This window comes from Stegostoma tigrinum, chromosome 20 (genome assembly GCF_030684315.1).
Source record: "Stegostoma tigrinum isolate sSteTig4 chromosome 20, sSteTig4.hap1, whole genome shotgun sequence".
NCBI classification, from domain to species: Eukaryota; Metazoa; Chordata; class Chondrichthyes; order Orectolobiformes; family Stegostomatidae; genus Stegostoma; species Stegostoma tigrinum.
The window spans coordinates 40,471,559-41,004,523 of record NC_081373.1 but is presented as its reverse complement, the minus strand read 5'-3'; the positions used below and the strand labels follow the sequence as shown (position 1 = coordinate 41,004,523).

General features: G+C 41.5%; 3 protein-coding genes across 13 annotated transcripts; 2 read left to right on the top strand and 1 right to left on the bottom strand.

The window, feature by feature from the left end:
• Positions 1-18,986: 18,986 nt before the first annotated feature.
• LOC125461897 (zinc finger protein 518A) lies at positions 18,987-35,896 on the top strand. 3 transcript variants are annotated; one of them, XM_048551230.2, is made up of 2 exons: positions 18,987-19,191; positions 29,644-35,896. In XM_048551230.2, exon 2 carries the CDS (start codon positions 29,805-29,807, stop codon positions 35,328-35,330), a length of 5,526 nt encoding a protein of 1,841 aa, XP_048407187.1. In that variant the 5' UTR covers positions 18,987-19,191; positions 29,644-29,804; the 3' UTR covers positions 35,331-35,896. The 3 variants fall into 3 exon arrangements, with proteins under 3 accessions (XP_048407187.1, XP_048407186.1, XP_048407188.1); XM_048551229.2 differs by lacking the exon at positions 18,987-19,191 and adding an exon at positions 19,566-19,736; XM_048551231.2 differs by lacking the exon at positions 18,987-19,191 and adding an exon at positions 19,574-19,628.
• An 11,853-nt stretch (positions 35,897-47,749) lies between these two features.
• Positions 47,750-252,902, bottom strand: blnk (B cell linker). 8 transcript variants are annotated; one of them, XM_048551118.2, is made up of 26 exons: positions 252,707-252,902; positions 252,233-252,295; positions 209,751-209,797; positions 121,156-121,221; positions 117,880-117,936; positions 113,383-113,429; positions 110,190-110,236; positions 94,094-94,262; positions 92,125-92,246; positions 89,965-90,055; positions 86,784-86,870; positions 85,517-85,567; positions 80,707-80,732; positions 77,853-77,875; positions 74,964-75,065; positions 73,676-73,718; positions 72,284-72,326; positions 68,933-69,002; positions 66,792-66,822; positions 60,907-60,940; positions 56,795-56,882; positions 56,514-56,551; positions 55,248-55,339; positions 52,637-52,720; positions 52,400-52,555; positions 47,750-49,146 (listed from the first exon to the last, which is right to left on the bottom strand). In XM_048551118.2, exons 1-26 carry the CDS (start codon positions 252,779-252,781, stop codon positions 49,027-49,029), a joined length of 1,872 nt encoding a protein of 623 aa, XP_048407075.1. In that variant the 5' UTR covers positions 252,782-252,902; the 3' UTR covers positions 47,750-49,026. The 8 variants fall into 8 exon arrangements, with proteins under 8 accessions (XP_048407075.1, XP_048407076.1, XP_048407080.1 ...); XM_048551119.2 differs by lacking the exon at positions 117,880-117,936; XM_048551123.2 differs by lacking the exons at positions 209,751-209,797; positions 252,233-252,295; positions 252,707-252,902 and adding an exon at positions 197,857-198,150.
• On the top strand, positions 216,715-525,066 carry dntt (deoxynucleotidyltransferase, terminal). Of its 2 annotated transcripts, none has more exons than XM_059653117.1 (11): positions 216,715-216,828; positions 284,171-284,345; positions 325,779-325,883; positions 337,123-337,293; positions 339,413-339,484; positions 343,973-344,096; positions 349,445-349,577; positions 439,809-439,908; positions 446,019-446,318; positions 463,691-463,774; positions 524,167-525,066. In XM_059653117.1, exons 2-11 carry the CDS (start codon positions 284,268-284,270, stop codon positions 524,251-524,253), a joined length of 1,254 nt encoding a protein of 417 aa, XP_059509100.1. In that variant the 5' UTR covers positions 216,715-216,828; positions 284,171-284,267; the 3' UTR covers positions 524,254-525,066. The 2 variants fall into 2 exon arrangements, with proteins under 2 accessions (XP_059509100.1, XP_059509101.1); XM_059653118.1 differs by lacking the exon at positions 216,715-216,828 and adding an exon at positions 272,337-272,548.
• Positions 525,067-532,965: the final 7,899 nt, after the last annotated feature.

The window sequence follows — 532,965 nt, the reverse complement described above, 5'->3', positions numbered from 1 at the left end:
CATCATGTTTCCTGTTCTTTGAGAATACTATAATTTCATTTGGAAATATGAATGCTGTTTTCAAGCCTAAATTGGTATGCCTTTATGAGTTAACCTGAGGCACTGGATGCTATGTTTCTTTTGTCTGAGCATCCTTATACATGTATAGGTACATAGAGGGGTTCACTCAGTGTAGTGCATGGCCTTCTAACCTAACAGGGACAACTGATTCACAGCACCCTTCAATTTTAATTTGTTGGAATTTTTTTAAGCAGTATCTTGTCATGAGTGGGCTAATTGTGATATTCTATCAAAAGAGAAACAATGTACCTTAAACAAAATTGCTTCCAAATGTTAGCTGATGAGCTGCTTATGTCACACAACAATTTTATTGGTGCTAAAGTTTTCCATATTACTCCATGTCTAAACATAGGAATTTCATGTGCTATTTGCAATATCTCCTTAAAATACTCCAGCAGTATCCAATCTGTGAACAACCATTCACCCCTCGTCTGATATAGTAGGAACTATACTGGAGAATCTGAGATAACAAGGTGTAGAGCTGGATGAACTCAGCAGGCCAAGCAGCTGCTCCTCTGATGCTGCTTGGCCTGCTGTGTTCATCCACGTCTACACCCCTCATCTGATGGTCTGTGATGATGTTCTTAATGTAATGGCACCATGGAATTCCATCAAGCTCAGCTTCAATGTGATCTGCCTGTGCTAACTTGTTTAAACTCAGAATCTGCTTTCTGAGGCTCAACTGACAAATACATGCCAAATCATTCATAGAATTACAGAGATAGGCCCTTTGGCCTACAATGTCTATGCTGACTGACAAAACCAAATTACACTAATCTCATTTACACGCACTTGGTCCATAGCCGACTATGTCCTGGCATTTCAAGTACTGATCCAGATGTTCCTTAAATGTTGTGAGAGTACCTGCCTCCTCCATCCTCTCAGGTGGTGCATTCCATTTATTTACTACCCTCTGGGTGAAAAAACTTTCCTCAGATCTCCTCCAAATGATTTGCTCCTCACCTAAAGCTTGTGAGCTCTGGTCTTAGACAGGTCTGCCATGGGGAAAAGATTTTCACAATCCACCCTATGTATGCTTCTCATAATTTTGTACATTTCAGTCAGATCCCCACCCCTCCAACTTCTCTGCTCCAAACAAAACAAACCCAGCTTACCCACCCTCTCCAGCGTCTCTTCATAACTGAGAATTTTCATTCCAGGCAACATCCTGGTGAATCTCTCTTGCACCCTCACCAGTTCAGTCATGTTCCTCTGATAGTGTGGCAGCCAGAATTGCACATAATATTCCACCAGTGGCCTAACCAACATTTTATAAAGTTGTAGCAAGACTTTCTTGCTCCTAAATTCTATGCATTGGCTAATGAAGACATGAGTTCTGTATACATTTTCACCAGCCTGCCTACTTATGCTAATACCTTCAGGGATCTATGGACTTGTATACCAAGGTCCCCTCGTTTCCTCATGAATGGGACCTACCATTCACTCTGCATTTCCTTCCCTTTACAGACCTCCCTTCACACTTATCAGAATTAAATTTCATCTGCCAATGCTCTGCCCAATCTACCATCTGATCAATATCAGACTAAAGCCTAAGAACATCCTCCTCACTTTTAATACAACCACCAATTTTCATGTGATCTGCAAGCCTACTAATTATGCTTTCTACATTCACATCCATGGCATTAATATTTTAAAAATTCATTCATACGATGACGGTGTCACTGGCTAGGCCAGCATTTATTGCCAATCCCAGAGGGCAGTTAAACACATTGCTGTGGGTCTGAAGTCACATGTAATCCAGGCCAGGTAAGGATCGCAGATTCCCTCCCAAAAGAATATTAGTAAACCAGATAGGTGTTTTTTTCCAACAATTGACAATGGTTTCATTCATCATTAGACTCTTTATTCCAGATTTATATTGTATTCAAATTCCACTGTCTGCAGTCTTCAGACCTATCTGGGTCCCTGGATTAACCTCAGGACATTGTCTCTGTCTCTGGATTAACAGTCCAGTGACAATGCCACTAGGCCATTGCATCCCCATATAATGTGGTAAAATGTGTGGTTATCCACTTTGGTAGGAGGAACAAGAGGAACAAATGCTAAGATGTTTGAAAGTGTAGATGTATAAAAGAACCAAAACGTCCTTGTTGATATGTCACTCTGGGTTAACAAGAAGGTGCAGGAAGACTAATGGAATGCTGGCCTTTATTGCAAGAGATTTTGAGTAGAGGAGTGCTGAAGTCCTGCTTAAATCATTATAAAGCACTGGTTAGACGACATCTGGGGTACTGTGTCAGTTTTGGTCTCCTCATCTTAGGCAAAATATTATTGCCATTACCACAAAGGTTCACTAGTCTAGTTGCTGGGATGACAGACTGACTTACAAAGAAAGATTGGACAACTAGGCTTGTTTCCTCCAGAGTTTCAGAGAATGAGAGGAGATCTCATTGAAATTTACAAAACACTTGAAGGGACAGACAGTGTAGACACTGTTCCCCTTGGCACAATTTAAAAATAAGGGGGTGCTTCTTAGCTTGGAGATGAGGAGAGTTTCTTTTACTCAGAGGGTCGTTAACCTTTGGAATTCTCTAATTGAGAAGGCTATAGAAGCTCAGTTTTTGAATATTATTGAAATTGAGATTGTAAGATTTCTTATTTACCTGCATTGTATAGGGTTATGGTAATAGAGTGAGCAAAAGGCATTGAAGGGTTCTATCAGCCATGACTGAATAGCAGGTCGGCTTGATGGTTTGAATAGTTTTCTACGTTCCCACTACAATGCAAACACATAGCCTTTTGATTTTCACCTCCACCCTCAGCATTTTCCTCTCTGACTGAGGAGGAAATATTGGAGTATTCCCAGTAGTCTCTTCTTTACCCTGGCTACTTGCCTTCCTTTCACCCTCCCATTTTGTATCTCTCTGTAGTTTCTAAGGGTAACAGATAAAGGCTTAATATTATGCTTCATCTCATAATTGTCAGTTATTATTGCTGCCTGTCCAGCAATTGAACCCCTTTGCTCTTCATCATGGGTCCTTAATACAAAATGTTCTTTCCTCATGCGCAAACAGCTTTAAATGTAATTCAATATGAATTGATTCCGATATCTCATTACTTGGAGTACCTGGGTTTCTCCTGCGTCTCTATTAAGCCCAAATTCTGTGCTAGTCTTTCAATTATGTCTTCCTCCTTTTATCCAACAAGTAATTCCACTTCTGATCTACTTAGCAACTCAATCAACATGGTTCTGGAATTTCCTCTAAATTCATCAGGGACATCTTTTCCACCTGCAGGAAGTTTTTAACAGCTTTGAGTGCCATCTTATTTTCTGATAAAAGAAAACACCAAGTTTTGTACTATTTCTTTTTTTATTTTCCATCTGCATATCCATTGTTGTATTGTCTTTGTTTCAAAAGATCCTGACAACAAACATTCTAAACTTCACCATGACTCAATAGGACAGTGCACTGGAAGTCAAGCCACACTATTCCACGAGTCATTATAAATGCAAAAATAATTTAGTTAAATTAACCAAAGTCCTCAATTTATCTGACAGATGACATAAGGTTTAAAAAAAGTTGACCAGATTTCATTTCTTAACAAGAAATAAAAAGCTTTATTACAAGCAAATTGTCTATAACCAATGGTAATTGGCAAAAATGAATTGCTAACTTATAACTCTCTATCATTTAAACTCTTCCCCTTTTAAATTATGCCCTTTTCAAATGGACAGACTGAAAAGACAGTCAAAGCATGGATATTAAGGATGGAACAGGAAGTTAAAAAAACAGAAAAATACAATTTGATGGCACCATTCTGAACCACAGGAGTTGATGATTTGCTTCTTTTAGTTTTTTTTCCCAATTTCTTTTGGATTTTTCACACCGACAGAAGTTTGTTTGCACACTGCTACTCTTTTTCATTCACTGATTGAGGAATTGGCTTTTCATTTTCTTTGGAAGTGTTTTATTCCTTTGTCAACCAGGAATTTGCTGATAAAATGACTGATGGAAGACAGTTGGCTGTTACTGGTGACTTTCAGGTCCACAAATCCAGGACCAGCAGCAATTTCTATCAGTAGCCAAACAGCCTCGACACAAAAGGATTGCTGCATACGGTTGTCTCAGGATGTCCAGAGGTACAGAAGGCTAGAGTCCACTGCTCATAATGCCATTTTCTCCTGAGTTTTGAGATACAATATCACAACAGACCAAGGATATCTTAGAAAGCTGTCACAGAACACTGTTAATTGCTGGAATGGGGCCAGTGACCTGAAGGAATGGGTAGCCATCCTGTCCAGGGGTCCATTTGGTTTGCAAAATTTGCTTTGCAAAAGCAAACATCAGCTTTCCTGATCCTCTGATGCTGCTTGGCCTGCAGTGTTCATCCAGCTCCTCACCTTGTCATCTCAGATTCTTCAGCATCGGCAGCTCCTACTGTCTCTCCAGATTAGAGACTGCTGGTCACAGTAATTTTTCCGAGACTCTAACTGTTTAACAGGCAATTTAGCTTCTTGGAAGTCGCTTCCATTGAGCATTTTGTTCACATTGATCTTCATTTCCCAACTACCAGCATAATGGTATGGGATAATCTAATATAGCTTTATCTTGCATTGCTAATATAGAAACGTAGAAACTAGGAGCCTGTCCTGTGATTCAATATGATTGTGTCTGAACATTGAGCTCAGCACCTTGTTGTGATTTTTTTCCCAAACTATATGATCCCTTTAGCTCGAAGAACTGAATTTACATGAGAGGAAACAAATGCAGACTGGATAACCGCTTTGCAGAACACCTCCGGTCTGTGTCCAAGCATGACCCTGACCTTCCTGTAGCTGGTCATTTTAACACAGGGTCTTGGTCGCACACCCACATGTCTGTATTCTGCATGCACAGTGTTTCAGTGAATCTCAGTGCAAGCTGGAGGAACAACATCTCATCTTCAGACTAGGTACTTTATAGCCTTCTGAACTTAATACTGAGTTCAACACCTTCAAATTGTGAACTGTTTCTTTGCTTTCTTTTAGCTTGTTACAGTCTGTTACCATGTCATCTCTTCCCTGCCCCCATCCCAGTGGGACTATGCTGTCCTTTCAAGTCTGGCAGGAGACACACCATTGTCTACTATTCTCATATTCCAATTACTTAATCTGAACTATCACCACCTTTTCTCCACGAGCACCCTACACCCACTACCTCCACATCCCCCTTACAAACTATACTATAAATGGTGATCCCCTCCACACTTCAGCTCTGATGAAGATAATAAAATGTGAGGCTGGATGAACACAGCAGGCCCAGCAGCATCTCAGGAGCACAAAAGCTGACGTTTCGGGCCTAGACCCTTCATCAGAGAGGGGGTTGGGGTGAGGGTTCTGGAATAAATAGGGAGAGAGGGGGAGGCGGACCGAAGATGGAGAGAAAAGAAGATAGGTGGAGAGAGTATAGGTGGGGAGGTAGGGAGGGGATAGGTCAGTCCAGGGAAGACGGACAGGTCAAGGAGGTGGGATGAGGTTAGTAGGTAGGAGATGGAGGTGCGGCTTGGGGTGGGAGGAAGGGATGGCTGAGAGGAAGAACAGGTTAGGGAGGTTGGACTGGTTTTGGGATGCACTGGGTGGAGAGGAAGAGCTGGGCTGGTTGTGTGGTGCAGTGAGGGGAGGGGACGAACTGATGAAGAGTCATCCAGACTTAAAACGTTAGCTTGCCCTCTCCATGGATACTGTCTGACCTGCTGTGATCTCCAACATTTGTTGTTTTCAGTATGTGTAACATCTTCTTGAAAACATGCAATACTTTGGTTTTAAATGCTTTCTATGGCAGAGAATTCCACAGGTTCGCGACTCTCTGAGTGATGAAACTTTTCTTCACTTCAGTCTTAAATGACCCACCACATTTCCTTAAACTGTGACCCCTAGTTCTGTATCTTTCGTCCATTGGAAATATCTTTGTTATGATGGCTTCTGCCTGTTATTTGGATTTGTGGTCTTAAAATTCTTGGTTATGGTATTTTAGGAGATGTTGTGGGGGTGGTGAGAAAGGTGTAGTTGGGGCAAATGTAGGTAATTGTATTAAGGAAGGATTCTATCATGACACAGGGTTCAATTATGACAGAACACAAATAGTTAAAGTTAAATATTAGACGTGAAAATAGTACAATGCTTGGTGTGCATTACAGGCCAACAAATAGTGGAGGTAAGATCGAGGGTACATCCCTAGACAGTTCATGGAGATATGAATGAACAACTGGCTACAATAATATCAAGCAATTGTAAAACATTTAAGGTAGCTTGGGATAGTGCCTGTTATAAATGTAGGGAACAGAAAGAAATAAAACCTATCCGTAACTTAGTGCCTTTCAGGACACTTTAAAATGTTATACAGCTAGTTATTGTTTACTGTTTGCTGTTGAAGTATAATCACTTTTGTAATGTAAGATGGAAGACAATTTGCACACAAGTTCCCATACACAACAATAGAATGAGTAGACAAATAATCTATTTTAGTGATGCTGAATCACCAAGTTACAGGGATAATTCCCTTAATTCCTGATGTTAATTTTAGCTTCACAGAATCACAGAATTGTTACTGTATGGAGGAAGCTATTTGCATGTGTGCACCTGGTCTCTAAAAGAGCAATTCACTTAGCACCATTCTTCTGATTTCTGCTTATAACTTTGTGTATGTCTTTTTTTCAGATAACAGTGCCTTTTGATTAATTTAATTCAACCTGCCTCCAACACTCCCTGGCAGTGAGTTCTAGCCCTTAACTACTCAATGCATGAACGCATTTTCCCACATGGTGCTGTTGCTTCTACAGTCAATTACAATATTTTAAATGTGCACCTCCTTATTCTCAATCCTTTCACGAGTAGGAACAATTTCTCCTTCTCTCTGTTCAGCCACCTCATGATTGGGAATGCCTTCTCAGCTTTTTTTTCTCCGAGGACAACAATCCCAACTTCACTAAACTATCTTCATAACCAAAGTTTCTCATTTCTGGAATCATTCAAATGAATCTTTTCTGTACTCTCACCAATGCCTTTGCATCTTTCTGAAAGTATGGTGCCCAGAATGGAATACAAACTCTAGTTAAGGCTGAACTAGTGCCCTATACAAGTTCAACATATCATCCTTACTCTAGTACTCTGTGCCCCTAAATAATAAAGCCTATGATACTGTATGCTTTATTAACCACTCTCACATGACCTGCCAGCTTGAATGCCTTGTGCACATATACCCCAGGTCCGCCTACACCTGCAACCCTTTTAGGACTGTGCCTTTTATTTTGCTTTCTCGCCATGATCTTCCTACCAAAATGGTTCACTTCACATTTCTCCATTGATTTTCATCTGCTTTCTGTCTGCTTATTTCACCAGCCTGTCTATGTCCTTTTCTACATTGTTCTCCTCATGGTTTACAATGCTTCCAAGTTCTATAACATCAACAAAGTTTGAAATTGTATCCTATTTATCAAAATAAAGATCATTAGTAACTATCAGGAAAAACAAGAGTCCCAATACTTAGCCTAAGCAACACCACTATAAATCTTCCTCATACACAGAAAACATCCGTTAACCACTACTCTGTTTCCTGTCTCCCAGCCCAGCTAATTTTGTATCCAAGTTACTGTCTCTTTTCTTTCATGAGCTATAATTTGGCAACAAGTCAAAGGAAACTCCAGGCATCCAGCAAAGGTGATCCCATCAAATATATATTACACAAATAAAAGTTTAATTTTCTATGGTCAGAATGGTTGGTCAGCAGAAATTATGATGTAATACATAGTTAAAAACTGACTTCATTAACGACGCTTGGTTTGTGCGGTTCTATCAGCAATATTAGAATGCAAAAGTCAGCGTTCTTCTAAGTTCAGTGATTTCTAAAGATTGTTATCTGCAGGGATGTCAACAGTACGTCTTGTGAAACAGCTTTGTGATTTTTCACATATAACTGCACACATTTGAATGCCCTAACTTGCTGTCAATATCACAGGATAACGCTGACAGTCTTGCCATCATTACAGCTGTCAAGATGAGGCCATTATGTGTCCAGTCTAACAAAGACTGTGTTCTAAACTTAAATGAGGACAATTATGAGGGCAGGAAGGCAGAGCTAGCCAAAGTAAACTGGGAAATTAAGTTAGGGGATAGGTCATTAGTATTGCAGTGGCAGACATTTAAGGAAATATATTAAGAATATTCAAAAATATATATTCCAATGAGAAAAAAAGACTCAAACACTCCATCTTTTGGCTAAGAAAGGAATTTAAAGATTGACAGAAAAAGTATAATTCTGCAAAGATGAGTTGTAGGTAAGAAGAATGGGCAGAACAAAAGGAATAATGAAGAATGGGCAGAACAAAAAGAATAACGTAGGATGATTAAAGGTTAATAAAAAGGGAAAATTATTGTATAAGAGAAAACTAGCTAGAAATATAAAAACACATTATGAGTATTAAAAAATTTTAAAAATTAGTAATGTGAGAGTTGGTCCTCCAGAAAGAAAATCTTTGGAATTAGTATTGAAAACAAGGAAATAGCAGATGAACTGATCAGATACTGTGCATCTGTCTTGACCCTAGAGGATACAAATAACATCACAGAAATAATTGTGAACCACAAAGAGAAAGCGAGAGAGGAAAATAATTACAATCATCAACGATGGAAAAGGTACGGAAACAAAATTATTTGAACTAAAAACTGACAAGTACCAGGTCTTGATGGACTTCATCCTTGTGTCTTAAAAGAAGTAGCTGCTGAGATATTAGATATATTGGTTCTAATTTTCCAAAATTCCCGAAATTCTAGAAGAAGTTCCATCGATTTGGAAAATAACAAGGGTAACACACATGTACAAAAAAGGAAGGAGATGGAAGGTAGAATGCTGTAGGCCAGTTAACTTATCATCTGTTCAAGGGAAAATGCTTAAATCTATTATTAAGGAGTTCAGAATAGAGCATTTAGAAAATCTCAGCATAATCAATCTGGACAGATTGGTGAAAGGAGAATCGTGTTTGACCAAGTTATTGCAGTTCTTTTAGAAGATAACAAATAGTGTAGATGAAGGCAAACATATAAATATCTGATACCAAGATTTCCAGAAGTTGTTTGGAAAGATGTCATATCAAAGGTTACTACACAAAGTAAGACGGTGTGGCAGAAGGTATCACACTAGCATGAGTACAGGATTGGTTAGCTAACAGGAAACACGCTAGAGGTATAAATGTGCCATCTTCAGGTTGTGAAGATGTGATAAAGTGGAGTGCTAAAGGGATCGATGCTGGAAACTCAACTATTTATAATTTATACAATGACTTGGACGAAGGGACCAAATGTATGGTTGCTAAATCTGCTGATGACACAATATGTGAAAGGGGAAATTGTGAGCAGGACATAAGGAGTCTGGGATACAGATAGGTTCAATGAATGGGCAAAAATTCGGCAAATGGAATATAATGTGGGAAAATGTGAACTTATCCACTCTGACAGGAAAAATATAAAAGCAGCACATCTTTAAAATGGAGAGAAATTGCATATCTCAGAAGAACAGGGTTACGAATGTGATATGAGTCACAAAATGATAGCTTGCACATGCTACAACTGATTAAGAAGGTAATCATAATTTATCCTTTATTGCAAAGAGAATGAAACATAAAAGTATGGATGCTTAATTACAGTTGTAAGGAATGCTGATGAGGCCTCATCTGGATCAGTATCCGCAATTTTGGCCTTCTTGTTAAGAAAGGGTGTAAAAGTGTTAGTAGCAGCAAAAATGAAAAATGTTTAGTTTATTGATACTTGGGATGGTAGGGTTATCTTATGAACAGGCAAAGTTGTATCTATTGGAGTTTAGAAGAATGAGATGTGATCTGATTAAAATGTGTAAAATCTTGAAAGAGCTTGGAAGGGTGGATGCTGAAAAATCTTTTCTCCTTTGGGAAAAATACAAAACCAGAGGACACCATTTAAAAATAAGATGTTGCTCATTTAAAACAGAAATGAGAATTATTTTTCTCTCGCAGGAGCATGAGTCTCTGGAATTTCCCTGAAATTGGTGGAAAGAGGGTCTTAGAATATCCTTAATTCAGATGCAGATAAACTCTTGACTAACAAGGAAACCAAATAGCATTAGGGTAGGGAGGAAAGTGGAGTTAAGGCTCTCGTCAGATGAGCAGTGATTTTATTAAATGGTCGTGCAGTCTTGAACAAGCAAATGGTCTACTCATACTCCTAACTTGTATGTTAGTTTCTTTGCATGGCAGGGAAATGGAGTATATTTCAATTGGATATCATCTGGTGAACAGTGTTCACAACATACTTCGATTTAGAACAATTAAGGAAAGCGATGACAAAATATTGAAGTCAAGCATGCTCAATTAGGAAGAGCTCATTTCAGTGATCTAAGAAGGGGCCCAGTGTAAATAAATTGGAAAAAATTTCGAAGTAAAGCAGCTACAAAAGTAATTATAAATATTTAGGAAAGAAACACTTCAGGTACAAACCAATCCTTTGAAAGGAAAAGGTAGAACATCTAGTGCTAGTGGGCTTTGCAAAATGAAGCACATAGAAGTTGAAATGAAACAGAAAAGAGAAGCCTGTGCAAATATCAGAGGCAAGTTACAGTTGATGGCGAAAAATATTGGGGAAGTAGAGCAGGGAATTAAAAAAGCAAACATGGAGGTAAAGATTAGTAATGAATATTAAGAGACAATGTTTAAATGTATCTGAAAACATTTATCAATATATCAAGTATGAAGTTTGCTGAGGAAATTATACTGACTTTCAAGGACCTAAATGAAAATCTCGATGTAGAAGCAGAAAACTTGACTAAAATGTAAAGTGAATACTTTGTAGCTGTCATCAGAAGGGAACCTGATGATGTGAAGATTATTTCAAAAGAGACAAAGGAAGTTATGGGCTGCTTAGTAATAGAGGAGACGTACTAAAATGATTAACATTTTTGAGAGTTGGTAAGCTTCTTATTCTGAATGGGATTGATGCTGTTGCTGGAAGAAGTAATGGTTGAAATAACAGAGGCATAGGTTGCAATCTTTCACATTGTGCACAGCTATAGTGCTAGAGTACTGGAATTTGCTAATGTTATACTACTGTCATAGATGGGATGAATAACCCAGGAAATCTATCAAAGGGTGCTATCAAGAGGACCTGTAAAAGGTGTCAAACTTTCCTTCCAAACAGGTCTGTCATGAGATCTAAAAGTCCTTCCCTTTAAGTCTTTAACAGTGTTAGAAATGATTGTTTGCTATTTCACTTTGACTGTCGACATAAACCCAATGGTTTGCATTATCAGGTCCTGCCATCTCACAGTCTGATTGATAGTTACACATGATTATTGATGCTTTGATGCAGGGCTATGAATTCCACTGCTTGTTGATATCAGCAATTGTGCAACTGAATTAAATGTTTGTTATCGCAACTTTATTCAGTTAAATGAATGTAAATGTAGTAAATGTTTCTTTTTATGAAGGACAGTTTTTTTGTCAATATAGTGAAGTGCATACTTTGGCATGGGTTCCAGGTGAGGGACCATAATTTAGTATGGAGGCATGGCGGTACATGAGGGAGGTTGTGGGTGTAAAGTGTTCTGGATGTGAGTTTGCTCGCTGAGCTGGAAGGTTCGTTTTCAGATGTTTCGTCACCTTTTTTTTAAATTTGAAAAAATATACTTTATTCATAGAATGTACAAAAAAATAAAACATTTATACACCTACCCAGTCATGCAAGCCGCTCCGGGTTACCCAGGGAGTACGTACACCAACTAAAGGAAAAAAACAAAACAAAGAAAATACCCCGGCAGTTGTCTCCCCGCACAGTCCCCGTTGGCCCCCTGACCAGTTGGGGAAGGTGCCAGCTGGGCCCAGTTACCAGATAGGGCCCTTGTTTCTATTCTGGACAAGGGGTTTCATACTGTGGTCTTTCCCCACCGTCCCTTGGCGACGGTTGCCCCAAGCTTTAGCACGTCGCTCAGCACGTAGTCCTGGACCTTGGAGTGCGCCAGTCTGCAACACTCGCTCGGGGTCAGTTCTTTCATCTGGCAGACCAAAGAGTGTCTTTCACCGCATTGATGGTCGTCCAGGCGCAGTTGATGTTGGTCTCGGTGTGCGTCCCGGGAAACAGCCCGTATAGCACGGAGTCCTGTGTCACGGAGCTGCTCGGGACGAACCTTGACAAATACCACTGCATCCCCCTCCAGACCTCCTGCGCATACAGTACACGAACAAGGCAGGAGAGAGTGGGCAGCCCTGCCTAACTCCAGATCTGACAGGAAAACTGTCCGATTCCCACCCGTTCATCGAGAGTGCGCTAACGATGTTGGTGTAGAGCAGCCAGATCCAATTGCGGATGCCCTCCCCGAACCCCAATTTGGAGAGGACGTCCCTCATGTAAGCATGAGAGACCCTGTCGAAGGCCTTCTCCTGGTCCAGGCTGACGAGGCAGGTGTCCACCCGCCTGTCCTGCACGTAGGCGATCGTATCCCTGATGAGCGCGAGGCTCTCAGTGATCTTCCTGCCCGGCACAGCACAGGTTTGGTCAGGGTGAATCACCGACTCCAGGACAGACCTGACCCGGTTGGCTATGACCTTGGCCAGGATTTTGTGGTCCACGTTCAATAATGAAATGGGATGCCAATTCTTAATTTCTTCCCTCTCCCCCTTCCTCTTGTAAATGAGGGTGATGATGCCCTTCCTCATGGACTTGCACATTTCCCCTGCCCGAAGTGCACTATCGTACACCTCCAGCAGGTCCTGGTCAACCAGGTTCCACAGAGCGGAATACAACTCGACCGGTAAGCCGTCGCTCCCGGGAGTCTTATTCCTCTCCAAGGATTTGAGGGCTCTGGTCAGCGCGTCCAGGGATATTGGCCGGTCCAGCCACTCCCTTGTACTGTCGTCCAAGACCTCTGTGACAGATGACAGGAACGACTCGGAGGCCGTGCTGTCCGTGGGCTTCACGTCATGCAGTCCAGCATAGAGGATCTGCTGATCCACAAAATGTCGGGCCGAGACGACATCACCAAGCCGTCGTCCTCCTTCAGCCAGCTAAGCACAGAGCTCTCTTTGTGCACCTTCTGAAAGAAGAAACGCGAGCACGTCTCATCCTGCTCCACGGAGCGGACCCTGGACCGGAAGATTATCCTGGAGGCCTCTGCGGTGAAGAGTGAGGCTTGCTGGCCCCTTACCTCGTGGAGGTCCTCCGTGACATCAACCCCCATCGACTGCAGAAGGAGCAGGTTCTGCATCCTTTTCTGGAGTCGCGACAGCTTTCCCCGCCTCTCTCTTGCCTTCCGAACACCCTTGAGGACAAAGAACCTCTTGATGTTCTCCTTCACTGTCTCCCACCAGTCGCCCGGAGACTCAAAGAGGGGTTTCACGGTTCTCCAACCGTGGGGGTTCTCGCAACTCATACCCCCATTGTGGGCAGTGACCACAGTACCCTCCCCAAGTCCAAGGTCCAGCCCCTCCATCTGTCCCTTCATGCCCATTGCCCAGGCGAACTGCTAGACGCTCTCCGGGCTCAGGAAACCGTCCGTGCTGCCTTCCGGGTGGCATCCCCGCATCGGGGGTACGGAGGCAGGAGAGTCCAGCTCTGGGTCAGGCTGGGGAGACGCTGTTTCCTGCTTCCATCTTAAGCTCCTCGACGTTCTCTGGGGTCAACAGAGTCGTGTTGAGCTTCCACGTCCCCTTGCCGGCCTGCTGGTCGGCCTGTAAGTGACAGTCGGCCAGCAGGAGGCAGTGGTCAGAGAAGAACACCAGCTCGACGCCAGTGGACCTGACCGAGAACACCGGTGACACAAACAGGAAGTCTATCCTTGAGCGAATAGACCCGTCTGGCCGCGACCAGGGGTATCTCCGCTGCACTCCGTCTGCAGGGGTGCTGAAGACGTCGAGCAGCTTGGCGTCCTTCACCGTGCCCATCATGAATCTGGACGTGACGTCCAGTTGACTCCCCCCACCCGCTGTCCCCATGCCGGCTCTTCCACCTGCATCGATGATGCAGTTGAAGTCTCCGCCTAGGATGACCAGCCTGGACGTAGCCAGCAGGGGTGGAAGCCGCTGCAGGACGGCCAACCGCTCACTCCGTACCGCTGGGGCGTACACGTTGATCAGCCTCAGGGGATGTCCTGTAGGTGACGTCAGCCACTAGACGCTGTTTCCTGCTTCCCACCTGAAGGTTCCGGGGGGCCCTCCAGGGCCCCAGCGGCGCGTGGCTTGGTGTCACAGGGAGCCTCAGGATGCCTCCCGTCACCTGGGATTGGGATGCTGCTTTCCTTCTCCCTTGAGATCTTTAGCTTCTGCTTTGGATGGGCCTCCTCTGAATCCCCCTCGTCAGAGGAGCTCTTATAGTCCCCCTGTAGCTGCCTCTTTCCGCCTGATGGTTGCGGTGCCGGGGCCCTCCGGCGCACCTTTCTCCTCACCTTCCAGACCGTCGTCCACTCCCCTGGGTCACCTGTCGCCTCCTCCATCGACTCCGGGTTGTCGGGGGCGGGGAGCGGAGTGTGCAGAGGCGCTTTGCTGGCCTGGGGTCCGTCCTGCAGGGCTGGGCCCTCCTGCACGACCTGGCCATCCTGCACATTAGGGGGGTCCTTGCAGGGTGCCTTCCTTTCCTCTGGGGGTGCTTGCCCCGCATTGTCCCTGCCGGCGACCTGGGCGTAGGTGGTCCCCCGCCGCGGGCATGCCCTATAGAGGTGGCCCGCTTCCCCGCAAAGGTTGCAGCTTTTCTCTTGTGGGCAATCCTTTGCAAGGTGTCCTTCCTCCCTGCAGATGGTGGCTTTGCAGTCGACCGCCACGTGACCGGACCTACCACAGGCATGGCAGACTTTAGGTTGCCCTGCGTAGGTCAGGTAGCCCTTGCTCCCACCGATCGCGAAGCTGGACGGTGGGTGTACGATGTTCCCGTCCGCGCCCGTCCTCAGCATCACCCTGACCTGCCTCTTACTGGTCCAGATCCCAAAGGGGTCCATGATGTCAGTTAGGTCCCCTTCCGCCTTCACGTACCTTCCAAGGAACGTCAGGACATCAGCTGCTGGCACATGCGGGTTGTACATGTGTACGGTCACCATACGGCTCCTCTGCAGCAGCATCACGAACAGCGGGACAGCGGTCAATACAAAGAGAGGGGGCCCTCACTTCCTTTCTCCTTGAAAACCTCCAGGAAGCGCTCGCAAAGCTTGGCACTTCTGAAAGTTACATCGTAGAAACCTCCTCCAGGGAAATCCTGCAGGCAGTAAATGTCCGCAGCAGCGAACCCACAACAGTCCAACAGGACCCTCTTCACGAAGAAGGTGCGGTCCACAGGTGCACCTTCATCCACCTTCTTCACGGAAACGCGAATGGTGTTCCGGACCCCCTGACCTGGGGCACGAGCACTCACCGCAGCCATCGTTGCAGGTCAGCTGCTCCCCTGAATCAGCGTTATGCCGAAGCCGGCATTAAGATCCACCGGTTGCAAGGGTGCACAGCCAACCCGACGTCTTCCTTCCACCTCCAAAACAGTCGCACTCTCCTCTTCTCGGTCCACAAAAGAGTGGGTCTTTATTTTGTTCCGGATGTAAGCTGGTTTACTGAGCTGGAAAGTTCGTTCTCAGACAATCCGTCACCATTCTAGGTAACATCATCAGTGAGCCTCCGACGAAGCGCTGGTGTTATGTCCCGCTTTCTATTTATCTATTTAGATTTCTCTGGGTTGGTGATGTCATTTCCTGTTCTTTTTCTCAGAGGGTGGTAGATTGGCTCCAAATCAATGTGTTTGTTGATGGAGTTCCTGTTGGAATGCCACGCTTCTAGGAATTCTTGTGCGTGTCTCTGTTTGGCTTGTCCTAGGATGGATGTGTTGTCCCAAGGTGGTATCTTTCCTCATCTGTGTGTAAGGGTACTAGTGATAGTGGGTCATTTTTTTGTGGCTAGTTGATGTTCATGTATCCTGGTGGCTAGCTTGTTGCCTGTTTGTCCAATGTGGTGTTTGTCACAGTTCTTGCAGGGTATTTTGTAAATGACGTTGGTTTTGCTTGTTGTCTGTATAGGGTCTTTTAAATACATTAGCTGCTGTTTTAGTGTGTTGGTGTGTTTGTGGGCTACCATGATTCTAAGAGGTCTGAGTAGTCTGGCAGTCATTTCGGAAATGTCTTTGATGTAGGGGAGAGTGGTTATGGTTTCTGGGCACGTTTTGTCTGTTTGTTTGGGTTTGTTGCTGAGAAATCGGCGGACTGTGTTCATTGGGTACCTGTTCTTTTTGAATAAGCTGTATAGGTGATTTTCTTCTGCTCTTCGTAGTTCCTTTGTGCTGTGTAAAGTGTGTGCACTGGAGTGATTTCATATGTCTTCATCTTCTTTTTAAACTTCAGACAGAGTGCTAGATCCTCAAGTCAGGCTTCCTTGACATCCACTCCAATGCTCAGCAGCCCCATCTGTTCTTCCAGAATCAACTGCCACTGACTCCACTCCGATGATGCCTGAGCATTCATTTTTAAAGGTCTGGTTTGTGAAGCAGGGAAATTTCTAGTCTCTGTGCACCTGAATCCAAGTCTCTATTTAAAAGGAGATGGAATCTGATTTTATAAACAATTTTAAAGGGGAACAGGACACGTGCTTGAAAATGGGAACATGATCCAACACAGCTACTCTTTGATGGAGCAAGCACAATACCTGAATGAAGTGATTTTAGGAGTTTAGGCTAGCACTTCCACTGCAGAAATGAGACTGTTGCATTGTTGGTGCTATTGTCTTTCAGGTAAGTAATGAAACTTTTTATTTTGTGTAAACAAGCCTATTGAGTTGCTTGCACAAGAGCATTATTCTTGCTAAGACCATAATAGGAGCAGCAGTAGGCCATTTGGATCCTTTAGCCTGCTCTGCCATTCAAAAGGGCTATGGCTGAACCAACATTCCTCATATCCACTCTCCTGCATTTCTCCTATAACCCTTGATTCCCCTACTGATCAAGAATCTATCTATCTCACCCTCAAAGAAAAAAACTCTGCCCTCACAGCTCCCTGTAGGAAGGAGTTACAAAGCCCCTCAAGCCTCTGAGAGGAGAAATTTCTCTTCATCTCAATCTTAAATTGGCACCTCTTTTTATTGAGACTATGCACTCGGTCCTAGAACTTATCTTGAAAGGAAATATCCTCTCAGCTTTTACCCTGTCAAAACCTTTTAGGCTCCTAAATGTTTCAATGAGATCACCTCATTCTTCTAAACTCCATGGAGTATAATCCCAATCTAGTTAAGCTTTGTTCATGCCAGGGATCATCACAGTGAGCCTTCCCTGAACTGCCTGCAATGAGATGACAGAAACAAATTATTGCTGATGCTGGAGATCACAGCAGGCCAGGCAGCATCCATGGAGAGATGAACAGTCATCCAGACTTGAAAAGTTAGCTTGCTTTGTCTTCATGGATGTTGCCTGGCCTGCTGTGATCTCCTGCAATTTTGTTTACAATTAACTGATCTATGCTTAAACAAGGGGACTAAAACTGTTCAAAGTACTTCAGATGCGGTCTAACCAGCACCTTGTATAGTTGCATATGACTTTCCCACTCTTGTACTCTAACCCCCTTTGAATAAGAACCAATATGTTATTTGCCTTCCTGACTACCTGCTGCACCTGTGCACTACTTTTCTGTGTTTCATGTACAAGTACCCCCAAGTCCCTTTCTGTTGCATTTTTCAGCAGTTTTTCTCCAATTAAATAATAGTTACTTTGTTTAGCCTTCCAAAGATGAACAATGCCATGTTTTCCACATCAAACTGTTTGCCCACTTATTTAACTTATCAATATTTGTCAGTAAACTGGTTTCAACCCTTTTGTGCAATAAGATTTGTTCTTTAACCGATACATGAAGAAAAACTGATCTAGTTATTTCCTTTTGCAGGATCTTGCTGCATGTAATGACTGCAGTTTACTTACATTACAACAATGGTTACAATCAGAAATACTTTATTGGTTGCATGGGAAATGAAAGGTGCTACATCAACAGAAACTTTTAATTTAATTCAATAATATATATTTTATAGCTGGTGAGGTGGATGGAGCCTTTTCTTAAATTACCAAATCAATTTGAAACAGTTTTATTTCCATTTCTTTGCAAAACTCATGTGAAGGGTCTATCTCAAGACAGGGTGACATTTACAGGGAATAGTTGCTGCTTAGCTTGAAGAACATTGTCCTGGAAGATGAGATAACAAAGTTTAGAGCTGGATGCACACAGCAGGCCAAGCAGCATCAGAGAAGCAGGAAAGCTTTCCTGCTCAGCCTGCTGTGTTCAACTTTACAACTTGTTATCTCAGATTCTCCAGCATCGACAGTTTCTACTACCTCATTGTTCTGGAAGCATCTTTCTTATTGGGGAAGGCTTGAACGTTCTATTTTTATTATATTTATTTAAGACACTTCAAATACGGAGAAGGTGTCAGAAACTACTAAAAGAGACAACATTAATAGTTCCAATTTCTCTAATAACGTGCCATATGTTACATGAGCAGTGAAACAGTTCTAAGAATACAGATAGACTGGAATAGACTTTGGCAAAATACTAAAATAGAGCTGAAAAAGTGCACTCTGCAACACAGGACAATCTTGTTGGTGATCGTTTCAGTTTTTTAGTCACCTGCAGCACAACCCACACTTGTAAATTCAGATTGACTGGTGTTTCACTTTCTTTATTTTGAACATTCACACCAGTGCTTAGGAGCACATAAAACTACACGCTCATTCTGCCCTTTTAGAAGGTACATTTTTCTTTCGACAAGAATCAGATTCTAAAATTGATGTTTGAGAAAGGAGACTCCATTATATGGATTTGAACAATGTTTGCAATGGGAGACAGAAGGCCTCCTGACCAAGTCACCCTTCAGAGTGTGATCAAAAATGGAACCTTCTCCACTTGCTACTGTTTCAGTTTGACACTTCGGTTGGCGTGCAATTTTCGAACAGGAAGAGTCGCAGCGATTTTGACGGAAGTTGAGAGTCAGGTACCACAACCTCCCCCATTCTCGGTTCAGTGTAGGCCAGGCCCGGCCAGTCCAGGAGCGCCTCCCCCGGGGCCGCTGCTCGGCCGCAGCAAACCGGCATCTCCACAAGCAGCTCAATGCCCGGATGTGACTGTCATGGCAGCTCATAGGGACCGTCTCACAACTTTCCAAAAACAAAAGGTAAGGCTTTGATCTGTGTGCAGGAAAAAAATTCTAAACGCACCAGTCAAGACAGTGACCTGACGGGGTCCCTTCGGTTGCAAGCCGCCGCGGCTGCCACTCCCCGGGAATTCTAACAAACCCTGAAGAAAATGTCGGCTCGCTCGCACCAGTCGTGGGCGGAGGACATTTTCGGGCTAAGAGTAAGTAGTGCAGCCGACAAAACGTCGGCAAATGCAGGTACCTGGAGGCCTGGGGTCGGAAAAACGGGGGAAGTGCTCTTGCGATGCCGCCGTCCTTTAAGCCGGTTCTTTGGGAGTTGTAAGTGCTTGGTTGAAAGGGAATACATCAACCAATCTCTCAATTACGCGTAAGTGTACACATCCGCCATTTTGACGGTGGGGTTAAATAGATTTCTATTCGTGATTTTCGGCCTCGGATCATGTCCACTGGAGTAGGTCCGAAAACTTCAATTGGATAAACGTATTGTTCAGACTTCTGTTTATCCGTTGTAGACTAGTGGTGAACTTTCAAAGCTGTTACCGCTGCATTGCCTGGTAGGCATTGTAAGTAGGTGGATTTGCATTGTACTTGTTCACCTTGAAATTGTTTCAGTTCAAAATTTTGCTTTTGCTCCTTGGTCGTTTGTATGTGTGACACGTGTAGTCTGTAGCCAGGACTAATTGGAAAATAAATTACCCATGTTGAGGCTCTTAAAATATGATTTCACTTCAAAATGACAAATTCTTGAGTTGTCACGAAATTCGTCTTGTGTAGTGATAGTTTTGTAACTCGAATAATTTACACCAGAATCTCTCATTTTTATTTATGGCAGTGGGGAATTTGTACTGTGTTTATGGATGTTTTGTTTCCGTTGCTTTTGGATAAGTGATATAGAAATCCGACGACAGTTATTGATCATCATTGGCCAATTTAACTTAGTTTTGTATATTGGATCGTGTGTCATGCCCAACCCTATTAAATTGCTTTAGTAAAGTGGAGTGAAGAAATATGAATTTACTGAATTGACCCATCTTGGGAATGTTTCCAATGAGGTTGCACAGTTGTGTCTTCCCTTCTTTCGCCCACCCAGCCCCCCCCCCCGATAATTTAGTGAATTTTAATATCGATAGACTTGGATTGTTGAACACCAATCATTAATTCCCTCAATTGTAAACTGCTGTATAACGCCTTGATTCAATATACTTTGGTTACTTAGTGGGTGGAATATCTTCTTGCTCTCTATAGTTTGGAGGGTTGTAGCATGCCCAAAGATATTAGAAAATCTACAGCATAAACAAGTCTTTGTTCCACAATCCTTTATTTGACAATTTGGTACCATTATTACCTGTAGACCCTGTTATTACTATTATTACAGTGAGCAGCTATTCTGTCTCTCTGCATCTATCCTCCATCAGTTTTTGCACATCTGCAGCATTTTTGTCCACATTCTGACTGATCAAGACCTGTTTACCCATCATCTGTGTTTGCTGACCTACATTTGGCTTCTAGTTGACAGTTTTAATTTTGATTATTACTCCTGTCTCTTTGAAGACCTGTCTCCTTGATCAAATACTAATGTCTCATTTGTGGCACAGTTTTAAATGTTGAAGTTTCTGTGGAAGATCTTGGGACAACTTACCACATGAAAGACGCTACATTAGTACACGTTGTCATTAGATATGTAATGCTAACAATTTTAGGTTGCTTGTGCCAATTTTGAGTACTTCAGGTTGGTTGTCAAGAAAATGGATTTACATGAAAACCCAAGTGTTTGACAGTATCTCTTTAAATAAATATTAATATTTCATACTTTGAAGACTTCTCAGCAGAACAATTCTGTAAAGAGATCTTCTATAAAGTATTTAATATTTGAGAAGTGGTGTACAGACTCTGCATGAACTTAGATGGGTTTTTTCACTCATTAACAGGATGAAATATTAAACTCAATGTTATAAATGATTCTTCTATCTGAAAATTGCATGCTTTTCTAAATTTTGAGCAGATTCTTGAAAACTGACATGTTCACTGGCTCTGATGTTACTAAGACAATACAAAGCTGCACATCTTGGCTTCAACCTTGCAGCTTTTCTTTCAAGGAAAGTAATAGGATCACCACTATCTTGATTACTGGTTATGCTTGAAGATTGTGATGAAATTGAGTCTCAAGCAGAAAGAATTGTTTAGTTGGTTTTGCTTAATTTGTTTATGTTTAATGAAGGATAACTTGAGTAAAGCTTAATTTTCAAAACTTCTGATGGATTGTTGTGGATGTATTACAGACACGAATGTCTCAAAAATTAAACTTCTGGAGGGCAGTTTGTTGATTTTGCCAATTTTAAAAATATGAAGCCAGTGCAGTTACCCAAATCTCCCAAATACTGATTGCATTACAGTCTTTTAATACCCTTTTGAATACATATAATTGGGGTCAATGCTCAGTTCTATTTTGAAATTTTAATTTGTTGTAGAGTTGCCATTCATGGCTATCTAAGAGCATCTTGTTAAATGTTTCCATTACTGTGGCAATAAGTAATGGCATGGCAATCTAGCGTCTTTTTCTTTCAGCAAGACCAACCAGTGGTACAACTTATTTTATCTTCTAAATGTTTAATCTTGTACATATCAATAACAATTTCATCTTCCTTATTTTCCTACATGCCTGAACAAATAGTAATCCACAGGAAGCATCCTGTTGCCATTATAAAAGGCACAAATACCACTCATTTAAGACAAGATTGTTATTACTTGCTATTAGTTAATCAAGAATAATATGAAGAATAAAACCGGTATCTGAACATAACTAGTATTTGAAGTGAATATGTGAAAAAGAATGCTTCCAAAAAGAAATGTTTCCATTTTCCTGAAAATACTGCAACTGTTGGAGCACCCATATTTTAACACTTGCATTTTATAACTGAACAAATTGAAAAGTTAAGCGGCAAGCATGTTCTGGTATATTGCAATGATTTGGAATAAAAATTTGGGCTTGTTGTGAAAATACTTCTAATTAATTGAAAGCAAATGAGCCAATACAGCAGATTCACTGCGTTACCACACAATGTGTTGGTCGTCTACTATTCAAATCATACAGGTTGGAAAGTGAAAGGATATTTGTTTTGAGTTTGAAATGGGGAAAGTGATGGTGAAAATAGTGTCTCAGAACCAGTTTTCCTCTGCCTGACACTGCCCCTTCTGTCAGGGGGACATTACGTGGTTGGGTTTTGACCTGTGAAGCAGGGGCTGGGTTCCTTTTGGATGAAGGGTAAACAGATGAACAAGGTAAATATTTTTCTGATTTTTTTTATCACTTGAGAGTCTGTGGAAATGACACAGCATGGAAACAAACCATTCAGCATAACTTGTCCATGCTGAGCAGGTTTCCTAAACAGAACATGCCCCATTTGCCTTTATTTGGCCCATGTTCCTCTAGACATTTCCTACTGATGTACCTGTCCAAATGTCTTTCAAATGTTGTAATTGTACTCTCCTCTACCACTTCATCTGACAACTCTCACTCTCTCAATATGAAAAATGTTGCCTCTTGGGTCCCTTTAAAAATCTCTCCCCTTTCGGCTTAAACTGATGCTCTCTTGTTTCGGACTTCCCTACCCTCGGAAAAAGACTTTAGCAATTCATCTTCTCCATGTCCCTCACAATTTTATAAATCTCTTTGCTTCAGGGGAAATGTCCCAGCCTATCCAGCCTCTCATTATAACTAAGACCCTTGGTAACATCCTTTGTAAATCTATTCTGCACTACCAGGTTGAAGTAGACGGACAATTCAGTTGTAAAATTGTTGCAGAGATAGTAGGAACTGCTGATGCTGGAGAATCTAAGATAACACGCTGTGAAGCTGGATGAACACAGCAGGCCAAGCAGCATCAGAGGAGCAGGAAAGCTTGACGCTTTGGGCCTTCACTTCCGAAGAAGGGCCCTGACCCGAAGCGTCAAGCTTTCCTGCTCCTCTGATGCTGCTTAGCCTGCAGTGTTCATCTAGCTTCACACTGTGTTATCTCAGTTGTAAAATGATTGTTTTATTACATCAGGAGGAACTGGCACTAGGGCTAATGTATAATTCTGTTGTCGAACCTAAAGAATATCACCATTCATACAAACAAACGATCATCATATGATTGCCTGAAATCTTAGATCATGAAGAAGACCTGCTGGTTACTGTTTCACATTGCATGTTTTCTTCAATCTGCCCTTGTGCATCTCATTTTTCAACATGGCTGGTGGGTGATGAAGATGCTGAAATCTTACTTGGGAGAGATGGCTTCTAGTTGGAGCTGCCAATTTTTCTTTAAAGAATATACATTTAAATATGTATTAGCCATATAATTTTCATTCCTTGTACATAAAGCTGAAAATACGAATTTTCAATAGTACAAGTTACATTAAGAAATGAAGTATTTCCCACATGTAGGTAAGGACAATACGTTCAGCTAGGTAGCAAAATGGACTGCAGGACCTAGGGTTGGCAATAATGATAGAGCAGCAGTGGTCCAATTGCATTGGAGTAATGTGAGAAAATAAAATGGTGAGTTTGTACGGGGAATTTCTGTCGTGTGAGTGAGAGAAAGAGCGATTGAGAGAGAGAGACAATGACTAATAGCAACACAGATTAGAAGAAAGAGAAATGGGTTAACATTAAGGAGAGAAAGTGAAAGAATGATAGGGATACAGTTCAAAAAGTGGAGAGATCTACTGTCAAAATTTTCCATTAATTTGATATTGTGTATACTTCTTGCCCCACCCCCTCTGGTTGCTGGTATGCTACTTTTAAACCACAGTTGCCATCTTTCCATTCAACGCATTGTAAACTTTGCTGTTAAGTGACTTGTTGTGGTTTTTACTTACCTAATGTAGCTTAAAAATGACTTTTCTAAAACCAAGCAAATAAACTATTGTGCTATTGTTTAACATTTTTGTTTTTTTCTTAGTATTTAATAGCAGCTTCTGTTCTGTATTGTTTTTCAGTATCATGCAATAGATTGAAAACACAAAATATTTCCAGACTCTACAAATTTTTAATCCTCCACGACTGGGAGTATGTTTATTTAACAGATATGAAAGTAGTCTCTCTTTCTGCTCCTTAACTTATTTGTTCTCTGAGAAGGTAGGAACTGCCGATTCTGGAGAATCTGAGTGTGAAGCTGGATAAGCACAGCAGGCCTCGCAGCATCAGAGGAGGAGGAACGTTTGACGTTTCGGGTCGAGATCCTTCTTCATTTCTGAAATGTCAAACTTTCCTACTCTTCTGATGCTGCTTGGCCTTACTTATTCTGTGGTTGTTTTGGTACTTCTTTGATCTGTCTTTGGAAAGGCTTTCTGTTCATAGGAAGAATTTCAAAATTACTTGTCCCTAATTGTTTTATAACTTTATAAGTGACATTTTTAAAACAAAAACGGGATGAAGCTATTTCATAGAACAGACATTTATGATGTGTATGAAGATGAAATAATCAGGTTTTTATGAAACATTCAGACTCTTGAGTATTATTAAGGATTGTCTTGATGCATTCAAGACCCAGTAATCCTGGGTGGCCCCTAACTTTCTTTTTCATTCATGGGATATGGCTGTTGCTGGCATTACTAGCATATTACTTGCCCTGAATTGCTTTTGAGAAAGTGATGATGAATTTTGTGAGCATTTATTGTTTCTTTGGTTAAGATACAATTCTGTTAGGTAGAGAATTCCAGGATTATGATTCGGCAACAATGCCGGAAGGATGTTCTGTTTTCAGATCTTGGAGGTATTGATGAGTGCATGCACTACTTTGCCCTTTTTTGGTGTAGAGGTGATAGACTTTGGGAAGAAAGTTTCAACAAGTTCTTGCAGCTTTTGTTTTTGGTAATGGTACACCATGAAACTGTGACGTACTGGTAGTTGAGGGAATGAATGTTGAACAGGTTACCACTCAAATTATGGACTTTGCCCTGGTTTGTTCAAATCAACTTGCGTGTAATTGGAGTGGCGTCATCTAGGCAAATGGAGAATATTTCATCTTTCTCCTGACTTACAGCTTCTAGAGAGGGCCTGGGATTTGGAACTCCAGAATTGAGTCCCTCAAAGGAGAATGCTGTGTTCTGCTGTTTTAGCCACAGTATTTAGGTTGCCTGGCCAGTTATGTTTCTGGTCACTGGCAGTCTCGTGATAATGGTGAAGATACAGTGATGACATTGTTGATAATTGTAAAGTAGAGGATTAGATTCTCTTTTTAGCAACGTTATTGGCATGAATATTGTCTTGCCCTTGCTGCACATTGATATGGACTACTTCATTATTTAAACGAGGAGTTCGGAATGGGACTCTAATTATTAGTAAATCTCTCCCATGAGGGAAGGTCATGGAAGTAGTTAAACATTTGGGCTGGGGTTAATATCCAAAGGAATTCCTGCTGTGACATGGTGGGAATAAGGTGATTGGCCTTCGGAAAGTGGTATTGTTTTCCTTTTTGCTTGTTAGTACTCCTGTTTTTCCCTTGATTCTCATTACCCTCAATTTTGCAGGTGGTCTTTGATTCTGCTTATTGTCAAATGTTGTTACAATGCTAAGATCTGCCATTAATACCTCTGTAAATATGCTCTTTTATCTATATTTGGATTAAGGTCCTGATGAAATATGGATGCAAGTGGTACTGACACATCTAACCTGTGTGGTATTTTTAATCAACCTGGTTGGACATTTTGGCACCAGCAGGATGGGTGGAGCTTGAACCTGAATCTCCTGGCCCACAGTTAGAGGCACTAACGCTGCTCATTAAAATCCCCAGAGTATTTGTGCACAGGTTTTAACATATTTTTCGAATCAGCCTGCTCCAAACTGTGTACCACTATACCATGAGCTCCTACTGAGGTTATTTCTGAGTGATTGCCACATAATAACACATTTGACAAGTTCTTGCACCAAGACTAGGGGACACATTTACAAGGTGAGGGGACAGAGTTAAACAAAAAATACATTTTAAATAAAAAGCACATTTTTTTACACAACATAGTTTGTGTGTGGAATGAACTTCTTGATGAAGTGGGGATGCGGATACAATTACAACGTTGAAAAGATATTTGGATAAGTACGTGACTATGGAAGGTTTGGAGGTGTATGGGCCAGGAGCAGGCAGGTGAAATTACTTTAGTTTGGAATTATGTTCGTCATGGACTGGTTGGACTGAAGGGTCTGTTTTTGTGCTGTAAGACTGATGACTCTGATTTTGCTATTGAGAATAGTTTGGTAGGATAATTAGCTAGATTTGATTTGTAATGCTTTTTTTTGGCAGACATACCAGGACAATCTACACTGTTGTCAGGTATTTGATAGTAACTGCATTGAAACAAAAAAACAGCAACTCATAATCCGCTTGGGAACCCTGCAGCCTAATGGTATCAATGTGGACTTCACCAGCTTCAAAATCTCCCCTTGCCCCACCGCATCCCTAAACCAGCCCAGTTCGTCCCCTCCCCCCACTGCACCACACAACCAGCCCAGCTCTTCCCCTCCACCCACTGCATCCCAAAACCCGTCCAACCTGTCTCTGCCTCCCTAACCTGTTCTTCCTCTCACCCATCCCTTCCTCCCACCCCAAGCCGCACCTCCATCTCCTACCTACTAACCTCATCCCACCTCCTTGACCTGTGCGTCTTCCCTGGACGGACCTATTCCCTCCCTACCTCCCCACCTATACTCTCTCCATCTTCGGTCTGCCTCCCCCTCTCTCCCTATTTATTTCAGAACCCTCACCCCATCCCCCTCTCTGATGAAGGGTCTAGGCCCGAAACGTCAGCTTTTGTGCTCCTGAGATGCTGCTTGGCCTGCTGTGTTCATCCAGCCTCACATTTTATTATCTTGGATTCTCCAGCATCTGCAGTTCCCATTATCTCTTGTTATTGAAGGTTTGGCCAGTTCTGGAGTGCACATCGTCATCAATACTGCTGTGATGTTGTCAGGACCCACAGCTTTCGATGTATTCCCTTGTCGTCAGCTGTTTTTCAGTTACGTGAAATGAATTAGTTGAAAAATGACTTTTATTTTGAAGTCCTCAGGCTGGATAGTTGGATCATTCAGTCAACATTTCTGGATGAATGTGGTTGACCAACTCTGTATTTTGCACTGATGTTCTGGGCTCTGCCATCGTCGAGGACAGGGATGTTTTTGCAGCTTCTTCGTCCTGTTGAATTATCTGTAACCATTCATGATTGCATATGGCAGGACTACAGAGAATACATTTGATCCATTGCATTGATTGTGGCATTATTTAGCTTTCTTTCTTAATACTGCTTCTGCTACTTAGCATATCTGAAAACCTGTATTTCACTTTGAGGCTTGCACCTCATTTTATATATATAGTTCTACACAAGCCATTAAACTAGAATTGATCCCTTGTCTTGAAGGTAATAGTTGATGTGCTGAATGATGAGGCAACAGATTGTGGCTGTATGCGTACACTTGGTAGGTGAAGACCCACAGTGTCTTGTATATACAGTTTTGAGTTGATAGATCTAGACTGGATTTGTTCCATTTAAAATGATGTCAATGCTGCAGAATACAGTGAGTGTTAGTACACAGATGCGACTCATCTCCATGAGGAGAAGGTAGATATGACCGCCACAATATTGTGGACAGACCCATTTGTGATGGGGTAGATTTGAGAACGAGATTGAATAGGGTTTCATTTGGTTCTTTTATCAGCTACTGAGTGCTGGGCCTGGCAGTTAGGACCTTTTGGAGTTTGAAAGTTGCAATGCTTCCAAGCCAAACCTCCTCTCAGATGTCCAAGATCCCACTCAAAGTAGATTCCTTGTCAATGCCTCTCATGTGCAGTGCTGAAGCAGGGATGTACGGTCATAAGCAGGAGATTTAAAGTTGACAGTTTTTTTTCTCAAACCAGCATGAATAGGAAGATTATCTAAGGTATTTTTCCAGGGTAGAGGAGCCCAAAACTAGAGGGCATGAGTTTAAGGTGAGAGAGGGAAAGATTTAAAAAGGACCTGAGGTGCAACTTTTTCACGCATGGGGTGGTGCATTTATGGAATAAGGTGGTGGAGGCAGGTACAGTTACAGCCTATAAAAAGCATTGGGTATGTACATGAATAGGAAGGATTAGATGAACATGGGCCAAATGCTAGCCAATGGGACTAGATCAATTTAGGATATCTTGTCAGAATGGATGAGATGGTCCTAAGGGTCTCTTTCCATGCTCTATAACAATGACTTTCTGTCAAACTAAGAGGATGATGCCACTTGCTAGGACGTATAAAAGGATGTGTTGACCTGAGCAGGCTGTTAATGGAAAGCTAATCGATCTGAAATGTTAACTTGCTTTCTCTGTCCATATGTGCTGCCTGATCAGCTGCGTGTTTCCAATATTTTCTGTTTTTCAAATTTCCTGCGTATACAGCAATATACTTTATTTTGAGTTTACCTTCTGGGCCTAACCAAGTAAGGAAAAACGTGCTCAGTTTTAAGTTTGGTGTTAGTCAGAAGCCTGTTGCTGGCTCAGTGAAGTTAAGAAAACCCTGATGGGAATATTCTATTTATTTTTCTTTTCTGTCTGACAAAAACCCTGTGTTTGGTTGATTTCAGGTGATATGTGAGCAACTTAACTTTGTATGTTTTCGTGCCCCCAAAGCATTAGCCTAAGCTTCTGGGTTACTAGTCCAGTGATGTTATGACTATCCTGATGAAAAGATGGTTATGACATTGTGTAATGTTAAAACATTGTTAATCCAGAGGCTCAGGCTAATGCTCTAGAGGCACGTGCACAAAGTCCTCTTTGGCAGCTGGGCACATTTTGACTTCAGTTGATTTTAAAGCAAAAACAATCTGGAATTTAAAGATGGTTTCAGTCAAGATGGTTGTGAAACCAACATCAGTTTGTTAAAAATTTACCTATTTCACTGAGCTGTTTTAGGGAATGTACTCCATATCCTTACTTGGTCTGATAATTGTGAAAAATATGGTCTTACCAGTGACATCCACATCCCAGGAAAAAAAGAAAAAAATCAAAGCTGTCTGATCCAAATAGAACATTTCGGCATCCTTTGGAAAGATTCAACAAGTGCATTGGAAAACATGAAAAACTACAATTTTGAGTACAGATGACAAAGGATGCCACTGGTTAACTATGCCCCATTTTTAAGAAAAAGATGCTTTTGTGGGCCATTTGCAGCAGCAGTTAATAGTGTTGCCTGCACCCAAGAATAAGTAGTACAACCAAAACTGTAACAGTTTTTTTTTGTTTGCTGGGACATATTCCCACCAAACAATGCTTAAACATTCATTTATCATCCTTTTTAATTGTTGGATTTTCAAAACTTCTGTTAACTTTAATTGTCTTTTTTTGAAATCCTGCATCAGAAGTTTGAGTTACGCAGTTACTGTAGGTCGTGTTCATGACAGTTATTTTGTGCAGTACATTAGTATCTTGTGTGCAATAGTTCAATTCAAAATGGTTTTCCTTTATTTTACAGAACGGCTGTCACTCTTCAGAATAATTTATAGCCTGGTTTTGCCTGAGCTAAAGTATGGAGAAATGATCTTTCTCAGCCACCTTGAGATATGCAACAATTGGAAAGAGGACGTCTAACAAGTCTCTGCAACATCCTTGCTTAACATTCCACCAAATTGAAATATGCAATCTGACCAGAAAAACTTTGTACAAATTAATGAAGCAAATGCTTTTGTAGGTGCAGTCAGCAAGAGATTTTGTAGAAAGAAGCTAACTTTATCAACAGGAAACATTTTACAAAAGGACAAAGGAGCAGCACAAAAATGTGCACGAGTTTCAACTATTTCTTCGGTGACTCTGAATAATATCGTGAATAACCAGTCTTGCCAAGAGTTGAACTTTAAACTTAAAAATGTAAAAGTTGTTCTTTCAAGATTAGATGTACGGAAAAGCATCTCTCCATACTTGGTTGTAAATGACAGTAAAACATCACTAAATAGATGCCAAACAGCAAGAAAATCCATGAGGAGAGGTGGCCTAGCTCGGGTGGACCATCCAGTTATTTCTTTCAAGGATAGTTCTTTGCCGCATTTATTGGGCGATGTATCTAAAACTTCACAGGGATTGGCAAAAGGTGTACTAGTAAAGGTTCTACGTTTTAGCTGTGAAAAATGCAAAGATAGTGCTGAATACAACCCAAAACAGTTACTGAAACATTATCAGGAGTTGCATGCTGCAGATTTGCCTGTATATCCCTGTGAGTTGTGTAGTTTTACTGCTAATGATTTTCAAACACTTAGCCAACACCGATTGAAACATCGCACTCCTCTTCTTAAGTGTGAAGTTTGCAATGATGGTAAAATGTATACTCTACAAGAGCTGAGAAAACATTTAAATTGGAAACATGGTGTAAATGGTAATTTTCGCTGTGAAAAATGTCGGTTTTCTACTAAGGATCAAGGTACATTTATTCAGCACATTCACAGACATGATGTGATTCAGTACAAATGTGGTAAATGTGAGCATGTAAGTTACACAAAAGGTGAGTTTCAGAGACATCTTGTTGTACACACAGGAGCTTTTCCCTTTTGCTGTCAATACTGCAAATATGGTGCAACACGTAAAGACTATATTATAAAACACATTAATGCTGTCCACAAAGACTTGACAGAAAGTGGCAGTTCAAAAACAGAAGTGGATTCATGTCAGAAAGGAAAATTAAAGAGTTCGGCAGGTCTGAAACTTGTTCTGAAAAGATATAAAAATGGGGTGTCTCGGAAAGTACAATGGAGAAAGAAAAGGCAAACACCTCATTTGTCAACTACAAAGGATAATGCTAAGAGGTCTGATGAGGCAACAAAGAAGTTCATCCAACCTGTACAACCGTCTCTAGTTGTAGATGTGGGTTTGAATGAAAAAATAGTTAGTCCCAAAGATGCTAGCGTGGAGAAGGATGATAGCTGTAGGCTTTGGTCGCAGACTTCTAGTCTACAGAAGGCAGCAGATGTAAGTAGCCCTAAACAAACAGCTATAAAGATTGTTCCATTTCAGCCCCCTGTCCTAATACTAAAGAATAAGTTATCGGTGCCACCTAACTATAGTGCTCAATTTATGGGCTTCAAAGTTGTGAACGGCAAACAACATTTAGTATTGAAGTTAATACCTACATGTAAACAAAATGCAAGTGCTTCAGATGCTCAAACTAAAGCTAGTAATGATGGTTCCTTATGTTTGCCTCAGAACACAGGAAATTCAGATGTTAAATTACCCTGTACACAAGCATCACATATGAATGCAGAATTCATTAGATTATCAAATATTTTAACAAATCAGCCTCATGCATTCATGGTAACGGACAATTCTACGGTGCCAAAGATACAAACTTCAGTTCCACAGATATCTCACACACTTTCCATAACGAGTGGTAAGTTTGCTCAGGTTAAGTCAATACAGCCATTAACTGTAGGTATGAATTCATCTCTCACAGGTAAGTTATTATTACCAACATCATCTTTGAATCTAATTGAGCCCACAATAAGCAAAAGTAGACCAGATAACCAAATTAAACAAAACAAGACTGCAAACTCAGAAGGATCTTCTTTATCAGACAGTTGTTCATCTCAGACATTTGTATCTTCAACCGTTAACCAAATTTCTTCAAAAGGATTGCATTGCTTAAAAGAGCAGGCTTCCAGTGGAAAAATGATGTCTCAGGCAGACTGTGATGCTTCATTACAATCCATAAAAGGTTGTCATTTGCCTTTTATTCACAATTATGCTAAGGTGAAGATTTCTACTTCAAATCAATCTTCTGGCTTGATAGTGCAGGGTGATAATTCAAAGCCAACCACAATTTCGCAACCCTCAGCAGTTCTTCCCCAAAGCTCCTTTAAAGATGAATCAAGTTCTGGGCAGCCACATAATCTAGAAGCTGATAGAATTCATATGTCAAGCCTTCAACAGTTGCAATGTATTGTAACTTCTCAAGCCTCTACAAATTCAAAATATGATCCATTAAGTGGTAAGGTTTCAACAGCCAGCACTTCAAGTTTCAGCGAACCATCATCAACAAGCATTTCATCCCAGTTGCTGCTTGGCTGTCAAAATCCAGGTAGCCAAGGTACGAATGAATTTAATTCACCTATGATTCTGCAAATACGGGAACCTTCTGAAATTGTTGAAAAATCTGATGGAGGCAGAAAATCAGTGGCATTAAAAAATATTACTCAGTCATCTACAGTATGCACAAGTTCTGCAACATCAAGTTCTACTGTCTTTTCTGCTTCAAATGAACTTGGAGCTGAAACTCTAAAACCAAGATGTGGTGATCTTTGTACTAATTCTGTAGTTGAGTGTAAGCTTAATTCTTGCGATGCAGTATTAAGCACAGAGGTTTCAGAGCAACGTATCTGTCCCATCAATGTTGAGGAACCTAACCAAGTTGATCATGATAAATGTTTGCGTAATTTAAATTTACATTCTACAGAGGTACCGATATTGGAAAAGTGTGAATCTGAAGCCTCAAAGGTTAGTGAAATGGAATTCAAAAATGTTCATGAAATACTAACTGGCCAAAATTGTATGCAAGTGCAGAAACAGCATGAGCTCAAGTGTACAAGTAATCGGCCTTCTACAACAGATTGGACACCTTGTTTGGAGGGAAATGCTAAATTTCATCCACTCCACTGTTTTGAAACAATTTCTAGTGATAGCTCAGGTTCCCAGGAAGAGATCCTGGATTACAGTAGATCAGAATCATTTTCAGAAATGTCAACTTGTCTAAGTAAACCAGATGTAGAGATGATGGACTCTTCTATCATCGATAACAAGGATCACAGAGTTACTGCAGAAGGCTTGTTGGAAGAGCAAGCTAGTGAGCGTAGTGTTTCCCCAGTAATGCCTAGAATTACATCTGTGTTCTCATTGCAGACTGGGGATGGAATGAGTTGCTTGGCTCCTGAAGAAAATCAGTTACTCCTTGATGCATTGAAAGCCTCTTCCATATTTGGTGATGAAAATTCTTGCAGTGGATCACAGTCTCCTCAAAATAGTCCCCCTAGTTTTCCAGAAAAACAGACTGGTATATCTACTGCCACAAACAAAATGGATTTACATAATTATTCTATTCAGCAGGGCCCTTTGTCAGCACAGTTAGACTGTCTAAATGATAGCGGTGATTTGGGTACTGACAAATCTCTGGGTGAGAAAAGAACAGTGCAGACCCTATCTCCACCTGTATCAAGAAGTTGCATGCCACCAAATGTTGAAAAATTGAACACACTGTTAAAGACTCATTCTGCTGAAATAATTAACCAGCAGTTGTTAAAGGATGCAATCCGTACCTCTGCTAATGCGAGCAGTAACTCTGCAGTAGTGCCTGTCACACTTCTGGGTCCTTTGCGTCTTGCTGGTATCACTAAATCAGTTCTAATCCAGCCGTCACAGAAAAGTTCTGCAGTGCCATTACATTTGACAAAACAGCCTAGATTGCATATAGTCTCTGGGGGATCAGTTCCACAGCCAAAAGTTGTTACTGCAAACTCTGCCTCCCTGCCAGATAAGGGGTCTGGTTTAATACTTACTTTTGGAAATGGAACTCTTGGTGCAGTAACTAGTATTGTTTGTGGTGGCACTCCTCAGACGTTGAATGGAACAAGTGCTTGTGTACAAGAACAGACACCAGTATCTGCCAAGATCGTGCAAAATACGTGTTCATTAACCAGTGATTCCAGAATAGATTGCATGAAGGCTACACCAGTAAACAGTGTGTCTTTCAATGATACTTTGCCTAAAGATACAGTTTCCACTGTGTTTGATCATCATTCTTATGCAAAGCTTGCTTTTGATATTAATAACAGTAATGCAGCTGAGAAAGGTGCATTAAACATAAATGATCAGGACAAAAAAATATTTATTGAACCACTTGAGAATATTACATCATCTGTTTCAAGTAATTCCCCCTCTGTTCTGCCAAGGCAAGGGACTGTATTGGGTTGTGAGAACACACTGGGCACAAAATCTGAAAATGTATCAGACCAGCAAACTGTTGTACTTCAATGTATTGCAAATAAACCTACTGAAACTAGAAGTGAAGATGCTGTGACAAATTTTAGTCCTATTGCTGAAGAAAATGCACCATTTCAGAAGAAGATTTTCTTGAGATTTATCAAAAGTTCTAATGTGGAGTCAGGAATGAAAAGTAGTCAGTTTCTGACAAATTCTGTGGCACTTCACAGTGATGCTGCAGGTGACTTGACTAAGTCTTTACAGAAGCCAAGTCAGACTGCATTGTTTGCTAGTGGCTCTCCATGTATCCTGCTACCAGTGAATAAAACCGTGCCCTCAACTCCTGCAAATGACAACAACGCTCCTCATCTTGGTGCTCAGACTTCTCTTAAACTTCCTATTCCTCCAGCTCCCAGAAGTTCATCCATTCGTTCTGCTGAGAAAAGAAATGCTAACAAAGTCTCTTCAGTTTCTTCTCTGAGATCTGCAACAAAATCAATCTGCAGATGGGATGATGAGGAGTCTGATGAGCTGTGGCAACCACGGAAATCGTGTAATGAAAAACTTGTTTTCAGGTATAGCAAGAGACTAAAAAAAAAGTTGGAGAATTCTGAAAATCAATCAAAAATAGTATCCAGTAGCTTTAATGAACTTAAAGGAATAGAGCGAGAACGAAAAAATTCTCCTGAAGTTAAGAATATCGCATCTAGGCGTAGCATCGTAAAAACCCTAAGACTTGTACCTTTCGATCATGGGCAGCTTATTAGATGTCCCAGAAGAAACCAACCTGTGATAGTGCTTAATCATCCTGATGTCGATGTCCCTGAAGTGGTTAATGTCATGAAAACCATTAAAAAATGTAAAGGAAATGTTCTCAAAGTAGTTTTATCAAAAAGAACAATTTGTGCTTTGTTGGATGCTTGTAGCAGTATGCAGGTAGCTGAGAAAGGTTGCCTCCTCAATCAGTACAAAAAGATAAAACCAGTAAGCCCTGTAAAGGAACGATATGTGCTGAAGTTAAAATTGAAAAAGACAAGCAAGAACAATTATCAGATTGTAAAAACCGTTTCGAATAAAGCTGTTGAGGCTAAATTCAGCTGCTGGTTTTGTGGTCGAATATTTGATAACCAGGAGGATTGGGTAGGCCATGGTCAACGTCATTTAATGGAAGCTACAAGAGATTGGAATAGCTTGACTTGTTGATAATGCATTAAGTATCACAAAGTCTAAGATAGAAAGTAATTTGTGATGTTGATGTTTTGCCTATGTCCAGTTCAATGCACCACTTCAGCTGTTAATGTGAATTTAGTGGAGTGGAACTGTCTTCTGAAATCTCATTGAGAAAAAAGTATTTAAACATGAATGTACTTAAAGGTCTTTATAGAGTGTTTTACAGTTTTTTTTTGCTTTGAACTGTGTGCAACAATGGCTCTGGCACAGTGTTGGAATTTAACTAATACTTTGGATAACACTAATTAAATACACTTCAGAGAATTTGGGAATAACAACAATTTTCTTTTAGGGTTTATTTTGACCTCAAATCTTCAACAAAGAGGGGCAATATTATGTGTTGTAAATTTATTTCTTCATAATTGAAAATTTGCTAAAGTGAACTTCAAATAATTGTGATGTCTTGATTACTGATGTACAGTTTAGCACAGTTTATGTGCTGGAACCAAGCAAAGACAATCGTTTGTACTTCTAACCGCTGTTTGCTATACCATAAGTTGCTACAAAATGATTAAACAAACTGTTTTTAGATTTCTAAATATTTGACTCCCAGTTTTCTGCTGTCCTGATTACACTCCATTCAGTGAATTGTCATAAAATGTAGACATCTTTGATACGTTTTTCTTTGATACATTTTATTTTGTGATTATATACCATGCAGTGGGGTACGCAATGCAGTTTTAAAAATTTAGGCATTTGGTATCTGACTGGCTTTTATTACTGTGTATTAATTCATTGTCTGGACTGGGGTCGCACTTGGCTACCAGGCTGGCTTTTGTTGAGCACTGGCTCAATTCCCGCACCGGCTGAGTTTACCATGAAGGTCCCACCTCCGCCTCGCTCCTCGCCTGAGTTTGGTCAATCTCTGGTTAAATCACCAGTCATCTTTCTTTAATGAACCCTCTGGGACTGTGGTGACTTTTACTCACTCACTGTGAGATGCATGGCCATAAAGTGAACCAGAATAATTCCGGGATATTTCTTGATGTGCATACTTCTCGAGCTGTAGCATGCTGTAGTGAACTCGGTTCCAAAGCAGGGTGGAGAAAAAAGATCCAACGCTAAAGGTGATCTTTTTAATAGCATTCGCAGTTTCTTCTTTTCAACTTCTTTTCTTGGAATCAGAAAGGAATATGAGAGAATTTATTGGAAGGGGGCAGTCATTGAAATGGTTTGTGTATGGCTGTAGGTTCAATGTTTGGCAGGGCAGTGGTGGAAGAAAAAGATGACTAATTGGCTAGCCGTTTCAAAGAGCATAATGATTAACGTAGCCTCATCTGTATTGTAATTAGTGATTCTATGATTGCGAATGTGTGAAAATACAATTATTGTGGAGATCAGGATGGATGCAGACACCTAATGGCCTTGACTACTCCAGGCCTGAGGAAATTGTGGCTGGCTGGTTTGTTCACTTAACATATGCACTATCACCTCTTGAAACTAATGGATGATGCCAATGTTAGTGTTGGGGCGGGGGGGGGGGGGGGGGGGTGGGGAGGAGTTATGGAAAATAAGGTAGGTTTGTATATTGTTTTATATATCTGATAATTTTAAAGAATGCAAATTAATGTGAATGTAATTTGCCAATGTTTGTATCCTCATATTTGAATGGCTGCTTGCATTTGAGTCTGTCCTGCTTGCCATGTTTAAAACATGCATCCATTGAATGATCTGTCCAACCTATTATAAATTCAGTAATTTAATTCTGTAAACTAATTTGACCACGAACCCTTAAATCTCTGTGGTCAAACTTATACTGTTTATTGTAGATTATAGTTGTGCAGTCTGAATTTAGGTTTCTGCCATTCTGCAGATGTGCAAAGGTGCTAGTAGTTCTCTAGAACTCTATTTTTGAGTAGTACGCAAGTATTCTATTTTTCTATTCTTTAATTTTAAAAACATGTAGAGACAACCTGTTTTTATAACCAAGCATAAAACAAATATTTATGTAAGATGAAATTGTTATATATTTTTACATTAATGGTTTGTTGTATTAAGCAATTTCTAAAGAAATCCTTAGTTTTGGCGCGTAATTTCAGTTGACTAGTAAATGCATCAAAAGGAATACTTGGATATGACATATACGTTTAATGTGGATAGGTGTCTTGCTTTAGTTTTTTCAATGTACTAATAAATAAACAATTGTTTGCAGTTGAAATTGGAGACTTCTTGGTTTATTGGAAATGGATTTCAATCAGTTCCAAATGACTAATCTCAAAACCTTAACACATTTTGTAGATCTATGCTACCATTTTGGGGTATTCCTCTCCAAGCTACTGTTAATGCATGTTGTTTTGAATACAAATGTACACTTGCTTCAGAAATAAAGTTAATTGAAAGCAACTTGTGACTTTTCTTGCCTACCTTCATAACTGTATGCATTTATGCTAACTGTCAAAATAAATCTGTTTCATACTTTATACATTATTTTGGTTTGCAGAAACTACGCAATTTCAGATCGATGTTCTATTGGAAAATTTGTGTACGTGCAATGAGAATTCTTACATATTAGGAATATTGTTGAAAAACAATCCTTCTGTATGCAAAACCAATATGAGAAGAAATTTTCTTGGAATGTGCAGGACTGGTAAATATTGTTTTACTCCTAGCGATTAGTAAGTAACTTCGTTGCCAAAGCGTTTCTAACAGTTTTACTAAATCTTTAATTTGTCTGACCCTTTATTAAAGAATTGTAGACACTATTGAAGTATTTTCTGGGATGTGTGACTGCACTGTTAACATGTTTTCTTCTTACAGAGTTCTTATCTGTAATTTTGGATTCCCAGCATCTGCAATATTTTCATTTTAACTCTTCAAAATTAGACAGTTAATTCCATTTATTCTTCTACCTTAAGTAGTTAAATCTGAACTACGCCTGAAGCTGCGTTTTGCCATGTTGTCTAGGTTTAAAAATATCTTTTGTCTAAGTTATTTATGTTTATTTGATCTAATATCTCTTTAGAATCCAGAGCATTTACCCATGATAATAAAATGTGAGGCTGGATGAACACAGCAGGCCCAGCAGCATCTCAGGAGCACAAAAGCTGACGTTTCGGGCCTAGACCCTTCATCAGAGAGGGGGATGGTGTGAGGGTTCTGGAATAAATAGGGAGAGAGGGGGAGGCGGACCGAAGATGGGGAGAAAAGAAGATAGGTGGAGAGGAGAGTATAGGTAGGGAGGGGATAGGTCAGTCCAGGGAAGACGGACAGGTCAAGGGGTGGGATGAGGTTAGTAGGTAGGAGATGGAGGTGCGGCTTGGGGTGGGAGGAAGGGATGGGTGAGAGGAAGAACAGGTTAGGGAGGCAGAGACAGGTTGGACTGGTTTTGGGATGCAGTGGGTGGAGGGGAAGAGCTGGGCTGGTTGTGTGGTGCGGTGGGGGGAGGGGACGAACTGGGCTGGTTTTGGGATGCGGTGGGGCAAGGGGAGATTTTGAAGCTGGTGAAGTCCACATTGATACCATTGGGCTGCAGGGTTCCCAAGCGGAATATGAGTTGCTGTTCCTGCAACCTTCGGGTGGCATCATTGTGGCACTGCAGGAGGCCCATGATGGACGTGTCATCTAAAGAATGGGAGGGGGAGTGGAAATGGTTTGCGACTGGGAGGTGCAGTTGTTTACTGTGAACCGAGCGGAGGTGTTCTGCAAAGCGGTCCCCAAGCCTCCGCTTGGTTTCCCCAATGTAGAGGAAGCCACACCGGGTACAGTGGATGCAGTATACCACATTGGCAGATGTGCAGGTGAACCTCTGCTTAATGTGGAAAGTCATCTTGGGGCCTGGGATAGGGGTGAGGGAGGAGGTGTGGGGGCAAGTGTAGCATTTCCTGCGGTTTCAGGGGAAGGTGCCGGGTGTGGTGGGGTTGGAGGGCAGTGTGGAGCGAACAAGGGAGTCACGGAGAGAGTGGTCTCTCCAGAAAGCAGACAGGGGTGGGGATGGAAAAATGTCTTGGGTGGTGGGGTCGGATTGTAGATGGTGGAAATGTCGGAGGATGATGCGTTGTATCCGGAGGTTGGTGGGGTGGTATGTGAGAACGAGGGGGATCCTCTTTGGGTCGTTGTGGCGGGGGCGGGGTTCCCATTATCACATTTACCCATGAGTCTTCTTTGTGTCAGAATTCCCAGCTTCTTCAGTGTGTCTTCAGCTCTGGTGCTTCTGAATTCCCTCTTGCTGCAAGGTTTCCAATGTTTGAATGTCTTGTTGGTGATCAGAATTATATATAGTTAATACGCTGAGAATTCGGTTTTCTCCAAATGGAAAAAGCACAAGATCTATCTTGTTGCCTTTGCTACAGTTGCGTACTGCCAATTGCCTGAGTGATCTATTCGTTTTGTACTACTGATGTCATGCTTCCTGTTGAAGGATAGTGCGATCTAATTTCTATTGCCACTATTTAATGGCAGTTTCCAATTTTGTGACTAGATAATTAAATAAATGAGTTTTGATATTTAAGGTACGCAAATGAAGAGGACACGCAATGTAAGTACCTCAATTTCTTTGGATGTGCAAACATATATGAACGTGATTTCTGGTGAACTTAATGAAAGTATTGTGTTCTTAAAATATGATAGCAAGGCTAGTCTATGCCCTGAGGCTAATTTAGGCTTTTTCCTTTCATCCCTTTGTCCTGTTTTCTCTCTTGTCCTCTGGAATTGGTGGATGGGTGCATTTGAAGCACTTGTCGTTCTTACGTAAATGTTTGCTAATAAATAGTGACAAATTGAAGGGTTCGTCACATCAAAACTCAGTTCTACCCTAGCAAGCTGATGCCTACATACTCACTGTCAAAAGCAGTTGGATTTGAAATCTTTCTCTTAAACAAGCACAGTGAAAAGTCTTGCCTTTCTATAACAACTTATGCCCTGCTTTTTAAAGTGTTGCTAAAGCCTTGCACATCGATTAAATCTTAGTCATTTCTAGGTTATGCAATATTTCAGTCATTTCTCTGAAATTCTGGATATCCTGCAACAAAATTAATGAATATAAATAAGAGAAATGGAGTAGCAGCAAAAAAAGCCCATGTCCACATGGTCTATACTGATGTGCTTTTCTATCTGAGGGTTACATTTTTGAAGATTGTGCTTTAATAATGTACTTTTAAATCTTGGGTGTTGTGCTTAAAAATGGGGTGTGTTGAATCAACATTTGGACCATCTTGCAAGGTATATTCCAGTTTGTTTTTTCTTCCAGAATAATTATTTGACAGAGTGGGAACATTACCTAGTCATGATGCTAAAATGTAGCAAGTCTTATTTCAATGGAAACTTCACCAAAGATGCAGATTTCCCCCCATGTTCACATTATTCCTCAATTCTAGTGAGTAACTAGTGCTGAGAAGAGGAGATGGAAGCTTAGATAACAAGGTATAGAGCTGGATGAACACAGCAAGCCGAGCAGGGAGGCTGATGTTTTGGGCCTAGACCACCCTCCTTCATTTTCTGAAGAAGGGTCTAGGCCTGGAACTGCTCCTCTGATGCTGCTTAGCCACCTGTGTTCATCCAGCTCTACATCTTGTTATCTCAGATTCTCCAGCATCTGCAGTTCCTACTACCAGATGGAAACTGAGTTGTTTATTGCAGAATACCTGTTCTGCTTAAGGGTCTTCAGTAGATTTGTAGCTCGGGGTGTGGATTCTGTGGTTGGTTCCTCCTGCTGAGCTGGTTTGTTAGTTTCCAGACATTTCGTTACCCTGCTGGGTGACGACATCATTGCAGCCTCAGATGAAGCATTGTTGTGCTTTCCTGCTTATTTAAACTGTGGAGCCCATTGGAGTTGATTACTTCGGTTTTTTTTGTAGTGCTGTGTATAAACGGCCTAATTTTGTGTTTATTGATGGCCTTCTTGGTGGAGAACTAGGTCTCTAGAAATTCCTGTGCTTGTCTCTGTCTCTGTTGGCTTGTCTTAGGATCCTGACATTGTCCCAATTGAACCAATGGTTGTCCTTGTCTGTGTGTGTGGAGACAACTGAGTATTGGATGTGTCTTTTTGTTGGTAGCTGGTGTCCTGTTCTTGCTCTTTATAGCAATTATATAGTTAATACAGTTAGCCCTACTAAGCCAATAATCAATAAAAAGAAATCAGTAGTGGTCCAAGATTATGGAAGAACCCAGTGACGACTAGTTTGAGTTAGCAGTTCTCTGGAATTTCTATAATGAGAGTCACGCAATTTTCAGACCATGCCTGCACATTACTAAGTACTGTTAAAAGTGATGTATGTTACTTCATTTAATGTAGGATTACAAATGAAGAAAACATGCTTGTTACAGAGGAAACATCTTCAATAAAATAACCGGAAGAATGGACTTGACAAATTGACTCAAACTCATGGGTTCATATGCTAGTGTTGGAGTAATTTATGATAACAACAAATAATTTTCTATGTATCCCAGACATTAAAATCCACCACCCTCCACAATGCCAATTGAAAGCAGTGAAAGTCACTATTTGTTGTAGACCTGGAGGACCACAAGCTGCTTACTCAGGAGATAGTGTTGTCAGTGATGAGTTTAACCTGAGGAACGCCACACTTTGGGTGGCTGGCAAGTCTGAGAATGATGGGCTATTCATGGTGACATCAGCCAGAACCTGCAGAATTGGTATTATTCTGCATTGTAAGCTGGTTGTCAGGCTAACTGAGTTAACAGGAATTTTGCTTAGGCTTGTTGCTGTTTTCTGATGTATCCACTTTGCTTCAACTCTTCTTGTCTGTTAGCCTATTTTAAGGGCCAGAGTTCTTCTGATTTTTGCAGAGTTCATTCTGCACATCAGACAGTAGTTATTCATTGAGGGCCATTCGGTAGCTCTAGTGATGGCATTCCATTCATTTGTAAATGGAATGGTAATTCACTGGTTGTATTTATTTTTCCTGTATGATAAGATCTGGATATCTGTCACAAGACTGCATAATTCTTAAATTCAGGCATGATATTTGTATCATACCTAGATAAGTAGTGAAAACTGGTGTGTAAATCTTCACTGTAGAATGTCTGAGCTCAAAGCTGTCTTAATGTTCAGCTCACCTCTTAATGTCAGGAATAGTTAACCAAATCGACTGGGCATTGGTACTGATGTGGTAGAGCTCATATGCAAAAAATGTCCGCAACATTTTCTGGCTCCACGCCCTTGTAAACATTCCAGGACGGTTTTTATTTCTTCGTCTATTCATTTGTGGGATGTGTGCTGCTATTTACGGCCTTTTTCCTAGTACTCTGTAGAAGGTGGTGGTGAACTGCTGCCTTGAACTACTGCAGTCTACCTGCAGTGAGTTGACCCACAACGCTGTTAGGTAGGGAATTCCGGGATGTTGACTCAATCATCGTGAAGGAATGCCAATATATTTCCAATTCAGGATGGTAAGTGGCTTGAAGAGGATCTTACAGGTTCCTGTTTACCTTATTTTGCAATTTGACCCCACTACCAAAGACATTTTTCCCTCCCCACCCTTCCCTGCCTTCCGGAGGGACCACTCTGTCTGTGACTGCATGTCTGCTCCAAATTTCCCCACCAGCCCGACACCCTGACGCCTTTCTCTGCAACCACAGGAAGTGCTACACCTGCCTCTACACCTCTTTCTCCCCCCCACCCCCATCCCAGGCGCCAAGAAAACCTTCCACATCAAATAGATGTTCATCTGCACATCTGCCAATGTGTTATACTTTATCCGCTATTCCCGATGTGGCCTCCTCTACATTGGGGAAACCATTTTGTGGAGCACTTGCGCTCGGTTTGCGACAAATGACTGCACCTCCCAGTCATGAACCACTTCAGCACCCCCTCCCACTCCTTGGACAACATGTCCATCCTGGGCCGCCTCCAGTAACACAACAATGCCACCTAAAGGTTGCAGGAACAGCACCTCATATTTCGCTTGGGAACCCTGCAGCTCAATGGTATCAATGTGGACTTCACAAGCTTCAAAATCACTCCTCCCTGACCGCATCCCAAAACCAGCCCAGCTTGTCCCCGCCTCCTTAACCTGTCTGTCCTTTTCTCCCACCTATCCACTCCTCCCGCCTTCTCCTTACCAGCCTCATCCCCACCTCCTTGTCCTGTCTGTCTTCCCTGTACTGACCAACCCACACCCAAAACGCCCCCACACTCATGTTTACTGGCTCCATCCCCACCTCTTCGGCCTGTCTGTCTTCTGTCCAATTTCTTCCTTCTTTCGTTGTATTTTAACTATAGTAGATGAATAAAATGTATTTTGCTTTTAAAATCTGATAATTTGACCATTTGAATTGCATCAGAACAAAACGTCTGACATGCTGTAAAATAAGAAAAAGGTATGGTCTAGGCTATCTTAATATATTTTTAGGGGTGCCTGGTCTGGTTTATAACAAACTGGGAGCTTGTCCAGGATTAAAATCTCTAATTCCAGGTTGGCTTTAGGATTATTGGACTCAAAGGCAGTGAGTGGTGAGTGTTGTAGGAATATAGCAGAAATCTGAACAAGTGTCACAACCAAAAACATCACCTTTCCTCCTGCTCTGTTGCCTGGGCTGCTGTGTTCCTCTGAATCCAGCGTTTGCTGTTCTTACTATCTCCCAGTGGTAAATGTAAGTGTCTTTTATTTCTAGTGTTGAATATGATTGGGTAAACAGGATGTGCCTTGACTAGTAATGGCTTTTTTCAGTCACTAAGAATTTCCTGGGGGTGGATAAAGTCATGTTGGGAGGTTTAGAGAATGTTAGCAAGGCAAAGCTTTTAAAATTGACATGAGCTAAAGTTGGAACAAAAACAAAGTTGCTGGAAAAGCTCTGTAGGTCTGGCAGCATCTGTGAAGAAAAAAAAATTAGTTAACGTTTTGGGTCCAGTGACCCCTGCTCAGAACTCTGTTCTGAGCTTTACTGCTGAGCTTTTCCACAGCATCCATAGTTCCTTTTGGTTTTTATTAAGCTAAAGTTGGGTTTGCCTGCCCCTGTGAGGAAACGGGAGAGAGTTGTAGCAATTGTGTAGCATTTACAATTGCCAGGAGTGCCATCAGAATATTTTGGGGATGGCTAAAATTCAACTGAAAATGAAGCCACATGAACGTGAATTGGAAATGAAGCAGTTTGAATTACAATTAAACGCAGAGGAAAAGCAGGAGAGAATATTTCCAGTAGAGGAAAAGGAAGGGAAGAATAGCCTTAGCACGAGAAAAGAAGAAAGAGACAGAGACAGTTTTTGAGCTTTGGAAGTTAGAACTGAAAACTCAGTCAATTTAAACTGGTGGAGGTAGAGGTGAAGAGTAGAAGTAGTCATGGAGAGCAGTCCCATTGTAGCCAAAGGCTTGGTGTGGATCTATTTAAATATGTCCAAGTATTGCCTAAATTTGACGTGAAGGATGTGGAAGCCTTTTTAATTTCATTTCAGAAGGTGGCAAAACAAATGAAATGGCTGGTGACCATGTGGTTATGGTTGATCCAAACAAAGTTGGTCGGTAGAGCTGGTGAAGTATTCACATCATTGTCAGAGCATGTATCTGGGGAGTGCGATGAGCTGAAAAATGCCATCCTAAATATGTATGAGCTAGTACAACAAGCCTCCAGACTACGTTTTAGAAATCTAAAGAGGGAACCTGGTCAAATGCATTGTGAGTTTTGAAAAGATGCAACAAAGTAATTCTGAAAGATTGATAAAGCCAGTGTCCCATTATATAAAATGAGATTGGAGAGTTCAGTGAAAATTGAAGAAGTGGTGGTAGGGGTAAGAGAGAAATTCTCAGTTCCAGGAATGTAGTTTATTCTTGTTAATGATGAAGCTGGATCACAGATGGGAGTGATTCCTCCTGTAGTTGAGAAGTCAGTAGAAAACATGGCAACTAAGGTGTTACAGGAAGTTTTTCCTGACTCTGGTAACAAGGTCACAAAGCCACAGGCTGAAACAGAAATCAAGGGGTAAAGATAAGGGACAATAGGAACTGCAGCTGCTGGAGAATCCGAGGTAGCAAGGAGCTGAGCTGAATGAACACAGCAGGCCAAGCAGTAACTTAGGAACAGGAGCGCTGTCGTTTTGGCCCGAGACCCTGCTGAACTGTCTCGGCCCGAAACGTCAGCTTTCCTGCACCTAAGATGGTGCTTGGCCTGCAGTGTTCATTCAGGTCTACACCTGGTTATCGCTGTAAAGATAAGGGAGTTGAAGCTCAATGATCAGAAATTATGTTTGATCAAATTGTTAAGAAAAAAACAAGAACAAAGTGGTTATTTTTAGTTCGAAGAAATTAGCTGAATTTCAACATTGATGAAATACCAAAGTAGCTGTATCAAAAACTATCTCCAGAAGAAGAATCTGTGTATATCCCAGTATGTTACTAATTTAAAAGCCATGTTTTGATGAGTAAATGAAGACGATTGTATATTCAGTCATATTACTATTGGATTAGAGAAAGGAAGTGTTGTGGGTAGCACGTGAATTATCAGAAGAAGGTCATTTGGGAGTAAGAAAAACTGGAGCCAAAATACAAAATCGTTTTTATTGGCCTGGACTGCATAAGGATGTGGTTGAATTTTTGCTGGACATGTCAGATAATTGGAAAACATCAGGTTGCGCTAAAACTAGTGCCCTTAATACCCATTGCTGCATTTGTGGAATCTTTTTATAATCGTCTTAATTGATTGTGTAGAACCCCTACCTAAGACAAAAAGCAGCCCAATGGTATCAATGTGGACTTCACAAGCTTCAAATCTCCCCCCCCCCCCCACTGCATCCCAAAACCAGCCCAGTCTGTCCCCGCCTCCCTAACCAGTTCTTCCTCTCACCTATCCCTTCCTCCCACCTCAAGCCGCACCTCCATTTCCTACCTGCTAACCTCATTCCACCTCCTTAACCTGTCCGTCTTCCCTGGACTGACCTATCCCCTCCCTACCTCCCCACCTATCTTTTCTCTCCATCGTCGGTCCGCCTCTCTGAAGGGTCTAGGCCCGAAACATCAGCTTTTGTGCTCCTGAGATGCTACTTGGCCTGCTGTGTTCGTCCAGCTTCACACTTTGTTATCTTGGATTCTCCAGCATCTGCAGTTCCCATTATTTGTGATACAGCATTTTAGGACCTGACTTTTCCTGTTCTTGGCTGTTACATTCTTTCTAAGTGTAGATTCACCTAATATAGAAAGCACGTTCTGAAGGCGAGATTTAGCATTCATAGCCAATTTTATAGATTAGCAGAGAATGTTAAGACAATTAATATTTTCAAAATAACTAAAAATTCTGATGGAGAGAATTGTGAAAAGCTATTCCCTTTGTTTTTAAATTGTGTTTAAAGGTTATCAACTTGAAATCCACCCTGTATTAGATGAGTGATTAAGATAATTGTCTTCCTGCAGGACTTTGACAGGCTGTGTCATGTTTTGCTTAAAGCACAGATTTTGCCCCATTTAAAGATAAAGTAATACACCTATTTGAAGCTAGGAATGAGAGGAGGAAAACAGGTATTTTCTAGTTTGTTCTAACTATCACATTATGTGCCTTTAGGAGGAGTTTGTAGACTTGGTAACAAGGTGTCTGCTCCGTTGAAAGTGGAGTAAATAGCTTTGATATTTTTCAAAGTAGTCAAAAGAAGTCTGAATTGGTAGAGTAGGACTCAAAGTGAACTAGTTTTGCTTTCAGTTGTTGAAGCTAAGGTTTGGAGTTCCAGCTGCTGGATATACCTCGCACTGCTGCTAAATCCATTGTCCGTAGTCTGTCTTCTAGATTAGAAGAGATAGCAAGTGAGGTAAATCTGTTGAGCTGTATTTGCCTTTCTCAACTGTGTGTTAATGGGATGAGTAGTAGTTAAATTATATATAAGTATTTCAATAGTTAAAATTATGCCAACTTGTTTTTTTATTTGTATTTTAACTGTGGTGGGAGAATAGTGCATTTTTGATCAAACTACCAGGCTTTAAGCGATCAAATCACATCGAGAATGCAGTGCCTTACACTTGCCCCTATATAAAATTTAAGGTCTAGGCTATCTCCTTGATATGTTTTGAGGGGGTGTAGTCTGGTCAATAACAGTTCTTTGGTAATGTTAGGGAGATTGTGGACTGATCCTGGTCTACAATACAAGTATTCCTCCTAGAGTCATATTGGAATTTATGATGCATAATAAGAAAACAAGGTACAAATGAGAAGCTCAAATGTTTTAGTCTGGTTTCACATCAGACTGTGCCTAATCTAAAAGTTAAGCGTTGCAAGCCTGCCTCTTCTACAGTCGTCTCAAGTACATTCAGGAGTCAGTTCTCATTCTTAACAACAGAAGTAGCAGTATCGCTGTAGGAAATTGAAGGTCATTAACTGTCTTTTCATCACGGTGCCAGATAGTGATTTGGTTTTTTTTTCTCTACCACTTTTCAGTTGCTGTATTAGCAATTTCATCAATATACGTCAGTAACAAACCAAAATATTTTCTTGAATTAAATTCTTCCTTAAACATTAAATGTTACAAAGTGCAGATTTTATTGATTCAAACAAAAATGAATAACTTCACTGACAAATTGTTGTATTTACCATGTGATTTTTTCTCTTTTTTTAAAAAAATGTGAGTGGTATTGACAAAGTCTCCATTTCATTGTTTGCTAAAGGAAATTAGTGAATCAGTAGTTTTTACAGCATTGACTTCTGCATGGTCAATTTTACACTGCTTACAATTCAAACTGGCATATAGTGCAATATTTAAGTTGCACTGTCTGAGTTACATGACTTAGAATGAAATTACAAAGCATTTTAGAAGACATTCAAATTGCTTATTCATGCAAGTAATGGTACTAGGTTTCTAAACAATTCTGAAAATTTTGTTTATGGATGAAGTCAAAGACAACTGACCACTTTTAATTTCAGGCATACATTGTCTTTACGTGAAATTTCCACATTTATATGTTCCAGGTGGAGCTTTGATATTTTAATTTCTCCAATAATAAACCTTAGCCATTTCAGAGAGCATCGCCTGTGATCAAGGCATGTATATTTTCGCTTCTCCACACCAGTTGTTGTCTTGTCTCTGGATGATGTAGCAACCATAAACTTTCAGATTTTTTTAAATTATTGGTCTATGAACAAGAATGGAATTTAGTCTGCTCAATCTCTTCTCACAACAAACCTGTACAACGAGCAGGTTGCTTTTAAAATCACCTAGAGATGAAAAGTAATTTTTAACTTGATGTTCCTGTTAACGAGAATTGCAAATTGAGCTTTCATTTCACTTCCACATTTAATTCCATCATCATTACTACTTAGCATTATTTAAATATTCTTACAGTGCTTACCAAAAATACATTTTCAACACTAAAGATGATTAGAAATTGGAATGTGAATATTTGGAGAAATGAAAGTACACTGGTTGCAGCTTTTATTTATTACATTAAAATTAAACTTAACCATGAATAAAGACGAGCTGTTTTTGTAAGCTGAACTTTTAGTTGATATTTGGACAGTAGATCCTATCTGATCTTAGTAACTATACAGTGGTTTTAATAACACGTTTTGATATGTAAGCTATTAACTTATACTGTCAAGAAAATGCTTCTGTTGTGCATTCAGTAGCGATGGATTCGAGCATACAATGATGTAACCGTTACACAATTCATCTCTTTATGGGAGCAAGATTGTATGGATTTATATAGCTTTGAAAATTGCACTAAAATATGTTTTGTTTGAAATTCAGAACCAGTCTTCTCAAATAGAAATGAGAATGAATCCGTTCAGTTAGAAGTCTGTATTATGACATTTTGACTGGATACTTCAATTTGGTGGAGTCTTTTGTGTTAGTTTGGCTGTCAATGAGTACCAAGGGATTCTTCTGATGGCTTTCAATGATCTCAGCGACACTTGGAAACCGCTGGATGGAGAGAACCAAAATAAACAGGTTTTCAGTATTCATTTTCTCAACTATAATAAAAATAATTTGCATTTACATGGTAGCTTTATTGTACAAAATTATCCCAAAGTGCTAGAGAGTTCATTAAAATCTAAGACAGTGTGCCATACTGAAGGTGGGAAATATAAGCAATGACTTAAAAACTCTGTCAAATGAGGTACAGCTTGGGAAAGGGTGGTAGAGGAGCTAGAAGGGCTAAGACTGGTTTAGTGGTTTTGAGCCAAGCATTTGCCATATCAAGCTGTGATGTGTCTGGATAGGATGCAAGCCAATTCTGACTTTTCTGGGTGTTTGGACAGCATTAGAAATGACTTGATCCCAGACATTCTGAATTGGTGAGGTTATAGTGTTATGACCAGACTTTGCAGTTGTAATGACTAAGGCAATCACCAGCTTACTTTTGTGAAGCTGGCATTTTGTCAAGATGTAAATGTGAAAATCCTGTGCCTCTAAAGTTGCCTTGAATAAAAATCATCTTGCGTTCACTGCACTGATGAGAAGTTCCCCTTTTACTTTGCAATATCATTGTTCAAATCTCTTATTGTGTCTTGCTAAGAGATGACTAGTTTTGAACTCTCTGGCTCTGGAAAACCCATTTTAGTTGTACAATCTCTACTGTTTAAAATTCCATTGCTTTAAATATTTTGAAAGTGTAAGATATTTCAGCTTCTAATGCATATATTTTAATTAATTTTTTTTACTCTTGGGACTAAGTTTTTCTTTTCCACAATGCCGGTAATGCATTTGGGCTTTTTTTGGAATAATCAGAACTAAACATAATATGCTAGGTGCAGTCTAACTGTCTATTAGTAAGACATTAGTAAAACCTCTATTACTATGAAGTCTGCGTAATTTTTAAGCTAAGTCTGAGCACTGTTTTGAACTGTCACACTGAGTACAGGTACTGTGCCTGTGAATTTTGTCAAATGAATTAGCGATTATCCAGCATACTTTTCACTTGCCACCTTAGACTTAAGATTCAGTAGGGAGAACTAGCTTGATTATCAGAGCAACATAAATGCTGACCCCCTTTTCTCAACAATATAAAGTAAATGTTATTATTTTAAAATGCAAGAGAATTGTCAACATTGTGTACATGCATCTGTTCTTCCTCTAAGACACAATGTTACTGTGTCACCAGCAATGCATGCAAATGTTCAAAAAAATTATTTGCCTACACTCTTGTTTCTCCATAGCATATAGTGGTCAACAGGAAATACTGGAAGTGTTAGTGTTGCTCTGACATTTCCTGTCAATATGGCTGTCAAGTACTCCCATGTCACATTCATCTTAAGTTCCTCAGTGCTTCAAATGGAGCAAAAACATAACAAAAGTCAGTTATTTTATATGGAAAATGGCTTGCTGTCAATTTAAATATGCAGATGTGGAATTTCCCTACTTACCTTTCCAAGATGGAAGGGGAAGGGTGTTAGAATCATGTAAACATTTTGGTGCAGCACGGTGGCTCAGTGGTTAGCACTGCAGCCTCACAGCACCAGGGACCCGGGTTCGATTCCAGCCTTGGTTAACTGTCTGTGCGGAGTTTGCATATTCTCTCCGTGTCTGCGTGGGTTTCCTCAGGGTGCTCTGGTTTCCTCCCACAGTCCAAAGATGTGCCGCTTAGGTGGATTGGCCATGCTAAATTGCCCATCGTGTTCAGGGGTGTGTGGGTTATTATAGGGGGATGGGAATGGGTTTGGGTGGGATGCTTCAAAGGGCAGTGTGGACTTGTTGGGCCAGACAGTCTGTTTCCACACTGTAGGGAATCTTTAAAAAAAACTGCTCTTCAGGGCTGAGTTTTGACTTGTATTTAAAATGGACAACATGTTTCTGCAATAATTGCTCAATGAATTGATGTGAACTTGTCTTAGATTTCCTGGTACTCGGTCAGAGGGCAGCATGGTGGTTCAGTGTTAGCGCTGCTTCCTCATAGCACCAGAGACCTGGGTTCCATTCCCCCATTAGGTGACTGTCTGTCTATATGGAATTTGCACATTCTCCCTGTGTCTGTGTGGGTTTCCTCCCACAGTCCAAAGATGTGCAGGTTAGGTGGATTGGCCATGCTAAATTGCCCATAGTGTTCAGGGATATACAGGCTAGGTGCGTTAGCATGGCAAGTGCAGGGTTATGGAGATGGGGTGGGATGTTCTTTGGAGGGTCAGTATGGAATTGACGGGCCAGATGACCTGTTCCCACACTGCAGAGATTCTATGATTCATTTGAACAACCAGCTAAGTTTGCTAATTGGATATTCCAATGTTAATTGCCAACTTTTCCCAATGAATTTAGTCCAGTTGAGAATCTGCTTCTATCCACCAATTGGAATGGAGAAATAGTCCTTGTGAGTAGAATGGAAAAAAAATAATGAGTTGCTTTTCCAATCACAGGCTGTATCTGTGTTATACTGTACTCTCCTGATAAACTTGTGAGCTTAGTATCAATTCTTCGGATTAAATCTGAAATGGATATCATGATGCAGTGAAGGTTGTAACTGGTTAAAATATTTCGGGGAAAAAAAGTCAACTTTTGTGTGTGTCTGTTATTTCGTACTGATTTAAATGCTATAATGTCTAGGGAATAAATGCTTTCCTCCTGTGGATTTAAATTTAATTGAGAATTGTCAATATTCTCAATAAGTTATCAAATTATTCTAATATTCCAACCATCAAAATGAATGCAGATGGTACTGTTACTACATGATAGCACCACCGAAAAAGCGAGTATGAAAATGTAGCCCTTGGAAAAAAGTCTCGAGGAGCCCTCAAGAAAGAAGAAAATATTTTGACCCCTGTCACCAAGCATTGTTTCATCAGTACCAAGATTCCTGTGAGCTGTCTTTCTGTAGAAGTACCAAACAAACACATTAACCTGTAGGTGAAATTGAACCAGAAATGTTGAATCTTATAGAGAAACAAGGTTAAAAACCTATGGCACAGATATTTCACCCCTCAACTGTTTTCTACTGAAACTGGTTTGTTTGACAACTTCTCAAAAGTAGTGAATCAATCCCAAAAAATGCAGAATTGCAATAAACAGACTGTCTGTCTACCATGAGATATATCAAAAAGTTGTTGTTAACGACTGCTGTATAGTTTATCTAAAAGTGGAACCAAATGCAATTAAGTCATAGATTTTTAAATCACTGCTATCATGTAAAGAACAATTGTGTGTCATTATCTCTAAATGTCAAAGAATAATAAAATAAATCACTGACCTCTTCACCATTTTTCTCTTTCCCTAACGCATATTCTTTTGTTAATTCAATGTATCGTACAGGAATATTATAGACCCTTCTTCTGTAGAATACAACTAACGTATATGGCTGCTTCGAGTCCTGCCCAGAACTTTTTCTTATGAGAAAGCATCCATCCTGTTTTTTACATAAGAAAATATATTTAGCTACACAGTAACTCAAACATTGAAAAACTGCCTCGTAAAAATTTACTCTTACCTTATTAAATTTATTTAAAGCCTCTTCTGCGCCTTTTCGGTCACACTGGTCTGAAAACCAAATTTTGCCACTAACACTCGGATCCTGCAGGTAATAAACATATAGGAAATAGTTATCACGCTCATTGCATGCACTTATTTCTCCTCTAACTTCTTGCTCTTTGACAGCAAAAGCTGTAAGAAAATGGATGAGATTTCTTCAGCTCTCACTGATATCATTAAAAGAAAATCGAAGATGTATCATAAGACGAGCGGATGGTACAGGATTTAGAAGTAGTGATCAAAGAGATTAAGATAGAGGTTTTGATATGTTTATTTTAAGGGATACTGAGAAGTGAAGCGATTTAACAAATGCCACAGTAAAGGATCCAGTAGCTGATGGCCGGGTGAATGAAAACATGCGTACAAGAAGCCCGAGTTGGAAGATCTGAGTGTTCTGAATTGGATGAAAAGTGCTTTGGAGTTAAATGGAGGAACTGAGTGGTAATGCATGTGGGAGGAAATATATATATCCAAAATCGTAAATTTTTGAAAGGAGTAGACAAAAAGATTTAGGGACTCCAATACAAAATGAAGGAAAATTGAAATTGTAAAAATGCATGTGGAAGTCTTGGATGTAGGCCTTGTACCTTCAAGATTGGCAAGTACTATAGATGCACGGGAACAGTACCCACTCCCATCTACCTTACGAAATCATACACCATTTCTTTTTAGGAACTACGGTGCCTTTCCAACACTAGTTTGGGTCTATCTACATCACATTGACTGCAGTGATTCTAGAAGCTGGTTCTACTACTACCTTCTCCTTAGGAATGGGCAATGAATGCTGACATCCTGTGAAGGAATAACATTTTTAATGTAATGTCAAGGCTGTTAAGCTTCCCAAAAGATGATACCCAACCTGAGAAGATTTAGATGTATTGAGATACTGGTCAAAACAATTCAAAATATCATTTGAAAACAAGTTCAGAAATGATTTGCAGGTTTTAAAATCAAGAGTTGTATTAATGTAAACAGAGAAACTACTTCTACCATTTGATTATTCAGCAATTAGTGAGCATAAATTTGAAATCATCACCAGAAGTGCAACGAAAAAGACAAACATTTTTCTGCTGAGATTCAATATGGTATCATTCTCACTGCTGACTTTAAAAAGTTGTGGGTTCAAGTCCCACTCCTTAGAATTTCAGCGTATGAATTTACAATGAAACTGCAGTATTCCCTCTGTACATTAACATTCTCTGTGTGTGGGTTTCCTCCTAAAGTCCAAACGTGCAGGTTAGGTGGATTGACTATGCTAAATTGCCTATGGTGTCTAGGGTGGGACTGGTTGGGATGCGCTTCGGAGGTTTAGTGTAGTCTTGATAGGCCAATTGGTCTGCTTCCACACTGTAGAGATTCCATGATGACTTTATCTAATCTCAAGAAGATGCTATTTCAAAGAAAACCAGGGGAGGTATCCATAGTAAACTGGCTGCTATTAGTCTCTCAACCTAGTTATCGTATTGCTGTTTGTTAGAGTTTTCTGCACTCAAACTGACTCTTTTTTAAAACACCGATTATGCACTCAATGGTTTTTTTTTAAAAAAAGGCTATGTCAATTGTGGAGAATTTCATGAACTGTAGCAAATTTTCTCCCATTATTTTATGCTGTTCACCTCAGTGAATGTGCAGTGTTTCTAAACCGTTGTTTCAACTATTGCTGAGGCCTTCTGGCATTCCGCTCTGGCGTCACTTAAAGTGCAACTGTGCATCAGGTCAATTGATGCCAGCCAGAAATAGTGCTTCATGCTAAGTGTAGTGGGAGAGAAGTGAACAAAGAAAAGTTTGAGGGTACAAAGTTGGCTAAGGTGACACTTTGCAAACACAAGACTGCACTCATAACTGTATTGGGTTTTGGATGATTGACTGGCATTGTAACTGCAGCTACAAGAATCAAAGTACACAGGCTACCTGTCCTTACTGACATACCAGGTTAGACTCCTGTCTAAAGGAATGCTTCTTCCCTAATGTCCAGTGTAGTTTAACACCTTACAATTGTTCAATGTGGGAGTGTCACATGTTAGAAAGTCTTCAAACAGTTGAAATCAAAACTGAATTTGCTTTGGACTGCTTGCCTTTTCATGCAACATGCAAGTTTACAGTTGATGAATGATCACTGCAGCCTGCTACCGCTGTTGGAATCGGGTTAATTAAAGGTTTAGAGGGATATGGGCCCTCTAGGCAAATAGGACTAGTTTAGTTGGGGAAACGTGTTCAGCGTGGATGTGTAGGGCAAAAGGGCCTGTTTCTGTGCTGTATGACTCTGAGCAAAATTTGAGGAGACACACATTTTTATAATGTCCTGGCATCCACCACAGAGTAGTGAATTCCACAGATTCACTCTGTGAAGTAATTTTTCCTCTATCTCTCTTACGAATCTCCTACCCCTTATTCGATAACTATGACCTTTTCATTCTACATCATCTCCCATAAAGAAACATGCTTTCTGCACCCACTTTGCCAATCCCCTTTATCATTTTTTGATATGGATTGCAATTCAGGTAAAATTTTACATTTAATTTCTGCTCTTTATGAAATTGATAATATGCATTAGTTTACTGAAATTGTACCTGTTCCATATTTGAATTAGGGCTGGAAACACGTGCAGGGACATCAGGTCGTCCAAGAGTCCCATTAGGTCTGGTTGGGATTTCTGGAAAATCTGAAAGAATCGTGATAAGGGAATAACTGATTAAAATTTGGTTATTTTGCACATGGATTTGGAAGTTCATCAGGTGCAGGTGTGAGGAGAAAGGGCAGAAGCAATTTGCATCATTTCTCTATTTTCACTGTGTCAACCATTTGTGATTTCCTGCTATGATCCCATGATCTAAACTGGGTTTGTGCGACTTAATTAAAGAGGAAGGAGGAGACATTTGCAGCCTTGTTTTCATTTCCCATTAACTCTGTTCATTGGATACCCAAACACAGACATTACTATTGCTGACCCATTGAACTTCTACCAACTGGATGATCCGCATATGTGCTAGAAATGGACTGAAGATTTGTAACAGAGATCAGATTTATAATTCTTGCTATATTCCCAACCACACCCAGATAATTCCTTGCACTTTGAGGTTTTGTTTTTATCCACATCCAGTTTGTAGAAGCCTTGAAAGCATCTAATATCTTTTCATGATAAATGTCTAAATAAACCTTAAAAATCAATAATGTAATTTTACCCTAACTTTCTGATTTCTGTTATCAATCATCTATAACATTACTATAGTACTTATCTTGGTTTCAGAATCATTTCATTGACAGGGTAATATTTATCTGAGCACCCTTGCACATACAAGCATGTAATAACAATCATATTAAAAATCAATGAATGTATGCTGAATACAAATTAGAGCACAGTTTTTATACCATACAAACAGCCTACCATAATTGTTTTAGTGTCACAAGTAATGGGTGAGTGAAGACTCCTTTAAATTCCCGGTACAGAATGACTACCTTTATGATGGGACGACACACACAATCTAGCCCACAGTTCTAGCAACCATAGCCCTGTTGCTTCCTTTTATAACATTTATCAACCAACTGGTTTATATTGCCACACCTAATTAATATTACAAACTAAAAAAAGTCACTTTTTTCCTAATATTAAATGCATTGAGCAACTTTATATCAGAAATATGTGGAAACTGCCTCTAATCTTACCTTGCTATATTGAGGTTACCATGAAGGACCCTCCTTTTCAACCTTGCCCCTTAGGCTGAGGCATGGTGACTTTGGGGTTAAATCATCACTAGTCATTTCTCTCTATGGTCCAGTAGAACTATGGTAACTTTAACCTTACCTTTTATATTTTAATGTTATATCTGATAACTTACTTGATTGGTTTGCAGCTTGTAATCTCAAAACGCCTGGCCTGGAGACAGGAAACAATGTTAATATGTATTAGAGATAATGGGAACTGCAGATGCTGGAGATTCCAAGATAATAAAATGTGAGGCTGGATGAACACAGCAGGCCAAGCAGCATCTCAGGAGCACAAAAGCTAATATGTATTGACTTGCTTTCATTTGCTATCAGTAGTCCATACAAAGGACGATCTTTTGACCTATATTTTTAAAGATCTTACAAAAATTAATAAAATCATTAACAGTAGTACTTAGGGCCAAGACGTGGTGCCGGTGTAACAAGAGCTTCTGCTGTTGGGTTTGAGAGTCGAGGTCGATCAGGGATTTTTGGTTTTTCACCTGCAGAAAACATTTTCAAATATCACTGAAGTCTGAATAATTGAGAGAGCCTAATCAAGGATGCAACAGTATTAATATAAAGGCAGTGGAAAAATAAATTAATTTGAGAAGAACAATTACAATCAAAGCATCACAAATTGGATTTAGGTCATTAGCATCAAACTAAACAGAAAGTGACCCATATTAACTGAACACAGTATACAACACACCTGACAAAACAAAAATTGAATTAGCCTATCACAATCCTTCCTTATCTGTAACTTATGAAGCATCAGCCTGAAAATTAGTGAGCAATTAAACATATAAACATCTGATTAACTTGAATTTCTGTTATCTTAAGAGGAATATTAAACTGTTCAGTTTACATAGTAAAGTATCTTGGATAAAGTGGAAGATGGAGGAACTTGGCTCAAATGAGTAATTTTCTGAAAAAGCCATTGGACTAAAATCTAAAATAGTCAAGTAGCGAAATAATGCTAAGAAATTGAAAAGCAGTGCTGGAGCAACTCCACAGGCTTGTCAGCACCTATGAAGAGAAAAATAGTGAAGATTGAGTCCAATACGATTCTTCTTCAGAACAGAATTACTCTGAAGTCCGGTCCTGCAGATGAGTCATAATTGACCTGAAACCTTCACTGTTTTTCTCTCTCTATTTGTTGCCAGATCCACTGAGTTTCTCCAGCATGCACAGTATTAGCTTCTACGGCTGTAGTGTTAAACCTTGTATGTTGATAGTCAGGCCACAGACCACAGAGTCCCATTATAGAAACTATAAAGGCAGATTCATCATAAGTTACAAATAATAAACAAAACTGTAGCTATGAGAAGATGATGGGACTAATTAACTGGGTCATAGAAACCTACGAGATAAGTTGAGAAGTTTTTAAAAATTATGAACAAGTTAATAAGGTAATGAGGAGGAGGAGAATGGGGAAATATAGTCTTAAAAAAGGGAGAACCTTATGCATGTATACAAAATGGATAAATACTGAAAGATGTGGATTACCAGAGATATTGGTGCAAATACATAATTCCTTGAAAGTGTCAGTTAACACAGATTAAGTCATTTTAAGACAAAACATGAACATACAATAGGGGTAACATGAAGTAAAGTGGAAGCAAGATTGTGAAAAATAGTCAGCAAAGACCTGTTGAGCCAAACAGCTCATTTTTTTTGTTGTGATCTCTCTGGGCTGAATTTTCCTTTTTGGCAGAGTACTTATGTCAGAATGAGATTCATAATGGGTGGTCCACCATGGTCCATGCTGAGCTTTCTCTCACAATTTCTGCTCTTCATCTGGCCTCTTCGGGGCCCCTCTCCTACAATCATGTGGTAGGCCAAGTTCATTGCTGCCAGAACTTTGTGATGTTTCTGCATCTGGCACTATTTTTTTAAAAGCCTAATTCCAGACCATTTCAGGCGCTGCCATTCATGTCCTGTCCTTTAAACTGTTGTGCTGTACTGTTATTATTACCAAGGCCATTGGCCCAAAAGGGAACACTAATTCATGGAGCTACTGGTAGAGGGGTGGTGGAGATGATCATCATCTTTTTTTACCCTACTGATTGCCAAAGGAGACCACATCACCAGACTTAGCCAGTCTGGACTGAGACAGCAGCTCTCGTCAATGCAATGTCTCAGGTACAACAAATGGACAGCAGTGTTGGAATGGGGTCAATAACCTCTGAGCTCTGCGAGGAGAAATGCCACCATTTTATCCCAATCATGTCACACAAAAAAAAACTTGTTCCCATTAACTCTGAGACATGCAGCGTATTTTATGTTTAAGTTGTTGGCACATGTTGTTGGTGTGACATTGATGTAGCCTGATGCTGTTCAACAATTATGTCCACCCCCTTGAGAGTTTAATGCTCCAACTCGTGACAAGCTGCTTGCCTTATCCTCTGCCCTGAACAGCAATCCATGCCACAGAGGCGAGCTTAGGCTCCTCAGTGTTATGTGTGGAAAAGCAATGCAAGCAACAGAGACTGGTGACCTCCACGACAGTGCAGAGTAAATGAATGATGAGAAACTAAAGCTAAGAGCCATGAGATGAGCCATGAAGACAGCGATGGCATTGAAGCATACAGGGTCATTGTTGTGAAGACAGTGTTGGCTGAAAGCCTCGGGAAGCAAATAGTGAGTTGCTGTCAACTGTAACAGCTCTGACTTTCATGTCGGGAACTGGCATCATCTAGTTTTGTGGGTAAGGAGAGGAGAATTGGGAGCTTCATTGAAATAAGGTGAGTTAACTTAATAATGAGATATAAATGCTTGGAAATAAGATAGTTGGTGTTCATTAATGAGATTCAGAACGTGCTATTTAAACCCAAAGGGGAAATTTGGAAATCATTTTCTTGGTGTCTAGAATCGGATTTTCACTATAACTTCTGACTTTCTCAACATTCCCATTCTGCTTGAGGGAGTATTAAATTTTGCCCTCAGTAACATTTGAGGTTATAAATAGAGATGCAAAGATTAAGTGTAAGAGGAAATAACTTTTGTTCAAATCAGTGCTGGAACCACACCTACAGAACTGTGAGCAGCTTTTATTCCCCACTATTGAAAACACGTTAAAGTCACAGCACAGATTCATCAGGTTGATGTAAGGATGAAAAATATAGTTATATTAAAGTGAGAGATAATGATACTTTGATTTAATTTATTATTGTCACATGTACTAAGAAATAGATAAAATATTGTTTTGCGTGCTAACCAGACAAATATACCTTTTACATGAAGTACATCAGGGTAATAGAACAGAATGCAGAATATAGTGTTACAGCCAAAGAGAAGGAGCCAAGAAAGATCAACTCTACTATAGGGAGGTCAGTTCATCAATCTGGTAAGTGAGGAAGAAGCTGTACTTTAATCTGTTAGTGCTTTCAAATTTATGTATCCTCTGCCTAATGAAGAGCATGGAGGAGAGTATAATCAGGGTGAGAGGGATCTTTTGATTATGTTGGCCGCTTCCCAAGGCAGTGGAAAGTGTAGGTGGGGGGAGGAAATATAATGGAGATTTTATATGATGGAAACACTTAGTGTGAAAGACTTTCTCTACTCATTGGGAATTTCTGATGTGAGGGTCATCAATTTATCAGTAAGACATGGTGAAAAGAGGTTAGAAGTTATTTATTTACACAGACTTGCTAAAGTTTGAAATTTTTGTAACTGAGACAGCAGGTGATACTGGGAAAAGTTGGGGTGTTTGGATTAGCTTGTGACTGCCTTGGCAAGAGTTAACACACTAATTTCTTTGTGTGGTAATGCTTAATAGGTCAGTGAGAATTTCCAGAATTGTGCTTTCTGGAATAAGTATAAAATGAGACAGGGTTAGACTTGCATATTTGATAAGGAATAATTCTTACAGGTAGACAGTTGTATGTATTTCTCATTGTTTTGGAGTAATTTTGTAGTTTGGGTTGTGAGTGTTGAGGTTGATTGGCTTGCCGAGCGGGTTTGTTGTTTTGCTGATGTTTCATTACCATGCTGGGCAACATCCTCCGTGCAGCCTCCAGTGAGCATCAGTCTGTTTTCCCGGCTGGTTTCTAAACTCTGGGGTCCGTTGAGATGGATTGAATTCGACCCCATATACATTTCAATACGAAAGAAACCCCGAAGTGAGGCAATGTGTTTGTTAGTAGCATGCTTTGTGGAGTGCCATGCTTGTAGGATTTATCGTGCCTATCTCTGCTTAGCCTGTCCCAGCATCTTGGTGTCGTCCCAGTCAAAGTGGTGGTTCTCCTTGACCATGTGGATTGAGACGAGTGAGATGCTATTAATAAACACATTGAACTCGACCCCATATGAAGGAAACCCGAAAATCTATCCCAACGGACCTCAGAGTTTAAAATCCAGGTGGGAGAAAACACTGACATTTCATCGGCGACTGTGCTGAGGAAGTTACCAAGCATTGTAACAATGTCTGCGAAACAACAAACCAGCTCGGTGAGCCAAACAACCTCAAGATTTCTCATGTACAGCAACAGCTCACTTTTAGATATTATTTTAAGCTAGTCTTACCTTCAGTTTGTTCTCTTGGAGTGTCACCCATTCTCTAGATTAAAGAATTTGAAAGTAAAATCAGAAACACTTGAAGAAATAAAACAGCGAAACATGAGCTATATTTAATCACAGGAAGAGTCAAATAGAGTTTAGCTCAATGAAATTAAGTCTTTGATAGCACTCAACTGATCTACCATTGCAATGGATTATAACATTCTTAATAAAAGTGTGAATTGTAAAAGGGCAACTAAGGAGAGGCAATAAATAGAGACCCAGCCAGTGAGGCCCTCACCCTGTGAATAAACTGAAAATAAAAACTGATTTGGTACAGGATATACTTTGTTGGATGTAACACCAGTTAGTAAATGTACATTCAAAACACCACATAGACTTCCACTTTACATGGTAAGATTCCTAAGTTTAAACACAACCACTTTGAACAGAGAAATTTCTACCTTGTTATAGAACTGCAAATAGGAAATTGTGTTTGGGTGCAATGAATGCCCTTAATACTCCAAAATGGTATCAACAGAGCACGTACCAAATTCTTAATTCTTTTCTGGATTAAATTCTCATCAACTGTTTTCCCAATGACTACTCCAGTCAGATTTAACATCCTACTTAGGTGAGTGCTTCCTGCATTTTAATCATGAATCATATGAGGATTGACGGATTATCCTGTAAGGAAAGGTTAAACATATTGTATCCATTGGAATTTAGAGGAACAGGATATGATATGATTGAACCATACAATCCTAAGAAGACTTGAGGGGATGGATGCTGATCGGATCCTCTCTTTTGGAGATTCTAGAACTTAGGAACACTTTGAAAATAAAGAGCCTCATTCTGAGGGAGAGAATTCTATAAACAAATGACCCTCAGAGCAGTGGAGGCAGATTAACCGCCTACACTTCACTCAATTGACTGTATTCACTGCTCTACATTGGGAAGCAACAGTTTTGCAGAACACTTGAGTTCTGTCCACAAAAATGAGTGCGAACGTTCTGTTGCCTGCCACTTCAACACCACTCTGTTCCCTGGCTAACGTTTCTGTCTCAGGTTTGCTGCAATGCTCCAGTGAGGCTCAGCACAAGCTGGAAGAACAGCATCTCATTGTCTGCCTGGGGACTCTGCAACCTTCAGGACTCAATAACTTTAGGGCCTGAGCTCCTCCCATGTTCTTGCCCCAAATCCCAACATACCAGGCCTTGTCATCACATGGGCTACTGCGAAACAAATCCATTGTCAGGTACTGATAGTCCCAATTAACAGCGATCGATTCCCCAGACTGATCTTTACTCATTCCTTTTGTGGGATGGATGGAGGGGGAGTAAGCAGTAGATGAAGATGGGCAGACAGTCAGTATATATACCACCTTTCTCCTAGTTTCAATCATTTGTGAAGAAGGGTCATTGGACCTGAAACATTAACTACACTTTCTCTCCACAGATGTTGCCAGACTGGCTGAATTTTCCCAGCAATTTCTGTTTATACTTCTGATTTCCAGCATCTGCAGTTCTTTTTTGGCTGATTTTTAAAAAAATTTAGTCAAGAATTCATCTATGAACAAGCATCAGAGAGTATTGGGGTAGGCAGGAAAGTACAGTTATGGCCACAACACAATAGCCATGATCTTGGAGAATGGCCTGCGAGCTTGAGGAGCTGAATGGCCTATTCCTGCGCCGAGCATATCTGTTCGCACAGACCCAAAGGGGGCTTTTTCAATTTAGTATTTCATAATTGCTTTGGAATGCTAATGCAACACATTTGTAGATATCTGAAATATTACATAAAATTAGCAGATCCACAGGCATGCAAAGTTAAATAATGTTTATATTGTTTTAAAAGTTGCCACAAGAATAGCATGCATTATATGACTAAAAGCCAAGGTCTACTTTTTAAAATCTCACACATAGAGGCTCCTTTCTGACACATTATGTTCCACTTTATAAAAGGTCAGGTGAAAGATCAACTGACAACAGCTTAGTATCAAATGGCACTGATAGGGTGAGAACTCTGGTTTAATTTTGTGACTGACTAGCCCATGAAAAGCTGTTAAAATCTGACTTATTTTCATTTAAAATGGGTGGGACTGAAATCAATGGACCATCAAAAATCAAAATCAACACTGCATGCAAAATGTACAAATGGTGATGGTACAAATACTTTACTTGCTGTTAAATCCCATATCTATCACCTAAGATTGCTTCCTTCCACTCCAACAAACTTGACTACCTCTCTTCGCACCTCTTGCACTGCTGATGAATCCTTTGCTCTTTTGATACCAAAGATGTATTTGCCAATGTTCTCTTTAACAAAGTTCAGAATTTTGTTACTATGCAAACTGCGTCTCATGCAAAACTCAGCACCCTCTCACCGATTACATATCCCCTTCTTAGCTTGCAACCCCTGTCTCCACCAATATTTGTTCCTGATGCAGCAAGTTCAAATTCCTTGTTGGTATGTATTGTGTAATTTCACCTTATTCTGTGTTCAGTTTTTGTAATTTATCAAGACCATTGCTGTTCGATTTTTCTGATTCTAACACTTTTGCGCATTTGCACCCCCCCCCACTTGCTGCAGTGCAGATGACAAAGCTGTCAACTGAATTGGCCTTACACTGTAAACCTCTTTCTCAAAACCCTTTCCTTTTCCTGTTCCTTTCGTTAAAATCCATCTTCTCCACCAATCAATTTGATATCTCTTCCAATATTTCACAGTACATAGGATTACAGGCAGAAACTCTCCCTTTGGCCCTTTCATTCCATGCAAGTCCTTCAGCTTCCTTCCATCTTTCCTCATTTTAATGCAACACGGTACCCCTCTGTTCTCTCCCCTCCTCCCTTGCTGTTAAATTTCTCCATAAATTCATGTCAACTAATCCTTGTGGTAGAAGGTCCACATTCTCACCACTGTTGGGCAAAGAAGTTTCTTCTGAACTCTTGGGTTTCTTGACTATTTTCCATTCATAGTCTCCAGTTATGCTCTACTCCACAACAAGAAGCACTCTGTTACTTTAATAATTTTAAATACCTCTGCTAAATCATCCATCAGTCTTCTGTTATCAAAAGGAAAGAGGCCATGTCTGCTGCATTTCTGGTCGCAACTTTGGAAATTTTCTCTGCACCCTCTCCAGAGCCTTGATAGTGCTTTAATCATCTTGTTCAAACATGTTACAACAGACCTCCAGAGCAGATAGGACTTGAACCCATACCTTCTGGTTCAAAGGTAAGGGTACTACCACTGTGCTGTAAAACCCTCTTTCCAGCATCTCTATATTCTTTGTCTAACATGGCAATCAGAACTTAATGCAGTACTCTCAAGTATGATCAGACCAAGGTTCAACACAGGTTGTGTGTTCAACACCAAATTGTGCAGGGTTTCCCAAGATCAATCAGAACAGTTGAGTGAGAATTGGGTGTGTGTAAAACAGAGAATAAATATCAATATGTTAAAGCTTTGAGATGTGAGAGTTACAGTAAAACTCTGACTGCAGAAGTCTATACCTGAACTCTACCTATCCACCCTTTAAACTCTAGTATTCATCACGGGTTTGGCATAACTGCTCTACTTTTTAATTCTTTCCCTCTAGAACTAAAGCCTTGTTGGTTTTCATTTTTATTAATGGCCTTGCTAACCTGTGACACAACTTTTAACAATCAGTATTTTTGAACTCTGTCCCTTTTGTTCCTCTATCATACGTGGTCCTTTACCTTCTGAGTAATAAATGACTTACCAAATGCACTGCCCACCTTTTATCAGAAGCAAAGTAACGAATTGTTTACATCTTATTTATGCCTTCGTGTAATTTGTTGAAGTCCTCCTCATTGTTAACTAACCCCCTCCAGTTTTGGTGTCATCATAATTTTAGAAGTTTTGTTCTTGATTTCATAATCAAAATCATTCCTCTAAATTACGAACAGCGGTGGTTTTAATACTGAACCCCATGAAACACCATATCCTCCCTTCCATCATTCTGAATAACATTCCTTTACTCCTATGTTCTGCTTCTGCTTCAAAGCCATCACGTAATCCCTTCTGCTACATGTTATAGAACATAGAACATAGAACATAGAACAGTACAGCACAGAACAGGCCCTTCAGCCCACAATGTTGTGCCGACCATTGATCCTCATGGATGCACCCTCAAATTTCTGTGACCATATGCATGTCCAGCAGTCTCTTAAATGACCCCAATGACCTTGCTTCCACAACTGCTGCTGGCAACGCATTCCATGCTCTCACAACTCTCTGCGTAAAGAACCTGCCTCTGACATCCCCTCTATACTTTCCACCAACCAGCTTAAAACTATGACCCCTCGTGCTAGCCATTTCTGCCCTGGGAAATAGTCTCTGGCTATCGACTCTATCTATGCCTCTCATTATCTTGTATACCTCAATTAGGTCCCCTCTCCTCCTCCTTTTCTCCAATGAAAAGAGACCGAGCTCAGTCAACCTCTCTTCATAAGATAAGCCCTCCAGTCCAGGCAGCATCCTGGTAAACCTCCTCTGAACCCTCTCCAAAGCATCCACATCTTTCCTATAATAGGGCGCCCAGAACTGGACGCAGTAATCCAAGTGCGGTCTAACCAAAGTTTTATAGAGCTGCAACAAGATCTCACGACTCTTAAACTCAATCCCCCTGTTAATGAAAGCCAAAACACCATATGCTTTCTTAACAACCCTGTCCACTTGGGTGGCCATTTTAAGGGATCTATGTATCTGCACACCAAGATCCCTCTGTTCCTCCACGCTGCCAAGAATCCTATCCTTAATCCTGTACTCAGTTTTCAAATTCGACCTTCCAAAATGCATCACCTCGCATTTATCCAGGTTGAACTCCATCTGCCACCTCTCAGCCCATCTCTGCATCCTGTCAATGTCCCGCTGCAGCCTACAACAGCCCTCTACACTGTCAACGACACCTCCGACCTTTGTGTCGTCTGCAAACTTGCTGACCCATCCTTCAATTCCCTCGTCCAAGTCATTAATAAAAATTACAAACAGTAGAGGCCCAAGGACAGAGCCCTGTGGAACCCCACTCACCACTGACTTCCAGGCAGAATATTTTCCTTCTACTACCACTCGCTGTCTTCTGTTGGCCAGCCAATTCTGTATCCAAGACTACCACTCGCTGTCTTCTGTTGGCCAGCCAATTAATTATGACTTTGTATTATCTCATCTTCCTCATTGTTGTGAGGCACTTTAATATAGGTCAAGTTATATCTGCTGTTATTACCATTGACAAATCTCACTGTTACCTCAAAACATTAGGTGAGCTTGATCAAGCAAGATTTCCTGTTTTGTGGTCCATGTTCATCTTTTGTCTCCTTTAGTTGGGATTCCATTATTTTTCCTACCTCTGCTGCGAAGTGGTCTGTAATTTGCTGGACATGTTCTCTCTCCATTTTTAAAATAAATAATTCTATTTGCTGTCCACCAGCCTTCAGGCACATTGTTTGTTAATAATTTATTAAGTATATGAGGGCAGCACGGTGGTTCAGTGGTTAGCACTGCAGCCTCACAGTGCCAGTGACCCGGGTTCGATTCCAGTTTTGGGTAACTCTGTGTGGAGTCTGCATGTTCTCCCAGTGTCTGCATGGGTTTCCTCCAGGTGCTCCGGTTTCCTCCCACAGTCCAAACATGTGCAGGATAGGTGGATCGGCCATGCTAAATTGCCTGTAGTGTTCAGGGGTGTGTGGGTTATAGGGGGATAGGTCTGGGTGGGATGCTTTAAGGGGCGGTGTGGACTTGTTGGGCCGAAGGGCCTGTTTCCACACTGTAGGGAATCTAATCTAATAATGTGGTAATGTAGTAAGCCAGAATCATGACACTGAAATTGAATCTGAAACCAAAACATAAGGCCTGTGTGATGACTGCTGTCAGCAATTATTTTATCTTACCGGTTTTGGGAAAGGTCTGTTTGTTGGTTTCCTGCAAAGTACAAGACAACAAAGCTTAAAACAATTCTGTGATATTTTTGTGTTGAGCATTTCGCTTCAGAATATGTTCACATTTGTGGCAGAATTCTTTCCTCCCCCCCCCCCCCCCCCAACCCCCCCCACACCCCGGCCACACGCACAAAAGAAATATGCCTATACAACAGATGACCTGCTGTGGTGCTTGCAGCAGGGAGATGTGAATTTCAAGGATAATCTGTAACTGTTCACTCATTACAATGACAGAACAAAAAGATTACAAACTGTATACTTGCAGTGTGTCTCCTGTGGGTGTGGCACATGCCCAAACTACAGATCTGTGCTTATGACCACACTTCAAATGGAGTTCACATTTGTTAAGAAGTTTGAAATGTCCTGACAATGCGACAGAGCACCATGAGGGTATAACTCTCGGCTCCTGGCAAATACTACAGCTTTGCAAATACGATTTGTATTTTCAGCAGGCAGAGTAAACCGCCCTGAAATTTGAGGTCACGCCGGGTAGGAAACAGGTGGGGAGCTACTTCCCACCCAGCATGTTGAACTTGTTAGCTGTATTAAGGAAAGAAGCTGAACTGCTTCAGTTGGATTACATGGATGCCAGCAGATTTTTTTCATTTAGGATGCATCACGTTCTGCATAATTACATTATCATAAAAATATCTTTACTATTCAGGGCTATATGTGGTGTTTAGATTGTTGGGGAAGCAAGAATAGCTACAAATGAGTAAACAACATGTAACCTTGTAACATTTACCTTTGTTTTCATATTTTGCTACTTCATCCATTGTAAGTGGGATCAAATGCCGTTACATTTGTATGATTGCCAGATACAATGTATGGAAATTTTCTAAGAGTGGTGCTGGTCTGTAATGCTACCTCCATAAATATTGAGTAATACAGCATGCATACTGACCCTTCAGTCCAACTCATCCATACTGACCAGACATCCCAACCTGACCTGGTCCGATTTGCCAGCATTTGGTCCATCTCTCTCTAAACCCTTCCTATTCATATACCCATTCAGATGCCTTTTAAATGTTGTAAATGCACCCACCTTCACCACTTCCTTTCGCAGCTCGAGCCATACACACACCACCCTCTGAATTAAAACGTTCCCCTCTAATGTATGTCCTTTAGTTTTGGATTCCCCCATCCCAGGAAAAAGACCTTGACTATTCATACCCGACAATTATTTGCATAATTTCTTTAGTGGCCTTTCTATATTCCAGAGAATGATATAGGTGTCAGCTAGTCAGATGATTAGATCCCATGTTAACTCTGCAATTGTGAATGCCGATGCAGACTTTGAAGGTTCAAGTTACTGAAACGGGCTGTTGGGGACGTTTGAGCATGGAGAAGTCTGTCTCCAAACAGCCAGGACTTTGTGCAGAGCCTTCTGTCCATCAGATCATCAGCTCGTGGTGTCCACCAAGAGAGGTTTCTGCTGACCGCTCCCCTGGAAGCAATCCTAGCTGGCTGCCAACTTGGTTCCGGTGGTCAGTATTGACAATGGTTTCGAGAATGTCCTATTTGCTGCAGCAGTCAATTGTCATGCAGAGACCAGGAGAGCTGCTATATGGACCCAGGGTTGTGGCACTGGCTTTGTGGGGTGGTACCAGTTGTACTGTCTTAGGATACATTTCTGGCATCAGCGGTTTTCTCTAACTGCACATGGCCCATGCCAATGTGCTGTAGTCTGCCGTCAGGCCCTCATTTTGAATTTGTTACACCTACCATTCGCGTAAATCAACTAGACTACTGTTACCTCAAATATCTTCTCTTTATTGGAATGAAGGACTAGATTAAGTACTGGTTTCCTAACAATTCACGTTTCTGAGGATTGGAAATTTATGATCAGGGTCTCTTCCAGTTCCCTTTAGCTCCGGTGTTGCAAGGACATTTTTTGTTGTTAATGAAAAGCTGTGTAGGAATAATTACCAAATCATCATGCTTAGTTTTACAGGTACATTTTCAGTTTGCTTGCAGGCCTGAGTTATCTTTGATAGATGCAGTGAAAATGTAATCATTTAAAAATCACAAATATAGAATTAAGGAGCCTATTTATTCAGGATTCAAATTATTAATAAAAGATTGTAACTTACAGATCCCTTTGTGATAGTACTGGAAAATCTGGAGCAGTCCTGGAATCCTGTGAATTGCTGGACGAATTACCTTGGTAGGAGAAGTCAAAACAGAATTATTTCAATTTCCTAACAGAGACACTTCCTATTATTAAAGAACAAATAATTAGTTTAGTGCTGATAATTGCTGGCTTTGGCTGGGATGTCAAAAGCATAAATCCCTGAATGTTCTCTAGGAACACACTGTTTGCAGACTCTTGGGGTTTCCTTTTAAACAGCCAGTGACAACCCAGTATTAGCAGCAGAAACAATTCTTTCTATGCAGCATCTTTAATGCAAAAAAAAAATTCCAAGACACTTCACATCAGCAAAAAACAAAATAACACATGGGTATAAGCCAGGAATAGAAATGCTCAGTCAAAGAGCTTTAAGAAAAGGACGATAGTCTGTGTATAAAGCAAAATGGGGTAGGGAGATATTCCAGCATTTAGTTCGTAGACTACTGCAGGCACTTTTGTAGCAATCAAAACCGAGATGCTTGTAAGGCCAAGGTTAGAGGACCATAAATATCTTGGAGTGTTGTGGGGCTGGGGGAAATTATAGAGACAGGGAGGGGGTGGGGAGGCGAGGTGGTGGAGGGATTTGAAAACAAGCACAAATATTTTAAAACTGAGATATTTGACTTGGAACCAATGTGGCTCTGCAGCACAGGATTGACAAGAGAATAGAACTTGGTGCAAACTAAATTCTACATCAGAATCCTGGGTGGTCAGAATTTTACCAAGAGTAGGAGGTTGCCTCACAGCACCAGGAATCCGGGTTCGATTCCAGCCACTGGCAGCTGTCTGTGTGGAGTTTGCACGTTCTGCCAGTGTCTGTGTGGGTTTCGTCCCACAGTCCAAAGATGTGCCGGGCAGGTGGATTGGCCATGCTAAATTGCCCGTAGTGCCCAGATGTGTTTGGGTTAGACACGGGAAATTCGGAGAATGGGTCTGGGTGGGATGCTCTTCAGAGGGGTGGTGTGGACAGGTTGGACCAAATGGCGTGTTTCCACACTAGGGATTGTATGATTCTATAAGATCAGCCAGGGCTGAGTTCCAGTGGTCAATTCTAGAGGTAACAAATGCTGGATGAGGGGAAGCTGAGAATGAACAAAGTTGAGCAATGTTATTGATGTGGAAATAGACAGTTTTATGTGGTTGGCAGCTCATCTCAAAGTCAAACGTGATACCAAGGTTCAGAGTAAACTCTCACTGTTGGTAAGATGAGAGATCGAATCAATCGATCACCAGGAAATGGAATGTGCATCTGCAACCAAACACAGTGGCTTCAGTCTTCCTAATCAATAATGAGAAGATGTTTCTGCTGATCAGTACTGGATGTTAGGTATGTAACTGAATAGGTTCACAACAGCAGAGATGGCAAGGGAGTCTGTACTGAAGTGGAGCTGACTCTTGTCAACATACTTGTGATTGCTAATGCCATCACACAGGGGGGCAGCAAGGTGGTGAGAAATAGGATGGGGTGCTTGTATAGCTGTTGGCGAAATACCAGAGATAATGGTGCAGAAACAAAATGAAACGTGACCAACGATTCGATGAAAATTTAACCAGGTAACAGCAGTCCCACCCAGTGGAAAGGAGGCTGATCAAGTGATCTGTGTCAATGCCACATGATTCAGATTCACTTACCAAAAAGCAGGAAGAAATTTTAAACTATCACTGACCTATGCAAGACTGAGATTTCAGTTTATAATAAATCAAGTCCACTGTTAAAGAGCAAGTCACCTTGGCCTTGCCTTAATGTGTAACGTGGCTTTAGACATTGAAATTTGACTATGAAAGACATTTGTGCATTTGTTATCAAGAAACAACTTCACAGAATTCATGAATGTTAAACCTCTTCAGGCAAGAGCCCTGGTGATACAGCACACAATAAGCTCTTTAGCCAAGGTGATGTTGCATGCACACAGGGTGGTTGGCCTTAGAAGTTACAATGTGTAAGTTGAGAATCCTCATACTGCAGGAATTGACCAATGTTGATAAACCACCTTCAAGGAACATTCCTGAAATTGAGGACTTTTTTTAAACACAGATCTCGAGTGCAATTCTAAATTGCCCAGTTTAGAAAGAAGTGGTGACAATTAGAGGGCCAGAAACTACTTGTATTCAGAATCTGAATGAGAAGGACTGTGTAGTTTTGTAGAATCTGCCTGTGTTTGTCTTTCTTTTTGGACTGCATTTCTGATTTCCACTACATGTTTTTTGAACTCTGAAATAAATATGATAACTGTTTTGTGAAGGGAAAGATAAGATACACATCTAGTATTTGTGCGCTGTGTATTGTGATCACGGGATTTATGCTTGACTCCCCTTTGTATTCTCACTGTGCACATATGCAGACTTTTGGAACTTGGTACAAGCTTCCACATCAACTTGTTCTATTTATTTTTAATGGTGAAACTCTTTCTAAAGATGCTTTACTAACTATCTCTATTTAAGATATTGATAACAATATCCCTAATGATTAAGGAGACATTTGAAGAAAGCTATGGGCTATTTTTACAGCTCTGTAATATTTCAAACTGTGTATAATTGACAATTCGGGGAATGTGTTGTCCTCAATTTATACAATTTTACCAGGCCCTGTAAATTTGAGTCCTATCGCTGAACGATTTACTGGACTTCTCCACCTCATTTATTATAGTTAGTGGATGATCAGTACAAACCCTGCAAAGCTAGTTCACTGGAAATTCCATCCCTATTTGTTCCACCTACTCATAAGTTTATAAGAAATCAGAAACTTATTAAATTTACAGCAGAGATAGTAGGAACTGTAGAAGCTGGAGAATCTGAGATAACAAGGTGTAGAGCTAGGTGAACACAGCAGGCCAAGCAGCATCAGAGGAGCAGGAAAGCTGACATTTCAGGTGAAAATGAGATTTTCCGCAGAAGGGTCTAGGCCCAAGACATCAGCTTTCTTGCTCCTCTGATGCTACTTGGCCTGCTGTGTCATCCAGCTCTACACCTCGTTATCCTAAAGTTACAGCAGTTTGAGTTTCATGGAGTTAATCATAATCCAATGGTCTGACTATTCACATGATGTGATGTTCCCTTGTTGAAACTTCATCACTTGCCACATGTTCTGCTGTACTTTAAACTGTCTGCATGACACCCAGAATCTCTATCATACTGCCACCTACAGGATATGGTTGTATATTCTGGATAGGTATTATCTTGTCATTCATACACACTTACAGAGATGATCTCACATCTAGAACCTAGTCATACCTCAGGAATAAGGGCAGATTAAATCTGAGGTAATCGGGCCATTCTTAAACTAAACCATTAGAGGAATAAAAAGATGACTAACTTGGTTCAGGGTCACATACTTCATACTCCTCATTGTCATCCTCCTGTAACAAAATTAAATGATTATGTTTATTTTCTTTCAGACGTTTTAATGCAAACTAAATGAAAGCAAATATTTACAGGGGACATTATAGTTTTCCTCTTGTACATGATTAGTACTTGAGAGTACATGCATGTTGTTACCAGTACATTTGTGCATCAGGCACTGAATTGTATAGATTGTAGGCTCACTAACAACCAATACCTTAATTACACACAGTGTAGATTTGAGGCCAAAGATTTTTTGATTTGTAAAAGTATTCTGCAGAATGGACAATGTACTATACTTCCTTTCCTGTATTTTTTTAACAAAGTTCTCAAAATTAAATTTAAAGTGCGTTTTTCCAGATCAACGGCTTCAAGGTATTAAAAGCTCTCGGCGATAAAGCCCTAAACTAACCACCACTGGAAATTCAACTAAATTGTTTAGTAGATAAAATGAATGGCAACAAATGTAATCTTTTAACAACAATTTTACCCACCAGTTCAAAAGTCCAGCTGCCAGTCCTTCTCCACAATGTGGTATTTTACAGGTTTCAATGGAAAACCCACATTCAGGAGTTAATTTTAATCTCAGTTGTGGAATATGTTCAATCCATAGCTTAATATTGTTGCAAAAACAAAATTTCCCTCATTCTTCTCTCTTTGCAGAAAATACGAGAATCCTTAGTCATTGATAGTTCCATTTAATTTGTGGACGTATATCATGCTAGAATGATAAACTGCAATGCTGTGTAGTCACTTATTTATAAATGGTGACAAGAGCAGTTCTCACTTTGACAAATGACTTATCACCCTGTGAGTGACTACTAAATTATGCCTTGCAATGCAGAAAAGGGAAAAAAAAAGGCTCAGTAACAGAGAGGACAGAAAAGGGAAATACAATGTTGTAACTCAAGCTTGCAGCAATATACAATATTGAGTAATAGTTTCTAATTTGTGTCTGAAACTGAATAAGCACTGGAACATTCTTGATAATGTAACCAACTATTTCCTAATAATAATGAAGAAAATGCTGCAAATAATATTAGAAATAAAACTCAGAATGGGATTTTTGTCCAGAGCTCAGATGACTGGAGTATATTCATGTTTCTGTTAAAGAAATGTATCTAATAGTTTACGTAAAGAAACCAGTGTTCCACACCAAAATTGTCAATAGACACAAACATTTCTAGCCAAACTCCAATGGGATTTGTGATCTGATCTATTAAACATTTCAAAAACCAGTTACTCAATTGTTTTTTTTTTATTTTCAGCTGGACATATATTTCCATTGATTGTCCTGCACCAATGCCAAGGCTGTTTTAATCCAAACAGCAACAGAAAAGGACCTTTATTAAAGATTGAAACTTACAGGTTGAGGAATGGGAGCTTTTCTGTTCACTGGTGCTTCGCTTCTGAAAAAAAAAACACACAAGGTGAGGAATACATATCAATTTACAATTAAGGTATAAGAGGGCAAATAAGATGAAATTTAACATGCAACGTTCCAACTAGATAGAATTAACACACCTATAATTTAATGCTGACTGAAACAAGACTATTTTTAAATCAGAAAATGCGTGTACCTATTTTGCCTCAATTTTCTGATCACCTTTTTATTTTTTTAGGAATTATGTTGATGTTAGGACTGGAACACTTTTCTGCACATAGCAACCAGTGTCACCACCATACATATCTATAATAATCAAAGATAGGAATAAAACCCCTGTTACACAGCCAGGTAAATGCCATAACTGCGACTATTGAATGTACGTGTCCTTAATAGGGATTTTTATGTTAAGACAAACATGGAAAATATATTTGTATGAGATCTCACTGATCTGAAACAGATTAATGTTGAAGGTTGAGACAAAAAGGATGCTACTTTTAAAAATTGATATCAGTGCTATAACTAAAGGTAATGGCCTCCATTGTATTAAACTATTAGTTTGCTACCACTCACGACAAATTATTGGCAGTTTTGTATTTCTGACTACCAGCAGAAAATGGGTGAAAAATACCTTACTGCCTAGGGGTTGTGAATTATTTTAATTTTAACTTAATTATTTGGCCAATTTGATAACTATTCTTGTAATCATTTTGTGATTTTCCATCTTTTTATAAGGAAAGAAATAAGTTGGTTCCCCTCATTTCAACTTAAGTGAGGATAAATTTTACAAAATTAACTTCTCATTAAGCGCAAGTAAGACATTTCAAAATTCTAGAATTATTTCCTTGTGGTTCATGAAAGCAATGAAATCATGGAAGGAAAATTTAACTTATTGCAGCATCCTCTAATACGATCACCTCTGAATGCACCTCCTCTGTTCAAAATGCAGCTGCATTATTGACTGTTGTACTTGAGAGTTTAACAGCCCAGCCTCCTCTCACACACATGGCTAATCTCATCGTGTCCCCCAACAATGGCTGCAGTTCCCCCGATTTCAGAACCTCAATCTGAGCCCATCTACTTTAGTTCTACAAGTCTGAGTGCCTGCAGTACTTCCTGTTAATATGTTAGTTACATGCCCATGTTTCTCATGATACATTATTCTAAATAATTACTCAGCTGCATATTAATAATGGGTTTAAGATGGTTTGCTTAAACAGAGCATGCTATGGTTTCTTGTTTCAGTCATTTAGATAAACAAATTGCATACCTGGGTATTTCTGTTGTACCGCTTACTTTGGGAGATGATCGAGGAGGTAACAATGGACTTCCTGTTCCTGTGGATCCAGGTTTAGGAAGTTGTGGCTTGGGCCTTTTGATAGTAATAAAGAATTTGTCTAATTAGCATCGATAGATAAACTGAGAACAGGGAAGTTTTTGTAAAGTTAAACAGCATGCAATTAAAACCCAAGAAAACTATCTGAGATGCCAAAACTCCTGGGGCCAGTGCCATTTAGGAAATGGTGCCATTCTGGGTCCAAGTTGGTCAGTAATACATAAAATGAAGACACAATGGAGACACCTTCCTTTGGTAGGTGGTTGGTTGACTACTCAGTCTTAGCTCTTTCCACCCTCCACTATTACAGGGGCTACCATATATACATATACACCTCTCACAATTACTAGCCACTACTTGTTACTACTTTAACAATCATATTGTTAAGTTTGTTAATGATAATATGATTAGTCCGACATGTACAAAAGGGACCCAGACTTGTAAAGGTGGTTCTCAGTAACTTGTGTAGTTCCAAGATTGCCAGAGTTTTTCCCAATGCTGAACATTTTGGTAGAAAAGAGGACAGTAGGAATATTTCCATCAGCCTTGCCTCATTTTCCTGTTCTGTCAGTAGGCAGCCTTTAAAGAGAAACATTTGAGGCTTCAGCCTCTAACCTGTCTGATCAGAGGCCAGGAAACAAGCATTTAACATCCAGCAGGAAGGTCATTTTGTTATTGATTATGTTGGGTCAGAGATTACTATCAGCACTCGCCGTCACTATTACTTCCCTGGTGCAAAGTTCCGAGTATGAGTACACAAAAACCTGCTGCTTATCAACTGTTTCAGAGGAAACTAATTCAGGATCAAAGGCTGTTTTCCTCATTCTAGCAAGATATCCTACCAGTGGAAGCACTGATCTAAACAAAAAACATTAAAAAGAATGCTGGAAATCAGAAATAAAAACAAAGTCCTGGAAAAAACTTAACAGATGTGGCAGCATCTGTGGAGAGAAATCCAAGTTAATGTTTTGGGTCCAGTGACCTTTCTTCAGAACCACTAACCTACTCGCATGAGTCTCAATTGATTGGATTGCATTAGTCTGTAGAAATTTTGAAATTAAGGACAAACAATGTCTCGAAAGCCGTAAAATGTTTTGGAATATAAGACCCTTAGCAAAAGGTTCTCACGTTGTACAGGACACGCCTAATTGTTTGCAAAAGAGGGAAAAAAATTTAGTGTCCACCTGGGGGCAGTGTTGTACAATCCAACAAGTGGAAAGCGAGTGTCAAACTGGATGCGTTCAAGGGATTGATAATAATCATTTATTTCCGATTAAGACAAGTAATTTCTCACCATGTTATATGGTACATAATTAGATGAAAAAGAGAAGTAGTTACATTCCTAATTTTGAGTAAACAACTATTGCTATGCAATTTATTTCTGACTAAAAGGGCCGTGGAAATTCAGTCAGGATCGCTCTAAAAATTAAATATCTAGTGAAAATTAGAAATATTTCTCCAAGGTAAATATCTGTTAATTTCTTGAATGATTTGTTTTGAATGCTGCTGATCATGTAATAGGATCTGTCTGTAAGAAGGTTGATCTCATTATAATCTGTAGCTGCCAAGCTTTAGAGCAATTGTATTTTGCAATCATGCCAGCTAATTCATTTCCATTATCCATGGGGACAGTAACTTTCACAAGTAATTTTTCAAAAATGATATCCATACTGTTTGCAAATAAATCTTCAAAAAGATTGAACAGAACAAGATATGAAAAGATGAAAGCTAATCACTAGTTTTGAGGACAGTTCTGGAATTATTGAGGCCTTTTCTCCCAGACCAAGTCCACTGTTTGAGGTTTGCTCCTCGATATACCGTCCTGTCTATGCGTAAGGATAGAGCCTGGGCTATCTTTGATCCTAGTCTTGGGCCGCTAGCCTGAGCCAGATAATATTCTAAGAAAGAGGAGCAAGAGTAGGCCCTCTGGCCTGTGATGGATGTGCAGGCTCACCAGAGAGCAACAATTGGTGTTTAATCTAAGGGTCACCTTATCTCAGGCGAGGGGTGAGTTTGAGAAGGTAACCATTACGGTTATCTTAGTGGGAATTGATGCCATACTGTTGGCATTTACTCTGCATTTCAAACTAGCCTCCCAATAAACTCAGCAGATGCATCTGTATCAACTCACTAAGGTCTGAGTAATTATGCCTGACTGAACAGATTTGTATTTATTGCTAACATACTGCACACCTTCCCATGACCTCAAAGTAGTGATTTTTCTAGCGATTCTACATTGCTGTATTCTCTACCACTAATCACTAAGTAGTTCCAAAGCAAAAAGTGAATGGAGGATTGGTGACAACAAACTACCCCAAATAGGCTTAACCACTACCACAAACTGATAGAGATGACAAATTCCCCAAGATACTAAGTGTGTCCAACTAGATGTGTACCATATACCATATATCTAGATTCCCAAATAAGAACAGTGATGTTTGTGCATGAATTGGTTTCACGGGATGTGGGACAGATAGGCCAATAAAAAGAAAACATCCTTGATCTCTACTCTGGAGGGGGTTTGGAATTCAGCCATTTTTGGTTTCCAGACTTGCCAGCTTCATACAAATAGGGAGATCTGTGGATGTACCAGCAGGAAAAGTGGGTGGAGTTCTAGTGTTCTAATCTCAATCTGCACCGTGGCACGAACAAGATGCAGATGTACGTTGTCCGTGTCTTTTAAAAATATGACTGATGATTACACATCCTCATTAAAAAAGCAGTTTCGAGGGGTTATCCATCAAATGGATCAAACCCCACACGCTCTGCCAATAAATAGAGAAATTTCTTGGAACTATTCCTTTCTCAAAAATTGTAACTCACCTGGACACTAGCGGTGAAGCTTCCTAAACAAAACAAAGTAATTTCAGTGTCAAACGATGTTGAAATTCTGTTATCAATGAGAATAAAGTGAAATTTCATTGGTGCACAGGCATAAAAAATTAATTCATTCATCATGTAAAGTGAGGATAAATGTGAATAGATATATGTAATTTTCAATAGAATGCTTAAGGGGTGATTATTGGCATGATATTCCTCTCATTTCAGGCACAACTGGGGCACACAGGACAGTAACAGCACTGGATCATGAGTTAATTATGGTCCAGTTTCACTACTGATGTCCATCTGAAGGGGGAAGAGGGTAACATTGCTCACTGTAAAAGGTGGGAGGGAGAGAGGGCACCACTTCAGCTACGACAAGATACCAGAGGCTGGAGATTCAAAAAGTTCTGTACTTTGGAAGTGCAGGGCTGCAGATCATTTGTGCACTCTTAAACTGTCCCAGAGATAAGTTTCAAAGGGTGCTGCAGAGAGAATTAGGAAAGCACTCGCTGCCAATTAGCGACCATTCAGTTCATCAATAAGCTTGCAATGGGGCCCAAGGCAGTACTTTTCAGTGAGTCTCCTGCTTGTTTGTGTACCACTGTCAGATTAATCATAGGGTCCACACTAGTTTCTTTATTTATTCAAATGTGTAGAGCCAATTAACACTGGCCTGAGTACATTCTCATCCATGGATGCTGATGGCCTGTTGAGCCTTCAGGGAATGTCTCCTGGTGATGTTCAATACCCCCTGACAGGGTGCCAGGCTTGTCTCTGGGTCAGTTAGACCATTGACATTTTAAAAACAGAGGTCTCTTGACATGGGTTCAGGATCCAGAATTTACCAGGAGTCTGCTTCCTGATCCCACTTTGAAAGTCCACACCATATTTCTGGCACAACCAGAGATGCTGGAGGGAAGGGAATAGTCCTTTTAAAAAGCTCTCTCATGCCTACGGCAAGTGATTTGATGCTTTCTCTTGGACCTTTGGTGGTAATGGTGATTATTGAACAGTGTTTTTGTAATAGCATTTAGACTTTCTGCACAGTTATTTATTTTCTCTCGCTAGTTCCTTTCACAGGCATCAATGGATTTGCCAGTGGTGAATTTTTTTTTTTTGAGTTGATGTACTTGGTGAGACAGGACTCCCAGGAGAGCGTGCCTGGCAGAGACTAGACTGCCCGTCAGCACTCTGCTGCAAGAAGAGAAACCATGGGAGATGAACTGCTGGCAGCTACAAGTCTTTCCAGGAAGAACAGATCCCTGCGGCACCACTCTCTCTGAGATAAGGAACTTTTGATGAACTGGAAGGTTGAACAGATGCTTTCCAATTAAAAGCGCATTATGCTGCTTATGGCGAAGCATGTACAGAGCCATCCCAGGATGAGCAAGGTCAGAAATCACTGACACCAGGTCATCGTCCAACAGGTTTATTTGAAAGCACAAGCTTTAGAGCCTCGGTCCTTCTTCAGGTGTTAGTGAGAAAGTAAGTATCAAACACAGAATTTATAAGTAAAAGATTAAAGATTCATACCTTTTGAGGATGTACCAAACAAAGCTAAGATGTTGTTAAATCTTTCATCAGAAGGTTTTAATTGATTATATGTATATGTAAATTCCCAAATTCCTTTCAAGTCATGGTCCTGAGAGAACGAAAAAGGTTTTCAGTGTAAAGAAGGGGAGGTGACATTTTAGGTTGGACAATGCATGTTAGGTGTGAGACCTTGTTTAGAATTTGATTTAGTTTGGAGTCAGACTAGTTTTATAAAACTGTGATTTGAAAGGAATTTGGGGATTTACATATACATATTAATACATCCTAACTGATTAAAGATTTAACAGCATTTTGGGTTTGTTTGGTACACCCTCATCAATGGTGTGAATCTTTGATCTTTTATTTATAAATTCTGCGTCTGATACTACTTTCTCATTAACACCTGAAGAAAGACTGAGTCTTTGAAAGCTTGACTTTTCAAATAAATCTGTTGGACTATAACCTGGTATCACGTGATTTCTGACTTCGTCCACCCCAGTCAAACAATGGCACCGCTACATCAGAGTGAGCAAGGGCCATTGTTATTTGGCATGTGACACAAAATTATACCCATAAGTCCTGGCAATACCTATCTGGAGGTGGCCAGTGGGTTCTTTCGACTTTAATCTCAGACCACAGCACGGTCTCGCATTGATCTTTCAGCATCTGTTTGATCCAAGGGTCATAGAGCGGCAGCCCATAAATAGGCTGCACTTCCTGGGGGTAGGCCATTGCACTGAGATATGCAAATGGTACTGTGCACCACTACACGCAGAGAAACATCTTGGCAAGCAACCCATACAGCATCTTCATTTCAATTGCAAGGACAGAATATTTGAAGACTTCTCTCTGCACCATTGTCTTTCATGTCTTAATCCCTTGTTCCTTTGTCAGTGAATGCTCATGGTTTTAGGCTTTCTAAGATTCTTGATGTTTACTGAATTCTTTTTCATATATTGTCAAAAATATGAAATTTTATTGGGTCATAACTTGCTTCTTCTATATTTATATATTGTAAATTAAGCTATAGATGCATGGAGTTAGGCCACAGACTGGATGAGGAAAACAGCTCAAAGAACCATATGGTCTTCTCCTGTTTCCATTCTTTTGAACCTACATGATCCAGTATAACTAAGACTGAGGGGGTAGTGTGACACTTGCACTTGTCTGTGTGCAGAAATAATAGCAGTACAAAATTATTTAGAAAGACATTCTGAAGATGTCAAATTAAAATTGCAGTTTTAGGAAATAGTTCTACTAACACAGTTTAAAGTACCATGTTCACAACATAACATAAATTTAATCTAAATCACAAACTTACCTCTGTATCTGGAACTTCATATACATCTGTGTATGGGAGATATCAAGTGGTTAAACACATCAGAATAAAATAAATTGATATGCTTCTATGTGAAATTTATTGGGGGAAGCAATGGTCTAATGGTACTATTTTGGACTGTTAAGCCAGAGACCCAGATAATGTTCGAGGGAACAGGGATCAAATTCCCCCACGGCAGATGGTAGAATTTGAATTCAATAAATATCTGGAATTAAGAATCTAGTGGTGACCGTGAATCCATTGTCCAATGTCAGGGAAAAACCCATCTGGATCACTAATGTCCTTTAGGGAAGGAAATGGTCATCCTTACCCAGTCTAGCCTACATGTGACTTCAGACCCACAGCAATGTGGTTGACTCTTAACTGCCCGATGGGCAATAAATGCTGCCTGGTCAGTGACGCCTTCATCATAAAGAGAAAAAAAAATTGAATCAAATTAACCAAAGTTCTGATTCATGTCAACCAGTTGTTGAGTATTCGATTTTTTTTTGTTATAAAACTGAATATGTGCCAAGGATATAACTAGTCTTTGAGTTAAAAGATGAAATAAAAATATTAAGAAACCTACTCCTGTGCCAAGTTTTGCTCTTGTATATTACCCTGAACCTACAAATGGGTAAGAAGTAGGTACATCTAAAATATTATTTTCAACCGCATCGATGATTGTAGAGGTTTATGGTACAGAAGGCGGCCCTTCAGCCCATTGAGTCTGCACTGGTCAAAAACAACCTTCCAGCTATTCTGTGCCATTTGCCAGTATTCAGCCCTTGCATTGTATGCCATGACATTGCATATGCACATCTGAATACGACTCAAGTGTTATGAGTGTTTCTGCCCCTACCACCATTATAGGCAGTAGGTTCCAGATTACCCCCACTGTCTGGATGAAAAATAAAATACCTCACCCTCCTGCACATTAAATCAAATGCCCCTGGATTGATCCTTCTATGAAGGGGAGATGTTTCTTCGTGACCGCTGTCTCTGCCCCTCATAATTTTATACATCTCAATCAATGCTCTAAAGGAAAACAACCCCAGCTGATTCAATCTCTCTTCGTAACTAAAACTCTCAGCCAAGACAACATGCTGGTAAATCTCCTCTGCAACTTATTCAGTACAGTCACATCCCTCCTATAATGTGGTTTCCAGAACTTCACAGAATACTCCAGTTCCGACCTAATCAACTTTTTAATACAGCTCCAACATAACTTCCCTGCTCTTAAATACCACACCTTGGCTCATAAAGGAAAATATCTTGTATGCCTTCTTAACCACTTTTTCTACCTGTCCTATCACCTTAAAGGACCGGTGGACATGTACACCAAGTTCCCTCTGATCCTCGGTGCTTCCCAGGGTCCCTCCATTTCATCATGTATTCCCTTGCTTTGTTTGTCCTGACAAAGTGCATCACCTCACACTTATCCAGATTGAAATCTATTTACTGCTAATTAGCCCATCATATCTTGCTCTAATCTAAGGCTATCCTCCTCACTAAATACCATCCCACCAATTTTTATACTGTATCCTATATCATATCCACAAAATTAATGAGCAACTCTCCAAAATTCAAGTCTGAATTGTGTACATTTACCACAAACAACAATTGCCCAGACATTGATCCCTGTAGAACTCCACTCAGCGCAGTCATAAAAACACCCCTCAACCAACAACCTCTACTTACTGCCACTCAGCCATTTCTGGATCCAATTACCCAAATTTCCTTGGATCCCACAGGCTCTTACTTTCACTACCAGTCTCCCATGCAAGACCATATCAAAAGACTTGCTGAAGCCCAAGTAGGTTATGTTAAGTGCATTGCCCTCACCTACACACCTGACCAGGTCTTTGAAAAACTCGGTCAGGTTGGTCAAACATGACTTCCCTTTAACTAGACCATGCTGACTATTCTTGATTAATCCCTGCCTCTCCAAATGCAGATGAATTTTGTCCATCAATTGCTTCCCCACTACTAAGGATGGTCTGATTAGCCTGTAATTTCCAGCTTCATCTCTTGCCCCATTCTTGAAAAATGGTACCACATTGGTCCTCCAGTTCTCTGGCACTTCTGTGTTCAGAAAGGAATTGAAAATTGTGTCACTGTTGGTCCCCAGACATAGTGACAGAGGAGCTACAGAGGTCATGGTGATCTTTACTGAGGGGCTTTCCAAGATACAGGATTAGGTCTGTGTCTGTATATACACCCAGAAGTTTAATGTACAGCCTGTAGCCTCTTGCTTCCTCGTGGACCAGAGATTTTGAGAGTGTCCTGCTTGGCAAGACTGAGGCTTTGCGGGCAGCTAAGAAATTCCTTCTAAAATTCTTCCCTGTTGGCAGAATTTTAAACTTTAGTGTGATCAGGCTTATGTTCTCCAACAACCGAAGGGTGGCAGGTAGGACCACAGCTGCTTGGTCTGTTAGACCTGGTACTGCAATTGGGCTTTCAGTCATCAGGGGACAAGGCAATATGAAGTTCAACTGTCACTGCAAATGCTTGAGGCAGGAAAATGTCCTCACTCGCAAAGTGCTATACATCTCAGGTTGGGGGAAAAAAAACTCATCATTTACCATTTTCAAGGATATGCACAATTCAAATATTCTGAAGACCATAAAATAGTGGTAACACTACTAGCTTAGTTAAGTCCATTTTCAAATTTTAATTTTGACACAGTGCTTCTATTCCATCAACTGACACACCCAAGTATCATTAGTAATGCTGTTACACAGAAGTTTGGTTAATTTAGGATACCATTGAATGTTAAGCAATAATTCACAAAATAAACTGCAAGGATTAGGAACTAAGCCAGTTAGATTTAAATTTTTAGAAGTCATTATTAGCACACATTAAACAAAAAAACATAAACATACTCAACTCTATTTACCACTTTGAAGAAGTTGTATTTCCATCATGCATTATTGCTATCTTATGACAAAACAATAGTTACAAATAAAGTGATAGTTAAAGGAATAGGAATCAGTTCAGAAATTCCTTTCCAAATTGGGAACCAAATCATTGGCACATTTTGAAATTGTGCCTTGCACACCCATACCTGGATGATTAATACAGATTTTAAAAAAGCAGTGACCCGGGTACAGACCCACGGTCAACACCACTGGTTTCTTTCTATGGGCTGAAAAACAGCTGTCGCTTGGCAATTTCATAGACCTGTTACCATTGTCCTCCTTATTCCATGACCTGCAAGTTTGCTGATAGTCTATAATGTGGCATTTCATCAGAAAATGCAAGTTAGTTAAACATAAATTGGCTTTAGATCCACATTAGTTGTTATCTAGACTTGTTCAGGTGACTGTAAAATTTGTCGCATTGAAAGTTTTTCATCAATGGATCAAACGGTCTGGCCTCTCATTGATTGATAGCTCTCATATCATTTTTTTAAAAAAGGTTGTAACACTTCTAATTCTCTAGCCCTCTGACAACACCTTCTTAATCTAAAGAGGATTAGAAGATCATGGCCATTGGCTTCAGAATATTCCTCAACATCCTCGGTTGCATCCATCTGTCCTAGTAACTTATCAACTTTAGAAAGCCAAGCTTTCTAACATCTTTTTATCTATTTTTAGCTCATCTTGATAGCTCAACTGCTTCATGTTTGGGCAGCATCTTCTTTCTCATAGAACCATAAATCATAAAATCCGTAAAGTGTGGAAACAGGCCTTTCGGCCCAATAAGTCCACAACAACCCTCACAACATCTCACCCAGACGCATTCCCCTATAAGCCACCTAACCTACACATCCCTGAACAATACGGGCAACTTAGCATGAGCAATCCACCTAGCCTGCACATCTTTGAACTGTGGGAGGAAACCAAAGGAAACCCACGCAGACAAAGGGAGAATGTGCAAACTCTACACAGACAGTCGCCCAAGGGTGGAATCGAATCCAGGTCCCTGGCCCTGTGAGGCAGCAGTGCAAACCACTGAGCCACCGTGTAAAGGCAGATGTATTCATTTAATATCACTGTGTTGTCCTCAGCCTTCATGCTCCTTGCGGTTCCTAATTGGCCCCACTTACCTTGTGGCTAACCTTTTACCATTTAAATGCCTCAGGAACACTTCTGAATTCTGTTTCAATTTACCTATCGATCTCTTCTCAGACTCTGTCTTTCCTTTTCCATTTCCCCATAAGTTTTTTAGAATTATGTCTACATTATTTATCTTTTTCTGCATTATCTTCTACTCTCTCTCATCATTGAATGATGTCTTGCTCAACCTTTCACCCTCATGGAAATGCACCTTGACCATAAGTTTGTCCACCAATCTTTAATTCCAATTTATCTAGGATGATTTGTTTTCTATCAACTGGAATAACCTGTCCTCCAATTAAATATTTATACTTTACATTGTTCCTGTTTCTTCCACATGGCCAACCTAAACCTAGTGATACGACAAACACTATTCCACAGAAGGTCCTTGATTGAACTTGATCTGACCTCATTCCCCAGAACCATATTCAGCAATGTCTCCTTCTATGTTGGCCAGGACCAAGTAAATTCCCACAAAATGCACATAAAAAAACTCTCCTCTCACATCCATTTACGTACTTACTAATACAGTAAATGTTAGGATAATTAGTGCACCTCATTATCACTCCTGTATTGCTCCTGCACCTTTTGTGTAATTTCCCTGCAAACTTGCTTCTTCATATCATTCTCACTAGTTGGTTACTTATAAAATACTTCCATTAATGTAATGGTACCTCTACTCCATGTCAACTATTAACTTTGCATATTGAAGGCACGATTCTAAAAATACATTTGTTTCCTGTTTTTCTTACCATGATCTTGTGGGCTTTGTGTGTTCAGCTGGCCCGCTGAGGCAGCTTGCCCTGGATGAAAAGATAAATAAATGACATTTTAATTAACTTGTATGGTTCACATAGAGCCTCTAGTATTTTGTCTTCTCCCAGCAGCAGATGACCCATGCTTGTACATATGCAATGTGAGATTGTAACACATACTGTATTCAAACAGGATTTGAATTATTTTATTCTTAATTTTAAATTTTATTGATGATATAGCAAAGTATCTCACTCACCAACGTTATTGATGCTTGACACTTATTTAAACGTAACAGGAACCTGAGGCTTAGCAGCAAGAGTAGGCCATTCAGCCCCTTCAGCCTGCTCCACCATTTGATAAGATCTTGGCTGATCTGGTGTAGTCTCAATTCTGTTTTCCTCCAACGCTTTCCAGGTTAAGGCAATGCCACAGACTAATGTCCTCAGAAAATAGAATTCTCCTCATCTCCATCTTACAAGGAAGAACCTGTTTAAACTGTGCTCTCACCCATCCAATTCTAGTCTCCTACATTAATAGTGATCATTGCAGACTTACAAATAAAGCAGGCATGATGATACTTCAGAACACCAACATTTTGGACTCAATAAACCACACTTTGCTGTGATCACCAATTCCAATAAGCTTTGTAAATATTTCTGCTTTTTAGTACACATTACTGAGGTTGGATTTTCCACCCAACCCTCAACTCCACATCCTCTCCCCAGCCTCCTCACTAACGGGACATCGAAAAAAATTGCAAAGGGGCAACTTCTCTTGGTGTTCTTGCTTTTTTATGCGTCTTCCTTATTTCCCATTCCCTTGGTTCACTGGCCACTAACCCTAACCCACAACATCTAGGCAGGGAAGGTAGAATTAAATATTTTAAAAAAGGCGAATACCTTGACCAGGCATTATTCTGTCTGTATATCATGGCTAAATAATGTAAAGAGTGTACTTTGGTCTCAGACCAAGAAATATTTTTACTTCTTTTTAAGCTGTGCATGTGTACAATCACTTGCGCAGTGATGGAAGGAAAAAGATTGGTTGAAATCTTTTTAAGAAGTGGCGATGTCCCTGCTAGGACAAAGCCATCTACACTTAATGTTCACTTTTGCTGCAACATGATGGTATACTCTCCTTTTGTTGGAATCACCATCAGACATCTCCAATTTTCAAATAATCCTGAGGCTGGAATTTCAATTCTGTAATTTGAACTAATCTCGTAATTTATGTTTGGTACATAGTAAGAAAGTATTTGCATACCTGGACCACGAAGATGTCCTGCTTTGGGACTAGAGGATAACACCGATGGTTTGCTGTTTGGCTTGGCTGCTCTGTTCACCATAGGAGCTGATTAAAAAGAAAATTATGAGTAGCTATGTAGTTTAAGCCTTTTTTCATACTCCGTGGAACATTTTAAAATGTTTCCTAATTCTTCTGAATGTAATTGTATGTTTTACAACTTTGCATTCCCAACACAGAACCCCATACTAAAATAAAACCAAGTGCAGATGCTGGAGACGTAAAACAAAAAAAAACAAACAGCTGGAGAAACTCAGCAGGTTTGGTAGCATCTGTGGAGAGAGAAGCAGAGTCAATGTTTCGGGTCCAGTGACCCTTCAGCAGAACCCATGCTGATTTCAGCCTATTAACTGTCATGGATCAGAAATGTCCACTGCATTTTGCACTCAATTCTCAATATCTTCTCCCATTAAAGAAAGACCATAAGTCTGTAAAATAAAGGAACAGATTTAAGCCATTTGGGCCATCTAGTTAACTCTATCATTTGGTCATGGCTGACATATTTCTCAACCATACACTGGAACCTACCACATTCCCTTCCCCACCATACCTGACTTGTTCCAGCAATACCCCTTTCCTCCCTCTCCTGCTGCAGCCAACACTCCAGCCACGTTACCCCAACCCAGCCATCTTCCCCATCACCTCCAACACCTCTCACCTCACACCAGTCCCAATGCCACCCGGATAGTCCCAATCCCCCTTTCAGACCTGATTTACCTTGCACTGCTCCACCCCGTCCCCCCCCAAACATTCTTCCATTCCCCTGATCTGATCTGACCCAACACTCACTACTCCAAACACAACTTGCTCTTTCACAGTAAGTTTCTAAGTGTCTCCACAGATATTTACACTGCAGGGATTGTATCAAATTTCTGGGCCTTAGTTCAGCATGACTCAAATTTTCATAATCACTTGCGCAAGTTTAAAAATCTTGCCAGAAACCAGACCAGCCTACAAAACAGGTAATGGCCCAAGCATGACTTAAACACCATTGGGGGTTTGCCGTAACCTTATTTGTTTGCAGGTTTTTGAAGTGGCTCTAAAAATGAAGCCTGCTTGGGGCAAAGGGACTCAAACAGCCAGGCACATTTTAAATCATTAATTACATTTAATAAAAAAAACTAAAAGGAACTGACTACTGTACACCATTCTAGCAAACAAGTTGTTCTACATAGTTTTTAAAAGTCATTTTCACCTGTTTAAAATGGTATTACTGGTGGCAAACTGGACGCTCATTTTCAGATGTTTTATTTAAACTACAAAAAGTTACTTTCCTTCGAGATTTAAAAAAGACATGAGACACAAATTTTTTTTTAAACACAGAGGGTGGCTCGCGTGTGGAATGAACTTCCAGAGGAAGTAGCAGATGTGGGTACAATTACAACTTTCAAAACACATTCGGATAAGTATATGAATAGGAAAGGTTTGGAGGGATACGAGCCTGGGGCAGGCAGGTGGGTCTGGTTTAATTTGGGATTATTTTAAGCATAGATTAGTTGGGCAGAAGGGTCTGTTTTCATGCTATATGACTCCAGATGCCTCAACATACTGTCCATTCTAGCTCTTGAATTCACACTTGGCCATCTAGCCGTACACTCAGTACCCAAGACTTCATGCTTTAGTTACTTTCAAGACCTGATTATGTCTCTATTCCATCACACGTGTGTTATTTGTGAAATTTATTTTACTTAATGAGATATGTCGCACCTCACTGGGGTTGCAGGCTAGAATTGAAACGTTTGCTTTTCTTACAGCTGTTGTAAAAGTTAAGATTTTCTCAAAGTATGCGGAATTTCTCAATTTGCCATTTGTTCCTGAACCCCCGTTAATAGAAAGCACAGACCAGATTTCAGTACAAAACAAGAATTACTATTGATTACAAATAAATAGATTTTAGCCACAGTTAAACAACTACGAACTATCGACACATAACTCTCCTGGTTAAAACATTAGCCCCTCCTCATAAACGCCCCCAAAGCACAGACAATAAAACATTTGTAATGACTGAGAGAGCAGTTCAATGGCTCCAATGCAAAGGGTCACTGAGGTGATCCTTTCGCTTGACATGACATGCTGTTCATCGATTTCTCTTCTCCAGATACTTTCACTGTCTTACAGGAGGCACCGAACAGCTGGCTCACAATGGGAAAGTCTTACAGTTACTGGTTAATTGTGATAGCTTACAGCAATAGCTGAGGGAAAATAAAAACTTTCTTTCTTCAGGCTTTTCACGGCAGAGAGAGCAGCCCACCTCGTCATTCCGAGGTCTGAAGGCTTCTGGCCATATCGTTCACACTCACAACCCATCAGCTACATGGAAGCCAATCACATTGTTGTTGGTCGGCACAAGGCCTCTGTCATCAACAATCGAACACATCTTCACAAACCAATCAACTACTTGTTGCCAGCTGAATCTCACTTTGCTTACACCTCTTGGGGACAGTTTGTCTGCAATCAAATTTCCACCGTTGCTTGAACAAACACCAATATTAACAGCACTTACAAATGAGCGTCAGGTTACTTGCTTCTAAAAAGTACTGTCAACCTTCAACAATCTTGGCCTCTTAATCAGTCCTGTTTTCAGTTCATTCCGTAATCAAAAATACAGAAAAATAAAAAGAATTGGTCCTTATGTCCATTTATTATTTTTGGATGACAAAAATCATAAATGTCAAATTGTTTAAAAGAGATCTGAAAAATGCAGCAAATAAGTCTAATGTCAAAATAAAGTTTTGTTTTTGCTATAATTTATTTTTGTTTCTTGCTGCCTTCCATTCTGGATGCCCATGTCTTCCACACCCCAAGATGATGAGCAAGCAACATTCCTCAACTCAGTCACCCATGAAGTTTTCCCCCCTCTGGGAGGAAGTGTCTGAATTTTAGCTGAATGTGCCTAACAAGGATTGTGATCAGGTTTGTTCTGCGTTGATGAATCTCGCACTCCAATCTACTTCCCTGTATCACAGCAGCATGTCATTGCTGTGCAGGTTCAGTCTTTCCACATGTAATAATTGCACTCATTGTAAAAGTACTTCCTCTTAGTTCCCTGTACAGAGTCAGTGCCACAATGAATTGGAACTTGGGAAGGCCATCTCTTGAAGTCAACAACTAGTCAGCTGGATCAAACGGTTTCTGAACTTACGTTTCAATATTACCGCAGCTGCAGTTTTCTCTGTAGGGTCAATGTATGCATCATCACATTCATCATTCTCCATAGGAACAATATAATCATCCTGGAATTAAAGAAAACATTTCAATGCATAGGAATACATGAACAGAATGGAAGATAGTCAGTCAGCTCGCTCCAAATACATTTACTATTTGAACATTATTTTGTGCTCAAAACTCAAGTTCATCAACTTTTTGCTGCTTCAAGGACCAAGACAATTCACTTCAAGTGAATTTATAATATTTATTTATAATAGAAAATGACAGTTATATAACAAGTTATCAATTGTAAACATGACTGATTCCTTATCCTGATATCTAATGTATGGAAGTCTAAGCTTCTAGTCATGGTTCTAAGTTCTGTATGTTCTTCTGTACCATCTATGCACATATGAAAGCAAAATATTTTAAAAACTCATAGCTTCTCCTTCTTGCTCTTTATTTTTTAATGGGAGTTTTTAAAAAAACTTTTTGATGAGTCAATTAATCTAAAATGAATATTCATCAGGGCTGCCTTTTTCTAAATCATTTAGAATGATGATGATGTCTTAAGTAAAATGATCACACCAGATACTTCATGCATGGCATCAAAAATATTTCATAATTCTTTTGGGATAATTTCACCCTTTTTTTAAAATGGATTTGTACAACAGTAAACAGTAATATATATATTTGATAAATCACTGAATTTATTTGCGCTAAAATTAATCAAATAATCTGAAACAACCCAACCTACAAAACCTGAATCTTAAACACACTAAATGAACTAAAATAGTACACTTTCGCCCAGCGTCTAAAACATATCATATGCAGCTTTAATGAGAAATCATGAAGATTGTTTCTCCAAGCCCCCACAGTTTATTTTCTTCTTTCCTGACCAGTCCTTTGCTTTCTCCTGTAGTTGAAGATGATATTTATCTTCTAATGGAAGAAAAACAAAGTTCTGGAGAAACTTAGCAGGTCTGGCAGCATTCGTAAAGAGAGAAACAGAGTTAACATTTCCAGTCCAGTGATGCTTTGTGAGAACTGGAAATGGCACAGCAGTTCTGACAAAGGGTCACTAAACTTGAAATGTTAGCTCTGTTTCCTTCTCTCTAAATGCTGCCAGACTTGCCAACTTTCTCCAGCAATTTCTACCTTTGTTTCAAATTTCTAACATCCATGGCTCTTTGGTTTATTGGTTTCTTCCTGCTAAATACAATCCTTTACTTCATGTTTTACAAATACCCACATGTTTGAGAACAGTTCATATTACAAAATCTCACTCATGTCCCCCTACTTACAGAATGTTACCTTTTAAGTTACTGGCCCCATTTCCTCCAAAATTTGTCTGTGATATAAACCATTCTTATGTTTGCATTCATAACACCCTTTGCTATAATAAAAACCTGTATTTAGAATCTTCTGTCATCAATTTTATGAAAGGATCTGAGAACATAAAGGGAAAATCAGACTTTTATAAGAGTACATTTGAGCAAATCCAATCCATGTTGTAGATTTTTAAACATTAAAACCACAACACTGTAAAGACATACTGCTACTTGAACAAATATGTCAACAATTCCTTGAACTTTGTTTATAGATTTATTTACACATTTCAGGAATCCTGCCCAGACTGCTGCAGCAGCTATGAATCAACATGGATCCTACTGTCTCTTTCTAAAAAGGTTGCTAACTTTTATCAAGGAAAGGCAATCAATTCCAGCAGAGATTGATATCTTACATTTCTTATGTGAAGCTCCTTTTAAAGCTGAAAGGCTTAAATATTATAATTCTGACATACATATATATAATTTCTACTCTTGTATTAAATATTTTGAATTCTTGGTTGCTTAGAAGGATACAGGCAACTACTAAAGCAAGTAAAGTTTTTCAATGTGGGTTTAATGGGAGTTGGTAGCTTTAAGATTCTAAGTGCAGCAGGCCACTTGTTTGAGCTCATAGAAATAATTAACAAAATCCCTGCTTTATAAATGGATTGGTACTACCAGCTCAGCCGTCGTAAAAATCCCTGATGCATCCAAAATCCTTACTTATAATTGACTACCGTACGGCTCCTCATCCCTAGTGAGGCCTTGTGGTTTTTGGGGCCATGGACTATTTAAAAAGATTACTCCTTTCATTATGGCCTTACCTCATCATCTTCCCTTTCTCCTATTTTCTGTGAATGTGGGGTTATCTTTCGTTGGGCTGGAACCGGTGACGATCGTGGCAACATTGGAGGTGGCTTTGCAAAAGAGGCTGCTGGTCTGTTGTCTATGAAAATGACAAGGACTGTCAGTTCTCACAATTCAGAAACAGCCACTGACCCAGGGCTAAACTAATCAGCTCATTTATAAAGAACTTTTGGGTAACATGTAAAGTTATTGTTAAATAGAAATGTGTTATCTATTAATTCTCTCAAAAAGTAAATACACTTAATGATTGATGAACCATAGAGCCGTCGAAATTTGCAGTAGGCGACTACTATCTCTGACGTTCTTCCAATGAGTTTTGTATTTACTTTCATCAGGAAAATGGATTCTCCTCCACTTCAGGTTTAGTGACCGGTGACCAGTGTTATGTCCACTATTGAGAGATTGCTGGATTGGTGAGAGTCCTGGATTGTCACAGTGGAATTGGAAGGCAATGGTAAAAGTGTTGTCTTTTGCTTTACTGACACTTCATTTCAAAGGAGGGCAATTTAGTGGCATTTTCTCTACTGCAATTGATTAAACAGGCTTTTTAGCACAAAAATTTCAGGCTATAATGGGTAAGGCAACAGCAGCACAGTTTGGGGGTAATTGGGTAGAGGAAGAGTTTCCTGCAATTGGATAAAATCATAGACCACATGATATTTTGACGGAGGCAAGACAAGATCCAGAAGAGAAGCAAACTCTTGGGAAGTGGGGCAGGCTGTGGTCCAAACATTGGGGTAAGAACAAACAAAGTGCAATCTATACTATCTTAAACTGATCCATAGTCATACAGCACAGAAACAGACCCTTTAGTCCAAGCAGTCCTTGCTGACCCTAATCTCAAACTAAGCCAGTCTCACCTGCCTGCTCCCGGTCCATGTCCCTCCAAAGCTTTCCTATTCATGAACTTATCTGGATGTCTTTCAAATGCTGCAATTGTACCCATATCCACCATTTCATTAGGAAGTTCATTCCACACACAAACCACCCTCCACATAGAACATTTGCCCTTCCTGTCTTTTTAAAATCTCTCTCCTCTCACCTTAAAAGTGTGCCTCCCGCCCCGGTCCTGAAATCCCAATTTTAGAAAAAAGACAACTGCCCCTCATTATTTTATAAACCTCTACAAAGGTATTGGCCAATGCAGAGGGTCCAAAGGTTTTACCCATTTTCACTGGCTCCATCTTACCTACCCATCAGCAGCCAAGACACAAATACTGTCCTCGAGAAGAAGTAATAACTGTGCCAGAGGGGTCTTCACTGATTGCTGAACTGAATACTAATGAAGAGCAGGACCCCAGAATGGAAGAAGGGGAATACAATATGAAAGCCAGGAAAGGGAGGTATAGAGAATGAAAGGGAACATCTTGTTGGGAGATAACCCTGAAGGATGTCCTCTCCCCAGAAGTTCTTTGCCATCTTTTAATCACCAGTATTTAAAATTAAAAAGTCTGCCCGTTCCCATCTGCCTGCACATGGCAACTCTATTATGGTAACAAGCTCAACTAACTATTTATTATAGATTGGGGGTGGGGTGCCGTTTCTGACTCCCTCTTATCTATCGTACAATGGAGGAAAATTCAGACAACTGGCTGGAAAGTGGTGGGCAAACCATCCCTTGGATTTTTTTTCCTGTGCACTGCTGAAATACTAATTTAAAGGGATGGATTTTAAGTGGCCAGCCTAAAAAGAGTGAGTCTTACTGGAGATGCTCACTTCTGGAGGTGATCGCTCCTGGAGATGCTCACCAGGTTAATCGAAGTTTTAACTCTTGTGCATAATTTTACACTAATTCTGACTTCTGTGCAGTTTCTGACGACTGAAACAGCACACATCTTAACTACTTAACTCATGTGCAAAAGCCAGCCAAAACACTACAACAACAAGCACTACAGCAAATCTTAAAACAAAACCGCTATGCATTACCTGCATATTCACCCTTCGAAATATGCATAGGTTGGGGGACTAATTTCTTGTTTTTATTTTCACTTGGAGGTGGCTCATAATTTTCATCATCATCACCGTCATCACGTGGATCTTCGTAAGCATCGGATTCATCAGAACGTCCATCTGGATTTTCATAGTCACTAGTATCCTGTACACAGAATTTCAATTAAAACAGTTCTTTAAAATATGGATTCATATGGCATTTTAATTTGTGTGGCTGGTTTTAAAATAAATAAACTGAATATACAGTTATGGTAATATCTAATCGGTACTTTTTCATTATTTGATGTACATAACACGTTAATTCATTTTATCATTAAAACGTTCAAGTTATTAAGACTATTGCATAAAATTAGTTAATTTCAAATGTGATTTTCATGTGGCCAGCTTGATACATGCACTGGTTGACATATCCAAAAAACATGTGCATTAAGGTGGGAGTCGTGAAATCATTGTGTCCAAGAACTACATGTCTTAGATTTTATAATCTGTTTCTCTCTGTCTCACCACTACCTTTGCGCTACTTACTGACCTTAATATTTCAATCATTTATTTTCTGCCAACCTTGAGGTATGCTGCCCCTTTGTGAGGTGCAGAATCCCATGTTTATGGTGCCAGTTTAAAATCCAGCACTAGATCAAGCAGATTTCCAAGTGTGTAGCAGCATTGATGTTAAAAAGAAGGTAAGCAGTTACTCTCATAGAAATACTTACACAGATAGTACATTGGAAAGTTTAGCGTAACACATCCTTTTATTTTCAATTTAATGTTTCAAATTGCAAAATAAAAGATAATGATGGGATTAATGTAGGAGCTAAAGAAAACAACTAAACTTTAAAAATAATTAAAAATGTGGAAATTTACCATCATAGAAAGCAATTCCACAAGCATAAAATGATCTTTTCAGTGTTGGGGAAGGTGTTTGGTGGTACTACAGCATTAAAAACCTAATTTCCAAGGATTTCACAGTGAATCTAACAATGTACATTCTCATCAGTTCAAAGATTTTCTATTGGTGACAGTTTGCTGGGAAGGAAAACAGGGAAGTCAAAGCACATCCTCTGATAAAGCTCCGAATCATTGACAGCATCTTCCAAATTTCTGCATTATTTTGTGTGTGTGAACTCAAGATGTTGTTGCCAATTTTGTGGAAATATTGATGGTATATATTGATGGTTTCACTGTCATTACCACTGAGAAAATTTGGAAAATTGTAAGTCAGCCTTTTTCTGTCTCAGGATACATCTCTCATCAACAATATTAATCTTGAGTGAGTGGCATACTTTGGAACTAAGGAACTTTCTAGAATTATTTTGGATAGGTTGTGCCTACAAAGCATTGTTCTACACTCATGACTAATGTATCACTGTAGGTTTCTTCACCTAAGTGAAGTCAGAGATTATAATCAGTCGGTTGGTCTGTTATCTTTGTAACAATGAGAAAAAGCCTGAAAATATGAAGTTTCAATGTGCAAGTGCATCAATGTTATTTGTGAATGATTTATTATTTATTTTATTGATACAGGCAACATCATTTCCAGTCTGATTTTAGGCCCTGTGCTGGCGGCATTGGGGTGCTCCTATGTAACTTTTCCATATTAATGTTTTAATGCACTCCTTTTAAGTCTAACTTCGATTTATTGGACAAAGACAATATTCATCAACCCTCATGACTCCTGCAACTAATCCCTTCACATCCTCTTTTTCCATTCTCCTTCAGTAATAGCAGCTTCACCTGTCTTGATCCAGAACTCCAGTTCTCTCTCATCCCTATCTCTTGTTACTTCTCTGCTCTCCTCTTTGACTCTGTAATTAATCCTCATTCCTAACACTTCTGCCACCCCAATTTGTCATAATCTTCCACCATAATGGAATGCTTCACCATAAAGGTGTGGTTGGGAGTAGGCAGTCTCAAGAAGAAAAAAAACACTTATTTACAGTTTCACGTGTTAACACTGAAATACAATTGGGAAATATTTTGGAGGCAAAATGTTGTTTTCAACTACTGGAATAAAGCATAATTATTTTACAAAATATATTAATGATTTTGTCACAAAAGGAGATAATGGACTTTCACAGGAATGCTTTAGCCAGTCATTTTGGCCAGTGCAATTTGAACTACATGTTTCTGAAGGGCAATGATCTAGTTTGAGATCCCAATTAGTCACTTTAAAAAGAATAGTTGATTGATAAAGAATCTTCAGAGATTACAGATGCATTTAGTGTCTTTGAAAAACCTACAAAGCTGGATGAGAAACCTGAGAAATGACATATTGTGACAAAGATTAACAAAACGTTCAAGTTAAGTGGGATTACCATTGGAAACAGGTTGTGCATCTGTTTTCATCTTGTCAGTTTCCTTAGAATTCTACTTTGTTTTTATAAATATCTTTGTGGTGTTTTTTTTAAAAACACTAGTCTACTAACTTACGAAAGCATCCTCACTAAGACAAATAGACCAGAATTTTCCTGTCCTGAATAGGAAGAGACTGGAAGCAGGAAACAAAATAGCCACCAAGCCGTCTGGGCCAAAATGCAACGTCCACTTCTGCATTCCCCCATGTTGCACTGTGTGAAGAATGTAGATAACAACCAGATCCATGCTTCATAAGGAGCTCATTGAGCACAAGGTCAGTGAAAACCTGGATTCTTATGCAATCCCACTTTCACTTCACACAGCTGTGAATCAGAAGGTCTCAACAATCACACAAGGGAGATGGAGTGAAAAGTAGTTAGATTTAGTAATTTACTATTGTAATACATGTTGTTGGCCTGCTTTTACCTTGTTTCTGAGGCTTCTCAGAAGTTTCTGAAGTTTCTCTTAGTTAAATGGTCAAAATAAGACCAGACCTACAAAGCAATATTGTAAAACAATACCTCAATGTTTTAGTTTCATGCGTGTGACCCATGCATTACCATTTGCAATGGAATACTTTGCCAGTGGTAGTCGTGGAAGCAGAGTCATTAGTGACATTTAAGCGACTGCTGGACATGCAGTTGGACAGCAGTGAATTGAGGGGAATGTAGGTTAGGTTATTTCATTTTTGGATTCGGATTAATCCACAGCACAACATCGTGGGCCGAGGGGCCTGTACTGTGCTATACTTTTCTATGTTCCATATGAAATCTATTCATAGTCACTATGTAGGTTTTTAGGAAATACAGTTTCTGAACCAAACACCATAAATTTGGATATTCACTGCACAGAATCCTACTCCCAACTAAGACAGCCAAACACATTCTCTTCATGTGTGGCGCTCAATCTGATTTGTAACCTAACACTTGGGAATATTAAAATCATTTTTGAGTGCACATGTAGATGACAAGAATTTGTCTCTGTTTGAGAAAGCTGCTCAAGGGCATGCAAGATTATGTTACCTTGTTAATGTTTACCTTTGGAATGTACAAGATGTTCAATAAAAGCCATTAAATTGAACAAAGAAGTTTGCTAAACAGTGGCACAGTAATTTTTTGGCTTTGTTTCTGTAAGCCTTGATAGCAATCACAAGGGAATGATAGCATTGTAAATAATGTTACTGGACTAGTAACCCAGAAACCCGGACCAATGATCTAGAAGCAAGAGTTCAAATCCTCTGACAGCTGAGGAATCTGAATTTATTCAATAAAATAATTCTGGATTAAAAAAATCCAGCACCAATAACAATGCGATTGGAACTACCTGACTAGTGTACAAACCTACCTGGTTCACTAATGTCCTTTAGGGAAGGAAATCTGCTTTCCTTACCCCGTCACCCTATGTGTGTGGTGACAGAACCACAGCGTGTGGTTGACTATTAACTAAGCTCTTTGAAGTGGCCTAGCAATCCATTCAGCCAAGACAAAGCATAGTAAAATTCAAACCAGTCATCGCACTCAGCATCAACTTGAGAATTGGACTCAGACTTGGCAAAGGCACATGCTGCCTGGTTGCCAATGCAACGTCATCGTCAGTAACATATGGAGACTTGTCCCAGGACAGGGAGAGCTATCCTACAGACATTTGACCATCAGTAAGGTGACTAACATGTTGCCTACAGTACAATAATATAGTTCTCTCTGTGATAACCTGTTCACTGATGCTTAGTTTAGGTACAGCCAGGATCATTTAGCTCCCCACCTCATTACAACCTTGGCCCAAACATGGGCAAAAGACCTGAATCCTGGAGGTGAGATGAAAGTGATAGCCTTAATAGTCAAGGTAGCCTTATAACCAACTAAGAAAAAGTCAAAAGTAAGGCCCTCCACTAGCTATAGTCATACCTAAAGCAAAGGAAAATGACTGCAATTGTATAAGCCAATCATCTCAGCCCCAGAGTTCTTCAGGACCGTGTCCTGTGCCCAACCATCTTCAGCTGCTTCATCAATGGCCTTCCCTCCATTATAAAGTCAGAAGTGAGGATGTTCATTGATGATTGCAAAGCCTTCAGTTCCATTCTTAACTCTGTAAATAATGAAACAGCCTGTGCTTCGTGAACCTGAACAACATTCAGAATTGGTCAGCAATGAGCATCAATAAATTACAAAGAATCTAACCATCATTCCTTGATATTCATTGGCAGTACCATTTCTGATTATCTCATTATTACACTGGGAGTTATCAATGGTTAGAAACTTAACCAGGCCAGCTATATAAATGAATCTACAAGTCACAAGACAGGAATATGATGAGTTTAGCAATGGGTTTCCTCCTGGAGGTCCAGTTTCCTCCCATAGTCCAAAGACGTTCAGGCTAGGTGGATTGGCCATGCTAAATTGCCCCTAGTGTTCAGGGATGTGTAGATGAGATGGGTTATAGGGGGATGGCTCTGGGTGGGGTTCTCCGCGGTTCAGTGGAACTTGTTGGGCCAAAGGGCCTGTTTCCACACTGTCGGGATTCTATGTAGAACCATCCAAGGCAAAGTAGCCTGCTTGAATGCCATCCTATCTACCACCTTCAGAATGCAGTCCCTCCACCTCCAGTGTACCACATCAACAGTGTGTGCTATCTGCAAGATATATTACAGCACCTTTCAAACCCACAACCTCTATTATAGAGAGCAGGGTGTTGCACATTTTGAGTTTTCTTGCCCTTGGGGAGCCTGTGAGGACATTTCAGAAAACTTAATGTTTGGCAGAATAGTTAAATGAGTTTCAAGGAAAAAAAAAGGAGCCATAAATCACTAAGTTAAATAAAAGATGAATTAACAAAATTGACCATAAACATGCCAAATAACAGAGATAATTTAAAAAAAACTCTTTTTTGCTTTTTGTCTTTTAAGAAACAGAGCTTGACCACTTGGGAAGAGACAGCAAATGGAGCCACCTAATTAATTTGGTTTGACTCACAGTGGTAGAGGCTGGTCTAATTATGACTGTTACAAGGCTGGGTGTATAAATAGGAAGGGTTCAGAGGGATATGGGTCAAATGCTGGCACATGGGACTAGATTTATTTAGGATACCTCTCCGGCATGGACAAGTTGGACCGAAGAGTTTGTTTCCACGCTGTACAGCTCTATGACTCTATGGCTAACCTTGCATTTGCTTCTGGTCAAATCGGAACTCTGCAGAATTCATACAAAAGTGGAGGTCAGAGGGTAATTGCCTTTCAGCCTGCTTTGTGGACAGGGTTTTTTTTTGGAGGGAGAAAAAGAGGAGATGAAGGGTGAGGTTGTGACTGGCTCATGGTTCACACATTCACTCGCTCCATCCTGTCACCCGCACATTCTTTGCTTGCTCATATACTGTGTCCCTCTCAACCACTTACCTGCCTCATACATCCTCTCACTCAGTCACACCGCCTTACTGTCTCCCCGCCCCACACCCACTCATTCTCACATCCTCTCACTGACTCTCACACCCACTCATTCAATTATTGCCCCACACTAACTTACTCAAACCTCTCAATCACTCACTCACACTCCCCATCCTCTCAGTCTCTCTCAACCTCTCACTGACTCTTCTCCATACTCACTGCCTCCCACTCTCACAGCATCAAACTCAATCTCTGCTTCTCACACAAACACCCTCTTTCACACGTACACATTGTCTTAATCAACATGCCATCTGACTCACTCTGCATTCTACCCTCACTCACACACTCTCTCTCACGTTAATATTCTCTCTAATTCACTTCTCTTCCCTTCTTCACACTCTCTTACTCTCCCTCATTCACAACTCCTTGGACTGGGGCGTCCCTCTCTACCATTTGAATGAATGCTTCTTTTACAGGAATGTCATTTACGATTCACTCTCTGACTTGGAGTGTCTTTCTCCAGTATCCTCCTGGCAGAAGTCTTTACCTTCCATATAGTCTTACAGCATGGAAACAGATCCTTTGGTCCAACCGGTCCACACCAACCATGTTCCCAAACTAGTCCCAACTGCCTATATGGCTCCAACCCTTTCCTTTCATGAATTTATCTAAATGTCTTTTAAATGTTGTAACTGTGCCTGCATCCACTACTTTCTCTGGTGGTTTATTCCATAGAGAAACCACTGTGTGTATATAAAAAATTACTCCTCATGCTCTTGTCAAATCTTTTCCCTTTCAGCTTAAAAATACGCCCTCTAGTTTTGAACACTCTCACCCTAGAGAAAGATCCTTGTCACTCACCTTATCTATACCCCTTGTGATTTTATAAACCTAGTAAGATTACCCCTCAAACTCCAGTGAGAAAAAGTTTCAGTGTACTTTTATATCACAAACCTTCCATTTCCAGCAGCATCCTGGGAAATCTTTTCAGAACCCTCTCCAGTTTAATAATATCCTTGCTATAATGGGTTGACTGGAATTGCACATAGTTCTCCAGAAGAGGCCTCACTGGCATCCTGTACAATCTCAATATGACGTTCTAACTCTTACATTCAAAGGCAAGAACAATGAAGGCAAGCATGCTAAATGCCTTGGATGTGAGTTTGCTCGCTGAGCTGGAAGGTTAGTTTTTAGACGTTTTGTCACCATTCTAGGTAACATCATCAGTGAGCCTCCGGCGAAGCGCTGGTGTTATGTCCCGCTTTCTATTTGTCTGGTTCGGTTTCCTTAGGTTGGTTATGTCATTTCCTGTTCTTTTTCTCAGGGGATGGTAGATTGGCTCCAAATCAATGTGTTTGTTGATGGAGTTCGGCATGGCATTCCAACAGGAACTCCATCAGCAAACACATTGGCTCCAAATCAATCTACCACCCCCTGAGAAAAAAAACAGGAAGTGACATCACCAACCCAAGGAAACCGAACTAGATAAATAGAAAGTGGGACAGAACACCAGCGCTTCGTTGGAGGCTCGCTGATGTTACCTAGATTGGTGATGAAACATCTAGGAACAAACCTTCCAGCTCAGTGAACCAGCTTACATCTGGAACAAAATAAAGACCCACTCTTTTGTGGACCGAGAGGAGGAGAGCGCTGTGTTGGAGGTAGAAGGAAGATGTCAGGTTGGCTGTGCACCCTTGCAACTGGTGGATCTTAATGCTGGCTTCGGCCTAACGCTGGTTCAGGGGAGCCGCCAACCTGCAACGATGGCTGCGGTGAGTGCTCGTGCCCCGGGTCAGGGGGTCCGCAACACCATCCATGTTTCCGTGAAGAAGGTGGATGAAGGTGCACCTGTGGACCGCACCTTCTTCGTGAAGAGGGTCCTGTTGGACTGTTGTGGGTTCGCTGCTGCGGACACTTACTGCCTGCAGGATTTCCCCGGAGGAGGTTTCTATGATGTAACCCTTAGGAGTGCCAAGCTTTGCGAGCGCTTCCTGGAGGTTTTCAAGGAGAAAGGAGGTGAGGGCCCCCTCTCTGTATTGACCGCTGTCCCGCTGTTCGTGATGCCGGTGCAGAAGAGACGTATGGTGACTGTACACATGTACAACCCACATGTGCCAGCAGTTGATGTCCTGACCTTCCTTGGAAGGTACGTGAAGGTGGAAGGGGACCTAACTGACATCGTGGACCCCTTTGGCATCTGGACCAGTAAGAGGCAGGTCAAGTTGACGCTGAGGATGGGTACGGATGGGAACATCATACACCCACCTGCGATCGGTGGGAGCAAGGGTTACCTGACCTACGCAGGCAGACTTTAGGTTGCCCACGCTTGTGGTAGGTCAGGTCACGTGGCAGCCGACTGCAAAGCCACCATCTGCAGGGAGGAGGGACACCTTGCAAAGGATTGCCCACAAGAGAAAAGCTGCAACCTTTGCGGGGAAGCGGGCCACCTCTATAGGGCATGCCCGCAGCGGGGGACCACCTACGCCCAGGTCGCCGGCAGGGGCAACGCGGGGCCAGCCCCCCCCGGAGGAGAGGAAGGCACCAGGGCCCTGCAAGGACCCCACTAATGTGCAGGAGGGCCAGGTCGTGCAGGAGGTCCCAGCCCCACAGGATGGACCTGAGGACAGCAAAGCGCCCCTCCAGGCTCTGCTTTCCCCCCACCCCCGACAACCCGGAGCCAATGGAGGCGGCGACAGGCGACCCAGGGGATTGGACGACGGTCCGGAAAGCGAGGAGGAAGGTGCGTCGACGGGCCCAGGAACTGCAACCATCAGGCGGAAAGAGGCAGCTACAGGGTGGCTATAAGAGCTCCTCTGACGAGGGGGATTCGGAGAGGGCCCGCCCCAAAGCAGAAGCTAAAGATCTCAAGGGAGAAGGAAAGCAGCACCCCGCTTCCAGGTGATGGGATGCATCCTGAGACTCCCTCCGACACCCAGTCACGTGCTGCTGGTGCACTGGAGGGCCCCCCCGGAACTTCCAGGCAGGAAGGAGGAAACAGCGCGTCCACAGCCTGACCCAGAGCCGGACTCTCCTGCCTCCGTACCCCCGACGGGGGGATGCCACCCGGAAGGCAGCACGGACGGTTTCCTGAGCCCGGAGAGCGTCCAGCAGTTCGTCCGGGCAATGGGCATCAAGTGACAGATGGAGGGGCTGGACCTGGACTTGGGGAGGGTACTGCGGTCACTGCCCACAATGGGGGTACCAGTTGTGAGCATTAACGTGTGCAGCGTCAAGTCCATTGCAAGATGTGTGTCCCCGTTGGCCTACCTGACCAACGTCAAGACGGACCTCCTGTTTCTGCAGGAGTGCGGGATACTGCACCTCAGAAGGTACGGGAAATGGTCCGACGCCTGGACCTGTGGGCCTTCGATCTGGTCGGGGGGTAACGACTGACAGTCCTCGGGCCTAGCTATTCTGCTATGGGGGTGCGACTTCACCATTCCTCAAGTTCAGGAGGTGGTGGGGGCCGCCTCCTAGTGGCTGACGTCACCTACAGGAACGCTCCCCTGAGGCTGATCAACGTGTACGCCCCAGCGGTACGGAGTGAGCGATTGGCCGTCCTGCAGCGGCTTCCACCCCTGCTGGCTACGTCCAGGCCAGTCATTCTAGGCGGAGACTTCAACTGCATCATTGATGCAGATGGAAGATCCGGCGTGGGGACAGCGGGTGCGGGGAGTCAACTGGACGTCACGTCCACATTCCTGATGGGCACGGTGAAGGACGCCAAGCTGCTCGACGTCTTCAGCACCCCTGCAGACGGAGCGCAGCGGAGGTACACCTGGTCGCGGCCAGACGGGTCTATTCGCTCAAGGATAGACTTCCTGTTTGTGTCACGGGCGTTCTCGGTCAGGTCCACCGGCGTCGAGCCGGTGTTCTTCTCTGACCACTGCCTCCTGCTGGCCGACTGTCATGTACAGGACGACCAGCCAGCCGGCAAGGGGACGTGGAAGCTCAACACGACTCTGTTGACCCCAGAGAACGTCGAGGATCTTAAGAGGGAGTACGCCGGTTGGAGAACCGTGAAACCCCTCTTTGAGTCTCCGGGCGACCGGTGGGAGACGGTGAATGAGAACATTAAGAGGTTCTTTGTCCTCAAGGGTGTTCGGAAGGCGAGAGAGAGGCGGGGAAAGCTGTCGCGACTCCAGAAAAGGGTGCAGAACCTGCTCCTTCTGCAGTTGATGGGGGTCGATGTCACGGAGGACCTCCGTGAGGTGAGGGGCCAGCAAGCCTCGCTCTTCGCCGCGGAGGCCTCCAAGATAATCTTCCGGTCCAGGGTCCGCTCCGTGGGGCAGGACGAGACATGCTCGCATTCCTTCTTTCAGAAGGTGCACAAAGAGAGCTCTGTGCTTAGCCGGCTGAAGGAGGACGACGGCTCGGTGACGACGTCTCGGCCCGACATTTTGAGGATCAGCAGATCCTTCTATGCCGGACTGTACGACACGAAGCCCACGGACAGCACGGCCTCCGAGTCGTTCCTGTCGTCTATCACGGAGGTCTTAGACGACGGCACGAGGGAGTGGCTGGACCGGCCGATATGCCTGGGCCCCAGAGAGGAATAAGACTCCCGGGAGCGACGGCTTACCGGTCGAGCTGTATTCCGCTCTGTGGGACCTGGTCGTCCAGGACCTGCTGGAGGTGTACGATAGTGCGCTTCGGGCAGGGGAAATGTGCAAGTCCATGAGGAAGGGCATCATCACCCTCATTTACAAGAGGAAGGGGGAGGGGGAAGAAATTAAGAATTGGCGTCCCATTTCATTATTGAACGTGGACTACAAAATCCTGGCCAAGGTCATAGCCAACCGGGTCAGGTCTGTCCTGGAGTCGGTGATTCACCCTGACCAAACCTGTGCTGTGCCGGGCAGGAAGATCACTGAGAGCCTCGCGCTCATCAGGGATACGATCGCCTACGTGCAGGACAGGAGGGTGGACACCTGCCTTGTCAGCCTGGACCAGGAGAAGGCCTTCGACAGGGTCTCTCATGCTTACATGAGGGACATCCTTTCCAAATTGGGGTTCGGGGAGGGTATCTGCAATTGGATCCGGCTGCTCTACACCAACATTGTTAGAGCACTCTCGATCAACGGGTGGGAATCAGACAGTTTTCTCGTCAGATTTGGAGTCAGGCCGGGATGCCTGCTCTCTCCTGCCTTGTTCATGTGCTGTGTGGAGCCCTTCGCTGCATCCATCAGGAAGGACGTGAGCCTGAAGGGCGTGACTATCCGAGGCAGCGGAGGCCTTCAGTTCAAGACCTCCCTGTGCATGTATGATGTTGCCGTCTTCTGCACCAATCGTCGGTCGGTGAGTAGACTATTGGAGTCAATAGTCAATAGGAGTAAAAGCGAGGTCATGTTCTTCGGGAACTGGGACGACCACTCCTTCATCCCCTTCACCGTCAGAACAGACTACCTGAAGGTGCTGGGTGTTTGGTTTGGTGGAGCTGGGGCGTGCACTAAGACTTGGGAGAAGCGTATCACCAAACTGAAGCAGAAGCTGGGCAGGTGGACGCTCCGGTCCCCCTCCATCGCGGGCAAGAACCTGGTTGTCAGGTGCGAGGGGCTTTCGGTACTGTTGTATGTGGCGCAGGCCTGGCCTATTCCCTGGATCTGTGCCGCTGTGGTCACCCAGGCCATCTTCCACTTCATTTGGGGGTCGAGGATGGACCGTGTCCGCAGGGACAGCATATACAAAGACCTGGAAAATGGGGGAAGGGCGTACCAAACGTCACCCTCGCCCTGACGGCTGCCTGTGTGTGCGGCTGCATCAAGCTGTGTGTAGATCCGCAGTACGCAAACACCAAGTGTCACTACTTACTGAGGTTCTACCTGTCCCCGGTGTTGCGAAGGATGGGCCTGGCCTCATTGCCGCGGAACTCTCCGAGTAGTTGGACCGTCCCGTACCACCTGTCCTTCAAAAATTTCTCCACGAAGGGAAACGCCGTTGACCACAAGGCCGTCAGGCAGTGGTCAGCACGTAGTATCCTCGGGACCCTTCGGGAAAAGGAGAGGGTGGATCCCGTCGTGTGGTTCCCCACGCAGACTGCCAAAGTCATTTGGCAGAATGCCTCGTCGCCAGAACTTTCAAACAAGCACAAGGACATTGCTTGGCTGGCGGTGAGAGGGGCTCTGCCAGTGAGATCTTTTATGCATGCCCGGAGTCTCTGCGCCACCGCACGCTGCCCTCGAGGTGGCTGCGGGGGGGGGGGGGGAAACGAGACTGTCGATCACCTCCTTCTGGAGTGTGCCTATGCGCAGGAGGTCTGGAGGGGGATGCAGTGGTATTTGTCGAGGTTCTTCCCGAGCAGCTCCGTGACACGGGACTCCGTGCTCTACGGGCTGTTTCCCGGGACGCACACCGAGACCAACATCAACTGCGCCTGGAGGACCATCAATGCGGTGAAAGACGCTCTTTGGGTCTGCCCGCAACTTGCTGGTCTGCCAGCTGAAAGAACTGACCCTGACTGAGTGTTGCAGACAGGCGCACTGCAAGGTCCAGGACTATGTGCTGAGGGACGTGCTAAAGCTTGGGGCAGCCGCCGCCAAGGCGCGGTGGGGAAAGACCACCGCATGAAACCCCTCGTCCAGAATGGAAAAAAAAGGGCCCTATCTGGTAACTGGGCCCAGCTGGCGCCTTCCCCAACTGGTCAGGGGGCCAACTGGGCCTGTGCGGGGTATTTTCTTTGCTTTGTTTTTTTTTCTTCTTGGTTTGTTTTTTTTCCTTTAGTTGGTGTATGTACCCCCTGGGTAACCTGGAGCGACTTGCATGACTGGGTAGGTGTATAAATATGTTTTTTTTGTACATCTTATGAATAAGCTTTTTTTTCCCAAATTTAAAAAAAACTGACGAAACGTCTAAAAACTAACCTTCCAGCTCAGCGAGCAAACTCACATCCAGAACCTCAACCTGAGCTACAAATCTTCTCAAAACATGCTCAGTGCCTTCTTAACCACCCTCTCTACCTGTGATGCAAATTTCAAAGAACGTTTTCTCTGAACCCCCAGGTCTCTCTGTTCTGTAACACTACCCAGAGCCCTATTATTAATTGTACAAGTCCTGTTCTTGTTTGTTTTACCAAAACACAATACCTTACATTTGTCCAAATTAAACTTCATCTACCACTCCTCAACCCATTGTCCCAATTGATCAAGATCTCTTTATAATCTTAGATAACCTTCTTCACTATCTACTATATCACTAATTTTGGAGGCATCCACAAACTTACTAACAAGTCTTCTATATTCTCATCCAAATCCTTTACATAAGTGACAAACAAAAGTGCCGATCCCTATGGCACACTGCTGGTCACAGGCCTCCCGCCCAAGAAAGAACCTTCCACCACCACCCTCTGTCTCCTACCATTAAGCCAATTTTGTATCCAATTGGCAAGCTCACCCTGAATCCCATGTGATCTTACTTTACTAATTAGCTTACCATGCAGAACCTTCTCAAAGGTTTTACTAAAGTCAAAGTACACCACGTCTACTGCTCTGCCCTTAAACTTTTTGGTTACTTCATTCAAAAACTCAATCAAGTTTGAGAGACATTATTTCCTTCACACAAAACTGTGCTAACTATACCTAATCATCCCTTACCTCTCCAAATGCAAGTAAATCCCAAATTTCAGAATCAGCTCCAACAACCACCAATGTCAGGCCTACAGGTCTACAGTTTCCAGGCTTCTCCTTATAGACTTTCTTAAACAATGGTACAACATTAGCCACCCTCCAATTCTCTGGCACTTCATCTATGTTTATAGATGATACAAATATTTCTGCTAGGAACCCCACAATTTCCTCCCTAACACCCGCAACATCTGGGGTACACTCGATCAGGTCCTGGAGGTTTAATCGACCTTTATATTTTCTAAGGCCTCCAACTCTTCCTCTTCTCTAAAGTGAGCTGTTTTCAAAACACAAGTATTTATTTCCCTTAGTTCTCTCCCCTCCATTTCTTTCTTGACAGTAAAAAGTGACACAAAATATTCATTTAATATCTCTCCCATTTCCTGATGTTCGAATCAAAGATAACCTCATTGACTTCTCTCTCTATTGCTCTCTTGCTCTTCATGTATTTGTAGAATCTTTCTGAATTATCTTTAAACTTATCTGTGAAGGCTCTCATATCCCTGTTTGCCTCTCTGATTTCTGTCTTAAGAATGCCCCAATGGTCTTTGTACTCTTCAAGAGGTTCGGTTGATCCCGGTTGTCTATATCTAACACATGATTCTTTTTATTCTTGACTGGAAGTTCAATGTTTATTCATTCATTGAATTTTGTTCTTACCAGCCTCGCCTTTCACTCTTAACAGGAACATAATGCTTCTGCACTCTTGTTAACACATTATTGAAAGCCTCCCACTTGTCAGTCGTCCCTTTACCTGTGAACAGTGTACCCCAATCAACTTTTGAAAACTTCTTGTTTCATACCCTTAAAATGTGCCTTTAATACTCTGGTGGGCCCAGTCACTATTTGGAAAATCATAATCCCCCAGTCCGACTCTATCCTTTCTTACATACACTTGAGATCTCTCTACATATTTGCTCCTCAATTTCCATCTAACTATTGGGGCTACTGTACAATCCCATCAGGGTGTTAATCCCTTTCTTATTTCTAATTTCTACCTGTGTAGTTTCACTAACTGGTAACTCAGAAATATCTTAAGCACAAAAGTAAATGTTTTCCTTAATGAAAAGTGCCACACCCTCTCCTCTCTTGCCTCTCTTTCTATCCTTCCTGTAACATTCAAAACCCAGAACAGTGAGCTGCCAATCCTTTCCTTCCCTCAGCCAAGTCCCATGTTCCCACACATGTCCTGAGTGTATTAGTTTTGCCAGTGCATTGAAATAAATGCAGTTTAATTCTTCAGAGGAACCCCATTCTTTGATTTGCTCCTTTCTGTATTTTCAAATTAACTTGCTCTTTTCTGATTCAGAACCATCCTCATCTGACTTTCTACTTTCATTTTTACTTAGGGATCCCCCAAACTCTAAAAGTTTACAGGCTCCTGAAACAGAACTAGCAAATATCTCTGCCAGGATATTAGTTCCTTCTCAGTTCAGGAGAAACCCATCCCTTTTCTAGGCCCAAAACATCAGCTTTTGTGCTCCTAAAATGCTGCTTGGCCTGCTGTGTTCATCCAGCTCCACACTTTGTTATCCCTTTTTAACAGGTCTTTTCTGTCCCAGAGGAATCCCGATGATCAAAGAAACCAAATCTGTGCACATTGCACCATCTCTTCAGCCATTGATTTTTCTCCTTTATCCTCTTATTCCTTCCCTCATTAGAACTTGGCACTGGAAGTAAACCAGAGATGGCCTTTTTCAAATGTTCTGTTTTTTGTAAACCTTCTTCCTAATCTCTTACATTCATTCTGCAAAGCCTCAACCCTTTTCCTAACTATGTCATTCCTACCAATGTATACAAGAGCTTAAGGCTTCTCAATCTTCCATTTGATTACATGGTTCAACTGTCTTGAGATATCCTTAACCTTAGCACCAGGAAGGCAATATATTATTCTAGATTCCTGCTCATGGCTGCAGACTCTCCTGTTTGTGCTGCTGAAAGAGAGTTCCTTGTAATAATTATTCTGTTAAATCTTGACAAACCCCATTTAGCATAAGATTCGTTCTCAGTGCCCAAGATCTGACTGCCACTACTATTTTCCTCCAGAGACTCTTTCTTTCAACAATACCCAAAACAGAATATCTATGAGACAGACTTCTTAACTATCCTCTTAGCTTTCATGACAGTCAATCATCTATCTGGCTGATCCTGCTGCAAAGCTCAGGATGAATTAGTATATTCTTGATTTGCCCAATTGGCGGCTCTTCCAATCAGAGGCTGTTTCACTGGGGAACAATCAGCAGAAAACGCAAGACAGAAACAGCCTTAGATTGGAGGGTCGTCTCCTTCAGAGCCTTCGACTCGTACTTCTGAGATTTGGAAACGTGAGGATGGGCCAGCTTGTTTAACAAGCCTGATGTTGACAGACAGGGCAATTAGGGATGGGCAATAAATACTGTGCCTATCAGTAACAGTCACATCTGTGAAAGATTAACAAAGTAACATCTGTATCCTGTCTTTGAATATTTCAAACCGACACTCGTGGTTTTCTTCAAGACGTCGAGAAACTGCAAGCACCACACAGCTCAATCTGGACGACATTAGGGGACATTGATATTTCGGAGAACTGTACCACAACATAATTTAAAAGATTGGGATTACAAAAAAATCTAATTAAAGGAACTTTTGAGACAAAATGACCTTCCTTGAAATACACTACTTTTACAGCTTTGGAAGATGTCTAAGCATCATAGCATCAACAATTCAAATGGTTCTAAACACTTACAAATTCATTGTCAGACCATTGTTCTCCCTCCTGTGCTCCAGCACCTTCTGAATAAAAAAAAATAGGAAGAAAGACTGAATGGATTAGCGTCAAAGTTAAATGAATGTTCATGGATAAATACACAAAAATGTTCACATGGTTTCTTTTGGAATAACCTGTCATATAAAACAATCTAAGATTTGGATTCTGTGGAAGAAGCATAAAGGGAGGCCAAATTTTCATTTATTTTGATAATCCACCAAGGCAAAGGGAAATTCCTGGTCAGTTGGTTCTGCCTCCAAGCATCTAAATGGCAAATAAACGAAGTAGCAATGTGTGGTGGGTTAGCTGTTATTAAATCATGAACTAAGTTATAATTATGCCAAATATGCTTGGGATACTCTGTGGGATTTCACAGCCAAATAATAGGAGGTGAAACTTACACGTGCACTTTACATGCTAGAGTTAGGAGAGACAGTGGTGTTGTGGTAATGTCATTGGACTAGTAACCCAGAGGAACAGGTTAATGCTCTTGAGACATGATTTTGAACTTCATCATGGCATGTGCTGAAACTTCAATGAATAAATCCAACCATCAAACCATTGTTATAAAAATGCATCTGGTTCGCTAATTTTTTTATAGAAAGAAATTATTGACCTTACCTGGACTGGTCTCCAATCCAGAGCAATGTGGCTCATTATTAAGTGCCCTCTGAAAGCCCTCATAAGGAATAAACTGAAGCCCAGGATTGACACAGGCATTGAAAACAACAAGAAATCCAGCCCTGTTTTACACTGCAAAATTCTAACTGGGAGGGCTGTGCAACAGGTTTCAAAGCTATGTTTCAGCCTCCTCCAGTACCATCCCTGGGTACACCCTGCCACACTACCAGAAGTGACAGCAAAGTAATGTACAGATGGTGACAGTTGCCCTGCCGGTCCTCAAAACTGAATCTATGAAATCACAGGATGTCAGGCTAAATATGGGCCAGGAAACCACACACCATCCCTGTCAGAAGTTCTCCTCCATGTCAAACGTTAATTGGAAGTAGTACTTAGTGCAATAAGGATGCAGAACATACTATCCATCACCAAGGATGGCTCGGCATTATCACTACTGAATGAGCTGGTTGAGTCAACAAAAGACATTACAGCCAGACTGGACTAGCATCAAATGGAGAGGTACCCAACCAGAAGGGAAAACCTACTTAAAATCATCAACACAGTTTGCTGACACCGGGTGTGTCTGTCCACGGCAACATCACGAGGAGCGAATGTGTCACAGTTTCTACGGGGTCAAAATTCATCTGCGCATTAAGGATACCCTCCATTTTGTGATGTGGCTCTACCACCATGTTAAATGAGGTAGATATTGAACAGATATAGAAAGTCAAAACTAGGCATCAAGGGGGTGGTGTGGGCATTAGCAACAAAACTGTATTCAATTAGAATTTGTAACCTCATGGCCTGGCATATCCCTCACTCTACCATTACAATCAAGTCAGGTGCTGACCCTGATTCAATGAAGTGTACAGGACAGCATGCCAAAAGCCGCACCAACAAAGCTGGAAGTGAGATGTCAACCTTCTGAAGATACAACATAGGACAGCTTGCATGTCAAACAGCAGAAGCAGCCACCTCCCGACCAATGTATTGGAACCTGCTATATCCAATGCTGAATGGAAATGGACTATTAAACAACAGGAGGAGGAGACTCTACAAATATCCACATCTTCACGATGGGGGACGCTCAGAACATCAGTGAAAAAGGCAGGGCTCAATAATTCATATCCATCTTCAGGCAGCAGTGCCGATTGGACAACCCATCCCTACCACCTCCTGTGGTCCTAAGAATTACAAACCTACATTTTCAGCTATTTAGTTCCCTCCATGTGACATCAAGAAATGGCTGAATGCACTGTACGTTGCAAAGGCTATTGATGCTGACAATATTCTGGCATTAGTACTGAAGATGTGTGTTTCAGATAGAGTTCCAACCCCAGAGAAGTTGTTGCAACACTGGCATTTACCCAGCAATGTGCCCAGTTGTGTCCTGTGCACAAAAAGCAAGGACAAAAGCTGAACCTGATAAATAACTACAGTCAGTCCAGTCTCGATCAGCAGTAAATGGGATTAGCGACGGTGTGATCACGTGACACTTGCTGAGCAATAAACTGGTCACTGACACTCACTTTGGATTCCAATGTCAGCTCCTGACCTCATTACAGCATTGGTTTTAAAATAGCTGGAAGAGCTGAAGTGCAGAGGTGAGATGAGAGTAACTGCCTTTGACATCAAGGCAGCAATTGGCCGAGTGTGCATGAAGGAGACCTAGCAAAACTGCAGTCAATGGGAATCAAGGAAAAACTCTCCACTGGTTAGAGTCACACCTAGGAATATGGTTGTGGTTACTGGAGATCAGTCCTCTCAGCTCCAGGGCAATCAACCTGTCCAGCGATGTTATGACACACCTCTGGAGGAGGTGGGACTTGAACCTGGTCTCCAGCTCGGAGATAGGGACATTACCACAGCAACACTCACTTACACACAGCCAATAACAAACAATAAATGGGTAGTGTTTAGCATATTCATTCCAACTGCTTCAGCCATGACATTACCTCCCTCATAAAATCAGGGGTGTGGATGTTTGCTGATGATTGCACAAGGGTCAGCACCATTCGTGACTTATCAGATACTGTAGCAGATAAAAACTGAAAGAACTGTGGATGCTGTAAATCAGGAACAAAATCAAAGTTGCTGGAAAAGCTCAGCAGCATCTGTGAAGGAAAAAAACAAAGTTAACGTTTTGGGCCCGGTGACCCTTCCTCAGAAGGGACTCTTCTCCTGAGGAAGGGTCACCAGACTTGAAACATTAACTCTCCTTTTCCCTTCACGGATGCTGCCAGACCTGCTGAGCTTTTCCAGCAACTTTATTTTCAATATTAAAATAGCTTGTGTCTCTATGCAGCAAGATGGACAATAAATGCTCTCCTAGTCAACATTGCCAACAAACCACAAACAAATTTAAAAAATAACATTCAAGCAGATATGCTACGATCCAAATCTAGGCAGATATTCTTACTATGATCACAAACATTGTTCTCAAAGATCCTTAGAATAAATATGGACAAACCAAATACTGTTAAATCTCTCCACTGTCTTTTGTCTCCTGTCATCCAGTCATATATAAGCCGTTCTTCAGAAATAACTTTACCTGAATAATCTCTCTGAGGAACAGTGGGTGGCGCATGTTTCGTGAATCTGCAAGTATTAAGAGAGAAATGGATGGAGGTAAGGTCAAGATGGAAGGCTACATCTGAGAGTGTGAAAAATCAAATTGTTAGTAATTCCAATATCATGTACATGCGGGTTAACCAGAGCTAAGGATTACTCGTAAATTAATGCATGTATGTTAGGAATATTATGCTGTTTGTTTCACACCGAAGATGCATGCCAGTGATATTAGCTGTTTAAAAAGCCTGGTAAGTAATTGAAAAAAAACACTGATTAGAATAACAGACAATACACACAATTCTTCAGAAATCTCTGATGTGTATTTTAAGGGAATTTGTGATAGAATTCTATTTTAAACATGGCCCGAGAGGACCATCCCCTCCTCCAGTCAAGTGCAGATCTGATTGAATTTGGGGCTGGGGCTCATTACCCTGCTAGTGGTGAGATACACTCCTGTCCCAAAGCAGCTCACCCACTCTTTACCAGCAAAAGATCAGGTGACCCAGACAGAGGTTTAAGTGGACCAGCTGGCACTATACAATAGCAGTCAAACACTGGCAAAGAGAAAAAAACATTGAGGAAGACAGGGTACAGGAAGCATGGGGGCACAAGGAGTTAAATGGCAAGTGGGAAGCTAAGGATATCAGCCAACTTGTAGGGCCTGGAAGGTGGATTATAGTCCACTTGGAACAAGAAACAGTTTTATTTGGGCATTTTGGGGTCTCCTCCATGTCACATCTGGTTCCACTGAGCACAGCATACAACATAAATACACTTTCCAACTGTCCTTCTAAATTGGCTCAGGGTTGTTATTACACCATAAGATTCTGATTTTCCAACAGTAACATGGCTCTAGATATAAGCATCTAGCTACCTAATGGAAGGTCACATTAAATACAGCAGTGGCTGCCCCGGAAAGTGCTTCACGACCAATAAAATACTTTTGACATATAGTCACTGTCATAACATAAGAGTACATGGCAGCCATATACACATATGCTTCTGTGAAAAATAAGGAAATAATTGAGTACTGTTTCAGTACTGCTGGCTAAGAGATAATTATTGACCAAGACACTCAGAGAATTGTTTTGCTTTTTTTAATGGTTCACTGATACAGTTACCCTCCAACTGAGAGGTTTAAAGTGCTATTTAAAAGACACAATGCAGCAGTCCTTCAGTACTGCAACGGAGTGCCAACAGGGAAGTCACTGGAAGGGGGTTTAAAAATTTAAACCTTTTTGTCTCAGACTCTGCAGTGTTACCATTGAGCTAAGGTCAACATAATATTGAAATGAATCTTGTTCGTAACAACATTGTTAATTAGTAAACATTGTTCATTCATTCTTGCATAGTTGATATCATCAGTAATATTGAAAAGCATTTGGCCCACACATTTTTCTAGACTGGACTATTCTAAATAGCAGAATCACTTACAATGCTACATTTTCAAACATTATTTCTCAATAGAAATGCAGCATTGTCTCTTGAGTAATAAGCCAGAAAAACTGGCTGTCACATGCCCAAAACCAAGTGATTAGCTCTTGTTATTCAAGATATTCTTGTCCTACTAAAATATTGGCAACTAGAATTATACAATGCTACTTCATTTCAACAGGACTCTCAAACATTAAATGGACAAAAACACTTCCATTACCCGTTGCTGTGCAAATAACTGTAAATCCACATACTACTGACAATTAAATACAGACAGCGGTCAATTGTTGCTAATGATTTGAAGATTAACAGCACTGTTAGATACTCCAGGGTTAGTTTTTTTTTCTAATTGTACATCGGAATAATCACAACTTGTAACAAATAATAGGACCTTAAAATTTTATAGTCATGAAATCATGAGTGGTCTTATGAATTGCAGCAAAGTTTATATGGTTTTCAAAATTTTGGATTATTCTTTTTACTAATTTGTATAAGGGCACAACTAACGTTTCACCAAACTCCAAAGAGTCCATCCAAATGTACCACATTTTCTTGAGTACACTATGGCATTGTGCTGTCCATTGAACATTCAGTAGGCTTATTACCAGAATGGAGAGATTGTCTTAGAAGAGAGATCGAGTAGATTGGGTCTGTTCTCGTTGGAATATTGAAGAATGAGAGACAATTTTATTGAAACATACAAGAATCTTTGGAGACCTAACAAAGTAGCTGAGAGATTGTTAGATGGTATAATCTTTGAATAAGAGGTCACACATTTCAGACAGAGGTGAGGAGGAATTCCTTCCCTTAGAAATGAGTAAATCTGTGGAATTCTTTACTGAGGAGATCTACTGAGGCTGGGTCATTAAGTATATTTAAGCCTGAGACGGACAGATTTATAATCAGGAAGAGAATCAAGGGTTATGAGGAGAAGGCAGAAAAGTGGAGTTGAGGATTATTAGATCTCTTATGATCGTGTTGAATGATAGAGCAGACATGTTGGACTGAATGGCCTACTTCTGCTCCTACATCTTTTGATCTTAATAACTACCTGCTCTGTTGAGAACTGAGTGTAGAGTGGTTCATCCCATTTATTTCTCCGCATATTCTGTATATCTTGAACAAATTCTAAATTCATTGAGATTTCTCGTGGAGTTCTTTAATTTTGCCGTATCTTAATATAATACGAGTTCTTCCATAAATAACTAAATAATTAGTAATATGTTAGATTTTTCTTCTACGGTTGTTGGCGTAGAAAGCTCTGACTAATGAAAGACTTCAAATCTGAACATCAACTGGTATACAGAATGACTAGTTTTGGTTACATCCTTGGATGGAGAACTGTGCATCAGTTAAGTGCTCAGTATTAGAAAGCTGAAAAAGTTTACCTGGTCTTAACCGACGAGCAGGTTGCAATATAGTTATATTTGGAGAAAATTAATCTCCATTCAAAGAGCCAAGATTTGATCAGCATGATTTTATCAGAGGGAGGTCATGTCTAACAGATCTGTGGAATTTTTTGAGGAGATGCCCAAGTGTTTGGATGAAGGTAGGACAGTTGATGTTCTTTTTATGGTTTTCAGCAAGGCCTTTCACAAGGTCCCAAATTGGAAACTGATAAAGAAGGCAAAAGGTTATGGGCTCTATGGTACATTGCAAGTTGGATCAAATGTTAGCTTAGTGACAGGAGACAGAGGTAGTGGTAGAAGTGCCCCCTCTCTTTTTGTTTGATATTCTAAAATGGTGCAAATGAGAATGTTGGGGGTGGGGATGATAAGTAGGTTTATGGACAATCGACGTTGACAGTGAGGATGAAGATGTTGGGTTATAGGTGGATATAGATAGATTGGTCAAATAGCATAGCAATGGCAGATAGAACTTAACCCTGATACATCTGAGGTGAAAGACTTTGGAAGTAACAGCAAAACATGGAAGTACTCAATGAATTGCAGCACACTTGGTTAGTTTAGAGGAAGACGGCATCATGGGGTGATTGTTCAGAGATCGCTAAAGGTGATGGATAGGTTAATAAAGGTACTGAAGAAGATATAATGGGACACTGCGCAATTCTTGTCTTCGCATTATAGGTAAGATTGCACTGGAGGGGTGCAAAGAAGGTTCACCAGGATATTGCCTGGGATGGAGCACTTCAGCTGAGAAGAGAGGCTGGAAAAGCTTGGGTTCTATTCTTGGGAGCAGAAAGGGTTGAGTTCTGTAAGATTATGAGGGACATAGGCAGGGTGAATATAAAGCAGCCGTTTCCCTTGGTCAAAGGGCCAATAACAAGGGGTATCATTTTAAAGTGAAAAGCAGGTAATTTAGAGGGAATCTGAGGAAATTTTATTTCACCCACATGGTGGTGGGGGTCTGAATGCACTGCCTGGGCGGGTAATTGAGGTGAAAAACCTCACAACCTTTAAAAAAATTCTTGGATGAGCACTTGAAGTGTTATAATATTCAAGACTGTGGGCCTAGTGTGGGAAAAGTGGGAGTATGTAGGTAGTCGTATCGACTTGATAGGCCAAAGGACATCTTCTGTGTGGTATATTTCCACGATTCTATGGTTTTGCTTTGGACAGTACCTAGTTGTAGGGAAGAGTATGGCAGAAGGAACTAATGCTCAATCGGTAAAACCGATGTATACAAATAATTCATTTCTAGCTTAATTGTGAAACTGGCCTTCATACTTACTTTCATTCTAAAATGTCAAATCTCTTTTAACAAAACACCATGAAAACTTATTCTCAAGGAAATACAATACTTTGCAACAAGCCATTTAAATATAGCATAAATCTTTTCCTTTGTTCCAAAATTTGAAGCCTGATGTTATTTTGAATGGATGGGTATAAGAAATTATCGGTCCCAGAATATCAACTGTTGTGATTATTCCATATTCAGCATAAGAATTAGTAAAGTTAAAGACAAAAAAGTGGACTACACATTTCACGCCATTTATGCTGCTTTAAAAAGGTATAAGACACATTGACACACAAGTTCAAGAGCACAGTGAAGAGGAAAACAGGCTTGCTTTGTTCAATCGTACCGATCCCAAGTACTTTTCCCAGTTTTGCGCATCAGGGCCACTTGTTCATTTTGGAACCTATGAGTTGGAGGAAATGCTCACAGCTTAGCAAATAAGGATTTTATTAACAAATGAGGGTTTTATTAGCATAACTCCAAAACATGACTTAAATAGGAGTGCATTTTCCATTTAATATTCAGTCTTTTAAGATTTGGAGACGATTAATTTACCATTCAGATCAAACTCCCCGTTGGAAGCTTCTTAACATTTAGTTAACTCTCCCTAAATATTCAGGATGAAATGGAAACATTATGCATATTATCACATTAAGAAGCAAGAAATGCATTGCAATTCTAAAGTAAAACAGACTGGAACAACAACACTCATTTGGATTAAAGCTACATAAGATGCATGCAGTAGAAAAAGAATTAAAGATTAAGAGCTGGGAGATCTGATCGAATAGTTTTGTCTCCTAAATGACGTTGATCACCAGATTAGATTTCACAGCCATTACAAGCAAATGGGGCAAGAGAAAATGTCAATTTTATGATAATTGATTTAGTTATATAGACAAAAAATCCTCTGATATGTGAAAATCCAATGACAGTGATGATCAGTTATTATATTCAAGTTTTGTATGTCTGTGATACAAATTAAATTTCCAATGGACAACCCCAGACCATAAAAAAGTACATCTAACGAGGGGTGGCAATGGTCAAGTGGTATTATTGCTGGATTGATAATCCAGAGATGCGGATACGCTCCTGGAGATTTGGGTTCGAATCCCACCGTGGCAAATGGTGGAATTTGAATTCAATAAATATCTGGCATGAAGAATCTAATGATGACTGTGAATCCATTGTCGATTGTCAGGAAAATCTTGTCTGGTTCACTAAAGTTTCTCAAGGAAGGAAACTGCCACCCTTACCTAGTCGGGACTACATGTGACTCCAGTCCAGAAGCAATGTGGTTGACTCTTAACAGCCCTCTGGGCAATTAGGGATGGGCAATAAATGCTCCCTAGCCAGCAACATCCTCATCCCATGAATGAATGAACGAAGGAAAAAAAAAATTCATAATTATGTATACTTACACAAGTTTTAATTCCTCAGGGGAAGAATGCAATTACATAATTCCTTAGGTGTCAAATCATGTAAAAGGTGACCTAATTATGTAGAAGAATTTCAGATGAATTTATCCTGCATGTAATTGGGTCAGAATGATCAAAAGAGGTCTTAAATTAAATACAGTTCATGGTTTATTAGCATTAGGTCTCCTCAAATCGGAAGGACAACAAAATAAAACGACAGTCAAGTTTTCCTCTCCCAATTATGATCCTTCTGAAAGGGCAGTTGTGTGTATGTTGGACAACAATAGGATTTGATCTGAAAAGAATATTCCCCGAAGGCTGAGCAAGATGCAAGCAGTCACCATTAAAATTCATACCCCACGAAATGTAGTGTAGATGTGGTACTCAGAACTTTGCTTCTGACACACAGTGCAGAAAGAAAAAAGTACAGATGTCAGTTCTTCAAAATAGCTATCCTACCCACTTCAGTTGAAAATCCTGGGCAAAAGTTGCCAAACGAACAGACAGAAACATTTCAATATACCACAGTGAGTTTGGAGTGAGGTCAAAATACTGTCTAATTTTTCTGAGTCTCTGCATGGAAGAGGGCCAAATCTGAATTTGTCTAGTCCTCTCAGAATAAAGAACCTGTGAAGAAGTTGCAAATATCATTCTCCAATAAACATCTAGGTATATCGTATCTGAAAATAAACAGGGACCAGTTAGACTAGACATATAAGATAACAAAGTGTGTAGCTGGATGAACACAGCAGGCCAAGCAGCATCTCCTGAGATGCTGCTTGGCCTGCTGTGTTCATCCAGCTACACACTTTGTTATCTTGGATTCTCCAGCATCTGCAGTTCCCATTATCTCGGACTAGACATATGATTTGGCTGCAGCTTCTGGACTATGGCCAGAAGGTCTCAAGGTCAGCAGCCATTATTACTGCTGCAGTTTTCTAGGTGTTACAGTAGCTACCATATTCCCTGTCCCAAATCTGGACAAAAGTGAATTCAAGTGGGTGTTCCTACACAAGGCACACCTGCAGGGTATGAGAATGTTTGGAGCCCAGAAATACAGTTGGTTTAGGTCAAAATGGGTGAAACTTATTTTGATTGCATTTTGCATCATTTAGTCAGGGATGCAGAAGAAACAGGGATGGTTACAAAAGATTGCATTTGTTCCGCAAGTTGTAACCATAATAAAATTTATGTAAACCAGTAACAATCAGACAAATATGGGAGGAATTATCAAAGTGGCCTTTGAGAACTTCTTAGCTGTTCAGAATAAATCAATTTGTCAAAAACTTCTCCATGGAGCTAATGACTGTAAAAATATTAGTGAAGCAAATATGTAACATGTAAATATCTGTTATGCACTTCTAATTTTAAAAATATGTCCTTTAAAAAATTTATAAAATGTATAAAACTAAATATAAATTATTGCATTCCAATGGATAGTGCATAACCCACAACTTGTAATTATACATGCAGTAAAACATTCTCCAATATTTAACGTTACAATAATTAGTCAAAGGTTTACATGGACCCAAAGGAGGCTGAAGAGTAAGTGACCAAAAACTGGTTAATGAGGTCAGTTTTAAGGGACATCTAAATGGAGGGTGGGGTGGGGGGGGAGATGGGTCGGGAGGTGAAGAGGCTTAGGGAGAGAATTCAAGAGCTTAGGTCCTTGATATCTGAAAGCACAGTCATCAACAGAAGAATATAAAAGAAATCAATGGTATACAAGGGATTGAATTGTAAGAATACAGAGGAAGTAATATGGTAAGGAATATTGTTAAATGATAAAGTAAAGCATACATTTAGCAAACAAATTTGGAATTTTGCAAGTATGTCTGTTTTATTAATAACAAAGTTCATAACTCTTAACATCACATTTCATTAGAATAATGCATTTGTAAGATAAAATTTATCTGCTTTATGTGACGACCAGTTGACTTGTATATGATTAAATACATTCAAAATAATGCGTAATGTGTAGAATGTCCAGATATACACAGAGAAAGGAAAGTGAAGAAAGATTGTTCAGCATGTATTTTTCATGTAACAAAAGTAAACAAACAAACAAACAAACAAACAAACAAACTGAAGTTACAATTATTTCAGGATCTAAATGGAGATCTTTAGTTGATATCTGAAGATCTCTGGTTGACATCTTATCAGTAAATATATTTCTAAATGTATAATGAGGTCTAAATTCAACTTACTTTTTAAACCTGCTCATAAACCCACCGTCATTCTTTTGAATGTCATGAACAATCTTTTGAATTTGTCTGTAAAAAAAAACAACAGAACTTTATAACTTTATAACTATAACAGAACTTTAACTTTATAACAACATCTTGTAAACTTAGAATCATACAAAAGACAAAAGCCATACGATTTTATATTAGTGCTGTATAATGCATACACAGTAGTTCTTTAAAAGCATTATAAAAATGCTCTCCAACGTATTGCAGCTGATAAAAAGTCAGTTCAGTACTACAGCATTCTGGCCAAAATGACTCATTAGTTAATCCAAGCTATTCTATCTCACCTACGAAGGAATTGCAATGTTTATCTTTGCAGTGGCAGTTTAGTTTCCTAAAGAGGCTGATCTTAAAAATTTTAGTTACACTACAGCCCCATACTCCTAACCTACAGGCACGCATTGGAGGATCTCCTCATGGACTGGGCCAAGGGTAACCAGGAAGCAGGCTGCAGAGGGCGTTGTAGCAGGTGACTGTCTACCCCTCTTCTGTGGTTATGTCTGAACTCAGGAATCTAAGGAGAGGGAGCATGTGAACACTACAGCACAAAAAGGGTTTTATGGGGTAATGGGTTCAGTATTTCAGTTTTTTTGATAGGTATTAGTATAGATAACCAAAAGCTTGTTAAAACAAGAAAACTTTATGAACTCTCTGAAATGGATGGTGGAGAGGTTGTGAAGGGAATCCCAGAGCTTAAAAGCATTGGATGGTGATGAAATATGGATGAGGTGTTACTCAACAGAACCAATGGCAGTCACTTAAACATGGGTACTAGGTGAATGGGACATGGGGCATGGGGCATGTCGCAATGGGCAATAGAGCTTTAGATGAGTTCAAGCTCATGCAAAGTATAAAAATAAGGGCTGACTAGAATAGCAAATCTTGAGGATTGTTTTTCAAAAATTGCAAGAGTTTCATCTCTGATGAGCTGAGACGGGGTAGAGTCAGTAAACGTTGAGGTTGGCGCTCTTAATGATGGCATGGATATATGGTGGAGGATCAACTCAGTGTAGAATATGACACCCATGTTGTAAACAACTGTGTTCACCTTGGACAGTTGCTAGGGGGACTGATAAATGTAGTAGCTCGCAGATGGAGATTGTGGTAGGGATTTAAAACAACAGCTTGGGTTCATTCTACTTGATTTCTCCACATAGATCAACTTTCTTAACTCAAGAATCATTGAATGTTCTGCCTTAATGCTATCACTTCTTATTTTTCCTTGTGTACAATGGACAAAACTGTGTTAGGTACTCTGACTATGGTCTCGTCAAAGCTCTGGACACCTCCTTTATTTTCTTCAATCTCTTTTCAGAGTTCCATGTATGTTCTTCTCTAATTGCTTGCTGTGCCAGTGTGTTAAATTTGTGCTTCTTACATAATAGTCAAATACCTCTTAAAAAAACCAACATTTGTTAGCTTCTCATCATTTTAAAATAATCAGTTTTCTACGTTTGTATCGATGTGAACAGCTTCACTTTTCCTCACATTTTGCTTCATTTGCCACCATCCTGCTCACTCACTTGACCTGTATGTAGCCCTTTGAAGCCTCCTTACCTTACTTTCCCACCAAGCACTGTATAGTTAGCCAACATGCATATGTTAGGATACATGTTCCCAGCCACAGAATGGCAAGGGTATTGCTGAGAAAGTAGGGAGAATCACGCGAGATCTGCAGTAAGGAGATTTTGGAGGTTGACAGTGTAACGTTTTATTTTCCAACTGAGTATTGAATAGCAAGACAGGATTCTTGCACCCCTGTCCATCTGGCCACCCACGTCTTAGTTAATTTCTCTCTGTCTGACATGTCTGCGACTGCCATCGCCTGACTGGGTGCATTACTAGATTTCAAAGATGGCACTAGGAATCCTAGGAGGTCTCAGTGAGTGGCTCTGGTGAGGGTCAAGATAGGATGAGTAGTGTGCCATAGCAGTGTGGTGCACAGATATGAAGTGAGTTTGGGAAGATAGCACAAGAAAACTCATTGGGACTCAAAAAGAAACCTCCCATGAAATACTCCAAAATTAGCTCTTGGGCTGAATTTGATCAGAAATCATAGATTGTACAGAATGAAAACCATAGTTATGAATGACTTTAACGGAAATAGTTCCGACTCCAGCTCTATGTGCGAGATAACCTGCTAACTTAGTCATCAGCTATTTATTTCTACTCGCCTAAGGTTTCAGACAGTTGGAGAAGATCAAGAAGATCTCACAGTCTGGTACAAATGTAACTTCATTCCGATGCATTTTGGTACTGTGACAGGAGCCGTAACTTGATTGGAGAAACTGTAACTCCAGTTCCGCAAAAGATGGATATGGATTTGGGAGGTAGAAATGTGTTCAAGGAGTTTGGAGAAGAAAATAACTTGGAGGAACAGGATCTTTGTAGTTTGGGACTGAGGGCTGTTTATTTTTGGGGAGTGGTGCTGGCATCAGATTTGAAGAAGGAGAAACCTGTAGCTAAAAATAAAGAACTGTTAATAACAATAAGCTAAAATTATAGCCATAAAAGGAAGTTGGGTAGTCAATAATTTAATGGAAATATAGTTGAGGAATACAAAGTCTAACTTACGGACAAGAAGATCTTAAGGAGTAAATGAAGAGAGATAAGAAAGAGTGATGTGAATTCAAGATAGTGATAGAGAAAGATAGGAATTCGAGTTTGGAGCATGATATAAATTGGAGAAATTAAGCAGGGTGAGGCTATAGGCATGTGGAAATTAGCAATGATAGCTGGTCAGATGGGCTTAACCTTTGTAACAAAGAATACAGAAACTTCTTGCGTTTGTTGTTGCTTTTTGTTGTTGCTTTTTGTTGTTTTTACTGGATAGTCGGCTTTGCTGAAGAGACCAGCCTTTATTGTCCTTCCCTAATTACCTAAAGGTATGGTGAACGGTCTTCTTGAACTCCTGAAGTCGTTATTATACAGTCAATGAGTGCTGTTCGGAAGGGAGTACCAGGATTTTGGCCCAAGGATAATGAAAGAATGGCAATATATTTCCAAGTCAGGATGGTGTGTAACTTGCAGGGGACGTGCAGTGGCGTGTTTGTATGTATCCATTGTCTTGGCCTTCCAGGTGGTACAGATTATAAATTCAGGCAGTGCTGTATTAGGAGCCTTGAAGGGTTACTGCAGCGAACGTTGTAGATGCTATGCACTGCTGTTATTGAGCTGCGGTGGTGGAGGGAGTGAACATTGGAGTGGTGGCAAACACACAGGCAAAGTTGTCTTAGATGCCAAGCTGCTTGTGTTGTTGGAGCTGCACTCATTCATGCAAATGGAGAGTATTTCATCACAGTCCTGATTTATGCCTGCCTACCACCTACAATGTACAGGAAAGACACGATAAGTTACTGATCACAGATTTCTAGCCCCTGACCTGTTCATAGTCACCTTTATTTACAAGGATTGGTCCAGTTCAGTTCCATGTCAATGATAACCCTCCAGCATGTAGATAGTGGGGATGCAAGGATCAAGGCTGTAATAAGGCCAGAGCCGAGTGACCTTGGCAGATTCCATCCTGGGTATTACTGTTGCATGTTATTATTTTACAAATGCCACTTGATAGCACTGTTAATAATGTCTTCCATCACTTAGATGGTTCAGAGTAGACGGACAGGGCAGTAATTGGCCAGGCTGGATCTGTCCTGCTTTTTGTGGAAAAGGCATTCTTGGGCATGAAAGGAGGTGTGAGGGTGTGGTTGAGCAAATTAGTAGGTAGAAATGTTTAGGTGAAGGGATCACTGGTGGTAAGTGATTGTGAAAGTGCAGTTGTAAGTAATTTGGAAAAAAGATTTTTCCAGAGAAGTCAGAAAGAAGTGGGTTTTGAAGGGCAATGAGATTAAATTAGTGAGAAATAGATTGAAGGTATAGGGAGGAAGCTTGATAAATGTGATTACAGTTATTTGGTTATGTGTGTGGTGAAGATTGACATGGGCTGGTTGAGCCCAATGATCCGTTTCTGTATTATAACTGCTACGTACTTCGGTGAGCTCAGAATTAGTGGTGTATTTATTCAGCATTTTCTCTGAAGACATCATGTATAACACAAGCTGCTAAAATCCAGCTGTTAAAAACTTTCTATTTTCCTCAAAGGACATATCTTAACTGGGTCTGACAGTTGCGTTGTCAACGTTTATTTTCTTCAATAAAAGAAAGACTGCAGATGCTGAAAATACGTAACAAACAGAGAATGCTGCACAGACTCAGCAGGTCTGAAAGCATACGATGAGCTAGAAACTGGATTAATGTTTTAAGTCTGGAAACTTAACCTCAATTTCTCTCTCCACAGATGCTGTCAGACCTGCTGAGTTTCTCCAGCACTCTCCATTGTTTCTTTGAAATAACTTGTAACAGAAGCTTCTTGGACGTGGGAATCAAATGATTACTTGTAGTTGTCCCTGTTCATCCAAAATTATTTTGCTGGAAACCTGACTATTGCAGATTAGTTGTCAGAGTTTTGAAATGAAATCGAACTGGTGCTTGTAATGAGATTTTTTTTAAAACCAGAGATTTATGCAATTTTAGTGACCTGTTGCTTTATGAAATGGAAATGTAGACAATTGACCTGTTTTATATCAAGTTTGTAAACCCTACTAATTCCTGCAGCTTTGAAAGTAGCTTTCAATTTGTTTGCACACCCTCAGTGAAGACTTATCCATCACACTACAACATCATCTACATTAGGAGATGAATACCCAGAGTTGAGTATGAACAACCACACTAATAAATAGAAGACTATAAGAGATTGTAAATCCCATTCTCTAGATTGTCAGAGAGGTCATTAAAAATACAAGATTCACTGCCCATTCTCTCCCTTCATCCCTGCAAACCACTAGATAGATTTTAGTTCTTTTCCCCACAAGTTATTCAGTGAAACAAGCCAGCAGCTACCTTGGCCTGATTTGGCAGAAAGCCAGTGTTGTTATTTTGGGACCAAGGCCTCTCTGGTGGGCTACAAACCTTGTTCAGGCCACGCTGCTCGATCTTGCCACAATACTGGGTAGCTCTAACACAGACAGCCTGTAGCTGCCCCTGGACAGTGGGATGTAAAGTAGAGGTAAGCTGGGCCAGCAGCAAGATTTTAAAGGCGTTTTACAAAAATGAGGCAGTCTCAATTTCCTGGTCAACGACAGGACGCTTAACCAGAGAACGTGATGCAATATTCCTAGTGACTGACTGGCTGTTGTAGGCAGTGTTTATGTGGCAAGTTCAGGTGAATTTCTGGTCAATTGTAACTCCAAGGATATTGATAGTGGAGGATTCAGTGATAGTAGTACCATTGAATATCAAGGGTCAGTGCTTAGGTTGTCTCTTGTCGGAGATGGTCATTGTCTGGCATTCATGTGGTGTGAATGTTACTTGTCACTTATCAGCCCAAGTTTGGATGTTGTCCAGATCTTGTTGCATTTGAACAAACGACTGCTTCAGTATTTGAGGAGTTGCAAAGGGTACTGAACATTGCGCAATCACTGGCAAACATCCCCACTTCTGACCTTATGATGGAGGGAAGGTCATTGATGAAACAGCTGAAGATGGTTGGGCCTAGGGCAATTCCCTGAGGAACTCCTGCAGAGATGTCCCGAACTGAGACTTCTGACCTCCAACAACCATCTTCTCTCCAAACAGCAGAGAGTTTGTTCCCGATATTCACCAATTCCAGGTTTGCTAGGGATCCTGAAGCCACACTCAGTCAACGTCAATGGCGGTCATTCTCACCTTACCTTGGAATTCAGCTCTTTCATCCATGTTTGAACCGAGGCTGTAATGAGGTCAGGAGCTGAGTGACCCTGGCAGAACTGAAACTGGGCGTCACTGTGCAGATCATTGCTGAGCGGGTGCTGCTTGATGGAAAGTGGCATCAACTGTTCTATCACTTTACTGATGATCGAGAGTAGACTGAAGGGGCAGTAATTTGTTGGGTTGGATTTATACTGCTTTTTAAGCACAGGACATATCCAAGCAATTTTTCACGTTGTTATTAGATGCCAGTGCCGTAACTGTACTGGGACAACTTGGCTGCAGGGGTAGCAAGTTCCGGAGTTCAAGTCTTTAATATTATTACCAGAATGTTATCAAGGCCCGTAGCTTTATAGTATCCAGTGCCTCCAACCATTTCTTGCTTAAACATGGAGTGAATCGATTTGGCCGAAGCCTGGTATCTGTAATGCTGGGAACCACTAGAGGCGGCTAAGATGGATCATCAACTTGGCACTTCTGCCTGAAGGTTGCTGAGAAAGCTTCAGCATTATCTTTTGCACTGATGTGTTGGGCTCTTCCATCATTGAGGATGGGGATATTTGTGGAGCGTCCTCCTTCAACGAGCTGTTTAATTGTCCACCACCATTCACAACTGGATGTAGCAAGACTGCAGAGCTTAGATCTGATCAGTTGGTTGTGGGATCACTTAGCTCTATCTATTACTTGAGGCTTTTGCTGTTAGGTATGAAAGTAGTCCTCTTTGGTCGCCTCACCAGCTTGACACCTCAACTTAAGACCTGCCTCATGTTGATTCATGCATGCTGTCCTGGACTCTCTACCGAACCAGGGATGATCCCCTGGCTTGATGGTAATGGTTGAGTGGGGGATATGCCGGGCCATGAGGAGATTACAGATTGTGCTGGAGTACAATTCTGCTGCCGTGGATGGCTTACAGCGCCTCATGTTTGCTCAGTTTTGAGTCGCTAGATCTGTGCACAGTCTGTCCTATTGAACACAGTGATAGTGTCGTTTGAAACCTCTGATGGTATTCTCAATGAGAAGACAGTGGTCACTTTTACTGATACGGTCATAGACAGATGCATCTGCAATCAGCAGATTGGTGAGCATAAGGTCAAATTTCTTTACTCAGAGTAATAAGGGAATGGAACGCTTTGCCTGCAACGGTAGTAGATTCACCAGCTTTAGGTACATTTAAGTTGTCATTGGACAAGCATATGGACGTACATGGAATAGTGTAGGTTAGATGGGCTTCAGATCGGTATGACAGGTCGGCACAACATCGAGGCTGAAGGCCCTGTACTGTGCTGTAATGTTCTATGTTCTAATATGTTTTTCCCTCTTGTTGGTTCCCTGTACGTCTACTGCACAGCCAGTCTAGCAGCTGTGTCCTTTAGGACCCGACCAGCTCAATTAGTAGTGCTGCTGCCAAGCCAGTCTTGGTGATGAGCACTGAATCCCCCAGTCAGAGCATATTTTGTGTAATGCCACTCTCAGCGCTTGTTTGAAGTGGTGTTCAGCATGGAGGAGTATTGATTCATCAACCGGGGTGGACGGTATGTGATAACCAGCAGCAGGTTTGTTGCTCACATTTAACCTGAAACCATGAGACTTCACGCGGTCTGGATAAATGCTGAGACTTCCAAAGGAAGCACTTCCTCGGCTGTATACTGTGCCACCACCTCTGCTACATCTGTCTTGCCAATGGGCCAGGACGTATCCAAGGGTGGGTGGTGGTAGTGGTGATCACATCTGGGACAATGTAAGGTATGATTCCGTGAGTATGACCATGTCAGGCTGTTGCTAGGCTACTCTGAGAGACAGCCAGAGTCCCTACATGTCAGTAAGGAGGGCTTTTCAGGGTAGATAGGGCTGTTTCTGCTGTTCCTCTGGTGCTTAAGTTGGTGCCAGGCTTCATTTCATTGTCGAGACTTTGCTGCAAATGGTACAACTGACTGGCTTGCTAGGCCATCTCAGAGGGTTAACCGCGTTGCAGTGGGTCTGGAATCACATTTAGACCAGACCAGGTAAGGATAGCAGATTTCCTTTCCTGAAGGACATTACTGAGCCAGATGGGTTTTTCCGACAATCAAGAATAGACATCAGTACATCCTTAATTCCAGCTGCCCCCAATGTTGGAAGAATTTGCAGCTACTGCCATAGCACCAAATGTTCTAAGACTCCAGCCACTAATGACTGTTGACAGCCTTCCTGCCCACAAGCAGCTGTAATATTTAGCTCCATTTCCTCTTACTGATTAGTGTCTAATTTAATTACTCAGATATGAACCATCTTTAATTTAGTTAAGTAACAATAGGCACCAGAAACTCCTAATTGAAGATGAATGATTAACCTGTTTAAAATGCTGAATGCTGTTTCTATGGAAAGCATTGAAACATTTAACTTTAACACACCAACCCTTCTGTTATGAACCAGTGACTGAGGAACATATTTAATACATATATGTTTTAACCCACTGTCATTTCTATCATGTTTAAAGATATTTTATATGCAACAGGTTGATCAGCATTTTAACAGGCAGAAAAGCCAACAAATATTCAGGAATTTCAGTCTCACCGTCTTCTCACTGATACTGATGCACACTTACGATCTCCTGAACCTATGTAAAACTGAAGTTTTGTTTTAAAATTTAAATAATACAGCAAAGCTTTACTCGAATCAGTTTGAACTTGCAATGGCGTTTTCCTAGGAAAATTGCAAGATGAGCTGATGTTGTTTTGTGCAGACAGACTAACTGTTCAGGGATAAACTGGATTCTCATCCTGCAGGTGCTAAACATTCCAGCAAAATGAAATGCATACAATTGCCGGATTTTCCATCAATTTAAATAAAATCAAGGAAAGACAGATGGTCTGAAATTGGCTTACATTCCTCTTCTCCATTCATTCCTTCCTGCAAATCTTTCCCCACCACCTCATACTTTGCCACTTTTGTTACAATTCCTGCTTGGACAAGCCAGATGAAAATCTATCCCATTTATCTGCAAGCAGAGTCATTACATTATAAAGGCCGGCCCAAGTCAATACAAATACTTTTACTTTCTGAAAGGTTACAGATACTAAATATTTGGCAGAATTACAGTGGATTCCAAAAAATGACAGTGAATACCTCATAAAAGGGAAAACAAAAACAGCATTTTCTAGAGATCCACTATATCATACAGTCAATGTGCCTTTTCACATTTAAAATTCAAAATCTGCTGCTGTGAGATGTTTTATTAGCTGCTAGCTCAGATTTTTGAAACTGCTGCTCTGTTTTTGGCAATCTAGCAACTTGACATTGCCCGGCAGAGCTGTATATTATTTCGGGTTCATTTTCACTACCAGTTTTACGGGGAGATATTACCTCATGACTCTATGGAGAAACGGGGATTAAAAAAAAATGTGATGAGGGAATACTAGATAATGGTTCTTGGGTAGCTGAAGGTACAGAGGCCAATGTGTGAGTGATGCGAGAGGGGGTGTGTAAGGGGTCAGAGTGATGGGTTGATGGTGAGGAGGCTGAGATGGGGAGAATGGTTGGGGCGTCAAAGTCACAGTAAGACTAAATCAGTGATGGGTGTTAATTTATCGTCTTTCAGTGCATATTCTGCTGACTGGACTTTCTGAAATTTAAGCATTCGCTAGCAGAGTTAATTATCGGTTACATGGAATAAAAACCATTTTTTAAAAAAATGGGACACTGGGCTATGTAGGCAGGAGATCTGTAAGACTACATTATATCTGAATGTGTTTACCTGTCAAGGAAGAATGGTCTTGCCCCATAATTCACTATCAGACTTGGATCCAAATATCTTGGAGGCTACAGGTCTGGAAGAAATTGTTGTGTTCAAGAGGGGCTAGATCATGAAATAAATCCATTGAAAGTTGTTTTAAGGAATTTGATAACTTGTGTGAAAATGTAAATGAAAGAGAACACTGAAGAACGGTTGGCAAGGTTAGAAATGAGACTTGACGATCAGCTAAACTTTAGAGGGTGGAAAGCCATCAAGAAGAGCATGGCATTATTTGGGTCAGAAAGTGGCAACGATACGACGATAAGTTTCTAAAAAGTTTAGCTGAGTGTGAGAAATCAGCTTCACCCATCAGCAGAGATTCCTGGGAGGAATTAACCTTTGTATATGCAGTTATTACCAAGTTTGGTTCCAGATATTTGAATGCTAAATCCACGTAGCCAACATTAATACGTACTTCATCTTAAATATCACTTGATGTATTGAGCATCCTATCCAATAACTAAAGAAGTTATATAACCAGCTATTAAATAATAAATTATTTCTGTTCAACAAGACTGACCCTCTCTTCTGCTGAAGTTTTTGCGTGATTATCTTTTCTTAGCCAGTATCAGTTATTTTGACAAATATCAATGAGAAGGATTAGTGCCAGTAAGCCCATGATCTGAGGCATCACAAATGGTTCAAGTGGACACAACCACATTCTATGCTATGTCAGCAGAGGTCCAGATTCTGTCAGATATACAACAGTAGCAGGAGTATACCACTACCTAATATAGCATGCTAGCTGTGGTGATCTTTTGGAGTCAGAGAATAAAGAAAAATTCCAGTCAGGAAATTGAGCGCATCTTTAACTCAACCGACTGAAGGGCTGCTCTATACACTGTGACTCTGACTTTATTCAGCAGCCTGAAAGCAACAGGCAGTCAGGTTAAAGGCCAGAAGTTAAAGAAAGGCTGGAAAATAATAGTAGTATGCAGCCGACCAGAAAAAGGTTTAAAAAAAAAAGAGGGTAGACATAATGAAAAAATATTGAAAATGCTTATGCAAACCACAGGGTCTGACCAAAGTTTCAAGGGGAAAATTCCAAGTCATAAAGCCGGTATGGCACAGATGTTATTGAGCACCCAAAGTAAATTAAGTGCCAGAGAGGAAAGGTGAAAATGCTTTACTTAAGAAAAACATCTAGTCTGAGAATCTAAAAGGAGGCTTTAAATGGCTATTTTCAATAAGCAAGCATCATTATTGTTTAAAACGTGTTATGAAACGCTTAAGAGGGATATGGGCCAGAAGCAGGCAAGCAGGACTCGTTTAATTTGGGACTATGGTCAGCACGAACTGGATGGGCCAAAGGGTCTGATCCTGTGCTGCATGATTCTATAAAGGACACAAATTATTAATTCAGCTGTTTAAGTTGCATCATTAGAGGGAAGAAGTCAAAGGCAGAAGAAGAGTTGTCAAAAAAATGATACATAGAAAAATAATAAACCAAAAAAAAATTTAAAGGGCCTATATATTTAGCATGATACCATTTTTAAAGTTGAAAATGGTGTGATTTTCACAGGGGAAAAGCAGAAAAGATGCAAATCATCCATGCTGTTCAAGACTACAAACCTACTCAGGAGTATAAATAGCAGGAATTAACAGTCTACTTCAATCTTGGAAAAAGATAAAAATACAAAATTTCTTCAAGTCAGAGCATTTCAATGATCTTCATACGCTCAAAGATAATTTCCTGATTAAGTGCATAATACAGAACATTTAGAAGACTTTCAACTTCAACAAAAAATAAAGAATTTCTGCTAAGGAAGACAAAAGTAAAAATCTTTATTTAAACAGCCAAGCTTCAATATTACACAGTTTTATTAGTAATTCATATTCGCCATGCAGCAATTTAAAAAAATCGTAATACTTGGAAAAACTTGCTGGAGAAGACGCAATGTGTAATACAACTGAAGTAATGGTACAATTAAAAATATTCAACATCAATACCAACTCCACTTACAAAAACTATTTAACAGCTTTCAAATCAGTCACTTACGTAGAATTAGAATCAGCTTTGTTCTCATATGTACTCAAATTAATAAAGTCTACAAGTTGCGACTTACACTGCCATCTTAGGCACAAATTCTTCACTTACAAGATCTTCGAAAAATAGAGAAATAAAAAGTCCAGGATTGCAGAAATAAAAGTTCAGAACAAAAGTCTTCCAAGCCAGACCATGCTGACGCCTAGCCTCCAGTCTGCTCTGGGCTTTGGCTTCAGACCACACCAGGCTTACCTCAAGATTCATGAGGCTAGGAGTAGCAGTTAAATGCAGTGGCAGGCGAGAAATTTATTACAACTCCAACCACATTTATGATGACAGGCACTTCAAGGAGGCAATTAGCTAGACTATCTGGAAAAGACTATCCTCGTGATACAGATAAAAAAGGACTGGGTATAATGGGAACTGCTTTTGCGCTCCTAAGATGCTGCTTGGCCTGCTGTGTTCATCCAGCTCCACACTTTGTTATCTTAAAAAGGATTAGGTGTTGGCCATTCTACACGTTGAACTTTTGCATCATTTAATAAGATCATGTTTGATCTGAGTGTAATTACAAATCCACATTCTCATCCACCTCTGACAACCTTTCACCCACTTGCTTACCAAGAACCTACCCAGCTCTGACTTTAAAATGTTTGAGGTCTCTGCTTCCATCACCTTTTCAGGAAGGGTTCCAAAGACACACAACACTTGTTGAGAAAAAAATTCACCACACCTCTCTTTGAATGGGTGACCTCTAGTTCTAGATTCTCCCATCAGAGGAACCATCCTCTTCGTATCTACCTGGCCATGATGCCTGAGGATCTTGCAAACTTTTCAATGAAGTTGTCTCTCACTTTTCTAAACTCCAGTGGATACAGGCCTAGCCCATCCGAATATTGAAAATGATTATGCAAACCACATTTTTTCTGGCCTTTCCTCAAAAGCCCACCCACTCATTCTAAGTATTAATCTAGTAAACCTTCTCTGAAATGCTTCCAACAACTTACATCCTTCCCTCAATAACATGACCAACAGTGTTCACAGTACTTTAGATGCCATCTTACCTGTACCCTGTACTCTGGAAGCATAACCTCTGTACTTTTGAATTCAATCCCCTTGCAGTACATGATGACAGTCTATTAAGCTTTGTTAATTACTTAATGTGCCTTCATATCAATCTTTTGCGATTTGTGCATGAGGGTATCAAGATCTCTCTGCATTTCAGAGCTTGCCAATTTCTCCTCATTTAGATAATGTTTCTTTTCACTCTTACTGTAGAAATAAAAATTTCAAATTCTTCACATTTAGGATGTGAGTTTGCTCGCTGAGCTGGAAGGTTAGTTTTCAGTTTAGTTATCAGATAAATAGAAAGCGAGACATAACACCAGCGCTTCGTCGGAGGCTCACTGATGATGTTACCTAGAATGGTGACGAAATGTCTGAAAACTAACCTTGCAGCTCAGTGAGCAAACTCACATCCAGAACCTCAACCCGAGCTACAAATCTTCTCAAAACTCGTTTTCACATTTACTCCATCTGCCAGGCATTTATCCATGCATTTTATGTCTTTTTATAATCTTCTATGTCGTCTTCATAAACTTACTTTCCTACCTATCTTTGTGCCATCAGTGAATTTAACTACCATGCTCTCTATGGCTTCATCTAAGTCATCTTATATAAATTGTAAACAGTTGACATTTGAAGAAAAAATTGCCCTCAACACATCTCATACATTTCTTGCAGATATTTTTGAAACTAAAGTGGATATTGCACTGGGAAGAACAATTTAGGCAATGACGGTAATAGTAAGTCAGCTGAGTTCATCAGACTTTGTTAATTTGTTAAAGTGCAAAAACATCACATGATGGATCAACGCAAAACATCTTCAAATACTTTGATGCTAGAATTCTGGTGCTATAAGTCTTTTGCTTGTGTGGCTACGTCCAGCTTTATTACACCAATGTAACTTTACAAAGAAAGTAGGACATTTCCAGAGAATTGTGCAAAAGTTAAAAACAACTTTTGAGCCACAGAACTGATAACACTTACTTATGCAAAGAAATTAACATCTTGCATCAAGCGCCTTTTGGAAGAAATCCTAGACTACCAAGACTTGCCTTCATTGATCCCACATTAAACAATGTACCTCTTTTCTTGAGCATTCAACTCTACCACTCCAGCTCATCTGAAACAGACATGACACCAATCATATGGGTTTGTCATCATCTAACCCATTTCGAACTTGATACAGGAGTACATGTTACTATATTACATTAAATTATCCCTTGTTGAAGAGAATGAAACTACATTCTTCTCCTACTCGAGTGCATGAAATTAAAGGATTACTGTTTTAAGACAATATCAAACTGGTGTACATCATCAAAAACTAACATTTCTCACTTTTGAGCATTTACCTTGCTCTCATAGTTCTACAGTAGGTTGATGAACTTCAACTAGCTCAGAACTCAAAAGCCAGTGATCAGTATAACTTCTTTGAGCAGGAGGAAGACTAGATAGGTCTGTGAAGAGCATTTGCTGAACCCGAATAACATATGCCACTCCAGGTTAATTATGCTGGTTTACAACAACTCTTGCGTCTTACAGGTTAATAGCTACTGCTGATTTGACAGGTTTTAAGGAATTGCAAATGCATCTTCAATATCTGAGGTTCAGACAACCTTGACACTATAACCACCAGTTAAGTGATTCTTGATACAGGCAATTCAGCTGAATGGAAGATGTAGTACCAAAACAACAAAATGTGAGGCTGGATGAACACAGCAGGCCAAGCAGCATCCCAGGAGCACAAAAGCCGACGCTTCGGGCCTAGACCCTTCATCAGAGAGGGGGATGGGGTGAGGGTTCTGGAATAAATAGGGAGAGAGGGGGAGGCGGACCGAAGATGGAGAGAAAAGAAGGTTCTTTTCTCTCCATCTTTGGTCCGCCTCCCCCTCTCTCCCTATTTATTCCAGAACCCTCACCCCATCCCCCTCTCTGATGAAAGGTCTAGGCCCGAAGCGTCGGCTTTTGTGCTCCTGGGATGCTGCTTGGCCTGCTGTGTTCATCCAGCCTCACATTTTGTTGTCTTGGATTCTCCAGCATCTGCAGTTCCCATTATCTCTGGTACCAAAACAACAGCTAGCTTTAATGTCTATGAACCTGGTAAAATGACAGTTATCCAAAAACATGCATTTGGGAACAGAATGATTACATACAAGTCAAAAAATCACATGTGCTATGATACAGGTGGCCATTCAGCCCTTCAATGAGAACTGCGACTTACTGCCATTATAGTTTGCAAATCCGTTCAAGTAGGAACAGTTTTTCACTATCTACTTTAACCAGCCCTCTTCTGATTTTTGAAAATTTCTATTAAATCTTTTCGTCAACCTCTCCAATGTATCCTCCTAACTGAAGTTTCTCAGCCCCAGAACCATTCTTGGAAATTTCTACTTTTGTTACTTCTTTCGGAAACATAGCTATCTTTTCTGCCATAATTTGAGAAAGTTAAAGACCTTCCAAGTAAAACAAAAGATTCAACAGCAGCATTGCCGCTGGAGAACTTGTCCTCTGTAAAAGGCATTCAGGAAACCAAAGATCCAACACTGTTTCAGTACAGCAACAGACTGCAGTTGAATATTTCACCCTGGAGCAGGCCAACCAGGTCCTCAGCCATTTCTAATTTTAGAGTCTTGGGGGCATGGGCAGAAATAACATAGGATGCTGACATTTTAATTATGTGAAATGATTTTACAACAAATTTGTTGACAAAAAATGATTTTGGGAGTAATGTTATATCACGTGGCTAAGTCTTTCGGGTATGAACAGACACAGTGAGCTGAGCTCCACCCATTAGGGCACATGGCACAGTTCCTAGGAGAAGTTAAACATTGTATGTGTATTTGTTATAAATCTTCAGCTTCAGTTGTTTCAATGCCAAGTCCACCTAGCTAATAGTAATATTATTTACTTCTCAATGTAAATGTAACCTGATCTCTTACGAGAGACTATCCAGTAAATTGGTACTTATTAGCTAACTACACACATCCATATAATAACATATTCTGTTTATTGAGACTGAGCCACTCTCTGCTGAAGACTGTGTGGGCATGCTCCTTCACTTGGTATCAGTGATTTAGACGAAGAGCAATACAAAGATTGGAGGAATGAATCTAGCCAAGGCATCTCAGATGATTTAGTCGGACACTGCCACACACGTACCATGGCAACAATGGTCCAGATTCTGTTGTAGTTTAGGGTTCTTATGGATGAGCTAAGAGGAGCTGCAACATCTTCTGAACTTCTGGCCTATATCCATCTGCGAATCAAGATGTAGCTGACCATTTACCTTTGTATGCACGTAATATGCTTTGATTGTCTAGGAAATGGCATCAGTAATTCATTGACAGTGATACCTAGTGGATGCAATTGGAACTACGTAGCTCTTGGTAAATTTTAATCTGACCATGGAATAATTGGCCCTTACCTTAACTTCCAATTTGATTGCCCATGTTGAACTTATTTCCAACTATACCCAATCCTCCTTCTGGGCTTCCAGTTAGGTGACAATGAAAATGAATTCTCTCTCTTCAGGCACTGTCCCTCTTTCCTTTAAATTTTCTGCCATCAGACATCTTTCCAAATTCTTTGACGTCATTACCTTAGCAATCTATTGTCCTCCTACATCCAGGGTCCCTTTCCTCTCTAATACCTTCAAGTGTCTTGGTATTTCTCAAATCTGCTCCATCATCGCTGGAGTTCTATGTCTGAATCTTTTTCAGATCTCAAACAGCATTAAGGTTGATAGGCTCCCAGAGCCTGATGGCATCTACCCCAGGTTATTGAAAAAGGCAAGCCAAGAGATTGTTGGGCCAAGGCGAAGATCTTTATATCCTCGCTAGCCACTAGAGAGGTCCAGGAGGACTGGTGAGTAGCTAATGTTGTTCCTCTGTTGAAGAAGGAAAACAGGGATAATCCAGGAAACTACAGACCCGGTGAGTCTCACATCAGTGGTTGCAAAGTTATTGGGGAGAATTCTTAGGGATAGGATTTAATGCACATTTGGAAAAGAATAGCATAATTAGGGTCAGTCAGCATGGCTTTGTGCAGGGCAGGTCATGTCTTATTAATTTGACTGAATTTTTCAAGTCGTTGACAAAGGTGATCAATGAGGGTAGAGCAGTGGTTGTGGTTTACATGGATGTTAGTAAATTTTTCAACAAGGTAGACTCATCCAGAAGATTAAAATGCATGAGATCTATGGTAATTTGGCCATGTGGATTCAGAATTGGCTTGCCCATACAAAACAGAGAGTAATGGTGGAAGGGTGTTTCTCAAGCTGGAGATGCATGACTTGTTGTATTCTGCAGGGACCCGTACTGGGACCTCTGCAGTTTGTGATATATATAAATGACTTGGATGAAAATATAGATTGTGGGGGGGGGGGGGGGTTAGTAGATTTGCAAACAATACAAAGATAAGTGAAGTTGCAGATTGCGTAGAATGTTGTCAAAAGATCCAGAGGATACAGGTCAGTTGCAGATATGGGCGGAGAAATGGCAGATGGAGTTTAATCCATGCAAGTATGAGGTGCTGCACTTTGGGATTAAATGTTAAGGAGAAGTATACAGTTAATGGCAAGACTCTGAACAGCATTGATATACAGAAGGATCTTGGGGTTCAAGTCTGTAGCTCTCTGAAAACGGCTATGTAGTAGATAGGGTGGTAAAGAGGACATATGGCACGCTTGCCTTTATTGGTCGGGGAATTGAGTACAAAAGTCAGGATGTTGTGTTGCAGCTTTATAAGGCTTTGGTTAGGCCATTTTAGAACACAGTGTTCAATTACAGGACAGATGTGGAGGCTTTGGAAAGGGTGCAGAAGAGATTTACCAGGATGCAGCCTGGATTAGAGGGTCTGATCTATAAGGAGAGGTTAGAAAAACTTGGGTTGTTTTCTCTTGAGTGGCAGAGGCTGAGAGGAGACTTGTTAGAAGCCGATAAAATTATGAGATGTATAGAAAGGGATGACAGTCGGGATCTTTTCCCCAGAATTGAAATGTCTAATACGAGGGGGCATGTATTTAAGCTTAGAAGGGAAAGTTCAAATGAGACGTGACAGGCAAGTTTTTCCACACAGAGTGATAGGAACCTGGAATGGAATGCCAGGGTGGTGGAGGCAGACACAATAAGAGGATTTAAAGGACTTTTAGATAAGCACAAGAATATGCAAGGAATGGAGGGATATGGATCAAGGGCAGGCAGAAGAAATTAGTTTTACTTAGCGTCACATTCAGCATAACATCATGGGCTGACTGGCCCGTTCCTACGCGGTAAAGTTTTAAGTTTGAAACTGCTTCAATCAGGTTACAGCCCCTGCCACAATATCAAACCAGCTCTTATCAAAGTTACAAAGATTATATGTGATAATGAGAAAGATAACTCTCCACATCCTTCTTATCTGTCACCAACACTTGACATGGTTGACCACACTAACCTGGTGGCTGAGACTGCTCTCCCGTCGTTCATTTTTATCCATTCAAATGTAGGCAGAGAATCACTTAATATGGTTTTGCTTCTTGCCCATGCACCATTTACATCTGGTATCCCCATGGATGTGTTGGCCCACTGTTCATAACATGCTGACCATGGTAACACTTAGCATTTTCATGTGTGTCCCTGCAATACGCAGTTTTATATCACTACCTATCTCAACTCCTCCGCTGTTGTTAATCTATCAGACCAATTCACAGAGTTATTGGCACAGTATTCCCAATTTGATTGCAGGCAGTAATTTTAGCAATGGACAACATAACTTGGCATTGTGGCGATGTGAGGGGTGGTCCTTACTTGCAGTCATCTATATGCATGCATACTATAGATAACTTTTTCCCAAGTATCTCTCAAATACCTGGAATGATGAGGCAGTTTTATGGGATGTCGGTTTGGCAGAAATTTATTATGAATTATGCCTGGAGGCAATTATATCCAGCGCCAGCATTTCACTCTATTGTTGAAGACTTATCAGGTTGAGTTCATTACGGACTTTGGTGGAGGATCTGCACACTATCCTCGTAAGATTATAGAGCAGAATCAGAAATTGCTAGTGAAACTCAGGAGGTCTGGCACCACCTGCCAGACTGATGTGGTTCTGACAAAGAGTCACCGGACTTGAAACAGTAACTCTGCTTTCTTCCCACAGATGCTGCCACATCTGTTAAGTTTCTTCATCAATTTCTGTTTTTGATTCAGGTCTCCAGCATCTGCAGTTCTTTATGATAAACATAACTCTACCTACTGAGGCCACTATTTAAGAAATGGTAAATAGGAAGTAAATGAAATGAATTGATCCTTAAAGTTGTTTACTTTCAATTACTTCTAATTTAGTATCTAGAGGTTTTAGATTCTTTGTTTAGCACAAGTGGAAATTAGAAGAATTTAACATCTTTTCTATCCTCCTCATTGACTTCACACTTTCAGATTCACTTGTTTTGCACAAGTATAAATAAATAAATATTTGCAATGAACATAAGAAACAATACTTTCTAAAGTAGATTGAATATAGTTTAATTCCATTGCTATTATTGATCATTAGTTTTAAACTACCTAGGTATCAGTATAACCAGGGTAACTGTACATGCATATAACTGAATCTCTGGTGCATTGAATTTTCAATCACACTGCTCAGCATCAAATGAGGTGGCACATTTCTGGATTAAACTGACCAGAATGTGGTTGATTATCCACAAGGCAACTTTTGGCAGTTCAGGGCACACAAATATTAGTTGGGGAGAGAAGTTAATGACCATAGTGTTCGGGGGTGCATAGATTAGGTGGGTCTGGGTAGGATGCTCCGTGGGTCAGTGTAGACTTGTTGGGCCGAAGGGCCTGTTTCCACACTATAGGGATTCTATGATGGTGATGATGATAATAATCTCGGGACAGATGAAGAAGTCAGATCTCAACTCCAGGGCATTGCTACTCGGCACGGTGGCTCAGTGGTTAGCACTGCAGCCTCTCAGCTCCAGGGACCTGGGTTCGATTCCAGCCTCAGGTAACTGTCTGTGTGGAGTTTGCACATTCTCCCAGTGTCCGCGTGGGTTTCCTCCAGGTGCACCGGTTTCCTCCCACAGTCCAAAGATGTGCAGATTAGGTGGACTGGCCATGCTAAATTGCCCGTAGTGTTCAGGGGTGAGTGGGTTTTAGGGGGATGGGTCTGGGTGGAATGTTTCAAGGGGCGGTGTGGACTTGTTGGGCAGAAGGGCCTGTTTCCACACTGAAGGAAATCTAATCTAATCTAATCTAATCTAATTGGATACATAAACCCTAATACTTGGTGATTATCTCTCTAACGTTAACTCCAGTATGACAGAGACTGAAACTCCAAAACAGTGGTACCTATTTTGGGTTCCTGAGAGCTTTTCTGGGTTTTCCTGGCATTTTGTTGGAGTCGCAGCAGGACAGAGCAACAAACCCTGAATAATTTCCTCAGTGTTGCGCATCTTTTGGGTACATACTGACGGCAACTCAGAAAATGGTCTTGAAGCAACAGACTATGCCAGGTATTCAAAAGCAATCAGAGTACAAGAATGGGGGAAAGAGTGTTGTAGAAAATCTGTAGTAAGCGGCATAGTTACTTTTTAAAGATTAATTGTGCCTGGAATGCAAGAGGTATGTAGTATATTAAAACATATTGGTAAAGGTGTGGCATTGTTGGTCAAGGACACTATTACAGTTGCAGAAAGGATGTTTGGGGACTCGTCAACTGAGGTAGTATGGGCCGAGGTTAGAAACAGGAAAGGAGAGGTCACCCTGTTGGGTGTTATCTACAGGCCTCTGAATAGTTCCAGAGATGTAGAGGAAAGGATAGCAAAGATGATTCTCGATAGGAGTGAGAGAGACAGGGTAGTTGTCATGGGGGACTTCAACTTTCCAAATATTGACTGGGAACACTATAGTTCGAGTACTATAGATGGGTCAGTTTTTGTCCAGAGTGTGCAGGAGGGCTTCCTGACACAGTACGTAGATAGGCCAACAAGGGGCAAAGCCACATTAGATTTGGTACTGGGTAATGAGCCCGGCCAGGTGTTAGATTTGGAAGTAGGTGAGCACTTTGGTGATAGCAATCACAATTCCGTTATGTTTACTTTAGTGACGGAAAGGGATAGGTGTACGCCACTGGGCAAGAGTTATAGCTGGGGGAAAGACAATTATGATGAGATTAGGCAAGATTTAGGGAGCATAGAATGGGGAAGGAAACTGCAGGGGATGGGCACATTAGAAATGTGGAGCTTATTCAAGGAAAAGCTCCTGTGTGTCCTAGATAAATATGTACCTGTCAGGCAGGTAGAGTGCGGGAGCCATGGTTTACGAAGGAGGTGGAATCTCTGGTCAAGAGGAAGGCGGCGGCTTATGTTAGGATGAGATGTGAAGACTCAGATAGGGCACTTGAGGGCTACGCGGTAGCCAGGAAAGACCTAGAGAGAGAGAGCTCAGAAGAGCCAGGAGGAGACATGAGAAGTTGTTGGCGGATAGGATCAGGGTAAACCCCAAGGCTTTCTATAGGTATTTAAGGAATAAAAGAATGATGAAAGTAAGATTATGCCCAATCAAGGATAGTAGTGGTAAGTTGTGTGTGGAGTCAGATGAGATAGGGGAAGCGCTAAATGAATATTTTTCAACAGTATTCACTCTAGAAAACGACAATGTTGTCGAGGAGAATACTGAGATATAGGCTACTAGACTAGATGGGATTGAGGTTCACAAGGAAGAGGTATTAGAAATCCTTCAGTAGGTGAAGATAGATAAGTCCCCTGGGCCGGATGGGATTTATCCTCGGATCCTCTGGGATGCCAGGGAGGAGACTGCCGAGCCTTTGGCATTGATCTTTAACTCGTCATTGTCTACAGGAATAGTGCCAGATGACTGGAGGATAGCAAATGTGGTTCCGCTGTTCAAGAAGCGGAGTAGAGGCAACCCTGGTAATTATAGACCAGTGAGCCTTACCTCAGTTGTTGGTAAAGTGTTGGAAAAGGTTATAAGGGATAGGATTTATAATCATCTAGAAAAGAACAAATTGATTCGGGAGAGTCAGCTCGGTTTTGTGAAGGGAAGGTCGTGCCTCACAAACCTTATTGAGTTCTTTGAGAAGGTGACCAAACAGGTAGATGAGAGTAAACCGGTTGACGTGGTGTATATGGATTTCAGCAAGGCGTTCGATAAGGTTCCCCACAGTAGGCTATTGTACAAAATGCGGAGGAATGGGATTGTGGGAGATATACCAGTTTGGATCGGAAATTGGCTTGCTGAAAGAAGACAGAGGGTGGTAGTTGATGGGAAATGTTCATCCTGGAGACCAGTTACTAGTGGTGTACCGCAAGGGTCGGTGTTGGGTCCACTGCTGTTTGTCATTTTTATAAATGACCTGGATGAGAGCGTAGAAGGATGGGTTAGTAAATTTACAGACGACACTAAGGTCGGTGGAGTTGTGGATAGTGACGAAGGATGCTGTAGGTTGCAGAGAGACATAGACAAGCTGCAGAGCTGGGCTGAGAGGTGGCAAATGGAGTTTAATGCAGACAAGTGTGAGGTGATGCACTTTGGTAGGAGTAACCTGCAGGCAAAGTACAGGGCTAATGGTAAGATTCTTATCAGTGTAGATGAACAGAGAGATCTTGGTGTCCACATACACAGATCCTTGAAAGTTGCCACCCAGGTTGTCAGGGCTGTTAAGAAGACATACAGTGTTGTAGCTTTTATTAATAGAGGGATCGAGTTCCGGAACCAAGAGGTTATGGTGAAGCTGTACAAAACTCTGGTGCGGCCGCACTTGGAGTATTGTGTACAGTTCGGGTCACCACATTATAAGAAGGATGTGGAAGCTTTGGAAAGGGTGCAGAGGAGATTTACTAGGATGTTGCTTGGTGTGGAGGGAAGGTCTTACGAGGAAAGGCTGAGGGACTTGAGGCTGTTTTCATTCGAGAGAAAAAGGTTGAGAGGTGACTTAATGGAAACATATAAAATAATCAGAGGGTTAGATAGGGTGGATAGGGAGAGCCTTTTTCTTAGGATGGTGACGGCAAGCATGAGGGGATATAGCTTTAAATTGAGGGGTGAAAGATATAGGACAGATGTCTGAGGTAGTTTCTTTACTCAGAGAGTAGTAAGGGAATGGAACGCTTTGCCTGCAACGGTAGTAGATTCGCCAACTTTAGGTACATTTAAGTCGTCATTGGACAAGCATATGGACGTACATGGAATAGTGTAGGTTAGATGGGCTCGAGATCAGTATGACAGGTCGGCACAACATCGAGGGCCGAAGGGCCTGTACTGTGCTGTATCGTTCTATGTTCTAAAGCAAAGAATATCATAGTGAGTGGATGTACTACTACAAAAGGGAAGAGTGCAAAGATGGTCACTAATATTATATTGAAACATGGAAGATTGAGCCAGAGTAAGGCTTTCAACCCCTCTACCCTGCTCCACCATTCATTATGATCATGGCAGATCATTGAGCTCAATACCCTAATTCCAGCCTCTCTCCATCTTTCTTGATCCTTTTAACTATAAGATCTACATCAACCTCCAAGCTTTACCTTTAAAACACAAAATGTTTTGGCCTTAATCATTTTTGAGGCCGTGAATTCCACAGGCTCACCACTGTCTGGCTGTAGACATATCTCCTTACCTCAATCCTAAAAGGTTTACCTCTTCCCCTTAAACTATGACCCTTGACTCTAGAGCACTCCACCAATCACTAACATCCTAACTGCATTTAAGTTGTTTAGTACTGTTGGAATTCTACAGATTTCTAGGAGATTGCCCCTCATTCTTCTGAACTCTAGTAAATACAATCCCAACCAACTCAATCTCTCCTCGCATGTCGGTATTGGCATCCCAGGGATCAATGCAATAAACCTTTGCTGTACTTTCTCTACAGCAAGAACAACCTTCCTAAGGTAAGAAGACCAAAACCACGCACAATATTCCAGAAGTGGCTGCACCAATGCCCTGTATAATTGCAGCGAGATATCCTTGTTCCTGTACTCAAATCCTTTTACTATGAAAACCAATGTGTAGCTTGAAATGAAAAATGCAGATGAGGATACACTTCAGATCTTGTAGGTGATATTTAAAGAAGTATATAATATTCCACTGTTTTTCCACCTTCCTTACCCCATAAGAGTTTAGTGTATTGTAAAGTCTGCTGACTGCATCTTAACCTACATCAGGTCTTTCCTCTCCCATTGGTCCTGTCCTCATTGACCTACGTTGGCTCCTGGTGTCCCAATCCTTCAAAGTTAAATTCTAATCTATGTATTAAAATTTCTTCCGCCTTCAATCCTTTTCGTCCTTGTAACCACACAACCCTCTCAAAATACTTTTTCTTCAACACTGGCCTCTTGGGCAGCTCCTCTGATTTAGCTCCATTGTTGATGGCTGAAACCCACCAGTTACCCAAGCTGTGCAATTGCCTTCCTTTTCTCTCTCAGCTTCTCCACCCTTCTCAATTCCTTGAAGACCTTAAATAAAGCTAGTCAGGAAGCCGTTGGGAAATTTGCTGATTCCGCATGTCTGCTCCTAGAGTTCAAATCACAAACTGTAGATCAAATCACAAAAATCAACATTTGTCAATTCCATAGGGTAGCAAAGTGTACACAAGAAAATAAATAATGAAACTACGTACAAACAATGGGTAAGCCACAGCTGAATGGTTTTGTTTGCTTCGGTGTAAAATGGCATTAAAGATAAAGATGTTAAACTGTAGATATGAAGAGAGGCATGAGATATTTTAGCCATTTTTAATGGAGGCAGGAAGACAAAGGAGAGTTAACAGTCCAATATAAAGTTCTTAAGTTTTTATGATACATAAGAATGGACTATTTTATATGCTTGAGGACTAAATTCAACAGCTCTGTGTGATCAAATTAAGAAGCATTAACTACCCTAAATATTTCAATGCGAGAACCGTTATCAGAGTAGAGATGAATAATATTAAGTTTTGGCTAATACGACAGGTCATAGTTTTAAGCTGGTTGGAGGAAAGTATAGAGGGGACGTCAGAGGCGGGTTCTTTACACAGAGAGTTGAGAGAGCATGGAATGCGTTGCCAGCAGCAGTTGTGGAAGCAAGGTCATTGGGGACATTTAAGAGACTGCTGGACATGCATATGGTCACAGAAATTTGACGGTGCATACATGAGGATCAATGGTCGGCACAACATCGTGGGCTGAAGGGCCTGTTCTGTGCTGTACTGTTCTATGTTCTATGTAAGTTTCTTAAATTATCGAGGAATATAAAAGGATAAAAATGGGAATAAATATGGTGCAGAACTTTCACAAGCAGGTTAATTGATCAGTTGCAATGAAAGCTAACACTTTTGCCATCAGCAACTTATACCATAATTCTCTGGGGCTTTCATTAACACAGTGGCCTGGACACAGACACATGGAGGGAAACTAACATGCAGGCTGGTAGTGGAAAGCTGCTGTTCTGTCTGCCTTCAGTCCCACCTCTGTCGTTGATAGAAAATTTCATCAATGTTTTTGAAGCTTGTTGAACGTAAAATTTTAGATACCAAAGCTAAAAGGAAGTAATTGACATGAAATCTGGCTCCTAATTATGGGAGGTAGTTTAATTAGGAAATTAGATTTTTCAACTTTTCCTTCTTGTACCTCAGAATTGAATGTCCTTCCTTACGTGACCAGATGGTGACTAAATATCTTTGAGACAAAGTTATCTGTTGTAATGCTTAAACCTCAAATCTAAATGGCCGCTACCTTTTATCTAGATAAATCACTTAATTATTTCAGTTACATGAGTAGAATTAAAAAGAAAACAAAATATTTAGTATTTGAAATGTTGGATGAATTAAATCAACTTTTTCTTTAAAAAGAGCTAGTGTTTAAATTTTTTGGGATGGCTTTTTTTTGGATAAACAGCTGTAAAAATTGTTTTGAATTTTGAGCAGCATCAGCATTTCCTATTCACCAAGTGTACTTTTCTCAACAATCATGATGTTCATCCTGTATTCCTCTCCTCCACACCAACTCATACTGTTTCCAAGTAAGCCTAAAGCTACACCTAGCTGTGTCTTACAGTTGCAATACCTTTAGCCACAAATTTAAGGGTCATGAGGCTGAATCAAAAATTAATGAGTCATGGTCATATTTAAAAGGATTTCCTGCAGATTCTGGCATCAATGTTGCACATTTTACATGTAACTTAAATTCCAATACTTCAATTGGTAATTACATAATGCAGTAAAACATCCCATGGCATCTCATGGGAATGTGACACCAAATTGCATGGGAGATGCTATGCCAGATGACCAAAAGCTTAATCACAGAGGTAGATTTTAAGGAGTATTTTAAAGGAATGATAGAGGAGTGCAGCACTTGAAACGACTGATCCAGGTCCAAACTGGAGTTCCATTTACGGGGTGCAATACACGTTCAGCCCTGTAAAAGTCATTTCTATGTTTTACTAATTGTTCCCTCTGGAGAGAATTCCAGAACTTAGGGCTTTAGCAGTTGAAGACATGGTGGGATGATTTAAAAATGCAGATCGACAACAGCCAGAATTGAGAAGTGCAGATTTTTGGAGTGTTTTAGGTCTGGAGGAATTTACAGACTATATCTGATCTAAAGGACCAAAGGATCATTTTGACTTTGAACAATAGTATCAACCAGTAGATGTCAATCCATCTGCTGTTATACATTACCCACAATTTAAATCTTCTTTGGCTTCAATGTTCCAATATCTAAATAATGTTTCAGCTTATTTGAATAATGTATCAAATTACATCTCCAAGTTTGCTGAAATATCTACGATTTACCTGCATTATACATCATATTCAATAAACAGTTTCAACCATTAAAGATTTAAATCACCATTTAAAATTTGAAGAACAATCATTTGCTATATCATTTCACAATATCCAATGTGCAGTTTTTCAAAGTAATAACAATCTGCAAATACAATGATTCACATAACCTCCATGAACCTCAAGCAAACCAGAAGAACAAAAGTTCCTTAAGTAATGCACACTCCCACTAATTCACAAATAAAATGAAGTTATTAATTGCTTAAATTATTAGTGGAAATCTTCCTTGCTGTCATTCTAACTCAATCTATCAATAAAATTACAGCCTAGTCTTAGAATTTCCAGTTACATACACTTCAACCTTTGTAACCCATTTCTTATCAAGAACCTGAACACTCACCTTATTCTCTGACTTTGAGCAAGTTTACTTAATTTTTCCATCTTCTCTACTCAGGAAAGCATAACTAGTGTTTGCCAATTATCTTCATCGGTGTATCAAAAGGTAGCTGTTATCAGAAGGTCAGTCAAAGGAGAAGCACAAAAGATGCAATGTATCAGAGGTCTTTCAGTTTGCGTGGGTGAGAAATGACATCCTGCAGACACTAACATATCGTAAATGTTCTCATATATTGACTCTACATCATCTTATGTTCCCTGCAGTGTATGATTATGAGCTCTATGCTTGAAGAAGTTTACCGGTACAGACTGTCTCAAATCACTGAACTCAAAATCAGGCCTTGTTTACTGATACATTTGGTTATTGCAGCCAATAATCTTTAGCAGAGATATTAAAAGGAAGATTTTGATTTGGTTTCAGGGAGTGATGGTAACGTTTCACTGGTTTTAAACTTTGGATTTTGTTTAGTTTATATTCTTAACACCGAGATATGATGTAGTTTGCTCCATAGAACTTTAGTTAAGGCAAACATGGAATACATATCCCTCATTACATTATAAAATCAAAATTCCATCTCTATCACTGAATTCTCCCTGAAGTATCATGACAATATAGCAATCAATTGGCATGTCTGGTCTGGATATTTAAATGTTGACTCTTACTACTCAGTTAAAATTTTCACAGTATTTTTAAAAATGCTTTACTGGTATTAGTTTTAGAAATACATACCTCTGGACATCATTGGGACGAAGTAATAGCCTTAAAATTTTTGAGTAAAAGTAATTTTAAACTGGTGTTCAATGAGTTTTCAAAGATTGAGGTTTTATAACATTTGTAAGGTGTACTTACTCGTGAATGGTCGTGAATTAATCAAGGGACAGGATGTCTGTTCTGGGGAATGATTTTTGCATCTAATGTCAGGCATTCCTAGATAATGTAGCATACATTCAGGTGCAAACTAGGACTCTCATAATACTGTCCAAATAATTTGCTACAAATGTAATCTCAGAAGAGCAGCTCCCATTGCACCAGTTGATGCTAACATACATTGTAGCAGTCATCCTTGTAATCTCTGAGCGACACTGTCAATTTGGTAATAGCTGTGCACTAGAGTTGGTCATTACTAAACTTTCAGATCCAATCATTATAAATTTTTATGCAATCATCCTTTGCTGGATTGAAATATATGTTTCAGAGGCCGATGAAGAGGACAGTATATGAAATCATGGCAAAATTTAGTTTCCAACATCTGTAAGCATAGTTTGAATCATTCACATAATACAATAAATATGATGTGAATATCGGTGCAATAAGATGATCATCTCCGCTACAGTGATTGAAAAGATAGCTCAGAGGTATCAAGTTGCAAATGGATCATGTATAGATGCACTGATAGAGAAATTGCCAGCTGTGACATTCTACGTATACCACAGATACAATAACTTAAATGAATATTTTAAGAACACGAGCATCCTCAAGAACTACTAGAAAATTCCTCAAGTGGCATATGACTACTATATCCAGTTTCGTGCAAGCATTTTATTTCTGAGTATTAATATTGCTGCTTGCTGGATATTTTCTATTAAAAAAAAAATCAAACCATGACTTTAACTTTGGAACAACAAAAACCTTTTAAACTGACAATTTAAACATTAGTTGAATGAGCACGCAGGTGTGTTTAAACTCAATTACTCTCTCACAAAAACTCCCTGCAGTACAGCCTCTATCATGGAAAGAAGCACTTCTGCTTTCTGGTTTTAGGTCAACCGCTAATTCACAAAATAAATGAAAAAAACATATCACGTACATCATGCTTGGTCAAAACCTGGTCATGCTCAAGAAGCAGCAGATACAGATGTAAAATATAGATAAAACTAAGTGAAAGGCTTTAGTCACAGGAGTGCCTTGTGACAAATTTTAACTAGGTTTGTGTTACAATTAATGAAGCATTTCTGGATTAGAATACTTTCCAAAATGCACCAATGAAAATAGGAACAGGAACATAAATCAAAAAACAGATTAAACTTTACTTTTGGATAAAAACCAGGCCTACTAACACGTCTTCATGACTCAACAACAATCATTCAAGTTTCTCTCTGCTACAACTACTGCCAAACAAATCTGTATACTTTCCAAACACTGCTTAGGAAAGCTGATGATCATTCACTCTTTGGTCTAAATTTTCCTCTGATACGGGTTTGGCCTGGATTTCCAATTTTAGCTCTGACTCCACCATTACATTTTCCTGAGTGAGTTATCAAAAGTAAGCCATGAACCTTTTTACTATTGCTGCCTAGGAGAATGCAGTATGACACTCCTGGGACATCTGCTGCTTCAGAAAGAGGAGCCAGGTTTAAGAGGGGCAGAAGAATCCTGAAGACGTGAAGTCAAATTAAACCTTGGAATAAGATGGAGCCAAGAATCTGCAGCCCGTGGGGGAGTGATGCACCCATGTCTCCAAGGGCCTTCAGCAGGCATAAATTGGCCATAATCGGAAGGCCAAAGTCACTCCATTATTTAAGTGTAGATTTGCCTGACTTATTGTCTGTTGTCAGATCATCACCAGAATGTGTTATTAGGGATAAGACGACTGAGCACATGGACTTGGACAAATAAGAGATGATCAAAGAGAACCAGCGTGGATTTACAATGGGTCTAGGCCCAAAACATCAGCCTTCCTGATCCTCTGATGCTGCTTGGCCTGTTGTGTTCATCCAGCTCTACACCTTTCTATCTTAGCTGAACTTTTCAGCAGATTCTAGCATAGCAAGAAAAATCAACGGGTTTTATTTATTTGAAAATTCAGCAGTAAATAGTGGAGGTAGAAAATTACAATGGGAAATCAATAGATTAAATGAGTGGGCAAAATTACGCATGGTGAAGCTTAATGCAGAGAAGTATGAGATAATTCTCTCTGGATCTGAGAGGTATAGATCAGAGTATTGTGGAGCAGAGGCATTTAGGGGTCCACTAAAAACGAGTGAATAAGTAGAAAGGGTGGTGTTTAATGCAATTGACAACTCTCTCACCCACTGTCTCTACAGCTGGTGAGAGCATTACATTGCCTCTTTCTATGATAACCTGCTAAAATAATGTCTCGAGCAGCGGCAGGGGTTCCCTGGTCTTCAAGGGGGCAGAGGTTCCAATTGTTGAGAGCTGCCAATCAATCTCTTTGTTGATCAAGAGCGCCAGAGGGGTGGGTTAGGCTGGTCTGGGTATTACAATCCCCCAGGAGGACGGACCCAGGTGCTGCAAATGGTGGCAAAGGCCATGGGGACACGGTCGCAGGGACAGCAGGCAGCAAAGTCAGAGTAGCTCTCAGTGGCTCCACCTTCCCTAGTGCCAGGTCCCTCAATCAAGCAGGAACTGCCTATGATTAGGAAGCCTTCTCACTTCCAGGAAAACAGTGAGAAAACCCTGACAGGTTTGCATTTTGTGCTCTCTGCATTGTGAATGTCCTGCCTGCTGCTGGCTAAATACTAGTTGTGGCAGGAGATGACCCTTAAAAAAGTATTAATTGCACACAAAGCCCGAAATGGGAAAGTCCTCCACAGGCCTTCCTGCCGCAGCATTAATCACAACACAGGCTGAAAGTGACAGGATCCCCATTTGTTCTCCTCCCAACTGATTAAATACCCCAGTCACACACCTTGCCATGTGGGAGGATATCTAATTTTGTCCCCCCCCCCCCAAACTAATTTTAAATGCCAGTGCAATGGTGGTTTTTGTCTCCAGAGCAATGGAGGTTTTTTTTTAAATCTCCAATGCAAAAAAATACAAAATGGTGGAAGTTATGCTACAGATGTACAGTTCTGATTTGATAGTATGTACCTGCGTAAAGATATATTGGCCTCAAAGAAACTGCGCACAGATTTATCAAAATGATACCAGGCTTAAGCAGATTAAATGATGAGGTTTAATTACAGATGTAGGTGATCAAGGGGTGATTCAATTGAGGTTCTTAAGGTGGATAATGGGTGCATAGAGTGACGTTATTTCCTTGGTATGAGATTTCAGAGAAGGGGTATGTAATTTTAAATGCCATTCTAGAAGAATTAAGAATTGTGTCAGTAAACATCAGTCATAGAAACTCCATCAATAAGTTGCTGAGGACAGGTCAACAGAAAATTTCTTAACCTTAGCTTGATAGTTTTTTGTTAGCTTAGGTATATTAAGCGTTATAGAATCAGTGAGTAGATGGAGTTAGAATGGAAATCAGTCATTAAATAGGAGAACAGCTTTGTGGGACTGAATGACTACCTTTTGATTTAATGTTTCTCTGATCTTCCTTCCTACTGTTACAGTGAATTTCCTCATTGACATAACTGAATTTCTGATGAGTCCTTGGATGACACACTATGATATTGAGAATCTACAACGACAGGGCTACAGTAAAACGTTCTTCCTGTTCAAGTTAAAATATTAACAATTTACAATTGTTACATCAATCCAAGATCTACTGTCTCATTCCAATAAAACACCAACGTATAACTGTGTAGATCCCATGTCTTTATTTACAATGGGCCAATGAGTTAATTAGTTTTATAAGGTGTATGTGCCAGTTTCAGCTGAGACAATGGAACTTGTTTCGAAGGCGAATCTGCGCTTTGACCACACTGAGGTTCTGCCAAGTTTCCACTTCCCAGTGATATCACCAAAGGAATGACCGCTGCGGCAAAATCACAGCAGCTGCTACTTTCCACACTTTAAATTCAGGGACTATACTTCAAACCTGAGGCCCCAGTCCTCCAGCTGTTAAGTTGTTCCAACTTATCTCTATCTCCATATGCAAAAACAGAAATTGCTAGAAACGTTCAGTAGGTCTGGCAGCATTTCCACAACCACTGCTGGACCTATTGAACTTTTCCAGCAACTTCTGTTTTTGTTTCTGATTTACAGCATCTGCAGTTTTTGTGGTTTTTATTCTTATGATTGTAGCAGCTGCCACACATTTTCTGTTTTTGTCTCATTTCTGGTGTCCATCTCTATTCCATTCACTCTCAATTGCTGCTTTTCAGCCATTCATCGGCCCAGTTTTCTCTTTCTAGTGCCACCAAAGTGGTGGACCCCAATTCCACCATTCATCACCTTGCAAGGCTATGTTCACATAGTCCAGGAACATTCAGCGTGTAACAGCACAATAAGTTATGGCTGTTCAAAATTATTCCCTGATCTCTGCTTTGCACTCTGGTACTGCAATCTGTCAGTTCAATGAGCTCAAATTCAAAATGCAGTTACCCTAGTCTGTATCATCATAAATGCAATTAAACAGGTTTAAAAGTTAAATTGAAATTTCACAAAGTGGGATTCAATCACAAGTTTTATGCATTTTACATTTTAAATTTCTAAGCTTCTCCTGCAAGTGAAATACTGGTACTAAAAATGATGTAAACAGTTGTGACTATTAGAGGAGAAACAATGAAGGAAAAGTTGGAACTGATCAGAAAGAAAGGACATGTGCAGTGTAAAAAATTGTTATAAGGAAAAATAAATTAAAAATCATCAACTACGATGGAAAAATTTTAAGATGTTCATGTAAATACCAAGGACGATAATAAGCATTATATATTTTTTAACAAGACTTTGTGGTAGATGACAACTGCAGTAACATCTATCTGTAATCAAGCAGAGACATTTGGTCACCAGTGCCTGCTGTGAGCACTCAGCAAATAGTTGTAAATTATATCGTCCTGTTGTGCTGCAGTCCAGTCACAGGAAAGCAGAGCTTTGCAAACGTGAAATTTAAAACAGAACACAGAGTTCACCTGAATTGATTTCTATGGTTAGTAGAACATTTATTGATGAAAGATATGGGGCACATTTTTGGACAGATGGAATAGTGTGTAAGAAACCTGGAGTGAAAGGGTCCATTGAGGAGCTTCGTTCCTTACATTTTAACTGGACTGCTGCTCAAACACAACTAGTTGGAAGCTGCTCTACACGTTGAAAGAGGTGCCTGCCAGTTTGACATTGTGTCCTCTACCAAAATGCAACATGCACCGCCTACAAGTTTCCAAATTATGGCTAACATACCCAAGCTGAGACAACTAACATTTTCCATAAATAGTGTTGATCTTAATACACATGGGCAACACCATAGTATACTTCTCTCCAGTTCAGAAATTAACCATCCACTAACTGATGCTATAATTACCATTCTTCTCTAATTCAGTGTTGCTTCTAGATACAAAGCTAGAGATTCAGGCTTCCCTTTTCATGGTCTTGACTACTTGCACTGGCAGATTTAATGACTTATGTAACACCTGAAGCACACTTACTCCTTGATCTGCACTATAACCCGTTTGCTCGTGCTATCAGTTTCTAAGTACCTCCCTCCAGACTTCTGTGAATACCAAAGTTTTGCACAGCGCAACAAGTATTCAAGAGATCCGCAGAGAAGTTATCAGAATGCCTCTCCAAATTGATCCCAAGAGGAAAGCCTTGCCTTCAGAATTCCCGTCCTTTCCTCGATAACCATTTTAGCAGCTAAATGGATCATATTGTGACAGTATCTTGCTAGTCAAGCTAAGGGTTTCTCTTGTCTCCCAAGGCTTATTCAACACCTCACCAACTTCCCCAAACACAACCACAAAGTGCAAGATCTGTGTAAAGTCTGTTTTAACACTTATAAAATGGAAAGCATTTCTATTCAGGAAATTTTCTGGATCCACAGTGAGAGGCAGATAGGTTACCCTCTAAGCTTTGAGAGATTAATCATCACCGCAGAACTTTGTAATGCTGCTGCCTAACAGTTAACCTAAAATGGATAAACTCCACAGTTCTCCATAAGGTTGTTTGGTATCATGTAAAGTGCAAATCAACATGGCACCTTGGTTAATGTCATAAATTCACCAGCTCAGAATGAGTCAATGACATTACAATGCTAACTCTAATTTTAGTCAGCAATGGCAGAACTGTTCAGTTCTTACCCTGGGCTGTAGGTCATTTTGCACAAGGTGGCATAGTTCATCCAGAACTTCTTTAGTAATTGTTCTTTCTCAAGACACACCAGCTCCCTCAGTCCCACCTAAGAGCTCTGAGAGCTATTAACTTTTTGTGCGGAATTTAATGTTTGCAATGGGAGTGGGAGTTGGCGGGGGTGGGGGGGGGGGGGGTGGTGGTGTCTCTGGCTGGACAATTAGTGGGAATTGCACATCACTTTTCTCTGGGAGGGTAAATGCTATTCCAAGGCGGTTGAGCACTAGTTTGGATAGCATCAAAAGCCTTTAGATTAAATTACACCCCAAACAGAACGGAGACATTTTGCAGCCCCTTCCAAAACCCAGGACCGCAAAGGCAGCAGATACTAGGAACACCAACACCTGCAGACTCCCCTCCAAACCATTCACCATGCTGACATGCAATTGTACTGTTGTTCTTCTCTGTCCTTTCTTGTTTAACATCCTGGAACTCCCTCCCTAATGGCACTGAGTGCATACCTACACTACACAGACTACTGCAGCCCAAGAACACAGCTCACTCCCAACCTCAAGGGCAATTAAGACTGCGCAATTAAAGCTGACCTAGGTAGCAACATGGCATTCTATGAAAGTATTTTAAAAATCCCACCTCTGAGCTGCTGCTCAATGGAGACTGGCAGCTTGCTAGAATTGGTCATGCGACCGGGGGTCGTGGTCACTACCGGTACTACACTTCACGCCTTCACCAGGAATTGTCACTGCACCCCGGACAAACCCGACAGGTGAAAGGAGATGAGCAGGATTGCAATCACAAATTAAGTTCATTTACAGGAGTGAATAATGGCAACGAGCTGACATGTTTCCTTCAGGCCCACCAAGCCTTTCTGCAAATCCCTGCTTCTCAGCCCTCCCTGCTCCCCACCGTGAGATCTAACTGCACCTCCACAATGTACTACTGTTTCAAAATGGTATATCATGAGATGTACGCAAGTTATAATAACACAATGGATGTTTTGACTCTGACATCAATAGGAAAGGAAACATTGGACTAGATTGAGAACGTAAGAAAAGAGGTCTTCAACACTACATCTGCATTTGGTAATCTTTAAAGTATAGATGTTGTGGTGAAATCCATTTCCAGCATTCCGAAAAAGCAACTTTCAGAGACCAGTTTCCAGGTGCTACATTTGATTGCTTCAAAATGTTAGTAACATTTAATTTTACCTAACATTAGAGAAGTTTATTGCAAGGTTTTCAGTGGGTCTGTCAGGGCAGTTCTGGGTTAACTGAAGAGGAGTTCAATGCAGAAGGAGGCAGAGGTAGACTCTATCAGGAGCACTGCAATTACCTGTGCTTCTGGGAAATCAGCTGAACTAGACAGATTCTGTACAGGGCACTCAGTGAAAAATTAAAAGCAACTGAAAGGCTGTGTGTTTTTTGAACTCTGGGAGCAGCTAAGTGTTGGAGTCAGGTTTCTGATCTCCTGGGAAGCTCAAATTGTGCAGATTTCTAGCTCTGTGTTGGGTTGGGGCAGGTAGGAGGGTGTTGGGCACAGTTGTTGATAGATTCATGGGGTGTGTCTTAGCACGTATGCTATGTGATGTGCACTGGGGAGTGTTCAATTATTTTATTACCCATATTTATCACATTCATTATGGGGGTCAGTAGAAAGCTGTACCTCAATAAGATTTTTTTTTCAAACAATGTACAGTAAAGTTATTTCCCAAAACTGTGGAATCTTGTGGTTTCATTCTCTCAGTACCTGCCCTGGATCTCACATTTTGCTTAGAAACAAAAGTTCTTGGCCCCTAGCCAGATCATAAACCAAATTTGGCAGTAGGGCCTGGGATTCTAACAAATCTAAATAAAGGAGCGTTACAGTACATCAATGTGTAAGACTACTTGGAGGCAAGGAGCAAACAGTGTCAGGGACAGCCTCTGTGCAGTTACCCTAATCTGAGATACTTCAAGCTGATACCTTAAAATTGGAGATAGTCTTGGCATAAAGCCAATATATAGGATTTCCTGCCTGTCAGGCAGCCAGATTCTCAGTGTCAAGTGGCAAACCCACAGTAAAACAATTGCACTAAAATATGAGATTTCTTTTTGCGAAGCTCATACTTTTGGGTTTTATGCCTTTCCCTCCATTTTAAATGGGCACATTAGTTAATATCGGGCAACAGTTTATTCTATAATTCAATAATTCTACCATATCAACATGGAATCGTCACTTCTTTTTATTAAATTCAGTTTCTTTTTTAAAGACTGTGTAAAGATGAATGAGTAGATAAAATGAATGAATGAGTAAAATTACTAATCTATTGTTGCAATTGCTTTATTTCAAAGAAATAATGGAGGGGCTAGTGATGACAAAGAGAGGGACGCAATGTGTGCCTGGTCAGACTTTTGTGGAATTCTATTCCAGAATTACATAATGAAGTCAGAACATCAGGATTTCTGCAATATGTTAATTCTTTTCAGTTTGAAAATAGAATAGAAACTCTATACTGTGGAAGCAGGCTAATCAGCCCATTGAGTCCACACTGACACTCTGGACAGCATTCCACCCAGACCCACCCCATCCCTTTTACCCTGCATTTCCCATGGCTAATCTGCCTAGCCTGCACAGCCCAGCACACAACGGGGCAGTTTAGCATGGCCAATCTACCTAGCCTGCACATCTTCTGACTGTGGGAGGATACAGGCATGGGGAGAATGTGCAAACTCCACACAGAATGGAATCGAACCCAGGTCCCTAGTGCTGTGAGGCAGCAGTGTTAACCACTGAGGCACATGCTGCCCTGCTTTTAGGACAAAAAAATTCAGCAATTTTGTAATAGTTAAGATAACCAAATAATCTGGTCATCTAAAATGACCTAAATTTGAAACTACCACAAATGACTGGAAATCTAACCACCTACTCTTGTCGCTGATAGAAATATGCTTAAGAGCAAACATATATGTAACACTATTCTCAGGAGGAATTAGTCATAGGATAAAACATCAGGAGGGGGAAATTAGCCTATTCCAGTCACACAAAATAGTCTGTGAACTAGCTGCCCCAATCTGATCGTCCTGTCACAGTTGCATATTGACAATTCAAATTTTCTCAGAAACTCTTCTCTGTTTCTTCCGTTTGTTTGCTTGCTGTTGTATTTTTTTAAAAAAATTGTACTTTCCCAAGCAAATAATAACTGGTGCAGTGTAAATTTCTTATCAATTTGCCATACACCTGATTAGCACCACTAATCTAGAGCAATTTCAATTCCCGTAGACAACCCAAATACCTTTTACAGCAGAGCTGTTCCTCAGAGAGCCATGTTGGTATTACACAGAGATTGACTGCTGCTTACAAGCAGATTTGGCAACCTTTACATTAAATTCACATTTAACATACAATGTTCTATACAGTTAAATCATTTCAATGGTGTAGGTCAATCTTATGTAGCTTAGGTCAGAAGATGAAGTGATGAATTATGTACAAAAGACCTACGAAACCACAAGTCATTCAAAATTAAATTAACATAACTCAGACCTTGTGCATCCTTTTAAAACTCTTTCTTTTATATAAAGCTAAGAGTGCTTTTGCCATTTCTGAGCAAGTCATCATTCCTAGTTTTATGCTGAAGGACCAGAGCTGGTTTTGGAATATTTAAGGAACCATGGTTTTCGATATTGAAAAGAAAATCATTGAATCATAGTGGGCACACCAAACAGAAATCATCGAGTCTCCTACATCCAGGATGGCTCCCAGCAAGAACAATTCAGCAAGTTCTATTTACCCAGCTTTTCCCTGTGGACGAATAGATGCTTATCCAATTCCTCTTTTGAAAGCCACAATTCAATCTACTTCCAACACACTTCTGGCCAGTACATTCTAGTTCATAAACACATCTTTATTATTTCTAAAGAATCAGCTTTTCCTCATGTTGTCATCTGTTCATTTACAATTCACCTTTGGTATTCACTGGTTTCCTAAAATAACTACAAAAACCAGACTGTCTGACAGATCTCAGTAACTGAGATTCCTCATCCATGATCTGAGACCTGTCTAAAACCTTGGAAGATTCTTGTCCCTTCGTAATGAGATTTGGTGTGTAACAGGCCAATAGCTTTGAGAATTGTTCAGTCAACCTGTTGCATGAAATCATTCTGAAATAATTCTGTTTGGTTTCAAATTAATTATTCATCACGATGTTGGATAGTACACCAAAAAGTGGTAAATATAGGTTAAGAACCCTATTTAGCAAGAACTATTGGAAAATTTGGGTTAAATATTCTCAACTAAAATCAAATTTCCATCATCCATAGTATTTTGAAGTAAAAACAAAAATGTTGGAGAAACTTAACAGGTCTAGCAACATCTGTGGAGAGAGACACCAGAGTTAACATTTCACATCCAACGACTTCTTTGGAAGAAGACTATTATCGGACTTGAAATGTAACTCTGTTTCTCTCGCCACACTGGTGCCGGAACTATTGAGTTCCTCCAGTGTTTTCTGTTTTTATTTAATGCTCTCATTATCCTCTGATGCCTGTCACTCGTATTAAATGCTGATGGATAGTTTTATCCTGGTATGTGACAAGCTTGCATGTTTTTGAAGTGCCTTTGATATGCTGTAGTCTTAAATTTTCTTCTGTAGTTTTTAAGCTTTGCGAAGGTTAGAAGAATGGTTCTATTGACGTCCTTTTTAAAATGTGCATGAAAGCACTATTAGCACTATTATGTGCCGGTTATCACTCAGTTCGTAACTATCTAATCTTGAGTCAACGTTGGAGTTGAAGTTCAGACATTCAGGCATAAAAGCTGACATTCCCGTGCATTATCAAATCCTTTAGCCTTTCAACTGTTTTGGCATTTTCGGTCTGTCATGGCATAAAACTAAATCGCAATCACACCACTCCCATTACATACAAAATAAAATCGAATATTTCCACCTCTCAAAAACATAAATGTATGAACACAATGACATTCCAGGACTGGGGAAAGCCGCAGCTACGTGTAACAACAAATAAGTTATCAGAGGTTTCCTTTCCAGTACAATGCTTGTTCTGTATACCTTATTTACGTCTTGGGGGTATGCAATCTGCCACATATTCACTCACTTATCCAGTAATGAAAATTGAGAATACTTCGCACTGGGCTTTTCGAGCAGCTCTGGCTCAGCGATTGAATGGTCACCCAGGAATCAACGTGCTAAGAGCTAATGCTCCATGCTGAAATTTGAGCACGTGATCTAGGCTAATACCAGCACAGTGCTCTTGATGTGAGGTTCTGTCAGATATGTTTTCGGCTAGATAGGGAGGTAAACCAACTGGGCATTTAATTGGTCATTAGATGGATGTCAAAGGACCTGTGGTAAGAGGGGTGTGCCAGGGTTCTCCTGGTGTCCTGGTCAACAAGCTCAATTCTCAAATCAACTTTACAAAAATGAGATTAAAAATGAGATTATTTAGCCATTTATTCCATTGTGCAATGTTTCACTGTAGTACAGATGACACTTCAAACAGTAATTGATCGGTTGTGAGCATTTTGGGATATGTTGGGGCATGAGTGTTCTTGAATAAAAGTAAGTTCTTGGCTGACGTGGCATAAAGATTAGATTTTGAATTACTGGCATATGGATTTTGGTCTGTGTTTATGAGGGAAATGATCAATTTACCAATATTTCAGGAGCAATGATATTTTTAAAAATCAAAATGAGAGAAAGTGCTCCTGGGGATCTTGACAGGAACTTGTTTGCATTGACAGAGTAAAAATTCAAAGGCATTAATTTGCTTTCAGTTTAGAAGAATCAGGAATTTTTTTTTGCTTAGCAGACAGAAAAAAAAACACAACTTGGAAAGCCCTTTGGATCTAGTTTCCATGAGTCCTAGTTGAAGTCACATGTAGCTAACTGTGTCTTTTGGAGAAAGAAGTTTGTTTAAAACAGTTAGAATATCAGTAAGAGATTTCATTAAAAATTCCAGGCCAGAGTATTTGCTTAGAACCCTGAAGGGATTATTTGATACTGAGAAAATCTAAGTTCAGTTATGTGACATCGAGAAAAAGCCTTTAAATTCTAAAATCCTAGGACAAGCCAAACAGAGACATGCACAAGAATTCCTAGAAGCATGGCATTCCAACTGGAACTCCATCAACAAACACATGGGCTCCAAATCAATCTACCATCCCCTGAGAAAAAGAACAGGAAATGACATCACCAACCCAAGGAAACCTAACCAGATAGATAGAAAGCGGGACATAACACCAGCGCTTCGTCGGAGGCTCACTGATGATGTTACCTAGAATGGTGACGAAACGTCTGAAAACGAACCTTCCAGCTCAGCGAGCAAACTCACATCCAGCCTTTAAACTCTCCTCCCTGGTAACTGAAAGAACCATATCAGGGAAACCCATAGATGTCAAAGATGAGGGAATTCTGTCTGGTACTTCAGTATTGTAAAGTGACATCATCATTGGAAATAAATGGGATTGCATCTTGGTACATCTTTCAAAACCTCTCAAATCGTTTTGTGTGTGAATAGTTTGTTTTAGTCTGTTTTATTTTCGTTAATTTTATATGATACACTTCTGTTTGATTGTTAAAACCAAATCTGCAGCATGGTGTTCTTATGTTTCAGTTAAGGGCCACCTGCTAAATAAAAACACAACAAAATATGATCCATCAAACCAGATTTCAATCTGGGATCTGACTTGTCCAACAATAAAATTTGTTTGGATGAAAACAATCAGGGAAAACTTCAGCAACAGTCCTTTTTTTCAATTGGTTTCAGGTTTATGTTGCTTTTTTTTTGTTTGGGTTAGGTCAGTTTTGTTAGGGCTCTTAATTAACTTCAATGAATTCTGGCATGGCACAACGTTGGCACTTTTGCACAATATAGAGTTTTGTATGCATCAAACTAAGGCCTCAGTACCTAATATATTTTCATATCCTTCTATTGGCAACATTTTTCACTTGCTTGTTCTTACTTCGAAATACAATTAATCCATTGAGGAGGGGGAAAATGTAGTTTAATTAAGATTTTTGGTACATTGTTTTACATCTATTATCAAAGGAGGATCTGGACAACAAGTAGACAAATAGCAAGTTTTCTAATTACATGCAGCATTTCTTGAGTAACAGGGGAAAGCTGTGGTCAATTTCAACATAACTGAATGAGGTTTACTCACTTGCGTTGCATTAGTTCAAAAAGAAGGGACAATGATTCTCTCTGCCAGGGTCATCATGGATTACAAACAAAACACATTGCTTTCTTTGTAAAGCCCTGACCTTAGTTACAAGTAAAAAAAATCCCAAGGAATTTTTTTGTCACAAAGATTGAGACTATCCAATCACCTACCTCTGATACGTCCTGTCCTCCAAGCCCATCAAATCAAGCATTTTCTACTGCTCACCCAGATCTTAGTCTTGAACCCAGATTTCTCTATTGTCCTGTCGCAGTTGTGAAATGTGTTGGACAATTATATAAATAACTGGAGAGATAGAGAAAGCTCCACAAATATGTCCAACTGCAATGATAATCAGTGCAAAGGACAGGTTCGAAGTCTTTGCAGCCAGCTTCAGCCAGAAGCCTCCTCCTGAGGTTTCCAAGCAATATAAATGTAAGTCTTCAATCAATTCCACTTACCCAACATCATATCAAGAAACAGCTGGTTGGCACTGAATACCACAAAAGCTATAGGAACTGTTGTCAGTAATAGTAGTATAGACCTGGGTTCCAAGAATAAACCCCAACCCAGTTCCAGTGAAGCTTCAAACTGGTACTTACCTGGACAATTCTCCACTTTGCCAGTTAGGTCCTGGTCACAAAAATGCAAGCCAATCTCAACCCAGATAATGACCATCCCATCAGTCTACCCTCGATCGTTAGCAATTTGATGGAAGAGATTATTGACAGTGCTATCAAGAGGCACTTGCTCAGCAAAACCCTGCCCACTGACATTCAGTTAGGGTTGACTGGGGCCACTCAACAGCTGGCTCATTACAGCCTTTGTGCAAACATGGTCAAAAGAGCCGAAATGCAGAGGTGAGCTGAGAATGATGGCCCTTGATGTCCAGGCGGCATTTTAGTGGGTGTAGCATCAAGGGTCCTAGCAAAATTGAAGCAAATGGGAACTAAGAAGAAAACTCTCACTAGTTTGAGTCATACCTAGACAAAAGGAAAATAGCTGTAATTATTGGAGGGCAACCATTTCAGTTCCAGGACATTTCTGCAGGGTTTCTCAAGGTAGAGTCCCAACCACCTTCATCCCCTTCATTAGTGATTTTCCCTCCATTGTAAAGTCAGAACTGGGGATGTTTGCTGATGATTTCACAATGTTCAGCAATATTCACAATTCCTTGGATACTGAAGCAGCCCATGCCCATGCACAGCAAGCCCTGGACAATGTTCAGGTTTGGCTAATAAATGACAGTAACATTCTGCATCACACAAGAGGCTGCTGTGACTAACCTACCTCTTGACTCCTAGATACCCATCAACCATTTACAAAAGGTGCAAGTCAGGAGTAACATTCCCATGAAGCCATTTGGCAGCTGGGGAGCTCCACATATGTTGATACAATGGCCATGAGTACGATTGCATAGTTTCTCTTTGCCTGCATAACTCCAATAAAACTCAAATCTCAACGCCATCTGGGACAAAACAGCCCACATGATTGACACCTTTAATGCTGACTCCCTCCACAATTGGCATACAGTACCAGCACTTTGCACCATCTACAAGAGGCACTGCTGTAACATGTCAATGTCTCTTCTGACAGCTCATTCCAAACCCATGTCCACTATTCCCCAGAAAGAGAAGGGCAGCAGATGCATGGGAACATCTGCAAGTTTCTCTCCAAGCCGCATACTATTCCTTACTTAGGGCATTATATTGGTTTGAAGTGCCAGTTTATAAATTGGCCTTTGCTACTCCTGGAAAGAGCTCTGTTTGAATTTCTGCGAGTGAAACAATTAACAGTACAGGTTTAAAAGATCTAAAGGGTGGCAAATGGTCTGGGTTAAGACATTGGGCTTAAGCTTATCTGCAATCGGAGAAATGCCAATTTCATTGCATTTCACACAGGGTTTCTCTCCATGAAGCCTGGTGGGTTTTCTTGTGTGATTATTGCAAACACACCTTTCTTGCTCTGTTCTGAACTCACTGTAGTCAGATCTACTCACTACCGTCAAGATATCCTAGGTGATTTCTGGTGCTGGTGCCATCTTAGAAATCCACCCTGCAGTTGGTGAAGTGTTGGCATTCTGGAATCACCCTTCACCATAAACATAATGGCACAGCAGCTACAAATCACCTCTGCTCACTGACACCCTTCTTCTACATACAATTGTACATTCCTACACCCATCACTGTTTGAGTGCCAGGCCATATGGCTCACCTGTCTTTAGCCACATTTGATGTCACAACCTACTCTGTCCCTATGGCCCTCCTTAGCTCATCATCTTGTCATTGTTCCATGTGGGACTGTCACATATAGAAAAGCCTTCAATCACTTCAAAACGTTCATTTTTATTCACCAACACCAAAAGGGAACAGAAAACAAACAAACAAAAGCTGCATTTACTTCTCATATCAGAAACGAGTTACTTACCTTTCGAGCACCAACAATTTTACATTTTATGAATAATCACAGGATCTAGTTTCCATTTATCAGCAATTAATTCCTGTCTGGCTTGTTGCTGCTGTGCACCATCATGGCATGTTTCTTCTGCTCAACATCCTCACCTTCCCCCTCAGAGAGCTGCTGCTGCTCTATCAGCTCTTCAGCCCCCAAGGACATGCCCATTTTGCCTGCTCCTGTTGGTTAAAGCACAGTGTGTCAGAATCAAGTGGCACATTTTGCTTGGAGTGTACTGCAAGATCACACCTTCCCCAGAATGATGGAGCCTGGTCCAATCCAGCAGAAAAATGCCCATCACTGCACACAAACTGTTCCAGCAGCAACGGCGCGATGAAAGGTGCTAGCGTGCCCCAAAATGCAGCACTGGAAGTACAGAACTGTGTTGGAAGTGGATTGGAGAAGTGCCATGATGATGACAGCTGCTGGCATGAGTCAAATGACATTGGCTGTGGACATGAAGTGCATGTGGCTGATGGCCACGGTGTGTGCCATGAGAACGATGGTGCCAGGTATCCAAAAATGGAGATCCAGAAGAGCAAACAGCAAGCTGGGAACCCACTCTGATCTTCGTGACAGGAATTCTCTGTGCCAACTAGCAAGTGGGAGAACGGCAGTGTGCTGTTCATGACGCAAGGTCAAGGAATAACGAGGATAATAATGAGTGATAATCCCCATTAAAAGGTCTCCCACCATTCACTAGCGAGAATCCTGTCTCAACATGTGGGACTTGATTGGAAAATGCAACTTTTTTGCTCTCAACATTGAGAAGGTCTTCTTTTGACAGCTCCTCCCAAATTTCCCACCACAGTCTGTATCTTTCAGGGGCCAGGAAGATCCTGCCCATCATATTGGCTTTAATTGCATTCGGGGTATTTCAAGGTTTGTTAACGAGTTTTGAGAAGATTTGTAGCTCCGGTTGAGGTTCTGGATGCGAGTTTGCTCGCTGAGCTGGAAGGTTAGTTTTCAGACGTTTCATCACCATTCTAGGTAACATCACCAGTGAGCCTCCGATGAAGCGCTGGTGTTATGTCCTCAGGGGAGCATTCCTGTAGGTGACATCAGCCACTAGGAGGTGCCCCCCCACCACCTCCTGAACTTGAGAGATGGTGAAGTTGCGCCCCCGCAGCAGAATAGCCAGGCCCGAGGAGCGACAGTCGTTACCCCCCCGACCAGATCGAAGGCCCACAGGTCCAGGCGTCGGACCATTTCCCCTACCTGCTGAGGTGCGGTATCCTGCACTCCTGCAGAAACAGGTGGTCGGCCTTGACGGTGGTCAGGTAGGCCAACGTGGACACACATCTTGCAGTGGACTTGACGCTGCGCACATTAATGCTCGCAACTTGTACCCCCATTGTGGGCAGTGACCGCAGTACCCTCCCCAAGTCCAAGGTCCAGCCCCTCCATCTGTCCCTTCATGCCCATTGCCCGGGCTAACTGCTGGACGCTCTCCGGGCTCAAGAAACCGTTCGTGCTACCTTCCGGAGGGCATCCCCCCGTCAGGGGTACGGAGGCAGGAGAGTCCGGCTCTGGGTCAGGCTGGGGACACGCTGTTTCCTCCTTCCCATCTGAAAGTTCCGGGGGGCCCTCCAGGACCCCAGCGGTGCATGGCTGGGTTTGGAGGGAGCCTCAGGATGCATCCCGTCACCTGGAAGCGGGGTGATGCTTTCCTTCTCCCTGGAGAACTTTAGCTTCTGCTTTGGGCGGGCCTCCTCTGAATCTCCCTCGTCAGAGGAGCTCTTATAGCCCCCCTGTAGCTGCCTCTTCCCACCTGATGGATGCGGTTGCTGGGCCCACCAACGTGCCTTCCTCCTCACTTTCCGGACAGTCGTCCACTCCCCTGGGTCGTCTGTCGCCGCCTCCATCGACTCTGGGTTGTCGGGGGGAGCAGAGCGGAGCCTGCAGGGGCGCTTTTCTGGCCTCGGGTCCATCCTGCGGAGCTGGGCCCTCCTGCACGACCTGGCCCTCCTGCACATTACGGGGGATCCTTGCAGGGCCCTGGTGCCTTCCTCTCCTCCGGGGGGGGGGGGGGGGGGGGGCTTGCCCCGCATTGCCCCTGCCGGCGACCTGGGCGTAGTTGGTCCCCCACCGCGGGCATGCCCTGTAGAGGTGGCCTGCTTCCCCGCAAAGGTTGCAGCTTTTCTCTTGTGGGCAATCCTTTGCAAGGTGTCCCTCCTCCCTGCAGATGGTGACTTTGCAGTCGGCCGCCACATGACCTGACCTACCACAGGCATGGCAGACTTTAGGTTGCCCTGCGTAGGTCAGGTAGCCCTTGCTCCCACCCATCGCAAAGCTGGACGGTGGGTGTACGATGTTCCCTTCCGCGCCCGTCCTCAGCATCACCCTGACCTGCCTCTTACTGGTTTAGATCCCAAAGGGGTCCATGATGTTGGTTAGGTTCCCTTCCACCTTCACGTACCTTCCGAGGAAGGTCAGGACATCAACTGCTGGCACATGCGGGTTGTACATGTGTACAGTCACCATACGGCTCCTCTGCACCGGCATCACAAACAGTGGGACAGCGGTCAATACAGAGAGAGGGCCCTCACCTCCTTTCTCCTTGAAAACCTCCAGGAAGCGCTCGCAAAGCTTGGCACTCCTGAAGGTCACATTGTAAAAACCTCCTCCGGGGAAATCCTGCAGGCAGTAAATGTCCACAGCAGCGAATCCACAACAGTACAACAGGACCCTCTTCACGAAGAAGGTGCGGTCCACAGGTGCAACCTCATCCACCTTCTTCACGGAAACATGGATGGTGTTCCGGACCCCCTGACCTGGGGCATGAGTACTCGCCGCAGCCATCGTTGCAGGTTGGCTGCTCCCCTGAACCAGCGTTAGGCCGAAGCCAGCATTAAGATCCACCGGTTGCAAGGGTGCACAGCCAACCCGACATCTTCCTTTCACCTCCAACACAGTCGCGTTCTCCTCTTCTCGGTCCACAAAAGAGTGGGTCTTTACTTTGTTCTGGATGTAAGCTGGTAAGTTCATTCCCAGACGTTTCGTCACCATTCCAGGTAATATCATCAGTGAGCCTCCGATGAAGTGCTGGCGTTATGTCCTGCTTTCTATTTATGTGTTTAGGTTTCCTTGGGTTGGTGATGTTGTTTCCTGTGTTGATGTCATTTCCTGTTCTTTTTCTCAGGGGATGGTAGATTGGCTCCAAATCAATGTGTTTGTTGACGGAGTTCTGGTTGGAATGCCATTTCTTCTTGGAATTCTCGTGCGTGTCTCTGTTTGGCTTGTCCTAGGATGGATGCGTTGTCCCAATCAAAGTGGTGTCCTTCCTCATCTGTATGTAAGGATACGAGTGATAGTGGGGTCATGTCTTTTTGTGGCTAGTTGATGTTCATGTATCCTGGTGGCCAGCTTTCCGCCAGTTTGTCCAATGTAGTGTTCTACACTACACTATATAAAGCGGGACATAACACCAGCGCTTCACCGGAGGCTCACTGATGTTACCTAGAATGGTGACAAAACGTCTGAAAACGAACCTTCCAGCTCAGTGAGCAAACTTACATCCACATCTTTGGACTGTGGGAAGAAGCCAGAACACCTGGAGGAAAGCCATGCAGACACAGGGAGAAAATGAAAACTCCATACAGACAGGTGCCCAAGCGTGGAATTGAACCCGGGTTCCTGGTGCTGGGAGGCAGCAGTGCTAACCACTGAGTCACTGTGCCGTCCCTGCTCCTACTCCAAACTCCAACTCTAGCCACTTGGATTGTCTGAGTCTGAACTAGACCATTCACAACTTTGTGTCACTTTTGCTCCTGAAATGAGCTTTAGGCCACATAGATGTGCTTTAACTCAGACTTTCTATTTTCACCTCTGTAACTGTTCCCAATCTCACCCTGGCCCCAGCTTTCTGGCTGCTAAAACCCTTAATCCTTGATTCTTCATTCTCCTTGAGGCTAGTCTCCCACCCTTTACCTTCCATAAGCCAGTTATTCAAAGCTACAATCCAAATCCTTACTCACATTAAATCCACTGTGTTTACTGAACCACATTAGCTCTCTGTTGAGTTACACCTTGATTTTAAAAATCTCACCCTGGTCTTCAATTCTGTCTAAATCTGGCCATCCCTTACCTCTCAAGCCTCCTCCCATTCTCCAAGCCCTTGAGACATTTATATGCCTCAGGTCCTGGCCTCTTGGCCATTCTCCACATTTAAATGCTTCACCATGAGTGGGTATGCTTTTGGCTGCCTCGGTTCTAAATTCTGGAATTCCCTTCTCCAATCTCTCCAATCTTCGTTTCCTTGAAAGCAACAATTTAAACTGTCTTTGACCAAGCTTTTGGCACCCTGCCTTGAAATCACCTCATGTGATCACTGCTTTAAAACTCTGCCATGAAGCACTAAAAGGTTCTTTTGCCAGTATCTAATAAAGAGGGCAGGAGAGGGGGTACATCCAGGGCAAGATTCTGAGGCCCTGGGTTCTAACAGTGATTGGAGCCCTGGGGCCCCAAGTCAAATGTACTTCCTCATCCCATGACCTGGCCTTTCAATGCTGTGAAAAGAACAGAGTTAAACATGGATACACGCTAGAGAGTCAATAAGAACAAAGGCACAGGCATTCACTTTGTAAAACAAATATTTTTCTATCAAACTTAATTTATTTTTCTGTTAGAATTGAGGTACTTTATAAAAAGTACATATATTTTAGGTTTTTGTTGTTTCAGTGATTTAATACATTACTCATTAATGATTCCACCACCATTGCAGGATTAAAAACATAGAAAAATGAAATATAGGACCAGGAGTAGGCTGTTCAGCTCTTCGAGCCAATTCTGCCATTCAGTATGATCCGATCATCCAACTCAGTACCCTATTCCTGCGTTCTCCATGGATCTTTTGATACTTTTAGCCCTAAAAACAATATCCAACTCCTTTCTGAAAACATTCAATGTTTTAGCCTCATTTCCTTTCTGTGAGACAGAATTCCACAGAATCACCACTCTCTGCAGTTAAAAAAGTCACCTCAATTGCAATCCTAAACTTCCCAATTTATATCCTTAAGCTGTGTCCCCTCCATCATCAGGAATATCCTTACTGCATCTACTTTCTCTAGTCCTCTTAGAATTATATTTTTTTGTATGAGGTTCCCTTCATTCTTCTAAATTCCAGTGAATGTAGTTGTAAACAACTCAGTCTCTCTCCATGTAGTGTAAAACAAAAAGAAACAGAAATTTTCTGGTAGGGGAAATAATTATTAACAGGCCAAATAATTATGCTGGAGCAAATGATTAATTGAAACACTTTCAAACTTGGACTTTCACCAACTCTGGAACCTGGTGTGCAATGAAACTGTAACAGACAATAAACCTGCTGTGGGCAACAAGTGCAAATATTTATAGTTATTCTGACGTGCCATATTGGCAGTCTGTAGCCTTTGACCCTAATATCCTGTTTTCAACTTTACCTTTCATCCAAGTTTCCATGTAAATATTCACTTCGAAATACACAAGATTAGTTTCACTAAAATAAGGTTGTTGCCTTTTTCCAACAATCTTTATCCTACAATAAATCTTCTGCAATTGGGAAAGGAATATTTTACTCTTAAAAAGGAAAGGATTTTAATATAAGCTGGACAAAAGGCCAATAGAAATGTCGGTGGTGGTGGGTGTCCGTGGATTTTGAGGAAGAGTTTTACTTGAGGGCATGTGTGTCTGGTATGGATCTTCATGTGATCGAGCAAGCAGATTCTCGCAGAGTCCTGCAGATCTTTTGGCATGAGGTGCTGGGATCTGGACTGCAGGAATTGTTTCCCTTCCTTGCTGCTGCTCCACTGTACCCTTCAGTTCTTTGCAATTGAAGCATATTGCAGCCTGATGGGCAAGTTTTTGCCATGTTTGCAAAGCTACTGCATTTCAATGAGCATTTCAGGCTGTCTTTGTAGCATTTTCATTGCCCTCTCATGGCATGCTGACCATTTGAGAGTTGAGAAAACGAATTGGTAGTTATGTGCATGACTGCAATGTTGTGGCAGAGATGTGCAAGCCACCTTCAATCTCTACAATTCTATGCACAAGACAGCCGGCCTGTCCTTCAATGTTGCCAGAAGTACGAGAATAGGACAATAGGTTTCCGACAGTGCTATTTGACCCAGCTTCTTATATATTGTCACCATACCAGCATGCCATCAGGCTCATCTGTCAACTGAGAAATTGAATAAGCTTGATGTCATGTTTTAGTTTCTAATGTTTCAATTCAAAACAACTGCACAATCATGCTTTAAACAAGATTAGAAGTTAGGTTATTGCACAATTAAATTTTATTACACAAGTATTGTTGAAAACTACCAACACAATATAACTTAGCCTTTAAATCTTTGTATGAAGAAAACTTGAGAATTTGTAGCGATTGATACAATTGAATGGCTTGCCAGGCCATTTCAGAGGGCAATTGAGAGTCAACCACATTGCTGAGGGTCTGGAGTCACATGTAGGCCAGCCAGGAAAGGATGGCAGATTTCCTTCCATGAAGGATATTTTGAACCAGATGGGTTTTTCCTGACAATCAACAATAGTTGCATGGTCATCAGTAGATTCTTATTTTCTGAAGTTTTAAAAATTGGATTTAAATTCCACCATTTGCTGAACTCAGGTCCCCAGATGTTAGCTGAGTTTTTGAATTAATAGTCTCGCAACAACACCACGAGGCCGTCGCCTCCCCCACTGAGAATTGAGAATAATCTCTAATTTGTTACAGGTCTGGTTTGCTTGAAGATTCACTTTGTGAAGAAGTTGAAAACGTGAAGTCAGATTTTAGCTGCTGTGATAGTCTATGTAGTTGAACAGTTGGACATTGCTCCTACAGGGTAACTGAGCAGAACAGCTCCTGGGAGTGAGTGTTGCTCTTTTGTCTTTGCTTTTATGGCACTTCAGGTTGTGCCTTTTCAACGCAGGGTTAAATACAGCATCTGGGCACCACTCTCTGTCTTACTGTTTGGTGTACAAACGATATTCCCTGCAATCTCGGCATGCTCACAAACAAACTTCGGGATTGAAAATTTTAAAACGGCTTCTGTTCCAAAATGTCAAGTGTTTCTTCTGTATCAGGCACTGGGTTGTCCCAGGTACGGAACACAGGCCCATCCACTGTCTTTTTATTCAGGTAATTAACTTTGACCTGCCTCACCCATTAGCTTGAATGGCTCTCAGTCTGTTGGGTTTTTGGGCAGATCAGATGAACTATTCACACAGTAGGGGAATCCATCGTCACTAATTTTTAAAAGCTCTGGTGATTCTTGTTGAAATAAGCACTGTCAAGTCCCAACAGCAGGTGAATCCACCAGGATAACAATTCTGTAAGAGTTCCTGTGTCCATTTTAATGACAGGTTAAATTTCTTCACAAAATACATACTAGGTGTACACATAAGAATAAAGGTGTCTGGTTTTACAGATGTCATGGCCACTTAAATTTTCTGAAGGATTAAGATGGCGTGGACTTTGAGCAGTTAAGTTGGAGATTCAGATTCTTAAACAGGTTCTGCCTTATTTTCTGGTATTCATGGCATTCTGGCATACTATTACAAGAAATAAATTGAACTCCAGAAGTTAGAGTTTTCAACAAAACTCTCACAATTTGACAGTTGGTCATCTTGTATTGAACCAAACAGAGCTGTAATTGCCACAATGTTGGCCCTCCTGACATGACCACCGTTGTATGCTGTACCCACCCATTGCCAGTTCAGACAGTTTAATGAACTACACAGCTACAAGTATGAATTTATAGCTGAAAGGTGCACATCCCTAATATGGTTGACATGCCTGAGTAACAAAGTTGTAGCCATCAATAAATGAATTCTGGAATGTACAGTTTCAAAAGACAACTGACAATGTGTTAAGCTAACTTTGTGAAAGGCACTGAAACTTTATTTGGAATTGTATATACGGGGATTGCTTTTAAATGCACCGTTTAGGGTAAATGTAGGAAAGTTGCTTTAGGACAATTAATGTAAACCATGTCCAATTTTCATCCCACTGATTTCAATGAAAGAAGATCCTGTGAATTCTACAATGAGCGTGTGGACCATTTTACTGCACTAGGGCCCAAAGTTGAACATTATTTCCTTGTCCCCAACATACATGCTCAGAAGGCCATTAAATGTAAATTAGTACAATTGTACCTTTGGCTACCTTAAGGATATTTTTGATTGTCATTAATTTATTGCTGCTGCATTGAAGATTTTCAGATCTTCCCCTCATTCTCTGGTTCCTTTAGAATAACTAAAACCATAAATAACACAGGTTTCAATTCCCTGCCCAAGTTAACTGAATGCAGTGCAGCTGGCAGTAAAGATATTTGGGTCAGCCTCAGTATCCTGTGTGGGAGGATAAAGATCAGATAGCACTAACACTCCTAAGAGCATGCTGCCATGTTACTTCTGCATATTTATTGCATGGCATCAAATTCCAAATACAGTACGAGCAACGGCATGGGGCTCTTCACTATGATGCCAGGAGATGTGATTTTGAGATATTAATCCCAGTATTACCATCGTCGAATTGTGTTGGCACAGCCTGTGTGCTGAGGGATGGGACAAGGGATAAATAGAAGGACCCTGTAATTGAACTACATTTTATCTTGAGAAGATTGTTGGAGTGCTGGGAGCAGGCTGATCCAACAACCTTTCATTGGCTGTGGGAGCACAGGGTTGAAAACAAAAGGATTTGGAAACAAATTAAGACTAAATCTCACAAAATATGAATCAAGAACAGAAATTGCTGGAAAAACTGAGCAGGTCTGGTATCACGTGCGGAGAGAAATCATACTCAACATTTTGGATCCAGTGACCCTTCTTCTCTTCCAGTTCCAGTTCCAGTTCCAAAATGGGTGACTGGACCTGAAACATCAACTCTGATTATGCTCCACGATGTTGCCAGACCTGCTGAGTTTCCCCAGCAATTTCTCTTTTTGTTTCTGATCTCCAGCATCTGCAGGTCTTTGGTTCTTTTGTTCCTGAGAAAATATGATTCGATTGAGAATAATGATTGTTCTACTATTGAAGAATTGAGATTTTTTTACTAATTCTAGCAAATAAACAGCTCAATACCTCTACACAGAATCAACACCAGGCACTATTGCCATAAAGATAACAAAGTGTGAAGCTGGATGAACACAGCAGGCCAAGCAGCATCTTAGGAGCACAAAAGCTGATGTTTCAGGCCTAGACCCTTCATCAGGTGAAGGGTCTAGGCCTGAAACATCAGCTTTTGTGCTCCTAAGATGCTGCTTGGCCTGCTGTGTTCATCCAGCCCCACACTTTGTTATCTTGGATTCTCCAGCATCTGCAGTTCCCCTTATCTCTAATCACTATTGCCACAAACATGGCTGCAAAATTGGATGAAAAAATTTGTTCGTATTTTCTCCTGTCCTTTTCACTCCATCCCTCTCCAGTGAGCGGTTCAGCAGAAAGGACACCGTTTGCATTAAAAATTTGTGATGTAACAACGACTTGGGTTCATGTAGCACAAATTTATGCAACAGGAAGCTCTGTCACCCATCAATGGGGTACTCTGCCATCTTAAAACGCAATGCTCAAAATACAGTTAAGCGTAATTAGAAATCTTTGTAAGGTGCCACTCCTCCAATCAAGGTCAGTTTCTCTTGCATTTGCCTCTGCCTCTGCCTCTGCAGCAATTCAGGGAGAGAAACATTGTGATTAGAACAGCAGCGAACAGCAGCACAAGAAAGATTTCACCTTGCCTGAGACCAGGAGCGGTAGTGTGAGTCTGTGGAGCAGGGAGTGGGAGGGCATCAGGAAGATATTCAGACACTAGCACAGGGAGGAAGTCAATGAGAGTCTGGCCACAGGGACTGGGATTTAAAAGTCTGATAGGCAAGTGGAGAAATGGGAGGAGTCAGGGTGGCGAGTAGGGTTTGGGTGAGTTAGTGAGTAATTGGTTAGGGGTGTAAGTTGGGTAATTGTGTGAGTGAGTAGAATTTCTTTTGATTGTAAAAGAAGAGTCATAGATAATTCATAAATAAAGTACGTACAAATGGTGCAAAACCATTCTCTGCAGACTACAGGAAAAAAAGTGAAATTTGACATTCCTCATCAGAGCTTCAATCCAGTTGCAACAAAAAGGTATTTTCTAATCATGAAAGGAAACTCATTACACTCCAATTAAGACAACGAGGGGAGCTTGAAATTGAACAGACCCTCGTTATACTCTGGCAGAAAGACCTCGATGGTAGTCTTTCCCCACTGTGCCTTAGCAGCAGCTGCTCCAACCTTCTGTGCGTCCCTCACCATGTACTCATGGACGTTGGAATGTGCCTATCTGCAACACTTGGTCGGGGTCAACCCTTTACACTGGGTAATGAACAAGTTTCGGGCAGACCAAAGAGCGTCTTTCACCGAGTTGGTGGTCCCCGAGGCACAGTCGATGTTTGTCTCGGTGTGCATTACAAGGAACAAACTGTAGAGCACATAGTCATGTGTCACAGCTGCTCAGGATGAACCTTGACAAAAACCACTGTACCAGAGCTCGACACACACCCATCCTTGTCCTCTAACACACATGGCACCCCCATGTGAAAAGTTTGGCCAACCTTAATGTTCCACCACTTTATTCTTGTTAATGTTGTATACCAGTTATGAAATAAGTAAAAACAAAAGTGATACATATTTAATTTGATCAAAAGTTTGGTTGGCTTTTGTGGTATTAAGTTGTTTGGGGACTTTCAAGAGGACTTTTGTTGTTCTAAATTTGAGCACTAGATGCAAAGCATGTTACAAATTGAAAATTACAGAAGTGGAAACAAAGAAGCATGCAAATAGTTTAACCGAGCCGATCACAGTCAATTGTGAACGTTTTAGCATTGGAAAACAATGTGATAGAAGTCTCCAAATGTTATTTGTGAATAGCATCTGATACAACCTTTTTTTTTAAAACAAATCAAGAGTAAGGCCCTATTTAATACTATTTGCATGTCAAACACAATAAATTTAGATTATCTATTTAGTAATGGAATATGTAGGATACTAATCCTCATTGAATCTTCTTCTTCTGGAATTCAATTTGTGAGGTCATTTCTAACACCATTCATCTCCATATAGTCCTCCGTACGCTTAACCACTCTCTGATCAAAAATCTACTCATTTCAGTCTTGAAAGAACCCAGCCATTTCAGCTCTCTGGACATGGAGTTCGAAAATGTTATTTTGTCTGAAAGTGGGCTTCCTGACACCATTTCTGAATGTGTCTGGTTCTATTCTTTTATAATTATACTTTGTTCTGATTCCAGAATCAGAGGGGGTTTTTTCCTGATTCATCCACTTTGTTGAATATGTTCATCATTTTAAACTTCAGAGGCGAAATTTCATTTTTCAATCCAGCTTGAGCCCTTCTAATCCTTACAGATGAAAGTTGGGGAGTTGGTGCTGGATGGGGAGATCCTGACTTTCTGAACTTTTCTGTCACTCCCATTGAATCTGAGGCAGAAATATCAAGGGTGGCCTTCCTGCCTGGAAGCTGATTGAGACCTTTAAGTGGCCATTTTAGAGTGACTTAAGGACCACTGCTCCTGGTTCATGATCATTACAAGATGTGGGATGATGTGGGTGACCCATTGGGAGAACCTTCACAGTTATGCCCATGGTGTGATGACAGGTGGTCTCTTTCACTTGGATATCCATGACTAAGTGGTATATCTGTCAGGTACATGGGCTACCCATGTGTGAAGAACTCTACTTGCCCTAAAAACTAACTGTGCCTTCCTGACTGGCCCCTGTAAATCTGCCTCATTTAACCACTCCAGGGTTCAATGATGATCCTGCAGCAGTATCTGCACTGGTCACTGTTCCTATAACTTCTTCCCATTTGCTTTCCAGTCGCGTTTTCATTAGCCTTTTTTTAAACCTACTCAACAGCATTTATTGACTTGTGTAGACGGACACCCACATCTTTTTCTTCCTCCAGAGTTTCTGGTTTCTCACTATTTTAAAAATACTCAGATTTCCTCGCTCTTTGATTTTTTGCAAAGAACTTCATATGTTTTTCTCCCCATTGAATTAGTTTTGCCATCATTTAATTTGCTGATATCACTTTGCACTATCTGCACCTATTTATTTCTTAACATCACTCATTCTCCTTACAGGAAGTTTAACTGTAGTTCCCAGTATTAAATTTTTATTTTTTAAGCCAAAGTTTTTATGTATCAGTTTAAAAATCAAACTCTACAGATTATCTAAACACAAAACACTCTGATGAAGGGTCTAGGCCCAAAACGTCAGCTTGTGCTCCCGAGATGCTGCTTGGCCTGCTCTGTTCATCCAGCTTCACACTTTATTATAAGGGGAATCCCTATTGTGTTCTAACTGATTTGGCGTAATTTGATCCCATCCGAAGGTTACTTGCTGGGAACAGTGATGCAAAGTAGCATTTACATTTATTTGACACAGAGGTGACCATGTGTCGTGTGGAAAAGGGTGTCTGAACCTAATAACCATTCAGGTGTCACGGTTATGGTGATGTTGCAGAGGAAAACAGACTGCCCCACTGAAACCAGAATGGCCCAGATTTTACAGTCGTGATGAATGCAGTGTTTGTTTGAAATACTTAATAAAAGCTAATAAAAAATTTTGAGGAAGGATTTTCACTGCCATTCTGAGCCTAGTCCAGGGCTAGTTGAGGCTAGGCTTTCCCTCATGTCCTCTCTGGTACATAGAACATAGAACATTACAGCACAGTACAGGCCCTTCGGCCCTCGATGTTGTGCCGACCTATCATACTGATCTCAAGCCCATCTAACCTACACTATTCCACGTACGTCATATGCTTATCCAATGATGCCTTAAATGTAACTAAAGTTGGCGAATCTACTACCGTTGCAGGCAAAGCGTTCCACTCCCTTACTACTCTCCGAGTAAAGAAACTACCTCTGACATCTGTCCTGTATCTTTCACCCCTCAATTTAAAGCTATGCCCCCTTGTGCTCGCCGTCACCATCCTACTTTCGCCAGCCAACTCAAGTCTGGATTGTCTAGTTGTTGATCCTTCAGCTAGAGATAAGTTTTAGAATATAAGAACCATGAGTAGGAGCAGGCCATGTGGCCCCTCGAGCCTGCCCCGCCATTTAATAAGATCATGGCTGATGTTTTTGAGACTCAGCTCCACTTACCCGCCCACTCACCATAACCCTTCATTCCTTTACTGTACAAAAATTTATCCTTAAAAACATTCAGCAAGGTAGCTTCAACCGCTTCACTGGGCAGGGAATTCCACAGATTCACAATCCTTCGGGTGAAAAAGTTCCTCCTGTCCTCAGTCCTACATCTGCTTCCCTTTATTTTGAGGCGATACACTCCAGTCCTAGTTTCACCTGCTAGCAGAAACAACTTCCCTGCCTCCACTTTATCTATTCCATTCATAATCTCATATGTTTCTGTAAGATCTCCCCTCAATCTTCTGAATTCCAATGAGTATAATGCCAATCTACCCAGTCTCTCCTCATAATCCAACCCTCTCAACTCTGGAATCAATCGAGTGAATCTCCTCTGCACCCCCTCTAGTGTTAGTATATCTCTTCTCAAGTAAGAAGACCAGAACTGCACACAATACTCTAGGTGTCGCCTCACCAGGACTCTATACAGCTGCAGCATAGCCTCCCTGTTTTTAAACTTCATCCGTCTAGCAATGGCAGACAAAACTCCATTTGCCTTTTTAGTCACCTGCCGCACCTGCAATCCGACTTTTAGCAATTCATGTACAAGGATACCCAAGTCCCTCTGCACAGCAGCGGGCTGCAATTTTTAACCATTTAAAACAGAGTCCATTTTGCTGTTATTCCTACCAAAATGAATGCCCTCACACTTAGCAACATTGTACTCCATCTGCCAGACCTTTACCCACTCACTCAAGACTACCTATATCCCTCTGCAGACTTTCAGTGCCTTCTGCACACTTTGCTCTACCACTCACCTTAGTGTTATCTGCAAATTTTGACACACCACACTTAGTCCCCAACTCCAAATCATCTATGTAAATTGTAAACAATTGCGGCCCCAACACTGATCCGAGGCACACCACTAACCACTGACCGCCAACCAGAAAAACACTCATTTACCCCGACTCTCTGCTTTCTACTGGTTGATCAATACATTACCTGTAATACCATGCAACTTTATCTTATGTAGCAACCTTTGGTATGGCACTCTGTCAAATGCCTTCTGGAAACCCAGATACTCCACATCCACAGGTTCCCCACAGTCCACCACTCAAGTAATGTCCTCAAAGAATTCCACCAAATTAGTTAAACATGACCTACCCTTCATGAACCCATGCTGGGTGTTTCCAATGGGACAATTTATATTCAGATGTCTTACTAATGATAGATTCAAGCATTTTCCCCACTATCGAAGTTAAGCTAACTAGCCTATAGTTACTGCTTTTTGTCTACATTTTTAAACAGTGGCATTACATTGGGGTGGTTCCTGCAGATTAGAAAACAGCAAGAGTCTAGTGAATTTTGGTAAATAATTACTCGTGCATTTGCTATGTCCCCTATCATCTCTTTTAGTACCCTGGGATGCATTTCATCAGGGCCAGGAGACTTGTCTACCTTTAGCCCCATTAGCTTGCCCAGCACTGCCTCCTTAGTGATAATGATAGTTTCTAGGTCCTTGCCTGCTATCACCTTCGTGCCATCAGTTTTCAGCATGTTATAGGTGTCTTCCACTGTGAAGACTGACACAAAATAACTGTTTAATATCTCGGCTATTTCCTCATTCCCAGTTATTAAATTGACCTTCTCATTCTCTAAAGGACCAATGTTTACTTTCACCACTCTTTTACGATTTACATATTTACAGAAACTTTTGCTGCCCGTTTTTATATTCTGAGCTAGTTTACTCTCCTAATCTATGTTACCTTTCTTTGTAACTTTTTTTGTGGCTCTTTGTTGGCCTTTAAAGATTTCCCAGTCTATTAGATTCCCACTTCTCTTTGTTTTTTTTGGTATGTGGTTTTTTTTTCCCCAATCTGATACTTTGCTTTATTTCCTTAGACATCCATGGCTGGCTCTCTCTTTTCGTACAGTTCTTCCTTATCACTGGAATATACTTCTGCTGAGCACTGTGAAAAATCGTTTTGAAAGTCCTCCACTGTGGCTCAATTGACCCACCATAAAGTTTTTGCTCCCATTCTACCTGAGCTAACTCCTCCCTCATTCCTTCATCATTTCCTTTGTTTAAGCACAGGACATACGTACTGGATTTAACCTTCTCATGTTCAATCTGTATTTTAATTTCGGTCATTCTATGATCGCTCCTTCCGAGGGGATCCCTAACTGTGAGATCATTAGTTATTCCTGACTCATTACACAGGACGAGATCTAGGGTAACTTGCTCCCTAGTAGGTTCTATTACATATTGTTCAAGGAAATTATCGTGAATGCATTCTATGAATCGCTCCTCAAGGCTGCCATGACCAACCTGGTTTGACCAATTGATATATAGATTAAAATTCCATGATAATTGCTGTTCCATTTGTATATACATTAGCTATTTCTATGTTTATTGCCTGCCCCACCATGATGTCATTATTTGGAGGCCTATAGACAACACCTATCAGCGACCTCTTCTCACTGCTATTCCTAATTTCCACCCAAATGGATTCAATGTTTTCTTCAGTAGAACCTATGTCATTTCTCACTACCACCCGGATATCATCCTTAAAAATCTGAGCGTCACCACTTCCTTTACCTTCCTGTCTGTCCTTCCGAACAGTTTGATACCCCTGGATATTTAACTCCCAGTTATGACCATCCTGCAACCATGTCTCTGTAATGGCCACTAAATCATACCCATTTGCCATGATTTGCACCGTCAAATCATCCACCTTGTTTTGAATGCTCCGAGCATTCAGATAAAGTGCCCTTATGCCAGTTTTTGCACCTTCTTTTTGGGTCCTATCACCTCCATTACTAACAGCTCTTCTGTTCTCCTTCTCTAACTTTTTTCCAAATTTTCAATGGAGTTGAAGTTTCCTCGTCACCTGCTACTTTGCCTTACATTAATTGCTGTTCTCCCTCTATGCTCACTTCTCCCTTCCCCCCCGACTTACTAGTTTGAAGTCCTATTTTCTTTTGATAATAATAGTTGTTATTAATGCTTCAAAATTTTATGCACCTCCATCAAATCCCTTCACGCTTCTTAGCCTCTAAGGAGAGCAATCCCAAAATCTCTATCAGCCCTCATCCTCAGCTCCACTCAAACAAACGTCTTCACAATCCTTGTAAAAGTCTTCACATTTCTTTAGTGTCTGCAAATGGAAGCTCTAGTCAACATAGGAGGGGCAAATTCTTTCTTGTACATTCAGGAAAACTTCTGAGTTCTTATATTCTATGCATCTATTTGTATAGTCCATTGAAAACATGAGTATCATTCTGAAACCTTTGACAATCACAGTTCCCCGACAACTACACACAGCTACGCAACAAGCTCCACCTTTCTGAACCTGGCCCTACGCACTATCTAGACAACGGCATCCAAAAAAGAAGATCCTCAAAAGTTCAGCAAACACCAATACCATGGATGAAATATCATGAGCTAAAAATGACACATTTATTGGCACATGACTTTGCATTTCACTTCAAATATAAAAGTAGCAAAACCGTCCAGTAAATTAGCACCAACAAATTCACCTGCAATAATGTACTATTCGTTGCCGCACACATCAGCTTTGTTAACAGAAAAAGAATGTTCTTTTGAGGGACACATTTCATTTATTGTGAAACGAAACTAAACACATCATCAAGCATATAAAAGGAGAGCAAAGTGCTGAAAATAACAGATACTGAACACCAGTAGAGGGGAAACAGTCAGTGCTTCAGAACCACAACCTGACCCAGGTTTGACGAAAGCATGTTTAGCATTTTCAACACTTCCCATTTTCAATGGTGCAAAAACAACCCAATTTGCCAACGTTCTGAAAAGCAGTCAGAATTCTTTTGAACCACATATTCCGCGTCAGCGAGATTCCCAGTTGCAGTTCCCTGAAATCTGGTTAGCCACATGAATTTGAAAAAGAATGCGTTGAAGAAAACAAACAACTTACAGAGCAAAATAAAAATCAATGTCATAGGAATAAGTAGATAAAATTTAAAATGAGAAAATTAATAAAACAAACTATTTAAAAAAAGCTCCAAGCTGCACAGCTCACTGACAACATTTTTTGTACCTTTTCACTGGAGGAGCAGCCTGGAAAGAGGCAGAATGGGCCTGGGTCTTAGTCACCAGAGAAGAGGGAAGGGACCAGTGATGAGATAAAGATTTGGGTTTAACTAGCATTGAACTTGTATTTGCCTCTGATAGCACAGACTCTGAGCTGCTAATGATGGAATTTATACACAAAGAGGACAGGAAGCATTCTCCATCCAAGTAAAGGTGATGGATCTGCCCACTGAGCTGAAGGACCAATCTGAGGTCTTTCGGCATGAAAGAAGCAGAAGGTTATCGCTGAAAAAGTAAATCACAGAATCTCTAGCAAGGAAGCAGGCCATTTGGTCCATCATGTCCACATGATCCTCCAAACAACATCCCAACCCCTACCCTATCCCTGTAACCCTGCATTTCCCATGGTTAATCCTGGACATTCCAGGAGACTATGAAGCAATTTAGTACGGCCAATCCATCTAATCTGCACATCTCTGGACCCTGGGAGGAAACTGGAGCATCTGGAGGAAGCCCCCGCAGACACGGAGAGAACACGTAAACTTCACACAGTCGCCTGAGGCAGGAATTGTACCCAAGTACCTGACGCTGTGAGGCAGCAGTGCTAACCACTGAGCCACCACCAGAGGGTTCTTCAACATGGCGGCAATCTATGTGGGGATTGAGCTGACCGCCTCGACAGGGTGACTCTGTCTACTCCTTTATCCAGTCAGGCAGTGAAGTCTTATGGTCTACTTGGCAGCCCTTCCATCAGAGGTTCCACCAGGAGGGCACCTTCAGGCATCGAAAACGGCTTTCCCTGTCTTTGGAAATCTGGAGATTGCAGTTGGGCTCTTTTATTTAGCCTTATGGCTGTCAATGAGCCATGCTGGCTCCCTGTCACATGAAGGAAGATAGCCATGGCACTACTAGGCCTGGATCCAGGATACCAGGCATGTAAGCAGCAAGGCTATCTGAGCTGTGTGAATTACCTGTGTCTGATCGTGGTACTGGCAGAGGCAGAAAATCCAGCATCAGGCATCAACAGATGTGCAATTGAACACAAATAGGAACTCTTTTTCAGAAATTCTTATAGCCAAAACACAGAAAATGAAAAGCACTGAGTATCTTTCACTTTTCAATCACTTTACAGAGCGTGAAAACACATTGATACATGCAATTAAGATAGAAGCTGAGCTGCATAAACTGCTTATATTTAAATATATACTTAAACTGCTGTCACTGACTCTCCACTCTGAAGTGCTCACAGATGGACGTAGTGGAAATCATCTGATGTGAGATGGACTCTACTTCTATGTGGTTATTTCTCATTGTTTGACTCCCTTGACTCCCAAGAATCTATGGCTGTTACAGGTAGACAGGAACGTGCAGTCGAGAATACAATGTCATCAGCCATGATCCTACTGAACGGCAGTACAGGTTAGAGGGGCTGAATGGTGTACTTTTGCTGCTAATTCAAATTGAATGTTATAGCTCATTGGATGAGATGGACCTAAGGTCTGATGTGAGGTTCCCACCTGCTTCAAGAAGACCATTACCATCCTGGTGCCAAAATATGCCCCAATGACTACTGCCCAGTGGCTCTGACATCCATCATACAAAGAGCTTTGAGAGGTTAGTCATGGCTCACATCAGCTACAGTTCCCAGCCTGCCTTGATCCACTACAACTCGCCTACTATCGCAATAGGTCCATGGCAGGCACCATCTCCCTGGCCCTACACTAATCCTTGGAACACATGGGTAACAAGGACATTTACATCAGACTCCGACTTATTAACTTTAGCTCCACTTTCAACACCATAATTTTAGCTAAACTCATCTCTAAACTCTGAGACCTGGGACCCTACGCCTTGCTCTGCAACTGGATCCTTGACTTCCTGACGCAGACACCACAATCTGTAGGAAAGGTGACAAAAATCTGCTCGACAGTAATCCTCCACACCAGTACCCTGCAAGGCTGCGTACTTAGCCCCTTACTATACTCCTTATACACTCATGACTGCCAAGTTCTGCTCTATATTCTTTTGTAAGTTTGCTGATGACACTACAGTTGTGGGTAAGATCTTAAACAACAAGTAGTACAGGAAAGAGACAGGGAGTTTGGTGACATGGTGTACAGACAACAATCTCTCCCTCAATGTCAGCAAAATGAAGGGGCTGGTCATTGACGTTAGGAAGCAGAGTGGAGGTCACACCCTTCTCTGTATCAACGGTGCTAAGGTGGAGATTGTCAAGAGCTTCAAGTTCTGAGGAGGCAGTATCATCACCAACAATCTGTCCTGGTTCATTCACGTTGACACAATAGTCAATAATGTACACTAACACACTAGACTCTCAGAAGGCTAAGGAAATTTGGCATGTCCACATTGACCCTTACCAATTTTTACAGATGAACCATAGAAAGCATCCTATCCAAGTGCCTCTCACCTCGGTACAGCCACTGCTCTGCCAAAGACTGCAAGAAATTACAGAGATGTGAACATAGCCAAATCTATCATGAAAACCAGCCCTCCTTCCATTGACTCTGTCTACACTTCCTGCTACTTCAGGAAAGCAGCCAACATAATAAAAGACCCCTCCCACTCTAGTGATACTCTCTACTACTCTCTTTCATTGGGCAAAAGATACAAATTTTGAAAACACATAGCAGCAGATCCAGGAACAGCTTCTTCCCTGCTGCTTCCAGACCATTCATATTTTAGAGTTAATCTTTCTCTGCACCTCTGTAGCTGTAACACAATTTGCATTCTGTTCTAGTACCCTGATGTACTTGTGACTATAATAAATCAAATCAAATCAACTGGGTCTTTAATGGCATACTAAATAATAATCTAGATTTCTCTTTGTGAAATAATAGCTTTCCCCTTTAAAACAAAATTTGAACATTTTTAAAGAAGTTTGTTTTTCAGCTTCTATTTTAATCTTATGAATCAATATATTTTTTCCTCTCTGTTAAAATTACTGAAAAGTAGACAATAATCAATGCTTTTTACTTTCAGATAAAAACCGAAAGAACTGCGAACGCTGTAAATCAGGAACAAAAGTAGAAGTTGCTGCAAGCTCAGCAGGTCTGGCAGCATCCGTGAAGAAAAAGTCAGAGGTAACATTTCAGGTCCAGTGATGCTTCCTCAGACCCTTCTGTTTCACGTCCAGGTTGTTTTGTCTGAGAATGTTTCCAAGGTGAGCTCCTGATAAAATGCTTAATGATAGTTGGCTCCAGATTTAATTAATATCAATAAAGACAAATCCATGATTTGAAGTTCAGTAAAGTTTGGTGGGAGGCTTTCATTGCACCACTACAATGAAAACTGGACTATGTACATTTCATACACAGCCATCTCTCATGGGCTTTAACAGGGCTTTATATTTAGCCAAATACAGCATAACAAACAAAAGCTGCTAAACAAAAATAACTTTCTGAAAAGAAAGCATGTAATCAGGGTAGACTGTGTTCCTGCTCTGTAATCTTTACATTAGAAACTAACTTTAAAATATTAATTCAACATGCTTATTGCAATTTGTGTAATCACAGGAATACAAAATTAAATAGCATACAATTAGCACCTAGCAAACATACACCAAACGCACAAACTTGGAAGGTTAGTTACAGGAAGCTGTCGAAGGCCAACCCACTTGCCTATCTACTGGTACCAAAATGGAGGGTGGGGGAGGTGGAAGTCGAGGCACATGAAATCCATGAAGGTGGGATTTCTTATGGAACCAGGGAATGCTTTGTCTTTACCCAAATTTTATTTGCAACCCTTCTCAGGGTTTGGGGAGATGGAATTTTTTTCGCACCCAAAAACAGCTCTCTTGTCAGAAAGGGTGGAATCTTAAAACAGGCGCCACCTTAGTGTGCAAGTATGGACCTTTCATCAGAACATTGACATCAAGAGAGATAAAATTGCGATCAAAGATAATGGGAACAGCAGATGCTGGAGAATCCGAGTTAACAAAGTGTGGAGCTGGATGAACACAGCAGACCAAGCAGCATCTTAGGAACACAAAAGCTGACGTGATCACAATTTTAACTTCACTGTGAAGCCTCTTCCAGGAGGCCTAACCAGAAAAAGTTACCCTCCTCCATCCAGACCAACCTCAGGGGATCTCTCTCCCACTGCTCCTCTATCCATCTTCGGTCCGCCTCCCCTCTCTCAAAATATTTCAGAATCCTGTCCCCATTCCCCTTTTCTGATGAAGGGTCTAGGCCTGAAACGTCAGCTTTTGTGCTCCTAAGATGCTGCTTGGCCTGCTGTGTTCATCCAGCTCCACACTTCGTTATCTCATCAAGAGAGGTATGTGGGCCACGTAAAAGTGGACTAAAGGGATCTTACCTGTGCCATCATATATTCTCTCTCAAGATGCTATTTAAATAAAGTGACCTAACCATTAGTGTATGTAGACAGATTTGGAGCATGTGTGGTAATGACTGACCTAATTTACTTCTTGATACATGTACCGAAACCACACTAATCAAACATCAAGGTCATCATTGGCAGTGCTATTCAAAAATATTTCCATAATTTAACATCACTTTAAAACAAAACATTAATTGAACATGAATTAAGTTGCAGATATTTGTAATGGTGGTTGGAATAATTACATGGACCCAATGTAGTGTAGGTAAAATAAGATAATTTTTGTTCCAAATTATAAAGACTATAAAATTTTTATTTTACTTAAATTTTAATTGTGGAACTAAATGGACAAAGGGCTACTTGAAAATTGAGGTTAGTGGAAGGAGTCGCTACACTTTGAAAAACAAATTATTAAAACTCATTGCATGTAATGCTTAAGCTGCGGTTTTGTTTAAGCAGTAGGGAAGATGTTCGCAGCTTGGGTTCGCTCTGGGGAGTGTATAAAAGTGGAATTCGTTTGGCAACAGTTTGCTGATTGGTCTTATGAATTGTGACCAGTCGTGGATGCCAAGAACATTATCCTGACACCAATCATCTGATTGTTCAGCTGCCAGGAAGCCAATTTGTGGGTTCAAACTATACAGCAAGGAACCTTCAGACCTCTGAAGAAAGCAAATTGGTGTGCCTCTCTCTCACTCTGCAGAAAAATACTGGAGTTGAAGAAAGCCAATGATTTTCTTCCACCAATTGCTGTAAGCTATTGCTTTTAAACTAAGAAGTCAGTCTGTAAAATTTGTGAACTAGTCATTCTGTGCCTTCTGTGAAGAAGTGACAGAAACCAAATGAAAAGCTCTGAAAAATTAAAGGATGTGAGAAACAAAAGGAACCCCTGTACTGAATCCTGAGGACTGGTGCCATTGAACAGTGTTTTTTTCCTTCCATTCGTAACACCAATTATTTTCACCCATCTGTACATGAGTTTGAGGGGAGGGATGAAGAGGGCTCGAGTTATATGTTGACAATTCACAAATTCCAAATCAGGTAAACAACTATTTACTTGTAATAAATAGTTTTTGTTATGTATAGAAACCTGATATTTGTTTTGTGTTAATCTGAGTCTAACAGACAGTTAAATTAGGAACTTACTGTATTTGGATAAAATTTTTAACTTTTGTAGTCACTCTGGAGAATAGTTGGGCTTGATTTCCAGTACACTCCCCCAGTGAGGCATAACAAAATGACATTTGGTCATTTTGAGGGAGAGCACAATGAGGCAAGACTGATAGACCAGACATCTAAACGGGCTGTTGGAGGAGCTGAGCTCCAGTTTGAAAACTTTGTCCAACTTTACATTTTTGTCCATTGCAATCTTAGTTATAATTAAGTTTCAAGTGCTTGTAGTTTCTATTATTGACACTTTGAAGAGTCTGGATAATTTGAACTCTTAGTCGCCTATAGCAAAGATAGCTTGTTTGAAGGGAGTGGGAAGTTATAAATTAATTACTTTTTTGAAATACATTTTTAAAAGAAGACTTTTCTTAAACACATCCTATTGTGGTAATGGGATTCTTTGATTCTCTCTAAAGTACATAGTGGTTGAATGGATATAGAAGTGCAATAGCATGACCTGAAGAATATGAGGGATTGTGCAGGATGGATGAGGGAAGGCTACGGGGAAGGCATGGAAGGCTACGAGAGACCACGTAGTGTTATGGTAGCATGACATGGCATGAATAGGGCACAGTCATGTGCATTGGTTGGTGTGAGGGCTAGGGATGTTCCCCTAATAGGTGGGGCAAGGTCCCATGATATAAAGGCGAACCCTTTAAACAATAGACTTCAGCACTTAACGCCCCCTCATGGCTACCTCTAAACTATTGTCTGCGTCCGCACCCCCACCCCTGCCCCAACAATGAAAACATTTGCTGGATTTCTCCCAAGGTGGACAGGTGCCAGGCCAGGAATTTCACTGGAAACTCCCACTATCCATCTCAAAGATCACAATCCAGCCGTTGTGGTCAAATCCCATAATGACAGCTGGGAAATGTAAATGGTGTCAATTACGATAAAAATCTGGAACAAAAAGCTAGTACCTATAAATGGTGACAATAAAAATGTGATTTCACTAACATCTGGAAAGAAAGCCATTATCCTTTCCTGATCTGAGATAAATATCACTCCAGACGAAAAACAATATGGTTCATTAGCAGCTGCCCCTTGAAATGGTCTGAGAAACTACTTGGATACATAAAAACTTTATCTCCTTCACCACTCCTTCTGTGTTGTAACAATCTGTGACCTGGCTTCTCGATTGCAGCAATAAAGAAATGGCCTCTCCACCACCTTCTCAAGGCCTAGTAAGGATGAGCATGAAATGCTGACCTTGCTAATGCTGCTCACGTCCCAAGAATGGGGGAAAGAGGCAGAAGAAAATCATGCTGATCAGTGAGCAACTTCAATCAGAAGTAGTGACAGCTATCCACTGGGAATAGTTTATCATACAGATTATATAAATGACAGCTAATTTTGAGGCAGCAGATAAAGTTCAGTTTAATTAGGAGGCAAGAGCTTTCTGCTCCAGGTTGCTGATACTATCGAGGTTTCTTGACATCAAGAAACAGGGAAGGATTTTTGACACTCCATTAGCTCTGTCACTATTAAGTAGTTAGGTTTTTAGGACCATGTGACACATGGATTTCATGGCTACACCTCAGGATAATGTTTATTTGGTGTTGCCTGACTGGTGTAACTGGATCTGCTTGTCTTGTTGTTCTGTACATACAATGCAGCTGTCATGACACTTGCATTCTCGAGACCAAAGACAAATTTGGCATTGACATTTTTACACTAGCGACAAAGATTTTATGCAATAGTTGGGTGGCTTTATGATCATGAAAGGATGATTCAACTTGACACAGCAATGCTGTTGGAATTCTGATGCAAACAGTGTACTGAATGCATCAGTTCTCAGAATATGCTACAGTTATTTCAAACATTGAAATTCATTTTTTTTGTCTACTTCATCTTTATTTTCATTCACGGGATGTGGACGTCACTATATATGCCAGCACATGCTGTCCAACCTCAGCTGCCTTTGAGAAGGTGGAGGCGTGCTGCATTCTTGAGCCACTGCAGTCTTTACGGCCATCTAAGCAGAGCAGAATCACGTGGCTCTTTGCTACACTGCCCATTTTCTATAAAATTGGGGCACATGTGCCTACATCTTAAATAGAATGCTGCTTATGCACAGATAATAAAATGTAAGGCTGGATGAACACAGCAGGCCAAGCAGCATCTCAGGAGCACAGCCTGTTTGTCTCCAATTCACTGAGGGCTGGACAACTTAGAAGGAAAATTGATTTCAACCAAAAGTGATTAGTGTCGTTTTTTCATGTGCTATTTTGAAAAGGTTAGTATCATATTTCCCAGTGATCCGTCAACTAACACTGACATTTTAGACTTCAGGGAAATCTAAAAGAGAATGCACTAAACCTTGACAAACCAGATTCAACAACGTGACATATGCTGTTCTTATTAGATGACTAATCTGTGGATAGACAAGCGACATCTTGTTTCAGATTTTGACAATGAAACTCTGAAGCAAGAAACACAGAACCTTTAACAAGACAAAACCCAAATATTGTAATTGAGAGAAGGAAATGACATTCAGCATGTCAGAGTACTCTGAAAATGAAAGCAAGATGTGGAATTGAGCATTTAGCTGTTATATTTTCAAAGGGAAAAATGACAGTGCTTGTAAATCAGTGGAATTTATCACATTTATTTTGAATTTTACTTAATTATTAGAATAACCAAGACTAAATGTATTGAAGTGCTTGTGTTACCATGGCAATACTTTTTGTGAGAATTAAACAGAACATGAGCATTACTAGCTACCTTTCATTGCTTTCATTCAGTAGCGGCTATGTAATCAAACACCTAAATGAAATAGAGAACATGATTTTTGATTGTTATATGTTACAAAAACTATAATTGCTCTGTACTTTCATTGTATTCACCTCTCTTGTTGGCCGATTTTTGTTTTGAACAACGCCTAAGAGTTAGATAGAATCATGCTCAGTCTTACTATTCCCCTTGGTTTCGATCTCTGTACAGACCTCCTTACTCATTGTTGAGAATGAAATCTATCAATCACTAATCATTGATTCAGCTCTTATTTTAACCCTTGTGGTTTTGCTAGCTGTTTCTTTCCTCACGCAAATGTGATTTATTTATTTATTTGTGTTTTGATTTTATTCCAAAAGCCCCAATCTTTATCCATAAAATGCTGCACACTTTTCTGTGTATTTATGACCCTCAAATCTATTTTTCCAAAGTGTTAGCAATTTTTACCCTAAGAATGTAAAATACAAAGAACCTTTATGCTTGAAGTTACAGTTTTTGTAATCTAACTTTGCAGGCTCTATGTTTTTTTACCAAGCCATCAAGAAATTTAACTGCACTAAAATGTTCAGAGAAATATAAACCTCAATAACTGTACTGTTTTGCACTGGAGAGGGTGACAAAGGTGAAACAATCGTTTTAGGCACTCACAAAAATAAAAAAAAAGCCATTCAGCAGCTCTGAAAACATGAAGTCACTGCAACAGTTCAAAAGAACAAGCCCAAATTGATGTCTGAAATAGTAGGAACTGCTGATGCTGGAGAATCTGAGATAACAAGGTATAGAGCTGGATGAACACAGCAGGCCAAACAGCATCATAGGAGCAGGAAAGCTGATGTTTCGGGGTGAGACCCTTCTTCAGAAATGGGGGAGGGCAAGGGGATTCTGAAATAAATAGGGAGAAAGGGGGAGGCAGATAGGAGATGGATAAAGGAGAACATAGGTGAAGAGGAGACAGACGGGTCAAAGAGGTAGGGTTGAAGCCAGTAAAGGTGAATGTCGGTGGGGAGTTAGTGTGGGGATAGGTCAGTCCAGGGAGGATGGGCATGCCAAGGGGGCAGGATGAGGCTAGTGGGTAGGAGATAGGGGTGGGGCTTGAGGTGGGAGGAATGGTTAGGGACATGGGGATGAGCTGGGCTGGTTTTGGGATGCTGTAGGGGTAGGGTTGTGAAGTCCACATTGATACCCTTAGGCTGCAGGCTTCCCAAGTGAAATATGACATGCTGTTCCTGCAGCCTTTGGGTGGCATCGTTGTGGCAATGCAGGAGGCTCAGGATGGACATGTTGTCCAAAAAGAGTGGGAGGGGGGAGTTTAAATGGTTCACGACTGGAAGGTATAGTTGTTTGTTGAGAACCAAGCATAGGTGTTCCACAAAGCAGTCCCCAAGCCTCCGCTTGGTTTCCCCAATGTAGAAGAGGCCATAGCGGAACAGCAGACACAGTGTACCACATTAGCAGATGAACATCTGTTTGATGTGGAAGTTCTTCTTAGGGCCTGAGATGGGGGTCTAGGGGCAGTTGTAGCACTTGCTGTGGTTGCAGGGAAAAGTGCCGGGGGTGGTGGGGTGTGGGGAGCGGACAAGGGAGTCATGGAGAGAGCAGTCCCTCCGGAAAGCAGATAAAGGGTGGGGAGGGAAAAATGTCTTTGGTGGTGGGGTCAGATTGCAGATGGCGGAAGTGTCGGAGGATGATGCGTTGGGCATGGAGGTTGGTGGGGTGGTACGTGAGGAAGAGGGGGATTCTGTTTTGGTAGTTATTGTGGGGAGGGGGTGAGAGGGATGAGTTGCTGGAAATGTGAGAGATGCAGTCAAGGGCATTTTCGATCACTGTGGAGGGGAAGTTGTGGTCCCTGAAAAACGAGGACATCTGGGACGTCCGGGAGTGGAATGCCTCATCTTGGGAGCAAATGTGGCAGAGGCAAAGGAATTGGGAACAGGGGATGGCCTTTTTTGCAGGTGTAGTATTCTAGGTAGCATATTCTAGGTGACAGGAGGTGTATTCTAGGTAGCTGTGGGAGTCGGTAGCTTTGAAATGGATATTGGTTTCCAGGTGGATGCCAGAGGTGGAGAGACAGGGGTCCAGGAAGGAGAGAGAGGTATCAGAAATGGTCCAGCTGAACTCAAGGTTGGGGTGGAATGTGTTGGTGAAGTGGATGAACTGTTCGAGCTCCTCGTGGGAGCATGAGGTGGCGCCCATACAGTGATCGATGTAACAGAGGAAGAGGCGGGGTTTAGGGTCAGCGTAGCCTTGGAAAAGGGATTGTTCCGTGTATCCTACAAAAAGGCAGGCGTAGCTTGGGCCATAGCGGGTACCCATGGCCACCCCCTTTGTCTGTCGGAAGTGGGGGAATTGAAGGAGAAGTTGTTAAGGGTTACAAATATGTGTCTGCTTGTTTTCTGAAGCACACAGCAGGACTGATCTGATTGGTAGCTCTCATAAACCCTTGCTTTGGCAGTGTATCTAAACTACTCAGCTTGCTTTGTGGCACATCACTCCCAACTCCATACTTTATCTTACCCAAGGCCTAGCCTGAGGTTGCTCTCCTGCGACGGACTGGTGTTTCTCGCTCTCTTCAACCTCAGAAAAGCATGGTGTATTTAGTAGGAAATTGGACTCACCTGGTCTGGACCTGATAATTTAATTATAGAGCTGCAGAATATGCTTTAAATATGCTTAAAAAACAGTGACTACTAACAGCAATATCCATGCTATATTTTGTGCAAAGGAACAGTGGTCTTCCAATCAATAACACTTGGACAGCACAAAACAACTGTCAGTTTATCGAACCTCCCAAAGCTAATGCAACCTTGGACAATCACGAGAAGCTACTGCAAAATAGCAACTGTGACATGACACATTTAACTCTAATTCTCCAAAAAACAATTTTTGTGCATTTGTATGTTTACCACACTGTTATCCCTCAGATCCAATGTTCCTACCTCTTGATAGCTACAGATTTTTTCGCATTACTTTAATGCATTGCCAGTATTAAACCTAAAATAACATCATAATTTGATTAAATTAGCTTTGTAATCTCTGTACAGTGAATGAATAACTTCTCAATATCTTATTATTTCCTGTTATTTCACCCTTTCTTTTTCAAGTACAACACAATGCAGAAACAGGAACTGTCACATTATTTGCATCGGCAAGTATCCATCATTTTGCGTGGCCATGGTTGATACAAGTCAATTAATGATTGACATGTCTAGGAAGTAGGAACATAAAAAATATTGAGTCATTGAGTCTACTGTGCCATTCAATAACATTGTGGCCTTAACTCCCCTTTCCTGCTTATCCCCCATAACCCTTGACTCCATTGTCAAAAACCGATCTAACTCAACCAGGAATATTTTTTCCCTCTACTGGTTGCTGGGGAAGAGAAATCCAATGTTAATTACTCTCAGAGATAAAATTCCTCCTCATTGCTGACTTAAATGGGAGACTTTTATTTTGAAACGGTGTCTCTTTGTTCTAAACTCCCCCATGAATGGAAACATCCCTTCAGGACCATCTGTTTTATTTAGACCATTTCTCATTTTCCTAAACATCAATGAATATAGACCCAAGCTGCTCAATTTTTCTTATAAGTGAAATCCCAGGACCTATCTATTGCAGACTTTAACATTGTGGATTTCTGAAGTTCTGGGGCATTTCAGTTTTTCTACAGAGTGGTTTTCCAAGAATGGGAATTATTGCATGTAATAACTTCACAACTTTTATTCTTAAATAATGAAAGGTCTCCAAACTGCCTTCCAGCCTGCCTTTCTCCTCCATCCTCGCTGCGGCCCAAAAGTAGGCAGAAGATAACATGAAAGGCATCAGATTCCTTTTAAAAACAGTAAACACTCCCCTGCTATAAAATGAATGAGCATGATTTTCTTGCTTTCCATGTAAATCATATTTTAAGAAAATTAAAGATTCCATCAGCATTTTAACAGCCTTGACTTGTGCAATCACTTTCAAAGATTTGTGTCCACACACTACACAAATGTGCAAAGACATAAATTTGGAGTAGGAGTAGCCTACTGGCTCCTCGCTCCTTGAGCCTGCATTTGGGGCGGCATGGTGGCTCAGTGGTTAGCGCTGCAGCCTCACAGTGCCAGGGACCTGGTTCAATTCCAGCCTCGGACGACTGCATGTGTGGAGTTTACATATTCTCCCCATGTCTGTGTGGGTTTCCTCCGGGTGCTCTGATTTCCTCCCACAGTCCAAAGATGTGCAGTCTAGGTGGATCGGCCAGGCTAAATTGCCCATAGTGTTCAGGGGTGTGTGGGTTACAGCGGGATGGGTCTGGGTGGGATGCTTCAAGGGGCGGTGTGGACTTGTTGGGCCGAAGGGCCTGCTTCCACACTGTAGGGAATCTAAGCTACTCCGCCATTCAATAAGACCATGTTGATCTTATTAATCCACATTCGCACCAATGCCTTTACTTATCATAAATCCATCTACCTTTATCGAAAATATTCAAAGACTTCACTTCCACCATTCTCTGTGGAAGAGCATTCCAAATACTAGCAACCCTTTGTGAGGAAAAACAAACATTCTTCTAATTTCTGTCTTAACAGATGACTCCTTATTTTTCAAAAGTAACCACCAAATTCTAGATACTCCCACAAGAAGAAACATCCAGTCTATGCCCACCCTGTTGAACATCCTGACAGGTCTCAATCAAGTTGAGATGGTGGAATACTGGGAATGTCATAAGCATAGTAATCCAGAGCCCCATGGAAAATCGTGACATTTCACTTCAATAAAATCTGGAATGAAAAGCTAGACTAATGACAGCTATGTAACCATTGACAATTTTCACGTAAAAAGCCCATCTCGTTCATTAATGTGGTCAGACCTACAAATGTTGCAGAGCAAACTTTATTCCTGGAATCAAAGAATCTCTAAAGAATGGATGCTGGCCATTTGGCCTATCAAGTCCTCACCGACCCTCTAAACAGCACCCCAGCCATACCCACAGCCCCTATTCCTGTAACCCTGCATTTCCTGTGGCTAATCCACCTAACTCACACAGAATTGGACTGCGGCAGAAAACCAGAGCGCCTGGTAGAAATCCATGCAGACACAGGGAGAATGTGTAAATTCCACACAGACAGTCACCCAAAGGTGGAATTGAACCCGGGTCCCTGGCACTGTGAGGCTGCAGTGCTAACCACTGAGCCACCATGCTGCCCTCTGAACTACTCTGTTGAATCAAACTGCTAAAATGCGTAAATTAAAAAAAGAACAGAAACTGGACAGACCACCTGGTATTGACCTGGATACAAGTCAATCCTGAGAAGTCCTATAACATTCAGAAATTGGTCAGTCTCACAAACTAGTTAAGCAACAGCTTGGCAGTCATACTCATGCAATCAAACTTCTTATATACAAAGTCCCAGAAAACACCATCGGCACCGCTAGGCAAGGCAGGCCCACCGAAGGTGGCAACACTTGGCTTACAGTCAGGAAGAAGTTACCCTGAGAGGATTCAACATTGATTCTGGACTCCATACAATCACTGCAACTGGCTAGGAAAGCCCCAGCTCAATACCAGCTACAGCCCTCCTCTCTTCCCTTGGCTGACGACTTCCCATCCTTCTTGGAGGAAACACTGAGGAGGACAATGGAACAGCATGTTCTTTGAGTGGGGGCATTCAACATTCATCACTGGGAATGGTTTGTTAAACATTGGAAGCAGCATGCTATAGACAGGGCCAAGTGATTCCACAACCAAAGGATCTGATCCAAGCTCTACCGTTCTGTTACATTTGGTTGTTAATGGTGGTGGCCAAGTAAGCAACAAAATACAACCTGCCGATATTCCATCTCTGGTGAAAATGTGACCAAGTCTGAATGGGAACTTTGGGGCCACTTTGGTTAAGTTGAAGACCTACTCTGTCATTATGAAAATGCAATCATACGTGCCTGCTCACTCCCATAAACCTGCAAACCTCAGGGGTATGAAATGCCATGTGGGGCTTTACACTTCTCAATTTTCAAACTTCTTCTGATACTAGTGCTTAGAAGAATATTTCTCTCACTTCTACCTATATCTTTAGATCTGTTCTTCAAAAGGACAAAACTGCACCATCATTTCAAACCATTTACTTGTTCATATTCTTGCTTAATTATCATTTTTCTGTAGATCTGGTTTTCCAGCCCCAGCCCACTTTCCAATACCTTAAGAACATAAGAACTAGGGGGAGTAGGCAGCTCAGTCCCTCGAACCTGCTTCATCATTTGATATCATCATGACTGAGTTCATCTTGGCCTCATTTCCACTTTCCTGCTCACTCTTTGTAACACTTCAACTTAACACTAATTAAAATATCTGTCTATCTCCTCCTTACATTTAATCAATGTCCCAGCATCCACTGTGCTCTGAGGTAGGGAATTCCACAGACTGACGATCCTTTGAGCGAAGTAAATTATCCTCATCTTTGTTTTAAATCTGCTTTGCTTTATCCTAAAATTATGACTTCTTGTTCTCCACTTCTCCACATGACGAAGCATCCTTTTGACGTTTACTTTGTCAATCCCCTTAAGAACTAAAGTCTGGCGAAGAAGCCAGCAACATTGGCTAGTATGGAGATTGAACCCACAACTTTGGCATTATTAACACCACACTCTAAACTATCCAACCACCTTGCTATTATTTTCAGAAGGCATTCCTGTAGGCATTATATCCAAGTTCTCATTCAGCATCCATACTTTATTAACAATGATCACGGTTGATTTCCTCCATCCCTATTCCAATTGTGAAATCCTACTGTTGCCTTTGATAGCTCTTCAGAAGGTTGATCAATTTCTTACCTTTGCCTAGTTTGGTTTTGGACTGTGCGATGTAATTATTGCAGAAACCACTAATATATCACCTTGGGCAAAACTGTGGTTTTCAAATGTTTTTAGGATTCAAATTTCCATACTTAGGAGACCGAAGCCAAATCTAAATGGACAACAGCATTAAAGCACAAACTTAGGTAATGGTCCAATTCATTGTAGATTACTACCTCTTAACCATCAACTTTTCAGACATCACAGACTGAGGAAAATACAAGAGAGTATATTGAGAACTGATCAGTCAGGGATTAGCACGTACTGACTGAACAAAAGAAGAAATTGGGTTCTTTTAGCTTGTGAGCTTTTCCTTAACTTCCTGAAATACAGTCCCACCAAATATCAAAAACAGTGCAGCAGTGCTTGCTCCTGATTGTCAGAAGCTCCCCATCGCCATCAAAATTCAACGAGACTGTTCAAAGCAGAAGAAGAAAAAGGAGGGAAACTTGTTTTTCATTTGGCTGAGGTAGCCATGATGGACTCTCCTTCTCAACCTCTCCCCTTGTTGGAGGCACGGTGGCCCTCCTGTCGTCTTTCTCTAATGAGAGAGCAACCCTACCTAGCTCTAACACACTGAATCTCGTTCCTTCCTTGTTCAAAAAGGAAATCGAGGCAATCATGCCTTTCGTATGAATAAAGAGCACCTCTAAAGACATCAAGATTTATTCAATGATGTTCAAAGAAAGACATTTCAAGAGTACACAGCATGGTTGATTTCAGGAGTTAGAATCCTGAGATTAGCCACCCGGAGATTCAACATTATCTTTCAACTCTTCTCCTAATTTTTGTCACATCATGAGTCAAATGCCAAAGAGGCTTCCAACAGCTACAGATATGAATAAGTACAGTTTGATCCAATGCTTATGGACACATACAGTTAGATCTGACACATTCTCATATATCTTTGTTTGAAGGACTGGCAATTAAAATCAGAGTGATCCAAATTCAGTAGTTAGGCAAAATTTGAATTTTCCACTGAAGCTAACACTGATCACCAAAATGTATATTTGATTATACACAGCAGGAAGGTGCACCATAATAAACAATATTTGATATTTTGCTCCACAATTGTTTATCCGTTTACTTATTGAAAAAAAAAATCAGAAAAAAGGCATACCTTACACCTTTCATCTCATAGATTTACTCTGCACTTGGCTGTTGACGAGTATTTCTGCACTTGCTGGTAACACTAATAGCCTCTGGCTCTCCGTATATGTTAACAGATAAAACCACTTGTGGAAAGCCAGCAGCATGAGGAAGTCTGAACATTATTTTTAGAAAATCATCTCCCTCGGCATTCTTGCAGCATTGGTTTAGGGAAAAATGGAGTCATGTAAAGATTTTGAAGACTTCATTGAGCTAAAAACGGCACCTACAATTACAGCTGAGGCTGTGACAGAAACTTCCTTGTTTACATAGTTGATTACAGGCGAAGTGAAATTTGGCCTGACAATTGTGGGTGTGTTATAAAGGCAAAATTCCAGGAAGGCTTGTGATTTTACACTTCCCCCTATCGCTTGATGCTCTTTTATAGATTACATGTATGAAAACCCAGAAGTAGGTTTTGGGTTGGGAATCCAACTCCACACAGCACGGAAACAGCCACCCAGCAGGGGCTTTCTTTGTGTCAAAGGTTGTTCCTTGAGAGCAGCCAGTTGCAAAGCTACATTAGGGAAGAGGAGAATATGGGCTATTCCTCCTCCCGCTGCGTCTATTCAATGTCCTTTTGTCCAGGAACTGCCAAGCTACTTCGCTACCAGCCTCAGTGTCCACTTATTCTAACAATATCCGATTGCACATCGGTTCCACACCTTAGTGATGGCGGAGTGAGACTGTTAATTTTCGGCATTTAGGAGCAGGAATACCATGAGGATGCCTATAACTTTGTTTGGTGGGGGGGGGGGGGTGGTTTGGGCAATGTTTACCCTCACTTTACCAGATCTGTGGAAGCCTTGTGACACAGTGGGTCCCATCACCGTGTTGGAGCCAGAAGCCCATTTTGAGTCTGCCTCCAGGATTTGATGACCAAAAAATGTGTGCTCATATGATGGTCAAACAGATTGGATATGAATTTGTACAACTAGGACACATTCCTGGCCAACCAAATCATGGAAGATAACTGCAGTCTCTGCCATCTCTACCCCCATTTGCTCTGGATGATAACAAACAAATAAAAGGTTCGTACTGTTACAGTGGGTCAGAGACCCCTTTCGATTAGATTAGATTAGACTAGATTCCTTACAGTGTGGAAACAGGCCCTTCAACCCACAAGTTCACACAAGATGCCCCTTGAAGCATCCCACCCAGACCCATCCCCCTGTAACCCACACACCGCTGAACACTATGGGCAATTTAGCATGGCCAATCCACCTAGCCTGCATGTCTTTGGACTGTGGGAAGAAACCCGCACAGACACGGGGAGAACGTGCAAACTCCACACAGACAGTCAACCGAGGCTGGAATCGAAATCAGGTCCCTGGCGCTGTGAGGCTGCAGTGCTAACCACTGAGCCACCATGCCACCCATTGTGGGGGAAGGATTGGGATTTAGGACTTACGTACTTGTCCCAGCCATTGTGGTGGTCTTAATGCAGTGTATCGGACCTGCCTTCGGGCAGCTAGACAACTAGAGGAGGTGATCAGTTCTGCGACACAACAGTTTGAAATGCCACATGGAAAACAGAGTGCTGACTGCTGAGGTCAGGTGTGTGAGATAACTGGCATATTAACAGGACTTTATTAAAATGTTTGGGGCCCTTAAAATAAGGCACTATGCCATGATCGAGGGAGGATGACACAATATTTGTGCTGTGGTTACTAAAGCGACTTTGATGTAATGTGTAAACAGATAGCAATAAAAGTAATCACTGGAAGGCTGAAATATAAACAGATATTTCTGCAAACATATAGCAGTCAGATAGCAATAATGTTGGAAATAGATAAATGAAAACTTCAGGCCAAAATCAAAGCGAAATACCACAGAAACATAAAATCTGACTTGAAAACAGAAAATCCTGGAGATACCCATTTGATCAGGCAGTGGCTTTGAGGAGAAAAAGAGAATTGACAATTTCATGCCAATGACAAATTGCTGACCACTTAAGGATCTCCATCTGCTGCTGCTGGGCTACTCCTGTGGCAAGGACAGCGCAGCAAGAGCTAGCAATCTAGTGGGTAGACTGGGAGGAGGATGCAACCTAGCGGGGCATCTTGTGCTAATCAGAGATCCTCCAAAGATGTGGGCCCCCACTTTGTGTTCTGGTGGTGCTGTTGCTGTAAGAGAGCTGCTGGCTAGTGAACTAGTTAGCAACTCTTTGAGACAGCGGTTCCTCTTGGCAGGGTTTGCAAGTCCCACCTGAAACCAATTAAAATCTGGGTGTGCGAGCTGGTTGAATGCATGGGGTCTTGTAGACCAGGACCACAACCAGGATAGGTCTTGCCTGATTCACTCTGTTCCTCTCTCCAGACAGGCTGCCTGACCTGCTGAGTATTTCAAATGTCTAATGTTTCCCTTTGGGGTTTGAGAACTCAGGGAAAGCCATGGCAAATCAAATCACTGGAAACAATTTTCACATGGAGTGTGAAAAGGGAGGCTGATGAGATATTGCCCATTTTACAGTACCACCCCAAATAGGAATCTACCCCAACTGACTGTAGGAAATCCTACCATCCTACTTGTGAATATAATGGATGAAAAATAGGTGGAACAAACAATTTTCAACAATCCTTAAAAAGGACAGGCCTAGCTGGATTCCTGCAACAATATTTTAATTTAATTTTCCTCTGCCACCAGCTTCTCCAATGCATCCATTGAAAGTGACTGGAGGAAACGGACTCCTGGCATTGAGAACAGAAATTCCTCATAAGTGAGTTGTGTAGACCTGATATAGTTGCTGACACCGAGTGTAAACAGCAGTACCACATTCACTGCCTCATGGAATACCAATGTTTTCAACGATCTTTCAAGATTGACCGAGGTTAAGTGAAAGCAGCTTTCCATGTTCATAACCGACATAAATAATAGAACATGACTCACCTCCTTCTTTATAGCACCCTCCAGTGTCATGAATTGGACAGAAGGTTACTTGCATTATTCATAAGTAACCACTGGAATTTGTTAACTCTGCACCACGTAAGCTCACACCGCTGATCACAAGGAAATAGTGCAGCTCTTGAAGGAGAACCCTATATCTGCAGACACTATAACCACAATTTGGATTCAGACAGCTGAATCCATCTGCCATTTACAAACAGTTTCCTTCGTCATCCCATTCTGCTTTTATCAATGAAAAGAGAAAAAAAAAATACATGCAACCAGAGGAGAAGCAGCAGTTTAAGTGAGAACAGTTTTGGAAGATTTTGGAAGGCTGACAGATTAGGCTGTTGGTGGTGCTGGGCATGGCATGGCATGGCAAGTAAACAGCAGCTTGGTAAATGTATGGCACAAACAGCAGAGTGCTACCTTCCTGTTGTATACTAAAGTATTTAATTGGACATTGATTAAGTCAGTAAAAAGATGTAACTGCAGCTAAGATGTGTTGTTCCTGCCTTCTCCTCACCTAATCCGTAATCGCATCATACACTCAGAATGAAGTAGATTGTGAAGGTTTGCACAGGTGTCAGTAGTGAAGTATTGTGCCTTAACAGAGGAAAAGTGGGAACATGCAGGGAATTGAGAAGTATTTCCCCAGGTTCCCAATGAGCAATGAATGAATGTATTCAGAACATGAGGATGATTTCCATGTGCGTGAACAAGATGATGGAGAAATGGGGGAGATCATTATGTGGATACATGTCAGTAAATCACACTGACCTTATTTTAATTTCTTGGCACTGCCAAAACAAAAGAAACTCTATGTACACAAAACAAGGAAACACGATAATGACATATTTAGTGCAGAACCTTCATTGAATATGGAAGAGACATTTGATCAGGTATATGAACCAAAGCAGATATGTGTTTTGCATAAATCACGTTGGATGATACCTCCAGGCCACCTAAAATAAACAAAAAGATAACTGTGTGGCAGTACTTAGGGTGCGTGCTGACAGCCAATTCTGCTGCCTTAACTGTCCACACCCTTCCGAACACCCAGTCTCCCTCTCTCTTTTCCACACCACTGAGCCACACCTGGATCTCTGGCGATACTCTGGTGGATCTAGGACCAGATCAGCCATTGCCACTCTGATGGGTGATCAATGAGGAGCTGTTGGCTTTTGTTTCTCCAGCAGCTCTCAGTAGGCTGGACTTTCCTAACCCTCTCCTAGGAGGCCTTTGATCTTGGAAAAAGCCCAGGAATATGTCTGAACAGCACTGGTGCTGCAGTGTTCTTGTCAACTCTCCAGCCATTGTAAGAGTCATACAGCATGGAAACAGTAAGAGTCCACACTGACCATGTTCCCAAAATAAACTAGTCCCATCTGCCTGTGCTTGGCCCATATCCCTCCAAATCTTTTCTATTCATGAACTAATAATCCACAATAAATTGGCACACTAAAAATAATCTAGAATTGAAAGCTAACTTAATTGTGACCATGTAATCACTGTTGATCGTGGTAAAGACCCAGCTAATCCACCAATGTCTTTTAGGGAAGGAAATCTGCCACCATTACCTGGTCTGGCCTACTTGAGATTCTAGATAGGATTAGGTTCCCCACTGTGTGGAAACAGGCCATTCAGCCCAACAAGTCCACACCGCCCCTTGCAGCATCCCACCCAGACCTATTCACCTCTGAACACTGTGGGCAATTTAGCATGGCCAATCCACCTAGCCTGCAAGTCTTTGAACTGTGGGAGGAACTGGAGCACCTGGAGGAAACCCACGCAGATGCAGGGAGGATGTGCGAACTCCACACAGACAGTCGCCCGAGGCTGGAATCGAACCTGGGTCCCTGGAGCTGTGAGGCTGCAGTGCTCACCACTGAGCCACTGTGCCGCCCACAAGACCAACAGCAAAGAGACTGAAAATCAAAAGAACTGCGGACGATGTAAATCACAAACAAAAACAGAAGTTGCTGGAAAAGCTCAGCCGTTCTGGCAGCATCTGTGAAGAAAAAAATCAGAGTTAATATTTTGAGTCCATTAACCCTTCCTCAGAACAGGAAGTGTCACTGGACCGGAAACATTAACTGATTTTTTTTCTCAACAGATGCTGCCAGAACGGCTGAGCTTTTCCAGCAACTTCTGTTTTTGTTTGTGAGTAAAGTGACGGCCCCAGCAAACCACCCAGATCAAGGCCAGTCAGGGATGGGTAATAAATACTGACGCAGCCAGTGAAGCACACATTCCATCAACAAACAAATTAATCTCCAACAACACTTTCAGAAAAAAAAACTGCCTTGTATGCACTCACAATATTGAGCATGTCTCAAACAGACAAACAGTGAAATGCTGTGGTGGGGCCTGGTCAATGAGGTGGGGAGGAGCGGATAGGTGGGAGAGAAGATGGACAGGTCAAGGAGGCGGGGTGGGGGGGGGTGCGATAGTCTTGGGTTAAGGTCGGGGGAGGTGGGGAGATTTTGAACCTGATAAAGTCTACATTGAGACCATTGGGTTGAAGGCTCCCGAGGCAGAACATGAGCTGCTGCTCCTCCAGTTTCCGGGTGGCGTCGTTGTGACACTGGAGGCGGCCCAGGATGGACATGTCGCCCAGGGAGTGGGAGGGGGAACTGAAATGGTTCGCGACTGGAAGGCGTTGTCGTTTGTCATGAACAGAGCACAGGTGCTCCACAAGGCAGTCTCTGAGCCTCCACTCGGTCTCACCGATATAGAGGAGTCCACATCGGGAGCAGCGGATGCAATAGACCACATTGGTGGATGTGCAGGTGAACATCTGATGTGGAAGGTTTATTTGGTGTCATGGATGGAAATGAGGGGGAGCTGTAGGGGGCAGGTGTAGCACTTCCTGCGGTTGCAGGGCAAGGTGCTGGGGATGGTGGGGTTGGTGGGGAGCGTGAAGCGGATGACGGAGTCATGGACAGTGCGGTCCCTATGGAAGACAGACAGTTGGTGGGGATGGAAATATAACTTTGGTTGTGAGGTCAGATTGCAGGTGACAGAGAATGATACGTTGAATCTGAAGTTTAGTGGGGTGATATGTGAGGACAAGGGTGATTCTGTCTTTGGTTTTGTTGTGGGGAGGGGGTGTGAGGGCAGACGTGTAGTAATGCAAGAAATGCAGTGGAGAGCATTTTTGATCACTGAAGCGGGAAGGTTGTGGTCCTTGAAACAGGAGGACACCTAGGATGTGCAGGAGTGGAATGCCTCATCTTGGGAGTAGATGTGGCAGAGGTGGAGGAACTGCGAGTAGGGGATCGCATTCTTGCAGGAAGGTGGGTGAGAGGAGGTGTAGTCTTGGTAGCTATGGGGAGTTGGTGGGATTGAAATAGATATCAGTTGAGGTGGTCACCAGAGCTGGAGACAGAGAGGTTGAGGAAGGAGAGAGAGGTTTTCAGCAATGGTACAGGTAAACTTGAGGGTGGGGTGAAAGGTGTTAGTGAAGTTGATGAACCGTTCAAGTTCTGCAGCTACACTGGCTCTAATCGCACTCCCTCCCCCCGCCCATCTCTTCCTCTTCTACATTGAAGACTATATCGGTGCTGCCTTGGCTCCCACAAGGAGCTTGAACAGTTCATCAGCTTTACTAACACCTTTCACCCCAATTTCAAGTTCACCTGGACCATCTCTGATAACTCTCTCTTCTTCCTGGGCACCTCTGTCTCCATCTCTCCCACCTATCCGCTCCTCCAACCTCATTGGTCCAATCCCCACCACTCCCTACCTGCACTCACCTATCACCATTCCACCTACCTTCCCCAGTCCCACCCCTCCCCTCTCTATTTATTTCAGAGCTCCCTTCCCCCTCCCCCATTTCTGAAGAACAGTCCTGACCCGAAACGTCAACCTTCCTGCTCTTCTGATGCTGCGTGGCCTGCTGTGTTCATTCAGCTCTACACTGTGTAATCTCTGACTCCAGCATTGGCAGTTCTTAATATCTCTAACAATAAAATGTTAAGGCTGCACATACTCAACTCTGTTCTTTATCAAATAAAGAACATCATTAGTATCCGGACTACGTACAATTCCTGTACATAGCAAATAAAGTAAGCCAACCAACCAGTAACTAGTGTTCAATCTACAAGTCCAGTCTTGTTTGAGAAAAGCTGGTTGCTATATTTATTTTTAAAAAAACAAAAAATGTTAAAACTAAGGATCAATTGGTGATTTAGAGTGCGGTCCTACTCAAGTACTGTAACAGAATTCTGGGGAAGGTTTGTGGGAGCGAAGGTAATAGTGTCTGCGAAAGATGGGTGCAGAACTCACACACTAAGCCAAGGGTAGCCTGGTAACATTCACGGAATCGGCCACCTTCGAGTGTTCTCTAGGCATTTGAGTCAATTGTAATCTTTAATTTGATAAGAAACATCTCAGTTTTCAAGTCTGTGTTCCACTGGAAGGCCAGATGCAAAATCTTTCCATTAAGGTTATTCCACTAATAACTGAGGATCTTAAACTTGGCACCATGCTCCTACACTGAAATGCAGACAATTACTTGGGATTCAATCACTCCTTCCCAAATCTTGCAAGCCAACTATTAACAGGAATTAAACAGATACTTTTTCTCTTGTTAGCTATTCATCCAGGAGCTGGAATGAGAGACATCCACTACAATGGGAGTGGGTTTGTGAGGATCATATGTGCAACAAGTTGTCATGCTGGCAGACAGTCGGCTGAGTTATTCTGGATGGGGTGGGGGGCTTGCGGTTTCAGGAGGCTTTCTGAATGGAAAGGATACACAATCTAGGCTGGAAGAGACCCAGCATTTCATTACTGAGCTCAGTGAAGCCCCCCTGCATCTCCAGGCCCCGCATAGGTAACTTTTACGCTTATATTACATGCTTATGTTGCATGTTGCCAAATTTTATTGCACAAAAATGTGACAGAGAGTAGGAGGCAGTTAGCATTCAAGTCCTAGCTAGTTACAATGTGATTTTCATGTGGTTATGAGTATCCCGCATGATTAGGCAGCTACTGTAGTTGCCAAGCAGAGTTACCTAACATTGCCATGGGGACAAGAAACAATATATTATGTGCACTTCTTGGATTTTAACACCTATGCTGCACAGTTGCTGGCAGGTGCCCTCTAGCTTCTGTAGAAGCTGATTACTCGGAAAGCTTTTCCGATGGTGAGCAGCAGGACTGAGAAATAGCAGGGATCAGTTTTGCTGATAAACTATTTACATTGAACATTCTCTTCAAGCCAGAGGCTCAAGCTTGAGCACTCGGCTCCCCCGTAGCTGGGTTCCGATTCTTTACCAATAGCATACCAGGCAAATCAGAAAAGTAGCAGACACTAACCACCACCAGCTTTGAAAAAGCTGATGCCACCCCCCACAAACCCGAGCCAGTGAACAATGATACTGACATGGGAAAGCAAATAGTTAATGAGAATTGTAGCTTCGGTCGTACAGAAACATTGAAAATAATCTGAAAGTAACTTACACAGTCTCAAGAGAAGTCCAAACATTGATGGTACAAAACTGATGGTGCATTTCTAGCACTTTAAACAATGAATAGATTTTTAGTCGAAGCAAAAATGGAATTTACAATTTATCAGGAATCTATCATATATCAAACCAACCTCAGCAGTCACTCTCTCAATGTCACCTTTTGCTGCATTAGTGTTCCATTTCTTTCAACTCACTGTACCCTAACTAACTCCACAGCGTCTCAGAGGGATACCATCTCTTCTCTAATGTTTACAGTGCATAACACTTGTCTCTCTCTGAGATAGCAAGAACTGCAAATGCTGGAGTCAGAGACAACATGACATGGAGCTGGTGAACACAGCAGGCCAGGCAGGGCCAGAGGAGCAGGCAAGTTGACGTTTCGGCTCAGAACCCTTCTTCAGAAATGGGGAGGGGGAAGGAGCTCCAAAATAAATAGGGAGAGAAGGGGTGGGGCTGGAGAAGGTAGGTGGAATGGGATAGGTGAGCGCAGTTAGGGTGTGGTGGGGATTGATCAGTGGCATGGGTGGGGTGGAAAGGTGGGAGAGAAGATGGACAGGTTGTGTCAGGTCAAGAGGCAGGGCTGAGAGCGTGGGTTGGATGGAAGAGGCCAGAGGTGGGGAGATTTTAAAAATAGTGAATTCCATGTTGTTTCGGCCATTGGGCTGTGGGCTTCCCATACCAGAGGTGTTGCTCCTCCAGTTTGCAGGCAGTGTCATTGTGATACTAAAGAAGGCCCAGGATGGGCATGTCACCCAAGGAGTGCGAGAGGGAGTTAAAATGGTTGGTGACAGGAAGGTGTTGTCATTTGTCACGTACAGAGAGCAGATGCTCTACGAAACACAGTCTCCAAGTCTACACTTGGTTTCACTGTTGTGGAGGAGGCCACACCAGGAGCAAGAGATATAGTAGACCAAATTGACGGATGTGCAGGTGAACCCCTATCTGACATGAAACTTGTCTCTCACACTCTCCTTCAGTAAATCAACCTGTCATTTTTCCCCCTTTCTTCAGTCCTGTTATGCTATTATAGAATCCCTACGGCACAGAAACACACCCTTCAGTCCAACTCATCCATGCTGACCAGATATCCCAATGTGTCCTAATCCCCTTTTCCAGCATTTGGCCCATATCGCTCTAAACCGTTCCTGCTCACATACACATCCAGATGCCTTTCAAATGTTGTAATTGTACCAGCCTCCACCATTTCATCTGGCAGCTGGTTCCTCACACATACCATCTGTGTGAAAACCTTACCCGTCAGGAACTTTTCTAAAGCATTTCGCTCCCACTTTAAACCTATGACCTGTAGTTTTGGAGTCCCCACTCTAGGGGGCAAAAAAACCTTGGCCATTCACCCTGTCCACGCCTTTCATGATTGTATAAACCTCTATTAAGGTCACCACTCAGTCTCCAACATCCTGGGGGGGGGGGGGGGTGGAAATGCTAGTCTAGACTCATCTCCCTATAACTCGAACCCTCCAGTCCCAGCAATACTGATGGAAATCTTTTCTGCACCCTGTCAAGTTTAACAACATCTTTCCAATAGAAAGTTGACCAAAATTGTACACAGTATTTTAAAAGTGTCCTGCACAGCCACAACATAACATCCCAACCCCAAAATCAATGTTCTGACCAATGAAGGCAAGCAGACCGAATGCCTTCTTCACCATTCTGTCTACCTATGGCTCCACTTTCATGGGACTTGCACCCCTAGGTCTCTGTTCAGCAACACACCTGAAGGTCCTACCATTAACTGTCTTAAGTCCTGCCCTGACTTGCCTTACCAAAATGCAACACCTCACATTTATATAAATTAACTTCCAGTCCAATGGTCACATGACTTTCTTCTAATTTCTGTTCAGACAGCTGCTAACTCATGCCTCTAGAAAGTCAATGAAATGTAAATGTCCATGTAGAGGATCTTCCCCGAAACGGTATTCAGGAGGCAAGATTGGTTATAGAATTTAATTCCCATTGTCTGGAAAGTTAGAGAACCTGAAAAGTAATGGTGATTCCGGGCTTATTGGCTCTAAACTTGAAACTTAACAGGGAGTGGAATGGAGAAAATATTTTATCGCCAAAACATATGAACTGCCACAATTCATTCTCTACTGTGTGGTACATAGTTGCTAAAACTGGGCCATTTGTGTGGATGAAGGAAGTACTGATTATATCACAGTACTGACAAAATAAATCTTATTATTCAAAGATAGGGCACAGCAGGTAAATCCAGGGACTTGGGTCACAGGCATCAATCAACAAATCTTCAGGATGAAAAGTAACAGGCAGCCAACTCAGAAATGAGCACAAGAGACTGTAGTGATTATAACAAGGTCAGCCAGGCAGACCTCAAGAATACAAGTTTCGTGATTGGACCAGGTTAACAGCCCCAATCAGGGAGCCCTGGCTGACAGATTAGAACAGAAGTGTCAAGACGTTCTGTTCACTCAGAGCTTGCCCTGAGGAAGCCAGACCAGTGTAGCGTAAATAGAGGAATACTTGTTGACAGGGTACTGGTGTCTGTAGAGTTCTTTCACTTCAACCCAGACAGCAGCACCTCCACAATTTTGAACGGCAATCCCAAAACTTTGATCTTCTAGCTATGTTCAAAGAATCACGAGAGAGAAAAGCCCTTCAGACATGCAACATGTTCATCTTTAAGAATGGATTAAAAGATATTTATTTATTGTCACACTGTTTATGATTTGTGCGCTGGCATCATCTCTAGAATTCATCTTTCCTTGTGTGAATGCACCTAGGTTTTGAGGAATGAGTATTTTCACACTTTGGATGTTTCCTAAATGGAAGTTTATTCCTTCTTTTGATTTCAACTTATCAGAAAGTCTGTTTTCATGTATTCTTTAAGATCATAGCACTCAAAAGATTTAAATACTCCTTAAAGCTTGTTGTGAACAATCAAGTGCTGTGAAAATAAGGAGATGTTATTCCACAACTTGTTCCCATCCATAACACTTTCTATTGCCATCCACTTATGCTGCTCCATTTGGAGTCTAGCTACAAATATATCAGGAAGGGAAGACATGGATGCACAATTTTCTATATACCAGGGTTCCAGTTCATGTTGTGTTTTGTCAGCAATGCTAACACTAGCCAGTTCCACAAAATGCCATCAGCTTGAAATAGCAATATATTCACCAGCAATTTTTATTCGTTCAACATAACCCTAATGATTGGCACCTTTTTCAGAAGTATCTGCACTCACATCACTCCTTCAAAAATCTTTTAAAAACTTGTTCTGCACATGATATTTCAGTTCATTCCTCTTTAGCTCTTCCTGTCTGCTGTGCTTTTACAAAGTGATAGACTCCCAGCTTGACAGCTGATTACAGAAAACACAAGCTGTTTGCTGTTGCATCATATGCCATTAAAAAGCACCATCAATCTTCCAATCTTCACAGGACACAGAGCACTTACCACTAGCTACAGAATAAACTACAGTGAGCAACAATGAAGGATTAACATAGAGCAAAATTCCACTCACGGATAGTTTATCACATTGAATCGGTTCTGGAGAAGATCTAATGAATCCTGGAGAAAAAAAGAGAAAAGGCATTTATTTGTAGTTGTTGTACATAGTTGCTTTGTGAAATATTTCTTATAATGTAGCAATTTACATTCTTAGTAAGATCAAAAATATTTAATAACATCACATTGCATACAAGATCAGTAAGTTTATTACCGGTAAAAAAGAAGCATGTTAAATTTCATAGAATCCCTAGAGTGTGGAAACAGGCCGTTCGGCCCAACAAGTCCACATCAACTCAGAGCATCCCACCCAGAGCCATCCCCCTAGTCTACACATCCTTGAACACTGTGGGCAATTTAGCATGGCCAATCCACCTAGCCTGCACATCTTTGGATTGTGGGAGGCAACGGGACCACCCGGAGAAAACTCACCTAGACATGGGGAGAATGTGCAAACTCCACACAGACAGTTGCCTGAGGATAGAATTGAACCCAGGTCCCTGGTGCTGTGAGGCAGCAGTGCGAACCACTGAGCCACCGTGCCGTGTTATTTGTTACTTTCCTACCAGTAGCTTGATTATTAAGATGTAGGTGCGTTAAAGGTTTTATCGTTTTAAGGATAATTAATTATTTTGGTAGCTCTGTTGATAGTTCAGTTTCTCTGTGTATTTCTCAAAGCCATAATAAGGAATGCAATCATTTACATGTTAAAGAAGAAAGCCATCCAAAGGTTTGAAGTATTGTTGTTGCCAGTCTGAACTGTGCCAAGTTGTCCCAGTGTGTGGAGGAATAGAGGGAGTGGGGCAGTAAAATATTAGGGACCATATTCCTGACCATTGCTGAAAAGTACATAAACAGATGTTGGAGGATCAGGCATGTTAATGCCCCATTTTTCGCCAGAATAGTAAATAATCTCAAACTTGAAAAAGGAAAAGCAAAAGAAAGAAGAATTTTGATTAAATTCAAGAATGGTGTATGTATGAACAGACTTCCAAACAAGGCACATGTTTGCTGACTATATGAACAAATTTGGAGCGAGTTGGATTAGTAACTGGAGAAAAGTCTAGTCGAGGGGTATGAAAAGTCTGGTGCATCTTACACCGAAAAACATGAATGACAGCGGCCCCTTTCAAATCTGTGATAATATTTCCAAACACAATTTTTGATGTCTGACTGCTGTCTCTGTTAAGATACTGGTTAAAACAAAGCTGTTCTTGCCAACATTTTTGGTCATGTCTCCTTATATTTCTTCAGTGTCAAATCCTGCCTGATCATATTTTTGGGAAACATCGTGAGAAGCTTTACTCCTTTAAAGATGCAATTAATACAGTATTTTAATAACACATTGAGGTTCACATTATGTTGCAATAACTTGATGCATGTGCGTTACACTTTGTAGCCAAATGTTCGTTTCCATAATATCTCAAAGAATCACTTTCCAAACAGACAAAATGAAAAGTGAAAATGCCAATTAGATGTGAGTATATTTCAGAGAATACTCCTTGTTACTCTGATCTCCCTGTAGTCACATGTCACTATCTTCCCTACACCCATGCAAAGAGAGTAGTCACTTGTAGCTGTGATATTTTACAATGTGAACATTGCATTCAGAATTAGAGGGGCCAGAAACTGGTGAAGCACAGACCAGAATTTTATATTTACAAAGGTAAACTGTGAGTCTGAACTCCACAACGAGACAGACACCCATCACCATCACGGCTTACGAGAAAGACCACCAGATCAAGTGATAACTCAGAGTTTCTTGGCCAATCACTTCCTATAACGGTAAAATGTCCCTTGCAGCTGAAGTTGGCCTCTGGAAGCCCAGGCTGCTTGCTGCACAGAGCAGTGAAGACTGGGAGGAGGAAGGTAAAGTGACGTTCTGTGGGGTCGGGGTATGGTGCATCAAGGGAGCAAGGTTGGTGAGTGGCTTTTGGCATCCTTATCAGTGTTCCCTAGATTCAGAGAGATCAAGGCCTCTGCACCCAGCCTAGCAGGCATGCAGGCAAACCCTGACGGCAAAGCTACCAATGTTCTTGCCTGACGGAAACACATTTATTTGGGCTGGTAGCAGGTAGAGGACCTTAAGTGGTTGTTAACTAGCTGCTAAGGCCCTTGATTGGGAAGTTCATCCATTCACCATCACACCCACAAAGTTTCTGAGTTCATAGAAAGGAAGTGGGCATCTCTTTGGTGCCAATCTGCCTGATTATTTGCCTTTCCCAACATGTTTGTGACCACCTTTTAGAAGGGAAAATCCTGTATTCAAAATTACTTCAGGGGGACAATGATTTAAGAAGTAGAGAAAAATGAGGGAGACGGAATTGTTTCAAAAGCGAAACTTTATGATTAGATTATCACCACAAATATTCTGTGCTGTGATCAACCCATATCTCAATGAACAGTAACCATTTGATTTAATGTGACTTGTAGGCCTTTTATTTCCTGCTTCATACTATTTATAGAGAGGTAGTAAAGTGCGGTAAACAGGTTGGCAACAATTGAAAGAGAAACAGAATAAAATGATAAAGTATTCTAGAAAATGTGTTCCTATTTGATTTCAAATTATTTCTAGCCAAATGATATCACATTAAGCCTAATTTTATTTTGTTGCTCATTGTTGGAAAGAACCACCTTTCTTCTAGTTCAAATATACCAACTTTTTGACAGGTTTCTGAAACAATTAACAGATCCTCTAATTAGGGCATTATGGTTGTGAATAGATTTTTAAAAGACGCTGATACTGGCGTTATCAAATATCTAATTTAGTTCCTTGTAGAATATTGGCATGTGACAGCACCACCTTTAGGATATGTCACCGTATACTGCAAAGTACGACCACGTCCTCTTCCCCACGGTTCTGCTGTTCTCATAATGGAACGGAAACTTTTGGTAAATATTCATCCCATACTAGAGGCTAATTTTGACAATGAATGATTGTTAAAATCATGCGATAACTAATCTGTTTCACAGAGATGTAAATGGCTGCCAATTCATTTTCAAGTGACCTGCACAATTCCACAAAGTCAAAAAGTTACCCTCTAGAAGTCTCTTTCTTTGAAAGACTTTGCTAAATCTGAAACAAAAGCAGACAGTAATGCAATGTCACAGTGAATTTCCATGCTACTCTCTTGTTTAATAATGTCATGCTAATAGCTTTATTGTCTTAAATTACTCCATGCTGGTACATAATGTGGTAGTAGCCACACATTGCTGGAAGATCTGTCTTTAAATTAAGTCAATCTGAGACATTAATGCCCAATAAATTTTCCTGGCTTACTATTTCTAGCAACAACACAAGCTTTGATATCAGTTTACATTTAGAACATCATAAACTGTACTATTCTGCTTGCAGCAGTTGAAGTACTTTCTGCTCATGTTATAAATTGTAAACTTTTGCACAATTTAAAATTTTATGAAATAGTGAGGCTGATGAAGGGGCTACGCTCCGAAAGCTTGTGATTTCAAATAAACCTTCTGGACGGTGTCAGATGTGAGTGTTACAGCAGGGGACCTCATCCAACTTCTTCAGTTCTGATCAGTCTATGCAAAGTTGAGGCTTGTGTCAGTGGATTCCTATCTTAACTGTGCAATTCAATGCCTACCTCCCAAATGTCACAAATGTCATGGCCCAGAGTTTGGCCTTCCAACCCGAGCCACCGTTCAACACCAGCACAGTAAAATTCACCACCCTGGTTGCAGCCTTACACTGGGCAGGAGAAAGCGGAAACCACTGCATGGTCTCAGAGGCACACGATCATGTGTTCAGTACCTTCTTGTCAAAACACAAAATCTCAATTCCAATTTACTCATTAGCAACTCAGAAGAGAAAAAAATAGCGAGAGCTGGTTTGACTGTCAACATGGATTGCATTCTATGACAACCTGCCCTGTTCAGTGAAAGTCAACCACTCTCAGTCACTGTCTACCAAACTCACAGCGATAGCCTACCTGTCTCAATCAAAGTCTACTGATGTACAAGGTAATGGCTCTGAAAGAGTTAATGTTGAGTTTGCATTAAGCTCCAATCCATCTGATAATATTCACAGTCTTTGGGTGGAGAATTAGGCAGTCTAGCTGAAGGTCCCAGTGGAGACAGACATGGCATTTCTTGCTCCTGACAATATTAAACAATTATGCCTAATTAGTAACTATATCATCACACAATTAACTGCCTTTTGTTACAGAGATAATGGGAACTGCAGATGCTGGAGATTCCAAGATAATAAAATGTGAGGCTGGATGAACACAGCAGGCCAAGCAGCATCTCAGGAGCACAAAAGCTGACGTTTCGGGCCTAGACCCTTCATCAGAGACCTCTCTGATGAAGGGTCTAGGCCCGAAACGTCAGCTTTTGTGCTCCTGAGATGCTGCTTGGCCTGCTGTGTTCATCCAGCCTCACATTTTATTGCCTTTTGTTACGCATGGTAAGTGCCTGTTCTTATAAAGGCTCATTGGTGGTCTATCCTCTACTACTAAACAGGATCTTCGACAAAGTATGGAAAGGAAGACTGGTTGGGTGCATCATCACCTTGGATAACATTTTGTTTTATTAAATTTCCATTTCATTATATAAGTTTCCATTAAGCATTAATTTGCATTTTTGTTACAGAGTCCCATTAGGGGCTGGTTAACCCAATTTATTTTGTTTAAAAAGAGCAGGAAGGAAGAATGGTGGCAATGAACTACTTCACCCAGAAGCTGCCAGTAGTCAGTAACTCAGAGCTCAACATAAACATGACTGCCTATTGGCCTCTGAGACAGTGTACCGATTGGAATGTCTTCTCTCAGAGGGTAGTCAACCTATGGAACTCTTTACCACACAGAGAGCTGCAGAGGCTGTGTCATTATGTTTTGCTTTAAAGGATGAGATTAACAAATTTTTAAAGGCAGCAAGAGTCAGAGAGCTTCTACACTATGGAAAAAGGCTCTTTGCTTATCACGTCGACGCTAGTCATTAAGCATCGCTCTATTTTAATCCAATTTTCCAGCACTATGTCTGGAGCTTCATGTGCTACAGTGTTTGTGTTTGTATAAATATTTCTCAAATGTCTCGAGGGTTCCTGCCTCTACCCACCACTTTTTAAGTGGGTAGTTTCCTCAAATGCACTCTAAACCTCCTTCTCCTTACTTTACAAAATGCATTTCGTGGTTACTAACCCTTGACTGAGGGGAAAATATTTTCCCTATATATTCCATCTGTTCCATTTAATGACCATTTATGTCTCATCTGCTGTAAGAAAAACAAGCCCCAGGCTATGTAGTTTCTCTTCAAGGCTGAATTGGTCCAGTCCAGGCGACATCCTGGTAAACTGCCTCTGAGCCCTCTCTGGCACAATCACATCCTTCCTACAGTGAGTGACTGTAACTGCATGTAATACTTCAGCTGTGGCCTAACTAATGTTATTGCCAGCTCCATCACAACCTCCATGTTTTATTCAGAGTCTTGCCTAATAAAGTATCCCCGGTACCTTCTTAACCACCGTATCTATCCTGTCCTGTTACCTTTAAGGGCCTGTGGAATTACACACCAAAGGTCCCTGCAATTCTCAGCACTTCCTAGGTCCTGCCATTCAACATGTACTCCCTTGCTTTGTAGGTCCTTCCAAAATGCATCACTTCACACTTTTCAGGATTCAATTCCATTTGCCACTGTTTAGCTCATCCGACCATCCCATTGTTCTGCCCCTCTGTCCATCCCATGTATATTGTACTGCAGTCTGAAACATTCATCCTCAATATTCACCACACCAACAATTTTTGTGTCATCTGCAAACTTACTGCTCATACCTCCTACATTCATGTCAAGACCATGAACATACACTACAATCAGGAAAGGACCCAATGTGGAATCAGGTGGTATGCCACTAGGCACAGATACCAGTCACAAAAGACGCTTTGACCATCTCCCTCTTTTCATCCTGCCACTAAGCCAATTCTGGATCCAATTTGCCAAATTGCATCAATCCCCATGGACTCTTAGCAGTGTAACCAGACTGTTGAGATCTTTTCAAAGCCCTTATTGAAGTCCATGTAGCCTATCATGGGAGAAGGCAGCAAAGTGGAATCAGAGGATTACAGATCATCCGTGATTTCACTGAATGGCAAGACAGCCCTGATGTACTGAATGGCCTAGGTCTTCTCCTTCATCTAGTGATCTTTTGGCCTACATTTTATATGACAAAAAATGCTGTGTAGCTACAGCTATGCTAAATTTTTATAACATAAGCCATAGGTGGGGAATAGCAATGTTGGGAGCTTCTTCATGCTAAAAATACTGGTAGTTTGTTATTACCATGGCAATTTTGAGCACTTATTGAAACATAACAGTGGTAACAAGGGTAATAGTTGGCTGAATGTTGAAAGCATTGAGTGTCAGACACCTTAAGTGCTTAAATTCCTTGCTTTCTATTTTGGCATAACAATGCAGAGGGAAAGGGACTGTTGTACAGCATGCTTCTCTCCCTTCTTTCCTCAAAATGTTGTTTGGCACTTTCCTAAGCATAAAGACAGAGACGGGCATGTGCAGCTACAGGCTCGTAACTGCCACATTCACAAACAAGAACTGACCTAATACCCCATCTGTTTTTAGTGACGTTATGATCAGAGATTGTAGATAACGGAAATACCCAAAACGTTGGCAGAAAAGATTTGAGCCAGTAGGTCACTGAAGAGTACACGCAAAGCTTAATCAGAATGACCCATCGGATCTTTGGGCACAGACAGCAGCAGTTTGGAAATGTGATTGTCCCTGGTGAAGTTAATGCTGGTCCATTTCTGAACGTAAAGTTTCAGAATTATTCACTTTGCACCCACAGGGTGGCAGCAATTCTCCTTATGTGACAGCTGAGAAATGATCAAAGTGAGGATACAAATAATCCACTCTGGTGAGATGGAAAGATATTGGGCTGGTTGACAGCCAACACACACCCACCACAGGAATTACCTTCTGAGCAGGAAGGCCTAAGCTTGATCAATTGAAGCCCTTATGTGGTGAATTAGAATTCATTTAAGGGCCACATCCTAACTGGGTTTTAGTTATTCCAGCTCCAGGCAAGATGAGAAAGAGTCGGCCTACATCAGTGGTAAACTGCTGTAAGTAGACTGCAGCTTTTGTTTTGCGAATTGGGGTCTGGGATAAATGGGGGATTCCTTGACCTGGATTAGTTTGTGTGAGATCAAAGGACTGCGCCTAGGACAGCAGGTTGCCTGCTTAGTGAGAGACAGTCATGGTTTTGGCTTCCAGAATTCTGACCAGCGGAAGGACACCCGCCAACTTTGTAAAAGTCGCCACGAGTAGTTTTCCATTCTCTGTAAACCTTTCTTGACAAGTGATGCTGTGACATTCCCCAGTTACTGGAAGTAATCTAAGTAGTGATCAGACTTGAAGTTGTTTGATGGAAAACACCTGCCACCCAACCACGATAAATTTCTTTCAAATTGTTGAGAGGAAGCATTAGGTAGCTCAGGTCTTTCGGCTCCCAGTGGGAGGAGGAGTTCCAGTTTGTGACAACCTCATGCAATCAAATGCTTCTCTAAGGCATTTAGGTTTCTCTTTGGGTTGGTTCAGCCAAACAAACCGAATATATCACAAACTTAATTAAATAGCAGAACTAAATTCAGGTAAAATTAAAAGAGAAATTTGGTACAGAGCATTGCAAGAAAAAAAACAAGCATCGTGCCAACTGATGGGCACCTGAGAATTACAGAGTGAATTAGTGAGGGAGCTCGGCCTGCAGGGATTGTGAACAAGGGTGAGTAGAAAGGTCCTCAAAAGTAAACTGGTCAGAATAACATTGCTAGAAATGTAGACAAGGGAATGGGGATGGTAAAGCAGATGGGGATACGGCCCCAAATAATGAATGCTTTTACAAATATTAGCACAGAGATATTTAAAAGGCACAATACAATAGGGGTATCTACATGTTATAACTGCACATCAGGAGGCATCCTGTTATTGTAAGAGGGAGAAACAGAATAAGTGGGTCTCCAAAAGGTATTTAAATTCACAGAACTCAGCAGCCTCACCTTCTCAATTACAAAGCCTTCTCCCTAAAATCAGAAAGAAGTACTTTATACTGGTCATTGATTTTATATTTCTACAGTTAAAACTTTTAAACTCAAAATGGGGTTAATGCCTCTTCCATAAATTTCCCTCTCTTTAACCACCAGCACCATGTAAGGTAATTGGCTTTCTGGTACTATTGTACAATTCCAATGCACTGATGGGGAAGTTCACTGAAAAAAAATCCCACATAAAAGTCAGAGGTATAAAATTGTAATTCATTTGATGAAACTTTTGATACACCACCTAAGACTTTATGTCAACATGTAGTTCTATATACACAAAAACATTGCTATGGACAGAATATACATATTTCCTTACTGAAGTTGTGTATGAAGGAAATATGTGTTTTCTTAACCCTTGAAATTTTTATGTCTATGGAAGAATTTCAGCACCATGCCATTGTTTTAAAATAAAGCAGGTTAACTGTTCTCATGCACTTCAATTGAAAAATCACATACAATTACAAAGATTCAATACACGTGAATGCAAAGTACCAGTTTTGTTTATAATTGTATCAATAAGGTTCTAGTATGCAGTGATAGTGTCCATACTTCAGAGACAGGAGGCCAGGTTGATTAGAAAATATCTATGATTAACTCAGTCTTTGATTTGCAGTCTCTGATCTCTCCTGTGGCAGGCCTGCAATTCAGCGGGTACTTTTGATACTTACATGTTGAAGTGCAATGCTTGTAAACCAAAGGATTCCCAGCAGGTAATAAAATTGCTGGTCGTCAAAATTCTGGGTGATTGGTTTTCAGGTGAAGCCTGAAACTTGAACAGATTGGGTGCGTTCTTCCTTCTGTTAGGATTCTTTTATTTTCAAAGCGTTACAGTTAATTATCTTTGCTGACTTGTAGCTCGTGTGTGTTCTGGCTTTCTGACCTGTTGATTCCATTACTCTCTGGTGAAAGTACCGGCGGACAACTTTTGCTGATTTTTAAAAACATACTGAAAATGTAGCAGCATTACCAGATAAGTTTTCACATGTTCAATGGTTCCTTCCAAACAAAAGGGTTGGCAAGTCGTGTTGTTTCCAACATCCTGGACTGTGGCTTACAGTTTTTGAGATTCTTGACATTTCATGACATTGTGAAAGGTTGACAACCTAAGTTTAGAATTCTGCATTTTGTTCAAAATGAACCTTGGAAACAGAAATACTGGGGATTCCTTTGTCTCTGTGTTCATCCATCCTTGAACAATGACTTGTATTAATTTTCTGTAGAGCTGTCCATGTTAAGATTTGGGACATGGTGTCACCTGTGGCTCAATTGCCAAAGTTTGTACGACTTGGGCTGGAAACTTAACAGCTTGTTAGCATCGATAGTTTGCTCCTAATATTAACTTTGCATTTCATATGAAAAAACAAAAACATTAAAAGGATCTGGCCTTTATCACATTGCTGTTTGTAAATGTTTCCATTCATAAATTGATTGCTGCATATCCTACTGTACTGTCGGGGAATGCCAAAAGTGCCAAAACATTACTGAACTAATTCTCCAAACAGTGGGTCTTGGATTTTTATCATCAGGAGTGAGTCTGAATGGAGTACAGTGAACACAAAACTGGCACTGACATCATGTACAAAGCCTCCAACTTCCATTTGCGAAAGTGGAATGTTTTGTGAAGGTGGGGAGTTGGTGGGCAAGTGAACGCATGTGTATCAATGAGCAGGCAATAGACATGTAAGGAGCTTATTAGGATCTCAGCTTTATTCTTTCCAAGTTTTCATTGAGGTGGACAACCTTCAGGAGCTGTCACATTCAGACAAACTCAAGGTAGGAAGAACAAGATCAGCTGAGTTTTGAATGGGAAAGACTGAATTTTAGGTTAAAGCGAAGAACTCTGTAACGTGGGGGGGCATCACTAGAAAAGAGAAATTTCTCAAATTTCTGCTCTAACCTGGGATAGAGGTCTCTACCTATCATCTGAAATATAAAAAGTCTTTGTTCTTCCAGCTTTTCAAACTTAGATGTTCCAGTCCAAGCTGCAACCACAGTAAACACTGCCAAAACCAATTAAGGGTGACACAGCGGCTCAGTGGTTAGCACTGCAGCCTCACAGCACTGGGGACCCAGGTTTGATTCCAGCCTCAGGTGACCATTTGTGTGGAATTTGCACATTCCCCCCATGTCTGTGTGGATTTGCTCTGGGTGCTCGAGCTTCCACCCACAGCTCAAACATGTGCAGGTTCGGTGGATTGGCCATGCTAAATCGTCCAGAGTGCCCAGGGATGTGCAGTTCAGGTGAATTGGCAATGGTAAATGCGGGGTTAGGGTGCAGGTTAGGTCTGGGTGGAAGGTGCTTTTCAGAGGGTTAGCGTGGCCTCGATGGGCTGAATGGCTTGCTTCCACACTTTAGGGAGGGTATGATTCTATGAGTGTGTGGATTGCATTTCTGGTAGCCTGTCTCTGTCCCTGCCCCTGCCCTCACCTACCCCTCCGCCACTAATAAATCAACAAAGCTGAGCTTGACCAAATTAACAGCTCACCTCCAGTAAATGCCAATAAGTTCTACTTCCCATCTGGGCCAGGTTTATAACTTTATGAACAGGCATGCCTCCTGATTCTTGCCTCCATCCAAAAATGTTTGGTTTAATTTATAAACGGGCAATAAAATATCCAACAGCCATTTCAATCATTTTCACAATTAAACATTTAAACATCTGGCTAATTGGAAAGAAAACCTTATTTTACAACATCTACTGTACATTTCATCTTTTCCAAATTTTAATTCATCTGTACCGATAGGTGGGCAAGAAAAGTCTATGAACAGGTATAGGGACATGTAAAAACACAGTCAGTGAATTTGCCTTCTCTCTGCTAGCATCCATTAGGTCACAGATTTTATTAATCTAGAGGGTAGCACGAACCCAGGGACGGGCAGAGATACTGGCACTCTGTGACGTTCCACTGGAGGGGTTAGATTTTGTTCCACTTAAGCAGGCGATTCCCACACTAAGGGCAGTGACTGAATACACTGGAACAATGAAACAGATATATTCATGACAGTTGAAATGAATAAGACTCTTGCTTGTATGTTAAACGTACAATTGATACTGTCAATGCAGTTTGTCCCCAAGTGTGTACCCTTTCTATCAAAGGTCCTTTTCTAAGCTAGTTGCCCACGTGCCAGCATCAGCAATAGTTTGATGCAGTAATGTTTATTATATATCTGGAAAAAGTCTACATGTTCCTAGTATTTTCCCTCAGAATGAAGATAATTAGAACCATAGAATTTTTATAGTGCAGGAAAAGGCCATTCGACCCATTGAGTCTGCACCAATCGTCCAAAGCGCATTCCACCCAAACTCAACACCCCACCTATAACCCCGCATTTTCCGTGGTTAACCCACCGTACCTGTGCATCCTTGGACATCAGGGGACAAATTTACCCTGACCAATCCACCAACCTGCACATCTTTGGATTGGCAATGGAGAAAGTTGAGTTTTTAAATCTGCATCCGTAAGCAACTCTGATAGGGTCAGTCCTCAGGAAGGCAGAGTAGTGCAGTTCATGAACAGAGCAATCAGAAAAATCTGTATTTTCCTTTTGATATTTTGCCCTCTTCATGAATTGTGAACATGTTGTAAATCCAGTATCTTTGCAAATGCTGCAAGAATCTCAGGAGTAAACTGTGGTTGGAAACAGCCACATCTCTCAAAAAGCTTCACTACCATTTCTGAAGAAGGGTCTACGCCCGAAACGTCAGCCTTCCTGCTCCTCTGATGCTCCTTGGCCTGCTGTGTTCATCCAGCTCTACACCTTGTTATCTCATTGCCAGTGATGTCAGTTTAACCTCAAACCATCTTGAATAATAATTAAGCATGATGGGGTAAGAATGGCTTTCATACATGAAAAGGTCGACACCCAAAAAGCCCCAGAGTTTGTCAGGCACTTCTGCAGGATCAGAAGGGTGACCATTTCCTCGTACAGCACGTTTTACAATTTGTGACAAGGTCCTCTGACAATTTAAAGATTCCTGGTCACTAAAACTGCCCTTTGCCCACCCGCTCCCATCTGCTTTCTTTCTTTGTTTTACTTTGCTTCTGCTCTTTTCTTTCAATTTATTTCCCTTTTCTTTGGTCTTTATTCCCCTGTGGAGATCAGCAGCACCGGTGCAGGCAGTGAGAGTGAGCCGCAGGTGGAGTGACGGATGTGGCTCCTCCTGCTGCTCAGAGGTGGTGGCAGCAGTGACAGCGAATGCGGTCTCCCACCATCCGCAGCAGTGAGGTTGTCCTCCCAGTGTTAGGGGCTAGCCAAGGTCCTCCACTGACCAGGGAGGGCGGCAGTAGCAGACTCTTCGAGATGGCAGTGCTGGCAAGAGGATGCCTGCGGTCGAAGCAGGACTCGTGGCCCAGCGGCAGCCTGGCCTGATACCAGAGACAGGGACTCTCGGTTGCAGGGCGCATGTGGGTTCAGTGGCGACAGTAAAATGGGTCCACTGGAAAAGAGTTGGCACCAAAAGTGGGGCAACACCTATGCTGGTGGGCCTGGCGCAGGCAGCAGAGAGGCAGTAGATGTTCCCTTGAGGCGGGGTGCCAGCATGGACTGGATCAGAATAACTGATGTTCTGAACTTTTTACTCCTTTATTTTTCTAATTTATTCCAATGACCTATAATGCTGGACTATTTATTCCCTCACTTTTCTCTTTTGTTTTCCTAAGAAGTTGATCTTGAGTAGCTGTATTAAGATGGCACTGTAATGCAGCAACACTAAACCTTTCATTATGGTCATTCAAGTCCATGATAACAAAACTAATTCAATGGGCACCCGCATGGGCCCCAGCTATGCCTGCCTCTTTGTAGGTTACGTGGAACAGTCCCTCTTCCGCACCTACACAGGCCCCAAACCCCACCTCTTCCTCCGGTACATTGATGACTGTATCAGCGCCACCTCATGCTCCCACGAGGAGCTCGAACAGTTCATCCACTTCACCAACACCTTCCACCCCAACCTCAAGTTCACCTGGACCATCTCTAAAACCTCACTCTCCTTCCTGGACCTCTCTGTCTCCATCTCTGGCAACCAACTAGAAACCGATATCCATTTCAAGCCCACCGACTCCCACAGCTGTCTAGAATACAACTTCTCCCACCTACCTTCCTGTAAAAATTCCATCCGCTATTCCCAATTCCTTCGCCTCTATTGCATCTGTTCTCAGGATGAGACATTCCAATCCCGTACATCTCAGATGTCCTCGTTTCTCAAGGATCGCAACCTCCCTGCCTCAGTTGTCGAGAATGCCCTCAACCATGTCTCCTGCATTTCCTGCAACTCATCCCTCACACCCCCTCCCCACAATAACAACCAAAACAGAATCCCACTCGTCTTCATGTGCCACTCCACCAACCTCTGGATCCAACACATCATCCTCCGACACTTGCGCCATCTGCAATCTGACCCCACAACCAAAGACATTTTTCCCACCCCACCCTTATCTGCTTTCCAGAGGAACCACTGTCTCTGCAACTCCTTTGTCTGCTCCACAGTCCCCTCCAGCCCCACCACCCTGGGCACTTTTCCCTGCAACCGCAGGAAGTGCTACACCTGTCCCTACACCTTCCCCCTCACCCCATCCCAGGCCCCAAGACGGCTTTCCACATCAAGCAGATGTTCATCTGCACATCTACTAATGTGATATACTGCATCCGTTGTTCCTGTCGTGGCCTCCCCTACATCGGGGAAACCAAGCGGAGGCTTGGGGACCGCTTTGCACAACACCTACGCTCGGTTCGCAATGAACAACTGCACCTCCCAGTCACAAACCATTCCAACTCCTCCTCCTGTTCCACAGACGACATGTCCGACCTGGGCCTCCTGCAGTGCCACAATGATGCTACCCGAAGGTTGCAGGAACAGCATCTCATATTGGTAAACCTGCAGCCCAATGGTATCAATGTGGACTTCACAAGCTTCAAAATCTCCCCTCCCACTACTGCATCCCAAAACCAGCCCAGCTCATCCCCGCCTCCCTAACCTGTCCTTCCTCCCACCTATCCCCTCCTCCCACCTCAAGCCCCACCCCCATCTCCTACCTACTAACCTCATCCCACCCCCTTGACCTGTCCGTCCTCCCTGGACTGACCCATCTCCTCCCTACCTCCCCACCTACACTCACCTTTACTGGCTCCAGCCCTGCCTCCTTGCCCAGTCTGTCTCCTCTCCACCTATCTTCTCCTCTATCCACCTCCCCCTCTCTCCCTATTTATTTCAGAACCCTCTTCCCCTCCCCCATTTCTGAAGAAGGGTCTAGGCCTGAAATGTCAGCTTTCCTGTTCCTCTGATGCCGCTTGCCCTGCTGTGTTCATCCAGCTCTACACCTTGTTATCTCAATGCAATTTAGTTCTTTGAATCCTTGCTCCGCACATATTTATGCTTAAATGTCCTTGTTGAAAACCTGAAGAATATTGTTCGCAGTGAAAGTGGAATTACCAGCTGATCACTGAAAACCAGTAAACCTTCAATGATATTGAGGTGCTGCTGGTATTTGCAATCAGAGTTCATGTCATGGAAAAAGCTCCAGACTGTCTGTGTGCAATACATGTACACAATAATGCACTCAGGGTCCTTCTTCTGTTCCTCCCTAATGGGCTAAAGTTTTTTTTTTGAGGTTGGTACAAAAAGTGTGGTTGGCTACGCATAAAAGGAGTACCCTTCAAAACCAAAAGGATCATTGTCATATGTGAGTACAGCAAACCTCATTTGGAAAATATCTGCTGGATGTGAGTTTGCTCGCTGAGCTGGAAGGTTAGTTTTTCGACGTTTCATCACCATTCTAGGTAACATCATCAGTGAGCCTCCGACGAAGCGCTGGTGTTATGTCCCGCTTTCTATTTATCTGTTTAGGCTTGGAAACCTAAACAGATAAATAGAAAGGGGGACATAACACCAGCGCTTCGTTGGAGGGCTCACTGATGATGTTACCTAGAATGGTGACGAAACGTCTGAAAACTAACCTTCCAGCTCAGCGAGCAAACTCACATCCAGAACCTCAACCTGAGCTACAAATCTTCTCAAAACTCACCAAGAATATCTGCTGATACCTGATACTTGTCTTGGACATACTGAGACACAAATGAGAATCTCTGAAGCGAGAGTGTTGTATATAAGAAGGTACTTTTGTTCTCTCTTTTTCATCCAGTAAGGAGGCTGAAGGTATGCGATTCGTCTCAATCATGACTCTGATGTCCAGAATTTAATCATAAAATCTTTTCACAGGGCCATGAAACTACTAAATCCTAATTTTTGATTATGGCATTCTGGGTTTCTATAACGAATAACACCCTTGTAGTGTAATTTATGGGTTTTCAAGAACCACTCAAATATTGGTAGCTGAGCAATCTCCAGCACTGATCGATTGTAATGGGCTAAGACATTGGTGGATATCAGCAAGTCCTTAAATCTTCTGAATTGCTGACTGTTGCTGTACATTGCAATACCATGCTTGACCGCGTCTCCCGCATTTCCCGCAACACATCCCTCACACCCTGCCCCCCACCACAACCGCCCAAAGAGGATCCCCCTCATTCTCACACACCACCCCACCAACATCTGGATACAACGCATCCTCCGAAACTTCCGCCATCTACAATCCGACCCCACCACCCAAGACATTTTTCCATCCCCACCCTTGTCTGCTTTCCGGAGAGACCATTCTCTCCGTGACTCCCTTGTTCGCTCCACACTGCCCTCCAACCCACCACACCCGGCACCTTCCCCTGCAACCGCAGGAAACGCTACACTTGCCCCCACACCTCCTCCCTCACCCCTATCCCAGGCCCCAAGATGACTTTCCATATTAAGCAGAGGTTCACCTGCACATCTGCCAATGTGGTATACTGCATCCATTTGTACCTGGTGTGGCTTCCTCTATATTTGGGAAACCAAGTGGAGGCTTGGGGACCGCTTTGCAGAACACCTCCGCTCAGTTCGCAATAAACAACTGCACCTACCAGTCGCAAACCATTTCAACTCCCCCTCCCATTCCTTAGATGACATGTCCATCATGGGCCTCCTGCAGTGCCACAATGATGCCACCCGAAGGTTGCAGGAACAGCAACTCATATTCCGCTTGGGAACCCTGCAGCCCAATGGTATCAATGTGGACTTCACCAGCTTCAAAATCTCCCCTTCCCCCACCGCATCCCAAAACCAGCCCAGTTCGTCCCCTCCCCCCACTGCACCACACAACCAGCCCAGCTCTTCCCCTCCACCCACTGCATCCCAAAACCAGTCCGACCTGTCTCTGCCTCCCTAACCTGTTCTTCCTCTCACCCATCCCTTCCTCCCACCCCAAGCCACACCTCCATCTCCTACCTACTAACCTCATCCCACCTCCTTGACCTGTCTGTCTTCCCTGGACTGACCCATCCCCTCCCTACCTATACTCTCCTCTCCACCTATCTTTTTTTTCTCTCCATCTTCGGTCCGCCTCCCCCTCTCTCCCTATTTATTCCAGAACCCTCACCCCATCCCCCTCTCTGATGAAGGGTCTAGGCCCGAAACGTCAGCTTTTGTGCTGCTGGGCCTGCTGTGTTCATCCAGCCTCACATTTTAATACCATGCTTGTCATTTCTTTAAGAAATTTCTCAATGGCTCTATCGCAGAAGTGATGTTTTAAAAAAAAAGCAAATTGATTCGCCAGACAGGGAAACCATTGCAGACTGCGCACTAAATTTGGGTTCAGGCAGTCTTTATGTGCCTTAGTTTGCCTGAGGAGGGGGGGGGGGGGGGGGGGGGCTAGTTGTTACTTCATCCTTGCTGACAATGTGACATAAGAAACAAATGAAATCTCTAATAACATTCATCCGTCATTCGGCATAATGCCTGCTGCTTGAAAACGTTTCAGGACATCATCTAATGTCCCATCATGGAGGTGGGGATTTCAGTATGTATCAGACTACCATGCATGTAGCAGATGACACCACCTAATCTATAGTGCATCAGAAAAACTCCATGCAGAAGCAATACCAAAAAAGCTAGCTTGTTGAAACAGCAGACTGAAAGGGATAATAAATACTGTAAAGATTTGCAATATCTTGTCAAGAAGGACCTTCCAAAATCCATTACTGGCACTTAGCCTCATAAATGTTCTACTAGCGGCAAGCCTAGCCAAACCTCTGTCAACTGTTGCCACAGGAGGAGTTTCTCCAGCAACTGTTTTATTGGGCTATGTGAGATCCACTCAATTCACATGGAACCACTGGGCTTGAAGACTCTCACATTACCCGAACACCATTCTGGAGTTCCATCACCAGAGGCATATTTTTACCCTGACCATATCCTTCAATTGAGGGATTTTCTCAGGCGTAGAGAGCGCTACTGATTTGGTGTCAGCTTTCAAAATGATTTTGTTCAGAGCTTCCAGCTGTCCTGGATCAGCAAACAATTTGAGAAACCGGTGCGGAAAGACACTTCTTGCAAAGTGTTTGAGCTCTCTGTGAAGGACACTAAAGGGAAAAACATACCTCTTTCTAAATAGTGAAGTTATGTTATTTCCACGCTGTCTCCTCATTGTGAGATCTCTGAATGTGAGCACAACGCATGGGATTCCTAGTGCCTCTAGCTTCACACAGCTTTCAACCAGGTGGCAAACTCTTCACATCTACCAACCATGGCACTGGTTCCAGTATATACCTAAATCTGGTTGGATGGCCATTTATGTAGATTATTTCTTTCAAATCTACACAGGTGACTGTTTAATTTCTCCTGTGCAAGAGTAATACAGTTTGTCGTCCCTAGGTAGCTGATCTTCTTGAAAAGAACCTTGTTCCCTTGCAGTATTGTTTGTGTTCTTCAAGACTTTGTTTCAAAGCCTGAATGTACATAGTAGGTTCTGAATGATTTGATTTGTTGCTTGGTTTGTTCATTAGATTGACACACATCTCTGAGAAGTGACCTTTATGCTACGAAGACTACGTTGTTGGTACAAGACTGGACGCTTTTGTCGTGGCTTGAGTGGGATTTGGGAACCACAAGAATGACAGGATGCTAGGACATTAGATTTTTTTTTAAAAAGACTTTGCATTGGTGTTGTCAGTTTCGGTGCCTTGTCCAGATGAGTAGTCAACACACTCTGAAGAATAATCTGCATTAAATTGAGTTTTTATTGCATAAAACTTCTTGAAGAGTAATCTAAATCGAGTCCAAAAAGTTAGATTATCTTTTGAGTGAAGAACTGTAATGATTGTTTTATCTGATATATCAACAATTCTGTCAACAATGAGCTTTTTGCAAGCTCACATAGCAGCATGGTTCAGATAGTTTCAATCATGACCTGTGTACCCTCTACAATTTCTCCTAGATGTTGATGTCTGCTACTGAAGCATGAGCTCACCAGTGTATTCTCTGTTCTTGAAGTGAAATACTGATCTAAATTGGTTAGATGGCAGTCAAATGTAATTTATTTCCCACTGATCCAGTTTATATATGGCACATGATCCGATGCTTTTCCTGTGTAGTAGAGAATTGGTAGAAGTTTTAACTTGTTCTGCATTTGACTAGCATCTAATGCTAAAGTTGTTCTAAATCTTAGGAAATTTGTTTTCCATATCTGCCAATTTGCACATCTATCAAATTAACTGGAAAGGTTAAGTATTTGTATGCAAAAATTGGCATTAACAAATTTTGTCATGTTGTTTGATTGCTGTTAAGGACTTAAATTTTTTTGACAATTATTAGGCTTTTTACATCTTTGTACTACTCATTTTGCTCTTTTGTATTCTTTGTTGATTGCTTTTATTGAATCTTGGTCAATTCCCAGAATGGCGGGACTATCATATATTGAAAGATTGGAGCGACTGGGCTTGTATACTCTTGAGTTTAGAAGGATGAGAGGGGATCTGATTGAGATGTATAAGATTATTAAGGGATTAAACACTGTGGAGGCGGGAAGCATGTTTCCGCTGATGGGTGAGTCCAGGACCAGAGGACACAGTTTAAAAATAAGGGGTAGGCCATTTAGAACACAGTTGAGGAAAAACGTCTTCACCCAGAGAGTGGTGGATATATGGAATGCTCTGCCTCAGAAGGCAGTGGAGGCCAACTCTCTGGATGATTTCAAGAAAGAGATGAATAGAGCTCTTAGAGATAGTGGAATCAAGGGTTTTGGGGATAAGGCAGGAACAGGATACTGATTGTGGATGATCAGCCACGATCATAATGAATGGAGGTGCTGGCTCGAAGGGCCGAATGGCCTACTCCAGCACCTATTGTCTATTGTTATGAAATTGGATGTTGTAGTAATAAAACTGAATGCTGTTGAAGTTTTAGCTATATTAAATGTGAAGTCAGCTTTTCTTTAGAAATATGGCGTTTTCATGGAAGATATTCATTTTCCAAGATAACTGAAGTATTTCCCAAAGGATCTGTGGGTAGGGACTTACACAAAATATTTCACTCCCAAAGTTTCACTGGGCTGCATCTTAATTTTCGGTTAAATACCAGTTTCTGTGTTCCATGGAGGGCTTCTCTCTGCAAGAGTTGGTGAATTTTCTCACAGCATCTTACCAAACTTACCTCATTAACTCACTACACCCCTCCTATGTTGCCGTTCTCACCTGACTTCAGCCCCATTCTACCACAAGCTGTACTTGGAATAACTTTCCACTGACAGGATATCGCAAAATTGACTCACATACCTGGTGTCAGTGCCCTCTTTAAAAGGCTGTTGTACACTAAGAAAAACACTATCATTTGTCCCAGATATGGCAGGAAAAGGAAAATTGGTACCCCGCCACTTTGCAGGCAAGGTCCCTGCTAGAGGAGTGGTACAAGGGCGGGGCCAGCAGAGGAAATCACGGTACCATACCATGCCACCATGGCTTGAGTTTGCCATCCAGGTCTCTGCAGTCTCAGCCACCTCCAGGAATGCAAAGCAACGTAGGAAGAAGTTCGAAAACCATGTGCATTGTCCAGTGTAAGTGCCACCATCTTATCTCCGATTCCTCACACAGATTCTTTCTCTGCTACTGCATCCGTATCCCACCGAGACTCAGGCTCTACCAATCACACAACTTCCAGCGCCATTTCCCCTCTCACACTGTCACCCTTCCTAACCCGTCACACCATTAACCCTGCATGCCGTTTGTGCTGCCTTATCACTCCCTCGGGTCACCTCCCCGCTAGCAACAGCAACAGCTGTGCCGATAGGACTGCGGATTCTATAAATCAGAGACAAAAATAGAAATTGCTGGAACGGCTCAACAGGTCTGGCAGCATCTATGGAGGCCAGTCGAGGTTAACGTTTTTGGGTTGAGTGACCCTTCCTCAGAACTTCCCATCAGTTCTGAGGACAGGTTACTCGACCCAAAAATGTTAACTTTGACTTGTCTCCACACATGCTGCCAGACCTGAACTTTTCCACAATTTCTATCTTTGTAACAGTTATGCCATCCGCTTTTATGTCTGTACATAGCAACCTCTCCCTCATTTCATCAGGAAAACTGCCCATAACAGGGCAGAACCACTCAAGACAGGTGGAGGGTTACTGGTATTTGGTACCTCATTCTCCTCGAGGGGATGATCCTGACTCTGACTGTACCAGGTAGCTAACTCAATGTGTCCAAGTCTGGACTCGTATCAGAGGCTTCCCTTTACTTACTGTGTCAGGGTCCACTGAGAGAAGGCTATCTCCCTTGATTTGACTGAGGACTGTTGACAACCACTAATGAGCCTCCTAGCTGCGTGTCTGTGCTAAATGGCACAACAATACACCGGCACTGAGAGCCTGGCTAGGCTGAGAGGCACGGTGCAAAACAAAATGCCAAAAAGTCGACAATGCAAGGCATCCAGGTAGGCTCAGAGTGAGTGAGGGCTATGACAGTGAGCAACGAGGCTGGAGATACACCCAGTGTACAAACTGAACCAGGCTGTATGTCCCTAAGTACACAGTATCCATGTTGCAGCATTACAACAAGAACTGCTGGTGTAGCTTGAAGTGCAGTGGCACACTGCAAACAGACAAAATGAGAATGTGTAAATTTGAAGAAGGTGATTATCTTCAGGAATCAAACACTCTAGTTAGAAGCAGGAATGTAATTTGTGATATTAATTATTAGACAGGTAGCAAATATGGATCACTCTTTCAATTTTGGAATTCTGACAAAAGATTAATAGATGATTAGAATCCATAGCACATAAACATGCAAAGCATATAACGGGATAAATGGTATCATGTAATTCTCATATTTAAAAGAAAATCTGGGCATAATGCATTTAAATTTAATATTACCGCTATTTTCCTGCATGAAATTCAAGACTGTTACAAGGGTGATTGTTTTTAAAAAAAAGTTATGAAAACAGTCTGTCTTTGGTTGGATAGGTAATTCTAACTTGTTAAAGTGACAGAGGTGCTTGGTAATTCAGTCACCAACAATGCACAGGACAACTTGAGAAGGAAAGTTATCACAATTATACGAATTGCAGCAGCTTTAACAGGCTAGAAAACAATTTGCAAAGCTAATCAAGAACTTGCGATAGGTAGTGATACTGCTTTTCTCAATGAGGAAGTGGTGTTCAAAAAGAACATGTTTCACAGAACAGGAAGTCTTCTCCAAAAGTAACAGCAATCCAATTTTTTTTTAAAATAAAAAAATGCAAAGCAATAAATTCTGCTTATTATTGCTAGAAGCATATCTTTACAACTGAAAAACTTAAAACGTAAAGATGAAACCAATTCATTCACAAAAAAGACGAAGCATTGCAGTTGCTCCAGCTAATTTCAATAATATAAACGCATGTTGGAATTAAGAACATGAGTATCCCAGAATTGGGTTAACAAGCTGCTTCTGGATATTTATATCATTATATCGTTGATATACGGCAACATTTGAATTAAATGACTTCAATTGTAATTCTTGGTCAGTATTGGGCACATTTACTGTATCCTCGAAGAAACAATCTCAGTGAGTTGGCCAGGGGCCTTCTCAAACAGATGGTGTACTACAGCTCATAGAGTGAGGTTTCACTCTCTTACGGCCTCTTTTGTTTCCACAATAGTGGAAGTAAGTAATATGCAAACCGCAAAATTCCCAGAAACCTCCTCGGAAGTGTCTGTGGAAGAATTGTGGCTGAAGTGTGAGCACCTGTATCGTAGCACAGTTGAAATAAAGGTTGGTGGGAGTTGTATCATTTTTCAAGTCTAGCTCATGCATTTGGGAGAGGAGCTGACATAGTGATGGCATCTCACATGGTCAGTTAGGATTCTTGGCATCGCATATTAGAATACCACTCAGTACCATTCTGAACAAACTTACCTCTTCCTTGTTCCCTTCACATCAGCCAGTGGTAACATTTCCCTTCCACTCAGTAACCTTTGTACAATCCCGAGCTTCTCAAATTCCATCCTAACTTCACACTGCACGCACTTGCATCCTCAACACCACCTCATTCTATGCTTCTCTTCCCATTCAGATGAGCATTAAAACGAGACCCACAGTTAAACATTTTTTTTTTTTGAGTTGGCACTCACTAGCTTTCACCCTCCCTAATCAGACAAGAATTTAATATTTATTACAGCAGCAGGTTTGGTGGACAATGAACTAACATGTTCCTCAGCAAGTTGGAACATCAAGCCTGTAAACTTGTGTGCCTGCAGAATTAGTCTATGTTAGTTATTTCAAAACTAGGGACTTATCTCAACAGGGTCTCTGACAATTACTCATCTCATCAGTGAATACCACACAACATACACCTCAGCCATTCTACACCATGTTTATCATACAGCTGCTATTCACCCTGCTCTTTACGCAGCCCATCTGTTTGTCATTAATTCATTACAGATCATTCTAAAGCCTGCCTAATAGTCACCTTGCTCAGTTATGCAGTACATGCACAGCCCATTATACAACCTACCCATTATAAACTCTGCCGAGAAAAACAACTTGCCCATTAGATATACTACCTTTACACGGACCATCATTTTAAAAATCTACCAATGTACAATCCAACCATTATTCATCCAGCTCATTATACACCTCACCTGTTATATATCCTTCGCATTATGCGCAATGTCCATTAATCATGCATGGGTTACACACCTCATCTATTTTAATCCATCTTTTATATTGTCTGCCCATTACACATGCTCTACTGTCCACTATAACCCAAACAATTGAATAGAACAGAAACAATAATAATATAGTGGTTAATGAATGACAGATTTTCACCAAACCTAACTTATACTCATGCCAGAGCTGAATTGTATCCCTTTACCCAATTATCTTAGTGACTTAGTAATTTGTATCAGTCAAATAATCAACTGCGGTCGTACTTCACTTTCTAAACCTGACTGTCCTGGGTCTCAGTCTAAAATGCATGCTAAAATGCACATGGATCTCACTGAACTGAAATCGTTTTTGTGGTTAAATTATGCTGAGATCAATAATTTCCTAAAGCGTATATCAAATAAACGAACTGTTATTCAGGCAGGCCGTTAAAGGGGAAGAGGATTTTAGCCCAATCGCGGAAATGTTCTATGATTAAGTCATCATTTTGCAACATATTACCAGATGTTCTGCTAAGCCCAACATTTTCATAAGTTGCATCAATAATGGACAGCTATGCAAAAGGTCACAATGATTTAAAGGAATGCTAAATAATGTTCACTCGAAAATTTGTCAAGTGTGCATATTTGCCAACGCAGTAAACATGCAAAAGTTGACCAAAAGTCTCATAAAAGGTTCCAGTTTAAAACAGTCATGAGTATAAGACTTGAAAATCTTGCTTCATGGTGGAAAACAGGCAGAATGAAAATGAGAATTGAATGGTTTCAGCTTTAATATCACCTCTTAATGTTAAAGTCAGGTGGAGACTTCAGTGTTACGTACTGATCGGGATCCTATCACTCCTAGTCAATGAAAATAAAAATGAGGCCAGTATAAAACAGGTTGCGGAACTGCTATGGAATATTTTACATGGCTGCATAAAGGCCTGATTTATCTCAAGTGCTCATGTAATTCAAGTTGGAATTCTTTCATTTTAGAGGAAGAAAGAACTTGACTTTATATAGCTTCTGTCCTAATGTCAGAATACCATAACGCTCTTCAGAGGTGGCAGAATACATTTAAGCACTTTTTAAAACCACATTCATAGAAGGTGGTTGTTGCTGATTTACTTCCCAACCCAGTTGACCTTGAGCAGGTGATGATGAGCTGCCTTCCCAAAATGGCTACAGTTCATCTGGTGTGGATGCAAACTAGTGCTGTTGGGAAGGAACTTCCAAAGATTTTGAACCAATGATGATAAAGAAACAGTGATTTATTTCTTAGTCAGAATGACGTGTGATTTGGTGAAGAATTCGGTTTTTGTGGTGTTCTCCTGTGCTTCTAGTTTGGAAGGTGCTTTAATAGAGGCACTGGCGAGTTATCGCAATGCGTCTCGAATGTGGCACACCTTGCAGCCACTGTGTACCAGTGGCAGATGGAGTAAATGGGTAAAGTAGGCAACGGGCTCCCTATCAACCAGACCATTTTGTCTTAGATTGTGTTGAGCTACTCGAGTGTTGTTGAAGCTACAACTATCTAGGCAAGCAGAATGTACTCCATCATAGAGATAGTAGGAACCGCCGATGCTGGAGAATCTTAGATAACACGGTGTGAAGCTGGATGAACACAGCAGGCCAAGCAGCATCAGCAGAGCAGGAAAGTTTGATGTTTTGAGTCGGGACCCTTCTTCAGAAATCTGCTGTGTATTCCATCACACTTCTGATTTTGTACCTTACTGAAGATAGAAAGGCGCAAGTCAATCAGGAAACGATTCAGTGTTCTAACCTCTCATCTATTCTTGTAGCTACAGTATTTGGACAATGGTGACCTCAGAATGTTCCTGGTGTGATATCCAACAGTAATAATGCTATTGAATGTTAACAGGAGGTAGTGAGACTCCCTGTTGTGAATTGCTAGTGTTTCTACCTTAGCGGCTCTGTCCCAATTTTGATGTTTTCAGTTACATATGTGTAAGAGAATGCTTTTTTTTTCCGTTTTCTCACAACTTTATTTCACAGTCTATCTTTGCCCTAATTATTTTTTGACTTCTTTCTAAACCTTTTGTCTTCTTTTCCTTTGTTGGCTATTCACTTAATTTGTACTATTTTCTATGGTTCAAACTTTTGCCTTACATCTTTAAGCATCAACGATGTGTTACAAATGGCTGCTTTGTCGCTACGTTTTGGTGGAATAACATTCTCTTTGTTTCCACTGATGTAAAATGTTTATTTTGTAAAATATTCTCATGGAAAATATTCCCATGAGAAATGTTACTTTTGTAAAATGTTTCTCACTGCTTTTTTATTTTGATGTCAATAACATTTTCCAACTTACTTTAATTTATTCCATTCTTATTCCTTTAAACCAGCTCTGTCCCGCTTTCGTACTTTGTCTATCTTACATATATTTCAATTTTTATTTTTAAGGTTATGGTTCTATTGCCTAGATATCCCCCATACACTGATCTAGTTTATTACCAATTATGAGACTGCTCAATTTGGTTTCACATACAACGTAATAAAATAGTATCTCATATCCTTTTGTCATTGTCAAAGCCAGCGCTTGTTGCCCATCTGTAACTGCCACTGAACTGAATGGTCTACTAGGCCATAGGGTAGTTAAGAGTCAGCCCTATTGCTGTGGATCTGGAATCATGTACGGTAACATATACAACAAGGGTTTAATTAGTGTTTCACAGTTGCTCCTTTTATCGGTACTTTTATGCTTCTTTTTAAAACTACACGTTCCTTATCTATTTATGCAGACAGAGCCCTGGGCGAGAAGGCTGCTGAAGCGCTCTGCCCAGTATTGTTTGATGGCTTCTTTAATAAGAATCACTCTGTCCTCAGCCAGCAGTGGAGTGGGGCCTTGGGCGTTTAATCCATGAGTGGTCTTAACAGCGTAGAAGAAACCCTGCATAGCCTCGTTGCCTGCTATTCGTTGGGCCTCCAGTGGTTCCTCCACCCACCATCTTTTCTTTTTGTCACAGGTTTGTTGTTGAACCTTGGCCTTCAGTCGCCCGCAGGCCTGCTTTTTCTTTCCGGAGTGTGGTTGTTGCTGAACACTCAAATGTCACGTGCTTCCAGCTTAATAGTTCTTGGATCTCCTGATTATTCTCATTGCCCTACCATTCTGAGAGAGAAAGCAGTAGTCAGCTGGATGAAAGACTTAAGGGATTTGAAATGCATGTCGAAGTCCCCGTGGATAAGATTTACATTCTAGGACTTCTCTTTTGTTTTCCTTGATCCCAATTACAATGCACAAACTAGCTACTATGGCAGTATTCATAGTGTAAGACAAGAACTTGTATTAAGTTGAGGCAATATTTTGCTGTGGGGAAACCCTGCAGTTTCATTTTTAGCTACGGGTGATTTGAAAAACTGTTTTCAACCATAATTTATCAGAAACAGCACTTAATTGAAAATGGGGAAATAGCACAAAGTTAATCTCGATTCAGAAAGGCTCACATTTGGAGCTGCAGATTTTATTTGGTATGATTCAACATACAGGAGGCACGGTGGCTCGGGGGTTAGCTCTGCTGCCTCACAGGGACACAGATTCGATTCCAACTTTGGGTGACTGCGTAGAATTTGCACCTTCTCATGTCTGCATGGGTTTCCACTGGGTGCTCTAGTTTCCTCCCACGAGTACAAAGATGAGCAGGTTAGGTGGCTGGCTGCAATAAATTGTCTGGGTATTCAGTAATGTGCAGGCTATGTGGGTTAGTCATGGTAAATGTGTCTGGGTGGGATGCACTTTGGAGGGTTGGTGCAGACCTGAAGGGCTGAATGGCTTCTGTCTGCAGTGTAGGGATTCTATGCTATTATACACGAAAGTTTTGATTTTAGCCTGGCTGAGAAAGCATAACTTTAGGTCCAATCTCAGTGGGTAGTAACTCAAATGATATTTACTGAAGTTTTACCCGAATCAACCAAATGTATTTGGTTAGAATTAGAATAAAACAAAATTGCAGATTCTGATGAAACGTTAGCTCTGCTTTCTTCCTCACAGATGCTGCCAGGCCTGTTCAGTTTCACCAGCAATTTCTGTTTCCATTTGGTTAGAATTGGGGCCTGATTGCTAACAAAAGTAAGTGAATGTTTCAAGATAGCGCTATCAGTCAAATTGCCAAAATATTTTCTATTTTAAGAATTAAATCAACTGATACTGTTTTCAGCTAAAACAGTTATGCAATCAGCAACCATCACTTAAGAAAAACCCACTGCATGGAAAGAGGTTCAATGAACTACTGTTGAGAACTTAATATAACACAGCATTGTGAGGCTCAAAACTCTTCGAATAACGAAATAGTTAGTTTAAAGCAGGACCTTAGGGGTCTAGTGAGTAGCAGACCTGGTTTCAAGTTCCATCTGCTCTGGAGTATCATGTCATGACGGAACAGTTTAATCAAAGCAAAATCAAAATTTGACAACATCAGTTTGGGTTGGGAAGTGGTAAGCAGCATTGGTGTGACATAAGAGAGTTAGGAAAAAACCCATTTCTGATACAAGAAGCCTCAACCAACTAACTGATCTTCAACAGCAATCACATTTCCCCTATCATCGTGACTCATTATTGGCTAGAATCTCAAAAACAAACCTTGGCCAAATGAACAGATACAGGGATGCAACAGCTGAGTACTCCACCATGAGCTGCTGACACCCCTATCCCTTTCCCAAAACCGCTTTACAATTTACAAGATAAAAATCACAAGTGCAATGGATTATTCATGATTTATCTGGACAAGTGCTGTCACAACATCACTGAAGAAGCTCAACACCAGAGTACAGCAGCCTTTGTTCCTCCATCTAAAGCTTCTCAGAATAACTAGAGATAAGCAATAAGCGTGAATGTGTCAGAATCACATCTTCAAAAAGATTTGAAAAGAAATTAAGATTGGATTGGTAGCCAATCGTAGCAAAGTGAAGTTATTGGGATACAGGCTACCAGTGCATCACTACTGTGACTCATCGGTCACCTCATATTGCAACTGGGAAGTGAAATGCAAGTGAATTGAGCCAGTCATGGTAAGGTACGAGGTTGTGTTAGAGGACAATTTGATAAGAAATTTAAAAAAATGCTACAACCTAGAATTCACACTAGAAATACAATTAGAGAGGTGTTGTATGGAGGTCTGATAGAGAATGGAAAACTTCCAAATATTTGAAAGCAAAAATGTACACAGTGAATTTGGGGAACCAAGTACAGCTGCACTGAAAATAAAATTAAAACAAATTTAATGCTCGTGTTGGGCAGGAAACCTGGCTGACTGAGGCAACTCAATATGAAGTTTGAAATCATGACAAAGTAACAGTGAGTCAGAGAGTGAAAGTGTAACATTAGGCAGAGGAAAAGTGGAATAATACCTAGCATCCGCAAAGTCACAGACAGGGTATTTCTAAAAAGGTCGAGACTGAGGCAGGGGAGGCCTGAACAGTTCTTCTGCAGTCCAGAATAACCTGCTCCTTCTGTCCCCACAAGGAAGATAAGAAACAAATGTTGAAAGAATTCACTGTTCATACATTTGTCACCCAGTCTCATCTTCCTGTTGGACTGAAAAGCTACACGCTCTGCTCAGGTTATAATAGAAGTGCGTCCCCAGCGATGCCTTATCGACATTAAAGAGGTATAGCTCCAGTTCCCATTAGACAGCCTTCTCAAACTCCCTGAAACACAGGTTAAAAGTGAAACATGGGGGATATTAGCAGGTCAGTCCTCCAGGCAATTACTACTATCTGGCCAACCTTTACAATGGTTCCACACATCACCCTGGGAAGGACCGAGTGCAAACGTGTTGATCATGCTACTCCGAGTTAAACTTAATTCTCAAAGGGTTAAATGTTCAACCTATCAGGGCTGCAGATACACAATAGAATGAAAGGAGGTTGTTTTATTTTTTACAACTTGAAACTGACCTGCAAGGAAAGTGAAATGAAAAGAGTGTCCCTCATGTAGGAAAGCATAACATGGTTTGTCATTACAAGAAATGACGTGGAAGACATTTACAATCATCAGCCGCATTTATTTTTGTTCATTCTGCTTCAGAATAAATGAGCATTTTGATCTGACATCAACCTCGGCTTTAACAAAGGCATCTTCAGCTCTACTCAAGGAGACACTAGAAAAGCTCAAGCACAGACTAAAGCACAAAAACCACAACGTTTTCACTGAACCCATGTGGCTATCAAGCATCTCCTGTGTAACAGCTGATAATTGTTAGGTGTTTTTGTTTTTAAAATGGTATGGTTGACTTTGCTGTTTGTTAGCTAAAAATAGAAGTTTGGAATACTTAGGTCACTTCTCCAATAGAAATATCTTGGCATTTTTTAAACAGTGGATCCTGAGTAAAACATTGTTAGCTCTAAAGCACAGCAGCAAGCTGAGTGATGGATACGCGGGATGATGGGAGACATTCAAAATGCGGTGTTGACAGTTGCTCAGTTGAGGATTCCATTCAGTGAACAATTCATCGACAAATGTCTGGCCACTCAAGAAGTAATCCAGCATTTTGTTGTTGACCTTTGAACTCTGCTAGCAGTTGAAGACAAGGTTTTAAATAACAAGTCAAAGACACAGCAGGGGCAGCATGGTGGCTCAGTGGTTAGCACTGCAGCCTCACAGCGCCAGGGACCTGGGTTCGATTCCATCCTCGGGTGACTGTGTGTGGAGTTTGCACTTTCTCCCAGCATCTGTGGGGGGTTTCCTCCAGGTGTTCTATTTTCCTCCCACAGTCCCAAAGATGAGCAAGTTAGGTGGAGTGACCTTGCTATATTGCCCATTGTGTCCACAGATGTGCAGGCTAGGTGGATTAGCCATGGGAAATGTGGTATTACAGGGTAGGATCTGACAGTAGGTCAGGATGGGACACTATTTGGAGGGTCAATGTGGGCTGAATGGCCTGATTCTGCACTCTGGGAAAGCTATGAATTTTGGGTAACAAGAGGCTACAGGCAGGGATGAGTCCATGCTTTTATATTAGCTGAAAGACCCACAGGAGTAAGTTAGTGCTCACGTGTATTACTGTAATATCTGTGGACTGAAACTATACTAATTGTAGCCACATTTTACAATGAATGAAGAAAGCAGATCAATCAAACCAAGTGTCCCTGTGCCTACTATTAAAGTGCTATCAGATAGGGCTGCCTTCAGAAAGACTGAAGGAGCAACAGAAGCAATTTATAGGAATGATCCAGTCTTGAACATAAGGGAGTAACATTGCTATATTCTTGATATCTTCTCCTGTGCTATTCAATATAAGGCAGTTTGAGTCACTTTCAAGAATTATTGAACCAGAGAGATATCTGTGCGGCAGATCTACAATTTGTAATTGCATACTATGAGCAGAAATGTTAGCAAAATATGATCAATCAAATCTCATGAACCAGGAAAGTTTAAAACTACTAGTAAATACCATTTTCTGAGAAGAGATCATAGAATCCCTACAGTTTGGAAACGGGCCCTTTGACCCAACAAGTCCACGCCTACCTTTGGAGAATCCCACCCAGATCCATCCTCCATAACCCACCTAAGCTACACATCCCTGAACACTACAGGCAATTGAGCATGGCCAATCCATCTAGCCTGCACATCTTTGGACAGTGGGAGGAAACCAGAGCACCCGGAGGAAACCCACACAGACACGGGGAGAACATGCAAACTCCGCACAGTCACCGGAGGGTGGAATTCAACCCGGGTCCCTGACGCTGTGAGGTACTGGTGCTAACCACTGAGCCACCGCGCTGCCCCAAATTTATTGAAGCAATTTCCAAAAGCCCAGTTTTGACATAGTTTGAGGGCTGTGGAATAGTTTAGCAGAAAGTTAAGACAAGTGAATTAAAGCCTAATGTCCGACATTTTTCATTAAAATGAACAAAGACAGGAAATGAAGCCACTTCATGTCTCCAATCTACACTTTTTCATTCCAATACTTCCTTACTGAGGTAGTAGCACACTTGGCAAATCCTTCCAGTCCAGCATAATTATTCTCGAAGCCATTTCACACACTTGATGAATGTTCAACTTGTGGCATTTTATCATTTGCTCTTGTTTGTATGCTTCCGTCACACTGTAATTAGACATCGTTCAGCTGGATGTTAAACTTTACACAACGGAGCAACTTCAAGTTCTCCTAATTTTAGGATGATGTTAACGGAAAGTAGTTACTGGGCAATGGGGAACGAGCAGATGAGTGGAGCTAATTGGATAGTTCTGCCAGAGAGCTGGCACAGGCACAAAGACCCAATATTACCCTCTTGGTGCAGCACCACACAATGAGACTTCTGTCAGAATTATTTCACATTATAAAGCTGATATTGATAGAGAAATGGCCAGAAAGTGGTAACAATGCACTGAGGTTCAGAGCTTTTGACGAGCATATGTATGAAGAGCAGAAATTTTGGGGGAGGCAGGGCAGAGCTTTGTTTGCAAGAGCAGAGTGTGCGTGTGTGTTGATTGAATTGGGGGGACGGGGAGTTGAAGATTTGCTTTCCCTGTTAACAGTTTGGAATGCAGAGATTAAGTCAGCAGTGTGTTTGTGACAGGCCTCATGATGTGCTAGTCACACATTTGCATGTAACAAACACTCCTTCATTGGGAAGCACATCAAATTCAGTCCAATCTTCAAGATTAAGTTGGTGATGGGCAGGAAACTTACGCTCCCTGTTTCCTGGCAGCTTAAGGATGGTGTGAATCAGGCAAGGTTGTTCAGTTGTTTGACCTCGGGTGAGGTTATGTCTCAGCAGCACAGGCAAAGGCAAAGGGAGTTGGAAATGATGGTGTCCATGTCTTCAAAATGGTTCAATGGTCGGGTAGTCAAAAGGGAGGGGTTTGTGCTCAGGTCCTGAGGCAGCAGCTCTGCAAGGCACTGGTAGGTTTGGGGCAGGTATCTGAAAGAAGCCAGGCTCTGGTTTACAGGTTGAGGCCTATCCCTGCAGTGGATTCATCCTGTGTGTCTAAGGGAGGCAGTGAACTAAACATGGCAGGTCAACTGGCAAGGAAGGAACAGAGAATTTGAAGCAAGGCACAAACAACATTAGGATCACAGTATTTTCAGCTGTCAATGTGGCTGCTAAGGTATTTTGTAATCAATCTATTCAGACATGTAATTGCATACCTCTGGAACAGGGGGACTTGAACCCAGGTCTACTGGCTTTGAGATCAGGACATTGCCACTACTTCTTGGCCTTGGCTGCTAAGAAAGTACTACTTTGATGGAGTTCAGGTGCTGCTCAGAGACATGTAGTTTCAAGATGATCAGAAGTCTCAAGGATACCATTGTGGAATGGGTGGAGTTCTGGCTATGGTCCATGGGAAGGTCTTGCATTCTCATTGGTCCACTGCATCTACTCATGGCGTGAATCAATATCAATAGAGGTGCTCATATCGTCACCTGGCATCCCTCCCAGTTCACATTGTGCATTTGCAATAGTCTCAGGCACTCAATCTTTCTGCAACCTCGGGTGACGTAGGAAAGGTTTCACGATAACATAAGCCACAATGTCTTTGATCAATGGCTGGCAGTTTGGAAGGAAACACCCATGGCTGTATTCAGTGGCAAAGTACATTGGGCAGTCAGCCCCTCAGCACATTTTCAGAACATACACTAGTTGCAGATGACAAAGGCTTTCCTGGGAGACACAGTCACTGACTCGAGTGCACTCCTACAAGAAGTCATGCAGCCCCATGACATTAGAGGATAGCCCATGTCAATCACCATCCAGGGAACCATGATCCTAAACTTTTACACACACACACACACACACACACACACACACACACACACACACACACAGTTTATTCCAGTGCCCCAGAGAGGCACATGTGGCATTACCCAGGTTACAACACATGGATGTGTTTGGGAGATAACCAAAACCCTGTTCAGAAGGGCCAGTAAATTCATCAGATTCACAATAGATGCTGATATCCAGGCCACTGGGGCAGAGCAATTCTCAGACATACAGGATGTATTTAACTGCACCCACACAGCCATTTGAGTTCCCTGGGAACAGCCAGCTGCATTTGTAGCTTGGAAAGGGTTTCCCCCTCACTTTAATTTCAAGTTGTCTATGACTCCAGGCAAACAATGTGCTCATTTCTCAGGGGAGGTCTCGTGACTCATACATCTTAGAGATACTCAAAGTACCACAGATACTGGAGGTCCCTTACCAAATGCAGGATTGACTCCTGGTTGATAAGGGCTCTCTTCAGGTTGTGGATAATGATAAGAGTGCATAATCAGGAGGGGAGTGTTACCACACAGTACACTGCTTAAATCAAGGTCAATCATAGAGATTGTATAAAACATGGCTGCCGGGTCCAGCGGAGCTGTACAACATGCACCACAGATGGGGTCCAGAACGGTCATGTTTGTTGTGTCTTGCGTAATATGGCAGAGCAAAGGGAAGAATTACCAATCAAGGTCATGGAGGAGCAGTTAACCTTTTTAGAAGCTTTTGTCATCATCTTCTGACCAGAGCTATCTCACTACACGTGTTCTCTACCCACTAGGTTGCCAAAGAGCATACAATAGTGCAGCACAGCACAGACCCTTTGGCCCACAATGGAACAAAGGATGGAACTGCTTCAACATGGGATAAAAAGAGATGATGCCTCTTGGGCTACCAGCTTTTCACTGACACTACCATGAGCTATCTCTTGGTTCCTTGCCCTTCTCAGTCTATGACTGGTCATCAATAAGTGTGACATTCTGGTTGTCGAGTCATTTGTCATCACATACACTGCATGCATATTATGTAACATTGGGATTATAAATCACACCACGCATTTTACCATCTAATAAATGCTGACCTCTAACACACTGCACATCATTGCTTACACAGCTGAGATGTTCTTCAGTCTCTTTCATTCAGCAAAGACTGCCAAATAGGAAACATAACAGTGAAACGTACCTTCCAAATGAAGTCATCCTAACAAATGAACACCATGTGCCTGAGTCAACTCTACAAAACATATTTGAAACATTATGTACGTGTGTGGTCTATAACAGCATCTCACTATCCATGGCACTATTCTGCCCCTCAACACTAAATGTTTCTTACTGTGCCTTGTTGCAATCCCAAAAATCAGAAGCACGTAAGGAGACAGGCTGCCGACAGTGATCCCCCAACATACGGGACATGTACCCACCATGCACACTTAAAATTCGCACTGGGATTGCGTGCATTGTGCTCCGAATGTGGAAGTGGACAGTGCACCCAATTGCCATCCCATCTTTGGGAGCCACTGTCTTTATATTAAATTCTGCCCATTATGTTAAACTTATATAGAACTTCGGTTAGAGCAAAGTTAGAGTACTGTGCGCCATTTTTGTCTCTTATCTTACAAAAGAAAAAATGTTCACGTGCTCCAGAAGCTGCAAAAATGACTGTTCCAAAATTGAGAGGTTATACATATCAGGAAAAACTAAGTCAGTTGGCAATCCTTTCTCCAGTAAAAGCAAGCAAGTAGCATGGCCCTTGGTGTTTTATGAAGGTTTTTGAAAGTTGAACAGTAGCAAATATTTGCATGTGTCAGGAAGTCCAAAACTAGGTGATAAATATAATAGTCATTAGTACAGCTAATGAAACACTCAGGAAAATTCTCTTTACCCAGACAGTGGTTTAAAATGAGGAACTAGCTATCGCATGGAATAGTTAAGATGAATAGAATTGATATATTTAATAGGAAGCAAGGTAATAATGCGGAGAAAGGAGTAACAAGGTATTCGAAGGTTAGATGAAGTCGGGTAAGAGGAAGGTTGTCATGGAGCAAAACATATCCTCTAGTTAGTTAATAAGAGAGAGGCAGAAGTAGACCTTTCAGACCATCAACTCTGTTCCACCATTAAATGAGTTCATGGCTGATCTGATAATCATCAACTTCATTTTTCTGTCTTTTCACCATAACCTTGATTCTTTTACCAACTACAAGTTTGTCTTAGCCCTGAATATACCTAACAACCCAACCTCTACAGCATGCAACAGTAAGGAATTCTGTAAATTTACTCAGTGAGAAGAAATTCCTCCTCATCTCTGTCTTTAATGGGTGACCTCTTACTGAGGATATGTCCTTTGGTCTTAGATTCCGACAAGGGTAAACAACCTCACTGCATCGACTCTGTTGAACCCCCTACGAATCTTGTTTATTTCAATGAGGCCACCAGTCATTCTACTAAATTCAAATGATTGGATCAATGGCCTATTTCTATGTTGAAAATTCTGTGGAATTCCATGTGCTCTCTGACCATACCACTGGCATAATATCAGTGGAATCCAGAGTGAAATGGATGATCAGTTTGTTTTGCATTTTTTAATCCAGGAGTTCTGCTGAAAAAATACTTGTAGGATTTCCTTGCAATGGAACTTATCCACAAGTGACACTGGTGTGTTCTTGGGATTTTACTTTGATTCTTAGTTGAACCACAAGGGTGAAAGTAAGCATTTCTTCACAAATGTTCAAATTTCTAAGTCTACATTATTGGGGAAAACACTGGGTCAGGTCTTGAATTGGTTTCCCAGGCATAAAACTGGCAACACTGGTGTTGTTGATTGGTTGCCCTATTATGGAAATTGTTGGAATTTTACTCCCATGATGTACAATGTCCGGTCAGAAAGTTAAAAATCTAACATCAAAATTCTACAGGGGCTGCAAATATGCAAATAACAGTGACTGCAGCAATCTCTATGAACTTGTCAACATACGCTGCCAGTTCACCCTCCTGAACTGGCCTGCAACTCTAGGAGATTGCATATGCATAATTTGAGTCTCTAAGTAAAAGAATCTTGACAAAACTGTAACCTGTCGAATGAGATATAACTGTATTAATGGTGAACTAATCTGATCATTGCTGAATAGGCTTCACTGTCTCTGAAAAATTAACCTCACATTTGTAGAAAGTCATATTTCCCTATTATGACAAAAACAATGAATTTCAATTTAGCATATTTTTTCAAAATTTTGGTTCTGCTAGTTCAGCTTCAACCTCAATCCATTATGTATGTCTCAATTATTTATTTTACCCTGTTAACTATTAACTAGAATCAAAATACATTCTTGGTTTTCTATCTGTGCATGTACAACGACCTTGTCTGTTGATCCTTCTTGATAAAGTCATCGTTGTTGCATGCCTAGAGACTCAAATGACTTGACAGTAGATTCAAACGGTAGTCGCAAAGTGGGATTCCACACCGTAGAGAGAGAAATAGATCTTTGTGGGTAATTTTCTTAGAGGCTAGTGGAGAAAACTGCTCTTTTCGCCTGACCCTAATCTTTCTCTGACTATTGATCCTGTTCAAGCAGGTTGAATGTTCCAGCATTTTCTGTTTCATTGATTTTCAAAATCTGTTCCTAAGTCCTTAACTTACGTGAAAATAATTCAGCAAATAGGCAATGCAGTTTCCTAAAAAAAATTCATTTAATTGATCTCCCTTTTTCTTGCGAACTGTTAACTGAGTGACAATTCTTGATTGCCGGTCTGCATTCATGTGCCCCACAAATTTGAGGTCACTCAAAACTGTTTCCCTTGTCCTAAGTCATACTAGATCCATTTCCTCATATCCACTGTCCTCACTGATCAGCATTGACTCCTGGAGAAGCAATGCACAATTAAAAAATTCTTGTCCTTGGGTTTTAAATTGCATCATGGCCTCTTCACTCCTGATCTCTGTATTGTTGTCTCACTCCACAACCCTCTGAGATAACTGTGCACCTGCATTTCTGGTGTCTTGAGCAGTCCTGATTGTAATCACACTGTTAGTCATCAGCAACTGGGGTCCTAACATTTAGAAAATTCCTTCCCTAAATATCTCCCCTTCTCTTTCCTCCTTTAAGATTCTACATAAGACCCAGCTATTTGATCAAGATTTTGTTTATCAGCCCCATTATCTCTTTAAATGTGCAGTGTTAAATTTTATTGTATTACTCTCCTGTGAATTATCTTTGGATCTTCAATTACATTAGGGATTCAATATAAGTACAAGCTGTTGTTGAATGGTGTATTTTAAGTTGTAGCACTGTAATTTTTTTTAAAAAGTGTCTTAGCCAATGCTATATTGTATTCTATCAAACACAGTACTGTGACATGCGTTTCTTTGAACAACGTATGACACAGTGACCTCTGGTTTAGTCCCAGTGCCAAGCTCAAACGAGGGAAAGAATAAACGAAATAAATCAATGGTTGAAGACGGGATTGAGGTTCTTGGATCATTGGAAACTCTTCTGGGGCAGTAAAGATTCTAAAGAAGGGTCTAGGCCCAAAACATCAGCTTTCCTGCTCCTCTGATGCTGCTTGGCCTGCTGTGTTCATCCAGCTCTACACCTTGTTATCCCTGTTCACAAAGGATGGGTTTCACCAGAACTGGAAAGAGACCAATATCTGAGCAAATCTTCCTGCTAATTCTATTAAGGGAAACCGTAAACTATTAAAAGGGATTTGGGGGACCCTAAGTAATGGCAGAGTAAATAGAAAGATAGATGAGGATGGTTTTGAATCTGAAAAGAACAAGTTAACTTAGAAAAGACAGACAATAGCAAGTCAGAGAATGAAATAATTTTGAATAATTAAACTGCATTTATTTCAACGCAATGGGTAAGGCTGATGAACTCATGGCATTTTTGGGATTGGGACATCATAGTTATTATAGAAACCTTGCTGAGGGATGGACATGAGTGGTACCTCAATGTTCCAGATTTCAGATGCCATGGAAAGGATAAAAAAAGATAAAACAGGAGGGGATGTGGCATTTTTGATTGAGGAAAACACTACTGCTGTAACTAGAAGATATTTCTGAAAAATCATCTAGTGAAAATGTACAGGTTGAAGTTGGAAATAAAAAAGGAATGATCACCTTGTTGAATTGTACTATAGATCCCTGACAGTCAGAGGGAAATTGAAGAACAACTACGTAGAGAGACCTCAGATATATGCAAGAATAATAAGGTTGTAATAGTTTAAATTTCCCAAACATTGCCTGGGACCACCATTGTGTCAATGGTTCGGATGGTGAAGAACTTGTTAAATATGTTCCAGAAAATTTTCTTTATCAATATGTAAATGTTCCTAATAGAAAAGGAGCAAAACTTGATCTTCTCTTGGGAAATAAGGCAGGCCAAGTGACTGAAGTGATAGCACAGGAACACTTTTTGTCTAGCGATCATAATTCTATTTGTTTTAAAATAGTTAAGGAAAAGGATAAGCCTTCCATAAAAAAGTTAAAATGTTCTTAGTTGGAGTAAGGCAAATGTTAATTATAGGAGACAAGAACTTTCAAAATTCATTGGAGTAAATTGTTCACAGGAAAAGGGATGTCTGATGAGTGGGAAGCTTTCAGAAGTGTGATAGCAAGACTTCATAATCATTATGTTCCTGTGAGAGCAAAAAGGTACAGCTGGTAGGATTAGAGAACAAATGGATGAATAAGGATATTGTGGTTTGAGTCAAGAGTAAAGAGTAAAGAAGAATCATATTAGGCAAGATTTAGGGAGCATAGGATGGGGAAGGAAACTGCAGGGGATGGGCGCATTAGAAATGTGGAGCTTATTCAAGGAAAAGCTCCTGTGTGTCCTAGATAAATATGTACCTGTCAGGCAGGGAGGAAGCTGTAGAGTGCGGGAGCCGTGGTTTACGAAGGAGGTGGAATCTCTGGTCAAGAGGAAGAAGGCGGCTTATGTTAGGATGAGATGTGAAGGCTCAGTTAGGGCACTTGAGGGCTACGAGGTAGCCAGGAAAGACCTAAAGAGAGAGCTCAGAAGAGCCAGGAGGAGACATGAGAAGTTGTTGGCGGATAGGATCAGGGTAAACTCTAAGGCTTTCCATAGGTATTTAAGGAATAAAAGAGCGACGAAAGTAAGATTAGGCCCAATCGAGGATAGTAGTGGTAAGTTGTGTGTGGAGTCAGATGAGATAGGGGAAGCGCTAAATGAATATTTTTCAACAGTATTCGCTCTAGAAAATGACAATGTTGTCGAGGAGAATACTGAGATACAGGCTACTAGACAAGGTGGGATTGAGGTTCACAAGGAAGAGGTATTAGAAATCCTTCAGAAGGTGAAGATAGATAAGTCTCCTGGACCGGATGAGATTTATCCTCGGATCCTCTGGGAAGCCAGGGAGGAGATTGCCGAGCCTTTGGCATTGATCTTTAACTCGTCATTGTCTACAGGAATAGTGCCAGATGACTGGAGGATAGCAAATGTGGTTCCCCTGTTCAAGAAGGGGAGTAGAGACAACCCTGGTAATTATAGACCAGTGAGCCTTACCTCAGTTGTTGGTAAAGTTTTGGAAAAGGTTATAAGGGATAGGATTTATAATCATCTAGAAAAGAATAAATTGATTCGGGAGAGTCAGCTCGGTTTTGTGAAGGGAAGGCCGTGCCTCACAGACCTTATTGAGTTCTTTGAGAAGGTGACCAAACTGGTAGATGAGAGTAAACCAGTTTGATGTGGTGTATATGGATTTCAGCAAGGCGTTCGATAAGGTTCTCCACAGTAGGCTATTGTACAAAATGCGGAGGAATGGAATTGTGGGAGATATAACAGTTTGGATCGGAAATTGGCTTGCTGAAAGAAGTGGTAGTTGATGGGAAATGTTCATCCTGGAGACCAGTTACTAGTGGTGTACCGCAAGGGTCGGTGTTGGGTCCACTGCTGTTTGTCATTTTTATAAATGACCTGGATGAGGGCGTAGAAGGATGGGTCAGTAAATTTGCAGACGACACTAAGGTCAGTGGAGTTGTGGATAGTGACGAAGGATGCTGTAGGTTGCAGAGAGACATAGATAAGCTGCAGAGCTGGGCTGAGAGGTGGCAAATGGAGTTTAATGCAGACAAGTGTGAGGTGATGCACTTTGGTAGGAGTAACCAGAAGGAAAAGTACAGGGCTAATGGTAAGATTCTTAGCAGTGTAGATGAACAGAGAGATCTCGGTGTCCATGTACACAGATCCTTGAAAGTTGCCACCCAGGTTGACAGGGCTGTGAAGAAGACATACAGAGTTTTAGCTTTTATTAATAGAGGGATCGAGTTCCGGAACCAAGAGGTTATGGTGAAGCTGTACAAAACCCTAGTGCGGCCGCACTTGGAGTATTGTGTACAGTTCTGGTCACCGCACTATAAGAAGGATGTGGAAGCTTTGGAAAGGGTGCAGAGGAGATTTACTAGGATGTTGCCTGGTATGGAGGGAAGGTCTTACGAGGAAAGGCTGAGGGACTTGAGGCTGTTTTCATTAGACAGAAGAAGGTTGAGAGGTGACTTAATTGAAACATATAAAATAATCAGAGGGTTAGATAGGGTGGATAGGGAGAGCCTTTTTCCTAGGATGGTGACGGCAAGCACGGGGAGGGGGGGGCATAGCTTTAAATTGAGGGGTGAAAGATATAGGACAGATGTCAGAGGTAGTTTCTTTACTCGGAGAGTAGTAAGGGAATGGAAAGCTTTGCCTGCAACGGTAGTAGATTCGCCAACTTTAGGTACATTTAAGTCGTCACTGGGCAAGCATATGGACGTACATGGAATAGTGTAGGTTAGCTGGGCTTGAGATCGGTATGACAGGTCGGCACAACATCGAGGGCCGAAGGGCCTGTACTGTGCTGTAATGTTCTATGTTCTATATTACATATAGACAGCTGGCTTCGAATTAATCTATTGAACAGTATAAAAACAGCCTAGGAACATTTTTAACACAGAGATCAGGAAGGCAAAGAGAGGATACAAGATAGCCTTGACAAATAAAAGATTAAGGTTAATCCAAATATTCTACATAATACATTACAAGTGAGAGAACAACGAGAGAGAGAGAGAGAGAGAGAGAGAGAGTACAGCCCCTTAAAGATCAAACAGATCATCTTTGGAGTTGAAAACGATATTATAGGAATATTTTGCATCAGGTTTTACTGTTGAGAGAGAAATGGAGGCTAGAGAACACAGGGAAATAAATATTGATGTTTTGAAAACAGTTCACATTACAGAAGAGGAAGCGCTAGAGGTCTTAGCAAATATAAAGTGGATAAATCTCCGAGACTTGAACTAGGGGACCCAAGACACTGTGGAAGTCAGGGATGAAACCATGAGGCCCTTTGCGGAAATATTTGCTTTGTCTATAAATTTGAGTAAGGTACCAGAAGACTGACAAGTGTCTAATGTTGTGCCTTAGTTTAAGAAAGGATGCAAGGAGAAGTCTGGGAACTATAGACCAGTAAGTCTGACTTTGTTAGTGCGTAGGTTGTTTGAGGTGATTCTAAAGGATTTAAATGCATTTGGAAAGGCAAGGAATGATTAAGGATAGTCAGTATGGTTTTGTGCGAGGGAAATCACACTTTCACAAACTTGATTGACTCTTTTGAGGAAGTAACTAAGAAGACTGATGACGGCAGATCAGGAGGCATTGTTTACTTGTTTAGTAGAGCTTTTGACAAAGTTCTGTGTGGTATTTCTTTAAATGACTTGAATGAGAATATATAGAGGGCATGTTTAGTCAGTTTACGGATGACGCTAAATTTGGTACTACAGTGGACAATGAAAATGTCTGACAAAGAAGGTACCTGAGATTACAAAGAGATATTGATCAATTGGGTCAGTGAGCTGAGGAGTGGCAGATGGAGTTTAAATTTGGATAAGTGGGACGATTTGCATTTTGGTAAAACAAACAAGGGCAGGACTTATAAAATTAAAAGTAGGGCCTTAGGTAGTGTTGTAGAGGAGAAAGATCTAGACCTCAGGTACATAATTTTTTGAAAATTGGCATCACATATAGACAGGGTGTTTAAGGAGGTGTTTGGCATGTTTGCCTTCATTGCTCAGACCTCCGAGTATACGAGTTGGGCTGTCGTGTCTTCTGGAGTACTGTGTCCCGTTCTGGTCACCCAGTTATACGAAGGAGGTCATTAAACTGGAGGGGGTTCAGAAGAGATTTACCAAGATGTTCTCAGGAATAGAGGTTTGAATTATAAGAAAAGGCTGGATATTTTTCACTGGAGTGCAGCATGTTGAGGAGTGACCTTACAGAGGTTTATAAAATCATGAGGGGTATAGGTTAGGTAAATGGAAGGTATCTTTTCCCTGGAGTGGGGGATTTTAAAGACAAGGGGCTATATTTTCTAAGATGAAATGAGTAAGATTTAAAAAAAAACATTAAGGGCATCTTTTTCTAAAAAAAAGTGGTTCATGTATGGAATGAACTTCCAGAGGAAATCGTGGATGTGGGTATAGTTACAACATTTAAAAGACATTTGGGTAAGAACATGATTAAAAAATGTTTGGAGGGATAGGGGCAAAGCGCAGGCAGGTGGAACTAGTTTAGTTTGGGATAATGGTCAGTGTGGGCTGGTTGGAGAAAATGGTCCATTTCCACGTTGTATGCCTCTTTGAAGAGGCATGTAAGTTGAAAACTCCAAGGACAAATAAAGATGACATTTCAACTTTATGAAGGAAAGCATATTTTTATCATTAAACTTACCAAAAGCATTGTCCCAGAAATTTTGTGCCTTTCCACCACACTGGCAGGTTCACTTAAATTATTCTGTGTATAAGTGAGAAACAAGGAAATATTTAGCTTCAAATATTAGCTTGTCCAAAAGTCACAATTGATCTAAGTCCAAGTGATATATTTGAGGCAAAACCTTGCATAATTAACAATGGGCTTTAGGTTTATAATTGGAATAAGTGCGTCAACAAGAGATCACATCTCATCCTCCAATGGCACTCCTTGTCCACAATAATGTTTTTTACCTAACAAAAAAGTAACCTTCCTGGATTGCCTTAAATATCTATTGCAGTTTCCCCCCCCCGTATATTCGCATTTATCTTGTCACGTTTTTGTGAGCTATCGCTGTGTATAAACAATTCTTAAAGTGAAACGAAGGCGACGGTTTAACAGCTACTTAAGCCTGTATGAAATTTGTATTTAAACGAGAGGAAAGTTCCGTCTTACCAGTCTCAGGAATTCTGCTAGCTCCCTAGGTCTCCAACTTTCAAACTCTTCCCGAGTTGGTAACTTTGTGGCCATTGTACGCTGCAGAGCTCGCTACCTCGGCCTTTGATCTGATCGTTGTGTTTTTACTTCTGATAACTAATTCCTGCTCCGCTCTCTCCCGGTACAAGGCGGAAGCTTTCAAGACCTGGAGTTCACAGTATGCAATGGGACTCCCCCCACGTCTATTTCACGCAATCGCATGTTAGTCTGACCAAAATGACGGACAGTTACAAAAGAAATTTGGAGATTATACCTGATGGACACCTGAATTGCTGAGAAAAGTCGTCAGCTGCTAAAGTGTAACAAGCAGCTGTAGAGGGCTGTTCACCATTCCGCTTGTTATATTATTACATATAGGAATATGGATATATTTTCTGACATGAAGCTTTTTGGTGCTATTTTTATCACGCTTTTACGTTGATTTCAGTTTATGGTGCAAACGAAATGCATAAATATTTTGGAATTATATAAATAATGCAATTATTTGTATTTTTTGAGGGGTACATCTGAGATGACATTTATACGCCATCCCGAATCATCCTTAAAGAAGGTATTGGTGAGCCTCAGCCTGAAGCTGTTGTAGTCGCTGTGGTGTAGAGTCTCCCTCAATCCTGCTAGAGATTTAGTACGGTGAACGCGCATTCAATGAGTAATGTCACACCGCTCAGGTTTACTGCAAAGTAGAAAGTAAATTTTCCAAACCTGTCCAGTATTTACAGGGTCAGGTCAGGTGTGAGGTGGAATATTTTTGCCTGGAACAGCAAAACTCAACAAACTCAACACCATTCAAGACCAAGAAGTTTTCTTGGTTGGCACCCCATCCTCTGCCTTTCATATTTATTCCCTCCACCACGGGCACAGCGGCAGCTGTATGTACCATCTACAAGATACACTGAATCAACTCACCAAGGGTCCTTCAACAGCGCTTTCCAAACCTACAAACTCTGCCATCAAAAAGGACATGGGGTAGCAGATGCTTGGGAACACCACCACATGGCAAATTCCTCTTGAATCCACACATCATTCCTGACTTCCCTGAACTCCCTTCCTAAAAATATTCTGAGTGTACCTACACCCATAGATCGCAGCAGTCCAAGAAGGCAGATCACTACCACCTTCTCCAGGGCAATAATGGTGGGCCTTAATGTTGGCTTACCCTGTAATACCAACTTCCCATTAATGAACAAAAAGAAACATTTATCTTTGTACAAACAATTCCGTTTGCCAATTCCTGAGCAGCTAATACAGCACTGCATAGTGACCTCAGTGTCACATGCAGGTGCGTTCTCTACATCTGAAGATCATGAATGGACGCTATCACGAGCTCACTGATGTACATGAGTTAATGTAATCTAATGTAGTGAAACTGGGCATCTGGCAGTATCTTTGTTATTCACTGCTAAAATCTCAAATATTGTGACATGGCAGTGCCAGTGTTGGAATGGAATGGACAAAGTCAGGAGTCACATGCTATCAGGTTATAGTCCAACAGGTTTATTTGAAATCTCAAGTTTTCAGAGCACTGCTTCTTCATCAGGTGAAGCAGAGGGAAGCGCACAGCCACAGAATACATGGGTGGAAATATAATGGCAAAACAATTCCAGGTAATTAAGATTTTTTAACAGATTAGTACAGGTAGTGTTTGGGGGGTGTTGACAGGCTGAATAACAAGTCTTTGCAGGTGATCTAAAGTGTCAACAGCTGAATAACAAGTGAAGGATTGACCTATGAACCAATTGATTGAGGCAATGAGATAATTACATCATTAAGTGAGAATGCCTTAATAGGTTACTCCAAACTGTTTGCAATCTATTAGACTGGAGTTAAAGGATCAGTTTTAGTCATGGGGAGAGGAACAGTCATTGAGAGAGGTCGTTCCACTTCAAATCAAATGTTTTTAAGGGGTCTTCTTGACAGTTTTATTTTGCATGATACTGTTGATATTTGACCTTTTTTTGGTTTTCAGTAGCTCCTTTTTGTTCTCACTTACACCTGGTGAAGGGGCAATGCTTTGAAAACTTGTGACTCAAATAAACCTGTTGGACTATAACCTGGTGTCATCTGACTTCTGATCTTGTCCACCCCAGTCCAACACCGGCACCTCCACTGCATTTTATTTTTATCTGCTGCTGTACTATTGTAGTAATGTTACTTCTGAATTTGTGTTAACATATGGGGTATTTGGGGCTCATACAGAAGCAAAATGAAAAGAATTTGTCAATATCCACAATAATCCTGCCTGCTCTGTTAAACATAATGTTACAACTCATGAGGAAATCATTAACACTCATGACATTAAAGTAATTAATGATACCGGGACTAAGTCAGAAACATTGCCTTCTGAAGTGAACACCCTGAAATATATTTTTATATAGAAATAGCGAACAACCTAAAGATACTTCCCAAGGACATGTGAGGCCACTGCTATGTGGTTATATGTATGGCTCCAACACAGTCAATGCATTTTTCACAATTTGTAGCATATTGAGATGTTTTGAAATGTAGCAGCACGGTGATTCGATTTATTATTGTCACAAGCAGTGATGTACAGTGGAAAGTATTGTTTTGTGTACTAACCAGACAAATTATACCTTACACAAGTACACCAGGGTAAGAGAACAGAAAACAGAATATCATATTACAGCTACAAAGAAGGTTCAGAGAAAGATCAACTTTAATACATGAGAAGTCTAGTCATAAGTTTGATAACATCACTGAAGAAGCAATTTTTAAGTCTTTTAGTATGTGTTTTCAAACTTTTCCATCTTCTTCCCAATGGAAGAGGTTGGAAGAGTGTATAACTAGGGTGGGAGGGGTCTTTGCTTATGTTTGCTGCTTTCCCACGGCAGCAAGGAGTGTAGATGGTGTCAGTAGAAGGAAGGCTTTTTATTGTGATGGACTGGGCTGTACTCACAACTCTTTTAGATTAGATTCCCTACAGTGTGGAAACAGGCCCTTCGGCCCACCAAGTCCACACTGCCTGTTGGAGCATCCCACCCAGACCCATCCCCCTATAACCCACACACCCCTGAACACTGCGGGCAATTTAGCATGGCCGATCCACCTGGCCTGCACACCTTTGGACTGTGGGAAGAAACTGGAGCACCTGGAGAAAACCCATGCAAACACAGGGAGAACGTGCAAAGTCCGAACAGACAGTTACCCAAGGCTGGAATCGAACCCGGGTCCCTGGTGCTGTGAGGCTGCAGTGCTAACCACTGAGACACCGTGCTGCCCCAGTGTAATTTACTCGGTGTAATTTCTTGTGGTTTTGGAAAGAGCAGTTGCCATACCATGCTGTGATGCATGCAGATAGGATACCTTCTGTGGTGCATCTGTAAAAATTGATAAGAGCCATTGTAGATGTGCTGCATTTCTTTCGCTTTCTGAGGAAATAGATCTGTGGGTGTGCTATCTTGACAGTGGTGTTGACGTGTGTGGACCAGGATAGCCCTTTGGTGATATTTACTCCGAGGAACTTGAATCTCTCGACCTCCATCTCAACACCATTGAAATGGGCAGGGGCATGTCAACCTGAAGTCAATGACCAGTTCCTTTGTTGAGGCAGAGATTGTTATATGAATTAGATATTATAATGTATAATAAATATATAATAACTAATATTATAATATATGATATATATGGTATAATTAAATACCACTGTGGGTCAGCATGGTGGCTCAATGGTTAGTACTGCTGCGTCACAGCGTCAGGGACCCAGATTCACTTCCAGCCTCAGGCAACTGTCTGTGTGGAGATTGCACATTCTCCCTGTGTCTGCGTGGGTTTTGTCCCACAGTCCGAAGACGTGCACGTTAGGCGAACTGTCTGTGCTAAATTACCCATTGTGTCCAGGGACGTGTGGTCCAGATAGATTAGCCATGGGAAATGCAGACTTATAAGGATAGGGATGAGTCTGGTTGGGATGGTCTTTGGAGGATGTGTGTGGGGTTGTTGTGTTGAATGGCTTGCTTCCGCACTGGAGGGATTCAGTGAATTCTATAATAAAACATAAATGCAAATCTTCATCTTTGCAGCTCATCACTCTCCTTTTTCATCTCCTACCCCTGCTTGCAGCCCCTTGTTGTCTTTTGTGGTTCTCTTCCCCCAAATACAGTCCCTCTTCACCCTTTGCAGGTCCTCTCTCCATTTTGTGACCTTCTTTCCCCTTTGCAGAAATGATCTCCTTTTTGCAACTCCTCTCTCCCCCCTGCAGCATCTCTTTCCACTTTGCAGCACTCTACCTCACTTTGCAGACTTTCTTGTTCAATCTTTTCTCCCCTCCCTCATCCTCATCACAGTCAGTCTCTAACTACACTCCACTTTTGTTCCAGGTGGCCAGCCTCAATTCCACACAGACACTGATTTTCCCCCCACCCCCTGCCCCCGGCCTGCCTCCCCTGTCATTTTGGAAGCATCTTTTCCCAGGCCCTGAAATCACCTGGCATTCTTCCCCTCCTAAAGCAGCCTAGCACCATGGCCTGTCCTTCCCTTTTACTGCACGGAGACTGGGTTTTATTTACATGTGCAAGTACACTGGCTGTGACCAGCCACATCTGACTCAGTCTCTGAAGTCACGACTCTCTGAATCCCCGTTCTAATTTTCTTTTCTTTTTTTCTCCTCCTTTTTCTCATCCACCACACTGCCATTGTATAGAAGTAGTGCTTACATTTTCCCCACATTACCAGTGATTTGCATGTGTGTGCAGTGACTCAGTAAAAAAGACGTCATTGGACAAGAACTTCATTCAGTATTTCCACCACCAGAATAAAACACTCAGGTGGCCACTGAACCATTATGAAGCAAAACCCAAAAAGGACAATGCTTACATGAAGAAAAAGTGAAGGGAGAGAATAAGGATCATCCCCTGTTTATATCTGTCAACCAGGGTTCCGTGATTAGCTCAGGTTAACAATCCCAATCAAGGATCCCACAGCCAATGAATTCAACATGGTTCCAATCACTAATCCAGGGGAGTAGCTTTGCTCTCCATTACTACTACCTTCTGTCTACTGCTCCAACCACAGCTGCTTCTCTCCTTTATTTGCTACTGTGAATCTACCGGCAGCAAGTATATAAAAAGAGAACAGCCTGTGTTTGAAGGAACAACTTTTCACCACTTCTGTGCATTCTATTTATGGGCTCAACTTTCCTCTGATTATTGGTTCCAATGACTGAAGTTTCCCACACACTTGTTACTCACAGGTGCTGTCAGCTATGAGAAGCTGGGAGCTCTTTGAAATAACGGGAGCAGTTTGCTGCAGCTGAAATTTGGGGCCCAAGGAAGCCTGAATGTAATATTTGCTTGGTGTAGCCCATGAAAGTGGAGTTTGGAAAATTTCAGGAGCTGTGTCAGCTAAGTGGTGCTGGCTGTGTGCAAATGAGACAAAGTCATGCGAGTAATTAAAAGCTTGAGTTCAGTTTGCAAGTTCAGTAGAACACAGTCTCAGAAGAAGAGATTGAAATACTGGGAGGTGAGCAGCCATTGAGTTGGTCTGAGCTGGGGAAACCTTTGAGGAAATATGGAGGTTTGATCTTCAAAAGTGAAGAACTGAACTTCATTGTGAAGAAGACAGTTTTAATGAGCTTTTGTCACTAAGGAGTGAACCATTTCAACTCCCCCTCCCATTCTTTAGATGACATGTCCTCCTGCAGTGCCACAATGATGCCATCTAAAGGTTGCAGGAACAGCAACTCATATTCCACTTGGGAACCCTGCAGCCCAATGGTATCAATGTGGACATCACCAGCTTCAAAATCTCCCCTCCCGCCACTGCATCCCAAAACCAGCCCAGTTCGTCCCCTCCCCCCACTGCATCACACAACCAGCCCAGCTCTTCCCCTCCCCCCACTGCATCCCAAAAACCAGCCCAGCCTGTCTCTGCCTCCCTTACCTGTTCTTCCTCTCACCCATCCCTTCCTTCCCACCCCAAGCCGCACCTCCATTTCCTACCTACTAACCTCATCCCACCTCCTTGACCTGTCCGTCTTCCCTGGACTGACCTATCCCCTCCCTACCTCCCCACCTATACTCTCCTCTCCACCTATCTTCTTTTCTCTCCATCTTTTCTCTCCATCTTCGGTCCGCCTCCCCTTCTCTCCCTATTTATTCCAGAACCCTCACCCCATCCCCCTCTCTGATGAAGGGTCTAGGCCCGAAACGTCAGCTTTTGTGCTCCTGAGACACAAGTTAAGCTGAGTTCATTAAATCATAATTAAATAAAACCAGTCTGACTTGAAAAAGAAACATTTATATCAAAAAGGATTGAAACCAGTCAGGCTGGAAGAAGCCTCTAAACCCCTGATGTATTTCCACCTTTATTTCCAAAATATAAACTTTTCATGAAAAAAAGTCAAGGAGACCAAAATTGCACAGAGTACTCCAAAGTGTGATCTTACCAAGGTCCTGTACAATTGCACAGGACATCCCTGTTCCGCTACTCACATCTCCTTGCGGTGAGGTCAACTTGCTATTTCCCTTTTCCATTGTCTGCTAGATCTGCCAGCTTACTTGGTACAAGCACTCACTTGGTAAAACAGAAATATTTTCACTTTGAGTTATTCATCTGTGGATTTATCTTCCCCAAAAAACCACAGAGGTGGGATTGGTGAATATATTAAAGACTGAGTTGCTGGATGAGCAGGTAGGAAATTTGAGTTAAGGCCAATCAGATCAGTCGTGATTTTATTGACTGGCAGAGCAGATTTGAGGGAGCGAATGGCCTGCACCAGCCCATAAATCTTCCAATTTTTTGTTTTTGCATTCTCTCAGATTACCAAAAGTTAGCCAAATTCCAGTTTGCTGAAACCAGTCAGGCTTGAAGAAGCCTATAAACCCCTGATGCATTTACACTTTTATTTCCAAAATGTAAACTTTTCATGAAAAAAATGTCACCTACAATTATCCCGCTTGGAGACAATGAACCTTAACAAATACATGAATGAGCTCTCTTTCAGGAAAAGTTTCTCTCTCGTTCTCACTGTTTTTTTAAGGAAGGACAAATTCTAGTGATGAAGTGAATAAAGAAAGATCTTAGCATTGATGACTCCAAGATATTTCAAATATTCATATCCTTCACTGAGCCAGGACATACATAACTGACCGAGGTCTCAGGTTAAAATCTAACGCCTTGAGACCACTCTAAGAAATGAAACTGCCTGTTTTCTAATCTTCCTTTTGTACATTATGCTATCAGTCATTTATCTTTGTAACTGCACTTGTGTGTGTATTTAATATTGTGTCTACATAATTTTTCTTGGAATCCGGCACTAATAAAACACTCTTCCTTTTACTCAAGAAAACCTTGTAATTGGTTACTTATTGTTTCTGCTGAACTAATCAACTGCAATTAGAGTAAGGCATGGCTGTGTGCTGAAAATGACATAACATCTTTGTTGCTCCCAAACGAGGAGGTTAAAAAGAGTGGAGTCAATTCATCCCTCTTTACCAGGTTGTAACATCAGAGTCAAGCATCTTGGTTGCTCTTAGAATGAAGTCAAGTGTAGAAGATAGAGAAAGTACCATCTAAATCACAAAGGTACCAACAGCATAACTAGTTAATTTTCCTGACAGAATAATCAATGGAAAAGGCACAGAACATTCTGGAAGACATCACCTATGTGTAATTTTGACAGACTAAATTGTTTTTTTTAAATTCTATTTTATATAAGTGGGATTTATATTTATTAGAGCAGCATACCACTAGAATCTAGCTTTATTTGTGAATACTCAGTATTCAGAAGGGGTTTATTTAGTTTGTTAATACCTCAGTTAATTTGTTCACTGTTAGAGTTAAGATAAATAAATTGTTTCTTGTTGATTTTAAAGTGAGTATCAGGGAATTATTTTATTTGACCCCTAGAAGTTGCTGAAAGGCAGGTTATACCACTTCTCACACTCCTACAGATTATATAGGGTGAAACACTCCTCTTTGGGTATTTCAGTTTTTTTTTCAAGGGGTGGTTGACCTCCGCTTTATAAAAGAATCGAAAGATTGGATTCCAATTAGATACTCCAGAGCAATTCCTTTAAATTAGCTAAAGATATATATGATAGAGTTTTGTGACCTATCTACCATGCACCGAGCCCCATTCTGAAGGAAACCCTTTATTCTAACATGCATAAACCTCTGCCTGAGCTCTTTGAGGCTCCACATGGGATCTATCCCACATTTTAACCACACGAAACTATTGTTGGGTCATTACTTGAATCTGCAATTAGGGCTAGAGTGATGGAACATCTCAAAAGCTTTCATCCATTCAGAGTGCACCACATGGGTTTGTAAATCACAGGCTGGCCTGATGGATGAGTTTGAGTTCTTTAAAATTTGCCTCAAGTACCGGACAAGGGAATGGGTAAAGACATTATGTTCTACCTGGAAGCATTTGATAAAGTCCCTCTTAAAAGACTGATAGCTAATATTGGAATTCATGGATTGAAGGCAAGTTATTGGTCTAATTAAGAAATTAATTGCGTGTGGGAGATAACAATTAGCAATAATGAGCAGGCACTCAGGAAGTGGCTCATGATGTGTCGCAATGTGCTGCAACTATTTACCATACTTATAGTGATTTAGATAGTGGGATAGAAAGCCTCATAACCAGACTTATCAATAACTAAAGATTAGCAGCATTTTAAGCAGTATTGTTGAAAGCGTAAAACCATAAAGATATATTAATAGATTAAGTTAATAAAATAAAAACTGGCAAATGCATTTTGGTGTAGGAAAATATGAGGTAGTCCACTATGGGGCTGTAAAGGAAAAGAACAAGGTATTTCCTAAGTGGTCGAAAAGTAGGGACAATGGAAGACCACTGAGATTTGAGAGCCCGGGTATAGAAATGAGCAAAATGGCATTAAATGAGGTAGAAAGTAATAAAAAGGCTAGTGGATGGCTAATCTTTTTATCTCAAGTATATTTGAATTTATACTTGAATATAAGAGATGGAGTAAACAGAAAGCTCAGGGGGATAGGTGACTTCATGAAATTAGGTTGCAGATCAATCATGATCAGATTTAAAGGGTTAGATCTGTTTCAATGTTATTCTGTTCCTAATGTAGATTATGTGTATTTTTAAACATTGAGATCAGACTGAGGAATCTTGGCATCAGCAAAATGTGTGCAACACTGCATGGTATTTCAGGTCTAATTTTCAGGTTACGACCACACTAGCAGCTCCAGGTCACTAACTTCATTGGTCATTGACATGTTTTAGCAAAAATAAATGATGATGAAAGCCGAACACCACTATCAATCAGGAAAAAAAGGATTAACCATTGTATATTTTAGGATTCAGCTCAATGACCACTCCAGTGATCTGTTCTACAATGAACCAATATGTCTTTCTCTCGTGTTGTCTGGACAAATATTTCCAGATTTGGAGATAAAACAGGGCATCCTTGCCACTATGTTCTAGTTTATCGAAATAGGTATTTATACCTATTATATATACAATTTAGTAAATCTGATCCACATGAGAAATTGGAAAATACTTCTCTTAACACTGAAAAGGTAAATGAACATTATTCAATGTAAACATCTTTCAACATTTGTTATCCTCCTCTTGAATGCTCCCAAATTGAATTGTTCTGCTGCTGCAATCTGTGATGTCAGCTGCTTGGGTCTTAAGCTCTGGAATTTCTTCCTTGAATTTCTCTGACTTCTCATCCTTTCAGGCACTTCTTAAATTCTGTCTTTTTGGTTTAGTTTTTGGCCATCTATCCTTTTTTTGTAGCTTGGTTCATATTTTGTTTGATAGTGCTCCTGTCTGTCATGGCGAAAAAACTACATTCATTTATAAAAGAGGTTACAGGAGGGCACTTTGACAATCTTTGCAACAGAATCTTCCCTTGCTGGATGTGATGGTGAGAGAGGGCACTGAGCAGGGCAGCTGGAGCAGTTGAATAGACTCTCCCTAGAGGAAAGGCTGCGTTCGGATAAAGGAAGCCCGATGAGAGAACTATCAGACAGATAAAGGATTGCCTCAACTGGATGTAAACCATGGGTTTCCTGGGTAAATACTGTGCCTTCTTTTTTAACTTAAATCTCCCTTCATGTCTGTAATGATCCGATACCATTGGAATAAAGAACCTTTGCTTAGTGATCTTTAGGCCGCCCATATGTTCATATCACATGGGTGGAATCTTACAGCGGTCTGAGCAATTGTGAGATCTGTGATAGAATTTGACGAGCAGTCCATTAAGGCCCATTTCAATGTTGTGAGCATGTTTGCTGCGTCTTTTATGCTTTCCACAAATGGCTGAGTTTTTCTTTGCGTAGTGGTGACTTGCAATTAAGAGGATTGTTGCTTGTTAAATACCTCATTTACAGCTCAACTCACCTCATTAACATTCAGCTTTCTGTCTTAGCAAATACACCAAACAAGCTAAATGTAGAGTAACCGAGATGGAGACCAAAACAGGAATCTGGCCCTTTTAGCTCATCGATTGCTCTGAATGATATTGGATACTGAGCAGCGATATCCTACGGCTTGCAGATATATCCCACATCCAAAGACGTTACCAGCTTCCAAGTACCCTCAAGGCACATCTCAGATCTATTTACACGTCACTTCTGCACTTCAATGCTACACCTCTGGTTTGCAGCAAGAAGAGTTTGCACTTGGACATGCACCCAGCTCATAGGCTGAACCAGGCTGCATCTCTGGGATCTTTGTTTGCTGTCATAGCGCTCACTCACTCTGAATCTACCTGGATGATCACAGTCTCCCTGCCTTGTACTGCCTTGCCCTGTCTTGTCTCTCTGCACTTTGCTCCCTCAGCCAAAAACACCAGGCTACTGCCGTCACGCTCATTCTATCTCTATCATAGTATCCACATTCCACCAAGACACATGTTGTCTTGTTTTGTTGTTTACACAAATACAGAAGAAAGAAGCTTAATGTGGTTATCAGCAGTTCTCTGTCAAGTCAAAGGGATAGCTTTCACTTAGCAGGTCCTGCCGCAATAAGTAAAAGAAAGTCTTAGTCCAGGGGCTTGGACATGGTCAATTAGCCGCTCAGTGCGGTCAGCGTCAGGATCCTGTCTACATAAGGGGTGAAGAACCAAATGTCAGGCAGCCCACTACCAATCTTGACTCTGTTTCTGTACTGGGCTCTGCTTTTCTCCTGGAATGAGAGAGAAGCAGATATAAAGGATGATGAAAATGGGTGCACAGTGGTTACTTTTGGTGCAGGTGGGAAGATATCCTGAAAAGTGAGTAGACAGTATACAGAGGGCATGCAGAGTTAGTGCTTTTGCAACTGATTGGGTGACAGTGAGTTGCAGGCAATTGTAAGAGTGGTGACATGTGTTTCTTGAAGGAATGTGCATACAGTAACAGAAACAGAGTGAGTATGAGGTATTAGAGAGAAAACGGTGGCATGTACACTGGTGAAGAGGAGAAGGAGATTGACCTTCTTCCTGCAGCGCTAAGCCTTTGGTAAGATGTTTCAAGAGAACTGGTCAGGACTTGCTGCAAAAAAAACCTCAAAAAGCTTTACACAAACTGAGACTTAGCCGAAAAACATAAGATTCAGCACCATGTTACCTCTTAGAACAATCAGGTGGTGTCAGTATGGTTTTGTGTGGACAAAATTGTGCTGATCTAATTTGTTGGCATTATTATGGATATAATAAATGAGGTAAATAAAGAGGAACATGTGGATGTGGTGAACTTAAATTTCTAGAATGCATTTGATAATGGGCTCATCAAAAGGTACTAAACAATATAAGAGTTCATGCAATAGGGCTTAACATATTGGTTGGATAGAGGAATTGATTAGCTAACAGGGTACAGATAAGAGGGATAAATGGGTCATTTTCAGGTTGTCACTATGTGACAAGTGCGACACAGATCAGTGCTGGAACCTCAGCTCTTGCAATCCATATAAATGGCTTCAATGAAAACGCCGAATGTGACTAAATTTACTGATGATACAAAGATAAGAAGGAAAGTATGCTGTGAAAAGAATGAGTCGTTTATGTGAGATCACAAACATGGGTCTATGAAGTTTAATGTGGGAAAAGATCATCTTATCCACTTTGGCAGAAAGAATAGAAAACAGTTTATTATTTAAATTGGAAGAGATTTCAGGAATCAGCAGTACAGGTGGATCTGGGTATCCTGATACATGAATCACAAAAAGTTGGTACATAGAGACAGAAATTGATTAGGAAGGCAAATTGAATGCTGACATTATTTGCAAAGGGAATGGAATGTAGATCTAAGGCCATTTTGCTCCAGCTCTCTAAGGCCTTGGAAAGATGGCATCTGGCATACTGTGCACAGTATTGTTATCTTATGTATGGACATAATTGCATTCAAAGCAGTTAAGGTAACATTCATTTTTCTGATCCTTTGGATGAAGGAATTATGAGGAATGGTTGGGCCTATACCCAATGGAATTTAGAAGAATGACAGATAATCTTCCTGAAACATTTTAACTTCTTAGGGGAATTGACAGGGTGGACACTGAGAGGAGGTCAAAATGCTATTTCCCTTTTCCATTGTCTGCTACATCTGCCAGTTTACTTGGTACAAGCACTTACTTGGTAAAACAGAAATATTTTCTCTTTTGAGTTTTTGTCTGTGAATTTGTCTTCCCCAAAACGCCACAGAGGTGGGATTGGTGAATATGTTAAAGACGGAGTCAAGATTAATGGATGACCAGGTAGTAAAGTTGAGTTAAGGCCAATCAGATCAGTCACGATTTTATTGAATGGCAAAACAGATTTGAGGGACCAAATGACCTGTGTCAACCCATACATTTTCTGTTCTTGTGTTCTTGCTTTCCGTCAGATAACCCAAAGTTAGCCAAGCTACAGTTTGCCGAAAGCTGATAGATAATCTTCATAAAATGCTTTGATGCCACCCACAGGGTAATGCCCATGGAACTCAGGAAGATTATGTCAAATCTGATTTACGTTAGTGAGATTTAGAATTTAAACTAATAAGCAAACATCTGTCAGTCATCTTTACACAAGGGTATGCTTGAAATTAGCCATAATTGAACATGAATTTTAAGACTATAAAAAAAACCTGAATTCAATCAAAGGAGAATACATATATTCATATTCAAAATACTGACTCACTTAAATTGCCAAAGGAGTAAATGTAAGACCCACATTCTAAGTAGCAAGCTTCTAATTCAAATGAACAAATGGAATATTATTTATTCATAATCTGAGATAAATTATTTTGAGAATATTGACCATAATAAAATTGAAATCTTTCTTAGGCTTTAAGGAGGAATAAAAGAATCCAAGACAAATCTATGGATCTAAAGAGAAAAAAATGCGAAAGGATAAGAGAAACGTTGATGTTGGACCTGAGAGAGAAAAGCTGGACCTTCAACAGGACAATGTTCTTTCCCTTCTCGCAGGTTAATTACCAGCCTGGCTTTTAAGCTGCCGGTTAACTCCTGGGCAATATTTACCGCACCCAAGAGCAGTATCAAATTTTAGCTGGCATTGAATTGTTTTTGGTTGTATTCCAAGTGGTTTTATTGCAGTTATGGATGGTTTGTCTTTAGTGTTGGAGGACAGTGAGGAACAGAAAAGATGACATAATAGAATTGAGGAGAAGAGGGAACTGGCACACATGACATGGATTACCGAACATTCATTATATTTCCAGCAAACAAATTCATTAACTGTTTTATTTTCTGTACAATTATATGCCTTGAAAAATATAGTGTGCAGAAATACAAGATAGAGAGATAAATGTTCAGTTGAATTTTCATTGCACTAAAAAGATTCTAGCACTGTGTCGCCCAGAACAAAAGTCTGTTTTTGCACTTAGCATATGTATCTTGTCTTACTTCCTGTCCTGATCTTGGGTCGATAGATTTTTCAGTTTAGCCACTCTTATGGGTAGCACTGAAACAATAGAAGAGTAGATCTTATCAGAAGCATGTGATATTTTGAAACAAAGAATTTTCCAAGTAATATGGGGAATTAACAGTGAACTCAACAGACTGAACGCCGAAGCAATTAATTTCCAGGTTAGCTCATAAAAAGTGATATATTACAATGAGTGACTGAAGGAACAGGAAATAATTGAATCTGGTTTTTGACTACGAACTTGCAGTGGATAACTGTATATAAAAAAAACTTAAGCAGCACAGAAAATTGCATAGTTGTGCCCAATCAAATTAAGTGATACCGTATTCAAATAGTAGCATGGTTACAAAGTCACAGACGTCCTGGTATTATGACTTGTTCAAGGAAGGTTGGGCTCTGAACTATAGACTCAGTTATCTCTGAATGCAGTGACTTTTATAATTGTTCTGTACAGAAGATAGTTGATAAGATATTCAGTTCTTACTCATTATTAGAAACTGAATTAGGTATTGGTATGAGGAAGATAATTACGATTTGAAGCCTAGGAAAGCCATAAGTGAGGAATTGTAATTAAGTGACCTGAGTCAGAGGCATGCATCAAGCATACTTTCATATAAGGAAGGAAGATCAGGTTTATGAAACTACGCAGAGGGCTATGAATGGTGCAGAGATCACAAAGAGGAATAACGTAAAATATTATATCCATAATTTAAGGTGACAATGTGTCACTTGTTCTGGAAATAGAATGCTGCAACCATGAGAAACTAGACTTTGTGTAAAGTTAGTAACTTTATTTTGTGGTGATGAGAGACTTTTTAAAATCTACATGGGGCTAAAAGTTGACTAGCCTGTTTTTTTAGGTGCTGAGTTTACAGTTTGAGATCCAATGTACCTATTCGGATAGCATAGGTAGCACGAGAATTTACTGCACCCATCTCATTGGAATGACTGTAACATTGGTCCGAGTGGGGCTTGAGATTTCCCAAACACTGCTGTAGTGTTTCTGTTCTGCATAGCGGAGGGTAGCATCATTTGAAAATGATGTGATCCAGCTGGTCTTCCCTAATGAAAAAGGCAGACACTCTGTTAAATAGAAGGCACACTGCCAAAGTGAAGGAAACTGGACAGTGGACTATGCAGACTGCCAGAAATACAGGGTTGCAACACATAAGTGACGTTTCGTAATGCTAACAAGGAATTCCATGAGAATCAAAATGGATCTTGGCACCAAGAATGAAGCAGCAATTCCAAAAAAAACTACCTTAATCCTACATGTGGTCAAGGTATAAATTTTAATGAATATGCTCACTACATCAGCAGTCTCTCATTTTATTTAACATAAGAGGGCTATCGTTTAACAACAAGCAGTACACCCTGGTGCTCAGCACTCACGTTTAACATTTACACATTACTAACTTACAAACATTTATCAATGCTGCCAGAATCACATCCAGTGATCCCTCTAACTTTTCTGGGGAATGTGCAGAACCTGAATTAATCTGAGTGGCACGTTGCATACATTGAACTGAAATCATGTTGCTATTTTCTCACAGTTTATTTATTAACAATTAAAAGCAAGCATTTATGTTAATTTAAAGTTTCAGCCATTCTACCCGTATACTGCAATTTTTCATAGAGTTAGTTATTATAAGTTAGAATTTAAGATATTTTACATCTACTAGTATTCTACCTGATAAAATAAAACAAAATTATTTGCTCTCCTCAGAGGTCTGGGGTCCTGTACGGTGGTGGTGTATGTGTACCACATAAACTCCGTGACCAAAAGAGGACATTAATGAATTATTTGTTGGCAGATTTTCACACCTGTCCTTATTTGCTGCCCAATGATTACAAAGGGAGTCACTGGACTTGAAATATTACCTGTTTTCTCTCCACTGCTGCTGCCAGACCCGCTGAGTTTCTCCAGTAAACTATACTTTTGTTTGTTTCAGATATCCGGTATCCACAGTTATTTGTCCTATGTTGACTGCAATTTTGATATTTTGTCTAGATGAAATATACAACGTAATAGACATGTCAAACTGTGCATGTGATCTATTTCTAATCTCTTTTTGAATTTACATTTAATCAAGGTCATGAGGCTAAATCCATACCCACTTGATGCTTGAAATGTTACACAAATGTCTGGATGAATGGACACTTCTTGAGACTGGTCATTTTTTTAGAGCATAATCATCAAATCACTGAATGTCTGAACGGAACCAATTTGAGACTTTATCGACAACCATAAATTTAAAATCGGAATATTCCTCACATATCTTTGTGGCTATATTTTCACGGTAGATCAGCACAAAAGTAGAATATTTCAATATCAATCACACAGCACTGTCTTTTCCGAATTCATAATCAGCTGTCCTGGCATTGTAGCCTTAAGGAAATGCTTGCCACTCTTGTAATTCCTCTTCTAGAAGTCTGTTTTCCACATGGTCACATCGCTAATGAAAAAACTGAAGGATTGCTTCAGTGTCCACATCACTGTCATGAGCAGCCTCATGGTCCTCTTAACTTCATCTCTCCAATAAACTCATTCGCCTAGATATTGAATCTTCAATTCATTCATTTTGGCCTGTGCAAATTGCATAACTCCAGTAATTGCGAAACAGCTTCTCTGCAAGAATTTGCGCAACACATGCCAGTTAACTAAGAACATAATGCAGAGCTGTCAATGCAACGTGATATTGTGACTTTGTGAGCATTTTCAGACAATATTTATTTATTGGATCATTGCACTTATCCACTTGTTCTCTGCAGTACTTGATCAAGGCATTGCAGCTTCACATTAGTGTACACACTTCAAACTGACTTGACAGCCCTCTCACTTCATTCAGATGTTGAACTGCCACTGCATCTCATGCTGTGACTTTGGGAAAATCTTCCAATTACCCTCTCTTCACTGCTGCCCTGCTGAACATACATTGTCCTTAGTCACATTTCAATATCTTACATAACTGACACCTGTGTACAAGCATCATCCATTCCCAGATTTTCTCTATGAACAACGCAATGCTGTTCCAACTAATGTTTGATTTCTTGCTGCAAGAATGCAGCTACTCCATGTTTCTTTCCCAGCATAAAAGAGACTTTGAGGTAAATATTACCATCTTCTGTAAATCAACTTCATTGCAAACATAAAGTTACTTGACTGCTTTCACAAAGGAGGCAATATTGCAAGCAATAAAATGTGAGGCTGGATGAACACAGCAGGCCAAGCAGCATCTCAGGAGCACAAAAGTGCTCCTGAGATGCTGCTTGGCCTGCTGTGTTCATCCAGCATCACATTTTATTATCTTGGAATTCTCCAGCATCTGCAGTTCCCATTATCTCCAATATTGCAAGCAGTCAGTTCCAAAATTCCTGCAAAGGTAGTCTCTTAAGCAAGTTTAGATTCTGGACAAAATTTGTTGTTCAAAATCAACCCTTGTTTTACTGAAATCTCCATACTTTCATCCACTATCAAGTCATGAAATGGTGATTTACATAATTCATCCAAGAACTGTCTCTGTATGATGAAGACGATACACTCTGAAAATTCTAAGGCATAATTCTTGCTGTGCCATCTCTCAGTAATTGCCGTCCACTTTACCACATGTTCATCACTGTCTTGCATGGAAAGCATGGACCCATTCGTCTTTCCGACAAGTATGACATTATCAGTGAGGAGTTTCACCACATCACGATCATCCCCTTCAAGATAAATGAACATCTCATCAGTTCATTCATTCTGTTTATGTTGAAGGTGGCATTTCTGTTTCGAAAAGACTTCTGAAAGCCATTCCCTTTCAAAATATGCATAGGATTTCTTTTTTGAAGATTCATTTGCTTTTTTTTGGACATATTTTAAACTTATCAAGAAAACAAACTTTAAATTTTGGAAGAGAAATGTAAGCTGCCATTTGAGTCAAATGTTACTCCCTTCTGGAGTGGCTGCCTGCTTCCTGGATCTCATGTCTGATCCTCCAAGTCACTGCTGATGCAACTGTAAACTCCCTAGGATCCTCCTATGATCTTTTTCCTTTCTGGAGCTGCTTCAATGATGTTTATGAAATCTTTCTGGAGCTGGAAGCAGTTGTGTGGCTGAGGACTGAATTCCAAAATCCTGTGATTTGTTCTGGTATCTGGTGGATTCTGGGATTCATGGGCCATCAGCAGTCTGGAAGGTGCTTTCTGATATTCTGGGGAGGATTCCTTCATTTGCCATTTGGACGCGACCATCTGGTGTGTGGACAATCATGGAGTGTGCATGGTTTCGTTTTCCTGGTGCACAGCTGTGAAGGCACACAATCTACAGGGAGTGTTGGTCACAGCCGTGTTTTGGTGCACGTCACCATCATTTTAGCCATCACAACCACACATTCAGTGACAGCTTGCTCTCTCTGTTGCAACAGAGGTCATGCCTCACGTCAGGCAAACCTGGAAAGCTGAAGGTGGCAGTTTGGCAGGGTGAAGTCGTTGATGGTAGTGGTGTCTGCATTACTGTATTCCCCAAGCTCCCTCCTAGAGGTATCCATACATGTGTCCCTTGTCCTCCAGAAAAGCTGTTCAGGCCATGCTGAGAGCAGATAATAATGCGCACAGCACAAAAAACAAGTGTATACTCTGCGCAGCAGGATTTCCTCCAAAATATTGTTACAAGTGGCTCTACACAAGGAAATTTCAAGCTTTACTATTCTGTGTGAAGATGTATATAAAACAATTCTCTCAAAATTATCCTTGTAATGTTTTAGTACCAAGAATGAATTGTTAGAGATTAATGATTATAATTGATGAAGTATTAGAGAAATGATTTCTAGAGCGATCGCTTTGATCATTAATGCTGAGTTCACTAATTCTAAGTCATTGTAGCAATATTAAACAATAAGAACTATAACCTGTATTGACATAAAGACCTCAAGGATCATCACAAAAAAACTTGATCAAAGAGATGCGTTTTAAGGAGCATCTCAGAGGAGCCGTAGGGAGCCCAAGAAATTTAGTAAGAAATTCTACAACTTACAGCTGAAATTGCTCTCAGAATCCGGAGCTTAAAAGGGTTTTGGTGTGTGTGTGTGTGTGTGTGTGTGTGTGTGTGTGTGTGTGTGTGTGTGTGTGTGTGTGTGTGTATATGCATGCATGTTAGGTCACCTGTGTATAATGATTGAGTTGTGTTACCATTGAGCTTGGCTACATGACTGCAATGGATTGTGAACCTTCATGAGAATTCAACATCGTTGAGATAATAGGAAAGGAACACTGGTACAGAAAATATTTCTGTTTTATATTCTCAATTCAAGTGTGTTCTTTTTCAGATTGAAACAAACTTAATGCTTGATCTAATGTCTCTAAATTGTGGGAGATTACACATAGATAATCAAAACATATCCTATGAATCACCTTTCCAAGACAGAAAGGAAAAACAGATGAAAAACAGTGCTATTTTTGTTGACATACCTAGCTCCGCAATGTTATGAAACGGAATTATATCTATTATTTTTCAAAAGTTATTTGAACAACAAATTTTTATGAGGTACTGCTGCAAGAATTCTCAAAGGGTTAAAATCAATAAACTCTGATGCTTGTGCAGAAACTCAGTGACCCCATTCTTTAATTGGTTTGCAGAGTTTGTTTAGAGAATCGAGGGAGGTGACATCACTGAAAGACGTTTAACTAAGTGCAGAGAAGGTGCAGGTGACAGAGGCAGTTGACAGCAGATAGTGTAACTTAACAGTAAAGACAATCCCAAAAAAATGAGCTTAGCAGGAAGCCTGGGAGGAATGGGAATCATACCAAAGAGGAAAAGGCAGAAAGTGACAGAAGTCTGCAGTTCACAAAGTAAACATGAAGTCAGATTTCAAGATCTGATCATATTTATTGTAGAAAGAAAAATGGGATCGAGTAGAAGATCGTTTCTGATGGACTTAGCACGCAAGAAAGGATTCAGAGTCGAAGATGTCATGAGGTACACACTCTGGTTGATGTACTAACTTATCTATTATCTTCTTAACATGCCTTCCTGAAAATATGTGATGGGGGCAAGCAGACAGCGTGACGATATTGACCAGTTGGAATTTTCAAGATGTTATTCAGAAAATCTATGAAAATGCACAGCAGAAAATGATTTGTAGCATGTTAAACATGACTGCAGTTGAACATTTTGTTACATAACATTATTGTGTATGATCTATGGCCCATTCTCTAAACAGTAAAGAACTTATTGAATGTAATAATGGTAACAATGCTTTGTCTTACTTTTTTAATGAAAAGAAACATTGATATGCATTCAGTAAATGGAAGGTTACATGAGGATTCTTCTATCATCAAAAAGACTTCTTGTCTCCAAAGAGTGAGTAGTTTGAAAATTTTTTGTTATGTGGAGATAAACTCAATCTACAACGAGTAACATTCTAATCACTTACTCATAGCTTGTGAACCTTTTGGTTCATCAATGGAGTCAATTGCTTCCAATTGCTTCATAGGAGTCATAATTTACAAGAAAAAATAACTTTGTAAAGATTTACTCAACGCACGAATGAAAAGATGAATGACAGAATGCCAGTTTGATTTGAATTAATTTTGCCGAAAATAATAAAATATTTAATTATATCAAACATCATTGGTAAGCCCAGTAGATCAGTTAGCATGATGAAAACTGTGCTGGCATGATTTTGTTTTCCATGCATGAGAGAAACACTTGCAGTTATTTTGTACCTTTTTTGTGTTTTTTTCTGCAGTTTACAATGTTGCCACAATGCTATATTTTGTGCCAAGTACAACCACAGACATGAGTGCACTATAGAAATGATGGATCAAGCCAGATGTCAAAATCCCCAGTGGTATAGCTAGGGTGTATGTGACAGGAAGATAGGGGCTTAATAATTGTAAATTATTTTTCTCCAAATAAAACCACAGGAAGATGCACTATGAAATTTCAAACTGTAATTTTACACATGAAGTATTACTTCAAACTGAAAGAATTATTTATCACACTATGAAATTTACCATCTGGCACCAAGGTATTCAAACAAATATGATTTTTTAGAATTAAAAAATACAACAAGAATTTACTTGTACAATTTTAGAGTTTAAAACGTGCGGGGACAGGGAGACTAAATATCATGACATTATGACTTTCCATTTCACATTTTCTTCAAATTTAGTTTATTTGTTTGCAGTTTGCACAAAGCCAGGAAATATTAGTGGCAGAGAAATGTGACATATATGTCATTCAAGGAATACAACAATAGCTGTTTCCTGGCACGTGGAATGTCTTTTGAGAAGGCATTATAAAACCTAGACATTTATTTATAGCATTTAGAACAGGTGATTTTGTTAAAAAAGACTCATTATTTAGTATAAAGTTTTTGGAGGGTAGCTATTGGTGGACCTTCCAGGGTGTATACTCTCCTGGACACCAGGAAGTATGACCGGGAGCAAGAAATTCAGCTCTTTGAGACCACTCCACCATTTAACATCAACATAGCTGATTTCATCTAAGGTCCACTTTCCTGCCTGCTCCCCATGCTGCTTTATTCAGCTTTTCATCAGAAACATATCTATTTCTTTCTTGAATTGTTGATTGTTTCTGTCTGCACTGCACTCTGGAGCAGTAAGGTCCACAGATTCACAAGACTCTGAAAAGAAGTAGTTTCTCCTCAGTTTGAACCTGCCTCCTCCTCACTCCATATTAATGATGTGTCGTTCAAGACTGTCCAACAAGGGGAAATATCTGTTCTATGTTCATGTTATCAATCTCCTTTTAGCATTTTACATACCTCCATCAGATACCCCCCTCCCTGCCTTATTATTCTGAACTCCAGCGAGTACAAGCCTGAGCTATTCAACTGCTCCTTGTAACACAGCCCTTTCACCCCGGAATCGATCTGGTGAATCTCCTCTGAACTGCCTCCAGTGCCACCACATCCTTCCTCAAATAAGGAAACCAAAACTGGATATAATATTCCAGATGTGGTCTCAGCAACATCTTATATAATTGTAACAACACTTCTTTACTTTTTTAACCAGTCCTTTTGCAACAAATATCAGGATTCCATTTGCCTTAATTATTATATGCTGCACCCTGCATGGCCACTTTCATGCACAAAAATGCCCAGATCCCTCTGTACTGATGTATTTTGAATATGCTTCCCATTTACATAATAGTCTTGCCCTTTTGTTTTTCTGGCCAAAATGGGCAACCTTGCACCTTTCCACCATAAACTCCATCTTTATTCTGGCCCATTCTTCTAGCCTTTCAATATACACCTGTAAGCTCTTTATCACCTCATCACTGCCTGTCTTCCCACCTATTTTAGGTTTATCTGTGAACTTTGCCACATTACACAACTGTTCCTGTGAGTAGAATCATTTATATAGATTATAAGTAGTTGAAGTCTGAGAAATGAACCCTGTAGCACCCCACTAGTTACAATTCCTCATCCAGAGAAGGATCCATTTATCCCAACACTCTGCTTTCTGTCAGTCAGCCAATTGTCTATCCAAACCAATTGTCAACCCTTAACCTCTGGGTCTAACCTTCTGGATCAGTCTTTTATGTGGCAAATTTTCAAATGTCTTCTAGATATCTAGATATACCACACCCACCAGATCCCTACCATCTCTACCTTGTTGATTACATCCTCAAAGAATTTTAAAAGGACACTTGACAGGAAAGTTACAGAAAAGTTGCTTCCGCCTATGGAAGAGTTTTGGACTCGAGGGCATAATCTCAGAATTAGGGCTCACCCATTAGCCAGAGATGAGAAGGAATTTCTTCTCCAAGAGGGTGCTGAATCTGTGAAATTCCTTGCCACAGAAGGCTGTGGAGGTTGAGTTGTTCAATATATTCAAGGCTGAAATACACAGATTTATAATCAATGAGGGAATCAAGGATACAGAGGATCAAGAGGAAATGGCAGGAAAGTCAAGTTGAGGATTTGCAGGTGATAGAAACATAGAAGTATATAAAATAGTGTAGGAGTAGGCCATTCAGCCCCTTGAAACTTTTTCTGCGATTCACTATCATGATAGCTGATCATCCAACTTAGTACCCTGTTCCCACTTTCTTTCCACACACTTTAATCTCTCAGCCTAACAGCAATATCTAATTCCTCCCTGAAAACACTCAGTATTTTCTCAGCTGTTTTAACGGGCAGAGAATTCCACAAGCTCATCACTTTCTGGTTAATAAAGAATATTCTCCTCCTCTTGGTCCTAGATTGCCTACCCCAAGATCAACCACGTTCTCATTGAATAGTGGAGTAGGTCCGATGGGCTGAATGGCCTACTGGTGCTTCTACATTTTATGATTTTATTTAACACAGATGTGAGGAGAAATTTCTTCACAAAGCAGGAACAGCAACTCATATTCCGCTTGGAAACCCTGCAGCCCAATGGTATCAATGTGGACTTCACCAGCTTCAAAATCTCCCCTTCCCCCACCGCATCCCAAAACCAGCCCAGTTCGTCCTCTCCCCCCACTGCACCACACAAGCAGCCCAGCTCTTCCCCTCCACCCACTGCATCCCAAAACCAGTCCAACCTGTCTCTGCCTCCCTAACCTGTTCTTCCTCTCACCCATCCCTTCCTCCCACCCCAACCCGCACCTCCATCTCTTACCTACTAACCTCATCCCACCTCCTTGACCTGTCCGTCTTCCCTGGACTGACCTATCCCCTCCCTACCTCCCCGCCTATACTCTCCTCTCCACCCATCTTCTTTTCTCTCCATCTTCGGTCCGCCTCCCCCTCTCTCCCTATTTATTCCAGAACCCTTACCCCATCCCCCTCTCTGATGAAGGGTCCAGGCCCGAAACATCAGCTTTTGTGCTCCTGAGATGCTGCTGGGCCTGCTGTGTTCATCCAGCCTCACATTTTATTGTCTTGGACAATCTTTGGAATTCTCTTTCCTAGGGGTATTTGGACATTTAGTTGATGCATTTTTCAAGACTGAGATCAATACAATTTTGAGTAGTAGAGGAATCAGGGAACAGAAAGGAACAAGTAACAAGAAAAATAGAATTGATTTAGAAGTTTATCCATAATCTTATTAAATGTACAGGAAGTTTGAAGAGTCTTATGACCTACTCTGTTCGTACTTCTTATGTTTCCAAAGTTTATTTTGTAACTCACGTGTAATATTTATGAAAATCCTCAGTTGGGCAAAGACAAGATAATACTAAATTGGTACAATTCTCCTCGATGCTACTATGTAACTGAGAGCCATGTATTTGAAAAATAGTAATTACAACCTTAATAGAGATTATTGCTTTGTGTTTTGCATGAAGGGATAGTCCTTCTTCTGAAATGTTTTCTAGCTTTGCCTTGAGAGAGAAATAGAAAGAAAAATGACATCCATATATCATAAAAAATAGAAAAAATAAGATGAAATAGAATGAGAAAAGCAAAGAAGCGACACTTCTGATGGTGTTCCTATACTACTGCAGTAAAGTGAATAAAAGGCATACACCAAGGAAACCTTCCAGCTGATGACCCACAAAACCTTAGCAGTGCAATGAGCAAGAGCTTAACATTGCTCAAGAGCTTAGAGATCATGTGGTAAGGCACTGGGAATGCCTCATGCTTCATCCTTGTTCTCAGTACGTGGGGTCAATCACGTTTTCTCAGCCATCTATGACTTGATTGGTAAATACAAGCATGTATTAAAGAGGTGAGTCCAGTGTATAGGTTTTTACATGGAATTATACATGGCATCATCTTGAAGTCCAAGTTGAATATCTTTAATGCAAAATGTTCCCAACTTATTGTACATCTGTGAGATACATAACATGTAACAATGACTTTTGGAAGAAACTACAGAAATTCCATGCATGTAACTTATGACATATGCGTTGCACACGACACTGTGTAAAGAAAATAAATAAATCACAGGGCTGTACAAAAACTATATTGCAATACTTCAATTACCCAAGTATCAATTGGAATGATGTTAGAATAAAGAGCAAAGAGTGGGGGAATTTTTCCGAATGTGTTCAAGAATTCAGTACGTCGTCAGGATAAAGGAGGTATTTCTTGATTTAGTTTTAAGCAGGGAACTGTATTGTATAAGAGGGATCATCATATCATAAGATTTAGATTAGTAATAGAAAAATAGTAAGTGATAATATAAACTGGAAGGTCAAAGTGGAAAAGGATTTTGGAAATGTAAGTGGACTCCTTTTAATGAAATGAGAATGGACCTAGCTGAGGTAAAATGGAATCAAAGGTTGATGGTGATAACTGTAATGGGACAATTTTTCTTTAAGGAAGAGGTACAGTTGCAAGCTGAGTAGATTGCAACAAGAGAGAAAGATTGGAGAACCAAAAACAGCACTCCCTGAATGACAACAGAGGTAGAAATAAAAGGAAAGGTCTGCAATGCATGTGAGCTGAATTTTAGGTCACATTCAATCATTTTAGAGGGGATTTGAAGAAGAATATAATAGTGGCAAAGAGAGATTATGAGAAAAGAATGGCAGCTAACATAAAAGAGAGCCCAATAATCTTCTACCAGCATGTAAATAGTAAATGGGGAGAGTGAAGTGTCCTACTAAAAACAAACAAGGTGATACATTGCTGGAAGTGCTGGAAAAGGATCGAATACTTAATGAGTACTTTGTCATTGAGTCATGGAGTCATAGAGATTATAGTCACGGGAACAGGCCTTTTGTTTAACGTGTCCATGCTGACAAGATATTCTAGATAAATCTAGCCCCATTTGCCAGCATTTGGCTCATATCGGGCTAAATCCTTTCTACTCGTATACCAATCCAAATGCCTTTTAAATGTTGCAATTATACCAGCCTCCACCACTTCCCCAGGCACTTCATTCTGTACATGCATCCCCCTCTGCGTGAAAAAGTTGCCTCTTAGACCACTGTTACAACTTTGCCCGCTCGCCGTAAAGCTATGCCCTCTAGTTTTGGACTTACCTACCCCTGGGAAAAGACTTTGTCTATTTACCCTAACCATGCCTCTCATGATTTTTTAAACCTCTATTAGGTAACCCCTCTGATGGTCCAGGAAATATAGCCCCAGTCTATTCAGCCTCTCCCTATAGCTCAAACCCTTCAGCCCTGGCAACATCCTTGTAATTTTTTTCCACACCATTTCTAGTTTCACAGCATCCTTCCTAAAACAGAATTCTAACAGTGGCCGAGCCAATGTCCTGTACAGCTGCAACATGATCTTCTAACTCCTACAACTCAAAACACTGACTAATAAAGGCAAGCATAACAAACACCTTCTTTACCTACCCTGACTACCCGCGACTCCACTTTCAGGGAATTATGAACCTGGACTCCAAGTCTCTCTGTTCAGCAACACCTTCCCATTAAATGCATAAGACCTGCCCTGATTTGCCTTTCCAAAATGCAGTACCTCACATTCATCTAAGTTAAACTCCATCTGCCACTCCTTGACATATTGGCTCATCTGATCAATATCTCGATGTACTCTGAGATAACCTTCTTCGCTGTCTACTACATCTCCAATTTTGGTGTCATCTGCAAACTCACTAACCATACCTCCCATGCTCACACCCAAAACATTTATATAAATGACGGAACTGTTCTGAAGAAGGGTCCCGACCTGAAACATTGACTTTCCTGCTCCTCTGATGCTGCCTGACCTGCTGTGTTCCTCCAGTTTCACACTGTGTTTGCTCTGACTCCAGCACATGCAGTTCTTGCTATCTCCAAGTTATGTAAATGGTTCTTTTCAAACTGGATGGTGGTTGACAGTAGAGTTTCCTCAGAGTTGACAGTTGGACCACTGTTTTTCCAAAGGCACAGTAGAATTTCAAAATTTGACCAATTATACCAAACTCAGCAGAGTAATGAAAGAAGCCAGCCACTGGAACAGGGAGCCTGGGTGTATTGGCGCAAGTACAGAGCCCAGAAAATGGAGAGCATTGGTAACAGAATACGTATTCATTCTGAAAAGCATAAAAGTATTCATCAAAACCAAAAACGATTGTTAATGTCCAAGTGATTGATCAATGTTCAGGTTACCTCATGCAACATGAGAAAAAGGTAAAGAGGAACCTATCAAGCTTCGTGGAACAGGACGAAGAATAGGCAGACAAATAGCAGATGGAATTTAAGATGGAGAAGTGCAATGTGATGCTATTTGGCGTTAAGAGTAGGAAGAAACAATATAGGATCAGTGGCACAATTCTAAAGATTTTGCAGGAGCAAAAGGTCTGAGGGTCATTGTACATTGATCTTTGAAGGTGGCAGCTCATAATAGGTGAATGATTAGCAATGCATCTGGATCTTGGCCTTCATAAATAGAGGCATTGTGTACAAAAGCATAGAAATTATGTTGACCCTTTAAGAAGCACTGTTAGATCCCAAATGGAGTTCTGTGTCCAGTACTAGTCAATATACCTGAATGTGAGGATCCTTAAGAGGGTTCAGGGAGATTTAGTGGGGAACTTTAGTTAAAGCGTTAAATTGGAATAGATGGTGTGGAGAGATAATGGGAACGGCAGATGCTGGAGAATTCCAAGATAATAAAATGTGAGGCTGGATGAACACAGCAGGCCAAGCAGCATCTCAGGAGCACAAAAGCTGACGTTTCGGGCCTAGACCCTTCATCAGAGAGGGGAATGGGGTGAGGGTTCTGGAATAAACAGGGAGAGAGGGGGAGGCGGACCGAAGATGGAGAGTAAAGAAGATAGGTGGAGAGAGTATAGGTGGGGAGGTAGGGAGGGGATAGGTCAGTCCAGGGAAGACGGACAGGTCAAGGAGGTGGGATGAGGTTAGTAGGTAGATGGGGGTGTGGCTTGGGGTGGGAGGAAGGGATGGGTGAGAGGAAGAACCAGTTAGGGAGGCAGAGACAGGTTGGACTGGTTTTGGGATGCAGTGGGTGGGGGGGAAGAGCTGGGCTGGTTGTGTGATGCAGTGGGGGGAGGGGACGATCTGGGCTGGTTTAGGGATGCAGTTGGGGAAGGGGAGATTTTGAAACTGGTGAAGTCCACATTGATACCATTAGGCTGCATGGTTCCCAGGCGGAATATGAGTTGCTGTTCCTGCAACCTTCGGGTGGCATCATTGTGGCACTGCAGGAGGCCCATGATGGACATGTCATCTAAAGAATGGGAGGGGGAGTGGAAATGGTTTGCGACTGGGAGGTGCAGTTGTTTGTTGCGAACTGAGCGGAGGTGTTCTGCAAAGCGGTCTCCAAGCCTCCGCTTGGTTTTCCCAATGTAGAGGAAGCCACACCGGGTACAGTGGATGCAGTATACCACATTGGCAGATGTGCAGGTGAACCTCTGCTTAATGTGGAATGTCATCTTGAGGCCTGGGATAGGGGTGAGGGAGGATGTGTGGGGGCAGGATGGTGTGGTCCTGCTTAGAACAAGTGAGGGGAGATTTGGTTGAGGTGCACAAGAATATGGTAGATTTGGATAAAGAAGAAATGGAAAAACTGTTTGCATTAGCTATTTGAACAAGGGCATGGTGTTACAGGATTCCAACTATTGGGTAAGAGATGCAGGGGATATGTGTGGGATACAGCACTTTTTAATCAGCAAGTGATAATGACTTAGAGATAGCTGCCAGCAGGATAGTGGAAGTGGAAACAATGATTTCAAAAAGAAGTTGATTAAGATCTTGAAGGAAATAAAGTTGCAGAGTTATGGGGATTGAGTGAGACCCAACTGTATTGCTCCACAGAGAAGTGACATGAACTGAACGGGACAAATGGTCTCTTTCAGTGGTGTAAATGTCCTGAACATGAAATTCTGATCATTCACTTTTGCAAACTCTTCCTACTGTCAGTGAAGGTATGACCTGAAAGTCTTGCTGGGTGTAACAAGATTCCCTGATTCTCTCCCACCATCTACACCAGGACCTCCAATGTAACATCAGAGAACATGAAGCTTTCAGCCATTTTGTCACTGTTAGAAGTTTCTCTGCAATCACTCTACATCCCCTTTAAGAGAGGCTGACAGCCCTGAAGTGGTACAATGTTGACATGAATGGCTGCATGCTTGGATCATTATAATGATTTGCAGTTTCAACATGGTGTTTGGATCACTGCAAAGATGCGCATTTGGTGTAAACCCTACATTCCTCTTTTCCAATCTCTTGGCCACTACAGTAAATCTAAATCACAAAGCTAGCAATCTCATACCCATCAAGCTCATGCAATACGTAGAATTCAATCAGAGGACAAAAATTGTTCATCAGTTTTTATAAATTGTGAACCCATTTAAAATACAGAGGCAACAAATGTCAGCACTACAACCACTTTTAGCACAGACCATGTTGATTGCTTCACTTTTGATGATGATAATATGGGCATTACATATAGGCACCAAAATTATTCCCCATTTTCTGGGGAAGGGTCTAGACCCAAAGTGTCGGCCTTCTTGCTCCTCTGATGCTGCTTTGCCTTGCTGTGTTCATCCAGCTCTACACCTTGTTATTTCAGATTCTCCAGCATCTGCAGTTCCTACTATCTCTGAAACATTCTGCAGAACTTTCCTGACTTGTATCTAGTTTTTGCTATTTTTGGGGGTGTTTTGAGTTACAGAGTGAAACTGGGAGAGCTGGGAAACATTTCAGAGCCAATGTATGGGTAAATTCAATTAATTTGGATATTCATTTTCTAATTATTATGTTATAAATGGTAGTTGTTAAATTTATAAAGTCAGTTTTCTCAAAATGATTGTCCACTCAAGGGTTTTGAACAAATTGATTAGCAGATTTTGTTGTTTTGTAAATAAGAGCTTTTTTAAAAAGTTCAGGAATTTCCATGATTACTTGTTCTTCATAGATATTTTGCTATTTGTGATTCATTCACATTTAGTGTGAATTATTAGATATTGGATTATTTATTGAAAAGTGGAATCATTTTTGTTTCCCTCTCTGAATTTGTGTCATGATAAACAAATGACATGGTGACATTTTGCAGGGCCCGATGGCTTTAAGTACTGTGAAGCTATGAATGTACACTGCACTTAATGAGTTTAATTATAGAAATAGGTATATTCTATTTTTACACGCGTTCGAAGAACTGATTTTGCAAAATTGCGCTGTCAACAGGGAGCCTCACTTGCCAGCTGTGCAAGTAATGAAATGAGAAGCATGCAACATTTCTTTTTCCTCTGTGCAAAAACTGAGAAGTGGCACAGACACAATGTGCCAAATGGCCTCCTTCTGTGCTGTAAACCTCTAAACTTCCCCGGTCCTGTAGCTGGTAAACTCCCCCCTGCCAGTGTGGATCAGGAAAATTATCACAGTATTGAATGGATTTCTCATGTGCGTATGCTTTATTTTAATTATTATGGGATGAGATAATGAGATCAAGAAGCAGATGAGGGATATATTAATGGAACTGTCGTTTATGAAGAGAAAAAAAAATTACCACTATATAATTAAAAGATGCTATACGCACATATTTATTTCGGTAAATCTGATGTGTTTATTTTCACAATGATAATATGTGAGCGACGCTAATATTTATAAGTTAAACGGACAGCATTCATACATATTGTTTCTTCTTCATACTTCTGGGCACTGAAGAAGAAATTCCACGTGGCGTTCTAATGACCATTGTTAAAACTATTTTTAGTAGTGTTATTCTGTGTCTGTTTCTTGGATCATTGGCATTCTTATGTTGTTTATCTTTAGGGATCTTCTAAGCAGAATTTTCTTGTCTACATAACTCACTTTTTGTACTGCTATTTATGGCCAAAGGCCCAGCATTTAAAATTTTTTAATAAGATGTTGACTGAGGAAATGGTTATGCATACCAATGAAGATTTGAAGGTCACTGACATATAGGGAAAATAGTGAAACGAAATGTACAATGCATGCTTGGGAGACAGTAAAGAATACCAAAGTTTTGAGAAGAGTTGAGAAGATCAGAGATGCCATTAAGACAAAGTGGCCTGAGAAATTACATTAGGAAGGAAGGATACAATATAGATTTTTAATTCTTCGTGTGAGAAATGTGAAGAGAGTTGAGTTTGTTTATTGTGTAAATGAGAAGTTAAGTGCAGTCTGCACCAGTAATGCTAATTTAGTTCCATGCATACCAATGTAGGCTGCTGAAAATAAATACTCTATTCTGTTTCCTGTCTGATAGAGTCGGAATGGCTAAAATTAAATTGTGATGCTACAAAACTTAGCTTGCATCGTAAGGAACGAAATGTATTAAATTTTGCTATCCTTAATATCGGCTTTGCATTTTATTGCCTATCACTAAAAAATTGCTCTCTGACAAGTTGATTTATCTCTCAGTAAATGTCCCTAATTTGAATACTTGTTTTTAAAAAGTCAATTTCAGGTTCTTAGAATCATTGCTGAGAATTAAATTGCAACATTAGCCCCATTGTTTTTTGCAGCCCCAGCATAACACAGTTGCACTTTAATTGGGACGTGACCTGAGTGGGGAGTGCAGACCTCAGGGCACCTCAGTGGCTATGATACTTCAGCTACTTTAACCCCAGTAATAAAGTGCACTTTTTCCTCTGAAGGATTACCATAGTAACTTGCACTGATGTTGTACTACCATTCACTAAATGTTATAAAATGCAAGATAATATTCTAATTATTATCTTTTTGTTTCAATAGTGATTCAGTCACACATATTGTGACAGAGAATAATTCTTGGAATGAAATTTGGGACTGGATTCAAAACCTGAAGCTGTTAAATGCAGACAAGCTTAAGATGCTCAATATCTCCTGGTTCACAGACAGCATGGCTGCTGGAAAGCCTGTGGAAATAGAGGAACGGCATAAGCTTCAGGTAAATTTTACCTTACAGAATTAACCATGAGCTCCAGTATTATGCATGTTTACTGTAAGGCTTGCCAGCATTCTTGAGTGCACAAAGTTATTTTGTTTTAACTCCAGTGAGATGAAAGATAGCTGATCATTCTGCATCATTCGAACACGTGCTGTACAATTGCTTAAACTGAATAAAAGTGACATCTTATTTTGGCAAATCTGTTATTAATGGCTTCTCATCCAGATAGCAAGGAGATTCAAGGATATTGGTAAGAAAGAACAACTGAGAATACATGTCAAACAATATTTATGTGACAGGCTTGAAGTTATTAAATATTACGCTGTGTCAGGCAACTGATGCACTTAAATAGTAAATGAAACTATTAAAATAATAGATCATACCATCATCCTCCAACACTTGTCTTCGATTATCGAGTTTTATGGGTCTGCCATTCCTTCTTCCATTCCTACTCAATCATAATCATTGTATTTCTTGTAATGGCTTCTCGTTGTCTCCTACGAAGTTACCTCTCGAGTTCCTGAGGATGTGTCCATGGCTCTGTCCTGTTTCTCATCCATTAGCTGTTGCTTAGTGACACCATCTGAAAGCGCTGTGCCAGTTTGTACAAGTGTGCTGTTGATGTTCTAACTCTAATTCACTACCAACTGTCCTGAGCTCGCCACTGCCTTTAATTTGTTATGCTGCTTGTCAGATTTCCTAATTTGGATGCAAAGAAATTTCTCCTAATTAAATATTAGAAAGACTGAAACTACTGTCTTTGCTCCTTGCCACAAACTCCATTCACTAGGCATTCATCTCATCCCTTTGCTTGGTACTGTCTCAGGCTCTACCAGAATGTTTGAAATTTGACACTGAGGTGAAAGTTCAACACCATTGCCTTTTAATTATCACGATCACCTGGTCCCACCTCCACTGCATTACCCTCTCTGCCCTGTGTCAGTTTATTTGCTGCATCTAGCTTTCACTATTTCTGTACCCTCCCCACCTTAAACTTGATCTCATTCAAAATGTTGCTTCACGTTTTAGCTCACAGCAAGCCCTGATCATCTACCTTCTCGATTCTCATTGACTAAATTTCCTTACCTCCGACAATGACAAGATTTTTGATCTGGTTCGCTATTGTCCTTCAGGGAAGGAAATCTGCCATCCTCATCTGGTCTGACCTATTTGTGACACCAGATGCACAGCAAGGTGATTGACTCTAAACCACACTCTGAAATGGCCTAACAAGCCAATCAGTCATACCAATCACTACAAAGTCTCAAAGAAATGAAACTGGACGGATCACCTGGCATCGACCCAGGCACCAAAAGACAACAGCAGAAACAGCCATGAAGACTTTGCAAAGTCCTCCTCACAAACATCTGGGGGTTAGTGCCAAAATTGGGAGAGCTATCCCACAGACTAGTCAAGCAACAGCCTGACATAGTCATACTCATGGAATCATAACTTACGGAAAATGTCTCAGACACCATCATCACCATTCCTGGAGAAATTCTGTCCCGCCAGCAGGACAGACCCAGCAGAGGTGGCCGCACAATGGTATACAGTTAGGAGGGAGTTGCTCTGGGAGTCCGCAACACTGACTTTGGACCCCATGGAGACTCATGGCTTCAGGTTAAACATGGGCAAGGAAACCTCCATGTGATCACCACATTCTGTCCTGCCTCAGCTGATAAATCAGTATTCCCCCAGGCTGAAGAATCCTTGGAAAAAGCACTGAGGATTGTCAAGGGCACAAAATGCATTGTGGGTGACGGATTTCAATATCCACCAGCAAAAGTGGCCCGGCTGTTGTACTACTGATCGAGCTAAGGGCGTCCTAAAGGACATAACTGTTCGGGTGGGTCTATGGCAGGCGGTGAAGGGGCCAACAAGAGAGAAAAACATACTTGACCTCATTCTTACTAATCTGTCAGCTGTAGATGTATCTGTCCATGACAGTATCAGTAAGAGTGACCATTGCACAGTCCTTGTGGAGACGAAGTCCCACCTTCACATTGAGAACACCCTCCATCGTGTTGTGTGGCACTATTACCATGCTAAATGGGACAGACTTCAAAGAGCAACTTGAGACTGGCCATCCATGAGGTGCTGTGGGCGATCAACAGTAGTGAAATTGAATTTCAGCACAATCTGTAACCTCATGGTCTGGCATATCCCCCACTCAACCATTACCATCAACCCAGGGGATGGGTGCAGGAGGGCATGTCAGGAGCAGCACTAAACACAGTTGAAGATGAGGTGTCAAGATAATAAAATGTGAGGCTGGATGAACACAGCAGGCCAAGCAGCATCTCAGGAGCACAAAAGCTGACGTTTCGGGCCTAGACCCTTCATCAGAGAGGGGGATGGGGGGAGGGAACTGGAATAAATAGGGAGAGAGGGGGAGGCGGACCGAAGATGGAGAGTAAAGAAGATAGGTGGAGAGAGTGTAGGTGGGGAGGTAGGGAGGGGATAGGTCAGTCCAGGGAAGACGGACAGGTCAAGGAGGTGGGATGAGGTTAGTAGGTAGCTGGGGGTGCGGCTTGGGGTGGGAGGAAGGGATGGGTGAGAGGAAGAACCGGTTAGGGAGGCAGAGACAGGTTGGACTGGTTTTGGGATGCAGTGGGTGGGGGGGAAGAGCTGGGCTGGTTGTGTGGTGCAGTGGGGGGAGGGGATGAACTGGGCTGGTTTAGGGATGCAGTAGGGGAAGGGGAGATTTTGAAACTGGTGAAGTCCACATTGATACCATATGGCTGCAGGGTTCCCAGGCGGAATATGAGTTGCTGTTCCTGCAACCTTCGGGTGGCATCATTGTGGCAGTGCAGGAGGCCCATGATGGACATGTCATCAAGAGAATGGGAGGGGGAGTGGAAATGGTTTGCGACTGGGAGGTGCAGTTGTTTGTTGCGAACTGAGCGGAGGTGTTCTGCAAAGCGGTCCCCAAGCCTCCGTTTGGTTTCCCCAATGTAGAGGAAGCCGCACCGGGTACAGTGGATGCAGTATACCACATTGGCAGATGTGCAGGTGAACCTCTGCTTAATCTGGAATGTCATCTTGGGGCCTGGGATGGGGGTGAGGGAGGAGGTGTGGGGACAAGTGTAGCATTTCCTGCGGTTGCAGGGGAAGGTGCCGGGTGTGGTGGGGTTGGAGGGCAGTGTGGAGCGAACAAGGGAGTCACGGAGAGAGTGATGTCTCCGGAAAGCAGACAGGGGAGGGGATGGAAAAATGTCTTGGGTGGTGGGGTCGGATTGTAAATAGCGGAAGTGTCGGAGGATAATGCGTTGTATCCGGAGGTTGGTAGGGTGGTGTGTGAGAACGAGGGGGATCCTCTTGGGGCGGTTGTGGCGGGGGCGGGGTGTGAGGGATGTGTCGCGGGAAATGCGGGAGACGCGGTCAAGGGCGTTCTCGATCACCGTGGGGGGAAAGTTGCGGTCCTTAAAGAACTTGGACATCTGTGATGTGCGGGAGTGGAATGTCTTATCGTGGGAGCAGATGCGGCGGAGGCGGAGGAATTGGGAATAGGGGATGGAATTTTTGCAGGATGGTGGGTGGGAGGAGGTGTATTCTAGGTAGCTGTGGGAGTCGGTGGGCTTGAAATGGACATCAGTTACAAGCTGGTTGCCTGAGATGGAGACTGAGAGGTCCAGGAAGGTGAAGGATGTGCTGGAGATGGCCCAGGTGAACTGAAGGTTGGGGTGGAAGGTGTTGGTGAAGTGGATGAACTGTTCGAGCTCCTCTGGGGAGCAAGAGGCGGCGCCGATACAGTCATCAATGTACCGGAGGAAGAGGTGGGGTTTGGGGCCTGTGTAGGTGCGGAAGAGGGACTGTTCCACGTAACCTACAAAAAGGCAGGCATAGCTGGGGCCCATGTGGGTGCCCATGGCCTGCCCCTGCTCCTGCCCCACCGAACTCATCTCCACCTATCTGGACTCCATTTTCTCCCCTTTGGTCCAGGAACTCCCCACCTACGTCCGTGACACCACCCACGCCCTTCACCTCCTCCAGGACTTCCAATTCCCTGGCCCCCAACACCTCATATTCACCATGGACGTCCAGTCCCTGTACACCTGCATTCCGCATGGAGATGGCCTCAAGGCCCTCCGCTTCTTCCTGTCCCGCAGGCCCGACCAGGCCCCCTCCACCGACACTCTCATCCGCCTAGCTGAACTCGTCCTCACACTCAACAACTTCTCTTTTGACTCCTCCCACTTCCTACAGACTAAGGGGGTGGCCATGGGCACCCGCATGGGCCCCAGCTATGCCTGCCTTTTTGTAGGTTACGTGAAACAGTCCCTCTTCCGCACCTACACAGGCCCCAAACCCCACCTCTTCCTCCGGTACATTGATGACTGTATCGGCGCCGCCTCTTGCTCCCCAGAGGAGCTCGAACAGTTCATCCACTTCACCAACACCTTCCACCCCAACCTTCAGTTCACCTGGGCCATCTCCAGCACATCCCTCCCCTTCCTGGACCTCTCAGTCTCCATCTCAGGCAACCAGCTTGTAACTGATGTCCATTTCAAGCCCACCGACTCCCACAGCTACCTAGAATACACCTCCTCCCACCCACCCTCCTGCAAAAATTCCATCCCCTATTCCCAATTCCTCCGCCTCCGCCGCATCTGCTCCCACGATAAGACATTCCACTCCCGCACATCACAGATGTCCAAGTTCTTTAAGGACCGCAACTTTCCCCCCACGGTGATCGAGAACGCCCTTGACCGCGTCTCCCGCATTTCCCGCGACACATCCCTCACACCCCGCCCCCGCCACAACCGCCCCAAGAGGATCCCCCTCGTTCTCACACACCACCCTACCAACCTCCGGATACAACGCATTATCCTCCGACACTTCCGCTATTTACAATCCGACCCCACCACCCAAGACATTTTTCCATCCCCTCCCCTGTCTGCTTTCCGGAGAGACCACTCTCTCCGTGACTCCCTTGTTCGCTCCACACTGCCCTCCAACCCCACCACACCCGGCACCTTCCCCTGCAACCGCAGGAAATGCTACACTTGTCCCCACACCTCCTCCCTCACCCCCATCCCAGGCCCCAAGATGACATTCCAGATTAAGCAGAGGTTCACCTGCACATCTGCCAATGTGGTATACTGCATCCACTGTACCCGGTGCGGCTTCCTCTACATTGGGGAAACCAAGCGGAGGCTTGGGGACCGCTTTGCAGAACACCTCCGCTCAGTTCGCAACAAACAACTGCACCTCCCAGTCGCAAACCATTTCCACTCCCCCTCCCATTCTCTTGATGACATGTCCATCATGGGCCTCCTGCACTGCCACAATGATGCCACCCGAAGGTTGCAGGAACAGCAACTAATATTCCGCCTGGGAACCCTGCAGCCATATGGTATCAACGTGGACTTCACCAGTTTCAAAATCTCCCCTTCCCCTACTGCATCCCTAAACCAGCCCAGTTCGTCCCCTCCCCCCACTGCACCACACAACCAGCCCAGCTCTTCCCCCCCACCCACTGCATCCCAAAACCAGTCCAACCTGTCTCTGCCTCCCTAACCGGTTCTTCCTCTCACCCATCCCTTCCTCCCACCCCAAGCCGCACCCCCAGCTACCTACTAACCTCATCCCACCTCCTTGACCTGTCCGTCTTCCCTGGACTGACCTATCCCCTCCCTACCTCCCCACCTACACTCTCTCCACCCATCTTCTTTACTCTCCATCTTCGGTCCGCCTCCCCCTCTCTCCCTATTTATTCCAGTTCCCTCCCCCCATCCCCCTCTCTGATGAAGGGTCTAGGCCCGAAACGTCAGCTTTTGTGCTCCTGAGATGCTGCTTGGCCTGCTGTGTTCATCCAGCCTCACATTTTATTATCTTGGAATCTCCAGCATCTGCAGTTCCCATTATCTCTGAAGATGAGGTGTCAACCTGGTGCAGCCACCAAACAGGACTACTTGCACACGAAACAGAGTAAGCAGCAAATGACAGACAGAGCTATGCGATCCCACAAACAACAGATCAGGTTAAGCTCTGCAGTCCTGCCACATCCAGTCGTGAGGAGGCTCCACAAATATCCCCATGCTCAATGATGGAAGAGCCCAGCACATCAGTGCAAAAGATAAGGATGAAGCTTTTGCAGCGATCTTCAGCCAGAAGTGCTGAATGGATGACCCATCTCGGCCTCCTCCAGCGGTCCCCAGCATCACAGATACCAGTCTTCAGCCAATTCCATTCACTCCACGTTATAGCAAGAAATGATTAGAGACAGTGGATATTGCAAAGCTATGGCCCCAGCCAATATTCCGGCAATAGTACTGAAGCCTTGTTCTCCAGAACTTGCCGCTCCCTTATCCAAACTGTGCCAGTACAGTTACAACACTGGCGTCTACCCAACAATGTGGAAAATAGCCCAAGTATATCCTATACATAAAAAATAGGACAAATCCAACCTGGCCAATTACTGCCCCATCAGTTCAGCCTTGATCATTGGTAAAGTGATGGAAGGTGTCAGTAACAGCGCTATCAAGCAGCACCTGCTCAGCAATAACCTGCTCAGTGATGCCCAGTTTGGGTTCTACCAGGGCCACTCAGCTTCTGACCTCATTACAGCCTCGGTTCAAACATGGACAAAAGAGCTGAATTCCAGAGGAGAGGTGAGAGCGACAGCCCTTGACATCAAGGCTGCATTTAACCGAATGTGGCATCAAGGAGCCCGAGCAAAACTGGAATCAATGGGTATCGGGGAAAAACTCTCTGGTGGTGGAGTCATACCTGACACGAAGGAAGACGGTCGTGGTTGATGGAAGTCAGTCATTTCAGCTCCAGGCCTCCTGCAGGAGTTCCTCAGGGTAGTGGCCTAGGCCTGTGTGAGTAGGCTGCATCTGCCAAAATTGGGAGAGCTGTCTCACAGTCTAGTCAAGCAACAGCCTGACATAGTCATACTCACAGAATCATACCTAACAGACAATGTCCCAGACACCACCTACACCATCCCTGAATATGTCCTGTCCCACTGGCAGGACAGACCCATCCGAGGTTATGGCACAGTGGTATACAGTCGGGTGGGAGTTGGCCTGGAAGTCCTCAACATTGACTCCAGACCCCACAAAGTCTCATGGCTTCTGGTTAAACATGGGCAAGGAAACCTCCTTCTGATTACCATATACCATCTTCACTCAGCTGATGAAGCAGTGCTCCTCCAGGTTGAACAACCCTTGGAGGAAGCACTGAGGATGGAAAAGGCACGAAATGTACTCTGGGAGGGGGGCTTTCAAAGTCCACCATGAAGAGTGACCCGGCAGCAGTAGTACAGATTAAGCTGGTCGGACCCCAAAGGATGTGGTTGGTGGACTGGGTCTGCGCCAGGTGGTGCAGGAACTTACAAGGGGGAAAGCCTACTTGACCTCATCCTGACCAGTCTGAAGCTGCAGATGCATCTGTCCATGACAGTATCAGTAAGATTGACTATTGCATAGTCCTTGTGGAGACAATGTTCCACCTTTGCATTGAGAAAGACCTCCAACGTGTTGTCTGGCACTATCACCGTGCTAAATGGAACAGACTTCACACAGATCTAGCGACTCAAGACTGGGCATCCATGAGGCGCTGTGGGCCATCCACAGCAGCAGAATTGTACTCCATCTGTAACCTCTTGGCCCGACATATCCCCCACTCAACCATTACCATCAAGCCAGAGGATCAACCCTCGTTCAATAGAGGGTGCAGGAGGGCATACCAGGACCAGCACCAGGCATGCCTGAAGATGAGGTAAACATAGCAGGAGGTAGACAAAGTTAAATGATCCCACAACCAATGGATCAGATCTAAACTCTACAATCCTGCCACATCCAGTCATGAATGGTGATGGACAATTAAACAGCTCACAGGAGGAGGAAGCTCCACAAATATCCACATCTTCAATGATGGAGGAGTCCAGCACATCAATGCAAAAGATAAAACTTTATCCCCAGCATTACAAATACCAGTGTTCAGCCAATACAATTCATTCCATGTGATATCAAGAAATGGTTGGAGACACTGGATACAGCAAAGGCTATGGGTCCTGACAACATTCTAGCAATGAAATTGAAGACTTGTGCTTCAGAACATGCTGCCCCCCCAGCCAAACTGTGCCAGGACAGTTATAACACTGGCAACTACCCAACAATGTGGAAAATTGCCCAAGTATGTCCTATACATAAAAAGAAGGACAAATCCAAACTGCCCAATTATTTCCCCATCAGTCTACTCTCAGTCATCAGTAAAGTGATGGAAGGTGTCTTCAACAGTGCTATCAAGCAGCACATACTCAGCGATGCCCAGTTTGGGTTCTGCCAGGGCCACTCAGCTCCCGACCTCATTACAGCCTTGGTTTAAACTTGGACAAAACAGCTGAATTCCAGAGGTGAGGTGAAAGTGACAGCCCTTGACATCAAGGCTGCATTTGAATACTCTCAATTTGCCTGGCTAATTGTATCGTAGATTCTAGGAATGAAGATTATATTTGCCCATGGCAAAAACCTGCATGTAGAGTCTTTTAACATGGGAGAGGCTGTTCCATGCAGTTGCTCCTGGCTTTTGGCTAGACAGGAAACTCTCTCACTCTTATTGCCTGCCATAGATGTATTGGAAAGATTTATATATCGATAATCAACTTGCTTGGTCACATTATGATTCGCCTTCTGTGGGCATCTGGTCCTGAGATGGAGTTCCTACCCAGACCTCCACCTTCTGGAAGAGTGTAGTTCTACTTACACTTCAGGTGCTTGATGCTCATCCAAGACAATGTAATCAACTTGATTAGCACCCTGTCTACCAGCTTTAATCCACCACTCCTTTCATCAACAGTGCTGATACGTTGTGTGTGCCAACTCAGAAGGTACATGAGCAACTTGTCAAGACTCCTCAGAAACCACCCTCTAAACTCATAACCGTTATGTTTCGGAAGGCTAAAGTCAGCGTGCACATGGGAAAGCTGTGACTTCCAAATTTCCCCCAACAATGCACCAAATTATCCTGATTAGGAAATATATCACAATTCCTTCATCATCACTGAATCAAATTCCCAGGGCCAATTCCACTATGGAACAAACTAATAGCACATCAAAAGGTTACTTTTAGTCCAAGACGACTGTGGTTTAAGAAGGCAAATTAACAAGACACTTTCAAAGGCAATTCAGGATGAGCAATCAATCTTTGTCTTGTTAATGATGCCCACATTCAATGAATGAATGAAGCTTATGAAGGATTATGGATGGATGGGCAGATCAGTGGAGTTATGATAGAGTCCATCCGTGGCCTGACTCAGTTGGAGAGGTTAGAGCATCTGAATGCCCTGCTGCTCCTGTGATGCTTCCAATCATACTGAAGCATAATGTCAAATCTGAACACAGAAACCCAGAAGTAAACATTAGGGCGCATCAGCAAAGGCGTTGTGAAAGGGATAATTTTTAAGTAACATTTTAAAAGAGAACAGAGAGTAGAGTAGGAGAGTTTTAGGCAGAGAATCTGGGAATGCACAAAAGCTAATAATTTGAGGAGGATGGGTGTCTCAGAAATATATGAGGCGGGAGGAGGTTAAAGGGATAGAGGTGACTAAGAAGTTTGAAGCCAAGGACGAGGATTTATTTATTTAATTATAGATTCATTTTTGGGATGTGGGCGTTGCCAGAATTTATTGCCCATGCTTAGCTGCCCAAGGTGGCGGTGAGCTGCCTTCTTGAACCACTGCAGTCTACCTCAATGCCGTTATGGAGCGAATTCCAGGAATTTGATCCGGCAACAATGAAGAAACAGTAGAATATTTTCAAGTCAGATTAATGAATGGCTTTGGACGGGAATTTGAAGATGGTGGTGTTCCCTTGTGTCTGCTGCCTTGGTCCTTCTAGATGGAAATGGTCATGGGTTTAGAAGGTGCTTTCTGAGGGTGTTTGATGGATTTCTGCAGTGCATCTTGCAGATAATACAAACTGCTGCACTGAGCATTGGTGTTGGAGGGAGCAGTTGCTTGTGGATTTGGTGCTAATCAAGTGGGCTACATTGTCCTCGATGTTGTCAAGCTTCTTGAGTGTTGTTGGGACTGCACTCATCCATACAAGTGGGGACTATTCCATCACACTCCTGATTTGTGCCTTGTAGATGGTGGACAGGCTTTGGGGAGTCAGGGGGTGTTTTACTCAAGGCATTATTCCAAGCCTCTGACCTGCTGTTGTAGCCACTGTGTTTACCCAGTGAGTCCAGTTGCACTTCCTGTTAATGGTAACCCCATGGTGTTGTTAGTGGGGGATTCAGTGATGGTAACACCATTGAATATCAAGGGCTGTGGTTAGATTGTCTCTTATTGATGATGGCCATAGCCTGGCATTTGTGTGACACAAATGTTACTTGCCACTTGTCAGCCCAAGTCTGGATATTGCCCAGATCTTGTTGTATTTGCTGAGTATCTGAGGAGTCATGAATGGTGCTAAACATTGTGCCATCATCGGTGAACATCCCCACCTCTAAGGTTATGATGGAAGGAAGGTCATTGATGAAGCAGCTGAAGATGGTTGACCGCAGGACACGACTCTGAGGAACTACTGAAGAGCTGTCTTGGAGCTGAGATGACTGACCTCCAACAATGATGACCATCTTCCGATGTGTTAAGTATATCTCTAACCTTTGGAGAGTTTACCCTTAATACACATTGAATCCAGTTTTGCTGAGGGTTCCTTGATGCCACACTCAGTCAAATGCAGCCTTGATGTCAAGGGCTGTCACTTTCACCTCACCTCTGGAATTCAGCTGTTTTTTCCAAGTTTAAACCAAGGCTGTGATGAGGTCAGGAGCTGAGTGGCCCTGGCAGAACCCACACTGACTTGTATCTTTTAGATTGTGAAAAGGCTTTTGAATGTCAGGTAATACAATGACCATGGAAAGCGCTCAATTAGAACTAAAGACTCACAATTTAAGACTTTTGTCTTAAATACTCATTGTCTTTAAATTTTTTTCTTTATTATATTTTCATGGAAGGACTGTTATTCTGAACTTTTTATTTCTTTATTTTTCTAATTTATTACCATGTTTTTGTACTTTTCAACGTCTGTACTGCTGGACTTTATCGTTGGTTTCTAATTTTTTCCCGAAGAATTTGTACTTAAGAATCTGTATCTAGGTGCCTTGGTATCTAAGATGCCACTATAAGTGTAAACTTTTCTTCACTGTGAGTATGTGTGACAATAAAGCTAATTCAATTTAATTCAAATCCCCAGAATCTGCTCCTAGGGTCTTAAGAAGAAGTGGCAGTTGAAATTATAGATGATTGATTGTAATTTTCCAAAATTCTTCAGTAGTTCTCCACATTCTGGAAAGGCCCAATCAGATTGAAACATAATAAATGTAATTTTTTTTCAAGAAAGTACAGATACAGGAATAAATTTCACTTTTATGGAACATGGGACATTATTAATGTGGATTTGCCACTTCCTTACCAGCAGAAATCAGGGAATGAATTGGAATAAGGAATCATCCTCTCCCAGAGATGTAATGACGAGGTGCCCCAGGGAATTGTGTTATGAATTTCCCCTTATCTTGGCTACATACAGGGCCTTCTCAATTAATCAATAAGCAGGTTATGACTATTCACAGGATATTGAATGGTTTACACATTAGGGAAAGATTGAGATCATAAAAATTCATTACAAGATGATCTTCTGGAATTGAAAAAAATGCAGACAATGAGGGATTGTCCTCAATGAGAAAAAAAATCATTATGTCACTTTCATCCATAATTAAAAAAAACACACACCAACAGACATCTTTAATTCCTACAATCAAATTCTCAACCAGGTAGATACACAGCCATGACTAAGGGGTTCGTATTAAAAATATCCTTTAATGAGGGTTCCGCATTCTGTAGATTAATTCTATAATAACAAGAGTTCAAATTTCTATGGAGGAATCTTTGGTATTGCAACAAAAATATCTGAGTTACAGCTTATGGAACACTGGTTAATCCAATCCCAGACTATGTAAGTTGTTTGTGGGATCCTTGTACATTGAGAGATATAAGCAAGATTGAATTCAAAGCTGTGCAGTACAATTCTGCATGAATCAGCATTTGAAGGCTTACCAGTGCTGCATCATTGATCAAAGATTTGGAATGATGATCACAACAGCAAAGGAAGGCAAACATCTGACTGACCATTTTCTATAAAATATTGAACAGACTGGTGGGAGTTGATAGAATCATGCACCTGGTAGATAACGTACAAAGCAGTCATCCACACACCTTTATTTTCAAGGTAGTGCATCAAAAATCTTTTTTCCTGGGGCTAATGCCACAATGGAACAAGTCACCAAAGGAAATAGCCACAGCCTCAAAAGTTAACATTATCAAGATCCACCTTCAACTTAATTCCATTTAAAGGTTTTCAATATCAGGACTATCATTTCAGCAGCTACTACACAAGAGAAGACATCTTCAGACAGCAAAAGGTTTAGATCTGGAATGCACTGCCTGAAAGTGCAGTGGAGGCTGTGTCATCAATGAATTGAAGAGGGCATTAGATAAATGTTTGGACAGAAACACTGTGCAGGGTTACAGGGAAAGGACAGGAGAGTAGCACTAAGTTTTGGTGCTCTTTTGGAGAACTGGCGCAGACACAATGGTGGCGTGGGGTTACTGTTTGGCCTTGGGCACTGTGACAATTCTGTGATGTACAATTTTGCTCTCTTTACTTAACAAAGGATACACTTGCATTAGAAACAGTTCTGAGAAGGTTTACTTGGCCAATTCCTGAGATGAAGGAGTTATTTTATGAAGAAATTTTGGGTCCATACTGATTGCAATTGGAGAATGAGAAGTACTCTTACTGAAACATATGAGATTTTGAGAGAGTTTTATAGGATTGTTGTCGACAGGATGTTAACCTCTTGTGGAGCATCTAGAACTCGTCAGTATATTTTAAAAATAAGGGCTCTTCCATTTAATATGAGTTGGGAAGAAATGCCTTCTCAGAGAGAGTTGTTCGCCTTTGCAACTCTTATCTGTAGCAGTCAGCAGAGACAAGACAATGGATATTTTTAAGGCTGAGCTAGATAAGTTTTTCTTGACAAGTCAGCCAAATGATATAGAGGATAGATAGGAAAGTGGAATTGAGACCGCATTTGATTATCCACGATCTGATCAAATGGTGGAAAAGGCACAAAGGACTGAATGGCCTCGTCCTGCTCCAAATATGTAACTCTCTACATATATATGTTGGAGAGTTACTCACCACAGGATATACACTATCTGACCCGCTTTCATCATAGAATTCCTAACCTCAAACAGATCTTGTCACTCAAGTATTTATATGTTTGACCATTGCCCAGTTTTTTTTTATTTTTGGCCATGGGCAGTGTCATTATGTGAGCAACTGCAGATGGAACTGGGCATTATACAATCGTCAGTGAATTTCCCTACTTCTCATCTTGTGATGGAGGGGAGAGCACTGTGTAAGCAGCTGAAGATGGCGTTACAACCAGCTGGGATAATATGCTATAAATTGAGGTAGAGTTGTACTAAAAGTTAAAATTTTTTAGGTTATACACATGACTTGGATTTACCTGACTTTCAGATCAAGGTTGATAGAAAGTGTAGACCATGTTTCAATACTAAATAAGAAATGCTATTTATTCCAAGTGATTAGACTACAGCTACATATAAACAGATATAAACCATGTTCATACAACATGACTAACCAAATTCTCCTCATAAAATACCCCCTTACATTTTATTCTTTATTCATTCACGAAATGAGGGCATCAATGGCTAGGCAGCATTTACTGCCCATCCCTAATTGCCCAGAGGGCAGTTCAGAGTCAACCACATTGCTGTGGGTCTGGAGTCACATAGAGGCCTGACCAGGTAAGGATGGCAATTTCCTTCTCTAAAGGGCAGTTGTGAACCAGATGGGTTTTTCCAACAATCAGCAACTGCTACAGGAAAGGTAACTGGTTTTCTTAATGTTTAAGTTGATTTTTACTGCAGAGAACAGGCAGCTCCAATTGGAGAAACCAACAGAACTCACTTTTGTGTCTTTCTGTTTCCATGTGTCTGTGTCTCTATAACTTGTTTCCAGTTCCAATCTGCAGAATTAGCTGGAAAATTGTAATCAACTTCTCAGGTCCTGATCATCTGCACATTGCCGGAACCCAGACCCACAAAAAAATACAATGGTTACAATAGGTATCAAGTTCTTATTGTAAAATTATGCAGGCACTTATTAAATTCCTGTTTTTAAAAACAGTTCTGTCTCATTGCAGTCTACAGCTTTTAAAGACACAAAACCAAATAGACACATTCCTCACAATGCTGGGCTAGAACACAATTCTGAAAAACTGCAGAATTGTCCTGAGTTTGAGATGATTGGCCACTAACACCATAACATTTTTTCTTTGTGCTAGGTATGTTTCTAGACTGTGGAAAACTTTCCTTCTGATTCCCATTGACGTCTTTTTTAGGGCTCTGTTATTCTGCTCTCTGTCATATGTGGCCAAGGACAGTCACTCTCACCTCACCTCTGAAATTCCCCAAAGAAGGGAAACATCCTGTCAGCATCTTACATGCCAAGCTATTTCAATAAGATTGCCTCTCATTCTTCTAAACTCCAGTGAATAAAGCGTAAACCTACTCAATATTTTCTCAAACGGCGATCTCTTAATCTCAGAAATCAACTTAATGAATCTTCTTTGTATGGCTTCCAGTACAAGTAAATCATAATATAAGGAGACTGTGCACAGTATTCTTGGTATAATCTCACAAATGCCTGGTGCAGTTGCATCAAGACTTCCTCCTGTTACACTCCACCCTTCTTGCAGTAAGACCAACATTTCAGTTGCCCTTTTTCTTAACTTGCTTGACTTGCATGCCATAAGAAGATTAAAGTTGCAAATTCAGCAAGCCACAATGTCAATAATTCTGATGGGCGAGATGTTCACAAGCGCTATGTGAACCATTGCTGCTGGATATGAGATCTTGGACAAGTACAGCATGGGTTTGCAGCTGCAATTTGCCATTTTGTTCATGGCACGCACACAGAAGGCAGACTGCAGTTCTTGTGGTTTTATTTAGACCCCAACCTTGCAGAAGTCTCAACAATCTGGCTCACCCTTCAAAGTTACAGAGAATTATCCTTCTTCTTTGCTCACTTCACCTGGATTTGGACTTCACTAAGTCCGGACGTAAGAACTGACTGGCAAAGGTTTTGCAGAATGACAAAATCTGCAAGTGACGGAATTCCGTGTGCTTCCATCAACCAAGTATCCTGCTGTTTGTTTTTCTGGAAAGCTTGTGCGTTGTCACCAGGCAAAGAATTGAATAATTATTCAATCATAGAATGATTAGAGCAAAGGCACAAGTGATCCAACCCTGTTAGTCAATTGCAAAAGTAGCTTTGTTAGTTTCAGTCCCCTGCCTTTTTCCTTTTACCTTCTCTTCAGGTGCTTATACTCATAAAGCAGTGGAAAGTAATAAATTGCTGCTGTTTCTGGTTCAGAATCGTTGGAATTGACCTTCTTATTTCCACACCTACTGCCGACAACAAATTGGTAACTATTGTCTGGGGAGGTCAGGTTTTCGGAGTTTGAGCTGTGGCTGGAATCAATCTGGGAGGCAGAGAGCCACATGGATAGCACATTTAGGGAGGCAGTCACACAGCAGGGTAGGAGCATACAGGCAGAACTTTTCTTAGTTTAAATCGGATCTTTGGTTTTTTACAAGTACATCACATGTTTTGAAATTCTTATGAAAGGTGGAAGGTAAATTTGCTGAGAGGAGATCGAAGGCAAATTATTAAACCACTCAATTTCACCGACAACAGGCAAACATAGGCAGAACCAAACAACAAACAATGTTGCTGGAAAAGTTCAGCAGATCTGGCAGCATCTGTGGAGGAGAAAACAGAGTTAATGTTTCAGGTCCTGTGACCCTTCCTCTGAAGAGGGGTCTGAGGAAGGGTCACTGGACCTGAAACGTTAACTCTGTTTTCTCCTCCACTGATGCTGCCAGACCTGCTGAGCTTTCCAGCAACTTTGTTTTTTTCCTGATTTACAGCATCCGCAGTTCTTTTGGTTTTTACTAAACAAGGGAAATCAGATTACTTACTTTAAACTAATTTATCTCCTTGTAAGCATGGGAAAATAATAAATCCTGTACTCTGTCCCTTCCTTGGGCTTTCTTGCTTTTTTTGACATTTGATTTTTTTCAGATCACTTCTAAATGCAAAAAGTGAGGTCCAGCTCGAGGTTAAGGACTGTTTGTCCTAATTCTGTCAATTCCTTGGAGTGCAGCTGCTCCCTTGGTGTTGTTGAAAACATATCTCATTGTTTATGTTTTCTGGCATAAAGTCATTGAACCTAATTTCCTTGCTCCACAGGTATTACTTGATACTGCTGAGGGTTGCCAACATTTTCTGATTTTATTTCAGATTTCCATCATCCACGCTTTAACCTTTAATTAAAACTGGTTACTTAAATTGCCCCTTCCTTAAGGTCTGAGATTCCAGAGGGTATATCATTACTATTCTACAGATAACTGTCAACTAGCCAAATAGTCCAGGGATAAACAAAATGCAAACTCTTGAGTTCCTCTTCAAGTCATTCAACATGTTGATCTGAAAGTGTATTGTTGTTCCTTCTCTGGCCGTGGGTCAAAATCCTGTACCTCTGTCCCTATCAGCACTCTGACTACTCCCACACCAGATTGATGGCAGTGACTCAAGAAGGTAGCTTATTAAGGAATTTAGGGGAGGGTGCAAAATGTCACACCCACATTGTCTCAATAATAAAAAGCCAAATCGTCCTCACTGCCTTAGTTGTGAATTCCACAATGCTGCATCTTCTGGCCTGATCACATTTATCAAAAATCTTTGCTTTTGGATTCATACAAATTAATTTTGCGTTCAGCCCTTAAACTTAATTCACACAGTCTTTGCCATTAGGAAAGGAATTGTTAACAAAGTAGTAAAATGTGACCAACATATTAAGTCACATTGATGATGAGAGACAATCTCAAGCTTATGCTTCCATCCAGCTCGGTCAAATAGAAATTTTATCTCTTGGTTAACTGCAGGAACAATCTTTGAAACAATCTTGGCAGGTTTTGACCTAGCTCCCGATAGACATAGCCCTACAAAACAATGTGCTAGAATTTTATAGCAACTTGCATTAAGTTGGGAATCTCATTCTGAGAGGGCATAAGGGCAGATTTCTGTGGGAAACCAGTAAATTTATGCTGATGTGGCATGGGATTTAAGGTATATTTTTGGAGCTGACTAGCTGAAACAATATGTTGCATTTAGGTATGCGACACCCAGGACTCTCATTGTTTCTGTTGCTGGACGTATTCAAACGTGTGAAATGTAGAAGCTAAATATAACCATATGGATATCAATATCAGCATACTTAGCAGAAGTGAAAATTTTGTTTGAGCAATACTAATAAAAATTAGCCCTAATTATCATCATGCAAGACAAAACAATCTATGGCATTTTGAATTAAAATATATTTAGCTGTTGCATGAAACTTGGTCAACTGAAGCAGCATGCCGTAAAGGGGAAAAGCTGATTGGTGAGCAACTGGTAAGTTACTCTACTTGTTGAAATTGGAATAAAGCATTTTTTCAAGTTACTTATTGGAAGGCCAGCTCAAAATGCAAAGTACATCCCAGAATATATGGGATGTCGCACATGTACAATGAGTTCTAGATCAGTAAATCTGCAACAAATGTCATCAGCTGCAGAAGTTTGCCGTCAGGATTTTGGAATTTCGGCAGTGGCTGGTGCCACTGTGAGGTAGGTAACCTCATGGATAGTATGTTTAGGGAGGCTGTCACACTGCAAGGTAGGAGTATGCGGGCAGCGAAGGAATGAGCCAAGGAGTCTAAGAGAACTAGGTGAAGGAGTCGCCTGACACTTCTTTCCTTGCTAATTTGTTTTGCATTTTGGTTACTGGTGAGGGCGATGACTCAAGAGGGTAGCGCAGCCAGAGACACATTTGTGGCACCATGCGCACCTCAGCAGTGTGTAGGAGTGGAAGGAGAAATGTGGAAGAGCAACAGTGATGAGGGTTCCATAGCCTCAGAGTCTCAAAGGCTTTTCTGTGGCACTAGGAGTCCAGGCTGGCACTTTGCCTCCTTGGTACAAGCATTGTGATGCCACCGAGTGACTGCAGGGCATCTCTCTGAGGAGAGGGTGAGCCACCAGAGGCTGTGGTGTGCACTGTTACCAATGATATAGTTAGGAGGAGGAATGAGGTTCTTAGAGGAAATTTTAGGGAGTTAAGAAAAATGAAAATGCAGTAAAAGAGCAGTGATCTCAGGAAAACTCCCAGGGCTATGTGTTAGTGAATTTTGGGACAGGATGGTTGATCAAATGAATTCATGTTGGAGAGTTCAAATAGAAGTGAAGGCAATAGATTTCTGAGACATTGGGATTAGTTTTGGTACAGATGAGATCTGTACAAGCAGAACAGGTCACACTTTAATAGACTGGGACTGATATCCTCTAAGGGAAATTTGCTACTGATGTTTGAGAGTGTTTGAATTAAGCTATCGGGGGAATGGGAACCTGAGGAGTAGCTCAAATTGCAAGAAAACTGGTAACAAGAAGTAGAAAAGTGACATGTGAAATTGGAATTCAGTTGAAATGAAGGCAAGCATCAACAAAGCCTGGAATGTGGATTAATGGCTAAAGGAAAAAAAAGGGTTAAGGGTACGTGACCTGAATGTACAACAAGGTAAATGATTTAGAGACACAAACAGATGTAAATGGGTCTCATCCAATTGCCATCATGGAAGAATAGATGCTGCGTGACCAAGACTAGGAATTGAATATTTAAGGTTATTTGGCATTTTGGAAGGACAGGAAAGTAGGAAAAAGAGGTGGAATTGCACTGATACTAAGGGATGGGATCAGTGCATTAATACGAGGGGATCTTGAATTGGAAAAACAAAATGTGGAATTCTGTTTAGGTGGTGCTTAGTAACTGCAAGCGATAGCAAGTATTGATATGAGTTGTTCATAGCCCAACAGATAGTAATAGTTAAGCAAGGTATGGTATTAATCAGGAGTTTGGAAATAGATGTAGCACGGGTAATACAGTAATTTTGGGTAACATCAATCAACACATAGACTGCATAGCGTGATGAACATTAATGCTGTAGTGGATATGTTTTGGAGTGTCTAGTGATGTTCCTCTAGAGCAGTATGTTGAGAAATAAATTAACGAACTAGTTCCAGTTTTATATAACAAAAATGATAATGAATATTCTTGTTTTAAAATAATCTTTAGGGATGAATGACTATAATATTTACTTCATATTTGAAAGTGAGATTATTTAATCAGAAGTCTGAATGTTAAATTTGAACAAAGGTATAAGGAGCACACTGGCTGATTTGGATTGGATCACTATACTAATACGTATAATAGTACATTGCAACATATAGTCTTTAAAAAATTATTCTACATTCCTTCAAAGTTCAAAGACTGAAAAAAAGTTCATCAACTGTGACTAACAAAGGATGTTAATGATTACATAAGACTAAAAGAAAAAGCTATAAAATTTCCAGAAATAGTAGTAAACACGAGGATTGGGAGGATTTCACAGCACAGCAAAAGTGGGCCAACTGATAAATGGAGAATAGAAAACGAATGAATGTTAAAAAAAAATCAAAAAAGACTGTAAGCTTTGATAAGTATGTAAAAGGAAAACGTTGACTAAAACAAATATGGATCCGTTACAGGAAGAGTCAGCAGGAATGGGGAATAAAGAAATAACATAAAACTTAAAGGGTGGCACGGTGGCTCAGTGGTTAGCACTGCAGCCTCACAGCGCCAGGGACCTGGATTCAATTCCAGCCTCAGGTAACTGTCTTTGTGGAGTTTGCACATTCTCCCCGTGTCTGCGTGGGTTTCCTCCGGGTGTTCCGGTTTCCTCCCACAGCCCAAAGATGTGCAGGTTAGGTGGATGGACCATGCTAAATTGCCCATAGTGTTCATGGGTGTGTGGGTTATTGGGGGATGGGTCTGGCTGGCATGCCTTAAGGGGCGGTGTGGACTTGTTGGGCCAAAGGGCCTGTTTCCACACTGTAGGGAATCTAATCTAATCAAATTATTTCTGAGTGTCTGTCCTCATAGAGGAAGAAACAAGAAATCTCCCAGAATTAAAGATCCAAGGGAGTAAACGGAATGAAAGTCTAAAGAAAATTTGTGAGAACGTTGTGTCGGAGAAATTAATGGGTCTCATGTTGCTAAGTGCCTCGGACTTGATAACCTACACACTAGAGTGTTGAAGGAAGTATTTATGAGACAGTAGATGCATTGGTGACAATCTTCTAAAATTGCCTAGATTCTGGAATGGTTCCTGCAGATTAGAAGGTACTAGTAAGCAGGGAACTACTGCCTTGGTAGACTTACATCTGTAATAAGGAAAGTACTAAAATATATTCTCCCAGATGTGATGAATGTACACTTATAATAGTGACCTGCCTGGCCATGATCAGCATGAATTTCTGGATGGGAAATAATGTTTGATGAATTTTTGGGGGATTTTGAAAATGTTGCTACCATAATTGATAAGGGGAGGAAATCATTAGATTATAGTACACTTGGATTCTCAGAAGCTTGAGATAAAGTGCCCAAAGGAGATTGATTAGCAAGATTAAAGTACATGGGATATGAGGTAATAGATGGCATAGAATAAGGATTGGCTAATAGAGAACACAGAGTAGAAATATGTGGGGCATTCTCAAGTTGGCAGACAGTGAACTGTGGGGGAATGCAAGGAATAGTACATGGGCCTTAGGAGTTCACAAAAAGAAAAATCAATAGTTTGGTGTTGGGGACCAACTGTCCTATTTCCAAATTCTATGATAAGGCAAAGCTAAGTGAGATTATGTGATGTGAGGAAGGTGCAGAATGGCTTCAAGAGGCTTTGGACAAGCTTAGTGAATGGGTGAGTGTGTGGCAGATGGAATATAACGTGGAAAAATGTGAAATTATCTACTTTGATAGAAAGAACAAATGTGCAGAATATTTCTTAAAATGTTAAGACATTAGAATGTGGAGATGTACAAAGGGACCTGGGACGTGGTCAAAATTCACTGAGCACTGATTTGCAGCTGCAGCAAGCAATTAGGAATTAGGAAGGTATGTCAGCCTTTGTTGCAAGAACGTTGGAGTACAGGAACGTGTCGTTTCAGTTGTACAAGAGATTGGTTAGTCCTCCCCTGGAGTACTGTGTGCAGCTTTGGACCCGCTACATTAGGAAGAATATTATTGCCGATAGCAGGAGTGCAAGAAAGGTACGTAAGTCTTGTTCCTGTGGTGGTGGGTGTGTCCTATATAGACAATGGGCAAATGAGACCTATATTCTTTTGAGCTTCAAAGAATGAAAGATAATATCTTGAAACATACAGAATATTTACAGGATTAGGCCATGTAAATGCAGCTAAAATGTTTCCTTTGTTTTCTAGAACCATGGGAGTCTAGAACCATGGGACACCATTTCAAAATAAAAAGGAAAGTCATTTAAGACCAAGATAATGAGAATTCCTTTTACTCAGAGAGTTGTGAATCTTCGAATTTTCCACTCCATTGGGCTGTGGAAACTCAGCTATTGAGTTTATTTAAAGAATAGATCGACAGATTTTGAAATACCAATGATGAAATTGGATATGGAGATAATGTAGGAAAAAGTTGATGATCACCCATGATTGTATTGACTAGTAGAACAGGCTTGACAGGCTGAATGGCCTACTCCTATTTCTAATTTTGTGTGATAGTCTTGGCACAATTTTGTAACTCTTCAAATTGAAGATAATTGTTAACTGTTGTACTATTGTACTAGAAGGTCCAATCTTCCGATCTGTGTTGGAATTCCTTTATGTGACCCAGATCTGACTATAAGTTGCCCTTTTGGCTTTGGATTAGTTTTCCAGGCAAACCAATGGGCCAAGAGTCATCACAGTAAAAGTAATACAGTCCAGTCCTGGAATCCATGTAGGTAGATTCGTGCAGAAACCAAACACCCTGTTATTGCATAGTTTAAAGGGCCTAATATCACATTGACATTTACTGAGAGAAGTTCAGTGTGTATGGTAGGTTGGGCAGGTGGGTGAGGTTGTATGGTGTCAGATGGAAAGCTAGCATACCTGGTAGGTTGATGGGACAGTGGACATTTGGATGGGCAGAGGGTTTGGATTGGTTAGTTCCATGTGAGGTGCAGTTAGGTGTTGGATGTCAGGTGCGGGGCTCAGGGAAGAATCACAGGTTGTCAGGTCTAGGACGCTGCATGGGGAGGAGTTTAGTGGGGTGTTGGGAATGGGATCAGGGTACATTCACGAGTCAGTTTGGGGAAGGTAGTTGGGTGTACGTGGGGAGGGGTGGGGTCAGCTCAGTTGTTTGGGAGGGAGTGGTATCAGTGGTGTATTGGGGTAGAGTCAGTTTTGTTGTTACATGGACATTGGAGCTTGGGTCTAGGCCCGAAACGTCAGCTTTTGTGCTTCTGAGATGCTGCTTGGCCTGCTGTGTTCATCCAGCTCCACACTTTGTTATCTTTAGTTTCTCTAACCTTTTTAGGTAAGTGACTCAGAACCATCTGATGTCTCCAACTCTGACTTAGATTTGGGACTTTGTTGGAGGGTTTCAGAGTAATTGCCCACTGGACATTTAAAATTCCCAGGTAATTCCTGCTGAATTAGCTGCATCAGGACATCCATACGGCCCCGATGCACAACTCCTGTCGACACTTCAGCAACAAGTTTCTACCAAAATATTGGGCCGTAAACTCAGCTTATTCTGCACAATATTGCATTCGTCGTACAGTCTACCCTCCTTAGACTTGAGGTCACCTAAAATCCTGTCATCCAACCCTGATTTCAATTGCTTCACCACGGCCTCGGCTTTGGTATCATTCCCAAAGCCTCTCTACTTCTTTCCACTCATTTATTATTTGTCTTAATCTTGTGGTCATAATATCCCGTCATGTGGCATATGTTGAATTTTGGTAGATGATGTTCCTGTCACACATTGTGATAATTTACAAAGTTAAAGTCAGTATATGAATACAAGCTGTTGCTGTCGAGTCTAATTCCTTCACATTTTAATTGTTGAATCATAGAATCCCTACAGAGTAGAAGCAGGCCATTTGGTCCACTGAGTCCACACCCCCCCTCCGAAGGGCATCCCACCCACTATCCTGTCCCTGCATTTCCCATCCTAGACACTGTGGGTAATTTAAGATAACCAATCCACCTAACCTGCACATCTTTTTACTGTGGGAGGAAATCAGAGCACTTGGATGATTATTTCTGGACAATTATTCGAAACTGTACCTTTTGTTTTCGCTTTTCTGACTTTTTTTTGGTTTCTCTCTTTTCCAGTTCTTTCTGTCCCTTTATTTAACTTGCTGTACCTGATTTGATTTTGAATTAACTGTTCCAGCTGGTGCTTCCTGATTCAGACGTGAGGCTGTGCATTACTGATTTCTCAATTTCAGTGGCTGAGTCACAATTACTTCAGAGAGATAGTAAGAACTGCAGATGCTGGAGAATCTGAGATAACGAGGTGTGGAGCTGGATGAACACAGCAGGCCAAGCAGCATCAGAGGAGCAGGAAAGCTGACGTTTCGGGCCTAGATCCTTCTTCAGAAATGCACATTTCTGAACATTTCTGAAGAAGGTTCTAGGCCGGAAACTTTCCCTCTCCTCTGATGCTGCTTGGCCTGCTGTGTTCATCCAGCTTGACATCTTATTATCTCACAATTACTTGTCCTGTTTACAGATGTCCTGTAGAGGGCAGTGCACTATTTTGATGCTAAGTGAGAGACAAATCCAATGAAGAAGTCCCCAAAATATCTGTGAAAAAACTGCAGACGTAACAATTTGAAATGTTCACTGAAATTCACCGTTGACTGCAAAATCTGGCCCATATTTCCATGAGCCTGAATGGGATTATGTGTTACTTTGGAACAGTATCACATACTTCATCTAACGTACATTATAGCTTATATATAAGACTCTGTGATGTATTTTCTGTTCCAAAGTAATGAATTTGCACTAATAAGCGTGTTCAATAAAAGACATTCTTCATAATGCAAATTTTGTACATTTTTGTAGAGACAAAGGGATAGGCAATATTTCAAAATAGCAGCACCTCTATTTATTTTGTCTTGATGCTGATTTGAATAAATATATAACATTTTGCAAAAAATAATGAAACCAATGTCATCATAATAGTTTTCTGTGCTGTGAAGTAAATGAGATGCAGCTTATAAATACAACTATGTGATGGCGCAGCAGAATGCAAAGTAAAATTGAACGTGTGTGTGTGTGTGTGTGTGTGTGTGTGAGAGACAATTTGAATAAACATTGCTGTTTATTTCATTGGTCCCAATAGGATTTGAAATTGACCAATTATTCTTTACAAACTTTCTGGTATTGCATGACTTGGAATCATAGAATGATGCAGCACATGAGGTAATTTAGCCCATCAAATCTATGCATTTTTTTTGATGAAAAAACTAGTTGCTCCCATTTCTTTACCTGAAATTTGTTGTTCTTCCAGTATTCATTCATTACCCTGAGGTTCTTTGGCTCTCTATACCTCCCTCCTCCCCAACCTCTTGAGACCTACACTCCTAGCCCCTCAGATTCCAGATATCTGACTACAATATTCAACTGGTCCCTGTCTTGGTGACCATTCCTTCCACTTCACCAGTTCCTGTATTGATCCTCTGACATGAATCGACCAATTGGGATTGAGTGCACTCTCCCACCACTCCCACTGAACTGACTACACCATTTTTCAGAGATAATGGGAACTGCAGATGCTGGAGATTCCAAGATAATAAAATGTGAGGCTGGATGAACACAGCAGGCCAAGCAGCATCTCAGGAGCACAAAAGCTGACGTTTCGGGCCTAGACCCTTCATCAGAGAGGGGGATGGGGGGAGGGAACTGGAATAAATAGGGAGAGAGGGGGAGGCGGACCGAAGATGGAGAGCAAAGAAGATAGGTGGAGAGGGTGTAGGTGGGGAGGTAGGGAGGGGATAGGTCAGTCCAGGGAAGACGGACAGGTCAAGGAGGTGGGATGAGGTTAGTAGGTAGCTGGGGGTGCGGCTGGGGGTGGGAGGAAGGGATGGGTGAGAGGAAGAACCGGTTAGGGAGGCAGAGACAGGTTGGACTGGTTTTGGGATGCAGTGGGTGGGGGGGAAGAGCTGGGCTGGTTGTGTGGTGCAGTGGGGGGAGGGGATGAACTGGGCTGGTTTAGGGATGCAGTGGGGGAAGGGGAGATTTTGAAACTGGTGAAGTCCACATTGATACCATATGGCTGCAGGGTTCCCAGGCGGAATATGAGTTGCTGTTTCACATTTTTCACATCTCTATTCAACGTTGACACTGTCATTCCCTGTTTACTGCTTTTGTGATGCCATCCTTTCAGCCTTAAGGAGCCCTTTGCAATAGCCACTAAAACCTGCTCTTCAACAAGAATCCTTCATTTGCCACACTTGCAAAAACTTGTTCATGAGTCATAAGCTGTCCCCCAGCTGGTGTGTGTCAGTGGGCCTTGGAGATGGCTGTACAAGGCAAGGACTGCTTGGACATATTGACTGTAAAGAAATAAGTGAGAGCATAATTGGACAGCACAGTAGCACAATCATTAGCACTGCTGCCTCACAGCACTGGGGCGTGGTTTCAATTCCATCCTCAGGCAACTATGTGGAGTTTGCACATTCTCCCGGTATCTACGTGGTTTTCCTCCCACAGTCCAAAGATGTGCAGGTTAGGTGGATTGGCCATGCTAAATTGCCCGTAGTGTTCAGGGGTGTGTAGGTTAGGTGAGTTATAGGAAGATGGGTCTGGGTGGGATGCACTGAGGGCCACTGTGGGCTTGTTGGGCCAAAGGGCCTGTTTGCACACTGTAAAGATTCTAAGAATTGACTGTGGTTATCACTTAACCCAATATCCCTATAATAATGAAGCAACAAGTTCCATCCCCAAGGTGACCAAAGAGTTATTTATGCTTTTAATGAGATGGAAATGTAGACCTCTATTTGTGACATACCTGACCCAGTATCTGAAGGCAGAGGACAGAATACCCTCTGAAATTCATACTGATGACAAGAGTCTGGTGTTTTGCCGCTTGCCCGATTAAAGTCACCCACCGGTCATTATTCACATCTTCTCTGAGACTGAAAAATCCCTTCCAAGCTTTTCAACAGCAGGGGCTGCCTCCTGGTCAGCCTGAGGTGTCAGAGCTAAAAGCGTAGCAAACACAGCAATATCCAGTCGTCATTAAACAGCATTTTTCTGCAGCAAATGATTAAGGTCTGGAATGCCTGAAACTGTTGGAGGCAGATTCAACTGAAGCATTCAAATGGGAATTAGACCGTCATCTGAAATGGAAGAAAGAGCAGCAGTACTTGGAGAGGGGAGGGAGTGGGAATGACAGAAAGTAAATTGTTCATTTGGAAAGTTGTGCAGACATGGTGTGCTGAATGATTGTTGTCGATGCAGGACCATTTCTGTGGTTTTGTGATTCTACAGCTGGCAACTTGGGTGATACCCTTTTTGTGTGGCACTCCTGGAAAATGTTCGTGCCTCTGGACACCTGTTCAGCTATGTCTATTTCAGGAACTGTGTTAACCAGAGCAGTGAGGTGGGAAAGAGCAGATTAGGTGCCAAATTGTTAGTAGCCTCTGACTGGCTCTACAGCCTGCCTACAATACTGTTATCATCAACATGACACTTTGTGCAGACCAGGCCACAAACAGCCAGGAGCTGTACGAATGTACTTGTCACCTAATCTGCCTTCGCTATGCCAAAAGCACAGAACTGTTGAGCTGGAAGTTCGGGGTCAACAAATGATCCAATGGCTTCAGGCACATTGAATGTGAAGATCTAATTCAAGGGCGAACTATACAGTAAATGGAAAAGCCCTAGGGAAAATTGATGAATAGAGAGATCTGGGTGCTCAGGTCCATTGTTCCCTGAAGGTGGCAAAGCAGGTCAATACGGTGGTCAAGAAGGCATATGGCATGCTTTCCTTCATTGGGCAGGGTATTGAGTGGAAGACTTGGCAGGTCATCTTGCAGTTGTATAGGACTTTGGTTCGGCCACATTTGGAGTACTGTGTACAGTTCTGGTTGCCACATTACCAAAAGGATGTGGATGCTTTGGAGAGGGTGCAGAGGAGGTTCACCAGGATGCTGCCTGGTATGGAGGGCGCTAGTTATGAAGAGAGATTGAGTAGATTAGTATTATTTATATTAGAAAGACGGAGATTGAGGGACGACCTGATTGAGATCTACAAAATCATGAGGGGTATAGACAGGGTGGATAGCAAGAAGCTTTTTCCCAGAGTGGGGGACTCAATTGCTAGGGGTCATGAGTTCAAAGTGAGAGGAGGAAAGTTGAAGGGAGATATGCGTGGAAAGTTCTTGATGCAGAGGGTGGTGGGTGCCTGGAATGTTTTGCCAGCGGAGTGGTAGACGCAGACACGTTAGCGTTTTTTAAGATGCATCTGGACAGGTACATGGATGGGCGGGGAGCAAACGGACATAGACCCTTCGAAAATAGATAACAGGTTAGACAGAGGATCTGGATCGGCGCAGGCTTGGAGGACTGAAGGGGCCTGTTCCTGTGCTGTAATTTTCTTTGTTCTTTAATATGGCAACACATCCTCTGTCATGAAGTGAAACAATTTCACTTCGTATCACTTCACTAAGGGAGTCAATTGGTTTGTGATAGGTATTGGTGGCCAGCCTATCTGCAGAAAAGGAAACAGAGATGCTGAGGAAAGGAAGGGTGAAGTTTGGGATGGACCAGGTGAAGGTAGGGATGGAGTAGAAATCAGAAGCAAAGTTGATAAACAAATGTTGTAAGATCCAGTTAAAACTTCATTAAGGCTGTTGTAATTACTTATTTGTTTTGTGTCACTAAATATATCCTACTTCTAGGGGGGGCTGAAAAGACCATTTATCTCTCTGATACAAAGCAGAGAAGAAATAGGGTGAACATCCCGGAACTTCCAGGGTTTGCTCAGAGAGGAGCCTGGAGCCAGTTCTGGCAAACTGTTAACATTGAAATAATGACATCTCTTGTTTTTGTTTGCTGTTAGGGTGCTGTTTGCTTGCTCATTGCTAGTAATACTCAGGAGACTGGGGCTGTAAGTGTAGTGCCATTGAACCATCAAAGGGAAGGCAGGCAGAAAGAGGAAACATTCAGGAAAATAGCACTTACCCTTCTTTGATGGCACCTGCCAATATCTGTGAGGCTGAATGGCTTCTGGCTACTGTTTTTGTACAGAAGGTTCCATATCTGGTTTGAGTCATGTCCAGGGGCTGGGCCCTGACAGTGACAGCAATATATTAAACTAAAGTTAATGGTATATACTTACAGGCCATAATAATCAAGAGCAGGATAAGCACATTTTTCAAATACTGTGCTGGATTGGTACCCAGATCAGAGGGAAGAAAATCTGCCAGAGTGTTCCCTACCTCTCTTGTAGAAGTCACTGAAATCTTTAGCTGACGGTCCAGGCACCAAAGCACAAAACACTAATTTTTATATGGGGCACAGTCCAATTCAAAGAGACAGTGAAAACTTTGGTCAATGTCATAGTGTTAGTGCTTCCAAGCAACTTGACTGCACCTAATTAGTCAAATATAATAACATCTCAAGCACAAATGAGAATAACAAAGTTTTAAGCCGACACAAAGATAATTCTGTGCTGCATTTTAAGGCTGCTCAGTAATCAGGGAACAGTAAAAGGTTTCAAAGCCGTACCATTGAGTTTATCACTTCCAATTACAGGCTAAGCTGACATAATTGCAAAACACAGTGGAAGTGTACACACCTCATTATGGTCTGGCATTTATCCAACTTCTCTTTTCAGTTTTTGCAGCTGATGCGGTGGCAGAACTAGCAGACAAGCAGACTGATCCATAACCCCTTATTTCCATGTTGCTTCTGCACTTCTACCCAAGTGGAAAGTACACTTTTGTTTTGCATGATGGAAAAATGCTTGAAGGACATTACATATGCAAAAGCCTGAAGTTGCTGATTATCAATTGTTCAATGTATTACTGTCTTATTTTTAATTAGTCTTGTTGTACTATGGAGATGAATGCTGCATCCTGGCTGAATTGGTACTGCCATTGAAGAAACCTTCTGTCATGTGGAAAATCTGAAATATGTTCAGCAATTTTTTTGGAGAGTTGTTGGTAACATTTTCTGAAATCAACACACTTGAAAAACAAGTGAACTGACATCTTCATGCAAGTGGCAGCCTGTTGTCGTGCTAAAAATATATAACAAGCAACTGCTATCAGCTTTAATCTACCTCACAGCATAAACCATCTGGTGTCATGCACCACAAGGAAACTACACTATACTTTAAATATAATGGAAGAATTGAAAGATGAACATGAGAAACAAATTGATGGGTGCCCCTTGTAAAAAAAAGGTAGCTTCCATCAAAAGCACTCCAAAAATTAACAAAATATTGTTGTTAGGCTGAATAATAAATTAAAGAATTATAATGTAGTTATGGGACGCAGCTCATAAACATGCCACCAGCTCGTAAAATCATAGATACATTTAATGGAAATATTTAAATTCCAAATTCAAACTGTTTGCAATAACCTTGTCACTACTAACCTAATGTTGAGCACTAGTTAGTTTACATTCTGTTGTTGGCACATGTGGGGAGTAAGATTTGCTAAACATAGGAGCAAATTACTGCAGATATTGGAATCTGTACTGAAAACAAAGAGATCACAGCAGGTCAGGCAGCATCCATGGAGAAAAAGCAATTTGCTTTATTTCAAAGATATACTTTATTCATAAAAAATCTCTTTGTATATATACATTGTCACAAATGCAGTTTGGTTCTGTACAGTTGCATATCAAGTAAAGAAACAAAATATTGGATTTTGACTCTATCCAAAAAGAAGACTTCTCTTATACATACAATGCCAATATGTACATATATTTGAGACACTGAGAGGGTCTGATAATTGAAGAGACGCCTATTTACCTTCAGCAAGAAGACCTCAGACAGCGGTCTTTCCCTGCTGCACCTTGCCGACAGCTGTTCCTCAACACTCAGTAGTGCTGGAATGTGCCAGTCTGAAACACTCAGTCAGGGTCAACTCTTTGCTTTGGGGGACCAACCAGTTTCAGGCAGAGCAAAGAGCATCTTTCACTGAAGTTATGGTCAACCAGGAACAGCTGATGTTGTGGTGTGCATCCCAAGGAACAGAGTTAGAACACAGAGTCCCGTGTCATGGAGATTCTTGGGACAAACCTTGACACAAACCAGTGCGCCTTTCTCCAGATTTCCTTTTCAAAGGCAAATTCCAGAAGGATATGTGTGACAGTTTGAAGCCCCCTCACGGCTGCATTGAGGACAGCGTGCAGTGGCGCTGACAGACTGGGTGTACATAAAGGATCTCACAGGTAGTGTCCTTCCCACCACCAGCCAAGTGATGCCTGGATGCTTGTTGGAAAGTTCTGGTGATGACCACACAACAGGATCCACCCTCTCCTTTTCTCTCAGGGTCTCAAGGATGCTACATGTTGACCATTTCTTGAAGGACTGGTGGTCAAATGTGTTTTTCTTTCAATTTTTTTTACAAAGGACAGGTGATATGGGACGGTCCAACTGCTTGGAATGTTCCACAGCAACAAGGCCAAACCCATACTTGCTATGCTGGGGACAAGTAGAGCCTCAGTAAGCAGTAACACTTGGTGTTTTCATACCAAGGATCTACGTACAGCTTAATGCGAACACGCACAAGGGTGGCCTTCAGGATGAGGGCAAAATTGGGTACGTTCTTCCCCCTCTTATCTAGAGTTTTGTACATGATGTCCCTGTGGACACAATCTATCTTGGGCTTCTACATGAAATGAAAGATGGTTCAAGTGAGTAAAACAGTGCAGTTTTGGGGGCCGGGCCATGCCTGTGCCACATACAACAACAGATTGCCGCACACCTCATGACTAGGCTTTTACCTGCAGTGGAGAAGAAGTGGTGCTGTCAAAAGACCAGTTTCACTTTGGCAATGCACTCCTTCCAAGATGCATGCCCTGGTCCCTCTGAACTATCATCCCATCAGCTTCAGGTAGCTTCTCCTGACAGTGAAGTAAATGAAGGATTGGTTGGCCAAATTCTCAAAGAACAGGGCCTCACTCTTGCCCCAATTTACCTTGGTTCCTGAGGTCAGTTTGAACTGGTCACAGATGCTCATGCACTGGTAGTGCCATGGAGAGAAAGCAAGCTAACATTTTGAGTCTAGATTACTCTTCATCAGAGCTGAAGTGAAGGGTGGAGGGGACAGCACCTATGCTACAATTGGTGTGGCAGTTGGAATGCTGGGGGAGAAAGGATGTTGATAGTTCAGATTAAGTGACTGGAATGTGAGGATAGAAGAACAATGGTATGTCTGATTGCCAGACTGGGAAGAATAGACAGTCCCACTGGAGTTGGGGGTGGTGGTGGAGACAGGACATAGTGACAGAGAATGTAACAAGTAAAATTGAAGGAAATAAAGGAAAGGGATGGGTTTGCAATTTGAAGGTGTTGAACTCAATATTGAGCCCAGAAGGTTACAAAGTGCTTAGTCTGAAGATGAGATGTTGCTCCTCCAGTTTTCACTGTGATTCACTGGAACATTGCAGAATGCCAAGGACAGATAATGGGGTACACGAGCAAGACACCATCTCTAAGTGACCGGCTGCTGGAAGGTCACGGCCATGCTTGTGCATGGATTGGAAGTGTTCTGCAAAGTGGTCAGCCAGTCTACGTTTGGTCTCTCCACTGTAGAGTAGGCTACATTGGGTGCAGCAAATATAACACACAAGATTGGAGGAGGTACAGGTGAAATGCTGCTTCACCTGGAAAGACTGTTTAGGCCCTTGGATGGTGAGCAGGGGCGGGTGTTGCACCTTCTGCAGTTACATGGGAAGATGCCGAGGGAAGGGATTGGTGTTGGTGATTTGGAGAATGAAGTAGGTTGTCCCAGAGGGAACAATCCCTGCAAAATGCAAAGTGGGAAGTGAGGGGAAGAGTTGTTTGGTGGTGGCATTCTGCTGGAGTTGCCTGAAGTGGTAGAGAATGATCCTTTTGAATGTGGCGGCTGCTGGGGCATAGATTGAGGACAAAGAGACCCTGATCACAGAATGAAGTGAAGGGGCAAGGGCAGAAGCACGGGTGATAGGTTAGATGTGGTTGAAGGCCCTGTTAACCACAATGGGTGGGAAATCACAGTCATGGAAGAAGCAATTCATATCAGCAGCATTGTTTTGGAAGGTAGCATCATCAGAACAGGTATGACATAGGCGAAGGAAGAATGGGGTACAGTTCCTTGCAGGATGTGGGGTATGACAAGCTGTAGTGAAGGTAGCTTTGGGAGTTTGTGGCTTTGTAGTGGATGGCAGGACCTTGAAAAATGTGTTCATTTTGATTCCAATTTCCACCCCTCTATAACTTTCTCATCATCCATTTCGGACACTTCCCTTCCTTTCCTTGACTCCTCTGTCTCCATCTTGGCGAATAAACTGACGATTGCTAGTTACGTACAAATCCATTCTACCTTTCTGGGCACAAGGGATCAAATCCCACCAGGGCAGATGGAGAAAATTAAAGGGGTTTTGTGTTGCAGCGGTGTTGACTATACCTTTGGATGAGGAGGCACGAGTACTAGTCCCATCTGCTCCAGAGGTGTGTCAAAACATCACTCAACAGTTTACTCAGAAAATATCTAAGCAAGTTATTGCTGAGCTATGCCGCCTGCTGCAGTCGAAATCCCAACGTCTCAGCAGAGCAAGGACTCTGTCATCTGGTGAAGGTAATAGGGGCTGATAATGTTTTGAGCACTTTTAAGATTGGTTCATGGGAAGTTGATATTGCTGGCTTAGCTAGTATTTATAGCCTATGTCTAATTGCCCTAACTGGATGACTTGCAAACCATATCTGAGGCAGTTAAGAGGTAACCACATTGCTGTCAGTCTCGAGTTATATGTAGGCTTGACTGTGTAAAGATGGCAGATATCCTTCCCTGAAGGATATCAGCGAACTAGATGGTTTATATGACAAACAACAGTGATAATTGGCTCCTTCCAGGCTGGTGCAGGAAATATTAGCAACATCGGGCAGTTTGCAGTCCACTATCATATAGGGGAGGCCAGTAATGGCCTCTGATCAAAGCAAGAGAACTCCATTTTAAGAGTTTAAAAAGATTACAGGCTTTTTCATGGTATAGTGCACATTGGATGCTTTTTCTGTGCCTCTTGGCAACTGTGGTATGTATTTGAGGTGAAAGGGTTTCCACTCCATCAACCTCAACTGACATGTGACCATAGTCAACATACTGGTAAAGTCATCATGGCCCTACCAGACTATAGAACAGCTCCCTCAATAGAGAGAGACCATTGGTGTGGTTAAACTGGAGGGCACCAAGAGGAGAGGTTGAGAAAGAAGGTCTTTCATGGTAATCTCAGCTGGTGTGGGAATAGAGCCCCACACTTATGGCTTCACTCTGCATTGAAAAACCAGCCATCTGAGCGAAATAATCCTTTCACAGACAGTGTATCATGTAGATCAAGGCCCAATATCTTGACAGTAGGCATGCCATCTTCATTCTGTGGCAGTTTACTACTCAAGCTGTATTTCAGCCCCGATGACACACTGAAGAATGGCCACTTAGCTCAAAAAGCTGTCTGCTGATACATGGCTCATGGCCTGGTTAACAACACCAGTATGTGAGCAATCAGAACTATGCTGCTGCTCAAGGTATAACACAGCAGCAGATCATTGTCTTGCTGAAGTACCCATTTTGCTCCTTGCCTGCTCCGGTGTTGTCCAGGAAAACTTGGCCGTGGGTCTCAGGATTAGTGGCCACGTGCAACATGTTGCACCGTATCAGCACTATGGGGTAGTGGCCCTTCCCACACCCGATCATGCAAGAAACTGAGGAACAGGGACAGGGACATAAAGAGATGGAGGAAGATATGGACAAGGTGCAGGCATGAGAACAGGAAGACAAAAGGAAGCTGAAACCTAGGCGGCCCCTTCTGCCTGAATTGAACATGTAGACCCATTTCAAGTGTGACATCAGTCACCTCAACTCAACTCCCTATTCACCAAAGATCCCACAATAACTTGCTTAGATATTTTCTGAGTAAACTGTTGAGTGATGTTTTGACACACCTCTGGATCAGATGGGACTAGTACTCGTGCCTTCTCATCCAAAGGTATAGTCAACACCGCTGCAACACAAAACCCCTTTAATTTTCTCCATCTGCCCTGGTGGGATTTGATCCCTTGTGCCCAGAAAGGTAGAATGGATTTGTACGTAACTAGCAATCGTCAGTTTATTCGCCAAGATGGAGACAGAGGAGTCAAGGAAAGGAAGGGAAGTGTCCGAAATGGATGATGAGAAAGTTATAGAGGGGTGGAAATTGGAATCAAAATGAACAAATTTTTCAAGGTCCTGCCATCCACTACAAAGCCACAAACTCCCAAAGCTACCTTCACAATATTTAATCAGTGAACATCAGTTTTGTCACTGTTGATTGTAACACAAAAATAAAAGCCTTAATGAAATATACATTCAAAGTGAGGTTTATAAATTAAACCATGCTATGTTGCACACAAAATTAAACTGTTCACCCTGTGCATATCCTAAGTGATTGGTATATCAGTGCCTTTGCCCCACATCCTATGAAATGCCTACATGAAGAACATAAGAAACAGGAGCAGGAGTAGGCCATCTGGCCCCTCGAGCTTGCTGTGCCATTCAATTAGATCATCATTTGCATCTGCACTAAATTTGAAAAAGAATTCAGCAAAGAAGTGTGAATACATTTAATTAACTCAATAAAGTAATTAACTAAATGGAGATAGTTGGACAGGTGATGTGTTGTAGCTGTATGATGTGGGAGCGGACTGGTGCCATTGCGAACTGCAGTGACCACATTTGCAGCAAGTGTTGGTTGCTTGAGGAACTTCGGTTCAGAGTTGATGAACTAGAATCACAGCGTCAAACATGGTGGCACATTCGGAACAGGGAGAAGTACCTGGACGCTGTGTTTCAGGAGGCAGTCACAACTGGTGGATTAAGTAATTCAAATTTAATCAGTGGCCAGGGACAGCAGCGGGGGTGACTGCAAGCGAAGCAGGTAGAGGGATCCTGCAGTCAGGAACAGAGGAACCTCAGCTCTTGACCTTGTCCAACAGGTATGAGGTACTCTTCTCCCTGTGAGAGGAGGAAAAGGGCTGCAGGGAGGATGAGACAACTGACCACTGCACCATGGCATGGGAGGCCATTCAAGAGGGGGGAGCACAAAGACAAGTGGTATTTGTAGGGGATTCTATAATTAGGGGAATAGATAGTATCCTTTGTAAGCAGGATTGAGAGTCCTGCATAGTGTGTTGCCTGCCTGGTGCCAGGGCAAGGGACATCTCTGACCGGCTTGAGAGGATATTGGAGAGGGAAGGGCAAGATCCAGTTGTTGTGGATCATGTTGGGGCAAACAACATGGACAAGACAAGGAAAGGGGACCTGTTCAGGGATTATTAGAAGAAAGGAACAAAATTAAAGAGCAGGTCCTCAAGGGTTATAATCTCTGGATTACTGCCTGAGCCATATGCTAATTGACATAGGGACACAAGAATAAGGGTAGTAAACCCGGGGCAAAAGGAGTGGTGTGGGAAAGAGGGGTTCCTTTTCATGGGGCACTGGCATCAGCATTGGGACAGGATGGATCTGTACCATTGCGACGGTCTCCATCTGAATCAAGCTGGGGCCAAGGTTCTAGCAGAAGTGGTAAATAGGCTGGTTAACAGGGCTTTAAACTAGAAAGTGAGGGGGTGGGGGAGGGAACGGTGAAACTCACCCCAGAGGGAAACAAAGCAGCAGGTTAACATCTGCAGTGGTGGAAAAATATGAAAGAATGGACAGGGAAGGAGAACTCAGGAGAAGTTATTAAAGTCTCCAGCACAGACACAAATAGGACAGAGTCTTTGGAAAGGGCTAGCAATCAAACAATAGAAAAACGAATGAAAATGAGAAGAGGGAGGGTTAATGCAGGACTTGCAAGTGTTATATCTGAATACACGCAGTATAAGGAACAAGGAAGATGATCTTATGGCGCAAATTGAAACTGGCACGTATGATGTGGTAGGCATCACGGAGATATGGCTGCAAGGGGATCAGGATTGGGAACTGAATATCTAAGGATATACATCCCATCGAAAAGATAAGCAGCTGGGCTGAGGGAGTGGGGTTACCTTATTAGTGAGAAATGAAATTAAATAAATAGGAGGAAATGAAGTAGGGTCAGATGGTGTGGAATCTGTGTGGGTAGAAATGAGGAACTGCAAAGGTTAAAAAACCACAGTTGGAGTTGTGTACAGGCCTCCAAACAGCAGTCAGGAGGTAGGGCGCAAGAGACACCAGGAGATAGAAAAGGTGTGTAAGAAAGGCAAAGTCTCAGTGATTATGGGGGGCTTCAATATACAGGTAGAAGAGGAAAATCATGTTGGTAGTGGATTGCAAGTAAAGGAATTTTACTTTACATGTGGAATGTCTACGAGATGGCTTTTTGGAGCAGCTCTTGGTGGAGCCCACAAGGGAACAGGCAATACTGGATTCAGTGTTGTGCAATGAGGCAGGCTTGATGAGGGACCTTAAAGTAAAGGAACCCTTAAGAGGCAGTGATCAGGAGATGATAGAACTTACTCTGCAGTTTGAGAGGCAGAAGATAGAATCAGAGACAATGGTATTACAGCTGAATAAAGGCGACAATAGAGGTATGAGGGAGGAGCAGGGCAGAACTGACTGGGAGAGGAACCTAGCAGGAAAGACAGTAGAACAGCAATGGCAGGAGTTTCTGTAAGTAATTCAGGGGACACAGCAAAAATTCATCCCCAAGAAAAAGAAGCATGGTACAGGGAGGATGAGGCAACCATTGCTGACTAACAAAGTCACGGATAGCATAAAAGCAAAAGAGAAAGCATATAATGTGGTGAAGGGCAGTGGGAAACCAGAGGACTGGGAAACTTACAAAGACCAACAGAGGGCAACAAAAAAAAGAAACAAAGAGGGAGGAGATTAAATAGGAGGGTAAACTAGCCAATAATATAAAAGACCACTGTAAGAGCTTCTTTGAATCTACAAAGGGCAAAAGTGAGGCAAAAGTGGACATTGGACACTGGAAAATGATGCTGGAGAGTAGTAGTGGGGATAAAGAAAATAGCTAAGGAACTGAATAATTACCTTGCATCAGTGGAAGATATGAGGAGTATGCCAAAAATTCGAGAGTCAGGGGGCAGAGGTGAGTATGGTGGCCAAGGAGAAGGTTCTGGAAAAATGGAATGGCCTGAAGGTGGATACATTTCCAGGGCCAGATGGACTAGACCCCAGAGTTCTAAAGAAGACAGCTGGTAGTGATAGTGGAGGCATTAATGGTGATTTTTCAGGAAACACGACAGTCGGGGAGGGTCCTAAATAATGGGAAAATCGCTGAAATGAAACCCCAGTGTTTAAAAAGGGAGCAAGGTGAAAGACTGAAAATTAAAGGCTGATTAACCTAACTTCAGTTGTGGGTAAGATTTTAGAGTCCGTTGTGAAGGCTGAGATTTCTGAATACTTGGAACTTCATGGTAAAATAGGGCAAAGTTAGCATGGCTTCATCAAGGGGAGGTCATGCCTGACAAATCTGTTAGAATTCTTTGAGGAATTAACGAGCAGGTTAGACCAAGGAGATATTATGTACGAGGACTTCCAGAAGGCCTTTGACAAGGTGCCACACAGGAGGTTCCTGAGTAAGATAAGGGCGCATGGTGTTAGAGGCAAGGTACTTGTGTGGATAGAAGCTTGGCTCTCTGGCAGAAATCAGAGAGTGGGGATAAAAGGATCCTTCTCAGGATGGCATAACCTTAGAGTAAAGAAAAGACATTTTAGATCGGCGATAAGGAGAAACGTTTTCAGCCAGACAGTGATGAATCGATGGAATTTCACTGCCAAAGAAGGCTGTGGAGGCCAGGTCATTGAGAATATTTAGTACAAACGTAGATCAGTTCTCATGGACTCAGCTCCACTTACCTGCCTGCTTGCCATAATCCTTAATTCCTTCACAGTTGAAAAATCTATCTATCTTTGCCTTAATAACATTTAATGAGGTAGCCTGAACTGCTTCATTGGGCTGGGAATTCCACAGATTTACAACCCTTTGGGGTGGAGAGGTTCCTCCTCAGCTCAGTCCTAAACCTACTCCTCCTTATCTTGAGACTATGACCCCTAGTTCCAGTTGGAAGCTGCTGACTTTGGAGTTGGAGCGTTTTCCTTGTAGTTGACGTACAGCAGCAAAATATCTGGTTTCAAACTGCACCGTCTTGGCACAGACAGCAGCAATCTGGTCTGGTCTGGCTGGCTGGCTGACAGACAACAAGTGCATTGGAGGGCCTGTAGGGTTGGGATCCTATCCAAGCAGAGACAGAGAAGTAGATTCATGCTCTCAGAATTGACTGCTGCTCCCTCTGGTTAGCACTTCTGTAATCTTAGTATGTTTCTAAAGAACAGATTTATTGACTCTGGGATTCACATCCATGCCAGTAGCAGTCTGAAATTCAACTACGGTACTCAGACATCACTTGGCAACTGCTGCTACTGTTTTGGAAGCTGAGATGTCGGATGTAGTAGGATGGTTAGGGTCAGAAGTGTGCTGCAAACATTAGACTTCAAGCTCCACACAAAGCCCAGCGCTCACTCTCTGCCAGACAACTCCGTGCTCTTTGATGTTGAATACAGACTTTGTGGCAGGCTAACTGCCTACAGTTTGTGCAGAATTGTGAAATCAAGTGATGGTGTCTGTTCCTTATCACTGTGGTGTTGGCCCTTATTCATTGAGGTGTGAAATGTAGGCTTCAAACTTACAATTAATTCTGTGAGGAAGAAGTGAAACACATAAATGATTTGTAGGAGTTGGTAGGATATGGCACAGGTGCATTTACTGATCTTAATCACTCCTGTAAATGGAAAACTTTTACAATATCACATCCAGGTCCTTGAGACAAATCCTGTGGCATTGATCTCAGTAAATATTTGCACTTGCAGTCTTCTCTTCACATGTCTGGGTATTCCATTGCACTCCTTGTGGGTACAGGACATATATCTTCCTTTGCTCCTCTTCCATCACGGACTCCAATGCAGTTGGAATACTATTGTGCATGTTTTCCCTCATTGCCAATCATTTGTTCCACAACATTACTCCCAAATATCTCCATATTTCCAAGGACCTCAGGGAAGCTCTCCTTTAATTGGGGTAAGCAAGCTTTAAGTGGAACTAGGAAGTAATAACATTGGGTCGTCTGCTGAAGTGTGAGGGTAATGAACAGCACAATATAGGCTTCACACAGAAACCATTATAATCAGCAAGCAGCCAAAACAATGTCGCCTGTATTACGCTGAATGGCGGTGGGACAATTGAATATCACAATCCCTAGGGTAGGAAACAGCTGTTTCAGGGGCTGTCCAATTTAAACACTTTCTCTTTTGTCAACTCAAATTACATTGGGGAAATTGCTATGACTTTGAAGTGTATTAAATGGAAGTTTAGTTGTTTGGAAGATGATAGCAAAGTCATATCCTGTTTGTAGGCTGCAGGCCAAGTGCTTTGTTTGGCAAGACAACTAGCTATCTGTTTATACGTTGTCAAGCATTAATTGGATATGTAAAATCCGACTGAGGTGTTGATTGGTATTTAATTCATCCAGCACAATGGCATTTCAACAACTATGGCAGTATTTTGATATCAGTGAAATCCACTTTGATATTGTTGCTTCATAACAACCGTAATATTTTCTTTTATACCGATATGGATTATGGACAAAGAGAATAACAGCCAAGCCTGTTTCTATTTAATTATCTCGTTATGTGAGTGAGAGCCCCATGATAGATTCCATGATGTTTGTTTCTCACATGATGATTTCTAAGACAAACCAATAACCAAAGGGAACTGATTAAGAATCAGGACTATTATTTCTTTGAAACAGGTAATATGAAATTAAATACAATGCTTGTTGTGTCTATATTTCTCAGGGTAATCAGGGATGGGCAATAATGCTCACCTTGCCAGTGACATCCACATTCCAAGAACAAATTAAAAATAACTGCCAAGTCTTTTATGGTTCAGTAACTTTATCAAAACAGATGAATAGGTTTCTGCTTGATGAGACGGTGTGGTGCTTACCACATTTGTTACAAAGATAAACCTTTATAATGCATTTCATGTCCTCAGGCCATCCCAGTGTGCTTTGCAATTAAAGGAGTTTGAAACACTTGATGTGCCAATCAAGCTTCTTTGCAGCTACAGATCATTTGCAATGTCCCAACATCCATCAGTATCTTTGACAGAAACGAGAAGACCAATTGACCCAATGTGTGATAGGTCTCATGTGTGGCCCACTGAATTCTTTGAGATATTTCTCCAAATGGACATCAATTTATCGTAGCTGGAGGAAGATGAGGAAGGAGATCTCAAAAAATGTCTCATTCTTGGATCTTGGCTCCATCTCTCTCTGCTGCTGAGAATTACTCAGTGATTTCTGTTTATATCTGTGCACCACTGTGAGATTATGCCCCCAACCCTCACCCAACTGTTCCCTGCACCTTCTTCAGTCTCACTTCAATTTGAAATTCCTCTCTCTGGATTGTTACCATATCCATAGGTCCAAATCTCTCAGTGGTCACAAAATATTTAAACAGATTTCTCACATCTTGGACCCAATGTTTGGGAGTACGGCTACACTGATGCTCAGTCTGCTTAGAAGATTTAGCTACAGTACTCCAGGCGTCCTAGGATCTACTTCACACATCTACTAAGCTTGAGCTCTCAATCCAGTTAACTGTTAGAATCTGGATTACAAATTCTAAATTCAGTTTCATGCCCAATGGAGTGTTAAATCAATATCTACAAATAATATTACTTGCTAATTACACCCTTTAAATGCTGACTTGCTGTGCCATCTGACATTTAAGTCCAATATTACTGCTTCACCTCCTAATGTAGTTTATTATTTTTGTTTTACACGTTATGCAGGTTAAGATTCCAGTCTTCAGTCTTTCTTACCCTTTAATCACATTGAAGAGAATAGGGTATGATAGCCATAAGAGTGGAGAAAAGATTTGTTAGAATCTATCCTTATGAGATTATTTCTCTATTGCAAGGAAGCTGCTTAAACTGCTGAACTAAACAGCAAACAACAAATAGATTCTCAGTTATCATTTGTTGTGTTAATAAATCTTTGCTTTCTAATTGCAGACGACAAACAATACCATATGTGTTCATTGATAGACTTGATAATGGAAGCTGACCCAACAGGAAGCCACAATCTTTAACCTGAACCAGCAATGAATTTGATTTTGTTTTATTTCTTTATGTGCAGAAGACGCTTCAATCAAATCTTCCATTACCTCCACCGGTGGTAACTGTTTCTCAATATGCATGTCAGAGGAGTTCAACCCTTAACAATAGAAACAAGATCTTCACGGTAATGATTCAAGTGGAATTTTGTGAAGAAATCCTATTTTTGACTTTGGCATGTATTACAAGTCTGTGGAAGAATTTAGAGACTTTGGTATTTTGTTAAAGCACTGGTGCTCTGTATGATCCAAGACAACTATTTCCCCTGGTTTCCCCTAAAGGGAGCTTCTGACTGTCATGGGACATCTTATGTGCACTTCATCCATGGACAATTCACTATTCTTAAAATTCATCCAAACCTATATAGGCCCTTTGCTTGCTCAGCCTGTGGGAGATATTGGCCTCTGTAGCCAATTGTTTCTTGGGTGTCATAAGGCTTCATAAATTACGAACATAGGGTCTACAGTGAGTGTGTGCACTTCAGTGGCAAGTATAGCATATGCCATGCTTGTAAAGGGATTTGCACACGTGTACCCAATGCTTGTTAGCAGGATGCTGGACAGTCAGATAATGTCCCCATTAGAGAACCCCAGGCTCTAGCTTGTGCTCCTTGAGTATAATTTTAAATAGCATGAAGGCCTCTTCACCAGCACTATTTAAAATGATCAAAACTCACTTGCACTGAAAACAACAACTGCTAGAGATCACAGCGGGTCAGGCAACATTCATAGAGAGACAGGAAGCTAAAGTTTCAAGTCTAGAGATGAACAGTCATTGACACTTGAAGCATTAGTAGGCTTGAAATGTAGGCTTGGTCTCTCTCCATGGCTGCTGCCTGTCTGCTATAATCTCCAGCATTTAGTATTCCAGCATCTGCAGTAATTTGCTCCTTCATAACCTACTTGCAATTCAGATACTACCTTTTTTTGGTACATACTACATTTCCAAATATTTTGGATGCTTTTCCAAAATTATTAATATTTTCAATAGTCTACAATGAATGATCTGCCTGGTGCTGAGTTATTGAAGAAGGGGAAAGGATTGGGATGTGGTAAGAGGAGAAGCAAAAGTCAGTAGTGGATGCTTGCATCATCTGCAGCTGAGATACCAGAATAGATTGAGGATGAGGAAGAATTCAGATGTGAGAGAGAGGATAAACTATGCAGATATTCTCTTGTTCAGTTGTTTTATGCATGCTAGTGGTCACAACATTCTTCTAATAGCCAATACTTTCTCCCTCATGGCACTCGAAACATGCAGTAGTGCCTCTTCATATTTTGTTCATTCCTGTTTTGTCTGCCAACATCTCCTGCAAGGAAGTAGAAAATGTGCTAATGAGTGTCAAAAGTCTGGGGAATTGTCTATCATGGTTGAATAGCTATGTTGTGTACAAATGATGTAGATTTGGGACTTACAGCAATGTTAACTTTGTGTTGAAGGGATGAAGCAAATGAATGATACAAATGAGTCCTGATTGACAGAGATTGTCGGACTGCTGACAGTATGTTGATCTGAGCAGTTAATGAGGCTTAGTGGTGAAGGTGGTAGGGCGTGGCATGGGAACATACACTCACTGACAAAGAGAAGCATTAAACTTCTTCCTGAATTGTAATCAGGCACATGGAGCTGCTGTTAACATTGACTTCCTTTTCTGCATCATACTAAAGCCTTTTCGTTTCTAACCTTTGAGGATACAGGGCATCTGTACTTTCTATCTCTTCCACCAAGTTCTCCAATCTGATAACCTTTATGCTTATTACATAGTGCAGCACTGCCAGTAGCCACAATGCATCACTTCAGTAGGAGGTGGAGTGTCCAGGGTTTGACTTGTTTCAAAAACAGTGGTCCACACTTAATGCAATCCACTTTCTCAATGCAAGAATAACATACCTCCTCCACAAATAGAATTTCAAAGATAGCTCAACTTGCAGTGTGGTCACCCTGATAGACTGCTCACCAAACTCGCACTAAATGTGCCTACCAACATTTGCTGCAGGATTCAAAGCAGTCCACTAGAGAATACACAGTGCTATCACCTGGCTGTCAAACCAACCAGACTGAGCCTTGCAAACTGCAAGATATTATAAGTTTTGAAAAAAGGGTAAGCACTGTATATGTGTACAACTAAGGAACAATAATAAATATAGCAAGAATAAAAATTGCTAGACAAACCTCAGCAGGTTAGGTGTTATCTATAGAGAGAAATATTTCAGATCAATGACTTTTTCTCAGAACTGATGAGAAACAGAAATGGAAAGGTTTTTAAGCCAATGGAATGGCCAAAGGGGCAGGAAGAACTCTGCTGTATTCTGTTATATGCCAGTTACTCTGCAATAGTCAGGAAAGGCCATCAGTCCGTATATTACAATGTGTTTGTGATATGCCTATTGTAGCTGAATAGCTGTAAACAAACTGAAGCTGCAAAACGCGACAGTGAGATTTGAAACTGTGTTTTGTATCTGAGGATGAGATGCAGTATCTGAATGCTAGATTTTGACTGCTGGAGGGCGAGTGGCAGTTTGGTGAATTGAGCTGTGTGCGAGTTTGCTGATATGGTGTGTAGCAGGTAACCCTTGAACATGCATTACAAAACACCAGCCATATCCTCGGGGCCAGACTCCTTGGGACTGACCTCCTTGGCTAGCTGCTCACATTCTCTTTCGTGTGTGCACACAAGGAGACACACAGCCCTCTGCAGAAAGATAATCTCTAGCCTTACTTACACTTCTTGGACCAATGCCTCCAGTCTTGCTTTCGAGAACCAGGGAGCCCACTCTTTGGCCTTTTGCTCCACAAGAAATCCTTTTCCATCTCAGAAACACTTTGGAGGTCGAGCTGCCTTTAAGAATTATAGGCTAGCACGTTAGGCCTGCATACATCTGAGTATGTAGTGAGTCAATATGCACCATTTAATTGAGCAGACAGAACAATATTTGCATGCTGCCTATGTCACTTGGCCTGGGCATGGAGTAATGGAGCTTGGCAATCTCTGTGCCCACTAATGGATCTCATTGGGATTTTTATCCCCGTAGATTTTGTTTTGTGTTGAATGCAATACCTTTTACAATTCATTTTATGAAATGTCTCCACAAAAGTGAAGTTGAATAAACTAGACGCAAAGTGAGAAAGCTAACTGCAATTAATGTGATGAATGTACTTCTTTTTTTGTCAAATGCAGAGTGTGAGACGTTTTTGCACTTCCAGTGCACGATATGTTTCAGCATAGTAGAAAAACTCATCAACACTGTTATTTATTTCCTCTTTTCTTTCATGTATGCTGCCTGCTGGGGTACATTTCAGAATACATTTAGTACCACTTCTATGTGCCAAGAAAAGGTGCCATAAGATCCTGCAGTTATAAAATATGGCAAGTAATTACCGGATCAAATATCAGCTGTCATTGTTTGCACATCTAGTGAACACTGCAGTTGGCATGTATATGCAAATTCAAAACTTAAATTGGAAGCCTAAAATTCCGATTACATTAAAGTAAAGGAGAAACGATACCTAGGTTTAATTTAAGATTGGGTGTACATTTTACATAACGTTCCATAAACTTGTCGTCTGTTCAAGCTCCAGTTAAATATTAAGGATAAGCAATGATAGATGTGTTACAACATCAGCGATCATCTGCATTGTAATTTGCCTTGGCCTGGAGGTAAAGGGCATTATTTTAACCTTCAAGGAAACAGTAAAGTTGCGTCAGCTGAGATTTTAAAGTGTAAGAAATATCAAACATACGCTAATACATTTTCACTTCTAAAGGTGACCAGCCAACTTCCACCACTCCCAATCATAGACCTCTTTTCTGCTCCTGCTTTCACCAAGAAATCCCTAACAATCAGGATCTCCCTGAGAAATCCTTCAAGCGATCATGGAGCAAACAGTGATCGCCAAATCTCCCAGTGATCAGAAAAGCCCCGCCTCAACTTTAACCCTGGCCCAGCCCACCCTGTTCCTCCCCCAGCATGGTCACAGGACACCCTAATGGTTAACATCTACGGTTATCACACAAGCCATGTGCCATCACCATCAAGACCAGACCACTCCCTCCAAGCATCCAACCCTCAGTGTTCCCTGAGCCTTACTGCCCCCTTACTATCAATGCCCCTTCACCCTCATTGTCCCCTCCAAAAAATGTGTCTAAACAGTGTAGAGAGGCAAAGTTCACTGAGTTTATATATACACAAATCTTTAAATGTAGCAGCAACAAATTAAATTTATATGGTGCCTTTAATATGATAAAATGATCAAAGGCATTTCAAAAGAACATTATAAAAGAAATATCACACTGAGTCACATTAAGAAATATTAAGTCAGATGACCAAATGCTTGATTAAAGATGTATCTTTAAGGAGTGCCTTAAAGGAGGAAAGTTAGGGAGTGAGCTGGAGACATGTATTGCAGAACATAGGTCCTGGACAAATCAAGAAATGACCTTAAATAGTGAAGTAATTCAATTCAGGGAAACATCAGAGGCCAGACTTGGGGCAGTTCCGATATCTTGGAGGATTCTGGGGCTGAAGAAAATGCCTCTTAATTCTGGACTCACCCATAAGATGCAACATAATTTCCATATCCACTTTATTAAGACTGCTCATAAATCCATGAGAAATAGGAACTGGGTTGGCTGTTTAGCTCTTGGATACTGCTCTACCGTTGATTAGGATCATGGCTGATTGAACATTCTTTACACCCACTTGTCCCGTAATCCTTGATTCCCCTACTAATCAAGAATATCAACATCTCATCCTTAAATTTATACAAGGACTCTACCCCTATAGCAGTCTGTAGCAAGGACTTCCAAAGACACTCAACCTTCAGAGAAAAGAAAGTCCTCCTCATCTCCATTTTAATTCTGAGACTTTATTCTGAGATTTTGCCCTCTTTCCTAGACTCTCCCATAAAGGAAAACATCTCGCAGCATTTACCCTGTCAAGCTCCTCAAGGATCCTATATGTTTCAATAAGATCACCTCTCATTCCCTTACACACCAGTGAATAGAATCCCGACTTCTTTAGCCTTTGTTCATAAGACCTCCCTCCATACCAGGGAGCATCCTAGTGAACCTTCTCTAAACTGCCTCCAATTAAACAATATTTTTCCATAAATAAGGGGACCAAAACTGCTCGTAGTGCTCCAGATTCAGTCTCACCAGCACTGTGTACATTTGTAGTGAAGCTTCCCTACTCTAGTACTCCTACAGTCTGGAAATAAGGGCTGGCATTCCACTAATCTGATTACCTTCTGTACCTGTGTGCTAGCTGTCTGTGTTTCATGCATAAGTGCCCTCAGCTCCCTTAGTATTGCACCTTTCTGCAGTTTTTACCTATTTAAGGAGTAATATTCTTTTGTTCTCCTCTCCAAAACAAGTAACTTCACATTTCCCCACATTGTACTGCATTTTCCAACATCTTGCCTGCTTAATCTATCAATATCTCTCTGTAAACTGTAATCTTCTTGCAACTTGCCTTTCCACCTATTTTTGATCTTCTGCAAATCTGGCTAGAACACATTCGCTTTCTTCCTCCAGGTCATTAATAGATACATTGTAAACAGGCGCAATCAGAATCTTTTATTACATCAAGACACCCCACATTCTTCTGGACCCCATTGAAAACCCAATCTGTCCAACCTGACCTCATAAGACAACCCACTCATTCCAGGTATCAATTTAGTAATCCTCCAGTGAACTGAACTGCCTCCAATGTATTTATATCCTTACTTAAATAAGAAGATCAAAATTGTGTGCAGTATTCAAATGTGACCTTACCAATGGTTTGTAAAATCCTTATATTTATGTTAAATTCATCCTGTAATAAATGATAGTGTTCTGTTAGCCTTTTAAATTTTTGCCCTATCTGCAAACTAATCTTTTGAGAATCATGTAGAACACCCAGATCCCTCAGCACCTCAGAATTCAGGAGTCATTCTTCAGGTAACACTCTGCTCTTTTATTCGCTTAATTTGTGTGGATAACCAGCATTTATATCGCACGAGAGGATAGTGTTGGTTGTTTAGCAAGTGATTTTTTGTTGTTGGCATGGAGCATGCACCAGATAATAATGATTGATAATTGACAGCTAGGCTTTGATTAAATTTTAAACAGGCAAGTTGGCTCTGATTGGTCAGGGAATATCCCTGAAAATTAAACCAGTGAAAAGCTGTCATCTATTTTGCTGCATTGAAATAAACTAAACACGTGTCCAAGTATTTCTTGCCTGCAAAAAGCATTAATTTACGTAGCTTCCAGTGCACGCACCACACTGCAAACTCAGCTGACAATCCTAAATTGTTTGTCAGTTTAACTTTTTACATTCAGGATTATCTAGAAAATGTTGTCTAATTGCAGAATCACATCAAATATTGGAAAGTGTGTGTGGGCTGGTTTGGTATGCTCATTACACTGCTAACTGTGAACAGACAAAAAGACATGATGTCTGATGCGCCTTGCCAGTCTTTGGAATGTGTGGCCTACTGGCACCAGATTGGCACTGAAATTCACATACCACATTAATGATTAAGTGACTGGCAGAACATACTTTCCTCTTGATGGCAGCATCTTCTGAGTGGGGAGAACCACTTGCATTTCTACCGCATCGTACCACTAGTTTCACCTGTTGTAGGGTTTTAGAGTCATACAGCACGGAATTGGACCCTCTGATCCTATCAATCCATGCCAAGCATAATCCAAAACTAAACTAGTCACACTTGCCTATTGCTGTCCCACATCCCTTCAAACCTTTCCTATTTAAGTACCTATCCAAATGTCTTTTAAATATTGTAAGTGTACCCATCAGACACCACTTCCTGAAGAAGCTCATTCCACTTGTGAACAACCCTTCATTTAAAAAAAATTGCCCCATGTTTTACTTTGTAAATTTCTCTCCTCTCAGCTTAAAAACGAGCCCTGTAGTCTTGAAATCCTTCAAGGTAAGGAAAAGATGACTGCCATTAACTCTATCTACACCTCTCATTATTTTATAAGCTTCTATTAAGTTGTCTCTCAACCTCCCAGTGAGAAAAATCCCAGCCTATCCAGCCTTTCTTTATCACACAAACCTCCCATACCCAGCAACATCCTGATGAATCTCTTCTGAACCTTCTCCAGCTTGATAATATCCTTCTTATAACTGGGCGACCAGCACTGAACACAATATTTCAGAAGAGACCTCACCAGTGTCCTGTACAACTTCAACATCACATCCCAACTCCTAAACTCAAAGGACTGAGCAAAGAAGGCAAGTGTGCCAAGTGCTTTTTTAACCACCCTGTCTATATGTGATGCAAACTCCAAAGAATTATGCACCTGCACCCCAGGTCCCTCAGTTCTACAATGCTCTCCAAGGCCCTATCATTCATCGTGAAAGCTCTACTCTGGTTTGTTGTGTACCTCATGTTTATCCAGATTGAACGCCATCTGCTGTTTCTCAGCCCGTTGACCCATTTGATCAAAAACCCTTTGTCATCTTAGAAAACCCTTTTCACTCGAGACTAAGTCACCGATTTTGATGTCATCCATAAACTTACTAACTGTGCCTTCTATATTCTCATCCAAATCATTTATATAAATGACAAAAATAAGAGGACCCAGTACTGATCCCTGCCGAACACTGTTGGTCACAGACCTCCAGTCTGAGAAGCAACCCTCCACCATTACTGTCTATCTCCTGCTGTTAAACCAATTATGTGTACAACTGGCAAGCTCACCCTGAATCCCATGTGACCTAACTAGACTACTATGAAGAACCCTATTGAAGGCTTTACTAAAATCCAAATAAATAGCATCTACTACTCTGCCGTCATCAACCTTTCTATTAACTTCCTCAAAAAACTCAATCAAGTTTGTCAGACACGATTTTCCTCACATTCAACCATGCTGACTATCCCTAATCAATTTTTGCCTCTCTAAATATCCATTAATCCTACCTTTTATATTTGCTTCCAACAATTTACCCACAACCTCATTCAAACTGTAGAGATACCTTACCTTTCCAGAGTAATATCAGGTAGCTGGGCACTTCTCAGAACCAAGAGTGAGTAAGTTAGAGCCCTTCATGAGTTGGCACAATGTACAGCAAGAAATGGTTTGCTCACAGTTCTCAACATTCCTTTGCATGGCTTTGATGGCAACAGCATCTATTTGGACATAAGTCATACATATATGGGCAGCCATAAGCCTAGCAGCCTTGGACCAGCAAAACATCCCACTGTCACCTGAATAAGTTCCTAATTTATATGTTTGAACAAGGTCCCTCCCTCTTATGAGTGGGAATGTTAGCTGCCTACTTCAAAGTCAGCTAGAAAATTGAGCTGCTGTAGGAATTTTTTCTTTGTCTGTTTATTACTTCATTCTCCAAGTAAACAGGATAGTACATACAAGAAAATCAGACCCCACTACAGTTGAGATGGTTCAGTATTATAGTTAATCAAACATTCACATGTATTAGTCATTACATTGAGTGGCCATTTCCATTTCCTTTGGGAAGTGGAATCTTCATACACCCTAATTGGTATGTCAGTCTACAAATGTGGAAGCAAAGGAACAGTAGCTGTGAAAAACGTAGCTGAGCAAGGATTTAAAAAGTAATTCTTCGTGCAAGCTAATGGTAGAGAACGCTTCATAAATTTCTCTTGAGGAAAATAAAGTGTTAAGTGCTTAGTGCAAAATCACTCATCTCTGATTTGAAAGGCCATGGGCTCAATTCCCACAACAGAGTGTTGAGCTCATAATCTCAATTGATACTTCACTGCTATATTGAAGGAGGACAGCACAGATTATGATGCTGTCATTTGGATCAAACTTTAAACAAAGGCTAGGCAATACTCAGAGTCTTAGGTGAACAGATCCTAAGACTGTTTCATAAAAAGAGCAAGGGTGTTTTGCCTTTTATCCTTGGCAATATTTATCCCACAATCAATACAACTGAAAAAAATTATGCGACCATTATCTCTTTGTTGTTTGTGGAACCTTGTCTATAAATTATCCGCCATGTTCCTACATTACAGCACACTTCTGAAATACTTAATTGGCCATGAAGGGCTTTGGGATTGAATTTATGTAAGGTACTTCTTGTTTTAATTGTAGCCATTCAAAAATGTTTGAGAAAGTGAGAAAAGTTGTAAAAAAATTGATTTGAATCAGAGATTAGAATTAGCTCCTGCCTGATGAAGACCCCCATTAAGAAATGGTCAAGTCTCAAAAAAAGAAGCAGCATTTTCTCATGACAGCCCAAATTTGATTTGGGTAACAATACAGTAGGAATCTCTAAAACAAAACCATATGTAAGTAGGCTGTCATATATAGTTGTTGGCAGGCAATTGGTTAAACCCAAGTGCTATTGTTCTTACTAGCAGCTCTTCATAAGAGGATGAAAGTGCAAGACAACATTTTGGTTGCTGAGAATTAAATCACAGGCCTGTCTCAATATGCAGTTTCTGCCATAGATATAGACATGATTGAGACTTGCAGTGTTACTTGTGATTGTCTATTTTAAAAGCCAGTTAATGTGTCCCAAGGAGGAGTTGTGTTGGACAGAACACAACAATGATTACATTATGAGGATTGCATAAATATAACCAAGACTATTAGTGAAAATTAAACGCCTACACTCAATAATTTATCTTACAATTTTGAGAATATTTTTAAACAAATGTTTCCATTCTGGACACAGTTGGAGTTGTGACTCCAATAATCGTTCACTTCAGCTGTGGTCTTTTATGGCAACATGATTGGATTGAAAGATAAATATTTGTTTTATGGCTGCCTGCTGCTAGATCAAAAGGTTCTCTAGCATTGTTCACCATGTCAGGTTTTGATATTGTGTGGAAAAATGATTATTAAAATAACTAGCTTATCACCAGAATGACAAAGTGTTATTTTGAGAACTGATGGTAGCCATTATGCTGAAAACAGCCATTCACTTCAGACAGGGCAACTTATTTTTGTAATTTATCTGTAACCTATTCTACCATTATCAACCAGAGAAAAGTGAGAAAAGCATTTCGTATTTCAGCAAGAAAATATTTCATTTTGATGGATGACAAGGACTGCAGTTGTCTATTTCCACCCAATCTGGCACAATTTCTAATTTCTCAATTTCTAGTGGATGGATTAACATCACTTTTGAAGATTTTCTGAGATTGTGACCAACAGTGGGTGCCAACTTCACTGATGGTTACTGGCCATTTATGTATATAATCCGACTTGTGACACTAGTTAGAGGGCAAGTTCTGGGAGCAGCATGCAGTTAAGATAGTGGGGTGAATAGGCACGTAGCTGGCCCATGAACTTATAGCTTAGAATATTGATGATAGATCCCACCTGCTACCAATGGCAACACTCCCGTCACGCATCTCCCCATGATCTCTATTAATCATTGTCCCTCACTGAGGATCAGGTAGAAACACTGCTTCCTAAACACTGTAGATAGCTATGGTCTTTTGCTGAGAATGCCCTCCCTTTCTTTCTCATTCCCCTCTAGCAGAATTGCTTGCTTTTTCTGGCCTTTGCACGTTATATTTTTTATTTTATGAATTCACAGGAAATGGGTGACACTGGCTTGGTCAGCTTTTGTTGCCTATCTGTAATTGCTGGAGGGCAGTTAAGAATCAACCACATTGCTGTCGTCTGAAGTCATACGTAGGCCAGACCAGGAAAGAATGGCTGATTTTCCCTCCTAAAGGACATTAGTGAACCATTTGGGTTTTCCCAACAATTGGTCCAATGGGATACTTAGGTGTAGGGGAATCTGACTGGTGCTGGAGCCTTGAAATCAGAGCAGAAACACTTTCAACATCTGCCAAATCGCTCCCTTCTGGACTTTTGCGACTTAAGACATGGGAAGCACCAAACACTTTGGAATCAAAGCAACCAACAGAATACCAACCGCCTTGTAATGTAAAATGATTTAATGATTCCTTTCAATACAACTATTGTGGGGATCATTTCTGCTGCTGAATTAGTTTTCTGTATTTTGGGGCTAAGAGAGGATGAGAGCTGGAGCACTGACATTTAAAATGGTCATGATGACATCAAAGCAGCATTGTGTGTCTTTTAATGTGATGGTCTGCCTGCTCCAGGTGCATGCAATGTGTGTCCAACACATGAGGACTAACACCGTCAGCAGTATTGATTCTAATACAACTTGCCTGAAAACAGTGCATCTACAGGGACCATAATGTGGCTCTGTGGAACTTGTAGCTCACAAAGAATTGAATGCTGATGGGCCCGATTTCTCCCCTAAAACCTCAGATCTGTTTTTAGGAAAATCATAAAAGTCAATGTCAACTCACTTCAGGACGTGTCTTTGTATTTTGCATGGTAGCATTGCCGATGTTCAAAGTATAATTTTTGTTTTCTGCAGGATGCACTGGACATTTTGGCAGAAAATTTTGAATTTAATGAAAATGAAAGTGCCTATGTGGCATTTGCAAGAGCAACTTCCTTATTAAAGTCCCTTCCATACACCATAAGTAAAATGGCAGCCCTGGATGGACTACCCTGTTTCGGAGACCAGACAAGAGCCATAATTGAGGTACAAGACTGTGAGGAGGATATTACAAATTGGTGACTGTAATTTTTGTCAGAGTAACTATTACGTGTTCTGCATTTCTTAAAATCAAGCACATAAAATGGAGATGATTGGCCTTATAACCTTACAATGTCCTTGTTAATATGTATTTTCCCTCCAAAATTAGATACGACAAGCTCAGCATGAAAAGCATGCCAAAATTTCCTAAGGCTTTAATGAAGTAACTTGCACAGAGATTTGGTGGAAAAATATGCATAATTGTGATTTTAGCTGAAGGTGCAATGGCTGAGTATAGTGACAGAATGAGACCATTAAAGCTCCACCTTTAGCTTATAGCTGACCTCCACCTAACTTCATCTGTATGCTTTACTTTTGTACCCTTGATAGATTAAAAATAACTAGCAGTTTAAAAGTTTGCAATTTATCTAGGCTCAATAGTTTATTTAGTGGGAAAAAAAACCTAGGTTTCCACTACTATTTGTGTGATGAATTGCTTGCTAACATCACTCACATGGTGTAGTACCAGTTTTTAGGCTCTGCAAACCACGCTCCCCTCCCGCGCCCCCCCCAACCCCCTCCCCACCGCCCCCCCCCCCAACACACACACACAACACACACACACACATACACATACACACACACACACACACACACACACACACACACACACACCCTCCTCTTCTGGACTTGATTTGCTTTTAGCATTTCATTACAACTTGCCTCTCAAGTTAAGCTTCTTTCAGTCTTGGTAAGGGATATACAAATTCCCTACTGTATTGACAATTCATCAATTAAGTAGCAAGTCTAAATAAATTTTTCTAGTCAGCGGAACTGACTCATCTTTGTAGAATTTCAGCTTGTATAAATGTAGTCTTGCTGTGTGTGCAAAGTAAGCAAGCACAAAGTGATCAACCTGTCACTGAGTGAAGCTTGACACAGAGTCATGTGCTTAGGAATTTGGTTCAATGAGGGAAGAACTACTGTTTGCTTAAGTAGCAAATTTAACTCTGAGTTTAAAAGAGGGTGGAGAGCAGGTACCAGTTTAAAACAGATATACCTGTAAGGAAGTTAAAAGAATCGATGAAATTGAAAGAAAAAGTGCACAAGTTTAGACCAAATATAAAAGACAGAAAATGACGACTGTAAGAATACTATGGAAAGAGAAATTACAGTACGAAAGAAAGCTAGCTAGAAATATAAAAAACAGGCGGGAAGGGTTTCTACAGTTATTGAAAAAGAAAACAAGAGTAAGTAAAGTGAGCAATAGCTCTCCAGAGATTAAGTCTAAGGAATTAATCTTGGAATGTTGGGAAATGGCAGATGAATTACACAAATATTTTCTCTTAGTCTTCATTGTACAGGATATAAATAGTATTCCAGAAATAATTGTGAATCAAACGTTGAAAGGCAGAGATGTACTTAAACCAATTATAAGCACAGAGAAAGGGTCCTTAGAAAATTATTACAACTAAAAGCTAACAAATCGCAAATCCTGGTGATGAAGATTAGTAGGCAAATATTTCGATGTATGATTTGGCCATAATTATATGACCCTGTGAAAGGTGAGGAATAGGAAAGTTAAGAGTGGGGATAACTTACCCTGGCAGTTGAATCATTCTGCCCCACCTCTCTCTGCTCTGCATCCAAGACACTTGTTCTGGCAAAATTTTCAAATAAGACAAGATGTTAAAATGCGAACATGAATTTAAACATTTATATTTATCAACGTAATGTTGATTGTAGCCTTGATGTCAAGGGCTGTCATTCTTACCTTGCCTCAAACTATTTTATGGAATAGATTTCAGACCAGACAGGCCTGTGCCTTTAAGACATGTAAGTGATATTATGACAAGTGATGTTCCAAAAGTCAGTTTCTCCATATAATGTAGTAAAAGGAGTGTGCTCAGTCAGTTAGCTGTGTGTATAATATACAGTAACATGAGAAAGCACAGTATTCAGATTGTATGTGTATATCTGTATCATAGCAGTACAAGTAGTTAGTATTGTTAATAAACTTTAAGACAGCTGTCTTGTCAAAACCCCAATCTCTGTAAGATATGTTATATGGGCTAAGTATGGAAAACTACAAAGTGTACAAAATTTATTTCATCTTTTCATGTAGGAGATACTGGAAGATGGGGTTAGCTCGAAGGTCGAGAATTTGCTATGTGATGAGAAGTACAAGGCAAGAAAGGTAAGCAGATGTAAGAGGTGACAGTACACTCAAGCCCAAAGCATTTAAAGTCAGTGCAGATACATTGGGAAAATATTTTAAACTTTGACAAATTCGGGCTCTCTAGCCTATTGCTGATTTCAAGGAAAAGTAATATCAGTCAAAGTGTCTACTGGATGCGTTGCAAAATGTTGTGTAAAGGTCAGTGTGTTCAACAGTCAGGGTCACTGAGTGTGTAATTGCCACATGTTTGATGGCTGGTGTGTGTAATGGGTGGTAATGGTTGTAATTGTCAGAATGTGTAACAGTCATATGTAATATGCAGAGTGTGTAGTGAGTGTGTAAGAGGTCAGAGCATGTTAAACTTAGAATGCGTAGATGTCAGGCTGTGTTATTGTCAGGGTGTGAATACAGAGGACAAATAGGAAATGGAGTAGGAGAAGTGTTAAATGGACAAATTTTATAATAGTCAGACTGGTGGAATCTTATAAGGGTCTGAGCATTGTAGTCTATGTCAAGGTGTGTGTCAGAATAGGATGAGAATTCCAACAAGGACCATCTCAATATTCGGAGCATCTCACTCCATCTTTTATGTTTTTCATAAGAGGAAAGACAATCTCTTGCTTGGTACTGGTGAGTTGCAAATTGCTGGGGAGAAATACTGCCTTGTATTGACATTGTGTGCTTGGCCCCCTTAGTCAGAGATATCAGGCTGACATTACTGCTGTCTTAACATGTTGTTTCATGCAGAACCAAAGCCTGGCACATGAAGCTTGTCATAATTGTCAGTAGGCTTCAGTCAAGCCAAGGGGCATAGCCTTCACTCAGGGAGTCGCGGCATAGAATGTCAAGGGAAGCCTGCAATAATAGTCCGGGCCCGACTTGGCGATAGTCAGAGTTCTCTTTTCATAAAGGGTGAGATGAATGATGGGTAGCATACCGCTTCATGGAGTGAGAGAAGCTGGTATTACAAAGATGAAAGTAGAGGGCACAGTTTTTTTTGTTTGTGCAGGTGTGGAGGTGTCCCGAGTGAGTGAGCAGGCAGCACAGAGCGCACACAGAGTTAGTGGGACCTGTGATTTCGTGTGGTTCAGGTGAGAGTGGAGATGTTGCTGGCTATATAGAGACGTGGAGCATGAGCCTTGGTGAGAGGTGGGTACAGTAGCAGAGATAGAGTGAGTGTGAGGTATCGGAGAGAAGTTAGTGGTACTTACACTGACGGAGTAGAGAAGGACATCGATCTTCTTTCTACAGTTCTGGGCACACCACCTTAAACTGTGTGGAAACCTCGACTCAGGCTGCCGTAGAGTAGTGTCACGTTTTCCAATGCTGGGTGTAGTCGGGGAAGGAAATCAAGTATTTGCATTACCCTTCCCAGCAGGACCTCCGTGACCCTGCCCACCAAGCAGCTTACTGATTCCCCCTTGGCTGCTTTGTCCAGGGCAAATGTACGGGTTGCTCCACACTACCAGCGCTCGTCGGGGTTCCTTATGGTGTTTTGAAGATGGTGTGGGCCAAAGGAATAATGGGATATCTGCCAAGTGACCAGTTGTTCTGGGAATGGCGTAGGTAAGGTGGGGCAGACATTGGATGTAGGAGATGTCATGGGGTGAGGTAGGTAATTAATGAGGTGAGTTTGGTAAGATACAATGAGGCCTATAATAGGAATCTGTCCAAAAAGCTTGACACAATTTAGACTTACTTAAAAAGGAGTAAGCTTCAGCTTAGAGTGTAACATTCAGAGTGTTTATTGGTCAGAACATACAATTGTCCACAGTGTGTATTGAACACGATATGTAATAGGTAAAACCGTAACGCTAAGAATGTGTACTGGTTAGAGCACATAAAGGGTAAGGGGTGTAACAGTCAGGTTCTGTAATGGTCATCATGTATAATGGTCAAAGTGTTTAATGAAAGGGATTTGTAGTGAATGGGGTATGTTATGGGTAAGGTGTGTAATGACCATGTATTATGATTACAGGAAGACATGGATAATGGTAAGATTGTTGGGGGGGCGGGGGGTGTTGATATTTTGGACAATGTCGATATGTAGAAGGAGGCAGTGAAAAACATTAAAGTAGATAAGTCCCCAGGGCCTGATAGGATCTTTCCTAGGATACTGAAGGAGACAAGGGAGGAGATTCCTGGAGCCTTGACAGAGATTTTTGCAGGGGAAACAGGCCCAGCAAGTCCACACTGACCCTCAAAGCATCCCATCCAGACCCATTCTACTATAATCCACCTAACCTACACATACCTGAACAATATGGGCATTTTAGCAGAACCAATCTACCTAGCCAGCATATCTTTGGACTGTGGGAGGAAACCGGAGCACTCACAGGAAACCTACAGGGATACGGGGAGAACGTGCAAACTCCACACAGACAGTCTTCCAAGGGTGGAATTGAACCCAGGTTCCTGGCGCTGTGAGGCAGCAGTGCTAACCATTGAGCTACAGTTTAATTCGGCCAAACATGAGATGATGCATTTTGGGAGGTCAAATGCTAGAGGAAAATGTACAATAAATGGCATGACCGTTAGAGCATTGATAGACAGACGGATCTTGGGTGCAAGTCCAGAGCTCCCTGAAAGTGTCAACACAAACAGATAAAGTGGTGAAGAAGGCATGCAACATGCTTGCCCTCATTTGTCAGGGCATTGAGTATAAAAGTTGACACAGTCACATTGCAGCTGTATAAAACTTCAGCTAAGCCACATTTGGAGCACTGTGTGCAGTTCTGATCACCACACTGTTGGAGGATGTGGAGGCTTTGCAAAACCAGGATGTTGCCTGGGTTGGAAAGTATTAGCTATAAGGAGAGGTAGGACAAACCTAGACTGTTTACAGTCGAGCATTGGAGGCTGAGGGGTGAACCAATAGAACTATATAAAATTATGAGAGGCATGGATAGGGTGGATACTTGGTCTTTTTCCCAGGGATAAAATGTCAAATGCTAGGGAGCATAGGTTTACAGTGAGCGGGAGAAGGCTTTTTTACATAGAAGGTTGTAAGTGCCTGGAATGTCCTGCCAGGGGAGGAGGTAGAAGCAGATAAATAGTAATGCTTAAGAGGCATTTAGACAAGTACATGAACAAGCAGGGAGTAAAGAGGTACAGACCATCTACAACCAGATGGGATTAATTTAGAATGGCATTATGGTCAGCACAGACATGGTGGGCCAAAGGGCCGTGCTGTACTGTTCTCTGTTCTATGTACAGTATGTAATGGAGGAAAAGCGTTACAGGAGAGTATATAATTAAAAATGTACGTAAAAGGTAGAGGGCTATATGGGTAGCCAAATTCCTGCTACCTGTTTCCCGAGTCTGTTAGACTTGACAATTATCAGCTCTATTTCTAACTTTACAAACTCTACCCAGTTCTGTAAGAATCGAAGGCAAAGTAGTCTCTAAACCTAATAATGACAGGAGTGGTTTGTGTGGTGAGTAGGAGAAGCAGCTTTAGTTGGTAAACATTAGAATCTGGGCTTCCCCAACTCCTGTGGAATTTGGATTCCAAAATGGGCAATTTTTTCCAATGATTTTCTCAGCTAGGTGGTAGCCTGACTTACAAGCTTGGTAGCCTCTTCTGTCAGTCATAGTCTTGAGGAGGTTTCAGGTGCATGCAAAAGATAATTAACCTGTTGCTTCTTTGGTGGGAGTGTTCTTTGGGGTCTTATTATTGGGAGGTAATGGGAAGACCAAAGTAATTTGATTCTCTATTCCAGAGGGGAGGATATGGCCAGATCCCAGAAGTGAGGGAGTTTTGAATGGGTGTTGGACAAGTGTTATGTCAATGATGGAGTTAAGGGTTCAGTCATTGTAAAGTGGATGGTTTGGTGGACTAGAAAGATGCATCCTTGCTCCTTCTGGCCTACAACTTTAACCCACCCCCTGAGTTGTAAATAACCAAGATTTGGGAACCTCAAAAACTTATTGAGATTGAATGCATAAGACAAGTTAAATGTGAAGCGTCTAAAGTCATTAGACTATTCAAGCTCATTAGACAAATCTGCTTCCTGTAGCGGGCCTGCCACCTATTCAAAAGTGGAAAGTTTGGGATCCAGTTTGAAGTTTTAAAAATTTACAAATTGCACTTGAATCCAGTCCATTTTGTTTTGGTGTTTAACATTAGCCATTTATGTCATTATTAAGACCAATACAGCACAGAGGTGGATACATGCAAGCAAATTAGGGTGACTTTAACAATTCATATTTCTTATCACTGTGGTTAGTTCATATGTAAGTGAGTTTTGAGAAGATTTGTATGTAAGTCAAAACTTTGGAATTTAGTTAAGAAAATAGCATGAACAGGATTATAAGAGGTTTTATTTCAAGTGAGTAAAATCTTGTCAGAAAAATGTTGCAATTTTGTTCAAAGCATTTTTCGCCCTACAGTGTTTGATGCATTTGTTAAAAATGAATGTTAATATGAAAGCAATGAATATATGGTGAAATGATAATGCATGGCAGAGTATGTATATCCAGTTAACATAGTTCATTTTACTGTAGCTATTCACGAGTGTCTTTGGTGTGGGATTGAAGACTGCAGATAAATGGTATTGTCAAGGATATCGAACATTAGAGGCAGTGAAATCATCCAAGGATTTGAAATTTACCAAAATGCAGAAAGCAGGTAATGTCTGGAATTGTATGCTGTTCAATTATTTGCCACAGTCATAATTTCATAGTAAAAAATCTGCATAATTGTACTTCTGATTACCTTCTACTCTCTATTGCTTCCATGCTGTACATGTGTGAAACTAAGAAGCAAAGATAAAATTGTGTCCAAAACTGTATGGGGATGCACTCATATCATGATCTTCATGGGCATTACTCGCAGGTTGTACTAGGCTTCCATGATCCTGCCCAAAATTACCATTGCCTAACTTCAATTTCCCTCCCCAAACTGGCAGGACCACTGCTGAATAATCCTTTATCCCTGCTCGTAGATATACAGGTTGGCAGAGCCTCAGTTTAAGACATTTTCTCTGCCAATGACCATCGTTACTGTAGTTTTCCATGAATTCCATGTGAAGATCGCTGTGGCTGAGGTGCTGGCTGGGTCCACGATTCTTCTGAAGATTAAAGTGGTTCCACTCCAGGCTTCTGGTCATTCTGCTTCTGCCCCAAACCTTTAACTTCCTAAGTCTTAGTATCAGCAGAAGCCTTCAAATAAATTTTCCATTTTGTACCCTGGGCCCCTTATTGCTTCTTCTGTAGTGGAGGCACTGCAGTGCAGTCATGATTCTCCTCCATTGAACTGGTGGACTTTCATGTGGTGTTTCAAGTCCTGTTCCTAAAATGACCTCAACCTGAGCAATTGACTCATAGGGTGAGGTGTTGCAGGAGATGTAAACAGAAGACCCACTTCACCTTAACATTGGGGAATCTACTCGTTGTCTCTGAATTAACATGGTGGTTACACTTTCTCATTGTGTAATTTGTTTTTGAACCTGTAATATTTTGACGTATCTTCCAGCACAGCAGTACACTAAATTATACCAGTATTGCTAATTGTGTTAAAAATAGAGTAATGAACAATTAAGTTACCAAGGTGGTTACTTTGTTTGCTGTCCAAGACAATCCTGTCAGGTTTCATCAATGAGCAAAAAAGGTTTATACATTACGAATGATCTTATTCGTTGACAAGTAGCAAAATCATTACTAATCATTGCTTTTAAATGGGATATAGTTTTAAGTTTGTATAGCAAACAGCCATATGTTGAGCATAGGTAGAGACAGACAAGATATACAACTGTTTAGAAATGATTTGGATGAAAAAAGAAACGCAGACAAAAGGAAAAGTCCTGTAAATCAAGATTCCACATCACGAGGGTGGAATGACGTGATGTTCTTATAGTAATTGTTAGCTTTCCATTGACTATGATCATGTTGTTGTCGGCAGCAGAGCAATTGCAGACTTGCAGTCCAAAGACCCCAAGTCTACCTTGATAAGTGTGAGATCATCCATTTTGTTAGGAATAATGGCAAAATGGACTATGCTTTATAGGGTTAAAAACTGCAGCACGCTGCTGTGCAGAGGGACTTGGGTGTCCTTGTGCATGAATCGCTGAAGGTGGGATTGCAGGAGCAGCAGGTGATTAAAAAGGCAAATGGAATTTTGTCTGCCATTGCTCGAAGGATGGATTTTAAAAACAGGGAGGCTATGCTGCTGCTCTAGAGGGTCCTGGTGAGGCCACACCTGGAGCACGGTGTGCAGTTTTGGTCTCCGTACTTGAGAAGAGATATACTAGCGCTGGAGGTGGTGCAGAGGAGATTGTCTTGGTTGATTCCAGAGTTGAGAGGTTGGATTATGAGGAGAGACTGAGTAGACTGGGATAATACTCATTGGAATTCAGACGAATGAGGGGAGATCTTACAGAAACATGTAAGATTATGAAGGGAATAGATAAGGTGGAGGCAGGGAAGATGTTTCTGCTAGCAGGTGAAACTAGGACTAGAGGGCATCACCTCAAAATAAAGGGAAGCAGATGTTGGACTGAGGTCAGGAGGAACTTCTTCACCCAAAGGGTTGTGAATCTGTGGCATTCCCTGCCCAGTGAAGTGGTTGAAGCTACCTCACTGAATGTTTTAAGGCAAGGCTAGATAAATTTTTGAACAGTAAAGGAGTTAAGGGTTATGGTGAGTGGGTGGGTAAGTGGAGCTGAGTCTCAAAGATCAGCATGATCTTATTAAATGGCAGGGCAGGCTCGAGGGGCCAGATGGCCTTCTCCTGCTCCTAGTTCTTATGTTAGTCTTTTACTGAGTAACTATTCGTCCTTCAGAGTCTTTTTGAACGTTATACTTTATGGAGAGGGAGAGGGAGAGGGAGAGGGGGAGGGGGATTGTTTCCTGGTCAACTTCTCCACAACTGTGAGGATTTTTCACCCGCTGCAACAGGGCAGAGATGTATCTTTGGTGTAGGTTCCTTTGGAGGATTTTCTTTAACAACCAGTAGGTTTTCTTTTCCAGGCTGAAGAGAGCTGTCTTTTGCTGCAGGTTTCTTTGAGGTCTGTTTTCAACTGCCTCACTCTCCCAGGTCTGTCGGAAACAGGAAGCAAAACCCCAAAGCTGTTGCCAGGCAACTTTCAGCCCAAGGGTCTCTCCACAGGCTGAACCAGCAAAGTGTCAAATCTACCTTTTCTCCTATCCCACTGCTTCAAGCGGCACAACAACTAATAAAACCACTACTGCCTTTCGTTGTGTAAGAAGAACTGGAGAAAAATATAGTTGAATCTAAGTCCTGGTCACTCACCAGAGAAGCGGAAGCTGGCTGGGGCTGAGCTAAGGAGTTGCTATAAATTCACAATGATCTTGTATTTGCCTGTGGAGGTATACACTCTCATATTGTTGCAAATTCACAGGGCAACACTCTTGCTTGTACTGTGAGCTTATTGAAATAGTTGTTGGATGACTGCTTATATTGAGAGCCTCTTTCAGAGGTAACATGACTAGGAACGACATTGATGTGATTTCAATCCATAAAAACACTTTATCAAAGGAAATCAAATTTGCCTGCATCACCATTAACAGTGTGAATTACCCAGGTGTTTCACTGTGCAAACTGTTCACATTGTATTGGCAAGACTGTTTGTTATTCTGGTCAACCCCCTTTTTTAAAATCTGTCAAAAGGCAACTTTGTTTTTAGCCAACTTTTGCTATTTGGAATGATGTCTTGTCTGGCTTTGTCTTGAAATCTTCTGAGCTGAATCTGCTGATTTTCACTGATCCTGTCTTTGGTCCCGTTCTTTTTGTTATGTTTAGTTGTGCCCAGCAAGGCAATCTGTTCAATTATCTTAACTAGAGCATCAAGTTTCTTTGTGGTCTTGCAGTTGGACCCTTTCTTTATTGCAGATTATTTTCCTGTTCATCATTTAAAGTAACCTAGTAATAATAAATCTCTATTGGCATATTTGGGGTTGCTCGTCCAATTTTTTGACTTGCTTCCGCTGACATGATTGATACTTTAGCTTTGTCTGGAATTCTAGATCATCTGCCTGGTCATTGCTTTGGGCTTATAGACTAATTTGTCCTTTTGTGGTAAGCCTCACTCCTTCCACAGAGCTTTAGCGTTACCTTCCAGAGTTTCATTCTAGATTGACATCTGGTATAATTTTACACATCTACGAAGCTCTTAATGTTGTGGGAAACAACTTTGTCTCTCTGGTAATTCATTTCTTTTGTTGCTTTTGTTCTGCTGTCCTCCATTGCAATCGTTACAGGCTATTTTTCTGCTTCAAATTTGAAGTTGCTAACCTGTTTTAAAGGTGTATATTGAGTTATCCAAAATTGTTGTCTGACATTTCTGTAGCAAAAGTGTTTGACTTGTCAGCCTCTCTGGAGTAATCATCTCGACAGGCTTTGTAGCCTTGTTCATATCTTTGTTTATATCCTTGGCAGGTTCTGTGCAAAGTGGTTTAGCTTCTTGCAGTTAAAATGCTGCATTCTCCATGTTGGACATCTTTTTTGAATGACCCCCATGATAGCTACAAGTTATCTGCTAATCTTGATCTGTTATGCTGACTTTCCACAGATACTTATTGTTGCTTTTCATATTTTTGCGCTCGAAAGATCTAGACTGCTTTTCAAGATTGTGAACAGGTCTGAGCTGCTCAAAGTATTACACAGATTTGGGCTGCTTTTGCACATTGTGGACAAACTCATCTGTTATAGAGTCATACAACATGGAAACAGACCCTTCTCTCAAGTATGCGCATTTGCTGTTGATCACAAGCTCATTGTCATTGCAGGATCATTAGGAGAGGATCATTTATGTCAAAGATAATTCTATCTTTAATTCAATCACCTTTTAGGTGCCTGAATTCACAGGATTCTCCAACCTTATTCCATGCAGTCACCTATCTATCAATCTGCCCTTCTTCACTCTGCACTGTAAATTTGAACACACAACATTTATGTGCTATGTTCAATTTAGTTTCAAAACCTTTGAAATTTCTGCCCAGTGCTCTTGTGGTTCTTTCTTCAGCCCTTGCTGCACAGTTTTACAAAGTCTGGCTGTTCTGATCTCTAGTCTGTCTGATGGTACAGATGATCACTTATTTCAGGCTAACAAAGTAACACCTCAGTCAAAAATCTCTCCCACCACAATGAGTGTTGGCAAAATTCTAATACAGTGTAAGCACATGTTGCACTCGGGGAAATAACAGGCAGCAAAGTGTAACCTTGTAATCAGAGTTTACTGGCTGCCATTTGGATTGTTTCTACTACGTTCAATAAAGTACTCTAATCCATGGAAAATTTCACAGAAGTGCTTCTGCTTTTTGACAAATCCTTTCAATGATCAGAATTCTTTTCTCATTGATAGTAGGAATTACAGATGCTGGAGAATCTGAAATAACAAGATGTGGAGCTGGATGAACACAGCAGGCCCAGCAGCATCAGAGGAGCAGGAAAGCTGATGTTTCAGGCCCAGGCCTTTCATCATCAGCCTTCCTACTCTTTTCTCATTTGCAGCTTTGTCACCGCTGGGACTGCAAGTACATACATGGGAAGTGTGCCCTCTGCAGTTGAAATATCACAAAATATAGCTTAGAAAAATATGGGTTGTAGCTTTGTATGGAATTGGAAGTAGGATTTTAGAATTCACATGTTATTGGAACCAACCCATCATATATTACATCTATTATTGGCATGAACACAGTCTCTTCTAAGGCTGACAGACAAGAATGATTTTTAACACATGCCTGGACATGAATTTCTAGATTTATGCATCCAGAAGTTTGTAGGATCCTTGTCCAAATCATAAACCAATACCATCAAATTTGTCCCACAATTCTGTTTCTCTATGCAATCTAATCTGCTTGAGGATGTCATCTCCTATGGTGATGTAAACTAAAGGCAAGCGGAATCTGAAACATAAGGGTTGATGTTATTTGACTTTAACCATGGCTTAAATGTTTCAGATGCAGCTGCACACTGAAGTACTTAATGAAAGCTTCATGAAACTTTCCCCTCCTTAGGTTTTTTGTTCTATGAGGACATCAATAATGCTGTAACAAAACCAGAGGCAGAAGCTGTAGCTCAAATTATAGAAACCACCGTTCATGGCTACATACCTGATGCCGTTGTGACTTTAACTGGAGGTTTTAGAAGGTGAGTAAAATGGAGACATTATAACAAGTCCCAAACATATTATTTTTCTATGTGATTCTATTATGAACATTATTTCTAGCTAGAAATTGACCTGATAAAAGAAGAAATAGGGCGACGGAAAGCAGTGCAAAGCTATCTGAGCAATTTGATGGGCTGATGTATCTGTTAGTTGTGAATCACAAATTTGTTGCTCAGATTTTACTAAATAGCTGCTTGCTATCAGTTCATATTGTTTTGAAATGATATTTGATTGTCACTTTAAGAACTGTGTATCTTGTTTTCATCCAATCATCGATATTTCGTTGTAAGACGTTTTATAAATGTGACATTTTCAAAGGCAACCCATAGCTGAACACGAGACACAGAGCTTTAATTATGCAGCAATGCTGGATTTTATATATTGTAAATATTTCTGTTTCAAATATTACTAACCATGGAAAACACAACTAAGTTATAAATCATTGGCTCTTGTATAATTTACAGCATATAACAAATTACATTTCATATTGTGTAGGAGGAAAATATATTCACACTTTCATATAATGTCCCTGACACCAATTAAAATATATCCATATTCACGTTTTTTAAAACTTCATGAAATAAAAATTCTGTTTATTTGTGCAATTGTGAGCCTATTTCATGGGACTGTGTTAATATTTTGATGCTTTTTTTTGGACTTTGCGTTTTTTTTGATGAACAAAGTTTGCCTGGGTTGTTGATGTAAGAAATCAGACTGAATCATTGAATTCTTCAATGCAAATAATGCAACACTTAAGACTCTGAGAAAGTCAGTATTGAATATTACGTTCAGAGATAATGGGAACTGCAGATGCTGGATATTGAATATTACGTTGCTAGTTTATATCACTGTAAATTATTGAAAAGCTGTATGCCAACCAGTACAATTTTGATGCAGCATTGAACAGAGGCATTATGTAAACTGACCAAGACATTATTATATAATGCATGTTATGGAATTTTTCACTATTAATCATACGTAATACAATGGTATAACTCATAAGCAATGCTGTGAGAGAACCAATGTTAAGTGAACATACTAGATACCCTGCCAGGAGTGGTGGCTTGCCAAAGGGAATTATTAACTGACAGCATTAAGTTAAATAGCTTTTTTCTACCATTCTCTCATGAGAAGAGTGAAGACCTATGCCATTTATGTATATTCAAGAACAGTCAGAAAACTCATCTCCCCATTCTGCCATTTTTAGAGTATTGGAATTATATGACAAGCTGAATAAAAGTGCCACCTTTATGTTTACTTTTGTGACTTATAAACCACATCCTGTTCCCTCCCCAGAGACAGTATGCCTACTCCTAGGCTTATTCCAGAAGCAAAATCCTTTGGGAGAAGATGGGGCAAATAAAAATGAATTACTTATTCTAGTCACGAAAACATTGTACATAAAACATCAGTTGTTTAGTTACATTGGGTGGAATTTTTGCTTCCGTGGTGTGGCTTGAACATTGTGAGGCCTACGATAAATAGGGCAAGAATGAAAAAAAGTTAGATTCTTAATGTTGAGAATGTTACTTTAATGGAGCTTCAGGATCATGACCTTGAGTGGTGATTTGCTTATTTCCATGCAGTTGCATCTCATTAAAACCCCAACACAACTTATTTGTATTCATAGAGTGGAGAAGATTCATTGGTATTCTTCCTAGACTGTTGGGCATTCCTCTGCATGATTGAGCCCCACTGACCATCAGTCTGGCAGTGTTTGTTATCTTGGCATCCTGTGCTGGTGGGGGCCTCCCTCCTCTGCACCACCTTTTCCACCAGGACCTCTAATTGGCACTCCAGAATTTCCCCTTGTCTTCCATTTCGGGGTAACGTGTCTCCAATTGGGCAGGACGTCTCCAGACTGCCAGTACTTTACTAGGGGCAGAACAGCCTTTTAGACATAGCATTGGCATCAAGGATCCTGGGATATCTTGATAGTGATGAGTACTCCAGCCAATCATGAATGGGAAAAAAAAAAAATCGGACGAGCCAAGTACAGTGTATTCATGTCACTCTACCTGCCAATGATTGTACACGTTTCTGAAAATGCAGCAACAAATACTCATATCAATGGGATGGATGTATTACAGACCACTTGCAGTGGGAAACACAGCAGCTGGGATAAATCGATCATGAAAGGACCCACATCAATCTCCTTGATTAACTCGTAGAATCATAGCACCCCTACAGTGGTAAACAATGTTATTAGGCCCATCAAGTCTGCTTTGACTCTCTGAGGACCATCCCACCCAAATCTAACCATCAACCCTATAAATGTAATCATGCATTTCCCATAGCTAATTGGCCTAGCCTGCACATCCCTGGATTCTATGGGCAATTTAGCATGGCAAATCCATCTAATGTGCAGATTTTTGGACTGTGGGAGGCAACTGAAGCACCTGGAGGAAACCCACAAAAACACAGGGAAACTGTTCAATTCTATGCAGACAGTGACCCAAGGCCAGAATTGTACACAGGTCCCTGGCATTGTGAGGTAGCAGTGCTAACCACTGAGCAACTGTACCACCAATCAAAGAATGAAAGAGGCAGATGTGGGGTTCTCAGAGGCTGACAACAAGATTGAGTTTGTTAATGAGTCAATTAACATCCATTGGCCCAAAGTAATTCAGTCGTACCTCAGGGATTAAATGGAGGTCACAAATGCCTTGTTGGATTTACTGTCCTATTTCTAGGGATGTCTTTATGATCAGGCAATTTGCTGAAAGTCACCTCTGTGTATCCTTGCTTCCAACTCCCCGACCACACCCACACACCATACTGTGCATTCTGTCTTCACTCACTTTCTGAAAAGCACTTCCATTTTGCCTTCTCCGCAGAACCGAGGGGCTTCCTCGCTGTGCATTGAACAGTTGATGATGAGATCCACATTGTTTCAGCAGAATCCTGGTCAATATTATTAGAACCAGTTTGAAAAAGAATGGATTTTACAGAGATAACACTCTGTTCCTGCAATTTTTTCAGCTGAAACTGTTTGAAAATTTTGCTAAATTGAATGTCAACGTTCTTTAAGAATTTATAGACATATTTTCCTCTTCCTGATTATAAAAAGGCTATTGATGCTGATTTCAGAATGTTGGATTTACACAGTTTTTCTGCAATTTTAAGCAGTTCAACATGAATAGTGGACGTCAAAGTAAGCTGGTTATTTCGAGCTAATGATGTCTGGCAGGAACAACAAACAGAGGTAGGCATGGCAGTTTCTGAAAGGCCTGTAGAACTACCAGGATCATTATTGCGTTTGCCAATATTTCAGAGAGTTAAGACCATTAGGGACAACTTATAGCACAGATTTCCAGGACTATCTTTATTTCTGCATGACAGACAACTTTGCTCTTCAAAGACCTGGGGGCAATTTAGAGAGCACACAGGAACAGGGACGATGGTGGGTGCTAGGAAAATCTGGTGGGAATATCTGCATGTGATCCTGGGCAGCAGGAAAGCTGTACTGAATGTCAGCCAAGACCCGATGTGGGAATCCCACATATTGATGGAAGACTGTCAGTTAATCGTTCTTTAATGACCACTTAAAGCCAATTATCCCTGAACTCACTGGCATTCAATGAAGGCTTGGGATGTATTTTTGGGTTTCAAATGAGTCTGCTGTGCCTCCTGAAAGCTGTGCAGCAAACCCTGTTGAGTTTTCCCGTGGCCTCAATGTGGGGAATTCTCTCAATATCAGGCATTCAGTGCCCAACTGAGGGAGCCACCATGGGGAAGCTTTAAGCTGCTGAAAAGAAACACTTAAGAACATAAGAATTAATATCTGGAGTAGGGCATTGACCCTCCTGAGCCAACTCGGCTATACTATACAATCATGGCTAGACTGATTGTGAATAAAACTCTTACTTTCCAGCCTGCCCCTATCAATTGAGAACTCTTCAAACTCTGCATTGAATGTGTTCAATGACTCAGCCTCCACTGTCTTTGGGGAGGAGAATTCAACAGACTAGTGACTCTAAGAGAAAAACAAAAACAAACGCTCATCTCTGAGACACTAGGAACCGCCGATGCTGGAGAATCTGAGATAACACGGTGTGAAGCTGGATGAACACAGCAGGCCAAGCAGCATCAGAGGAGTAGGATAGCTTGATGTTTCGGGTCTGGACCCTTCTTCCTTTGAGGGGATTATCCGGTTCCGTAGGCAGGTACTGAGAAATGTGGCTGTAGTATCCGATTTGCTTTAGGACGTGGTCAAGCAGTTTCAAGGCCAAAGAAAGTACAAGAGGGTTGCAGTGGGAGAGGGATGAACTGAGGTTTTTTCGGAGGGAGGGGGATAGCTTCTTTAAGGAAGGCATCCTTGAAGAGGTTTCGCAGCGGGGTTAAAGTTGTCACAGAGATAGTAGGAACTGCCGATGCTGGAGAATCTGAGATAACACGGTGTGAAGCTGGATGAAGCGGGACCCGACCTGAAATGTCAAGCTTTCCTGCTCCTCTGATGCTGGTTGGCCCGCTGTGTTCATCCAGTTTCGCACCGTGTTATCTCGCTCTCATCTCCGCCTTTTTTCATATTCACTTGTGTGTTGCTGGCTGGCCAGCATTTATTGTCTGTCACCGTTTATCCTAGAGAAGATGGCAGTGAGTTGCCTTCTTGAACTGCAGCAGTCCATGTGATGTAGGTTGATCCACAATGCCCTTAGGGAGGGAATTCTAGGATTTTGACCCAGTGACAGTGGAGGAATGGTGACATATTTCCAAGTCAGAACTGTGAGTGGTTTGCAGAAGAACTTGCAGATTCTGGTGTTTCTTCTGCCATTGTTCTTCAAGCTGGAGGTGATTGTGGGTTTGGAAGGTGCTGTCTAAAGATCTTTGATGAATTTCTGCTGTGCATTTTATAGATTGTACACAATGCAGCTCCTGAGTGTCAGTGGTGGAGTGAATAGATGCTTGTGAATGTGGTCAATGAGGGTCACGGAGGCAGAAGTGGTTAGCACTGCTGCGTCACAGTGCTAGGGACCCAGGTGATTGTCTGTGTGGAGTTTGCATGTTCTTCCTGTATCTGTTTGGGTTCCCTCTGAGCTTTCTGGTTTCTTCCCACAGTCCAAAGATGTGTAGGTTAGACTGATTGACTGTCGGAAATGCAAGGTTACTGGGATTGTGTAGGGGGATGGGTCTAGGTGGGATGCTCTTTAGACGGTCAATATGGACTTGATAGACTGAATGGCATGCTTCCGCAGGGGAGGGATTGTACGATTCTAAGGTGCCATTCAAGCAGGCGGATTTGTCCTGGATGGTGTCAAGCCTCTTGAGTGTTGATGGAGGTAAACTCATGCAGGCAAGTGGGGAATATTCCAGCACTCCTTGTTGATGGTGGACAGGCTGTGGGGACTCAGGGGGTGGGTTACTTGTGACAGTGTTCCTGGCTTCTGTCCTGCTCTTGTAACCAATGGGAAACTCCTCATTTTTAAACAATGTCCCTAAGTTCCAGAGTCGGCTTCAAGAGTAGCATCATCTTAGCATCCACCCTGTCTCCTCAGAATCAGATATATTTCAATAAAATAACTTCTTATTCTCCTAAACTCTAACGGATACAACTAAATTGTATAATCTGCCCTCATGATCAACCCCATCATCCTGGGAATGAGTTGTATGAAACTTCTTTGAACAGCTTCATTCTCATTTTCAACATTTCTTACATCGGGAGACTAAAACTTCACTCAGTACTTCCAGAAGATGTCTCATGATGATAATGTACAATTTTTTTAACATTCATTTGTGGGATGTGGGCACCGCTGGCTGGCCAGCATTTCTTGTCAATTTCCAGTTGCCCTTGAGAAGGTGGTGGTGAGCTGCCTTCTTGACCCACAATGCTATTAGGGAGGAAATTCCAGGATTTTGACCCAGGGACAGGGAAGGAATGGCAATATATTTCCAAGGCAGGGTGGTGAGTGGCTTGGGGGGTGGGGGGGGGAACTTGTCCTTCTAGATGGAAGTGGTCATGGGTTAGAAGGTGGTGTCTGAGGATCTTTGGTGAATTTCTGCAGTGTATCTTGCAGATCGTACACACTACTGCTGTTGAGCATCGATGGTGGAGGGAGTGCATGCTGGTGGATGCAGTACCAATCAAGGGGGCTCCTTTGTCCTGGTTGGTCTCAAACTTCTTGAGTGTTGTTGGGGCTGCACTCAGCCAGGCAAGTGGGGAGTATACCATCACACTCCTGACTTGTGCCCTGTAGATGGTGGACAGGCTTTGAGACAGGAGGTGATTCACTTCCCCCAGTATTCCTAGCTTCTGGCTGCTCTTGTAGCCATTGTGTTTATGTGGTGAATCCAACTGAGTTTCTGGTCAATGATAATCCCCAAGATATCAATGGTGAGGGATTCAGTGACAGTAACACCATTGAATGTCAAGGGGCGATAGGTAGTCTCTTATTGATGATGGTCATAGCCTGGCATTTTTGTGGTGCAAATGTCACTTGCCACTTGTCAGCCCAAACCTGGACATTTTCCTAAACTTGTTGCATTTGAACATGGACTGCTTCAGTATCTGAGGAGACATGAATGGTGCTGAACATTGTACGCTCATCAGCAAACATGCCCACCTCTGACCTTGTGATGGAGGGAAGGTCATTGATGGAGCAGCTGAAGATGGTTGGGCTGAGGACACTACCCTGAGGAACTCCTGCAGAGCTGTACTGAAGCGGAGATGACTGACCTCCAACAACCACGACCGTCTTTCTATGTGTCAGGTATGGTTCCAACTGGTGGAGAGTTTGCCCCCTGATACTCATCGATTCCAGTTACGCTAGGGTTCCTTGATGCCACACTTGGTCGAATAAACCTTGATGTTAAGGACTGTCACTCTCACCTCACTTTGGAATTCAGCTCTTTTGTCCATGTTTGAAGCAACACTGTCATGAGGTCAGGAGCTGTGTGGCCCTGATGGAACACAAACTAGGCATCGCTGCGCAGGTTATTGCTGAGTAGGGGCTACTCGACAACACTGTTGTTGACACCTTCCATCACTTTACTGATGATTGATACTAGACTAATGGGGTGGTAATTGGCCAGGTTGGATTTATCCTGTTTTTTTGTGTAGAGAACATACTTAGGCAATTTTCCACATCTGTTGAGTCGATATCACTGTTGTAACTGTACTAGAATAGTATGGCTAGGGAAGCAGCAAGTTCTGAAGCACAAGTCTTCAGTACCATTGCCAGAATTTTGTCAATGCCTGTAGCCTTTGCAGTATCCAGTGTCTCTAACTCTTCCTTGATGACACATGGAATGAATTGAATTGGCTGAAGACTAGTATCTATAACGCTGGGGACCATTGGAGGAGGCCGAGATGGTTCATTGAATTGGCACTTCTGGCTGAAGATTGCTGCGAATGCTTTAGCCTTATCTTTTGCACTGATATACTGGGCTCTTCCATCATTCAGGATGGGGATATTTATGGAGCCTCCTCCCCCAGTAAATTATTTAATTGTCCACCACCATTCACGACTGGATGTGGCAGGACTGCAGTTTGGGATAATAAAGTGTGGGGCTGGATGAACACAGCAGGCCAAGCAGCATCTTAGGAGCACAAAAGCTGACGTTTTGGACCTAGACCCTTCATCAGATCCTTTTCTGATGAAGGCAGAGGCAGCTTTTGTGCTTCTAAGATGCTGCTTGGCCTGCTGTGTTCATCTAGCCCCACACTTTATGTTGGATTCTCCAGCATCTGCAGTTCCCATTATCTCTGCAGAGTTTGGATCTGATCCATCGGTGGTAGGATTGCTTTGATTTGTCTATCACTTGCTGCATTTGCTGTTTGACATGGAAGTAGTCCTCTTTAGTCGCCTCACCAGCTTGAGACATCAATTTCAGATATGTGTCATGCTGATGCTGGCATCCCCTCCTCATTAACGATCTTAATTGAACTGTCTGGGTTTGATCCCCTGGCTTAATAATAATGGTTGAGTGAGTGATATGCTGGAGTATCAATCTGCTGCTGTTGATGGCCCACAGCACGTCATGAATGCCCCAGTCTTCAGTTGCTAGATCTGTGTGAAGTCTGTCCCATTTAGCACAGTGATAGTGCCATACAACACGATGGAGCGTGTTCTCGATGTGAAGGTCGGACTTTGTCTCCACAAGGACTGTGCAATGGTCACTCTTACTGATACTGTCATGGATAGATGGATCTGCAGCTGACAGATTAGTAAGAATAAAGGTCAAGAATAAGGCGTTCTTCTGTCTTGTTGGTTCCCTCACCACCTGCTGCAGACCCGGTGTAGCAGCTATGTCCTTTAGGACCTGATCAGCAGTACTACTGCCCAGCCACTCTTGGTGGTGGGCTTCGAAATCCCCCACCCAGAGTACATTTTGTGCCCTTGCCATCGTCAGTGCTTCCTCTAAGTGTTATTCAAAGTGGAGGAGTATGGATTCATCAGCTGAGGAAGGAAGGTATCTGACATTCAGCAACATGTTTCCTTGCCCATGTTTAACCTGAAGCCAGGAGACTTCATGGGGTTTGGAGTCAATGTTGAGGAATCCCAGGGCAATACCATCCCAACTGTATACCACTGTGCGCCAACCCTGCTGGCTGCACAGGACATATCCAGGGATGGTGATGGTGGTGTCTGGGAAATTTTAAAGGTATGATTCTGTGACTATGACCATGTCAGGCAGTTGCTTGAAGAGTCTGTGAGACTGCTCTCCCAATTTTGGCACTAGCCCCCGGACGTTAATGAGGAGGACTTTGCACAGTCAACCGGGCTGTTTCTGCTGTTGTCTTTTCCACTGCCTCACTTGATGCCAGGTGATCTGTCCAGCTTCATTTCTTTGAGAATTTGTAGTGTTTGTTACAACTCAGTGGCTTGCTAGGCCATTTCACAGGGTAATTGAGGGTCAAGCACATTGCTGTGGGTCTGGAGTCACATGTAGGCCTCACCAGGTGAGGATGGCAGATTTCCTTCCCTGAAGGACATTAGTGGGCCTCGAGTTTTTCCCCGAAAATGGACAGTGGTTTCATGGTCATCAGTAGAGTCTTAATTCCAGACTTTTTTTAATTGAATTCGAATTCCACTCAGCCCTGGTAGGATTTGAACACCAGTCCCCAGAAAATTAATTGGGTTTCTGGATTAATAGTCTAGCAATAATACCACTAGCACATATCACTAGGCCTTTGCCTAACACGTCTCTACATTTAAACTTGATACCGTTTTCATGAACATCAACATTCCATTTGTTGTCTTTATTAACTTGCTGCACCTTCATGTTATCTTCTTGTGTTTTTTGTACCAGGACACCCAATCTTTTTGCACCATAGTGGTTTCCAATCTCTCTTCATTTAAATATATAAACTGCTAATTTATTCTTCCTGCAAAAGTTGACAAGTTCACATTAACACTCATGTTATACTCCATCTGCCAAATTTTTATCCACTCAATTAATCTATTGGATCCTCTTGTACACTCTGTCTCATTTTGACAGATTACCCTACTTTCCTGCCTGTCTGTCATCAGTGAAGTTAGCCACTGCGCATTTGGTCCCTTAATCAAAGTCATTAATATACACCATAAATAGTGAAGCCCAACACTAATCTCTGTGACACAGTACTAGTTACAGCTTGCCACCCAACTCATATCTCCCTCTTGCCTAAACATTCTTCTATACCATTAATTCTTATTTTGTGCAGTAACCTTTGATATGGCACATTGTCAAGTGCCTTTTGAAAATACACCACATCTACAGGCTTTCCTTTATTCACCTTGTGTTCCTTTTTTAAAAAGGATGCCAATAAGTTAGTTAAATATGATCCCTCTTGCACAAAACTAGTTTGGCTCTGTCTGAATTTGTAATGGATTTGAGCATTTTCCTTTTGACAAATGCTGTGCTAACAGGCAATATAGGATCTTGTGTTCTGTCACCCTCATTTCTTGATTAGAGATGTGATTTCTGTGATCTTCCAATTTGCCAGGATCTTTCCAGAATTTAGGGAAATTTGGGAAATCACAACCAATGCATCTACTCACTCTGCAACCACTTCTTAAAAGACCATAGAATGCAGGCCGTCAGTTCGAGGGCACTGTCAGCCTTTAGTTATAATAGTTTCCCCCAGTACTCATTCCTCAGTGATTGCTACAGTTTAGATTTCTTATCACTAGTGTTTACCTTGTCCTTGCAATTGATCTCCCTCATAAGCGATCCACTACATGCAATCCCCATCCTGTTCAACCTCCAGAAAGCCACTGATGGTCCATAAAGTCTCAGAGTGTGACTAACAGCATAAACATTGTTCCAGTAATGCTGCTGGTACTGGAGAGTTACCAGCCTCCGTTTGACTGCTAACTCTTAGGGCAGGATTTCTACTCAACCAGCAAATAAAATGGGGCTCCGACCATTTCTCCACAGGTCTGTACAGGGGGTGGCTTGTTGTTTAATGTTGGTAGTATTGCTAAAAAGATCTCCAATGTACGGAATAAATTCTACCCCTGCATCCTCTCCCATATCTGGGAAAATGGTGTGGAGTGCCTATTGTAGTGATTGTAATGAGGTCACCTAGGTGGACCTCATAGGAGTTCTCAGATTGGGGCCATTAATCTGGTCCAATCAAGGAGCCACGGCTGACAGATAAAAAGTGGACTGTCAGACTTTCTGACACTTAGTTGGCTCTGAGGGAACTGGTCTAGTGTTAAGGCCTTTCCAAGTGTAAATAAAGTGACTTGGTGATGGGATACTGGCATCTGGAGTTATTTCAGTGGCAACAAGAATAAAGCCAGTTTCTGAAGAAACCTGCTTGTAACAGTTGGCTTTGATTTGGGGGTAAGCATTTTTGGTATCAGGCCATTATTTGGGAAGCTTGATTCATTCAACCCTGCCAAAGACTGGGCCCAGTATGGTGGGAAGAATGCTATTTTTCTCCCAGGAAAATGACACTAGGGCAGTTGGAAAGCAACAAGTAATTGTCCCGACAGCTTGTGGACCTGCAGCTTTTTCATTTATTAGGAGCTTAACTTTCCCTGAGGTGCCAGATACTTAAAACCTTTCAAGAGTTGATGGATTTAGTTAGGGAATATTGTGAACCCAAATCTCCTCTAATGCTGAGGTACTGATAGTTTTACTTGGTATTGCGAGCCAGACAAATCTGTATTGGGAATTTTGACAGTTAAGGCAGCTGGCAGGGGCCTGTGACTTTGGTTTAACCCTTAAGGAGATGTTGAGACCATTTAGTATGCAGGAGTAATGATGTAGCCATGCAAAAGCGCCTAGTGGCTGGCCCAGCTGGACATCAACCAGGCACTACAACTGGCTTTATCATGGGGGGTAGAATGTGGCAAGTGGATCATAGGAGCACAGGGCATTCCGATGGAAATGGACACCCTCATCAGTCCAGAGCTTGGGGAACACCATGAGTGAAGGGAATTGCATAGCTTCACTCAGGACATATCCTGAATGGAGACTCCGTCAGGTTTTGGAGTAGATCTGTAGCTCGGGTAGTGCGTGTTTGACTTGCCGAGCCAGTTTGTTGTTTTGCAGACGTTTTGTTACTGTGCTTGGTAACATCCTCAGAGCAGCCTCTGAATCATCGGTACGTTTTCCCACCTGGTTTTGAACCTCTGGGGTCCCTTGAGGTGGATTGCCTCATTTCTGGTTTTCCTTTGTAGTGGAATGTATATGGGGTCGAGTTCAATGTGTGTATTAATAGCATGCTTCATGGAGTGCCATGCTTCCAGGAATTCTCGTGCCTGTCTCTGCCTGGCCTGTCCCAGGATCTTGGTGTAGTCCCAGTCGAAGTGGTGGAAAGACTCTGTAGCTGCATAACAGTTAAAATGTTTTCTTGAGGGTTCGGGCCAACAAGCCATTTATAGTTGCTGTTATTTCTGACTTGAGACAGCAAAGGAGTCCCACTAGGCCCAAGAGACCTCATAGGCTGGTATTCAGGAGAGCGCACATCCTGGAAAACCCACCTACATCTGGCTTGGAATGGTTAAATTGCTCAGCAACATCCAAATCAGAAGCAAAATAAATAGCTGGTTAAATTGTCAGCCAGTTCGAATGGAGGTCAATACCGGAGCGGCCATATCAGTAATTGCAGAGCCAGCCTTTTACAAAGTTCGCTCTGGACTCTAATGATTGTGCAAGACCTCAGCCAGACTGAGACTGTATTCGAGGGAACCTTTATAGATTAATGGTGCAACTTCAGTTCCAGTTTCACGTGAGGAGCAGCAGGTTCAGTTACCAGTGATTTTAGTAAAAGGCTCAGGGCAAGCTTGATGGGGTGAAATTAGTTGAGAGATTCACCCAGATTGGATCAATATTTTTTGATTAGAAAATACCTGCCTGAGTGAAGTCCTAATTAAATTCTCGAGACTTTTAGGAAGGTCTAGGGACTATCATAGTGAGCCCAGTCCACCTTGCATGTTGACCAGAAAGCAAGTCATGATTCTGCAAGACCCGCCCAGAGTTATTTGCTTTATCAGAAGCTTGGAAAATGAAGGAATCATCAAACCAGCCCAGTTTACGCAATGGGAAGCATCAGTTTGGTTCACCTATGTGGAGATTTTAAACAAATGGTAACTTGCTTTTTGCAGCTGCATCTATGCAGAATCCCTTGAATAGAAGATTAATACACAAAGCTGGCAGGGGGACTGTGCTTCACAAAGGTGGCCATTAGTCATGCGTGCTTGCAGTTTTGGCTCGATGAGGATTCCCAGAAGTATGCTACAACTAACACCCATAAGAGCTTGTACCAACATACGAGACTGCCATTTAGGGTATTATCACCTGTGCAATTTTTCAGCAGATGGAGAACATTTTACAAGGTTAACCCCAGGTTGCCATTTATCTCAATGGCGTGCCAGTAACAGGGAAGACCAATATGGAGCACTGCGAAAACTTGGACATAGTCCTTAAAGGGTTCTCCCAGGCAGATGTACACCAAAGGGGGCAAGAATGTGTGTCCCAGGCACCCAAGTGACCTACTTGGGCTGCAGAAGCGACAAGACTGGGTTACAGCCTGTTGGAAGAAAGTGAGGATGATCAATGGTGACTCATCTCCTACATCTTTACCAGAGCTTAGACCTTTCCTTGGGCTGGCGAATTATGATGCAATGTTCATAGATAACCTGGCCTCCATCCTGGCACCTTGACATCAACCAACAAAAAGGATCACCCTTGGAAATAGCCACGTAGCCAAGCCATAGCTCCAAGGGAAGTGAAGAAACAGCTATCATCCTCTAAGTTTTGGCACAGTATGATCCCAAGCAAGATCTGGTATTGACATGCGATGCCTCCCATATGGCATTAGGGTGGCATTAGTGGACTTTAACATTAAGTGTGTATAATTACAAGTTGGAATACTGACGTGAGGACAAGTAGCAAATGTGGAAGCACTGAGCTACCTCTCGCTGGTGATTACACCACTGGAGGTACCACCACTGGAAGAGTCTGTAATGATTTTAAATTTTCTTGATACGCTTCCAGTCACAGCTGACAATATTACTATTTTATAAGTGACTGCCTGACCTTGCATAGACCATCTCTCTCACACATGCAGGGCCATTTCCACGGTTCCTAAGCCAACTTTGTCCCCTGTACTGAACTGTCTCACTTGACAGAGTCTGTCTTATGGCAAAACTGAAACAGCAGGCGGTGACTGGGGAAACCAAAGGGCTGTCACAACCAGAGTTAAAAGCTTTTCAGACCCAGAGGGCAACATGTCATTATGGGGAGCAACAGTAATTGTCCTGAGTAAAGGTTGCTGCCAGATACTGGCTGGGTTTCCAAAAAAATGAAAACGTCGGCAAGAAATTGTGCCCAGTGGCCAAGTTTGGATGCAGACATTGCTGCATTGGTGTGGCAGTTCCTAGAGTGCCAGGAGGGACAAAAATTACCACCAGCAATTCGCCCACATTCATGGGAATGGCCTGGCAAATCCTGGACTTGGTTACACATTCACTTTGCAGGCTGTTTGATAGGCTCAGTGTTCTTAGTCATTGTGGACACCCACTCCAAGTGGCTGAACGTGTATGAAGTTCATTCGTCAAACATGGGAGTGACAATAGAAAAATTGTGCGCTTCTTTGCAATACACGTCTCTCGGAAATGTTTGTCTAGCTAATGATTCATTGTTTGCCAGCAGGAAATTTGAGTATTTCCCAACATCTAATGGGATTTGACATAAGAACAACTCCAAACCATCCATCATCTAATGGCCTGGCTGAAAGAGCAGTCCAAATTTTGAAGGCAGGTTTGAAGAAACAGCCTACAGTTTCACCCACATAGCAAACTGTCCCGGTTCCTGTTTGATTACAGGACCACTCCGCCTGTAACTACAGGGATAGCTTCAGCAGAGTTACTAATGGGGAGAAGACTATGCACCAGGTTAAATCTGGTCTTCCTGGATCTGGGTGCTGGGGAGGTGAAATGGCATCAGGAACACCAGTGCCATAAGACAGACTGTCAAGTGAGACAGTTCAGTACGGGGGACAAAGTTGGCTGTCGGAACCATGGAAATGGCCCTGCATGTGTAAGAGAGATGGTCGCTGCAAGGTCAGGCAGTCACTTATAAATTCGGATAGGAGTGATGGTCCTGAACAAGCCGGTGGACCATCTGAAAGCCATGAATGTGCAAACTGTGTGGGAGCAAAATGTGCCCCGCTCCCCAGAACAGTCAAAGGTTATTGGAGCCCATGGGTTTTCCCTCTCTGTCAAGCATTAAAAAGACCTCCATCTGAAACGGATACGGCAGATCTTGCTGCATCGACACCTTTGCTGTTGGAAGAAGAGAGAGTGAATCTCTCCAGAGACCCTCTGGGTGCAAGGGGAGAGTTCCTGTGTATTACATGCCACCTGCATCTGATGCAGATGGGGAGGAACCTGACCTGGTGCTAAAACACCCCTGGGACAACTTCAAGCAAAGGGAGTGGTCTAGGTGTTCAGGCTCAGAATGTGAGCTGTAGGGACTGTAACCAGGTCAGCAAGGTGGACCTCATAGATTGTGTTCCCTGACTGGGGCTGTTAATCTGGCCCACTTAGGGCAGCCTGGCTGACAGATAAAAACATTCTGACCCTGAGAGCTGGCTCTGAGGAAGCTGGACCACTGTCAAGGACTTTGCACATGTAAGGAAAGGGCGACAGGATACTGGTCTCTGAGGAGTTATTTCACTGTGCTCCCAACCCTAGTGAGGTTGAGGAATCCAGTCCATGAAGAAAAGAGCTGATCAGGCTGTCAACACCCTCATTCTCATCAGCACTCTATCATCTCCATCTCCACTGTCTCTATTAAAAGGGGAGCAGGCTGTAAATGCAGTGAATGCCCTTGTGCACTCGTTCCTGAACTGCTGCTTTTTCCTGGGCGCGCTCTCATTAAATAGTCGCAATGGGTTTACAGTGGTAAAACTTTTGCTCATTACATTATCACCACTGGGAGTGAAGAAAGTTAACTAATTAAAATTGCTGCAGCTGGATAAAGCCACATGCACTTGTGGGAATCTGGAAACATACAATCAGCCAGATTCTGTGAAGTAGTAGATGCCTCATGCGGGGATGAGTTCAGCGGTAGTTGGTCTCTCAGGCTTTCTTTGGCATCTATGGAAGTGAGGGCCATGGAGAAAAATTACTCCTTGCCAACTGAGAATAGGAAGACCCCTAAGAAGGTGATGCAAACGTGATGGAACTGGGTTGCCTAGGCAATAAGTACACATCATGATGCCCTAGAGACTGCCACAGTTTTAATGCCCTGCAATATTGACCAAGGTAAGTGAAAACACTATTCCCCGAACAAAAGCTGTAAAAGTTACATTGGCACTTGCTTATATCTCAGATCAGCACCATTAATCTGCTAAGAGGTTTAGGTTGTGTGCAATCTGTAACTAATATTCACTGTCAACCACAAGGTGCAACAAACATTTGTGAAACATGAGAAGAAGCCCACCTCAAGAAACACCTCTTTTGCCTTGTAGCTTTCACTGTGAAAGAAATACAGTTTATTTTTGCTTTTTAGAATCAGAATTGTTTCTACTCCTACCTGACCATTGTTATTTGCAAACATGTAGCTTGAATGTTTTGAACATTGTGGCTCACTGGAGCGGGTTGAAAGTTGTAACTTCCCAGATCCTCCTCTCTTTCAAACACATGCAATTTGTCCACAGGTACTGGCGACCTTTTGTCCTTTTTACCTTGCCACATGACACAGGATCTGATTTATTGCATGCGTGGTGTTCTATGTGCACACAGAATTTATCAACAGCAGTAAAGACTTCCCAACAATTCAGGTCAAATGGAAGATTCAACTCAGCTTACCCTTCTGCAGTAAGGCAGGCAGCTGCAGACAGTACTAATGCTTTTTAAAATCAATTTGTGGGCAATCTCTTCATTTGAGAATTGTACAGCTTTTATTTTTGTCAAAAATTTGTAATGATTTAGATGTTGTCAGAATTAAATTTCAGTGATCAGACAATTGAATAAAACAAAGTTCAGCACTTAATCAATTGTCAATGCAAGTTTAGTGAATTTTATCCATTGTTTGTCTATTCATTTCGCAATGCCTACGTTATAGGTTTTAATTGAAAGTCTTAGTATGCTATCTCACAATGGAATTGTGAATGTGTCTTTTTTAGAATGCTGCTGCGTGTAATGTTTGCATCAACAGGGGTGTGTGGAATCTTGGTGGGTCCTCTCATACTGTAAGGAGTTGGCTGTTTCCTTGCCTTTTTCCAAATTCTTTGAAAGAAACAAAGATGGAATTTTCAAAGCCTTCTATTTCAGACAAATGATGAATTGATGGAAATGCTTCACAATTTGCTTTTGTCTTGTAAACAACTAGAAATGCTGAATAGTTATTATTGTGAGAAATATCACCGAGTTAACATTCTATTAAAATGCAGGGTACACGGGGTAGTTTGATTTTAGTAGGGCAGTAGGTCAGCACAACATCGTGGACCAAAGGACCTGTACTGTGCTCTATTGTTCTATGTTAAAAATTTGTAGGTGTGTTTTTTTTTTGTTGATGCTCTGAAAGTGAAACCCATATAGTTAATGGACACCAAATTTCACTAAAAGTCACTTGTCACTTTTGATTGTATCAAGATTTTAAATAATTCAAAACCCATCCATTGATGCAGAATTAAAACCAGACCCTATCTTTAGTTCTTTTAGATAGAGTGTGAGTTCTTTTAGATAGAGTGTGGGTGTCACTGGCCAGGCTGGCCCTAGTTCCTGTCCCTAATTACTCTTGAACTGAATGGCTCACGAGGCTATTTTAGAAAACTATTGATATCCACAGAACACGGTTGACTTGAGTCCAGACCCAGAGAAAACTTTTCCAAGGAAATAAAACTATCAAACAAAATTTACAGTTTCCGTTGAAACTATATAGTCAGTCCCACAAAAGACTGATTCAATCATCCATAGCGTTCATAATATGGCATCCCCGTCAAACATGGGCAAGATAAAATAATGGTTAAGCAGCTGTTTTCACAGTGGACTTTTGCAGTGTTTTGCAATGCCTGAGAGTTTTTGGACCAGATGAAAGGCTGCTTCAAAGGGATTTTCATTTGCTGTGTTTGATTAACAGTTTTAAAAGGTTGCAAAGGATAAGTTCTCTCCAAAGGAATGTTGAATGCCTGATTTAATTTTTATTTAGTGTGCATTTTAAAGAGCTGCCAATGTCATTATTCTGTACCTAGGTGAGCGAAGATGATGCATAAAGAGCATAGATAACACATGGGGGCAGAACGGAGGTATGGGATATATGAAATACTATGGAGAAGTCATGGGGAATAATGAGGGTTGTGGGAAAAATGGGGTACGTATGGAGGAGAGGTAAAGGTTGAACGGCTTAAAAACCATGACTAGAACCATGTTGAAGTCCAGGAAAATGCAGAAGTGCCTTCTAACCAACAGGTCTCACCTTTTAATCGCTATCTAATAAGCACTTGAGGATGAAGTTGTTGGGATATCCATTGTTAGCAAAGACCTTGTATAGGTGCCCTCCCTCCTTCCTGGCATGTTGCACTGAGTTGTGGCCCAATTTGAAGAGTGCCCTGACACAGCTTTGTTTGTGGGCATTGGGGTGATTGCTGTGGAAATTGAGGATTTGGTCAGGTGTGGATTGCCTTCCTATATTCTGTGGTTTGGAACTCCCTATTGGTCATACCTTCTGCCCTGTGGTCTAGAAATACAAGTGGATTGCTGTCTTCCTCGTCTCTCGTTTGAACAATAAGGCTAGAGAATGCTATGGGTAATGATCAACAACCCCCACAACTGGCGCTAAAGGTATGAATGAGAATTTTCATGCTAAAAATCATTGTACCAAAACACTACCGACCAGTAATGGACCACAATCCTGGAACTGACCATCACTATCAAACAACGCAGGACAAGAACGAAGAAGAAACACATGCTACAGGAGAGCCTAAAGACGAGGACAACAACAAACCAGAATCTGGGATAAGAAGCCTATACAGTAGACCACTTAAAACAGAGAAGGCTGTCCTAATACTTGGACCAAACTATAACCACAGAGACACGAACAGACATCATGACAGCAGAGATAGTAGGAACTGCCAATGCTGGAGAACCTGAGATAACACGGTGTAGAGCTGGAGGAACACAGCAGGCCAAGCAGCATCAGAGGAGCGGGAAGGCTGACATTTCAGGCCTAGACCCTTCTTCAGAAGTTGGGGAGGGGAAGGGGGTTCTGAAATAAATAGGGAGAGGGGGCGGAGGTGGATAGAAGAGAAGATAGGTGGAGAGGAGACAGACAGGTCAAAGAGGCAGGGATGGAGCCGGTAAAGGTAAGTGTAGGTAGGGAGGACGGACAGGTCATGGGGGCAGGATGAGGCTAGGTGTGGGAAGAAGGACAGGTTAAGGAGACGGGGACAGGCAGGGCTGGTTTTGGGATGTGGGGGGGTGGGTGGGGGGAAGATTGAAGCTTATGAAGTTCACACTGATACCATTGGGCAGTAGGGTTCCCAGGCGGAATATGAGTTGCTGTTCCTGCAACCTTCGGGTGGTATCATTGTGGCACTGCAGGAAGCCCAGGATGGACACGTCGTCTGAGGAATGGGAGGGGGATTTGAAGTGGTTCGCGACTGGGAGGTACAATTGTTCAGTGTGAACCGACTGTAGGTATTCTGCAGAGCGGTCTCCAAGTCTCCGCTTGGTTTCCCTGATGTCGAGGAGGCCACAACAGAAACAGCAGATGCAGTATATCACATTAGCACATGTGCAGGTGAACATCTGCTTGATGTGGAACGTCTTCTTGGGGCCTGGGATGGGGGTGAGAGGGGTGTCAGGGCAGATGTAGCATTTCCTTTGGTTGCAGGGAAAAGTGCCAGGTTTGATGGGGCTGGAGGGAGTGTGGAGCGGACAATGGAGTCACAAAGAGAGTGGTCCCTCTGGAAAGCAGATAAGGGTGGGGTGGGAAAAATGTCTTTGGTGGTGGGGTCTGATTGCAGATGGTAGCAGTGTTGGAAGATGATGTGTTGGATCTGGAGGTTGGTGGGGTGGTGAGGAAAGCTGACGTTTTGGGTCGGGACCCTTCAGAATGAAACATCAGCTTTCCTGCTCCCCTGATGCTACCTGGCCTGCTGTGTTCATCCAGCTCAGCACTGTTATCTCTGACTCCAGCATTGACAGTTCCTATTATCTTTGAGAAAACCCAGATACTGCTTGTAGATACACACACTTACCAAAAGGTGGGGATAGACGCAGCACTGCAGCTAGCAAACAGGATTACACAAATGTTGAGGAGACTAAAAATGCGGGACAAATAACTAAGGTAGATTACATGAAAATGAAACCAGAAGTCTTGAACATCCCCTGCTTCTATAGTCTATCCAAAGTACTCAAACCAGACATCTCCCTCAGACCCATTGTCTCTCTACTGGGCTCACCTTCTCACAAACTGGCCAAGGATCTACAACAGAGACTGAAACACCCGGTCGACGGACATTCTGACTCCATCCACTCATTAAAAGAGAACATTAAAGAACATTAAAATTCAGCAACGAGATCAAAGGTATTCTTTGATGTCACAGCACTATTCACGTCCATTGACGTACCACTAGCCGAAAGATAAACTTGCCAAATTACTGCATGGAGCAGAAACCGCTAGTCCAACTAGTTCCATCAGCAGGGACTACATACTCAGACTCGTGGATCTATGCCTCACCCCACTTCATCTTTAGCGGCGAAATATACAAACAAAGCAAGAACGTACCTATGGGGTCACCCATCTCAGGACGTATTGCAGGAGCAGTCATGCAAAGACTGGAACGCACTACCCTCCCCCTTATGCAGCCAAAACTGGGGATCCGATATGTGAACAACATATTTGTCGTCATTAAAATGTTGCAAGTTAGAAAATACATGCCATCTCAATGTTTTCACCAGGATCAAATTTATGCGAGAAGATGAAGACAACAATCAACTTCGGTTTCTAGACATTGGGGTAGAACAAATGACGAATGGGGAATTCCAAACCACAGTGTATAGGAAGGCAACCCACACTGAACAAATCCTCAATTTCCACAGCAATGTCTACAAACAAAGCTGTGTTGGGTCACTACTCCAATGGGCCACAATTCACTGCAACATTCCAGAACTGTGCAGGAAGGAGGAAGAGCACAAAAAAAGGTCTTTGCTAACAACGATATCCCAATGACTTCATCTGCAATGGCCTACTAGATAGACAATGCCAAGAGGAGACAGTATGGCCCAATACACTAGCCGCACTACTCTATCAATGACACTCCTACAACCACTAGGAATCATGGAGGCACACAAACCCGCAGCCGCTCTACGACAAACATTCAAGACCCCATACCCATGACATGCAGGATCAACACGGTTTACAGAATACCTTACACTGGCTGCAGCAAACATTATATCGGCCAGACCGGAAGGAAATAGCCATCAGGATACACACCAGGATACCAGCTAGCAGCAAAATGATATGAACCTACCCTCATCTCTGTGCACTTGGACAATGCAGGCCATCAATTTAACTGGGACAATTTGGCCAGCTGAGCTCAAGCCAACTACAGACAGACAGAGGATTCCTTGGAGGCCTGGTTTTCAATCTGTAATGCACTTAACCATGTGGAATTAGACCCCATGTACAAACCCATACAGAACTGAACCAGAAATGACACAAGCCAACTAAACAGACCAGATCATATAAATACCAAGTGGAGTAGAACTACATCATCTCATCGGAGGCTGCACTGATGATGTCACCTAGTATGGTGACGAAATGCCTGTAAGATAACTAGCCAGCTTGGCGAGCAAACCAACAACCTCATCACCTGACCTAAATGTGAAAATCTGGCCTCAGTCTTCAACTGATTTGTGATTTTATTCCCGAAGTCCGAATTCAGTATCAGTTCCAATAGCTGCTAATAGGAAAGTCTTGTTAGATTGTGTGAAACACAGACATTAATCCAGATGGTTAGCTAATGCAGAAAGATACTTACTTCTGAATCATTAGGGACTGGCTGTAATATGTAAAATGAACATCTGTCATAAAACTCACAAATAATCTGTAGCAGATGTCTTGACTGGAGTTTTTTGAAACAAAACTTTTTTTTGTTAAATGTTTGATTTCATCCATATCATTTACTCTTTTAAGGGATGTGTATGTTGCCAGCAAGACTAGCCTTTGATGTCTACCCTTGAACTGAGTGACTTTACAGACCCTCAGTGGTAAACACTTAGCTGCCCTCTGAAGTGGTCTAGCAAGTTATAGCCGGTAAGGCCAGATTTCCTGCAGCCATTCCTGACAGTTGATTACAACTGTCTCCACATGTGTGCAGATAAGGACACTTTGTCCCTGTGTGTTTAAAGTGCCACCTTCTTAAAAGGCAGCTAAATTGTGGTGATAGGCAAATGAATTGAAATTTGTTCATACCCAGTTCTGAGGAAGGGTCATTGAACTCGAAAGTTTAATTCTGATTTCTGTCCACAGATGCTGCTAGACCTGCTGAGCTTTTCTGCAATTTTTGTTTTTATTTCAGATTTCCAGCATCCGCAATTCTTTTGCTTTTTACTTCAAATCCACGTTGCTCCAATTTCGCATTAGGATTGAAAAAAAGTGTTCATCTTCAAGATTTAAGTGAAAAATACAGTCCAAGATCTGGAATAGTATTATAAAGAGCATAAAAAGCCACAGAAACTCAGGGAGCATTTAATGGAGAGAAACAATTAGTACTTTAGCTTGATCACATTTTCTTATAACCACATGATGGTTCAGGAACTAAAAGTGAATTGTATATTTTCTATTTTTTACAGAAGACAATTCACCTGAAGCATTAACAGTTTTGTTGCCCTCAGATGCTGCTTGACCTGCTGAGTACTTCCCAGTATTATCTTAGGTCTGTTTCAGATTCACAGAAATATTAGTGCAACAATACAATATTAGTGAAAGTTATTAAACAATTGAGACTTAAATATTGCTCATTGGGCAAAAGGCTTCATTGTAAATTTTGAATAGTATGATTTTGGCAGTAGGAAAACAAAATATTATCCTTTAAAGGTCAACAACAATTTGACTAGAAATGTTAGTATGCCTGTATACGAAATACCAACTGCAATGAGCATATTAATGTACTACATATTCATCAAATTGGGTGAGTTTTCAATTTGGTTTCCTAGAATATTACAGTCAGAATTATACAGTACAGAATCACACCTTTTGGCACGAACCAGTATTCCTAAATTGATCAAGTCCTATTTGCCAGGAATTGCTTATATCTGCCTAAATCCTCCTTATGCATATACACATCCATTTTGCCTTTTAAATGTTGAAATTGCCTCCACCATCTCCTCTGGTAGCTCATGCCATACATGCATCACCCTTTGAGGGAATGTTACACCTCAGGTCCCATTTAAATCTTTCCTATCTCACTTTAAGTCTTTACCCTCCGGTGTTGGACTCCCCTACTCTGGGGAAAAGGCCTTGCCAATCACCCTCTCCCTGCTTCTCTTGGTTTTATAAACCTCTAAGATCACCCTTCAGCGTCCGATGCTCAGGGATTGGTGGGGGGGGGGGGGGCGGTGGGGGAAATGACCCAGTTTATTTAGCCTCTCCAATCCCAGAGACATCTTTGGAAGTCTTTTCTGAACCCTTTCAAGTTTAACAATAACATCTATCCTATAGCACGGACACCAGAATTAAATGCAGTATTCTAACAGTGGCCTCACCAACGTCCTGCACAACCACATCATGATGTCCCAGCTCCTATATCATTGCCCAACGAAGGCAAGCATGCCAAATGTCTTCTTCACCACCCTGTCTGTCTACCTGCAACTGCACTTTCAAGGAACTATGCACCTGAACCTCTACGTCTCTTTGTTCGGCAACACTCCCCAAGGCCCCATTAACTGTACAAGTCCTACCTGATTTACTTCACCAAAACGCAACACCTCACATTTATTTAAATTACATTGATATAAATTGTGAAATTTTGAGGCCCCAATGTAGACCTACATGGGACAATATTTGTCACATACTGCCAATGTGACCCATTTATAAAACAGAACATTTGTTTTCTGTTAACCAACCAATTTATTGTCTTTGAGCACTGTCTGTGCTTTTAATTCATGCAATAATCTTTGTTGCACCCTGTCAAATGCCTTTTGGAAATCCAAGTACAGTCCATTTTACTCCTTCAAAGATCTCCAGACAGTTAAATAGGATTTTCCTTTGCCAAAACCATGTTAACGAGTCCCAACTACCTTGGATTTTTCCAAATTTCTCAACTATAATCTCCTTAAATATTTAATTATAAAATCTGGTCCATGACAAATGTCATGTTAAATACCCTACAATGTTCTGTCTTCTGCCTCCCTCCCTTGAATAAACAGATTATATTCATTCATAAGCAAAATATTTGTTCAATTCATACAGTATTTCTTTGTTATTTACTACTAACTCCCCATTCCGACTCTCTAGACACCCAACAGTTACTCTATATTCTTTTGTATTATGGCTACCTGCAAAAAAAAAAGCACTTTTTATCCAATTTTAAAGTTCTAGCTTCCTCTCACTGTTTTTTGCATTATTAACCTTTCACCGAGCGTCTTGTTCTTTATATTCTGGATAATCATCCGATCTTTGATTCACCTTTGCACAATTAAATGCTTTTTCTTCATGCAATGTTTTCCTCAAATTAAAGTCACCTGGTGATTGTCATCCCTTCATCACATACAATTTTGCTTCTTGCTTACTTCGCCCAACATTGTGGTCATTGTTAGGAATAGTGTAGATCACTTTGCTCCAGTGATTTCTTTCCACAATTCCCAATATCCACTCAAATCGATTCTACATCTGATCTCCCGAACCTAGGTCATCTCTAACTACAGCATGAATGTCATGGTTGATTTAAGAGTGCTAACCCCTCCATCTTGACCATGCTTCCTGTTGTTGAATGTCATTTACTTGCTAATATTCAGGACATAATCTTGATCAACTGCAGCCCTATGCAATTAAAATGGCAATTAGATCACATTTATTTCCTTTGAAGTGTGCCTATCAATTTAAAAAAAAACTTTTATTATGCATTCTTTGTGCATTCAGATACAGATTGTTTGTTTGGTTTTGCCTTAGTTATCTTTGCAATGCTTAGAATTGACAGTTGGGTATATTCCTAGAGTTTTCTGTTCTGTCCAGTCCAGAAATTCTCTAACCTTCATTTCCCACATTGTTCTTTTGCTCCCCTGTCTTGACTCTACCCCTTTATTTGCAACATCAATCTGAGCTGGATCCCTTGCCCCTTGATTAGTTTAAAGGCCTTTCTATTTTTCCAGTCATACAGCTTGCCACTCCAGGTATAGACCATCACAACAATACAAACCGCACCTTCCCCAGTGCTGGTGCCAGTGCCATATGAACTGGATCAGTGATAATGGGAACTGCAGATGCTGGAGAATCCAAGATGATGAAATGAGGCTGGATGAACACAGCAGGCCCAGCAGCATCTCAGGAGCACAAAAGCTGATGTTTCGGGCGGTCTAGGCCCGAAACGTCAGCTTTTGTGCTCCTGAGATGCTGCTGGGCCTGCTGTGTTCATCCAGCCTCACATTTCATTACCCCATATGAACTGGATCCCACTTCTACCAGACCAGTCTTTGAGCCATGCATTAGTTTCTCAAATGTTAATTGCCCTATGTTAATTTGTATGTGGTTCAAAATCATAATTCCAGAGATTACTTTAGAGGCTCTGCTTTCTAATTCAGACCCTAATTTCTGATAAAGCGTCAGCAGGACCTCTTTCGTAGTTCTATCTATATCATTGGTACCTACCTACAACACGTTCACTGGATCTGTCCACTTCCTCTGCAATTTCTTCTCCAGTTTAGAGCGGACGTCCCATACACTGGCACTAGGCAAACAACAGAGCCGCTTGGATGAGTGCTATTTGCTGCAGGGAACAATGTCAGTCCCTTCGCTATTCTGCACCCTAGTACCATTTTGTTCCTGTTAGCGCCTCAGCTTGAATGGTTTCCTGAAGCATGGTGTCATGATCAGTTAGCAGCACTTACTACAAGCTGAAAGGACTTCAAACCAGTTGAACAATGTGGATCTCGTACGCAGTCTCTCGGTAATCACACATCTCCCCCGCCTTCCCCGCCCGTTCCTGAGCACTGGCCAAATCAGATGACTGTAGATTAAAGGGAATGATTGTCTTCTGGAACCAGGTGTCTAGGCAACCTTCCCCCTTCTGCAGCACCTGCAACTTGGCCTCCGGTCCATTGACTCTGAGCTGAAGGTCCTGCAACTGCAGACGTGTTTGCTCTGAATCACAGTGGCATTCAGAAGCTTCCACATCTTGTGTGCAGTTTGTTACATTCCTTGATATCTTTGTGTTAATTAATTCGTAACTTTAAACTAAAGCTCCATCTCCCAGTCTATTTTGCATTGCCAGTAAACTTTACCAATACTCGGAAGCACCTTGTAATTACTAATAGGTTGTGCGATGCTCTGACATAACAAACACAAAATCCTGCCAAGGTGAACGGCTGTAGTGGAAAGCCTTTGACACAACACAAGGACATTTTGTCACAGTTAACAGAAAGAAGGCAAAAAAATCATTGTGTGCTGAAACTGTTCGTTTGCCAGTGTAAAATCGAAAATCATCAATCTTGAAGAAAAGCTCATAAGACAATAAGAATTAGAATCTGGAGAAAACCATTCAGCACCTCCAGAGCCTGCTCTGCGATTTAGTAGGATCATGGCTAATGGCAAAATGATTGGGTTTTGATTCTTTCATGCAACTTTTGGAAAATGAATTCAATATTTTATTTACGTTTGCATGACAGCAAAAGTAGAACTAATTTATGCAGCCAGTTGTCAGAACGCTCAAATGGAGTGATGGGAAGCACATAAGCATCATTTGCAAGCACAGCCTCAAAGACGTCAGCATCAAAAGCAATCTGAAATATTTGTTACCTTCCTGAATTCATGATAGAAACAGCAGGGAATATGTTATGCTGTGCAGGCAACAAATTCAGTGGTGATGTAAACTATAGAATATGTCTCTCTCTCCTTAAAAGGTATTTACTATGAGAAAACATCCTGAAATTTAGATTGCAATAGCATTTAGTGAAATGTTTTTAGTAATCTCATAGCAGAAGGGCAGTAGAGTTCAAGTTTAGAGGCTTGAGTCTCTTGCATACAACTGGTGTTGTATACAAGTCTGAAAGGGTTAATGTTCATTTTGCATTGCTCCACTCATTCCATGATGTCACAATGTGTAGAACTCCTTGTCTCCACCCATTCTAGTTTTTCAAGGGACTAGATATATCTGAGCCAGCTCCCTAATTATGCCGAAGTAATTTTATTATTATCATACAGTAAATCTTTTTCTTATCTAAGGTCAGTGCCTCCCTTGATTGATTCTCTGTTGAGAGATGTTTACTGCTAGTCACTAGATATGCCCAAGACAAAGGTGATTTGGTGCTAATGAAATAAATAATCTTTACCCAGATTTATGTAACCTTGAGGTGGGGGGGGGGGGGAGGCAAATGCCACAAATTACCAAGATTGGTCATCTGGGAATATAGCGCCTCCGGTTCTCAGCATTGCAGCTGGGGATAATTGGTTAATTAAAAGGCCAGACAGCCATTTTATCAAAAGGGGGAAAATCTAATTTGAAGCCTCATATGGATTTTTCACCTCAAAGTGAACATTGAAAATATCAAAAGAATATTGTGTTAAGATCTATATCCTGATTTGAACATTTGTGTTGCTATAACAAAAGTATTTGACTCAAAATTTGATAAGCTGATAGTTAACTTGTGTGGTTATTGAAGGTATTGAAAAAGTAATTGCAGATCAATTATGCACATTCTGCTCAGGTGTTCATTGATTTACTGACTTTTTTAGCTTTTTATTGACTGCTAGGAGCAAGTGAACCCATTCAATTAGATATTACTTGGAATCATGCAAATTAAATGGATTATCAATCAAACATTAACCATTTTACATTCAGTCCAAATTAACTTGAAACAAACCACCTGACACAAACTCCAAAATCCAAGTGTTGGTTTGGAGAGTGTGGTGAAATAATTTATTCATAGAAAAAAAGCTTGAGTATGTGTTTACTGAAAGTGGAGGTTTGAGGGGAAAAAGAAAATCCCAAAAATGAAGTAGCATGGTGACCTTCAAGGGAAAAGATGTCTCATTGTAAATCGCTGCAAAATATATATTATGATATTGGAATAGGTTGTCTATGTTAGTGACTTCTTACAACAGAACACATAGCTTATACTTCTCTTCACTGGTATGATCCCATATTGACATAGTTGAGTTTTACTTGGTTCTGATTAAATATCTAGAATAGGTTCTATTGCAGATTATACTCTGTAGGGAATTCATCATAAAGTTGGGTGTTTCTTGTTGGGAGAAGCTGAAAGGGCAGAGGCAGCTTTTCTATATTAAAAATCCCCCATTTCTGAAGAAGGGTATAGGCCCGCAACCTCAGCTTTCCTGCTCCTCTGATGCTGCTTGGCCTGCTGTGTTCATCAAGCTCTACACCTTGTTATCTATGTTTACTGCAGTTTCTGAGCTCTGTGGTTCTTTAGGTCACTGAACCCTAATTTACTCTTGATTTGAAATGTGGTCAAGATATCCAGCAAAGGCACCCCTTTCTCTCCATCCTGAGTAAACAAGGCTCAATGAAAAACAGTACAATCCAAATGGAAAATTGTGGCCTCCACAAACTTTTGTTCAATGTTGGCAATTGTTCAGTTAGCTTACAACTCCACCAAAGAAACATGAAGCAGACTTACCTTGTAACTGTGTGCTGTCTTAAGCATGTTTCCTGCATGTAGTCACCTCTTCCCTCAATCCATTGATTACTATCTACAACCTACCACCAATGCACTGGAAATGCTTTGGTATACTTCAAACCATTTTCCTTCATCAGAAAATGTTTCTTTTGTCACAGGTGTACATTGCAGGAACACAGTCTAAGACTTAAATGATGTTTTTATGTACTTCCAGGAGAATGTGTTCATTACTAATAAGTTCACCATTTGTTGCCATCCCTAATAGCCAATGAGAAGGTGGTAGTAAGTAGCCTTCCTGAACTGCTGCAGTGCCTGTGATGTAAGTGTGTTGGATAGAATGATTCTGGTTTTATGACCCAGTGGCAGTGAAGAAATGATGAAATTATTCCAAGTAAGATGTTTGGCTTGGTGGGGAACTTGCAGGTGCTGGTGTTCCATCTGTAACCTCTTTTTGCCTAAGGTTATTGAGGTCACATGGAAGATGTTGCTGGAGAGACTGGTGAAATGCTGCAGTGCAACCTATAAATATTACATGGTACCGTCACTGTGTACCTGTAGTGGAGGGAATGATTGTTTAAGTTTCTGAATGGGGTGCCAATAAGTAGGGCATTAATAGCTGTTATTTTGTTTCCTACATCTGTTATATCCTGCATGGGAAGCAGGTTACCTTCTAATCCTTTACCTTGTGTAAGAGGAAATCAGCGCACAGATTGTGACACAGAACTGCCATATTAGTGTCTTCATGAAACCTGCAGAAAAGCTTTGGACATTAGACATTGGATACAATATCAAGGAGAAAAAGAAATTAAGATTTGAAGACAATAGTAGGTACCAAGGTGGTGACAGAGTCATGAAAAGAACAATAGGAAAGTCGACAGACTTGTTGACCTTGTGACTTCTTGTTAACACTGATGGCTCACATAGAGAATGATTTGGAAAGTGAAGTGAGGACATGCTTGCAAAATATTTATTTGAGTTGGCATAATTGCCAAAGCAGAACATGATGGCCAGATCTTGCTGGCGCGAGGTTTAGTTACATAATGTCAGCTTTCCTTACATTTCCAGGAAGTTAGAGTATAAATTATACTTGAGCTGAATGGTGTAAGATTTAATGCATCTGGGACTTTATGATAGAGCCAACATTCATCTTAACCAATGAGCTTTAACAATTTTTGAAAGAAGTTTAAAAGAGGGATGACAGAAGGAGAATTAAGATTGGAACCATTTGGATTGAGAGAGAAAAAGAAGAGTGATAAGAACATAAATAGGAGCTGGAATAGTCCATTCAACCCCTCAAGCCTGTCCTGCTCTTTAAAAAGATGATGGTTGATCTGCCCCAAGCTTCAAATCCTCTTTAATGCCAACTCAGCATGGATGTCAACTCCCTAATATTTCACACTACTTGCAGAAAGCCTCTGTAACTATCTGGGGTAGAAAATTCTGGACATTTACTGCCCTCTGGGAAAATAAATTCTTCACATCTGTTTTAAATGAAGTCTATTTAATCTGTAACTATCCTAGTTCAAGACCCCCTCCACTAGTGGAAATATCTTCTCAATGTCCGCCTTTGTCAAGCCCCCTTAGAATCTCATATGTTTCAATAAGATCATTCGTTATTCTTCTAAACTCTAATGAATAAAGACAAACCTGCTTATCCATTCTTGATAAGTCAACTGCTTCATTCCAAAATCAGTCTAGTGAATCTCTATTGAACTGCTTCCCAATACCACTATTCTTAAATAAAGGGAACAAAACTCTGCAAAGTACTCCAGATGCAGCCTCACCAATACCCATTACAGTGATAATAAGACTTCCCTGTTAAACTCCAGCCACTATCAACAGAGGCCAAAATTCAATTTAGAGATAGTAGGTACTGCAGATGCTGAAGAATCTGAGATAACAAGGTGTAGAGCTGGATGAACGCAGCAGGCCAAGCAGCATCGGAGGAGCAGGAAAGCTGACGTTTTGGGTCTAGACCCTTCAGAATGATTTTTGCGGTAATTTGTTTTTTTTTCTGAAGAAAGGACGAGACCCGAAACGTCAGCTTTCCTACTCATCTGATGTTTCTTGGCGTGCTGTGTTCATCCAGCTCTACACCTTGTTATCCAAAATTCAATTTGTTGTCTTAATTATTTGCTGCACCTGCTTGCTAATAATTTGTGTTTCATGCACAAGAGCTTCCAAATCACGCTGTGCAGCATTTTCTTGATATTTCTCTCTATTTAAATAGTGTTGCGCCTTATGCCTCCCTACCATAGTGCAAGAACTCACTTTCTTATGAAAATCTTCATCTCCCAGGTTTTTGCCCACTCACTCACCCTGTATATATCCCGTTAAAGATTCTTTATGTCCTCATCACAACATGCCCTCCCACATAATTTTGGATCATCAGCAGATTTGGAGATATCACAGTCTGTCTCCTCCATGAAGATACTAATAAAGATAGTAAATATTTAAGGCCTTAGGACTAATCCATGTGCCCTACGCTCATTATGCCTTTCTAAAACTGAAACGGACATATTAATAAAAACTCTTGCTGTTATTTGTGTTAATCATCCTCAATACAAGCTAATACAGTATCCCGAATAGTGGGGGCTCCAATCTTGTGCAATCATCTTTTATGGGGCACCTTATTAAATGCCTTTTTGAAATTGGAATCCTCTATATCTACCAGTTCCCATTATCAGTTCTACTTATATTATCCTCAGATTTGTCAACCACCATTTCCCTTTCTCAAAACCATGTTGAATTTGTTTGATTACATAAACATTTTTCTAAATTCCCTGTTTCTTCTAGAATAGTGGACTTTAACCATATATCTATCATTGGGAAAATGCTAATTGACCCATAATTATCTGCTTTTTGTCTCCCACTCTTCTTGAACAAAGGTGTCTTAATATAAGCTTTCCAAACCATTGAAACCCTCCCAGAATCCATGCAGTTCCTGAATATTTCAACTAGTGTCCGCACCATCTCTGGAGCCACATCCTTTAAAACCGCAGGTATAGGCCCTTTGTAAGGAAAAAAAAAGTAAAAGTAAAAATCAAGTTTAAACTTTTAAAATCTCTTAGAGCAATTTATTACCTTCAGTTAGTAAATTTCAGTAGTTCACCTTCAAGGACAAATATCATTGACTGGCATTGAATTATCTGTTATCAAATGTTCACTTGTGGCAGTTCTTGTGAATGCCATCAGGGACAACACGATATTGCTGTGGAGATTTGCATCAATAGTTAGCATCTGTCCCATTTTTTTTTAACTTTCCCACCATTCTCCAAAAATCTGCCACAAAACTGGCAATAAATGTAAAGAGGATCCTTTGAGTCCAATTAATATCTACACATTTCTTGCTATTGCTGTGTTAAATAATGATCACTGCCCAGTTTACATATCCTTTAATCTCTTTCTGCTGACTGGCACAGACTTTATTTTTGCTATTGTGAATTATATCCATGCCGTGTTTTGTCTCTGCCCTATGCTCTCTCACACTCCATATGCCTTTCCTTGGTGTACAATTTACTTTTTCCATTGTTGTCACTGTTTTAATGAATCGCTACTGAAGGTCTTGAAGCCAATGCCATCCTTTTCACTGACATCTGTTTCTTGAGTGCCTCCTTGAGGGAGAGCCATTGTTTGGTTTCGCTGCAACCTTCTTATCAACTATCAAAATAAACGAGTTTACTTTGAAATGGTACTGTCAGGTTACTTATTCAACCTATCCTAGGTAATAACTGTTGATTTATAGAATCATTGAGATTCATATCCTCAATCTAATGGTGTAAATATGTAGCAGATCTGAACTGATTGCCTAAATCAGTAAGTTTCAGTTAGAGGAAAATAATTCCACAATCAGCAGATCAGAGTAAGTCTCAGGGCTGGATTTTAACTTCCTGGGGCTTTCTGTCAAATTTTAATACTAAAGACTTATCACAGCAGGAAGTGGTGGAAGATTGGGTGGCTAGAGGCCACTCATAGAAAATGGGTATGCGATAGGATAATTTTCCACATTTTTGAAAGCCTACTGCAGTGTTTGCTGCAAAGCTCCTCCAAACAATCTGGGTATTAGAAGCAATGCCTGAGTCATCCACCAACTGGCTTGTTAATGCTCTATTTAGTGCTCTTTCCCTCCAGTGCAGCAATGCACAGGCTGTTAAAAGGAATCATGAACCAATGCATAGAAGGGAAACTTCTCCAAGAGCCAGCTGGAGATCTAAAATCTATATTTCTTATAAAGGCAGCAGAGCTGCCCAGCACACATTGACATACTTGTGACTGCAGTCAGGATAATGGTATTGATCTTCATGATGCACAGTCTGTCATCCTAAACCAGATGCCCATTTAGGGAATGCAATCCCTTGTGATAGAGAAATATTCCAGCCGACTGATGTGGAGTGTGCAAGGCTGAGTGTAGGTGAAGGCTGGTATAATTACAACATTTAAAAGGCATCTGGATGGATATATGAATATGAAGGGTTTAGAGGGATATAGGCCAAATGCTGCCAAATGGGACTAGATTAATTTAGGATATCTGGTCAGCATGGACATGTTGGACTGAAGAGTCTATTTCCATGCTGCACACTTCTATGACTCAATGACTGTGTGTGCTGTTATGAATCCTGAATTTATCTTGTTTTGGGCTCCAGTAAGGATTCCATTTTCTTGTAGATGACAACATCTGCATGCTCAGAGCAGCAGCAGGGCAAGCTGTGCCTGACCTTTACTGTGTTTTGCAGTTAAACAACCTGGCCATCTGAGACATCAGGAGTGCACGCCTATGGGCTTGAGAAACTTGAGAAGGGAGACCTGGGACAGACAGGCAAAGCAGACCACAAGGCAGGGAAGCCAGGTGATGGGTCAGGAAGTCAGACAGCAGGCAGGTGGAGCTCCACCCTGAAAGATTTGTTGCTATAGTAGGCTCAGGGCAGTTGGGACACCGAGAAGGTCTGGTAGGTGCAGCTAAAAGTTGGAGTTAGGTCTTGGGGAAATGCTCTGAGAAGTGACATGAGAAGTGGGAGTTGAGACGAAACCCAAAATGCCAGTAATAGTTCAGTATGGCTGAGTGTAGTGAAGGAATTCCACATGTGGTATGTGCTTTGTATAACTGAGTAGGATTGAAGCTCAAAGAAACACCGGGCAGTGCTGGTTTAGTAAGGTAAATGGCTGAGGCAACCAGCTAGGATTTGTGATAATACTATTCTTTAAGAGATGTGTCTTGACCTGTTTTTTTTTATGGAGAAAACTTGAGACAGAGGTAATAAGTGGTCTGCTCTAAGCTAATAAAGTAAACAGCTTGTGAGGCCTTGTGTCTTTTTAAAAAGTTAGAACAATAGAAGCAGCATGAATGGACAGAGTCAAGCTCTCACAGAACTAGCATTTTAGTTTAACTTTCAGTTGCTGTTGTGGTTTGGAAGCTGCTATGTATCTCTCCCGACTATACTTGCCACCCTTGCATGTGAGATAATCTAGTTTACCGAATCTGTGTTTATGGGATATTACTGTATCAGAACAGTTGCTGTTTAGTAGTTCAAATATTGATTATTCTGTAAAGTTTTGCAATAGAGCTAAGTTGTTCCAATTCTTCTTTCTTTTGTTTGTATTTTAACTATAGTGCAATAATAAAGTGTGTTTTGCTGCAAGCCTCTTAGTTTGATTAATTGAATTGTATCTGGAACACAACACATTACACTTGCCTTTAAAAATAAGAAAAAGTTGCGGTCTAAGCGATCTTCTGAATATATTTTGATGGTGTTTGGTCTGGTCCATAGCAGATTATAACATGAGTATAAGCTGAAGTAAAGCCTCGATTCTAGGGTAGTGCAGGTCTAGTCATTAAGGCAGTCTATGATGGAGCAACTTGTGAGGAAGTTCCAAAGTTGTCCTTTAAAAGTGAAGAATTGAAATCTCTTTTAAAGGCAACAAAGTTTTTTTACTGTGACTTGCTGACCCACAGAAATAGACCATGCAGCCCGTTGAGTCTTCTCCACCTTTCAATAATGGCTAATATGTTTTTCAATCTCATTCTCCTTTTCCTAATAACTCTTGATCCCCTTACTCAGACCCTATCTATCTCTATCCTAAATACATTCAATAACTTGGTCTCAACAGCCTTCCATGGCAATGAGTTCAATACCCTCAGTTCCTTCATCCATTAATGTATGAGGTGAAAAGTTGTCGTCCCAACAATGACCCCTCTGGAAGTCCGCTAGTCACCTGCTGCCACCTTTGGAAAAGACCCCATTATCACTACTCTCTGCCTTCAGCTAGTCAGCCAATTCTCTACCCATGCCACTATCTTGTCCTAAACACCATGGGCTCTTATTTAGCAGATTCCTGTGCAGCACCTTGTCGAAGGCCTTCTAGAAATAAATCATGTCCACTGGTTCTACTTTGTCTAACTTGCTTGTTACATCCTCAAAGAATTCTAAGAGATTTGTCAGGCATGATCTCCCCTGGACGAAGCTGTGGTGACTCAGCCCTGTTTTATCATGAACTTCCAAGTACTCCGCAATCTCATTGTCTGTAATGAACTTAGAAATCTTATCAACAATTGAGGTCAGACTAACCAGCCTACAGTTGCCTGTCTCCTGCCTCACTCCTTTCTTAAACAAAAGCATTACATTTGCCATTTTCTAGTCCTCTGGGATCCTCCCTGACTCCAGTTATTCCTGAAAGATCACCACCAATGCCTCCACAATCTCCTCAACCATCTTCAACCATCTCCTTCAGAATTGTGGGGTGCAGTCCGTCTGCTCTGGGTGATTTATCCACCTTAAGACCTTTCAGTCTCCCCAGGACCCTCTCAGTGAGGCCACTACACTCATCTCTGCCCCTGACTCTCTTGACGTTCTCCTATGCTACTGGCGTCTTCCATTGTGTTGCCAACATCTAGGGAGTTGCTAAGAAATCTATGGAATTGTTAATTGTTTTACTGCTCTAACTTTGTTCAGAAAAGTTTATTTTTCTTTGTCCAAAACTCTGAAATCTGGAAGCTTTATTCTTTTAGTAAGTATTTTGGATCTCAAACGTTGTCTACTTTAAACAAAATATAATATTAGCTCCTTGCCAGACCATAAACACAAATGTGTTGGCCAAGTCAGGAATTATAAATGCATTCTTTCAATAGCAACTTGCAGAATTTCTACTTGCAAAATAGGGTTGTCTCCCTGGTTGGTTTAACCTCAGGTTTTCTCATTCTTGCTTTTCTCCTAAATAAAGTGTTTCTCATGATTTGCACTTGAAGAAACTACTTCTGCAAGTAGTGTAACACCTTCCTGTTTACCTCCCCAGTATCCAAGCGCCCAGACACACATTCCAGGTGAAACAGCACCTTACCTGCACCTCACTTCATGTAGTCTACTGTATTCGCTGCTCACAATGTGGTCTGCTCTACATTGGGAAAACAAAGCATAGACTGGGTGACCGCTTTGCAGAACATCTACATTCTGTCCACAAGAAAGATCCTGATTTTCCAATTGCCTGCCACTTTAACACACCATGCTGTTCCCTGGCCAATATCTCTGTCTCAGGCTTGCTGCAAGTGTTCCAGTGAAGCTTGGCACAAACTGGAAAAAAACAACACTCATTTTCCGCTTGGGGATCCTGCTGCCTTCTGGACTCAAAATCGAGTTCAATAACTTTAGGACTTGAACTCTCCCATGTCCTTGCCCCTACCCCCACACACCAGGCCTTGATATCACATAGTCTGCTATTACACAACCCATTGTTAGCCACTAACAGTCTCCATTAATAGCTATTCATCCCCCTAGCCAGATCATTATTCACTCCTTTGTCTGCCCAACTGTTCTTCTTTCTCTTTTGGGCTCTAACTCCTACCTATCATTTACTCCTCAAACCCTCGCCCCACCCTATCTTCTGCTTTTCAGCCAACATTTTCTAGCTACCATCAGTTCTGACAAAAGGTTACTGGACCCAAAACTTTAACTCTAATTTGTCTCCACATATATTGCCAGGTCATCAGTTCCCGATTGATTATGAGCCCATTATATTTAACAAGACATGGAGATCCCTGATGACTTCCTTGATATATCATTGTGGTGTTAACTGAGATACAGTTGACGTCACCCATTGCAGCCTTCAAGGAACCACTGCTAATTTGATGGTGACCATACCATTGTTTGTAGTGCCAATTGTACTCAATACTTCTGTTGGCAAAGTGAAGGACATCCTCCATTTCAAGCAGTCTCATCCACACCTCCACCTTTCCAATCCTTCCTCCCTATTTCCTTTCCTGAAAATCACTTTATTTTCAAAAACAAGCATTAGTATATGTTAAAATGGTGAAATAATGTTTTTTAATTTATATTTTGTAAATGCTTAAATTAGCTTCTTTGTCTCAGTTATAATCCGTTAGCAAGGATATTATTGTCAGTGAAGCACATGGCAGGTAATTAGTTGGCTTCAAATTTTAGTTGTTTGTTTGTGACAATTGAATCAACCCTACATGAAGAGAAATGCTTCTCTCTCGTATTTATTTGTTTGCAGCCCACCCCAGCCATGACCTTCCTTTCTTTGCCGTTGATACTAACCACTCATTCATTTCACTGTTTTTAACCAATGCAGTGAAGTTTCCAGAGGCTTGCAATCACTGTCATTTTTTTTGCCTCTTGCTTGTCACACACAGATTAAAATGTCTCCTGTTTTTTACTTAAACCAGACTCATTCTTGAAATTTAGCCTTTAACTTTTCTCTTTGAATAAATTTGAAAGCTTTTGAAGCTGAAGAAAATAAAGATTCCATAGTATTGTTCCTCGAACTAAAGTTTTGCAATCTATAAAACTAGGCAGACTGCACATACCCAAACAGTATAACTGCGCAGCCCTGAGCCAAAATATTGAACCAATTGTTTTGTGGGAGTTTCCCAATTTTCAGCCATTGTTGGTTTGAAATTGCATAGAAGCCATTTGTGAAGGCGGAAATTGCTTTTGCTTCAGTTCTTCTTAGTTTTTCTAGAATTTCTGCATATGTTGCACTTCTAACCCTGAAATTTCAAGACCATCAACTCTATTCCCAAGTTTTTAGTAAATGAGAGTCCATGAAATAAAATAATGTGAGGAACACAACAGATAATTTAATAGATAAATTTAGTGATATTATTGTAAAACATGTAATTTAATTTTGGTTAAATGCTTATTTTGGACATTAGAAATTTCAATTACTCAGGGAAAGTTGTTGGATCAACTCAATTTTTGGGAAGTACTCTGAGAAAAGAGAGTTGCCCAAGACCCCGAAGGCCAGATTGCGCAAGGAGATTTGCATTTATATAGATATTTCCATAATAAATGCGGATGCATTATAATTGAAAGACAACATATAAAAATGTGACAATCAGTATGTCATTGTGAGATTATTTTGCATCATAGGTAAGTTTATATCAATGGCAGGTATACCCAGGGCTGCTGGGGTCAGCCAGCTCAGTAGACTGGATGGTTTGCAATTCAGTCATGTCAACAGTGTGGGTTTCATTGTAGTATCAGCTGAGGTTACCAAGAAGGATTCTCCTTCTTGACCTCTCCCTTTGCGTGAGATGTGGTGACCCCTAGGTTAAACCATCACCAGCTGTCTCTCTAATGAGTCAGAAGCTCAATGGTCTAGTACAACTATCGAGATTTTACATTTCCTTTCCCAAGTATTCATGTACATTTGCTATTTGATTGACAGGCTGGATCCATTTTCTCATTGTTTCAGCTTCCTTCTTTGCTTCTCTTCCATACCTGTTAATTTTGATTCTAATTTGTTGAATGTATCATTTCTCGCCCACATTTCACTGCCTTCTGTTTTCTTTGAAGTTAACACAGTATCTATTTTTAGTATTTTTTTCTTCTCACGAGGCATGTTATCAGAAATTTGTTTGGAAGTAAAAGTGATGGATTACAAATTCTCCCATTGCTACAAAAATGTGCTTCACATGAACAGGCAAAAATGACCTTTTCACATTATGTAAGATAACTGTCAATGCACCATTGCTTACATATTTGCTTCTTGTGTAAAGGTGTCTACTGTAGCAGATGGAGCTCTTTCATTAGTGCATTATCTTTAACAGATCCATCTGCTATCATACAAACTTTTTAATTAGTGTGAATTATGTTATAAATAATATTATTCTGAAACTTTATGCTTGGAGGACATGGCTGTTTCTGACATGATGAGTAGTCCCAGATTTCAGGAGGTAAAACAGAAGCTATGAACTAGCTAGACTTGTTAATTATCCTGAAACTGGAGATCTTGGATGTTGCAAATCAACAATGATTTATTGCAGATTTCTTCCTGAAGTAAAAATAGAAGTGGTGTATTTTTAAGTACATGATTTAAAACAAATAAAATGACAGATCAATATTGTCCTTGAAATCTGATCCGACATCTAGACAGAGATGTTCCCCATTATCAAATAGAGACCAAAATTTCTCATCATACTTGCTCAATACAAATTATGAGGAGTTAAAATATGAAAACAACATATATGGCAATTCTCAAACGTTTACTTTAAGGACAGATGTGGACAAAGACACACATATTAGCTTCTGGTTTCTGCTATTCACCTGAGGTTAGTTTACCAGCATTTAAAAATCAAACAGGAATTTTAAGCATATATTGTAAATCGAGTTTCACGATCTTTCAGACTGGTTTAAAAAATCCTATGCTGGCAACTCGCTTCACCCACAAAACTGACCACCCATGTGGAATACTGACCACATTAACTTCTGTTGATAGTGTTCATGAAGGGCAACCAAGACAGGAGGCTCTTAGAGATAATGGGAACTTCAGATGCTGGAGAATCCGAGATAACGTAGTGTGGAGCTAGATGAACACAGCAGGCCCAGCAGCATGTTAGGAGCACAAAAGCTGAGGTTTCGGGCCTAGACCTAAACAACTGAACCTCCCAGTCGTGAACCATTTCAACTCCCCCCTCCCATTAATTGGACGACATGTCCATTCTGGGCCTCCTGCAGTGTCATAATGATGCCAGCCTCAGGTTGCAAGAACAGCAACTCATATTCCACTTGGGAACCCTGCAGCCCAATGATATCAATGTGGATTTCACCAGCTTGAAAATCTCCCGTCTCCCCACTGCATCCCAATACCAGCCCAGCTTGTCCCGCCTGCCCAACCTGTTCTTCCTCTCCCCTGTCCCCTCCTCCCACCTCAAGCCGCACCTCCATTTCCTACCTACCAACCTCCTCCCACCCCCTTGACCTGTCTGTCCTCCCCGGATTGACATACCCCCTCCCCACCTCCCCACCTATACTCTCCTCTCCACCTATCTTCTCCTCTATCTGTCTTCAGTCCGCCTCCCCCTCTCTCCCTATTTATTTCAGAATCCTCTCCCCATCCCTCTTTTCTGACGAAGGGTCTAGGCCCGAAACGTCAGCTTTTGTGCTCTTAAGATGCTGCTTGGCGTGCTGAGTTCATCCAGCTCCACACTTTGTTATCTAGGAGGGTCTTAGCTTTGTTTCAGACACAAAGACTTAGAAGACTTTTGCACAATAAAAGTACTGTCCAGTGTCACTTTTAAAAGTCCTTTTCAGTTATTTATAATCAGGTTATTCACAAGTAGCAGATAGGTTAATGATATTTAACTGCTTCTTTTCTGGATGTAACACATTATTAGCAGAGTTAATAAAACTGTGGTCTGTTATTGCTCTTGAATATATCAAGGTATATCTTTCAGTGCAGGGGAAAATCACACTACCTTTTAACTGGTGGAATATTTTTAAATTTGAGACTATATAAGCAACAATAACTTAACTTCTGAAAGCTGTGAAGGACAATTGTCTCTAGCTTTCCAATTGCAGCAAAACAAACTCACTGACATTGAGGTTATAACTGAACCTGGGATCTTTCTGCTTTCTTAAATTTCCTTTTCTTTTGGATTGACCACATACCTAGGTTACCTTTCTTCATTTCCTTCTCAATTTTGTTCATACTGCACACTTGGCAAGACTAATGAGGCATATTGCTCAATGAGTTGATCACTGAGAGATCTTGTGGCAAAGACCCTTTCTCTGGGTAAGAAGATCCAGGTTCAAGACTGACCTGCTTCTGGAGGGTGGCATAATCTATTTGAACAGCTAGGTATAAAAAAATTGTTACAACATGATGCTTTTCCTAATTTACTTCCACTTATTGCTTTAATTAAATACTGGTAAAACTCATGAGTCAGCAGAATAAATTGAAACCCAAAGAATGTTGTTGGTAGGATTCGAGTGAGTGGCAGCTGGGAATTTGTGTGTGGTAGTCAGGGGGAGCTAGTCTTTGCTTCTAATCAGCAGCGACGAGCCACTGCATTCATATTTGCATTAGGTTGTATATTGATGCCAATTTCTCCCATTCCTTTTTCTGGCAATCTTATTAAGGATACAGCATACACAGGTCAGACACAAATAGGTCGTTTCCATGGTTAATTCATTTTCTTCACAGGTTTATGGAAACCTGCGTGGCATACAAATATGTTTCTGCTCTGCCAGGATCTATGTGACAGGCCAGCAGGATAATTCAGTTGTATCTCTCTCAACTGTGAACCGGAAAGTCAGTTTGGCAGAGAGGATGTTGGGTGAACTCTGGGAGAACATTTAGTATATCACCTCCCCTGCTCCTGGAAGAGGAAGTAGGTTTTCCTGGAAGTCAATGGACTCTCTTTTCAGAATTGATTATCTTTTCTTTATAAAGTTTTGTATCATATATTCCACACAAAAGTGTGGAGAGTATAAAGGGTGGAAACCCCGGGGTAGCATGGAAACATCACCATTTGATGTGAGAAGGCAGAAGTGGCCCTTTCCATCTGAATGGAAAGTGCCAGAGGAATAGACAGAATGCTTGATGTAACTCTATCGTGACCCATGCTTTACCACTGCCTGTTGGAACTAGATTTCCTTTTCCAAATTCATGGGTTTCCAGACCCTCTGTCAAAAAGAATGGGATACTTGGTACCATGTACAAAATGTCCTGGAATGTTAACACCTTTTGTTTTAATCAATAACCGTTTAATGTCTTGCCTCTCCCATCAAATGCAAACTCACTAGATGTAATGTCAAATCCATTCATTGGACTCAAACATCAGCAAAAAATGCATCAGAGAGGAGGATATAAATTTGGCACAAAGTAAAGACAAATGACTTCAATATATTTCATGCTGATATTTTAACTCCTAATTTAGAATCCTCTGGCTGCCAGTATTATATTCACCTCAGGCTCGTTCCCTTTATTTTACCATCCAGCTGCCCTTGTTTCCAGAAAAGCTACTTTGAGAATATTTCCTGCAAATTTTGTTTGTTTTATTTCAACCCAATTCCCTTTAAAATTCTGTGGGTCCAGCAGTTCTGACTTTATAAGTGAGTAATTTCCACTCCTTTTAATCATCATCTTGCTTTTCATAACACAAGTCACTAACAGTGAGCCTCAAAATAGAGTCCACTACATTACTGGCAACATAGATGGCGTCATCAGGATATCCACATGGCTCCTGTTGAATGGGCTAAGGCATTAATTTAACAAAGATGCATTTTTAGTATCAATAAATGTGTGGACTGTGAGTTTATTTCTCATCTGTTTTAGGTAGAAATCGCGTTGATTTCACACAGTGAAGTCCTGTGAGTTGGAGCCATTTATTTTGCCTTCTAGCCTGATGACAAAATAAATTCAACTGATTATTTTTTAAAAGAATGAAAGGTAGCCTCCATTAACTCAATTGAAGGTAGTGTTGTACATCATTTGGATTAATGAGTAATTGAATCAGAGTCGGAAAATACTGTTGGCATTGCGACTTTGAAAGGGCCAGCTGTGGTGTTGGCGGAAGTTGAAAGTAGTGGCTGAATTTAATGGCTTTGTCAGTGGCCCAGCTAATGGCCAGAAAAACAGTGATAACCCATTGTACCATTTCTGGGAACCATAACAGAGTTCAATTCCAATTCGCCACCCACAGCCTGTTGTCGAGATTCCTTGGTTTTCTGAAGCAAAAGCCTGACCTCCAAGTCCTGCTGGCCGTTTTGGGGTTTGGCAGCTCTTCAGTCGCAGAAACACCAGTGGGAATGTATCCAATTTTGGAAGTGCACTGGACCCCAGGGACCAAGAGCAGTGCTGGAAGGCAGAGGAGTGGTAAGAGATGCAGACTACCAAGGCCAGACAGGTAGAGCATCCAGGGAAGCAGATGGGGGAGGAGGGGTTGATTTGGAGAGCAGAGGTGGGTGCTTTCAGTAAAGGCTGCTTTTGCTGCTAGCTGGACTCTGCCCATCCTAACCCGACCTCCCCAATAATTAACCTTCAATGGCCTCACTTTGCTTGGGTTGGGAAGACTGACTTCAAACTTCCACACCCCCTGAATTAATTGGGGGATTAGCAGGAGGGTGAAGGTCATACCATTCCATGCCTTACAGCTTAATTTGAATGTCCTTCTGCTGATTGTTGGGTGGCATGGAGAATTAAAGTTCCACCCTAGCATATAGGTCGCTTATAGAATAATATGTTCAATTCTGGTCTCTCTACTATAGAAAAGATGTTGTGAAATGTGAAAGAATTCAGAAAAGATTTACAACGATGTTACCAGGGTTGGAGGGTTTGAGCTATAGGGAGAGGCTGAAAAGGTTGGGGCTATTTTCGCTGGATGTCGGAGGCAGAGGGGTGACCTTATAGATGTTTATAAAATCATGAGGGGCCTGGATAGGGTAACTAGACAAGGTCTTTTCCCCAGGATAGAGGAGTCTAAAACTAGAGGCCATAGGTTTGAGTTGAGAATGGAAAGATTTAAAAGGGACCTCAGGAGCAACATTTTCATACAGATGGTGGTCAGTGTATGGAATGAGCTGCCAGAGGAAATGGTGGCGGTGGGTACAATTACAACGTTTAAAAGGCATCTGGAGGGGTACATGAATAGGGAAGGTTTTGTGGGATATGGGCCAAATGCTGGCAAATGGGTCTAGATTAATTTAGGATACCTGGTCATCTTGGACAAGTTGGACCAAAGGGTCAGTTTCCAAATTTGTCAGGTCTATGATTCTCGTGTGTTCTTTGTTCATCCTCTATTAAAGAATTAATTGATTTTCCAAAAATATACTTCATTCATAAAATTTGAAAATAAATTCCATAAAAATATATAAACAATACAGGACTTACAAGAAAACCTGTACAATTGTTGCAGTCTTTATATTTAGCATGTCAGATATGCACAATAAAGTGGATAGCAGGCCCTTGATCTTCTCTGTGCCACCAGGATAAGTGCCACCATCCTCTCCCTGCTATAATGCAGTCATTCTATCTGTTCCTGAATGCAACCCCCAGGAGCTTCATGCTTTATCACTGAGGCAAGAACTGAAGCTGTGCTGCATGACCACAGTTTTTGTGATACTTGTTCAAAAATAAAAATGTGACATGGATCATTAGACATTAAATGCTCCCGACATCACATGAAACAGAAAGTATTAGCATGCAGGTACAGCAGGCAATTAGGAAGGCAAACAGAATGATGACATTTATTGCGAGGGCATGGAGTGTAAATGTAGAGAAGATTTGCCGAGAGTGTACCTACCACTGGTACCTACCACTGCCCACCTTGACATGTAGAGAGGGATGACATTTTGGACAAGTTGTAAGGTTCTGATGGGAAAGTCTTGCTACAACAGTAAAGGTTATTGGGATATAATGCAGTATTCCAGGCACAATGTTTGGCCTCCTTTTTTAAGGAGGGATACACTTCCATTGGAAGAAGGTCACAGAAGTTTCACTTGGTTGATTCCTGGGATGAAGGTGTTATCTTATGGGATAGATTGAAAACTTAGACCTATATTCACTGGAGTTTAGATATGGCTAGGAATTGCACAGTGAGTAACTCACTTCCTGTCTCCTTATTTGCTGCCTGCCATCTAGAAGGCACTTGTCAACAGTGTGTTGGAATACTCTGCATTTGCCTGAATGGGTATAGCTTCAACAGCACTGAAGAAGCCTGATATCACCCTGATAAACAACCTATTTCATTAGCACTATCATTAACATTCACGCCCTTCGCCATGATGCACAACAGCAATAATGGGCTCTATCAACAAATTGGAGAGCAAACATTTACCAAGATCCCTTGGACAGCATCTGCCTATCTTCCTATCTTGGAACCTCAACCACCTAGTGAAATAACTCCACAGAGGCCAATATCCCTAGTTACCAAATCACCTTTTATTTACACATGGAGGATCCTTGACACCGATCCAGCTCCCTTCGAGCCAGATCCAAGTGAACAGAACCTCTGACTCTCCTGTTTATATCTGTCAGCCCGGACTCCCTGATGGGGTCTATTAATCTGGTCCAATCAGGGAACTGACATTTATGAGATAACAAGGTGTGGAGCTGGATGAACATTGCAGGATTGGAGGAGCAAGAGAGCTGACATTTCGGGTCAGGACCCTTCTTCAGAAGAAGGGTCCTGACTTGAAACATCAGCTTTCTTGCTCCTCTGATACTGCCTGGCCTGCTTGTGTTCATCCAGCTCCACACCTTGTTATCTCATATTCTATGAGGTCTACCCAGCTAACCTCGTTACAATCATTACACCTAGGAACATGAGGGCAACAGGATGATAGGAACAGCAGCCCTCCAATCTATTCACCATCATGACTTGGAAGTATATTACTGTTGCTTCACTGTCACAAGGATAACCTTATGGAACATCCTTCCTTGAAGCAACGTGGGTTCCTCTACAGCCTAAGCGGAAATTCAAGAAGGCAATTCACAACTACCTTCTCCAGTGAAAGGTAGAATTGGAAATCCATTTTGGTCTAGACAGTGACACTCACATCCAATGAATGAATAAAAAATAATAAAATTTTGAAAGGAGTCAACAGGGTGGATGCTTGAGAATGTTTCCTCTTGTGGGGAATTTAGAATTAGAGCTACTGTTCATAATAAAGGGTGGCACCTTTAAGACGGATATGAAGAGAAATTTCTTTTCTCAGGGGGTTGTTAATCTTTGGAAATTTCCCACTGCAGACAGGGGAGGAGGCTGGATCATTGAATATATTCAAGGTAATCTTAGACAGATTTTTGATCCATACAGGAGAAAAAAGATGGAGTTGTATACCCCGTGGGCTGAAAGGCCTACTCCTATTCCTTTTTGTAAATTCATGAGCAGGGCATTACTGATTAGGCCAGTGAAACCTAATTGCCCAGAGAACAGTTAAGAGTCAACCACATTGTCGTGGGTCTATAGTCAATAGACAATAGACAATAGGTGCAGGAGTAGGCTATTCGGCCCTTCGAGCCAGCACCACCAGTCATTATGATCATGGCTGATCATCCACAATCAGTATCCTGTTCGTGCCTTATCCCCATAACCCTTGATTCCACTATCTCTAAGAGCTCTATCTATCTCTTTCTTGAAACTATCCAGAGACTTGGCCTCCACTGCCTTCTGGGGCAGAGCATTCCATATATCTACCACTCTCTGGGTGAAGAAGTTTTTCCTCAACTCTGTTCTAAATGGCCTACCCCTTGTTTTTAAACTGTGTCCTCTGGTTCTGGACTCCCCCATCAACGGAAACATACTTTCTGCCTTCAGATTGTCCAATCCCTTAATAATCTTATACGTCTCAATCAGATCCCCTCTCATCCTCCTAAACTCAAGAGTATACAAGCCCAGTCGCTCCAATCTTTCAACATATGATAGTCCCACCATTCCGGGAATTGACCCCGTGAACCTAAGCTGCATTCCCTCAATAGCCAGAATGTCCTTCCTCAAATTTGGAGACCAAAACTGCACACAGTACTCAAGGTACGGTCTCACCTGGGTCCTTTACAGCTGCAGAAGGACCTCTTTGCTCCTATACTCAATTCGTCTTGTTATGAAGGCCAGCATGCCATTAGCTTTCTTCACTGCCTGCTGTACCTGCATGCTTGCTTTCATTGACTGATGTACAAGAACATCCAGATCTCGTTGAACTTCCCCTTTACCTAACTTGACTCCATTTAGATAGTAATCTGCCTTCCTGTTCTTGCCACCAAAGTGGATCACCACACATTTATCCACATTAAACTGCATCTACCATGCATCTGTCCACTCACCTAGCCTGTCCAAGTCACCCTGTATTCTCGTAACATCTTCCTCACATTTCACCCTGCCACCCAGCTTTGTGTCACCAGCAAATTTGCTAATATTACTTTTAATGCCTTTATCTATATTATTAATGTCTATTGTAAATAGCTGCGATCCCAGCACCGAACCTTGTGGTACTCCACTTGTCACCGCCTGCCATTCCAGAAGGCAGCAGCTTTCTTCCCTAATGGGTGTTAGTGAACCAGATCAGATCTTCCTGACAATTGACAATAGTTTCATGGTCATTGCTAGATGTTTTAGTTCCAACTTTTTAAAAATGGAATTCAAATTCCATCATCTGTCATCACAAAGATTGAATGTAGTTCCATTGAACATTTCCTGTTTTATGTATTAATAGTCTAATGATAGTACCACAAGGCCATTACCTTATCTTATCCTCATCCTGGTTTGTATATTCTTACATTCTCCATAATCATTGTTCTTTTGAAGTTTGAGTCCCATTATTTAGATTTCTATATTCCTGAGGCATATATGGTGACTTATTTACACTCATTGGCATGATGTCACTTACCGAACTTTCTGGTCTCAAATCCTCTTACTCACCGACATGTCATCAGCAAATGCCATTCTCAATTACTGGCAGTGATTCTACACAGGTACTTGTTCTACTGAGGTGCCACAATGCATTCGGAAGCGACAATGGTTGAAGTCATGTTTCTGGCAGCAGCTTCCCCAGTCGAAATGCTGAGGGATTAACACTGTGGCCAGCCTTCTCCTGCATGGTAACCTATGCAATGTGAAATGCACAGGAGGTTGCTTAGCTGTGTGTCCAGTAGGGTCCAGGAATTAGATGCTGATTGTAATGGCATTACCATGCCTTGTGAAAGCAAACAAAGCTGAAATTAGCAATAATGACTATTTTGTACTTTGTAAAAATCAATCTTTTGCTCCCATTTGGCTTTCAAACTTTCAATGTCCCAGGAGTTTTCATGCATAACCTGCTTTTCCTGTGACTTATGATTTCGAAGCACCACCATTTCACTCTTAAGTGTGTGTTTGTCGCTGTTTGAAGGCAATATTTCCCATCACTGACTTTCTGCATGCTCCTAGAAGTACTTCTACCCTGTACAGACAACCCCCATTGAAGTAAGTGAGGAAATTCCAATGGTGCAGCAGACTATCTTCCTTTTCAGCAATATTCAAATTTTGTACGACAGCAGCACCATTTGATTAAATGAATAATCCTGAATCAATATTGGATTCAATCAGGAGTGATGAGACATGATGATGGCTTGTCGACTGCTTCACTCAGAAAACAGCACTTCACCAGGAACATGATATGTCCTCAAAACTATTCATCTTGTTCACTGAAGCTATCTGCAGGGACTTAGAGCATCTACTTGATTGCAACATTGGGAAGATTGAACATCAACTACTTGAGATTCACAGTGATTGTTGACTCAGAACAGGATGTACAGGAAATTATGAACTAATGAGTGTGGAACATAGGTTAAGAATGAATGTGAAGAAGACTGTGATAATGTTGATTAAATCAAGACTTAACTCTAAAAGGACAAATTGAAGTGAACTGCCAAGTCCTGGAATAAATGAAAAGTTTTGTGTATCATGTGCAGATCATCTCATATAGTGGGAGATATAATTGCAAAAACCAAGGAGAATTAAAATAACCAATGCCAGTTTTTAAATGAAAGATTCTTAAACATCAAGAATACTCAACTTGAATCTTACAAAAAAAATGCCAAAGTGCGACACTTTGTCATTGTGTTATAGGTCTAGGAGCCATGAACAACAAACAGAGTTCATAAAACAAATGCAATTAAATTGTAACATCTTGGAGAATGTTCTGCTTATTCTACACAGAGAGACAAACTAATGAAGAGATACTGGAAATGGCTAGAGAAAAGAGGAAATCAAGTGGAAAACATCTAAGAACAAGAAAATGAATGTTGGGAATGTCATTGCAGGAGGCTAATAACAGAAGCAATTATGCAGGAAAAGATGAGTGGAAAATTTAACAGATGAATGCAGAGATAAAAATGGATGAGACATAAAATGAACTGGTTGTGGTTGAGTCACGTTGAACGCGTGAGCGCAACACAGGACATGTAGAGGTGGAGAACGATTGCAGTAAATCATCTGGGAAATGAATGACACCAATGAATGAAGCAATAGAATCACCAGTAATTGGAATACCCAGGCCACTGATCTTCCGGAACACGCAACAAAACTATCACCTCTGGCATTTGACAGTTGCACTATGAAGTAGAACAAATATGTGCAATAAGAACGTAAAGAATAGGAGCAGGAGAAGCCCCTGAAACTTGTTCTGCCATTCAGTAATATCGTAGCTGATTAAATTTTCATCCTCCGCTCCACTTTCCTGTCTGTTCCTATTATCCAAACAATACAGGTCAAACCTGGTCGAAATTTCCTCATAAAGATAATGATTTAATCTCAGCAATCAAGCTAATGATCTTATCTAAATAACCCTCATACAATTATGTCCTGCTTTAAGGTGGGTTAGTGTGGTGCAATGATAGTGTCCCTTCATCTGAGCTTGGAGGCCTGGGTTCACATCTTACCTTCCCCAGATATGTGCGGTAACAAGTCTGAACAGTCTGATTTAAAAATAACTTACTTCACTTTAAATAGAGAGACAAGAACTGTCTCCAGTACTCTAGATGCAGTCTCACCAACATCCTGTACACTCTTGGCAAATCTTCTCTACATTTACACTCCATACCTTCACAATAAATGCCGTCATTCTGGTTGCCTTCCTAATTGCCTGCTGTACCTGCATGCTAATACTTTCTGTTTCATGTGATGTAGGGAGCATTTAATGCTTAATGATCCATGTCACATTTTTATTTTTGAACAAGTATCACAGAAACTGTGGTCATGCAGCACAGCTTCAGTTCTTGCCTCAGTGGTCCGCAAAATATAATTATTTGTTCTCAAGTCTTACTTAGTGCCAAGATTAGTTAAAATCAAAACCTAATTTGGAATAGTGCATTGAGGTGCAGAAAACATTTTTAATGCTTTACTTGTGATTTTAGTTCTGGCAGTGTCTCCAACAGGATAAATGTTTTCAATCTGACACTTGCTGCCTCGCTTTACAGCTGATGTACTTCGCTCAGGAAAGTCTGTTTGTCAGTCTTAGGTTGTGGGTGAAGTCAATGGAAAGGAAAATTGTGAGTCATGTAAAGTGGTTGGCTGAGTCATTATTATCCGTTTTTTTCCTGCTAAAGTTACGCTGACCCCATCAACTATTATTGCGCTTTCTTTTTCTGAGTGAGGTGCATTCTGTTCGAAACTCGATAGGAATTTGGCATGCAATTTCATCACAGATATTCAATACGAAGGATCTGCAACCATTTTACATTTGTATTGTGCAGCTGGGCACGGAAAAGAATGAAACAGCCCCTACATTTCTAATATCGAGTAGAATAATGCATACCTCAGACCATTTGCTTTAATATTCATTTGAGATTAAGAACAGGAGCAGTACCAATCACTGTCTACTTTACAAAACTACCAGTTTGTTTGCAAAATATACGAGAAGGCTAAAGCCAATATGCTTGAAGTAAATTGTGGAATTATTTGGATATTTCATTGAAATTAGACTTATTCACATGCTATTAACCCTAAAACAGTCAGCTGAATCAAATAAGATTTTGGTTGTTATTTTTGTTGAATTTCATGGAGGGATTCTGCCCTTGAGGCCTAGTGAGTTTTCTTGCATTATCATCCCAAACCTCCTCATTAACTATCTATCCCGCCTCTCTCATCCAATGCTAGCCTGATTCACTCACTCACCCTATCTGGAAGCATTTGCCATAGTTGCGATGTTCCAAAATAGACTAACCCCTGGTGGTAACACCATTATGCACCTGGCGAAGCACCATCGGTCCAGAGCTGGCCTGCATGATTTGTGACACTTGCCTCAGTCATGGGAGACAAGAAGCAATTGGCACTTGATTTTGTGGGCAGGGACCTCGAGATCTTAGTGGACAGAGGAAGAATGTCCTCTTCCCACAAGACCAGATGCTGCCAGTCTGGTCAAAGTTTGCCACCTAGATCAGTGCCATGTTAGTCATCTGAATGAAAGCCCAGGATTAGTGCCATCATCTTCTCCCTGCTATAATGCACTCACTCTATTTCAGTTCCTGAATGCAACCCCCAGGAGCCTAATGCTTTATCACTCTCACTGTTGCCTGCAACATCTCTCATTTTCTCTCACCCTCCCAGTTCCCTCAGAACACTAACCCTGTGTGACCACTGTGCTGCCTACTCACTCACCCAGAAAACCGCGCAACCTGTCTCCCATAGGCAACAGCAATAACAGCTATGCCATTCACTTTCCATAAGACCATAAGACATAGGAGTGGAAGTAAGGCCATTCGGCCCATCGAGTCCACTCCGCCATCTAAACCATGACTGATGGGCATTTCAACTCCACTTCCCTGCACTCTCCCCGTAGCCCCTGATTCCTTGTGAGATCAAGAATTTATCGATCGCTGCCTTGAAGGCATCCAACGTCCTGGCCTCCACTGCACTCCGTGGCAATGAATTCCACAAGCTCACCACTCTCTGGCTGTAGAAATGTCTCATCATTTCCATTTTAAATTTACCCCCTCTAATTCTAAAGCTGTGCCCACGGGTCCTAGTCTCCCTGCCTAACGGAAACAACTTCCCAGCATCCACCCCTTCTAAGCCATACATTATCTTGTAAGTTTCTATTAGATCTCCCCTCAACCTTCTAAACTGTAATGAATACAATCCCAGGATCCTTAGCTATTCATCTTACGTTAAACCTACCATTCTAGGAATCATTCGTGTGAATCTCCGCTGGACATGCTCCAGTGCCAGTATGTCCTTCCTGAGGTGTGGGGCCCAAAATTGGACACAGTATTCTAAATGGGGCCTAACTAGAGCTTTATAAAGTCTCAGAAGCACATCACTGCTTTTAAATTCCAAACCTCTTGAGATAAATGACAACATTACATTCGCTTTCTTAATCATGGATTCTACCTGCGAGTTAACCTTTAGAGAATCCTGGACCAACACTCCCAGATCCCTTTGTACTTCTGCTTTATGAATTTTCTCACCGTTTAGAAAATAGTCCATGCCTGTTTTTTTTTCCAAAGTGCAAAACCTCGCATTTGCTCACATTGAATTTCATCAGCCATTTCCTGGACCACCCTCCTAAACTGTCTAAATCTTTTAGCAGCCTCGCCACGTCCTCAGTACTACCTGCCTGTCCACCTATCTTTGTATCATCGGCAAACTTCGCCAGAATGCCCACAGTCCCTTCACCCAGATCATTAATATATAAAGTGAACAGCTGCAGCCCCAAGACTAAGCCCTGTGGGACACCACTCATCACCGGTTGCCATTCTGAAAAAGAGCCTTTTATCCCAATTCCCTGCCTTCTCTCAGACAGCCAATCCTCAATCCAAGCTTTCATTTCACTCCCTCCTTCCCTTTGTGTCAGCCTAGAAAGAGCTGAGAGAGTTGATGGGGCAGTGGACAATTGGTTCCTCATCCCCTACAAGAAGATTCTCCCGACCAAGACCTCCCTGATAACCAAATGACTGCTCGAGACCTACAGATGAGTCAGTGGCTGCCCTTGACTTACTGCGCCAGGCCTTCCTTTAACATGGCTGAGGACTGTTAGACTTTGGGATGTGGCCATCTTCTTGAAGCTCATGCAGTGTATTTACTGCGTGAGGTGCAGCCATGTGGTGCAGGCGTGAGATCACCATAACGTGGTGTCCTACAGCAATGTGGTCACTCACTTAACTTAAGACTGCATACAACGATCATGCTGTTTGGCTTTGTGTCTGTGTTAAAAGGCAAATCAGTAAAGATGTACTGTGTACCTGTTAGCTCTGGCTGAGGGGGCAACGTGTTACATGGAAAGACCAGACTGTGAGCATCCAGAAGGGCATAAACTCAACAAGCACAAAGAAAATAAAAGAAGAAACTCTGAGATGCTGTATGGGCCAGTTTGGAAGCTTGGGTGCCTGTCCCTACTTGCAGAGTACCCTTGCAGCAGCTTTGCAATGGGATGTGCCATTAGTTGCATTCCATAACGTGGCATTGAAGGGGAGGCAATTGTCTAGTGGTATAATCACTGGAATGTAAATCCAGAGACCCAGGTAATGTTCTAGGGACCTGGCTCTAAACCCTGCCATGGCACATGGTGGAATTTAAATTCAATAGATAGCTAGACTTAAGAGATTAATGTTGACTGTGAAACCATTGCGAATTGTCAGAAAATGCCATCTGGTGCACCTTTAGGGAAGGAAACTGCCATCCTTACCTGATCTGGTGTACATGTGACTCCAAACCCACAGCAATGCAGTTGATTGATAACTGCTCTCTGGGCAATTAGGGGTGGAAAATAAATGCTGGCCTAGCCAGCGACACCGTCAGTCTGTGAATGACTGAAAAAGAATAAAGAAATGGACTACAGGTGGATTTGAAGAGTTTGCTGGGTTGGAGCATGCCCTGAGGCGTTTATGCCAGGTGCCCAGGCTAGAGGTCCAAGGGAGCAGACTGAGCTGCAGAGTTTTCAAGTGCCCACTCTGACTCTGATATTAGGAATTCTCAGTATCTAGTTTCTCTCCGGTGGAGGGTTTGATAAGTACTGTGGGTGATAATGAGCGATAATTCCTGTTAATAGACATCACACTACTTACTAGCAACAATCTCATCTTGAAGCCTGGAGCTCTGTTGGAAAATGCGATTTGTTGTTCCTAATGTTGAGAAAGGCCTCAATTGACCTCTCATGCGATGCCCTCAGATTTCTTGCCGTAGCCCACGTCATTCAGGGCCCGCTAAGATTCCACTCACTTACACTATTCACTCTTGGAATCTCATGCAGTCTCTGCAGGAGTCAAATCAGGCTCTAATCTGGTGCAGTAATGTAATTTTCACATCTGTGACAGTGCACTGTGTATTGATGCTGGAGCTGCAATATTAACATATCAGAGAGGCTTCTCAGCCAGAACTGATCTGATTTTCTCTGGACTTTAAATTTTGGGTGAAACTTTCTGCTTATCAGCGTAAAGGATAACAGCTTTCATTTCCATTTCCCAGGCTAGGCATCTTTGCATGCTTTCTGAATAAGATGGCCAATTAGCGTTGAAATATAGGCAGCTTTTTGAAGCAAATTCATACCTGTTAAGAAATAGATGCAGACTTTTCAAACTGATTTCACTAGGGGACCTTTATAGTTGTCAGAAAAAGGAGAATATTATTGCCTGAGTTCAGAGTAGATTGGAACACAGTTCCCAGGGGCAAAAAAAAGAACAATGGACATTTGTCAGTATGGGAACATTGGTATTGAAAAGTGGCTGTTTCTCTCAACCAGTACCATAGCTAATTGTGTATAAGCCAAACTAGCATGTAAAATGACAACAATTTTGTGCTAGAATTCATGTTTGTGTATATATGCAACACTTATTTCAATTAAACCTTTATAGCCGTGCCATTCTATATATACATTAAAAGCTACCCTCAATTTTATACCCTGCAAATGGATATTTCATTTACTAGTACTTTACAAATGGTTAGGGATAATCAACATGATTTTGTGTGGGGGAAATCATGTGTCACAAACTTGATTGAGTTTTTTTGAGGAAGCAACCAAGAAGCTTGAGGACAGAGTGGGAAACTTTCTTTATTTGGACTTTAGTAAAGTCTTTGATAGGGTTCTTTGATAGACTAATTATTAATGTTAAATCACATCAGATTCAGGGCAAGGTAAGTTTACTAACTGGGTACAAAACTGGCTTAAAGGCAGGAGACGGAGTGGTGGAGGAGGATTGTTTTTCTGACTGGAGGCCTGTTACCAATGGTGTTCCACAGAGTTCGGTGCTGGGTCCACTTTGTGTCATTTATGTGATTTAGATGAGAATATAAAAGGCATGGTCAGTAAGTTTGCGAATGATACTAAAATTGGTGATTTGGTCAAAAGTGAAGAAGGTTATCTTAAATTACAAAGACATCGTCATCAACTGGGCCAACAAGCTGAGGAGAGGCCAATGGAGCTTAATTTGGATAAATACGAAGTATTGCATTTTGGTAAAGTAAACAAGGACAAGACTTGAAAGTAGTTAAAAATGGGGTCTTGGGTTATGTTGTATAACACAGAGACCCAGGGAGTTCAGGTACATAAATTTCTGAAGTCTGTGTCACATATAGATAGGGTGATTAAGAAGACATTCAGCACACGTGCCTTCATTTCTCAGACTTTTGACTGCAGGAGTTGGGACGTCATGTTGCGATTGTACAGGATGTTGGTGAGGCCTCTTTTGGTGTACTGTGTCTAATTGTATTTGCCTTGTTCCAGGAAAGATGTTATTAAGCTGGAGAGGGTTCAGAAAAGATTTACTAGGATGTTGCTGGGAATAGAGGGTTTGAGTTCATAGGAGATACTGGATAGGCTGGGACCCTTCTCTTCTGGATTGTAGGAGGTTAAAGGATGATCTTATTGAGGTTTTTAAATTTGCAAGAAGCATAGTTTACGTGAATAGCAAGTGCCTTTTCCATATGGAAGGGAAGTACAAGACTCGAGAGCATTGGTTTAAAGTGAAAGGGGAAAGATTTAAAAGGGGTGACCTGAGAGGCAACTTTTTCACACAGAGGGTGGTGCGTAGATGTAATGAGCTTCCAGAGGAAGTGGTGGATGCAGTGTAGTTATAATATTTAACAGACGTTTGGATAAGTAAATGAATAAGAAGTGTTTGAAGGGATGCGGGCCAAGCACAGGCAAATGGGACTAATTTAGTTTGGGATTACGGCCGGTGTGGACTGGTCGGACCAAAGGGTCTGTTTCCATGCTGTATGACTCTATAACTGGGTACAAGGAATTAAACAGGTGACACCTGCTGTGATGTGAATGCGTACAGGGGGTTAAGATAAACCCACACTTTTCTTTGGCAGCTGATGAAAAATCATAATGGTGACCAATGGTTGCCACAGGACAATATACTTTTGTACTCAGATTATGAATCAAACCCAGTTTTGAAGAAATTTTTTGAGGCTTCAAATGTCAACACTATGGTAAATATGAGATTTTTTTTTCCGATTTTAAGAACTGGAATAATAGAGCCAATTCTTTCCATGTTGTGCTCCAATCATAGCTTCACTAAAATTGGGCAGGACTCCAAATAACTGCACTGTGTGATACTTGATTGTGTGTTCTTGAAAGAGACATTGCTGTACAAATCAAAGTTGGATGGATGTTGAATGGTGCCAGACAGACACTTCTCCAGACAGCTCCTACTGCTTGCTGGTAAGTTCTATTTAAATTTTGTGTTTAGTCAGGAAATTTGATCAATAGTTTGACCTATCAGACTCATCATTTAAAGTGAGTTTTAGCAGCACTGATTGTACACACTGGTACAACAACAGCTAATTAATTGCAGGAACACAATGCAATTGCAAATTACTACATAAGTGAGTGTTATGGTGTGGGATCTCTCAGTTTTAAGGAGCTAGGATAAAGTGAACTTTGATTTCAAACTTCAATCATTATAGTGTTAAACCAGAAACTACTTGAGCCTCTTTACTTTTTTTCCTCTCTGGGATAGAGATTGTAGGTTCAGTCTGTTCAAGGGTAGTAAATGGTAAGTGTTTTGTACTTTTGGCTTACACTGAGATTTTATGTGACGAAGAAATGTTTTGAACTTGTCCAGCTCAACTTTTGAGTTCTGAATCATTGAATTTCAATTTTGACCAGTTTAGTCTTTGATGCTAATAAAATTTGTCATTAACATAAACATTGACATCAGTGTATCTTTGCTGTGCCTGGGTTTTAAAAGAAGCAGGGGAAAACATAGAAGTCACCCAAGCCATTAGTTACCAAATTTGCCTTGATTTAAGAATCTTGCTTTTGGATTTTCAAAGATGGAGCATGTTACTCTGCAATTGAAGAAAACAAAAACCCAGAATTTAGAGGCCAGACAGCTTGAAATCCCCATTGTGACATGACAGATTGACTGGCTGAACTTCTTGACACGGATGGACAGCCAGCATGGATTTGAAAAAGACAGGACATGCCTGATGAACCTGATTGAATCTTTTGCAGAGGTGTACCATTCTACGATTCTTTGATTCTGAAATTACATTTTATTACAGAAATGGACAAGAGAATGCTAAAATTTGTACAAATGTGTTGACCAGGTTAAGAATAAGTTCCTACTTTATCTGTAGGGACAGATATTGTATCAAGGGTTCATTGATCATCAATTAGCTAGAATAGAAAATGAGAAAGAGAATTGAGTAACAAACAAAATAAAAAAACATTCAAGATAAGAAAGTGTGGAGCTGGATGAACACAGCAGGCCAAGCAGCATCTCAGGAGCACAAAAGCTGATGTTTTGGGCCTAGACCCTTAATCAGAGAGGGGGATGCTGAGAGGGTTCTGGAATAAATAGGGAGAGAGGGGGAGGCGGACCGAAGATGGAGAGAAAAGAAGATAGGTGGAGAGGAGAGTGTAGGTGGGGAGGTAGGGAGGGGATAGGTCAGTCCAGGAAGGACGGACAGGTCAAGGAGGTGGGATGAGGTTAGTAGGTAGGAAATGGAGGTTGGCTTGAGGTGGGAGGAAGGGATGGGTGAGAGGAAGAACAGGTTAGGGAGGCAGAGACAGGTTGGGCTGGTTTTGGGATGCAGTGGGGGAAGGGGAGATTTTGAAGCTTGTGAAGTCCACATTGATACCATTGGGCTGCAGAGTTCCCAAGCGGAATATGAGTTGCTGTTCCTGCAACCTTTGGGTGGCATCATTGTGGCACTGCAGGAGGCCCATGATGGACATGTCATCTAAGGAATGGGAGGGGGAGTTAAAATGGTTCGCGACTGGGAGGTGCAGTTGTTTATTACGAACCGAGTGGATGTGTTCTGCAAAGCGGTCCCCAAGCCTCCGCTTGGTTTCCCCAATGTAGAGGAAGCCACACCGGGTACAGTGGATACAGTATACCACATTGGCAGATGTGCAGGTGAACATCTGCTTAATATGGAAAGTCACCTTGGGGCCTGGGATCGGGGTGAGGGAGGAGGTGTGGGCGCAAGTATAGCACTTCCTGTGGTTGCAGGGGAAGGTGCTGGGCGTGGTAGGGTTGGAGGGGAGTGTGGAGCGGACAAGGGAGTCACGGAGAAAGTGGTCTGTCCGGAAGGCAGACAAGGGTGGGGATGGAAAAATGTCTTGGGTGGTGGGGTCGGATTGTAGATGGCGGAAGTGTCGGAGGATGATGCGTTGTATCCGGACATTGGTGGGGTGGTATGTGAGAACGAGGGGGATCCTCTTAGGGCGGTTGAGGCAGGGGCGGGGTGTGAGAGATGTGTTGTAGGAAATGCGGGAGACACGGTCAAGGACGTTCTCAACCACTGTGGGGGGAAAGTTACTAACCTCATCCCATCTCCTTGACCTGTCCGTCCTTCTGGACTGACATATCCCCTTCCTACCTCCCCACCCATATTCTCCTCTCCACCTATCTTCTTTTCTCTCCATCTTCGGTCCGCCTCCCCCTGTCTCCCTATTTATCTCAGAGCCCTCTCCCCATCCCCCTCTCTGATGAAGGGTCTAGGCCTGAAACGTCAGCCTTTGTGCTCCTGAGATGCTGTTTGGTCTGCTGTGTTCATCCGGCCTCACACTTTGTTATCTTGGAATCTCCCACATCTGCAGTTCCCATTATCTCCGATCACAAACATTCAAGCTTTTAGGTTAGCAAGGTGTAGAGCTGGATGAACGCAGCAGGCCAGGTAGCATCAGAAGAGAAGGAAGGCTGACGTTTCAGGCCAAGACTCTTCTTCAGGAAAATTTATTTTTCTGAAGAAGGGTCTAAGCCCGAAACGTCAGCCTTCCTGCTCCTTTGATGCTGCTTGGCCTGCTGTGTTCATCGAGCTCTACACCTTGTTATCACAGATTCACCAACATCTGCAGTTCCTATTATCTCTGAAGCTTTTAGGTTACTTTAGTTTCTCAGTTCAACAAAGCTAGAAGGTGTCTTGGCTCAGGTCTGTGAGTTGAATTTCTGCACTGATTTTGGAATTCAGAAATAAAGTTAATATTCTGTCCGGGTCAATTTTTAAATGACAGTATCACTTCTCTAATTTACAACAACATAAATTGTATACCTTTCTTGGTGAGCAATTTTACTGATAAATGACTTTGCAATGTAGTTATTGGTGTAAAATAAAACTATTTATCGTTACATTTGGATCTCGAAAGCTTGATAACGAGGCATCACCCATTAGGATGATGTCAAATGTTCTTTTGGATAAAACATCTGGATCTCTGAGGAGTGAGATCTAACATCTGTATCTCTGAGGAGTGAGATCTTACATCTGTGCCTCCTCAAAGTCTCTGTAGCAATGTCTACCATTTCAAAGCAATTTGTAACTATTTACTAACATACAAAAACTAAATCATAGCAAAAGGGAGAACAAAGATTGGTGCTGGGTCTACTGCTTTTTTGTCATTTGTACAAAGGATTTGGATATGAATTTAGAAGGTGTGGGTAGTGAGCTTGCAGACGATACCAAAGTTGGAAGTGTAGTGGAAAGTGAAGAAGATTACCTCAGAGTACAACTGGACCTTGATCAGATGGGCCAATGGGCTGAGGAGTGGCAGATGGAGTTGAAACTAGAGAAATGTGAAGTGCTGCATTTTGGAAAGGCAAATCAGGGCAGGACTTATACACTTAATGGTAAGGTCCCTGGGGAGTGTTGCTGAACAATGAGATCTTGGAGTCAGGTTCACAGTTCATTGGAAGTGGAGTCGCAGCTTAGTTAGATTTGTGAGGAAGGCATTTGGTATGCTTGACTTTATTGGTCAGTGCTTTGAACATAGGAGTTGAGAGGTTATGGTGTAGCTGCACAGGGCTTTGGTTCGACCACTTTTGGAATACTACATTCAGTTCTGGTCTTGTTACTATAGGAAAAATGTTGTTAAACTTGAAAGGTTCAGAAAAGATTTCTTTTGCATCGGATTCTGGGTAGTCCAAGATGAAGGACAAGAAAACATTGTTGCTGTGGTGTTGCTCCTTTTTTGAGGCATTTTCAGTATCAAAGCTGATTTCCTTATATTCTAGGAACATTAATTACTGGTTTAGAAGCTGTTGCATTGTTTTGGGACTTTGGAGAAAAAAGAACAAAACAACTGGGCCTTAAAAAGGAGGAAAAGAATCAAAGGCAGTGACCACATGGACAGTGCTAGTGTAAATAGAAAAGGTCTTTTCCCCAGGGTGGGGTGTCCAAAACTATTAGGCATAGGTTTAATGTGGGACAGGAAAGATTTAAAAGGGACATAAAGGGCAAGTTTTTCAGACAGAATGTAGTGCGTGTATGGAATAAGCTGCCGAAGGAAGTAGTGGAGGCTGGTACAATTGCAACATGGGTGTATGAATAGGAAAGGTTTAGGGGGATATGGGCCAAATGCTGGCAAATGTGATTAGATTTATTTAGGATATCTGGTTGGCATGGACAAGTTGAACTGAAGGGTCTGTTTCCATGCTGAGCATCTTTATAACTCTATTCATTTTTTGTGCCATGTGGATGTTACTTGCTGACCAACATTCTTGCCCATACCTAGTTGCCCTTGAGAGGGTTGTGGTGAGCTGCTTTCTTGAACCACTGCAGTCCACCTGCTGTGGGTTGACCCAAAATGCCAGAGGGAGGTAATTGCAGGATTTTGACCCAGGGGCAGTGAAGCAATGGTGATATATTTCCAAGTCAGGGTGGTGAGTGACTTGAAGGTGATGGTGTTCCTATGTACTTGCTGCCCTTGTCCTTCTAGATGGAAGTGGTTTTGGGTTTGAAAAATTCTGTCTGAGGAGCTTCGGTGAATTTCTGCAGGGCATCTGTAGATAGTACACACTGCTGCTACTCAGCGTCAGTGGTGGAGGGAATGGATGTTTGTGGATGCAGTGCCAATCAAGCGCGTTGCTTTGTCCTGGATGGTGTCGAGCTTCTTGAGTGTTGTTGGGGCTGCACTCATCCAGGCAAGTTGGGAGTATTCCATCACACTCCTGACATGTGCCCTGTAGATGCTGGACAGGCTTTGAGGACTCAGAAGGTGAGTTACTTGCCACAGTATTCTGCTTCACTATCTGAGGAGTTGTGAATGGTATTGAATGTTGTGCAGTTACTGGCGAACATCTCCACTTCTGACCCGATGATGGAGGGAAGGTCATTGATGAAGCAGCTGAAGATGGCTGAGCATAGGACGCTAATATGAGGAACTCCTGCAAAACTGTCCTGGAGCTGAGATGACTGACCTCCAACAATGATGACCATCTTCCTATGTCTTAGTCATATCTCTACCTTTGGAGAAATTTCCCCCGATACCCATTGATTTCAGTTTTGTTCAAGCTCCTTGATGCCACAGTCATTCAAATAATTTCTTGATGTCAAGGGCTGTCACTTTTATCTCACCTCTGGGTTTCAGCTTTTTGTCCATGTTTTAACTAAGGTTGTAATGAGGTCAGGAGCTGAGTGGCCCTGGCAGAACCCAAACTGGGCATCACTGAGCAAATTATTGCTGAGTATGTGCTGCTTGATAGCACTGTTGAAGACACCTTCCATCACTTTACCGATGATTGAGAGATTGCTGGGGCAATAATTAGCTAGTTTGGGTTTGTCCTACTTTTCATGCACAGGACATACTTGGGCAATTTTCCACATTGTTAGGTAGATGACAGTGTATAACTGTACTGACGCAGCTTGGCCAGGGGAATGGCAAATTCTGGAGCCCAAGCCTTCAGTTTAATTGCCAGAATGTTGTCAAGGCCCAAAGCCTTTGCAGTATCCAGTGTCTCCAATCTTTCTTGCTATCACATGGAATGAATTGTATTGGCTGAAGACTGGTATTTGTAATGCTGGGGATAAAGTCTTATCTTTTGCACTCATGTGCTGGACTCTTTCATCATTGCGGATGGGGATATTTGTGGAGCTTCCTCCTCCAGTGAGTTGTTTAGTTGTCCGTCATCATTCACGACTGGCTGTAGCAGGACTGCAGAGCTTAGTTCTGATCCGTTGGTTGTGGGATCATTTTGCTCTGTCTATTGCTTGCTGCTTTTGATGTTGGTACGCAAGTAACCCTGTTTGGTGGTTTCACCACGTTGATACCTCATCTTCGGGTGTGCCTGGTGCTGCTCCTGGCATGTCCTCCAGCACTCTCTGTCAAACCAGCATTGATCCCCTGGCTTGATGGTAATGGTTGGGTGAGGGATATGTCGGGCCCTGAGGTTACAGATTATGTTGGAGTACGATTCTGCTGCTGTGGACGGCCCATGGCGCCTCATGGATGCCCGGTCTTAAGTTGCTAGATCTTTTTGAAGTCTGTCCCATGTAGCATGGCGATAGTGCCATACAACACGATGGAGGTTATTTTCAGTGTGAGGGCTGGACATTGTCTCCAAAAGGACTGTGCAATGGTCAATCTTACCAATACTGTCATGGACAGATGCATCTGCAGCTTGCAGACTGGTAAGGATGAGATCAAGTATGTTTTTCCCTGTTGGTTCCCTCACCACCTGCTGCAGACCGCAATCTAGCAACTACTTCCTTTAGGACCCGACCAGCTTGATCAGTAGAACTGCTGCTGAGCCACTCTTCATGGTGGACATTGAAAGCCCCCCTCTCAGAGTACATTTTGTGTCCTTGCCATCCTCAGTGCTTCCTCCAAGGGTTGTTCAACCTGGAGGAGCATTGCTTCATCATCTAAAGGGAGGGTGGTATGTGATAACCAGCAGGAGGTTTCCTTGCCCATGTTTAACCTGAAGCCATGAGACTTCACGGGGTCTGGAGTCAATATTATGGTATATGTAAAGCTGTCAATTCCCAACCATTTCAGTCACATTTGGAATTTTAGGTTGAGTCAGCTCAGATAAAGGATTTCATTGGCCCCCCAATGGAGCCCATTGCATGTCACAGAAGAAAATAGCACGGAATCAAACATCGTGTGTTTTGGCTTTCCTTTGAAGCATTCTGGCAGGGAACACAGCTCATGGTGGCACTATCAGCACCAACCTTGGTCTGGTTGCTAGGTAACCCCAGAGTCTCCACGTCCCCTTTTGCCTAGCGTACCGGCCATGCCATGACCCAGGTAGTGACCCACCATATTCAACTTTTCCTCCAACTGTCCTCCCTGGGCCCCAAACTTTTACCTTGATTTCATCCACGCTAGTCATTTCCGCTCGTCCTGTGGAAGCCATGGTGGTGGCCACTGCCAATAATCCCCATCACATGGATCATCATGTCCTCCCATGCGATTCAATTTAACTGCTCCTGCTCCCTACCATGACCCCATCGCTGTCCTTGTCCCTACTTCAACACATGTAACTGAGTACTGTCCCCAGCATTGAACCCCCCCTCCCCCTAATAGGCAATGAGTCCCCTCTCCCACCTGGCTGATGTATTTGCAGTTCCCTGATTGATGATACACAATTGCCCTGACTGTTGCCGCTGCTGTTGGCCTTCTGGGACTGTTACCCACTCCCCAGACTGTGATGGCCCTTATCTCCTGACTATGAGATGCCCAAGCAGATGAATGACCATGATGAAGCTTTTCGACTCTGCCCATACCTGATATTACAAGGATCCTCAGACCCTCAGTGGCACGCCCCATAAGTGAATAAAGAACACTTCAGCGCTGGAACAGGCCCTTCAGCCTATCAAGACTACACTAAGACGTGATACGTTTCTAAACCCCCTTTTGCCTCTATGTGGTCTATACCCTTCTAGTCCCTGCCTGTTCATCTATCTGACAAGATACTTCTTAAATGTTGTTGTTGTCTCCATCTCCACTATCACCTCTTGCAGCGCATTCCAGGCACTTATTGTTCTCTGTGTAAAAAAAAATGTCTTCCACATCGCCTTTAAACTTACCCCATTTTAGCTTAAATCTATGTCCCCTGGTAATTGACTCTGGCTATCCATTCTGTCCAAGCCTCTCGCAATTTTGTAAACTTCTATCAGGTTGCCCCTCCCACCTCATCTTTTGGCAGTCACATGAAAACAAACCAAATTTGCCCAATCACTACTCCATAGCTAATATCCTTCAAAGCAGGTGACATCCAGGTAGCTGTTTCTGTACCCTTTCTGAGGCTCCAAGTTCTCCTGGTATTGTGGTGACCAGAATTGGTTGCAATATTCTAAATGTGGCCTAACTAAAGTTCTATACAGCTGCTACATGACATGTCAGTTGTTATACTCTGTGCCCTGACTGATGAAGGTAAACATGCTATTTATCTTCTTGACCACCTTATCTACCTGTTGACACTTTCAGAGGACTGTGGACATGTGCACCCAGACACCTCAGTGTGTTGATGTTATTGAGGTATCTCCCATTCACTGTATATTTTCATCCTGCATTGGACCTTCCAAAACACAGCATCATGCATTTGTCCAAATCAAATTCCATCTGCCATTTGTCCACCTAACATTCCACCTTATCTGTATCCTGCTGTGTCCTCTGGCAATCCTCCTCAGTATCAGCAGCTCCTCCAATCTTTGTTTCACCTGCAAACTTACTAATCAGATCACCTATGTTCCCCTCCAAATCATTCATATATATCACAAACAACAGGGGTCCAGCACTGATCCCTGGATTGGGCTGAGGGTTACCCCCTTCCAGTTTGTGGCATAATCATTTGATTGAATGAACATGCAGTGAGCTTGCTGTGCAGGCAGCTGGCACATACTGTCAGTGTTAGTTTGAAGTCTTGGTGCATCATATACCAGACAGACTCCTGCTGACAAACACAACAAGCATCCTGTCTGTGCGTCTGTGCAAAAGGGCACGTCACTATGACAGTACTTCATAGCCTTTAGTCTCTGGCTAAAGCTTCAATGCTGTAACAGGCAAAGCATAGCAAGGCATGGATACTGTGAGCATGTAAATATGTGCTAAGGAAGTGCTAAGAGAGCAAGTGAGCAGCCCTGAGACAAAACCTGGTCCAACCCATAAGCTGGATGCTTTCCCCTCAGTGCAAAGAGTTTTTGTAGTAGCCTTCTCAATGCTGGTGGTCAGTACGTCCCACCTGCAATTCAAGTCTTTGTGAGTATCCTGCAGGTGGATTGATAGGTGCTATGAGGATTTTGAGGGGTAGAAAATGACATGTCCAATGTTTATCAATGAGAGGTGTGTGCAGTTGGTGCTTATAGCATGATGTGATATTTCATGCTGAGTAGCATGGAGTTTGTTTGCTGTTGAAGCTGACAGGTTCCTGCTCTGACTTCCATGTCGAGAATTCTTGGCATCTAGGATCCTCCCAGAGGTGGTAGGATAGGAAACCGTGTGCTGAAGAGGTGAGCTGCACAATTAATTAGGTCATCAACAATCTGTACCCCTTTTTAGGCTACTCACTACTCCCAAATGAGAACCCTTGCCTCAACATGTAGAACTTGCATAAAAGTTGCTGCTGACGTTGAGAGAGTCCTGACCAGACTTCTGGCTTGATTCTGCCTTATTTCTCACCAAAGCCTACATTGTTCAGGCCCATGTAGGATTCCAGCCATCATCTGAAGTTCCTTTGTGTTTGGCCTGACTAGAACTTCAAGTGGGACATGTGACACCTTAGAGACATTGACTTTGTTTCTTTGTTTCTAATCTGTTAATTGCTGATAATTTCTAAAAATAGCCAACTGGACTATTCTGTTTTCAGTTGCGGACTTTTTCAATTTGGCAAGAGTCCATTTCTTTTAAAAACAAATCACCATCAAACCCGCAGACAAGGGTGGCGCAGTGGTAGTATGGCGCACTGACCTCTACATCGCCGAGGCCAGACGCCAACTCTCCGACACCACCTCCTACCGCCTCCTCGATCATGACCCCACACCCGAGCACCAAACCATCATCTCCAACACCATTCATGACCTCATCACCTCAGGGGACCTCCCACCCACAGCCTCCAACCTCATTGTTCCCCAACCCCGCACGGCCCGTTTCTATCTCCTTCCCAAAATCCACAAACCTGCCTGCCCTGGTCGACCCATCGTCTCAGCCTGCTCCTGCCCCACCGAACTCATCTCCACCTATCTGGACTCCATTTTCTCCCCTTTGGTCCAGGAACTCCCCACCTATGTCCGTGACACCACCCACGCCCTCCACCTCCTCCAGGACTTCCAATTCCCTGGCCCCCAACACCTCATATTCACCATGGACGTCCAGTCCCTGTACACCTGCATTCCGCATGGAGATGGCCTCAAGGCCCTCCGCTTCTTCCTGTCCAGCAGGCCCGACCAGGCCCCCTCCACCGACACTCTCATCCGCCTAGCTGAACTCGTCCTCACACTCAACAACTTCTCTTTTGACTCCTCCCACTTCCTACAGACTAAGAGGGTGGCCATGGGCACCCGCATGGGCCCCAGCTATGCCTGCCTCTTTGTAGGTTACGTGGAACAGTCCCTCTTCCGCACCTACACAGGCCCCAAACCCCACCTCTTCCTCCGGTACATTGATGACTGTATCGGCGCCGCCTCTTGCTCCCCAGAGGAGCTCGAACAGTTCATCCACTTCACCAACACCTTCCACCCCAACCTTCAGTTCACCTGGGCCATCTCCAGCACATCCCTCACCTTCCTGGACCTCTCAGTCTCCATCTCAGGCAACCAGCTTGTAACTGATGTCCATTTCAAGCCCACCGACTCCCACAGCTACCTAGAATACACCTCCTCCCACCCACCCTCCTGCAAAAATTCCATCCCCTATTCCCAATTCCTCCGCCTCCGCCGCATCTGCTCCCACGATAAGACATTCCACTCCCGCACATCCCAGATGTCCAAGTTCTTGAGGGACCGCAACTTTCCCCCCACGGTGATCGAGAACGCCCTTGACCGCGTCTCCCGCATTTCCCGCGACACATCCCTCACACCCCGCCCCCGCCACAACCGCCCCAAGAGGACCCCCCTCGTTCTCACACACCACCCTACCAACCTCCGGATACAACGCATTATCCTCCGACACTTCCGCCATTTACAATCCGACCCCACCACCCAAGACATTTTTCCATCCCCTCCCCTGTCTGCTTTCCGGAGAGACCACTCTCTCCGTGACTCCCTTGTTCGCTCCACACTGCCCTCCAACCCCACCACACCCGGCACCTTCCCCTGCAACCGCAGGAAATGCTACACTTGTCCCCACACCTCCTCCCTCACCCCCATCCCAGGCCCCAAGATGACATTCCACATTAAGCAGAGGTTCACCTGCACATCTGCCAATGTGGTATACTGCATCCACTGTACCCGGTGCGGCTTCCTCTACATTGGGGAAACCAAGCGGAGGCTTGGGGACCGCTTTGCAGAACACCTCCGCTCAGTTCGCAACAAACAACTGCACCTCCCAGTCGCAAACCATTTCCACTCCCCCACCCATTCTCTTGATGACATGTCCATCATGGGCCTCCTGCACTGCCACAATGATGCCACCCGAAGGTTGCAGGAACAGCAACTCATATTCCGCCTGGGAACCCTGCAGCCATATGGTATCAATGTGGACTTCACCAGTTTCAAAATCTCCCCTTCCCCTACTGCATCCCTAAACCAGCCCAGTTCATCCCCTCCCCCCACTGCACCACACAACCAGCCCAGCTCTTCCCCCCCACCCACTGCATCCCAAAACCAGTCCAACCTGTCTCTGCCTCCCTAACCGGTTCTTCCTCTCACCCATCCCTTCCTCCCACCCCAAGCCACACCCCCAGCTACCTACTAACCTCATCCCACCTCCTTGACCTGTCCGTCTTCCCTGGACTGACCTATCCCCTCCCTACCTCCCCACCTACACCCTCTCCACCTATCTTCTTCACTCTCCATCTTCGGTCCGCCTCCCCCTCTCTCCCTATTTATTCCCGTTCCCTCCCCCCATCCCCCTCTCTGATGAAGGGTCTAGGCCCGAAACGTCAGCTTTTGTGCTCCTGAGATGCTGCTTGGCCTGCTGTGTTCATCCAGCCTCACATTTTATTAATTTAAATACGATACTGTCTTTTTTTTCAAGGGTTAAGATCTTTCTCTTCTTTAAAATAAAACAAAGAGCAAGGATGCTAGAAATCTGAATCATAAAAAGAAATTGCTGGAAAAGCTCAACAGGTCTGGCAGCATCTGTGGAGAGAAAAAACAGAGTTAGAGTTTTGAGTCCAGTGACCCTTTTTCAGAAAAAGGTCTCAATGTTTTCTCTCCACAAATGCAGCCAGATTCCTGAGCTTTCCCAGCAAGGGGAGGCAATAGCCTTGTGGTATTTTTGCTACAATATCAGTCTGGAGACCCAGGTAATGTTCTGAGGATCCAGGTTAAGTCTGGCTATGGCAGATGGTGGAATTTAACTTCAATTAAATTCAATTTTTAAAAAAATATGGAATTAAGAGCCGAACGATGACAATGACTCCATTGTCAAATGTTGAGGGAAAAACCCATCTGTTTCACTAATGTCCTTTTAGGGGAGGAAATCCTGACCTGGTCTGGCCTACAAGTGACTCCAGAACACAGCAATGACTCTCAACAGCCCTCACAATTAGTGGTGGGTAATAAATGCTGGCCTGCCAATGATGCCATCATCCCATGAGTAAATTTTTAAAACAAAAACTTCTGCTTTTGTTTCAACTTTCTCTTCATGTCATCTGGACACAACAACTTCATCTTGTTATCCACAAAAGATTCTTCTGTTGGACCAGGAAATTGTTTCCTTACACCGCATTAGACGAGCAAGCCCTTTACTTTTCTACACTTAAGGAAGATGGTGGCAGCAACGTCCATCATGAGCAGCAGCTCATACAACACAGTGAGCAGACCCTCCCTAGACAACATTCCCAAACATGGACATCTCCTCAGCTCAGTCTTTAATTTGAAACAGGAATGGTTCCACTGTTTCAGGCCCATGTTAACAATCCCATGGCACTTTTTGTAAACAAGTACTGATTTCTCCTTGTGTTCTGGATGGCATTAGTTCTTCCTCAAGGAACAACAACAACAATGTAAAGAATAGCACTTTTTCCACTTCAAAATTAATTAGCTGTATGAGAAGTGCTTTGAGATGTTTTTGAACGATGTGGTGAAGTACTTTACAGGTGGAATCCTTTCATTTCAAGTATTTGCTCTGGGAGTTGAATGAACTCTACACTACACTCCGTCCAGAATTAAGTGCGGCAGTCTCTGTTATAAATTACAGCGGTAAGTCCATTTTGCTGCAGATATTTCTGGACACATCTGTCTTACAATGGGCTTCCACTCTATCTTTGGATTTTCGATTGAATAATCTTTTCATCGTGTTTTGGAAGGAAGTAAACGAGGTCATTAATCAACACTATAGAATAGTTGTCTCCTACTACAATAAATTTGTTGGAAAAGGCTGCTAAGTACTTGAGAGCAAAGTTTTTTTTTACGTTTTGTTTTAACATCTTCAGGGCTGAATTTCTTTCTTTTTCACAATGTTTTCATAAAATCGGAAAAAGAGCTTTTTGTGAAATTTAGACACACATTTCACAGAGACAACGTACTATTTTGGTTTTGGATATAGAATGATAGATGTACAGTATGGAAACAGTCCCTTTGGTCCAACTCGTCCATGCTGACCAGATATCCTAAATTAATCTCATCCCATTTGCTAGCATTTGCCCGTATCCCTCTAAACCCTTTCTATTCATATACCTATCCACATGCCTTTCAAATGTTGTAATTGTATCAGCCTCTACCGCTTCCTCATGCAGCTCATTCCACACACACAATCCACTGCGTGAAGAAGTTGCCCCTTAGGTTCCTTTTAAATCTGTTCCCTCTCATCTAATAGACCATAGTATGGTGGGTTGCTGTGATAATTAGTGGACAATGCCATCAAGTTATTTGGAAGCAGGAGCCTAGTGTGTACAGTCTCTGATATGCCCTCTCCTACCTTCTCTTGTGTTATATTCAATAAAGCCCATTGATGTTCATTAACCTGAATGTTGTCAGACTTCCATAACCACCTAGAACTATTCTCATTGATGATGACAATGGTTCCCCAGTTTGGGAGAACTCCTGACCAGTTAAATTCACTTGTTAACACACTGAAAACCTTTGCAACGTTCAAGCAGCTTTTCTCTGTTAGTGAATGAGTATACGAGGGTGAAAGTGGAGACTGGTAACATGGTGAGGCAGCTGGGCAAGGGATAGGGTGTAAGGAAGGTGACAAGTGGGTAGAGTAGCAGGGTGTTGTGTGTCAGCTTAAATGCATTGGAAGTGTCCAATGCAGAATCGTAGACTTTTCGCAGTGTCCTCGAGAGCAAGGGGTTTGTCCACTGAAAGTTCAGATGTCCTAGCCAATTTCCACTGAGTCACTGCGATGGGACTCAAAAGCGGACTGACACCCTTCTCTGATTGTACTGCTGGTCTCTGAATTCCTGGAAACTGGGCCATTGTTTGAAATTGTTGATCCTTCATCTAAAAATCTTCGCTTTAAAAACAGCAACGTAGCCGATTTTAAAGAGAGGAGAGAAGGAAGAAAAGAATAAAGGGAAAGATATTTGGGTGGATGGCAGGAGGGGTTAAATAACAAAATGGAGATGAATGACAAGCAAAGACCTGTTGTAATAGGACAAGTAAAGAAATAAAAAAATAGAAGAGGCATAAGTGGGAAAGCAAATCATCCACAACGTCCAAACAGATAAGGGGAAGGAGTTGTGATCTGAAATAAATAAACTTGACAAAGCATCTCTGATAGCACCTTCTGAAACCATGACCAGTGCAGTGTAGAAGGACACGAGCAACAAACACATGGGAACACCACCACATGGAAGTTCCACTTCAAGTCCACACAACATCCTGACATAGAGTTAAGTCACCATTCCTTCTCTGTCCCTGGATGGAAATCCTGGAGCTCCCTTCCTAACAGCATGGTAGACATCCCTGCTCCCCAAAGACTTCAAGAAAGCTGGAATACTATGAACAGTTTTGGGCCCCGCATCTAAGGAAAGTTATACTGACATTGGAGACAGTCCAGAAAATATTCTCTAAGTCAATATCAGAAACTAAGTGACTGTCTAATGGTGAGAGATTGAGCCTGTACTCTTTGGAATATAGAAAAATGAGAGACAATCTTTATAAAATATTCAAAACTCTTACAGGACTCGACAGAGTTAATGTAGGGAGGTTGCTTCCCCTTGTGGGAATATCTCGGACCAGAGGGCATAATCTTAGAAAAATGTATCACACATTTAAGACCCAGATGAGGAAGGATTGTTTCTCTCAGAGGGCTTTGGAATTCTTTACTGCAGAAGGCTGCAGAGGTTGGGTCATTAATTTTATTCAAAGCTGAGATAGACACATTTTTAATCAATAAGGGGATCAAGGGTATGGGCAAAAACAGGAAAGTGGAGTTGAGGATCATTGGGATCAGTCATGATCTCATTGAATGGTGCAGCAGACCTAATGAGCTGAATGGCTGCTCCTGTGTCTCTCAGTCTTAAAAATAGCTCACCACCAGCTTCTCCAGGGCAATTTGGGATGAGCAATAAATGGTGGCCAGTAGCTGGGAAACTGCTGAGGTTTCATGGAGGAAGCAGCAGATGGCCCCGCAAGACACCTTTGCATAGCACTGGATGTAGAATGCCTGATATCAGAATGCATTACAATCTTGATTGACAGTGGTGTTGGCTGGCAGGCTAACAGTAAGGACACTTGCTGAGAGACTGAACATTGCCATCCTCAGAGACCACTATAGTATGTGCTCTGAGGAATGACCGTAACAAAAACCCTCCTTCCCACCCCAAATGTGTCCCCTCTGTGGCTGTACCTCTGCAGCTCTTGTAGTCTATTAATGACTGGACAACTGTGAGAGCCTTCAAACAATTTTGCACCCAGTTGTCTGCAATAGTCTGAGTTCACATGACTCCAGTCTTGCACATTGCAGCAAGCAGAACAGCTTTATTTGTGCTGCAATGTCAATTGAGATATCATGGTTGAGTTAATATGTGCAGCTATGGAGTTGATGACTATTTCCAAGCTGCCTGCCGAGGTCTGATCAAGTTGATGATGGACTGCTCCACGTTCTTTGACAGTTTTTCCCAGGAGACATACCAATACACAAGTTTATTTATTTTCCCATCTAAATCTTTTCACTGCTAGATATATAATTATCATCTCTCCACCTTCCCATGGTAAACTTGTAGGACTGTTTGGAGCTTCCAATGACTTAAGTGTTTTCAAGGCAGTTTATCTCTTTGCATATCTATCAGCAACTTTTCTATAAACAACCCCATGACCAGCTGTATCTATAGCAAAAGACAATAGTGACTTCCACCTCTGATGAGTTATCTATTTGTCCTGTAATTGCTGCAGACCACTTGTACCAGTAATGTGCTATACACAGATCTTGACTTTATCCTACTCTTTAAGGCATGAGCTCAAACAGATCCTATTGTGGCTGTTGCAAAGGGCATCAAACTGCACTTTGAGAACTGTGATCAATGGGGTGGACTTTGGGCAGAAATTTACCAGAAATCAGCAAAAGATTATTTTGGCAAGTTTTATAGAGGGTTTCTTTCCATGAGACTTAGCAAGTTTTCTTGCGCTATATTCCCAACTCCACCTTATTACCAGGGAGGAGCAACTTACTGCAGATACTGGAATCTATACCGAAAACAGAAATTGCTGGAAATCACAGCAGGTCAGACAGCATCCATGACGAGAGAGCGAGCTAATGTTTTGAGCCTAGATGAATCTTCATCAGAGCTGATGTGAAGTGTGGAGAAGGCAGCATGTATGTACTATTGCAACCTTCTGGAAATTCAATAATATTAGGGACTGAGCACCTTCTCCCACATCCTTATCACAATCCCCAGACCCCAGACCTTGTCACCACATGGGATGCTTCCACTAACAACCCATTGTCAGCTCCTAATGGACCCGATTCGCAGCTTTTGAATCCCTCAGGCTGACCTTTACCCATTTCTTTGTCTGGCCATATGGTGTTCTCTCCCTCTCTCTCTCTCTGGGCTCCATCTCCACCTATCCTTTTCTCCTTCCCTCTCCTACCACCCCATTTTCAGCAAATATACCAACCTTTTCTGAACCAAACTGAGTTTTGATGAAGGGTCAGTGGACCCAAAAAGTTAACTCTGATTCCACAGATGCTGCCAGACCTGCTGAGTTTCTCCAACAAGTTCTGATTTTCCTCCACTATATTAACTTCAACACCATGAACACCTGTTTTGGCAGTAATCTTTCATATGATGCCTAATTGAATGCCTTGTGGAAAGTCAAACACTATAAGACTACAGATTTCAAAATGTATCACACATTTAAAACCCAGATGAGGAAGGATTGTTTCTCTCAGAGGGCTCACGTTATTAAAGAATTCTATGTTTTTAGAAAAAAGTGCAGGCTGGGCCATTTCTCCAAGGCAAAGATGGCAGATTTCATTCCTTAAAGGATATTTGTGAACCAGACAGTTTCAGCAATTTACTGTGTGCACGCAGCCCATATTGAGCTAGTTTTATATTCCGGAATCAAGATTCACTCTCTGCTATGGGGAGATCTGAACCCATGTCCCTAAAATGTTTGCCTTGGTCCCTGGGTTACTAGTCCAGCAGCAAGATCACTACACCACCACCATGAGAAGCATGGTTTCTGTTTCACCAAATCATACTTTGCTTGATTGTATTATGATGTTCTGAATGTCCTGATAATACATTCTTCATAATATATGTTAGTATTTTCACAATGACAGATAATAGACCAAATGGCTAATAGTTTTTGCTTTCTGATGCTCTCCTTTCTTAAATACAAAAGTTCAATTCACTGATTTGCAATTTGCGGTGGCCTTTTCTGATTCTAAAGAAGAAGAAAAATAACACTGTTTCCTGGAAAGCTGCCACAGTTCCCCTGATCCCAATCAAGTGGAAAAGACTTCTTTGAAATCACATCGGCAGAACCAATAGAGCAAACTGAGATCCTTGTCATTTACTACATCCTGGTGGTTAGCATCAGAAGCTGAAAAAGCCATAGTTTTAGTCAAACATTCTTTTTCATCAAAGGGCCCAAGAGTTCTTTGAGTCATTTCCTTCCTTATCCTAAGGTGTTGTGCTCTCTTTTCTGTCCCAAATCCCTTAACAGTGATCATTGTCTGGCTTTACCCTGAGATTTAGCTAAGCTTTTGGATATTGACAGCAAGTGCAGCCTGGGCAATTGCTTTTAGTACTGGATTTATGCCTTCGTAATATCCCACTTTTGTCCTTAAAGATAACAATGTGTTATTTCAGACCTTGCTTGTCATTTAGATATCAATTTACTTTGCAAAGTTAAATAAACACAAAAGAAACAATACGATAATGCACTGATGAATTTATAATGGGCAACTTTGCAAGTAACTCATTATGTAGCAGTAAAATTCAATTGCATTAGACAATACTTTTGGAATTCCCTTTTGGTGAAAAATTTACCTTGTGCTGAGTGCGCCAGTTTCCACTCCAGCCCATGTGGCACAGCCCATTGGCAAGACATTTGTGTGGGCATTAGTGTTGAATGCTGGAAGTACACAGAGTAGGCAGATTGTGATGCTGATTTGACACCATTGTCATTCTCAACCTTTATTGTTTTGACTCAGGCCTTCTTTGAAGCATGCACTATTGAACATGTACTAGCAGTTGTAGGAATTGGCCACCCAATGCTATTTAAAGGAATCATGACATTCCTTGAGTTTACATGACAATTGATTTTGACTGACTCAGGCTTTGTTACAGTTCTCCAGTATGGTTGACAGTTGGTGATACTGGAAGGGAATGGTGCTGTACATTCTGATTTCAGGATATTATTGACTTCATACATACTGATTTGAGACCAGAAGCAGGAAGAAGAGGAGGCTACAACATATCCACTTTCCGGTTGGCCTATCTGTGATTTGCTCATTTGGTTGTGGTACTGGTGAACATGTCCCGATTCAGTCAGAGTCCAGCACATTCCCTCAGGCTATCATAGCATCCCCTTGGCCACAATTGTAAAATTAAACATCATCACCACCAAAAAAAACCCTCCTAACCAGCAAGAAGGGTAATATCCGAAACGTTGACTTCTCCTACTGTACAGGTGCTGCCTGGCTTGCTATGTTCTTCCAGCTTCCTGTTTGTCTACCTTGTATAAAACACACAATATTTACCAAACAAAGCATTCATGTTCAAAGACTCACCATGTGCGGATCCTGCCTCTGTACTACCTTCTCTAAGAGTGCTAGTATCTGAGCTAGGGTCTATAGGCGTGTAACCAATTGATCATCTTGGGGTTTAAACTCCTGCAACATTGTCAGGTTAGTTCTTGTGTATCTGAAAGGGGAAAAGTACAATTATAGGTTTGTGGTGAGGGAAGAGCTGTAGGTTTGCAATGTTTGCAGCCGCAGATTAGAAAAAACTGTACGTTGAGAGAGAAACAGACTATGACAAGACAATTAGACAGGAATATGCTGTCATTTTCATCCTCTTGGCTGGAGATAGCCAGTTACAGCTGTTTCTTTCAGCTGCAGTTGTGTCGATGCACTGCTGCATAAGTGCTGGTATCATTGGCTCTGCAATAGCTTTTCCTGCCAGATGGAGGGAAGTGTGTTAGTGAGTGTGGCCCAATGTGTTTGGATGATGTTCTCTTAATTGAATGGATTGAAATGTGATCAATTTGAGGATCTGGTAGTGAGGCTTGTACTGTGTCAGGTGTAATTGGTAATTTTGATAGGTTAGTGATGGGGTCTATGGTATATTGCTCAATGTATGAAGGTTGTGGTGCATTTGGTGGGTTGTGGCCTTGGATGTGTATTCACTGATCTTGACCACTTTCAAGGAGATTGAACCTGTTTAAGCATTTTATCCAGATACTTAGGGTTACATGCCTGGCACTGAGTGCTTGGCTTACTCCTTAGGTTACGTTGTACTCATGCTTGCCTCTCCAGTTCCCGTGCCCCCTACTCACAATGTAACCACTCAACTATACATTTAAAGCTGTTGCATGCTGTATCCTGTAAATGAGCAGGTGATACATAACTTGCCTGCATTGTCACAAATGACGTGAGTTAATCATGTATCACAAATCCCATTCGTTTTTAGATCTTGCCCAATTTTCACCTTTAATTCTAAGAACTGAGATGAACTTTTTGTAGATAGCTTTTAAATAGATACATTATTCTTGCCTCGTTCTATGAGTGTCCAATTGCATCTGTAAGACCTTTAAACTATCTGGCAACTTTGCTGGAATTTCAATCTGACTATATTATAGGCTTCTGAAACTACCATTGATTTGAAAGAAGTTGATCCCATTCACACTATAATACCATGGAAGATCAATCAGCAAGAAATCAAGGCCTCCAGAAGAAAAGGAAAGCAAATAGCAGAAAAGAATGGGATAGAAAAGTATTCAAAATGAATTGAATATAATCTTGTACACATCCCCCCACTAATGTATGACAGGTTCAGATACGTTAGACAGGGAAAACCTGTTCCAAATGGCTGATGGTATGAGGACTTAGGGAGACAGGTTTAAGGTTTCTATAAGTTAAGCATGGCTTTTTTTTCCAATGAGTGGTAATGACATGGTATGTACTGCACATGAGGGTGGTTGAAACCAAAAACAATCAGTGATTGTGGATTGAAGTTAGATGAACACTTGTAGAAAATAAACTCACAGGGCTATTGGAATAGAGTAGAGAAATTAGGCGAATTGAATTGCTGCAAAGGAACCAGCATTAAAGCAGTGGGCAACTGATCTGCTTCATGCTATATAAATGGTTCCATGACTATATGTTTCATTTACATAAAATCAACAACATGCAGAGATTTTTTTCCCTGAAACAATGTTAATTGTATACATTTTTTAGTACACAGAATTTGTACGTTTCATCATTTCATACAATAAATAATTGACAGTGATTAAAATAGTATGAATGCATGGGAGACGTAACTGTCACTTGCAGAAGAACATTGGACACAAGTACAGGGAATCTATGTCCAGTAAAAAGTTTGCAGTGAGTGTCTTGAGATGAATGTAGTGTTCGTCAAACAGAAGAAGCCCAGACCCTGGAGCTTCAGTATTCCCCCTGTTCTGCCACCAGAATGTTCGATATACTCTGGAATACCTCTTCCAACAAGACAAGGAAATCTGCTTTCAGAGGCTTTCTTTTCTGCTCAGTTCTGTTTATCTGTTAACGGTTTTTTAATTTTCATTTTAAGATATTATACTGGCCAATTGTGCATCGTTGTTTCTGAAATTATATAAAATCCATTTCTTTGACTTTTCTAAATGCTTTGCATTTGTCTTCTAGATTTTAGTAGCTTCTGGTCCAATCTATAGAACTCTGAAAACAAGGTGTACAGCTAACACACTGATTTATATTGAACGTTTTAGTATTTTGTGTGGGCGGAAAGCAGAAGTAGAATTTTCAGGTTTGTTGTGTATTAACATCTCTATGATGCTGTTGTTTCTCATTGAGTGTACAGATGTCACATCAGCAGCTGAATATCATAGTTTCAATGTATTTTTTGCTTATGTTTTATGCGCTCCTGTGTCCTGATATCTGTTTGATTTGTCTTCGAGAGCTTGTCTACATTGTGTGTAAGTTGACTGGTTTGTCATTCTATTTTGTGATGAGAGTGATGTGTATTGGAACATAACGGAGTAAAAACTTAGCTCATAATTATTTGCTGAAAATGGTCCACTTTGTCAGTTTTCGTGTTCATATTTATAATGAAATACAATGTTGTGTATTTTCCAGTGGTATATCAATTAGGAGCAGGAATAGGCCACTCAGCAACTCGAGTCTGCTCTGCCATTCAAAGAGATTGTGGCTCACTCCATATTCATGTCTATTCCCTCACTGCCCCATAAACTTTCACCTCTTTGCTTGTCAAAAATGTATCAATTTCTTACTTAAAAAATATTCAGACTCTTCTTCCACAACTTTTTGAATGAGAGTTCCAAAGACACACAATCCTCTGGGAGGAAAAAATATCCTCCTTTCTCCTGTCTTGAATGGCAGCCCCTTACTTTTTTTAGACAGTGATCTTTGGCTCCAGAATCTCTCACAAGGGGACACATGCTCTTCATAGCCACCCTGTCATGGTTCCTCAGAATTATACAAGTCAATAATGTCACCTTAAACTCCAGTGGATACAAACCTAGTCTGTCCAACCATTTTTCATAAGGCAACCTGGACATTTTGGATCGTAATCCATTAAAATTTCTCTGAATTGTTTCCAATGCAGTTGCATCCTTCCTTAAATAAGGACACTGATACTGTATATAGTACTCCAGACATTGTGCACTAATGCTCTTTTGGATAAGTTATATTTCACTTATACTTTAGTATTCAATTCCTCTTGCAAAAAATGAGAGAATTCTATTAGCTTTCCTAATTACTTGCTATACATCCAGACTAACCTTTTGCAATTCATAAGTTAGGTCCCCATATTTCTCTGAGCCTAGAATCTCTCACCATTTTGATAACATACTTTTTCTTCCCATTTTCCTGTTATAATTCTTTTGACAGACCTTTGCCCACCCACCTAAACTATTCATATTGCTAGAGGCCTCCTCATGTCCTCTTGACAGCCTACGTTTCTATCAATGTTTGCGTAATCTGCAAATTTTGCAACCTTACCTTTAACACCATCATCCAAGTTATATTTGTATTAACTATAAAATGTTGAGGATTCTGAAGACATAAAATGTTAAGCTCTGAAGAAGAGATCATACTGGATCTGAAAGGTTAACCATGTCTCTCTGTCCTCAGATTTGTCAGACTTGTTGAGTTTTTCTGGCACTTCACTGTGTTTGGTTGAGGACCCAGCATTGATCCCGGTAGTACACCACTTGTTAAATCTTGCCAACCAGAAAATGACTTGTTTTAGGGTATTCTTTGGATCAAGTTAACAACCAAATATCTATTCATGCCAATATGTTATTTCTGTGTGATGACCTGTTATTTTCTGCAATAAACATCGATTGAGTACCTTATCAAATGGTTTGAATATCTAGGTATAGTGTATCAATGAATTCTCCTTTCTCCACAGCATATGTTGCTTCCTGAAAAATCCAATAAATGGGTTAAACATGAATTCTCTTCTTGCAAAACAATGTCAACTCTGCCTGATTATCTTAAAATTTTTCAAGTGCCCTACCCTAATGTCTTTAATAAATGCTCTTACCATTTTCCTTCTAACAAATGTTAAGCAAACTAGCCTGTCATTATTTGCTTTCTGTCTCCCTCCTTTCTTAAATAATGGTGTTACAGTCATTATTTTTTAACGTAATGACATGTTTTGCAAACGGAAGAAATTTTGAAAAATTAAAACCAACACATCAACCTTCACTACTCACTAGACTTGATAATGAAATACATTAGGACTCAGGGATTTGTCAGCCCACAGCTCTAATTTTCCCAATTACTCAAATGGTAATTCCCTAGTGTTTCTGCCCCCTTCCATTTCTTGAATTGGAGCTATTTTTGGAGTTTTATTTGTACCCTATATGGTGAAGATGGATGTAAAATACCTCTTCAATTAATCTGCAATCTCCGTATTTCCCACTTTTAATTTCCTAGGCTTACATTCTGTAGAGTCAATGCTCACTTGTTAATTTTTCCTCTTTAAGTATATATAGAAATTTTTACTTTCAATTTTTATTTCTAGCTGTTATTGTCTAGAACTCTGTTTCTCACCTTATTAATCTTTTATTCATTTTTTTGCATTTTTAAATTTTTAATATTCTGTCCAATCGTCTGACCTGCCAACTATTTTTGTACAATTATGTGTTTGTCTCCAAGTCTGATACTATCCTTAATTTTTCTTTTAGTTAACAGTGATGGCACATGCACAATTAGATTTTTTCTTCTGTGTAATCTGGAATATCCCTTAAATGTTTGCCTCTGTTTCTCTAATGATTATCCCTAAACCCAACTTGCCAGTACATTTCAGCTACCTTTGCTTTCATGCCTTCATAATTGCCTCAATTTAGATTTCAAATACTAGTCTTGGATTTGCTCTGCTCACCTCCAAACTGTGTGTAAAATTCAATCATATTATGAATGCTGCCACTGTGGACTACTTTCACTGACGTCATACGTTCATCCTATTTCATTTAGCAATACCAGGCCTAGTCTACATAGTAAAGTGTGGAGCTGGATAAATACAGCAGGCCAAGCAGCATCTTAGGGGCACAAAGCTGATGTTTTGGCAAGGGTCTAGGCCCGAAACGTCAGCTCTTGTGCTCCTGAGATGCTGCTTGGCCTGCTGTGTTCATCCAGCTCCACACTTTATTATCTCAGATTCTCCAGCATCTGCAGTTCCCACTATCTCTATCTGTTTTTTTTGTATCCACTGTACAGAGTAACTGATTGCATTGAAGAATGTAAGTACAATAACAAATTCAAAAGTTTATGGTATGAGAAAAAGACATTAGGCTCAATTGGAGAAAGGGAGTAATCTATATGAAAGTGTATATCTCTGAAATTTTGGTCAGGTCCTGTAGCTAAATGCATACCAATAATCATTCAGAAAGCTGCCTCAATCTGTAAGTGACTTTATCAAGATTGATGTTTACACATTCAATGGAACTGCTCACATTGCTCAGTGGTTGTGGTAATGCTATTGAAAGAGATTGATTGCATGTTGTTTTGTATTATTGCGAACCCAATAACAAAACTGTTAAGTGACATGTCACATACTGCAAACCATGAGACCTGTTCTGCTTTTACGGCCAAAAACAAAAATATTGGAAGTTTTAACTGTGAAGGATCAATTTTGGTATGTTAGATAAAGAATTAGGCCTCTTGTCTGTACTTCCAATACGATTTAGGAATGTAAGAAAAAGAACAGGTGTAGACCTTTCAGATCCTTGACCTTGTTCCATCATTCAATTATAGCATGGTTAAACCTTCTGCCTCAGGCCAATTTTACAACATTATTCCAATACACCTTGATATCTTTAATATCTAGAAATATACTGACCTTTGTCTTGAATATACTGAATGACTGAGCATTCACAGGCCTCTCGTGTGGAATTCCAAAGATTCAACACTCTTTGAATGAAGAAATTATTCATCAGCTTGGTCACTTCTTTGTTTGAGACTTTCTCTCCCCCGGTTTCATCGCCATAGGCCAGCGAAGACACCTTTCATTCATCTACCCTGTCAACTATATAGATGGTTTGCCAATGACATGTTAGTCTATAGTAGAGGTGACAATCCAAGAGAAAACCTAACCCAGGGAATAGAGTTATTGCAACAAAGCATAAATTTAATGTTAATGACAAGCAAAGTAAGGAAATGTTTCCTACTGCTATTTTAACCAGATTTGTTAGAAAGGATGACAATGTGGAAGTTACAGTGAGTGATCAATATTTATTTATCAAAAGCATTTGATAATGTGAAAATGTAAAGCATATTTATGTTTACGTTTATCTGAGAATGAATTAACTGAGAGCAGGGATTGCTTCCTTGAACTCCAGAACCACAGATGCTCAATAAGGACTCACACACGCCCAAGTTTGATAAATTAATCCCATTTTCTTTCATCATTAATTTTTACATGACAGTTATCAAAATGTGTTTCTAATATAGAAGAACATCAAGTTTCTAAAAATCACCTAGTTGTGGACATTTTAACAAGTGACAGGTAGAACCTGAGAATGTTTAATCACAAAAATAAGATCTTCCAATGCAAACCTGCTTGGATCAAAATGTGAACTGTAGCTGGTTAAGTTGGGAGCTTATTTGGTTCCATTGCTTTATGGTTCCCTGTTAGAGTTTGTAATATTAACATGATGCTCATAAAGAGAAAAACTGCCTGATTACAAGTAGGAGAAACTCCTGTGTTTGCCTTTGTTAAGATATACGAACAGAAGAAAACAAGAGCAGCAATAGGCTATTCTGCCCTTCTAGCCATCCCTGCTATTCAAAAGATCATGGTTGATCTGCGCCATGCCTCAAAGCCACTTTTTTTTTTGCCAGCTCTTCATAGCCCTCAATTCCACAATTACAGAAACCCATCTCCATCCTCTGTAAGTATTTTTGGTGATTTAGTTCCCACGACTCTCTGGGGTACAGAATTTGAGGCATTCACTACACTCTGAGAGAAGAAATTGATTTGCATCTCAATTTGAAATAAATGTCCCCTTGTTCTGTGACGATGTCCTCTAGATTGAGATTTCCCCTCAAGTGCAAGCACCTAGCTTGTCAAGCCCCTTCAGAATCTTCAGAGCCTTGTATGTTTTACTTTGATCACCCCTCATTCTTCTAAACTCGACTGAATAAAGGCCTAACCTTGGGCAGCACGGTGGCACAGCGGTTAGCACTGCTGCCTTACATGCCCGGGACCTGGGTTTGATTCTAACCTCAGGTGATGTGCAAACTCCACACAGACATTTTCCCCATGTTTGTGTGGGTTTCTGCAGTGTTCTCTGGTTTCCCCCCACAGCCCAAGGATGGGTTGTAATTGGAATTCTGAGGTAACTGTCTTCACTCTGCATGATACCATTAATTTTGTTATTATCTGCAAACTTACTAAACTCTACCTTCTACATTCACATCCAAGTCATTTATATAAATGATGAAAAGCAGTGGATCCAGCACAGATCCTTGTGTCACACCGCTGGGCACAGGCCTCCAGTCTGAAAAGCAACATTCCATGACCACCCTCTGTTTCCTATCTTTGAGCCAGTTCTGTATCTAGATAGGTGGTTCTCCCTGTATTTCATGTAGTGTACCATGCATAACTTTGTCAAATGCCTTACTGAAGTTCAAATAGCTCACATCCACCACTCTGCAATCATCAATCCTCTTTGTTATTTCTTCCAAAAACTTAATCAAGTTAGTGAGACATGATTTCCCACACACAAAATCATATTGACTGCCCCAATCAGTTCTTGCCCAACCAAATACAAACAAATCCTGTCCCTCAGGATTTCTTCCAACAACTTGCCCACCACTGATGTCAGGGTCACTGGCCTATAGTTCCCTGACTTTTCCTTACCACGTTTCCTGAATAATGGCACCATGTTAGCTAACCTTCAGTCTTCCGGCACCTCTTCTGTCACTATTGATGATACAAATGTCTCAGTAAGGGGGCCAGCAATTACTTCCCTAGCTTCTCACAGAGTTATAGGGTAACCTGATCAGGTCCCTGGAATTAATCCACTTTTGTGTGCTTTCAGGTGTCTGGCACCTCCTCTTCTATAATATGGACATTTTTCAAGATGCTGCTATTTATTTCTCCAAGTTCTCTAGCTTCCAAATCCTTCTCCACAGTAAACACTGATGCAAATTATTCATTTAATTTCTCCCCCTTCTTCTGCGGTTCCACACATAGGCAGTCTTGCTGATCTTTAAGGGGCCCTATTCTCTCCATTGCTACTCTTTTGCCCTTAAAGTATTATTAGGATCCCTTTGGATTCTCCATAACCTTCCATAACCATAATCTGCCTTACCTGTTCGGCCTCTTGCATTGAAATAAATGCTGTTAAATTTATCAGTCCTACCTTGTTCTCTGCTTTGTTCCTGCCTGCCCTGACTGTTTGACTTGCTCCTTTTCCCAACTACATCAGCCTCAGACTGATCTCTCATTTTTCACTATCACCCTGGGTCTCCGCTCCCCCAATCTCATTCAAATTTAAATTTTCTCAACCAGCTCCGGCAAATATCTCCACCAGTATATTAGTCCCCTTTCAGTTCAGGTGCAATCCGTACTTGTATGTTTCCAATTTGGAAAAGATACACGACTACTGATACTCTGTATATTAAGCAATCTTCAATTCATGAAAATACATTACTATCAATATTGTGAGTGCCTATCATGTGCAATAACATTGTACGTCGTATGTTATTGAATGCTTTCTGGAAATCCAAATATTCTGCATCTGCTGGTTACCTTTTATCAACTCAGCATGTTATTCCCTCAATGAATTCTGGAAAATTTATCAAAAATGATTTCCCTTTTCACAAAATCACGTTGACTCATTTTCATTATATTAAGCTTTTCTAACTGTCCTGCTTTTCTTCCGAAATCAATAACATTATCCCAGTGACAGATATTACACTATCTAGCCAACAGTTTCATGTTTTTGGTTTCCATTTCTCCTTGAATGGACAGTTTTCCAATCTGCTGGAACCCTCTCAGAATTTAGTGATTATTTCAACCAATGCCTCCATTATCTCTGCCGTCACTTACTTTGATACAGGTCATTAGGTCCTGGTGGCTTGCCTGCCTTTAGTCTCATTAGCTTGTCAAATAATTCTCCCTCGAAACTGTTACAAACTCTTTCCACTCATTCGTATCTTGCTTATCTATTGTCTTTGAGATATTTATAATGTGCTTCACCATAAAAACAAATGCAAGATATTGGGTGAACTATTTGTCATTTCCCTATTTTCCATTATTAATTTCCCAGTTGCAATCCATAAAGATTCCACACTTATTTAACTGCTACTCCTTTTTTTCTGGATACACATAGAAGCTCTTGATTTTTTAAAATCTATTTCTTGCCAATTGACTTTCATAATCTATTTCCTCCCTTTTTAGTAGCTTTTTAGGCATCTGCTGCTTCCTTAAAAGATTCCCAATTCTCTCTGTATGACTTAGGTGTTGATTGGATACTCTCCTTGGCCACCGTTTTGGTAACCACAAGTTGCTCATCCTTCTCATGGAGTCCTTTTCTTTTGAATGGACTAAATTTTTGAGGGCATTGTGAAATACCTGCTTTAAATGTCATCCATTGCTAATCCACTGATTTTCCTATTAGTCTGTTTTATAGAGCCATGAAGATTCCTAGCACAAGAGAAAAGCCCTTTAGCCCATCACTTCCATGCGGGACAAAAACAACCACCTAACTATTTTAATTCCATTTTCCAGCACTTGGTCCATATCCTTATATGCCTTGGCAATGCATATACACATCTAAATATTTCTTCTAAAATGTTATGAGGGTTTCTGCCTCTCACACCCTTACCATCAGTGAATTCCAGACCCACCTCCCTCTGGGTGTAAAAGCTTTTTGTCATATCTCCTCTAAACCTTCTGACCTTTACCTTAAATCTATGCCCCCTGTCAATAATTCTTCCACAAATGGGAAACGCTTCTTCCTGTCTACTCCGCCTGTGCCCTTCCTTATTTTATAAATCTCAATCACGTCCACTCTCAATTTCCTCTGCTCTAAGGGAAACAACCCCAGTCTGTCCAATCTCTCAATAACTAAAACACTCCAACCCAGGCAGTATCCTGGCAAATCTCCTCTGCATCCTCTCCAGTGAAATATTCTTCTAATTGCTCAGAGTGCTGCAGCCTAGCGTCAGTCTTGAGGTGGCCAATCTCCCAATAGAGAGCTCTTGCTCAAAACCCTGACCCTTTGCTGCACACACACACATGCTGTGAGTTCTTCCCTTCGTCTCCCATGATCTTATAGTCCCAGGGAGCTCCAACAGCTCTTGCTGCTGGCCTAAGAACAACTGGCTTTCCGTGAATCCTGAGAGCCTGCACCTGTGTCTAGGTGATCATGCCTTTGTCACAGAACGAGTATAGGCACAGAAGAAGATCTTTCAACCTACTGTGTGTGTTCCCTCTCACCTGGTGTTGCTCCTTGACTTATCCTGCACCTTCTTCATTTTTTTAAATTATCACAGTTCCTTCCTCTTGAATACATTAACCCTGCCTCCATCACACTCTCAGGCAGCAGCTAACAATGAAATAAAACAATGAATTGCAGAGCTCGAGATTAAAAACAAAAAAAACCCCAGAAATTGCTCGGGCAACACACCAGGTCTGGCAACATCTATGGCGAGAGAGCAGAGTTAATGTTTCGGGTCCAGTGACCCTCCTTCACTTGCTGAGAATAATCCATTCCTCGTGTTGTCATTGCTTTGCATTATCGCAGATCTGTGCCCTCTGTTTCTCGATTTTTCCAACAATAGAACCAGTTTGTCTCACTCTACTCTGTCCTGACTCCTCATAATTTTGAACACCTCAAACAAGCCTCCTCTCAACTTTTCTTCTCCGAGGAGAACAATCCCAGCTTCTCCATCTATCTACATAACTGAAGTTCCTCAACCCTGGAGCCATTGCCATGAATGTTATCTGCATCATCAGTTAGACCTTCATATCATTCATAGAGTTTTTACAACATGAAAAACACCCGTTGGCCCATCATTTACACTTTGGTCATTAAATGTCCATCTATTTGAATCTCAGTTTCAAGCACTTGGCTGTAACCTTGTATGTTATAGCCTTTCAAGTGTTCATCTATTTAATGTAGTTCCCAGAACCATTATAATTTCTACAGGTTTAATGCAACTTCCTTGCTTTTATATGTTGCTAATAATAAAGCCCAGGATACTGAATATTTATTAACCATACTCTTGATCTCTCCTACCACCTTCATTGATTTATACACTCAAATGTCCAGGTTCTCAGCTACTGTACTCTCTTTAGAATTGTATACTTTATTTCATATTGTCTCTTCACACACTTCCCACCAAAATGAATTGATCACTCCACACTTCGCAGCCTATCCATTACAGTCTAATAAGCAGTTCACCACCACTTACTTGCGGGTGTATAGAGATAGGCAGTAAATGTTGACTTAACTAGTTTTGCCCAAATCCCATGAATGATTGTAAAAAAAACCCTCTGCCTTATCAATTCTAAATGCCTCAATTATCTAAAAAATATCCTGCGTCAGCATACCCTGTGTCATTATCTTTTGTCTTGGTGAAGACAGATGCAAACCTTTCAGTTAATTGTCTCAGGCATGCCTCTTCGCTCCATATGTAAAACTTCTTTTTGAAGCCTATTCAGGCTCACTCCTTTTTTTCTTAATAGAAGACTTCAGAATGCGCTTTTGGTTAGCTGCCAGTTTATTCTCATATTCTCTTTGTTTCTGTTACCTGCTGTTTCAATCTTCTTGAATTTTGTAATCAGGCTGGCCGCTCATTGTTTTCTCAACCTGGCATCTGTCCTAAGTATGTTTTTCATTTTCATCTTCAGCTTTGTATTTTTTTTTAACCTAAATGACCCTATACTTTTTGCCTTACCTGTTCCCTCCATGGGTGTTCACCTCGACTGTGCCCAAACAGTATCTTAAGTTATAGTTTTGGCTTCAATTTATCTGGATCTGATTCGTACAACATTGAAATTTGCTTCCATCTTATTCTTATTGCATCGGATTGTTCCTTGTCAATTTCTACCTTAAACCTTATTATGAAATTATCACGATGTTCAACATATTCATGTACTGATACTTGACTATTTGACTCACCTGATTCACAAATGCCAAGTCCAGCAATGCCTGTTTTCACATTGGACTGGAAGCTTGCTGCTGTAAAAATTGCCTCTCAACGCACTTTAGGAACTGTGATAATGGGAACTGCAGATGCTGGAGAATCCAAGATAATAAAATGTGAGGCTGGATGAACACAGCAGGCCCAGCAGCATCTCAGGAGCACCAAAGCTGATGTTTCGGGCCTAGACCCTTCATCAGAGAGGGGAATGGGGTGAGGGTTCTGGAATAAATAGGGAGAGAGGGGGAGGCGGACCGAAGATGGAGAGAAAAGAAGATAGGTGGAGAGGAGAGTATAGGTGGGGAGGTAGGGAGAGGATAGGTCAGTCCAGGGAAGACGGACAGGTCAAGGAGGTGGGATGAGGTTAGTAGGTAGGAGCGAACACTGCCCTCCAACCCCACCACACCCGGCACCGTCCCCTGCAACCGCAGGAAATGCTACACTTGCCCCCACACCTCCTCCCTCACCCCTATCCCAGGCCCCAACATGACTTTCCATATCAAGCAGAGGTTCACCTGCACATCTGGCAATGTGGTATACTGCATCCATTGTACCCGGTGTGGCTTCCTCTACATTGGGGAAACCAAATGGAGGCTTGGGAACCGCTTTGCAGAACACCTCCGCTCGGTTCGCAATAAACAACTGCACCTCCCAGTCGCAAACCATTTCCACTCCCCCTCCCATTCTTTAGATGACATGTCCATCATGGGCCTCCTGCACTGTCACAATGATGCCACCCGAAGGTTGCAGGAACAGCAACTCATATTCCGCTTGGGAACTCTGTAGCCCAATGGTATCAATGTGGACTTCACCAGCTTCAAAATCTCCCCTTCCCCCACCGCATCCCAAAACCAGCCCAGCTCGTCCCCTCCCCCCACTGCACCACACAACCAGCCCAGCTCTTCCCCTCCACCCACTGCAACCCAAAACCAGTCCAACCTGTCTCTGCCTCCCTAACCTGTTCTTCCTCTCACCCATCCCTTCCTCCCACCCCAAGCCGCACGTCCATCTCCTACCTACTAATCTCATCCCACCTCCTTGACCTGTCTGTCTTCCCTGGACTGACCTATCCCCTCCCTACCTCCCCACCTATACTCTCCTCTCCACCTATCATCTTTTCTCTCCATCTTCGGTCCGCCTCCCCCTCTCTCCCTATTTATTCCAGAACCCTCACCCCATCCCCCTCTCTGATGAAGGGTCTAGGCCCGAAACGTCAGCTTTTGTGCTCCTGAGATGCTGCTGGGCCTGCTGTGTTCATCCAGCCTCACATTTTATACACTTTAGGAACTCATGACTCTCTTTCATTGTTTATGCTATTATCCAAGTCTGTATTTAGATAATTAAAGTACCCCATAATAACTATTCTATAATGTGCACATCTCTCTCTGTGATTTCCTTGCTAACTTGTTCTACTTGTTTCCCACTAGTTAGTGACGTAAAGATCTCACTGACCGAAGCAGCTGTTCCATTTTCTTTTGCTTAGTTCTATATTCTGTTCTTGGCTGCTCTGGGAAATCTACTGTTTCCTTATGTTCCCCTGAATCAACAACTTCTCCTTTTTCCCTTCCTTCCCCATCTTCCCTGAACACTTTATATCCTGGAATATTTACTGCTCAATCCTGCCCTATGTTGAAACTTGTGATCAGAGATAATGGGAACTGCAGATGCTGGAGAATCCAAGATAACAAAGTGTGAAGCTGGATGAACACAACTGGCCAAGCACCATCTCAGGAGCACAAAAGCTGTCGTTTCGGGCCTAGACCCTTCATCAGATGAATGATCTAGGCCCGAAACGTCAGCTTTTGTGCTCCTGAGATGGCGCTTGGCCAGTTGTGTTCATCCAGCTTCACACTTTGTTATCTATGTTGAAACTTGTTGGGATTGTAGGGTCATACTGCATGGAAACCGATCCTCCAGTCTAACTCATTCACATCAACCAGATATCCCAATCTGACCTAGATCCATTTGCCAGTATTTGGCCCATATCCCTCTAAACGCTTCCTATTCATATACCCATCCAGATACTTTGTAAATGTTGTAATTGTACCAGCCTCCACCACCTCCTATGGTAGCTTGTTTCCTACATGCACCATCCTCTGCATTAAAAAGATGCCTCTCGGGTCCTTTTATGAACCTTTCCCCTCACCTTAAACTTATGTCATGTAGTTCTGGATTCCCCCACACTAGGAAAAGACCTTTGCTCCTCACCTTGTCTATGCCCCTCATGATTTTATAAACCTCTATAAGGGTCACCACTCAGGCTCTGTCTCTCCAGGGGAAAAGAAAGTCCCAGCATATTCAGCCTCTCCCTATAACTCAAACCCTCCAGTCCTGGCAACATTCTTGTGAATCTTTTCTGCATCTTCTCAAGTTTAACAACATCCTTCCGAAAGAAGGATGCCCTGAATTTTACACAGTATTATAACAGTGCTTCACCAATGTCCTATACAGCCACAACATGAATGAAGCTGCTATCAGATAAAATGTTGTGGAGAAGGTCCAGAACTAGAGCTGAGGAACAGATTAACTGGGATATAGTTGCATTGCAGAATTTCTTCCTGGTCTTATGAGTGATGTACCAACTGGAATGCCCTGCCTGCAACTGTAGTAGACTGGCCAACTTTAAGGGCATTTAAATGGTCATGGGATAAACATTTGGATGATAATGGAATAGTGTTGGTTAGATGGGCTTCAGATTGGTTTCACAGGTCAGTGCAACTTCAAGGGCCGAAGGGCCTGTACTGCGCTGTAAAGTTCTATGTTCTATGACATCCTAACCCGTATTCTCAATAACCTTACAAATGAATGCAAGCGTGCCAAACATTGTCTTCACTACACTGTCTACCTGTGAGTCCACACCCAAGGAACTATTAGATGAAAAAGCTAGAGAGGAGGCCAGTGTGAAGCTTAAATGTTGGTATAGATGCATTGAGTCAAAAAACCTGTTTTTGTAAATGTATTGAAATGTTGAAATTTAACAAATTTATCAACAGTAAAAGATAAGTGTTCAAAAAATGCAAATGATAAATCCTAGTGATAAATTCATTTAACGGTCAGTCTAAATAATTTAATTTCAACATCATGGAAAGATGGGGAAGCAGTGTTGTTGTGATGTTATTGATTTTGTCTCTCTCTTGATAATGCTTTTCATATCAGTGTCACAGTTTGAGACATTGAAGTCTGTAGCATTTTATTTTATAATCATGCCACAATTGTGACATAGCTTGTGGAGAAAGTAGGCAGCAGAGCTTGCTAATGTTCAGTGTGTTGTTGATATTGCTCATGCTTTATGACACAACTGAATCAGATTCATGACAAGTAATATTACTCATATGAGTTTCTCATATCAGTTGAAACATCTGAACTGTGTCCATTGGGATGAAAGGTAGAACACTTAGTTTTAAGATAACGGCTGTGTTTCATCATTGTATCAATGATCAGTTGTCTATTCACACAAAGTCATTACTGAGCGCAAAAACTCTTGAAATTTCTTGGTTCCAAATAGTGAACTCAATGTTGCTCCATTTATTGTTTTTGGAGAAGCATTTAAGATTATTTCATTCATGAAGATTATCTGTGTTAAAATTATATAGCTGATTACTTGCAACTCTTACTTTTGATCTTTTTGTTATTACAGAGGTAAGGAGACTGGCCATGATGTGGACTTTTTGATCAGCTGCCCAGAAACCACGGATGAAAGCTTTCTTCGTAAGATAGTCAATAAGCTGGACATTCGGGTAGATATCAACTCTGATCGATCAAGTTGCTTATTGTTAAGCCACTGTAATTAAAGTTATCCTCTGTATATGTCATTGATTTTATGCGAATAGCAACATCTAATGGAAAAACAAGAGCCACCACAAGTTAAAAATTAGCCAAAAAATCAGCTACGCATCAGGAAGGTTTGTTCAAGTGATTAAAGATAGAACAGATTTATAATTGCAATTATATTAAGAATAAAAGTTAATTTACCTTGAGATTCAACCTTTGAATCTAATTAGCAAAAGGAAGAATTATATTAGCTCTGATTTTAACTCCAGGCTTGTTCTGGGTCAAAGGTGGGTAACGTGACTTCAATAAAGATCTTACCTCCTGGTACAGAAAACAGACTTGGGCATTTTACCCCCTAGGCTTCATCAAAATTTCAAGTGCAGTTTTCCCACTCAAATCACAGTGAAACAACTTCAATTTCGTAGCAGACTTCTTCATGGCACCCTCAAAGGCTTAGGAAATGTGAAAAGTCTTGGGGCGGCACGGTGGCTCAGTGGTTAGCACTGCAGCCTCACAGCACCAGGGACCCGGGTTCAATTCCTGCCTCAGGTGATTGTCTGTGTGGAGTTTGCACGTTCTCCCCGTGTCTGCGTGGGTTTCCTCCGCGTGCTCCGGTTTCCTCCCACGGTCCAAAGATGTGCAGGCTAGGTGGATCGGCCATGCTAAATTGCCTGTAGTGTTCAGGGGTATGTGGGTTATAGACAGATGGGTCTGGGTGGGATGCTTCAAGGGGTGATGTGGACTTGTTGGGCTGAAGGGCCTGATGCCACACTGTAGGGAATCTAACCAATCATTACACAAAGTGATCATCAATCTTGCACCAGCTTTGCTACTGAGAATATGCCTTATAGGTGTATTTAAGTGTTAAGTGCAATCTAATGTCCTCTGCCAAGGTGCGTTGGTAGAGGGATGCATTGTAATTGACTGAGAGATCCCAATGCCTTCGCCCTGTTAAGTCAGGTCAGAAAGCCTTTTGGGCTACCTTTCTGCTCAGTGGTACAACACCTTAAGTGGCAATTTAAGAGCTTCACTCTATCCCATTCAACCAGCAGTGGTGGGGAGCTCACTGTCCAAGGAGGCTGACCAATAAACACTGTTTAGTTTTCTTGTGGTCTTTTAGGGTTATGTGCTTGATTGTGGGATCTGACATCGGAAAGGGGAAGGCCATAGGATGCCACCTCTCTGCTCTTGACACCCTACTGTCCACACTTGCAAATACCCCACCTTGCCACACCTGTCCTGTCCACATTCACCTCTCTCTCATTGCAGATTCCTTGCATAGGAAATATGAAACAATGAAATATCAACAGTCACACATGCTCATGGTGCTGCAGAACTGCTAGTATCTACATAAAGATAGAAATAGGAGCAGAAGGAGGCTATTTTGCTCTTCAAGCTAGCTCTGCAAATCAACATGATCATGGTTGATCAGCCAATTCATTACCCTGTTCTTGCTTTCTCCAAATACCTTTAAAATCCATTTAATCTTAGTATACTTTTCATATTCATCTTCATGTTTATATCTTTTTCACCCACATGTCTCTGTATTTGTTTGCCTTAGCTGTTCGCTCCATGGGCTTTCAACTTGACTGTGCCTAAACAGTTTCTTCGCTTACACCCTGCTGTTGTGCATCGGATTGTTCCTTGTCAATTTCTATCATAAACCTTATTATAAAATTATCACTATGTTCAACATATTTGTGTACTGATACTTGACTATTTGACTCACCTGATTCACAAATGCCAAGTTCAGCAATGCCTCTTTTCACATTGGACTGGAAGCTTGCTGCTGTAGAAATTGCTTCTCAACACACTCTAGGAACTATTGACTCTCTTTCATTGTTTATGCTATTATCCAAGTCTATATTTAGATAATTAAAGTCCCCCATTTTAACTATTCTGTAACGTGCACCTCTCTCTCTGTGATTTCCTTGCTAACTTGTTCTACTTCTTTCCCACTAGTTAGTGACCTAAACACTTCACTGACCAATGTAGCTGTTCCTTTTTTATTGGCTTAGTCATAGATTCTGTTCTTGGCTGCCCTCAGAAATCACCAGCCCTAAATATGCTCCATAGGTTTATGATTTAATGACAGATTCGAATGCTAAATTCATTATCTCATGAAAATAGGTGCCATGATCACAATGAGATGTTCATCCTAAAATGATGTTTGGACCAAGGAAACAAACTAATTTTGCGTAGTTTTCTGCTCATTTTAATGATTTCAGTGCCCAGCCAATGAGAGCCACACTACTCAATGGCTGAATTTTGTTGCCTGTGAAATTGGTGAACATGACAATATCCACTTTATCAATGGTCAGGCACCAGCCAGACACTGATGGTGTGGAAATGTCGCCTGCACAGCTGAGCTGGACCTCCTCTGGTGCCTTGATGATGATTCCAAGCCACAAACCATCCTGACTTTGAAATACATTGCCAGTCCTTCAATGCTGCTGGGTCAAATTCCTGAAACTCCCTCCATAACAGGACTACAATGTTTCAACAAAGCAGCTCATTATCACTTTCTCACCTAAGGGTGGATAATAAAATCCTGGCCTGATCAGTGAGCCTCCTCATCCACTGAATAAATAAAAATGAACAGGTGATGTCCCATTATAACAGCCTGACAAGAACCCATTATAAAAAGCTTAAAGACAGTGGTGAATTTACAGCCATTGTCTTAGCAGAAATACTTTGGAACAATACGGAGAGAGAGATGAGTCACTAAATCCATGCATGGGACAAACAGCAACAGTGAGTGTAGGCAATGGGGAGTCGGAACCGTGTTCTAATTGCAAGTGTGTTTGATAGGTGTTGTTTGTCACCAGTCATCTTGAATGTCTCTGCAGAAGCACAGATCAAAGAAGCATTTGAAAACTAGTTTTAAGATTGGGGAAGGGGAGCAAATGATAACTTCAATTAGATTTGCTAATGACAAAGTGCTTGAAGCAAGCACAGGGAAAGGATAGACGAGTAACAGCAGGCAAGACCTTTGGAATGAAAATGAGCCTTAGCAAAACCAAAATAATGTAAGTGTTAAATCAACAAGAAATATTCATATATTCATGGGAGGAAGAGAACTGGGACAGGTGCAAGAATTGAAGTATTTTTGAAGCATAGTCTCTGCAGATGGAAGATGCAATAAACAAGTAAGATCAAAGATAACAATGGATAAAATGATATTTAGTAAGAGGCAGTTGCTAATCAGAAAGTTGAATAGACAATTTGAAAAAGCTACATGTAGACCCCCTGAGTCGGAGTGTTATTTTTCGATGGATCTAAGACTAGAGCTTGCAGAAGGAGGAAAACATGTAATTAAATAGCTTTGAAATGTGTGATTGGAAGAGATTGGAAAGGATCTGCTTCCACAAAAGTAACAAATGTTGAAATGAACGCAATTAGGAGAAGGAGGGAGACTAGGCAGGGCACATTTTGAAGGAAACAGACCTGTAAGAGACGTTATGGTGGAAAGATTTCAATGAAAAAGATGATGAAGGAGGAGAATATTAATGCTGGCTGGCTTGAACATTGAAGGAAGCTATTTTCAAGGTATAGCATGGAGATCTATGGAAAGACTACATTGAGTCAAAGACTTCCCTTTGGGCAAAGCACATATGATAATATTATATTTGGTAACAAGTCCTGTTATGACAGATTGCAAAGATTGGCAATGCCTCCCTGCAAAATTGCAGCATCCTTGAGCACTACGTCTCAGAAATATCCAGGAACATACCTCTTAGCCTATAGACAATGTGGGTAGAAAGTAAGATGAGCTGTGACCAGCTCCCCTTAGCCGCAGCCTTTTAAGAGGCCCACTTGCTTCAAGCCCCAGTTCTAAAGCAGCTGTTCCTCCTCTTCCAATTCTTCATCTGTCCAAATAAGTGAAACCAAGAAGATGCTCATATTAAATAGTGAGTGTTTAGGATGGAAATAATCAGAAAGTAGCAAAGAAGCTCAAATCTATCTTAGAAATGCATTAATCACAACTGAACACAGATTCTCTGATGAAGGGTCTAGGCCCGAAACGTCAGCTTTTGAGCTCCTGAGATGCTGCTTGGCCTGCTGTGTTCATCCAGCTTCACACTTTGTTATCTTGAACACAGATTCTAATTTTTTCCCGTTATTCATTAATGGATGAGCATGTGGTTGGCTAGGCAGCCATTTATTGCCTATTGCTAAGTGCCTGGAGGGCTGTTCAGAGTCAAACACATTGCTGTGGGTCTGGTGTCACATGTAGGCCAGACCAGGTAAGGATGGCAGTTTCCTTCCCTAAAGGACATTAGTGAACCAGATTGTCTTTACTGACAATTGATTCATGGTTGTCATTGGAATCTCAATTCAGATATTTTATTGAATTCAAATTCCACTGTCTGCCAAAACAGGATTTGAACCTGGGTCCCCAGAATATTATCTGGGTCTCTGGATTAACAGCCCAGTGATAATACCACGAACCCATTGCCTCCCCCAGCTTCAGATAGCAGTCACATCAGATTTATGAAACTAATTCCATTGCTTTTTGCTGAGGAAGTTTATTATTGATCAGCTCCACTGTAAAAATAAGCCATAGTCAATGGGTTTCCAATAGGAAGCCAGTCGTAGGCAAATTTTACACCATTTTAGCTGTTCACTTACATTGTTCTTGCTGATAGTTTGTTTTCATATTGTATGGTCCCAATTTGAAACCAAAGAGAGGTAAGTTCCCAAAGTCCTAGAGAACGATAAGGGTGTTCTCCCATTAGTAAGAGATGGTTGGTGGTGTTTCAAGCTGACGGTCAACACATCTCAGGCAAGGTTGAGGAAATGGGATCTTCATGGTGACCTCAGCCAATGCAGGAATTGAATCTGTGCTGTTGGCATCATTCTGCATTGCCGACTAGCCATCACCAAGTTAAAGCTCAAAGCATCATGTTATTTGTCCTTTATAAGAATGTACACTTTATAAATAGAATGTAGGTTTTTTTCTTTCCAATTTCCATTCTCTCTTTTGGTGTTGTTCATGTTCATTCTGGCAGACTACATTCTATACCATTCTTGTCTGTGTATAAAAGTTAAAGGACATGAGAATCAGAGATGATATAATTTACAACACAGAAGGAATTCATTTTGCCCATTATTCTTGTGAGTGTGTTGAGCCATCAACAGGATTTATATATCATAGCAATTTGTAGCTCCTCACTATAGAAAAGCATCCTAAAGTGAAGCTCCAAAGAAGAATCGTTGTTTCAAAATATTGACTGTTTCTGTCTCCACAGACACTGTCAAATCTGCTGAGTTTCTCCAACATATTCTGTTTTTATTATTCAAAAGTACTTTTCAGGTTTTAAAAAACATAGACTCTAATCTAATTGCAACTCAATATTCTTTCACCAAACCTCAAGATGTTAATTATATGGATAGTGTTCATGGATACGTATTGAAAATTATTTTACCTTTAATTCTAGGAAATTTTACATCCACCATTTAATTCACTCATGAGTTTTCATGCCTGATTATATAGTTACTATAAATAGATTTAAGATTAAGTGAGGTGAAACTATTTTATTCATATTGCATCTGAACTGCAGAAATCTCACCATTGTGCTCTTTGCTCAAACTGCATTGCTGTGAAAAACAATGCCTTTTTGCAGTCAGCTCAGAGTGTGACAGTCCTCTGCAGGTCTGGAAACCAATGATAAAGTGAAGGAGGCACAGGTTGACTGTTTGCATCGTAACCTTGTCATAGGAACTAACATCTTGAAAGGATTTAGCATTGGCAATTAGGATGGCTTGATACTGCAGCACTGGCCTTCTATTTGGAAGATGAGATTTGTCACTTGGGATGTTTTTCGAAAACCATTTCTTCTTTTCACTGTTTTGTGAAATCACAAAATGTGAACTGTCACAAGTATGGAGGAAAAAAATGAGTTTCACTGGCTTGACAGCTGCGGTAAAAATGTTGAACTGAAGGTCATGTACAGGTATAACTTTCTTCACACATTAAATGTATTATTTTGTAAATCTGACAATTTTATGTTGGACAGCTTTGCTTATGATATCAATCAATAATTTGGTCACAGCTTATTTCCCCTTTCCTCAGGACCTGCTTCTGTACTATGATATGGTGGAGGCCACATTTGAAAAAAGAAAATTATTCAGCCAAAAATATGATACCATGGATCATTTTCAAAAATGTTTTCTTATCCTAAAATTGAACAAAGCGCTTGTGAAGAACAGAGCCCTCGGTATGTCTTCTGTGTCTGCGGCAAGGCCAACTGATAAGGGGGCAGAACCTGAAGTAAAAACTCAAATTAAAGATTGGAAGGCTATCCGTGTGGATCTGGTCATTGTGCCTACTCAGCAGTTTGCCTATGCACTTTTAGGATGGACCGGATCAAGAGTGAGTAGGCATTTTCTTTTTTATCATAAAGATTGTGTTAAAAGCCTGGAAGCAGTGGAATAGATACCTCTCTTCCTTTGGAACTTGTTATTAACCAGTAGATCCCAAGCACTCTCGCATCACAGTCAATAAACACATTAATGGCTCATGAAATGTATCTTTTCTCAATTGGTGCTTCCCTCCTTCCAGCTCGTCTGGTTCAAACACCAGAGTAAATTACATTTTCAGACTGCCAGTCAGATTTACAGAACGAGCAATCCCAGTAAAATTGGCAATTTTTAACAGCTGGGCATGAATTGAAACAACGGTAAAAATCTACATAAGGCAGACAGCGACATCAAATAATTTGATGTAAATAATTGTAATGCAGCCAGCCACATTGATTGATTGAGTACCTGAGCTGCACTGCCAGACATAGATCAATTGCCAAATATAGGAACATAAGAAACAGGAGTTGGAGAAGGCCATATGCCTATCAGGTCTGCCCTACCTCTCAAAGTGATCATGACAAACCTCAGAATCAACTTCACTTTGCTCCCACCCCCATTCCCAAAATCCCTTGATTCCCAATCAAATCCTGACAAAACAATCTGTCCATCTAAACCCTAAATAGCCAGACGAGTTGGTAGAAGCAGATATGATGGCTATGCTTAAGAGGCATTTAGACAGACACATGAACAGGCAGGGAAAATGGGAATAAGGACCAGGCACAGGCAGATAGGCTTAGTTTCAAATGGCACCATTGTGAGTGCAGACATAGTGGGCCAAAGGGTTTGTTCTGTTGCTGTACTGTTCTATGTTCTATAATGGTGTATCCTCAATGCTGGAGTTGTGCAAGGCTCACGCCCCTCTGAGTGAAGAAATTTCTTTTCATCATTGTCCTAAATGACCAGCCCCAGAAACTTTGTTCCCTTGTTGTGGATGACCCTCAACTGAGGAAAGGACCCCTAAGTTGAGAAACCTGTTAATAATTTGAAATGTTTCACTGCCACACATTTGTGTATGTTCAAGACTCTGTCCTGGGCTTGAACACAAAAATCAAAGATGACACTCTAGTGTTTTCCTGCACCTCTGACATTAGAAGGTATTCATTATCTTTTGACGGAATTCCCTTTGCTAATTTATTTGGCCATCCCAAGTTATAGGAATGTGACAATAATTTTACATATTGGGAATTACATATTGTATAAGTTAACAAGTATGAAAAGGTGAATGTTGGAGACTGCATTAAGCTCCACTCAGTCTGATGATAACAGTTTTGGGTAAGGAAAATAGAAGTCTAGCTCAAGATCGTGATGGATAACATTGCTGTCTAACTAGCCAATGTAATTTGTATTTATTACCACCAAGTAATAGATTGCATCTTGTAAGACAAGTGACACTTCCCATTTAGAGTTAATAGTGTTTGTTCTCCACCACTGTTAACCAAATAAGCCCTTAGACCTTAAGTGTTGTAGTCGTATTGTGCCTACCTGTAGACCAAGTGTCTTGGATTCAGGTCCTAACTGCTCCAGAGGTATATAATAACATCTATGAACAGGTTGATTCAGGAAAATACCTATTTGTCAATTTTCATCCAGAAAAGAGGATTGTTGGCAGACATGATCCCAAACATTGCTTGGCTGCCCTGTATGCACAACATCATAAACTCCATATAGACCATTGTGGGCAGACATCAAGTACACAATGAGCGCTTGCTCACAGAGACAATGACGTTGATTTTCCCACTATTTTAAGTGCAGAGGCTGGTCTGTTGGGTGATGATTTATATGCCAATATGATATATGCCAATGTCAAGAAAACTCCATGTGCCACATGCCATTCAGCACATCCAGAGCTGTTGGCAGAGCATAGGCACGGTTCTCTACCTATTGCAGGTTTTAAGACTGGCTTGCTGGGTTATCAGAAGCTGGTAGTACATCAAAGGCCTACAGGTCCTGGGTGTTAAGGCCTACTTCTTAAAGGATCTGGTGACAAGAGGGAAGTCATTTTTATAGGCTTCTGCAGGGTCAAGTTTTTGGAGAGAGTATATTAGAGGCAAGAACATAAGGGTTGCTTTCAGAGGCCACCTCCTTAACCACTGCTGCCACCACTCCATCCAAGGCTCCAACTGCTCCCAGATTAGAGGCCACCCCTATCTCCACAGGAGGGTTGGTCTGGGAAGCTGGCTAACTTTCTCATTCACCAGGATGGCATGTCATCAGGCAGTTGGTGAGTTGAGGCCATTAATTGCCAGTTTAAGGGCCTTTAGTTCTGACAGGTTGAGAAGATCTCATTTAGTAGCCACTGGGATGTCCACTTGATGTGTTTCTATAGTAAGCAAAGCGTTGTTGCCCATCTTCCAAGTAATTGATAGGGCAAGGGTTCAGAGGGTTCAGGCGTAGTAAGGGAGGAGAGTACATAGGCAAGGAAATCACAAACTTCCTCATCTGGCCCAGAAGACCACTCGCACTCTGCCTGACCACACAAATTTTAGACATGGCGCATAGGCTATCAAGTAGTTTTGCTAGACACAAAGGGCAGGAGGTGTTTAGAACTCTCTTCCACAAACAGCAGTGGATGCAGGACCTGCTGTTAAATTAATCTACCTCAGATTTAAAGTTTTGTTAAGCAAATGTATGAAGGGATATGGACCAGAGGAGTTAGGCCACAGGTCAGCCGTGATCTCATTGAATGGTGGAACAGGCTTGAGGGACTGAATGGCCCACTTCTATTCCAGCGTAACTTAGACCCCAGTTAAAATTGTATTGGGGAGCCATATAAATATTGGGATTATAATTTGCAAAGATTTATGAGATGACTTCGTTTGCATTAGGTGGGTGTTTCATCTGAATGCAAAAGCCTGAAGGTTAACTGTGCAAATGGCTTGTGAAGATTAGACTTTCTGTAGGAATATAAGATCTTTAACAGCTTACCACCAATTTTATGCCAGGCAGGTAGTATTATATCAAACCCCATAAAAGTCAAAATGTTTCAATGTACAATTACATCCAAAAGCTTAGATACAGAGTAACAAACTGAAACTCGGACTAGTTCACCTTCTGACGTTCTCAGCAGGTGAATGTGCAGAATGTGGTGAATTCAGACAGGTGGGAGTTGGGAAAAATCTTATAATTTCCTTTATACATTATATTTATATATTCTTTCATAGGCTTTAACTTCCTCGCCTATGTTTTCTTATTCAATTCTGTATTCACACATTGATCTGTCCCCCCATCACCCTTGCAATTTTACCAGCTGTTTGCAGGCTTAAAATCTCACTCTCAATTCTTCCTTTTGTTTCCTCTTTGTTTACCTTTGTCGTCCATCTTATTTCTTTACACAGATTTCTTTCTGTTTGCCAACTATTCAGTCTCCCTTCAAAAATGTCATGATTGACTTTACATTTGATTCTGTTTATGTTTTTCTTTACCATATTGTTTTGACAAATATCTTTTCTCTGCCTAGAAAACAAAGTGTGTAGCTGGATGAACACAGCAGGCCAAGGAGCATCTCAGGAGCACAAAAGCTGACGTTTTGGGCCCAGACCCTTCATCAGAGAGGCTCTGATGAAGGGTCTGGGCCCGAAACATCAGCTTTTGTGCTCCTGAGATGCTCCTTGGCCTGCTGTGTTCATCCAGCTTCACACTTTGTTATCTTGGATTCTCCAGCATCTGCAGTTCCCAATATCCCTTTTCTCTGCCTCTTTGCTTTCTTATTTCTTCGCTTTTTCCTCCACTTTATTTTCGTTCAGTTGATCCAGACACACAAGTTGTTTTAAAGTGTATGATAAACGTCACTGACGTACAGATCATGCTACACTGCAAACTGGGAATCTCTGGGGCACTTAAATGGTCCCTGAGAGTTTCCTTAACTTAGATCTTCATGAATAGCCAGACTTTTTCCATGCAGACATTACAGAAATTGACAAATAAGACTTTATTTCGAAGTACAAAAGACTTATGGAGGTGGTTCAATAAATTTGGAGATTGTTGCAAAAATTGGGACAGTTGCTAGGTATACAGATTGCCCAGTCAGCTCATCTTGACATCCTATTTTTGGATCACTTTTATTTTGCAAAGGCAACAAAGGAGAAAATATCTATAAGATGACACAACAGATGGCCAAGGAATGAAGTACTAACATGTTTTAAGTCCTTGATTGCTTTGGGACTTGTAGACCTTGAATAATGACATGGTATGTACTTCTCTACTTCACCTTTCAGTCTTATACTAGGTGCAATCCATAAAAAGTAAATTATTATCTGTTAAAATGAATTTAATTAATTTTATTAGCTAGGATGTTGAATGTTTGTGACCCTGCTACATTAATAGTCTACATTTGTTGATTTAAATTGAACAATCAAAGGGAGAGCCCAGAAAAAAACGACTAATTGATCACAGTGGCATCACAAACAACTAATCCTGGTTTCTACTCTAACTTATCGGATAGAAATGTTGAGCATGAAAGGACAGAATTTATCAGCTAGTAAATAAAAATAACATTTATTTGAGAACTAATCCATCTTTTTGCTGACACATAATGATTGTTACAGTCTGCCTTGCTGGTTTGGATGCCCATGAGCATATTACAACCATTAACTAGGTTTCCATTTTAATCAGATCCCCATTTCCCTTTTTTTTGCTTAGAACACAGCAAAAACTCATTATACCACCTTGAAATGCTTGCTATCACAGAATACTGATATAAACTAGACCCATGTTTATGATTCCTCTGAAATCATGTTCTTTGCCATCTTGTGCAAGTGCATCATTATCAATTTCAGAGGTGCCCAGGTTGTACAATGGGTGGAGGAGGATTCATTTTAGTTTGGTGTTTAAAAAGCGATAACGTCGGAAACGCCCCTCAAAGTACTAAAAAGATTTTAAAGACTTCGATGACCGCAGGCCCTGAGTATCAACAGAAATCAAAGAGGTCAGACCAGCAGTGAGGATTTTATCTTAAATGTAGCTCAGGGTCAGCAAAGTATGCACCGCTAGAATAACAATAAAGTAACTCAGACATGGATATTTTAAAATCGAGTTCACTCACGAATGATAAAAATTAAGATGATTTCTGATTATTAACTGCCTAAATAAAAGACAGAGACTAGGAATGACTCAGTGAAATGTCACTGAATACGTAAAATGTGCAATATTCAAACAGATTAAAGCTTGGAATATTAGAATATTAAACAGCTGAATATTGTATAAATCAATTATGAAGTTGTCTATTAATTTCTAGCCATAAATGCAATAATTTATGGATATATTCAAAACATACCAAGTATTTTTTATTTTAACGTTTATCCAGCAAGTTCATGTTACACTTTTCCACTGTCAATATGTAAAATATGTTTGTTGGTTTCCTATCCTTGCATACACATATTCCCTTTTGTGAATAACAGGAGCATTGGAAATATTAGAGGCTGAATATCAACCTGTTCAAACTGTGTCATGATTGCTCCTTCTCTGTCCAACATGTTCTAATGTGGAATTTGAACTCTGGTTTACAAGCAGATTTATTACCTGCTGAGTCACAAGACTTCCGTGAAAGTTGTGATAGTGAGCAATCAGCTTGTTTCATATTGCCTTCAAATTTTATTTTTGTTGGACTTCAAGACAATTTGGTCTTTAAAGAAATGGAACCCAATGTGATTCATACATGTAATGTGGGCTTTCGAGTGCCAGAATGGGTATTACCTATGAGACAGCAAGGCATAGGGCTGGATGAACACAGCAGGCCAAGCAGCATCAGAGGAGCAGGAAGGCTAATGTTTTGGGCCTAGACTATGAGATATTGTGTTTCAGAAAATCCAGCCACATGGTACAGGCTCCACAACCTCTTTTGTTGACGTCATCGGGAACCAAGGACTGCCTTATCTGGAAAACATTACGTGCAATGCTTTAAAATGAACCAAAGAAGTGTCTCAAAGGTTTAATGTAATGATGACTTCCATTGAATTGAGCAAAACTATTTGTCTGGAGCTCATTTTCTAGTGTTTTGATCAAACTCTAGTATTAGACGATTGTATTCTTTTGTATTGGATACTGTGGTGGTGAATAATAGTAATTTTAAACTTTAAGGTATAATTCCTGTTTTCTTAAATCTGGTTTTGCTGGTTTGCAATTAGGATTTTAAATGAATTTACTGCTTTTAAGTTTTAAACTTCTTTCAGGACTGGATGGGCTAATCAAGCTCTCTGCTGCAGAAATGATGAGAATAGTTAATTAAGGAAATCTCATGTCAGCTTCCTCAACTGCCAGCTAGTAGAATCTCATCTGAAACTCTGTGGAATAAAGAACAGAAATTTAGTGCAATGCATGGAGTGTACTGAGGTGGAGTCGAGTCATTGCAAGTTTGGTGATGAAGGGAGAGAGTTTTTTTTTCTTTTTCTATCTTTGTCACTATTTAGGAGACCAGGAGTTGAAAAGGTACATGTAAGAGCTGTATGTTCTAAAAAAAAGTGTGACATCATATGACAAAGTAGGGCTCCCTGATCTCTAACCACTTAATAGTTAATTGTATGAAGTAAGCTTAAGTTATCGCAGGGCAGCTCAGCCATGAGGAATGCCCATCCTGTGGTATGTGAGCAATTGTGAACATTCCACATAACTGCCGATGAAGATATGTGGAAGAAGTGTCTTCAACTGCAGAAACCTGAGCCCTATGGTCAGGAATCAATTAGTGAATAGACTTCACTATGGTGCATTTGCAATGTTGGGAGTTTTATGGATACTATGTTCAAAAAGGTGGCCACACGACAAGTTAGGTTTATGCAGGCAGATGGGGAACGGGAGACCACCAGACAGTTCACGAGTACCAGCAGGTCATATGAGAATCCTCTGAGGTCCCACTGGAGAATTAGTTTTCCATTGTGGATTCTGGGATTGGCATTGGTTCCACAGAGAAGTGCAGCAATGCCAGGCCAGTGGCACCACTGTAAACCATCTGTACTGGAGGGAATCAAGATGAGTGGAGTAACAGTAGTACTGTGCAGAAAGGGGATTCATTAGTTAGGGGAATAGATAGTCATTTTTGAGGCATAGACAGGTCTCCAGTTGGCATTTATTGCAAAAGGATTGAATTATAAAAGTAATGTGTTATTCCAAATATGTAAAGAGTTGGTGAGACCACATCTGGAATATTGTATCCAGTTTTGGTCTCCTTACTTGAGGAAGGAATATGGTGGCACTGGAGGCAGTTCAGAGGAGGCTCACAAAGTTGGTTCCAGAAACAAAAGGGCTGTCAATAGCTTCAACTTGTACTCATTGGAGTTCAGAAGAATAAGGGGAGAATCTGATTGAGGTAAATGAAATTTCTAAAACTAAAAGTGATTTGATAAGATAGACATTGAACAGATATTCCCTTTTATGGGACAATCTCAAACATGTCATACATATAGAGTGAGAGAGAAAGTAAATTCAAAACAGAGAAGTTAGTCAAGTGTCAAAAAGGAAATGAAATTGTGTGGACCTGAAACAACAATGGTAAATACAGCCCTATCAGTACATGCAAAGTCCTCCTTATTTATATCATGGGGCTTGTGCCAATATTGAGAGAGCTGTCTCATAGACAAGTCAAGCAACAGCATGGCATAGCCATGGACATTTCAGAGTAAGAATAATTAATTAACTAAGGGAGAACTAACTTCTATGGGGCAAGAATAGAACTGGCTGGATAAAGTGGAGCAAAGGTTGGCAAAGGAAACTATAGCTGATCAATGGGCTACATCTATAGAAATGATGGGCCAGATGCAGTCAAGGAATATTACTTTAGAAGGGCAAAGTTGGCAAAACAAATTGGGAGCATGGTAGCTCAATGGTTGGCACTGCTGCCTCACAGCACCAGGGAACCAGGTTTGAATCCAGCCTTTGGTGACTGCCTGTCGGTGTGAAGTTTGCATGTCTTCCTGTGTTGGCATGGGTTTTCATTCACAGTCTAAAGATGTGCAGGTTAGGTCGATTGACCATACTAAATTGTACAATATTGTTCAGGATGTGCAGGCTAGGTGGATTAACCATGAGGAAAGTAGGGCGATGGAAATAAGGTCAGGAGCTGAGTCGGATGCTCTTCAGATGTTTGGTTTGGACTCAATGGGGCAAATGCCCTCTATGGATTCTCAGGGATTCTACAACTGATTCTATGAAATCTAGAGTTTCCTACTGAAAAAGGAGGAAGCACTTAAGACAAAGAGAGAATGTAAGCTTGTGAGAGGTGTCAGGTAGAAAATACAAGTGAGAACTGAGAGGAATATAAAGTGTTCAGAAAGGAAGTTAAAAAAGTCAAATAAAGCAAATAATGAGGGATTATGGAAAAAAAGACTGGCAGCAAAGATAAAGTATTATGTTGACACATCAACAGTAAAAGTGTGGTGAGAGTAGGAGTAGGGTGGACTGCAGCGGTTCAAGAAGGCAGCTCTCTGCCACCTTCTCAAGGGCAACTAGGGATGAGCAAGAAATGCTGGCCAGCCAGCGATGCCCACATCCCACAAATGAGTAAATAATAAAAATAACTACATTACCATTATCAACCCTCTCTGTTAGCTCTTCAAAGAGCTCTAGTATATTGAGGAAAGAGAAACACCTTCAAATGTTGGAAATTACGTGAAAGTTGAGGAGGAGAGCCTACCTATGGCCTGAGGAAGAGGTTGCACTCCTCAGAAAGCTGGAAATGAGATTTGCTGGATGCAGATACATTAATATGGAAATAGCAAGCATCCTTAAATCAAAAACTGCAAAACAAATCTCCGGCAAATGCAGGGCTTTGCAGAACACCCAGATGGAGGCCATGGAAGCAGCGAAAGATGCTCCATCAGACTGTGCCCCGGAAACCAAACCTCAAGGGGAAGTCGGCCACCCCAAGAAAACAGCACCGCATTCTGGAAAAGTCCCTAGACCTCCAACTTCCATCTCAACTCATAGGGATGTTGATGACCAGCTGACTCAAGCTGAAGGACCCCTGGATGCTGGGGATGAGCCTGAAAGTTGGTTTCTGGGGATTGAGCTAATGAAGAGTATCACTGAACTACTAATGACCAGGGGCAAGCCCCCCAAAGAGTAGCAAGATCCTGCCGCTGGTAAGAAGGATAAAAGGCAGTTTGAAATCATGTGGTTAACACTGGAGTGAAAAAGAGATGGTTACAGCTGAGGAACAAACCTGCTGCCTATATCCATCCTGGTGACACCGAAAGCTACCTTGGTTCCCAGATAGACCCATGGGCAGGCGTGCAGAAGGTGAATGGGAGGAGAAGCTGAAAACATAGTTGAACAGCCTTCAGATAGTGGCTGTTTGTCCCATGCAGAGGGTGGAAATACTCAAAACCCAAGTCATCCCTAGATTGTACTTTCACTTGATCCTCTCCAAAGTGTCACAAAACACGCTTGTTAAACTGGAGATAGTAAGAAGTGCAGATGCTGGAGTCAGAGGTAACACAGTGTGGAGATGCAGGAGCAGAGCAGGCCATGCAGCATCAGAGGAGCAGGAAAGTTGGTGTTTCAGGTTGGGACCCTTCTTCAGAAATGGGTTAAGTTGGACCAAGTCACCTGCAACTCCATGAAGGAATTCCTACACCTCCTGCCCCATACTACTGACAACATCCTGTACTGCAGCAACAGGAATGGTGGGTTTGTCCAACTTAAAGTGTAAGTAGGAAATGTGTAGCATTGGACATGTCCAATGATGTTGTCATCAGAAGCCTCCTTCCAGTTCCGGGGCGAAAATAATGCCGATAAGATTAAAGGATTGAGAGAGATCAAAATCCTCAAGGAAATAAATGATTTCCTGCCAAGCACGCAACAGTGCAGCAAAGAAGGAAGAGGTCTTACAGACAGCATCGAGGAATTCATGCCCATATGGGGAGACCAAGCGTGAAGCGAAGTAAAACTAGCCGATCAATATGCAGCGTGGGGAGAGAGTGCCCATTTGTCAAGGATGCAAGAATTAAATGCCACAATAAGATATCAGACCAATAACACCTGTATGTCACTAGGTCTGGACAGCTTACCAACAACCAAGATTGGTGGTTTTGGATCATTCTGTTTGGAAGCCTGATATCATTTTCAAGAAAGAAAGCAAGATAGCAGTGGCACATGTTACCATTCATAACGAAGGTGATAACAAGGTGCTTGAGATGGTGTGGGAGGAAAAAAAGTCAAAAGTATCACATCTCAATCTGCAATTACAAAAATTGATGGGAAGTCTCGAGCCTAAATATTTTGGATTTGTTCTGGGAGCAAGAGGGAAGTGGCTGGAGCTCAATAACACATTGATGGGCGTCCTTAATATTAAAAGGTACAAATCTTTCTCACAGCGTATTTCCAGGCTAACAATATCCCTCAGGCTTGAGCTCCTGCAAATTTTCAGCAACAGGTGAATCATCTTGTAACATCAAGAGCCCAGCTTCCGGCTAGCGTTGACATGCCTGTCCCTGGTGCCAAGGTATGGTCTCTAGTCAAAAGGGTGTTGTCGGAACCTCCATGCAATGTATATTTTGGCAGTTAAATTATTACATACAGAAGGTTAAATTATCGCCAAAAAGAAAAGGGTGTTGGTGATTGGTCCATTTCAACACAACAAATGGTGTTACCCTGTTTATTATCTAATGATCCTTCAGTCTCAGTGCTGAGTACACGCTCCCCTTCTCTTGGAACAAAATGCTTGATGATTTGAAAGAGTCGGCCCGTATTACAAGTGTGACTTGAATGACCCCATCCGTTACCTCATACCTCATTGACATTGGAATGGTCCCAGACCTGCGGCTATGATAATGCTGCAGGGTTTCCCATGTCAATGACCAATGCAAAGACTTGAACAAGGCATTCACCTGAGTGTGTTTAAATAGAAGGACAGCTAGGGAGCTCAGTACAGAAAAAAAATTATGAGGAAGGTTCTAGGGATGAGAAACTTTCTTGTAAAGAGAGATTGGAGCTGTTGAATCTCTTTTCCTTGGAGAGAAGGATATTTAAGCCCTTTTTCATTATACAATAATAGATCTAAAAGAGTATGCTGTCTATTGACTCTGTTGCTGAAGCTACAAGGTTTTGTCATCTCCTCATTCATACCAGGCCATGCTACCGTTGCTATTGGCTGGTCTATAAAAATCTATAACCAATGTGTTGGCCCTTGCTGTTCCCTGGATCCACCCAAACAGATTCCCCACATTGTTCTTCTGTTGTGAGATTCCTCCTTATGAACATTATGATATTATCCCTTATTATTAGCAGAACTCAACCTCCTTTTTCTTCTTTTGTGACCTTCCCAAATGTCAGGTATCCTTGTATATTCCCAGTCCTGGTCACCTTGCAGCCATGTTTCTCAGTGGCAATTGGATCATACCCATGTACCACTAATTGTACCTTTAGAACTGGGGATCATGAGGAATACCCATGCTGTGTGCTGTTGTCATGAATTTCAGTTAGTGGCAACTTGAATATTGTGCTGGAAGTGGAAAGATAAAGAAGCAATAATTACAGAAAACAACAATAAATAGTCAAAAATATGTTGTATTATCTTTAAATTAATTTGACCTAAGTAAAAGGAAGAACTGAAGAGAAGCCTGAACAAGTATTGTTCTATAAAGACCAATGGGGAGGCTTCCCAATGACATTTCTATATTGATACACTTCAAACTATGGGGAGATACATTTTCGGTGGATTCTCCTGTGTAATTATAACAATTTTGCGGAAAGTAACGATGCTAATACACATTTGAAGCATGGCTGTAGATCAACAAATGATCTTTTGTGAAGCTGAGAATGCGATGCCAAATCTGCTTGGGCCAATATGCTCAGATGTGCTGGGTCTGCATGCAAGGTGGATGATGCACCATGTATGCACACTCTCTTCAGGGGCAAAAGGATTTCTAAAAATCTAATTGAAAATAAACCTGGGTTTTTCTTTCACTAAATCACAATATTTTTTCATTTTTGGATGAGTAAGTATAGACCCATACAAACAAAGTTATGTAATCCAATGCAAACTAATGTCAGAAGCTGAGGTGGTTGTATCTTTCTATACTTTGGTGTGAAATAGTGAAATCCTTCTTTGAAAATTCAGGGCTATGAAACTGGTTATTTTAATGTTAAATTCTAAATGTACTGTTATAGGCCCTTCTAGGATGTCAATGAAGTTTCAGCAGCAGGCACTACAGGCAGCTGTAGGTCTTTTCAATTAAGCAGAGTTTAACTTGGCTGGGTGGACGTGAGAGAATCTGATGTTTTCAGATGAACATGCCTGCATAATTTAGACAATCAATATTAACTATTTACATAATCACAGTCACTCATGAAGAACAGTGCAAAGAAGTCTTACATTTTAAATCTATTTTTAAAGAATCTAAGCATAACTCAGTGCATATAAAATGTTAGATATAAGAGGAGAGTTAGGCCATTTGGCCCATCACGCCCGCTCTGCCATTCAATCATGGTTGATATGTTTCTCAACCCCATTCTCCTGCCCTATCCCCTTATCCCTTGATCCCCTTACTAATCAAGAACTTATCTATCTCTGTCTTAAATATACTCAATAATTTGACCTCCACAGCCTTTTGTGGCAATGAATTCTACAACTTCACCACTTTCTGGCTGAAGAAATTCTTCTTCATCTCAATTGTAAAGGGTAGCCCCTTCACTTTGTGGCTGACTCCTCAAGTTCTAGTTTCTCCTACTTGTAGAAACATCTTCTCCACACACACTCTACCTAGGCCTCTCACTATCTTGTAAGTTTCACTCAGATCTCCCTCTCAATCTTCTAAACTCCGTCAGTTACAGATCCAGAGTCCTCAACCACTTCACCTATGACAAACTCTCCATCCCCAGGATCATTCTTGTAAACCTAGGGACCCCATAGAAGGCCAACACATCCTTCCTTAGATACAGGGCCCAGATATTGCTGACTGTTCAGGTGGAGGGAATTAAAGTCCTGCCATCTGAAAAATCTTCACCGAGATTCTTCACATCGGATGCATAGTTGTTGTTGACATTAGATTGCTCTCTCTTGCGGTCAACCTGTTTTGAACTTTTTGACTGAAGCAAATATTTGTCGGGTAATTCCTCAGACCTGCTCCTACTACACTGGTGTCATGTGTAATCAGGAATCATATTGCATTAATTGAAAGGCAACACAGGCAAAGCAAGAGCCAACCTGAGGAATTGCTTCACAATCGTTCGTTCACAATAAAACGTTTGTCAGATGCTAAAATCAGTATTGTCGAATTGTTAAATATGCCGGGGCACTGCACTATTGGGGATGCTGCCTTTAAGACATTAAAGTGAAGTCCTCTCTTCTTTCTCGTGTGATCACGAAATATCCCATGGTACCGGATCACAGCATGGGATTTCACCCTGACGCACAGCCAATATCCATTCTTCAATCAACATTTCTAAAACAGATTATCTGGCTGTGATCACATTTCTGTTTTTCGGAGCTTACTGTGCACACTTTGGCTGATTTGTTTCTTACAGCATGGCGTGTGTTTCATACATTCTTCATCAACTGTAAAGAGCTTTGAGGTTTGCTAAGGTCATGAATAGTACCTTCTAAATGCCAATGCTTTCTTTCTAAGATGCAACCTATACCTCAAAAAGTTGAGGGAAACACAATTATACTTTCCTCATTTTCTTTTCGTTATTACAATCCTACACAACTCACCTAATAATGGAGTTTATGCAGTATGGCCAAATGTTGTGCAGTCCATTGATTTCTTGAAGGGAAATATCTAAGCTCCATCTATTGTAAGAGGCCAAGGCAAACTGTCTGTTCTGTATAACATTGTAACTACAGCAGTTCTATGAGAGTTGCTAGAGCTTAAACAAAATAAATATCAGTGCAAAATAACTTCATTTGGTATTTGGCATTTGTCCAAATGGTCTATACATAATGGCAGCAATGTTCTATACATTTGTGCACATGTGACTGCTAATCAGTACAAGTTGCTTTTATTCTGGCTTTGTATTCCAAAGATCAAATATGGATTTAATCATTGTTTGCTGAGCAAGGGTTACTGGAGCATTTCTTTGCAAAAATGAAACTGGTTCCCTGCCCATTGTGACCCAATCTCAAATTTTCAAGACTTCTTGATATTTGTCTGAGCACCAGCGTTGATTTAATGAGGCATCTGTTCTTGTTCCAGTTGTGTTTTGTTCCATACTGTTCTAATGCTGTCTTACCTATAACATATGCTGCAGTTTAAAAAAAATACACCTTCTGCATGTTTCTAGGAATTTAATCCAAAAAAAGCTAAAACTGCTGAAACTACTCTTTATGAACCTTAGCTAGTTGCAACTGAGTTCACAATGGATAATATTCAACAATATCCTTAATATATAACTATCACTAAACGTATTGAAGGTGCTATTTGTTTCCAAGTGATAACAAAGCCTAAAAACTCACCTGCTCTGATTACTTAGAGGTGTTTTCACAATCTCTACTATTCAGTGGAAGCATTAAGCCATTAATTTTAAGCATATTTTGGCTGTCACGGACAGAGGATATGTATTTTCTTACTTCCAGGGATCAATGGGTTTTGCATATGAGGCCTGAGTGTTTTTAAATAACCCCTAATTGCTCTTGAGGTTTATAAATGTGACATCTAACTCATTTGTCTGATATAATCATTCACTCAAATGGAAGCAGATTGATAAAAAAGGACGAAGCAATTGCAGAGCATAATTGTCTTTGTTTTTCTTTTGTGACAGACTTGTAGTTCCTTAGATAAATGTATGCTTTAGCTAGGGTGACATTCTTGTAATGTAAAGGATTCTTGGGAATCTGCGAGGCTTGCTGTAGTCAAATTTCTCATGAATTTAGTTCTCAGTGTGCTTGAAATTGGAATAGGCTAGGGAGTGTCCTTCTCCCTGTTTCAGGATATTACTGTTTGAGTGCTTAAGTGACTTGCAGCAGGTTCAATGTCTTTGTAATGGACTCTGTTGGATCTCCTATCACTAAACAGCTTCTTGCTGTCTTTTAAAAATGAACAGAAAGTATAGTTCATGCATCTTTTCATTGTTGATGATTACATTGAACTCTTTCATCACTTTATGGTATGATCAAATAGACTGACAGGGTGGTAATTGGCCTGCCCGCAATAACCGCCCAAAGAGAATCCCCCTCGTCCTCACTTACCACCCCACCAACCTCCGGATACAACACATCATCCTCCGACACTTCCGCCATCTACAATCCGATGCCACCACTAAAGACATTTTTCCATTCCCACCCTAATCTGCCTTCTGGAGAGACCACTCTCTCCATGACTCCCTTGTCCGCTCCACACTCCCCTCCAACCCCACCACACCCGGCACTTACCCCTGCAACCACAGGAAGTGCTACTCTTGCCCCCACAATTCCTCCCTCACCCCTACCCAGGCTCCAAGATGACTTTCCACATCAAGCAGATGTTCACCTGCATATCCACCAATGTGGTATACTGCATCCGCTGTATCCATGGTGGCTTCCTCTACACTGGGGAAACCAAGCGGAGGCTTGGGGACCGCTTTGCAGAACACCTACACTTGGTTCTCAATAAACAACTGCACCTCCCAGTCATGAACCATTTTAACTCCCCCTCCCATTCCTTAGATGACATGTCCATCCTGGGCCTCCTGCAGTGCCACATTGATGCCACCCATAGGTTGCAGGAACAGCAACTCATATTCTGCTTGGGAACCCTGCAGCCTAATGGTATCAATGTGGATTTCACCAGCTTCAAAATCTCCCCTTCCCCCACTGCATCCCCAAACCAGCCCAGCTCGTCCCCGCCTGCCTAACCTGTTCATCCTCTCACCTATCCCCTCCTCCCACGTCAAGCCGCGCCTCCATTTCCTACCTACTAACCTCACCCTGTCTCCTTGACCTGTCTGCCCTCCCCGGACTGACCTATCTCCTCCCTACCTCTCCACCTATACTCTCCTCTCCACCTGTCTTCTCCTCTATCTGTCTTCAGTCCGCCTCCCCCTCTCTCCCTATTTATTTCAGAATCCTCTCCCCATCCGCCTTTTCTGATGAAGGGTCTAAGCCCGAAATGTCAGCTTTTGTGCTCCTAAGATGCTGCTTGGCCTGCTGAGTTCATCCAGCTCCACACTTTGTTATCTCGGATTCTCCAACATCTGCAGTTCCCATTATCTCTGACTGGATTTATCCTGTTGTTTTTCAGTGTGCAGGAGATACCATGGCAATTTTCCACAGTGTTGGATAGTACTGTATGTTGTACGGAACAGCTTGGCTAGGGGCATAGTTAATTCTGGAACATAAGTCTTCAGTACAGGTGCCAGAAAGATGTCATTTGCAGTGTCAAGTGCTTCAGCCGTTTCTCTAAAATAAGTGAAGTGAATGGAATTGGCTGAAGACTGGCATCTGTGATGTTGGTTAGCTTTGTTGGAGGCCGTGATGGACCATCCAGACAATACTTTTGGCTGAAGATTGTTGCAAACTTTTTGGCCTTATCCTCATCATCGAGGATTGGGATATTTGTAAATGTCCTGCTCCAGTAAGTTGTTAATTGTTCATCACAATTCATAACTATGTATGGCAGGACTGGAAAGCTTAGATCTGGTTTGTTGGCTGGTGTTAGAGTCATAGAGTCATACAGCACGGAAACAGACCCTTTGGTCCAACTCGTCCATGTGAACCAGTTATCCTAAACTGAACTAGTCCTGTGTTTGGTTCATATCAATCCAAGCCTTTCCTTTTCATGTATTTGTCCAAATGTCTTTGAAATGATGTAGCTGCTACCACCACTAACACTTCCCCACAGCTCATTCCATCCATGCACCACCCTCTGTGTGAAAGATTTGCCTCTCAGTTCCTTTATAAATCTGTCCTCTTCCACCTTAAACCTACACCTCCAGTTTTAGACTTACTCACCCTTGGAAAAAGACCTTGGCTATTCACCTTATCTATGTCCCTCATGATTTTATAAGCTTCTAAAAGGTCACCTCATTGTTTGATCTGCAAATAGTGCTGTGCTGTTGCTTCAGCAGATGACACCTCATTTTTACAAATACCTGGCGCTGCTCCTGGCTTATGCCCCTGCAGTCTTTGTTAAACCAGGACTGGTCCCTGGTCTTGATGGTAGTGGGTGTTATGCCAGGCCACAAGTATACATACTGTGTTGTTGCAAAATTCTGCTAATGATGGCCCACAGTACCATGTAGATGCCCAGTCTTGAGTTGCTAAATCTGTTTGAAATCTATCCCATTGTGCAGAATGATACTGCCACACATCATGATGGAGGGTATTCCAAACGTGAACTATCAGAGAAACATTTTAAATATTTTTACTGGTGAACGAATGTGTTCATTTGGTCAACTTTTCTGTTACTGACTTTGCAAGCTTTGGTATTAAACTCTTAGTACATTGTAGTAATTTTTGTTCCAATTTTGTTATTTATTTAGCAGTTTGAACGTGACTTGAGAAGATACACCAACCATGAGAAAAACATGATACTGGACAACCATGGTCTATATGACAAAAAGAAGGTACAAGTGAACAGAGCAGATAATTGATTTAAATATGTTTTACGGTGGCTCAAGCTGAATAATAATTGTGAGCAGGCTGGGTCGTTTAACAACCGAAAGAACTGAGGCTAATTAGGAACAAAAAACAGAAGTTGCTGGAAAAGCTCAGCAGGTCTGGCAGCATCTGTGAAGAAAAATGTGAGTTAGCGTTTCGGGTCTGGTGATCCTTCCTCGGAACTTCCTCAGTTCAAAGGAATAATCACTGGACCCAAAATGTTAACTCTGATTTTTCTTCACAGATGCTGCCAGACCTGCTGAGCTTTTCCAGCAACTTCTGTTTTGGCAGATCATTTTATAATTTGTCTGAGATAGTAAGAACTGCCGATACTGGAGTCAGAGATAACACTGTGTGGAGCTGGAGGAGCACAGCAGGCCAGGCAGCATCAGAGGAGCAGGAAAGATAACGTTTTGGGTCGGGACCCTTCTTCAGAAATGAGGGAGGGGGAAGGGGCCTCAGAAATAGAGAGGAGGGGTGGGGCTGGGAAAGGTAGGTAGAATGCTGATAGGTGATTGCAAGTAGGGAGTGGTGGGGAGTGGTCAGTAAGGTGGGAGGAACAGATAGGTGGAAAAGAAGATGGACAGCTTGCGTCAGGCCAAGGAGGCGGGGATTGGCCATGGATGTCCTGGTCATGCGCACTTGCCCAGTTTCAATAACAACCAAAACAGAATCTCCTTCATCCTCAAGTACCAACCTACCAACCTCCGGATCCAACACATCGTCCTCCGACACTTCCGCCATCTGCAATTCGACCCCACAACCAAAGACATTTTTCCCTCCCCACATCTTTCCGGAGGGACCACTCTCTCCGTGACTCCCTTATCCAGTCCACACTCCCTTCCAGCCCCACCTTACCCAGCACTTTTCCCTGCAAGCGCAATAAGTGATACACCTGTCCCCACACATCCCCCCTCACCCCCATCTCAGGCCCCAAGAAGACTTCCTACATCAAGCAGATGTTCACCTGCACATCTGCTAATGTGGTATACTGCATCCGCTGTTCCCGTTGTGGTCTCTTCTATATCGGGGAAACTAAGTGGAGGCTTGGGGACTGCTTTGCAGAACACCCACGCTCGGTTCGCACTAAACAACTGCACCTCCCAGTCGCAAACCATTTCAACTCCCCCTCCCATTCCTCAGACGACATGTCCATCCTGGGCCTCCTGCCGTGCCACAACAATGCTACCCGAAGGTTGCAGGAACAGCACCTCATATTCCACTTGGGAACCCTGCAGCCCAATGGCATCAATTTGGACTTCACAAACTTCAAAATCTCTCCTCCCCCTAACGCTTCCCAAAACCAGCCCAGCTCATCTCCGCCTCCCTAACCTGTTCTTCCTCTCACCTATCCCCTCCTCCCACCTCAATCCCCACCCCCACCCTTCATCCCGCCCCCTTGACCTGTCCGTCCTCCCTAACTCCCCACCTACACTCACCTTTACTGGCTCCATCCCTGCCTCTTTGACCGGTCTGTCTCCTCTCCACCTACCTTCGCCTCTATCCATCTTCTATCCACCTCCCCTTCTCCCCCTATTTATTTCAGAAACCCCTTCCACTCCCCCATTTCTGAAGAAGGGTCTCGACCCGAAACATCAGCCTTCCTGCTCCTTTGATGCTGATTGGCCTCCTGTGTTCATCCAGCTCGACACCTTGTTATCTCAGATTCTCCAACATCTGCAGTTCGTACTATCTCATAATCTCCCTACCCTGGCCTCATCCAATGAAGAAGCCTCCTTCTCATCCCCTCCTCCCTGACCTGACACAACTTGTCCATCTTCTCTCCCACCTATCCGCTCCTCCCACCTCACTGACCAATTCCTACCACTGCACCCACCTATCACCATTGCACCTCCATTCCCTAGCCCCACCCCTCGTCTCTCTAACAATTTGTCTGTATGTGTTTGGTTGGGTATCTTAGTTATCTTGCAAGAGGTATAACTCTAGTTATTCTGGATGAGTGATATTCATGGTAGGTGTTTAAAAGTGTAGAATAATTTCCATTTTGCGTACAGCTGTTGAATGTACTCAGATTTATAAAGCAGCAAAGTAATGGCTAACAGGTGCGATATTAAATCCTTGCGAATGCTTAAAAAATCAAGAATTTAGTTTTCATTATCAGTTAGCGGGAACCAGTCACATGGCCACTGTGTTATGCAGCTGAGCCCCTTTTATTGAGACAAGATCAGCTATGATTGTATCAAATGGTTTACCAGGTTCAAGGGGCTGAATTGCCTATTTCTGCTTGTGAATCTTACGATGTTGTATGCATTGAGATAGATATTAATTTGGAGCTGGATTTAAACTGTCCAGCTGAGGTAATGATATGTTGTCACATCCCATGTGTGGATAAGGGCTCAACAATTGTCAAGGTACGACAGTATTAACATACTGTTGTAGGTTAGAATCACTAATAAAAACTGCCAATCTGTGGAAAGTCAGGCATGTTTTGTCTGTCCATGATGTCTCATGCAAGTGTGAGGAAATGGAATACTGTGAACATCTTATGGTAGACAGTGACGATGGTGAACCTTTATATCATTTTACAGAGTTACGCATTTCTGATGTATACCTTCTGAAACAAAAACCGCTGTTTGAGTCTGTATGTTTGTATGAGATCAATTAATCTTATTTTGAAAACTTACTACTTGCATTAAAGTAAACACAATTCGTGTACAGTTAATAGACTTCCTTCTTTCACTTCAAATAAAAATATGGAGTGAAAATATGCAACAAAAATGTCAAGTTAAATAAATTAAATTTTAGAAATTTCCTTTCCTTCAACATTGTTTCAAGTCAGCATGATGAAATTCATAACCTTTTCTCATCCATAGCATTTGCACAGAGAATGGTAGCTCACAATAACTGGTTCCTTACATTACATGCAATGGATGCACTCTCTTCAGTGTGCCCATTGTATGAATCCCATTGCATTTGTGACAAACATAGTTGTTTATTTATTGCCACCACAACAGTGAGGACAGAAACTTTCTGTGATGACCCAGTATAAACAAGTAGGGTGTGACACTGTCTAAATAAAGTTACAACAAAATAAAGAACTACAGATGCTGGAGATCTTAATTTAAAAACAGAAAGTGTTGGAGAAACTCAGCTCGTCTGGAAGCAAATGTTGGGAGAAGACAGAGTTAACTTTTCAACTGCAGCTGTATAAAACAATATTTAGGCAACATTGGGAGTATTGTATGCGGTTCTGGTTGCCACATTGTAGGAAGGATGGGTGGACTTTGGAAAGATTGGCAAAGAGGTTTACCAGGATGTTGCCTGCGCTGTAAGGAGAGAATGGGCAAACTTGGGTAGTTTTCACTGGAGCATTGGAGGCTGAGGGGCGACCTGATAGATATATATGAAATTATGGGAGGCATGAATATGGTGGATAATCAGAGTCTTTTTCCAAGAATGGAATTGTCGAATATGAGGGGGCATAGTTTTACGTGAGAGTGGGATGAGATGTGCAAGGCAAATGTTTTACACAGAGCGTGGTAAGTGCCTGCAACACACTGCTAGGGGAAATTGTAGAAGCAGATATGAAAGCAATATTTAAGGGGCATTTAGACAGACACGTAACCAGGGAGGGAATAGGGGGATATAGATGGTGTACAAGCGGATGGATTAATTTAGAATGGTATCATGATTAGCATAGACATGGTGGGTGAAAGGGCCTGTTCCCGTGCTAATTGTTCTGTTCTGTATTCTATGTTCTCAGCAACATGGTCTAATAACAGCAGATTTGAATGAGAGATCTGCCAAGTATCTCACTGCATCTTTATATTTTTGACAAGTGGCGTGAAAACTTTCCGACCAGGCAACAGTGAGATGCTTATTAAGGAGGATTATTGCTTGTTAAATGCCCTATTGTTGGCACAACTCATCTCATTAATATTCAGCTTTCTATTTTACATAATACACCAAACAAGCAAGAAGAAAACATGAGTTGGAAATCAGAACAGGTACCTGGCAAATTCAGCTTGCTGCTTGTTCTGAAGGACCACTATATTTGACACGACATGAGAGTATCTCAGACATGCTCCATTGGCACTGGTCACACACATCTCACGTTGACAACATTAGCATCTAAAGTGCAAACATGAAGTACTCTCATGGCACATCTGTTATCTACTTACAGAATTCTTCTGCACTTGGGCTGCACTCACTATGACTGTAATGCTGCAGCAAGGACACTGCACTCAGGGGACATGCGCCTAGCTCATGGAGTGGCCAAGACTGCATCTTCAGTCTCTTTGCTCTTGTCTAAGTGCTCACTCATTCCAGGCCTAGCTGGATGTTCACAGCATCCCTGCCTTGCATCACCTTTCCTTGACTAGCTATTGTGTACTTTGCCCCAACAGCCAGAACTATGATTCATTTGTATATTATTAGATACCAATTCTGTCCGTGGCTGAAATAACCAAATCTGTAGAAGATACTCTCGCCTTTATTCTTTTCATGATATTGAATTTGGAGTACACTATTTGGACGGCCTAGAAATTTGCAATTGTTGAGTTGTCTATTATTTGTGCCACCGTAAGACATCCAATTTATTCCATGAAGACCGAAAGTAATGGCTGTTTCCTCAGAAATTCTTTCAAGGCAGAAGACAACTGATTCAATTAGGTCTCCTTCTCTGGCAACTGAACTGGGAGCTTGCTCATTGAAGCTGCCTTAACACAATGTCACAATTTAAATGCTGGTACTGAGCCAGGGACCCAAATCAAATTCCATCAGTCTTGTCTACAATCTGTTAAAAGCTATGATACAGTTTTCCATGGAATGACCATCTGTTTTCAGATATCTATCGAAGTCTGGTCATGTTTCCGTAGGCATTGAACAGATCATCTTACCTGCAAATTTAATCCAAAAGCTTTAAAAGAAAATTCAATTCCCTATCAGCATCCAACTCATAAAATATTGCCGGCTTCACATGGTGGCAAGTGTCAATAGCAAAGTCATATCTTTGTTCCTCTTTAGTAGAAATCTAACAAGTTCACATATCCACAACATTATTCCATTGATTACAAAATTCAGACTTTATAAACATTAGAGGTTATTAGTGTCCTGTCAATTTACACTTACTTTTTTGCCATTAGTTAGGATTGCAGTTTTCTGTCTACCTTTTCTTTTTCTTAGCTTCCAAACTTCACCTTTTAGGCAATAATTCTATACCACCATGCTCTGTTCCAGAAAGTCAATTAATAAAGCATCATCCTGGACCAAATTTCTACTCATTTCTGTTTTTATTCATAGAATTAGAGATTACAAGAACACACTTTCTAAACAAATGGCCGCAATTCTAATCTGCGATAACAAGGTGTAGAGCTGGACGAGCACAGCAGGCCAAGCAGCATCAGAGGAGCAGGAAAGCTGATGTTTCGGGCCTAGATCCTTCTTCCTCTGATGCTGCTTGGCCTGCTGTGCTCGTCCAGCTCTACACCTTGTTGTCTCAGATTATCCAGCATCTGCAGTTCCTACTATCTCCGAAACAATTCTAATCTGTGTCTCCTTATGGAAGCTTGAATTAATACCCAGTTGAAACATATAATCTTTAAAAAATTGGCATGGTAGAGCTTAAGGGATGGAGGAGAGGAGGCTGTGTGACATCTATTGTGACTATCTGTTTTAACTAAGGATTATTGCTCATGTTATTGGTAGAATCTTCATAACTGATCAGTGCATTGCCAGCTCATACTATAAATCTGTAGATTCATATTGCACTGTACAGCTATTTATACCAAAATAGAATTTATTTATTTAATAGATACTTTGTATTCCCTTAATATTGAAATTATTTTCTTCATTTTTTTCTAAATTTCTTCTAAATACATGAGGAAGTGATTGTCTTAACAACATTGTATATCTGCATCACTCATTTCTCCCCATTGGGTTAATATTTTGTGAATTTTCTGATAATTTTTTTTATTCTCCATTTGGCTTCACACTTGTAACAGGTTTGAATCTTTCTGAAAAGTATCAGTTGCATCCTCTAACCTTTCTACAGTCTCTGCTTCAGTTTCACTTACTTTTTGACGTCATGCACGAAAATAAGAAATACATTGCACTCAGCTTCTCTATAGTCCGACATAATGCATCTCATGAATGTTCTCTTCCCTTATTTTTCATGTATAGCTTCTTAACCAACTGCACTTCATCATCCGTGGATTTTAGTCTTATTAAGAACTTGATCTTGGACACAATCTTGTCGAAGATTTTTTGAAAGCCGAAGTAAACTGATGAAATTCCTCTGTCTACTTCTGATGGTCTGAATGAAGATATTTGTTATACTGATTCTCCTTTCTATCTTAGCACTGATGTTGCTTAGTTATTATGAAGCTGGTGGTACAGCAGCCTGGTCTTAATTAAAGTTTCTATTGACAGCAGCATCTGTGGAAACATAAAGTGAGTTAATTTATCAGGGGATTGAATGTCTATCAGAACTGATAAACATTAGAAGCATAACAAGTTTTAACCAAGTAATTATGAAAAGATGGGCTTGCTTTAGATGAAGAAAATAATAGTGAAACCTTTGGGGTGGGGGTGGACGGCAGAAGCAATCAAATGACAAAGGATTGGTACAAGGCAAAGGGAGATTGTAATTGATTCTTATAAAGAAGCAAATGATCTGTCTGGAGGAGGTGTGAATGGTAAGGTCATGAACAGCTGACATCCAAAGAGGAGGAAAAAAAGAAGCTCAATAAGCAGGAAATTGTGAAACAAAATGGGACTAGAGATTACAGCGTGTAATTCTTCAATTCAATGTTGAACCCAGCAGGCTGTAAATTGCCTAGTTAAAAACTGAGGTGGTGTTCTTCACTGGCACAACTGAAGATATTGATGTCAGAATGAGAGTGGGAGGGGAATTAAAATGACAAGTGACCTAATTCAGGGTTTTGCTTGCGGTCTGAATGCAGATGTTCTGCAAGACAGTCACCTATTCTGCAACTGGTTTCCCCAAGAAGAGAAAGCCACAATGTAAGCAGTAATTACAGTATAATATATTGAAAGAAGTGTAAGCAAAACACTATTTCATCTGGAAAGCATGGTTCAGACTCTGCTGATTAGGTGAAGACATGTTAAGTGCTGATGTCACTTTGAAGCTGGTGGAAGCTGATCTGTTGAGTGAGGAGGCTGGTGGGATGAAAGTTGAGGACAATACGTGCCTTATTATGGTTCTGGAAGGGTGACCACAGAGCAGAGATTTGAGAAACGGCATGAACAATATTAAGCACCCTATTAACCATTGCTATGTTGATGAGAAAGGGCTGGATTTCTCCATTTCCAGTAAGGATGGTAGACAGTGCATTCAAGGAGTCTAGTCTGCCATGGCCCAGGATTCATTTTCATGTGCAATCTTCTGTTTATATCTTGATCTATACAACCAAGTTGTTGGGCGTATTTCTCAGAGTAACATGCCCAGAGGTGGAAGTCCTCACCACTGGTAAGACCTCTGACTTAGATACCTCTGACACCACATTTAAAATCCAGCTGCCTATCACTTCATGCACTGAAAACCAGGAGGTGCTTGATCTTAAGTTTAAAGATGTTGCAGAGGAAAGGCAACCAAACTCCTTGCTTCTAAGACAGACACTGTCTGGTGCTGGTGGACAAGGTGATGGATAGCCCTTTCCCCCTATTGATTTTGAGTTACTCTCAGCTTGGCTATGAATGCAGCTTATCGCTACTAAGTCTCCAGAAGTATTGCTAGGATGTTACCAGAGCACGGAGTCCTTGCATTATCCCGAGCCTTCGTTTGGGTCTTGATATCATTTTCAGTGAATCCAAGTGGCTAAAGATTGATATCTAGGATACTGGGAACCTCAGGATTATCGATTTAGTACTTCTGTTGAAAGTTGATTGCACAGTCTTTGCCAGGTGTAAGTCCTTTATGTCTGGCTTCATATGTAACTACATATAGTTGACATTTGAAAAAAAAATGAGTAGAATCAACCTGATCTTCATTGGAAATAGTTAAATTAGATAATTAGAGCATTTTTACCTCAAAATATAAATTTTTCATTCAGATTCTCTTTGTCCAAAACTGGGCTTTGATCTGCCAAGGAAAGTATGAGTGAAGACTAAATGTTGTACTGGGAGAGGAATGGTATGGGGATTGGGTAACTTATATATTTCAGATTTTTAAATTTTTTGTTAATTTAGAATTCAAAAGCTGCAACTCTGAATTAAATTATCAGTCAAAAGGTTTATGTGAGGCTGTGTATTTGTTTGCCCAGACAATACAAGACTGATTTTTGATGATGTTAAAGATATACAGAATCAAATATTGGTAATCTCCTGGAATGATTTGAAGATTTTTTTAAAATCCAAACTACCCCAGTTGCTTGAAGTATAACATGCTGAATTAGAGGGACGAATAGTGAAAGCCATAATTAAATGCAACTTACAGAACTAAGAGCAAAATTTTCCTGAGCAATTATAGGAAAGTTCTTGGTCTCAGCATAAAAATATTGAAAAATTAGAGCACTTGTTGTGGAAATGATGCCTGAGTTTAGGAATAAATCTGAGTTTAAGGGAGATTTGTAGCTTCACCTTCATTTGATTTGTGCTATACTTTCTCTCATTATCCAGGGTAGTTTCATCAGGGAGTCAGAACTGATGGCTTGAGAGAGCTTTTGAATTTTGTGCTACCTTAATTTGCCAGCAAAAGAGTGAAGGGTATATATGTATCAGTGAAGCCGAACGTGACTGTGGCATCATGTGCTTCAACTTTGTTGCAACTATTTCATGCTTGAAACTCTAGCTGTACAGCTACATTGCATCTTACAATGACTACCCTCCTGAGAAACCAGTATGTGTGAAATGCAATAACAGAGCTGAAACTGTGTTTGAAGGCTAGCTTTAGAAACACAGTAAATGTGGGACAAATTGACTGGCAGTGTTTTGGAGCATGGAATTGTAGGACCTCTGCCTGGGACATTATGTTAGTGTTTAATAGTTATTATGAAATGTGCCATTTTCTTTCAATCTCTCCCATGTCTGATAGTGACAGTAGACTGCACCCAACCAAGCTATTTCCACTTTTTAGAAATGATGTACCATCGGAGGAAAAGTGCATTCGTAAGAGTGTCAGATACATCGTACTGGGATTGGAGAAAATTTTCACAGGCAAACAGAAATTGATTGGTTACGCCTGGGGGAAATAAATTATTTGAACCAACAATGAGTAGTACCTGGGTGGGTTTGTGAACAAGCAGGGCTTCCTCTTGGAACTGTTGGGTAAGGATATAAGATAGAGAGGTAGACGTGGGCCATTCAGCCCATCAAATCTGTCCCACCAGCCTTGCTGATCATACCTCACTGATCATATCTAATAATTCTCAAATCCACTTTCTTGTCTTCCCCCAAAATCCTTGATTCCCTTACTGATCAAAAATGCGTCTCTCTCAGGAATGAATATACTTAATGATCTAGCCGCCACAGCCCACTGAATAAAGAATTCAACAGATTCTCAGAGAAAAGTAAAATCCTTATCATCAATGTCTTAAATGTGAGACCCCTTATTCTGAGATTATGCCTTCTGATCCTATACTTTCCCGTAAAGTGTAACAACTTTCCAAATTTAGCCCAACAAGTCCTCTAAGACACTTGTATGTTTCAATAAGATTATCTGTCATTCTTCTATATTCCAATGAGTACAGGCCCAATCTATTTAACCTTTCCTTAAAAGACAATCCCTCTATACCTCATGTTAAGCTCATGAATCTTCTCTGGGCTGCTTTGAATGCCATTGTTTTTTCCTTGGATAAGAGGGCTAAAATTGTTCACAGTATTCCAGCTATGGGCTAGCTGGTGCTTTGTATAGTTCCAGGAAAACTTTCCCAATTTTAACACTCCATTCCTTTTGAAATAAAGGCCAACACCCCATTTGTGTTGACTATGTCGCTGAAATTTAATGCTAGCTTTTTGTGATTCATGGACAAGAATTCCCAAATCCCTTTGTGTTGTAGCTTTCTGCAGTATAGCAGGAGTGTGAGAACCAAAGCTGTAGGTCAGCATGGACAAGATTGAGGAGAATGTCGAGGTTAAGCCAAACAAGTTTATTTGGAAGAATAGGCAGGTCCAAGTTAATGAACACGGTAGGACTGGCAGTCTGAAGTGCATTTGTTTCAATGCAAGGAGTATAACAGGAAAGGCAGACAAGCTTAGAGCCTGGATTAGTACATGGTTTTGAAATTGTAGCCATTACAGAAACTTGGTTGAGAGTGGAAAAGGACTGGCAGCTCAACATTCCAGGTTTTAGATGTTTCATGTGTAATAAAGAGGGATGTAGAAGGGATGAGGGAGTTGCACAGTTGATTTGCAGATAATGCCATAGCTGCACCAAGTGAAGACATCTTGAAAGCTCATCCAGAGAGGTCATAAAGGTAGAACCCAGGAATAAGAAAGGTGCATTCACTATGATGCTGTTATACTGTAGACTTTCCAACAGCCAGCAGGGAATAGAGTTACAGGTATGTAAGCAGACCATGGAAGAAAGTAAAAAGACCAAGTATTTTGTAGTGGGTGGTTTTAGTTTTCCCAATTTTGACTGGGGGGTCGCTTAGTTCCAAGGGCTTAAATGGAGCAGAATTTGTTAGGAATGTCCAGGAGGGTTTCTTGAAACAATATGTAGGTAGTACAACAGGGAAGGGGTCATATTAGATGTTGTATTAGGGAATAAGCCTGGCCATGTGATCAGAGTGCCAGTAGGAGAGCATTTTGGGAATGATGATCATAATTCAGTAAGTTTTTTTATGGTAGTTTTGGATAAGAACACTGGTCATCGGGTGATAGTGCTAAATTGGGGAAGGCTAATTACAGTAGCATTAGGCAGGAACAGGAGAAATTAGAGAGCTGTTTGAGAGTAAATCTACATCTGGCATGTGAAAGTCTTTTGAATGCCAAATGACCACAGTTCAAAGCCAGTATGTTCCTGCACGGATGAAAGATGAGGTGGCAAGATTCAGGAACCACAGATGACAAGGGATATTGTAAGATATTGGTCAAAAAGAAAAAGGAAATGTGTACAGTTTAGGAAACTGAAATCAGACAAGCCCTTGAGGAATATAGAGGAAGCAAGAAAGAACATAAATTAGGAATTAGAAGGGATAAAGTCTATGAAATGTCTTTGGCAAGAAGGATGAAGGAAAATCCCAAGACATTTTATAAGTATATTAGAAGCAAGAGAGACGGTAGGTCTACTCAAGGACAAAGGATGGATTTTATGCATGGAGCCAGACCAAGTGGGTGAGGTCCTTAATAAGCACTTTGCACCATTATTTACCAAGGAGGGCATGGTTGGTTATAAAATCAGTGATGGGTAGCTAAAGCTACCAAGAACCCATTCTGACTTCCATGTCAAGAATTCACAGCATCCAGTTTGCTTGCTTCAGTTGGCACAATGGGAAACTGCATATTAATGAGCATGGATTGGCATTTGATTAGATTGCTAACAAGCTATAATCCCCCTTAATAAGTAACTCACTGCAGACTGGCAAAAATCGCATTTAAACATCTGGAGTTGAGCTATAATATGTAGTAGGTTGCTCTTAACATTGGGATAGGCCTCATGAGAACTCATCTGATTCTGTCAAGTGTCTCACCATTTCCCACATTGTTCAGGCCATATGATTCTGCCCATAGTAACTGTTAGCAACGTAATTGGTTTTAAGATGATAAGCAATGAACAAAAATGAAAATTCAGAAGTGCTGGATATGCTCAGTTATTACTTTGCAGAAGTATTTTGCAGTAGAGGGAGAGACTAGTACACTAAACTTTCCAAGAAATCTAGCAATTGTACCAGAATCAGGGACTTGTCAAATTTTGTGTCAGAATAATGGAACAATCTAGAAACTAATGACACTGAAGAGGGATATGTCACCAAGACCAGATGATTTTCATCACAGGGTTTCAAGTGAGGCAGATGAGAACATTGCAAATGTCCTAACAATGATTTTCCAACATGCATTTAATTTAGGAAACATTCCTTCAGTTTGAAAGCTTACAGGTATCATTCGTTACTTGAGAAAAGTTTAGTGTGGAAACCCTGGGAATTTTCAATCAGTTAGCTTAACATCTGTTGATGTGAAATTATTATAGTCTGTAATTAAGGATAGTGTGATAAATCACCTGGAATTTTTTTAGCTGCTGAGAGATAGCCAGTGTGGGTTTTTAAAGTGTGAATTATGTCTGATGAATCTGAATATTTGTGGATGCAAATAAAATGGTTTACAGTGGAATGTCAATGGTCATTATTCATTTGGACTTCAAAAGGCATTGAATAACATCCCGCAAAATAAACTGTTTCCTTGAGATAAACTCATGGAACAGAAGACAAATTGTTGGCTGGCTTAGGAGCCTTGAATGAGTAGCTAATTACAGAAAGTAGAGATAATATTTAGGTGCTCGAACTGAGAGTGTGGTCTCCCACGAGGACTTATAATGGGGCCTCAGTATTCACTAGGTTTATTAAAATGCTAAGTAACAGAATAATGAGCCATATATTTAAGTTTGCCAATGACATAAAAATTGTAATCAGTAGAAGGACAAAGTTATAAAGAAATATTAAGAGATTAATTGAATGGGTAAAACTGCGGCAAATAAATGTCAAAATGGCAAATGTGAGGTTATCCGCTTTGAATTTTCATAAGGATGGAAAATCTAAAAACAATGGAGGTCCAAACAGACTTAGGGGTTCTACACATTGTTAAAAATATCATGAATATGTGTTGAAAATTGTTTTTAAAATGGTTAATGGAATTCTTACTTTTATATCTCATGGATTTGAACACAAGGGAGTCAAAGTTATTTTATATTGTACAAAGTCCTAGTTAGAGCAAACCCGGAGTACTGGGAGTGATATTGTGCACCACACCTTAGGGTGGATATACTGATCTAAGAGGGTGTTGTGCTGTATCTCATGAGATATTAGTTTGCAATATGCCTTGAACAGACATACTCATGATTTCATCATTGTATCACAGCACGTGACCGGACTGTATTCAGGTCTCAGTCTCGATCTTATTGGAGGCAGTTGCAGCGTGACATGCTGAGAGAAGCATGCAGCAGTTTACATATTATCCTAGACATGGCTGTGCCTGGTTTTCTTTTCATTCACTTGTGGAACATGGGTGCTGCTAGTTAGCTGCTGTAGGTAGACCCATGGTGTTGTTAGGGTGGATTTTGACCCAGTGACACAGAAGGAATGGTGAGATATTTCCACGTCAAGTTGGTGAGTGGTTTGGAGGGAAACTGGCAGGTGGTGGTGACTCCAGTTGCTGCCTTTGTCCATCTAGAAGGAAGTGGTTGTGGGTTTGGAAGGTGCTGACTCAGAACCCTGTGTCAATTTCTGCAGTCCATCCTGTAGTTAGCACACACTAGCTACTACTGAGCGTCGATGGTGGGTGGATGTGGTGCCAATCAAGTTGGCTGTTTTGCACTGTATGTAAATATCAGGAGCTGTAGTAAACACCAATTGAACCCATCAGTACGACATTGTCCACATCTAGTTCTTATGTTCTTGGAATCAACATAATTACTAGCTCATCAGGCATAAATATCCTGCAGATAAAGACCCCATCATTGTATTTATGGAATGTCATAAGGGCTGAATATCTCAGAGTGTGCGGAATATATGTTTATCAGGATGATTTCTGGATTCCAACTGTTAAATTATCAGGAGGCGTTTCCTACTTGAGTTGTATTCCCTGGAATTTTGAAAGTTGGGGTGAATTAATCAAAGTTTTCACGGTAATAAGGGAAACTGACTCAGTACTGTTACTGTTGAAAGCAGAGTGCTTCATATGTTGAAATCCGGAAACAAAAACAGAAAATGCTAGAAAAATGCTCAGCAGGTTAGGCAAGATCTGCGTAGAGAGGTAAACCAAACCGTGATGTTTTACCGGAACTGGGAAAAGTTAAAGATGCAAGACATAGCTGGTGTTGTGACCACAGTTGCCTACCAATGATAGTCAGTGGTCTATCCAGATCAACCACCTCTTTGCAAAATGATTGGCTATCCCCACAAAACTTTGAAGATGCTGGACCACTTCTGGAGTTGAAAATTCTGTAATGGTTATTGTCTTTTGTGGTTCATTATTTTTGATAATGTGTCCCAAAAAGTGAATGGACATCATGGAGAAGTCACACATCATTAAATGCAAGGCTTTCTTCCTGTTGATGAATTAGAATTGGTCTGTTCATTAGTCCATTAAGTCTTTCAAGTAAAGGGAACATTGTCCTTAGGAAGATTTCTGGTGCTGATGCCATACCAAATGGTAAGCAATTGAAGTAAAATCTTCCAAGTAGATTTATTAAAGTTGCTAGCTGCCTTGCTTGTTTGTTTAATGGGACCAATCAAAAACAATATTGGCATCAAGCTATGTGAATACTCTGTATTTTGATAATTGTGCTAAATTTTCATCTGCTGTAGATTTCTCTTGCTACTGACTTCTTTGTGAGATCAACAAAAAAAAGAACAATACTGTCAGGGATTTTGTGCCAGTACTCTGCTGTTGGCTGCAAGACTGGGAAAAGGATTTCTAATCTTCTCAGCTCTTCCAGTTCACTATTCAATTGCTTCATTAATTGTTGTGGTATTTTTCTGGGCCTATAAAGACATGTAGGTTTAGCACTTATGTTCATCCTCAATTTTCTGAAAACTTGGAACAGTTTTTTCCTTCTGTTTATGAATTTGCTTCATTTACTGAATAAGATTCAGGTCAATTCTTGCTCTTCTGTTCAAAACTGAAACCTTTTGATCATAGAAGACACCTAAATTGTTTATTGTTTGATTTCTCCTATGTTGGAGATTTACTCATAGTGTACCTTTTAATATTTAATTTAGTTCTTCTGGACAATGAAAATTGAATTTTGGTTGGTTCTAGGCAGTGTTTTGCCAACCAGGGTCCTGTGCCTGGCTTGAAATTTGCAAGATGCCAATAATATGTCTGCATGTCAAAATGTCTGGTCAGAATAATTCCTCACCAAGGACAAATTTAGGTTCATCTTCTGGTGAGAGTTGTTCAATTTTGTTGATAGATTTTTGCATGAAGATATTGTATTCTCATTATTTTGCTTCAACACACCTTCTGAAAATGACTGTTTTCAGTGCAAGGAAGCAGTTCTCTGAAATGGCTACGGATCATATCTGGGAGGTTTTACGTACCACGACATTGCTGAGGATGTCTGATCTCCCTGTCATTGTCCTATCAGTTGTGTCATATTCTCTTTTGTTTATTTTATTGTCTTGTTCTTAAGAGAATGAATACATTCTCTAGATCTCATGCATCAAGGTTTTTCCTCTTCTCTGCGATTGATCTATTTTGCTTCAGGACCTCTGCCTGTCTTATCAATTAAATGCCTTTCTACAGTGAGGTTTGTTTTGCCTGTAATCAAGCTGACAAAGGCTCCTGAGCCAAACATAAAACTAAGCAGTCTCTGATCAATTCTGTCTTCTAATTTCCATATTCAGATATCTCAACTCATGTGCACAAGTTCCCATTAATAAAATCATCCATTGATTCACCAACTTTCTGAACTCCAATTGAAATTTATTAAAGTTATATCAAAAGCTTCCAGAACTTTTTCAGATTTGTCTGATGTTCCTTCGCCATTTGATTAACACCTCAACATTATCTCTTATGATTATAATGGAACAAAGAGATGTATTAACTTTACAAAGAATCGAGAGAACTGCAGATCAGGAAAAATCAGGAACTAAAACAAAAATAGAAATTGCTGGAAAATCTGAGGAGATCTGGCAGCATCTGTGGACATGATTCAAAGTTAGCATTTTGGGTCCAGCGACCCTTCTTCGGAACATAACATATTAACTTGTTTTGCATTAGTCTTGCTGTCTAATTTTGAAGCACTTCCGTATTTTAAAAACTGCCTTTTCCATGATACCCAATTCTGTGTCTGATCATGTCGGTCTCTATAATTAAATATTCCTGGCAATTACTTATCTTGTGCCACATCCTGTTTTGCTTGTTAGGCATCATTATTCTCTGTTTTCAGTTACCTTGCATTGATAGAGGTTTTCTCGGTAGTTTTTGGGAGTGATGGCCAAAGTAACTCCACAGAAGCCAGTATCCCATCACCAAGCCTCCCTTTATTTACACATCCAAAATTGTTGACACTGATCCAGCTCCCTCAAAGCCAGGTCTCAGGTTGAGCACAATCTCTGACATAGCTGTTTATAATCTGTCAGCCAGGGCTCCTTGATTGGACCAGATTACCAGCGTCAATCAGGAATCTTCTGTGAGGTCCACCTGGCTGGCCTCATTATAATCATACAACAGCATAATGGTGTTTTTACTGGACTGTTAACCTAGAGACCCTGATAATGTCCCAGGCATAGGTTCAAATCCTGTCATGTCAAATGGTAGAAGTTGAATTCAATAAAAAATATTGAATTAAGAACCTAATGAGGACCATAAGATAGTTGTGACTTTTCAGGAAAAGCCTATCTGGTTTACTAATGTCCTTTTAGGGAAGGAAACAGCTGTCCTTATCTGATCTGGCCTACATGTGGCACCACACCCACAGCAAAGTGATTGACTCTTAGTTGCTCCCTAGGCAATCAGAGCGTAGTCTGACAACTGCTCTTCCTAAGTCCGCAAGAAACTACAGAGTTGTGAACACAGTCCAGTTCATCAGGCCAATCAACCTTTCATCCACTGACTCCATCTGTACTTCCCTCAGCTTTGGGAAAGCAACCTACATAATGAGAGATCCCTCCCACCTCATTTATACTTACTTCTACCCTCATTCATTGGATAGAAGATGTAAACGTTTGAATACACATACAAATGGATGCAAGAACAGCTTCTTCTCCACTGTTATCAGACTGTTGAATGAACCTCTCAAATGTTAATTCTGATCTGTGTGTCTCTCTGCACCTTTGTTGTGGCTGTAACACTGTATTCTGCATTCTGTTCTGCTCCCCGATGCACTATGTATGGTACGATCTTCCTGTATAGCACACAAAATAACAATCTTCACTGTATCTCAGTACATGTGATAATAATAAATCAATCAGTTTAGAAATGGACAACAAGTGTGGGCCTGTCCAGCAATGCCCACATCCTGTGAATGAATAAAATTTTCTGAGTGCCCCCAACTCCATTACTTCCCATTGAAAAATCTCCCTGTTTGACCAGAAATGTATCTTTAAAGTTTTGAAAACCATGGAGTCGTAAGCATAGAAGTAGGCCCTTTGGCCCAACTAGTCCATGCCAAACATAATCCTAAACTAAACTAATCCGACCTGCCTGCTCCTGGTCGATATCCCTCCCAGCCTTTCCTCTCCATGTATCCATTCAAATTTCTTTTAAACATTGTAATTGTACCTGCATCCACCACTTCATCAGGAAGTTCATTCTGTACGCAATTCACCGCTCTGCAAAAAAAATTACTTCTTTTTAAAATGTTTTTCTTCTGACCATAAAAATGTGCCCTCTAGTCATGAAATTCACCATCGTTTGAAAAGACAACTAACATCAACTCTATCTGTACCTCTGATTATTTTATAAATTTCTATCAGGTCACCTCTCAACCTCCTATGGTCCAGTGAAAAATGTCCCAGGCTATCCAGCCTTTCCTTATAACTCAAATGTTCCATACCCAGGAACAGCCCGGTAAATCTCATCTGAACCTTCTCGAGCTTGGTAATATCCTTCCAATAACTGGGCGACCGGAATTGGACACTGTATTCCAGACGAGACCTCACCAATGTCCTGTACAACCTCAATATAATGTCCCAACTCCTGTATCCAAAGGACTGAGCAATGAAAGCAAGTGTGCAAAATTCCCTTTTAACCATCCTGTCTATATGTGACACAAACTTTAAAGAATTATGTACCTGCACCCCTACGTCCCTCTGTTCTAAAACACTACCCAAGGCCCTAACATTAATTGTATAAGCCCTACCCTTGTTTGTTGTACCAAAATGCAACATGTCTTATTTGTCCTGGTTGAACTCCATCAGCTATTTTTCAACCCCTTGACCCATTTGATCAAGACCCCTCTGCAATCTTAGAAAACCTTCTTCCCTCTAGATTAAGCCATCAATTTTGGTGTCATCCACAAATTTACTAACCATACCTTCTGTATTCTCATCCAAATCATTTATATAAATGACAAACAAAAGAGGATTCAGAACCGATCTGTGTGGAATACGACTGGTCACAGGCCTCCGATTTGAAAAGCAACCCTCCATCATTACTCCCTGTCTCCTGCCATTAAGCCAAGTTTGTATCCAATTGGCAAGCTCACCCTGAATCCCATGTGACTTAATTTTACTAATTAGTCAACCGTGTGGAACCTTGTCAAAGGCTTTACTAAAATCCAAATAAACAACATCTTCTGCTCTGCCGTCATCAACCTTTTTGGTAACTTCCTCAAAAAACTCAATCAAGTTTGTAAGACACGATTTTTCTTGCATAAAACCACGCTGACTATTCAATTTCTGCCTGTCTAAGTGTCCATAAATCATATCTTTTATGATCTCATCCAACAATTTACCTATAGCCATAGTCTGACTCACAGGCCTATAGTTCACCGATTTCTCCTTATAACCCTTCTTAAACAAAGGTACAACATTAGCCACTTCCAGTCATCAGGCATTTCACTTGTAGTAATAGAGGATGCAAATATTTCTCCAAGGGGTCTAGTAATTTCCTTCCTTAATGTATCTGGGATACATTAGATCAGGTCCCAAAGATTTATCCACCTTTATATACTCTAAGACCTCCAAAACTTCGTCTTCTGTAATGTGAACTATTTGTAAAACATCAAAGTTTATTTCTCTGCATTCTCTAGACTCCATTTCTTTCTCCACAGTAAAAATTGACAAGAAATAGTCATTTAGTATCCCTCCCATCTCCTGGGGTTCAACACAAAGACAACCTCCTTGATCTTTAAGAGACCCAATCCTCACTCTAGTTACCCTGTAGCTCTTAATGTATTTGTAGAATCTCTTTGGATTATCCTTAACCTTATCTGCCAATACTATCTCATATCCCCTCTTTACTTTGCTGATTTTTCTCTTAAGAATGCCCATACACTCCTTGCATTGATTAAGAGATTCAATTGAATCAAGTTGTCTATATCTAAAAAAAAATTCACTTTTATCCTTGACTAGAGCCTCAATATCTTTATTCATCCATTGTTCCTCAATCCTACCAGCCCTACCCTTCTCCCTACCAGGAACAAAATGCCTCTGAACTCTCATCATCACACTCTTGAATGCCTTCACCATCCAAATCTTTAACACGGTGATAGTTCCAGTCACCGTTTGGAAAATTAAAATCCCTCATTAGTACAACCTTATTATGCTTAAGTATGTCTGAGATTTCCCTACATATTTATTTCTCAATTTCTCCCTTACTCGTGAAGGGGCTACAGTACAAACCCATCAAAGTGGTCTTTCCTTTCTTATTTGTAATTTCTACCCATATTTTCACTGACTCTCCTTTTTTGCCTCCTTTTCTATCCTTCCTATAGTTGCTATAACTGAATGATGAATCTACTTTCTCTGGGCTACCAAGATGGTGTTTTCTTAGCTCTTTGCTGTTTCTTTCCTGCTTTTCCCTTGTGAGCACTGGTGTCATTCCAGAATGGAGTCATAGAGGTTTTAATTTTAAAGTGTGATTATTTTTGCGCCATGTACTAAGCTTTTCCAAGCCTATCAAATGTTTTCTCACCTAATCATTGTCCTTCCTTAGTTTACCAGCTTAAATACAAAATCAGGACCATTCACACAGAACATCACCCTTCAGCCTGGATTTCCCAGTTATGGATTTTCTTCATCCCTTTGGCTCCAGTCCTCCTATGGATCTGCTTGCAAGTTCGCAATCTCCTTTCAGGTTGAAGTTGGATCTTGCTAGATGTGATTCTTGTTAGGCCCACTTTTGTTTGCAACTTCCAATGGCCACCACCATTGCTGCCATTTTGTGACCATTGCTGCCTGTCCGTGGTGGAGGAGAATTGTTTACTTCTTGGTGTAGTTTGTAGAGATATAAAGAGTCCAGCAAACAATAAAATGTCTTGCATTAATTCACTATATACAAGTTACATAAGAAATTCCATCTCTCTGTGAGATTGTCCATGTGAATGTCTAGATGATATTTATCCCTTTCTTCCAATTGGTAAACCGTTTAGGTTCACATACAACAGGTGGGACAAGGGCAAAAGGAAAGTCTGTGATAGGATCCAGGGAAGGAGAGGGAGAATGACAGAGCAGTTGGCCCTTCAGGGCAAAAGGGCAAGAAAAGAAACAAAATGGAGAGTAGAACTTATAATCTAAAATTGTTGGATTCAATGTCGAGACCAGAAACCTGTTATTTGCCTGGTTCAAAGATGAAGATGCTGCTTCTGAACTATGTGTGGAGACTCTCTAGCAGTACTCAGGATCAAGGATAGAAATAGCAGATTTTTTTTATTTCTGTTGGTTTAGAGTCTAAGATTTGGAGACACAGCTTAGAAATTAGAGGCAGACCTTTCGGTGATCGAGTTAGGAATCAATTTTCAACATAGGAAGTGGTAGAAGTTTCAAACTCTCTGCTGCAAACAGCAGTTGATATTTAAACAATTGTTAATTCTGAATCTGGGATTGAAAGCCCTTTTCTAAGTCATTATGTTAAGAAGATATAGCAAAGTATATGGAGATCAGCAATGATTTTATTGAATGATGGCATAGGCTCAAAACTAAAACTACTCCTGTTGCTATATTCCTTATTGCTTTAATAATGAGAGATGAACCATGGCGAAACAATTACTTTTGTAGCTATATTTTGGTTTACCCCATCATCTCGAACTGCAGCATGAAACAATAGTTTATACTATTTCCAGTTTATTTCACATTTGATTAACCTTGGAAGAAACAATGATATATCAAAACAGCATGTTGATATAAGGGATGAGATGGTTCGAGAGTCTTAAAATTTAATGTATTTTACATTTGTGTGTTTTCCAAGTTAATGAAGCAGGAATTAAACTCTGTCGCTATTACTTACCAAGTACAATGGTGATTCCTCTACACTGTTCTGAACAGTATGTCTTGAAGTATAGGAGTTAGGGAGTCATGTTGAGGTTATACAGGACATTGGTGAGGCCTCTTCTGTAGTATCGTGTCAAATTCTAGTCATCCATGTATTGGAAGGATATTATTAAGCTGGAAGGGTTCAGAGGGTTTGAGTTATAAAAAATAGGCCGCATAGGCTGGGACTTTTTTCACTGGAGCGTAGGAGATTGAGAGGCGACCTGATTGAAGTTGGACTGAAGGATCTGTCATCGTGATGTATGACTCTTTGACTAAGTCAAATTTTTAAAAAAGCTATTCCTAATTTCGCCATTACTCAGTGTGGAGATGGAGGAACACAGCAGACCAGGAAGACACAGAGGAACAGGAAGCTGATGTTTCAATTCGGGACCTTCTTCAGAAATGGGAAGGGACGGGGGAGCTCAGAAATAAATAGGGAGAGGTGGGGAAGGGAGGTGGGATGGTGATGGGTGAGTGCAAGTAGGCAGTGGTGCGGATTGGTCAGCAAGGTGTCAGGTAAAGGAGGCGGGGATGAGAGGGAGGGTTGGCCATGGGATGAAGCCGGAGGTAGGGGGGCAGTGGGGTGATTTTGAAACTGGTAAAATTCACATTCAGGCCATCGGGCTGTAGGCTCTCGAGGCAGAATATGAGGTAGTGCTCCTCCAGTTTGCATTTGGCGTCATTGTGACACTGTCCATCCTGGGCCTCCTCCAGTGTTACAACGGCGCCACCTGCAAATTGGAGGACCTCATATTCTGCCTCTGGAGCTTACAGCCCGATGGCCTGAATATGAATTTTACCAGTGTCGAAATCTCCCCACCACGCCCCGGCTGCATCCCATGACCAACCCTCCCTCTCATCCCTGCCTCCTTGACCTGACACAACCTCTCCATCTTCCCTCCCACCCGTCCGCTCCTCCCACCTCACTGACCAATCCCCACCACTTCCTACCTGCTCTCACCCATCACCGTGCCATCTACCACCCCCAGCCCCACCCACCCTCTCTCTATTTATTTCTGAGCTCCCTACCTCTCCCCATTTCTGAAGAAGGGTCCCGACCTGAAACATCAACTCTCCTGCTCCTTTGATGCAGCCTGGCCTGCTGTGTTCCTCCAGCTCCACACTTTGCTATATCTGATTCCAGCATCTGCAATTCCTGCTATCCCATAATTTCACAACTTGTATTTGCAGAGCAGTCAACCATAGCTCATGGTAGCATATACGTTCTTCAATTTATATCAATTACTTCTGAATTGTGGTCAGTGCTGTAATTTGGCTGAAGTTGCTGTGGGATCTGAATAAGTTGACTGTGTTGAAGTGCATTTGTCGTGGAGGCCTTAATAACTTACGGAAAGTGAGGGCTTTTGTCTGATTCATACCAGACTACATTTGAGCCCAGATCCTAGAGGTAAAAAATGATGTTCTAAAACAGAACACATCTCGATTCTTTAAACCTTTAAAAGTATTTTAAAAACTGCCCTTTCATTTGCGGGTTAATAAAGTCCAAGGAAAGAATTGACGGTTTCTTCTCTGACAGCACTTTTTTAAAAAAATTGCAAGTGATGTGAATTTCAGCAGCATCAATCCATTTTACACAATGATTTCAATAGAAATATTTTACCTGACAGTTTCTATGATGCCAAGGAAATACTTAGCCAAAGAAGAAAAATTTCATGCAGCTACTCCTGGCCCTTTCAATGTTGAAACTATGGTGGTAGAGGTGAATTAAGGAATACTAACAACATGCCACTGTTGATACAATGTTGACATTAAGGATTAAAACAAATTTCCTTTTGAAATGCTGTATGTGGGCCATGGGGACAGGCATATTTTACATAACAGTATATTAATATTCAGTGAGATACATTCATAAATGACAAGGGTTCGACTCAAATTAATCCAATGGCTGGTCACTTAATTATAGTACCAAAGGGCCTAAAGTCCCAGGAGATTTGTTCCTCCATAAATACACTGGAGTGCAACTCTGAAGCAGCAATGATGGTGACTATTTACTGCCTCTCGTACTAGACCATCTGTATGTTAGAGCAACCAGTCATGCACAATAATGGTGCATGAAGGAACATGTTCCAATCCTCTGGTAAGGAGCCAAGTGGTCATTTGACAAAGAGAAGCAGAGAGAACCAATTGGCTTTTAAATAGGTAATTCAAATCCCTACTAGATTGATGACCAAAGTCTGGGCTTTTTCAACCTTCGGTGCAACTTGCATTGACTCTCAGCTCATGAGAGTTCCCTTCAAACCGTTTAATCTTAAAATGGATCAAAATTTCACAAGTAGCTACACCAAGATATGCCTCCTTATTCTGTTTCAAACTAGCCAAATACTTCTCAGCTTCACTCTTCTAATATCAACTACCTCTCCCACTCAATATTGTAATTTAATATGGTGCTTTGATAGGCTGTAACACTGGCAAAGTCAGCTTGCTTTCCTAATTCTTATATGTCCCATCAATACACCACCTGATTTACAGAATGCAGAGTTAATGTTTTAGGTCTAGTGAACCTTTTTCCGGTTCTGAAGAAGGGTCGCTGGACCTGAAACATTAATTCTGTTTTTTTCTGAACAGATGCTACCAGACCTGCTGAGTTTTCAAAGCAATTTCTGTTTTTGCTTGTCATTTCCAGCATCTACTGTTCCTTGTTTCTGTTTTGAAACCACCTTGTCTATCATCCTGTCAGCCCAGGTACTTTGTCCCTTAGATTTATAGAAGGAGAATTTTCTGCCCATTGGGTCTGTACCAGCGGTTTGCTCGAGCAGCCCCAAATTATTTCTTCCATTACCCAGTAACGTGCTTTGTCTCAAATGTTAGTCCAATTTTCCAGTGAAAAGAGGCAGTAGTTTCTTAATCGATTTATATGCCAAAGCATTCCACATGGGAATGATCCTTTACATCAATAATCCCCAGACTTACCTCCTCAGTAGCTTAGTAGTAATTTTATTTTGAAGATCCCTTATCAATAATTCTCAAAGACAGATCACAATCCTTCTTTCTTTATTTTATCTATGCCTTTCATAGTGTAAAATTCTCCATTAAACACCTTCATTACCTTCTCTGCTCAAGTGAAAATTGTTCCAGTATTTTGATCTCTGCTCAATATATGATTTCCAATTCCTAACATCAGGCTGCTGCATCTACTGTGTACTTTATCCACAATGAAGCATTTTAACAATACAGATTTCGAAGAAGTTCAGGTCTGGCCTGTGGAAGGGATGTCATTCTGACAAATATCAGAGTTCTTAGAGGAGGTAATAAACAATGCGGACAGGGTAAACACATTTCATGTTGTTAGTCTTGAGCTCAGCAAAGCTATGGTAACACTACCATCAAGGCCCACAGGATTCAAAGGCCTGGCATAGGTAGACACCCATCTCACATTTTGAAGTTGCATTTGGGCCAGCTTATTCATCTTTCTGTCAAATTAAAATGGCCTGGATCTCACTGACCATGTTTTTTTCCAGTCCTGCACTTTGATTCTTCATTACACCTGATCTTCCATTGGCCCTTATGCTTCTTCAGGGCCTGAATCATCTGTCTGCAGAACACATTGACCTTGGCCTAAATGGTGGCACAGCCATGCCCTCTGCCCTGGAATGTCATAGCAGTGTCACTACAGTGCAACAGAAGAGATCCGAGATAAATCAAACAGAATGCAAAAAGCTCCAGAAGCCTTCAATTCTCAAAAGATAAGTCAAACTATCCCTTCAAATGTATTAATTCCCTTGAATGGCAGATGGGATGGAATATACTGTGAAGGACGACAAATTTCCCCATTAGATGAAGTTGAAGCAATGTCCTTGCAGAGGGCTGTAACAAGCAGAGTCATGGAATGTTGCTACATGGATCTTTGACAGAATGGGCGTCATTCTGATGGACGTAGCAAAAACCATGTCAATCAAGAACAGTAGGAGAATGCAACTGCAGTATACTTACTGAAACCTTGTTCTCAACCTCCCTACCACCCACATCACCCAGGAACATATAAGATTATGCTGCCAAATCCTTACAGTTCAAGGTATCAGGCAGTCAGCTCTATGCCAAAGTGCAGCCTATGAGATTGTGGATTATCTTTGTGAATTGTGACCTGCAGGCGACACTTCTAATGTCACCTGCAATTGTTTATACTTTAGAGAGATGACGACAAACTTCTTTTTCTGTCCAGTAACATGGTCAAGATTGCTTATGACCAGGATTTGTATCCTACATAGTTGGTCGTTGTATGTGTTTCATTGCAGAATTCCACGATTACAGATACTTGATTCCTGGACTGTGTAAGAGCCTAGTGAATAGAATTGTCCCTTGGAGTGGCTTACAATTAAAGCCCATGTTGTCATACAAAGACAAAAAATGCTTATGCTGATTACTCAGTGTGTGGTGGCAGCCCCATTTTTTATTTCCATTGAATACTTGCAATTTGAATGAGAATGGAAGGCAACCAAGTCACATTTCACGCAGTGAACCATAGGCTCAGGTTCATCTGGGTGACACACCAAATCTTCACAGTCCTTTTTCTTTGCATTTCCTGTTGATCCCATTACTTTTAATTGCTCCATGTTCTTCTTCTTCATGTACCATGTTACCTCTGAGCCCCTGCCCTACATCTTAGATATGCCAAACCATTGTGATGCACCATTCACTATCTCTCCAAAAAAATCAGGGTGGTATTGACCATTGATAACCTTCCCACCTACATTCCTACATGCCCTCCAGTGCACTATCATATCTCACCCTCACACATTAAGTTGGCCCCCTGCTATGATTATTATCTCCTCTCCATTCTAGTCTGCTGCCTCCAAATCCCACAATTTACTTTCCCAATTTGCCAGCCACAGCAGTTTCCCTGATAATCCTCTTTCACTTGCAGTGAACGGATCTCCATGGTTGACTGTGGCCTATCTCTCTGACTGACTTGGAAGGACAGCCCCCGCTGATGAACAACCAGTGTGCTGACTGATACCTGTGCAGATGCCCATGGATCTATCAACAATTCCTAGGCTGGTTGCACCGGACCGTGTCTCTGTCCCCAGACTGTAATTATATGGAGCTCGTGACCTCGACCCCCAAAGTGGTCAACTGACTGTCTTCAAGTGCCTTGATTGAGATCTAATAAAGTCCTTGACTGACTGTAATGGACACACTGACTGACAGTGCCCCTTTAATTTGCCTGAAGACTGGTTCCATCGGACTTCAAGACATGGTCATTTGGGTGATGCACATGCAGCATGTTTGCCATTTCAGCTGCTGGCACGTTACAGGTGTGACACTGATGTTGTAAAGTGACATACAACAATATGTCCATCCCCTTGACTGATAACTGCTGGTAAATATGACAAGCTAACTGACTTTGTGTATGCACTAAAAGGCATGGAAAGACAGAAGTAATGAGGATGTAAGAATTGAATGAGGTGGCAAAGCAGGGCAAGGTAGAGATGCCAACAGAGACAATACTTGAGAAACTCAGTAGATCTGGCAATATCTTTGGAGAGAAAGATAGAGTTAATGTTTTGAGTTCTGAAAAACTTCTTCTGATGAAACTGTTTCCTGCAGCTCCACACACAATTTGGGCGCCTCAGAGACTCTTTAGCATCTATCATACCTGGAGAAATCATGCTACTGTCTCTGGTTAACACAGAAAGAGAAACTAAATTACAAATACCAGGTTCCAATGAATTTTCATGTAATCAATATAGCTAGTGAAATTTTATCATTGAATTTGAAGTTATTTCAATGTTAAGGATATAATCATCGTACACTTAGTATGTCAGACCATTTACTTAAATTCTCTCATGTTTTTCATTAAGTTTCTTTGTTACTAAATTTCAACAGTACTTTTAATTTGTCACATGCCTGACTTCTGATAAAATGTGCAATTGAGAAACAACTCTGTAACCTTAGAATAAGTGATTTATGATGTTTAACAGACATCAGATATCTATATTTATAAATAAAATTGAGGCTTTCATTACATAATCTGTAGCTTTTCTTGTAATGCGTGTACATGGATTTTGTGCCTCAGGACATTTATTTAATGGATAGTGCTTATGCTATTACTTGGCAGTGAAATTACATGCTGCAATAATGACATTTCAGGGAGACATGTACTCTTATGAATAGCACATAATATATTATCTATGATTTATTATGAAGCTGTAACTAGGTACAGATGAATTCATTGTATTTTACATTAGTTGGGAAAATGTGCCTGCCATTGTACATTTTATATTAATATCAAATTATGAAATCTTGAAGCATTTAATAGAAAACCTTTATTGTCATTGTAAATTCTCAATTTTCTTGCACAATCATGTGACACTCTCAGTAATAGCCTATGCATTGAAGAAAAAAGCAAATTAGTTCTTTGTATGAGTAGATTTATTTTGCTCAGGGCATTTCCTAATTGGGCCATTTATTCCAAATTGCAATGAGAAATTAACCTACCTAATCGCAGAATTTTTAGTTTGTTGATCAGACCAAGAATTAAGATTCTTATAATTTTAATGCACAGTGACCGATGCCATAACATTGTTTTGTTTATAACCGAGTATTAATCATTAACCTAACCATTTAAAAACTAATCCCTTTCATAATGTGCTCTCAAACACATTATTATCCTTTGACCACTCTTATAATGTAAAATTTCCTTTTGACCTTGGCTACTGCTTGAAAGTTTGGAAAATATAACATAATGCCCATGGACTAAATTTTTGCGTCCATTTTGGGTGATTATGGAGGTGGACAAGTGTGAACAAGTAGCACTAGGCTATTTTTCCAGTGGCAGAATAGGGGTAGGTGGTGGTACACACTCCCTCATATTGCAGTTATCCAGCCAAGTAGTCTTAATTAGAGATAGTAGGAACTGCAGATGCTGGAGAATCTTAGATAACAAGGTGTAGAACTGGATGAACACTGTAGGCCAACCAGCATCAGAGGAGCAGAAAAGCTGACGTTTCGGACCTAGACTCTCCTTCAGGCCTAGGCCTGAAACGTCAGCTTTCCTGCTCCTCTGATGCTGCTTGGCCAGCTGTGTTTACCCAGCTCCACACCTTGTAGTCTTAATTAGCCTTGCAGAGTGCAGTAATGTGAGATATTTTGTCCTCTCAGGTTGAGTTCCTTAACATAGAATTATCACTCCCATGTTGGATTGGTAAGTAGCTTAGATTTATTTTATTTGAATATCACAAACAGGTTTAGTTAACAGACAAACTGACAACTTGCAATTACAGAATACTTTGTGACCACATCCTTATTCTAGTATGCTGATGGTTGCCCTTTTCATTCTAATCATTTCGCATCCTTGGCTCATTCGTGTTATCTGCTCTTAAAGCAACATGGCTCATGAAGAACTGATACAACATCTTTCTTGCCCAAAATAAAATTACATGCACTAAGATTGAACATACATATACATTCAGTAGTTGCAAAAATTATCGTACAAGAACAGGAACTGAAAGATATTAAGCTTGAGTCTGTATATCATGTAGGTGGCTTGACAATCCTTCCAGTTTTTGTGATGTTTTAACCTTCTGGAGATCTAGATTTTTACACCTTATTGCTCTTGACTTGCACAAGTGTTGCTGTCTTGTGAATAGCTAGAGCATGTTTGTCATAATGGTTCTCAACATGTTTATTCAGTTCCCTGAGTTGGCTTTTATTTCTTCTCAATATTGTTCCATTAGGTGGTGCAATTTCATACAAATTAGGTTCACTGCACACTTTGGGTAGCTTTGTCAGTTATCAGGCTCCTTGGTTAGGACTCTGGCTTTTTCTCCTATACATAGATCTGACTGTTCTGCCCCTTCATGTTGGCTTTGCACCATCTTCAATCTGTCTCATTTTTTTGAGATGGCTTGGCTGGATTATCCTAATTTTCCTTCCAAACATAATTTCTGCTGTTGATGGAAAGCCTGTATCCAGAGGAATAGCCCTTGGCCGTAGCATAGCAATATGAAATTTTTCTTTCGGCTCGGTACTTCGTGGTACATAGTCAAAATTGCAAACTATTTGCTCAGTGGGAACATTATATCTGAGATAATGTGGTGAAGCTGACACAGTTTATGACCCAGTTGGCACACATATCTCTAAAAGGTCTTCATGCATGTTATGGCCCATTGTAAGATAAGAGCTCTTCAGATGTATTGAATGGACTGATTTTTGCATTCTTGTTTGTCACGGATACACTTGAACTGTCTGTTAACTATCTGACAATTGGAAATTTGGAAAAGTAATCAGTGACATGGAGAAAATTATTGCCACATGTAGTGAATAAATATGTGATTTTGGACAAAGGATGGATGGAATCTCATAAGGGCTTCGAAGTTCTTTGCATTGTTGTGGTTAGTGAGTCTGGTGCACTTCACACAAAGTCACTGTGCTCTTTGCGTCATTGTTGATCTCTGGCCAATACATGGTATCCCAGCCAGCCATCTCATTTGCTGTATGCTCCAGTGTTCCCAATGAAACTAACAGTAAGCCCTGGTGACAATCCTCAGTTACAAGCTCTTGTTTTCCTATTAAAATTCCACCTGTTGAAATATCCAGTTCATCTCTATATTGCTAAAGTGTAAGTATCAGAAACCAGAGATAATACGAACTGCAGATGCTGGAGAACCTGAGATAACAAGGTGTAGAGCTGGATGAACACAGCAGGCCAAGCAGCATCAGAGGAGCAGGAAAGCTGACGTTTTGGGCCTAGACCCTTCTTCAGAAATTTCTATGACTTGTTATCACAGTATCAGAAGCCAGTTGTATTCTTTTTTGATAACTTTCCATAGTGCTTTCAGTAATGGCTGTTTCTTCCAGAAGTTCACTGTATTTGACTAAAATTCATCAAATCAACCTCAAGCACATCTTCCATTTCAATGTCCAAATGTCCATTCTGTCTCCTTTGAATTTTTACATGCCTATGGTAGTGAATAGCAGAGCAATTTTTTCACACTCTCCTTTAGAATAATTGGATTGTGCTTGGGATAGACTTTTGAATCCAAACGTAGTTGGTTTGCAATCTTCCATCATGCTCATGCCTAGCCCTTTATGAGATGCCATCAACTTCTAGGATTGTCATAGTGCTATAGAATGCGATAATCTGCTGTCCGCACTTGTTTGAGTGATTTGAACTTTGTTGATGTTCCTCCTGCCATTTATATTAGATATCTTTGTTTAAAAGCTCTCTCAATGACTATGGTTTGTTGGAAAATTTTGGTTTGTGTGATGCTAGGAAGTTAAAAGTTTGGTGATATCCCTGCAGATTTTTTAAGTCTTAGGGAGTAGACACATTGTACATTTTTGACTTTGCCCATGTCAAAATAAATACCACAATATGAATAAATAAAGTTGAAAAAGTTGATCTAACCTACATTCACCTGACATTTCTTGCTGTTGAAGATCAGTCCTTTGTGACAATTGGCTGCCATCAGTGAGCATACGTTCTGGTCATGCTTCTGTTTGGTTTGCCTATGGCCATAATTCATCAGTAATACACACATACATATCCAAGAATATTTTCTGTAACTGTGTCCATGTGCTGCTGGAAAGAATCCTGACTGACAGACTGAACGGTAGTTTTTGGAAGCAGTATTCTACCAATGGTGTTCTGAAAGTCGTTATTTCTCGAGATTTCCTTGCAAAGTATGTTGTAGTAAGGCTCTGGTCAGAGCACACTTGGAATATTGTAAGTGGTTTTGGGTCCTGTAACTAACAATGTGCTTGACATTGGACAAAATCCAGAGGTAGTTTACAAGAATGTTCCTAGGGATGAAGGACTAGTCATATGAGGAGCTGTTGAGGACCCTGGGTCTGTATTCGATGGAGTTTAAAAAGATGAGGGGGGTATCTCATTGTAACCCACAGAATACAGAGAAGCATAGATATAGTGGATGGAGAAGATGTTTCCATGAGTAGAAGAGAATAGGACCTCAGGGCACAGCCTAAGAGTGAAAAGACAACCCTTTAGAAATGATTTGAGGTGGAATTTCATCAACCAGACAGTGGTTAATCTCTGTAACTCATTGCCACAGAAGGCTGTGAAGGCCAGTCATTGAGTGTATTTAAGACAGAGATGGATAGACTCTTAATTAGTAAGGACGTCAAGCGTTATGGGGAGCAGACAGGAAATTAGGATTGGGAAACATATCAGCCATGATTGAATGGTGGAGCAGACTCAATGGGCCAAATGGCCTAATTCTGCTCCTACCTGTCATGGTCTAATGGACAAATATCCAGTTGGAAAATAATTTAGGTCCTTTTTTTTAGCATTAGAATTTTGTTTAGGTGCCTCTTTAGAGAAAGCTTCAGATGTCAGGTCCATTTTTCTTTAGCATGCATGTAATAGTACATTAAATATGTGTTGATGTGCATGCAAGTAGCACCATTACATTCAGTATCATCCAACTCAGCTGTAAACTTCTTTTGTACGTGAGTACTGCACTTTCTGGGAGGGTCAACTGACAGAATTGTATCTTCTCTGAAATCACCTTTGAAGTTTCCTATGGCATCAAATCTAATTGAACCAGAGGGGCTTAGGACAATGTGAGTGTGCTTGTCCTCTTCTGCTGTGATTGCTCCTATTGACAAAATCATCAAAATACCAATCTTGAGTTCCATACATGCTGGTAGTCCTGGTATTGCTGGTTCATTCATGTCCAACAGTCAGAATACTTGTAATCTCCATGCAGAATTATGGTGGTTGAATTTCATTGTAAGGTGTTGAAAGAGTGATCCAAACAGCTGCTCGCAGTTATATATGAACTCTCTGCACTACTGCTCACTCACATTTCAAGATTGAAATCAGTGAACAAGCTGTTGACATGAATATCTTCTTGCGAAAGGCCAAGTCTAGATCACCTATTTGCCCAGCCATACCTGTTCTATTATTGGCTCTCCTACTTCATGAACTACTCTTTTGTGAGAAGCTGCTTACCTGCTTGTTATTCTACAACGATGTCCCACTTCAAAACTGTTTCTGAACATCACCTATTTGCAGATAAAGCATGTTTTTTTTAGATGCTGAGCATTGCTTGTACCTGTGAAGTTTCTTTGCTCCACAGCACTGACAATGACTGTTAGCCATCTGTTGTCTGTCTGACTCACTGTACTGGTTCTTTTAAAGTAGCTCTTTTTGCCAGAAACATTTAATGATCAGATATAATACTTCTAATCTACATTCTGCCCCCCACCATCCCAAAAAAATCTCTTTTGCTTGAGGAACTAACCTGTAATAGCACTAGACTCTTAGTGACGTACAGGACTTGTGTTCTCTCGTGTTGTGTTTGGAGGATGAGTTCATTAGTAGAGCAGCTCCTGATAATGTGTGACTTTTGGGTTGAGATAACCATGAAGACTTGAATGTGGAATCAATAAAGATGATTCTCTTAAAACTATTTCAGAGGAGGAAACCCCAGGATTCAAATGAACACTGGTTTGTAAAGGAAGACAATTCTTGTGTTGCTTTCTGTCTGCTTTGCTCACGGATCTAAGGTTGAATGTAATGATGAAGTAAGGATGAGGAGTTTTTTGAAGACAATGCTACAGGAGGGGAAATTAAGCCTACTCTGCTATGTCTAGGGTAGAAATTCCTCTTTCTGTAGGTAATGGTATCGCTGTGCCACTTGCTGAAGTGTGAGCCCTCTGAAAAGTGGGCAATATCATGGGCAAAAAGGACCACCCCATAATGGACAACAGAATAAATCTCTGGATCAGCATAAGAAATTCTTGTGTAGTATGCTGATCAAATTTACTTGAAAATCTACCTCATTCTGCAGGTGATCTTTGTCATTAACAAGGGAATGAAGATCCTTGTTCTCTTTCCATCTCTCCAGCATTTCTATTTGCTATAGTAAACCGTTTTCTTCAGCTAATGTTTCACCACAGTGTTGAAGTTCTGAGTATTTTTGCAGCATAAAAGCTATTTTCCTTCATCTATATATCTCGTTGTTATGTCACTTTGCTAAAGCACCAGTTGCCTGAGTGTAAAATTTTTGAACATATTCTGAAAGCTTTTCAGTTTCAGCCTGTAAGGCTTCATTGTGCTATGCTATGCCATTAGCTGGATTGTTAGTAATGTAGTTTTGCCAGAGACAGTTAGAGTATATCAGTTATTTTTGAATTTTGATGTGTTCAACCCAGTTCAGGTGCTGACCCTTATTATTTGCAAAGGCATTCTGCACCTCTAGGAATTCAAGGGTTTGGTATCGTAGGCTCACTTAGTCATCAGTGAACATCCTATCCCATCTCAAATCAAATTGGGTGTCAGTGAGTAGTTTATTGCTGAGCAGGTACTGCTCAACAGCACTAGTGATGACACCTTCCACCACTTTATTGATTATCAAGAGTAGACTGATAGGGGCAGATTGGATTCGTCTTGCATTTTGTGCACAGGATACACCTGGGAAAGTTCTGACATTGTCAGGTAGATGCCAGCGCTTTAGGTGGACTGGAACAACCTTGGCGTGGGTGCAACTAGTTCTACAGTTGGCTGTAGACTGGCATCAATGATGCTAGGGACCACTGGACGAGGTAAAGGTAGACCATTCACTTGAAACTTTTGGCAGAATATTGTTGTGAATGTGTTTGCCTTATCTTTTGCACTGATGTGTTGGTCTGATCCATCATTGAGGATGGGAATATTTGTGGAGTCTCACCCTCCAATGATTTATGTAATTGCCCACCACCATTCATGACTGGATACGGCAGGAGTGAAGAGCTCAGATCTAATCTGTTGATAATGGAATCACTTAGCTCAGTGTGTCATTTACTGCTTATCCTGTTGGCATGCAGGTGGTCCTGTTTGGGTAGTATCACCAGGTTGACACCTCGTTACTATGTTTTGATGCTGCTGTTGGCCTGTCATCTTATGCTCTTCATTGAACCAGGGTTGATCCCCTGGCTTGATGGCAATGGAAGAGTGGAAGATATGAGATTGCAAATTGTGCAAGAGTACAATTCTACTGCTGCTGATGGCCCATAGTACCTCCTGAATTCCAGTCTTGCAATGCGAGATCTGTTCAATTATTATCCCATTTAGCACTGTGATAGTGCCACACAAGAAGGTGAAGGGTTATCTTAATGTGAATATGGGACTACTGATACTGATGCACCTACAGGTAGGCAGATCCATGAGGATGAGATACGAAGGTGTATAGCTGGATGAACACAGCAGGCTAACCAGCATCAGAGAAGCAGGAAAGCTGACGTTATGGGTCTGGACCCTTCTTCCGAAATGGGGGAGGAAAAGGGGATTCTGAAATAAATAGAGAGATGAAGAGGCAGATGGAAGGTGGATAAAGGAGCAGGTAGGTGAAGAGGAGATAGACAGATCAAAGAGGTGGGTGTGGAGCCAGTAAAGGTGAGAGTAGGTGGGGATCTCCATGAGGATGAGATCATGTATGTTTCTCAATCTTGTTGGTTTGCTCCCAACCTGCCACAGATCCAGTCTAGCAGTTTGTCCTTTAGCACTCAATCAACTCAAACAGTAATGACGCTTTGAAGACGTTCTTGGTGGAAATTGAAATACCCTAGCCAAATTACATTCTGCACCCATGCCACCCTCAGTGTTTCCTCCAAATGATGCTCAACATAGAGTGCAGATTCATCAGCTGAAGAGGTGCAGGCTGGTTCATCCACATCTGGAGGGCTTCCTTATCCATATTGAACCTGGTATCATGAGACTTTGTATGGTCAGGAATCAATGTTGAGGACAGTAGGGCAACTTTCTCCTGGCTGTAAATCGCTGAACTGAATCAGTTGCCTGGACATACCCAGTGATGGTGATGGTGATGGTGTTGTCTGAGACGTAGTAAACTATGATTCTGTGAGTGTGACTATTTCAGGCTATTGCTAGACATAGAAACATAGGAATAGCAGTAAGCCATTTGATATTGAGCCTGCTCTGCCATTCAATATGATCGTGGATGATCATCTATCACAGTCCCATATTCCTGCTTACTTCATATACCCCATGACCAATGCTTCCTCTAAGCTGCACAGCTTCTCCACGATTCAGCAAATGCTGATCAGTGTGCCAATACGCTGACATCTGGTTTTGGATTACCAGTAGGGGTGCTCCAAATGACATTTAGTTCTTCTGAACCAATATCTGGATATGTTAGATTACAACTTAAATTTATTAAGGAGTAACTGATAAATCAAAACTCAGAAACTGTTTCCAAACTATGTTGGAGGAGAAACTAACCAGAGGGATGTGAGTTGCATGAAAATTATTTGAAGTATGTTTAAAAAACAAAGAAAATTAGAACAGGTAACAAGGCCAAAATTTGAAGTGTATTGCAGGAGACAAGGTGTTAGTGCTGTTCCTGTCTCTGGGGATCTACTAAATGCAACATTCACTGGAACTTATCAAATCAAAAAGAAACTCGGCGATGTGAATTATGTAGTGAGTACTCCAGACAAGAGAGAGTAACAATGATTGTGACATGTTAACATGTTGAAAAAAATATTATGACAGGAGCAATGGAAAGCAGAAAAGTCAGCTTAGGGTAACGGAAGAATTAGGGAGAAAAATAGAAGCATTAAAACAAATGGAGCATGAATCAGAAATTGAAAGTTCACAAGTTGATCCTCCAACAATCAAATTAGGAAACACGGAAGTACTTAGATAGCATCATGTTGTGTCTTCCAGAAAACTATCACAGTGACCTATAAAGGCTATCACAGAATTCTTCTAAACCAATGTATCAGAATGTGAAATGGTTTCAAATTTTTTCATGGGATGTGAGTATCATTAGCTGTGCCAGTATTTATTACCCATCCCTTATTGTCTCTTGATCTGACTGGTTTTCTAGAGCTATTCGACACAACCATATGACCGTGGATCTAGAATCACACATAGGCCAGACTAGGTAAGGGTGGCAGATTCCCTTCCTAAAGGACACAAGTGAACCAATTAATCTTTTATGACAATCACCAATTGTTTCATGATCACCATTTTGACAAGCTTTTAAGTGCAGACTTTTCTTGAATTCAAACCTCACCATTTGCCATGAAGAATTTGAACCCATGACCCCATTTGATTGGCTACAAAAAATAAATTTTGCTATAAATCTGACCAAGAGTGAGTTTGTCAAAGTAGAAGTGGCTTATCTGAACCACACTGTGGGACAAAGTCAAGTAGTTCCTACAGTGTGAAGTGAAGGTGAGAGCTACGTATCTGGCAGGGGAAAGACCAGAATCCAGAAGGTGGTTCTTCCAGGACAGGTGTGAGCTGAGAACCTTCATCATCAGAAGATCTTAGATCATTGCTGGGTTGTGATTGTGAGTAGAACTGGGAAGATTGTTGGTTGAGTAGAGCTACTTGTCATGGATCTTTATATTGGCTTAGGCCTAATGCTAATTCAGTAACCAGCCAACCAGAGCTATGGCCTCTGCTAGTGCCCATTTCCCAGGCCAGGGGGTCTGCAATACAGACAGGGTGATTGAAGAAGGTGGAGCAAGGATTGCCGGTCAACTGGACCTTCTTCATGACGAGAGTCCTCCTACAGTTTCCACGATACTTTCTGCCCACAGGATTTCCCCAGTGTGGGCTACTTCGACGTGGCCTTCAGAATGTGAAGCAATGTGAGTGTCCACTGAAGGTATTGGAGGAGAAAAGAGGTGAGGTCTCCCTGTCTGTAGTAACATTGTTCGTTGTCCCTACACAGAGGAGCTGAGTTGTTATAATTCATAAGTACAACCCTCTCATCTAGGCAACGGTGGTCCTGACCTTCCTGTGAAGGTATGTACAGCTTGAAGGAAGCAGCACAGATGTAGTGGATCTGTTTGGAACCTGGACCAGCAAGAGGCAGGTCAGGGTGACCCTGAAGGTGTACACTGGTGCAAACAACCTCCACCCGCCCTCCAGCTTTGCGCTCAGAGGGAGCAGAGGCTACCTGACATACTCAGGGCAGCTGAGAGTGTGCCCAACCTGCTGGAGGTCAGGGCACATGGCAGCTGACTGCAAATTGACCCTCTGCAGGAACTGCAAAGAGGAGCGCATCTGACTGAGGACTGCTCAGAATCCAAGGGCTGCAGTCTGTGTGGAGAAGCAAGCCAATTGTACAAGGCCTGTCCAAGATGGGAGTGGTGGAGTGTGCGGGGTAGGGATGGTGCCACATACACACAGATGGCCTGAAGTGGCAACACGGGCTGTGGATCCCTAGAAGGCATTCAGGGGTCACACTTCGGCAACAAAACTGAAATGAGGAGCACCAAAACCAACCCAGCCTCCATCTGAACAGACAATGGAGTCAATGGAGGAGGCAGGGGATTGAATACCGATGGGAACAACTGGAAAAGGAAAATGCGTCGCACACCCCTCCCCCCCACTCCCACCCCAGGTTGCGCAGCAAAATAGAAAGATGCAAGATGCATGGTGGATAAACCAGCAGCTTCTCTGATGATGAAGATGCACAGAGGAATGGCCACCAGCAACAAAAGAAGCACAGCACCATGAGGGAGAAGGAGGGGAGCACAACCGTCCCGCCGCCAACCTGGAAACACTGGACGTCCCGAGAGGCCCAGTGAAACCTAACCTCCAGCCATTGGGAACCAAGGGATAGCCCTCCTCTGGGCAAGCAGGGGCATTGATACACTGAATGAGGAGCAGAGCATGAATTCCCATCTGTTGGACTACGAACCAAAATTTCCTGGCTTTGTTCCCACTCCAATGACACCGGATCAGGGCAGAGCCCCCTGGGGGAGCACACACCACAGGAATGCAGGGAGACCCCCAATGAGTGACAAGAACATGGGTGAATGGACATTGGGTCTAAGGGCAATCTTATAAACCCTCAAAATGGGCTCTAAAATTGCTAGTATTAATGTGGGTTATGTTAAGTCTACTGTGCGATGTGTTTCCACATTGACTTACCTGGCCAAAGTCTTAGCAGATCTCTGTTTGTGCAGGAGTGTGGGATTCCGTATCTCAGCAGCTACAAGAAACAGTTGAGCTTATGGCCCTATGGGCTTTCAATTTGGTCAGGAGGAAACAATAGCTGATTCTCTGGCCTGGGTATTCTTCGGCGAGGAAGCAACTTCAGCATCTCCGAAGTTAAGGAGGTGGTGGGTGGGCATCTCCTCATAGCAGACATTATGTACAGAAGCAGCCCCCCCCATACCAATTAACGTGACTGCCCCAGTGGTAAAGAATGAGCTGGTGGCCACCCAACAGCAGCTCCCACCTGCTGCTGGTGATGTCCAGGCCGTTCATTCTGGCCAGAGACTTCAACCATATCGTTGATGCAGATGGATGATCCGGAGGAGCTGACTGCAAACCGGACACTGAATCCTGATGGACATGGCTATAGTCACTAAGCTGCATAATGTCTTCAGCACCCCTGCAGATGGAATGCAGCACGGATACGCCTGGTCGCGGGGTCTGTCCGCTCAAGGATAGATTTCCTGCTTGTGTCCCGCACTTTCTCAGTCAAACCTATTAACATCAAGCCTGTGTTCTTCTTTGACCACTGCCTTCTGCTGAATGAATGTCACCTACAGGATGGCCAGCGGACTGTCAAGGGAATGTGCAAGCTGAATGTGGAACTTGACCCCCCAGAAAACATTGAGGAGCTTCAAAAAGGATGACATGGGTTGGAGAACCATGAAGCCCCTCTTTGAGTCTCTATTGACCCCCCCATCGTATGCAGCATGGGTAGGTTCTACTGCTTTTCTGGAGTTTGGACAGATTCCCCATCTCTGTCTCACCTACTGAACACCTTTGAGGATAAAGAATCTCTTGATGTTTCCCTTGGAAACAGCCAAGGGAAACATCAAGACGTTCTTTATCCTCAAAGGTGTTCAGTAGGTGAGACAGAGATGGGGAATCTGTCCAAACTCCAGAAAAGCAGTAGAACCTACCCATGCTGCATACGATGAGGGTGTCAATGTCATGGAGGACATCCAGGAGGTGAAGAGCCAGCAGCCCCACATTTTGTTATCTTAAGCTTTGCTCTTTGCCTTGGAGGCCTCCAAGATGATCTTCCAGTCCAGCATCTGCACCCTGGAGCAGGAAGACACGTGCCAAAAATTGCACAGGGACGGCTCTGAACTCAGCAGCCTGAAGGAAGAAGATGGCTTGGTAACGCCACATTGGCCTGACATTCTGAGGAGCAGCAATTCCTGTTATGCCACACTGTATGACATGTAGCCCACAGATAGAGCAGCCTCCCAGTTGTTCCTGTCCTCTATCACAGAGGTCTTAGATGATAGCAGGCAGGAGAAATTGGACCAGCCATGATCTCTGAATGAGATAACTAAGGTCCTTAGAAAAAAGTAAATCTCCCACAAGCGATGGCTTACCAGCTGAGGTGTATTTGGCTCTGAGGGACTTGATTGGCTAGGACTTGCTGGAAGTGTATGACAGGATGTTGCTGGCAGGTATCATGTGCGAATCCATGAAGCAAGGTATCATTACCCTCACCTACATGCAGAAGAGGGAGAGGGAGGAAATTAGAAATTGGCGACTAATTTCACAACTGAATGCAGACTATAAAATCCTGACTAACTGGGTCCTGTCTGCTCTGGGATTGGTAATTCACCTTTAACAAACCTGTGCTCAACCTGGTAGGACAATCTCTAAGAGACCCGCACTCCTCAGGAATACGATTGCCTATGTGCAGAAAAGGGGGTGGACACCTGCCTCATGAGCCTGAACCAGAAAGGCTTATGAGATAACAAAATGTGGAGCTGGAAGAACACAGCAGGCCAAGCAGCAAAGATGCTGCTTGGCCTGCTGTGTTCAGCTAGCTCCACACTTTGTTACCTCGGATCCTCCAGCATCTGCAGTTCCTATTATCTCAGAAAGGCTTATGACAGGATATCACACACCCACATGAGGGACATTCTTTCCAATATGGGCTTTGAGGAGGGAATCCGCAATTGGATCTGACTGCTCTGCACCAACATTGTTACTGCAGTCTCAATCACTGGGTGGGAATCAGGAAGCTTCCCAATCAGATCCAGAGTCAGGCAGGGCTGCCCATTGTCTCCTGGCCTGGTTGTGTGTCGCATAGGGCCTTTTGTTGAGTCCATCAGAAGGATACAAACCTGAGAGGGGTGACTGCTCCAGGCAGCAGAGACCTGCAGGTTCGAGCCTTCCTGCACATGGATGACATCACCATTTGCTGCTCGGATCCACTGTTGGTGCGCAGACTCATGAGCATCTGCAACCAGTTCAAACTGGCTTCAGGAGCCAAGGTAAATGGAGGAAAGAGCAAGGCCAGGTTCGTTGGGAACTAGGTGGACTGATCCTGTATTGCTTTCACCATTAGGATAGATTGCCTGATGGTGTTGGGAATATGATTCAGAGGGGCCAGGCTGTGTGCAAAAATTTTGGAATTGTGTATCACCAAGATGAGGCAGAAACTGGGATCTGGGAGTACCGCTCTTTCTCCATAGTGGGTAAAATCCTTGTCATCGGGTGTGAGGTACTCTCTGTTAGTGCCCACTTCCAGAGCCTGTGCCACTGCAGTCACCCGGGCCGTTGTCAACTTCATCTGGAGATCTAAGATGGACCGTGTCCACAGGGATACCAAGTGCAATGCTCTGGATAGAAGGGGTAAGAATTTATCCAATGCTGCCCTCATCCTCTTGGCCATTTTTGTGTGCAGCTACATCAAGCTCTGTGTAGACCCTCAGTATACAAATACCAAGTGTCACTATGTGCTGAGTTCTACCTGTCCCTGATGTTGAGAAGGATGGGACTGGCTTTGTTGCCAGGGAACGCTCCAAGTATTTGGACAATTCTGTATCCCCTGTCCTTCATGGAGAAATTTGCAAAGAAAAACACCATTGGCCACCAGCCCACAGGAAGTGGTCAGCTCGTAGCAACCGCAAGGTCCCGTGAGAAAAGGTGGTTCAGCCGGGTTGTATCCTGAGCAAACTGTCAGTCACTTGGCAGAATGCCTCATCACTTGAAGTTTCCAATAAACCCCAAAACATCGCTTGGCTGGTGGTGAGAAGGGCACTGACTGTGAGATCATTCTTGTATGCCTGGACTCTGTGTGCTACCGCTCACTGCCCTCAAAGCAGCTGTAGGGGATAGAGACTGTCGCACATCTCCTTATGAAATTTGCCTTTGCAAAGGAAGTCTGGAGAAAAGTGCGGTAGGTTTCATCCCAAGTAGCTCTGTGACCCAGGCTGTACGGTCTGTTCCCTAGGACCTACACTGAGACAAACATCAGCTGTGCCTGGAGAACCATCAACTCAATGAAGGATTCTCTTTGATCTGCCTGAAACTTGTTGGCTTTCCAGAACAATGAGTTGACCCCAACCAAGTGTTGTGGACTGGCACATTCCAAGGTTTTGGGCTACATGCTGAGGAACGTACTAAAGCTTGGGAGATCTGCTTCCAAGGCACAGTGGGGAAAGACCACCATCAAACCTCATTGTGCCAAAATTAAATGGGGCTCTGTCCAGTTATTGGACCTTCCACGTGCCTCAAATATATGTAAATATAATCTTGTACAAGTAAGAAATACCTTTGGTTTGTTTGTTGGATAGAGACAAGCTACAATGTTTGTTTCTCAATATGCTACTGTATAAAACCTAATTGCTTTAGCGACTAAATCTGCTTATAAAGATATCTTCATGAATAAAGCATATTTTTGAAATAAAAACAACAAGTAAGGGCTATTTTGGATTTTCCTGTGGTAGGACAAAATGTGAAATTTTGATCAATGCCAGCAAAAGTGAATTTTATCACAGGTTTGTTCTGGATTTTAGCACTGATTACACTTCTAAGAAATGTGTTGAAGAAAGGCATAAAATTTGAATGGAAGCAGTAATATCAGAGTGCTTTTGAAAACTTGAAAGCTGTGTTGGCAACCACACTGATTTTAGCTGCACCTAATTATGCAAACCTGTTCACACTGGCTGTTGATGCCTGCAACATTGGTCTTACTGCAAGATAACACGATGGGGATTGAAAGGCCTGACAATTATTTTTCAAAGAAGCTGACTAGACACCAGCAAAAATATTCCACAATAAAAAAGAAGGTATCAAGTCTTGTGATAGCTCTCCATCATTTTGAGATTTCTATCAGCATTAAGATGGAAAATTCCACAAGGTTTTAATTGTCTTGGAAAAATTTGGGAAAGCAACTTGCAATTATTTCAGTGGTGATTAATTCTTCAATGGAACAATTAATTTGACAATTATTCATGTGCCTGGAAATGTAAAGTATAGGGGACACTATCAAGAGCATATCTATGCAGTGATGTGGTGCCCATTGACTTGTATAATATATGATTGTTGTGTAACTCATTGTATATTTAATGTCAACATGTAAGCACTGTTATGGTGACATAGTAATGGTGTTGAGATAACTTCTGATGAATAATGAAAATACTTCTTAAAGATACATTTTCATTCTTCTTTGTGCGGAAGTGTAATTCATTTATATTTTAATATAACTTATTTTAGTATTTGGACTTGAGCTAGTGACATGTGGGTTTTGGTTTTTATATTTGCTGGAGTTTAATTATTAACTTGTAAGTAGTTCTTGGAGGCTAATGGAAATTTGCTTATATTGGGAGAGTTTTGTGAGCAAACAAAGTAAGCACTTATGCATTGGGCTTTCAGTTTAAAAGCCCTGAGATTTCTGGTTTTTGGCTAGGAGAAACACCCATAGCACAGCAAAGTTAACAGTTCAAGGTTACAGTTTAGCAGGAGTGCAGAAGCCATGGCTGAATCTGTATATTTAAACAGTTTCTCCTGAGAGAACGAAATAGTTTGAAACTGTTCAGAACTGGGCTTTCACCGAGAGAATGTCTAAACTTGTTTATATGAAGGCTCAAGGAAGATGCTATCAGATTCTTAAGGCTGGGTAATTGAAGCCACCACTAAGTCAATCCCTAAGTATGACAGAAATGGGGATTCTGCCTCTGCCCTGCTGTTTGAGCAGGTTAAAGGAATGCCATGAGGATTCATGTGACCGTAGTTTGCCATGTATTTCAAACTAGTTACTCATGTTAAGTATGTATAGTTTAGTTTATTCGAATTTATCTTAATTTCTTTTGAGGAGTAAACTTGTGTTTAATTGTTAGTTCCAAATCTGCAGCATTGCACATTCAACGTTCAGTGAAAGGCGACTTCATTAGCACCAGAAAATAGAAGATTTATCAATCCAGATATCAGTCTGGGATTTGATTTGTCCAGCAATAACTGTGCAGAACTGATAACCATGAATTTTATCAGAATAGTTTTTTTAATAAATCAAAGCTTATGATAAATTACAAAATAGACAATTCCATTGTGTCTTTAAATATTGCTGTGATGTTAGTTCAAAGCGTTTACTATCTATCCAATTTATTGATTTTTTTTGTCAGGTATAGTGTTTGCAAATAAAATTTGGGCATAATTTGAGTGTGAGTGTGCGTGTGTGACAGAGAGAGAGAGACGGAGATAAAATGAGCATGAATGACCGCTGCACAGAACCAATATGTCCAATATTGTGGGAACTGAGAATGGCAGAAATTTTTGAGCCAAAGGGGAAATGTGTGTTGAGCTAAATTCCTTAAAAAGTCTCTAAATTGGAATGCAACACCAGCCCGCCAGCTTCTGTTTTCAATTTGGATACATTTACAAGTGAGTGGGGAACCCGTTGGGGCTGTTCGAACAATAATTAAAATGCTCAGGAATATCATTAACTACCAATATTCTGACCTTCACAGTCAACTCACCTACTTCCTGAACTTTCATACGTCAACAGAATTGGCCAGATGAGTGTACGGTGTCCTTCATCAGGGAAGCTCACAAGCTGCGTCTCCTTTAATCCATGAAACTGAGGAACTGCATTGCTGCCCAGATGAGAGGGTGCAGTTCCCAGCACTTTTTCAAGTCTGTGCTCTTCCTGCTTAATGGGTAATTATGGAGGTCAGTTCATTGCTTTATACTTCACATTTCTTCAGTTTCAGCTTTCTGCTATCAGCCTTTACCACAGCATGGAGCAGTTATTAATTTGTTTCTCTGGCAGGAGCTAGAGCAGCACCCAGTAACAGCACCAGTTGTCTTCTTCATAACTTACTTACAGGAGGCTTTAACACAGGATTCCAGCTGGAAGGAGGCAAAGCCCCAGCAGAGAAGCACAGAACCAGCTCTTTATTCTGCTATTTCTGAGCTGCAGTGCCTCAGAAAGCTGGGCGGTACAGTGGCTCAGTGGTTAGCACCGCTGCTTCACAGCGTCAGGGACCATAGTTCGTTTCCAGCCTTGGGTGCCAGTCTATGTGGAGTTTGCACATTCTCCCCATATCTGTGTAGGTTTTGCCTGGGTGCTGTTTCCTCTCACAGTCCAGAGATATGGAGGTTAGGTGGGCGACCATGCTAATTTGCCCTATAGCTTCCAGGGATATGGAGGCCAGGTGGATTAGCCATGGGAAATGCAGGGTTACTGGGATAAGGTAGGGGTATGGTCTTGGTGGGATGCTGTTTGGGGGGATAGTGTGGCTTTTATGGGCCAAATGGCCTACTTTCACACTGTAGCGATTGTATGATATAAAGCTCTGGTTGTCGTGGCATGTTGCCTCTGCCCCCTGCAGCTTCATGTAACAACAGATAGGGCTGAAGCTGCTGAGTGGATGATCCATCTTGGCCTCCCCCAGTGGTCCCCAGCATCACAGATACCAGTCTTCAGCCAATTGTATTCACTCCAGTGATATCAAGAAACGGTTGGAGACACTGGATACTGCAGAGGCTATGGACAATGACAACATTCCAGCAATAGTAATGAAGGCTTGTGCTCCAGAACTTGCCTCTCCCCTACCCAAGCTCTTCCAGCGCAGTGACAACACTGACATCTAACCGATGATGTGGAAAATTGCTCATGTATTTCCTGTACATAAAAAAAAGTAGGACAAATCCAACCTGGCCAATCATTGCCCAATCAGTCCACTGTCGACCATCAGTAAAGTGATGGAAAGTGACATCAAGAGAACTATCAAGCAGTACCTGCGCAGCAATAACCTGCTCAGTGATGCCCAGCTTGTGTTCCACCAGGGCCACTCAGCTCCTGACCTCATTACAGCCTTGGTTCAAACATGGACAAAAGAGCTGAATTCTAGAGATGAGGTGAAAGTGCTAGTCCTTGATATCAAGGCTGCATTTAACCAAGTGTGGCATCAAGGAGCCCGAGCAAAACTGGAATCAATGGGTATTGGGGACAAACTCCTTGGTGGTTAGAGTCATTGCTGACATATAGGGAGATGGTCATGGTTGTTGAATGTCAATCATTTCAGCACCAGGACATCTTTGCAGGAGTTCCTCAGTGTGGTGTCCTAGGCCCAACCATCTTCAGCTGTTTCATCCATGACCTTCCCTCCATCATAAGGTTAAAATGGAGATTTCATGGATGATTACACATTCAAGACTCTTCAGATACTGAAGTAGTCTATGTCCAAATGCAACAAGACCTGGACAATATCCAGGCTAGGGCTAATAAGTGGCAAGTAATATGCACACCACACAAATGCCAGGCTATGATCATCACCAATAACAGACACTCTAACCACCACCCCTTGATATTCAGTGGTGTTACCATCGCTGCATCCCCCACTAACAACATCCTGCGTGCTATCATTAACCAGAAACTCAACGACACTTACCACATAAACACAGTGGCTACAAGAGCAGGTCGGAGACTCAGAATATTGTGGTGAGTAACTCACCTCCTGACTTCCAAAGCCTGTTCACCATCTATAAGGCACAAGTCAGGAGTGTGATGGAATACTCCCCACATGCCTGGAGAAAGCAAACCTCTTGATTGGCATTACGTCCACCAGCATCCACTCCCTCTACCACTGTCTCTCTGTAGCAGCAGTGTGTACTAGCTACAAGATGCGCTGCAGAAATTCACCAAAGATCCTCAGACAGCACCTTCCAAATCCATGGTCACTTCCATCTAGAATACTTGGAAACACCACTATATGCAAGTTTCTCTCCAAGCCACTCACCATCTTTACTTGGGAATATATTGCCATTCCTTCACAGTTGCTGGGTCAATATCCTGGAATTTCCTCCCTAATTGCATAATGGGTCAACCTACAGTAGATGGATACAGTGGCTCAAGAAGGCAACTCACCACCACCTTCTCAAGGGCTACTAGGGACAGGCAATAAATGCTGGCCAGCCAGTGAGACTCACATCCCACAAGGATGAATAAATTTTAAAGAACAGGTATTGGTGGGCACGTATTGGCAAGATTTAGCGAGGTTCCCATTAGTAGAGGGGTCACCCATCCAACACCGCCCCAGCCCCGTCTGCAGCTCATTGCCTCTCGCTTAAGGTTCTGCATTTTCTTCCATAAGGGCGATAAACAGAAATTAGTAAATGATTGTGCAGAGAGCAGGGAAGGACAAAATTTATGGAAGATGCCAATGAGGCAGGAGGGATGTGAAAATTTAGTAGGGGATATGAGGATGTGCCTCGAGGAAAGAGAACATGTGCTGTTGGAACCCGTGTTGCTCTGAGGAATGCAACAGTGAAGGATGTGGGCTTGGCACTGAGCGTGATGTATCACTCACCTTCCCTGCCCTCCTGAAATCCCTGACCCTCCAGGTGCACTGACTCCATGCTGAGGGAAGCAAGCCCTGCTGCAGATCTCCCCAGCCTCATCCATCTGCTCATGCCTGATGCTGTCCACATTTTCCTGACCTGAAGGAAAATCGCCTCACAGTCCCTCAGATCGCAGGATGGCGTTCGAGTCAAAGGCCTAGTAAGCAACCTTTCCAAACCTCACTTCCTTTCCTGTGTATTCTGAGTCAACCACATTGCGGTGGGTCTGGAGTCACATGTAGGCCAGACCAAGTAAGGATGGCAGTTTCCTTCCCTAAAGGATATTAGTGAACCAGATGAGATTTTTTTTTCCCTGACAATTGATGATGGATTCATGGTCATTATTACACTGTTAATTAACCATTTGCAATAGCAGGATTCAACCTTGAATCGCCAGAACATTTCCTGGGTCTTTGGATTAACAGTCCAGCAATAATACCACTGGGCCATTGCCTCCCCTTTGGTTAGCTCACGTGACATTCCCTATTCACTTGTAAATGTACCCATGTTGAAACTAGAAGAGGGTGGGATGGTGTCACATTCCAACTTAGAAACATTTTTAAGGAATTTTAACTCTCAGCACACTTCTTCCTTTCAAAATTTTCTGCCATTCTCACTCTCTGAAGTATCGTTGCCTCCTTTGGCTGGGAATAGATATTGAAATATCTGCTTCCTATGATAAGTGGAGACGGAGAGCAGTATTTAATGGTGGTGACAGGATACTGTGAGAACACTGCGTCACTTATATTTGGGGAAGGACCACCACTCAGAAAATCCTGCCAGCCAATTAGGGCTGGAAGCTCTGCAATGACTGACAGTGTCATGGGGAGAGCAGTTGGTAATGAACTCACTTGAGACCCAGGGTTTTTGAGGGACCTTGGCCACAGATGGAGGCCAGGAGGTATGGCAGGGAGGGAGTCATACACATGGGGGAGGTGGAAGTGGCCTAAAGCACATAGGGAGTAACCTTCAGCAGACTCCATTCCTGGTGCTGAGACCCTCAAACAGGCACTTGGGGATCTCTGATCAAGACCCTGAAAAGCACAAATGGAATCTTGAAAGGATTTGCTTTTCAGGCTTCTGGCATGTTGAGCCTCTTATTCACTGCTGGCGGCACCATTGGTGGTGGATGTGGACCCTAAATGAGCATTAATTACCATAAATGAGCTTCTTGCCGAGATTTACTTGGGGTAGGGTCAGGATGGCCACAAAGCTCCCGTTCACTGCATCTCCTCCCACGACCAAACCTCAGGGGAAGGTTTTAAGTTCTGCTCAGGGATCAGTACTGTGTATGTGTTAGCTGGGCTGGGAAGAGAGAAGAGACAGGTATGGTCGATTAGCATAATTAATGTTTTCTCCATTTGCATGATTGTAATGTTCAGATTGATTAGCTACAAAGTACCAATTTTTGGATTTGTAGTTCTATTGATTTTTTTTAAGTGGATAAAAGTTGAACTGCTGCTAATAATAGAAAATAAACTGGAACAATCGAGAGCAAGATGAGGCAACAGTTAAACCTTTGTCAGTTTTTTGCTGTTTCTCAGAAAATGTCAAATTTCTATAGCATGGAATCACTATTATTGTGTGTGTGTGTGTGTGCGTGCGTGCGTGTGTGTATGCATGTCTGTGCATGTATGCGTATGTGTGCATGCGTGTTTGTGTGCTCACGTGTGTGTTTGTGCACTGATGTGTGTGTTTGTGCACTGATGTGTGTATTTGTGTGTGTGTGTTTGTATGTGTGTCTGTGCACATGTGCATGTTTGTGTGTTTATGTTTGTGCACGTGTGTGTGTGTAAAACCATAACATTGTTGACTGCTGGATCAAAAATGAGAACTGGCGGGTTTGTCGAGAATCTAAGGTACAGGCTGAAGAGGAAGTACGTACTGTCCGGTCATGATTAAATATTGGTCTTAGAAAGCAGTCATATTCTTGAGCATTTGAAGAAATTATTTCTGAAAGCTGTTCCAGAGACCTTGACAGAGTAGAGTAGAAAAGAATGGAAAAGTGCTGTGTCAAATAGAGGGCCTGGGACTTTGCAGATCGATCATCAGAAGGCAGCTGTGTTTGGGTGGAGGTCAATGTCTAAAGGGTCAAAGACCTGACTGCAGTGCAGCAAGACACACTGACTGCACAGTCAAGGTCGTGAGCAATGCATATATCTTCAACAGCTAACAATGGAGCATCTTGCCTCTGAGACTGCTCAGAACACCACTCCACTATCTATCAACTACCGGCAATTTCTGCCAAGCAGGACTCATGCTAAATGTTCAGATGCTTCACGTAACGCTTGCACCCACTGCTACCAGTTTGTACACAATGCCAGCTCTTCATCATGGCAGCCATCAATTCAGATATTGAGGATAAGCTCAAAGCATGATTTGCAAACGGTGAATAATAGGTCATGGGTCAGAGCTGAGGCAGGAAAATGGATGACAAAAGGGGTAATTTATTGGAGGGTGTAAAATGCATATAAATTCCCTGCAAAGAACTTAGCTAAGGACTTTGGGGAAGGCTACAGTTGATTGACGATGGCTGTACACATCTTAATGACTTGAGAAACCTGTCAGTAAGCCTGCGGTCAGTGTTAAAGGGCATGGATGTTTGCCGTGCTAACTGCGAAGAGGGGTTTGTATGGGCTTAGAGCCTATTCTTTCCAATGTTACAAAGTTGGGTAGCGTATTCATGAGTTGGAGGGCAGGAAGTTAGAATTTGTTGGTAAAAATGATCACGCGGGAAGAGAGTGCTATGGTCCCTTTTAGAGCTTGTGCTTTGTCTGTGCTTGGAAGTTTATAAATGCAGGTGCAAAGAGAGTGCCCGAATGGAAACATTTTGTATAGAACAGCCAAACAGCACTTTTTCCCAGACAATAAGTTTGAATTTGGCCAGTTAATTTAAACAGAGCATCTAAATAGAAAAAGCAAATTGAATTTAAATCTGAGACAGCAAGAACTGCAGATGCTTGAGTCAGAGATAGCAAAGTGTGGAGCTGGAGGAACACAGCAGGCCAGGCACCATCAGAGGAGCAGGAAAGCTGATACTTTGGGTCGGGACCCTTCTTCAGAAAGAATCTTACATTTCTGATGAAGGGTCCCGATCTGAAACGTCCATCAACAAACACATTGATTTGGAGCCAATCTACCATCCCCTGAGAAAAAGAACAGGAAATGACATCACCAACCCAAGGAAACCTAACCAGATAAATCTGATGAAGGGTCTAGGCCCGAAACGTCAGCTTTTGTGCTCCTGAGATGCTGCTTGGCCTGCTGTGTTCATCCAGCCTCACATTTTATTATATCAGATAAATAGAAAGCGGGACATAACACCAGCGCTTCGTCGGAGGCTCACTGATGAAGTTACCTAGAATGGTGACGAAACGTCTGAAAACTAACCTTCCAGCTCAGTGAGCAAACTCACATCCAGAATTTGTTCATTGTTGGGTTAAATAAACAAATTAGATGCTGGCAGAGCTGTTCAGCTTTTCCAGCAACTTCTGTTTTTATAAATAAATAAATTATTTCTTATTACTTGTAAAGTGGAGATCAAGTCTTTTCTTTCTTTTAATAGATTACAAGGGGAAATGTGAGCTTCTCTGGGTGTTCCGGGATTAATTATTAAAGGGGAACCCCTACACCTGTCACAGCAGATTGGGACTTATGTTTTGGTTTAGCTATCAGAGGGGTTCAACTATTCCTCATCCGTACCACCAGCAATTCCGGTTGACCTAACCATGGCTCCAATCATGCTTCATTTGCGGTGCAAGTAGTCTCCGCATAATACCTGCAAGTGCTATCTCACACTGAGGTCAGCAAGGCTCACTTGTTGCTGTAAAAATCTGCACCGCACCAGTCTTTCTGTTGATTGGTTGTGCAGAAGACCTGCAGGCTATCACAGCAATCTACCCTCCAGTGAATTAGTAGCATTATTGAGGTGGTGACCTGGGCAAGTGGCAGTAGACTATGGCTCCTTTGGCGTTGTCTGTCAAGAAGAGATCATTCATCCTTCCACCCAACCTATTCCAGCAGTTCTTCATAGACTGCCCATTCAGAAAGAGGGTGTTGCAGTTGCCTCTTTTTTGCCCCTCCTCAAGCTTCTGCTCCTTAGCAGCTGACTCCATAGCTGGTGGGAAGGGCTGTGTGCTGATGATGATATTTGTTACCTTGCAGTAGACACCACAAATGGAAGTGAAGTCATTGGATATCTTAAGGCATATGTAAATAGATTTTTGTTGTTGCTTCGTAGTGGAATCAAAGGCTATTGAGAATAGGTGGTAATGTGGAATTCAAGACGTTAACAGATCAAGCATGATCTTACTGAATGGCAGGTCCAAATGATGTATTTTTGCTCCTAATTCCTATGTGGAGCATTAATGTACCATACATACTCAAGTATTGGTCAATCTCATGGATAATTCAACACTTTTTTTTTGCCAAAGTTTCTTAAATTTTCAGGTAACTCATGTAGAGGTCAGCCCCTAACGTGCAGTCAAAAAATCCAAACTCTTTTGAATTAACATCCACTAACCACTGCAGTCGAGCATATCTGGTACAAATGTACTCATTCAAAGTACTCAACTTCTCATGTCTGCAGAGAATAATGAAAATGCTTTCTGGCTCCATTTTACTAGTTTTGTCTTGATGTGGTTCATGATTGGCAGGAACAGTCTCCAACTTGGCAAACCTGCAGCTAGCTGCAGCACTGTCATAAACAGCTACTGAGATGATGGGAATGTGTAGATTTCATACAAACATAAGTTCATCCACAGCATTTTGGCTAAATATTGATCTCTCAAACTCAACTTTTACATGAGTATATATATATATAGCACTGCAGATTAACAGGAGAAGCGTTCATACTCAAGAAGGAAGTTGGTAAGAACATAAGAATAACTAGGAGCAAAAGTAGGCGATTCAGCCCTTCAAGTCTGCTCCACCCTTTAATACAATTATGGCTGATCTCTATTCCTAAGACTTTCAAGCATTTCAATAACTATTGACCCTACCTGCCATCTCCTGCCGAACCAGGGAGGTGTGAATGTAGTTGCAATGTCACTGGTCTATTGATCCAGAATGCCAGGTTAACATTGTGGGACATGAGCTGAAATCCCATCATGGCAGATGGTGAAGTTTGATCAATAAAAAAACAACTGATGCTTTCAGAAAATGTTAGCCTGTTATGATCATTCACCATTGTTGGTTGTTGCTGCAAAAACCCATCTGGTTGACTAATGCCCAGTAGGACAGCAAGTCTGCCATCTTTCCCTGTTAATTGGTCACCCTATGTGTAACTTCAGATGCACAGAAGTGTGCAGTTAACTCTTAACTGTCCTCTGAAGTTACCTAGCAAGCCATTCAGTTCAACGACAATTAGGAATCGGCAATAAATGTTGGCCAGTCAGCGACACTCATGAATGATGAAAAAAAATGCTACAAAGCTGTCGTTGAGATGTTGAGATAGACTACATTGAAGTGTGAAACAGAGCAATCCTCCTCTCTACTTTGTGCAATAGAGAATCTCTGTTCTGCTTGAATTAAACAGGAGAGTTAGGAGCAATTCCCACCTCAATGCAATCAGTGGTCTGTATGCTCCATTCCTACATCTGCTTTGCCATCCATTGGGATCAGATAGCTATTTGCTTTTGATATGACGTTTTCAGAAATGCAGGAAATGTGTTTTAACTCCCATGTGTGGCCACTTTTAAATGGTTCGATCACTTTAAATCCAATTTGTAGTTCTTGAAGGGTTGATGGTGCACTGAACTGTCTACAGCTCATTGAGCACACTCAGTGTCAAAAACAATTGAGGCCAGAACCTCAATGTGCCTTAGCACTAGGAACTGAAAACATGCCCAAAAACTCCTAAAATATTAAGAAATTTAAAAGAAATATGGGTTGCCAGACAGACTAAGAGTTATATTCTCCGAATAGAAAAGTACATTTCCTCTGCTCGCTAACCGAGGGTCTAGTTGGGGGTGGGATGCAGGAAATCATAGAATCCAGTGCACGGGTGAGAAGTAACATATTAAAAGATAATAAAATGTGAGGCTGGATGAACACAGCAGGCCAAGCAGCATCTCAGGAGCACAAAAGCTGACGTTTCGGGCCTAGACCCTTCATCAGCGAGGGGGATGGGGAGAGGGAACTGGAATAAATAGGGAGAGAGGGGGAGGCGGACCGAAGATGGAGAGTAAAGAAGATAGGTGGAGAGAGTATAGGTGGGGAGGTAGGGAGGGGATAGGTCAGTCCAGGGAAGACGGACAGGTCAAGGAGGTGGGATGAGGTTAGTAGGTAGCTGGGGGTGCGGCTTGGGGTGGGAGGAAGGGATGGGTGAGAGGAAGAACCGGTTAGGGAGGCAGAGACAGGTTGGACTGGTTTTGGGATGCAGTGGGTGGGGGGGAAGAGCTGGGCTGGTTGTGTGGTGCAGTGGGGGGAGGGGACGAACATATTAAAAGTAGGTTACTGAAGTGGGCATGGTTTTAAATGTTAGTATTGTGTTCCAAATCGATTGTGGAGTTGGAAGGGGCGGAGCAAAAGTATATTAAAAAGTAAAAGGTATCAAAGATGTTGAATACACTTAGAAGTTTTTATCCTGGGAGATATTTATCATGCAAAAACACTTAGAATGTTCAGTTCTGTACCTTGGGAGAGACACAAAGCAGAATCAGAAAAATCTGACAGTGTGGAAGCAGGCCATTTAGCCCAAAAAATTCACACCCCCGATAACAAAGTGTCGAGCTGAATGAACACAGCAGGCCAAGCAGCATCTCAGGAGCACAAAAGCTGACGTTTCGGGCCTAGATCCTTCATCAGAGAGAGGGATGAGGTGACGGAACTGGAATAAATAGGGAGAGAGTGGGAGGTGGACCAAAGATGGAGAGAAAAGAAGATAGGTGGAGAGAGTATAGGTGGGGAGGTAGGGAGGGGATAGGTCAGTCCAGGGAAGATGGACAGGTCAAGGAGGTGGGATGAGGTGGTAGGTAGGAAATGGAGGTGCGGCTTGAGGTGGGAGGAAGGGATGGGTGAGAGGAAGAACAGGTTAGGGAGGCAGACACAGGCTGGGCTGGTTTTGTGATGCAGTGGGGGGAGGGGAAGAACTGGGCTGGTTTTGGGATGCAGTGGGGGAAGGGGAGATTTTGAAGCTTGTGAAGTCCACATTGATACCAATGGGCTGCAGGGTTCCGCAATATGAGTTGCTGTTCTTGCAACCTTTGGGTGGCATCATTGTGGCACTGCAGGAGGCCCATGATGGACATGTCGTCTGAGGATTGGGAGGGGGAGTTAAAATGGTTCGCGACTGGGAGGTGTAGTTGTTTGTTGCGAACCGAGCGGAGGTTTTCTGCAAAGTGATCCCCAAGCCTCCGCCTGGCTTCCCCAATGCAGAGGAAGCCACACTGGGTACAATGGATACAATATACCACATTGGCAGATGTGCAGGTGAACATCTGCTTGATATGGAAAATCATCTTGGGGCCTGGGATGGGGGTGAGGGAGGAGGTGTGGGGGCAAGTGTAACACTTCCTGCGGTTGCAGGGGAAGGTAAAAACCAGCTCAGCTCTTCCCCTCCACCCACTGAATCCCAAAACCAGCCCAGCCTGTCTCCGCTTCCCTAACCTGTTCTTCCTCTCACCCATCCCTTCCTCCCACCTCAAGCCGCACCTCTATTTCCTACCTACCACCTCATCCTGCCTCCTTGACCTGCCCGTCTTCCCTGGACTGACCTATCCCCTCCCTACCTCCTCACCTATACTCTCCTCTCCACCTATCTTCTTTTCTCTCCATCTTCTGTCCGCCTCCCCCTCTCTCCCTATTTATTCCAGTTCCCTCTCCCCATCCCCCTCTCTGATGAAGGGTCTAGGCCTGAAACGTCAGCTTTTGTGCTCCTGAAATGCTGCTTGGCCTGCTGTGTTCATCCAGCTCCACACTTTGTTATCTTGGATTCTACAGCATCTGCAGTTCCCATTATCACAAATTCACACCCCCCCTCTGAAGAGCATCCCACCTAGACCCATTCCCCCTACCCCTTCATTTTCCCATGTCAAACCCACCTAACCTGAACATCCCTGAACACTACCAGGCCATTTAGCATGGCCAATCCACAGGGAGAATGTGCAAACTCCACGTTGACAGTCGTCCGAGGGTGGAATCGAACCCAGGTCCCTGGCACTGTGAGGCAGCAGTGTTAATCACATTGCCTCGCTTGTTCTGGACTGTTCTAGACTTGTATACATTGTCAGATTTCACAGTAAATGTTGTTAGAGTGAGTTATGTGAGACCCCTCACTTGACTGACAGTGTATTTGAAGGCAGAGGCACATGTAAAATAAAACGGGTGGTTCCTGCCGCTTCCCTACTCACCCTTGACTTGTCTTCCGTGTAAAAGTGGATGGGTAAGGAACCAGGTGGCCCATCCACCCTTAGGCCTATCAAGGACCTTAGGCTGCCACCTATAGGCCTAATTCCTTCACCACTACAATTTTACCTCTGTCTGGACAAGTTGGGTTTGAGGTAATAGGGGTGGGGGAGGAGCAAGGCAAGAGGAATGTACTTTCCTAGCACAGATTGCTGTTGGACCAAGGGGCGTGTGCCTCATTTATGGGATCCCCCGTGCCCATTCAGCAGAACCCCACCGCTTCCCACCCCCCCTCTTTTATTCCTACCCCCAGTTTCTGAAATCTATTCCACCACAGCTGCAGCTTGCTTGCTGGGATCTGACTTGCTGATTTTTCCTTTGACATTTCCAAACTCTGCAGGTTTTTCATTAAATACAAAACTAAATTTGAAGCTTCTTTCAAAGTTTCAGATATGAAAGTAGAAATGTGCAAATGGTACATTCTTTCTTTAGGATGTCATTTCAAATCTAACAGAGCTAGTAGAATGACGTAGTTTTCGAGCAAATCCTTTTATCTTAAAGCATTGTGCATCCTTAAGAGCTGGGGTCTAGTTCAGCTTCCATAGGTTTTCTGGGCCCTGGTGTTAACTGTCAAAAATATCAACTGAACTTTTGTTTTGTTGCTGCTAATATAGTTAAAGTTACATGCAGCGATTTCTCCAAGCTTGATTGACATGTAAACAAACTTCTTTAATAATTTACTGTTGATGTATGTGTTGTAGAACTGCAGAGGGTGCGAGACTAATTCACAAAGTTTGGTTGTATCAAATCTGAAAAATTAAACCAAAATGTAAGTTAATTCTGATTTTTGAGATGCTAATCCAAGAAATAATTCACTGAGTGTACAGCCATGGCTGTCAATGCACCAAAAGATTACAGGTACCCAGTGAACTATCTTCTAAACTAAGGGATGGAAATTGTACACTGGCTTCTGTTCATCTTCATGGTAATTTCCTAGGTACTTGTCAAATGAGTTCCTTTTCTCAGCAGCCCAGCAGTTGTTAGCTATCTGATCTCGGGCAAGCCATTGTGATATGTACTTGAGTCTCTGCTGGTCCATGGGGAGCATGTGAAATCACAGTAGTCTTCAGACCATCTTACCCATGTTTTGACTCCAGTTCCCTGACTTTGAATTTCAATTCTAATGTTTAAAAGATGCATCCTCAGAATTTCAGGCCAACACTTTTAACCATTAGTTCAATTTTAACGTCAGTTTCTCCTTGGGGATTGCCTACAAGTCTGCAGTATAAGACTAACCCATTCTCTGACATTTTTTGTTATTAAATCATAGAAGTCTCCTGATGGCCTGGGGTCGAAGCAGTCATGAAAGTCTGCTTGAAGTTTGCTTTTTTCTCTTATTTGAAGTCTTCATTGAACTCTAGTCATTTTATGTCCATACGATTGCATGAAGTTTCTGTAGTTTTCTCTTGCTGTGCCAAATAATGAAAGTGAATTTGCAGTCTAAATATTCAGAATGTTTTCCCGTGAAAGAATTAAGGAACTGAAGCAGCAGCTGAAACCGAATCCCAATTTGTTGGAATTAGATTCAGGAAGGAAATTATATTGAATCAGGAATTGCAGGTGATTGACATTATGCTTTTTAGAAAAACCTAGTGATGTGCAAATAGTTCTGCACAAAGTTTACTGTATGGAATTCATTACAGCAAGTTTACAATAAAATGTGAGATGAAAGTGCCATTTCTTAGGGAATGCAGCAGGTTATAATAGAGCAGATTGGTGACATTGATTAGAGATTCATTTACCACAATGCAAAGGGTAGAAAAATTGCTAATGCATTTACTGGCAAAACATCAACTAGCACTTTTTACTTATTATAATTATTGATGATGAATGGCAATTGACAAACAGGAGGTGCACAAAAAGCCATGGATCATATTTTGCAGCTGCGTTTTAGCTAAGCAAAGATAATGATAATGTTACAAGCCATAAATGTGATTATTTTGAGGCCTGAAAAACAAAAAAAAATATGATTTTGAGCAGTGGTGTGACATAACTGCAGGATTGCAATGACAAGAAGCAAGACCATTCTGTATTTATTAAAATTGATTGACAGATAATGTGTTTCCATCCTTTTTGTTCCAGCCTAGTATAAATAGACTCCCAAGGTGAGAAAGGAGGCAGGTTGTTCATTATCTATTCCTCCTTTAAACATGAAATAAATATTCCTGCGGACTTCTGTCATTAAACCTGTGTCATCCCATTAGTTTTTCTGACAAAGCGGCAACTTAATGAATTTTGATTTACGTCAGTCCAGAAGTTTTGAAAAAAACACAGTAAATTGAACCCAAGCTACAAGCAAGCTTTCACGGCATATTTTACATCTTGATAATGTACTGAGTACATTGTTTTTGGTATTACTGTCAGTACACTGAATTTTGGGGTTTGACATTTTCACAAATTTGAAGGCTAAAGAGTGTTGCTGGGAAGATTATTTCATGATAAGCAGGACCTCATCAATTGTATGAGTCATTAAGATTCTCTTGACTTTTAGGATTGGTCTGTGTTGTCCATTTAGCATGTAGTGTTCTATTTATGTGCAAAACATTTTGGGAAGAGGTAGCAAGGGGCAATATCTTATTAGTGTGCTGTGTCACGTAATTCTGAAAAGCATTTATGCTCTGCAATTCATCAGAAGGTAAATTCTGAATGTTAGCTTTGCCATCTGGGATATGTCAAGCCAAGGCAAAAGTCTTCCATCAGGAATAGACAAAAATTAGAAGGTGAATCACCTTGCACCTCTTTAATTAGTTCGGTCTGGCAAACTGCCCATCTGTCCTTGGCTGCAGGGTAGTGTCTGTTGTATGAAAAGCAAAAGGGTGGAAACATCATCTTCAAAATGTATTTGAATGTTTAAATTTTAAAATGTATTTACAGTAAGTACATGGACCATGAAAGACACTGTGATATGAGAGTCAACATATAATGAGGGATGCCTCTTACCTGTCTGCAGAACCAAGGATATCTGTTGATCTTCATTTTATAGCTGGAAAAGCAGGGATGCATGTTAAAACTGACAGAACATTGGGAACTGAGTTAAAATGTAAACCTTTTCTTATCTACACAAATTTCAGTTTTATATCCCCTCTTTCGCTCTGTTAAAGGAGAAATTTAAAACAAAAACACATCATGATACTATTGCTAACCTTTAATAATGAGTTTGGTGGAAGACATGACTGTTTCCTGTTGGGGGGAGGATAGGAAGGTGACTGCAGAGAGGATAGAAGGTAGAAAGCCAGATAGAAGGCTAGAGGTATTTCTGAAATGGGACACCTAACTCTACATTGTATCAGTGATAATGGGAACTGCAGATGCTGGAGAATCCAAGATAATAAAATGTGAGGCTGGATGAACACAGCAGGCCCAGCAGCATCTCAGGAGCACAAAAGCTGACGTTTCGGGCCTAGACCCTTCATCAGCTCTGATGAAGGGTCTAGGCCCGAAACATCAGCTTTTGTGCTCCTGAGATGCTGCTGGGCCTGCTGTGTTCATCCAGCCTCACATTTTATTACTTAACTCTACATGTTGCTCAATACCTGCTCAGCAAGGAAGTTCCAATGTGGCTGCATAATGATGTAGTGTCTAGGTACTATTCTGAGACTCAAGAAATGATTTTGCTGTGATCTCTACAGTAACTGTTCTGATGTAATGCTGCCAGTCCTGTGGCTTTGGTCAGTTGTCATTTAGTCAGCTGAAATGTGCTGCAATGGCCTGATAACTGTTAGGATACCAACAACAACCTCTAAAGACTACATGAGTAATTTTTAATATAAAGGTATCAAATTTAATCTTAAGGACCACAATGTATATCCTGGTGTTGAGAAACCTCAGAATCTGCTGGGAGTACTGGTTTTGCAAATTCTTCATCAAAGAACTTATCTCCTGTTTTAGAGAATGTGTCATCCTTGACTCTAGCCCATTATCATAGAATCGTACAGCACAGAAACACACCCTTCGGTCCAACCAGTCCATGCCGACCATAATTCCAAGCTAAACTAGCCCCACTTGCCTGTTCCTGGTCCATATCCCTCAATTTTCTTATTTATGAACTTATCCAGATGCCTTTTAAACATTGTAACTGTACTTGCCCCCAACTCTGGAAGTTCAGTTGGTCCAGAGTAGGGGAAAAAATTGGCAATGTAGGAAAATGAGAGTTGGCTGCTTTAGCAGAAAGAGTACAAAAGCAGGATATTATTTAAATACGGAAAGATTGTAGAAATCTGTGCAACAGAGGGATTTTTGTATCCTTGAAAATGAATCACAAAAAGCAAGCAAATAGTACAGCAAATAGTAGGCAAAGTAATGTTGCCCGTCATTGCAAGGGCAATGGATTGTAGAAATAGATAAGTCTTGCTGAAACTGTTTAGAGCAGTTATGAGACCACACTAAGAATATTGCACATAGTTTTGGTCACCCCCCTTAAGGAAGGTTTTACTTGCATTGCAAATGGTTACAAGAAAGTTCTGTAGGCTGATTTGTGAGATGAAGGGGTTGCCTTACAATGAAAGTTTGTGCAGCCTGGGTCATACTGATTGGAGTTTAAAGGAAAGACAGTTGATCTTATTGAAATATAAAGGGCAGCACAGTGGCTGAGTGGTTAGCACTGCTCCTTCACAGCACCAGGAGCCTGGTTCGATTCCACCCTTAGGTGACTCTCTGTGTGGAGTTTGCACCTTCTTCTTGTAACTGTGTGAGTTTCTTCTAGGTGCTCCAGTTTACTCGCATAGTTCGAACATTTGCAGATTAGGTGGATTGGCCGTGCAGGGGCAAGGAGAATTTTTCTATGAGTACCCTCAGTTTCCAGAGCAGCATTTCTGCTTCCCATGTTTTTCGCTGCATAGACCTCTGAGGACTATGTGCAGCAGCGACATCTAAAACCAGAATTCAATCCTGGGGGTGACATTGACATGACAGTCACCTTCCGCGGACTCTCGCTGTGGCCATGTGGCTTAGAGAGCATGTTGCTCCAGAGTTCTGTTCCTCAGAAAGCAATGGAGATTGCCTCATCGAATGTATTCAGTACTGTAATATGAAACTGCCAAGCCTTTAATCCTCCCAGCCCAGTGGGTATATATTGGGCTGCTTTGCAGGATTTATGCTTGCCTGCTGCTGGAAGATCGCCATTATTCTACCCAGTCACACGGGTATTTCTATGAAAACAACACAATTGTTCCTTTATCTTACTAAAGCCAATATTAAACAGAAGGTAAGCATCATTATATCTTGAATTATATATTAGATAAAGAAATTAAGCACTTTTCATCATAACCATTATTTCAAAGAGTACTATTTAATGCAGCATGCTACATATCATTAGATCTTCTGTCGATTCTTCTTGTCTCTTTTACAGAAAATATTCCTGAATGCTAAGACAGAAGAAGAAATCTTTGCTCACCTGGATTTGGAATACATTGAGCCGTGGGAAAGAAATGCATAAGCTGCAGAAGTTTAAATTGTATCCTCATGCATTAAATGTTTAGGCAGAGGGAAAGGGAGTGTTCATGTAAAATTTTACTTTTGTTTAAAAGCACACTTATGTAGTAATGCAACATTAATTTTCTTCAATGAGATAGGCAAGTACAATGCAGATATCCACCAGTAGTGAAATAATAGTATATAAGCTGCAAATAAACTATTTTGGGAAAGGGATTTCAATTTAATTAGTTCTACAGTATTGTATTGTGAAGCTGATTAAGACTTAAGAACATTTGAATAGACATTGATCAATTAGTCCGTCCAGTTTGTTCTATCAGTCATTTGGATCATGACTGATCTCTGCATAATTTATCTATCTGTGATTCATTTCCCTTCTTGTGCTTGCCTAATAATAAGCTATGGATCTCAGGCTTGAAGGTTTCAGGTAACCCAATTTCCAAAGTTCTTTGGGGAGCAGGTTCCACATATCTTTTTAGTGGACCTTTTGGAAAGCCTCGACCTGCATATTAAATAATTAATTTATGGTTGCCACCTGTTATAACCAGTTCTTCTAAAATTGTTATCTAAAATACAAATTGCTTATTTATTTTTTCTCCCCATTGTCACATGCCAAATATTGTAAATGTGATGGAATTTACACAAAGTGCACTTTTACAGGTGACTGGAGATCAATTCTGAATGTTCCACGTGTTATTTTGAAATTTTTTAAACCTTTGAATTATGGTGTGGTATTTCATGAAAGAAATGGTGTAGGCCAAAATTTCCACTTTAAAAGTACCCTTATTTTTCAATATGTGGCCACAACTTTTGCATATTGGTCAGCACTAGATGGATACATTGTATTTCTGCTCAAAAATGGAAACCAAAATAACAATCTAAATAAATCAAACATGTATAACTTTTCACATTGTTAAAAAGGCATGACTTTATGGTGGACAAACTATAAGACTGACACAAAGCACGGAACCTTAAAAGGTCCTGAATGACATTGGTGATGGTATGAAATTTGGAAGAAATAGCAAGGCCATTCCCAATGGTGGGATCAACAACTTCCACTTTCTAACAGCATCCTGAACATCAAGATAAGATTTTCAGAAAGCAGTGGAAAGGTGCCTGTTATGGTGGATTATCACTTGTTCTTACCCTCATTAACACCAAACCTCATCCATTAATGTGCAGGTTCCCATTCTACCTTGGATGACTGTCTGTATCGAGTTTGCACGTTCTCACTGTGACTGCATGGGTTTCCGCCAGTTGATCTGGTTCCTCCCACAGTCCAAAAATGTACAGGTTACATGGATTGGCCACGTTAAATTGCCTGTAGTGTTCAGGGATGTACAGACCAGGTGGGTTAGCCATAGGAAATGTGGGATTACTAGGATGAAGTAGGCTGAGGGGCTTTCTGGAGAGCTGTCACAGACTCAGTGGGCCAAATGGCCTCGACCTGCACTGTAGTGATTCTGTGATTCTACCACATTGCCAGTTATAAGTTATACAAGAAGAATTCCTGAAGTGAAAGTTGCAGCATGTGTTTTGGTGATTCCAACACACTGCATGCTCCACTGGACTGCCTTATTGGACACCCAGCACCAATATCTCAGGGCACACTCCACTGCCAGTGATGCCAACATACCATGCCCATAGACCTTGACACCCAATATACACCAGCCTGTTTGCACCCTCATGGCACATCTCTGATCCACTTAAACAATTGTTCTGCTCTTCAATGCTTCACTTTGGAGCGCACAAGCCCCTTTCCTTGGAAGAATGCTGCAAGTGTGCTATGCTTGGATAGGGAGCCAGATCACGCTATGGCTCAGAGCTGCTCATCCTAACCCTGTTGCAGGTTTTCTTAGTAGTCATTCACCTTATGTCTATAGCAGCTCTGCCCTGTTCTGCCTTACCTTGCCATGAGTTTCATTTCAGTGCTGACACAAGGATGGGCAGCATGTCATGGTTGTCAGCAGTTATCGGTCAAGGGGATGCCCATGCTACATCAGTCTCACAGCTACATCATGTACTAGCAGCTGACACACTGGATGTGGATCTACCAAATGGCATTGCCTCGAGGTCAGACAGGAATATTCAAGCACATTAAGTCAAAGGCAGGGACTTGGGCACACTTGGGGCAATCAGGACCTCCTCCACATAGTTGGTGAGGTGCTATGTTGGGCACCCCACCACCCATCTTGGCTCATTCTACCCTCCATTAAGCTGTTTTCTACTGAAATGAGAGAAAGGAAGGGATTGAGTGAGATATAAGAGGGTGGCTCAGCTATTGGTGCTGGTGCAGGTGGGGGAAAATTAATGAGGTACCCTGGCAAGTGAGCAGGAGTTGCAGAACCCATGGAGAATTAGTGGTGTGGAGGTGACTGAGTGGATGGTAGTGACTGAGGGAAGATGTTGCACACAACAGGGAAAGTGGCAGAGCTTGAGGCATGTTGGGCAGTTCGGTGCAGTAGCAGAGATATAGCGAATGTAACATAGCAGATAGGAGATGGCAGCCCTTCCCCTGGTAGACAGAGGAGGTCAGTGACCTTTGACTTACACTGCTATTTATTGTTCCAGACAGCTGAGACCACACTAATCCAGGTGGTTTCCTTGAATAAGCTAGTGCCCATTGTCAGTCTTGGGGGAAGAGGGCATTCTTGCTCTGCACTGCCCCATCCACGAAGACCTCCAGGCTCCCCCTGTGGGAAGTCAGTGCCAGCTTCCACTGTCTGCTAGATTTGAGGTCAGAGTGCAGCTCTGGACTGCCAGCATTCGCTTGGGTGCACAATAATCTTTAAACTATAATGCTAATGCCAGGGATAATGTCTATTCCAGGATATCCTGACAGTGATGATTTCTTCTGGCTATGATGAGTGGTAGAATCCAGGTAGTATTGGACAAGAGGAGTACTATAGCATTGGGAAAAGTCATTAATGAGGCATGTGTGGGACAATTGTCTGAGAAAACTCATTGGGCCTCGCAGAGTAAAACCCTCCATGAAACCCAACAAAAATAGCACAGAACCAATCAATGTAAGATTGAGCCCAAAGAAACCATTTCAGTATTTTTTATTTTATCACATGAACTTCCCATGATCTTCTACATTGATCTATTAATTTGCATTTAGTAAAAATCCTTCACCTCATAGATTGAATATCTAACAGGATTTTTACACCATATTGTCATATAACAATGATGTTGTAGATATTACAGCTGAGAGAGGGACAAAATTGGCAGCTTTATGTTCTGGGATTTAGACATCTCAGGCATGATAGGGAGGGGTATAAAAGAGGTGGGGGGAGTTGCGTTATTGTTTTGGGAGAATATCATAGTTGTATTGAAGGAGGACACCTCGGAGGGCTTATCCAGCAAGGCCATATGGGTAGAGTTCAGGAATAGGAAGGGTACAATCACTTTGATGAGATCGTACTACAGGCCTCCCAGTACGTAGCAGGTGATAGAACAATAGGTATGTGGACAGATTATGGAAAAAATGTGAAAACAAGAGGGTTGTTGAGGAGGGTGGTTTTTAACTTCCCCTATATTGACTGGGTCTCAGTTAGTGCCAGGGGTTTGGATGGGGCAGAATCTATTAAGTGTGTCCAGGATGATTGTTTTGAAAGAATATATTTAAAAATATCCCACTAGGGAAGGGGCCATACTAGACCTGGCATTGGGCAATGGGCCTGGCCACGATGTTTTCAGTGAGGGAGCATTTCAGGAACAGTGACCGTGATTCTGTAAATTTTAAATTAGTTACAGATAAGGGTAAGAGTAGTGAGAGAACTAAACTTGGGGAAGGCTAACTACCACAATATTAGGCAGGAACTGGGAATGTAGATCGGGGGTGGCTGTTTGAGGGTAAATCCACATCTGATATGTGGGAATCTTTTAAAGGCCAGTTGATTAGACTTTAGAACCAGCATGTTCCTGTGAAAATGAAAGATAAGGATGGTATGATTCGGAAACCGAAAGCGAAATTGACAGCTTAGTCATAAAGACAAAGGAGACATACGTACGTTTTAGGAAACTGAAGACAGGCAGAGCCCTTGAAGAATACAAAGAAACATGTAAGAACTCAAGCAAGCAATTAGGTAGGCTAAAAGGGGCGTGTGTTTTTGGCAAACAGGATTAAGGAAAATCCCAAGACATTTTTACCATATATAAGAAGCAAGTGGCCAGGGAATGAGTAGGCCCACTCAAGGACAAAGGATGCAATTTATGTGTGGAGCTGCAGGAAGTGGGTGAGGTTCTCAAAGAATACCTTGCAACAATATTCTCATAAGAGGAAGTAAGGGTTGAAGACAAGGCCCAGGAGGGCTATGTTGATATCCTGAGCATGTATATTTAAGAAAGGAGGAAGCATTGGATGCTTTAAAAAGCTTTAAGGTAGACAATCCCTAGGTCTTAATGGGATCCATCCTAGAATGCTGAGAGAGGTGGGTGAAGAAATTATTGGGACCTTGTACAAAATCTTTGTATTCTCTTCAGTCCATATGGCCTATAGCAAGGCCTTTGACTGGTTGATACAAAGGGTAAAGTCATGGGATCCACTGTAAATTGGTAAGATGGTCACAGAACTGGCATAGCCATTGAAGACAGAGAGTAGAGGTTGAAAGGCGTTTTTCAGACTGGAGATCTGTGACCAGTGATGTTCCACAAGGATCAGTGCTGGGACCGTTGCTGTTTGTAATAGATGTAAATGATTTGGGGAAAAATATAGTTAGCTCGATTAGTGAGTTTGTAGATGATACGAAAATTGGGAGAGCTACTGATAGTGAGGAGGATTATCAAAGGATACAGCAGAATGCAGATAAACTAGAGATTTCAGTGGATACATGACAGATGGAGTTTAATCCAGACTAATGTGAGGTGATGCATTTTGGAAATATACAGTAAATAGCAGAACCCTTAGTAACATCAACATACCGAAGGGTCTAGGTGCACAGGTCCACAGCTCCCCAAAAGTAGCACCACAATTAGATAAGGTGGTCAAGAAGATATATAGCATGCTTGCCTTCATCGGCCAGGGCACAGAGTATACAAATTGACAAGTCATGTAGCAGCTGTATAGAACTTTAGTTCGGCCATGTTTGGAATATTGTGCACAGTTCTGGTCACCACAATACCAGAAGGATGTGGAGACTTTGGAAAGGGTACAGAAGCAGGTCACCAGGATGTTGCCTGTTTTGGAAGATGTTAGCTGTGAGGAGAGATTGGACAAACTTTGACTTGGAGGATAAGGGGCAACCTGAATTTTTCAAAATTAGGTAAGGCTGAATAGAATGGATAATCAGAGTCTTTTTCCCAGCATAGAAATGTCAATTGCTAAGGGACATTGGTTTGAATTAAAAGGAGGTAAGTTTAAGGGAGGTGCATGAGGCAGGTTTTTTCATGCATAGTGGTAAGTGTCTGAAATGATTAGCCAGAGGACGTGAATATAATAACTATGTTTAAGAGGCATTTTGACGTGTAGATGATAGGCAGGGAATAGAGGGATATGGACTGCATAGAGGCAAATGGTTTTTAGTTTTGAAAGTCATCATGTGGTGGCGTCGTTGGTGGGCCAAAGGGTCTGTTCCTGTACTCTGCATTCGTTGTTCTTTTGTTCTGTATTTTTAGTTCTTTACTTGTTATTCTTTGTATTGTTCTTTGCAGGTAAACTGCTCAGATGTAACCGAATACAAAATTCTACCTTGAAACTAAAATTCACCATAAGTTAATTAGTTCCATTTGCAGTTACTAAACACAGCAATTGGGTTATACATTCATCTCAGCAATTGTTATCCAATAAATAGCATCATTTTGTTCAGTCTATAATTAGTTGAAAATGCGCAATGTGAAGTGGCATTAATGGGAACCGACAAATAGGAAAATGAATGATGTATGTTAGGGTAAAGGTATTTGAATACATGCCTGCAGATTTCCTCATAGAAGTTCTGCACTATGGAAGGTGCTGAAATTGGTATCTAACACACTTGTTTCTCTGGTCAAAAAAAATTGTAATGCCATCAGTTTTACAGTGGGATGGCCTATATCTAATCTGCAAAGACTTTCTGTTTATTACTGAATGTGCCATGCACATTTATAAATTACATGACAAAGGAATTAGGCCTCTTGCTATGCTAGGTCATGGTCTAATACTTGTTGAAGGATGCCTGTGTTAAATTGAGCTGTCTACCAGCACTTAATTGATGCTACAAAGTGCTGCTGCTGACAATTGGGTAAGAATTCCCTCAGCGTTCCTCAACAATCTTGATGGCAGCTGCTGAAGGCCAGGGATATTCAGGTGGAGGCTGGTGAGTGGTGACATTTCTTCTTGAATTTGTACAGAACTAATCCCTGGACTTTTATCCTCTGGCATACACTGCTTCTGCAGTAGTAAATATTGAACCCAAAATGGGTTGGATTTCAAAAGATTCCTGTTACTTTAAAGAACTTAAGTCTTCATTGATGTGCATTATCATTATTGAGAAGCTGTTAGAACAAAATGAAGTCAGAATGTTCCACTTAGTGAGCAAAGCACCGCATCGTCATTCTACAAGCATTAGGAAGGGAGCGATGCAGTTGTATAGATTCCACACCCAGGTCAGGCTGATCAAACCATAGAATATTCTTTTCTTCTCTTCTTTCTCTGTCTTCATCTCTTTTTCTCTTGTCATGTGGGTGTTGTTTTTATTACCTTCAGGCATACTTAAATAAAGCGATGAGGAAGTTTCAACCCTATGATTTAACTACTCACATTTTCAAAAATCGGTCTCAGATGTTTGCCTCTTTGCCAATTTTCTATCCATATTGCTACTGCCCCTTTAGTCACTCTTCATTCTGCTATGTGTTACTTAATCAAACACCTTTTGAAAATCCATATACTTAACATTAACTGTGCTGCCCTCATTCATTTACTGTTATTTCCTAAAATAATTCAATTATGTTAGCCAGACATTGCATTTGTTAAAACGAATCTAGCAACTATTAATCACTGATCCTGATTCTTTGATGACAATTAATTTTGTTATGATTTATGGTCTGTAGAAGTTTTCCAAAAACAAACATTAAGTTAGCAGGCTGACAGTTAGCAGGAGCATTCCTGTTCCTTGTTTTGAAAGCAGATACACCATGTCTGAACAGTCCCTCCTACCTGCACCCCCCAACCCCAGCTAGTTCCTCTGACACTCTGATATGATTGCCATACTCAGTGGTTAGCATTGCTGCCTCATGGCACCAGGGACCTGGGTTCAATTCCACCCTTGGACTGTGTGGAGTTTGCACATTCTCCCCGTGTCTGCATGGGTTTCTTCCAGGTGCTCCGGTTTCCTCCCGCAGTCCAAAGATGTGCAGTCTAGGTGGATTGGCCAGGCTAAATTGTCCGTAGTGTTCAGGGGTATGTAGATTAGGTGGATTATAGGGGAAGGGTATGGGTGGGATGCTCTGAGGGTCGGTGTGGACTTGTTGGGATGAAGGGCCTGTTTCCACACTGTAGGGATTCTATAAAAAAATTCAAATATCCCATGGTTGCAGCCAATCTTTTGTGCTTGGTAATTTAGTCGAAGCTTGATGTTGAGTGAACTTCTTTAAGATAAATGCAAACATTAGGGAAATCAAATCTGTCTCAAAATTATTGATCTCTGTATCAATTTCCCATTTGCTTAACTCAGTAAGTATCTGCACCGTATGGTGCAGTGTCAAACAAAAAAAATGTAAAAAAAATCTTCAGTTTTGGTTCTGATCTGAGGTGTTTACAGATGGAGAATGGCACATTAGCCTGAAATTATGTGGTGTATGATTCTATGATGGCAATTGGTGCCTGGAAATTATGTACTTCTGTTGTCCCCAAACTCAAGCGATAGAAAGAACAACTGCACTGCTGCCTGCTGGTGTTGCTATTGGATGATTTTTGTGGGAAGTTCACATATGTTTTCCCTAGGTACAACATTAGCTTGGTTTGCGGTGGCCGCGAAAGTTAATGGATTTACCAACTATTTGATAGAAAGACCACATTTAATTCCTTTCAATTTTAAAACTGAATTGCTGAACTCTCCCAAGAGAATGGTCTATAACTTCTCCTTTGCTCAGCCAAGTAAATGATGAAAGAGTCAGGCGCATTGAACCTATCTCACATCTTGCTATCTGTCTTATTGAGCAACAGATCATTTTTTTTTGTAAAATACTTGTAGAGAAGCTTGAGTCACAATGCACTGAGATAACATTTTAATACTATAATCTGAACAATATTGCTGATTTCTTTTTTAAATTGCTGTTGCAATAAAGATAAACAAATACTCTGTTCTGTGGTTGAGATGTTATGCATCATTTGAAAGATTTAGAGAGAATTTAGCTCTGTAATGAGAATATACAAATCAGCTGTCTTTCAGATACAAAGATGACAGAGTGCTTTGAAATTACAAAGCAGTTGACAAAAAAACAAACTCTATGGAAATCCCTGGAGAAAAGGCAACTTGGTACTGAAATGGTCAAACAATCTGTATAAGAAGTAAATAGAATTACTGTTGAGATTTTGATAACAATTGTAAGAATGTTAAATTGAGCATGAAATTTCACTTTTGACCCCTGAGAATGTATGTCATGAATTTTTTTTTTCTCAAATCCTTTCCAACTTCATCTATTCACTTTAGGAGATGGAACTCAGGTGCTCTGACCAGTATAATTTCACAACAGGAAGCTAAGGTATGAAAGTTAATGTATAACTCCAAAACATGGTTAA

Coding starts and splice junctions, on each gene's coding strand:
- blnk (XM_048551118.2), bottom strand. CDS start 252,781: ATGGCCACAAAGTTACCAACTCGGGAAGAGTTTGAAAGTTGGAGACCT. Junction 90,056..92,124: donor GAGAAAGGGAAGATGATGAG/GTAAGGCCATAA, acceptor CTTTAATTCCAG/GATGATTATATTGTTCCTAT. Junction 60,941..66,791: donor ACAGACCTTTCCCAAAACCG/GTAAGATAAAAT, acceptor TCTTTAATCTAG/AGAATGGGTGACACTCCAAG.
- dntt (XM_059653118.1), top strand. CDS start 272,337: ATGAGCTTAGCAGGAAGCCTGGGAGGAATGGGAATCATACCAAAGAGG. Junction 284,346..325,778: donor AGGAACGGCATAAGCTTCAG/GTAAATTTTACC, acceptor CTTTATGTGCAG/AAGACGCTTCAATCAAATCT. Junction 446,319..463,690: donor TAGGATGGACCGGATCAAGA/GTGAGTAGGCAT, acceptor TTATTTATTTAG/CAGTTTGAACGTGACTTGAG.
- LOC125461897 (XM_048551230.2), top strand. CDS start 29,805: ATGCAATCTGACCAGAAAAACTTTGTACAAATTAATGAAGCAAATGCT.